At 42.0% G+C, this 576,716-nt stretch overlaps 1 protein-coding gene and 1 long non-coding RNA gene across 2 annotated transcripts; both read right to left on the bottom strand.

Annotated features, from left to right (window-relative positions):
- Window positions 1-186,621: 186,621 nt before the first annotated feature.
- GLI3 (GLI family zinc finger 3) lies at window positions 186,622-490,831 on the bottom strand. The gene is made up of 14 exons (XM_055590741.1): window positions 490,133-490,831; window positions 402,433-402,675; window positions 329,275-329,380; window positions 291,794-291,999; window positions 286,902-287,048; window positions 281,813-282,014; window positions 266,156-266,369; window positions 264,579-264,692; window positions 262,884-263,024; window positions 205,812-205,961; window positions 204,596-204,760; window positions 198,250-198,540; window positions 193,215-193,542; window positions 186,622-192,251 (listed from the first exon to the last, which is right to left on the bottom strand). Exons 1-14 carry the CDS (start codon window positions 490,254-490,256, stop codon window positions 189,919-189,921), a joined length of 4,764 nt encoding a protein of 1,587 aa, XP_055446716.1. The 5' UTR covers window positions 490,257-490,831; the 3' UTR covers window positions 186,622-189,918.
- A 30,070-nt stretch (window positions 490,832-520,901) lies between these two features.
- On the bottom strand, window positions 520,902-563,611 carry LOC129659410 (uncharacterized). The gene is made up of 3 exons (XR_008718061.1): window positions 563,477-563,611; window positions 521,141-521,198; window positions 520,902-521,016 (listed from the first exon to the last, which is right to left on the bottom strand). It is a non-coding gene; the product is annotated as an uncharacterized LOC129659410 (long non-coding RNA).
- Between the last annotated feature and the right edge of the window lie 13,105 nt (window positions 563,612-576,716).

Below are 576,716 nucleotides of genomic sequence, written 5' to 3'. Positions count from 1 at the left end.
ATTAAGTTCTTTCTATTCTGTAGGAAATTTCAAGTTGTGATTTTTTTTTTTAATTCCACTTTGGTCATAGTAGAGTATCAAGCTACATATTTAAATTTACACATCTCTAAAATTCTCAGTAATTTTGGACTGATACTATTCATAGTAAGGAATTTGGTGTATTTTACTTCATCTACTCTTCCCTTGTTTTACTTCTTCAGTCTAATGCTCTCCCAACTGAGCTATTTCAGCCACTTTTTACTTCTTAATTGCTATTAATTGACCTGGGATAATAGATCCATTGTATTATTACATGATGAATTTCATGACATACCATTATATTTTTTTGACTTCTGCATTATGTTTCTAAATTTACATGGATAAATTACACACAGTGTAATCACTCTATAGGCTTTATTAATTTTAATGTTTACTATGAGTCCCTTCATGTAAGACTTTTCCATTCTTAAATAGTTGCTGTTATTTAAAATCTCCATCTTCATCATTTAAAGTATATCTTTACATTTATTTTGTTCTACCTCATTAGTAAAGGCATGCAGAGTTCCATTTTCTGAGAGTATTTTGAGAACTTTTGCATTGCTTCATACATAATACTACTCAGTTGGGGTATGATATTCTTGGAATGTGCCCCAGATATGTTACTTAGAAAACTTAAACAAATCAGCTATGTTATTATTAGAACCAACACGGAAGTTTTGCAACATGTTTGGTTTTGGTATGTGTATCAGTGGTCTTCCCTAAACCACAGGAACTAGTTCGTTGGGACGTGTCAACTTAAAGCACTATAAATATGAAATGTGTTTTATTTGTTCTTTTTTCTTAATTTCCCCTTAAACTTTGCCTTCAACCACACTATGGTAAATTTTCCATCTATATCTCTTAACATCTTGGGCAGGTTCTCTAATATTTTCATACTAAAATGCATCTAGATTAAAGATTCAATCATAAAATTGATTTAAGCACCTTGCATCTTCTTCCTAACATAAGTTTGATCCATAACATTAAGAATCTGAAATGTAAATGAAGACCTGGTTGTCTTTTTTAATTACAGTCTCCCCTCTGTAGAGAGATTTATGGGCTTGAAGACAGCTATGCTAAAACTACAGAGGGTGGTGGTCCCAGGTTTAAGGGACTAGCAAATAAAATAAATAATAAAATAAAATAAATGAAAATGTTCTCAGAAAGTAAAGGGTTTAGTGTCTTCTGCTGCTGCTAAGTCGCTTCAGTCGTGTCCAACTCTGCAACCCCATAGCCGGCAGCCCACCAGCCTCTGCCATCCCTGGGATTCTCCAGGCAAGAACACTGGAGTGGGTTGCCATTTCCTTCTCCAATGCATGAAAATGAAAAGTGAAAGGGAAGTCGCTTACTCATGTCCGACTCTTAGCGACCCCATGGACTGCAGCCTACCAGGCTCCTCCATCCATGGGATTTTCCAGGCAAGAGTACTGGAGTGGGGTGCCATTGCCTTCTCCTTAGTGTCTTCTAGGAACCCTTAAAGGCCAACGTGACTTACAGTTAGTTAAAGAAAAGTCCAAAGGCATGAGATGTGGTTGAAGAACTAGCTAAGCAGAGGCCAGACCCTAGAGTATTATGAAAGCCATAGAGAGACTTGAGATTTTATTCTAGCCTCAATGGGAAACCATCAGAAACTTTTGGACAAAGGAAATATGTGATCTGATTTATATCTTTAAAAGGTATCTCTGACCACTGTGAGACTAGTCCAAGGAAGGCAAGAATAGAAAAAGAACAATTAAGGAAGGAAGGCAATGATCCAGACAAGAGATGCCTGTGACCTGAATCAGGGTAATGTCCAGAGTGATATTGAGATTGTGCATACATTTTGAATATTCAGACAATAAGATTTGCTGATGGATTAGACATGGTGTGGGAGAGAAAAAGACAATGAAGGATAATTTCATATATTTGACCTGAACAATTGATGAATGGAGATGTCATTGACAGATGATATGGTAGAAGAAGAGCAAATGTGATGCAAATAAGAAATCAAAAATTCAACTTTAGATATGTCTGCTTGAGATGACTTTATGTCAAAGTGGAGATGTTAGGTGGGTAATTGGTAAGTGGGTCTGCAGTTGCCAGAGGAGCTCTGGTCTGTACATATAAAGGCATAAGCATCAGATATGTATGTATACAGTGTACAAAGTCATGAGAATGGAAGAAATCACCAAGCAAACAGCAAGCATATATTTAGGAGAGAAGAGATACAAAAACAAAGCCTTGTGGGATCCCAACATTCAATGCTGGGAAGATGAAGAGAAAGATACAAAGGAGACTGAGAAGGAAGAACCAGTCCAATAGGAAAACTGGGGTGGTACCCTCAAAGCCAGAGTTAGAAACACTTTGAAGCATATTTCAAAAACTGTGTTCATCTCTTCTTTGGTAGCCTTGACTTCATCTCAGACTAACAGCTTACTGAGAACACCCAGAAAATAAATTTCCTGTTTCCATACCAATATTATTTTAGAAGTAGATTTTTTTCCTGGCACTTACTGGACAGTAATTGCCTTTCCTTGGGTGATGTTACTTTCACAAGACTTCGCATGTATATGCCCTCCCTTCCCACTTACAGGGGAGTCACATCATATGCAAGTTTAACCCATGTGATTTAAATTCCTTGAAGTGGAAGGAAAGAAAATACGTGAGAGTGTTATGGGTGATTCCACCTGCACTTTACTCAATGCATATGCCCAAGAATAGGAGAAGTGATTATGAATCTGATGTTCTTCAGATTATACTCACAAAGCAACACTTTATAAACCTTTGGATGAACAGTGAAACATCAATGTATATAATATTAACCCTTTGGTGTGATCTCACCCTACCTGAAACCACGTGGGGTGCAGACTGTTCAGGTTATGTGTGTGGAATGTGTGTGGAATGTTTCTAGCTTTAGTCCTGGCAGGCCAGCCTCATGTCCCTCTGTACATTGTCTGGCTGTTAGTCATCCTCTGCAAGACCAAAGTGGAGTTTTCTTCATCCAGCACTCAGGTTTCCTGGCTATGTTAGAGTCAACATTTTCTTTTTTATTGATTTTTTTTGAAGTACAGTTAATTTACAACTTCATGTTAGTTTCTGATGTACAGCAAAGTGATTCAGTTATGTGCTGTGCTTAGTTGTGTCTGACTCTTTGAGACCCCCATGGGCTATAGCCCCCTCCTCAGGCCTCTTTGTCCATGGGGATTCTCCAGGCAAGAATACTGGAGTGGGTTGCCATGCCCTCCTCCAGGGGATCTTCCCAGCCCAGGGATCAAACCCAGGTATCCCACATTGTAGGCAGATTCTTCACAAGTTGAGTAACCAGGGAAGCCCAGTTCAGTTTATCTACATATCCTTTTTCATATTCTTTTCCAATATGGTTTATTATAAGATATTGAATGTAGTTACCTGTGCTATACAATGGGATTTTGTTGCTTACCTACACACACACACACACACACACACACACATATATATTTATGTTAGTATGTTCAAGATTGCCAGGAGAAATATCAATAAACTCAGATATGCAGATGACACCACGCAAGTGGCAGAAAGTGAAAAAGAACTAAAGAGCCTCTTGATGAAAGTGAAAGCAGAGAGTGAAAAAGCTGGACTGAAACTCAACATTCAGAAAATTAAGATCGTGGCACCTGGTTGCATCACTTCATGGCAAATAGATGGGGAAACAGTGGAAACAGTGACAGACTTGATTTTCTTGGGCTCCAAAAGCACTGCAGATGGTGACTGCAGCCATGAAATTAAAAGACACTAGCTCCCTGGAAGAAAAGCTATGACCAACCTAGACAGCATATTAAAAAGCAGACATTACTCTGACAACAAAGGTCGCTATGGTCAAAGCTATGGTTTTTCCAGTAATCGTGTATGGATGTGAGAGTTGGACTATAAAGAAAGCTGAGTGATGAAGAATTGATGGTTTTGAACTGCGGTGTTGGAAAAGACTCTTGAGAGTCCCTTGGACTGCAAGGAGATCCAACCAGTCCATCTTAAAGGAGATCGGTCCTGAATATTCATTGGAAGGACTGATGCTGAAGCTGAAGCTCCAATACTTTGGCCACCTGATAAGACTGACTCTTTAGAAAATAACCTGATACTGGGAAAGATTGAAGGCAGAAGGAGAAGGGGACGACAGAGGATGAGATAGTTGGATGGTATCACCAACTAGATGGACATGAGTTTGAGCGAGCTCCGGGATTTGGTGATGGACAGGGAAGCCTGGCATGCTGCAGTCCATGGGGTTGCAAAGAGTTGGACATGACTGAGTGACTGAAGTGAACTGTTTAGTATGTTTATGTTAATCCCATACTCTGAATTTGTCTCTACCCCACCAAAACCCCTCTCTCCCCTTTGGTAATTATCAGTTTGTTTTCTGAGTCTGTCAGTTTATTTCTGTTTTGCAAATAAGTTCATTTGTATAATTTTTTAAGATTCCACATGTAAGTAATATCATATGATATTTGTCATTCTCCATCTGGCTTACTTCACTTAGTATGATAATCTGTAAGTTCATCCATGTTGCTGTAAATGGCATTATTCCATTCTTTTTTATCACAGCATTCAGAATGGCCATCATTAAAAAGCCTACAAATAATATTAAAAAATACTAAGTAGGGTGTGGAGAAAAGGAACCCTCCAACATTGCTGATAAGAATGTAAAGTGGTACATCAACTATGAAAAACAGTACAGAGGTTCCTCAAAAAATTAAAAATAGGGTTTCCAGAAGTTCCAACAGTTCTGCTCCTGGGCATATACCCAGAGAAAACTTTCATTCAAAAAGATACATGCAGCCCAGTGTTCATAGCAGCACTATTCACCACAGCCAAGGCCTGGAAGCAACCTTAATGTATATCAACAGATGAATGAATAAAGAAGCTGTAATATATATATATATATATATATATATATATATACACAAACACACACACACACACAGACACATATAGGGGCTTTCCCAGTGGCTTAGCAGTAAAGAATCCACCTGCCATGCAGGAGATGTGAGTTAGATCCCTGAATGGGGAAGATCCTCTGGGGAAGAAAATGGCAACCCACTCCAGTATTCTGGCCTAAAAAATCCCATGAACAGAGGAGCCTGGCAGGCTATGGTCCATGGGGACACAAAGAGTCAGACATGACTGAAGCAACTATATACATACTTATGTTAGGGATATATGAATGTACACACACACACACACACCCCACACACATATACACACACTACTACTACTACTAAGTCACTTAGTCGTGTCCAACTCTATGTGACCCCATAGATGGTAGCCCACCAGATTCCCCCATCCCTGGGATTCTCCAGGCAAGAACACTGGAGTGGGTTGCCATTTCCTTCTCCAATACTATTCAGTCAACACGCTTTGTCTTGATCTCTAACGTACTCAGAACATCTATGTTGGTGGTTACGTTCTCAGTTTTCTCAGAAATCATGCATCTTCTTCCTCAATAATAGTGCTTCTATTGAGGTGACTACATTGCTCACAGCAGTACTGTTCAGGGGGCGAATCTTTTGGTTTTCCTGATTGTTTAATGTGTTTTATTTGTTTTTTTAGAAAACTGACATTAAATAGCACATTACACTAGTCATTTCTCATTTTAGCAGCATAACAGTCCCCTGATTTTTTTTTCAGAGAAAAAATAGACAGTCATTTTAAATAGTATCACGTGAGACAAGCACATTGTGGTTTTGTTGTTGGCAAGGCAAGTTGTCAGGCATCAGATCTACAGATGGTTAAAGCTAGAATTGCCCCTCTCCTTATCATCAGTAGATTCATAGTGAGGCCAAATAGCATTCTTCAAGGAGAAGAATTAAAGTTTTGAGGTTCCAAGTTTTCAGAGGATTCTGAAGGTCTGGGACTTCCCAAGTAGCAATAGTGGTAAAGAACCCACCTGCCAATGCAGGAGATGTAAGAGATGTGGGTTTGATCCTTGGGTTGGAAAGATTCCCTGGAGGAGGGCATGGCAGCCCACTCCAGTATTCTTGCCTGGAGAGCCACATGGACAGAGGAGCCTGGAAAGCTACAGTCCATAGGGCTTCAAAGAGTCAGACTCAAGTGAAGCGACTTAACACGCACACATTGCTGAACATCTGGGGGTGCCCCGAATTAGATAAGCACATGAGAAAAGGGGCACCCAGGAGAGCTAAATTTAAACTCAAAAGCAGGGCCCATGTTGATGGGGAGTGCTTCATCGTGCTGCACAACTTCTCTGACCCCTATGGACCAGTGTCTGGGTATTGTAGTATGCCCTGGAGAAACCATCTGTGCAAGAGTATGAACTGATAGGTTTATATCCTATCTTTTGGTCTGGCTTGGAATGAAGCAACCATGGATGAGAAGAATCCTTCCTGTGAGGAAGTAGTTTCTTTCACACCCTTGATCCAGAGGTGGAGCCGGGGTCCACTTCAGTGCCTTAGAGCTTTGTGAGTAGTGGAAAGCTTGGTTTCCCATCTTGGTGGCAACACCATACAGTGACAACCACACTAGAGAAGGGGTCTTCCTCAGGGGAAATGGCCAAACTTCCCCTTTTCCATTTCTGTACAGGTTTTTCATTGCTACTGATCCCCTCCAATGAGAAAGTATTGGTTTGGTACCTCCAGAGAGATAGAGCCTCAGTGGAACAGAGATGGGGAGTCAATACGATTTGGATATGAGGAGGAATGAAACATTATTTTGCACCCCAGACTGGGAAGCCCATCATATCTAAGAATTTGTATCTAAAATTTGGATATCACCTCAAAGAAAGATACCTGTGATCCCAAAGGTGGTGACATTTTCTTTAACAATGAGGAGGTAAGAGTTTCTGGGAAGCAAAATGCAATTACAAGTCAGGTCTGATCATCTGCTGCTCAACTGATGTCACTAAAAATCTGTTTGTGGCCAAAGAAGTAGGAGTTGCACCTTCAGCTCCCAGGCAGGGAGGAGAATGCAGTGCCCAGATCCATCCCCGGTCCATGGGGAGGGGGAAGTTGCTTCCATCCTCTTCCCACATGACAATCAAAATCACACCCCAGACTTCACTTTTCTCACTTCTCCTACACAAGGGCTCATGCTTGGGCATAAGATAAAGAGGACAGGCTCTGTCACCCACAATGTGGCAAGATAAGATGCAGTGTAGTCAGAAGAAATTATTTTAAGTCCCCTCCCCCAGAGTTTGCACTGGTGACTCAATTCATCCCCATTATGGCAAAGTGGCTGAGAGCAGATCCGGGATCCTCAGATGCCCTGAGCTTTAATTCTGGCTCCATCACTGACTTCATTGCTGTAGTAGGTATTCTATAAACGTCTCCAGGCATATGGCTCCTGGAAGATGATGTTCAACTCGAACTCACCTTACCAAATTATAAAGAACACCAAATTTTATTGTGAAGTCCTCTGGGAAGTTGAAGTCTAAATTTGTATCATCCTCCAGGGTGCCAGGCATTTGCCATCCACCCCCACTCAGACCCGCCCTGATGCTTTGTGAACATTTACTCTCCCATAAATTGAAATCGACCCAAACATAACTGCAACATTGTTTTTTAAATTTGTCTCCTTTTTAGCAATGTTTTTAAACTGATGGCTATAGATCTTTCTCAGAGTTAATCCTATCAAACCACACTTTCTCTGTCAAGTCATAGGTTTCTTACACTGGCCAATAAAACCCATCCTAGGCCTCAGATAGTTTTTCTTCTGTAATTCAGCATTGTGGATGATCCACACATGCTGGATCACACGTGACACTGAAAAACAGTGTCAGGGAAGATGCTAGAAATTATTATTTAAAAAAGAATAAACAGCAGATTTATGGCATTGAATTGTCAAATGAGGAGAAGGAAGAAGAGAAGGAGAAAGAGAGGGGAAGAATGTGGTAGTGGAATTAATGAGTTATTCTCTGAACCAAGAGTAAACTTAAAGGTCAAAGACAGTTTTTATTCTTGTGCCTCAGTTTGCTTTTTTTCTGGTAAATAGAAATAACAACTCAAATCATCCTCCCTTAGTAGAAATTTACATTTTTGCCCAATTTATAACTAATTAGTATTCACTCACTCACTACTAAACTAAATGCCCATCAGTCACATTATACATAGCTTCCCATAGAAAATAAAATACTTTAATTGATCCCCAAATAATTCTACCTATAAATTAAATGTGTCTGAAGGTTGTATTTTCTTTGTTTGTTTGTTTCCCATGAGGTTAGTAATGTTCATTGATGGTAGTAATGTCATATTTTAAAGCAGTGATTTCTTTAACCTCTTTACTATAATATTTATATGTAGGATTACTAACTCCACAAAACTGTAATGAATTCATGAGGAATTGATTGCTAAAGATTTAAGACTTAAATATTAAAATTCCACATAATCACCAAATATTCCCAAAGAAATAGAAATACCTGGAAAGTATATCACCATTTGGGGGGCATTTATTTGAATATAAAAGAAAGGGATGGCCTATATATCCATCTAATTTCACTTCCAGAGTTTGTGTGTGAATCAGTGATAATTGACTATACATGGAATAGTGCAAGGTAGTATTGCTTCCCAAAGTAAGCATTAATATTGGATCGCAACCCTAGAGGCCAGGCTTCAGAATTTGTTGTGGCTTCAGAAAAACAGTGTGAGCACCATGCTGTATATTGTGTAGCGCCCCCACTGGGGCCTGGGTGGGGCGTTCAAGCATATTAACTCTTATACAAAGAACCAAACATATAAAGACGCATGCCAAGAATGATAAACACTATTAAGTAGTCTCAAACCCGTTCAAATAATTTACCCCAAATAATAAGTTTCCAGAGATGCCCCTAACCCCAAAAGAGTATGAAAGTAATTGTGGATCTGTATTCTTGAAAGTATTTGGCACGCTCTGCAGCCACCCACGGGGGAAAATCTTTGAAAATGTAATGGACACCTAAGAATGACACGATATCACATGCACACAACAGCTGCAGGCTCAGGTTTTCAGGTACCCATCAAGTACATAAACCAAGGAAGTTTCCTGCCTTGGGTCCCAGGATTTAAAATGTTTAATAAGTAAATTCACAACATTGCCCAGATAGAGTTGGAACAAACAGGTAAGACAAACCTTAACAAAGAAGAGAACCTGCTAGAGAGGAAAGGGAGAAATCATGAGCGTATGTATCGGCCTCAGGAAACATCTTGTGTTTTAAAGAAGAAATTCACCAGTGGCCAGGTTTGCCAAGATATCACGTAAGGTGAGGATCAAAGCTTCCATTCAAACTTGGGTAGCCTGCAGGGCAGCAGGGCTTTGTGTCCAGTTCTCCCCTGGGCTCTCCCCAGGCTTGCTGAGGGGTAGGGTCTCTGCTGCTTCCTTGCAAGGTTCCTCTCCATGGAAGCCTGTAGATGAATAAGGCATCAAGTCCTCCTTCGAAAGGACGGGCTGTTTCCTCTCTATAAGCTCATTAGCAGCAATGGCTTAGGGCAAGACACACAGTTCTCTGAGAAGAGAAGAGTGATGCACTGTTGCCAAATCGAATACTTTGGGTAGTGCAGCACAAGCTGGGGATTTCAAGGGCACACTCTTCACAAGATAAACCTCAACAGAGAAATACACTCTACATTGTGTTAGGAAGCAGGTTTATACACATGTTGAGACTTTAAAGTCTTCACTATCTTATTTTCACCTGCAAAATAAATGAAAATACAGTAACATCACATAGAAGGAGTTTTGCTTTCTGGGCACCATAGACATTTTCATCCTCGTCCCCCTCTTTTGCCCTCTCGATTACAGCCAACTGAGGCTTTTTCTCAAAATATAATGGTTCTCCAAGTCTCCTTACCTTCCCACTTGCTGCACTTTTTCTTCCCTGTAGGCTTTTCTTCCATGTAGGCTTTCTTCCTTGTAGCCTTTCCCTCTCGCTAGGCCCTGCCTGGAGAACCCCTATTCTTTCCCCAAAACTTTGTTCAAACATTTTCTGGGATAAATGCATGACTCCCTCTTCCTTTCTGTGGTCCTTCTTCATCTCCAGTCTCCCAAGAGAACCAACTTTGGTGTTCTCAGAGGACTTCCTTCTAAAGCTATTAGTAAGTCTCACACTATTACATTTGCTTATATATTTATTGTATCCACTATATTAGGGGCACTGGCAGCCAGGGATAGTATCATCTTCATCTTTTTATCCATCACAGTGTTTGACACATAGTCAGCATGCAATTAAGTATTTTCCAATAAACAATGGAACGATAATACAGTCAAGTCAGAAAATCAAAACATCCATCCATCTAACTTCCCATAAACAATTCTTTTTGTAAGAGGAAATCTGCAGCTTAGAGGATAATGAGAAGCTGTAGATTTCTTATTGCCAAAATGATCAGGAACTTAAAATTGTGTCCATAAAACTTATCCTTTACATAGTGGAGAATATGGACATCAATTAGCAGATAATAACCCCCCAAAAGAGGCTCTCCCAAAAGTTCTTTGAGGGATTATAGCATTGCTGAAGTAAAGAAAAGGTCAACTGTAAAGAGCATGGAGAAAATCTCCAGGGGACTATGGACAGAGTGGTTACTTGGAATAAACTAGAAAGATCTCCTTTCATTGGAAGGCATTGGTGGGAAAATGAAACCCTGGCAATGAGAATGAGGGGAATAAGAAGTAGGAGGGGGAAAAGGCACCAGAAAAAGGAAACAAGTTAAATTATGATGTTAGAAGAGACATAAATAAAAGAAATATAAGTAATTATGTGAATGGGCAATTATCAACCTAAGATTTGCTTCTTTAAAATATATTTAAAACAATGAGAGCAATATTAATAAAAATTTTAAGTGAAATCAGGAATTCCTTGTATTGACTACAGTCCTGGTAGAGCATGTATTGAAATCCTTCTTTCGGATGAAAGCACTTAACTGAGATATGAACATGAAATTTATCTAAGCTCTTTATTCTCATGGGGAAAACCAACTTGAACTGAGCAGGGAAAAGACTGAAGACTGAAATTGATAAGTTGCAAATTTCTAGATGGAATTATCAATAAAATGGTTCAGCCAGAAGACTGTTATCCTAGTTATTAGAGATATTGAGAGAGAACAGTCCTGCATATCCAATTTGCTGCATTTTAGATTCACACAAACAGCCACCTCCCCAAACACTGACCTACTTCCAGAAGATCTGCTTAGGAACAGGCTCCAAAACTTTTTCTCTTAGGGAGACAGAACCTCCCTTTTCCTTTGACAGATATCTTCCTTTGGTGTCTGGTTTGCAGAGAGTGGTCCTCACTGGAGGAACCACTGTGGCCCATTAAGAAGCTGCTCTGCAGCAGCACTGCTTCTGAGGAACTATAACACCAAGAGCCAGGACCTGTTCTCCCTTCCTAACACCCATTATATACTGAGTGATTACTGTAGAATCAACCGTGGCATCTCAAGGGTATCAAGGAATCACATCAGACTGGGCAGGAACATTTGTGTTCAAGAATGATACTAAGTCATAGTGACCTTACAAGGTGAAGCCTGGAAACTCCAGATCAGTGTAATTAATCCCTGGTCTTTGAACTCCCTCCTCTTTAGGGCCTGAGGCCTGAGCAACATCAGTGATGTTTGCATTACCCTGTGACCATTCAGTTCAGTTCAGTCACTCAGTTGTGTCTGACTCTTTGCGACCCCATGAATCACAGCGCACCAGGCCTCCCTGTCCATCACCAACTCCCAGAGTTCACTCAAACTCATGTCCATCGAGTCGGTGATGCCATCCAGCCATCTCATCCTCTGTCATCCCCTTCTCCTCCTGCCCCCAATCCCTCCCAGCATCAGAGTCTTTTCCAGTGAGTCAACTCTTCACATGAGGTGGCCAAAGTATTGGAGTTCAGACCATAGCTTATCCTTATTTCTCACCTTCACTGAGGTGAGAAGGTATTACCTGAGGAAGCAAAAGTTACAAATATGTGGCCAAGAGATTCTAGCAGAGAGTCAGGGTAACCTTACACAAACATAAATCAAACGGCAGATTTTAGGTCAAGGGGAAATTTCTTACTTTGTCCATTAAAGCTTAGGAAGAAGAGTCACTTTTTTTCTTACTTTCTTCTATTTTTATTTTTCCTTACTTTAAAGAAAGTACATTATCTGTGTATGTATATACACATACATACATCTTACTATATTATCCAGAAGATAATCTTGCTGTCACTTTTCTATATACTCTTCTTACACTTCTCCTATGTATTTTCATATGCTAACACAGTGACACTGAGGTATGTTACTGAACCTCTGGGCCATGGTTTCCTCATCCGTAGTGTGGATAATACTAGTATACATTTTGTGGAACTATTCTGAGTTTTGAATGGAGTAGTATATACAAAGCCATTAGAACAGTGACTGGCACATAGGAAATTTTCAAACATTCTTATGTCTACATGTCTATACACAGTTTGGTTTTATATGTTTTTATTTACATAAATGGACTCATGCTCTTTGTATCTTTTTGAAACATGCTTTCTCACTTGGCAAGATATCTAAAATATCTTCTGTACCTAAATATATGGATCTACCTCCCTTTTTATAACTACTGTGTCATATTTCATGGAATGAATACCTCACAGATAAATTAACTATTCCTTCATGTTAAAGTTGCCATCAACTAGTCACAGTGACAGAAAATGCTTCAATGAACTCTATTTTGTAAACATGTAGATTCTTCTTCAGGATAGATACCTACAAGAAAAATTCCTATATAGAAGGCTATCAGTTCAGTTCAGTTCAGTTCAGTTGCTTAGTCGTGTCCGACTCTTCGCGACCCCATGAACTGCAGCGCGCCAGGCCTCCCTGTCCATCACCAACTCCCGGAATTCACTCAGACTCACGTCCATCAAGTAGGTGATGCCATCCAGCCATCTCATCCTCTGTCTTCCCCTTCTCCTCCTGCCCCCAATCCCTCCCAGCATCATAGTTAATACTAATTTTACTAGATATTACAGTATCTTTTAAAATAAAGAATCTAATTTATATAGAAAGAAAATATGTCTTTCTCAATTATATGAACTTAAGTCTTTCCACTTTTACCTTGATAAAGTCTAAGGACTGAGCTTGTAAAACTTAACATGAAGCATGCAAACCTGACAGATGAGAGTATGTAAGGTCCATTTGTCAGTGACATTTCACACCCACACTGCATTTACAACAGTAACATGGGGTCACATTCCTTCTTCCTTGGATCCATAGCTCTTGGCCTCTCCAAGATTCTCTATCTCAGAGAGAGGGCATCGTTCCATATAGAATATAAAATTGCAGATCACATGGATTATTGAGAAGATTCGTACAAATTCCCAGGCCTATAGTCATAGCAACCAAGGTTGTTGTTGTAAGAAAACAGAACAAAATCAGCTAGGGGCATTTAGGCTGCCTTCTAGCTTTCTTTTCTGTACTTCAGCGGCTGATAAAATTCTTAACAGGACTGGAGGGCAGTAAAGAATACAAGCCATCCTATCCTGCATGCCCTCCATGCATGAACTCACACTAAGCCAGCAGAGTAGGAAGGTCCCTTTAATACTAATGTCCATGTGAAAATCTCCAACCTCTCCTGAGAAATCATTCTTATTTTCAACAGTTCTCACTGAAAGGAAGCCATTCCTTTTCTAGAAGAAAATTCAGTCATGATGACCAAAGAGACAAAAACCAAGACACATTATACCCTCAGTAAAAGCCCTTGGAATCTATAAAGATACTTATTTTATTGCCAGTCAGACTTTCCTTCTCTAAACTTTGTCATCTTTTCATGTTTTAAACTCTCTCACTCTTTTTTACACTCTTGGCACAAGTTCTTTCCAGGTTTTCTTACATTCCTTTTGGTGTGCAGCTATGACTTCTTAAAGTATTCAATCATAGACAGTTTTATAAAACTGTCGTGTTTTTTGCTTTGGAATACTTTCAGGAATTTCAATAATAAGAGCTTTTAAAATGCAAAATGGAATGCTGTATTTATTGAATTATTGAGAATTTATTTAAATTCTAGGTGATAACTTAGCCTTCTAGGTCCTATACTGCTGCTGCTGCTGCTAAATCACTTCAGTTGTGTCCGACTCTGTGCGACCCCATAGACGGCAGCCCACCAGGCTCCCCCGTCCCTGGGATTCTCCAGGCAAGAACACTGGAGTGGGTTGCCATTTCCTTCTCCAATGCGTGAAAGTGAAAAGTGAAAGTGAAGTCCCTCAGTTGTGTCCGACTCTTAGCAACCTCATGGACTGCAGCCCACCAGGCTCCTCCGTCCATGGGATTTTCCAGGCAAGAGTACTGGAGTGGGGTGCCATTGCCTTCTCCGAGGTCCTATACTAACCTCCTGTTAAGTTATACTCTCCAAACAAGGATGATGCACAGTAGAGAGAAAGTAGAGCGGAATGAAGAAACACAGGCAGAGATAAAGAGATTGGAACGTCTCTCTCTAAATGTCTAATTTTAACTAGTGTATAATTAATAAATCATATGGAAGAGGCCAACCAAATTGATTATATAAAGCACAAATTATGAGTTAACTTGTAAGCTACATCAGGAAGTCTTGTTGCTCAAAGACCAATGTTCTTTGGTACTTTTCTGGCTTAATTTTTCTTTTCAGTTGTTAAGATGTTTGCGCATACTTTAAGAAGTTTAGAGGTTAGTTGTGGCCATGCTTTCTGCTAAATAACCATTAGTCTCTTGGGGTATTGTGGGAAGAGTTCAGAGGGAAGTGTCTTTTTTTTTTTTTTTTACCCAACTTAAAATTTGAAATCTGGAGAGATAGATGTAGAAGTCAGATAAGAGCAAATGGAAAGTTTATTATTTGTAAATTTGTCTGGATGACATGATTTAGATACTGACAAATGGTCTTGCTAAGACCTCTTATCTGAAGGAGGCCAACTTGGCCAATCATTGACCATGCTGGGCAAGAGCAGGTTTCCACCAGGGCAATCCACCCTGCTGAGCATCTTCTTTAGGACAAAGTGAGAGTGTTAGTCTCTCAGTCTTGTCTGACTGTTTGTGACCCCATGGACTGTAGCTCACCAAGCTCCTATGTCTATGGGATTCTCCGAGCAAGAATACTAGAGTGGGTAGCCATTCCCTTCTCCAGGGGATCTTCCCGACCCAGGGATCAAACCCAGGTCTCCAGTGTTGCAGTCATATTTTTCACCATGAGAGCCATGAGGGAAGCCCTCCTTAGGATAGGGTGATCCCAAAGAGAGGAGGAGGAAGGGACCAAACCAAGAATGAGAGGCCAGGAGGAGAACTCAGGAAATTCCTTCACATGATAAGAGGAGAAATGAAAAATATGTGTAATTGTTTTACCAAAACATATGTCTTTTCAATTTTTTCTTTACTTGTGGTAGAATACACATAAAATTTATCAGTTTAGCCATTTTAAATGTAAAATTCAGTAATATTAAGTGCTTTCACAAAGTTGAGCAACCAACACCATTGCCAAAATATTTTCATTTCACCCCTAAAGGAAATGCTGTATCCATTAAACACTCACTCCCATCTTCTCCTTCCTGACCAGCCACTAGCAACCACCAATCTGTATTCTGTCTTTATGGATTTGTCTATTCTGGATATTTCATACAAGTGGAATCATATATACGTGGCATTTTGTGTCTGACTTTTTCACTGAACATGATGCCTTCAAAGTTCACTCTTTTTGTAACACATATCAGTACTTAATTCCTTTTTATGGCTGATTACTATTCCATTGTATGGCTATACCACATTTATTCATTCATCTGTTGATGGACATTTGAGCTGTTTCTCTCTTTTGGCTATTAAAAATAATAACACCAAGTACATTTGTGTGCAAGTTTTTGTTTGAATATCTGCTTTCAATTCTTTCATGTATGTACCAAGAGTGGAATTAATGGGCAATATAGTAATTCATTGGGCTTCCCTGGTGGCTCAGTCGGTAAAGAATCTCCCTGCAATGTGGGAGACCTGAGTTCAATCCTTGGGTTGGGAAGATCCCCTGGAGGAGGACAGGGCAACCCATTCCAGTATTCTTGCCTGGAGAATTCCCATGAACAGAGGAACCTGGTGGCCTGCAGTCCATGGGGTAGCAAAAAATTGGACATGACTGAGCAACTAAGCACAGCACAGCACAGCATAGTAATTCTATAATTATCTTTTTGAATAATCACAAAACTATTTTCTGCAGTGGCTACATGATTTCATACTCCTACCAGCAATGTAAATAAAGGGTTCTAAATTTTCACATCCTCCCCAATCTTGTTTTCTTTCTTTCTTTTCCTTCACTCTCTCTTTTTATAGCCATCCTAACGGGCATGAAAAATTATCTCATTGTGATTTTTGTTTTTATTTTCCTAATAACTAATTATATTGAATATATTTTCATGTGCTTGTTGGCTATTTGGTTATCTTCTTTGGAGAAACGTCTATCAAGTCCTTTAGTGAAGTGAAGTCGATCAGTCATGTCTGACTCTTTGCAACCCCATGGACTGTAGCCCACCAGGCTCCTCCGTCCATGGGATTTTCCAGGCAAGAATACTGGAGTGGGTTGCCATTTCCTTCTCCAGGGGATCTTCCCGACCCAGGGATCAAACCCAGGTCTCCCGCATTGCAGGCAGACTCTTTAACCTCTGAGCCACCAGGGAAGCCCATCAAGTCCTTTGGCCAGTTTTAATAGAGTTATCTTTTTGTCACTGAGTTCTAAATTCTTCTTTATCTATTCTGGTTAATGGATCCTTATCAGATATATGATTTGCAAGTATGTCCTTAAATTCTCTAGGTTGTCTTCTCACTTTTTTGATATTGTTTTTTGATGCACAAAACTTTTAATTTTGATGACTTCCAATTGGCCCTGTAGAGTGTTTAGATTTGGGATAAGAAGAATTTTGTTGGTTTCTTTTGTCCTTTTTTTAAAAAATTTTCTCTAATGAAGATGGCCATGCCCTTCCCTCTACAAAGTTAAGTGAGGTCAGTTCCAAGAGAATTACTGAAGCATATTGGGGGTGCTTGTTACAAGAGGTAACTGGCATAAACTCTCCAGGTGGATGTCTACTTAGGTGGTGAAATTGCTCAACTGACTCTGGGTAATTAGAAAAGAAATGAACATAAGAGAGAAGGCAGGCTGGCAAGAGAGGGTGTCAGTGGGGCAGCTTGCAGCTGCACAACTTGACATGTTCTGGAGGCTCCAAAATCACTGCAGATGGTGACTGCAGCCATGAAATTAAAAGATGCTTGCTCCTTGGAAGAAAAGCTATGACCAGCCTAAACAGCATATTAAAAAGCAGAGACATTACTTTGCCAGCAAAGGTCCATATAGTCCAAGCTATGGTTTTTCCAGTAGTCATGTATGGATGTGAGAGTTGGACTATAAAGAAAGCTGAGCACCGAAGAACTGATGCTTTTGAACTGTGGTGATGGAGATGACACTTGAGAGTTGTTTGGACTGCAAGGAGATCAAACTAGTCAACCCTAAAAGAAATCAGTCCTGAATATTCATTGGAAGGACTGATGCTGAAACTGATGCTCCAATCCTTTGGCCACCTGATGTGAAGAACTGACTCATTGGAAAAGACCCTGATGCTGGGAAAGATTGAAGGCAGTAGGAGAAGGGAATGACAGCAGTTGAGATGGTTGTATGTCCATCACCAACTTGATGGACATGAGTTTGAGCAAGCTCTGGGAGTTGGTGAAGCCTGTCATGCTGCAGTCCATGGGGTTGCAGAGTCAGACGTTACTGAACAACTCAACTGAACTGAACTGGAAGCACGTGTCTCCTGTGGGATCCTTTGGAAACTACAGAAGATAGCTGGTCCAAGCCCATTTTGCCCTGCTTCCCACTTAGCAAGGGGATCCCAGGAGAAAAATGCACATGTTAGTACTTAGTGGCAACTGACAACGAGTCAATGCATTAATTCACTACAATAGGAAAGTGTGGGGCTTCCCAGATGGCACAGTGATAAAAAAAATCTGCCTGCCAGTGGAGGAGACAAAGGAAATGGCTAGTTTGATCCCTGGGTCAGGAAGAGCCTTTGGAGGAGGAAGTGGCAACCCACTCCAGTATTCTTGCCGGGAGAATCCCATGGACAGAGGAGCCTGGTGGGCTGCAGTCCATGGCGTTGCAGAGTCAAACATGACTAAACAACTAAGCTCGCATACACACAGAGGAAAGTGCACAGTTGGGAGGTTTTACGAGGCTCTTCTGGGAGCTCTGAAGAGCCTATACCTGGATGGCCACCCCACAGAGGGCAGTGCTATCGGCTGGTGTTAGCCATAGTAGCAAAGCCTTCAACAAGGAGAGGACTGGCCTTGGCCAGATCATTAAGGAGAAAGACGCTCCCCTAGAGGACCAGAGCCATCATCTTCCACTTTCTTCAAGCTGACACCTGAGAACGGGGTGTTGAAATTGGATCTGGATTTAAGATTGAAAATTTAAATTTCAGAATAATTGTAATAATTGACAGTGACTAGAAACTTACAGAATCTGAAAAGGAAATGGAGATCAAAGGGCTTAGTAGAAAGAATTATGTGGAGAAAAAAAAAGTTTCCCATATTAAAAACAACTCTTACACATGCTTATAACACACTGATACTAGTTTTCATAAAAATGAGATCACACCTTATACTCTATATGGAATTTAGCAAAGGCAATGGCACCCCACTCCAGTACTCTTGCCTGGAAAATCCCATGGACGGAGGAGCCTGGTAGGCTGCAGTCCACGGGGTCGCTAAGAGTTGGACACAACTGAGCGACTTCACTTTCACTTTTCACTTTCATGCATTGGAGAAGGAAATGGCAACCCACTCCAGTGTTCTTGCCTGGAGAATCCCAGGGACAGGGGAGCCTGGTGGGCTGCCGTCTATGGGATCCCACAGAGTCGGACACGACTGAAGTGACTTAGCAGCAGCAGCAATGTACATTGATCTTGTCTATAAATATTGTTCCAAAGAAATCATTTTAAATAGTGGAATAGTATTCCTTTCTATACCAGTAGCACTAATTTTGAGTTAGAGACTTCAAGTGTTTTCATTTTTTTTTCACATCAATTTACACAGTTATAGAACAAATCATTTTCTATTAATATCTCACACATTCTTTAGACAATCTCTCAGGAAGCAATCTAGAACTAGATTTACTGAGTAAAAGGATATACGTATGTTTGTTAACAACATGCCTGCCAACACTATTGTACTCATTTATGTGGCCACCAACACTACAAGAACCTGCGTTTATTTTTTGACTGTTTAGACTTTTTTCTGAATTCTCCTTTGGCCTTATTTCATGGTATTGTTTGCATTATGTAGGCCACTGGGAGCAAAGAATATACAGCTTTGCACTGCACTGGGCACATAAAATACCTGCACTTCGTGTTTGGTGGGAGATAGTCTCAAACTCATTACCTCCCCGTGCCTTTGAACAGCTTGAGCAGATAAACAGCAATTCACAGGGGGCTGAATTTTCCCTCCTAGGTAGTGAAAACTCATCTTTGGGTTAGCCAGCTGATTAGAGAGCTGAGTTCCTGGACAGCATAATTTGATCACTCAATTTCACCCCACGCCTATGGATTGTTTGGCCAAGTCTAATCCCGTGTGATGTCATCGTACTATACTAAAGGAAATTGTTAGTGACAGCTCTGTGAATGTGTCCCCTATTTACCGAGAGGATGTTGTCATTATTTCATACAGTCTCCTTTCTACGGGAAGTCCTGGGCTGGGGATGGGCGGGGGGTGTTGTTTTAGTGTCACTATAGGAAACTGTTTCTCTTCTCCTGAAATGATGTTAACCTTGTGGACACTATGAAATTTAAAGGTCTTTCTAGAAAAATCAGACGTTAGCCTACATTTTTGTTGTTGTTCAGTCGCTAAGTCAAGTTTGACTCTTTGCGACCCCACGGACTACAACATGCCAGACTTCTGTATCCATCATTATCTCCCAGATACTGCTTGAATTCAAGTCCATTGAGTCGGTGATGCTGTCTAACTATCTCATCCTCTGTCACCCACTTCTCCTTTTGCCTTTAATCTTTTCCAGCATCAGGGTCTTTTCCAGTGAGTCAGCTCTTGGTGGCCAAAATATTGGAGCTTCAGCTTCAGCATCAGCATCAGTGCTTCCTAAATAATCAGTGAATATTCAGGGCTGATTTCCTTAGCAAGAGGAACAGGTTTCAGGGTATAATTATTTCATTCTGGCTCTGGGCTACTTTGCTTAGTCAATTACATGTTTTATTTCTTATTTTGAAAAAAGAACATATCTTTCTTATCTTTCTTGGGTCTTATTTTAAGGCAGTTTGGAATGAATAATAATATAAAGTGGCCAAAAAGTAAATTCACCAAAAATAATAAAAGTGGAGCCCAGGTAGAGGCACCCATTTCTAGGAACACATGCCAATGAACAGGACCCTGGAAGAAGGGGGTTAGTAGTCTGGGATATTCAAAGGCATTTGGATAGTATAAAGATTCTGTTTGAGATTTTTTAACTAGAAAGATGAGCTGTTTTGCTTTGCTACTTTAGTTAAAGAAATCATAGGCTTTATGATAGGAAAGTAGCAGTATAAAAATGCCTTTGTGGTCTCAACTAGAAAAGTCATGCAAAGCCCAAGTGAGTTGTGACAGAGGGCTGGTTGCTCAGGACCAACTAGCTCTAAATCCCATATTCCAGAGACAAAAGGATTAGAGCCTCTCAGGTTCTGATCTGCACTACTCCAAAGAGAAAGAGCAAGATGAGAAACGGGGGTTGGGGGAGCAGGCAGGATGTGAAGAAACACTACTCAGGGAAGTGTGTGTCTGTACCCGGAGCATCTTTACTCCAAGCTTCCTAGGAAAAATGATACAAACAGCAAATTGGTTCAATTCACCAATCCCATGTCTTTTTTTCTTTTGTTCTTGGTCATTTCCCCCCAGAACTTGTTTTAGACCATTTCTTCATTTGATAAAAATAACTTTGAACTTATAATCTATCTTCTAACAGGATGAATTCATTATTCAATATAAATAAAATAATTAAAAGATAAGGAGAGACAGTGAGGTAAAACAAGTTTTGAAGTTGAGTGGGAGGTGTATCTGCGGTCCTGGTTGAGTATGTAAAAGTGCACGCTGCTTCTTCACTTTTCTCAGTATGGGCTCCATTTTGATGTGGCAATAAATGACCTCAAGCCCCAGTGCTTATTTCACATATCCACTGAAAGTTGGGTGGGATTCTGCTACACCATGTTCCAATTCAGGACCTCAATGGTTCTGAACACAGTCACATCTAGAACATTGCCCAGCATATTGGCAGAAGACACTGAGGCCATGGTGAAGCACATGGGCTCTTAAAAGGTTAGCCAGAATTGGCCATCCTATCTTATTGGCCAAGGAAAATGCTATAGATACACCTATTTTACAGCAGATGAGGGAGATTCCTTCCATCCAGAAGGAGGGTCAGAATATTTGGGAACAGCTCCAATGAATACCATACCCTTTTCTTCTAATCCAGATATAAAATTCTATTATATATAACAGCTACAACCTTTAAGAAACTCTTATAAATGTCACCAATACTGCTTACAGGGGAGTTTGTCTCATAGAGGAACCAAAGAGACCTCTTGCTCACAAAGGGCAAGATCTAATAAAAGAAGTGTTCCCTGAGATTGTAAATTTTCCAAATCCTTCATCTTAAAGGGCAAGCAGTGAACAAGAGCCAAGAACATTTGAAAAAAGAATGAGTGAAAATCAATTCGTAATGAAGGCAATCCTATGAATCCTTCCTGAGTTAGGTCTTCTTAACTGTAAGATTCCCACCAGCTGAGTATCAGTGAAGCTGGAGTCAGGAAAGATGTGACATGGGGATCCCAGACAGACATGGAGGGGATGGAGAGGGAAATTTGCTCCTGACAACCAGGAGAGGCAGGACTTGGGGAACCAGAGGAGAGCTATGAAGATTGTGGCGAGAACTGAGTGCAGGGTGTGTTTGTTTCAGTTTTATTAGAACCTGAAGGAGACTCTCTTGAAGGCTGCCTGCACACCCACCCAAACAAGGCCTCATCTAAGTAAAGTAACATGGTGACATGGCATGCCTTATTAGACTTGGATGTTGTTGTTCAGTTGCTAAGTCATGTTCTTTGTGACCCTATGGACTGCAGCATCCCAGGCTTCCCTGTCTTTCACTATCTCCCAGAGTTTGCCATCCAATATCTCACTCTCCGTCATCCTCTTCTCCTCCTGCCCTCAGTCTTTCCCAGCATCAAGGTTTTTTCTAAGGAGTCGGCTCTTCTCATCAAGTGACCAAAGTATAGGAGCTTCAGATTCAGCATCAGTCCTTCCAATGAATATTCATGGTTGATTTCCTTTAAGATTGACTGATTTGATCTTCTTGTTGTCCAAGGGACTCTCAAGAGTCTTCTCCAGAACCACTATCCAAAAGCATCAATTCTTCAGAGCTTAGCCTTCTTTATGGTTCAACTGTCACACCCATATATGAGTACTGGGCAAATCATAGCTTTGATACTATACAGACCTTTGTCAGCAAAGTGATGTCTCTGCTTTTTAAAACGCTGTCTAGGTTTGTCATAGCTTTCTTCCAAGGAGTAAGCATCTTTTAATTTCACGGCTGCAGTCACCATCCTCTGTGATTTTGGAGCCCAAGAAAACCTGTCACTGTTTCCACTTTTTCTCCATCTATTTGCCCTGAAGTGATGGGACAGGATGCTATGATCTTAGTTTTTTGAATGTTGAACTCTTCTTTCAACCTCATCAAGAGGTTCTTTAGTTCTTCACTTTCTGCCATTAGAGTGGTATCATCTGCATATCTGAGGTTGTTGATATTTCTTTTGACAATCTTGATTCCAGCTTGTGATTCATCCAGCCCAGCATTTCACATGATGTTCTCTGCATATAGGTTAAATAAGCAGGGGGATGATATATAGCGTTGATGTACTCCTTTCCCAAATTTGAACCAGTCCATTGTTCTATGTCTGGTTTTATCTGTTGCTTGGCTTGTATACAGGTTTCTCAGGAAACAGATAAGATGATCCAGTATTCCCATCTCTTTAAGAATTTTCCAGTTTGTTGTGATATACACAATCAAAGGCTTTAGTAAAGTCAGTGAATACTTTGATGAAGTAAACCCATTTTTCATGGACTAGACAGGACCCAGACTGGCAGAGATTCTGAGAGTCACTCAAAGGCCAGCAGGACTATAGTGGGGCCCCTATGTCTGGGAGGTGCCCAGCACTGCAGTGACCTCTTCACAGATTGTCTGCTCCAGAAGAGGAAAACGGAGCAAGTGAAACTGAGCAAAACCCTGTGGGGCTTCTGAGCACAAAATCTTTCTGATTCTCCCATTTCTTGATTACAGGAAATATGCTTTATTCAACCTCCAGGACCTTCCCTAAGTTCCAAACAGTTGCTAAAGGAAGGGAGGGTGTGCAGAGACTAGGGAGGAAGGGAGAACAATAAAAAAACAGTAGGGCAGCCTTGGGGGAAAGTCCTGGTTCCCCTCTCAGGGGATACACATAACAATATCTTTGAGCTGTTTTACAGATACATAAACCTCTACCATGTGGGAGAAGTTAACTGTATGCTGCCCACAAGCACATTGACCTTAGACCTTTTGGAACCAGAAGGTTGATGATGCTGTCTGCCACAAACCTCACCACCAACCCATCAGAAGAATGTCCATGAGCTGATCATGGCCTCTTTGAACCATTACTATAAAACTCCTCACTACCACTTCCAGGTTGGGACACAGAGTTTTGGAAGCATTAGCCCACTTTGCCTGGCAAATCAGTAAAGCTCTTCTTTTCTGCTTTACCCAAAACTCTGAGATTTAATTTGGTGTCTGGGTACAGAGGCAGGACTGAGCTTCACAAGCGGTTTTGGCTCTGAGGGGTTCACGCGCTTACTTGAGGCAGGCTGGGGCTATGTCAGCCAGAGAGGCTATTGTTACAGCCACACGTTCTGGGAAACAAACTCACTCAGAAGGACAAAGCAAATAGTGAAGGGCAGTTTATTATACCGGCAGGCCCAAGGCAGAGTCTCTTCTTAGCCAAGGACCCCGAGTGACTTGTGTGAAAACCTTATATACCTTAAGTGTACTGCTCAAGCCCTCATCCCCAAATTCCTTAAACCTAGCCTGGAAAGTGTTAAACGGAGATACAGTCAGGTTACAGCCATGATTCATAATCAGAAGGGTCAGCTGGTTATACATTGTAGCCTACACCAGTGGGTGCCATAAAGATTACAAAGGTGATTGACTACATAGGGGATTATTACAGTCTTTTTGGTGACGGGAAATCTTGGTATGGAATCTGGTGTTTATCAGTCCAGGGGGCTAGTTTGGCTGTAGGTATGTTATTCCCATGGCTACCAGGCACATGGTCCAAAGCTCACTGAAAGTGCAAGATGGAGTTTCCTTCTTTTTCAAGATGGAGTCAGCTCAGCCTGTTCCTTTCCTCCCCCACTATCAGACCCTGACAGTAAGACCATGGCCAGGTCATGTTCTGCAGGGGACCAGCTCAGGCTGCAAGGGACCAGGAGGACAAGGATGTCACCTTGAGATGCCAGAGAGAAACCAGCCAGCCCAGAGACACAGAAAGCTACCTTCATCAAGATACCATCTCAGGAAACTGAAAGAGGAAGTGAGGGGGCCTCAAAAGAAGAGTTTTATGCAAAAGGAACTGAGTTATTTAGAGAATGTTCAACTTCTGGGGTCAGATCCAGGTCATAGAATGAAAACAGGGTGTTAGGAGGAAGACCACCTCACCTAGAGCAGTGGTTTTCAGTGCTTGTTGAAAGTGGGAGCTTTCAGACAAGGCTGTCACCCTGCACCCATCCCAGCTAGTAAGTCAGAATCACTGGTGGGGGTTATGGTTGTGAGATTAGGTGTGCACATAGGCAAAAACACAAATGTATTTAATTTCCAAATGTCTATAATGTAAAAGTATAAACTATCTAATCAAAATAAATGGTGTTAGATAAGCAACAAGGACCTAGTGTATAACACAGGGAACCATATCCAATATCTTGTAATAACCTGAATCGGAAAAGAAACTGAAAAAGTGTATATTCAATACCTCACTGTACACCTGAAATTAACACATTATAAATCAACTATACTTCAAATAAATAAATAAATAAAATAAAAAATAAAATGTGTCCTTTAAAGATAGCAAAGATAAAAAATAAACAGTGTTATAGAAGGGCACACCCTGGCAGACACTCTGACTCGTGGAACATTCTCCAGAACTGTTGCTGTGGGTGCCCATTCTACCATGGGTGGTGCCTAGCACACCCACTTCCTAACTCTGATCTTTAGCTCCAGGCTCTAAATTCAGAACCCTTCTTTCTCTCTTTGGCTCAGTCCTTTGGATCAACTATTAGTAATGGCACTTCTGTTCAGTTGGGCCCATCCCTGCCACCTTCCTCACCTAGTATGTGCCTCACAGGTAGCTCACCCTAGACCTGGTAGTGCTTTGGGTGGAAAACGGACAGATGTAGCCAAAAGACCCAGCTGCCTGCAGGACTGGCAATCACCCTCATGACAATAAAGACCACATGAAGCCTGGCAAGGCATGGATATACCTTCAACGGACCAGCTGATTCTTGCTGTGGCAGGTGTCTTAAATGTGGACCCACTGTTCACAGTTCTTCTGCAGAGGGAAGCTAGACTTCTAGATTCATATTTGAAATGTACTGATATTTAAATATCAGTAAGGAATTCATTTTTTAAAATAGTTAAGGTACTGGGTAAAAAAAATAATTGATGAGCCTGTCCTTGTCAAAGAGAGATGGAGAGCAGCCTCTGGTCACAGGAAACGTTATGGAGTGGCAGGAATTGCTGGAGAAAGGATCTGCAAAGGTCAGGGTTCTGTCCAGCCTCCTTTAGCAGATGGGTCACAACGCAGACAGTTAATTATTCGAGCAGGGTGTGACTGCACTAAAAGTTACGTCTCCACAGGGACAGTTTTACTCGAACAATAATAAAAATCAACAGCATAAACACTAAAGATGATTAGAACTTGTTTTTTTCATAACTAGTTTCAAGAGGCCTACAAAGCTTTATGGAATCCTTTAACCCTTTCAACATCTCCACAGGGTAGGAAAGTGGCAAGTAACATTTTTGTTTTATAGCTGGAGAAAATAAATGTGGGGAAAAAAATCACTACTGATGTCACCCCAAGTCCCACATTCTTCTCAGAGGAAGAGAAAAATCTGGGCTTCGGGACAGTACTTTATTATTCTAAATCCATATTTTTTAAAAAAGCTTTCAGCATGGCATATTTGCTCACACTATCTTTTGTGGCTCTCCTAAACTGTACCCCCATCCTTCTGGGTTAAGTTCAGGGTCAGCTGCTCTCCATGGACTTTGCAGTCTGTTCCAGACCCTGGTTTTCTCACTCCCTCTCCTCTGTGCAGTGGCATTTAGGATGAGTACAATTCATGTAAGTTACCTGTGCCCTGTCTCCACAGAGATATTTCTGTGTGTTTTTATTTAACTTTTCAAATACTATTAATATTTAACTGCCGGTACCTCCTGGATTAGGATGGAATCCTATCCTATCTAAAACAATAGAATTGAGAAAACAGAACTGGATGGGAACCCCACTCTTCCCTTTGTTCATTCACTAAGTCATGTCCAACTGTTAGCAACCCCATGGACTCTAGCACTCCAGGCTCCTCTGTCCTCCATTATCTCCTGGAGTTTGTTCAAATTCATGTCCATTGCGTCGGTGATGCTATCTAGCCATCTCATCCTCTATCACCCCCTTTTCCTTTTGCCTTCAGTCTTTCCCAGCAACACGCCAACTTCTCTGAGCCTTAGTTTCCTCATCTGTAAACTGGGGATAATGATCCCTACCTCCTACAACTGTGATGAGAATGATACGGTTGAATCTAGATAAAGTATTAGAATGTTACCCTAGCATACTGTGGGCATCATTTACACATTAGCTGTCTTCTTATTGCTACAAATTATATTACATTGAAACAAGGAAGTTCTAAAATGCCATAGTTAAAAAACAACAGTAAATTTCATAATTTTTAACCCCGTACTAATAGTGTAGGATATCTCATTTGATAGTATATAATCTGGCTTTGGGCTTCCCAGGTGGCTCAGTGGCAAAGGATCCGCCTGCCAAGCAGGAGGCATGAGTTGGATCCCTGGGCCAGGAATATCTCCTGGAGAAGGAAATGGCAACCCACTTCAGTATTCTTGCCTGGGAAATCCCATGGACAGAGGAACTTGGTAGGCTACAGTCCATGGATCACAGAAGAGTCAGACATGACTTAGCAACTAAATAGCAACAACTAGAACATTACCTTAGCACACTGTGAGCATTATTTACATTTTAGATAGGTCTCTATCTATCTATCATCTATCACACACACATATCTAGTTCCTGCTAGTACAATGTGGGGAGACAATAGAGGATAAGTTGGGTGAGGCTCATGTGCAGACAAGGTGCATCCAGTCTGGCAAGGAATAAGAATATTAAACTAATTATCACAGATGGGCTAATGCTGGTGAACAGAGAAATAGCAAGCCTTTTGCAGGGCATAACAGAGAGCCCTAACCTAATCCAAAAAGTCCGGGAATACTTCCTTTACCCTTCAAAAGTTGTCATGAAATTCCCTTGACAATAAATGACCAAAGACCAACCTAGATAGCATATTCAAAAGCAGAGACATTACTCTGCCAACAAAGGTCCGTCTAGTCAAGGCTATGGTTTTTCCTGTGGTCATGTATGGATGTGAGAGTTGGACTGTGAAGAAGGCTGAGCGCCGAAGAATTGATGCTTTTCAACTGTGGTGTTGGAGAAGACTCTTGAGAGTCCCTTAGACTGCAAGGAGATCCAACCAGTCCATTCTAAAGGAGATCAGCCCTGGGATTTCTTTGGGAGGAATGATGCTAAAGCTGAAACTCCAGTACTTCGGCCACCTCATGCGAAGAGTTGACTCATTGGAAAAGACTCTGATGCTGGGAGGGATTGGGGGCAGGAGGAGAAGGAGACGACAGAGGATGAGATGGCTGGATGGCATCACTGACTCGATGGACGTGAGTCTCAGTGAACTCCGAGAGTTGGTGATGGACAGGGAGGCCTGGCATGCTGCGATTCATGGGGTTGCAAAGAGTCGGACACAACTGAGCGACTGATCTGATCTCTGATGATCAAAACTAGAAAAGCTTGAAATCTTGAAGCTTGAAGTCTTCCATAGTTGAAATAAATTGACCCAAATTGAAGACAGTAACAATTCCATTATGCTTGAGTGTGAAATTTAGAAATAGATAGAGAAGGCAATGGCACCCCACTCCAGTACTCTTGCCTGGAAAATCCCATGGATGGAGGAGCCTGGAAGGCTGCAGTCCATGGGGTCGCTGAGGGTCAGACACGACTGAGCGACTTCACTTTCACTTTTCACTTTCATGCATTGAAGAAGGAAATGGCAACCCACTCTACTTCTTGCCTGGAGAATCCAGGGACGGGGGAGCCTGGTGGGCTGCCATTTATGGGGTTGCACAGAGTCAGATACGACTAAAGTGACTTAGCAGAAGCAGAGAAGGAATTGATGTGAACCCCTAACATTGCACATGCCAACCATCCCCATGTCCCTACCAACTGTCCACTCATGGGTTGGCAGTCCATAGCATGGTGTATGGAAACTGCATAGCAGTCATACGTGCCAGACGTTACCTGTAGGCATCAGAAGAAATGGGAGTTCCCATCCTAGGTGGCTCTCAGGTATAGGGAGTTTTGTGAATAACTGGGTGCCCTCCAGCTGCTGTTGTCAGTACCCTTTGAAGCTTAACTCCAGCCATGCTCTCATTAGTTACCTGGCTCCCTCTGGCATTACCTCTGGGCACTTGTCTGCAGGATAATATGGAGGCATCTGAATAGCAGCAGGGATAGAGGAGGAGGTGTCTGCAGAAATTACTATAGAATAGCTTTCTGTTCTAAACCCTGGGATTCTCACTTCTAAGGTGGGTGTGAAACTCCTGGTGAGTTAAGTGTCCGTCTTTGGATGTGTCACTGACACCTGAATAACTTGCCTTGATACCTGGGACTGAATCCCAAACTAAATATATTTTGAGGTTACCAAAACATTCCACTACCCTTTTCTGCTATATAACATTTCAAAACGTCAGCACTTTTCTAGCTAGACTTTGGCCTTGAGATTGAAGTTCACACATGCTAAGGGAATGGCCGTTGGTATAATAATTTCAGTCCTATTAGAAATACCAACGTTGTTTGGACCCAGGTCAAATCATAATACATTGGACTTCTTTTTAACCTTTCATCTGAGACTCTGCAAAGGTCTTTGGAAAATACAAGTTCACTAAACCTCTCCATGCCTTTAGGAAACAAAAGAAAGGTCTAGAATTCTTCTCTCTCAATTATAAATACAAAAGTAGCTGTAGGAAGGGAAAAGAAACTATTGCTTGGTGAAGGCTTCCGGTTGTTGGGAGTAGGAGACTGATGTGGCTGAATGCAGAGGGAGAGAGATGGGAGATGAAGCCAGGCAGATAGACAGAGCTGGACTCACAGGGCCTGGACGATCTTAGGACAAGGCTAAGGAACAGATTTAAGCAAAGGTTTGACTGGGGAAATTTTATTCAAATAGCGTGTTTTTCATAGATCACTGCTCTGTGGAGGAGTTGAGAAGGGAGAGTGAATACAAGAAGAAAAGTAGGGAAACTCGTAAAGTACCTTGGGTGAGAGGCATTGGTCGTTGCGGATATGGCAAGAAGTGAGTGAATTTCAGGGGACAAACCCATAAGGCTCCTTGCTGGACTGGCTTAGGGAAGAGGGAGATGTTGTCAGAGATAACACTGAATGACTAGGAGAGATATGAGTGATGTGCATTCACATATGCGATGAAATGTGAGTGATACAGGGGGACAATCACAGGGTGTGGTGACTAAAGAAGCCCAAGGTAGAGATGAAATATTCTTCTCGGAGATTATGATGATATTAAGAAGGTGACTACTTCCTGAATATTCTGGGGATGGTGTCTTGCTACCACGCCCTAATAATAAATCAACTGAATATATCAATAAAGTATCTTTATAGATAGATGCCAGGCACTGTACAACTGTTATCATCTGCATTACTTAATTCAAAATTCTAAAAGACAAACAGCTTCTCTACCAGGCCAGTTTGACAATTGCTCACTTTCAAAGAACACTAAGGCTCCAAGAGCATACAAAGTTGCAGAATGCCACTCAGCTGGTCATAAGAGAACCTAGGTTCTGATCTAGATCTTTCTGACTCCAAAGCCTAAACTCTCAACCACAATGTTTTGTCGCTCCTTCATAAAGAGTCTAAACACAAAATGCCTGGGAGTTTGACTGAAATAAATAATTTAGCTTCACGGGGAAATATTATAAACCATATTCTCCAACCAGCCAGGAACTTTACAAGAATGTGTATTGTTCCCTAGGGGCCTGGATGACAATCTGTACCTGGATCAGCACAATATCGGGTGCTGTTTACTAGAAAAAGAATTCACATCACATGGCGCTGATGCGTGTGTTTGTGGCATCTGAGTTACGAAGGACAGCACGCATGTACATGTCAGCGAATGGAAAAGTAATGATCTGCCTCATTGACAGAGAACAACTTATTTTCCCTCTAAATGAAATGTTATTAGATTTTGAAGTGCCTTCAACTAAAGGAAATGTGCTAAGGAAATGCGTTTTGCAGCATCTACATGTGTTGAACATATGACTGGCACCCCCAGGTAGCTCCAGCTCATATTTTGGCCAGTTCCTGAGAAGTTTTGCTCAAAGGAAGAACACTTAGGTGTTTGTATGGCGACACCACAAAAAGCACAGACCCGGAGAATCAAGTGGGAAAAGGGCGTAGACACAATCTTAAAAAGGAAAGGGAGACCAGGTATCCAGACAGAATCACTAGGTTGTGGAAAGTTACCTATAACAGTGATAAGAGAGACATCCTTTTGTGCATCTTTGCCATCGACAAGCACTCTAAGCTCCATGTTGCTAAATGCCGACAGGAGACAGAGAAAGGACTCCAGGCTGGAGACTAAGGAATGTGTCTCTTCACTTATTAACAGACTTAAAATGCCTTTTGTCAGAGAGGGGAGAGTGGGAAGGAGACTAAGGACACCAGATGGTGGGGACCATTCTGGGCATCTCCATCACAGGCTCCAACAGTAAAGAGTAAGACTTTAATTACAAGAGCCTTGATCTTACTTTACATTTTACAAAAGAGCAAGTCAGTGAAATTAACAGAGTAGGGGGTGGCGAGGGAGTGGGGTAGTGGGGAAGTCTGCAGTGTTGTTGTCTAGTCCAGGATAAAGGAAACAACCCCAGGTGTCCCAAGTGTAATGAGGCACAGCACCCCCATCCGCCCATCTTCAAGTTGCCACACTTGCTTTGCAGAGGACTCTGTCCTCTTTCGTCCCAGTTTCCTGCATGGCTTCCTCTCCCACAAGGAGGCATGTGGGTAAAAGAGGTGCTGACAGCATTCAGCATCCCGTCTGGTGGAGCCATTGAACACGCTGCATACCCAGACAGGAATAAGCTTCACTAAGCAGAGGGGTGCAAACAATGCTGCATACCTTGGTCTTCATCTGCAATGTACTATAGGATCTTGGCTGGGAAAACTCAAAGTCTATGGATTCAGGATGACCAAACTTAGAAAATAGACCCTGAACTCTGTCATAAGAATTTCTCAGTCTACTCAAGATTTATACAGACCCATAAAAGCTATATGTGTCTCACATGTGTGACTTACATGTATATAAATTATATACTAAAATTCATCTGTATAGAGGAATAAAGTGAGGAAACGATTAGTACTTTTCAAAAAAAAAATCAAATGCAGTAGTTTCTGATATTTTGTTCTCTGAATGCATGTATTTTCCCAGTGTTTTTGTTTTTAGATCTCACAGTGAAATCAAGCAAGGAAGCAGTTGATATTGTTGGGAGGATTGCAGATGGAAAGGAGAGCATCACAGTTCCAGTTAGGATGAAGGTTCTCAGCTACAGTGAAAATGGTGAACACATGCCCGACCTTGGCCTTGGCTTAGAGAAGGCACAGGAACAGCAGTATGTGACTGTGATATGAGTGACATCAAAGGCAAATCTTTGCTAGCCCTGAAGGTAACAGAGGCTTCTTCAGCAAGGATTTCTAATAATGGATGGACAGCAGCATCCAAATCCTTTTTCCTAGAAGTGACTCTGCCTCTAACCCACACTGTTTATGACTTGTTTATTCTATTAATAAGTTCTTTTTAATATTTGACTCTCCACAAAATAGCAAATGTGGCAAGAAAAAAAGACATCTTTTGGCAATCAGCATTTATTTTTTATTTTTAAAATTATTTTAATGCTTTTTTTTAAATCACTTTTCAGTTTCATTCTAGTTTTCACTGCAATCAAGTTTCCACAATTATATCTGATAAACTCTAGTGGCGGTTACAGTGGTTTATGATATATCACCAGTTCTTTACACAAAGGGGGATTAAGGATGAGTTCTTATCTAGTCTAGACATTGTGTGTCCTCCATTATTCATAATTTTGGGGCCTGGTATTTTGGGATGTCCACTTCCTGCTGCAAAGTCCAGATGACTTAATCTCTTGCTTAAAGATGAGTCTTTCTCAATGGATTTCTATGACCATCTTTGTTAACTTACATGTCTTTTTTCAAGTTTAACAAGTTCTCTGCTCTGAATTTTCACCCCTAGCTTGAGAGATCTAAGGCTATATTTCTCTCTCTAGGTTTGGAGTTTTCACTATATAATGGGAAAAGATAGTGTACCACTGAGGTGCAGCAATTTACTGCTTGGAGTCCCAGCTGCAAAGGGATTCTTTATTGAACAGAAACATAGTATTCAGGCATCCTTTGTGTAACAATACACAGCACTTATGTTTCTGCCCGGCCCCAAACAGTAGCTCAGTGTACAGCTGCTCCATCACTTCCTGTAATATTATATATTACATCATGCTAACACCTCCTTCTTGTTTCATCCAAAGATAGTGCAAATGGCAGGAACATTCTATCTTGCCATTTCACACGTGGCATCCCCAAGAACACATCACTCTCATTTCAGATGACAAATGAGACTGGTCTCCAAACTTCTTTGAATGGCAGGCCTGGCATGGTCACTGCATGAGGGAGCTGTCAGCTCTTAACTGAAAATCACTCCTTGAAATGATTTATAACTCTGCTATAAAAAGCTTTCCTTCTAGCTAAAAGTTGCACTTCTTTCAAGTTTTATGACGAACACACATGGGCCAAGACAAGAGTGTACTCATGAGAACATGAACACTTGCACATGCATACACACACACACACACACACACACCCCCCACAACACTCCTATCCCCTATTCTCTTATGAAAAAAGAAAAGGGAAATTTTTTTAAATGTTTTAAGACAGTTTAAAGCAGCTGGAGGCCATTAATAACTGCTTCTTGGTGCTGACTTTGACTTCAACTGCCAGCTTCTCTATTTGGAATGGTACATGCTGGGTCATTCTTTTAAGTTTTATGCTATTACATTCATTCTTTCATCACTGATCTTGTGGATGGCAGTAATGTAGCAACCAATCCTAATTCCATTAAAGTCCACCTCCTCAAAAGCCAATTCCTCAATCTTACCGAAATGTCTAGTCTTTGTGTTCAACCTTCTTTCTACCACTTTTCCATAAGCATTAATGTCCTCCCATGTACTGTGAGACACTTTCCTGATCCCAGCGCCCTGTGAGGAAGAGCTAACAGGTGAGCCAGCAGGGACCTTGCCCTCTGATGCTTAAGGAATGATAAAGAGCTATCTTTATCAGGCTAAGAGGCTCAGTCATTCCAGACTTACCAGAAGTAAGGTAAGGGCCCTGGCCTCTAAGTTGATTTCTGAGTTGCTCTGGAGAAGGAAATGGCAACTGACTCCAGTATTCTTGCCTGGAAAATCCCATGGACGGAGGAGCCTGACAGGCTACAGTCCATGGGGTTGCAAAGAGTCGGACACAACTGAGCCACTTCACTTCACTTCACTTCACTTCAGCTTCAATTGGAGAAGGAAAAGGCAACCCACTCCAGTATCCTTGCCTGGAAAATCCCATGGACAGAGGAGCCTGGTGGGCTGCAGTCCACGGGGTTACAAAGATTTGGGCACCACTGAGCAACTAATACAACACAGCTTCAATTGGGACTGCTACATCCTGCAGAGAAGCCAAGAGTTAGATTAAAATCCTCCGTAGGATGCACAGAGAGAGATCCCCCTAGCCAACCTTGAATGGCAAAGGCAGAGGAAAGGGAATGGTAATGTTCCATAAAAGAGACAACCAAGGAATGGAAGAAGGTTACAATTCTTGTAGGTGACAATTCATTGTGACAACAAAGGCAGAGGGACAGTGAGCCACCTTCTCTGGGGCATACTTGCTCCCTATAAAGCAGGGTGTTTGGTAAACTAAGGTTTACCAAGATAAGGTGTTTGCAATCTCTGGGAAAGAAAGAATTAAGTCCACTTTGCATTGATGTACTGGATAACCAACTGAAGGAAAGTAACTGATGAAAAACTTCTGTCATCACAGACTGAAGCGCTCAGGTTCACCGTTATGAAATGGTCTAGTATTCCCTTTCCATACTTCTTTTCTTTTATTTTGCTTAATCACTGCTCCAAATCAAAGATGAAAAGCTCAGGATGGGGACACATTTCCAGTATGCTATATCTAATGCCATCTTATTTGATAGTGTTATGTTGTACTATGACTTTGATGTCTACCTTGGGAACAGTGTGCTGCTTCTTATACTCTATTTTATTATTTTATGGTCACTGCCCTTGGTGAGGCAAGGAGCCATTACACAGCTAATATATTTCAAACACTGAAAACTATCAGGAGACTTGATTAAACCCCAAGAGTTGGTGAAATGTTATATTGGTCCCAAGGGCCCTTGGTTAAAAAGGGAGAAGAAATTAAAAACAAGTTAGAAGATTGTAACTATTTATAGTAACTAAAATACATATTTGGGTCTACAGTGCTAAGCATTTTTTACCTACTCCAAAGATTCTAGAGGGAAAAAGTCTTTGCAAAAGTCTAACTTAGGAGCTAGTGCTGGCTGCAGTTAAGACAAGGTGCTTAATTGGAACCACCCGCTCCAACACCTCCATTTAGGAAAACAAAAGCACATCTAGGCCCTTACTTACTTTATAGATATGTCCTCTCATAGTAAAACTACATGGGTTTATGTTTCATGTTAATGTCACTGGTTCTTATGAGTGGAATCCCATAGTACATAGGAAGGTCAAATTTTGAAAGCAACCTGTTTTTTTCATTTTAATTTAGTCAATATCAAGCTCTTATACCCCAGTATCAAAACCAAAATAACCCAATGAAAAATTGGCAGAAGATCTAAATAGATATTTCTCCAAGGAAGACAACAGATGGCCAAAAAGTACATGATAAAATGAGCAGCTTCACTATTTATTAGAGAAATGCAAATCAAAACTACAAGGTATCACCTCACACAAGTCAGAATGACCATCATCAAAAAGCTGACAAACAATAAATTCTGAAGAGGGTATGGAGAAAAAGGAACCCTCCTACACTGTTGGTGGGAATGTAAATTCAAACAACAAATTATGGAGGTCAGTTTTCATTCCAATCCCAAAAAAGGATAATGCCAAAGAATGTTTAAATTACTATACAATTGCACTTATTTCACATGCTAGAAAGGTAACGATATAAATCCTTCAAGCTAGTCTTCAGCAATAGCTGAGAACTTCCAGGTATACATGCTAGAAAAGGCAGAGAAACCAGAGATCAAATTGCCAATATCTGTCAAAGCATAAGACATTTCCTGGTGGCTCAGATGGTAGAGAATCCACCTGAAATGTGGGAGACCTGGGTTCGATCCCTGGGTTGTGAAGATCCCCTGAAGCGGGGCATAGTAACCCACTCCAGTGTTCTTGTCTGGAGAATCTCCATGGATAGAGGAGCCTGGAGGTCTACAGTGCAAGGGGTCACAAAGAGTCCAAGCAAGGGAATTCTGGAAAAACATCTGCTTCACTGATTATGTTAAAGTCTTTGACTATGTGGATCACAACAAACTGGAAAATTCTTAAAGAGATGGGAATACCAGACCACCTTACCCGTCTGCTGTAAAACCTGTATGCAGATCAAGAAACAACAGCTAGAACCAGACATGGAACAATGGACTGGTTCAAAATTGGGAAAGGAATACTTCAAGGCTGTGTATTGTCACTCTGATTATTTAACCTATATTCAGAGTGCATCATGGGAAATGCTGGGCTGGATGAGTTACAAGTTGGAATCAAGATTGCCAAGAAAAATATCAAGACATGTTCAGAAATATCAACAACATCAGGTTTCACTCTAATGGCAGAAAGCAAAGAGGAATTAAAGAGTCTCTTGATGAGCATGAAAGAGGAGAGTGAAAAAGCTGGCTGAAAACTCAACATTCAAAAAGCTAAGACCATGGCATCTGGTCCCATCACTTCAGGGCAAATAGATGGAGAAAAAGTGGAAACAGTGACAGATTCTATTTTCTTGAGCTCCAAAATCACTGCAGACAGTGACTGCAGCCATGAAATTAAAAGACATTTGCTCCTTGGAAGGAAAGTTATGACAAGCCTAAACAGTGTAGTGGCAACCCACTCCAGTATTCTTGCCTGGAGAATTCCATGGACAGAGGAGCCTGGGAGGCTGCAGTCCATGGGGCCGCAAAGGGATGGACACGACTGATTGACTAAGCACAGCACAGCACAAACAGAGTATTAAAAAGCAGAGACATCACTTTGCCAACAAACGTCCATATAGTCAAAGCTATTGTTTTTCCAGTAGTCATGTATGGATTTGAGAGTTGGACTAGAAAAAAGGCTGAGTGCTGAAGAACTGATGCTTTTGAACTGTGGTGCTGAAGAAAACTCTTAAGAGTCCATTGGACTGCAAGATAAAACCAGTCAATCTTAAGGAAATCAACCTTGAATTATTATTGGAAGGACTAATGTTGAAGCTGAAGCTTCAATACTTTGGCCACCTGATACGAAGAGCTAACTCATTGCAAAAGACCCTGATGCTGGAAAGACTAAGGACAGGAGGAGAAAGGGGCAACATAGGATGAGACAGCCTCTGGCATCACTAACTCAATGGACATGAGTTTGGGCAAACTCTGGGAGACAGTGAAGGACAGGGAAGCCTGGCATGATGCAGTCCATGAAGTCACAAAGAGCCAGATACAACTTAGTGACTGAACAACAGTAACAACATTATGCAGAACAGTGTTCAGTTCAGTTCAGTTCAGTTGCTCAATCGTGTCTGACTCTTGGCAACCCCATGAATTGCAGCACGCCAGGCCTCCCTGTTCACCACCAACTCCCGAAGGTCAAACTCACGTCCAGCGAGTCGGTGATGCCATCCAGCCATCTCATCCTCTGTCCTCCCCTTCTCCTCCTGCCCCCAATCCCTCCCAGCATCAGAGTCTTTTCCAGTGAGTCAACTCTTCGCATGAGGTGGCCAAAGTATTCGAGTTTCAGCTTTAGCATCATTCCTTCCAAAGAACACCCAGGGCTGATCTCCTTTAGAATGGACTGGTTGGATCTCCTTGCAGTCCAAGGGACTCACAAGAGTATTCTCCAACACCACAGTCCAAAAGCATCAATTCTTCGGCACTCAGCTTTTTTCACAGTCCAACTCTCACATCCATACATGACCACTGGAAAAACCATAGCCTTGACTAGACGGACCTTTGTTGGCAAAGTAATGTCTCGGCTTTTGAATATGCTGTCTAGGTTGGTCATAGCTTTTCTTCCAAGGAGTAAGTGTCTTTTAATTCCATGGCTGCAATCACCATCTGCAGTGACTTTGGAGCCCAAAAAAAAAAGGGTCTGACACTGTTTCCACGGTTTCCCCATCTATTTGCCATGAAGTGATGGGACCAGATGCCATGATCTTCATTTTCTGAATGCTGACCTTTAAGCCAACTTTTTCACTCTCCTCTTTCACTTTCATTAAGAGGCTTTTTACATCCTCTTCACTTTCTGCCATAAGGGTGGTGTCATCTGCATATCTGAGGTTCTTGATATTTCTCCCGGCAATCTTGATTCCAGCTTGCACTTCTTCCAGCCCAGCGTTTCTCATGATGTGCTCTGCATAGAAGTTAAATAAGCAGGGTGACAATATACAGCCTTGATGTACTCCTTTTCCTATTTGGAACCAGTCTGTTGTTCCATGTCCAGTTCTAATTGTTACTTCCTGACCTGCATATAGGTTTCTCAAGAGGCAGGTCAGGTGGTCTGGTATTCCCATCTCGTTCAGAATTTCCCACAGTTTATTGTGATCCACACAGTCAAAGGCTTTGGCATAGTCAATAAAGCAGAAATAGATGTTTTTCTGGAACTCTCTTGCTTTTTCAATGATCCAGCGGATGTTGGCAATTTGATCTTTGGTTCCTCTGCCTTTTCTAAAACCAGCTTGAACATCTGGAAGTTCACAGTTAGTATATTGCTGAAGCCTGGCTTGGAGAAGTTTGAGCATTACTTTACTAGCATGTGAGATGAGTAGAGCCTCCTTAATAAACTAAAAATAGAACCAGAATATGATCCACAATCCCACTCTTAGGCATATATTCAGAAAAAAAACCACAATTTTAAAAGTTATATACACTCCAATGTTCATTGTAGTACTACTTACAATAGCCAAGACATGGAACAACCTAAAAGTCTGCTGACAGAGGAATGGATAAAGATGTGGTGCATATTAAATATATATACTATGAAATATTCAGTTCAGTTCAGTTGCTCAGTCGTGTTTGACTCTTTGCAACCGGAGCACACCAGGCCTCCCTGTCCATCACCCAATCCCAGAGTTTACCCAAACTCATGTCCATTGAGTTGGTGATGCCATCCAACCATCTCATCCTCTGTCGTCCCCTTCTCCTCCTGCCCTTAATCTTTCCCAGCATCAGGGTCTTTTCAAATGAGTCAGTTCTTTGCATCAGGTGACCAAAGTACTGGAGTTTCAGCTTCAACATCAGTCCTTCCAATAAACACTCAGGACTGATCTCCTTTAGGATGGACTGGTTGGATCTCCTTGCAGTCCAAGGGACTCTCAAGAGTCTTCTCCAACACCACAGTTCAAAAGCATCAAATCTTTGGCACTCAGCTTTCTTTATAGTCCAACTCTCACATCTATACATGACTACTGGAAAAACCATAGCCTTGACTAGACGGACCTTTGTTGGCAAAGTAATGTCTCTGCTTTTGAATATGCTGTCTAGGTTGGTCATAGCTTTTCTTCCAAGGAGTAAGTGTCTTTTAATTCCATGGCTGCAATCACCATCTGCAGTGACTTTGGAGCCCAAAAAAATAAAGTCTGACACTGTTTCCACGGTTTCCCCATCTATTTGCCATGAAGTGATGGGACCAGATGCCATGATCTTCATTTTCTGAATGCTGACCTTTAAGCCAACTTTTTCACTCTCCTCTTTCACTTTCATTAAGAGGCTTTTTACATCCTCTTCACTTTCTGCCATAGGAGTGGTGTCATCTGCATATCTGAGGTTATTGATATTTCTCCCAGCAGTCTTGATTCCAGCTTGCACTTCTTCCAGCCCAGTGTTTCTCATGATGTACTCTGCATAGAAGTTAAATAAGCAGGGTGACAATATACAGCCTTGACGTACTCCTTTTCCTATTTGGAACCAGTCTGTTGTTCCATGTCCAGTTCTAACTGTTGCTTCCTGACCTGCATATAGGTTTCTCAAGAGGCAGGTCAGGTGGTCTGGTATTCCCATCTCTTTCAGAATTTTCCACAGTTTACTGTGATCCAAACAGTCAAAGGCTTTGGCATAGTCAATAAAGCAGAAATAGATGTTTTTCTGGAACTCTCTTCCTTTTTTGATGATCCAGCGGATATTGGCAATTTGATCTCTGGTTCCTCTGCCTTTTCTAAAACCAGCCATGAAAAAATGAAATAATGCCATTGGCAGCAACATGGATGGACATAGAGATTATCACAATGATGAAGTAAATCAAAGACAAATAACATGTGATATCACTTATATATTTAATTTTATATATCAGTTCTAAGAAGAACTATCTTATTAGAAAAGACCCTGATGCTAGGAAAGATCGAAGGTAGAAGGAGAAGAGGTTGACAGAAGACGAGATGGTTAGATGGCATCACTGACTCGATGGATATGAGTTTGAGCAAGTTCTCAGAGATGGTGATGGACAGGGAAGCCTGGTATGCAGCAGACCACGGAGTCTCAAAGAGTCAGACACGACTGCTTGATTGAACTGAACTGATGTATATGTATAACTGAATCACTTTGCTGTACACGGAAAAGTAATAGAACATTGTAAATCAACTATACTGTAACAGGAAATAAAAATTAAATTAAAAAATATCCTGATCTAAGGTGTATTTTTGTATAACATAAATGAAGATGCCCTTTGCACATGACATATAATGTGATAGAGATTTCTCTCACTTAAAGCTCAACAAAATCAAAATATAATGGGAAGAAAAAGCAGGGATCACTCAATGAACAGGGCTAATGGGGAAGCCTTTAATCTTTTTTTAACTGAAGCATAGTTGATTTATAATGTTTCAGGTATACAGTAAAGTGAGTTAGATATAAATATACAATACATATATAAAATATAAACATATATTCTTATATATTTATATAAAGTGTTTTACATATTTATATTATATAAATTTATCATGTGTATTATATACTCATATATAATATACATTATTTTCGGATTCTTTTCCGTTATAAGTTATTACAAAATATTGATGATAGTGCCCTGGGCTAAATAGTAGGTCCTAGCTGTGGAATATTTTTAATATTTAGTGACTAACACAGGCAAGAAAATGCTCTTAGTATCTATAACATTTTGTTAATATATGTATATTTATGAATCACATTTACTTACTACTGTTATTAATAATATCTCCAGGGACACTATATTCTTACACTCAGATTATCCTCACCAACAAGTCTTGTAAATTTTCATCTAAAATGTTTTCTTGGTAATTGTAACTATTCTGTTCAATTTATCAGATTAGAATATGCTGTCATGTTTTTAACTTCACTATATTGCCAACAAAGGTTCGTCTAGTCAAGGCTATGGTTTTTCCTGTGGTCATGTATGGATGTGAGAGTTGGACTGTGAAGAAGGCTGAGCGCCGAAGAATTGATGCTTTTCAACTGTGGTGTTGCAGAAGACTCTTGAGAGTCCCTTGGACTGCAAGGACATCCAACCAGTCCATTCTAAAGGAGATCAGTCCTGGGTGTTCTTTGGGAGGACTAATGCTAAAGCTGAAACTCCAGTACTTTGGCCACCTCATGCAAAGAGTTGACTCATTGGAAAAGACTCTGATGCTGGGAGGGATTGGGGACAGGAAGAGAAGGGGATGACAGAGGATGAGATGGCTGGATGGCATCACCGACTCGATAGACGTGAGTTTTAGTGAACTCTGGGGGTTGGTGATGGACAAGGAGGCCTGGCGTGCTGCGATTCATGGGGTCACAAAGAGTTGGACACGACTGAGCGACTGAACTGAACTGATGTGGCAGAAGGGCTTGGAGGAAAAGTCATGGCCCTGTGCATTTCTAGGATTTTCACTCAGGTTTGCACTAAAATTAGAAATATCTTCCATTCATGATTTTGCAGAATTTTTAAAAGATACTTGCTATTTAAACTTGATAATATAATAAAGTAAATTCAGTATAATAGATTATAAATGCAAGGCTCAATGATAGCAAAAAATGAGATCCTGTCTGCTCTCCCTACAGCCTTGCATCCACACTTGGAGAGAGTGACATGAGGATCTGGTGGGCACAACCAGAGGCTGAACATTATGTTAGCAAAGCTTATTTATGTATTATTTTCACATAAAAATGGAAACATATTTCCAGGCCTGTCTTCCCAGCCCTCAGTGGTATTCTTGCATACTTATCAGGAGGCACATCCTTTTAATAACAAACGTTAAGTATCACATTCACCATAATAATAGCTTCCCTATAGTCAGTTAATAATTCCACAACAGCAGAAAACATGCTGATTGTGGATTACAAATCCTGGGCAAAATGAGAATTAGGTCTCTCTTTATAAAAGAGCAAATTATTCCCAAATATGGAGGCAAAGGCAAATTTCTAGAATTGAAAATAATGGAGGCATGGATTCAGGAGCATAGTGTGGAGATCAAGGCTGTGCCCCCATCTGCTTCTAACCTACATGCCAACCGTCATCCCCAGGGCCCATCAGGTCACCACGTCTTAAATTACACCATCCACTTTGTCCTTTGCACATAACATGTGGCAGGTTCTTCAATTCATTAGCTGTAAAATGGGGGCTATAAAAAGACCACACAGATCTCTATAGTTTTTACATACTCTGTGATTGATTCACTGCCCTTAATGCTTTATGAGCATTTTTGGACAGTGCAATGGAGATTGAAAAGCTGTGCTTCAGTCTCACCAAACTTTTTTCTGAAGTATCCCGCATTTCCTTTGGTAGCCTTGCAGTAAGAGCCCTGGCCCTCTTCCCCGGTTTGACTTCCCCAATCACTGGTAGTTCAAAGTCTGTCTTAGCCACAAAGCGTTTGTCTCCCATGAAATGATCTCTCCTCTTCTCTACTTTTGTGGTACTTTGTTCTCAGTACAGCTTGTATTAACTTTTAGTGAGTGTCTTTCTCTTCATTTAAAGTTAAACTCCTTGAAATGAAGATCATGCTTTCTCTTCTTCCAAACAAGGGGTAGGGTGCCTTGAAAAGCTGGCACTCAGAGGCTCATGTACAAACATATTATACTGATCCCCATGGTTCAGGAGTTCTGGGCCACTTTTTTACTGTTTTCTTTTCAGACAGTAGATTAGACAGCTTATATTTTGGTTAATACTATTAAAGATCATATTCCCAAAGGGATGATAAGGTATCCAAGATGACAGTCCACATAAATTAATGAATTATCTATGTAGATTTGAATTAGAATGTAAATTCCATCCATATTTGCCAAAAAGACAATTTCAGAACTTCAAAGGAGCATTCTTTCAAAATGCGCTTTTAAATGTCACCCCAAATACTTTGGCAGCAAAATGGATATTGCAAAACAACTATTCTGATGAGTGAAGGATTGGTTAATCAGACGTGTCTGATAGCCTCTGAAAGATGAGGGTCTTGAAACTAAGAAAAACATTTGCAGTATGCATAGGGTGTGACAAAAACTTAGTTCAAGAAATTCCAGCAAAGTGGAATGTCCTCCAGTCTCCTCAGTTCTTGAGCATTCCTGTAATGCTTCTATTATAAGCCACTGTTTGATGCTATAGAAACAGTATCTTTCCCATAACAAATAGTAACACATGGTCAACTCCACCAACAGCCCAAATGGCCATCAGAAGTGGGACAGTCTTGCTCACTGAGGCAAGGAGCCCAGGTTGAGAGTCTGGAGCCCACGAGTCAGAGTCTGATTCCACATCGACTCACCACATGACCCTGGGAAAGTTTCACTTGTGTCCTGCACTGTCTCTGTTGTTCAAAGAAGAGGAATCCTCGCTGCTTCAGATGGAGGCCCTGGAGACAGATAGGAAAATACTGGAAAGATGCCCTGAAATCTCTAGCATAAAAACAGAATGATAATAACACACAAGTAGACTCTCCCAAGGAAATTGAGTTAGCAGCAGAAAACAGCAAAGGCAAGAAACACCTTCTAATGTCTGGGGGTCTATAACATAGTCTAAGTGGAAAACAATGCCCTTCTAATTTTCACATTAATGGGGTAAAGAAATTATTTAAAAATGTTCCCAGTCTCAACACAATATAAATTGTTTGTGAATGGAGACCATAAAGTATAGGTTAAAAGGCAACTCAATGAGGATTGTACCTTGTTATATAACATGAGGCCGGGACTTAGTGGTATGAAAATTCCCATGTGATGTTTCTGTAATTCTTAGAGGAAATAGTAATTATTTTTTTCACTTAAATAAATCTGGATTTGTTACTCTCAATTGCATGGTCACCTGTTACATTACAAACACTGTCAGCAGTCAAGGGTGCAGGAGGAGATCATGGTAGGTCATGGACAGGTATCAATGACCTCTTCCCCCGACATAATCATACTTCCTGCTCAATCACTGATGGTCATCCTGGTTTCCCCCTTTATCTACCATATAAAGAGACTATCTGATTATTAGCTTAAAGTATGATTTTTCCTCTTTTCGTAGAAGTTATTTTTTATTTAATTTTATTGGAGTATAGTTGATTTACACTGTTATATTAGTGCCAGGTATACAGCATGCATGCTAAGTCACTTCAGTTGTGTCCAGCTCTTTGCAACCCCATGGACTGTAACCTGCCAGGCTCCACTGTCCATGGAATTCTCCAGGCAAGATTACTGGAGTGGGTTGCCGTGCCCTCCTCCAGGGGATCTTCCCAACCAGGGATGGAGCCCGAGTTTCCTATGTCTCTTGCATTGGCAGGTGGATTCTTTATCACTAGTGCCACCTGGGAAGTCCCGGGTGCACAGCAGGTAAGAGTAGTTTTTAAGAAAGACTAGCTTCCATCTTTCTAAAAACAGTTATGTAATACACAAATTTCTTTTGTGCTTTTTAAATCAAGAAACCAATGGACATGTAAAACTCCTTCAATATTGACTCCCTCTTCTTGAGCAATAGATGAGTGCCTTCTGCATAAATACTTGCCTCCCAGCCTGAGTTATTGGTGATCATCTCTGAGGCTCCTGCACCCAGGCTGTGCTGTACTTGATCCAACTCTTTGATGTACTATATATAAATTCACTTTTTCACTAATTAGCATGTGTTACATGTTGGCTTCTTCTTCACAAATTGTTTTGGCTTTCTGTGTAAGTATGCTTACTTTGGCTAAATTTAAGGCATCCCACCTTCTGGATGGCCTTGTCTGGTCTTCTGGTCCCTGGAAGCCATGATGAAGCAGGAAAGAATCTGGTTCCAAATTGATATTTGTTTATTATTTTTGGAGCTCTCAAGTAAATTACAGGAAAACTGATTTTCTCTAATGACCTTCTGCACCTAGTCAACCCCTTCTGTTGCTCTAATATGATTTTGTTTCCTTCTATGTTTAGGGTTTTTGTCTATGTGCCATGAAAGATTAATAGAATTGATGGAAATCATACTGCCTAATTAGAGGGAGTTTTTGAAGCTTATAAAATGAAACTTAATTTCCTATCTAAGATCTCCAAATTAAGAGTTCCATTTCTTGCTGAGCCAGCTACTTGGATATGGTCACTTGTCAGGAGGACTTGAGTTACCTTATCCTATTAAAGAAAGGAAACACTTTCTCCTTGTCTCTGATCTTTAGGATAGGTGTTCCCATACAATGCATGTTTCTAAATTATTTCTAATTATTAACCAAACCAACCAACTATATTATGCTCATCACTCAAATATTCAGTTTTATCATGCCACAACTTCAAAGTTATGGCTGGAACCTGAAAGAACTTTGCCTCCTCTCATCATGGTGTCATCTTGTGCCTTTCTGAGCTCCTTTTTTTGGCTGTTCCACTCTGCGGCAATCTCTGGGAGATCCCTCAGACTGCAGGGAGGGCCCCTCTTATTGAGAAGTAGCCAATGGCAAGAACCTTGCCCTCTCAGCCAGTCAGCTCCAGGGTAACCACCTTCTATCCCCCAAAAAATTAAACTCCAACTTTGAACAGTACCTCACCAAAAATTCAGGTATTAGAAAAGGAAAGTGCACCCCTGGACTGGAATTGTCTTCAGAAACTCTTAAAAGCAGTCTACCCACCTCCCTCGTCCACCATCACCTAGGGGACTAGCTGGCCTCAGAATCTAGGCCTGGGTGCCCTTAGACCCTGAGAAAAGCATCCATTCCTTCACTCAGAGGACATACATCTCCTTCCTTCTTAATTTTATTTTCCCAGGCTCAACCACCTATTCCCAGGCAGACTGACATTAGAAATATTCATTCAGGGACTTCCCTGGTGGTCCAGTGACTAAGACTCTGCACTCCCAGTGCAGGGGGCCCAGGTTTGATCCCTAGTCAGGGAACTAGATCTCACATTCCCCAACTAAGAGTTTGCATGCGTCGACTAAAAATCCCACGTGCTGCAACTAAGACCTGGCTCAGCCAAATAAATAAATACTAAAAAAAAAAAAAAAAGAAGAAGAAGAAGAAAGAAAAATTCATTTCTTCCAGAGGAAAACCCCCCAGCAAAAAAAAAAAAAAAAAAAAATTCCAAGCGGAAATCATAGTCAAGGTTCATTCCACAATGGGTTATTCAGACAGAAATAACCCTGAGTGAAACACATCACATGACTGGTAGAGTCTCCCCTCTTTCCTCAGTCCTTGGGTCTCAGCTCAAGTTCTGGAAAATTACCACCACACACACAAAGCTGCAAGAATACACAACAGGAAGCCAAATGCCCTTAGACTAAGGCAGCCCTAGAAATGCTGGAGCATTCACCCCTTCCCCATCCACCCCACCCCCATCCAGACAGCCATCCTGTCTCCCAGACAGGAGTTTGGCTCAATCTCCCCCACAAATTTATGTTATCAAATAGAACACTTAACTTCTCAGTCTCAAGCAGCTGTGTTTGGGTTAATCCTGACTTCACATTTCCCTCTAGAACGATGGGTGACTATTTGATTTACATTTTTGTAAATAAAACGGTACACTCAAGTGGTTTTCCCAGACCAAAAGCAACAGTTTGCCTCTGAGGTAAAGGCATGTTCCTCCCCTTAGAGACTGGAAATTGCTTGCAGCTTTAAATGCTTTCCTTCTTTTCCCAGCTACTAAAGATCAAGTTTCTAACAATATCTTAGGGCTGGTGCCAGCTAGCATGCCCATTGCCTGTCTGTGGAATGATGAGCATCGTGGCTATTTTGAGGTCTCAACTGACTATACAGTTATATACACCAATGGTTCTCAAAGTGTGGGCCCCATACAAGCAGCATCCCATGGGAACTTTTCAGACATGTGAATTTAGAGGTTTCACCCAAGATGCACCTACTGAATGAGAAACTCTGAAGGTGGGCTCCAGCAGACTGGACTTTAGCAAGCCCTGCAGGTGGATCTGACCCCTGGTGTACACCTACCAGAGCACAAAGCTTTAATGAGAATGATTTGTTGAGTGAGTGGATTCACTGGGAAGATGCGTGTGATATTCTCCAAGGGTACTTCCTGGGTTCTGGTGCTGCCCTTGGACCTGGTAAAGATGGTCCCTGCTCGGTATGCCCCAAAGATCACAATGTCTACAACAAAAACTGCTTCATTTTCCTTTTCTGTGCCAAGAGATTTTAGAAAGTTCAGTCCCTGTTTGAACAAATCTGGATTATGGGAGAAAAAAGTGTGAGCTGAAATGAGCCCCAAGGCCAGAGGAAGGGGGTTGAAAATGCCTGTGTGTGTGAGAGAGACAGAGAAAAAAAAAAAAAAAAAACAGAGAAAGAGAGGGAGGGAGGAAGAAGGGAGAGTGTAGGGTTGGGGAGGGTTGGATATGATCACAGCCACTGCCCCAGGAGAGCAGAGAGAGAATGTGCTTTTGTTTGCGTTGGCTGCCCTCCATCACCCAAAGTAGATGTCTAGCAGACTAATTCCCCAGCTATCTCTTCTTCTGCTAACCTATTCTTAGATTGTGTGGTTCTAGAAGCCCCTTGGAACAACCTGTAAGTTCTGAGTCAGGCAAGTGCGGCCTAAGCTAAATGACCCAGCCTATTCTGTCTCCCTAGGAAGGTAGGGCAGCACTCACCTTATGTCCCCCCAGAACAACCCAGAAATCTTGAGTTTGGGCCCAGATCCCCCCTTCTCTGGCCTAGGAGGTCTGTGCAGTTTTTCAGGCTGAGGACGGCAGGGTTGGCCAGGGAAAGAGCATTGTCCCTACATAATACAAGTGATTCCCAACAAGCAGGCTGTGGGGCCAGGGGTGGAATGACAAGCCAGGCCATTGACATAGCCTGAAAATTAAAAAAAAAATTTTCATTGGAGTGTAGTTGATTTGCAATGTTGTATTAGTTTCTGCTGTACACCAAAGTGAATCAGTTGTCAGATCAGATCAGATCAGTCGCTCAGTCATGTCCGACTCTTTGCAACCCCATGAATCGCAGCGCGCCAGGCCTCCCTGTCCATCACCAACTCCTGGAGTTCACTCAGACTCACATCCATCGACTCAGTGATGCCATCCAGCCATCTCATCCTCTGTCGTCCCCTTCTTCTCTTACCCCCCATCCCTCCCAGCATCAGAGTCTTTTCCAATGAGTCAACTCTTCGCATGAGGTGGCCAAAGTACTGGAGTTTCAGCTTTAGCATCATTCCTTCCTACATATCCATATATCCACTCTTTTTTTTTTTTAGATTCTTTTCCTATATAGGCCATTTCAGTGTATTGAGTAGAGTTCCTTGTGCTATACAGGAGGTTCTTATTTGTTATCTATTTTATATATAGTCATATATATATATGTGTGTGTGTATATATATATATATATATATATATATATGGCACATAGAAAGATGAAGTCAGTGTAACTCTGTCCTCAAGACCTGTACCACCTAGGAGATGAGAACTGATATGTGTACTGCTTACTCGCTGCTGCTACTGCTGCTAAGTCGCTTCAGTCATGTCCGACTCTGTGCGACCCCATAGACGGCAGCCCACCAGGCTCCCCTATCCCTGGGATTCTCAAGGCGAGAACACTGGAGTGGGTTGCCATTTCCTTCTCCAATGCATGAGAGTGAAAAGTGAAAGTGAAGTCGCTCAGTCATGTCCCACTCTTCGCGATCCCATGGACTGCAGCCCACCAGGCTCCTCCGTCCATGGGATTTTCCAGGCAAGAGTACTGGAGTGGGGTGCCATTGCCTTCTCTGACTGCTTACTTGCCACACACCAAACTGTGTAGGGGGAGAAAGCACCAAAGAGGGAGAGGCAGTCTTGACCTTGAAAAGTCCAAGAAGGCTTCTAGGAAGACCTGAAATTTCAGGAACTTAACCAATCTAAACTTTCTTCTGGCCTCAGGAGCAACCATTGGGAGCATACCTATCCTTGTCCTTGCTTGACATAAGATCATAAGCAGTAGAAAGTGGCTTCCAAAATCCCTGCCTTTCCCTGGACCTCACAACTTAGCTCAGGCTCCAGAGGGATGTTGGGAAGGACCAGCCAATGATAAGAGCTCCCATGATGGTGACAGCATGGCATCCATGAAGTGGCTCTTGGCTGACAGAGAAAGGAAAGTTTTCTTCTATACTGTATTTGACATAGCCTTATCTCACTAGAATGACATCATATAAATGTCACTTTTTAATAAAAAATGTGCCTCACAAAACCTTTTTTTAAAAAAACTGTCAAAGAGACTAACATCTCATTCCCATACTTCAGGGTCATAAACAAATTAACTCAGAGATTGACAAATTGTAACCCAGGGACCAAATCTAACCCATCACCTATCTGTGTAAATAAAGTTTTATTGAAACACATCTACATTCATTTAAAGATTGGCAGAGTTTATAGTTACAACAGAAACTGCATGACCCACAAACCTCAAATAATTGCATAAAAAAATGCCACTCCTTTTCTCATCCAAAGCCAATCAATAAGCAGAAGGAGAAAGTCTTCAAATTCCCCACCAAACCCCACTCTCTTCCCTAAATAATGGCAGTTTATAGTTCTACATTGCAGGGCTTTATAACTCTTAATGAATGAAAACCAAAAAGTCAGGCAGAAGGCAGACTACATTAGTCAAAGTCCTGGAAGAAAACAGAATTCCTACAAACAGTTCAAATTGAGAAACTTCAAGAAAGGTCACTTGTAGAGCAATGGACAAATTGAAAGGAATGGGCAAGAGATGCTCTGGCAGCCAGAGGCAGGCAACAGAGGGAAAGTTTACCCCCTGGGGCTGAAAAAACAAGGCAGGAAAGGGGCTGAGGAGGAGGGTCCCCTGCTGGGACCTACGGTCATGGAGAGCACAGCTGACAACAGAAAGGCAGCTTTTAAGCTGGTAGGAATGTTGAAGACACAACCCAATGTCTTCTTCTGTCCTCTCATATCCTGCTGGTGTCTCCCACTCACTGAACCCAACTGGAAACCAGAGAGCATCAGAACCCAGGGAGTCGGCCCTAAGTGGTCAACTTCCAGGCTACAGAGAAGGGCAGACAAGAGATTAGGGTGTGCAAGGAAGGTGACTGGCCAGCACCTAGAATCCAAAACACACAAAAAAAGTGTGATGTGAAGAAAATGAATAAATATTAGGATATATTGATTAGGGTTTCTATTACAAGTATAGAAACACAACTCAAACTGATTTATATAATAAGAAAACACTTTAACTCATATTATAGGAAGACCAGAAGACTTCTACATGGGTTGATTTATTAGTTCTTGGTCATCATCAAAGAGATCTAAGTGTTTGCCTTTCTCTTCTCTATTTGTCTCAACAAAATCAGCTTTATTCTAAGGCTGTTTCCCAGTTGCAATGAGGAAAAATGTCTCTCTGATCATGTCTGGGGTTGCCTTTGTGGTTTAACTTCCTTGTACATAATTAAGATATATGAAGGTTGCAGCCCCAGCAGGAGAAAATACAAACTGTGGGCTCAGAGGCTTCAACAGCTGAAATTAATTTGAAGGCCCTTTAAGAGGTGCTAGCTGTTTTTCACACTTTTCCCTGCACCTGGTAGGTGTGGGGTCCCATTAGTGAAATCTCCGCTTGGTCCTTGATTGATGAGTTTTACATAGACATTGCAAGGCAATGTCTTGCCTTGCCTTCATGAAGATTTCCCACTTCATCAGGAGCACTCTGTTATCACTGACCTAATCCTAACCTTCATCCTATCCGGAAACGGCCTGAGATTTGAATCTAGTTTATACAGAAAACTGTCAACAAAAGAATTTGCCTATCATTCCCAGATGTTGAGATATTGAGCAGAGGTGCTCTGAATGCCAAGTTCCATTAGGATCTTGGCAGTCACTTATCACTGGTGGTCGGCTCCCTGTGGCCAGGGGCTATCACAAGGGCAAAGCCTCCTATTATACAACAGAATTCCTATGGAATATATAACCAAGGAACTTTGGGTAAAGCTGCTTTAAAACTGGGAGGTTATTTTTCCTACATATTTCTAATACTTGGCTGGACTGACAAAATTTTTGACCCTGGCATGTGGGCCAGAGAAGATTCCATATTAAATTCAAGGCTTCGAATTTAATGTCCATTATATGGACAGGCACAATGGCAAGAGTCCTGGCAGGTGCTGGAATATCCATTTCCAACATTATTCGAAGCGCATAAACTCAATATTTCTTAGAACATTAGAAACTAAAGTCCTGGCCAGTATAAATAAGTCAGGACCTTGGCTACTTCTTTTATAATCCAAAATTCCCCTTGCTAAACTCAAGCACATGCTAATAGTTTCCAAGTCATTTCTCTTACAAAAAATTAAAACTTTGATAAACCACAACACTTTTATGAGTTTCCATAGTGGCTTTTGGTACACATTGAAATAAATTCCCTATGAAATTATTATTATGTTAATCAGCAGTGACTCATTTAAAATTATAGTGTGTGATCTCTGATTTTTAAAATAGGTCCAATTTCATTTTTATCACTCTCCCCAGTTTATTTCTTACTTAAAATTCAAATCACAACTCAGAATAGGAAACGCCACTGAAAATTGTTTTTCAAACCAAGAATTTTGTTTCCAAAAAGAGAATAAGAAAACAAATGAATATGATAACCCCAATAATTATGTGTTATGTGATTTTTATAACCAAACAGTTTATTACAACTGTTTTTGTGGATAGTACCAAATATTTGAACAGGTTTTCAAACCAGTTGGCAATTTATTAAATATTAGTGATTGTTATTACAGGTTGAGTTTTATGATTGTGGTGGATTTCTTCTGTATGGAAACCAGGACACATTACCAGGCTAGCATTCTACTCTGAAAATTCTACCCGGTACCAAAGTGACCTTTGAACTATTTATTAGGGTAATTTAGGGCTCCAAGAGGGAGGAGATGCTGAGAAGGCAAATTGATTTCAAGGAACTAGGAAAGGCCTTTGAATGATCTTCGCAAAGTTAGTTGGATATGTATTAACAACCAAAAAATGAACAATAAAGAAGAAAACTCAGGCACATATGGTTATGTAAGTTTAAGGATATTTCACTAAGTAACTTTAATAAATACTTTCATCAAATAGCAATCAACTCATAGTGAAAATGAAAGTGTTAGTCACTCAAACCAACTTATGTATGATGCTAAAAAAAAATACGTAGAATCCCAACATGAATGGGAATAACCATTTTCTTTTCCTCATCTATGCTTATCACCACAAAAATAGATGGAAAGATGAACTCAATAATAGATTAGATTGTTTGCCACTCTAAACATATACATTATTGTTGTCATCACAATAAGCAGTAAATAGAAAAAATTTCTTTAGCAACTCATAAAATTATTACCAAGTCCAGAATTTAAGACAATGTTCATACAAGTGCGTAAACAATAACATAAGCTGGTTGATCACGTTAAACTGCCAGTTCTCCAAAAAATGACTAATGGCACAAACTCTGAGGGCCAGAGTTAGATTACCCTTGAATCTGCTTTGTATTTATTTTAATAGATGGGGGGAGATAAGAATTCAATATGATTTTTTCCCTACTAAATAGTCAAATGTTCAACATCAATAATTTAATGGCCCATATTTTCTCACTAATATTCAGTGATGTATTTTTCACATGCTAAGTTCCCCCATGTCTTTGGATAAGTTTTGAGGGTCTCAGTGCAATTATATTGATCTGCTTGCTTATTTATACTCTGATTCTATGATATTTTGATTACTATTATAGATTTACATTATATATAGGGCTTTCCTTGTGACTCAGATGATAAAGAATCTGTAGTCTGATTCTTCCCTGAATGCAGGAGACCCAGGTCCAATCCCTGGGTTGGGAAGATCCCCTGGAGAAGGAAATAGCAACCCACTTCAGTATTCTTATATGGAGAATTCCATGGATAGAGGAGCCTGGTGGACTACAGTCCATGGCATTCCAAAGAGTTAGACACAACTGAACGACTAACACACTACATTACATATATACCTAATACCCTCCAATGAATGTTTCTCTTCAGATTTTTCTGATCTATCCTTTCACAGTACTTAACCTATGAATCTGCAAATCAGTTTATCTAATTCTAAAAATATCCCAGTAGTATTTCTGTTGGGCCCACAAGAAATTTATACATTGATCGAGGGAGAATTGACCTCGATAGGATATTGAATCTTCCTACCCAAGAAGAGGATATGCCATCTTTGTCTTTCAGTGATTTAAAATTTTCTTCACATAGATTCTGCACAATTTGGATTTCATTCCTAGGTATTTTATCTTTTTCATTGCCACTGCATCTTTTTTCCTCTGCTGTATTTTTTAAATGTGAGATAACATTAATCAAAGTAATTTAAACAGAGCTCAGTAACTTTTAAAATAGAAGTATAGAGGCGGTTGCAACCCACCCAAAAGTAGGCATGGAAAGGTTGAACTGTGAAACAGTGAGATAAAGCCATTACAGTCATCCCTTGGCATCCTTCAGGCATAGGTTCCAGGATACCCAGAGACTCCAAAATCCTTGGATGTTCAAGTCCCTTGTACAAAATTTCACAGATTTTGAACCCATGGATACAGAGGGCCTACTGTACAGAGAGGTTTGCAAATGGGATACAGAGATGCCGTGGACTCCCCTGGTCATTATGAATTTGGCAGTTTTCAATGTAGAATCAGAACTATTAGGAATTTGGAAATTGCCTTTATCCCACCTGAAGGGGGAAGAGAAGAAAGCAATGAGCTAGAACAAAAAGATGAGGTCCTATAAAATAGATAGACTATTTGCTTTATAATAAGCAGTAGCTGTTGACACTTTCCAGGAAGAAATGAAGGAGAAAAATTCTTTTTAAAGTCCACAGGTGCATGGGTCTGGGATAGAGCATGATATATTCTCTTTATTAAAACAGTACAAAGTAATTTCAAAAACAATTAAAAACAAAACAAAAACTCCCAATATCTAGCTTGATATTAAAGAGTTGTCGACAGGTGACTATTCTACTGTAAATTACACCAGACACTCAGCAATGGATCAGCAGAAAATTCAGAATCAGGACAACGACAACAAAGCAAATGGAATTTAGACAAAGATCCTGTAACTCTACATCCCTACGTGTCTCACCAATTCTACTAGAAGGAATTAGAAATCATAGTCAAAACAAAACCTTATGATACTTGTGGCTGTCCCAGGCTCTTTTGTCCATGGGATTCTCCAGGCAAGAATACTGGGGTGGGTTGCCGTGTCCTTCTCTATATGCTACTTGTAGTGCAATATATTAATATAAAGACTATTCTTACTATAATTGAGTAATTTGCATATAATCTCATTCCATAGTATGGATTCTGTCATAGTCAATTATTTTTTTTTGTTGTCTTTATAAAGTTCTGTGCTAAATAATCTCCTTTATATACTGTTATTGACTAATTTGTTTGAATCTCAACTGACAATGTAAGGGTTCTGGCTTCTGTACAGTGAATTGGTTAAAATGGTAAACCAAACCTATAGAACAGAATGCCTTTTCATAGAATGTTATTGTACTAGGATATATGTTTCTCTATATCTCCTAGAGATACATTTGTGTTTTATGTGTACATAAAGTATAGATGTGATATTACTTCTAAATCATGACTGTCTTCTCCAAACACAATGCCTTTAATATCTTTTCTTGTACTATTGTGCAAACTAAGATCTCCAATATAATGTTGACTATATATAAGTGATAAGGAGGAGCCTAACCTACTAGCTAATTTTAAAGGGAACGGTTCAGCAAAACTAATACAGTTATGTAAAGTTTAAAAATAAAATAAAATTAAAAAAAAAAAGAAAAGAAAAAAAAAATAAAGGGAACGGTTCCCTACCAACAGTTCCACAATAAATACTTCGAAATTTTGAAAGTATTTAAAATTTTTAAAAGATTGAACTTAGAATAAAAATTACAATAGAAAAATCTGTTAGGTTTTCTGGTAATAAATGTAGCAAAATATGTATAAGACATGTACACAAAACAATCATTATTCAAGGATATTAAAGAAAAGCCAAATAAATTGATAGGAATTCTGTGCTCATGGTCAGAAAGATTTAGTACTCAGGAAGGTCAATTTGACCCTAATTGAGCTGTAGATTTCTTACCACCTTGCTTAAAATCTCGTGAAACTTGATACCTTGATTTGAAAGTGTCACTGAAAGAACAAAGAACAAAAAATGAAAAAAAACACTTCTGAAGAGAATGATTATGAACAACTCATTATAAGGTTATAGCAATTAAACAATTGTTTAATTGTTTGTCCAGGAAACAATTGTTTGTCCAGGAAAAAATAAATTAATTCCTGGACAATTGTTTGTCCAGGAAAAAATAAATTAACCAGTGGAAGAGAATAAAAAATCCAAAAACAGATGCACTTGATGTTTAAGGACTCTAGATATATGACAGAGTGTGGCATGGCAGATTACTAGGAGAAGAAGGACTTTTTACAAATTAATATGGAAAAATTGTCTGCACAATTTATACCTCAACTACAAACAAAAATCAACTCCACATGAATTAAGTGCCTGAATCTCATAAGTAAAGTCTTAAAATTATTTGGAAGATATTAAGGTAAAAACCTTCTAGACTTTAGGGTAAGATAGCTTTTCTTAAGCAATCACAAAAGCATAACTAAAAAATAAGATGCTATTAAATATAACTACATTTAAACTTGAGAGATTCTGTTCATCAAATAGTACTATAAACTTGAAAAAGATATTTATAACACATTAGTAAAGAAAATATCAGAATATGAAAGAAATTCTCTAAGTAAGTAAGGGAAAGAAAAACAAGCTAACAGAAAGATATAAAAATAGTCAAACTAGCATTGCATCTGAGAGAAATGCAGACAGGAAAAAAAATACCTAACAAGGTGCTCACCTGTATAGCTAATCAGAGAAATGTCAAGACTATGTGAAAAATATTAGTTGCTCAGTCATGTCCAGCTGTTTACAAGCACGTGGACTGTGGCCTGCCAGGCTTCTCTGGCCATGGAATTCTCCAGACAAGAATACTGGAATGGGTAGCCATTCCCTTCTCCAGGGGATCTTCCTAACCCAGGGATTGAACCAGAGTCTCCTGCATTATAGGCAGCTTCTTTACTGTCTGAGCCACCAGGGAAACCCTCAAGATTGTGTAAGGATATGGAAAAAGGGGTACTCTTTGCTAAGAGTAAATTAGAACAACCACTTTCGAAAACAGCTGGGTACCATTTAATGAAATTGAAAATGTGAATGTCTATGATCCAAGAATTCCACTCCCAGGGACATATGTGTATTTATAATTTGCATAATGCTGTATTAAGTAATACTTTACTCCTTGGGAGGAAAGTTATGACCAACCTAGATAGCATATTAAAAAGCAGAGACATTACTTTGCCGACATTACGGACATTTACTTGTCCGTCTAGTCAAGGCTATGGTTTTTCCTGTGGTCATGTATGGATGTGAGAGTTGGACTGTGAAGAAAGCTGAGTGCTTGAGTGCTGAAGAATTGATGCCTTTGAACTGTGGTGTTGGAGAAGACTCTTGAGAGTCCCTTGGACTGCAAGGAGATCCAACCAGTCCATTCTGAAGGAGATCAGCCCTGGGATTTCTTTGGAAGGAATGATGCTGAAGCTGAAACTCCAGTACTTTGGCCACCTCATGCGAAGAGTTGACTCATTGGAAAAGACTCTGATGCTGGGAGGGATTGGGGGCAGGAGGAGAAGGGGATGACAGAGGAAGAGATGGTTGGATGGCATCAACAACTCAATGGACATGGGTTTGGGTGGACTCCCAGAGTTGGTGATAGACACGGAGACCTGGCGTGCTGAGATTCATGGGGTTGCAAAGAGTTGGACATGACTGAGCAACTGAACTGAACTGATGCACTTTAAAACTGTATCTTATTTTGCATAGTTTCATGGCAACTGAGGTAACATAGGCAACAGTGACCACAGACCCTGCAAAGTGAGGACACAGTTTGGATATGTACAAGTTATCATTAACTTGGTTTTGTGCAAAGCAAAAACTGTCTATATGTGTACGTGTGTGAGTGTGTATACACTCATGTGTATGGATTCAAAGGAAACGTATGCCTATGTGCACCAAGATAAAGACCAAGAACACCAAGAAACTGCTAATAATATCTAAAACCTAGATAAAAATCTATATGTTCATCAAAAGGAGAATGAGTGACCAAACTGTGACCTTTGTAGACAGTGGAATGTTATATAGAAGAGAAAAGGACTGCATTCAGGGTATGCAATGATGTGGATGAGTTTCATAAGCATAATTTGAAAAAAAGAAGCAGGAAAAAAGAAATCATACATATGACTCAGTTTATATATAATTCAAAAATAAACTTGTTTAGAAATGCATGTACAGGTAGTAAAACTATTATGGAAAAAAGAGAAAATGATTATCACAGAAGTCAGAATCTTGGTTATTTTTCCTTGGGAAGGAGAAATTGTGTCTGGGAACATACAGGTTTCTATGCCTCTGGGTTTGTCCCATTTCTTGTCCTAAGTGTTAGTTACATATTGTATTATAAAGTGTGGATTGTTTCAAAATTTTTTTTTCAACCACATAATTTTTGAATTTAAGTGAATGGTTTCCTTTGCTTTCCAGTTTAATTAGTTCCCATTTGTTTATTTTTACTTTTGTTTCCTTTGCCCAAGGAGTCAGATTCAAAAAATGTTGGTAGGATTTATGTCAGAGTTCTGCCTGTTTTCTTCTAGGAATTTTACAGTTTCCAGTCTTATATTTAGGTCTTTAATCCATTTTAGATTTGTTATTGTACATAGTGTAAGAACATGTTCTAATTTCATTGTTTTACACGTAGCTGTCCAGTTTTCCCAGAATCATTTATTGAGGAAACTCTGTTTTCTCCGTTGTGTATTCTTGCATCCTTTGTTGTAGATTAATTGACCATAAGTGCATGGATTTATTTCTGGGTTCTTCATTCTGTTCCATTGATCCATGTGTTGGTGCTTGTGCTTGTACCATGCTCTTTTGATTATTTGGCTTTGTAGCATAGCCTGATGTGACCCCTCCACAGGGTCAGGGATCGTGACCCCTCCAACTTTATTTTTCTCAAGATTGCTTTGATTTTTCAGGGTCTTTTGTGGTTCCATATAAATTTTAGCAGCATTTGCTGTCATCTGTGGAAAATGTCATGGTTATTTTGTTAGAGATTGGATTAACTTTAGATTGCTTTGAGTAGTATAGACATTTTAGCAATACTAATTCAACAAAAATAAAAGACAAAGTACTCAATAAGAGAAAATATTTGCAAATGGTATGATGATAAGAGGTTAATATCCAAAATGTAGCTGCAGCTCAAACAACTCAGTATCAAAAAACAAACAATCCAATTAAAAATGGCAGAAGACCTAAATATATATAGACGTTTTTCCAAAGAAGACACACAAATGACCAGGAGGTACATGAGAAGATGCTCATCATTAATTATCAGGAAAATACAAATCAAACCACAATGAGCTATCATCTCACATCTGTTACAATGGTTATATCAAAAAGACCACAAATAAATGTTGGTGAGGATATGGAAAAAAGGGAATCCTAGTACACTACTGATGGAAATGTAAATTGATTCAACCAATAGAGAAAAGCAGTATGGAGGTTCCTCAAAATACTGAAAATAGAATTACTATGCTGCTAAGTCACTTCAGTCGTGTCCGACTCTGTGTGACCCCATAGGCGGCAGCCCTCTAGGCTCTTCTGTCCCTAGGATTCTCCAGGCAAGAACACTAGAGTGGGTTGCCATTTCGTTCTCCAATGCATGAAAGTGAAAAGTGAAAGGGAAGTCACTCAGTTGTGCCCAACTCTTAGCGACCCCATGGACTGTAGCCTACTAGGCTCCTCTGTCCATGGGATTTTCCAGGCAAGAGTACTGGAGTGGGGTGCCATTGCCTTCTCTGAGAATTACTATATGATCCAGCAATTCCACTCCTGAGTATATATCTGAGGAAAATGAAAGCATTAGCTTGAAAAGATACATGGGCTGCAACATTCATCAGTTCAGTTCAGTCACTCAATTGTGTCTGACTCTTTGCAACCCCATGGACTGCAGCATGCCAGGCTTCCCTGTCCATCACCAACTCCCAGAGCTTGCTCAAACTCATGTCCATTGAGTCAGTGATGCCATCCAACCGTCTTATCCTCTGTCGTCCCCTTCTCCTCCTGCCTTCAATCTTTCCCAGCATCAGGGTCTTTTCCAATGAGTCAGTTCTTTGCATCAGGTGGTCAATGTATTGCAGCTGCAACATCAGTCCTTCCAATGAATATTCAGGACTGATTCCTTTAGGATTGCCTGGTTTGATCTCCTTGCAGTCCAAGGGACTCTCAAGAGTCTTCTCCAAAACCACAGTTCAGAAGCATCAATTCTTCAGCTCTCAGCTTTATGATCCAACTCTCACATCCATGCATGACTACTGGGAAAACCATAGCTTTGACTATACGGATCTTTGTTGGTAAAGTAATGTCTATACTTTTTAACACACTGTCTAGATTGTCATAGCTTTTCTTCCAAGGAGCAAGTGTCTTTTAATTTCATGGCTGCAGTCATCATCTGCAGTGATTTTGGAGCCCAAGAAAACAAAGTCTGTCACTGTTTCCATTGTTTCCCCATCTATTTGCCATGAAGTGATGGACCGGATGCCATGATCTTAGCTCTCTGAATGGTGGGTTTTTAAACCAGCTATTTCACTCTCTTCTTTCACTTTCACAACATTCATCACAGTATTATTTACAATAGCCAAGACATGGATGGACCAGGAGGTGATTATGCTTAAGGAAATGTGTCAGACAGAGAACAACAAATAGTATATGTTATCCCTTATATGTGGAATCTAAGAAATAAAGCATGTAAATGAATATAACAAAACAAAAATAGACTTACAGAGAAGTAGTTAATGGTGGGGACAGGGAAAAGGGGAGGGTTAAGATGGGGTAAGAGATTAAGGGATACAAACTACTAAGTATAAAAAAAACTACAAGGATATATTACAACACAGGGAATATAGCCAATATTTTATAACTTTAAAACGAGTATAATCTATAAAAATATCAAATCACTATGTTATACAATGCATTAAAATGCATTTAGTAACAGGTATTTCACTAGGTAATATGCATCCAAATTTCATCCATATTCTTGTGGCTTGATAACTCATTTCTTTTCAATGATGAATAATATTCCATGACCTGGATAAAATGCACACTTTATCCATTCATTTATTAAGGGCATCTTGGTTGCTTCCAGCTTTTGGCAAATATGAATAAAACTACTATAAACATCATTGGGCAGGTTTTTCTGAAAGACTAAGTTTTCAAAGCCTTTGGGTAAATATGAAGGAACACAATTGCTAGATCATGTGGTAAGGATATATTTAATTTGACAAGAAACTGCCAGACTGTCCTTCAAAATGACTGTACCATTCTGCATCCCTACCAGCAGGCAGTGAGAGTTCCTTTTGCTCCACAGTCTCACAATACTGATAGTGTCAGTTCTGGATTTTGGTCATTCTAATAAGTGTGCACTGACATTTCATTATTGTTTTAATTTGCATTTCCCTAATGACATGAGGTGTGGAGCATTTTTTCGTTTGCTTATAAGCCATCTGTCTACCTTCTTTGATATGTGAGCAGCTAATCTTTACTAAGAAGATCAAGTGCTGTTCTTTAAAGATCAAGTCATTACATCAATTCATTGGCAAGATACAAATATACAATCTGTTTCTAGGAAGAAAACTTAAAAGGGTAATTCATCAAAAATTGGGAAGTTAACCTGACTGTGTGAATACTAATGCCTGGTGATAAGAGAAAATTCTGTGGATGATATAACACAGCAAGAACACGGCCATGAACAGTGCTTGCTGACAATCTACTCCTTCCTCTGCTTTTCTTAGAGTGTCCTTCAGTTCAGTTCAGTCGCTCAGTCGTGTCCAGCTCTTTGTGACCCCATGAATCGCAGCATGCCAGGCCTCCCTGTCCATCACCATCTCCCAGAGTTTACCCACACTCATGTCCATCAAGTTGGTGATGCCATCCAGCCATCTCATCCTCTGTCCTCCCCTTTTCCTCCTGCCCCCAATCCCTCCCAGCATCAGGGTCTTTTCCAATGAGTCAACTCTTCGCATGAGGTGGCCAAAGTACTGGAGTTTCAGCTTCAGCATCATTCCTTCCAAAGAAATCCCAGGGCTGATCTCCTTCAGAATGGACTGGTTGGATGTCCTTGCAGTCCAAGGGACTCTTAAGAGTCTTCTCCAATACCACAGTTCAAAAGCATCAATTCTTTGGCGCTCAGCCTTCTTCACAGTCTAACTCTCACATCCATACATGACCACAGGAAAAACCATAGCCTTGACTAGACGGACCCTTGTTGGCAAAGTAATACCTCTGCTTTTGAATATGCTATCTAGGTTGGTCATAACTGTCTTTCCAAGGAGTAAGCATCTTTTAATTTCATGGCTGCAGTCACCGTCTGCAGTGATTTCGGAGCCCCCCAAAATAAAGTCTGACACTATTTCCCCTGTTTCCCCATCTATTTGCCATGAAGTGATGGGACCAGATGCCATGATCTTAGTTTTCTGAATGTTGAGCTTTAAGCCAACTTTTTCAACTCTCCTCTTTCATTTTCATCAAGAAGCTTTTTAGTTCCTCTTCACTTTCTGCCATAAGGGTGGTGTCATCTGCATATCTGAGGTTATTGACATTTCTCCCAGCAATCTTGATTCCAGCTTGTGGTTCTTCCAGCCCAGCATTTCTCATGATGTACTCTGCATATCCGACTCTTAGCGATTCCGTGGACTGCAGCCTACCAGGCTCCTCTGTCCATGGGATTTTCCAGGCAAGAGTACTGGAGTGGGTTGCCATTGCCTTCTCCAAGTTAAATAAGCAGGGTGACAATATACAGCCTTGACATACTCCTTTTCCTATTTGGAACCAGTCTGTTGGTCCATGTCCAGTTCTAACTGTTGCTTCCTGGCCTGCATATAGGTTTCTCAAGAGGCAGGTCAGGTGGTCTGGTATTCCCATCTCTTTCAGAATTTTCCACAGTTTATTGTGATCCACACAGACAAAGGCTTTGGCATAGTCAAGAAAGCAGAAATAGATGTTTTTCTGGAACTCTCTTGCCTTTTTGATGATCCAGTGGATGTTGGCAATTTGATGTCTGGTTCCTCTCTCTTTTCTAAAACCGTCTTGAACATCTGGAAGTTCACAGTTCATGTATTGCTGAAGCCTGGCTTGGAGAATTTGGAGCATTACTTTACTAGCTTGTCGGATGAGTGCAATTGTGGAGTAGTTTGAGCATTCTTTGGCATTGCCTTTCTTTGGGATTGGAATGAAAACTGACCTTTTCCAGTCCTGTGGCCACTGCTGAGTTTTCCAAATTTGCTGGCATATTGAATGCAGCACTTTCACAGCATCATCTTTTAGGATTTGAAATAGCTCAACTGGAATTCCATCACCTCCTCTAGCTTTGTTCATAGTGATGCTTTCTAAGGCCCACTTGACTTCACATTTCAGGATGTCTGGCTCTAGGTGAGTGATCACACCATCATGATTATCTGGGTGGTGAAGATCTTTTTTGTACAGTTCTTCTGTATATTCTTGCCACCTCTTCCTAATATCTTCTGCTTCTGTTAGGTCCATATCATTTCTGTCCTTTATCGAGCCCATCTTTGAAGTGAACCATAGCCATGGATATTTTTTGCACAAGTCTTCTTTTGTAATTTTCAAATATTTTTGAGGTGAAAAACTTGGCCCATAAGAGCTCTGTCCCTTATGGTTCCTGGACTTAAGGTGGTCCTGGAGTTTGTCTACTGTAGCCATTGGCTTTGGTGTCTGATGGATTTGATTTAAATTTGGGCTCTTCCATTTAATAGCTACTTGGCTTCAGTTAAGTTACTTAACCACACCTGCCCACTTGTCATCTTCAGTTTATTCATTTGTAAACTCTGGAAAATGATAACTACCACAAAGAGAAGTCACGAGGACTAAAGGAGACAGAACATGCGAATGATTTAGCTTTGTACCTGATGAGTCCTGAGTACACAAACTGCCACCACCACTGTGTCCCACAAAGTCCAGAATGTCAATGGCCCAGCACTGCAACTGGCTGACCATCCAGAAAGGGATGATCCCTCTCAGCCTGACTTGAAACAACCATAACAACAGTATTTCCTGAGTCCAAGGGAGTGGGGTTGAATTTCTGTGGTTAACAATGTTACAAAGTAAAAGAAATAATTATCCTTTTGTAATGGACGTTGCTTAAGCAATGCAATGTGCTCAGTGTAATAGTTCAAAGAGGGCATCCATCCTGGTTCAAGGTTTGTGTTCGTGGTATGCGATCTGAGCATCTCCATTCCCTTGAATTCTCGACCTTCTGTGCTGTAGTGAATAGTTTCTGTACCATAAAAGACGGTGAGGGAAGCCTTGACCATTTTCTACCTCCATACCACATCACCATTACAATCTTAACTCACTGCCGCTTACGGAGGCAGATGGCTTTGCACAATACTATTACACGTGGCATGGTAACATAACAACCTGACTCACAAGAAATTATCATTCTCAGAATTTTCTCACCCAGTTTGGAAAAACTAAATCAGTATCTAACTCCTGACATGCAGCCTACTCTCTTGAATCAATGCTGAGAAAGAGTAGGGAGCAGGGAGAGATGTCTGCCCTTCAACACTTAAGAAATTAGGTCTTACTCTGGCTGTTTGCTTTATTGTGTATGTATATGAGTATGTTTAGGGCTTCCCTGGTGGCTCAGCTGGTAAAGAATCTGCCTGCAATGCAGGAGACCTGGGTTCAATCCCTGGGTTGGGAAGATCCCCTGGAGGAAGGCATGGCAACACACTCCAGTATTCTTGCCTGGAGAATCCCCTTGACAGGAGCCTGGTGGGCAACAGTCCATGGGGTCGAAAAGAGTCAGACACGACTGAGCAACTAAGCACAGCATAGCACATGAATATGTTTAGAAATGCTCTTTCTATTGAAATCATGGCTTATATTTTTATCTCAAGTCAGTTGGGATCTTTATGTATGAGGCCAATTCTTGAAATGTTCATGCTCAAAATATTCCAAAAGAGGAACTGTAACTCCTCTCTATTTATTTTGTTTATAATTTGTTGTTGGTGTTGTTGTTGTGAGAACTCGGGGCTGGTGTCCTTATGGCAAACTAGTGGCAGAGTTCAAAAATAGCCAGCAGACTTCCGTTCCTGGTCCCAAAAGAGAGCCACTCAACCATATCAGACCCCAATCTCCATCTTCCGTACTCAGGCAAACCCCTCTTTCACATCTTCCCACTGACTTCTTCGGAAACAGGTTTCCAGCAATGGTAGGGTCAAATGGGGAAATCAGCCGGGAACGTTACGCCTCACTGACAGGAGAGGCGGGTGGGGAGATCCTTCCAATCTGAAACGTTAACTCATGGCCTATTGTGGTTTACTTGGGACTGTCATCAGGAAAGTTGCAACAGGCCAGCAAGGAAGTGGGAGGTTTTTCAGCTTTCATGCTTGTGCAATATGATTTTGGAAGAAATAAACAGAGAAAGCTGATGTGTGTGTGTGTGTGTGTGCACACGAGTGTGCATCTGCGTTCACAGAAACAAAAGATCATCTGGAAGTAGATGGGTGTGTAATAAGAAAGTAAGTAAATGGAGGAACCATTGTCAGAACTCTCATGAACATGACCCTGGGCTGTTTCTATAGTGTTTGTCTTCAGCATCCCACATCCAAATTAAACCCCAGACTGAAGACAGTAGCTGCACAGCAACAAGGTGTGGGATAAGGATGCATTGCAGATGAATTTGAAGGGAATAAAGCTTCGGTCCAAATGGAAAACTGTACTTGGTAGCCACTGCCAGTCAAGGAAATGAAGAGACACTCTGGAGGGATAACTGATCTACTCTAGCCTTTCTGTTTGCCTCCAAATGACGTGTGCACACATGTACAGACAGAAACTTGAACTGGACAGAAGTGAGAGATGACGAAAGTCCTGCTGACTTCTATTTATTTCAAGTGGGAGGAAGAAGAGGCAGTTCCGGTCATAAAGGGAATTCCCTGGGCTAAAATTATTTGTCTTCAGCCTTCTAAGTAGTCTGAGGTATGTAGCAGACTGAGACCAGTCTGGACACCTCTGGGATTTGGGGCCACAGGACAGTCACAAATGTCATGAAATAACTGGCACAAGAACCCATGTGGGAAGGAGCTTAAATCAAAGAGAACCCAGCTTGCTACCTCCTGACACTGACTTTCTGCATCCCACCTCCTCCTTCTCTGATTCCCTTCTCCAGAATCTTAGCAAGTAGTCCACTTAAATAAACTGAAGACTCCTGCCTCATGCCTTTTCCTCAATTTTCTCCAGAAAATTTCAAAAGGCAAACTAAAAGAAGTTTGTGTTTTAGCAACATCCTCAGGTAAATCCTGTGCACTCTAATATTTGAGAAGCACTGTTCTAGTAGCTTCTTCCCAATATGCTACAGTCTGAGAGTCTGAGGGTTTATGTCCCCTTAAAATTAATATGTTGAAATTCTAATCCCCCAAAATATAATAGTATTATGAATTGGGCCTTTGGGTGGTGCTTAGGTCATGAGGGTGAAGCCTTCCTGAACTGGATCTGTGCCTTTACAAAACAGGCTCCAGCAAGATACTTTGCCCTTCGACTATGTGAGGACATTGCAATAAGGTGCCAGCCATGAACAGGAAAAGGATCTTCACCAGAAAGATCCATCTGGGGCCTTGATCTTGTTATTTCCAGGCTCCAGAGCTGTGAACAATAAGTGTCTGTTTTTTATAAAGTACCTAATCTGTGGTATGTTGTTATAGAAGCCAAATCAGACTGATACTCTCTAAGTCTTTAGCAGAATGGTTAATAACTAGAGGTGAGCTGCCATTACTTTTGTGTCTCATCTCTTCATCTCAAGGGTCCTAATGGTTGACACAAGAGGGGAAGAAAATTTAAACATCACTTAGTGGTAGTGTTAGTCGCTCAGTCGTGTCTGACTCTTTGTGACCCAGTGGACTGTAGCCCACCAGACTTCTCTGTCCATGGGATTCTCCAGGCAAGAATACTGGAGTGGATTGCCATTTCCTCCTCTAGGGGATCTTCCCAACCCAGGGATTGAACCCAGGTCTCCTGCATTGCAGGCAGATTCTTTACTGTTTGAGCTAAAGTGAAGGCCAAACATCTCTTAGTTTCAGGCTACTCAAAGCGTGGTTCTTGGAGGGGACATTGACCTGACCTGGCACCTTGTTGAAATGCAGAATCTCAGCAACTACCCCCTGAATCAGAATCTTCATTTTCATAAGATCCTCAGGTGATACGTGTGTGCACTAAAGTCTAAGAAGCACTAGTCTAGAAAACAATGTGATCTTACATCCCATTTAATTTTACTTGCATGCTTTTCTTTTTTTTAATTTGTGAGTTGCATTTCATTTTATTAAAATATAGTCTTCAATATGATGTTTATAATATATCTTACAAAGAAAAAGATTTCACTTTTCAGAAATTCAGAAGATAAGCTCCTGGTCTGTTTTTACCTTAATGACAAATATAATTAACATTTACACATTTTTTCCCTGAAATGGTAAATACTTAGCAATTTAACCTCTAAATTCCTATTACAGTAGAGGAAGGATTTAGAGAAAAATTGGAGCAATTCATCTTATTTTCTTAATTCAATTCTCCTAAATCTAAAATCAAATAATAAATAGTACACAATACTACCAGTCACATGTTTGTAAATTGTACAGCACAAGTTTCATAGGGTCTGTTTTAACACTTTATTTGGGTATATCCTCTTCTAGCGAATTAGGTTGAATGTAGTTTCAACTTATTACTTCTGCTTATCTAGTTCAGTTATCTAAGTTGGTGAGAAGAAAAGAATGAAGAAGATACTGACTAATTAGTAAGATAATTGCTGCCACTCCATTTGCTGTGAGTGGATAGAGCAATCATCCAAACCAGGGTTATAACATCAGTGCTTTGGCAGGTCCTGAGAACGAACCTAAACATTTTCTCTTTTTCACCAAAACATCTACAGTTTTCTTGCAAGCAACAAATCATGTCTGATATTTACTCTCTGACGTAGAGAAGTCTATAGAAATCACAAATAGCACAAAAATTCTATATAGAAATCAAGTTTTAAATTTACCACCATTATTTCATAAACTCTTCCTCTTTAAGTGTCTGGGTTTCAAATTTGTTAGTATTATGATTATAAATTCATCGTGGTCTTTTGTGTAAACCTGTATTCACATCAGAGGGATATATTCCTGGTTGTTTTTGGTGTAGGGATTCTTTTTTTTTTTTTTTTTCAGTTCAGTCACTCAGTCGTGTCCAACTCTTTGCAAACCCATGAACCACAGCACACCAGGCCTCCCTGTTCATCACCAACTCCCGGACTTTACCCAAACCCATGTCCATTGAGTTGGTGATGCCACCCAACCATCTCACCCTCTATTGTTCCCTTCTCCACCTGCCCTCAATCTTTCCCAGCATCAGGGTCTTTTCATATGAGTCAGCTCTTTGAATCAGGTGGCCAAAGTATTGGAGTTTCAGCTTCAACATCAGTCCTTAAAATGAACAACCAGGACTGATCTCCTTTAGGATGGACTGCTGGGATCTCCTTGCAGTCCAAGGGACTCTCAAGAGTCTTCTCCAACACCACAGTTCAAAAGCATCAATTCATCGACACTCAGCTTTCTTTGTAGTCCAACTCTCACATCCATACATGACTACTGGAAAAACCATAGCCTTGACTAGAGAGACCTTTGTTGACAAAGTAACGTCTCTGCTTTTTAATATGCTGTCTAGGTTAGTCATAACTTTCCTTCCAAGGAGTAAACATCTTTTAATTTTATGACTGCAGTCACCATCTTCAGTAATTCTGGAGTCCCCGAAAATCAAGCCTGCCCCTATTTTCACTATTACCTCATCTATTTACCATGAAGTGATGGGACCAGATGCCATGATCTTAGTTTTCTGAATGTTGAGCTTTAAGCCAACTTTTTCACTCTCCTCTTTCTCTTTCATCAAGAGGCTCTTTAGTTCTTCTTCACTTTCTGCCATAAGGGTGGTATCATCTGCATATCTGAGGTTATTGATATTTCTCCCAGCAATCTTGATTCCAGTGTGTGCTTCTTCCAGCCCAGCGTTTCTCATGATGTACTCTGCATAGAAGTTAAATAAGCAGGGTGACAGTATACAGCCTTGATATACTCCTTTTCCTATTTGGAACCAGTCTGTTGTTCCATGTCCAGTTCTAACTGTTGCTTCCTGACCTGCATACAGATTTCTCAAGAGGCAGGTCAGGTGGTCTGGTATTCCCATCTCTTTCAGAATTTTCCACAGTTTACTGTGATCCACACAGTCAAAGGCTTTGGCATGGTCAATAAAGCAAAAGTAGATGTTTTTCTGGAACTCTCTTGCTTTTTTGATGATCCAGTGAATGTTGGCAACTTGATCCCTGTTTCCTCTGCCTTTTCTAAAACTAGCTTGAACATTTGGAAGTTCATGGTTCACGTATTGCTGAAGCCCGGCTTGGAGAATTTTGAGCATTACTTTGCTACTGTGTGAGATGAGTGCAATTGTGTGGTAGTTTGAGCATTCTTTGGCATTGCCTTTCTTTGGGATTGGAATGAAAACTGACCTTTTCCAGTCCTGTGGCCACTGCTGAGTTTTCCACATTTGCTGGCATAGTAAGTGCAGCACTTTCACAGCAACATCTTTTAGGATTTAAAATAGCTTAACTGGAATTCCATCACCTCCACTAGCTTTGTTTGTAGTGATGCTTTCTAAGGCCTGCTTGACTTCACATTCCAGGATGTCTGCCTATAGGTGAATGATCACACCATCGTGATTATCTGGGTCATGAAGATCTTTTTTGAACAGTTTTTCTGTGTATTCTTACCACCTCTTCTTAATATCTTCTGCTTCTGTTAGGTCCATACCATTTCTGTCCTTTATTGAACCCATCTTTGTATGAAATGTTCCCTTGGTTTCTCTAATTTTCTTGAAGAGATCTCTAGTCTTTCCCATTCTATTGTTTTCTTCAATTTCTTTGCATTGATCACTGAGGAAGGCTTTCTTATCTCTCCTTGCTATCTTTGAAACTCTGCATTCAGATGCATATATCTTTCCTTTTCTCCTTTGCTTTTCACTTCTCTTCTTTTTACAGCTATTTGTAAGGCCCCATCACACAGCCAGTTTGCCTTTTTGCATTTGCTTTTCTTGGGGATGGTCTTGATCCCTGGTCCTGTCCACTGTCTCTAACCTCTGTCCATAGTTCATCAGGCACTCTGTCTATCAGATCTAGTCCCTTAAATCTATTTCTCACTTCCACCATATAATCATAAGGGATTTGATTTAGGTCATACCTAAACGGTCTAGTGGTTTTCCCTACTTTCTTCAATTTAAGTCTGAATTTGGCAATAAGGAGTTCATGATCTGAGTCACAGTCAGCTCCCGGTCTTGTTTTTGCTGACTGTATAGAGCATCTCCACCTTTGGCTGCAAAGAATATAATCAGCCTGACTTCAGTGTTGACCATCTGGTGATGTCCATGTGTAGAGTCTTCTCTTGTGTTGTTGAAAGAAGGTGTTTGCTATGACCAGTGTGTTCTCTTGGCAGAACTCTATTAGCCTTTGCCCTGCTTCATTCTGTACTCAAGGCCATTTTTGCCTGTTACTCCAGGTGTTTCTTGACTTTTTACTTTTGCATTCCAGTCCCCTATAATGAAAAGGACATCTTTTTTGGGTGTTAGTTCTAAAAGGTAATGTAGATCTTCATAGAACTGTTAAACTTCAGCTTCTTCAGCATTACTGGTCAGGGGAAGACTTGGATTACTGTGATATTGAATGGTTTGCCTTGGAAACGAACAGAGATCATTCTGTCATTTTTGAGATTGCATCCAAGTACTGCATTTCGGACTCTTTTGTTGACTATGATGGCTACTCCATTTCTTCTAAGGGATTCCTGCCCACAGTAGTATATATAATGGTCATCTGAGTTAAATTCACCCATTCCAGTCCATTTTAGTTTGCTGATTCCTAGAATGTCGACATTCACTCTAGCCATCTCCTGTTTGACCACTTCCAATTTGCCTTTATTCGTGGACCTAACTTCCAGGTTCCTATGCAATATTGCTCTTTACAGCATCGGACCTTGCTTCTATCACCAGTCCCATCCACAACTGGGTGTTGTTTTTGCTTTGGCTCCATCCCTTCATTCTTTCTGGAGTTATTTCTCCACTGATCTCCAGTAGCATATTGGGCACCTACTGACCTGGGGAGTTCATCTTTCAGTGTCCTATCTTTTTGCCTTTTCATACTGTTCATGGGGTTCTCAAGGCAAGAATACTGAAGTGGTTTGCTATTCCCTTCTCCAGTGGACCACATTCTGTCAGACCTCCCCACCATGACCAATCCATCTTGGGTGGCCCCACACAGCATGGCTTAGTTTCATCGAGTTAGACAAGGCTGTGGTCCATGTGATCAGATTGGCTAGTTGTCTGTGATTGTGGTTTCAGTCTGTCTGCCCTCTGATGCCCCCTCTCAGCACCTACTGTCCTACTTGGGTTTCTCTTACCTTGGACATGGGGGTATCTTTTCACGGCCACTGCTCCTGACCTTGGACATGGGGTAACTCCTCTTGGCTGCCACTCCTGATCTTGGATGTGGGGTAGCTTGTCTTGGCCCCTCCTAAGCCATGCAGCCATCACTCCTTTTTTTTTTTTTTATTTTAAGGATCTCAAAAATCCATGTATAGTAATGCTGCCATGATTGCTCTGTAGTTACTGGTAAGCATTTGGACACTTTGGACTACACTAATACCTTATGTCTCAGAACACAGAAGACAGAGTTCCTAAGGTCTCCTTGGATCAGTCGCTAAGAGTAGAGCAAGGAAATTATTTCAACTACATTAACTTCGAGACTAGAGCAGAGGCCCCATCTGAGGGTATTCCTCACTACTGTTAGAATTCACATGTGTCCATGCAACTCTAGTAGGTTTGACAGCCCTTGGAATCTATATACTAGGAAAAGGAAGAGTGTGAGTTTATTTGCAAGGACAGAAGGAGGAGTTGATGTTCCTCAGGCTTTATTATTAATATAAGAGGAATGGGGGAAAGTTATATGTTAAAAACAATGATTCTCCAAACCTAGGAGACCAGGGAGTAGAAGAAAATTGCTTTCCTTGCATTTCAACATGAAATATGACAGGTGTTCTTGCTGCTTAGGTGTCAATGTTAAGTGGTTCCAAGAGCTGTACAGATCAGTGAAAGGGCCTAGATAGAAAATGATACGTGAGAGCTATTGGTTAACTCACAAAAGACGTCTCCAAGAACTTTCTGTAACAACTGGGCAGAACTTTGCAATGGGACTGAGAAGTCTGCATTGTGCAAATCAAAGGTAACTGAGTTAAAGATTAATGAAAAAGTATAACCCTATGGGGCCTTCCCAGGACCCATCCCCATATCCTCTGTTGTAACATGTCTCTGAAGTATCCAGATAGTAGTATCTGATGCACATTTCCTGAGCTGTTTTACAGATGCTAAAATAGCCACCAAATGGAAGAAATGAGCTATGTGACAATCGTGAGCTCATAGCCCCCAGACCTACTGGCACCTAAAGACTGATAATGTTAACGTCTGTGACATCTCCCTTTTACCTCACAATCAATGAATCAGAAAATAGTTCATGAGCTGATCACACACCCTGGGATCACCCTCCCTCACCTTGCCTTTAAAAATGCTTTTCTGAAACCCTTCAGGGAGTTCAGGATTTTTGAACATGAGTCACCTGTTCTCCTTTATGGTATGTGCTTGCTTGGCTGCTCAGTCGTGTCTGACTCTTTGAGACCCTATGGACTATAGCCTGTTCCTCTGTCCATGGGATTTTCCAGGAAAGGATACTGGAGTGAGTTGCCATTTCCTACTCCCAGGGAATCTTCCTGACCCAGGGATTGAACCCACATCTGTCTCCTGTGTCTCCTGCACTGGTTGGCAGATTCTTTACCATTGAGACACCTGGGAAACCCTCCTCCACCCTTGTATGGTATGGTGCCTTACAATAAATGCTGAATTTCCCTTCATTTCAACCAGGTGTCAGTAGATTCGTTTTACTGAAAGTGGGTGAACGGATCCAAGTTTGGTTCAGCAGGGAAAGCATTTGCTACCAAAAATTTATAAGGTCTATAGCAATTGGTTACAAACCAATTCAGTACAAGTTGTCCTTCCCGCAACTCAAGGCATTAACAATGTACTCCAGGTAAAGAAGCCAGATATCCCCTCTATTAGCTCTTCAACCTCTTAAAAATAGCATGCCTGAATGTAACATCTTTCCAATAAATCAAGGAGAATAACTACCATTATGGTGATCATTCTAATGAGGAAAACAAAACAAAGGCATCAAGTAATTTACACCAACCAAACCTCTATCTTCAGGGCTTGCATATCTTAGTAATCCCTTATAGGTGAAATAAATTCAACTGAAAAATTCTTATGCTTGATGACATAAGGTCAGTTATTCATTTTTATATCATTTCAGTTTGAGTCACTGTCAGGAAGGCCACTCATCATTCAATTTTGAGTTAAGAGGAGTCAAAAATAAGGATGAAAGTTATAATTAGGGGCAGGGTGAAGGAAGCAGGAGAAAACTTAGTCAAAAAGAGAGATGACTTTTTTCCAAATCCTCTGTCTTCCAGTTTCTAGTTCCTTAAACTATCTATAATGCTATAGTGAAATAGGAAATGTCACCATGGAAAATGGACTATTCTAGGAAGCATAAAATTGAGAAGTTTAGCAAACCTACATCTACATTCCTCAAACTGAGAACATGTTGCTTATCCCTCATGACAATTCTTTTAAGAAGGGGAAATTCCTAGTTTTCAGTCTTTCTCAAAGACAAATAATTGAAATAATTGTCAGAGAGTGGGATCCTAGTCTACTTTCTCTGATCCCTGAAGAATTTCCAAGAAAAAGGATTTCTACTAGGCAAGAGTTTCATTGGCTTGACCAGCCTACAAAGTTTCAAATTTCTTGGAATCCAAGGAGTCCCAAGGACCAACTTATAATAAGTGCCAGCATATTTCATAAAATCTTTGGGACAGGATTCAGAATTTTTCCAAATTGCTGTAGTATGTGTATTAGACAAACTTCATTTTAGTCATAACTTATAGTTCTGTCACCCATGAATTCCATGTTGAGAAATCAACATTAAATTCACAATTTAACATATGTGAAATTAGATGTCTTTAAACAGAAACACACTTAAAACAAGTTTGAATATTGCTCTGTTGATGACAATGTTGGGCCTAGAGGCTTGAAGGAACCCAATCTTGCATTTCTCCTAGGAACAATGGCTCAGTTCAGTTCAGTTCAGTTCAGTCACTCAGTCATGTCCGACTCTTTGCGACCCCATGAATTGCAGCATGCCAGGCCTCTCTGTCCATTACCAATGCCTGGAGTTCACCCAAACTCACGTCCATCGAGTCGGTGATGCCATCCAGCCATCTCATCCTCTGTCGTCCCCTTCTCCTCCTGCCCCCAATCCCTCCCAGCATCAGAGTCTTTTCCAATGAGTCAACTCTTCGCATGAGGTGGCCAAAGTACTGGAGTTTCAGCTTTAGCATCATTCCTTCCAAAGAACACCCAGGGCTGATCTCCTTTAGAATGGACTGATTGGATCTCCTTGCAGTCCAAGGGACTCTCAAGAGCCTTCTCCAACATGACAGTTCAAAAGCATCAATTCTTCGGCACTCAGCTTTCTTCACAGTCCAACTCTCACATCCATACATGACCACAGGAAAAACCATAGCCTTGACTAGATGGACCTTTGTTGGCAAAGTAATGTCTCTGTTTTTTAATATGCATTCTAGGTTGGTCATAACTTTCCTTCCAAGGAGTAAGCATCTTTTAATTTTATGGCTGCAGTCACCATCTGCAGTGATTTTGGAGCCCAAAAAAATAAAGTCTGACACTGTTTCCACTGTTTCCCCATCTATTTGCCATGAAATGATGGGACCAGATGCCATGATCTTAGTTTTCTGAATGTTGAGCTTTAAGCCAACTTTTTCACTCTCCTCTTTCTCTTTCATCAAGAGGCTTTTTAGTTCCTCTTTACTTTCTGCCATAAGGGTGGTGTCATCTGCATATCTGAGGTTATTGATATTTCTCCCAGCAATCTTGATTCCAGCTTGTGCTTCTTCCAGCCCAGCATTTCTCATGATGTACTCTGCATAGAAGTTAAATAAGCAGGGTGACAATATACAGCCTTGACGTACTCCTTTTCCTATTTGGAACCAGTCTGTTGTTCCATGTCTAGTTCTAACTGTTGCTTCCTGACCTGCATACAGATTTCTCAAGAGGCAGATCAGGTGGTCTGGTATTCCCATCTCTTTCAGAATTTTCCACAGTTTATTGGGATCCACACAGACAAATGCTTTGGCATAGTCAATAAAGCAGAAGTAGATGTTTTTCTGGAACTCTCTTGCATTTTCCATGATCCAGTGGATGTTGGCAATTTGATTCCTGGTTCCTCTGCCTTTTCTAAAACTAGCTTGAACATCTAGAAGTTCATGGTTCACGTATTGCTGAAGTCTGGCTTAGAGAATTTTGAGCATTACTTTACTAGCGTGTGAGATGAGTACAATTGTGTGGTAGTTTGAGCATTCTTTGGCATTGCCTTTCTTTGGGATTGGAATGAAAACTGACCTTTTTCAGTCCTGTGGCCACTGCTGAGTTTTCCACATTTGCTGGCATATTGAGTGCAGCATTTTCACAGCATCATGTTTCAGGATTTGAAATAGCTCAACTGGAATTCCATCACCTCCACTAGCTTTGTTCATAGTGATGCTTTCTAAGGCCCACTTGACTTCACATTCTAAGATGTCTGGCTCTAGCTGAGTGGTCACACCATCATCATTATCTTGGTCATGAAGTTTTTGTACATTTCTTCTGTGTATTCTTACCACCTTTTCTTAATATCTTCTACTTCTGTCATGGTGGAGAGGTCTGACAGAATGTGGTCCACTGGAGAAGGGAATGGCAAACCACTTCAGTATTCTTGCCTTGAGAACCCCATGAACAGTATGAAAAGGCAAAATGATAGGATACTGAAAGAGGAACTCCCCAGGTCAGTAGGTGCGCAATATGCTACTGGAGATCAGTGGAGAAATAACTCCAGAAAGAATGAAGGGATGGAGTCAAAGCAAAAACAATACCCAGCTGTGAATGGGACTGGTGATAGAAGCAAGGTCCAATGCTGTAAAGAGCAGTATTGCATAGGAACCTGGAATGTTAGGTCCATGAATCAAGTCAAATTGGAAGTGGTCAAACAGGAGATGGCAAGAGTGAATGTAGGCATTCTAGGAATCAGTGAACAATGGCTCAGTATTCCCTAATTCCATGTTTTCAGTACTTTATAGACTATAACAGCCACAGATAAGAAGATGCATCCATACATACATATAAAGCAAAGAGGAGAGAAGAAAGCAAATGATTACAGGTATCCCTTCCCACTTTTTTTTCCCACAAATGTTTATTATTTTTAATTGCTTTCAGGATAAAAGGTTTAAAAATTAAAGAAAAGTTAGACCACCAAAGAATACCTTTGAATGATTCAACTTAGAAGTAAATTTCAGCTATAAGCATAATATGACAATTCTACTCTCTCAATTTGTCCTACACTCTCTTCCCCCTGCCCTCGTGACCACAAGTTCCTCTACATCTGCAACTCTATTCTCGCCCTGCAAATAGGTTCAATGGTACCATTTTTCTAGATTCCATATGTGTTAATATATGATACTATTTTTTTCTCTGACTTAACTTCACCCTGTATGACAAACTCTGCATTTATTCATGTCACTACAAATGTTCCTTTTTATGGCTGATATTATATTGTATACATGTACCACATCTTCTTTATCCATTCATCTGTCGATGGACATCCAGGTTGCTTCCAGTTCAGATTGTTCTACAGCATAACCTAACACATTGGAAAGCAACCATTGAATTGATTGAAAGTCACTCAGTCATGTCCAACTCTTTGTGACCCCATGGACTATACAGTCCATGGAATTCTCCGGGCCAGAATACTAGAGTAGGTAGCCTTTCCCTTCTCCAGGGGATCTTCCCAACCCATGGATCGAACCCAGGTCTCCCACGTTGAAGGCAGATTCTTTACTGGCTGAGTCACAAGGGAAGCCCAAGAATACTGGAGTGGGTAGCCTATACCTTCCCCAGTGGATCTTCCCAACCCAGGAATCGAACCAGAGTCTCCTGCATTGCAGGTGGAATCTTTACCAACTGAGCTATCAAGGAAGCCCAAAACAACCATACTCCAGTTAAAAAAAAGGAAGTGAATTTCAAGCCTCACATCATTTACAGTTGAGAAGTTTTCTTTTACATCTGGCTCAAGTTCCTTCTGTTGGAGAAGGAAATGGCAACCCACTCCAGTGTTCTTTCCTGGAGAATCCCAGGGAAGGGGGAGCCTGTTGGGCTGCCGTCTACGGGGTCGCACAGAATAGGACATGACTGAAGGGACGTGGCAGCAGCAGCAGCAGCAAGTTCCTTCTATAGGTAAAATTCTTCTTTAGGAGACACAAAGAACAAGATCTTACAGTCCATCACACAGAATCCTTGGACTGTACAATTCATTCTGAGAACATTGAATGATGATGGTGTTTTTTTGATTTTCACAAGCTTTGTAAAACATGTCCTGAGAGATGCATTTGTGAGCTCTTTTAGTGTATGCAATGGTCCCTATTTCATGTCAGCTATTGCTTTTTTTCAGAGGGAAATTTCATTAATACCAAGCACATTTTCAAATTAAGTAAGAACTTGTGTTAGAACAACAACTGAAATTCTTCTTTGATGTTCCTCCTCAGTTAAGCTTACAAAGCTGACTGGGAAAGAAAAATTAAAAGGAGGACAGAAAAGAGAGAGAGAAGGCATCACCCCTCAGCACTCATTTTTAAGCCAGGCTTAAAGACCTGCAAGATTGTGAGCACTGTTCTATATTTAGTTAGCTGATATTTTGAGTAGCTCTGAAATTGGAAAGCAATGTTTTTCCACGAATTTCCTATAATAATTTTTCCTAAGGCAACTCTATCCAAACACTCCCTTTTCATTCTGTTTTTCCAAGCCTACAGAGAGTCACAGGGTTTCTCCAGCTACAGTCATATCCTCCCTTAGAAGGGTGTAGAAGGCTGCTGAGCAGGGCAGTTCTAGTCTGGTCAAAACTAGAACTACATCTTTGAGCATGTCTATTAGCACCACCTGCAAATGCCTCCCCCAATATACTCCTGGGACATAAACAAATAAGCTGATCTCAGGTGCAGCTTTTGATTCAGAAATCTTGAGTTACATTGAGAGTATCCTTAATATCTAGTCTTGGGATTCCAAGAACTCACACAGGTGCTCTTGGATTCCACCTGTCCACAAGCCTGGGAAGTGTGCACTCCCATTGTACCTGCTATGGACAGGTGGTTACAAAACTATTTGCCATAGTGCTTCATCATATTTCCTCATGTATGGCTGGTTCCCAGACTAGGCGGTCCTACCTGCCTCCCATACCCTCACAGATTTGAACACAAGCAGAAGGAGTATATGTCCTTTATCTTGCTGGTGGGCATTGGTGGAGGTAGCAAAAGAACACAGATAAAGCCAATTAGAAAGGTGATGCCATGGAAACATGGTAGAGCAACAGCTTCTCTCAGAAAGTATGCTATCAACCCAGTGACAAGAGTACCTTGAGCCAGGATGGATGAATCCATACATGATCAGGGAGGTTTCCATGAGTGTTAGAATGTCAGGATGGAGGAGAGCTCCATTATATGTCCTCCTAAGTTTCCCAAAACTGGAAACTTAGGAGCACATATAGATATCTAGGAGTTCCCTGAGACAAAGAGAAAATTGTAGGGAGTGAAATACCAACAATTTCAGGGATGTATTTGAAGCCAATAACTGTTGGATCTTTTTGTTGTTATTCTGATTGCGATCTAATGAAAATCAGATCTCATCACTCCCCTATATAAACCTCTTCAAGATGTCCCATTGCATTTGGGAGAGACTCTACCTTCTTACCAACCTCATCTCACTCTCTACACTCAGGTCGAAATGGATCCATTCTGTTCCCAGAACACACAAGTTCTTACACTTGGTCCCCTTGACCAGGCATGCTTGTTAGAACATCAGGCATCCGTGGATTCTCTCCATGGCTGATTCCCTTCTGTGCTTTAGATTTGGCTATCCTTGTCACCCTCTAAAGGAAGACTTTCGTCTCATTCCCTGTCATCTCATTCCCTCTAATATAATTATTTATTCCTCATGAGCCCTTCTTCAGAATTAAATTGAAGAAAGTGGGGAAAACCACTAGACCATTCAGGTATGACCTAAATTAAATCCCTTACCATTATAAAGTGGAAGTGAGAAATAGATTTAAGGGACTCCATTTGATAGACAGAGTGCCTGATGAACTATGGACAGAGGTTCATGACATCAGACAGGAGACAAGGATTAAGACCATCCCCAAGAAAAAGAAATGCAAAAAAGCAAAATGATTGTCTGAGGAGGACTTACAAATAGCTGTGAAAAGAAGAGAAGCCAAAAGCAAAGAAGAAAAGGAAAGATATACCTATTTGAAAGCAGAATTCCAAAGAATAGCAAGGAGAGAGACAAGAAAGCCTTCCTCAGTGATCAATGCAAAGAAATAGAGGAAAACAACAGAATGGGAAAGACTAGAGATCTCTTCAAGAAAATTAGAGATACCAAGGGAACATTTCATGCAAAGATGGGCTCAATAAAGGACAGAAATGGTATGGACCTAACAGAAGCAGAAGATATTAAGAAGAGGTGGCAAGAATACACAGAAGAACTGTACAAAAAAGATCTTCATGACCAAATAACCACAATGGTGTGATCACTCACCTAGAGCCAGACATCCTGAAATGTGAAGTCAGGTGGGCCTTAGGAAGCATCACTATGAACGAAGCCAGTGGATGTGAAGGAATTCCAGTTGAGCTATTTCAAATCCTAAAAGATGATGCTGTGAAAGTGCTGCACTCAATATGCCAGCAAATTTGGAAAACTCAGCAGTGGCCACAGGACTGGAAAAGGTCAGTTTTCGTTCCAAGCAATGGCAAAGAATGCTCAAACTACCACACAATTGCACTCATCTCACACGCTAGTAAAGTAATGAACAAAATTCTTCAAGCCAGGCTTCAGCAATATACTAACTGTGAACTTCCAGATGTTCAAGACGGTTTTAGAAAAGGTGAAGGAACCAGAGATCAAATTGCCAACATTCGCTGAATCATCAAAAAAGCAAGAGAGTTCCAGAAAAACATCTGCTTTATAGACTATGCCAAAGCCTTTGACTGTGTGGATCACAATAAACTGTGGAAAATTCTGAAAGAGATGGGAATATCAGACCACCTTACCTGCCTCTTGAGAAATCTGTATGCAGGTCAGGAAGTAACAGTTAGAACTGGACATGGACCAACAGACTGGTTCCAAATAGGAAAAGGAGTATGTCAAGGCTGTATATTGTCTCCCTGCTTATTTAACTTCTATGCAGAGTACATCATGAGAAACGCTGGGCTAGAAGAAGCACAAGCTGGAATCAAGATTGCTGGGAGAAATATCAATAACCTCAGATATGCAGATGATACCACCCCTATGGCAGAAGGTGAAGAACTAAAGAACCTCTTAATGAAAGTGAAAGAGAAGAGTGTAAAAGTTGGTTTAAAGCTCAACATTCAGAAAACTAAGATCATGGCATCTAGTGGCATCATTTCATGGAAATAGATGAGGAAACAGTGGCAGACTTTATTTTGGGGGGGGCTCCAGAATCACTGCAGATGGTGATTGCAGCTATGAAATTAAAAGACACTTACTCCTTGGGAGGAAAGTTATGTCCAACCTAGATAGCATATTAAAATCAGAGACATTACTTTGTCAACAAAGGTCCATCTAGTCAAGGCTACGGTTTTTCCAGTAGTCATGTGTGGATGTGAGAGTTGGACTCTAAAGAAAGCTAAGTGCCAATGAACCAATGGTTTTGAACTGTGGTGTTGGAGAAGACTCTTGAGAGTTCCTTGGACTGCAAGGAGATCCAACCAGTCCATCCTAAAGGGGATCAGTCCTGGGTGTTCATAGGAAGAACTGATGTTGAAGCTGAAACTCCAATACTTTGGCCACTTGATGTGAAGAGCTGACTCATTTGAAAAGACCCTGATGCTGGGAAAGATTGAGGGCAGGAGGAGAAGGGGACAGTGGAGGATGAGATGGTTGGATGGCATCATCGACTCAATGGACATGGGTTTGGGTAAACTCCGGGAGTTGGTGATGAACAGGGAGGCCTGGTGTGCTGCAGTTCATGGGGTCACAAAGAGTTGGACATGATTGAGCTACTAAACTGAACTGAAGTATGACTTGGGGGAAATCAAGAGTAAAGTTGAATTCTGTAATAAAACCGAAGAGTGTAAATACTATTCAAGCATCATGCAGTGTGGAATATTTAAAAAGAGGCATTATGTGAAATCCTAGAAAACAAGACCGCTATATTACTTGTCATTTGGCTCTGAGTAGTTTCAGAAATAACCAGTTTCTTAGTTCTGAATCTGACTCATCTCCACCCAGATCTGAAGTGCTTTTTCTATGAACTTTACATGTAAACATTGACCTAAGCAAAATTTTCACCAGAAAATGTCTGGTGACCTCCTCCCACCCTCGTAGATCCTTCTGAGAACAGAGGTCACTATGAATATGAATCACCCTTCATGACTTTGCTCCTTGAATTCAACATGGTTCATGAATGAAAGTTCCAAGCAGCTCCAAGAATGAAATAACTTCTTAGTGACAGGAGAAAAGTAAAAGAAGTCTATCCAATAGAAAGAATTTCCCCTCTGCCAGTGACCAATCTTGCAAACTTTGGAAATTCATTTCTTCTGACCATTTTCTTTTTAACAAAGTAGTCTTCAGAAAATGACCTTTTTTGAGACCATTTTTATTTATTTTTAAGGCAAAAGGCTAAAACACTTTGGCCTTTGTGGCAGATTTCTGAAAATATTTCCTTGACTTTGATTGATTTCTGAATAAATGTATTTCCAGCCAGTTCACACATGGACATAAAATAGACATTATATCTGCAAAGACAAAAAAGGAGCTGACTGGCATGAACCATACTCCTGGTTTTATCAAAACTAAATGCAGATGATGTTCATGTAAATATTCATAAATTTGTATATTCCAAATAAGGAAGACCTATCTGAGACAAAGAATATGCATCAGTATGGAGGAATATAGATTGTATATAGAATTGTAAACATTCATTTCTAAAGGTTAATGACATGATGCATTTAAGTAAAAGGAGTAGAAAATTTGCAAATATCACTAACTTTACTCCAGGTCCCTGAAGTTTTTATGGTTAAGTGGATGGCTTTATTTTTTAAACATACAAGTGAATAATATTTAAATTATTTATAATTTTCATACAACAGCACCCAGATACATTATAAGCCCCATTAAATAAATTTGAAGCTATTTATAATGCACTTTTGAAAAATAAATTCCTGTCTTTTGGAACTTTTTTTAAAATAATATAGGAACTTCCCTAAGAAAGATATGAACTTTTTTTAACTCCTTAAAATATGACTAGTCAAAACTAACCTTTTGGAATTAAAATTTCCAACTCAACAACAAAAGCAAGCTGGTGGATTTAATCTCATATACTGAGATTTAAGGAGCAAGGAAGAAATGATTGTTTTTGCAGTTTCATCAGAAGCTTATTTCCATGAAACATCCATAAGAAGCTTTCCCACCACATGTTCATTTCCATTATTAGGCACTTGGCTGGGATGTGTTTAGTTTGGCAGCTTGCCAAGTCATGTTCATTTGGGTCTCAGTGGTACTGAATTTGACAGAAAGCAAAGCACAGGGGGAAAAGGTATTTTCAAATCACTATTTTCACATCAAAAATTCAAGACCAAAAATCTCACTTGCAAAATGAAAACCTTGACTGTGCTTCTTTGCCATTCTTCCTTGATGGCAAACCCAGGCATCCCCCCTTCACTTTCACCTCCCAAAGACTAGCTGGGGGAGGAGGATATTTCTTGTGGCCAAAAAAAGAGTTCCCAACCTGAAGGACCTCAGTCCTGCACACTTGCAAAGTCTGGTCTAGCAGACCTCCAAACATTCCTCTTTGTCATCACCCAACTCCACAGCAGGTTTTTTTTAACTCGACCTCTTCTCTGCGTTGGAATATCCCTCATTACATATTACATAATGCATTGCATAAATAAATTTTATTTTAAATTATTTAGCTGGTGAAAATTAATTACTGAGTTGCTACAGCCCTGGCATGGCTATGTGTTGTAAGACTGCATTATTGTCTGTAAGCATCTCTTCCCCTCTCCCTGTAAGATAATGATTCACATCTCTGCTGCTTTCCTGGGCTTGCAGAGCAATGTGCTTGCTGTTGTTCAGTCACTTAGTCCTTTCCAACTCTTTGCGACCCCTTGGACTGTAGCCCGCCAGGCTTCCCTGTCCTTTATTATCTCCTGGAGTTTGCTCAAATTCATGTCCATTGAGTTGGTGATGCCATCCAATCATCTCATCATCTGTTGCCACCTTCTCCTCCTGCCCTCAATCTTTCCCAGCATCAGGGTCTTTTCAAATGAATCAGTTCTTTGCATCAGGTGGCCAAAGTATTGGAGCTTCAGCTTCAGCATCAGTCCTTCCAATGAATATTCAGGACTGATTTCCTTTAGGATGGACTGGTTTGATCTTGCAATCCAAGGGACTCTTAAGAGTCTTCTCCAACACCACAGTTCAAAAGCATCAGTTCTTCAGCGCTCAGCTTTCTTTATAGTCCAATTCTCACATCCATACACGATGACTAGAAAAAACATAGCTTTGACTGGATGGACCTTTGTTGGCAAAGAAATATCTCTGCCACACATTAAAATAGGTAGAATCTATCCCGTCACAAGTTTCCATGGGCTCTCCTGCGCTTTTCCCTCTGCACTGACAACATGCCCAGATAAGGGCAGAATCTTCAGCATACACCCTGGAAAGCCATGGCAGACCATTCAGAGCTATCAACACATTACCTGAATAAGAAAACAATATTTGCTTTTGTTAACCATTGAGATTTCAGGGCTAGTTGTTACTTCACCAAACTGCTATATCTGTTATATCTACAAGTCATTTAGAAGCTGCATATTATTATATGACAAATATTTCTGCTAAATAAATACCATAGTCTCAGGACCATGAAAAAATAAAAATTTAAAGGTAGCCTCCAAGACATCATGCTCCAAAGAAAGATCTGCGTCGAAAGCTAACTGACGTTTACTGTATCTGTGAATTCAGACAGGTGTTTCCAGATGTCTCACCTTACAATGTGGATCCTAAGGGTAGCTGTGTCATAGCCATTGAATAGGTTTAGAGAGATGATCTCAGGAAAGCTGGTGCTAGAACAGTGACCACTTCATAAATGGTGGTATCATTGATGAGTTGTTAGTTGCTCAGTCGTGTCTGACTATTCTGCAACCCCATGGACTGTAGCCCACCAGGCTCTTTTGTCCATGGAATTCTCCAGGCAAGAATACTGGAGTGGGTTGCCGTTCCCTTCCCCAGGGAATCATCCCAACCCAAGGATTGAACCCAGATCTTCTGCACTGCAGGCAAGTACTTTACTGCTGTGCCACCCGGAGAGCCCATCATTGATGAGGTTCTCCAGAAAACAAGAGCTGAGAGAAGTATTAGTGATACATGGGTGAACGCACTCAGCACATCAGCTGGAAGGGAGTGAGGACAAAGGGGATGGACAGGGGAAGGAGGTGAAGGGCAATGAAGTTGCCTCGGGACCTCTGATGATTCCACAGTGAGCTCAGGAGCTGGGATGGCCCTTCCCAGAAGTCCCAAACTGAAGCAAGGGGCCCAAGTTCGTACCTTCAAACCAGTCCTTACCTGGAGGCTGCTACCAGAATAAGGTAATAGCCATGGGCAGGGCTGCTTTCTCAGCCCAGAGCTGTTCCTAGAGAGAGACTTGGCTGCCAGCCACATCAGGCAGCACTCCAGCAGCTGGAGGAATGCATGCCTCGGTCTGGAAGGGGCTGTGTGTCTGGGGTCCGCCCCAGCCCTACTCACAGTCCACCACTCTGCAACTGGGTGCACGTCCTTCATGCAATATATTTATCCCAACTTGGTAAAGCTCCTCCAGCATCCTAGAAGGCTGCTTTTCCAGGGAAAATTAACCAGGAAGTCAGTGGGATAGAAGAGAATGTTGCTTCAGTATCTGGTCTTGAGAATCTACACTGGTGCTCATTGCTCTCTTCTTTATGCTTATATGTTCCCTTGACCCCTAGATAGCATCTTCCACTCCAGTGGTTTCTCCCAGATCCCCAGGCCAAGTTGCTACACTTGTCCATTGAGTAACTCGGTTAGGCAGAAAACTATCAAGAAATGCCCCAGTGGGAAATGTGCTCACTCTTACCCCCACCCCCAACTCCCACTTCAGTAACAGCAGCCCTTTCTCTATCCATAACCAGGCTGACTTTCCCAGCCAGACTGTTGACTTCTTCCCTTGCCTGCTTGTCTCCTAACACAAAGGCCAGCTGTGACTGGACAACAGCTGTGGCTTAAAGCTTAATGTCTCTTGGTAGAAACATTCCCATTTGGGAACCATATTTCTGCAGCCACAGGTTCTTGAGTTTACAGTGATACAAAGCACCAAATTCCTTTAGGAATGTCCCTTAGCTTGTTTTAAAAAATGTTCACAAAATTTTTGACATCTCTTCCTTGAAAAAGGTGAACTTAATTTCCCCTCCCCTTGAATGTATACCAGACTGGATAATTCACTCCTAACCAATGGAATGCTGCAGAAGTGACATTGGAGACTAGGTTATTTTAAAAAGTAGATTCACTTTTTCATATTTGATCAAGCTCTATCACAAGCCAGTCACCATGTCATGAGGATGCTCAAACAGCTGCTTTGCTTCTGACACATCTGCTTCTCTGTTACCTCAAGATCCTGCCATCCCATGGCTCTAAGTTCTGTAACCACATGTACCAGGAGTACTTATTAATGACAATACTGTTCTCACTGTTACCTTCCTTATCACTTTGGAGAATGAATCTCCAAACTGTCCTGAGGAACAAAGTAGACAGCTAGCTTTTCTGACCTTACTCCAGCACATCCATTTCTCTGAACTTTTTGATCCTTCTGTCTATGTCTATGACAAAAGGACCAGGGTTTCCACTTCACCTGGTGTGACCACTGCTCTCTCCAAGCCTCAGGTGCCATAGCAGCAATGGGTCAGCACTGTCTCCTAGGTTCCTTTCTGGAGCAAAGCCTCTGCATCATAGGAGAATGCTTCCATTCTGAGAAACTCTCACCCTGTTCAGATTTATGCTTCACCCTCTTGGAGCCAACACCCTCAGCATCCAACCTGTACACACCCTCCAACTTCCTGCTGGCACATGTGGGCTAGTCTTACAGCTCTCTGGAGGGATAGTTCCTCTGTATCTTTAGAGAATCCAGCACTTCCCCAGCTTCATTGTGTTTTGAAAAATGATTTTGACCACCAGTGTTTCTCCCGGTAGCTTGAAATGGAGATGGGGCAGGTCTTAAAGGAAGAAACTATGAAGTTTTAGGCAAAAGCTTCTACTTTACCTCCTGGCAAGGGAAGAAGATTTAAACTCTGACAGGGAGAAGCAGCCATTTCTCTGAGCCCAAAGTGTCTGGGGAATCTGGGATAATTCAAGATTTTGAGTGGTTCAACTTGCATGTACTATTCCAAATCTCAGGGTCCCACTCCTTCCCAAACAAGGCTCTGCCCTGGGCATAGCTAACTTGTCAAAGTTAAGAAGTCAGTCTTCTCTGGAGCTCTATTGATCTTTTAATTAAGTCCTGGGACATATCCTCAATTTTTTTCTGCCCTTCACCTACACTACATGAGTCTTTTTATGTGGCTAATGAGGCTCTATGGTCCTCATACTCCACTTTAAATTGGCAATTTACCTCTGGCAGGATTTTATTGCTTTTCCCCAATATAATATCCCCATTTTGTTCCATAGGTTTTTGCTTACCACTTTCCATACATTTAAGAGTTATTTTTTAGTGTATTTTATCCCATTCCATTTCACAGCCAGTGAAAATTTAAACAGTGATCGCCCCACTACTACATGCCAGGGATGGTCGACACTCCACTCACCTTCAGTAATGGGATCCTAGTTCAGTTCAGTTCAGTTCGGTTCATTTCAGTCGCTCAGTCATGTTCGACTCTTTGCCACCCAATGAATTGCAGGATGCCAGGTTGAGTCTGAGTGAACTCCGGGAGTTGGTGATGGACAGGGAGGCCTGGTGTGCTGCAATTCATTGGGTCACAAAGAGTCGGACACGACTGAGCAACTGATCTGATCTGAGCCCTCCCTGTCCATCACCAACTCCCAGAGTTCACTCAAACTCATGTCCATCGAGTCAGTGATGCCATCCAGCCATCTCATCCTCTGTTGTCCCCTTCTCCTCCTGCCCACAATCCCTCCCAGCATCAGAGTCTTTTCCAATGAGTCAACTCTTTGCATGAGGTGGCCAAAGTACTGGAGTTTCAGTTTTAGCATCATTCCTTCCAAGGAACACCCAGGACTGATCTCCTTTAGGATGGACTGGTTGGGTCTCCTTGCAGTCCAAGGGACTCTCAAGAGTCTTCTCCACACCACAGTTCAAAAGCATCAATTCTTTGGTGCTCAGCTTTCTTCACAGTCCAACTCTCACATCCATACATGACTACTGGAAAAACCATAGCTTTGACTAGATGGACCTTAGTTACTAGCCAGCTAATGGTAGATCCAGCTCCCAAACTGCACTTAAGACATGTTCACTGGGCCCCTGTCAGCAACTAGATCAATTTCCCAGAGTAGCTGGTTAAATCGTAACCACTCATCAAAAAAAGATCTCAAAACTTATGAACACAACCTTATTTGGATAAAGGGTCTTTGCAGATATAGTTAAGTTAAGGATCTTGAGATGAGATCACCCTGAATTGGGCTTCACTGGTGGCTTAGATGGTAAAGAATCTGCCTGCCATGCAGTAGACTGGGTTCAATCCCTGGGTAGGAAAGATTCCCCTAGAGAAGGAAGTAACAGCCCATTCCAGTATTCTTGGCAAATCTCATGAACAGAGGAGACTGGTGGGCTACAGTCCTTGGGGTCACAAAGAGTCAGACATGATTTAATGACTAACACTTTCACTTTCTTTACCCTAGATTACCCACGTGGACCCTAAATCCAATGAAAAGTGTTCTGCTAAAATCACCTAGGTGAAGTGACATGAGGACATTTTCAGAGATTGGAGTGATTGGTCTACAAGCCAGGGGAGGCCAAGGATTTCTGGCAAACACCAGAAGGAAGGAGAAAGGTGTGGCCGGGATTCGTAGTGCCCTCCAGAAGAACTAACCCTGCCAGCACCTTGACTTGGGGCTTCTGGCCTTCTGAACTGTAAGAGAATGAATTTCTCTTGCTTTAAGCCACCAAGTTTGTGGTCATTTGTATTGCAGCAGCCACAGGAAGCTAATACACCCAGGAAAACACAATCTGAGGCAGAGGTTTATAATGCAGGATGGGGCAGTGAACTCCAATGCATTTGTAACACTGGCCCATGGCTGACCACACAAGAAGCTCAAAGTCCACACAGCCCTTCAAATATTTCTTGAATAGAGGAAAAGAAGGCAGAACCTTTCATTCCTTGTATCAATCTTCTATTTCCTGCACTAAATGCAACAATCCACAAAGACAAGGCAGCTCCTGGGAATGAAAGATATCTTAGGGAATGAAAGCCTTAATCCAAAAGAGGGAACTGGGGTGGCACTTCTCAGTAGCTACTCCAGGAGGCTGTGATCATTATCATCCGAGTAACAAGCATCTCAAAGATGGGGAGGGATCATGGAGAATGAATCAACCAGATCTTAGTGAGTTACTTTCACAAAAACAGTTGAACCTAAGACAAAACACTTAAGGAAGACTTGAAAGGGAAAAGAGGTTGCTGAAACACCACAAATGATCTGATAAGGAAGAGTCAAATTGTGACCTAAGTATGTGGCCAAGAGGGTAAGGTGACAACATTAAGGCTGATTCTACTAAGTAAATCCTGGTCATTCTCGGCACCAGTTTGAGGAATTTTGTCTTTATCTTTTGACATGGAAGGGGCCACAAACATTTCATAGTAGGCAACTCTTTGTAGGGCTTCCCTGGTGACTCAGTGGCAAAAAAAAAAAAAAAAAAAAAACCTGCCTGCCAATGCAGGAGACAAAACAGGTGTGGGTTCCATCCCTGGGTCAGGAAGATCCCCTGGAGGAGGGCCTGACAACTCACTCCAGTATTCTCACCTGAAGAATCCTATGGACAGAGGAGCCTGGCAAGCTACAGTCCATGGGGTCACAAATCACTGGACGTTACTGAAGTGATTTAGCACTTTCCTTCTTTATAAAGCTTCTTTATAAAGCCACCAGGGAAGTCCTGGTGGCTTAGATGGTAAAGTGTCTGTCTACAATGTGAGAGACCTGGGTTCAATCCCTGGGTTGGGAAGATTCCCTAGAGAAGGCAATGGCAACCCACTCCAGTACTCTTGCCTTGAAAATCCCATGGACGGAGGAGCTTGGTGCAGGCTACTATCCATGGGGTAGCAAAGAGTCGGGCACTACTGAGCGATTTCACTTTTCTTTATAAAAAGCTTTTGTTTCTGAAACTGACAACACAGGTAATCAAATGGTCAACAAGCATAAGAAAAGGTGCTCAACCACATTAGTCATCAGGGAAATTCAAAGTAAAACTATGATGAGATAGCAGCACACACCAGCTAGGATATCTATAATAAAATAATAATAATAACAAGTACTGGAAAAGATATGGAGAAATCAGAGCCCTCATATGCTTCTGGTGGAAATACAAAATGGTGCAGCCATTTTGGAAAACCATTTGTCAGATTCTTCTAAACTTAACCAAACATCTATCACGTGTGGCAGCTGTTCCTATTCTGAGATATACTCAAGTGAAACGAAAACCTATGCCCACACAAAGATCTGAATGCAAATGTTTGTAATAGCTGTTCTCATAACAGCCTCAAACAGGAAATAACTCAAATCCTCATGGACATTTGACTGGATAAACACACTATGGCAGAGTTCTACCATGGGACACTATTTAGCAATAAAAAGACACAAACTACCAGTGTATATGACTACTTGGATGGATCTCAGAATCCTTAAGCCAACTTACAGAACCCAGCCATAAAAGAAGACAGATGGTTACAAGACTTACAGTGATCATTTCATTTCATAATGTATGCAAATGTCAAACCTTTATGTAGTACACCTGAAATTAATACTGTATGTCAGTTGTATTTCATTAAATAATTAAAAATTAAAGTGCATGAGAAAAAAAAAATGTTCTGTGCAGTTGCATCTGTACCAAACAGACAAATCTAACCTATAGTGATAAAAATTGTATCTGTGCTTGCCTGGGGCTTGGAGTAGAGACAGATTTCCTGAGAAGGGGCCCAAAGAATCTTTCGGGGGTGAAGAGAAGATTCTATATATTGATTGGGGTGGGGTTACACAGGTGTGTACATCTGTCAAAACTCCTCCAATTGCACCCTTAAAATGGGTACAAGAGAATAGAGTTTTTTCAAAAACTGACTGCACAGAAGCCTCTCTGCCACTTGTTCTGGAGAAAGCTGGAGCTGTGGGTGGGTGACGAGAGGATTACTCTTTTCTTAGCTCCCGCAGCGATCCTGGAGTTACACATCAAAGGCGCTCCCTCCTCACCACAAAGTGAAAATGACAAGGCTGCCTCCTGCAATGATAGTAACTCCCCAAACGAAGGAAGCCACAAAAGGTTGCCAGAACTCTCAAGTCCAATATCATCATGTATTTCCCTAGGAGACCTCATGGCCGTTTTGACCATATTGCCTTTTCCCACTGCTTCTTTCCATGTGGGTTCATTTACTAAGACAGCAAAAGGTCAAGAATCTTACTCAGAGTTGGTGACAATGAGTCAGTGGCCATCTTTCCTCTATTTCCAGCCTCTAGTCTGAGCAGTTAATGCACTTAAGCCACTGATTGGGAACACTATAGCATTTAGAAATTCCCACCACCCCCACCACTTTGCCCCCATGCTTTCTCTTCCTTTCTTCTATATTGCAGAACATCTAAGGGTAGTGTAAAATACATTTACTCATGAAAAGTCAGCAGATAAATTTTCATGCAATAAGCAACTGCTATGAAAACTGACTGGCTTGGGAGCATCAAGAGAGCTGCTGAAGTGCTATGCTTTGTAAATATTTAGAATAACCTTCACCTGAAAAAAAAAAAGACATACTTTTACTTTAACTCACTCTAATGAACTTGACACAGTGAAAAACACTGGTAGAATCTACATGGCATTTTTATTCAAGCAGATTTCTAAACTGCATCTACTGTACAACCAGCTGTGTAAATTCCAAAGTCATTAGACAAAATTGGTGATCCAAATGTCAGGAGAAATCATCTCATTTATTGTGGAAGAGGTCACTTTAGTTGCTACTAGAGATGTGATGAGCTCTGATGGAGGTGAAAATGGAAACAGCTCAGTTGTGTCCGATTCTTTGAGTCCCCATGGGCTGTAACCAGTCAGGCTGCTATGTCGGTAGGATTCTCCAGGCTAGAATACTGGAGTGGGTTGCCATGCCCTTCTCCAGAGGATCTTCCCAACCCAGGAATTGAACCTGGGTCTCCCGCATTGTAAGCGGATTCTTTACTGTCTCAGTCATCAGGAAAGTCCATGATGGAAGTAGTTAATACTAAATTAATAATCACGCTTGTAACATATTCAGTAACTAGAGGCAGGAAACAGAGGTGCTCTAGCCCACTCTTCACAATCCTAGTCTAGACATTGAAAGGATTTCATAAAAATACAGATTTCTAGATCTCATTTTTGAGTTCCGGTTTAATGGTGTTGAAGTAAATACCAAGAATCTGTATTCTTTAAATGTTCCTAAGGTGTTTCTGATGCAATTAACCCACATTTGGTTTCTCTGTAACTTTCCTCTTCCTAAACCCTGTGCTCAAAGAAACTCTGCAGTACTCTGTAGTCTATAGGAGTAGTACCCAAATATTTGGGGTCTTTCACTCCTATCACTGAGTGCACATCCCTGATTTGGGGATATTTAATTACCCAAATTTATAAGTGCATTATACTTCAAAAAATATATATCATGTTTAAACCCAGAAGAGCTCACCCTCAAGATCAAGCAAATCATTCGGCTGCTCTCCAGTTGTGGGCATCATCAATTAAGAGAGTAGGTATACCAAGTTTAGAGTCAATATCACAGAGGGGTATTTTTCTAGGACAGGATGCATTGTTTTCTCGTATAGTGCATCTCTGTCATTTTGACATGGCATCACTTTCCAGTGAATGTCAATATTGCTATTTAAGTGAAAAATCAATCAAATTAAGTTTGAGATTTTTCACCTTCTCAAAAGATTTTTCTATTTTTGTAATAAAACCATAAAACAAACAGTACAAATGTTTACTTTTTTATTACTTAGTAACATGTTCCTAAATAAGCAGGACAAGAATGAAGCAAGATGAAGGATGAATACATGCTTTTGTGCAATGCTGGAGAAGTCCACATCATTGGCCAGACAAAGTTGAGAAGTTTTCATCAAAAGAGTCTCCAAAGCATGTGCCCTTATGTCAGGTTTTAAGTGCCTCAGAGTGCAGCAACCAGAGCAAGAATTTCCTAAATTGACTGATAATGTCCTTCCCCATGGTCAAGTTCATATATAGGAACAAGACAGAGCAGTTCAGCTCAGCCACAGGCCACTGACCACAGCGCTGCTTTGAAAGATTCTCAAGATTCAATGCAGAGTTTCCAAATCTATTCTAAATTCTCTTTCACTTTTTTTTCCTTTCTGTTACCAAAATATAATTCCATATTAAAAATAAACAGTGCTGCCTTGCCACGGATCTCTGTTCTCCTTTAAATGGTCTGACTAGTACTGGTGAGTCAGACTTCCTACTGTTCCCCACCCCAGGACAGATCACTGGGCCCTGTCTGTCCTTCTCCTCCCTTCTGGTTGTTTGTTCCTGTCTCTCTGCTTCAGTTTTTATCCCAATCAAATTGCTCTTGTTCTGGCTGGTTATCAATCCCTCTCTCCCTGGGTCTCTCCCAGGAACTCATTTGGCCTCACTTTTTCTCTGTCTTTCTGCTTCTCTCTTTTGCCATCACTCTAAGTACTCCTCCATTTCCCCAGATAAACACAAAACAAGTATGAAAAGTGAACCACAGGAAGAATAAACCATTTTATTAGAGCATCTTGCCATACAAGCCCGGGAAAAACCCTTGCTCATTCTGGCCCCATCAGCATCTGCTGTCACAGGGACCCTTTGAGCTGCCTTTAGGGACCCACTTCCTCTCCATGATGTTCACATCCTTAATGCACAATGAAGACAAGCTCTTGGCATCCATGCAAAAGCAATCTGGACTGCGTGGAAGATACAGTCTCTAACCTCAGGTTGAACTAAAAAGCACTGGAAATTTTAAGAGGTTGTTTTGACCTTTCAGGGTCACTTCGGATGAAGGTCTGCCTGGCAGTTGTTAATGGAGGTTTGATTGGGCTCCAATGCTGTTTTTAAGTCTCTACTTAGAATCTAGCCAAGTTAAACACATTTTCTTTTCATCTCTACTCACAAGTCCAGCCTTCAGCCCCAGGTCTTCAGTCATTCCTCAGTTCCTCTCTGGATTCTCTCCAGTTTGTTGACAAATCCTCCAATCTCCATTCAATTACTTCTTAATTTCTACCCGATAGCATCTCCTAAGCGTTTCCTCAAGTTCAGCATTTTATTCTGTTTCTGCCCACACATCGAGTTGATTGTGGGAGCAAAAGTATAAAGAAAAGAGCACGAAGCTGCTTGGGCCAGCTCGTGAAAGGGCCTTTGCAAAAAGCAGATGCATCCTCTTCTGGGGCTGGCAGGATTCTTCATCTTTTCTTTTTTAAAAATGATGCTCTCTCTCGATTTTAAAATTCATGTCGCTCATTGCTGAAAATTTACAAAATACAAATAGGCAGATGAATATGAAACTCATGGGTAATCTACAAACTACAGATGCTTCCATTACTTTCTGTATATTTTCTTTCACTCCTTTGAATAAATGGATTATTTTTTATTGAAGTATAGCTGCTGTACAGTATTATGTAAGTTACAGTTTTACAATATAGTGATCCACAGTTTCAAAGGTTACGATCCATTTAGACGTATTATAGAATATTGGCTGTATTCCCTGTGTTGTTCACTATATCCTTGTAGTTTATTTTATATCTAATAGTCTGTACCTCTTAATCCTCTACCGGCGTGTTGCCCCTCCCCCATTCTCTCTCCCCACTGGTAACCACCAGAGTGTTCTGTTTATCTGTGAGTCCACTTCTTTTGTTATATTAACTAGTTTGTTGTATTTTTTAGATTCCACATATAAGTGATATCATACGGTATTTGTCTTTCTCTGTCTGACATTTCAATAAGCATAATAATAATACCCTACAAGTTCACACATTGATGAAAATGGCAAAATTTCATTCTTTTTATGGCTGAGTAGCATGCCACTGTATGTACATATCAGCTTCTTTATCTATTCATCTGTGGATAGACACTCAGGTTGGTTCCACATTTAGGCTATTATAAATAATGTTGCTATGAAAATGATTGTACAAATGTTTATTCAAATTGTTGCTTTCAGTTCTTTTAGGTATATATTCAGAAGTGGAATGGCTAAATCATTTGATGATTTATGTTTAATTATTTGAGGAACTCCCATACTGTTTGACACGACTGAGCGACATCACTTTCACTTTTCACTTTCATGCATTGGAGAAGGAAATGGCAACCCACTCCAGTGTTCTTGCCTGGAGAATCCCAAGGACAGGGGAGCCTGGTGGGCCGCCGTCTATGGGGTCGCACAGAGTCGGACACGATTGAAGCGACTTAGCAGCAGCAGCAACAGCAGCATACTGTTTGACACAGCAGTTGAACCATGTTATAATGCCACTAGCATTGAAAAAAGGTTCCAGTCTCTCCACATCCTCACCAACACTTTTAATTTTCTGGTTTTTTGGTTAATAGCCATCAAAATGGATACACAGCAACATCTCATTGTGGTTTTGATTTGCATTTCTCTGTTGATGCACAATGTGGGGTATCTTTTCATAAGCTTATTTGCCATCTGTTTGTCTTCTTTGATGAGATGTCTGTTAAAGTCTTTGACTCATTTTTGTAATTGGTTTTTGTTTTCTTATTGTTGAGTTTTAAGAGCACTTTCTATATTTTGGGTAACAGTCTTTTATCAGATGTGTCTTCTGCAAATATTTTACCCCCAGTCTGTGGTTTGTCTTCCTTTCTTGACATTGTCCTTTTCAAAGCAGAAGTTTTTAACTTTAATGAACTCCAGTTTATCCATTATTTATTTCATGGGTCGTGTCTTTGGCATTGTACCTATTCTATACTTCTGCCTCAGTGAAGGACATTGCTTCCCCATGTGAGTATCAGGAAGACCTCTGTGTATCTCCATCTGTGTGCTCTTCACATTGCACTCTGTATATTTATTGCAATGCTAAGAATTACTTGAGGGCAGGCACTTACTTCCTGGAGCCATGGGGCCCCGACATCTCCCCAGCACTCCACACATGGCAGGTACTTTAGAAAAGTGTATTGTGGTAATAAATGGCTGGATACATGAGTTGTACAAACACTAACAGCTGTCAGGGATGGAATTCAAGCACAAGCGTATCCAATCCCAGAGCCTGTGTTCTTCCCACCACACTGTGCTCTGTGAGGAGCCAGCCTTCACATGACACTGATGCTGTGACAAGCAAGTGCAATAGACTTTCAATGGTCATACGTTTTAAATTGTGAGATTCTACAATCCACATGGGTGGTCAAGAAATCTGTGATAGAATCTAAAGTGCCTTATTCTTAGCAGCTTCACCAGATTTATTTCCTGTTTTCTCTAGTATCAGGTCAAAAATCCCTTCTTTTTTTGGCAGAGGGGGGCAGGGCGGGGGAGGATAGGGCATAAAACCTTACTTCCTCTTTTCCCTAAGTCAGAAGAAAAGATTGTCTGGGAAGAATAGAGTCAAGAAAAAAAAAAGAAGAAGTAAGTTCATTCTAAGGAAGACATCAGAATTTAGCAGCTCTCTGGAAATGACAGGCAGCAAGGCAGGAAGTTGGGAAGGAAGCCTGGCTTACCTGCTGCCACTGTGGGCAGAGTGAGGGCAGAAGGCATTTGGATGCTTTTCCTGGTAACTCAGGAGACATTTCATCTGTATTTCAACCATTCCCTCATCGACTTGCCCAGTGTGATCTGAAGCAGCAATTAGAACTACTACTGAAATTGCATCATCAGTTTGGAACTCAGACAGTACTTTTACTCTCAGATTTTGGCAAGACTTCCCTCATCAGCACTCCTCATTCTAGGGTTGGAAAAGGGAGCAGGAAGACAGTTGAGGCTTAGCTAACGTTTACAGTGGTAATGAGAATACTGTATCACATGTGCTCCCTTCAGGTCCTTCTTTGGGTGACAGTAAGCTGCTTTTTGGTTCCCGAGCTGGCCCTCCATAAATTCAGAGACTCCCAGGTGCCTCAAGACATCTGCTTCCAACGGCACTAGGTTGCTCAAGCCCCTTCTTCAATAGGTTTCTAGCTTCCCTCTTCCTCTACCAGGTGTCCCTCTCCAGGTGGTGAGCCTTGCCACAGGCATGAGTGGCTCCTTCATTCTGCTGCCAAGATGGATTTAACTTGTATTTGAATAAACACCACTGCCATGTACTTAAAGTACAACTTCAGTTCAGTTCAGTTCAGTCGTTCAGTCATGTCTGACTCTGCAACCCCATGGACTGCAGCACGCCAGGCTTCCCTGTCCATCACCAACTCCCAGAGCTTACTCAAGCTCATATCCTTCATGTCGGTGATGCCATTCAACCATCTCATCCTCTGTCATCCCCTTTTCCTCCCACCTTCAATCTTTCCCAGCATCAAGGTCTTTTCCAATGAGTCAATTCTTTGCATCAGGTGGCCAAAATATTGGCATTTCAGCTTCAGCATCAGTCCTTCCAATGAATAGTCAAGACTGATTTAGGATGGATTGGTTGGATCGCCTTGCTGTCCAAGGGACTCTCAAGAGTCTTCTCCAACATCACAGTTCAAAAGCATCAATTCTTCAGTTCTCAGCTTTCTTTATAGTCCAACTCTCACATCCATACATGACTACTGGAAAAAACCAAAGCTTTGACTAGATGGATCTTTGTTGGCAAAGTAATGTCTCTGCTTTCCAATATGCTGTCTAGGTTGGTCATAGCTTTTCTTCCAAGGAGTAAGCGTCTTTTAATTTCATGGCTGCAGTCACCATCTGCAGTGATTTTGGAGCCCAAAAAAATAAAGTCTGCCACTGTTTTCACTGTTTCCCCATCTATTTGCCATGAAGTGATGGGACCGGATGCCATGATCTTAGTTCTCTGAATGTTGAGCTTTAACCTAACTTTTTCACTCTCCTCTTTCACTTTCATCAAGAGGCTCTTTAGTTCTTCTTCGCTTTCTGCCATAAAGGGTGGTGTCATCTGCATATCTGAGGTTATTGATATTTCTCCCGGCAATCTTGATTCCAGCTTGTGCTTCATGCAGCCCAGCATTTCTCATGATGGACTCATCAGATGTTATCTCATTACAGTTATTTAAAGAGGTTATCCTCCATTGCACCTAAATGAAAACTTCAGGTAGCCCAAGAATTTTCTGCATGGATATTAGACACACAATAGATCTTAAATGATAGTTTAAAAAGTCTTGATTCTGAAGTCAGAATGTCCAGACCAAGATTTAATCAAAACACCAAACTTTTAAAAATGTCCTCTATCCCTTCCTTAATCTTGAATCTTGCAGTTTTAAGGAGGATGGTAGGCACTTATTTCTTTTTCTTACTGACATTTCCCTCTCTGCTGACCCTGCACTTGCTAGATATGTTCTGATCAGGTTGGAACAGGCAGAGGATTAAGTGGAGAGAAGAAATAGAAGCCTTTATTGAGTATGATTGACCTTGTACCCTTGGCAGTTGAATAAGGTTTATATCTTCCCTTGTTGACACTTTCCTTGTTCTTTGGAGTTTCCATCATCAGAGACTTTATTTACATTGTTACCTTGATCCTGAAAAAAACATTCTATTCCAAATGGAAAATCTCTATGGATCTCATGTTAACCTTCAGCTTCCTACTGCTGGGTTTCTTTACTTTCTCATGGACAGCTCCCAAGACTGTCACATGCCTGGCCTTTCTCTCTGTCTCTGCGTCTCTGTCTCTCTTTCTCTGTGTGAGTGTGTGTCCTTCTGTCCGTCTCCATGCTCTGCTCCATAAAAAATGAATGAGTGTCCCTTGGTTCAACAAGTGCTGGGCTCACAAGCAAATTTCACTACAGTGACCTACATCTTTTTGTAATAGGCTGATGGTGTTCTAGTTGTCTAACCCATGCCCTCCGCATCTCCTAAATTCAGGGACACTTTGCAAACTCTCCAGTTGGTCCATGGATACCTCTTGCTGGGCTGATGATGAAGGTAACACCCCATCCCTCCACATATCTCCTGAGAGGGAACATTGCAACAGGTACTACAACAGCTCTTTAAAAAGAAACCTTTTCTCAAATCCTTCCTTCTTCTCAATTCTTGTTTTATTTGAAGTCAGTGAGGGAATTCAAATATCATGGAAGCATTTAACAAACAATTTCTGTAAATTTTGCAAATTGGAATCACTCCAATATCCCTTTGGTTTATGATAGCTCTTAAACTCACACCCAACTCAAAACTATGGTGAGAAAAGTCCTCTGTTAAAATCTTGATCCTGTTGCCGAGGAGGGCCTACTCCCCTCCACTATCCGAGCTGCTTTCTGATATTCTCTCTCTTTATAAACTAGGAGATGGAGGTACAGAGAGGTTAATAAACAGTGCATGGTCACCCAGCCATTAGATTGAAGAGCTGAACACTGAACCCAAGGCACTGTCTCCAGTCTTAGTGTTCTTAACATCTTGGCTATAGTGTCCACTGGGTGTCACATACCAGGTGCTTCCTTTCTGACTTTGAGAAAAGTGCAGAGCACAGAGTTTCTCCGTGTCGGGAAGGTTAGTTGTGTCCCAAACTCCCATCAGGCATTGAAACTGATTTTGCTTACTCTTCTTTTTTCTAGAAGATATCAAGCATAAGGTCCCATGGCTGACTCAGTACCAAAGCCTTCAACACTTTGCTACTCAGAGTGATCCAAGAGTCAGTATCTGAGACTTTGTTAAAAACATATTACCTCAAATGTTTCCCCATTAAACTACTCTATGAGAACCTGCATTTTAGCAAACACATAAAGATTGATGATGCACAGATCCATGCATCCTTCCAAGGAAACTTCATGAAGCTTCTAACACATCTATTAATACCTCCTATACCTTCCCAGGTGTCATCAAATAGACCCAGAAGTTAGGCTATGTCCTGTTATCCTTACCACATCTGTTATTTCATCACATCAGGTTATGATATTAACATACCTTTATCCTAAAATCTAACTTTGTTCATCTAAATTTTTGGTTATACTCTTTCCAGAGTCTATCCTCTCAAAACACATTTTGCTCTCTGTCTTGAAGACTGTAAAATGAATTTCTAAATGAAAAATAAATTTCCAACTGACTAATTGATAATAGAGCCCAGTAGGGCAGGAAGATTTAAGGATCAAGAGTCATGACTAACTTGAACGAGAAAATGAGCTGGTTCTTCCTCTCCTCATCGCAGCCATCCCACCCCCAGCCCTGCACGCTCATACACACGCATCACACACACACTTCCTACAGTCACTCACTTGTCTGCTACATGAGTCAATGAGCAATTACTGAATGCCAGACACCGTGATGAAAATTATAAATCTAAAGATGGATCATGCACAGATTCTACATGGAGCTCATGCTCTAATAGGGAAGAAAAGACATGAACACAAACACTGGTCATGTAAGGCAAAATAGGAAACTTGTTCTAGAAATCATCTTTTGAGAAACAGTGTTTTCATAGTATAACCACAAGCTCTCAGTGGCTTTTTACAGTTTCTATGTGGGAAAGTCCTTCATGGATCAGCCACCTTTCTGCTCCACATGCTGCCAACATCCCCAGTCAGTTCAGTTGCTCAGTAATGTCCAACTCTTTCCGACCTCATGGACTGCAGCACAACAGGCTTCCCTGTCCATCACCAACTCCTGGAGCTTACTCAAACTCATGTCCATCGAATTGGTGATGCCATCCAACCATCTCATCCTCTGTCATCCCCTTCTCTTCCTGCCCCCCAATCCCTCCCAGCATCAGGGTCTTTTCCAATGAGTCAGTTCTTTGCATCAGGTGGCCAAAATATTGGAGTTTCAGCTTCAGCATCAGTCCTTCCAATGAATATTCAGGACTGATTTCCTCTAGGATTGACTGATTGTATCTCTTTTCAGTCCAAGAGACTCTCAAGAGTCTTCTCCAACACCACAGTTCATTTGTGACCCCATGTTTTCCAGGCCAGAATACTGGAGTGGGTAGCCTTCCCCTTCTCCATGGGATCTTCTCAACCCAGGGACCAAACTGAGGTCTCCTGCATTGCAGGTGGATTCTTTACCAACTGAGCTACCAGCGAAGCACCAACATCCCCAGAGTCAGGCAAAAGGAGCAGCCCCTTCTGAGATATGCTGGCCCCATGGACACACCGCATGGCATCCCTCAAGCTTCTGTAGAAGTGGCACATCCTTCCTTCTCACATTCCAAGGATCTGAGAAAGTCACTGGCCATATTTCATGTCATTGGGACATCAGAAGAGTTCACAGGGATGGACATGGTTGTGAGCAAATATATGGGAAATAGAAACAATCTACCACACACATCATGGGAGAGGGTTAAATGCAGTGTTTGGGGAATCTGGAAACCTGAAGAACACCTCTAACTGGAGGAAAGAAGAGGGACTTCCTAGAGGAGGTGATGCCCAACTGGGTTTTGAAACATTGGCTGTGGGGATGGGACTGGGGAAGAAATGGGAGAGCCTGGAGCCATGGAGGCAAAGTCCTGAGCAACACTCTGCTGATGTAACAGAGGAGAGTGTGGGGTAGGTGTGTAAAGAGGATACAATTGAGATGTGATGGTGGGAGATCTTACATTCCAGCTAAGGGGTCAGGACTGCACTATAGAAAAAATAGGTGGAGAGTCAGGAAGGATATTGGGGTTTCATAAAAAGGGAGGGTTACACAATTCGACCCTGTGCAACAGGTAGATTAATCTGGTCTGAAACAGAGCTTCCAGAATGGTACATGGATTCAAGACTTGTTTTTTCCTCCCTTTCTCTCTCTTTCTGTTTCTGTCACTGTCTCTGTCTCTCTCCCAGCCCCCTTTTCCTCTTTATCTCTCTTTCTCATGCCTGCTCACTTTCTAAGACCAGCTCCAATATTCCTTCTTTTGTCCTTGAAGACTGACCCTCTTAAGAAAAAAATAATTGATCTTTTTCTTTATAGCCATAGGCCTTTTATATTTATAGTTTATCCTAAATTGTGTGTGTGTGTGTGCTTCTTTTGCAGAAGCCAGAGTATTCAAAGACAGAAGTCTGAACTTCTTCATTTTCCTGTCTTCCATTCTAATCCCAAGGCTGCACACAGATTCCTTTGTGGAAAGGACAATTTGGCTGAGAAAAGAGGCAGAGGTCCAGTTTGGAGATTATCACAAGAGTCTATGAATAGAATGAAAACTGGAATAGAAGAGTCCAATGAGAAATATGGATTAGTATTTCTGTATTTCTGTACATATCCTTTTTTGGCTTCAAGTAAGTTCTGCAGAAATTTATTTATATTTTAATACACCATTCTTTGTGTTCCCATGTAGCACGGTCTGAATGAAGTCAGACCCTTACCTAAGTCTGAATACACATGCTTTGTTTGACATGAACTGAAACATTCTATGGGAGTAAAATTCTCGGGTGAAAAGAAACCTGCTTTTCATGTCATGCCTTGTGCAATCGTTACAGTAGGGGGCCAGTGGGAAAGTTCAAATAGGGAAGTTCTAAATCCTAAAACCCACTTTAATATCCACAAGGTCAATTCACCATAAATATTTTCTTGCATGAACTTTCTAGTTGTCCAAGACTGCACACTCGTGATATTTCTCCAAGGCCTTCTGGATTTTGCAGGTCTCTGCTTCTCCAGGATGGGAAATTTATCTTAAAGAAAGCCTGAGTGTTGGGATTCAAGGGGAGAAAATTTATCTGCACTTCTTGAAAAAGACACCAGATATGACCTCATTTCCCAACATTCTTCTCTAAAGGAAAAAACAGGAATGGTATAGAATTTGCAGATAACACAAAATCCAAGTCCTATATCTGGGCATAAATGAGGATTACTAAGGAATAGAAATTCTACAGGATGGTCTGCAGAATCATTGCCAAATGCCCATGAACTTGTATGAGCAAGTGTATTCATTTCCTTGCTACTGCTGAAACAAATGACTACAACCTGGATGGCTTAAAACAATAGAAAGGTATTGTTTTACTGGTCTGGAGGCTAAAATCTGAACTCAAGGAGTTGGCAGGGCCATGCTTTCTCCGAAGACTCTGGGAAAGGATTCTTTGTTGCCCCACCCAGTGATTGCCAGTCATCCTTATCATTCTTTTCTTGGCTTGGCTTATAGCATCTTAACTCCAATCTCTGTCTCCACCTGCTATCCTCCTTCTGAGTCTTCTGTCTCTGTCTGGGGGGCAAAAGTCAGACTGGATTTAGGACCCAAAGCAGTATGATCTCATCTTGATTACATACACAGGGACACCATCCAAATAAGATCACATTCACAATTGCATCTAGAAGACACCACTCAGTGCATATGAAGGACTAACTGATACACAGAAAGGTGAATTCAGGCTCCTTGTCACCCAACGTACCTGCAAGCTAATCTCATAAAAGGCCAGCACACAAAGGGCTGGAGATCTGAAGTCATGTGGACAGTTGGACATATTCAAAGATAAGTAAAAATAACTAGGTCCTATTTTCAACCAACAATCCTATAATTCATTCCTGAACTCTTTGTGTATCAATAAATGCATGCCCTATTTTATTCAGAAAAGATTTGAAGTAGCCAAGTAAAAGATATGAGAAGAGTTTTAATATTCCTCAAGGAAACCAGCAATCCGTGAGTACGTAATATGTGCCCAGCACAACACTAGATGCCTTGCACACATTATCTTATAGAACTCCCATATCAGTCATGACAAATTAAGAATTTTTTTCTCCATCATACTGGTAAGGAAACTGAGACTGAGCAATTGGCTTCTTTTTTTCCCAAATGTTTAATTATACTTTATATTCAAGCAAAGTAAACACAAAACTCTATTTTTAAAAAGTCAGTGATATTATTTTATGAAAAAAAATATTATCTGAGTTGACATTTTCTATGGGTGGTGTATCCTGATATTTATATTGTTATTTAGGTCACATGTTATTTACGGCACAGATTCTCTTGCTCTTTTTCCTAACCTCTGTTAAATCTCAGTACACAGAGAGTACAGATAGTATTTGATGGTGGAATTGTAAATGATTTTTTTCCTTAAATCAGAACTCATATTTTAACCCCAATCATACTGGAAAAGACTATAGGAGGGATAAATTCGGAGTTTGGGATAAACATATGTACACTACTGTATATAAAATAGTTTACCAAAAAAGGCCTACTGATAGCACAGGAAACTAGTCTCTATATTTTGAAATAACCTATAAGGGAAAGAATCTGCAAAAGAATGTGTGTGTGTGTGTGTGTGTGTGTGTGTGTGTATACATATATGTAACTGAATCACTTTGCTGTATACATGAAACTAACACGACATTGTAAATCAACTCTACTTCAATAACAAATAAAATAGAAAGACTATTGAAAGTCATGAAATTCAATTCTGCTCTGATATGTTCCATATTAATGCTTATGTCTTTTTGAAAATTCTGTTCTCTAAGTCCTTGTCTCTCTCCTTTGTGAAACCAGCTCTGCACAGCTATATCTCGAAAGATGCTTTCACGTTAAGGTTTTATGGTAGTAAGCATTTTCAAACCATAATATATTTCCAAAAATTTTATGTAAAAATCCATGATTGATGAGAAACACACGATAAAGTATTCTAAATACAAATTCTCATTTGACTTCAGTCTGATTTCTTTCAGACCCAGGTTAATTTGTGGAGAGGAGTGGCTGCATATTGAAAATAGATGAAATGTTATATTGCCTCAATGCTCTCCATCAATAGCACATTATCTTTACTTTTAATGCTTATTTCCTTAAGAATATTGTCTTCCTACATATTTAAAAATTTGAATCTGTGTTTGCCTAAGGAGAAGGCGCTTGCTTAAGTCTGTATTTTGCTTCTTACGGGTAGTTATTCCCTGGGACTGCCCATAAGATTGCCTGTTCTTGGGAGAAAACCTTGGATCCATGCGTTTGGCAGATGATGAAAGCAAGCTCTGTTTACAAATTTTTCTCTTGACCCAGTAAAATCAGAGAGAAGAGAAAGAATACATTAGTTACTTTCTTCCCTGCAAGGATTTTTCAACCCTAAGAACGTGGACATGATAATTCCCAAGGATGAACACTTTGGAGTCCTGTTGGCAAGCAAAGCCAAGAGAATATGCCTTTAATAAGGCTCTCTTTTATTTGCAGCCCTTGAATTGATCTGCTTTTTAGATGGAGGATAAGATTTTTTACAAGGACTAAGGTTGCTAGGAGTAAGTGTTACCTAGGAGGCTGGGAAGCCAATGTGACTGATAAGCAGATGTGTGGATTCTCTTATCTTGTCTTCAGATAGTCAGGGAGCTTTTAGAGTCTCTGCATTCACTCATCACAAGCCTTGAATCTGAGCCTTCAGCATTATCAGCCACCTGGAAGTCTCCACAGAAATTTATCACATTTAAAATGTATGGACTCAAGTCATTCAAAACAGACCATCAGTTTTCTATCATCAAATTTTTAGTGGGCTTCATTAATTTTATAAAAATATGTGTATGACTTTATCTGAGTATCTAATAATTAGTGATAACTTCATGTGCATGCATTTAGGGAAGTGTACTGATGGACCAAATAATTACTTCAGTAGTTGGTTTTGATGGAAAAGTAAATAATCAAAAGAGAAAAACCAACTCATCTGTTTTTTGAACCAGTCTTCTCAGGCATGGGGATGTGCTTGTCACAAAGAAAAATCCAACAATTACAAGCATTCAGATTGGAAGGGAACTTGGGGACTCAAATTGTGTACTACTGAGGCTTGTTCCTAATGGACAGGGTGAATCAGTTATAGAAATTGTTCATCCTTTTAGGAACCCAAAGTCTTAGGAGCAGCTGTAAACAGATTATATACAGAAAGCAATAAAAAATGTAATGTCAAATCTGAAGGTGATCATAATATAATTCTACAGACAGATAATCAATTATAAGAATAACATAATTATTTAAACCAAAGAACACAGGAAGGCCACGATCCCCATAGTGAAGAGAAGAAGAAGAGAAAGAACAAACCAGAAATAAGTCAGTCTGGAGGGTGGTCTAGATATCATCTGGTCATCACTAGTTGGACACAACTGAGGGCACACTCACTCTTGATAAAAAAAAAAAAAATGTGACAAGAGAGTCAACTCTAAGCCTGGACCCTTTTCAGGAAGGATAAGTTCAGTTATGGTTATGGGTGAGAGCAACCTGAGGCCACAGTGACAGGCGGCTTACTCACTGTGCTGGCCCTTCCCTTCCAGTAGGAGAAAGTCACTCCGGAAAGTGTATTACTCCCAGAGAGGACTCATCAGTGGTGACACCTGTTTCTTGAAAAAGACACTGTCTTAGAATCAACACAGTAAGAGTGAGAGTAAAGCATGAGTGCTGAATCACAGTTAAGCCACCAGGACCAGTCTCCTTCACCTTGGGTACTCACTTCCCATTTTTGGAAACCACATCATATGGATAATGGAGAGTTATGCTCAGGACTACTTGAAACTCATTTGAAATTTAGAGCTTACCTAATTCCTGTTTTCTGGATTCAGACTTGATGTGTGGCTTGGAACACAGTGTTTCCTACAGGAAAAACTTTGAAATGTGCAGAAAAAGGGCTCCTAGAGAATATTAATATCTCTTACAAAGATGAGCAAATGAGAGTGTAAATGAATCCAGATAAAAAGTATTGTGTTTCTATTGAAATGCTCAGGGGCTTAAGAGTTAAGGGAAAAAGTTTTGTGGGGCAATGTGTTTTAGGTTATGCCAAATGCAAAACATGTGCAAGAGCACTCAAGATGTTTTTCCTAGATGAAGATGCTACCACATTACTCCTTCTCAGTAATTAGAAAATGGGACAAGCAAAATTTGTGTGTAAATTTAGTGCAATTCATGAGCATGAATAATGATCTCAAACTCCAAACTACCATTAAATACAGAATATTTGAAGAATTGCCCTGGAGTAAATTCTAGACTCTAAAGAAGTTGTGAATTAGGCCAATGAAGAAAGAGGTGAAGGCAGTGACTTGTGGATTCTGATTTTATTTTAATGTGGCTTTCAAATTATTTTGAATTATAGTCATTTTAGGAATGTTGGTGGGGGAATAAAACTGAATGAACTATTTTAAGTGGGAACACACAGCAAATTTTTACCCTTTGTAAGCCTGGAAGGGGAAAAAAGCAACTGGACTTTGGCACAATGGGAGGAAGCATCAGATGGAGGTGGTGACGCCGGGACCAGTAATCCATTGGGCCGCCTCCTTTCATACTAGGGAGTGAAAGTATTCCCCCTTTTTATGAAAGACCTGTGTAAAGTACCTATTTTCACCAAGTGGAAGAAATCTAAAGAGGGTGTTCACTTCTATGAAAAAAGACAAAAAAGCAAAAATAGCATCAGGGTTTCTTTTGCATCTAGCCATTATAGAGGTGGGGGCTTCCCTGGCAGCTCAGATGGTAAAGAATCAGCCTGCAATGCAGGAGATAAGGGTTCAATCCCTGGGCCGGGAAGATCCCCTGGAGAAGGGAATGGCTACCCACTCCAGTATGCTTGCCTAGAGAATTCCATGGACAGAGGAGCCTAGTGGGCTATAGTCCATGGCATTGCAAAGAGTCAGAAACTGCTGAGCAATTAACACTTTCATTTTCATTTATAGAGACAGTGGGCATTCTGAGCATTGAGAACAGCCCTGCCAAGCTCCTTCCCTGGAAACTCCACTCAGCATCTCAGCATCCAGCTCCCATCACCTTGACCTGTCTGTGAAAATCTGTGCTTTATCTCCATCGATCTCATGCAGCCCTTAGCAAGATGTGTCCTAAAGTAATTCCTTCTTCTCTTTATCATTTTGGCTTATGAAGGGTTTCATAGGAACGCTTTGCTTTCAGATAGCAAGGGAAACTACATGCCACATTCTCTTGCTTTCTTTTTTATGTTACTAAAGTAAGCACTTCTGTCCAGTGTATATAAAACACCATGGATAGTTATCACTTTCTTTTCAACTAAGGTCCACTTAAATCTCTGCATCAGACACTGTGGCATCTGCTATGGGAGTCCAGCATTGAGAAATCTGTGCCTTCTGCCCTCCAGAAGATTTTGATATGAGAGAACAGAGATGACACATGATAAACCACTCAAGGTTTGAGGATACCAAAGCAGAGAAACAAAGTATACTAGCACGAGGGTCTGGTAGAGCGTATGAAGAAGCATTGATGTCCTCCTCTTCTCTGATGAAGCATCTCCAAGAACTTTAATCTACACTTCTCAGTTCAGTTCAGTTGCTCAGTCGTGTCCAACTCTTTGCAACCCCATGAATTGCAGCACACCAGGCATCCCTGTCCACCACCAACTCCCAGAGTTCACTCAAACTCACGTCCATCGAGTCAGTGATACCATCCAGACATCTCATCCTCTGTCGTCCCCTTCTCCTCCTGCCCCCAATCCCTCCCAGCATCAGAGTCTTTTCCAATGAGTCAACTCTTCGCATGAGGTGGCCAAAGTACTGGAGTTTCAGCTTTAGCATCATTCCTTCCAAAGAACACCCAGGGCTTATCTCCTTCACACTGGACTGGTTGGATCTCCTTGCAGTCCAAGGGACTCTCAAGAGTCTTCTCCAACACCACAGTTCAAAAGCATCAATTCTTCGGTGCTCAGCCTTCTTCACAGTCCAAATCTTACATCCATACATGACCACAGGAAAAACCATAGCCTTGACTAGACATTCTAGTTTCCTCATATTCTGAATTCTTCATTTCTCCATGATTTACATAACATCTTTCAACCATTTATTGTCATGTTCTCTCTGTAGGCCTTTCATCTCTACACTTCCTGGTCCCTAACAAAGCTTCTTGGGGATAATGTAAATTTCCTGTGTTTTCCTTCTCCAAATCCCCATCTCTTATTTGCACATCATAACGTGTGATAATTGTTTGTTATTGTTCCAAATAATCAAAGGGGTATTGTGAAGGAGTCATTAAGTTTAATAAATTGTTTTATTAAGTTATATGCATGTAATAAATTCACATTTCAAGAAGACAATTGGGTAGAGTTCTCTCAAAGATGGAAAAATTTTACCCACGTGAACTTAATTCTTATGGGAATCTAAACAGTTTTGGGCACACCTTTATTTGGTTGCTAAAGATAAGCAAAAACAATACCCAGTTGTGCATGTGACTGGTGATAGAAACAAGGTCTGATGCTGTAAAGAGCAATATTGCATAGGAACCTGGAACGTTAGGTCCATGAATCAAGGCAAATTGGAAGTGGTCAAACAGGAGATGGCAAGAGTGAATGTCGACATTCTAGGAATCAGCAAACTAAAATGGGCTGGAATGGGAGAATTTAACTCAGATGACCATTATATCTACTACTGAGGGCAGGAATCCCTTACAAGAAATGGAATAGTCATCATGGTCAACAAAAGAGTCTGAAATGCAGTACTTGGATGCAATCTCAAAAAAGACAGAATGATCTCTGTTTGTTTCCAAGGCAAACCATTCAATATCACAGTAATCCAAGTCTATGCCATGACCAGTAACGCTGAAGAAGCTGAAGTTGAACAGCTCTACGAAGACCTACAAGACCTTTTAGAACCAACACCCAAAAAAGATGTCCTTTTCATGATAGGGGACTGGAAAGCAAAAGTAGGAAGTCAAGAAACACCTGGAGTAACAGGCAAATTTGGTCTTGGAGTATGGAATGAAGCAGGGCAAAGGCTAGAAGAGTTTTGCCAAGAGAACACACTGGTCGTAGCAAACACCCTCTTCCAACAACACAAGAGAAGACTCTACACATGGACATCACCAGATGGTCAACACCAAAATCAGATTGATTATATTCTTTGCAGCCAAAGATGGAGAAGCTCTATACAGTCAGCAAAAACAAGACTAGGAGCTGACTATGGCTCAGATCATGAACTTCTTACTGCCAAATTCAGACTTAAAATGAAGAAAGTAGGGAAAACCACTAGACCATTCAGGTATGACCTAAATCAAATCCCTATGATTATACAGTGGAAGTGAGAAATAGATTTAAGGGACTAGATCTTATAGACAGAGTGCCTGATGAACTATGGACGGAGGTTCGTGACATTGTACAGGAGACAGGGATCAAGACCATCCCCATGGAAAAGAAATGTAAAAAAGAAAAATGGCTGTCTGGGGAGGCCTTACAAATAGCTGTGAAAAGAAGAGAAGTGAAAAGCAAAGCAGAAAAGGAAAGATATAAGCATCTGAATGCAGAGTCCCAAAGAATAGCAAGGAGAGATAAGAAAGCCTTCCTCAGCGATCAATGCAAAGAAATAGAGGAAAACAATAGAATGGGAAAGACTAGAGATCTCTTCAGAAAATTAGAGATACCAAGGGAACATTTCATGCAAAGATGGGCTCGATAAAGGACAGAAATGGTGTGGACCTAACAGAAGCAGAAGATATTAAGAAGAGGTGGCAAGAATACACAGAAGAACTGTACAAAAAAGATCTTCACAACCCAGATAATCACGATGGTGTGATCACTTACTTAGAGCCAGACATCCTGGAATGTGAAGTCAAGTGGGTCTTAGAAAGCATCACTACAAACAAAGCTAGTGGAAGTGATGGAATTCCAGTTGAGCTATTTCAAATCCTAAAAGATGGTGCTGTGAAAATGCTGCACTCAATATGCCAGCAAATGTGGAAAACCCAGCAGTGGCCACAGGACTGGAAAAGGTCAGTTTTCATCCCAATCCCAAAGAAAGGCAATGCCAAAGAATGCTCAAACTACCTCACAATTGCACTCATCTCACACGCTAGTAAAGTAATGCTCAAAATTCTCCAAGCCAGGCTTCAGCAATATGTGAACCGTGAACTTCCAGATGTTCAAGCTGGTTTTAGAAAAGGCAGAGGAAACAGAGATCGAATTGCCAACATCTGCTGGATCATGGAAAAAGCAAGAGAGTTCCAGAAAAACATCTACTGCTTTATTGACTATCCCAAAGCCTTTGACTATGTAGATCACAATAAACTGTGGGAAATTCTGAAAGAGATGGGAATACCAGACCACCTGACCTGCCTCTTGAGAAATCTGTATGCAGGTCAGGAAGCAACAGTTAGAACTGGACATGGAACAACAGACTGGTTCCAAATAGGAAAAGGAGTACATCAAGGCTGTATTTGTCACCCGGCTTATTTAATTTATATGCAGAGTACATCATGAGAAATGCTGGGCTGGAAGAAGCACAAGCTGGAATCAAGATTGCCAGGAGAAATATCAATAACCTCAGATATGCAGATGACACCACCCTTATGGCAGAAAGTGAAGAGGATCTAAAAAGCCTCTTAATGAAAGTGAAAGAGGAGAGTGGAAAAGTTGGCTTAAAGCTCAACATTCAGAAAACGAACAGCATGTCATCTGGTCCCATCACTTCATGGGAAATAGATGGAGAAACAGTATCAGATTTTATTTTTAGGGGGCTCCAAAATCACTGCAGATGGTGATTGCAGCCATGAAATTAAAAGACGCTTACTCCTTGGAAGGCAAGTTATGACCAATCTAGACAGCAAATTAAAAAGCAGAGACTTTGTCAACAAAGGTCCATCTAGTCAAGGCTATGATTTTTCCAGTGGTCATGTATGCATGTGAGAGTTGGACTGTGAAGAAAGCTGAGTGCCGAAGAATTGATGCTTTTGGACTGTGGTGTTGGAGAATACTCTTGTGAGTCCCTTGGACTGCAAGGAGATCCAACCAGTCCATTCTAAAGGAGATCAGCCCTGGGTGTTCATTGGAAGGACTGATGCTAAAGCTGAAACTCCAATACTTTGGCCACCTCATGCAAAGAGTTGACTCATTGGAAAAGACCCTGATGCTGGGAGGGATTGTGGGCAGGAGGAGAAGGGGATGACAGAGGATGAGATGTCTGGATGGCATCACTGACTCGATGGACATAGGTTTGGGTAAACTCCGGGAGTTGGTGATGGACAGGGAGGGAGGCCTGGCATGCTGCGATTCATGGGGTCCAAAGAGTCAGACACAACTGAGCAACTGAACTGAACTGAAAGATAATCCCAACTCAGATATTCATCAAAACAGGGTCTTCCTTCTGGGAAGACAAACATTAAATGAAAATTGTATCCCTCACGTTTTCATTATGGCAGACACATACTTTGACCATAATTGATTTGTAGCATATCAAAGCAAACCACAATTGTATGGAAGAACTGCAAAATGAAGAGGAGGTTCCTGTGAAGGTTTCTGAGGAGCAAAGACTTCTTGGTTGAACCATTTTGCTTCAAGTTCTTATTCTAAACATAATCCAGTTATTGAGTCAGAGGGGTTGGGTAAATTCAAAACCAGACCAATTTTAGCCTAATAGCATCAGCAAGAAGAAAAAGCTGCGGGGATCATGTGGGTGGGCTTCCAAATTGCCTTTTCAAATGGTTTCCCTGACAAATGGCTAGAGTCCAAGTGAATATGCATGGAGGAGGTATCAAAATATCTCTTCCAAAAACTCCCGAAAGGGGCCTATTTATGGGGCATTCTGGAACACTGTAGCTGACACCAGTTACAAAGAGCCCGTGATTCTGAGAACTGGCATAAAAATGGAAATCAACCTTTAGTATGAATTTTTAGGGGCTGAAAGTACTGTGAGGTAGAAGCTATGTCTCCCAAGGCAGAAGGTACTTTCCAACATGGGACTGCTGGCTATGCATCATTGGAAAGGGGGAAAAAAAAGTCCCCTTGAAGTGGAAAAAAGTGGAGAGATGCCATTTCCTTGAAACTGAGTGACTTCTTTGAGCTTATTTTTTAGTTTGTCAAGTCTAGGATCAAGCCTTATCGTTATTTTTCATAATTCCTTGGAGAATGATCAGAATGGAACACTCCTGCAATGCATTATTCCTTTCTTCTATTATCCATTTCATTCAACACTCATTGAGCATCTTATACAATGTGCATCTGCACCATTGTGAAGGATAATGGGAATGCAAAGATAATTAAGATATAGTCCTTGATATCAAGGAGCTTCCTCTCTCATAGAGTAGACAGATGTCCTTAAGATGACTATCCCAAAAGATAAGATATTAAATGAGGTTTCTCAACCTCAGCATTATTGATATCTTGAGTCAGATATTTATTTGTTGAGGATTGTCCTGTGTAGTACAGAAGGTTTACCAACATCTCTAATTTTCATCCAATAGATGCCAGTAGCATCCACTCAGCGTACTGACCAAAATTGTCTCCATTGTCAAAAGTTCCTGGGATGCAAAGTCACACCTAGCTGTGAATCACTGTGCCAAAAGCCTATTCAAGGAATTGTGGAAGCACAGAGAATAGAGTTCTCATTCCACCCTGGGGAGTCAGAGGAAATGATATTGGAGTTGAGTTTTGATATACATTCAGTAAAAATATGGACCATCTACTAGATGCTAAATTTTTGGCTATGCATAAAGATGAGCAAGAGTTTCCAATGGAGGAAAGTTATCTGTGGACCAGCTCAGTGAGTTCAAGGCATGGCTAGGTATTTGACACCTGTGACCTATGTACATGGGATGAGCAGAAGGAAAATGAAACCAGGGTTTGAAAGAAAACCTATTGCAAGAAAAGCCTTGGGCCTCAGACCAAGGAGTTTAGCAGTTTGGAATTACCCTCTGGGTGTCAAAAGGCTACTGAAAGATTTTAAGCAAGAGATTTTTTTTTTAATTGCATGATTCACATTGTGTGTACAGTTGGCAAAACAGTCTATTGAAATGTCAAACATCCTGTTAAGTACTGTCTGCCCCACACAAATGACCATTGTGTCTGGGCCTCCTCGCTCAAAGAATCTCCCAGATGATGGCTCAGCACCCAGTTCCCAGAGTTTCCAGCTCCTGAAGGAAGATTCATTTCTGCCCCTTTCTCTAAAAGTCCTGCCTTTACGCTAGCTGTGCAATGAAGGATCGTCGCCATGAGTGCTAGGAGCACTGGCATCCAGGCAGGAAAAGAAGGAAACAGAGATGGAGGAAAAACCCAAATTGAAAAAGAGGCTTGATGAGTTCTGTTTTCCTGATGCCCTGATTTCTAACTTCCAATATGTATGCTTTTTCTTTTTGACAAAGAAGCTCTGCCATTTGGATCTAGGTGGTTTGCAGCAGCCCGCCAGGCTCCCAGACTAAGTGAAAGTCGTTACAAAATGTTTTGCACACGTGGGAAGCACAGGGATTTTTTTGGCGTTCGTTTGGCCCTCCAACATTAATTCTAATTATCTCAAAATGCAAACATGCTCATATTTCCAGCACATGACATTATTTTTCTCCTTGACATCAGACATAAAAGAAAGAAAAATAAACACAGGACAGTGACAGCATTAAGCTGGTAGTCATTTTTCTTTAGTATTTCAAATTCAATTCCAGACCGGATTCTCTGTTTTGTCCTAGGGATTAGGGTAGGGAGATGCCCTTTTGTCCTGATGAAAACCTCTCCTTTCCAGTTAGCTTAATTAAGGGAAAAAGAAAGGGAGCCAAGAGGAAAACAGTCTGGTTTAGATCAGGGTTAGAGTCTTCGTTCTTTACACTACAGGTTTTTGCTGTTTTATGTTTGCAATGTTTTTCTATATCTTGGTAGTAAATCCAGTTGTTTTTGAAATGAACTAACCCCAAGGGTCCAGTCGCTTGGCACTTTTGGTAAATGGTTGATGTTCCTGATGACAGATCAGGGTCAGAAAGAGTCCCTAGGTTCCAACATGGTCTCCTAAACCTGGGTGAGGTTAGGTAATCAGCATAGCAAACTGATCAACATGGGCATCCTTGCCCTCAGAATCTATAAATGTCACCGGTGAAGGAGACTTACACCACCGTGGTGCTGGAGGAGACTCTTGAGAATCCCTTGGACGGCAAGGAAATCAAACCAGTCAATCCTAAAAGAAATCAATCCTGAATAATCACTGGAAGGACCGATGCTGAAGCCTAAGTTCCAATACTTTGCCCACCTGATGCAAAGAACCGACCCATTGGAAAACGAACAGTTCTCCTAATTTTCTGATGCTGGGAAAGATTGAGGGCAAAAGGAGAAGAGGGCAGCAAAGAATGAGATGGTTAGATAGCATCACTGACTATGGATGTGAATTTTAGCAAACTCCAGGAGATAGTGAAGGACAAAGGAGCCTGGCGTGCTGCAGTCCCTGGGGTCACAAAGAGTCAGACACAACTTAGCAACTGAACAACAACAAAGACCAAACCAACGGCCACACCACAGGTCTGCTTCTTTTCCTCCTTCTGTTAATATTGTAGAAAATGAACTTCTAGCAATTCTAGCAACATGCTTCAATTCTCTTATCTTTTTGATACTTAAAAAATTTATTAGGTTTTACTATATTGCACTTTTCAAAGCCATAACTCTTAAGAACTTTGTTTTTGCATATTGCTTAAAAATTTTATCTTCATAAATCTCAAAATTTTATTTAAAAAACACTCCTATACCATTAAAATAAATCACTTGATGTGTGAATCCTATCTGTTGTGGAGACTATGCTACAGTCAGTTCACAGCCTAAGTCTCTAAAATTTTAGCTCTATGCTGAGTCTTATTCCATCTTCATTGCTATAAAATATACTGTTTGCTAATTATGATATAAAACATGCTGTATGTGTTCAGCTCTATACATAGGGTAACCAGCTCATCCTGATTTGTCTGGGACTTTCCAGATTTGCCTAACTTGTCTGGTTTTAGCACTGAAAGCTGCTTATCTGGGAAATCCCTCAGTCCCTGGCTGAGACGACCAGGAGACTGGTCACCTTATTATATGTTACATTGCAAATTATAATTGTGGGGCGAGAATGCTGGTACATTAAATGGACTAAAGTTCCACCTCCTCTTTGACACTGGGCATAGCAGTTGTTCTGTGTTTCCTAATTTACTCACATTTGCAGAGTGTGTAAAACTGACTCACCATTCAGTCAGTGATAGGCTGGATGAAATTTCCACTAACCATTGGTTCTAGACAGGCAATATATGAAGATCAGGGCAATCTTATGTTTCTTACTTCTGATGTTCTACCAATACAATGGGAGAATCCTTTTCTCCTGAGTAATTTGCATTTACTCCATAAGCATACGTGAGGCATACATGAGACATTAAGTGCCTAGCGCTAGAGTAAGTGTTGCATCAGTGACTTGTCATTTGAATGAGGAGAAGCCCACTATCCATCCAAAGATAGTGTGTTATGAATATATACTTTCTATACCTGGTGTTGGAGAAGGGCTGCTTAATCTTGTCCATCTATTTTCTAATTATTCAATTATTTATTGAGCACCTGCTCAGGGAAAACTGTATATTAATATAAGAAAGAAATGATGGAGAGGGTCTTCATCAGGGAGATCAGTTGATACTGCTTGGTTCTTGACATTGGAACCAGATTCTTTAAGTTTTTATTGAGGCATAATCAATAGATAACATTGTATCAATTTTAGATGTATAACATAATGATTCTGCTGCTGCTGCTAAGCTGCATCAGTCGTGTCTGACTCTGTGACCCCATAGACGGCAGCCCACCAGGCTCCTCCGTCCCTGGGATTCTCCTGGAGTGGGTTGCCATGTCCTTCTCCAATGCATGAAAGTGAAAAGTGAAAGTGAAGTCAGTCAATATTTGTATATATTGCAAAATAATCATCACAATAAGTCTATTTAACATCTGTCCCCATATATCAGTCCAGTTCAGTCACTCAGTCATATCTGACTCTTTGCAACCCCATGGACTACAGCATGCCAGGCTTCCCTGTCCATCACCAACTCCCAGAGCTTGCTCTAACTCATATCCATCAAGTCGGTAATGCCATCCAACCATCTCATCCTCTGTCGGCCCCTTCTCCTCCCGCCTTCAATCTTCCCAGTATCAGGGTCTTTTCAAATGAGTCAGTTCTTCACATCAGGTGGCCAAAGTATTGGAATTTCAGCTTCAGTCCTTCCAGTGAATAGTCAGGACTGATTTCCTTTAGGATGGACTGGTTGGATCTCCTTGCTGTCCAAGGGACTCTCAAGAGTCTTCTCCAACACCACAGTTCAAAAGCATCAATTCTTCAGTGCTCAGCTTTCTTTATTGTCCAACTCTCACAACCATACATGACTACTGGAAAAACGATAGCTTTGACTATAGGAATCTTTGTTGGCAAAGTAATGTCTGATTTTTAATATGCTGTCAAGTTTGGTCATAGCTTTTCTTCCAAGGAGCTAGTGTCTTTTAATTTCATGGCTGCTTTTACCATCTGCAGTGATTTTGGAGCCCAAGAAAATCAAGTCTGTCACTGTTTCCATTGTTTCACCATCTATTTTCCATGAAGTGATGGGACTGGATGCCACAATCTTAGTTTTCTGAATGTTGAGTTTCAAGCCAGCTCTTTCACTCTCCTCTTTCACTTTTATCATGAGGCTCTTTAGTTTCTCTTCACTTTCTGCCACTAGGGTGGTGTCATCTGCATATCTGAGGTTATTGATATTTCTCCTGGCAATCTTAAACATACTTATATATATATAATGGATAAACAACAAGGTCCCACTGTATAGCACAGGTAACTACAAATGTAAGGCTGAAAAATACAACTATGCTTAATATATTCCTGATGCATTGAAAATAACTAAATGTTTTAAAGTCCTTTTTTTAAGAAATCAACTTTATTGATGTGTCATTTGTATACAATAAGAGGCACTGATTTTCAGTAATTTTCAGTGAATTTTGACAAGCTTACACATGACCGAAGCATCGCTCACTAGGAGCATTATCTCTGAAAGTGCCTCTTACCAAGCAATTCCCCATTTCCCCACCCCTGGCATAATTCTGTTCAATTGTATGCTAATTATTTTGAGAATCTCAATTAAGAGATTTAAGAGTACAATTACTAAAATAATAGATTCAGAAAGAAGTGGAAAAATCAAATAAACCAAAAACTGTGGAATACACTTTAAAAGCTTGGCAAACAAGGAGCTTCCCTGGCGATCCAGTGGTTAGAACTGTGTACATCCACTACAGGGGATGCAGGTTTAATCCTTGATTGGGGAACTAAGATCCTGCATGCTGTGTGGCATGGCCAAAACTTTAAATGAGTAAATAAATAAAATAAATGTTGGCAAACAGTATCAGATGATTTCCTTGTCATTATAAAAATAAGAAAAGGATGATAAGACCATTTTCAGTTAGTTTTCTTGTTAATAATAAAACTTGACAATGATATGTAAGAGAGGGGAAGGAGAGACAGGCAGACAGACAGACATGATACCAATCCCAATTGTCATTTACATGTACAAAGTCATACCCTAAGTCAAGTCGTAAGTCAAATCGTAACCATTCAACTTTGACTCAAATTATTGAAAGAATAGGACTTCCCTGGTGGCTCAGATGGTAAAGTGTCTGTCTACAATGTGAGAGACCTGGGTTTGATCCCTGGGTAATGATCTAGGAAATTTAATTCCAGGAATTAAGGAGTTATTTCATATTAGTTAATGTATTAGTGTAATATCTGCATCAATTTGTCAGTTTTACCACCAAATAATCTATAAGATCAATGTGATTTAAATAAAGTATAAATATAATCTTTTTCTTGGAGTTTGACAAATGAATTCTGAAATCAATCTGAAAAAACAAATGTCCAAAGATAGCAAATAAAATATTGGAAAAAAGCAAGTAAGGGATAACTTGATCTGAAAATGTTATGCTATAGTAATAAAAATAGTTAGTCCTGGTACCAGAATGGACAGGTCCATGGGACAGAAGCAAATGTCCCAAAGGAGACCTACACACACATAGAAGGATGGCATTCAGATTTTTCATCTTCTTTGCATCTATGAACCCCTGTGACAAGATATGGCCAGTGCAATGTCAGCAGAAATGAAGGATACCACTTCCAGGTCTGACCTATAAGTTAAGTGAAGTCACTCAGTCGTGTCTGACTCTTTGTGACCCCATGAATGGTAGCTTACCAGGCTCCTCCGTCCATAGCATTTTCCAGGCAAGAGTACTGGAGTGGGTTGCCATTTCCTTCTCCAGGGGATCTTCCCGACCCAGGGATCGAACCTGGATCTTCTTCATTGCAGGCAGACACTTTACTATCTGAGCTACCAGGGAATCCTAGGTCTGACCTATAAAAGGTCCTAAAGGACCTTCCATACTCTCTCTTAATGCAAGTCTCCAACTATGCTGATTTTAGACACATTGCTGGGAGGAGATGCTCACAGTCAGTTCTTGTGAGCACAAGTGAGCCAGTTCCAGGACTCACAACACCTGCCCATATCTAGCTGTACCCACATTGAGATCTGAAGGTGCTAATGTCTCTCAGGGCTAAAGCTCTGAGACTGGGATTGTTTGTTGTAGCAACTAGCGTTATCCAGATTAATACACTGTACAGGTAATCTAGTACTTAGAAAACTCTAAGAAGCAATCCACTTCGTTTTAATGTAACTGCTATATCAAAATTTGTCAACATAATAGAAGAAAACCTAAACATTCCTTTGTAAATGTGGACACTAAATAATCGTCTCACATAATCCTAAATATTTTCAACAAAACCCAATTAGTGAAAGAACAACCAACAAATAAATGTTTGTGAGCAAGCTGAATTTATTGTAAGAAAGCAAGAATAACTTAGAGTTAGAAACTGCAAGGTTTACCACAGTCGGTACAGGAGAAAATCACATTAGCATTATAGTAGATCCTGAAAATGTATTCTCCAGTACTCAACATCCATTCTTCACGTTAAAACAAACAAAAAAAAACTTTACTAAGAATGAGTGGATATTTTCATAACATAAAAAACATTTAGGTACTAAATCAATAATCAACATCAAAATTCATGCTGAAACATGAGAATTCAGGAATAAGACAAAAATGTCTATTTTTTCTTATTTTATTCAATGTTGCTCTGAAGTCCCAGCCATGCAAACAAGACATGAAATAAAAGTTAACATATAACTCTTGAGAAGGAAGAATAAAATTCCTTGTACTTAAAAGTGTGTACCCAGATTATGTTAAGATTGATGGAAAATATATTAGAACATGTGTAAGTAAAGAAAGTACAAACAGCTGTTTATAATCTGTCCTGTAACCTTCAGACCTAGAGTGGAATTTGAAGATGCAAGATGCTTCTACATACATCTACCAAAAATGTAGTTGGAGACCTGAATAATTACACTGACTGATTCTCAGCTCTTTCTAGCCTGTGCATTCTATTCTCTCTCTCTCCCTTTCTCTTTCTCTCTCTCTCCCTGTCTCTTTCTCTCTCTCACACACACACATACAACACAAAGCCTTGACCATCTGCTGAACAGCTAAAGAGGAGAATCAAGTTTTCTACCCTTTATTTTTTTTTTTAACTTATGGAGAATGGTGGAGGTAGACACCTAAGTAACTGTTTTTGATCGGAAATATTTTAAAAGGAAATAAAAAACAACTTTTAAGTTTCATCTATGTTTTCCTCTTTTCAAGGATGGAGCCTTTCAGGTGTAGCAGATCACTCTAAGGAGTATGACACCAGGATAGAGCATGGTGATCAAGTCGGGGAGAGGCAATGAAAAGGCCGGCTAGAGTATGGTTTGATACAGAGGACAGAAGTCCTTAGCATAAGAAAAGAAAAGATAGTTTGGAGGAATGGAGCAGAATCTGGGTGAGAAGAGAAGTGTGAGTAAGTCCTGCAACATAGTAGAAAGTTGATCTAAAGAGAAATGGCCTTGAAGCAAAGCAAAACCTAACTCATTTATTGATTAGGTTACAAAACTTTTTTGGGGGAGGGTGTAAATTTTTAAAATATTTTTATACAATTTTAAAGGCTACTTTCGACTTAGAGTTTTTACAAAAGCTTGGCTATTTTCCCCATTTGTACAATACATTCTCGAGCTTATGCTGTGCTTAGTCGCTCAGTCGTGTCTGTCTGACTCTTTATGACCCCATGGACTGTAGCCCGCCAGGCTCCTCTGTCCATGGAATTTTCCAAGCAAGAATAATGAAGTGGGTTTTCATTTCCTACTCCAGAGGATATTCCCAACTCAGGGATCGAAACTGTAACCCTTGCATCTCCTGCACTGGGAGGCAGATTCTTTACCACTTGCACCACCTGGGAAGGCCCCTTGAGCCTATCTTACATCCAGTAGTTTGTATTTCCTCCTCCCTCACCCTTCTATTGCCCCTGCCTCCTCCCCACTGGTTGGAGAAGTCAATGGCAACCCACTCCAGTACTCTTGCCTGGAAAATCCCATGGGCGGAGGAGCCTGGTAGGCTGCAGTCCATGGGGTCACGAAGAGTTGAACACGACTGAGGGACTTCACTTTCACTTTTCACTTTCATGCACTGGAGAAGAAAATGGCAACCCACTCCAGTGTTCTTGCCTGGAGAATCCCAGGGACGGGGGACCTGATGGGCTGCCGTCTATGGGGTTGCACAGAGTCGGACACGACTGAAGTGACTTAGCAGCAGTAGCAGCCTCCCCACTGGTAATCACTAGTTTGTTCTCTGTCCCTGTGATTCTACTTCTTTTCTGGTTGCATTCACTAGTTTCTTGTTTTAAGTTGCCCTCACCAGTATCTACTTCCTCACCTCCAACTCAGTCTTCAAAGAATTCCAATCTGGCTTCCTCCCCAGAAACATCTGTGATCTTGCCCTTGTCCAGATGAACAACTACACCCGTATCTCCAAACCCAACATCAATGTTTCTGCCACTTGACTTGACTCTCAGTAGCATTCAGGGCAGTTAACAAGGCACTTGGCTACTTACACTTTCTTGCAAATATTTCCGGCTTGACATCTCTGTTTTTCTCTCTGTTTCACATTGTGTTTCTTTTGGTCTATTTTGCTAGGCATAATCCCTGGCATAGAAATTATGTGGAGTTACCAGTAGAAATGTGGTGAAGAAGAAAAAGAGTTTGGGGACTGAGATGACTGCTGCTTGTTTTGAGAAGGAGTCCACAGCTCTCCAGACAACGCCTCTCGTGATCATATTGACCACACACAGCAGCCTTCATCCCTGGAGAGAAGTCTCATGTCTGACTCCACACGGAATCCAAATCTCAACGTGGTTGTATCAGGGATGGTGTGCATTGGAGGGCAGTCTGCAGCTGATCTCCTAACTATGATCAGACTGGATCTCTCTTCATTCATTTGTTTTTCCCATAACTTCTCCTATTGTGACTCTTGCCACGACCTCTGTATAACATTGTTCTGGTGGAAGACATGTTTTATATTGGAATTAATTACAAGAATTCTCAGCTTGTCACTGTAACCCCAAATATGCTCTTCTAAGCTTATATATCAGATGAGACTACAAAATTTAAATTTTTAAAAAACATACAAAATAACTAACCACTAATGCAGTATGGATGGGTGGTCCTGGCGGCTCAGTGATAAAGAATCCACCTGCCATGTGGGAGATGGCAGGAGACTTGGCTTCAATCCCTGGGTCAGGAAGATTCCTTGGAAGAGGCCAAGGCAACCCACTCCGGTATTCTTGCCTGGAAAATCCCATGGACAGAGGAGCCTGGCAGGCTACAGTCCAGGGGGTCACAAAGAGTCTGACACAACTGAAGCTTCTGAGCACGCGTGCACACAGTATGGATATCGCCCAATCAGAGCAGACCCCAGCTAGCTCCATCACCCAATCGGAGCAGACCCCAGCTAGCACGGACGCAGACTGGCTACGTAGCAGACTGGCTACGTAGCAGACTGTCAGGGCACATCCAGTCAAGCCCCAGTCTCCACGCGGATTCTGCAAAGACTGAACATCAGGTACTGGTGGGGTAAATGTGGGGTCCCATAGCTGTTATACCACCTCAACAACATTAGAGACATGTTTCCCCAGGGAATACTCAGAAGGATGTTAGCTCTCCCAGTTCTTCCTCAGGTCCTTCAATCTTTGTCGGCAGCTTCCAGTAAGTCTAGACTTCTCAATGCCCAGTTTACACTATGGTTTGCGTGCAGTGTTCCCTTCTGAGTACAGCAAGAGCTGTTAAAACTATTCTCCCCACTCCTTTTACAACGGTCTGGAATGGGAACTCCAGCCCCTGTTCAATTGTCCACACATCATTTCCAGAGGCGGCTCCACTTCCAGCGACTTCCGTCCCTAACCTACTTCCGTTTACATTCTCCGCTTCTGCCACCATCCAGTTTAGTTGGTTATTTCACCGGGGGGTGTGTGTGTGTGTGTCTAAGAATTTCCCTGAATTCAGACTTCTTATAGGGAACTGGGATGATTGGATCTGGGGTTTTTCACATTCATGTTTGTGTTCAGGATTTATCCCAAAGGGTTGAAACTCTAAAGCCACCTTCTCTAGGTTTCCCTCCTCATCTCTCCCTGTAACTTCTGGCCCTCTGAGAGACTCAGCCTTCCAGGCACAAGCAGTTCTCATTAAAGTTCTTCCTGAGGGAATGCAATAACCAAGCCCACTCAGAATCACTGCTTAATGACGGTGAGAAAACACCTTTGAGCTAGGTCTTGAACTTGAAACCACACCCTCAAAGTTGTTTGTTTGTTTGTTTGTTTGTTTATAGCTGGCTAAAGGCTACTTCCAGGTTCTAGGAAGAACGTCTTTAAAAGTACTCTGAAAAAGTTCAGACTTCTTGAACATCAAATAAGTCTTACAACACAAGGTTCCGAGGAGTTTCTGTAATTGAAAAAGAACCAGAAACAGATTAAATTTCCTCTTAAAATACACAAGGGGTTGAAAAATTAGAGGGAAAAAAGTGATTGACAAAAATATAATTGGGGCTTGCCAAAGGCCAGCCATTTGGAAAAGCTGGATGTAGTATGTGCCACACCCCAAGTGTTGCTAGCTCAGCTAGTAAGAGGCTCTGTGGAAGTCCAGTGGAGGGTGGCAGCTGCAGGTGGGGCTTGGGCCCTGGTGGAGAGATTCTGGGACATAGATGGAAACGAAGGAGGGAGAGTGGAGAGGAAAGAGGTGAAGAGGGTGGAGTAGAAAGGAATATGCTTTGGAGTAGGTCCCAGAGGAGAAAATAAACATGGAATAGAGGCAGTTGACTTTGTAGAAGCATTCAGTAGAAGACCCCATCTCCCCCAGCCCACAGTGCCCCCTGCTGACCAGGTGTGAGAAAGTCAGATTGGTCTTTGAAAGGGGCCCTAGACTAGACATGGACTGAGAGAGTACACAGATGTGTGTGTAAAACTCAGTGACTGATTGATAATAAAATGTATGAGAGAGGAGGCTTGCCCTGGAAATGGCACAATTTTTATTTTTATTCATTTGATTCATTTTTTAATTCAGACAAAATGAATATCTGGTGTAAAATATGAAAAAAAATGCTTTGTTTCAAACTTCTTTCCTTCAAGTTTAAAACAAACAAACAAAACCCCACAATTTGTGACAAGCAACGAGATTTACTGGGAAGATGAAATCACCGATTTGATGGAAGACTTTGGCACCGAGGGGCTTAGCCCAAGAAAAGGAAAAACAAGAGAAGCCCCCTCCACCTCTAGAAGGAAGTGGCTTAAAGTCCAAGACAGGTTATCGCAGAATTTGGAAGAAACAAAAACTTCTTTATGTCTCTTGGTCAGGCCTTCTTTCCCCATGCAGGTACCACAGAAAGACATTTTCAGGATACGGCCAACCTGCTGCTTCAAGACAACCTCCCCTTGATTTGTCACTGACTCTCAGTCCTTCAGAGTCCTAGACATGGACCAGATAACCAATGCAGGTTTGGGGAGATCCACTGAAACCATATGCTGACAAGAAGCCCTGTGTGTTCAGCATATTTCTTGTTTATTAAGGCATCACTCCCATCTTGCATGAATGCTAAGTTGCTTCAGTCATGTCCTATTCTGTGTGACCCCATGGACCGTAGCTTACCAGAATCTGTCCATGGGAGTCTCCAGGTAAGAATAGTAGAGCGGATTATCATGCCTTCCTCCAGGGGAGTCTTCCCAACCCAGGAAGTGAACCCATGTCTCTTACATCTCCTCCATTAGCAGGCGGGTTCTTTAGCACTAGTGCCAACTGGAAAGCCCAACATCCCTGCCCTGGTGATGGGCCCACTCTCTCCATCTCCCAGAGAATAGTTACTCAATATATAAATTGAAAGCGTGGCCAGACAGAAGAAGGTAAAAGAATAAACTCAGCTCTCTTCAAAAGAATGATGGATAAATAAGAAACATAAAAATGGTCATTTCTTAAACATTCTGCAGCAACTCTATGCTTCCATGATTCATTTTTGGCACAGATCTCATCTTTGAGGCCACTTGTATTTGGGGTACGTTTAATAATGTCATAACCTCATAATTAACATATCGAATGTTCCCGTGCTTTCCTTCTACTCTGCCTTATAGCAGAGCTTGGACAAGGGAACTATAGATAAGAAACTATTAATTATCTGAAAGAGAAATAAAGGCTACTTATCTTGGGGGGCAAAATAGATCTGCTGAGAACATCTAAGAGTTATAACTATTTTTGCATAAAATAAATAATCTCCTTTCTGTGTTCTCTAGAAGGCGTGGTGGGCTGTCATGTATCTAATACTCCCACCGTGCACCACTGAGCCTACTGTAACCCTTATTACTTAGGAGAGATGAAAGCAAGATCAGAATTTTTAAGAGCTGAACATTTGACCACAGTTTTGTTAAAATAACAAATGTCCTTGAAAGCATTTCATTCTTGATTATGGGTGATTATGATTCTCTGGTATTTAACATTTGGTTTCAAGTCTAGCTGGGCGATGCTGTATTTGGGAAATTGTCATCCATCTCATGTCAGTCCTCCAGTGGCCCCAAAGCCTCTCGTCACCTGGTAGGCATTTAAAGATAGCTTAGGGGTGCTGGTGACTTCTCAGCCCTGACTGAGCCAGTACATTCTAGCGGTTCCAACTCCCAACCTGATCTCATTTGTAAAGCTGCAAACCTGGAGAGGAGAGGCTGAAGAATGAATCAGGCTTCCTACCTGATTCATTCCTCACGGTCAAGTTGACAGAGCAACAGTGAACTTCTGCTTGCTTTGAGGACAGGTACATACCATACCAGGCCATGTTTTTAGAGTGCCTTCTCTAGCTTAACTAAATAACATCAGAGACAGAAAATCTGAAGAGCAGATTTATCCACACAGATTCACAGTTCTTGGGAATAAAGATGTGTAGGGTCTTGTTTCCCAGACCAGGTACAGAGACTGGGGTGAGGGGGGAGTGGGCTTCAAACTGGCCAATTGGATATTCAGAAGAAGAAATAAAGTGCATGGATTTGGGGATGCAATGAAATCTGTTTTCATTTTTCCCCAAAAGCTAATCATAGGAAGCTTTACAAAGTCATCCAAGGGCATGCTTAAAGAATGATAGATTTCACATTTGCTTTCTTTGTCCTAGAAGTTTCCCCAAGTTTCTTTGTATCTTTCTTGATACCAAGTATGCATTCCAAGGGGTTAGGTTAGGGACTGTAAGTTGGTCCAGCTTTCCTTACATGTAAATCCCTAAACTAAAGGGGAGATTGGATGATACACTCACACAGACAGGAGACAGGAAAGGAGAGAAAGAGAAGAAAATAACCTGTGAATGTTAATAAAACGCTGGCTTAATTTAGTATAACAGTTCTATGACTAATTAAAGCACCCACTAAATAAGGAAGTGCTTGCCTGAAAAGGCTTCAGCTACAGCGGTAAACAATAATCGGTCTCTGCTTTATCGTCATCAGTGTTGCTACTAATAATCCTACCACCGGAAATCAAAGAGTGTCTACAACCGTACTTCCTGCTCTGTTTCGTCACGTGTGATGTGGACCCTTGAGTCACAAATGTCAACTGAAGTCTATTTATAGAGACCATTTTCTTGGAAGACTAATCAAGACGGGGGCAGAAATAGTGAGATAACCTTGATAAAGGAAGAAAAATGGAGAAATAAATGACTCTCTCTGTCTCTCTGGTGTGTCTCCCCAGCTCTGGCCTTGAAAGAAGGAGCAAAAAGAAAAGTGTCAGGAAGTGTGGAGGAGAGAATGAGAGGGGCAGGGGGGATCTGAACATGCCAGTATCCAGACCAGACAGCCACTGCACCTGGGATATAACCTAAGCGGGGACTGGAAGGTCATAAAGGGAAGCAGATGCAGCCCAGTGGTGGGCCACCTTCTGATAGCCCTAGTTTTGATATTTGGCAAAACTAATACAATGATGTAAAGTTTAAAAATAAAATAAAATTTAAAAAATTAAAAAAAAAAAAAAAAACAGTTAACTAACATCATTTACATCTAAGGAAAAGCAGGTCCACAAAGCTGATCTAGGGTAAAACACTAACTCCCAAGAAACACAGTGCAAGTTTATACACGTCCCGGCATCCCTAGACAAGTGTATGGTGATGCAGAAAGATGGATATCATTACTCCATTTTACATAAGGTCGAAGGGTCAAAGGAAGGGTCAATAAGCTTCAGAAAGTAGTAAATTCATCTTTCCCTTAAAATATGAGTATGCAATCATTACAAAGCCTTAACATTTTCACAAGGCTTTTTTAGGGACTACAGTCAGTGATTAGCAACATACAATAATGACCCAAATTTTCAAATCATAGGCTCCATCAGCACCATGGGTTCAGTGACTGCTCAAGGCCAAGCAAGAAGCCAGCCTCCAGGGATGAGAGGCAGGCCTCCTACTGGCCACCATGCTCTTGCCGTTCAAACTGCCCATGCCCAGCTTCCGTGAAAAAGCCAATTGTGAGAGCCCTTCCGGTCACCCCTCCCAACTTGAGTGCTGGCAGATTTTTGACTCACCTGCCTGATCTGCCTGGCTACTTGGTGAAGGATGAATAGAAGCTTATTGAATAAACCAATGCTAAAGGAGTTATTGTCATTAGAGGAGTCCACATGGTCAAAGGAGGTGAGGACCAAAAGAGGCAGCATGTTCCAGGAGCCGTGGGCGTGCGGAATCTCTGGTGCCCAGCATGGGAGGGTAGGACGGGGAGAGGAGGGCAGCTTGTGCTGTTTATGAAAAGATGAAAGTCACCCAAGACTTCAAATTATGCAGGCTTCACCTGGGCATACTTCTACTTTAAGAGGACCAACCAACCTGACCACAGTATAGAAGACAGTCAATGACTTATGAAGATGTTCTGGTGTCTGAAGAAGGTATAATTATAATCCTCGTAAAGCCAAAGAATTCAAAATTGAGAATAAATAATTGGGTATAAAAGCAAATACCTACTTAGAATGAAAATAAACCACAACAAAATACAAATTAGAGATTGTTAAAAAAAAAAAAATACCACAAAGGCAGGTTAAAACACAGCATTTCTAAGAAATCTCTTTTGCAGAACTCCCGTTAAAAGAGAAAACATGGCATGCTGCTGCTGCTCCTGCTAAGTCGCTTCAGTCGTGTCCAACTCTGTGCGACCCCATAGACAGCAGCCCAACAGGCTCCCCCGTCCCTGGGATTCTCCGGGCAAGAACACTGGAGTGGGTAAACATGGCATAGTCTTTATAACTACATACATTTTATTTCAGAAATCAGAGAACTTCTGTTTTGACTCATTGTTACTGAAAACGAAGTCCTCTGCCTACAATTTTGTGTATCTGACATTTGTAGGAATCTTTACAGATTAGCCACCTGCTTTGTACATCTTAAACTCTGCTTTTCCTTAACAGTGCACAAACTTCTGGGTCTGATGCTATAGAACACACTCAGTTCTGTGTCCCAGAGCTGGCTGCCTCAGCACAGGGAGCCAAAGGGATATTCTCAGAAGTCATTTCTACAGACAGTTAGCAATAACTTTGCTGCAATTGGAAACTTTGCCAGTCACAAAAGTTGTTGTTTAGTTGCTGGGTTTTGTCTGACTCTGTAACCCTTTGGACTGTAACCCGCCAGGCTCCTCTGTCCATGGGATTTCCCAGGCAAGAATACTGGGGTGGGTGGCCATTTCCTTCTCTGGGGCGGGGAATCTTCCCGAACCGAGGATTGAACCCGTGTCTCCTGCATTGGCAGGCAGATTCTTCACCACTGAACCACCTGGGAAGCCCAACCACAAAAGCACCCCCAACTAAACCCAAACCAAATGTACTCCCAACTCCACTTCTTTTTAGCTGGAGCCCCAAAATGCCTATGACTACACTCCAGTAGTCAGGCTCCTCTATAGGAGCCTGGTGGGCTACAGTCCATGGGGTTGCAAAGAGCTGGACACGACTGAGTGACTAAGCACACACACTAACACCACAACAGTAGAGGTTGGGGAAGTTGGAATGGAAACAAAAAACAATCTTAACCAAGCGTGAGTGAATCTTTCTTACTGTTTATACACCTAAAACATACATGTGTCCCTCCTGTGAACACATTGCTAGGGCTCCTCTGACTCTTGGAAGGCAGCCTGTGTATGCGAGAGGCCCTGAGGCTGAATCTTACTAGCTTATTACAAGATCCTTCACTAAAGATGTTGAATGTTGTCCGACTGCAACTGAGCACAATCATCTGGAGTAATAAAAGAAATCGAAGCAGAAGCAATGTCCTTGTAGTGAAAGAACAGGTGATCTGGTAATGTTTAGAAATGGCAGATGACAGAGAAAAAGAGTGTGACACCGTCCGGTCTGGTGCTTGGCCCTCTCAATTTGTCCAAACATCCAACACTCAGTTGTGAGGTGCTAGGTAGGGCACTTAGCAACAAACAGAGGGGAGTGTGTGTCGTGTGACCTTAGCTCCAAAGTTACATTCACCAGCCTCTGTCAGCCTCTGCCACCCTCAGCCACAGTGTCTGTTTCTGGGGTTGCTTAGCAAGGATGGGATCTTTCTCCTATGAGTGAGACCACATGCAGGTTGAGTCTAGGTATTTTGTCTCTCAGGACACACCCATCTATTGGCTCTTTTTAATGCAAGGTATGCTTTTTCCAGCACCTGGCTCAAGTTCAGTCTCACAAGGAGGCAGAAAGAGCATCATAACTTTGATTTGCTGCTGTTGTTGTTCATTCGCTAAGTTGTGTCTGACCCTTTGCAACTCCATGAACTGCAGCACACCAGGCTTCGTTGTCCTTCACTATCTCCCAGAGTTTGCTCAAACTCATGTCCGTTGAGTCAGTGATGCCATCCAACTATCTCATCCTCTGTCGTCCCCTTCTCCTCTTTCCCTCAATCTTTCCCAGCATCAGGGTCTTTTCCAATGAGTCAGGGGCAAGATGCAAATACACTATTAAAATTTTGCAGTTGTTAGGATTTTGAAATGATATCTTCTGGGCCTGATTTCCCACTCTGGATCCCCACGTTAGCACTAACTAGGTGCAGACAGAAGGGAGAAAAGCCATCTGCTGGCCCATGGACATGATCCTGGTCCACGGGAGGGAAAGGGCCAAGCATATTTCCATCGCTATGGCTATGCTACTGAAAAATCCAGGCACTGAGGACAGAAAAGCCAACAAGAGGGGAAGCCCCACTGAATATTTAGATGGCTATTTAAGTATTCCTTGCCCACAGGCACTCAATCTTTATGCTGAATCTTACAGCAAGTATGCTCTTTTCTAAGAAGCTGTTGCTGCTTCTCAGATAATCCCAAAAGAAGAGTTTCTGGACGTCCCCTAATGAGTAAAACTGCTGATAGGAATGGAAAAGTTTATGAAGGATTTTTCAACCCCAGATACCATATGTGGAGTCAGAACATTTTATTTATACCTTTGCCTGATACTTCACCCACACACACGGGATTAAGCAAGAAATATATGGCTGCCTGCTGGCCCAGAGTTCCCTTAGACATTCTCTCCTGGCCTGAAGGGAGCACCGTTGACCGAGGCCAAATGTTGATCTGCAGCACAAAATTCCTTTTCATGTTGAAAGGCAAAGTAATAGAGAATTAAGTCTAAAATAGTAAACATAATCCCATATATTTTATTTTTGTTTCAGTCTACAAATAAAAATAAGCCTAAACGGCCCTTTCTGGCATAAGATGATAGGTTAAAAAATAAATCCACAAAGTATTATATAATATTAAGATAAGAACAATTAAGAATGATATATTTCCTTTTAAAAACCTTGATGGATAACCTTTAAGATGTTTTGAGGGTTGTGTTCAGGCCACACACATGATGGGCAATATTTTTTCTTCCTTTTTTTACCAAAAAAAAAGAAAGAAAGCCAATTTTGCTTAAAATAGAAGGAGGTCTATGGGTCTTACATTTAAGCTTTTTTTTTTATCAGACAAAATTATCTCTATTTCAAGTAACTGAGAACAAAGTCACAACAACATATGTGCACATACACTAGCATGTCTTCAGACTCATGGAGCCAGAGACTAGATTCGAGGGAGGGGGACAAAATCTACCAGGAGCTGAATCCCAATTCCAATCTAGGTTTCACTCCCTCCTTCCACCAAGGCTTCCCTGGTGGCTCTGACAGTAAAAAATCTGCCTGCAATACGGGAGACCTGGGTTCTATCCCTGGGTTGGGAAGAACCCCTGGAGAAGGGAACGGCAACCCACGCCAGTATTCTGGCCTGGAGAATTCCATGGCCAGAGGAGCCTGGCAGTCCATGGGGTCTCATTGAGTCTGACACGACCCAGTGACATTCACTTTGATTTCTTTTCCACTAAGGAGTCTACACATGACTTTGACTTCAGCAGTTTCTATCCTTTCAACCCCTTTTTCCAGAGGGTATGGAAGTGGAGTGAAGGGATCACACTCAGCCAGCCTCTAGGAACACGGAAAACATGGAGTGTCTAGGAACATGGAGTGTCTTCCTCCTCGGAAGCCTCCTCTCCATTGAGATGGGTGTGAAAAGGGTAGGAAATGCCCAGCGCTTGGAATTTCTATTGTCACACAGATGTCCATTTGGGGAAAAACATGGCTGGAATAAGGGAGAGGCTTGAAGGCAAGACTATCATCTTCCGTGAGTGGGACAATATCAAGGCTGTTCATCAGATACAGTCTCCTTTATTTCTATCCACATCCTGCAAGGTGGGTTCTCCATTATCCTCATCAATGGGAAGCAAACAGAGGCTATGCTATGCTAAGTCACTTAGGTCGTGTCCAACTCTGTGTGACCCCATAGACGGCAGCCACCAGGCTCCCCCATCCCTGGGATTCTCCAGGCAAGAACACTGGAGTGGGTTGCCATTTCCTTCTCCAATGCATGAAAGTGAAAAGTGAAAGCGAAGTCGCTCAGTCGTGTCCGACTCTTAGCCACCCCATGGATTGCAGCCTACCAGGCTCCTCCATCCATGGGATTTTCCAGGCAAAAGTACTTGAGTGGGGTGCCTTTGCCTTCTCCGAAACAGAGGCTAGGAGATATTAAATAACTCACCTGGAGGTGAGGGGAAACATGGCAGCACTTGGAACACCAAGCAGGTGGTGGGGACTGGAGGTGAAGGTGGACGCAGTAGATGAGACCAAGCAGCAGCCTCAGACTCGCCCAGACTCAGTGACTAGATTTTGGGCTTGGGGACCTAGTGGAGGACTCATAGAGAAGGGAGAGTAGCTTGGAGAATAAAGATGCAAGTGAAATTTGGGTTTGTTGAGTGAGAGATTTCCATGTGACATCAGGAGAGATGTCTGCACATATATTAGCAGTGTCTTCAGATTCATGGAGCCAGAGACTAGATGCAGGGTAGGGAACAAAATCTACTACGAGCAGGATCCCAATTCCAATCTAGCTTTCACCCCCTCCTTCCAGCTCTCCCTTGGGCCTCACTTCTCTCTCCTTGACTTCTCAATCCTACCTCCTGCTCCAAGAACCACCTACCTGCTGGATGAAGAACGCCCAACACACCTGTGGGGTACTGGCTAAGGATGGAACTCCCTTGGGCCAGAGAATAAGCAGAATAAGTGTCTACCACATCCTAATTCACCAACTGCTAAATGGAAACAAACTCTTCTCCCAAATTATCAGGCTTTGCTTCTGCTGAAGACTTATTCAGCCAGGGACACACATATTGCATAGAAATAAACAAACTGGATCTCCCTACCTTAGTGTGACCAAGAAAGGGCCCAAACTGGCCCTAAGCACACACTCAAGCCCTTCCTGGGTGCAGCTGAAGATCAGGAGTAAGAAAGCCACCACCTGCAGCACAGATAAGTACATGCACCCAGTAAGGCCCAGAGAGCTGAGAGCAGAGAACGCCCCTGACCCAGCTGCTTCTGGCTCTCAGCCTCCCTGTGAACCTTGGATGGTCAAGGAGCAGGGAGCTTCAGCCCTGGAATCTGCACTGTGCTCCCAGAAACCCCAGAATCCCTCCTGAACTCCTGAGATCCATTTAGGGCACCTCAAGGTGACTGTGGCCATAAAGAAGGACTCAGCTCCTTTGCGAAGTGGCTAGGGGGAGGGGCTGTGAGGGGTGCGGGGGTGGAGGGGCAGGGGAAGCTTGACTGGGTTCTATCATGTGCTTTTGACGACAAGAAGGGGAAGCAGAGGCTGCAGGTAAGAGTAAGAAACTACAACTCCTTAGGAAAAGAGCATTGGCTTCCAAGGGACCCCAGAAACACAGCACTGGAAACTTCTTGGGGGCATGATTTTCACTTAACCCATTAAGGATACTGTGTCTGGTTGGGGGTGGTGTGGAGAGGGGAGTGCGGTATGTGTGTGAAAGCGAAAATGTTCGTTGCTCATTTATGTCCAGCTCTTTGTGACCTGTGGATTGTTGCAGCCCACAATTGTTGCAGGCTCCTCTGTCCATGGAATTCTCCAGGCAAGAATACTGGAGTGGGTTGCCATTCCCTGCTTCCTGACCCAGGGATCAAACCCTGGTCTCCTGCATTGCAGGCAGATTCTTTACCGGCTGAGCCACTGTGAGGGGAGGAGGGTAGAAGGTACAAATAAGAAAAAAGTAAAGAGAGGAAAAGAATCATTTCTTCCTCCTTCCCCTCCATCTCGAATCTCAGCATCACCTTCAGAGAGCTGCCAAGAAGGAATTAAGGCAGGCAACAAAGTCCCGTTTTTCTAATCGAAAAACCCCCAAACCAGTTCATCCATTTTGCAGGTGCAGAGCCCAAAATCGCTCCTGATTTGTTTGCCTTAGCTTCTGGGTGAGGCCCTCACTTTCCCTGGCTCCCTGTCCTGGACTCAGCCTCCTCTGACTGCCGCCTGAACAGCTCAGCACCCAGGAATGGGGATTGCAGAGCCGGATGGCTGGGGCGAGTTCCCAGAGCAGAGCCCGGAAGGTTCACCCACAAGCCTGCAAGAGGGCCAGCCCAGGCCGAACCCTGCCAGGAATGGGCTCCCCAGAGGCACTGCATGATTCCCCGGCAGCCTGACCAGCTGTCTCCGTATCAGAAGGACCGGGGTGGGGGTGGGGGTAGGGGGCAGGGCTGTTCCTCTTCTGATGGCTCCTCTGTGTCACTGGTTTACTGTCACCGTAGGCCAGCATCTGCCATAGTCCCCGCCCCACCCTTCTGTGAGCCTAAGCAGTCAGCAGATGTCTGTCAGGCAGAAGGCCAGGCTCCCTCACTTCCTCTGCCTTCTCCTGCATCAGGCCAAGTGAGACGTGACAAAGCAAGGTCTTTATCTGCCTTCCTGTGCCCAGGGAAGCTGCAGATCACCTGACTGGTTTTATTTCCTTGTTCTCATTATGTACAGCCAAATGCAAGGTCAATTCTAGCTAATGTGGGGAAAGCATGGCACATGTGGTGTGGAATAACCATACTTCAGATGCATCTTTCTTGCCTTATCTTCCCTTTGCCTTATTTCTTCTCTTGCTTTGATTTAATTTATCTTGCAGCTTTGTGTCTTTTTGGTTTCCCTAAATTCTCTTGAGCAACAAGGGCAGAAATTAGCTGTCCAGGTGGTCAGGCAGTCTGGTCTGTGGACCGCCATGCTTCCTAAACATCCAGAACCTTCTGTAAAGCACTACAAGATTGGGTTCCTGCAACCTCGCTTCTCCATGCCCATCCCCGACCTCCCCCCACCCTGCCCCTGCTGATGCCAAGCTGAAGATAGCAGGTTGAGTTTCAGAAGACAGATTTTATGCCTGGATCTGGTTGACCTTGAGCTTCAACTTGGAACTTGAAACCTCAGATTAGGTTCTTACAGGCTAAGTAGAAACCATGTCGCCAACCTTGGCTCCCTGATATCCTTAGATTTAAATCAGCAACCTCTCATGTTGGCTCACCCATCTCTCCTGACCATGCCCACTCCTGCCTTCCAGTAACACCTGTACCTCCCCATCTGCGAACCCTTTCTCACCACTCTGCCACCTGCCACCGGTGTTTCCAGCTCAGGTTTATACACCTACCTCCTTTGTGAAGCATTCTCTGCATGCATGCTAAATTGTTTCAGTTGTGTCTGACTCTTTGCAATGCTATGGACTATAGCCCACCAGGCTCCTCTATCCATGGGATTCTCCAGGCAAGAATACTGGAGTGGGTTGCCATACCCTCCTCCAGGGGATCTTCCTGACCCAGGGATTGAACCCTTATCTCTTACAGTCTCCTGCATTGGCAGGCCAGGTTCTTTACTACTAGCGCCATCTGAGAGGCCCTGAAGCCTTCTCTAACCAAAGATAAATGACAATATCTACTATCCACTGAAAGAAAAGTGCACGATGCTGAGCGTTATCTTTTCTTTGGTGGACAGAACTGAGGACTTAAGCCCAGGACACAGCCTCTGAGAGGCTGCTGCCAAGAGGTTAAAGGGAGGAGCCAGGCTAGGGGTTTGTGCAACAAAGATCTGGTAACTGAAGCTTCAAAAGATTACAGTTAAAGAAAACCAGATATCTCAAGTTAAAAATTTTAGCACTTTTCTACGGGCTCACTAAAATCATTCCTTTGATACGCACCTTAATGGCAACCCACTCCAGTATTCTTGCCTAGAGAATCCCATGGACGGAGGAGCCTAGTGGGCTACAGTCAACGGGGTCGCAAAGAGTCGGACCGACTGAGCAACTTCACTTTCACACTTGGACTTCAACTATCTAGGACCAGGATCCAGCTTTTTTCCATTCTGAATCACCTCCAGGTGCTCAGCTGGGAGTGACTGCGGTAGCTCAGGGCTTGGCATCAGTCAGCCCTTTTTCTCCATCCCGAGTCCCCTCAGGGCACGCCCTCCTGAGTGGTTCAATGCCTGCAATATCTTTTGTTTACTGAGATGGAAGGCCACATTTTCCTAGGACTTTATAGTTTACAAAGTACTTTCTATACACAATCTCTTGGGATCTTTACTAGTTCTTCCCAAATGATCCAGGTAGATGGGCAGATTAAGAAAACTCACGTTAGTCAAATACCTCACAATGGATTCTGCCTCTTTTTAATGCTCTCAAGGAATACATGTCTTGTCTCTCCAACAATATTCTGAATTTGGGGGGAGGGGGTAAAGATCACATGATTTATTATCTTCCCCATGACACAGCATCGTCACACATATTTCACACTCAGAATAGAATAAATGTTACCAAGCTTCTAGTTATCTCCATTTCTTACACTAGGGCTTCTGGTGGATAATGCACCTCTTCTGAGCATTGATGGGAGGACTGGGAGTCTGGAAGAGTCAAGAAAAAGTTTCTCCTGTGAACTTTCCTGAACTTGAGATTATTGTCACTGAATCTGGAATTAATACACAAAGTGTCAAGGGTCACCTGTTGCTATAAGTAGCTAAGCTGGGAAAGACTGAGGACAGGAGGAGAAGCTGGAAACAGGATGAGATGGTTGGATAGCAACATCGACTCAAAGGACATGAGTCTAAGCAAACTCCGGGAGATAGTGAAGGACAGGGAAGCCTGGCATGCTGCAGTCCATGGAGTCACAAAGAGTCGGACACAACTGAGTGATTAAACAACAAATGCTGGGAAAACCCATGGTACTATTTTCTGGAAACAACAAATAATCCTCTCTCCCAAAGTTTCTCTCCTTCTTATCAGGTATTTTCTTCCCTGAAAAAAATAGATGCAAGGCCAAAGAAAAATGCTTACATATACATTTATCCTTTTCTTACCCAAATGGTAACACATTTACATAAAATTCTACACCCTACATTTTCCATTTAAAAATGAGTCTTGAATGTATTTCCATACTCATACACAAAGGTAACCTTCATTCTTTTCTTGTGGCTGCATATGATTCCATTGTATGAATGCCCAGGGGTTTCTGTAAGTAGCCCTGCTTATGAGTATTCTCTTGTATCTAGTCTCCTGTATTCAAACAATGCTTCCAAGAGTAGCTTTGTGCTTACATCAGCCTGTTTGGCTACCAGCAAAGATGAGAGGTATAAGAGGGGAGGAAAAATGGCAGGGGTTACTAACGACAGTCGAGAAGCAGGACCAATTGCTGTTCTCAGTGACCTGCTTGGCAGACAGCCCTATGAGATTTCACCACTGAAGAAATCAATGGCCAGGTCAGCCACCACGGACCCCTGCTGATTTCACCAGCATTTGACCTGCACTGGTACTGATATTGACAGACCCAGTCCCTTTCCATTTCCTCCTCTACGCTCTTGATCCTGGGTCCTGCACAGGCCACCAGCCAATACCTTTGTGGTTGCATGAGTGTGAAACACTAGCCTAGGCTTCTACAGCTGACCCTCACCACTGTGCACACATTCAAAGTGGATGCCTACAGCTGTGTATCTGCATACTGCCAACCTGACACCCGTCACCAGCCTCCATGTGCCATTCATTACCATTAGACATGCCTTACAAGAAAGGGTGATATGATTTCTTCAAGCTTAAATAAAGGCATGTTATCTAGTAACAGGAAAATGTGCAGCACTGTTCAAGGTAAGCATATAGTCAGATTCAGAATACTACAATTCTGTAGTATGGTTATGTGCTAACCACTTAAGTCTTAAAGGTTAAAGGATAAAAGTATTAAAAATAGCTAAGGAACAATAATTTGTTAATGGATATGCAATATAAAAAAGATGTGAACTGTGACATCAAGAACTTAAAAGAAGGGAGTAAAAGAGTTGAGTTTTTAAATGCATTTGAAGTAAAATTGTTATCAGCGTAAAACAGGCTGTTACATCTATGAGATGTTATGTCTATGAGATGTAAGCCTCATAGTAAGTGCAAAGCTGAAACCTACAGTAGATTCACAAAAGATAAAGAGAATCAAAGCACACCACAGAAAATCATCAGCTCACAAAGGAAGAAATGAAGAAAAGAATAAGAGAACTCTAAAACTCCCAGCAAACAGTTAATAAGGGGGCATTAGTAAGTCCTTAACTACCAGTTACTCTGAATGTAAATTTACTGAAAGCTGCAGACAAAAGACGAGAAGTGATGGATGGATTAAAAAAGCAAGACCTTTAAGACCTTTATGCTTCCTACAAGAGACCTGCTTTAGCTTTAAGGATACTCAAAGTGCAGGCGCAAAGTGCAAAGATAGAAAAAAGAAAATACCCATGCAAGAGGAAACCAAAAGAGAGCAGGGTTAGTTACACTTACGTCAGATAAAATAGACTTTAAGCCAAAGATTGTAACAAAAAATAAAGAAGGTCAATATATAATGATAAAAGGTTCAGTTTGTCAAGAAAATATAAAGCATGTACTTACGTGCACCTGACATTGGAGCACTCAGGGCATCTAAATATGTTCATCAAATGCTAACAGATCTGAAGGGAGACAGAGACAACACAATAGTAGTAGAGGAACCCACCCTCAACAATAGATAAATCCTCCAGAAAAAAAAAAAATCATTTAAGACCCAAGCTTCTAGTACCCCTTTTCTGAAGCAGGTATATGCTGTTTCCCAGACAGAAATAGGGGGCTTGGACTGTGTTTAAGGTAATGGCTCAGACGGTAAAGCGTCTGCCTACAATGCAGGAGACCCAGGTTCGATTCTTGGGTCAGGAAGATCCTCTGGAGAAGGAAATGGCAACTCACCCCAGTACTCTTGCCTGGAAAATCCCGTGGATCGAGGAGCCTGGTAGGCTACAGTCCATGGGATTGCAAAGAGTCAGACACAACTGAGCGACTTCACTAGACAGAAATAGACTTGCCAGTGTTCCAGGCTGTAGGGGGTCACTGTTACCCTCCTTTACTCACTCTGGACCTCAGAATCTCAACTACAATTGTTGATGGGCTCTCTCTGATCCCAGGGTTGTAATTCAACCAAACAATGCCTTAAAGTGTTTTAAACTTATGCTTTTGAACAGTAGGGATTTTTCCTGGTGGTCCAGTGGTTAAGAGCCTGTGGTTCCAATGCAGGGGACATGGGTTCAATCCTTGGTTGGGCAACTAAGATCTTACATGCCATGTGACTGGGAAAAAAAAAATTTTTTTTAATTAAGGTTGAAAAGGAAACATTGACTGTGTGAGTCAAAAAATATATGGCAGATCTCAAATATTTAATTTAATCAACTTATAGAGAAACTATACTAAAATATTAGAATCACTCTTAGTTGGATGAGTTTTGATTAAGAAGCCTGTATGAGATATTTCTCCCTCTCATCATGAGCCTGCATCCTCTTGTATCAACCTGTGTTCTATATTATACATATATAATGGTATATCTCTTGGATGGTGTCTTTTCTTAGGAAATTTACTGAGACACTAGAATTTTTCATGTCACACTTATGAGACAAAAGCACAGGCAACTATTCTTGTGTAGATTTAGTTTTCCATCTCCTTCTCAACAATGCATAGGTCCATGTGTGATGCAGGTGCTATTTTTGCAATATTAATCCTGCTGCTGCTAAGTTGCTTCAGTCGTGTCCAACTCTGTGCGACCCCATAGACGGCAGCCCACTGGGCTCCGCCGTCCCTGAGATTCTCCAGGCAAGAACACTGGAGTGGGTTGCCATTTCCTTCTCCAATGCATGAAAGTGAAAAGTGAAAGTGAAGTCGCTCAGTCATGTCCGACTCTAGCAACCCCATGGACTGCAGCCTACCAGGCTCCTCCGTCCATAGGATTTTCCAGGCAAGAGGACTGGAGTGGGGTGCCATTGCCTTCTCCAAATATTAATCCAATGCAGGTTTATTCCTTCAATACATTGGTTCCAGTATCTTGTAGCAACCACTCGCCTACTTTTCCATTAAATCCAATGTATTCATTGATTTCCAGAAAGGAAAGAACTCAACCAGAAATGCAGAAACAATCTTTCAAGAGGAAGGTGTACCATATCCAAGTCTGCGCATTTTAGATTACAGAAACACTCCATAAATCCTCCATCATTCTTAGAGAACTTCACACCCACAACAGAATACGAAGTAATAATCCTTGTAATGGTGCAATTTAAGTCCTGTCTCCTGATATTTTTAACTGTTTAAGCATCTAATAGTCACTCTGACATGAGTTCACTGGCACAAAACACAGAAGCTAAAGAAAATTACTAACGGTGGGGGGGAGGGGATAAATTGGGAGATTGGGATTGACATGTATACACAATTGTATATAAAAAGAATAACAAATAAGCACCTACTCTATAGCACAGGGAACTCTACTCAATACTCTGTAATGACCTAAATGGGAATAGAATCTAAAAGAAGAGTTGATATATGTATATGTATAAATTATTCACTTTTCAGTAGAGCAGAAATGAACAGCACTGTAAATCAACTATATTCCAGTAAAAAATTAATTTAAAAAATCACTAACAAAGGAGGAAAGGACTAGTTGTTGTTTCTGTTTATTCATAATACCTACCTGGTCTTTTTAATCTTAAAAAAAAAGAGACAAAGGATAGATTGTTAGGGGAAAATAGAGGAAGAATAAAGGAAGATACAAAGAGATGACGCAGAAGGGAAACAGAGAAACACTCATAGAAAAACAGCCACACTCATATGTGAGACGTGGCAGCTGGTTCTGACAACTAGTCTCCATGGAGGGCTCTGCAGAGGATGTTTAACACAAACGTCTGTGACTCACAGTACCTTTGACTATCATGTCTTCCATACCTCAAAGGCTGTTTTACTTGTCATTTCATATCATCGATTCATATAGCATGATTCACTGGCATCTGCCATTCTTTGCAACTATTTTGGAATGACTCTTTTCCCTACACGTCTCTTTCCCATAAACTCAAACATTTTTATGCTGTTTCCCCAGATGTGTTAGTCTGTGTTTTCCCAAATTCTACCCAGCTACATTTTCCTTGCATTTATTCCCACAAACAGGATTACAAACTCTCGCTATGCAAGAGTTGCTGGTAATATCTTTGATAAGCCGTATACAAACTACATTAGTCAATGAGTATTACATTTCAAGTGACAGAAACCTAACTTCAGCTCAGCCAATCCTAAAAAGTTTTTATTTAATCACATAACAAAGATGGACAGGGGTATCGCTGAGGACAAATGGAGAGACACAGCTCGGTCTTTCTCTGCTTTGCTTCTCTGCTTGTGGATTTCACTTTCTCCTACTGCCAAAGGGCTTTTTTACCACACAAGGAATATGAAGAAAGCAGTTCTGCTATTACACATTCACAGGTTTTCCAGCAGAGGGGAATAAGATCTTTAAATAGCCTTCAACCAGAGTGAATGTTTCCGGCAATAGGTTCCAGTGAGGTTAGCTTGGTTCCTGGACCAGTGGATCAGGCACTAGAAGTGGAGGAAAGATAATTAGACTAGAAACTCATAGATGGAACGGTAGAGGAGAGTGTTATTAGCTAAAAAGGAAGGAAGAAGGAGTGATATGCAAACAAAAATAATACCTATATGCTATAATAACTAACATTTATGGTCCAGATCCAAAACCGTACATGATCTATAACAATGAATTAGATATCCACTGTGGTTGTGGTGCTGGAAAAGACTCTCGAGAGTCTCTTGGACTGCAAGATCAAACCAGCCAATGCTAAAGGAAATCAACCCTGAATATTCATTGGAAGGACTGTTGCTGAAGCTGAAGCTCCTATACTTTGACCGCCCCATGCGAAGAACCAACCCATTGGAAAGGACCTTGATGCTGGGAAAGATTGAGGGAAGGAGAAGAAGGGGGTGCAGAGGACAAAATGGTTGGATGGCATCACCACCTCAATGGACATGAGTTTGAGCAAACTCCAGGAGATAGTGAAAGACAGGGAAGCCTAGCCTACTGCAGTCCATGGGTTGCAAAGAGTCAGATACAACTTAGTAGCTGAACAATAATAAACACCCATAGAATTAAGGGAAATATTTGCAAAATCTATATCTGACAAGGGTCTAGTTTTCAGAATGTGCAAAAAGTCTTATAACTTAAAATAGAAAAAAATACCCAATTTAAAAATGGGCAAATGACTAAGGTGGACATTTCTTCAAAGACATACAGCTGACCAATAAGCACACAAAAAAATGTTCAACATTATTAGTCACTAGGGAAATACAAACCAAAACAGCAATGAGATGCCACTCATGAAATGACACAAGGAGATACCCACAAGGACAACTGTATACATTCACCAATGTATTTAGTGAAATAGAAGCAGATTCACAGCTAATAGGGGCTTCCCAGGTGGCACAGTGGTAAAAGAATCCTCCAACTAATGCAGGAGATGCAGGACAGGAAACATGGGTTCGAGCCCTTGGTCAGGAAGATCCTCTGGAGAAGGGAACTCAACCCACTCCAGTATTCTTGGTTGGAGAATTCCATGGACAGAGGAAACTGGCCAGCTACAATCCATAGGCTCACAGACACGACTGAGCATACATCTGTGCACAGATAAGAGAAAACAAATTAGTGGTTATCACTGGGGAGAGGGGTAAGACAGGGGTAGGGGACTAACATATACAAGCTACTATGTATGAAACAGATAAGCAGCAGGAATATATTGTACAGCACAGGGAACTATAGCCACTCTTTTACAATAACTTTTAATGGTGTGTAGTCTATACAAATACTGAATCTCTATACTGTACACCTAAAGCAATACAATTTTGTAAATCAACTATACTTCAATAAAAATAAATAAGATTAATTTACTTTAAAATTGTATAGTTATATGAATTAACACCAACAAAAACTAATTAGAGTTTGGTCAATTATAGCTATTATTTAACGGTGTATTTTAGACATGATATTTTTGTGTCTTTCCCATTTTGAATGAAATTTTTAAGTCCCAATATCAATTATTTTTGTTAAATGTACATATATTAATTGCCTCTTTTTCATACAAAAGAGACAGCCTCTCAGAGGTCTGATCTTTATATACATATGTATAATATGTACATGTGTATATATATATTTTTTTCTCTCTTTTTAAATTTGCATTTAATCCATTCTGGAAGGATTCTTGTCAATACTTCTCTTAAAACATTCCTTTATCATTTATAGGCACAAACTCCAGTATATTTTTTCAAAATGTAATAACAGCACTATTCCACCAAAAAGGCTTGCCATATAATCTTGTTAATATATTTGTAAAAAAGAGGCTCAAACACTTTGCATTATCCAGCATGCTACTAGTAGAGAGGAAACTAAAAATTATACATCTTAGGGATTGGGCAAAATAGTCAGGGCTGTTATATACTGTACCCTTTCCTGCTTGAAATAAAGACATACTCAAATATAAGAGTAGGAGAGTCAGAAAAAAGAAACTCTTGAAAATATTGTATAAATTCCTTTTGATCAGAAAATAAACAATCATTAAGACATGGGTTGAGTTTAACTATATACTTCTTCAAAGTTCAAACTACAGTTTCCTTATTCATTTCGAAGAAATTTAATAATCAACAATTTAAGTATTAAATTTTCAAAATGACCTTTTATGTTGTTTAACCTGCCTCTCCTAAGGCACAGAAGCAGTGGCGAGCATTATTTATATACTTTGCCATGTTTGTTATTGAAAGAGATGTTGGACTCAAATGGCACTGGTTTTGGACTCGGAAACTCAAGATTGAAGTCTAAGTCCATCATGGACTAACTATATATAATCTTTTTAGTCACTGAATTTCTTTGAGTCTCAATTTTCCTATCTATGCAGAATGGTTGGGTCAGTCCTTACAGAACTAGGACTTAGGTCTCAGGCTAAAGTGTCACTGCTCTGAGATACCTTCCTTGACCACCCCATCTAAAGTAGCTGCCCAGGCTCAATCACAGTTATCTATTTGAATTCTCTAAATAGCACCTATGACTCTTCCATCCTATTTCCTTATTTAAGTACTTATTACACATCCATTCTTTCATTGACTGCCACCTTCCAAAGAGCAAAGAACCTATCCAAATGGGCAAAGACCTCGTTTGCTTCTGTATTGCCAGTGCCTGGCACAAAATAGCCACACAATATAATTGATGGGTGAATGAATATGAAAAAGATTCAGACTAACAGAACTGCCAGCTTTGAAAGGTTCTTGTGAGGATCAGAAAAAGGAAATGGATGTGATCATGGTTTTTGAATGATGGTACACTCTGCACATGGATGATTTTATTACTCTGATGTTAGTTTTCCTTAAAGGATAATCACAATGTCCACCTATCATGAGATGGCTTATTTTTTTATCTAATAATATGAGCTCTGTAACTTTAGCCAAGTTTCATAAATTCTACCCATGGAAAGTAAGGTTGCCCTCCAGTTTTCTGAGGCACTTTCACTTAGAAAAAAGTAAAACAAAATTAAATTCACAGGTCCAGTTACCACAGGGTCTGTGTCTGTCTGAATCATGGTTTCTTAGCAAGAGTTAGTTCAAACATCCTCATTTGTAGTCAGTGGAACTTCAGGAATTGAGTATTTTCCTACAGCATTGCATAAGAGGTCACTAATAAAAGGAAAGGCAAAAAAATAGCGTGCCTGTATGCATGCATGTGAGTCCTTGATGTTTCTTCTCATGGCCTGACTGTCTTACTCAACTAGTCGAGTGATGACAAAGTAGCTGGTCAGTCACAGACCTAACCTGATGATGTAATTTTGGCCTCTGTGATCTTTTCCAAGTTGACTACACAAAGTTCCACCTCTTTCCTAAGGCCTCATGATTTATAGAGGGCCATAGGGTAAATAGCAGGCTGGAGCTTGCTCAACATGTCAGTGCCTTAGTATGAATTCTTTAGCCGTTAAGTCACTCGATTTTCCTACTGGGGCTTGAGAATATGGAACAGTTTGAGATGTCAGTGTGGAATCTTCTAAATCCACAGAGCTTCCTGACTATTATGAAAACATAGTGGTTAAGACTAAATTTTGAAGTCAGACAGACCTGGGTCAGAAGCTCAGCTCCTTTACCTATGAGCTCTGTAATTTTGGTCACATTCCTTATTTCTCTGAGTCTCAGCTTCTTCAACTTTGAATGGGATGATAAAGTTAACTAGCTTATAGAATTGTTTTTAGGATTAATGGATACAAAGCCCTTCACATACCATGGAGCATCATATGTGCTTTTAATTATTATTAATTGTTAGGTTTCAAATAAGCAAAAAATATAGGTTTAAAAAAAATAAACACTTGTAAAGTATAAAATCCAAGATCCACACTGCATAAAGGAATAGAAGTTGCTACTGGATTAAAGTTAATTTCTAGAAATCCTTTTATGGTTGATTATTTTTTTTCACATGTATGGGCTTAATGTTTTGTTGAGTAAATAATAATTAGATGTATAATTTTAATCCTGATTCCAATATGAATAACAAAATATTAATATATATTCTTAAAATTTATAAAGTGGTAAGTGCCATTCTTTAGCTCTGACTCTCTCCTTGGATAAGTCACTTAACTTTCACAAGCCTCAGTTTACCATTGGTGATACATAAGGATAAGACTAGATCTTTGGTTCTCAGAATGAATTTTCCAGAACGTGAGTACTGTTACATAATAAGTAGTGTTTAATGGTAAATTATGTTTGGAAAATCTCAAGTAGCAGGTGTCTTTACCATGGGGTTTCCCACATGCATTGGGCTCTAATTTCCCCAGCGGGATGTGGTTTTCTACATTTTTCAAACATAATTTATTGGAGAATTTTTAAATCATTGAGCATCTTGTGAGACAAGAATTCTGAGAAGTATTTTGTGAAACACAAGACTAGATAACACCCAAGATCTCTTCCAGCTCTAAATTCTAAAGCTCTGATTCACTTTTTCCTTTTCCAGCCTCAGACTGGACTATGCCAGAACCATGCCACTGGTTTTCCTCTCCATGTATTTTCACCAAGACCTAAGCGGCCAGACATTCCTTTAACCACTCTGTCCTTCCATCCCTTGCTTCAAAGCTCATCAATCATCACCACTAGTATGTGGAATCAGGAAAAAGATGCAATTATTGCCTACTTGAAAGTGAAAGTGAAGTTGCTCAGTCGTGTCCGACTCTTTGCAACCCCATGGACTGTAGCCTACCACACTCCTCCATCCATGGGATTTTCCAGGCAAGAGTGCTGGAGTCGGTGGCCATTCCCTTCTCCAGAGGATCTTCCTGACCCAGGGATTGAACCTGGGTTTTCCTGCATCATAGGTAGACACTTTACCCTCTGAGCCACCAGGGAAGTCCTACTTAGAAAAGTCTTCTTGCCACATGCCTACATGTCAAAATCCAATACCTCTTTAAAAGTATAGTTGAAAGTTTCTCCTTGATGAAGACTTTTTCACCTACACATCTAGAATTATTTTTTTTCCGAATTTATACAGAATTTTATATTATACAAGAATTTCCTCCACATGCAAAAGTTGACATTTGGGGAAGGGAAAAGTTACCTTTTGTTCAGCTATCCCATATAATAAAGATCTTTAGCATCACCAGTCCTTGTCCTCTCACCTAAAATACCTGCCGTCACCATGGCAACCCAAGTTATCCTTATTTCCAAATGCCCTCTAGGAAGGCCTGGCAGGTTGCCTGCCCTTGGGAACCATTGGCCTAATCATCCATTATCAATCAGCACTTATGATCTTTGATCTCTACTGGGTTATAAGTCCCTAAAGGACAAGGGATTAAGTCCTTTGAGTATCCTAAAATGTGAGTCACACACAACTTCCTCTGCAATCAAAATTCAAAGCTGAATGAATTACAATATCCCAATATGGTATAGTAGAAAAAGTACTGGATTTATAGGACAAGAAAGTTACTTGACCTCTTTGATTCAACATCTGTTAAATGGGAACAAAATAGGGTAATATCTGAATAGAACCTTCCACCACCTAACAGAGACTGCGTGCATGGCACAAGCTAGCTTCCTCCAGTTTCTTCTTCCCCTCCCCTTTTCCTTTATGTCCTTTCACATTGTATAAACATGAATATCCTTTTTCACCATTAAGATAGGGAAGAGAGGCAAAGGGGTCACTAAAGTCCCATTTTTATATCAGCCACTGGACCCAAAGAGCGGATTCCAAATAGTTTTCCCTTGTACAGGGCATGATACCACAAGATAATGCTCAGAATTTCCTTTTTCTGAACTAAATCAGTTATGAAAGTTGCCTCTGTTCAGAAAGCTAAAACCCTTACACTATAGGGTTAGGCAAAGTGTAGCTGAGGACTGTGAATAAACATCAGTTCCCATGAGAAGAATGTGTGTGTTATTCACATGAGTCAGAGACACTACAAAGGAAACTGATCAGAAAGAGAAGAAAAGCCACACTTCTATGATACATTTCAGGGGGTGGGAAACTCAGTAGGGTAAGGATGTGTGATGCCCCTGACCAGAAATTGTCTGACAACACTCATCTCAGATGAGGACTACCCCCTGGTATACTCAATGACTGCATCTGATCTAGATTCCAGAGTCAAGGGAAGTGGCTTGGGACACAATTCCCATGACCTGAAATCTCTAAAGTTTCTAAAGAGGTGGATGGGGTGGGTGGGGTGTTGGGAGGATTTCAGTCATCTGTGCACTCACACAAGAGTCAAGGGAAGGTGGTACTTACACTCCTACACACCTTTGCCCCAGGGAACAATTTTTCAGAACTGGGCACTAGTTGTGGACTTTCTCATATGACCTATAGATGGGAAGAGTGCACACACAGTGGTCTCCTTAGTTGCCACGATAACTCAGGGAGGAAATAATTATTATCCCCATACTACAGATGAGGAAAATTATAGTTCGTAGAAGTTGAGTAATTTGCACAAGTTCATAATGCCAATATGGGGAGACTTGAAATAGCCTTGCCTATTCTGTGTCCTGCTCTTTCTATGTCTTGCTAATGAGGAAAATGGTCTCTCCAGCAATCCTTGCAAAACGTACAAGTAGATTATAAATTTAGAACATAGAAATGAAAATAAAGAACCAGGGTTTTGCCACAAGTAGATTCTGCTAAATTAATTCCGGAATTTAATCGGAGTGCCTTCAAGTTTTACCTTGACACAAAGTATCTGTTTTAGTTAAATTCCAAAACCTTATTGGAGGAACCTACCTGCTAGAAATGAGTAATCCAGTATACTAAGGACTAAATAAATATCTCCTTAGTTTTCATTGACATTGAGAAAATGGTGAAATGATAGTTAAAAATTGAAAGCAGAGCTTGTAATAAACCCTCCCAAGATCACATTTGCCTCTCTTCACTTTATTAGGAGCCCTGTTTTGGGAGTTAGGAAAAGTAGATTCTGAGTTCATCTCTACATTAATCACTCCTTTCTTTGAATTAAATTCACTTCTTACATCCAATAATAGACCTATGAATAGTAAATTTATCAGCCTTTGTCCAAAACTGTCTTTGTTTCACCTTTGCTATTAAATTATAATATCATAGTGGGTAGAATCCTAAAATGATGGGATTTTTCCTCCATATTTTGAAGATATTTTCTCATTAGTTTCACTTTGCTGTTGAGGACCCTTCTGTTAGTCTAATTTTCATAACTTTCAAGAGAATCTATCTTTTCTTTCTAATTGTTATTAGAATTTTTCTTTTTGATAATTCTAAAGTTTTAACTCTGTGCAAATGTGTGGATTTTTTTTTCAACTTTGGGTTTACATTCTTCAAGTGTGGCTTTTCAATCTCAGATTTATATGTTCCTTCAATTCTGGGAAATTATCACTCACAGCCTCTTCAAATTTGCTCCTCTCTGACTCTCTAAACTATTTCCTTTGAGAATTGCTACTGAACAAATATTGAATCATGTGTTTTCCATATCTCTTAACATCTTATTTCTTCATCTCTTTGTGGAACCTCCTTAGTGATTTCTCCTGCTCTGTCCTTCAATTCACTAATTCTCTCTACAGTTTCTCACATTTAAACTCTCAATTAAGGGCTTCATTTCAATTATCATACTTTTTATTTCTATGACTACTTACATACTTGTCTAATTTTTAGGGCCTAGTTTTTAAATTGGAGAAGGCAATGGCACCCCACTCCAGTACTCTTGCCTGGAAAATCCCATGGATGGAGGAGCCTGGTGGGCCGCAGTCCATGGGGTTGCTAAGAGTAGGACACGACTGAGCAACTTCACTTTCACTTTTCACTTTCATGCATTGGAGAAGGAAAGGGCAACCCACTCCAGTGTTCTTGCCTGGAGAATCCCAGGGACGGGGGAGCCTGGTGGGCTGCCGTCTATGGGGTCGCACAGAGTCGGACACGACTGAAGCGACTTACCAGCAGCAGCAGTTTTTAAATATATTTGTATTCCTCCCTTTATTCTTTAGTAACACTTAGTAGATTTATTAATAATTATGTGTATAACCTATTTCCCTTAACCTGTATTGGCCAGAGTGTAGATTGACTGTGTGTGGGGAGCTGTATGAGATACAGTAGGTCATGGTGGACTTTAAGTTCAGATGAGATATTTTAAGTGGTGACCTGGCAAAAAGTTTTAATAATAGGCTAGAATGACCAGATATGCACTTTAGATAAAGTTCTCTGACAGGAGTAGGTACAATGGCTCTGAGGAGGCAGAGGTCAGATTCTAGGAGGCTCTTGTATTGTTCCAGAAAGGACACATCTCTGGTGATTGTCAATGAGGCTAGCATGGTGGGAAATATGCTCTATGTCCCTCAGTTTGAACTTCTTAAGAAAACAAATCATTCAGCATCCTGTTCAACTATGACTAACATATGTCACTTTTTTTTTTCTTTTTTTTCTTATTTTTTATAAGTTATATACATAACTCTTTTCTTTCTTTTACATAACTCTTTTCTTTTGTTTCATAGCAATTAAAAAATTTTTTTACTTTGTATCAGAGTATTTACAATGTTGATTTACAGTTCAGTTCAGTTGCTCAGTCATGTCCAACTCTCTGCAACCCCATGGACTGCATTATGCCAGGCCTCCCTGTCCATCTAATGGTCTACCAACTCCCAGAGTTTATTCAAACTCATGTCCATTGAGTCAGTGATGCCATCCAACCACCTCGTCATCTGTCGGCCCCTTCTCCTCCCGCCTTCAATCTTTCCCAGCATCAGGGTCTTTTCAAATGAGTCAGTTCTTCACATCAGGTGGCCAAAGCATTGGAGTTTCAGCTTCAACATCAATCCTTCCAATGAATATTCAGGACTGATTTCCTTTAGGATGGACTGGTTGGATCTCCTTGCAGTCCAAGGGACTCTCAAGAGTCTTCTCCAACACCACAGTTCAAAAGCATCAATTCTTTGGTGCTCAGCTTTCTTTATAGTCCAACTCTCACATCCATACATTACTACTGGAAAAACCATAGCCTTGACTAGACGGACCTTTGTTGGCAAAGTAATGTCTCTGCTTTTGAATATGCTGTCTAGGTTGGTCATAACTTTCCTTCCAAGGAACAAGCGTCTTTTAATTTCATGGCTGCAGTGATTTGGGAGCCTATAAAAATAAAGTCAGCCACTGTTTCCACTGTTTCCCCATCTATTTGCCATGAATTGATGGGACTGGATGTCATGATCTTAGTTTTCTGAATGTTGAGCTTTAAGCCAACTTTTCCACTCTCCTCTTTCACTTTCATCAAGAGGCTCTTTAGTTCTTCACTTTCTGCCATAAGGATGGTATCATCTACATATCTGAGGTTACTGATATTTCTCCTGGCAATCTTGATTCCAGCTTGTGCTTCATGCAGCCAGCGTTTCTCATGATGTACTCTGCATATAAGTTAAATAAGCATGGTGACAACATACAACCTTGACGTATTTCTTTCCATATTTGGAACCAGTCTGTTGTTCCACGCCCAATTCTAACTGTTGTTTCCTGACCTGCACACAGATTTCTCAAGAGGCAGGTCAGGTCTGGTATTCCCGTCTCTTGAAGAATTTTCCAGTTTGTGGTGATCCACACAGTCAAAGGCTTTGGCATACTCTGTAAAGCAGAAATAAATGTTTTTCTGGAACTCTCTTGCTTTTTTGATACTCTAACGGATGTTGTCAATTTGATCTCTGATTCCTCTTCCTTTTCTAAAACCAGCTTGAACATCTGGAAGTTCATGGTTCACATACTGTTGAAGCTTGGCCTGGAGAATTTTGAGCATTACTTTACTAGCATGTGAGATGAGTGCAATTGTGCGGTAGTTTGAGCATTCTTTGTCAGTGCCTTCCTTTGGGATTGGAATGAAAACTGACCTTTTCCAGTCCTGTGGCTGGAAATGTTATTTTCAAGTGTGTACCAAAGTGGCAATTATAATACACATATATCTATTCTTTTTCAGATTCTTTTATCATATAGATCATTACAGAGTATAGAGTTCCCTGTGCTATAGAGTAGGTCCTTGTTGATTACCTATCTTACATAAAGTAGTGTGTGTATGCTAATCCCAATCTCCTAATTTATCCCTCCACCCCCTCTTTTTTTTCTTTGACATGATTTTATACTAATTTTTGTTTCCTTTTTATAAAACCATGTTAAATGTATTTTACTGATTGAGCACCTCAGGTTTTATGTGAAGTTGCTCCTTTTGTGAATAAAGAGGGAGTTTTTAATTCTGAAATTGTGCTTCTATCTCTTCAGTTCTACCTGATAACAAGATAAAAATCTGAGATAAAGTCCAGCTAGACCTTGTATGGCTTAAAAAAGAAAAGAATATTTGCCTGCTCTGGGGCCAATGGCAGTTGTGACCACAGCTGGTTATTGGGGAACATTTCCAGTATGTAGGTCCTTGGGCATTTCCCGGATCCACTTTCCCACTCGGTGTCCTGGTTATCTCCAGCCCATGCTGACTCAAGTCCGGCAGCCTTGAGGGATGGAGGCAGAGGGGATGATGCTACTCAGCTTGGCTACTTGAGCCAGAAGCCAATTAGATATACGCTGGGCTGCATGGACGTAAGGATTGGCCAAGATGAAGCCCCACGTGAACTCTTGTGGGTTGAAGATTCCTAGTCAAGAGCAGACCTTTTTGAGAATTGAGATAATTTGTTTCTGGCAAAACATGGTTTCTTCTTGAGAGTGAGAAGAAAAACGGTGTGGGAAAAGCTTTGGAAATCTTGCAAGACCTCTTGGACATGAACTGTGTGTTACAAAACAAATTTTTGCCCAGTTAAGTGTAACCAATCAAAACCAGACAGATTGTCTTTGGCGTGTTGGCTTCAGAATGCAACAGGGGAAGTGCCATCACTGAATATGACTGGGAACTTGCTGAACTCAGACATTTACAAAAGAGCCTCAGTGTCTGTATAATGAGAGGACAGAACTGGGATTGCTGGCTCCTCTGTGCAGGATGTGATTGCAACCTCCTGGGAGGAAAAAAAAAAAAAAATGAACACCACCAAATCAAAAGCAGTTTCAACTGTCAGTGGAGGGTGGTCCAGAAGAAAATTTAGAAGAAGGAAATTCATTATAAACCATAATGAATTCTCTTTGTCATTGAAAATTTATCCGAAAAACATTTCGTGACAACTTTGACAGGCAATGACCTGCTGGATCTACAGAGACTGCTATTTCTTACCCTCAAATAGCTCTTAAGGTCATCCTGGGAAAAATAGACTTGTAAACAGAAAATTGCATTATGTAGTAACTTTATAGACTTCATGAAGCAAGGAGAGAAGTCCCAATTCTGATCAACTTGGGAAAGATCTCACAGAATTGTTGGTTTTGAGTCAGTTCAGTTCAGTCACTCAGTAGTGTCTGACTCTTTGTGACCGTGTGGACTGCAGCACGCCAAGCTTCCCTCAAAAGGTGTGCAGGCATCCCAGAGAAGGAAATGGCATATACAAAGACCTGGAGTCAAGAAGGAGCATTGTGTTTATACAGCAAGAAAGGGAAAGTGTGTGAAGTTGCAGATACAGTGTTTGGAGGCCTTAGGTCAGATTGGAATGGTTCTTGCATGGCATGCTAAAAAGTTATTCAGCCTAAAAGGCAGGGCAATATTTGCTTATATAACAGTTTCAGTTTTCAGCCAAAAACTTCACTTGTTCAACGGAGACATGTGCTTTGTTTTCATGCGAAGAACACACAGTCTTAGGATGCTGTTCCTATATGCATAAAGGGACAAGAACATTGTCCTCCATATCTAATGAGATTAGCACTAGAACACATCAGGGACTTCTCTGGCGGTCCAGTGGTTGAGACTTTGTACTTCCAAGGCAGTGGGTATGGGTTCAGTCGCGGGTTAGGGAACTAGGATCCCAAGAGCCACATGGTGCAGCCAAAAAATATATATTTTAAAAAGACTAGAACATGTCACAAAAAGGCACACATGTTTAAAAAACAAAAGAGGGCAAAGGAAAGTCCAATTCAGACACACAGTACGTGCTCAGTCACATTGCCCCCCAGGGTCCTTTGTCCATGGAATTTCCCAGGCAAGAATATGGAAGTGGGTTGCCATTTCCTCCTCCAGGGGTTCTTCCTGACCCAGGGATCAAACCCGTGTCTCCAGTGTCTCTTGCATTGCAGGCATGTTTTTTTACCACAGAGACAAAGGGGAAGCCCTTCAGACACATGGAGGGTCATTTAAATACTCCACTTATGTTTGAACGGAGTTCCATGGGAAAGAATGATAGGAAAACAGCAATATTAGAAAAGAATTTTATAGAAATGAGGAATAAGAAAGTCTTGAAATTGAAAATAGTTTCCAAATATCAAGAATAATATAGATTCATGCCCAGAAATATCAATATCACTGTAACATATGAAATAAAACAGATAAAAGAAATAAAGTCAAATGAGAAAATCTTAAAGGCTTTGAGACTGATAAAATAAATTCCCTAAAAGGCATGAAAATTAGACAACAGCCTTCTCAAATGTGTCTCCCAAGAGGGGAGAAAAAACAATCATTAAGTTTGGAGTGTATATCCACCTAAACTATTATTGAGGAAAATGATGGGATTTTCAAACTTGTAAAGATTATGAAAGTTTACCATCCAAAGAGTTCCTCAAAAGAACTTCCAGGGAATATGCTTCTGAAAGAAGAAAACCAAGGGTAGAGATACAGAATAATATTTAACAAACACTATCAATCACATACTTTCTAAAATATTATTTTTCTTCAACAGTTTTGTGTTTATTATTTTTGTTGTTTTATTTTGTTGTTCAGTTCAGTTCAGTCGCTCAGTCGTGTCCGACTCTTTGCGACCCCATGAATCACAGACACCAGGCCTCCCTGTCCATCACCAACTCCCGGAGTTCACTCAGACTCACGTCCATCAAGTCAGCAATGCCATCCAGCCATCTCATTCTCTGTCATCCCCTTCTCCTCCTGCCCCCAATCCCTCCCAGCATCAGGGTCTTTTCCAATGAGTCAACTCTTCACATGAGGTGGCCAAAGTACTGGAGTTTCAGCTTTAGCATCATTCCTTCCAAAGAAATCCCAGGGCTGATCTCCTTCAGAATGGACTGGTTGGATCTCCTTGCAGTCCCAGGGACTCTCAAGAGTCTTCTCCAACACCACAGTTCAAAAGCATCAATTCTTCAGTGCTCAGCTTTCTTCGCACTCCAACTCTCACATCCATACATGACCACTGGAAAAACCATAGCCTTGACTAGACGAAACTTTATTGGTAAAGTAATGTCTCTGCTTTTTAATATGCTATCTATGTTGGTCATAACTTTCCTTCCAAGGAGTAAGCGTCTTTAAATTTCATGGCTGCAGTCACCATCTGCAGTGATTTTGGAGCCCCAAAAAATAAAGTCTGACACTGTTTCCACTGTTTCCCCATCTATTTCCCATAAAGTGATGGGACCAGATGCCATGATCTTCGTTTTCTGAATATTGAGCTTTAAGCCAACTTTTTCACTCTCCTCTTTCACTTTCATCAAGAGGCTTTTGAGTTCCTCTTCACTTTCTGCCATAACGATGGTGTCATCTGCATATTTGAGGTTATTGATATTTCTCCCGGCAATCTTGATTCCAGCTTGTACTTCCTCCAGCCCAGGATTTCTCATGATGTACTCTGCATATAAGTTAAATAAGCAGGGTGACAATATACAGCCTTGACGTACTCCTTTTCCTATTTGGAACCAGTCTGTTGTTCCATGTCCAGTTCTAACAGGAAGCAGTTCAGTTTCTTCCTGACCTGCATATAGGTTTTTCAAGAGGCAGGTCAGGTGGTCTGGTATTCCCATCTCTTTCAGAATTTTCCACAGTTTGTGGTGAGCCACACAATCAAAGGCTTTGGCATACTCAATAAAGCATAAATAGATGTTTTTCTGGAACTCTCTTGCTTTTCTGATGATCCAATGGATGTTGGCAATTTGATCTCTGGTTCCTCTGCCTTTTCTAAAACCAGCTTGAACACCTGGAAGTTCATGGTTCACATATTGCTGAAGCCTGGCTTGGAGAATTTTGAGCATTACTTTACTAGCGTGTGAGATGAGTGCAATTGTGTGGTAGTTTGAGCATTTTGTTGTTAGTATTAATTTAATGTGATCATTATCTTTTAAATGAAAAAGTTCTAAATTAATCAATGAGTCTTGGAGATCTGATAGCCCTAATTAATCTAATACAGGACATTCTATCCAACAGATATAGAAAACGTGTTTTTCCCAACAATGCTTGAAACTTTTAAATAACATGGTTTTTAATGAATGTTCCTCAGGATATTTCTTCTTCTGAACATATGTCCTCCCCTATTTTTCACCTAAACTCACTCTCTATGACTTATACCTTCCATGCATCTACGAAGAGTCATCACGGCTGTCAGACAGTGTCTGCCAATGGCTGTGAGCTGAGAGTGATGCATCTCCTGGGAGCCTCCCAACTTGACCAATGTCTTCCTCTCCAGCCTTTGAACAGTCATTAGCAGAGGACTCAGTTATGTTGATGTGAACTGAAAAGAAACTTGTGGCCATGAGTCCTGAGGCACTCACGTTAGTTTTTGGCAAAAGAAAGTTTCTCTCTGAGACCATGCCTGCTTTTGGAGTAAGACTCACAAGTCAAACAGCAAGATTCTCTGTTCTCTTTGGAAGTCCTTTCTAAGAGATACTGCAAGGACTGTAGTGGAATAACCCCAAAGATGATGGACATTCCCCAGTGCCCTTTAAGGTCATCACTACCCCTGAGTACATTAGCCTTTTATGGTCTTTCCCAAAGAGAACATAATCAAGGTATCATAATGGGTGAGAGTCCTGTCTTCTGATTCAAGCCCATCACTCCAGAAGCTGGGATGCTTTCTGTTGTAATTTTCCCAGTGATGGAGAAAAATGAATATGCTGCCCTTTGTGAGTGACAATGGGTATAAGGTCTTACTCTAGGCCTGCCATTCATTGGGCTGTGATAACAAGTGCCCATGGAGCCATAAAAACACTTGTATCTTCGCACTACACAATTTACCAAGCTCTTTTCTAAGCTGATTTTGAGTCATATAATCCCAAATCTGACAATGTAGGTGAGAGGTATTATGATTGCTATCTGAGGAATTTGAAAATAAGAGAATTAAAAATGACACCCAGAATTTCCCGTGGCTCTGTGAAGATGAAAGGATTAAGGCCTGGATTTTCAAGCTAAAATTGTGTTGTCTCTCATACTCTTCTTGGCCTCTGACGTACAATGCAAGCTGGCTTCAGGGGGGTAGAACGTAGCATGCACTGCTCTCCAGGAAGACATTCCATTCTGCCAGATAGGCTTGACCACACCTGATTATACTCAAACATTTGACTAAGAGTACAAACTCTGGGGCCAGCCTGTTTAATCTCAAATTCTAACCCCAGAAAATAGGGTAAACGCTGTGATCTTGTATAAGTTTCCTAACCTCTCTGAACCTCAGTTTAGTCACCAGTAAAATGAAAATATACCTTGTAAGGTTGCTGTTGGATTCATAAGTTAGTAATGCATTCAAAGTGCATGGAGTAGTGCCTGGCAGGTAACAAGGACTCTATAGGTGTTTGCTGTTGTGATGCTATTATTGTTATTATATTGATGTCAGTGGTATTGTTGTTAGAGCATCAGGGCTGTTTAGTCCAAGGAATGAGCTCAGTTTTTAGGATCTGTGACCTAAACACCTCAAACGTGTCCCAACAGAAGTTGAGCTTAAAAAGGAAATACTTGCTCTGTTGATGACACTGAGAAGCTTGTGCAACAATAAAATTAAATAAAGGTGGGTTTTCATAGAACAAGGGGTTGCACAGATATACAAGATCTTCTCAGAGTTGCCATGTTCCCAGATGTGGCAAGATTGTCCCTGCAGCCAGGGTAATTTTTCTGCTTACTAGGTTTCTTATTCATCTCACTAATCTCCTCCCTCCCTCCATGTGGCTTGGTGTCCCCCCCTACCATTTTGGACTCCTAATGAACAAGAATGAACTAAAGTCCCAGAATTACTGAGAGACCCTGTCCTGCTGTTGATGAAAGTCAAAGAGATCGAGCCACTGTGGCCTGGATAGGTTCACTCTTTTCTCTGTCACCTGGTCCATTCCAGTCCAATTCTGGGCTGAATTTCTGGACTGAAAGTGCGCTCTCTAATTCAAGTGCAAAACTCAAGGGTGCCAGCATGTACAGACTGAAGTCAAAGTCAACAGGAAACCCTGGAGAATTTGCACTTTTTTGATTGGCTGGGAAAGATGTTCATTTCCAAACATCCCTTTTTGATCTTCTCCTGTCTCGACTCCCTTCTGTAACCTGAAATTTCACTCCTTTGCTCTGGCTGTCTACCTCCATCCTCCAGCCTGTGTCAGCCTTTGCATTGACAGGCGATTAGGCAGTCAAGGAACCTGACCCTAGCTTCTCGGGTTCCGTGAATAATTCTTGCGGCTTCTTATCAAAACTACCTCCAGGCACCTCCTTCCCTAAGCTCATTCTGTTCCTCTTTTAAGAATCCTTGGACTTTCCTGTGGTACAGTGGATAAGAATTCACCTCCCAATTCAGGGGACACGAGATTGACCCCTGGTCTGGGAAGATTCCACATGCCGCTAACCAACCAAGCCTGTGCACCAACATCTAAGCCTTCTAGAGCCTTCAAGCTACAACTACTGAACTCACGTGTCACAACCACTGAAGTCTACACATGCAGTTCTCGTGCTCCACAACAAGAAAAGCTGCAACTAGAGAAAGCCCAAGTGCAACAATGAAAAATAAACACTTTTTTTTAAAAGAGGGAAAGAATCCTTACTCTTTGTTGCTTCTCCAGCCTGTTCTTCTAGACCCTACAACAGTCCCTGGGCTGCTGGCTTTCTGCGTTTGACTTTTTCTGTCCTTCCTTAGACAGTGACTGTTTTTGGTCTTGCACTGTGGACTTGTATGTCTTATACACTCCACTTCTTAACTTGTACCATCCTTCCCTTCTCACACTCCATCCCAGAGACACCTGGACTTGTAAAAACAAAGCCTGATTCAGCATCACCTGTAATGTCACCACATGTCATCCTGACCATGCTACTTGCTCCCACCATGAAAATCCACCTTCCCCTTCCTTCACAGTATGCAAAATAACAGGATGCCAAATTTGCACTATTCAAATGAAATTATTTGGCTGTCAAGGGTTGTTTATCCATCAGTTTGTGACCTGTGTTTGAGGAGGTGTCATCCTTTGCTGCCTACGAGGTTCAGGTGTGTGCCCCTCAGGTCTATCATCCAAGGGATGTATCATTGTTACCCCCAAACTGAGTTTGCCTCTTGCTGTGTAGTGAGCCCATAGACACAACCAAGCCAAAGATCAGGAGAAGGAAGGAATTATTACTTGCAGCAAGTAAGGAGAACACTGGGAATTTTTCCCAAAGCAGTGTCTCCCTGGACAGCAAGATGGGGGAAATTTTAAGCTAAACGTGGCTCAAATGGTAAAGAATCCACCTGCAATGCAGGAGACCAAGTTCGATCTCTGGGTCTGGAGAAGGGAATGGCTACCCACTCCAGTATTCTTTCCTGGAGAATCTCATGGACAGAGGAACCTGGAGGGCTATAGTCCATAGGATCACAAAGAGTATGACTGAGTGACTAAGCACGAGGCCACATGCATATTAATGAAGGGGCTTGAGCAGAATTGAGTTCAGGCTCGAGCTGATTGAAATCTCAAGGATTAACATCATCCTTCCGCCCTCCATCTAGGTGAGGGCCTTAGTTCCTTCTGAACTCAAAGATCTATTATTGTGCATACTTCTTGAGGGAGTTCTTTGAGAGTCCTTAAGACTATCTGCACTATTGCTTGACTGCCTTTTTTTTCTGTCCCTGTACTCCTTTTTATTCCCTTAAGATCACTGATTATTGAGATCTGTTCAAAAGCAAGCTTTGTGGACCAGCTTAGATCACAAAATGGCTTGGACCAAAATGGCTTCTCTTATGTCAAGAAAGCCATTCCTGATTCTTTTTCTCTTTCTTCTAAGCTGTCTGCTTATATTATTTCAGGGATATTCAGTGCAGCTCTCTGATACTCTGAAGGTTATAAACACACATTCTCAAGCCTTAATTTCTAAGTAAAGTATCATTTGTGGCAAGCAAATTAAAGTAAATTTCCATTAAGCATCACATTTTGGGCTAATACTTCTTTAAAGTAAGTGTACTGAGGAGGATATAGAAGCCTCATGATAGATATAGCATCACATTTTCTCTGATTTATAGCTAATGTTAAATTTAACTGGGTGGTTCCCTGAAGGCTCAGATGGTAAAGAATCTACCTGCAGTGCAGGAGACCCAGGTTCAATCCCTGGGTCGGGAAGATCTCCTGGATAAGGGAATGGCTATCCACCCCAGTATTCTTGCCTGGAGATTTCCATGGACAGAGGAGTCTGGTGGGCTACACAGTCCATGGGGTCACAAACACTCAGACATGACTGAGTGACTAACAACTTATATTTAACTAGCTCTCCTGTTCAAACCAGAAATTCAGGTTTATGAAGAATCCTTTCTTTTCTCTCTACCTACATTTTGTCATCAAAATTTTCTGCCTTCTCAGCCCATCAGCCACTCCAGATTGCCTTACTTCTGCTCAGGAAACATCTATTTCATGCTCCAGTCTGCTCATATGGGAAGTCCTTTCCTTCCTTTGTGTGTTTTTCCATCAGCTTATATATCAGATACATATGTGTATATATGTTCTGCCCCTATTATTGACACAATAGCATGTTAGTTGCTCAATCATGTGCAACTCTTTGCAACCCTGCCAGGCTCCTCTGTCCATGGGGTTCTTCAGGCAAGAATCCTGGAGTGGGTGGCCATTCCCTTCTTCAGGAGATCTTCCTGACTCAGGGAATGAATCTGCATCCTCTGTCTCCAAAACACATTTATCTGTTAAGAGCATCAGTGCCCACATCCTGATACCTCAGACCCTTCCGTTCCAGGCCTCGTATCACAAGACTTTCAGACCCAAAGCTGAGTCCGCTGGTATCTATGTATTACAATATCTATTTTTTGACTCAGCGTTATCACTGTGTCTGGCAGGTTTATTCACACAGCTTTTAGATGCTGAGTTAAACTTTACATAATTGAAACACTCAACTGATTAAAAAATAGAATGGAAAATTCACTGGAATGGTAACCACCCACTTTCCACTCAGACAGGAATGTGATCTGCAGAACAAGGAGAAGATAACAGCCCCCAGTGGGTGCTGCTGTGCAGAGACCCTAGTTTGAGGGATGTCTTCTCATCCCGCCACCCACCCAACCCCCTGCAAGTACCACTACTCATTGCTGATGTCCAACACGCTGCTGTGAGAGACAAGCTGCATTCACAATGTTTTAAAACAAATAGAATAAGTTAACAGAGGGAGCCTTGAAGAAGGAAATGGCAACCCACTCCAGTACTCTTGCCTGGAGAATTCCATGGACAGAGGAGCCAGGCAGGCTACAGTCCATGGGATCGCAAAGAGTCAGACATGATTGAGTGATTAGTAAAGAGTATCAGAGGGACCCTAGTTCCCTTATCTGATATAAATTATCTTATCAGATTACTTCCAGTTTGATAACAACTGAGAAGATTTTCCCAGAAGAGGCCAAACAACAGCAAGAATTGTAAAGACATGTGCACACTGCTGTATTTAAAATTGATAACCAACAAAGACCAGGCACAGGGAACTCTGCTCAATATTACGTAACAACCTAAATGCGAAAGGAATTTGAAAAAAGATACATATATGTGTATGACTGAATCACCTTTCTGTATACCTAAAACTAACATAACATTCTTCATCAACAATACTCTAATATCAGATTTTAAAATTAAAAAAAAAAAAACACTAAGTACTCATAATGCTTGATTTTGGCCCTCTGGGCAAACTCAAGAAGCTTATGGCAATGCTGTAATACCAATGACATATACTTAATAAAGATGAAACCTATCAGTATTCAGGGATTTGCTGCTCTGTGAGTGTGGGGAGGGAAGAGCAGAACAATAAAAATGATTGCAGAGGCAGAGAAAGGGGTGTACCTTATGGAGCTCCAAATAGGGCTGATGGGTGGGGAGTGGGCAATTTCAGCCTCCCTCCTGGTTCTTCCCCACCCCACCCTCCACAATCTTCTTGCTCCCTCCCACCCTGAGAACAGTCTTTTTTCAGGTCCCTAAATGCTGCAGAACACTCCTTAGGTCATGGATCACCCACTTTCCCCATCCAGCCGTGGGTATGTGCCAATAACTGGTGAGACAGGGAGAAATGTGTGCCTGACTCAACACCCCCATCACAGCCACCTGAGTAGTTTTGAGCCCTGGTGTATGTCACTAGTAACTATGCTACTAGTGGACAAGCATATGGCAACCCACTCCAGTGTTCTTGCCTGGAGAATCCCAGGGACGGGGGAGTCTGGTGGGCTACCGTCTATGGGGTTGCACAGAGTCGGACACGACTGAAGTGACTTAGCAGCAGCAGTGAGAAGTAAGGCAAAGACCCCCAAACCCAAGAGCAACCTCCTCCTTAGACCTTTAGTTATGTGACTTTGGGCAAGGTAGTCACATGATCTATGCCTTAGTGCTCTATGCACATTTTCTTCTGTAAGATAGGAATCATACAGTTGTGTGGTCTTCCCTGGTGGTTCAAATGCTGAAGCATCAGCCTGCTATGCAGGAGACCTAGATTCGATCCCTGAGTCAGGAAGATCTCCTGAAAAAGGGAATGACTACCCACTCCAGGGTTCTTGCCTGGAGGACCCATGAACAGAGGAGCCTGGCGGGCTGCAAAGAGTTGGACATCACTGAGCAACCAACATGCTATGGTGTATTGAATCAATAATAAGGGAAATATTTATAATAAAATCGCTCTTATGGAACAGAATAACGTTTCCATGCCTCACTTTCTTATCTGCAAAATCATGATAATAATAACTCTTATAGAATAGACTTGTGCAGATTAAATGAGCTGATGTGTATAAAGTATTTACTTGGTAAATAATACATAATCAGTAAATATTAGCTACAGAATCTTTCTAAGATTCTGGTTTAAGAGGATCAAACTTGAGTGATGTGGAGCAGATTCCCACTGGGAATCGTGGTCCTTGGTCACAGTCAGAGCCCCTGAGTTGGTTCAGAGACATTCCAAATACAGACAACCTCTCCTCCTCCACTTCCTGCTGTGTGAAGCAGAGGCAGGTGGAAACCAGGAACGATGCTGTCATTGAGGAAGGCTGAAGAGAGGCCACTGTATTTCAGGAAAACCCATCTCTGGCTTTTTTTTTTTTTCCTTCAGATGGAGCAGAGCTGTAAGCAAATTCCTCCTGGCTAAACAGAGCGAACACATTCATAAGCTGGAGACACAGACCTAAGAGGTGCACAACTTCCTGTTTCCCTGGTGAATGCTTCAGAAACATTCAGTTGGGAACTTTTTAAATTTCCATTTATTGTCACCCTCCAAAGCTCCCTGAAAGATAGATGGGCTGAGTCAGGGAGCTGGTCTGGGAGAGTTGACTTCAGGAGGCTCACAGCCTGCCTGGCTTTCTCAGTCACTCACAGAGATTCATGACCTTTGCATCCTGACCCTGCCTCTGGAGAAGGAAATGTGACGCCTCAAATTCACAAACCCAAAGCCGCCGAAAACCATAAGGTATTTCGTGCAGGTCAATGACTAAACCATTCAGGGAAAACGAACACCGATTTTTCTTACAAAAGTATCTTCTGGGATAGTATCCCACACCGATGGCTCATCCCCAAGGCAAAACAGTGTAATTAACTTAGTCTGGTCTTGACCTCACTTGACTTCTCTGTGGTCCCTCTGATACAGGCCTAGGCTACATCTTGAGCATTCCCCCCACTACCCCCCCAGGGATTCAAGCAACAGTCTCTCTTGGTCATTTTGTTCTTTGTCTCATAAAGATTCCTCAACCCTCTATGACATCAGCTGTCCTCTTTGTCTAAGTGCTCCTAAAATGTCGGGAGCATTAGGGTTTCATATTTGGGTCCTTGTTACATTTTAACCCTGGCCTTTGTTTTTTAATCTTTTCTGATTACTGACCAAAATAATCTAATAAATTCTATGGCTTTTCTCACTGTAAAATTCAGGCTATCACTCTGAAATGTAGCATATAATTGCAGGAGGTCACGAGCTCACTGAAACGCCCCCATAAGCTCCCCAGCATCCTTGTGGGAAACAAAGACAAGCAGCCTCTAACAACCAAGAACTGGTCCAGCACTTGAGCTGGTAGAGGCTTGCTGGCACTCACAGCTGGTCTGCATTGTTCCCCCAGGGGACCCCGGCAGTCTCATCAATGTCTGCCAATATCAGTGTCAGACAAGGTCACTTTGAGAACTTGATAAAGTGAAACACAGCCAGGCTGTTCCATACTTTTGTCTAAGGACAGATAAAAACCCAGTTCACTGTGTAACTGACAAAACACTGCACATTCCCCTCTTGGCAAATACAAGTGACTTCACCAATTACTTCTTTATTAAGTACCGTTTTCTCCTTGTTCTCCTCTATAGGCAGGATTTATTAACACACTCAATCATAGAATCGACATTGCCTTCTACTTATTGTTTTTGTATCTTTATTGAGATATAATTCATATACCACATACTCCACTTATTTAAAGTATATAATTTAATAGGTTTTGCATATTTAGAGTTAGGCAACCATCACAGAAATCCATTGTGGAACATTTTCAAATATGTTTCATGGGCAGGAGGGGATTTATGGATCTAAATGATGTCACTCAGCAGGTCAGCAGGGTATCTGTGAGTAAGAAAGCTCCAAAGGACAGCAAATCTCAGGGGGTTATAGCCCTGGGCTTATTTGCAGTATCTGATTGATTTGTGGTATCAGCTGTTGAGTGTAGTTTGGCAGAGTATACAAAGCAAGCAGGGCCTAAGTGGCTAAAATTATGTGAGCTATGTTGAATACAATTGAACATGTAATAATTTGAGTTTGACGCCAGTGGGTTGTGAGCTAATCAGTCTCCACTTGCTGTGAAGAGTAAACAATCTAGGGGCTCTCATACAAAGGCCATCGTCTCCTCATTCACGCAGAGCATAACATTGTTCTCTGAGTGGGGCCACACGTGGATCAGAACTCCATTAGAGATTCAGTCTGCAATGAAACCAGTCTTTCTACAGGGGCTATATGACATTAAAACTCTGGTTTTAGGGGCATCTCGTATAGAGTTTTTGGTAAGCTCTCATAGAAAAATCTCAGCACACACACTTAAGGTTCTGAAACAAGGCCTTCTCTTTTTACTGTAGAGAACTGCACACTGACTGGAAACCAACTCCTGTTACTGGGATTTCTGAGCGGGCAGGACCATAGGACAGTAAGTGACCTACCACAGAGCCAGAACTGCCCATCATTAGCTGTGTTAGACTCATCAGGCCATAAGGTCAAGTGGGCTCAACAACTATTTAGATGTGGTATGTCCAAGACCAGAACAAACAGGGGTGGGGAGAAAGCACAAGTAATTAAATGAGCATGTGGCCCAGATTCTCAAGTTAATCACCACTGTTGTATTATTGGAATCTCCTCTTCAGTAATTATGACTGGCAGAAGAGGAAACTGACCAAGTTTGGTTCACAAATGGGCTGGTTAAATATGAGGAAACAAGCTAAAAGTGGAATATCCTGAAATATGGCCAGACTCAGGTAACGATCTTGAAAGTCTGTGGTGAGGCTAAATCCTCTTTAAAAAAAAAAAAAATGTATTTATTTATTTGGCTGTACCGGGTTTTAGTTGCGGTACATGGCTATGACATGTGGGATCTCATTCCCTGACCAGGGATCAAACCTGGGCCCCCTGCATTGGGAGTATGGTGTCTTAGCCACTGGACCACCAGGGAAGTCCTTGAAGCTAAATCCTCTTGATCGGCAGAGCCTTGGGTAATGCCAGTGGTCATTCACAGTGTGGGGATGAAAAGTGATCTGAAGTGAGAATATACACAGACTCATGGGGAGTAGTGAATGGTTTGACTATTGGCCATGGCCTTGAAAAACAGCATTAAAAGATCAGGAATAAGGAGGTCTGAGAAAGAGGCATGGGGATAAGCCCACGGGGCAGGCACCCCACATGAAGATTTCGTATCACATTTTAATTTAATACCCACCAGAAAGCAATCACCACCAAAGAGCCAGTAGACAACTAGTTAGACAGAATGACTGTAAGACTTGACAACAGCCAGCTCCTGTCCCTGGCTTGATCTGGAGCAATGAACGTATGACCGGCATATTCAGAAGATGCTTATGCATGGGCCGCACAGCCAGGTTCTCACCCACCAAGGCTGACTAGCTGCTGCTGCTGTCATACTTCCAATCTGCCAGCAATAGGCACCAATGCTGAGCCATCCAATATGGCATAATTTCTCAAATGCCTACTTGGTGGCAAGTTGATTACACTAGACCATTTTCATCCTTGAAGGGGTAGAGAGGCATCTTGACTGAATAAGTAGACATTCTAGGTACTGGCTGGTCTTTCTTGCTTGCAGCATCTCAGTCAACATCACTGTTCAAAGGTTTGCAGAGTATTTGATCCACCAACATGAGACTCCACATAACATTGCTTTGAACCAAGGAGGTAAGACAAAGGAGCTGTATCAGAAGGTAACAGGACCTATGGTCTTATGACCTATCACACCACCAGAAGCTGCCAGTCTGATAGATCAAGGAAATGATCAGCCTTAGCGTTACCTTTGAGTTGATGCTCTGTGAGAATGGAACACCATCCTTCATATGAAGTGTACACAGTCAGTCATAAATGATATGTTCTGACCCTGACAAGTAAAATATAGAGTCCAAGAACCAAGAGATTGAAATAGACATCGTCTTGCTTACCGTATTCCAAAAGATCCACTTGCAGAAACTTTGCTTTCCATCTCTGAAACTCTCGGCTCTACAATAAGTAGAAACCCTGATTCCCAGAAAAGAATCATGAGGAACATTGGAAGGATCCCATTTAAATTTGAGTTATATCTGAAGTCTGATAACTTTAAACTCCTTGTGTTAGAAATCCAACAACCCATAACGGAATCACCAGATTTCCAGGTTTCATTGGCCTTGATCTTCAGGGGGAGGCATCCTTTCTGCTACACAACGAGGGCAAGGAAGAGATTTGGCCCCAGGCAACCCAGTGTGCCATCTCTCATTACTCTCGGCCCAGATTTGACAAGAGATAGATAAGCAGATTTGGCTGGAGAATGTCATGGTCCTGAGGGCTCAGATCCCTCAGGGATAGGAGTCTGAGTCACTGACCAGTAAGCCACCAGACTGAGATGCTAGCCAGGGGTGAGGGGCATCCAGCACAGGTGATAGAGGGAGGGGAGTCCACCTTGCAGCTGCAGACTGTTGGGGTGGGGGACATAGTTCCTTCCCCTGACTTTATTCCTCTATAAGTTTACACAGGAAAGGGGACTGAGCCCAGTCCTGAAGTATCTGTTTCTACATCTAGTGAGGCTGACCTTTCTAGATGAAGTAAATGCATCTGAAAGGCATGAGAGAAAGACAACAGGAGAAGCCACAGTGTGCCGCCCAGATCCACTTTCCAGTTGTCAGCAGCCATTGCTTCAGCCACTGGGAGTGTTGGGTAGGTAGTGGTGGTTCACCAAAGAATCCCTTTCCTGAATTTCCCTCAGCCAGAGGAAATTTCTTCTCCCAAGGTTATGTCTTTTCCTGGGGGCAGCCTGCATCTGATGACTGGTTCTGCTGAGGACATAAAACCCAACCCCCATGCCTCAATCAAGTCACTTCTCGAGGGAGGTCCTTGTTCCAGAGCCCACAGGAGGCCTCCACTGAAACTGCTGCAGTTCAGCCTCTTCCTCTGCCCAATTCTGATTCTTTCATTCTTTTTATAGATTTTGTTCAAAAGTACTTCCTAGTAAATGTGAAGTAAGCACTTCCTAGTAAATGTGAAGTAAAGTGTTAGTCACTCAGTTGTGTCCAACTCTTTGTGACCCCAGGCTCCTCTGGCCATGGAATTCTCCAGGCAAGAATGCTGGAGTGGGTAGCCATTCCCTTCTCCAGGGCACCTTCCTGACCCAGGGATTGAAGTCGGGTCTCCTGTATTGCAGATGGATTCTTTACCATCTGAGCCATCATGGAAATCCCACCTAGTAATCATTTGTTATGAAAAGCTCAGGGTTTTGGAGTCTGTTTTCTGGGAAACTTGCCCTAAAACAAGTGGGTAAATGAATATTTGGAAAAGAGATAATCAAGTCCACCCAGCTCGACAATCACATTTTCATGGAAAGAAACTGAAGTTCAGAAAAAGTAAAAGATTTACATTAAGCTACAAGGTTAGTGATTTCAAAGAAGGTAGAATAGGACCCCAGTTTCATGACTCTTTTCTCTCCTGTTTTTGTGGGCTCGGACACTATTTCCACTAATTACGTGCTGTGTGATCTTGAGCAAATTAGTAAACCTCTCTGTGGCTCACTCTGTTCATATGTAAAACGGAATCTAGTAGCTATCTCTCAACATATTGGAAGACATAAAATGAGATAGTGCACTTGGAGTCTTTTGCAGAGCAAATATCTTAACATATAATATCAAAGACACAGGACTCCCTGAATATGGAGCTACTATTTTAATTATGAAATGCCTTGATTTCTGGGCTTCCCAGTTGGTGCTAGTGGGAAGGAACCTGTCTGCCAATGTGGGAGATGTAAGAGATGCAGGTTCAATCCCTGGGTCAGGAAGATCCTCCAGAGGAGGGCATGGCAACCCACTCCGATATTTTTCCCTGGAGAATTCCATGGACAGAGGAGCCTGGTGGGCTTCAGTCCATAGGGTCACAAAGAATCAGACATGATTGAAGCGACTTAGCAGGCAGGTAGGCCTTGATTTATATTAGTTTTGCCTTCAAAGCACCATCTTATCTCTTGTCCTTCTGCCTCCATGTACAGCTTTTGTGCTCAGCTCTGCTCTGTAGAGCAGAGAGAGAAATCAGAGAAAGGACTAAATACCTGGAAATTCCTACCTCTGGCTCCTCTGTGTCGGGGAGTCAGGGCATGGTGACAGAACATTTTGGGGTATAGGATGGGGATGTTTGTGGACAGGGCTGTGTTTCACTGGAGGTGAGCACTGCCTGTTCAGGTCCTGTGAGAAATTCACTCTGCATGCCTATACCAAGCCCAGACAGAGAGAGAATGTTTGACGTTGGAGGAGGTGACCAAATACAGCCAAGTTTAAGTTTCAGGTGAAGGGAATCCAAGAAGGAATGGCAATACAGCCAAACAAATCCCTGATTGTTGTTTAATCTCTCAGTCGTGTCTGACTCTTTGCCACCCCATGGACTGTGGCCCGCCAGGCTCCTCTGTTCATGGGATTTCCCAGTCAAGAATACTGGAGTGGGTTGCCATTTCCTTCTCCAGGGGATTTCCTGACCCAGGGATCGAACCCACATCACCTGCGTTCCCAGCATTGTCAGGCAGATTCTTTACCACTGAGCCACCAGGGAAGCCCGAAGTAAGTCATAAACACCTCCAAAACTCTGAACCATAATGACCACATCCACCTTGTTCCAGACATGTAATCCAAAAGGAGACGCATGAAAACAGGAAGCCAGAGCGTCTTTGACTCCAAAACAATGCATTCTAGGCACTGGAAAGGAGTCTGGATCCCAAATCACTTGGGGGGGGGGGGGCGGGGGCGGCTATCAAAAAAGTAGATTCCTAGTGGCCAGTAATTTGGATGAGACGGGACCCAGGAATTTGGTTTTCTGTTCAAGAAACAACTCAGAAGATTCCTATGCAAATGATCTATGAGGTTCCCTTTGGTAAGCATTGATTTCCTGTCTCTTGGAGCCAAACAAGCAGAAGCTGACAGAGGAGGTGCCTCCAGCTCAACCACAGACAGGGTTTAAGTCAGTGTCTTGTCCCTTTCTGCACCATTCCTGCATTCTGTCTAACATGGTAGCCATGAGCTGTGGCAGCCATGGAGCATGTGAAATATTGCTGGTCCAAATTGAGATGTGCTGCAAATATAGTACAGCCTTGATTTTTTGTTGTTATTGTTGTCTAGTCGCTCAGTTGTATCTGACTCTTTGCAACTCAATGGACTGTAGCCTCCAAGGCTTCTCTGTGCATGGAATTCTCTAGGCGAGAATACTGGAGTGGGTAGCCCTTCCCTTCTCCAGGGGATCTTTCCAACCCAGGGATCAAATCTGGGTCTTCCACATTATAGGCAGATTTTTTTTTTACCATCTGAGCCATCAGGGAAGCCCATGGTGTATTCGTCAGCACTCTGGACTCTGAACCCAGTGATCTGAGTTTAAATCCAGATGGAACTCGAGAGAGACTTGATACAAACAGAAAAATGTAAAAGACTTTAGTAATAATTTTTGACATTGATCACATGTTGAACTGACAATTTTGGATAAATAAGGTTAAATAAAATTATGATAAAAAATAATTTCAATTTTTTTTTATTTTTTAACTTTACAATATTGTATTGGTTTTGCCATTTATCAAAAGGAATCCGCCACAGGTATACATGTGTTCCCCATCCTGAACCCTCCTCCCTCCTCCCTCCCCATACCATCCCTCTGGGTCATCCCAGTGCACCAGCCCCAAGCATCCAGTATCGTGCATCGAACCTGGACTGGCAACTCGTTTCATATATGATATTATACATGTTTCAATGCCATTCTCCCAAATCTTCCCACCCTCGCCCTCTCCCACAGAGTCAAAGAGACTGTTCTATACATCAGTGTCTCTTTTGCTGTCTCGTATACAGGGTTATTGTTACGATCTTTCTAAATTCCATATATATGCGTTAGTATACTGTATTGGTGTTTTTCTTTCTGGCTTACTTCACTCTGTATAATAGGCTCCAGTTTCATCCACCTCATTAGAACTGATTCAAATGTATTCTTTTTAATGGCTGAGTAATACTCCATTGTGTATATGTACCACAGCTTTCTTATCCATTCGTCTGCTGATGGACATCTAGGTTGCTTCCATGTCCTGGCTATTATAAACAGTGTTGTGATGAACATTGGGGTACACGTGTCTCTTTCCCTTCTGGTTTCCTCAGTGTGTATGCCCAGCAGTGGGATTGCTGGGTCATAAGGCAGTTCTATTTCCAGTTTTTTAAGGAATCTCCACACTGTTCTCCATAGTGGCTGTTCTAGCTTGCATTCCCACCAACAGTGTAAGAGGGTTCCCTTTTCTCCACACCCTCTCCAGCATGTATTGCTTGTAGACTTTTGGATCGCAGCCATTCTGACTGGTGTGAAATGGTACCTCATTGTGGGTTTGATTTGCATTTCTCTAATAATGAGTGACGTTGAGCATCTTTTCATGTGTTTGTTAGCCATCTGTATGTCTTCTTTGGAGAAATGTCTATTTAGTTCTTTGGCCCATTTTTTGATTGGGTCATTTATTTTTCTGGAATTGAGTTGTAGGAGTTGCTTGTATATTTTTGAGATTAGTTGTTTGTCAGTTGCTTCATTTGCTATTATTTTCTCCCATTCTGAAGGCTGTCTTTTCACCTTGCTTATAGTTTCCTTTGTTGTGCAGAAGCTTTTAAGTTTAATTAGGTCCCATTTGTTTATTTTTGCTTTTATTTCCAATATTCTGGGAGGTGGATCATAGAGGATCCTGCTGTGATGTATGTCGGAGAGTGTTTTGCCTATGTTCTCCTCTAGGAGTTTTATAGTTTCTGGTCTTACGTTTAGATCTTTAATCCATTTTGAATTTATTTTTTAAAAAACTTTTTTCAGTTAGCTACTAGAAAATTTGAAACTACGTTTGTGGTTTGCGGTCTCTTTCTATTGGACAGTCTAGGCAATAACACTTCCCCTTTGTCCCCACACCTAACGCTGTCCCCAGCTGATGATGTCCCTTTGGAACACTAATAACTACCCCTTACTGCTTCTTGTGTGCTAGACACCATGCTAAATGCTTCCCATGTGATCTCATTTAATGAGACGGGCATCACCATCTCCAGTCCTCAGATGAAGGGGCCCCAAGATCAGCCTGCCCAAGCCTGTGGTGGCCGCCTGGCAGCTATGTGCTGCACCAGCCCCGGATCTGTTTCTTTCATAACTCTCACTTACTGGCACCATGGTACACGGAGTGCAGGACTTAGTGGACTGAATAAAAAAAAATAGCGAAGCTAAAGGAACTTGCTAAAAGAACTGTGTGACTCTCTGGGTTACGCAGCTACTCCATAGCAGTGTTACCCATCTGGGTTCTTGGACTTTTTAATCAACAGAAATTGGTAAGAGGCCAGATGAGAGATTCAGGTAAGGCTTTACTGGGACTCATGTTGCAGCTTGAGGGAGCAAAAACAAGAAACACATGTCCCTGCTTGCTCCCTGAGGCCAGGGATGGGGGTGGGGTTGAGCTGATCCTTTGAACGGGGTGAGGATGGGGCTGAAGGGTGGGTGAGGCTGGAGGGATGACTTGGGTGATCTGCCCACCTCCTTGGTATTTGGGGATCTCGCACAGTATCCTGCTTTTGCTCCTGAACCTTAGAAGTTGGGTTTTGGTCTTTTTGCATTTTGTTCATAATTTGCCCCCAGTTGTACATGCCTACAGTTATTTTTAGTCTCTTATAGTTTCTTTGTATTCTGTTGCTCAAGAAGATAGATGTTTGTTCAGGTGCAAGCCCTCCAGGAAAGGGTCCCAGGTCCCAGCCTGTGTCAGCACCGCTAGATTCGAATCCTGATCTGTCTGTAAAGCCTATGTTTTTTAACCATTACACAGACCACCTGGTCTGCAGTGCAAAGGGGTGTGTGGTGAGGAGACCAGACTTCTACAGTTATTCTGTGTTTTTTGTTTTGTTTTGTTTTTATCTCTGTGGGGTTGTGCGGCCAACAAGTGTGCAAATAAGATGAGAAAGACTGAAATCGATTCTCCTCATTGACTGCTGGGAAGACCGGCAAGAAACCAGAAGACCTGCGAAGAAAGAATTTGGTTAGGTAACATGAAGCCTGGCTGTTCTGTAGCCCTTCCCTTCCCGGCCTTTGTAGACAGACTACCTGCAATAAACACAGTGGACACCAGGGGGCGATGTGTGACCGCCGTTTCTCACCGAGCTCCCTTCTTCAGCACCTCAAAGCTGAGCTCAGCACCCGCCCTCCCTTGCAAGTAAAAGGTCTCCATTCGCTGGTTCTAAGTCGTGACCTTCGTCGCCTCTCTTTTCAGAATTTCCTCTGAGTGATAAAACTGAATTTAGTGACAAAAAGCCCACGACAGCTGCAGTCTAGTCCATTCTCAGGGGCAGGAAAATGTTTCCTTGGCTGCTCAGAGGACTCTGAGAAGGATATAAAGTCAGAGACTCATAGATGGTTAACCATCAACTGGCGAGGGGTGGCTGAACATTGTTCTAAAAGCCCTGGGGCCTGTATGGGGACAGTCTATTATGTTTATTATCTACAAGTAAGTCGTTTCTGTTTTGAGACATGAACCAAGGCCATCAGAGATGAACTTTGAGTATGATATGCCCACACACAGGAGCTCCGACTCCCTGACCTCTTGGGCGTTTGCTCACGATGCCTCTTGGCCCTCGGTATGGCCTCAGCAGAGCTCACCAATCCTCAGCCATCCCCACCATGGACTCCCTTCCCTGACGCCCTGTGTCTCTCTCACCCACACCGCCTGTGACCTTGTTCTGCCTCATCTCCTCTCTCTGGTCTTTGCTCCACCTCACCTGGGAATCCAGCTCACTCTGCAGATTCAGGCTTAATTCAAGAGGCTCTCCTTCTCTCTGAGTCTGTAACCCTCTCCCCTGCTCTGTTGCCCCTTGGGAGGCAGCCCAGGGAACTGGCAGATGCGTGAGCCCTGCCTTCACCCTCGTTGACTACCTGCTCTAACTCTGTAAGAACAGGTAGGGAGCCTTGAACACTAGCTTATTCTCTCTTACTTTCTGCTCTTCAAATCCTTTAATTTCCTCATCCATGGGCTTCCTCTAGGGCACATGTGCAGGTGCCCATAACCTGTGGTCCCCACCATGACCTGCACCTGTTCTTGCCTTTTGAAGGGCGGAGTTGCCATCTGGTGTACAGATTTCATTTAGATCCATGGTAGAAAAAATTACCTGGACATGAATATAGGGATCACAGTTTAAACAGTGCTGGAAGTAAAGAAGACCTTGTTAAAAGGGTTGGGGTGAGTGAACTAGAGAGAAAACACACTTCGTTCAATCCTTACAAACCATCTGCAAGATAACGAGCATCCCCACTTTACAGATGTGGAAACAGAGGCTCACAGGAGGTTAAATAACTCACACAGAGTCCCTTGCTCTCCATGGGTGCAATTCAAACTTGCAGCTGTTGTTCCAAAGTTCATCCCCACCTTGCTGTAACTTGTAGCTGCCCGCAAACCTGCTCACACCCTGTTTTACAGAGGGCATCATGTTTATGCCTTCCAAAAACGAAGCCACAGCTCTAAAGAAAAGGAAACCATTAATGGATGAGGACATTCTGAGAAATGCTGGATTTGATCCTTCCAGGGACATGGGCAAACAGATCAACTGAGAGGCTGAGATTCATCCTGGCTCACGTGACTGGACGGTCTCTTCAGATTGTGCGCAGGTGGGGTCAGCAGCGGGGTGCTGTTGCCACATCAACTCCCCTTCTCCATCCAAGCAGTCCAGGCAGCCCTCCTCCTATATTTAGCAAAAACCAAAGACAGTGTCTTTGGTTCTGATGTAAGGGAGCCATGGCAGCAGCAAGAGAGATGTCTCTCTAAATATGTTATTTTAACTTATTTTTTTTTAATTGAAGTATAGCTGATTTACAATGTGGTGTTAGTTTCGGTTGTATAGTAAAGTGATTCAGATATGTATATTCTCATTTTCTGATTCTTTTCCCTTGTAAGTTAGTACAAAATACTGAATACAGTTCCCTGTGCTATACAGTAGGTCCTTGCTGGTGATCTGCTTTATACTAAATCAGTTTCGTATTGATTCTAAAATTGAGAATCCCAAGCACATTTGAACGAAGACTCCCATTTCCAAAGATATTTTCACCTAATATTCAATCCTTACATTGTGCTTTCTAAGAGGGAAACATTCCTGTGTGTTGGGCCCACTTATTCTTTCCATATTAGCTCAGAGGTCAGTTGTGGAGGCAGGCTTGATGGCTCCAAACTGGGAAGGAGAAACTAGTATAATTCTTGATTCCACCACGGGGTGGCAGTAGCAGCACGGGATGGAAGGACTGAGACATTCCCGCTGTGCTCCCTGAGAAGCCACGGTATAATGCCCTTCAGGTTGGCTGTGCCCCTTGGGGAAGTTGCAGGCGGGGGTCTCCGAATATGTGGTGAAGGAAATACACAGAGAGGGAGAAAAGTGGTGGTCAAATTTTAGAATTTGTGTCTGAGAAGACTCTTGAGAGTCCCTTGGACTGCAAGGAGATCCAACCCGTCCATTCTGAAGATCAGTCCTGGGTGTTCTTTGGAAGGACTGATGCTAAAGCTGAAACTCCAATACTTTGGCCACCTCATGCGAAGAGTTGACTCATTGGAAAAGACTGATGCTGGGAGGGATTGGGGGCAGGAGGAGAAGGGGACGACAGAGGATGAGATGGCTGGATGGCATCACTGACTTGATGCACATGAGTTTGGGTGAACTCCGGGAGTTGGTGATGGACAGGGAGGCCTGGCGTGCTGCGATTCATGGGGTCGCAAAGAGTCAGACACGACTGAGCGACTGAACTGAACTGAACTGAAGACACAGACTGACCCTCTTGAGAGTCCTTTGGACTGCAAGGAGATCAAACCAATCAGTCCTAAAGGAAATCAACCCTGAATATTCATTGGAAGGACTGATGCTGAAGCTGAAGTTTTGGCCACCTTTTGCAAAGAGGCGATTCATCGGAAAAGACCTTGATGCTGGGAAAGATTGAAGGCAAAAGGAGGAGGGTGGCAGAAGATGAGATGGTTAGACAGCATCACTGATCAAATTCTGGTAGATAGTGAAGGACAGGGGAGCCTGGCATGTGCTGCAGCCCATGGGGTCACAAAGAGTCAGATGCAACTTAGCGGCTGAACAATGGTTGACTGAGTATTCTGGAACTACACTTCACCTTCTTTTCTCTCATGGACCTGGGGAGCTGGAGATAGCAGCAGAGGATCAGGAAGTTTTCTCTTGCCATTGTGGTGCAACAGACCTTGTCACTATCCCTAAACTCCCTAAGGCCAGCCTGTTCTCCTTGTATGTGGGGCTTCCTCATTCCCAAACTGATGACTTCTAGACTGAGTACCACCAACTTCCTCTGTCTCCTCCCTCTTTTTCTGTTTGGTCTCCTGGAAGCACACCTCCCAGCTTATCTGCTACCTCCCTTCAGTTCTGATCCTCAGGACCAAGCCCGCGTTCCTTCATCCAGCATCTTGGCCCTGAGGCTTTGCTCTTATCGGCCCCTACGCCCACCCCCATTTCTGGCCAGACTTGTCTGTTGGCTCCCACCCACGGAGTCCACTCCCCATCTCACATCGATTCCTATAACTTCCTCCACCACCTCTTCATCTTCTGAAAGGACACCTGCCCATCCCAACCTTCACTTGTATCCTTGGAACCTTTCCCTGACACCTGGAATATTATTAACACACACGGCTTGCCTGGTGCCGCCAGCATCCTGGAGGACCTGGCTCACCTGCTTCTCACTGACTCAGGGGGCTCAGTCCCGTACCTTCTTGTTTCAAAGGACATGAAGGCATGGTGATGTCCACATGCCAAAGTTCCCAAGCTAACACAGGCAGTGGGGACCACAAATGCCCACCTCCAAGTGAACTGACACGCTCCCTGACGCTAAACTCAATGCTCCTTTGACTGTCACTCATCTGGATTCCCCCACTGGAAGCGTGGAGATGAGGCTGGAAATGCCTGATCTACACTTGCTGACTGAAGGGGAACTTCACCTCTCTTCCTTTCTTTGTTTTTAAAACGGTGGAGAGAATAATAGGGTTATTGTGAGGATTCGAGATTCTTTTTTAAAAGCGTCAGGTTTGTCATAGAGTCTGTGAATGTAGTAGTTATCCATCAGCTTTGCTGGATGCCCCTAGCCAGGAACTCCAGAAACACAAAGAAATGCAGCTTTTTGTGAGGTTTCTAAACAAACAGTATAACTTAAGAGTCCTGCTACGGGAGGCATTAAAACTCTGGAGAACTGAAGGATGAAAACATATTAAGAAACGTCAGATAAGACCCCCTTCATGGCAATACCCTGTCCCCACCCATGAAGCAAGTCCAGCAGACATCCCATCAGGAACAGGTGGAAGGAGTTGGGCTCTTGTTTCCAGAGAAATGAGAGGGACCAGTTTGCAGCCCCTCCCCACCCAACCCGTGCACGGGGAATGTTTCCAATGGTTCTCATTCAATGATTCCATTCCCTCACCCTTGGCAAAGACAAACACAGCCTCTCACCTGGCTGAGTAGTTCCTAGACCCTCCTCAGGAATGTCTGAACCGTGAGTGAGAACAAATCAGTCATTCCAGGTGACAGGAGCTTTGAACTAAGAACCTGGATGCCGTGAGCCATGGTCTTCTCCTAGTCATCATCACTGCCAGTCCGCTGGAAAAGATGCATGAAAATGGTACAAATCAATTTACAAGATAGAAATAAAGTCACAGCTGTTAAAAAACAAAACAAAACTTATGGTTACCAGGGAAAGTGGGGAATGGGGAGCGAAGGATAAATTGGAGACTGGTGTTAACATATACACACTATTATATTTGAATTAGATAACTAATAAGGACATACTGTATAGTGCAGGGAACTCTACTCAATACTCTGTAATGACCTACCTGGGAAAAGAACCTAAAAAAGAGTGGGTATATGTATATGTATAACTGATTGACTTTACAGCAGAAACTATTGCAACATTGTAAATCATCTATATTCTAATAAAAATTCTTTTAAAAAAGAAAAGCAGAAAATGAAGATGAGGGGAGAGAGTTCACATCCTTTTTAGCAGCACTCAAGCTTTTAGGACCAGTCTTCCTGAGAGAGAACAGGTTCTCATCATGGATCCCCCGTCATCAGCGCACCACCCATACGGCCACCTGGGATTGGTCCCTGTCACCTGATACTCCACTGACCTATCTGAGGCCCCAGCATGTTGTAACCAAGGGTTTTTGGACACTGGTGGCCTTGCTGCCCCTGGGTCCCACCACCCCAAGTTGATCTACGGGAGGAAGGAAACCCCTTCCCTGACATTTCCCACATGAAGGACAGAGATACAGATGGCGCTGGTGATGCTGCTGCCATAAGATGTGCTCTGCAGGCCCCCGAGGTTAGGGGTGGAGCCTCTCTCTGAATAGGCTAGAGCCCACTGATTCCTGGAGCCCGCAGTCTGGATGGATCAGGTCACCCCAGACCACCTGACCCCCAACCACTGCTGTGATTGGGAGGGGAGAGGAAATCACAGCCCTCCCCACCTTACAAGCCTCAGGCACCCTCTCCAGGGCTCCCCACAGTCCCCTGAAGCCCATGAAATCCTTTATCCTTGAGCTTCACTTGTTCTGGGCCCTTGAACACCCAGCTTCCCCCAGAAGCTCTCCCTGAGACCCTGAGCCCTTAGACTGGGAAAGGGATGTCACTCCTCAGCATCCCCAGGCCTCTGGTTTTATAATACATGTCATCCCCTCCTGGAAGGATCGCATGGTTTTCTTTCCTTTCTTCTGGACCATGAGGTCCATAAGATAGGGGTTATCTTTTGTTCTCTTTTGGACACATCGGTAGTAGTAAGTACTCAGAAAACACTGGCCTTGACTCTCTGGGTGGCTAGTTCTGGAAGTCCCCAGGCCTCTACTTGTCTGTTCCGATGCCCAGGGTGGAGTGCAGTGAACCCAAGCCTGGCAATGAACCAACAGCTCCTGGGAGTTAGCACGTGGGCCTGAGGACCACCTTGAGGCAGTTGTTGGTTAACATGCCAACACTGCGCATGATTCCAAGTAAAGAATGCAGTGGGGGGGGGGGGTCAAGGAGGGGACAGGGATGAGGGATGAGGTGGGGGCAGGCAACGCTGAAATGCACAGGGAAGCACGGGACGAGGCTGGAATGTGAGTGAGACTTGGATGGGCAACTCTCTGGAGAACCTATCTGCAGATCCTGTTAAAAGTGTCTCCATCAGAAAAGCCCCTCATCACGTACTCAAGTTCCACACCCCAAGGCATCCCTCCCCTGGGTCTCATCAGCCCCTCTGGTCCTCAGCAGTAAGGCTTAAAACTCCAGCCAGAAGGCAGCGTGGAGGGTTCAGGAGCATCTAACACGCTGTCCGTTGGGACCCTCCAGCAGTCTGCTTTTCCAGGGAACCCTGGCCGCTGGGTCCTCACATCCGCTTCCCTCCACCACTGCTACACCCAGGGGTACAGATCCCTGCCCTGCCAGAACCTTTGGAAGCCCATGTAGGGTGGTGTGTGTGACAGTGAACAGAGCTAGGCAGCATGGGTGAAGCTGTAGGTGACTGCTTCCAGCTGCTGAGATGATGTGGTCCTTTGCCATCAGCCTATCCCTAGCCTTTCTTGCTGATGCTTCTGCAGCCAACACCTGCACAGCCAATCAGGTTTTGCACTTTGTTTTCGCACGTGCACCCATGGCCTGCTGGAGGTTCTGAAAGATTAGTATACAGGAAATTCAGTGAACATTTTCTAATCCTTGTGTGCTGTAGGATCTGAATAAGTGAAGAGGCATGGACATAGCAGCTTTTTGTCTACCTCTTCTGTATCTTACGCTGAGTGCAAAAATCTACTTCCAGATACATAAGCTCAAAGAAAGAAAGGATGTGGCTGCTGAAGCGACTTAGCAGCAGCAGCAGCAGCCTGCAGTTAAGCAGTAGGAAGGCCTCAGCATGGAAGCAATGGTCCCATCTGCTGACCCCGCCCCCTATCACCTGTCTTTCCATTCCCTGGCCCACATCCACATATTTTAATAGAATTTTTAATGACATGGAAAAATGCTCATAGTGAAATATTACCTGTATAAGGAGGAACCAGAACTATATCACAAAAAGTTAACAGCAGTTATTTCTGGGTGGTTGAATGACAGCTGACTTTTTTTTTCCTTCTAATTTTTTTCTATTTTCCACACAGCATATCTCTTCATTTTATAAAAAGAAAACAAATGTTACTGGAAACAAATCCATCACCCAAAAGCCTGGGAGTAGACACATGAAAATATCCAAAGTGACTATCTTTACAGAACCAGGATATGTTTCTAATCTTCAGACTGACCACTGGGTCATATTCTTGAATTCTATAGAAGGTAGTTTATCTTAATTTATAAATACTTGAAGCATCCAAAGAACAAAGAGTGATAAAATAAGTGTGAAGACATGATTCTCTGCTTTCAAAACTACTGCAGAGAAGTAGGTGAGGATGAAGTTGGAGCAGTGTTTGCAGAGGTTCCATGGCAATTGTCTCTGAGCTCTGATCTCACCGCAGGATAAGGAGGTATGGCTCCTGTTGCCCTACTGTGGTGAGAGCAGAGATGGTCAGGAACCTACCATACCTTGGATGTTTGGGTAAAATACCAGCTTCAGTATTTGCTTCTTTGGACTTGATTCCTGTGAGGTTGGTCTAAATGGAAACATCTTTTTAGTGTTCAATTCTCACCTCTGAAAACCCTGACTCATGTCTGTCTGCTTTGTGAGTCAAGAGTTGACAAGCAGGCAGGCTGGTTGGTGAGTAAGGGCTTAAGACCTTTGGCTTTGTGAGCCTTCATCTTCCTGTATGATGCTAAAGCTGAAATTCCAGTACTTTGGCCACCTCATGCAAAGAGCTGACTCATTGGAAAAGACTCTGATGCTGGGAGGGATTGGGGGCAAGAGGAGAAGGGGACGACAGAGGATGAGATGGCTGGATGGCATCACTGACTCGATGGACGTGAGTCTGGGTGAACTCCGGGAGTTGGTGATGGACAGGGAGGCCTGGCATGCTGCAATTCATGGGGTCGCAAAGAGTCGGACACGACTGAGTGACTGATCTGATCTGATCTTCCTGTATATCACAGATTTCCTTTTTATGCACTCCAATCATGTGGAATTATTGCCTGAGTGAAGAAAAAATAACCACAAAGATAAACATGTCCATTGAATGCTCTCTGGCTCCTGCATATGCCAAGCATGTTCTATCCACCATATGAAGCCCTCTTCAGGACAACTCTGAGGCAGACATAAATACAACTCTGGGGTAGACATAAATAACTAAGCCACATCTGTAGATGAGACCACTGATGCTCAGAGACTCACATCTCACTAGTGAGGAGGTGCTGGCACTATGTCCCCATGCCAGCTGAGGGGGGCACCTCTTCTCAGTTGAGTTGGGACCTCATAGCTTTCTTTCCTCCTGGGTTTTCCAAGGAGAAGTTCTCTGTTATGACCCCATGGACCATAGCCTGCCAGGCTCCTATGTCCATGCTGATTCTCCAGGCAAGAATACTGGAGTGGGTAGCCATTCCCTTCTCCAGGGTATCTTCTCAACCCAGGGATTGAATCTGGGTTTCCTGGGTTGCGGGCAAATTCTTTACTGTCTGAGCCACAAGGGAAGCCCAAATGAAGATTTGGGGGAGATTTAAGTCCTTGGAATTCCCCAGTGATAGCAATGCTTTTGTTATTCAGGAGCCCCTGGGGTCACACCTGAGTTTATGTTGTTGACGTGATTCTTGGTGGCCCCAAAATGACTTTAGGGCTGGAAGCTGGTCACCAGAGGAACCATCATGTGATTAGAGGGGCAGACTTTGAACTAGCCTGACTTCTGGGGAGTAGATGGCGCTGGAGATTGTGCTGAATTACAGTGACTTTATCAATTATGCCTATGTGATGAAACCCTGATAAAACCTCTGGGTACCAATGCTCAGTGGAACTTCTTGATGGTGGCTACATGGATGTGTCCAGAAGGTGACAGGTCCTGACTCCACACATGGGAAGCAAGGAAGCTCTGTGTTCAGGATACCCTCATAGTCCTCAAGCTAGTCCTGATGTGCATCCTTCATAATAAAACTGTAAACAGAAGTATAGCACTTTGTTGAGTTGTGAGTCATTCTAGAGAATTGTCAACCTGCGAGGTTGTGGGAAACCCTGAACTTGTAGCTAGTCATTCAGAAGTGCTGGTGATGACCTGATACCCCCTTGAACTGATTGCTGCCTTCTGAAGTTGTGGGGGGCGCCAGTATTATGGAAGATTAAGTCTTCACTCGTGGGTTCTGCGCTAACGTCACGACCCGGGGGAAGGGCCAGAACTCACTAGCAAGACACCAGCTGGGGGTGGAGTCAACCTCTCCCACCACAGCCCCGCCCCCACCCCGCCCGGTTCCCGGCACCCTCCTCCTACTTCTTTCTTGAAGAGGAAACCCTGTGTCTGAATGAAGCAGGAATCCGGCTGCACAAGGCCAGCAAATACGGACTGAAATCAGCTTATTTTCAAAAACCTTCCTTTTGGCTGAATGTTAAGCCCACTTGCTTTAGGAGCGCCTCAAAACACCTTTCCAACAAGCTGGAAGGCCGCCGTGTTGGAAGCTGTCGGCCTTTCAGTCGAAAGAGTGGAGAGGGATACTAAATCGTCTAAAACTGCACAGCGAGTGAAGACAGCCCAGGGTCAAGGCAACCCAAGGAAAGGCTGTTCCTTGATCTCCTGACTTCAAAATCAGTGGGACATTCTGCTCTTCTCCCAACGGCCTTGGAACTCAGAGAGAGAGAGTGTTGTTTGCTTGCCCTGCGGGTAGGGCAGAGATGGGTGAAAAAGGATTACCCAGTCACTTGTTACCTCAATTCAGAGGATGCAGGAATCTAAGCTTTAGGTGGAGGGAGCTTGGCTGGGGTCTTTGGAATTTGTTCTTTGCATAAACTTCAGGGGAAATCCTTATGGTGATGGTTCATGACTTCATCTGTGGAAGGATGTAGATCAAATGGGAGGTGTCCAGAGGCCTGGCTTCATGGAGCAGCCAGCTTCTTAAGTTGGGTTGAGAATGGCTGTGCAATGGATTTGTAACTGGTAGACAACCACAGAAGGCTTTTCTGGTGGCTCAGGAGTAAAAATCTGCCTGCCAGTACAGGAGACAAAAGGTTTGGTCTCTGGGTTGGGAAGATCCTCTGGTGAAGGAAATGGCAACCCACTCCAGTATTCTTGCCTGGACAATCCCATGGACAGAAGAGCTTGGAAGGCTATAGTCCATGGGGTCATGAAAGAGTCATACACGACTGAGCAACTAAACCAAAACAACAGACACCCAGAGAGCCTGGGATAGCTAAGGTGCAGGGGGAGAAATCTCCTATTCAGGAGACTAGACAACCCTTGATTTGAGTATACACTGGGCTTGTTTGTTTGTTACCCAGTATTCCATTTCTTACCCAACAAGTTTGATGCTTATTAAAAAATCACCTCTGGGCAGTGCATCTAGGTGTGTTTTGGGGAAACATTGGTGGGTGCCAGAATCATCTTCAAATAAAAAGGCAGAAATCTCTTGCCCTGACTCCCTGGGGACGCTGCCACAGAGCCTTATCTTGGTAGTCAGTGAAGCGGTCTAGTTCCTTCCCTCTGCCCCCCAAGTCCTGGCCGGCCTTCATCTCCATGCCTCAGCGGGGGAGGAGGAGAAGTGAAGTAGCTAGTTGCTTGTCTCCATCCAAACAGCGATGGAATTCCTTGGCCTGGCTGTTCAGTAATCCTCTGCCAGCTGGCCGTGTCCCTTGCCTCTGGGAACTCAGTGAATCACACCTCCGCATTGCATTTGGCCCTCACAAGCCCTGAAGGCTGCAGGCCTGCGCCTGCCAGCTGGGAGGAGCTGCGGTCCAACTGCCAAGCGAGGATCACATTGGCTGGAGAATTTCTGAGCGCAGGAGGCTTCACAGCTGTGGGGCAAGATCACTGATCTGGAGCTCCATGGGGTTTCTTGCAGGGGCGAGCCGTCCCTTTCCTATCTCCTGAGGGGTCCTTGCAGGAGCAGAGGGACTCAGAGGCAGGCCCAGCAAAGAAAGAGCAGTCTGTGGGGTCCTCTCCAGGCTGCCTTCCCCCTGATTTCAGAGAATCTAAACGACGGTTTCATAAGCCCTCCAACTGGTAGTCAGGGAATTAGCAGAACACCAGGAGTGATGCACTGGGTCAAAAATACTACTAAATGCATCTTTATTGGGGGGGATGGTTCAGATGTGGATATGGTTCAGATGGTTCAGGTGTGGAGAACCTGTGATGCCCCTTTACCACCAGCATGAGAAGCTCTCGTGTTAACTCTATAGCTTTTATGAAAGTAGGGACAACCTGGGGGTTTTAGCTGCTTCTAGCTGGAGTAGCTGAGGAATCTTTCTTCAGCTAGAGGTTGAGTAAGAAGGGCGATCCCACAGAAGCAGCTCAAGAAGAGGGCAGAGCCAATCCACCCCACTTGCTGCCCCAGCCCGATGGTGGCTGTGGACCAGGGCAGCAGCAGGCTTCTCTCCCAACAGGCCAGCCCAGGGCAAGGCTGGCTGGCTCTCCAGGGCTGCCAGTGCTCCCTCCAGCTTGGCCTGCCGGCTTGCCAGGCCACCTCACACTTCTCACGGAGCCCTGGCTTTGAAAGGCTCTAGCAGAAGGGAAATTAGAATCAAGAGGCGAGGTGTGAGCTGAGCCTTGCAGAGCTATGGCAGGCGGGAAGTGGAGGTAAGAGCTAGGAAGCACAGTTGCTTTATTAAAATAGTCCTGTAATTAAAAAAAAAAATACAACCTAAAACCTCTATGCACCATTGACTAGAAATTCCACATAAAGTTTCTTGCTTGCTCAGTGAAGAGCCAGTGATGGAAAATACCATAGGTACCAGTGCCCGCCCCACCCCCTCCCCCCACCCCAGCATCCCTAGTCCCTGGAGCTTGCTCTGCCTTTGAAGGGCTGGGCTGGACCCCACCTCCTGAGGGATGGGAAGAAAATTGTGGGGGGCCCCCTCTTGCCCCCTCTCCTGCTTCCTTAAGACGCAGCAGCTCTGGGCCATCTTGTGTGGGTCCAAGGGCACACTGCCTCCACTCCCTTCCCTTCCACATGCCTCCCACCATCACTGCCAAAAGGTACTACCTTACTTTCCCCCCTAAAATCACAATAATCTCCCAGTTGAGTCTTACTCCTGATCAATCTAATCTGGATCCCATGGAGCTGGAGCAGCGGGGATGAACTTCATGCTCTTCTTCCCTAACTTCCACTCCCCTCCTCACCCTCCACACATTCTGAAAGCCCAGTTCAAGGTCACTGTCCTTCCTGACACAAGCCAGACCGCTCTGTGTCTTCACAGGTCTAAGTCACTGTTGAGTTCCCTCAGCCTCTCCATCTCCCATATCTATTCCTTGCATCTGTCTACACCTGTCCCCATCCTTCCCTCCATCCCCCATTTCTCAGGACAGTCATCCATCCATCCTGTGATCCAGGTGGTCCCCGTGATGTTTGTTCTGACCACTGTAACATCAAGCGCCTCCTCTCCTCTGCCTCTTTCTTATTGGGTGATTAGCATGGTCAAGCCTCTATTATTAAAGAAGGAAGGAAGAGAAGATGGGAGGGAAGAAAGAAGGAAAAAATGGAAGCAAGTAAGGACAACCACCACAAGAAAATACGATTTTCTACCTCTCCAGCCTCTTTCCCTTGGAAATAATGTATTTCACATTCTCTGAGGTGACCGTAACACCTCAGACTGGAACGTGTCTCTTAGCGGATAGGAAGCATCATGCCGTAGCTTCACTGCTTGCTTTTTCTTCGTGAGAACATGGAACCATATGTGTCTCACTCTGATGGCATCTGGGATGGTGACATAGCACAGGCTACTTGAAAGAAGTCCCCACATTCCCCTTCGTCATGCGTCATTGGTTTCTTAACTGTCATGAACGCATATCTGTTCTCACCACCCCAATGGTAAATGCTCCCCCACACTCTCCGGGGTCTCCTGACTCTTATAATGGGTATTTTTTTAGCTCACGTTTTTCCAGGTCTACACATTGCACTCTACAATCTTGGCTTCCTGGAAAGCATCTCCCTGTTTCAAGAGCACGCAGTCTCTCCTGACTCTCCTTCTCTGTTGAGCCTGCCTCACCTGAGCCCTCCTTCTCTTGGTCCATGGGACCAGTGTTCCTTGGGGTTCATTTCGTAGTCTTCCTCTCATTCTATACCTGTGCCTGTTACTGGTGCTTCACACTTTGCTTCTTCTGTCCCCTGTGTGCCAAAGACTCCCAAGTCCAAGTCTACACTTGAATCTTTCTTCTGGGCACCTGTCTGTGGTATGTCTCTCCTTGCATTTTCACTACTTAAACTAGAGCATCTCAATATGGAACAGTTTTATGTCCAAGGGACATGTAGGTGTGTCCAGACACATTTTTGACTGTTACAACTTGTGGGGTGGTACTGGCAACTAGTCACTACGCATCCTACAGAACATGAGATACACCCCCACTATAAAGAATATCTGGCCCCATATGTCAATAATACCAAGGTTGAGAAGCCCTGCTATCAGGACCTCAGTTGGCTAATGCCCCAAACTGAACCTGCCCCTGAATGTCTTTTATTATGGCACACTGTGGTATTCTGTGGTTACGTGTCTGTCCCTCCCGCTGCTCTACAAGCCTATGGACCCACAGCTTTATACATCTTTCCATCTCTAGTTCCTATCAAGGACTCTGAATGGGATATTAGACATACAGGCAGTGCTGTTGAATTAATATAACTCTTGTCTAACACCTCCAGATAACCTATAAGAAGTTCTATGAGGGCAGAGACCATCCTAACCTACCACTGGGCCTTGAGGAAGGTTGGATGCAGCAAGAGAGGCAGCAGAAGATTCAGGGACAGGTGAGAAAATGCATGGAACCTAAGATTCCATGCCCCTGCTGGGTGAGTATGGGTCAAAAAAATGTATGGAAAGAAAAAAGAAGCCTAAAACCAGATTCTATTCTAGTTTCTCTTACTATTCTTAAAAATAGTAAGGAGTTTGGATAACTAGGTGGAGAAGGCATAAACTAGGTGTAGGTTGGCAAAAAGAAAATTTAAGGAAGCTAACATTAAAGGAGATATGAGCTCAGGTTGTTTTTGGAATAGTAAATATACTATAAAGTAAGGCCTGTGAAAATTAATAAAAACGAAACCCCAACAAAAATTGGGATAGCAAAGGCTACCACTTCTTGTCAGTTACTCCAAAGGTGAAAACATCAATCACAGATCCCAACAGGAAGAGACTGCCTTGTACTTCCAGACAGGAGGTACAACAACCTTACTACACCAATAGAAAGAAGGCAGATCTTCTTCCTGCCCATCAACAAACCCAGGTGATGGACATACAGCTCAGCCAATGAGGAGCCTTCATTACCCAAACTCTGACTTCCCTCCAATGAACTTTCATTTTTCTCTTATGAATGACTTTCCTGTCCCACTCTTTTCTCCATAAAAGCCTTCCATTTTGCACAAAGCCTTGGATGAAACGCTGCTCCATTCATGAACAGTTTAATAAAGCAAATTTGATTTTCAAACTTACTCAGTTGAATTTTTTTTTTACTAACCAAAGGGGAAAAACCTGCCAAGAAAATAGAGAAAGTCATGGAGTAAAAAGGGATGAATAAGACGTTTTGGCACTTGGTTAAATTTTCCATCTTATACTAGCATTCTCCTGTCATAGTCTTATCTGGATAATACATAACATCTTTGAACCAAACTTACTTAATATAAATCTTTATGAAATACCAAATGGATTGCAGCTCTGCTATTTTACCTCAAACTGCCTCCTTCACATCTCCGTGACAGGAGGAGTCTTTTAAACAAAGCTGTTAGTGGTACCTGCATCCTGTTCACACGAACTTACAGGAGTTTGTCATGCGCCTCATTTCTGGGAATATCTCTTTTCCAACTTTTCCTTTTTGTTAGCCTCATTTCTCTTATTCATTTAATTTGACTTACTACATGGCATGCATCTTTGTGAGAAGACAATTTAAACCTAAGAAAGGGCCTAAGTTCCTGTTTTTTCCCTTATTTTTTTCTGGACACATTTGGACACTTTATGTGAAGGATCTAGTTATGAGAGCAAAGAATTTTGAATTTATGAGAGGAAATTCTCCTTTGTGAATGAGGAAAGAGTGAAGCATCCTTATGACTGGAAAATTGTTGCTAGAGGTCAGGGAGTGATATATTCACCACCCACGGGACAAGCGGTTCCCTGGGACCAGGTGAGTGTGTGTGTGTTTGTGCCTCTGTGCACATGTGTGTGAAGGTTGACCCATCCTTGTAGCCCCATGATATTGACAACCAGGATCACCTGTCCTTCCCAACAACAACCAGTGCCTTCGCCTGGTAGTTCAAAAGATACCTGATGCTACTGAGAAAGAGGAAGAGACCCTCTTGAAGTCTTTTATAATGATCTCGAGAAAAGACAAATGAGAGAAATTTCTTCTATTTCTATCTGGTATCAGTTATTAAAAGCCACATTAAAGTAAGCTTCTACCATGTCAGATTTTCTGTTAAGGTGTGTTAGGGTATCTCCGAATAACAGGATGATATATAAAAGAGGGACAAGTTGTGAGACATTAAACCTATTCATATCCTTCCTCTTAAGAGTTTGGCCAAGAGATATAATTAAGAAAAATGCCCACGTTACAACTGGCATGCCTCCCAGGTACCCTTCCTCACACACCACTCGGAGAGTGTATTGCCTCATTCTCCATCTTAGGGATAAGGAGTCTGGGTCTCAGACTAAGCGTGTGTGTGTGTGTGTGTGTGTGTGTGTGTAAGTCAGGGGGGTGGTCTGAGTAAATGCAGGTTCTGGATTTTTCCAAAGAAAGCCCCTTTTCCATTCAACTATGAATTAAATAAACCGCCTAGGAAACATTTCAGTACAAAGAGTTTTTTTTTATTGACATTGTAAGAAACATTGTTCCTTTTCTTTGTTATAAAAAGACTAAGTGGTTGTGAAAGCAGAAGTAGAGTCCATCTGTTAGGGGCGCTGCAGCCCCAGGCTTGAGGTGGGCGTGGGGGGCATCGCACAGGCTGCAGGCTGATCCGAGGAAGGCCCGGGGCCGGCCACGTCCAAACACTATGCCTACAATACTTAAATGTATTTACACATGTTTCTTTTAAAAAAAGGGTTACACATTTTATTTTTTAAAAAATCTAAAAAAGGTGAAAACAATGAACTTGTATTTTATCTTACACGTTTGCAGGATACACAACAACAGTAACTTGTCAGAAGAGAACATCCTCCTATGCATTCAAAACAACATGGGAAGTCAGGTTACGAGACAGCTCAGACTCTGCTACAATCGGGTCCTCTTGGCTGGTGGCAAGCACACAGCCTCAAGCCCTGATTGGGCAACACCAACTGGTCCCTCGCTTCGAAGACATTAACGTAAAATAAGGCACATACATCGCAAGAATCAAAACTCTGTGGCTCAAGAGTGTGAGCCAATGTGTGAAGAGCAGGGGCGGTCTGATCAGTTCTTTAGAGAAGAAAACAAAATGGATTGACAAGGAAAAACACGTTTAACACAGGTGCTAAACAAAAGTACCATGCACTAGCCTGCATTAAAAAGCAGGCTATGACCATAGTGAGTTGGTGTTATCTCCCCAAGTGCAAGGGACAAGAGAAGTGGAGGGAAGACTGGAGGCTGGGGATGGGTCCCATCACAGGAGATTCTAAGTGTACAGAAATCCACGTCCAGACAGAACACTTGGAAGTGGCCCCAAAAGATCTTCTTCACTGACTATCGCAACAGACCATCACATTCAAAAGGACACTTTCCTCTCCCACCTCTCCTCTTCTCCATTCTTCTGAGATTTTCATACTGAGAGAAACCAAATACTGAGCTGAAAGGTGAGTGGGTCTTCTGCAAATCTGAAGGCCAGAGCAAGGAAAACAAAGTATGGAAAGAAAAAGATAGGGGACAACCAGAAGAATCGCCAGAAAGCAAAGGAAAAAACAAGGGCGCAAGGTGACAACCATGCTCATCTCAGTCTCCATCCATCCTTCCACGCACAGCGAAGGTGATTTGGGAACTACGGTAACTGAGAAATGCAGGGCACATCCAAGGACTCTAGTGGGGAAGGGCTCTCGGTGCAGGAGGAGGAAGACAGAAAGGCGGTTAAGCCACAAGAGCAGGCGAGCTCAGACCAGGACCTTGGGACTTTGAGTTCAGCTAGATATGAGATTCAGGGAACTGGACTGCCGATTCTGTGACCAGATCATGACCCGTTTGAAGAATACAGAAAAGGCCTCGATTTTTCCACTGAAGAGCGATAGAGACTCAACTCTCCTAGCTCAGATCACTGCTTGTCTTTTGATTTGGGGCTCTGTTCCAAAGGGGATGCTTCCTTTGATTTAAAAGAAGGTGCTGCACATGGGGAACAGCGGGAGGACCTCAATACCCCTCTGCTTTCATCTAGTTGAAAGCAAACCCAACTGTCTCAGCTAAAGTCCCAAAAGTCTAAAATTCAGAGGGGAATTTTACCCCACGTGAGATTCTTGGTCCAAATAAGAGAACATAAACCTGAGAAAAATGAGCTGGTCCTAATATTCCATTATCTCATACTTTTATTTGATTTTTGTCACTACTAATTTAAATGGCAGAAAGGGGAAAAAACATATAACGGACTCATGAATCGCATTGGATAAATCTAACTCCAAGATGAATGGGGCAGAATACAACATGTCGACTGCAGTGCTGATGTTGTATTTTCAGGGTTTACATCCTTTTTAAAGGTAAAATGCTGGATAGTCCACATACCCTGTGCACACATGGTATGTCTTTTATGTGTAGCAACTGTACACACGGGGAGTAGCTGCACTTTTTAAGTCTTTAAACCTTTTCATCTGAAAGTCTAGCTTAAGTCCACCTTAAGGACAAACTGCATAGAAGACTTAGCTTCTTAAATGGCTGCATAATGTAATAGAGTGTTAAGAATGTATCCACACAGCTATGAAACTGTGCCCTTAGAGTTTTTAAATACTGAAAATGTTTGAAGCAATTTATTCCAAATATCTTGGTCTATGAGCTTTTCTTTTACAACCAAATTTCATGAGTCCCCTAAAATAGGGCACTTAGAATAGAAATACTCTTTTGCTATAGTGGAATTAATATATTGTTGATAACATAGCCAGCTGTGGGATTAAGTACCTATATACTCAAAACTAGATATAATCAATTCTCAGTTATTCTGTTATCTATGAAAATGGGGAGAGAGATGGAACTAATCAACAAATATGCCAACCCACAAATATTTCCCAAATTCTATGCAATAGCTTTAATCTATAACATATCTACCTTCTTACCAGAACAGATGGAAGTAACAGTGTGTCTGGGCGTCGCCCAACACTCCTCCCTGTCTCCCCCTGGAACAGCGCTGAACACTCCTGGACAGACAGAGAGGGGAGGCAGGGTCCACAACTGAGAACTGATATATAGACGTGCCCACCTTCCTGTCCAGCACATGTATGGACAGGAAGAATTTTAAGCCCCAACTGTGGGCAAACAGAGTTGTATCTCCTCTGCACAGGAGCCCTGAATTTCCACTTGTGTGTATCTGTCTGAAGCGTGTCCCAAACTGAACGGGGGTTGGGAGCTTCTCAAAAGCCTGTTACCTTGGCTACAGTACACCCACAAAAGATTCCCAAATTCACTCTCCAACTTCCGACTCCTGAGCCCAGTGTGGGAATTCAAAAACAAAAGAAACAAAACACAAAAACAAACATTGAGCATATGTAAAGGAAAATGGAAAAACGCTGGACGTGTAACCCCTTAGTCACAAGCACACCAACTTCCTAGTTCCTTGGAATAACGGAGAGACACGTCAAATCCTTTCACTTGCCCTCTCTCTGAAAAGAAAGAACGCGCACATCACCATTTACACCGGTTTACTAAAAAAAAGAAGGGGGAGGGAGGAACAGGCTTACAGTTTTCTTTTAAGAGGATGTTTTGAGCGTAACAATACTGATTCAAAACTGAAATGGAAGACAATTTCTCCCTAGAATACTTTAGGGTTTTTCAGAGTCCTTTTCCATAAAAGGAATATACTTGAAACACATCCCAGTTAGGTGAGATGAGATCGCTAAAATACATACAGAACTAAAAAAACTCAGCCAAACAAAAAAGGGTCAATTTAATCTTTTAAACTCCTAAAGTTTCAGGTCTCTTGGCAGTCGTTTTTTTCCCCTAATGCTTACTGCATAACCGCAAGGAATTTGCTTTCTTCCGCGAGGGAGGTCAGCAGAGAGCTCATGTCCCCGATTGCCATGTTGGTGGTGCTCAAAGACAGAGGCGGGAACGGGAGGGCGGCTCGCGGCGTGGTGAGTCGGGAGGAGCTATGAGAAAGGTTCTGAATAATGCTTGGGCTCAGGGCTCCTGACATCAGGCTGGCATGGTCCCCGTCGTCTATGATAGCGTCGAAATCAATCTGCACCCCTTCCAGGTCATGGCTGTCAAGGCTGTCAACTGTGCTTGTCACCTGGTTAGCACCTGGGGAGAGTAATTCAGAGTTTTCGGCGCCGGCCCCCTGGAGCAGGCAGTTGGCTTCTGACATGGAGAAGGAACCAGTTTTCATGTCTTGCTGACCGAAGCCAACGGTTTGGTCATAGAACTGACCAGAGTAACTCTGCACATTCGAACAGAGCTGATGGGGCTGTCCTGGCATCTCCATCTTGATGCCATTCACCCTGCAGGTCTGACTCGGGTCACTAAACTGTCCTGGCTGCAGAGCGAGACCACCCCTTGGCCCAGCCTGGCGCCGGCTGCCCCCGTAGCCAACACATGGCTGGTAGCCCCTGACGGCTGCCACGCTTGGCGGCTGCACGCTGATGCTGGGAGGCCCGGGCAGGCTGCTCTCCGGCCCTTGATAGATGTGTGAGGTAGCACTAGCCTGCCCCAGCAGGTTCTGCCCCGAGCGGCCTGCCCCCTGGGTGTGTGTGCTGTCACCAAGGAGCTGCTGAGCCAGGTACCCCTGCCCTGTGGGGTCTGGGGTGGGTATGCCATTCACCGTGCTGCCGGTTGACTCATTCGGCACCACCGACAGGCCAAAATCCAGATGGCTCCCACTCCCTTGCATGGTGATGCTTTTCAGCTTTGCCGCCTGGATCCCAGGGCCACAGGCCCCATCGAGTAAGGCGGGGGCACCAGGCTGCCTGTTGAGGCAGTTCCCATACTGCTGGGCCTTATAGGGTGGTTCGTGGAAGGCATTCCCGTTGGTGCCAGCTCCGCCACCGTGGCTCACTAAGTGTTCCGGGCCCCCGAAGGAGCTGGCATGCTCCCCAAGGGTTGGATACCCCCCAGCTGGGCCAGCCCCACTCCTCAGTGGATTCTGTGGGTGAACACCCATGTGGCTGTATGACCCGAAGGCCCGGGCCTGCTGCCCCATGGACCGCTGGCCGCATTTCAGCTTGGAGGAGGACAGGTCGGCGCTGCCGGAGCTGACTTCGTTCCACTGAATGGGCAGGTCGGATTTACTGGCATCGGGGCAGGGCTGCTCCAGGCTGCGGTACTGCTGGCTGCCGGTGTGGCTGGCGTGGCTGTCGGGCAGCCCCAGTGGGTCAAAGTCCCCGGGTCCACTCCCTAAGCCGTGGGGCACTTTGCTGTCATCAGAGAAGGTGCCTGGGAAGTGCTGCTCATACCCGGCTGGGTTCTGGGAATTTAAATACTGCACCACATCATCGGGCAGGAGGTCCTCATCGTTCAGGCTCACGTCGGCGTCCATGGTCAGGGACTCCAGGGTGACATTCTCAGTGATGCTCGGGGGACAGGGAGAGGAGTGGAAGTGGCGGGCCTGGCCCCCATCGGGCCGCGTGTAGTTCTGAAGCACAAGGTTGCGCTTTTCCAGGGATGGAGGCAACACCGGAGGGTTGAAGCTGTTAAGGCTGTTGAACCGCTGTACCCGGGGCAGAGAGAGGCTCTCCGAAACCGTCCTCACCGGGTCGCTGGCTCTTCTCACGCCGTTGCCCAGCGCATCCTGGGGCAGCAGTGGGCGCCGGCCGTAACCGTGGGCCCCGCCGTCGCTGCATCTCCGAGGAGGATGCACGGGAGGCAGGGTCCCCGCCGGCTCCCTGCCATCTCCCAACAGGGCCATCCGGGTCTTGAGGCTCATCCTCTCCATGTTGGGCAGCGGGGTGGGCGGGGGGCCGCCCGTGGCGGCGGCGTACTTGGCTTTCAGGCGGTACTGCTGGGCGGGAGTGAGGCTGAGCAGGCTGGGCAGACCGTCGCCCTGGCTGGCCTCGCTGGACCTGCGAGAGGCGTCGGTGGAGATGGGGTCGTAAGAGTCGGCCACGCTCACGTTCTGGGGTCGCCCCTCGGCCTGGGACGCCTCGCTGGACCGGCGGCTGGAGAAGCAGGGCGAGATGCCAGAGGAGCGGCGGCTGCTCAGGTAGGCGGAGCTGACGGTGCTGGTGCTGCTGTCTCTCCGGTTGAGCATGTTCAACATGGTGATGTCCACCCCAGACAGGTCGCTTCTGTTCGGGAGGAGGGGCATGGGCCCGCCCAGACTGCAGCTGGTACTGGGCTGTGTGCCTGCAGACACAGCGTGGGAGACACAGGTTCACCTCGGGATGACAACACAGGTTCTGGGGCCAGAAACCAAACCAAACCAAACCAAACCATGACCAGTCTGGTCACGGTGACCCACCCCTGCCCTGCAATGTCGAAGGGCCAGTGATGAAGTAAGGGGGTGGGTGAGCAGGTGGCAGGCTGCAGTGGTGGATTCCCTGGCTTAAACAAAGCAGTAACAACTCCCTGGATGAGTTAAGCTCCTTCGCAGGTGTAGTGCAAGGGCAAAGTGAAGAACCACAGGGTATAGCTACAGCGCTCAAGTTACAGGAAGCCCAAGGGCAGAAGGCATTCTGAGGGTCTCATACCCATTCTCAGGGCTTCCTCCGACATCCTATGCAGGTGTAAGGCACCTGAGTTGCTGGGGTGGGGGAGTTCACACCTGGGCTCTGCTCCAGGTACTGAGTGTAATCTCAGAAACACAAAGCAACTAGGGGCTGACTGGCAGAAGTGGCTTCCCTTTCTCTGAATTGGGCCAACACTGGTCAAAGTGACTGTTTACCTGCTGGCTCTGGACTGTGGAAATCAGAGGCAGGGGCTAACTCTGGATGCCTCTGCAGCTAAGATTTCCTTACTCTGATCTAAGAGTGATGATTTCACGAATATGAGTCACGCGCAGTTTTACTTTTCATTCCAGTATTATCCTCTTACTGTCTGCTTTTATTGGGTTGGCCAACAAAGTTCACTGGTTTTTCCCCCCACCCCTATATTATCTGACAGAAAAACTTGAAGGAACTTTTTGGTTAATCCAATAAAATATGGGTTCTCCAGAGAGGTAAAACTAATATGCATGGTTCCAGCCTCATTTTAGGGCTGATGGGGAAATAAGCAAACAGAAAACCCAAGGACCTGGGTCTGCACAGTGCTCTGGCTGCCTCCGAAAGAACGGAAAACCCTGAGCAGACATGAGGTCTGGCTGGCACTCACCGTTTCCTATGAGAGGAGAGACTGCAGGGGCTTTAGGGGGTAGAATGGGGTTCAGTCGTGGAAGCATTCCATTCACTTGTTTGAGCCTTTCTAGTTTGACGTGCTCCATCCATTTGGTCCCTGCTGGGTTCCTCCGGGCTTGCAAAGCGAGGGCCGTGGTTGCAGTGGAAATGGTCGAGTCCATGATTGGGGTTTCATCGATGGCACTGAGGTCGCCCACACCACCTCCATCGGTCAGAGGAAGCTCGAGCCCACTGTTGGAATAGTTGCTGATGGGGGACTGTTGGCTGCTGCATGAAGACTGACCACCAGGGCTTGGCTGAGATGTCTGTGGGGTCAAGAAGAAAAGGAAATAAATGTTACCTAGATGATCAAGGCCAGGGAGCAGACAATGAGCAATCACGCAGATCAAGGCCTGCGGGATTCTCAGTGGGTGGGATGAGAGGAACTATTTTCTAGTGAATGGAGGTGGCCTCCCCTGAACTCAGTGATGATGGATGGGCCAGCAGGCAGATGGACCGTGAAAGGCAATGGACAGCAGGGGGAGCCAGGTGTGATGTAGCAGCCATGGAATCCCTCGCCCGATGCCAACTCTGCATCACATTTCCTCAGTTCCCACCCCACCTCCATGACTTGAGCCTTTGGGCAAATTACTTAGCCACTCTAAACCTCAGTTTCCTTATCCAGAAAATGGGGACAATTTATTTATCCTAAGGATTGTTGTGGAAATTAGGAGTGAAGCCCTGAAAGCACACACAGTTCAGAAAGACCTGGATAATAGGATAATTAGTTGGCTTGGAGAGTATTAGTGGTTATTAGTATACATGCTTTAGTCCTCAGGATATATACGCCAGGAACACATGTTACCTCCCCTCCAACCAGTCCCTCTTTATGGTTCAGGGTTGGTTCCCCAAGCTCTATAATCTCTGTCCATTCCTTCTACATGTTCTTTCTTTGTAAAACTCCAAGTAGGGGGATATATGTAACAGCAGTTGTAGGAGGGAAGACTTCAGTCACTTAGTTTCTGCTGTAGACAGAAAGGAGTCTCTGGGGAAGTCCCAGGCGTCTCCCAGCCCCCAGTGTGCACCTGGCCTTGCACTAGGAGAATCAAGCCAGGTTTCCCTAACCCCAACCCAGCGGACTTGGCAAGACCATTCTGCAACTCTTGAGAACTTAATCTAGTCCACTAGGTTCTCAGGGAAAGACCCCTCCTCCAGGGGCCCCTGACCATGGGGACAGCTCAGTGTGTCTACGTTTGGGAGCACTCTGGCTTGCATTGAGCGGTCCGCACAACCTGGCCCTGGCCCATCTGAAATTCCAGTGCTTTCCCGGTGGACAAACAGCTGCATCCTTTTCGTAGAGATAAGAAAAGTGATGTTCAGAGAAGTTCAGTGACTGCCCAAAGTTACAAAGTGAACAGTGTGATGACCTAGACTCCTGGCCTGGCCTCACTTCTGTTCCTCTGTAGCACTCTCTCTGGTGTTACCTAGCAACTAGAGTCTGACAGCAGCCCGTGAGCAAGGACAGATAACTACACACACTCTGGTACACATGGCTATGGTCTCAGGTGGAACCACAGTGCTGTCAGAAGGGGCTCTGGACACAGGTCATTTCCGTGGAACTTGTCACACTTTTCCTGAGACCACAGTACACACACCCAAGTAAATGAACACTTTCTAAGTGAGCACCACATGGTACACTAAGTGTGTCCTGGGCAACCAAGCAGAGAAAAATAAGATGCACAAATGTGATCATGAATGCATGAAGCCTGGCTTATTTTTGCTTCTGCAGAGCACTGAAGGGTCAGACCACCTGCTCCTTTGCAGAGAACTTAGATCATCCAGGGCTTTGAATGACTTTTCCTCTCGGACTGTCAAATCAGTATGTGTGCGTGTGAATCTGTGTGAATGTACACACACTTCCCTGTGGAAGAGTGCAGACTCACGTTTCCACAGGGCCTGGAAGAAGGCTTTCATGCATCTACAATTAGAAAATCCTTAAAGGACCCTGACAGTTCAATACAGGTTAGACTGCCAACAAGTATATCCAGTTCTTGCTCTAAGAAGGTGGTGCACGTCTGGTCCAAGAATAAATTTACACTAGTCAACATGACAATTAAATGGTCTTTGAGAACATCTGCTTGGTCGGCCCCAGTGTGATTTATTATGGAATCCTAGACAAATAGAACGATGAATTTCAACATCTAACTCCACGTTTTCACATGCTGAATGTTCAAAACACATTGCTTCTATGTTGGAAACATATCTGGGCAATGTTCACTACCAAAGATATCACAAAGGACAAAGACTAAAGAAAATAAATAAAAAGCTATATGTTAAAATGAAAACAAAACAAAGAGAGCAGAGAAGCCAAAATTCCCTCACCTTATTACCCACTGTCCTTAGGAAGTGAGAACAAGACATTTAGGAGCATTACACAGAAGAGATGTTGGAGTAATCAGAAAAAAAGAAGAAAGAATTTAATTTATAGCGTGATGAACAAATCAAAGACAAGTTTTTAAAGAAAGAATATTAGAAATGTATCTCACATGCTTCAATAACTACGTCTATGAAGATACCTACTCATTTACACGTGTGAGCACATGTACATAAAAAAGTCCCCTGTGGAAATTGGTTAATTTATTAATCTCACTGAGCCTGTTTCCACACCTGTAAAATATGGGGCCTAGTCTCAATATCCTGAAATCTCTTTCCAGCAGTTTGTTTCTATATCAATATATCTATATCTCATAAAATATTTCACATCTTGGAGCATCTCAGATGTCACTGAGCAAAATCGCTGTACGTTTTTATTTCTACTAATTTTCTTTTTAAATAATGAGTGTTTGGAGAAGTGATAACTTTTCTTTCTTTCCTTCTTTTTTGCTAAGGATGTACATAAAAGGTCCCAGGGACTCTGAGCTCACTGCTGCTGCTGCTGCTAAGTTGCTTCAGTCGTGTCCGACTCTGTGTGACCCCATAGACGGCAGCCCACCAGGCTCCCCCGTCCCTGGGATTCTCCAGGCAAGAACACTGGAGTGGGTTGCCATTTCCTTCTCCAGTGCATGAAAGTGAAAAGTGAAAGTGAAGTCGTTCAGTCATGTCCAACTCTTCGCGACCCCATGGACTGCAGCCTACCAGGCTCCTCTGTCCATGGGATTTTCCAGGCAAGAGTACTGGAGTGGGGTGCCACTGCCTTCTCCCTGAGCTCACAGGATATCCTAAAAATATAAATCATTGTCTTTTAATGACATTATTTAGGAGACCACGGATTCACTTTCTTTGTTTCAGTAAACATTAAGGATAAACGGTTAAATATTTTGCATAGTTTTTATACAGGTGACTTTATTTTAGGAAATTGATAAATACTCCTCCCCCAAAAGTATATAAAACACCGTTTATGAACTGATTAATTTAAACGTATAGGGATCAGTTATAACACATACATAAACTTCTTAGTAAGGTGTTTTCTAAAAGCAAAGTACAGCTATCCACAGGGAAATAACGATACGATAGCTTATTTGCATGATTTTTGGCTAGACCTAATGTCACTTGCTAAGACTCTTAAGAGTTTAAAGACAAACTCAGTTAGTCACTAAAATGCAATTAAGTCATATGCGTATTAGTTCGTGCCCATACATACTGACTACACATGACATCACTCAGGAATTCACAGGATGTCCATCTAATTCCTGGACTTTTCTAATTTTATGCAAATGATTCCTTACACTGAGTAGAAATCTGCCTGCCTGATCATTCCCATGCATGTGGAAGTCTAAGCACGTGACTTATCTAGTACATTTCTTTCACATCCAAAGAGTGGACAGACTAGAACCCAAAACACAGAGCTGACTCCATTATACATATGCCAAATACAGATGAACTAAATCTCCTCTGCTACTCTTTTCACTTTGTCTTTGGGAAAATTTTAGCTGTTTTATTCTGGCCCGTGCATAAGGCAAAAACCACCAAGCGAAGTCTGAAAGAAGCCGCAGCAATAGCTTAATCCATGTGTCCTATTTGTCATCAAACTAAGATTTTTGTCGATGACATTTGTCAAATCCCTCCCTTGCTTTCTACCTCCTTGTTTTAGGAATCATTTTAGATATGGTCTCAAGTCTATCAACTAATCTCTAGATTGGCACAGGAGTTGTCTTTTCTAAAAATTCAGAAAAAAATTTAAAAATCCCTTTATATCTTCCCCTCTTTTTACTCCAGCACATTCCCCTGGGGCCCCATGACTCGTGTTTGGCTGTGCCAGGTCCTGGGCCCCTACACACATTCCTTCCCCGCTCTGAGTGTTGCGCTTGGCGGCTACCTGCTCTCTGCCCCTCCCATGGCATCGCCAAGTGCACCCTGTTAGCTCCGCTCTGAATGCTCGCACCCAGACTTGTCTTAGAGCCCTGTTACCCAAGCTTTCTTAGTCTGCCTATCCCACTGGACTGCAGACCCCTAAAGAACAGGGACCATGGCTTATTTCAGGGGGTGCTAGTAGTAAAGAAACCACCTACCAATGCAGAAGACCTAAGAGACACGGGTTCAATCCCTGAGTCAGGAAGATCCCTTGGAGAAGGGCATGGCAACCCACTCCAGTATTCTTGCTTGGAGAATCCCTTGGACAGAGAAGCCTGGTGGGCTGTGGTCCACAGGGTCACAAAGAGTTGGACACAACTGATGCGACTCAGCACTTATGCATGGCTTATTTCTCTTGGGGTCACCAAGGCAAAGAAGTCAGAAAACATGTTTACAGAGGGACCCAATGAATAATTCTCTATGTTAGAGGCCTCCTGAAAATGTGGATAGTGGTGTGTGTCTACCTGCCACAACTTCCAGATCGATATAAAAAAAGCAGTTAGGAAACCTCAAACCTCTTTTCTGAGCTGGGGTAAGTAATTGAGATCAATGAGCTCTGATCTCCTTAAATCAAACAGTGGGTTCCAGTGAGGACAGGGGTGATGTGGTCCTCCCTTAACTTAGCACCCTACCTGGCCCCTTTAGAGACCTGGGACAATCAAGAAGGAAAGCGAATAACATACCATGGGCTTCTCCGCCTTGACCGTTTTCACTTGGAGGCATTCTTCCCGCTTTGAGGTAGTGTTGCTGAGGTCCTTCTGCTCCCCGAGGGCTCCCTGAGTCTGCCGGCCAGGTGACCTAGACTGTGAGTGGCCGCCGGAATCTCGCGGGGGCGGGGGCCGGGGATGCACGTCCCCTCGCTGCTTCTTGGTGACATGAGCCTCTGGGCCGTGCACAGTCTTCACGTGTTTCCGGAGGGAGCTGGGGTCTGTGTAGCGCTTGGTGCAGCCGGGGATTTTGCACACATATGGTTTCTGTCAAATGCCCCAACAAGGAAAGAATAGACTGTTATCAAAGTGATTGTCCCCGGCCCAACAGTCTCTTGTGGCTCTTCATTATGTTTTTAATTCTTTCAAAGCATGATCACAAGGTTTTGAGGTATTCAAAACCCTCTAAATGGTGCAGTGGTTTAATAAAGACTATTTGGACACAGTTTGGGGTCCATGGACTCTAGCTTGGACACATTACTATTTTAGAGAGTGCTCAGGGAGAGCTTGGGAATCCTGGGTGGTACAGTGATAAAGAATCCACCTACTAATACAGGCTATACAAGAGACATGGGTTTGATCCCTGGGTCAGGAAGATCCCTGGGAGTAGGAAATGGCAACCCACTCCAGCATTCTTGCTGAAAATTCCATGGACGGAGGAGCCTTGTGGGCTGCAATCCATGGGGTCGCAAAGAATAGTACACAACTGAGTGTATGTGTGCACGTGTGCACACACATACACACACAGGGAGAGCTTAGAACACGTAAATTGTGTTTGTGCTCCTGGAAAAATTTATTCTGTGAGGAGGAAGAAGTATCATGGGGTCACATGGCGTCCAAGATGATTTGATGACAGTGGTGATGCTGAGGGTGATGATAAAAGAAGAAGGCTTAAAAGACACCATCCTTTCATGAGAAGAATGCCACACATGTTTGGGGAGAGCTTGTGTGAAGACATTTCTTACGAAGTCCTGTTTCCCAGACCTAAAATCACTCTTCCACCTTTTAAAATGTGCTCTTTACACATTGACATAGTAGAAAATAATAATGACAATAATAATTGCCTGGAACTTCCCTGGTGGTCCAGTGGCTAAGACTCTGTGCTCCCAATGCAGGGGGCTCTAGCTAGAGTCCACATGTCTGATCAAGGAACTAGAGCCCATATGCCACAACAAAGATTGAAGATCTTGCATGCTGCAGCTAAGACCCGGTGCAGACAAATACATCATAAATGAATCAATATTTTTAAAAATTGCTGTAGCCTCTCCTAGGTTAGATATCACTAAAATATGATCCTTTGGGTTGTATTACAACTGTGTGGGGGTGTTCAGGGCTCAGAATATCCAGAACCTTTCTGATCTTCAAAGTCCTAAGCCCTGTTGGAGTACCCACAAATGCTCACTCATAAAGTGATGAGGACTGGTAGATGTCATTCTAGAGGTGAGTATTTCTGGGTGAGGCTCTGCTCCTGAGTACTAAGGTCTACAAATTACTTCATGCTAATTTCATTTTCTGTGTGGGTCAGTAGTCTAACCTATAATCATGAAAAATTATACAGACCCTTGTAGTTGAACATTTACTCACATCACAGGACTGCTAGCATTATATTCATAACCAACGTCAGAATTGTGATTCTGTTTACTTCATTTGAAATATAATATATTCACGGATGCTTATATGAGTCTATATTTACATCCATATATATCAGGAGGTGAGCTATTAGATAAACAATATTCATGAAAGACATGATTAATATAATGTATCCATTGGATTAAAAAAGAGTCCCTGTCTTATAGAATGATGCTTTTCCACTAAAAGCCCAAGAACAGACTGAGTGCTGCCTAAAATTATGGCATGCCCTAATGGAATGAGGTAAAGATTCCAGAATGCTGAGAGACCTCACCTCCAAATTTGAGATAATTTTGGGTTGAATTGATTCCCATTAACTACAAATTACTTCTCTTCAGGAGCTTGTGTGATTTGCAGCATATATATGTGTAATGAAATGAGCACATCAAATCCTATGCATTAGGGACAGAAGAATGGCTCTGACGATCAGCGCTCTTACCGTATAGTGTCTGACCTCGGCCCTCTGCGGGCTCACTGCGCTGCTGTGACAGGCAGACAGCAACGTCTGGGGCGGGGAGGGGGAGCACAAAGCCAGGCCAGCATTCCAGGTTTGAAGAACTATTCTTCCCGTAGATGTCTGCATGTGTGTATCATGGGTTAATTTGGAAATGAGGACACAGCTAGAGATGGAATGAGTCTACTAATATTCATCAGCTCCTGCATTTCCAGGACCACCAAGTACCTGTGTGCCCATGTGCCCTTGTATGAACACATAAACATTAGCCACCTACAAAAATCTCCAAGCACACATGGTCAGAAAACAACACTTCACAACACTAACTACATGATGTAGATTGGCCCCCAATTCTGTTCTGATTAATGACTGAAATGCAATCTAAGTGTAGGTAAAGATAAATGTTGTCAGGGTTCTAATTTACCCATGTTTCCTGTCCTGGGCATTTAAATTTTGGCACCATGATTGCCTTTTTGACTCCCTGAACTGAAAGATACTTTGTGAACACTTTCATTCTGCTTGACTTTGTAGAATTTATCAAAATAAAATTTTAGATAAACATTTAATGATCCCTACTAGATACAAGACTCTGTGAGCACAGTTTTATATATGACAGGATTAAATCTCAAAGAATGGAAAATATGAAAAGTGTGGATGCTAAGAAGGATATGGACAAAGGGGAACCATTCTGTCATTGGGAAGATGGTGGACGGCATCAATCATCAAATTTCTGTATCTGGGTATAATGCCCAGCTCATGGGGTCAGGGTATGGACTAAATCTGACCATGTATACATAGTGCTTACCATGATGTGATATGGGGCATATAATAAGTGCTCAATAAACAGAGCTTTGATTAAGAAAAGGTGTTGTAGTTGGGTCCTGAAAGATGAACAAGATGCTGAAGGATAAAAATGAGGGCAAGAGAATGCAAAAAAAAAAAAAAGTATCCAGATTGAAGGTCCAATAGTAGGACCACTCCAGGCATGCGGGCATGCTGTCTGGAAGCTTGTGTTCATGTTCACCATGGTGAGAGGTCAAGGGATTGTGGAAAAGGAAGATTGGGGTTGAGCAGGTGAAAGTAGATATGGGGTTGGCCAAAAAGTTCACAAAGTATCTTACAGAAAAATATTTTCTTGGCCAATCCGATACAGGCATAAGACGTTTAAACTTTTCCTAGGAAAGATGGAGCCTCTGGAACTTTCTGGATAGGGAGATACAACCAAATCAGAGCTCAAGGAAACTGGCTTCATCTGGTTTGGGGTGGAACAGGAGCTCCATGTTCTGGAGTAGGGAGCCTGGTCAGAGGCCACTGCGATGGTTCAGTGGCCCTACATGGGCAGAACAGTCACGGGGGTGAGAGCTAGATTAGCTTCCCCGAATGGCAATTGCTTCCTATTCTGTTCCACACCATCTGCCTCATCCAGAATAGCAACCTGCTTGCCAGATAACCATCTATCAATATTTGTTCAGAGAAAGGATGAAGATACAAATAAGAGGACAAGTAAATCGAAGAAGACATCTGGATTTGTCCATGGTTGATTGATGATACAAATCTGGATTTCCTGGACACACTTAATTTTGATATATCTGAAACTGTCTATCATTCATAGGCAAAGCTGAGGGCTTTCTCTATTCATGGAACAGAGAAAAATGATTTACGTGATTGTGAATAAAATTTTACTTATGTGTTTATGGTCAATGTTAATCATTTATTTTAGGTAAATCGCTCCATTTTGGTGAAAGATATTGTTGACCAAGATACATTTTAACCTCATGATGGATATTCAACTCTCATACAACACTGCATTTTCTAATGCACAGAAGAATTCAAGCTCCACTATAATGCATTTCATTAAAGCAAACAGATGTGGGCACGCATTTGAAGCTCATAAAAAGATAAAAACTCAGTAAGCATGTTTATATCTATTCATTGCTGAGGTTTTTTTTTTTTTTTTTTAATTGCTGAAGTTCTAACATTCTCAGTGCCCAACTGGCTCCACAATAACAGGAGAGAATCTACAGGAATGTATGCCTTCTAAGTTTCTGGTCATAATTGTACCTAAGTATATGAAATAAAAACAGATTAATTAAATTCTAGGTTAAGTTAATCAAATCCCCTGAAACATTTTAAATTGAGATATTTGGTTGGCCAAAATTATGTATGGAAAGTCCATATGGAAAAACTCAACTGAACATTTTGGCCAACACAACATAATTCACTTACTATAAAGAACACCCTTTTAAACGGCACAGTCCAGTGGCATTTAGCACAGTCACAATCTTGTGCAATCGTTACCACTCTCATGTTCCAGAATATTTTTATCATCCCAAGAAGAAACCCTGAACCTATTTTCAGTCACCCCTATTCATCCTCCCCCCAGCTTGTGGCAGCTACCAGTCTTTCTGTCTCTATGGATCTGCTTATTTCAGATCCCCTAAAACTTTGTACAAAACAAGTACTGCTGCTAAGTCGCTTCAGTCGTGTCCGACTCTGTGTGACCCCATAGACGGCAGCCCATTAGGCTCCCCTGTCCCTGGGATTCTCCAGGCAAGAACGCTGGAGTGGTTGCCATTTCCTTCTCCAATGCATGAAAGTGAAAAGTGAAAGTGAAGTCGCTCAGTCGTGTCCAACTCTTCGCGACCCCATGGACTGCAGCCCACCAGGCTCTTTCGTCCATGGGATTTTCCAGGCAAGAGTACTGGAGTGGGGTGTAAACAAGTACATTGGATTACAATTTGTGGCTCAGCTGGTAAAGAATCCACCTGTGATGCGGGAGACCTGGGTTCAATCCCTGGGTTGGGAAGATCCCCTGGAGAAGGGAAGGGCTACCCACTCCAGTATTCTGGCCTGGAGAATTTCATGGACTGTATAGTCCATGGGGTTGCAAAGAGTTGGACACAACTGAGCGACTTTCACTTTCACCACACATCTTAAAAGCATTTTTGACATTAAAAAAAAAAAAAAAGGAGATGCGGCATCTTGTCTAAAACATCTGCAAACAGTGGATCAATATTATAGATCCCAAAGGATTCAGGTTTCTTTATTCCACTAGGGTGTATAAAGGTGAACTTATGTGTGTGAGTTTATGTGTGTGAGTGCTTTTGTCGAGTGTGGTGAAACCCGTTTGAGATACTTTTCCTTTGTCAGTTCAGTTGGAAGGAAACTTGTGAGGGCCATCTCTGCCACCTTCAAGCCAGTGGCCAGTGAACAGAATGTTGCACTTTTACAAATTCCCTCTTCCAGCTCTTCTCTGGAAGATCATGAAGGGCCTGGCTGGCACCTTGTGGGGTCAGATGAGAGTCACACCAAGGTCAAAATGTTCCCTCTCTCACATGATTTCAAGCAAACAGATGACCCACTCTGTGGGACAGAACTACAGCTTGTGAACAAGTTCTGGTTAGTTAGCTTATTTCCACCACAGATGTGGGAAGCCTTTGTGTTAATCTCTGAATTCATTCAAGAGAAGGTTTCACAGACAGAGGCAGAATCTGAGCTAGACCTTCAAGGAGAAGCTGGAGATCTGCAGGCAAAAGCGAGTTAAAATGTAAGCAAAGTGAATTAGAAACCATTTTCATTTATTCTTACACTTCTCTGAAATGTGTGGGGGATAAATACCTCAAACTAACAACAACACATCAGGAAACCCTTGAAGCTTTACTCAATATATTATCTTAAATAACTGACTAGAAACCATTCTGGGTTTCTGAGAATAAGCTTCCAAGACCCTTTGGAATTTAGACTGTCTGGAAATCCTATTTAGCCAAGTCAGGTTGCTTTGCAGAAGTCTTTTTTGATATAATGCATTTGAAGATACCACCTGGAGAAAGCAAATAAAAGTGGCTGTCTTAGCAGTAAGCTGTCAGCTGTCAACACCTCTCTTCTCAGTCTCTCCGTAGTGCTTACAGGGTCATCGTCCTTCAAATGCATTCGGGCTATTCCAGGCACAGCGAGTGGGTGGAATTCCAAGTTAAATGTGCCTACTGTTTGACCAGTAGGTGGCAGTACTGAACAACAGGAAACTTGTTCCCCCTTCCTCAGCTTGTCTCTCCCATCCAAGACCGGGTTTCAGCCCTTCCTCTGAGGCCCCCCAAACCTTCACCTGCAGCATTAACATCCACTCATGCTGGGTGTGGCCAGAGGAAACGACAATGGAACAGGCTCGTGTCTCCCCAGAGGAGTCTTTATTTCCACCCCCTGAGCTCTGGACCCAACAGGCGTCTCCCAGAGGAGCCTTACCTCGTTGGAATGTGTCCTGTTCTGGTGCTTGGCGCGATCGGAGGCATTAGAGAAAGCCTTGTTGCATCCTTCGTGCTCACAGACATATGGTTTCTCTCCAGTGTGAGATCTCAAGTGTGTTTTCAAGTTTTCGAGTCTCGAGTAGGCCTTTGTGCAACCTTCAAACTGTAGACGACAGGTAAATCTGGATGACCCCACACAACGACAACTTCTGCCTCTCACTTGCTCCAAGTGAATGAAAGACGGACGTTTGGAGGGTCGGCAGCTTTTCAAAACCAAGGAACAAAAGTCCACTAAACTCTGCCTTTATTGGGATTCAGATGGTGGGCTCGGGGCAATTCTAGAGAAAGCATTTTCAGTGCTAGTAAAAATCCTGGGACTTTTTTTTTTTTAATAGGCCACTCAATGTGGACAATGGGTTTCATTATCTGCTCAGGGATCTCCTTGAATTCCCACTGATTTCAGATTCAGCACAAAGTTCATTAATATGGCTTTGTGTCCCTACAAAGACACGGAATTTGATCCTGTTTGTAAAGGCCCTTTAACATGTAAAGTACCAAGGCTCAGTCCTGAGTGTGCCTGGCGGGCACCTTAGTGAAAGAAAGCTTAGCCTCCAGTTCTTAGGTCTGTACTGGGCCATGGTGACAGACTGGCAGGCAGGGAGGTGCTGGGGGGGAGGGCTGAGGAAAAACTCTAAAGCCATACAGGTTATATTTTTGAAAAGTCAACTGAAGTTTTTCAAGTTGAAACTGGCCTTTCCCCGTGCCCTCCACAGCTCTGGTGTGATAGACCCTGGTGTGAGGGCAAGCCCAGTGGCCCCGTGGTCATTCCCGGTGCTAGATGGCTGGTCCCTGCTACGACCTGCCCACAGGCTCCTCTGCAGAGCTGGGCTGACTCAGTTGCTGTTAGCCAAGTGTTTCATTAAATAAAATTGAAAAGAATCAGCTCCTTGCTTGGCCAGTCACGTCGCCAAAGCACGTGGTCTTCAGGCTACCATGCTGGACAGGGTGGGTCTAGGACACTTCCTTCCAATATCTCCCAGAGCTCAGCTGTCCGTGTTCTTTCTCTAATTCTTCCCTCCTCTCCCCTCTCCCAGCCCCGGGAGTTTATCACTCATCAGCTGGCACGGTGCTGGTTCTTGGAGTAGGAGGAAGGAGCCACGGGTGCAAGACGCCCTCTGGGTGCACATCCCGGCCTCCCCCACCCCGGGACTCACCGTGCATTTGTGAGGCTTCTCCCCCGTGTGCCTGCGCATGTGTACCACCAGCATATACTGGGCTTTGAAGGGTTTCTGTTCTCTGGAGCAGTCGAGCCACCGGCACACAAACTCCTTCTTCTCTCCATGGATGTGGTCATTATTTATATGCTGGGTTTTGGGGAAAAAAAAAAAATAGAGAAATCAAATGGAAATATACAACTCTTTTCTGCAGGTAGCATAACAGAGGGCCCCAAACCCCCTAACCTTAAGTCCTAAAGGCTCCACGGTACCTTTCCCATATGGCAGATGATTCTGTTCTGGTTAGTACATTTCTTAAGTCAATTTGCTGTTACCAACTGTGGAGAGATACTTTTTTTAACTAGCAGAAGTGACAGGATTTGGAAGAAGCTTGGAATCCTGGAAAAAGTACTGCAAGGGCAACGGAAGACAGGAGTTGTGAAATGGGGTGAGACACACACATCCTCTCTGGGCCTCTGCTATCTTTCACCTGCCAAGTTGGGGGTCAAGGTGAAGTGACCACAGAGGGGACCTCCAGCTCTCACCCTCTTCAGGCCTTGGGTAGCACCTGGGCTAGTGATGTGGCTCAAGACTGCAGGAAGGGCGTGTACACACACACACACACACACACACACACACACACACACGTCTATAACAAGAACTGGGAAAAACCAAAGCACTTTTTCAAATGGCACTTTAGTTCCAATTAGGGAGATCATTCTTTTGATAAGAATCACAGAGAAATGAACTTGACTGAAAATGAAGGCCAGGTGATCGTCAACAAAACAGTCTCTGAGGGTCTGTGCTATCCTTCTGCACAAAATAAAGGAACAAATCCCCTAGTTTCTAAGGTTCTTTCCAGCTGTAGAATTCTGTGAATTTGGTTTTAAAAATGAAATTTTGATATTTGGCAAATCTAATACAGTTATGTAAAGTTTAAAAATAAAATAAAATTAAAAAAAAAAAAAAAAAAATGAAATTGAATGTCCCTGAAATTTCTCTGAATTCCAATTCAAAGTTTTAGAATCCCATTGTATATTAATAGAGTTCCTTGGATCCACACATCAAAGGTCCTACAACTGGGAGACAGGTGCAACCTACAGACACACCAGAAGACCTGGTTCTTAATTTGGATCAAACTTAGGTCTGCTCCAGTAAGATAATGTTCAGTCACGGGTGATGGGGGAAATCTGTGCCCTAGGTTGATCCTCTCGGTTTATTCTCTGGCTGCCCCATACTTTATCTGCCTTAATTCAAGGCATTTGTGAACCCTTGCCCACACATACATAGAAACACCACCAAAAAATTTGTGTAGTGACAGAAACCTCCCCTGGGTTTCCTGGGCCACGTAGCAGTGACAGGACTTTTAATTACTTTCTTGATGAGGTTCTGGGTCCTAACTGAGTGGTCTCTGGGGGCCTGGGGGTAAAATTCCATCACTCAGCCTTGCCCAGTTACTCCACTAGGCAGCCGGCTGCTGTAAGGAAAAAAAAGAAAGCAGTCTGTTGTGTTGTGTTTGTAGTTTAAAACTGGATGAAGGCAGAGAAAAGCAATCATGGTATACTCTCCTAGAACAGCTCTCAGAAAGCCGGAGAGACAGGCGAGAGCAGGTGACATGGCCCAGGGTGCAGGCAGACAACCAAGATCCTTTCAGAAGCTCTGCACGTGATGAAGAACCCATAGAGAATCACTCCGGTTCATCACGGCATCGCAACCCCCTGATAGACAGTTGTGTGTTTTCTGTAAAAAGCTAACTGTCCTCAGTATGAGAGTTTCTTAAAAGTGATGCTGGGAACAAGTTCACCTGTATCATTTTTCTAGATTCCATACATAAGTGGCATTATACAATAGTTTTTTTCTTTTTGACTTCACTCTGTATGGTAGGCTAGAGACACAGACGTAGAGAACACATACATGGACACCAAGGGGGACAGGGGATGGGAAGGATTGGGGGATGGGATGGATTGGGAGATTGGGACTGACATGTATACACTACTATACATGAAATAGATAACTAATGAGAGCCTAACTGTGTAGCACAGGGAACTCTACTCAGTGCTCTGTGGTGACCTAAATGAGAAGGGAATCCAAAAAAGAGGGGATGTATATATATACGTATACATATACGTATCAGATCAGACCAGATCAGTTGCTCAGTCGTGTCCGACTCTTTGTGACCCCATGAATTGCAGCACTCCAGGCCTCCGTGTCCATCACCAACTCCCGGAGTTCACTCAGACTCACATCCATCGAGTCAGTGATGCCATCCAGCCATCTCATCCTCTGTCGTCCCCTTCTCCTCCTGCCCCCAATCCCTCCGAGCATCAGAGTCTTTTCCAACGAGTCAACTCTTCGCATGAGGTGGACAAAGTACTGGAGTTTCAGCTTTAGCATCATTCCTTCCAAAGAAATCCCAGGGCTGATCTCCTTCAGAATGGACTGGTTGGATCTCCTTGCAGTCCAAGGGACTCTTAAGAGTCTTCTCCAACACCACAGTTCAAAAGCATCAATTCTTCGGTGCTCAGCCTTCTTCACAGTCCAACTCTCACATCCATACATGACCACAGGAAAAACCATAGCCTTGACTAGACGAACCTTTGTTGGCAAAGTAATGTCTCTGCTTTTGAATATGCTATCTAGGTTGGTCATAACTTTCCTTCCAAGGAGTAAGCGTCTTTTAATTTCATGGCTTCAGTCACCATCTGTAGTGATTTTGGAGCCCAGAAAAATAAAGTCTGACACTGTTTCCACTGTTTCCCCATCTATTTCCCATGAAGCGGTGGGACCGGATGCCATGATCTTCGTTTTCTGAATGTTGAGCTTTAGGACTTCCCTGGTGGCTCAGCTGATAAAGAATCTGCCTGCAATGCGGGAGACCTGGGTTTGATCCCTGGGTGGGGAAGATTCCCTGGAGAAGGGAACGGCTACTCACTCCAGTATTCTGGCCTGGAGAATTCCATGAACTGTATATCGTCCACAGGGTCGCAAAAAGCCAGACATGACTGAGTAACTTTCATTTTCTTTTCAATTTCTTTCTTTTTTTTCATTAATTAATTTATTTATTTTACTTTTGTATTGGTTTTGCCATACTTAACGTGGCTTCCTAGGTGGCACCAGTGGTAAAGAACCCACCTACCATTGCAGGAGACATAAGAGACTCAGGTTCGATCTCTGTGTTGGGAAGATCCGCTAGAGAAGGGCATGGCAACCCACTCCAGTATTCTTGCCTGGAGAATCTCATGGACAGAGAAGCCTGGCAGGCTATAGTCCATAGGCTTTCACTGAGTTGGAAATGACTAAAGAAACTTAGCACGCAAGCATACTCATAGCTGATTCATTTTGCTGTACAGAAGAGACTAACACAACATTGTAAAGCAACTATACTACAATAATATATATTTTTTAAAGTGATACAGGGGCACATACATGGATGAAGAGAACAGATCTGTCAGCCAGGGGACAATATGCCATCTTTAAATGTACGCTTCAAGAACATGTCTGTGATCCTTTCACATTGCCCAAGACTGTCCCAGATATGTACAGAAGCCCAGTCATTAAGCCCACATGATACGGAGGTGTTATACGAGGTCTCCTTTCTAGGGAAAACAATTAATGGTCACACAAGTCCCCTCCATAAAGATTGCTCTTGGCTCAGCTATTTTCCACATTATTAGACATTAAGCTCCTTGGATGAAGGCATGAAAGAAAAAGAAGGAAGGATGAGAGGAAGGGAAGAAAGAAAGGAGGGAGGGAAAAGATAAGGAAAGTTAAAATTGGAATATGACCTGAGAGTTTAGGTTTAGTTAACTCCTTAAGTCAGGACCCACATCTTTTGGTTTTGTATTCTCAGCCACTGAGAGGTGGCCCTGGTACTTGGCAAGTCCTCCATAAATATCTATTGGTTTGATTGGCTTAGGTCAGACACTGAACTTTCTCTGGAGCCAAGAATTTATATTTGATGCTTTTGCCTGACTTACTTCAACTGCATTTTACCCAGTATCCATACAGTAAGATTTTAATGTAGATGCTGTATTACTTTAAAATAATATAGTATCGAGAATTCAAAAGAACTTGAATGATTGGACTGATATCCAAATGTGAACCCCATCTTGCCAGAGGGAATAAAAGAAATACTCAGTGATCACCACATTTCATCTGTCCCCACATATTGACATGTATGTACTGAGTACTGCTGCACATCAGGTCCTGTGCTGTAGACTCAGACAGACCTGAGTCTTTTCCTGAGGAAATTACAGTCTGCTGGAGGGACATGGATAATGGCTTAAATGACTGTACAATTATAGTTATGATCAGTGTTAGGAAGGGAAATAAGAGGGCTTTAGAAAAACAATTAACAGAGGGCCCCAAATCTGTGGGGAGCACCAAAGACCAGGGTCAGCTTTCCAGTGAGAGGCATTTAAAGTGGGACTGAAGGATGAGTGGAGACCTGGTGGGCATGCAGATGAGGATAGGGGTGGAGAAAAAGATGGATGGAAGCCCCCAGAGAAGGTCAGATCTTAGTGCCATCGAGGAACCGTGAGAGGAGCATGTAGGTAGGAGTGGATGTGCCAGGCAGACATGGGAGCAGCCCAGCACTGCCACTGCTGGGTGTAGTAGGAGGCAGGAGCTTCCAGGGGCCCAGTGGAGACCTGTGAGGTGGCCAAGCGGGGCCCACCTAAAATGCAGCACTCTGGGTCAGGTGTCCAGCAGGGAGACTGTGAGAGAGACCTCTGCATGGAACTCATGTGCACCCACCAGGGCGCCTGAGATGACCAACAGGGGAGGTGCCACCTGAAGCTAGTAAAGCCTCCTGTCCTCCCCATCAGGCTGGAGGAGCCAGACTCTGGGTGGAGAGGAAAGAGGTGCCTTCCTTCAGGTGGGTGAGGTGGGAGAAAAACAAAGAGCCTGCCAGCCTCCTTGAGCTGGGAGCCTGGCCGGTGTAGGGGAAGAAGGCTGTGATTGGACAGGAGGCTGTAAGTTTAAACTGGATGAGACTTTAGTAACCAAAAGTGTAGAAGCTGCTAACCAGGGAGTCGAGGGATCTGCCATTGAGCTGGGATGGGGGTGCTGACAATGGGCTGATGAGAGCAGTGCCTGGAAAATGCAAACCATCTCAGATTAATGCCTGGCCAAGTTGCATCAGCCTTGACCTCTGGGCAATGTCTGAAAAATCCCAGTGGTGGGAATCCAGTGCCCATCAGTAACCACAATACCCGGCCTTCTCTCATCTGGAGAGGAACAGAGGAGAAGTTCCTTGGGACCGTGGAAGCAACCTCAGTTTCAAAAAGGTTAGCATATTGGGAATTTTCCCTTTCTGCCCCATAGAGTAGACCTAAGTCCTATCTAACATGCTTTTGTGTTTTTCTGAAACTGCTTGAGTGCCAACCTGGATTGAGACCACAAGTTACTGTTCTTGGAATGAGATTCTCTGACCTCAGTTGGCAGAGACCAGGTCAGTCTTGTTTGTCTTTAAGGGTTCAAATACTGAGCACAGGACATAATCAATTACTTCAAAGAAACACAGAAATCTTTCTGTTATTTAGGTTATTTATTTACGTTTTAATTTTTATTTGATATTGGATTGATTAACAATATTGTGTTAGTTTCAGGTGTACAGCAAAGTGATTCAGTGATACATATACATGTATCTGTTCTTTTTCAAATCTTTTTCTATTTAGGTTATTACGGAATATTGAGCAGAGTTCCCTGTGCTATACACTAGGTTCCTGTGTATATGTCATTTTGCATCTTTGAGCTTAAAACACTTCCTGAAGCTAGATTTCAGGTGAAACTTAAAATTCCAAGAAATCATAGACTTTATGTGTCCAAGTGTCCTAAATATTTACTCTGCTAAAAAAACCACTTTGGCCTCTGCAGGCACTCATGTAGGGCTCATGTTCGGACAGAGCTCATACCACAGGAGCATGGGAATGGGGCCGGGGGGTGGGTGGGTGAGGTGGTGCACTGGAAGATGCCCCCAGACCAAGTTCGAATGAGCTGTGTACTTTTGGACAATTCACCTATCCGGGCCTTAATTTTTCCCATTTGTAAAATGGAGGTGATGAACTACATTGGATGTTTACAAACTTTTTCTGTAAAAAACCAGAGAGTAAGTATTTTAGGCTCTGCAGGCCAAAAAGTTTCTATCGAGTCTGCTCACCTCTGCTGCTATTTTAACATGCAAATAAATGGGCTCAGCTATCTGTCGATGGATGCTGAAACTGTCAAGTATCCTAGGACAGTCTTTACATCTTTTTTCCAATTATTTAAAAGTGTAAAAATCATTCTTGGCTCCTGGGCTGTATAAACACAAGCAGTAGCCAGATTTGGCCTGTGGGCCATTTGTTTTGCTCTCCCTGAAATCTATGACTTCAAAGTTTCCTTTCTGGGCTAACAGAGCCCTTGACATTATTGGTTAGGCTGGCTCTAGAGCCTAAGGAAGTAAAATTAGGAGGAGGTATGTCTCAGGGCCAGAGCACAGAGAAGGCAGTAAAAAGGAATAAAAGTGAGGGTCATGATGACATGAGGGGAGGGAGTTAGCCAGACATATGTCTCTCTCTGCACCATGTTCCTGGGACTGAGTGAAAAAAGCACCTCTTCTTTGCTCACCAAAATCCTATGTAGCTAAGAAAAGGAATACACAGCGAATTCTTAACACTCAAACAGACAGGCAGATTCCCTAGGAGGCAGGCCTGAAATTCAAAGGGCCTCTGTTTATTTGTGGTTTCACTGAAAATTTGACTTCCTGGCAGTGAAAACGTTAATCAAATATATAAATAATTTAATTGGAGGGAAAATAATGCATGATTAAATTCCAAACTAATCCAACACCAAGACATGCAATTTGCCAGAGGCCCAAGCGCCAGAAAGAGATAGATGGTGTAAATTACAGCTCTGGATGCCAACTCTCTCAGCGGGGCCAACCCGGACAGCTCCCCATCTGAATAAATAGGATGAGGACATCAGGACCAGGCAACCCCAGAAAGACTGAGTCCAGCCAGTGAGTTTCCTGATGAAGTGAGATTGTAAATATTTGCCTCAAGAAACTGATGACTGATGAAAAAAATAAAGCATCTCAGGAGCCCATAGTCAACCAACCAAGCTGGTATCTGGCCATCGTGATCGTGTTTGTTAGCAGGATGAGCCAAGACCTGGGATTCTTGTCTCTTGCACTCCCCATGGAGCTCTGGGGGCACAGAGGAAGGTGCGGGGGGAATCACTACAGTTGGCCTGGCTATTGGAGAAGTGGAAGGTATTTCTTTCTTCTTTTTTAAAAAATTTTCTTTAGGATATACTTGCTTTACAATGTTGTATTAGTTTCTACCATACAGTAAAGTGAATCAGCTATATGCAGACATACATCCCCTCTGTTTTTTTTTGGATTTCCTTTCCATTTAGGTCACCACAGAGCACTGAGTAGAGTTCCCTATGCTATACAATAGGTTCTCATTAGTTATCTATTTTATATATAGTAGTGTATATATATCAATTCCAGTCTCCCAATTCATCCCACCCTCCCCTTCTTCCCTTGGTGTCCATACTTTGTTCTCTATGTCTGTGTCTCTATTTCTGTTAAGATACACATATATCGGAGAAGGCAATGGCACCCCACTCCAGTACTCTTGCCTGGAAAATCCCATGGACAGAAGAGCCTGGTAGGCTGCAGTCCATGAGGTCGCCAAGAGCTGGGCACGATTAAGCGACTTCACATTCACTTTTCACTTTCGTGCATTGGAGAAGGAAATGGCAACCCACTCCAGTGTTCTTGCCTGGAGAATCCCAGGGATGGGGGAGCTTGGTGGGCTGCCGTCTATGGGGTCCCACAGAGTCGGACACAACTGAAGCGACTTAGCAGCATATACATATATAAGATAAGCTATAAACCATTTTTCTAGATGATACTTCTTTCAAGGGAATCTCTTTGAGAAGCCCACCACTTGGCATCAACCTTGGAGGCTGTAACGGTGCAGGAAGGAAAATGAAGCTTTTCTTTTACTAGCAGCAAAACAGATGCCCACAATAGACTTCACTGACTTCATCAGGATCCTTTCTTTTGTTTCTGATTGCAGTCTGAGTTCAGAGCTGACCATTCATCCTCAGTCTGTCCCTAACCCTTCTGATGAAACACACACATGCCGACCATCTATCCCAAATGTTTGCTGCTCCCCAAATAAGGCTGCTATTCAAGCAGTTCATGAACTCTGGAAGGACACTTCTGCCTTTTTTTTAATTGGAATATAATTGCTTTACAATGTTGTGTTAGTTTCTGCTGTACAATAAAGTGGATCAACTATAAGTGTGTGTGTGTATATAACATATATATATATATATATATATGTCCATATATCCCCTTCCTCTTAAGCCTCCTTCCCATCCATCCTGCCATTCTACCCCTCTAGGTCATCATTGGTATAGCTAGCTCCGTTTGCTATATCACTGCTGCTGCTGCTGCTAAGTCGCTTCAGTCGTGTCCGACTCTGTGCGACCCCACAGACGGCAGCCCACCAGGCTCCCCCGTCCCTGGGATTCTCCACGCAAGAACACTGGTGTGGGTTGCCATTTCCTTCTCCAATGCATGAAAGTGAAAAGTGAAAGTGAAGTCACTCAGTTGTGTCCAACTCAGCGACCTCATGGACTGCAGCCTACCAGGCTCCTCCGTCCATGGGGTTTTCCAGGCAAGAGTACTAGAGTGGGGTGCCATTGCCTTCTCCACAGGGTCCTACTAGTTATCTATTTTACACATGGTAGTATATATATATATTCATCCCACCCCTCCCTCTCCCCGCCATGTCCACATGTCTGTTTTTCACGTCTGCGTCTCCATTCCTGCCCTTCTCCTTTGGCCCAATTCCCCACCAACTGACTCGGAGGAGAGGCTACCACAGGGCTCAGCGGTGTGGGTGGAAGGTTTGCACAGCTCCATTCACACTCTGCCCAGGTTAACCAGTAGACAAACACCTTGCTGTTGCCGGTGATTCATTCTCTAAATTAGCCACATCCCTAACATCAAGAAGGTAAATTCCTTCCACTGTTGAAATGAAAACATTACAGTTATGCAACCTAAAAACAGTGAAGGCAGGAAATGTAAAACTTCAGGCTCAACCCTCACCACCATTTCCATCAGGCTCCCCTGTGCATATACGTTACACACCAGTCTTTCTGGCAGTATCTCATGTTTCTCAAATAACACCGAACTTTTTCACTAACTTAAAAAGTTGCTACAAGGAAAGTTGCCAAGATTTTCACAGCACAAGGTATATGTGAAAACCGAGAGTTACAGTTTTTAGAAAAATAATGTTCAGGTAAACATGATCTCTCTCTGCACACAAATGTCCATGATCACATGTATACACATATGCAATCACACACACATGTATGCACATGCATACACAAAGTATTCCTGTTTTAATAGAAAAGAAAATAAAGGCTCAGAAAGTGTTGCATTTCATATTTAAATACCCAAGACAATGGAACCGCACTGTGGGATTGCAAGGGATTGGGCTGACCTGGGATGTTGGCTGTATTCTTGTGTCATTTCTGATTTATCCCTTTGCTACATTTCTCTGTATCTACACACAGGAATATGCCACTATCTGAATGCCATGATAATATTTTAAAAAGGAAAAACATGAAACCAAGACTTTCCTTCTCAGACTATCAAACCAGTAATGTTTAACACTTTCTAAGTCAATTCACATTGCTGCTAGATCAGCTCACAAACAGGCCTGAGCAAATTAATATGTTTAACAGAACTTGATAATTTGAATCTTCTCCATATTGGCTCAGGAAGTCTGTTAAGAAGGCCTTCTACTTTGGCACAGAATGTGATATCAACAAGTAAACAATTTTAAGAAAGCTCAATTGGCTTCCTGACCTTATATTATAAATCTATGAGTAGGCTCCTGACTTCGTAGTCCAGAAATATTTCTGAAAAGCAGAAAAAGGGAAAAATAATTTTGAATCAAATAAAATTTACTTTACTTTCAAACTGATTTGGGGGAGAGGTTTAAAGGCTTTGCCTAGAAGAATTCCTTGAAACTTTGCACCTGAAAGGAGCCATATACCTTTCTGATTTGTGTATTATTTGACACATGTAACATTTGGGAAAGTTTTACAATCGCGTGACACGGATTCTATTAGGTAGGCCCTGTGATTGGATTCCTTAAGGCCTTAGAAGGCAGAAGTGAAGAAAGCAGAAGTCAGAGACTATCGGGGTTGAAACAGGCCTTTTATCTCAATATGCACTTTAATTTTAGATAAATAAAATAATTTAAATGGTTTTGGTGGCACCCATCAATCTTCCTGGCAGAGTATTTAAAAAGCTATCATTGCTTGCTGTGGGAGGGATCTTCATGAAGACCTCACAAAATGACTGTTTCAGTTCACACTGGCTAATATATTCATGTAGCTTTCAGTTTTTAATCTAACTATAAAATGATACAGAAAACATCAAAAGGACTCCAGAATTTGGGTACAAAACTGCATTTTCTTTCTAAAAGTAGAGTACTTTCTTTCCTATTTCTGATCTGTGACTATTAAAAATTAGGGTGATATAAAAATTAAAATATGTTTCTTGGTTGAGAAAGAATAAATGTGCTTCTTGGTTAAGAAAAAGTCTCTCTGACAGTCATTAAAATCTCGTTTCTAGCTATAAATCTGTAATGAAATTATTTTATTCTAGGAGTAAGAAAGGCAAAATTCTTTAAAACGGTAAATGTCTGGACAAAGGGCTTCACAGTGTTCAGTTGAGAGAATTGATATCAACTGAAAATACTGCCCTCACTCCCACCACCACCAAGGTAAGCCGGAGACTGGGATTCCTTTCATCATTCACATTTAGGAGCAAGCACGAACCTTGGCAATATTATGTTAAGGAAAGAAGTCAGTCACAAAAGGACAAATATTGTGAGATTCCATGTATTTGAAAGGCCCAGAACAGGCAAAGCTATAAGTTAGTGCTTGGCTATGGTTGAGGAAGACGGAAAATGAGGTTTCTTTCTGGGATAATAAAAACACTGTAAAACTGATGGGAGTGATAGTGACACAACTCTGTGAATATCCAAACACACTGAGTTGTTGTTTTCCTGAAACGGGTGAACAGCATGATATATGAATACAGCCCAAGAAAGATGTTACCATCCCCTCCAAAAAAAAGGAAAACCACAGAAGTACACTTGGTGATGGCCTCTGCTAACAGGAAATTGTTGCGGAAGATAGGAAAAGTAGTCCAGGAACAGCCAGGCTGGATCTGCTTCCTCCAGGACTGTATCTAGGGCTTGGGGCTGGCAAATGATTTCCCAAGGAACAAAGACTGCATCATAATCATAGCCTGTATTCACACACACACACACACACACACGCACACACACTATCCACAGACAGATTCAGTCAGAGTAGAACATACTTTTATGACCCGATATTTCCTGGTGGATTTCACACTGGACCCAACATTAACAACCTGGGAACTTAACTTATATAACCTCTCTGAGTATTCCTTCTTCATCTTTCAAGTTGTAAAAATGAGTACAAAGGTGGAGAATATGAAATTTTGTGCAGAGTTATAAACAAAAGAAAATGAAAACTTGGTACACGAATCTGTATATTCATATGTATGTTTGAGGAATTTAATGCAAAAATAGTGTATACTGGAAAAACTGCTATTTTCTAACACATGATCTATCCTAAGATTCACTAAAAAGTTGTGGAAAATTCAAGCACAGGTAATTCAGAATTCTACTTTTTAATTTTTGTTGTTACCTTGAATTAGAAACTAGAAATAAATGTGATATAATTTATCTAAGCTGACACCCCTCCCCCACAAGAAGTACATGCATTACTGGTTCAACTCCAGGACACAGAAATATATACTGGTTTAACCAAGCCAATGATTTAATGTATTAATGATTAAGATGATTAATGTATTAATGATTAAGATGACCTAATATTAAAGATACTGCAGTTTTTGAGAAGAATTTTTAAAAAGAAAAATGTAAATACTATTGATTAATGTTGTCTATTTTGCTTGGGCTTCCTTTGTGGCTCAGCAGTAAAAAAAAAAACTCCACCTGCAACGAAGGAGATGCAGGAGATGAGACATGGGTTTGATCCCTGGGTCAGGAAGATCTCCTGGAGAAGGAAATGGCACCCCACTCTAGTATTCTTGCCTGGAAAATTCCATGGACAGAGGAGCCTGGGGGGCTACAGTTCACAGGGTGGCAAAGAGTCAGAGACAACTTAGTGACTAACAACAAGAAGAATAAGAATTCTACTAGTAATAAATCCAGTCAGGCAAGACCATTTTGGCTTCCCAGGTGGCACTAGTGGTAAAGTGCCACCTGCCTTTACATCACCCGCCTGCCAATGCAGGAGACGTAAGAGATGTGGTTTGATCCCTGGGTCAGGAAGATCCCCTGGAACCGACTCCAGTATCCTTGCTCGGAGAATCCCATGGACAGAGAAGACTGGCAGTCTTTGTGACCATACGGTCACAAAGAATTGGACACAACTTAAGCGACTTAGGATGTACACAAGACCTTTTTAACTATGTGTCACAGAATGAAATAATTTGGAAAGTCTGTCTCCCAAAAAGCGTCTTCTACTTCATTTCTTTGCACTTAACAAATTCATCAAACACGGTAAGCATCAAGTCTTCTGACCAAAGGTCTAGTTCCAAAGGAGAAGTAGCAAAAGGCTTCCCTTCTGTTCCTCACCCGCTCCTAGGCTGAGAAGAATGGCCAGGATGCAACCCGTAAGATGCAACCTTTCCTGAGGACCAAGTGAATCAGGCACTCACATGGATGGGTCATTTCTAAGAGTCCAGCATATCTGGAAAGCACGACCATCCATGACAACGGCATTTACCATCACACACACAAAAGACTTCAGAAGCCAAATTGTGCTCCAGAGCATTAAAATCCTCCCACCTTGTGGGCTAAGATTTCTGCCCTGAAGAGAAGAGGGTTCATGTGTGGTTTCTCTGTGCAAGAAGAATCCAACTAGTATTTGTAGAGTAGTTACACTCTGCAAAGTACTGTCAAAATACTTCTTCTGTTATCAAACTTTGAAAGGCGGGTTATATGGGTACAATCATACAATTGTAACAGCACACCTTACACTTTTAATTTGAGATGTTTAATGTGTTCACACACACACACTTGTGCGTGCACACACACACATATATACTGTGACTAGTTCTAAGAAGAATAAGCAAGACTCGTTTTTTTAAAGTCTTTCTGAATATGAAGGTAGATACAAACTTTTTCTTTTTGTGATATAAAATATTAAGAATTCCAGTATCTAGGGGCATACAAAATATTAGTCTTTAATGACTTAATTTTTTTCTAATGAATTTCTTTTATTTTTTTATTGAAGGATAAAATTCAAAATTAATTTTTATTGATTTACAATGTTGTGTTACTTTCAGGTATATAGCAGGATGATCCAGTTATATATACATATATATGTATATATATATAATTTTTCAGATTCTTTTCACTTCTAGGTGATAAAAAATATTGAGTGTAGCTTTATGGTCATAGCAGTCCACCAAACCTGAACATCCAGTTATTGTTCTTTGTAAAGAGCCTTAGCAGACAGTATGATTGTGAGAAAATTCAAAATTCAAGGAAAAATAAATAAAAGTGAATTAAAGGTGTGACTTGACTTTGAAAGGTTGGTTTCTCATTCACTGCTCTTATAAAAGCTGCCATGTTCCCTCCATTCAAGTCTGATTCTGAACATTTTGGCACTCAGCCCTTGAACTGGCATTTTCATTTCAATCTCCTAATTTTAATAGCTAGAATTTTTGTGAAAGTAGAAACAAATACAATAAAATGTATTTGAGGACTCCTCTGCTGTTCCAATGGTTAAGAATCCTTGCAATGCAGGAGACATGAGTCTGATCCCCGGTCAGGGAATTAAGATTCCCCACGTGCAAGGAGCAGCTAAGCCTGCACACACAGCAACTAGAGAAGCCCACGAGCCACAGTGAAGATGCCACATACTGTAACTAGCATCCAACACAGGCCAATAAACAAATAAACATTTTAGAAATATTTGGATTTCAAATCTATTTTTAGTATTTGGAGAAGAGTCAAGTATCTTTTTTTTTTTCAATGACATCCTTTGAAAATATGGGTAGAAAAGTTATTCTGAGGCCAGTCCATCCCAAGACACATCCCTGACCATGACCCACCCTAAAGGTCTTCTGCCCATCACCTTGCAAAGAAACTGTCCTCTTGCATGAAAAGTGCCAGGAGAGTTTCTCACAGTCAGAAGATTCAGTTAGCATGTATGTGCCAAGAAGGTGGTTGTGACTGCTGATGGCAGAAACACAGGCAAATCTCAAGAGCTATTGGAAGAAAGGAAGGAAGCAGGCAAGCAGGCAAAATTATCCATTTGGAAATCTGCCCACAGTCCCGCTGGGCTGACTCATTCATTCACTATTAACTCAATGCTTACTTATGATATGACGGTTACTGAGCTAGACACTGAAGAGCCAAGACTGAATAAGAAACGTCCACTGGATCTTAGCCAAGACTGGCTGTCAGAACAATGCAGAAAGGAATACTGTTTAAAAATTAGCTTTCACATCACAGACACCTTTGCAATTAAGTAAGCCACCCAGAAGAATGCACGAGTCTCAGTATTATAGACAACTGGCAGGCCCGTTTGCCCCAAGCTTTTCCAGTTTTGTCTTACCAAAATAAAATGGGAAGAAGGCCTCTAGACCTCTCTGCTTTTTGTAAGCTTTTCAACATGTAGAACAATTTACCGTTTTTCAATCAACGCAATTTATGTACCTGCTACCCTCCATGAGGGGGGTGAATGGCCTAAGGCGGCAGACCCCAGGCAACCAAAAGAAAGTTTAAGCAGGGCAGTGATCAGACTTTTGTTTATAAAAGGTAACTCTAGCAGGCATACCAGAGGAACTGGACAGTGAGCCCATTTGTGCTTTTATGCATACTAGGTTGATTCAGTCATGTCCAACTCAACTCTGTGACCCTATGGACAGTAGCCCACCAGGCTCCTCTGCCCATGGGATTCTCCAGGCAAGAGTACTGGAGTAGGTTGCCATGCTCTCCTCCAGGGGATCTTCCAGACCCAGGGATCAAACCTGGGTCAGTTGCACTGGCAGGCAGTTCTTTACCACTAGCACCACCTGGGACGCCCAAGCCCATTCAGGGAGCTGCTATAATTATCCAAGAGAGAGGTGTGGTTCTGAACTAAGGGCAGAGGCCGTGAAGATGGCTGGAAGGGGCTCCATTTGAGAGACCCTTGGAATAATGTGTTCAGGGTGAAATAGAGAGAGGTAATAATAAGTGATACCAAAGTTTCTGCACTTCCCTGGTGACTCAGACAGTAAAGAATCCGCATGCCAGTGCAGGAGACTCAGGTTCGATCCATGATTTGGAAAGATCCCCTGGAGAAGGGAATGACTACCCACTTTAGTATTCTTGCCTGGAGAATTCCATGGACGGAGGAGCCTGGTGGGCTACAGTCCATGGGGTCACAATGAGTTGGATACAACTGAGCGACTGACACACACACACACACACACACACACATACTGTGTTTCTAACTTGAAAGATTCTGAGACAATAAATGGCATGGGAGGTCAAAGAGATTTGGAAGACAGTCTGCTTCTGTTTGATAACATATTGGAGGTGTTTCTGAGGCAGGAGGTAGATGGGCCCCCCCAGGGTGAGCAGTTGGAGTTTGTTCCCTGTGGACAGAAACTCTATCAATAGCAGGACAATCAAGAGGGGAGGTTGGGCCCTATCCAAGTAAGAGATGAGTCCACATATTTCTCACCTTGCAGTCAAGGAAACTTTCCTGACAAGAAAGCTCCTTGGAGGTCAAAAGGGGAGTGATGCTAAGCTACCCATAGACCCCTTCAGTGGAATCTGTCTTGGCTGAGAGATGCGCATGCACGCATGGGAGGATCCTGAGATATACCAAATACAGACTCAGAACTAGGCAAATCAAAATGCTTGGCCAAAGGAAACCAGAAGAAATGCCCCATAAAAGTAATTCAAACTACCACAGGGGTGCGACTCTCTCTTTCTGAGTCTACCTGTGTGTCTATCCACACATACCGTACTCTTTTTCCTCCTAGTAAACACTTGTCTCCCTACTCTCCACCTCTGTGGGACTTCTGTGCAAAGCTGAAGGGTCTGGGCCTTGTCACTGGCCACTGGTCTAGCGGCTTGAGTTCAGTGCTCTCACTAACATGATCCAGCCTCAACCTCTGGCCAGGAACCCAAGAAACCCTGCTTCAAGCCTCTACAGACTGGGCCACCAAAGATCACCTCCAGGACATCTCCAACAAAGAAGACAAATCTAAACACAAAGATTCAAGAAACAAAGACTGTGGCTGAAGAAAGAGAGCAGCTCCCTTCCCTACCCCATATTGTGTTTGGTGACCCCAATATACACAGAATTTTGAGGATTTCGTAAAGCTCAGTTTGAAAATCACTGACCTATGGAGACTGTACACAAGATGAAGAAGGACAGCAAATGGGAAGGACAGAGACCAGTGTTTAAGAGTCAGGGAAATAAAAAAAGAAGTAAAGGAGAGAACAAAGGACACAGAACAACAGGGCAGGGACTGGGAAACACCAACTGTGTTGAGTGGATTTGGAGAACTCCTGGGCAGATGAAGACAGAAGAAGTTAAAGCAACAAAAGGTACATTTTCTTCCAGAGGCAGCTTCCCAGTTCCAGTAAGTCTGGATGGATGAGATAAGAAAGAGAGAAAATGTCTAGGAACACACGGTCATGGTTTAGTCTCTAAGTCATGTTCAACTCTTTGCTCCTCTATGGACTGCAGCCCACCAGGCTCCTCTGTCCATGGGATTCTCCAGGCAAGAATACTGGAGTGGGTTGCCATTTCCTTCTCCAGGGGATCTTTCCAACCCATGGTTAGAGAACATAAACTTAAGAAGGGAAACCGGCTCATTTGTCATTCCCAGGCTGGAGGGGGCTGAGGAATGTTGGACAGAAGTCAATAATATTTGATTTTTAAGCTGTTTGCTGTTTTGAACACTTTTTGTTTTCCCCAAAGCTATCTGTAAAATTCAGTTCTGTGTAACAGTGTTCATCAAGGAGCTGTGCACAGCTGGAGGAGAGAAGACCACCCTCATCTTGCCATCCCAAGGACAGAGTGCCGGAAATGGAGCCTCAGTGGGGGCTGAGTGCTCAGCAAGACAGGAGATGGAATCCAAGACCACCTAGACTATGCAGCAGGGGGTGGGGGCAGACAGAATGTGGACAGAAGTGCAGAGCCAATGCTTTAAAGGCAAATACCACTTAAGAGGCTGGACAGCTTGGACCTGCAGCTGGAGACACCTGGGTTACATCTAGGATGGAGCCCTAAGTCAAGATAATTTTACCTCCTTCAAGTCCTTCTTGGAGTGTTGCTTCCCTGATGAGACTCATCATCCCATTTATAGTGCAACCTCCCTACACCCACCTTGAACTTTCCACCCCTCCCCCTCCCCTGCTGCTCTATCCACTACCCTCCTTATCATTGCTAACATACTATAATTTACATACAGAGACTGTTCATGATTTATTGCCTGCCTCCCCATGAGAATGTCCATTCCACACAGATGGATATATCTACTGATTTTGTTCAATGGTGTGTCCCAAGTGCCTGGAACTGTGCCCAGCATAGAGTAAATATTCAATTAACATTTCTTGGAGGAATGCATCATTGGAAATACCATGTTTAGAACTGCTATGTTTCCAGGCGTCAATATAATCCCAATCTGCCCCCCTAGGGTTATGTTTTAAGAACCAGAAACCACAGGAAACAGAAGCAATATCCTGTGATTCCTCTACTCGAAACAATCGGATAAACCTCAGCATCTCATATGCCTTAAGGGTCCACCAAGTAGACCCCCTTTCATACTTTTATTGTAAATTAAGATCTAGAGCTAGTAATGGCATAATTCAAAGTTATCTTAGTTGGTTCCTATTCATTATTAAAGAAAAGGAATTCTAAGCTTTATTTTTGCCCACCATGACAATGTTGATGTAACTTTGGGGTAAAAGCTCTAACAGTTAAGTGGTAATCCTAACTTTCAATGCTATATTCCACTATTTGTAGAAAGCAAATAATCTTATGTTTTCCCCTAGGTTTCTCTTGAAATAATTCAATAAAGCTTCTCATGAAGGAGAGAGAAAAAGGCCAAGTTACCCTTCTGATTAAGCTACACTCTGTCTCACTGGAATTTTGCCCCCTGGCTATTGTTTTTGTGGATGGTTTATACTGAGATTTCTTTCTAATGCAATGCTGTTAAGTAACAGGAGAGTGAAGGGCATATTTCCTCTTAATCTGCTTGTGGAAACCTCATTAATGAAATGGAAATTTTGCCCCCTACCATAACTAAAGTGCTTGAAGAGACAGAAACAAGGAAGTTCAGTTTGCTCCTATAGTGTTTCAATTGAACAAATAAATGAAGAATGTGCTTTACACTGAGATGCAGGCTTCAACCGGGCAACTTTAAAAAAAAAATTTAAAAATTAAGCCTATGTGTGTGTGCAAAGTGATCTCTTTCCAAAAGAGAACTCAGAAGCCAGCCCGCCTCACACTGATTTTTCAGATGGTGAAATCACCCCTGGGGGAGGATGACTTTTCTTGAATATCAGCCATTTTTGCAAATTTTTCCACTTTGCCTTTTACCTCTCCACCAAAGTAAGAATTTCATTTCTCAAGAAGTGTTAAATTATTCCTAAAATATGTTTTTAATTTGGGGGCATGATTCTATAAAGCATATTTTTATAAGCACATTTTCCTAGGAAAATATGGCCAGTGTATATTGAGTAATCACACAACTCCTAAAAAGTTTTCATTTGACCTTTCAAGCATATGCATGTCTCCAACATATAGGTGGCTTGCTTAATTGTCTCCACATTGCATATTACTAATTCAGTGTGATTTTAACAGCACAGAACCCAGCTAAAAATTTATAAATGTTAACACTCTATAGGGGAAAAATAGGGGACACACTTGCCCAAAAAACCAGAGACTGCAGCTAATGGAAACTCAATGTTCGGCCCAAATTTTGTCACCTGGTTATTTAAAGTAACCGTCTACTATATGTTTGTGATCTTTTCTAGATTGTCTGCAGAATGATTTCTGTGCATTTCATTTTTCAGGTAACTCATCCACAAGTATAAATACATTTTAAGGAGTCCAGGTGGTCACCCTGGTCCCAGACCATCTTCATCTAGATGTAAGTATGAATCCAAGCAAGACCCTGTGGGGCTTCTGAGCATAGAAAGCTTTCTGTGTTCCCCATTTCTGGTTTGTATGGAATAGGCTTCAGCCTCCAGGATACTCCCCGAGGCCATATTAAAGCAGTGCAGGCCTTGCACACACCCTGATCCTTATCCACAACCCTGCCTTTGAACCATTGTTATAACACTCCTCAGCAGATAACCCGGGGTTGGGGACATACAGTTTCTGAGGGCACAAGCCCATGATGTCCCCCTTTGCCTGGCAAAGCAATAAAGCTGTTCTTTTCTACCTTGCTCAAAACTCTGTCTCCAGTATTCAATCCAGCACTGGTGCAGAGAAGCTGAATTACAGGGCCATAGCGGGTGGCGCCAGCATCAGGGCCATTCTCTCTTTCTCTTTTATCTCATCTGTTTCCCTGGAACTGGCCTGTGAAGGCTGCATGCACAGCACTTTAGTTCACACAGTGCTCATGCCTGGCCTGCTTGTCCAGTGTTTCTCCACTTGGCTTATTTCTCATCAGTCTTTATCTCCCACAGGAAGCTTTTCCTGATACTTAGAGGAGTTCAGAAACTAACCGAACAGTGTGCCATGAATTCTTGGCATAGGGAATAAGAACAGAATCCAACGGCAAAACTTTCCACCTACATATAAATGGAACTTAGAAAAAAAATGGCAAATTCATGACTGAGAGAGTTGGATTGTGTGTCAGAAAGAAACAGCCTAAAGCTCATCAGAAGGGGGCATTTCTCAGAGTTGGTTTGTTTTTTTTTAATGAAATGCTACAGAAAGTAGAGTGACAATCAAGGGTGACCTGCATCCCTAAAGAAGCAAAAGAAGGAAAGAAGAAAACATGCGTCCCTGCAGACAGACAGACAGAGAAACACACACACAGCACAGAGTGTACACTGCTTATAGTCTGCAAGACCATTCCAAGATCCTAGAGTCCAGGGTACTATCAAAACCAATAACTAGTATTACAAGGGTTAAATAAGTTATCCTTGGTTGGAAATGGCCTTGACCTCTGGCAACTATCAGAGGTTGCCAGAGGTATCAAATCCAAGAGCAATTTCTCTTTATTTCAAATGCTATGTTTACTGTTTTTGGATCCCAGGTCTGTGGTTCAATTCCCAGGAAGTATGTGTTAACAGTTCATATGTCTGATAGAAGAAAAATGGCTATTTTTAGGAAAATCATTTTTGGTAGCTAAATGCCTTTAAATTACATGTATATACGTTTATGCTAACTGTAATTCATCTTTATTTCCATCTTGAACTATTATTATTCAAGTGAGCCAGGTAATTTTCCTAAATTATCACTTAAATTTTATTGGTTATTAGAATAATGATTCCCCTCCCGCCCCGCCCCCCAAGATTGCCTGAGAGAGAAGGCATCTTGTCCTGGTGCTTTTGTGCTCAGTCACTTGCTCCTCTGTCCATGGGATTCTCCAGGCGAGAATACTGGAGTGGGTTGCCATTTCCTCCTGCCCAACACAGGGATCAAACCCACGTCTGCTATGTCTCCTGCATTGGCAGGTAGATTCTTTATCACTGAGCCACCAGGGAAGCCCTCGTCTCTTCCCAGACTCAGGGCCAATCCACCTTCCCAGTGGTTTTCACTGAATATCAGCAATTCAAACATTCCCAACCTGTACCTTTAAAATGCTCAACACAGAGAATTCCCCATGGGTTAGTCAACTGCTGGCTCATATACAAAGAAAATACTGTATTTTGCTCTGAAGAGCTTTCTGCATCAATTTAAACACAGTGAGACAGACACAATATCCCAGAGAGAGGAAAACCTACCTTATTACATTCCTGACCCAAGAGAAAGGATTTGCCCTGAGGACATAAAAGGAATCTGCAGGGGTGTGGGGGAGAGTTATTTAATCCTAAACATAAAAACAGTTCATAATGCGGCATGACAATGCTCTTAATCGCTGACATAATTGTAATATGTATGTATAATATGATACAAGGAAAGCAAATGCAGTTTGCTTCTCAGTAGAGGCTTTCTTCAGTACTTTCCTTTAGGTCTTCTGGATTTTGTACATGCTTGGGGGAATTTTCAGGGGGAGGTAATGTGATATTATAAGGATTCTTTCTCTGTAAGATTACATCTTGTTCTGATTTGAGTTGAAGCATCTGCATGCGTTAAGTGTGGTCAACCAAAACGTTGAGCTCCATGAATGCAATGTTTTACAAGTCTTTCCTGATTTCCTGTGCAAGTCCATGGGCCATGAAACGATGGGCAGAAGACTGGGATTTTTATTCATATTGCAAAGCTGCTGGGAAGGACACTGCATCTCAGCTGTGAGTGCTTATAGGTGTTTACCACTTCCCTTTTATAGCTATATAAAAAGTTTGTTTTTTTTTTTAAACAAGGGTTTACAGGGGGTTAGATTTTCCTTTCCCCCTTCTGATATTTCCATACACAACATAATCTAAACCTAAACTGCCATCTCCCAGAAAAGAACTGCATCCTTGCTTTACTGGTTAGGAGGTTGATAAAGAAACGTGACATTTGGAGAAGTTCAACATTCCAGCCCCTTCAATATTATTTATGGGAAAGATTTTACAGCATCCTTAAAAGCGACTATGTGGTGGCTGGACTGCCAACTTCACAGGTCGACATTTTTACACCGGGCTTGCCTGGGATCAAGGGGTTGTCAGTGTTCACATTTGATTAAAGTGAATGCTACTGATGTTCCCTGGCAAAGCCTATGGCCATTCCAGATCAGCTGCTCTCAGCAGTCACAGTATAGATGGGTAAAAGAGAAGAATGTGTACTAAGCAATGAAAATTTAAGGAGAAAGAAAAAATGGAAAAAAGATAGAGCTAGTGTCCCAGCTGGACATCAGGGTTAAGTGGGCTCTAACTCTGAGATTCTTCTAATGGTCATTGTTTGCTATTTAGTCTCTGAGTCATGTCCAACTTTTTGCGACCGCATGGACTGTAGCCCACCAGGATCCTCTGTCCATTGGATTTTCCAGGCAAGAATACTGGAGTGGGTTGCCATTTCCTTCTCCAGGGGATCTTCCTGACCCAGGGATCGAACCCAAGTCTACTGCATTGGCAGGTGGATTCTTTACCACTGAGCCACCAGGGAAGCACCCCCCTGCCTAATGGTACCTTCTGCTTTACACTGGTGATGGGTTTATTTTGCATGAGCTCAGATTCCCCAGTTCCAGGCTGCTTCCTGAGTAGAGGGACTGGATCTCATTCATCTTGGTGCCCCATTGGCCTTTATGGTGACTTCCACACGGCAGGTGCCTAGGAAACAGTGGTCAGCTGAACCACATGAATCCAAGATGTGATTCAATAACCTCAGTTTCCTCATATTTCATTGTAGCTGGAGTCAGCTAGATGCACTAAAAAGATTTTCTCAATCTCACTCTCCTACTGGTGTTTTTTTCTGCTGTGCTTTGGAGGGAAGTTTAAGCTCTAGGGCCCAAGACATCTCTTAGATGTCTGCTGCCCAAAGACTTTTTAAAATTCTTTTTTGGCAAGAGGCAAGGATCAGGCATTCTTTTTGGTTCAGATATGGTCATTAAGCTGGCTCCACCAGGTCATCCCAGGGTAATGCTTGGAAACAGGATGTAAATGATGGAAGTGGTCATTAGGGACTTTGAGGGGCCAAGGGCTGACTTCATTTATTTTATAAGTAAACTGAGACAGCTGAAGTAATCAATATATGGCACCTCTTTTAAAGGAGTCTCACCACGGGCTCAAATTCCAAGCATGTGACAGAGAACACTGTATTTTCTTTATACATATTTTAAAAACGAGCTCCTTTACTGCTTCTTATCTGAAGTGTCCAGAAAGCCTGTAAAAACCATTCAAAGGATGCCCAAGATTGGATGCAACCAACTAACTGCCTCTCACTGTAGCAGGATGTGGGTTATGTCAAACAAACTGGTAATGAAACGTGAATGGGCCTGTTCTACAGCCATTCATTATATAATTTTTCCCTTCTTTAATGTCTCAAAAATAAATTCCATTTCTCACTTTTAACACCTCTCATCAGACTATGAAATACAAAATGCATGACTTTAGCAAGAGAGTAAAATAATGAACTACAGCATTTCAATAGAGTACTTAATTTTATTGGCAGAGGTTCTGAATGGTGTTAACATAATATTGGCTCCATACAAAACACACTGAGAGAGCTGACTTAATGCTCAGGCCATAGAGAGTCTCACCTCTACGTTACTCACCAAATTATCCTTTACCTTTGGATGTCAACAGTCAAATCACCTTTTCATAAGGCAAAACTTTGAGGTGGATACGAACTAACATCTTTAATTATTTTGTTTCTTTCTCTTCTGCCTGAAAGTGTTATTTTTCACCCCAAATGTACTTCAAAGGCCCTTCACTTTTCTGCATTTCATACCACACAGCTTGTTAGCTTCTATGGGGGATGATGTGCAGGAGGATTTAAATCTCATTCAAGGGGATTCACAGTTTTCTATATTCTGTGTCAAGTGACCTGAAAGGTTGGAATTCCGCTTAGTTTATTAGATTATTCATATGAGTGGAGTTTCTGGTTGATAAGAGGGTACCATACCATCTTCTTCACTTTCCTTGGAATAAACTGCCTGGTGGGAAGTTACTATCAATAAAACTATTAAGAAAAAAATGAAACCAACTGGATTAATGTGGGAGGCACAAAAAATGACAGAGAATGTTTTCTAGCATCATTGGATAAGAACAACAGCAGCACTGGAGACTCACACCCTGTAAAGCAGACAGAAGAGGGCAGGTACACAGTTTTCTTTTCCTGACTTGAAAGACATTTCCAGAACTTGAGATCATGTATCCATAACTAGAAAATAAGGCAGAGCAGAGAAACAAAACAAAGAAAACTGGTAGTAGTCACTATTACTGCTGCTGCTGCTAAGTCGCTTCAGTCGTGTCCGACTCTGTGCGACCCCATAGACGGCATCCCACCAGGCTCCCCCGTCCCTGGGATTCTCCAGGCCATTCTACACGCTGTTTAATAAGGGAAGCCAACAATCACACTCTCGGTAGCCAAACTGAGAGACAATGACAAAACCCCATGCAAGTCTCTGAATGGGTATTGTCTATGCCTCAGTGACTGGATTCACTGAGTCACCCAACTCTACAGAATCAGAAGTGGGAGGGGGGTCAACCACACATGGGCATCGTGGGCTGTGCCTCCCTGCTGAGCCGCCCTGAACCCAAGGGCTGTGCCTGACGTGCTGTACCCACAAGATAAGACCCAACAGTGGTCTCTCACCTGGGGACAGAAGGGACAGTCCACCTCATCCCCACAAAGGGGGCCGCTTACCACACAAGGAAATTGGTTCAGGCTGAGAAGGAAATGGCAACCCACTCCAGTGTTCTTGCCTGGAGAATCCCAGGGACGGGGGAGCCTGGTGGGCTGCCGTCTATGGGGTCACACAGAGTCGGACACGACTGAAGTGACTAAGCAGCAACAGCAGCAGATCCAAGCAGACCCTCTGTTAATAATGTTTTAGAGACAGAAAGTATGGAGGGAGAGTAAGAATTTATATGTGTATTTGCTAATGTGCCCATAAAAGAATTCCAGATAGATAAAAAAATACTTGTCAATACAGGAGACACAAGAGACATGGGTTCAATCCCTGGGTTAGGAAGGTTCCCTGGAGGGGGAAATGGCAACCCACTCCCTTATTCTTGCTTGGGAAATCCCATGGACAGAGGAGTCTGGCAGGCTACAGCCCATGGGGTTGCAAAGAGTCGGACACGACTGAGCATGCACACAGGGATGCACATCATTTGTAGAAGGAGCTGAGAACTGGGAGAGCAAGAAAAGACAGAGACTGGGAATTGCCTGGCAGTCCAGTGGTTAGGCCTCTGATCTTCCACTGCACAGGGCAGGAGTTCGATCTCTGGTCGGGGAATTAAGAGCCTGTAAACCCTGAGGCTCAGTTAGGAAAAAAAAAAAACAACTAGGCTAACCACATTATTTCCTAATAGGGCACTTTAGGGATCCTGGTTTTAATGAATAAATAAAAATGATATGTGATTATCGTATCAACTGCTTAAAAAAGATGACTTAAATGCATACTTATTACAACTTCTGTTTTTTTTAACTACATGAATGTATTTCAATTTGAGACTCTACAAATAATATAAAAGAAACCAGAAAACATAAAGTAATTAAAAAAAAAAAAAACTAAAATAAAAGGTGTGTGTTGAGGTGGGAAGTCCACCACCCTAAGGGATAAATAGCACACCTTACATCAGGCAGCTGCAGACGACACCCAGCATCAAAGAAGGGCTATGTAGGCTTTTCTCTTACCAGGGAAAAGAGAAAGACTGTGGAAGACCCAGAGCGAGAACAGAGTTTGTAAAAATATGAATTAAAAAAAAAAACGATCAGAAAGAAAACTAGAAATAGCTGCTTGCTGTCTCCCAAATGGGATAAAAGACGCCAGGATGCCTGTATGCTAAAAGCACTTGAGTGGAGAAACAAGTAGGTGGGAAGCTGGGGAGAAGCAAGTGTTCAAGCATTCTGTGGCATCCGCTGCAGGGGCAGCAGGGAGCTGGACGGGGCCAGAAAGACCATATCCAATCAAGTCAAGGTGTGAAGCACAGACGCCTATACATCTCCAAAGACAGAAGTAGAAGAAAGAAAGTAGAGATGAACCACATCATTGCAAATGATGTTCTGAGCATAAACCAGAGATGAAATTCTTAAAAAAATATAAAGACCTAGATATATTTAGAATCATTAAAAAAATTTCAAGAAATAAAAGACAAAATATAGAAGTATCCTTCCATAGAAGAAAACACAGATTAACATAATTTTGCTACATGCTGGTCACAAACAGGATTGAAGGCCCTGCTCATGTATTAAAAGCTTGGATAATTTGATGGCAAGAAAAGGCTGAATGTTTAATCCAGATTTTCACTGGGCACCCATCATTGGAACATGTTAAATGATAGGGGTGTAAGAGAAAATAAAATTTTCTACCCCACCCCAAAGCTTGACTCATTTAAATTTTTACTAATATAAGAAGGAAGTTTGTTTTTTGTTTTTTTGTTTTTAAGTTTTCCTTCTTGACAAAAACTTGGGGAAAAATAAAAAAATCTCAAGAAATAAGCCATTATGGGAAAGGATGAAGAGCAGATGTCAACTGAACACACAGGGCAAAACACAAAGCTTGCTGAAAAGGCTGTTACAAAAGTAAACATATAAAACCATAAGCCAGGTGACTTACCTAGTAAAATTAATACACATATAATAATTGAGTCCATAAGCCCTAATTAAATTGGCAAAGACAGGAAGTAAAGAAAGTAAGGAAAGAATTGTTTAAATAACAAATTATTTGTTCTGCAAAATAATGTGCAGGTAGGGGATTTTTTGATATCTATTTTTTAGTAATTAGAAATTATGCATTTAATTATGTAATTAATAAATGTATAGGCAAGCATGCCAATATTTAAAATACTATATTAAATTTCAAATTTGCCATGGAAAAACAGAAAATATGGTAGCACACACACACACACATATTAAGAGAAAACTTGAAAAGGACACAAAAATTCACATTAAAAATAAATGTTTCAAATCTACTCACTATAGGCAAACTCTCTCAGATGGTAATAAACATAACTATAAACCTAATGGAGTCCCTAAAAACAGAATCATAGAGAATTGTTAAAAAATAAACAGGTGTATGTGATATTAGTGATAGTAATCTTGATATTAAACCAATTAGACTTTGATAGGAAGATTTAAATAGAGTCAAGACAGTTGTTTCATCATGATAAAAGTACAGTCCTAAAGTCCAACACTTTTCTCTAGCAAACAACTTGAGCGTCAAAATACATAAAGCAAGACATGCTAAAATTATAAAGAACATAGTTAGAAACATAACATATGAAATTTAATAGTAAGTAACAGTTTTAGAAAAAGTAGACAAAAATAAGGAGTGACAGAAAGACTTTGACTAACATCATTAGGGCAGTAGAATGAATGAGTGTTGCCTTAGACTATTTTTACTTGTCCAAAAGAATGTGCAAAGAAATGAAAGTGTATCACATTGTGAAAATAACCTTCATAAAATATTAAAAGCAGAAACTGCACACACCAAAATCTCTATTGACTAGATAAAATTACAAAATAACTCAACTTTAAATGTACTAATAAAATTCTAGGTCCAAGGAACACACAAACCATAGTGTCTTTGCTGGTACAGTTATTAAGAAGCCATTTGGCTCTGTCATGCATTGGCAATGTGAGGTGGACAAGCTACTAAAACTCTGTGACTTGGGTCCTTCATGTGTCAAATGGAGATTTTAGGTTATCGAGTAGATGAAATGCATTGAGACAACATGCTCTTAGTACAGTGTCTGGCACATAATATCTCACTGAAAGCCAAGTATTAGCTGGCTATTTACTAGTAGTGCTAGAATCTAAATTATTATTGAAATGTAAGCTTCATGAAGATAAAAATGTTTTACTATTTTGGTCACAGATGTACCTCCAGACTTAGAACATTACCTGACTGATAGCAGGGGCTCAAAAAAGTTTATTGACAATTAAGTGATTTCTTATCTCCTGAAAAAAATATTAAAATAACTACAGATGACTGTGAAATATCAAGACTGTCAAACTTTATGAGAGAGTGAGTTAAAGTGAAAGTTAATATCTTTAAGTGAATTTGCTATTGTAAAAGAGAAAATAATATTTCATTTTAGAAATTATGAGAAAGTGAAAATCAGCCCAAGAAAACATGATAGAGAAAATTAAAAAATAGATACAAGCTAAAATTTAAACAGAATTATTAACAGTAACTAATCCCAGAAATGGATTTAGGTGGAGAGGATAAAATATAAGATGGAACCAATGACATACCTAAGCAAATCAGAGAAAATACAAATGACAAAACAACAAACAAAAGTGAAACAATGAAGCAAACAGAGGGTGTTTAATCAGAGTTTAAATAAACACAGCTTGAAAACACTAAAGTCGAAAATCTCAACAAAACGGGTGACTTTCTGGAAAAAGAAACATAATTCAAATTAACTCAGCAGTAGAAATGTCCAAAATCCCTCACAACAGTAGAAAAAAATTGTAGGTTTGTAGAGGATTTTAAGAAGCACAAGGTGGAACGAAGATTGCCGGGAAAAATATTAATAACCTCAGATATGAAGATGACACCACCCTTATGGCAGAAAGTGAAGAGGAACTAAAAAGCCTCTTGATGAAAGTGAAAGAGGAGAGTGGAAAAGTTGGCTTAAAGCTCAACATTCAGAAAACGAAGATCATGGCATCCGGTCCCATCACTTCATGGGAAATAGATGGAGAAACAGTGGAAACAGTGTCAGACTTTATTTTTTGGGGCTCCAAAATCACTGCAGATGGTGACTGCAGCCATGAAATTAAAAGACACTTACTCCTTGGAAGGAAAGTTATGACCAACCTAGATAGCATATTCAAAAGCAGAGATGTTACTTTGCCAACAAAGGTCCGTCTAGTCAAGGCTATGGTTTTTCCAGTGGTCATGTATGGATGTGAGAGTTGGACTATGAAGAAAGCTGAGCGCCAATGAATTGATGCTTTTGAACTGCGGAGTTGGAGAAGACTCTTGAGAGTCCCTTGGACTGCAAGGAGGTCCAACCAGTTCATTCTAAAGATCAGTCCTGGGTGTTCTTTGGAAGGACTGATGCTGAAACTGAAACTCCAATACTTTGGCCACCTCATGCGAAGAGTTGACTCATTTGAAAAGACTCTGATGCTGGGAGGGATTGGGGGCAGGAGGAGAAGGGGACGACAGAGGATGAGATAGCTGGATGGCATCACCGACTAGATGGACATGAGTTTGGGTGAACTCTGGGAGTTGGTGATGGACAGGGAGGCCTGGCATGCTGTGATTCATGGGGTCGCAAAGAGTCAGACACGCTTGAGCGACTGAACTGAACTGAACTGAACTGAAAGGATTTTATTCTCAAAAGGTTCTAGACCCAAATAGTTTTATGGGAATGTTATTTCAAACATTCAAGGACTAGGAGATTATTATGCTATGTAAGGCACCCTGGAGACAGATAAGATGAAAATGACTGAGAACGTCAAAAAAAGATCTAGCATAACTCTGACACCAAACCAGCATAAAAAAGAAAGATATAAATCTCAGTCATAAAAACTGGAAAATTATAAATAAAAAGAACAAACTAAACCCAGTAACAGAAGACTAATTGGCACATTCTGGAGTGACTAATGACAAAGAAATATATCCCGCTACATGGTAATCTCTTTAGGTGGCAAAAAGTTAATAAAGTAACTACTGTATAATCATTCAAGATAAAGTCTGTATAAGTTTAGGAATAGAAAGAAGGGTACTTCATTCACATGCCAAAACTGTATTCATCTTAAATGAACAGATTATATAAAGACTGAAAACTAAAGGGACATTCCCAATACAGCCAGGTCCAAAACAGTGCTTATGTCTATCATCATTAGGATTATCTAAAACTATTCTAAGAAATCTAACCAATGCAATGAGACGGAAACAAAATACATATCTATTAGAAAGAAGGCATTATTATTACTTGTAAATAATAGAAATGTATTATTAGAAAACCTAGGACAATAAAATACAAAGCCATTAGGAACATCAAGATGATTCAGAAGGCTAAGTTTACACAAATAAAAATAAAGAATCCAACCCAGTGCCTTTTCTGTTAAGACCGATAACTAGTTGGGCGTGGGGGTGAATTTCACGTTTTTGGAATGGGCAAGAAAAGAAATCGAGATGGTCATAAGAAAAATTTCATTAGGAAGCTTAGAAATAAAAGGTATATCCCATTACTACATGAGAAAACTGAATTTTTAGACAATATAGTCTTTCCAATTTTAATAGATTTTAATAAAGATTTAAATAAATAAATTTATTTAAAATTTATAAAAAAGATTTTAATAAATAAAAAGATTTTAATAAAATTCCAGGCAAAGTCCCAATGGTATATAATTCTAAGTTTAGTCAAAAATCATTCTAAAGTTAACCTTTTGAACTCAGTTCCTTTTTTAAAATATTTTGTCTGAAGGGAACTATTCTAATTAGGCACAAAGAATTTTACACAAAGATTTCTAATAGTGAAACAGTTGGAAAAAATCCTAGATGTCAAACAGCAATGATTAGCTGATTACGGTTTATCTACATGATGAAAGGAGGATACAAAATATGAATTCACATACCAATACACTCAGTGTATTCTCTACTTTAAAGAAATACATTGAGAGAAAATCTATAAGATTTTAAATAAAAGTTGACCTTGGTTTTATTGATCTTGAGGGCATTATGGATTTTTTAACAGTTATCTGAAATTTAATATTGCAATGTTGCTTCAAGAATATTAAAACTTATTTAATGCTTAGTTGGACTGTGAAGAAGGCTGAGCACCGAAGAATTGATGCTTCTGAACTGTGGTGTTGGAGAAGACTCTTGAGAGTCCCTTGGACTGCAAGGAGATCCAACCAGTCCATCCTAAAGGAGATCAGTCCTGGGATTTCTTTGGAAGGAATGATGCTGAAGCTGAAACTCCAGTACTTTGGCCACCTCATGCGAAGAGTTGACTCATTGGAAAAGACTCTGATGCTGGGAGGGATTAGGGGCAGGAGGAGAAGGGGACGACAGAGGATGAGATGGCTGGATGGCATCACTGACTCGATGGACCTGAGTCTGGGTGAACTCCAGGAGTTGGTGATGGACAGGGAGGCCTGGCGTGCTGTGATTCATGGGGTTGCAAAGAGTCAGACACGACTGAGCGACTGAACTGAACTGAACTTAATGCTTAGTTTGAGTGCAGTCTTCTAAGAGCTGTCCTCTGTATATCATTAACATAATGCTGCTGCTGCTGCTAAGTCACTTTAGTCGTGTCCGACTTTGTGCAACCCCATAGACGGCAGCCCACCAGTCTCCTCTGTCCCTGGGATTCTCCAGGCAAGAACACTGGAGTGGGTTGCCATTTCCTTCTCCAATGCATGAAAGTGAAAAGTGAAAGTGAAGTTGCTCAGTCATGTCCGACTCTTAGCGACCTCATGGACTGTAGCCTACCAGGCTCCTCCATCCATGGGATTTTCCAGGCAAGAGTACTGGAGTGGGTTGCCATTGCCTTCTCTGATTAACATAATAATATCACTATATTCTAGAACATAAAAGTCTATTTTAAGAATGGATAGATGAATGAATAGCAAAGTGTTTAATTGATTAAAAAAATATTCTTCAATCCCAAAATCAATACACAATCTTTTCTAGCCATGGTCTTATGAAGAATATCAACATTCATTAATTCATTCATTCAATAATATGTAAAGAATACCTACTATATGCCAGGCCAGTATTGGTCCTGTGAATGAGTAAAGTAAGTTCCTAAGTTCATGGTGCTTATAGCCTTGTGGTAAAAGGCAGACAACATCATGATTTTTTAACAAAGTAATGTTTCAAGATGTGGTACATATATACAATGGAATATTACTTAGTCATAAAAAGGATAAAACCATGCCATTTGCAGCAACATAGATGGACCCAGAGATTATCACATTAAGTGAAATAAATCAGACAGTGAAAGATAAATATGATATTATATCACTTATATGTGGAATCTAAAAAAATTATATAAATTATACAAACTTATTTACAAAACAGAAACAAACTCAACAGAATTAGAAAACAAACTTATGGCTACCAAAGGGAAAGTGTAGGAGAAGGGATAAATTAGCAGTTTGAGATTAACAGATACACACTATCATATATAAAATACATAAATAACAAAGACCTACTGTATACCACAGGGAACTATATTCAATAATGTGCAATAACCTGAAATGGAAAAGAGCCTGAAAAAGAATATATATATGTATATACATATACAACTGAATCACTTTGCTATATACTTGAAACTAACACAACATTATAAATTAACTATGTGTATGTGCTCAGTCATGTCCAACTCTTTGTGACCCTATGGACTTGTAGCTCTCCAGGGTCCTCTATCCATAGAATTTTCCAGGCAAGAATACTGAAGTGGAGTGCCATTTCCTCCTTCAGGAGATCTTCCTGATCCAGGGATCAAACCCACGTCTCTTGTGTCTCTTGCAATAGCACGTGGATTCTTTACCCCCGAGCCCTCTTGGAAGCCACTAATGGAAGGGTCTTTTGAGTCATGTTCTACATGCTGGTCAGGAGAGGCCTCTTAGTAACCTTGAGAATTTCCACAGAAACTTGGAGGAAGGTATGTGGATTCTATGAGAAGATTAATCCCAGCTGTGGGAATGGCAGGTGCAAAGGTCCTGCGGAGGGTGTGGCCTTGTGTGAGTAATAGTAAAGAAGCCCATGGGGCTGGGAATGATATGAAGGAAAAATAGTATTTGAGCTGTGAAAATTAATAGGAAGAGCCATTATATATTATAATAATTGCATATGTTTAATTACTCCCCATACCCTCTTAAAGTTTACACTGCACTGCAATTAAAACACTTGGAAAGAAACTACCAGCATGTTGGAACTGACAGATTCTTTGAGTTTAAATGCATCTATGGAGGCCAGCAGCTTTGTAACATTTTATGAGTAGAGACAAAGCCCTTAATCCCAAGAGCCAAATTACAGGTCCGCAAAAGTCATGAGTGTGTTGGAATGAAGACTTCTGTGAAGCTAGGGAGCTTTGAAAACAAAGTTAAAATGCTGGAGACTTAAGCCCTTGTCTTCCTCTTTAATTATTCACTGCATTAACAAGACTCAAGTGGACACCATCATATACCTGCACTGTCCTGGTTATTTCTGTGACCTACACACAGGGATGGACGGTGCCTAAGGACCAACAAGTCACCTCAGGAGAAGTACTTTAAACTTCCACTGGGCCCACGGAGCAAAGACAGGGCTAGCATTTTGCACACTTGGCAGGAAGTAGCCGACACCTGGCTCTAGAAAAAGGCTGCTTGTTCACCATGGGCCTCCCTTGTGTCTGTCACGAAATGCCATTCACCTAGGCTCTGGCTGAACTTGAAAAATCACTAACCAGGGTGGGAAAAGAGAATGTGGGATGAAGACAAGGACATTTATTTTACTACCTCCCCAGTTTCCTGTTAAATTTCTTTTTCTCCTTTTGGCTGCTTATCTCTAGTCTCCAAAGTCCAGGTTCAGCCGCAGGGCTCCAATTGGTGAGAAGAATTGAGGAAGGAGGGGGGAAAGGAAAGGAGGATTTAGGCAATTTTGGGGGGAGGAAGCGGATAATTCAAGTCACTTTCTTCTTAAAGAGTCCTGAATTCAGCATGGCCAAAGGATGCTATAGTTCTTAGAACCAAATCTCATGCAAGCTTCTACCACAAAGAAAGTAATTGCTTTACCACTTACATCTCAGTTGAATATGTCATCCCTCAAAAGAGAATAAAATTAGGTGTTTTTCTCATTAAAAAAATTTTTTGTTTTATATTGAAGTATAGTTGCTTAACAATGTTGTGTTAGTTTCAAATGTACAGCCAAGTGATTCAGTTATTCATATATATGTATCTATTTTTTTTCAAATTCTTTTTCCATTCACGTTATTATATTTTATTGAGTGGAGTTCCTTATGGTATATAGTAAGTCCCTGTTGCTTATCTATTTTAAATATGTGATGTGCTGTGCTAAGTCACTTCAGTCGTGTCATACTCTTTGTGACCCCATGGACTACAGCCCACCAGGCTCCTCTGCCCATGGAATTCTTCAGGCAAGAATACTGGAGTCCATTGCTATGCCCTCTTACCGGGGTTATTCCCCACCCAAGGATTGAACCCACGTCTTTTACATCTCCTGCATTGGCAGGCAGGTTCTTTACCACTAGCGCCACCAGGGAAGCCCTATTTTAAATACAGTACTGTGTATATATCAATTCCATAACAAATTTAATATGTTAAGCAGAGAACAAGTTCTACACCAAAATACAGATTCCCTTGTGTGAAGGACCAGAGTTCTAGCATAGCCTGGGGAGCCAGGCTCTCCTGTCCTCCACGCCCTAACCCTGGTGGTGTGTGTGTGCGCCAGGCTCTGTAGAGCCAGTGGGGACAGGGCAGGTGCAGGGATTATCTGGGAGCTGGTTGAAATGCAGGCTCCCTAGGCTCTCTAGTATCCCACCAGATCCAGGGTGAGGGTCAGGACCCACGAAGGTGGGAGAAATTCTACCTATTTTTGGAGTTTTACCAGGGAAAGAAGGGAAGATGTAAAGCATCCAGGAAGATGAAATACAGGATATATCACAGATTCTCCTTTCATGGAGGAACTGATGCTTTTGAATTTTGTGCTGGAGAAGACTCTTGAGAGTCCCTTGGACAGCAAGGAGATGAAAATAGTCAATCTTAAAGGAAATCAACCCTGAATATTCATTGGAAGGACTGATGCTGAAGCTGAAGCTCCAATACTTCGGCTACCTGATGCGAAGAGTTGATTCACTGAAAAAGACCCTGATGCTGTGAAGAGACTGAAGGCAGGAGGAGAAGGGGGCAACAGAGGATGAGATGGTTGGATGGCATCATCCATTCCACAGACATGAGTCTGAGCAAACTCAGGGAGACAGTGAAGGACAGGGAAGCCTGGTGTGCTGCAGTCCATGGGGCTGCAAAGAGTCGGACATGACTTAGTGACTGAAAAACAACAATCATAGATTCTAACCCCAGAAAGGACCTGAGGGACCAGCAGAAGCCAAGATCACTGAGCAGGGCTGGCATAAAACTGGGCCAAGAAAGGTCCTAAGGGGCTGAGGGAGCCCTCCAGAGTGCTTCTCAAAAATGCAAACAAAATGTGCATGTCTGAACCAGCAAAGCATCCTGCTCAGTTTGACTACATAATTTTTTGAAAGCAAGATGCTCTTGATGGAGGAAGGGGTGCTCTGATTTCAACCTGGCACCAAGCGTGCTCATCTCCCTGCAGACGACAGCCTGTGAGCTGCACCCTGGTCTGCTCCAGGCATCCACCTCCCCCACAGGAGTTAGAGAGGGCTGGATGGAGCCCAGCGTCTCTTCCGGACCACACTCTGGATCCTGGGATTCTGGAATCCCCTGGACCAATGGACTCTGAGTCTAGTTTCTGTGCCAGGACAGAACTCTTCCTGGAGTCATACCTGGGAAGACAAACCATGCCATCTGTCTGAGAACATGTCTCCCTGGACCAATGACTACCTATCAGGGGGCTGGGGTGGGGCCTGGACTAACAGGTGGGAGTCTCCATGCATCTCCAGAGACAGAATGAGGAAAAAAGAGGGGCTGGGAGGCAATCTTCCCTGGGCCCCCACATTCTGGTACAGGACTCAGAATTCTCTCTTCAACTTGGCCTTCCCAGTCATTATGACAGCATGTTGTGCGTGTGTGCATGTGTTTTAAGTCACTTCAGTTGTTTCCGACTCTTTGTGACCCTATGGACTGTAGCCTTCCAGGCTCCTCTGTCCATGGGCTTCTCCAGGCAAGAATATTAGAGTGGGTTGCAGTGCCCTCCTCCAGGGAATCTTCCAGACCCAGGAATTAAACCCGATTCTCATGTCTCCTGCATTGGCAGGCAAGTTCTTTACAATTAGAGCCACCTGGGAGGCCCATGACAGCATGTTAGGCCAGGTCAAAGTATAAAATAGTTTATTTAACAGTTTCTTAGTCTGACTTACAGCTGCTAAGAATTTAGCTACACAGCATGTGGGCCCTCATTTGTACTCCTGCAGATATCAGAAGGCAATCCCGACAGGGAGAGGACCTCCAGATTTTGGCAGCTGGGGTCAGTTCGATTTATTCCCAAGTTGGAACACAGGATTCCAAAGCAAACAGGCATCCCTTCAAGTGGACCAGACAGATGGCTCCCAAGCTCCTCAGGGGAGACATTACTGATGCTTTCAGAACCCCTACAGGGGAAGGCCATGGAAACAAAGGTTGGTAAGTGCATTTCATGTTTTCTTAGTACTTTGGGTAAAGAATGGTTCATTTTGATTTGGTTCTTTTTACTCATTTCTCAGTTTCTTACGGTTTTTCAAGCATTTCTGATGGCTAAAAGCACAGTGATAGGAATCCTGGAGATATTCTGAGCTCAGCCCTGGCACACCCTCAGAATGAAGGGGTCATCTTTATCTAATGATTCACAAAGAAAGGAAAACGAGGGACCAGTTAGCTGCTTAGGAACACTTCTTTTGCGAGGGGGCACGTCACAGGGTTTTGTGGGATCTTCGTTCCCTGACCAGGGATTGAATCTGGGACCTTGGCTGTGAAAACACCGTCAGGGAATTCACTACTGAGTAACAGCTGACATCACTGCAGATGCCTCAGCTCTGCTCAGAACACAGGTGATGGGTGAAATGAATCATCAAGACAATCAGGCTCAGAAAGGAAATTTAAAAAAAAGAAAGAGGAAAAAAAAAAAAAAGAAAAGCAAAACCCAGCAAGAGCTGTTTGTTGCTATACAACAGAAAGGATGAGAAAGAACAGAATATTAAAAGTGTGTTATATAATCTCTTGCGTATTTGCCATAAACACAAAGACAAGATTGTGACTTACTCTGATAAGGACTGCAGTCTGAAAAAAAAGGATGCCAACACTAAATGACCAGACTAAGTTTTATAGCTTTCACATTGCAAAAGACTCAGGCCACGTGCCTACAGTCTAAACCCAAAGAGAACTGAGGCATTTGTTGAGGGAAAAATATTCTTTTTCTAGTATTCGAAAAACATTTGATTATTTGCCTGTCAATGGCCTTAGCGCTTACACTTTTATCTGACAGTATCTCAAAAAAAAAACTTTTTTTAAAATTTAAATTTATTTTAATTGGAGGCTAATTACTTTACAATATTGTATTGGTTCTGCCACACATCAACATGAATCCGTCACAGGCGTACACGTGTTCCGCATCCTGAAGCCCCCTCCCACCTCCCTCCCCATACCATCCCTCTGGGTCATCCCAGTGCACCAGCCCCAAGGATCCTGTATCGAACCTAGACTGGCGATTCATTTCTTATATGATATTATACATGTTTCCATGCCATTCCCCCAAATCATCCTACCCTCTACCTCTCCCACAGAGTCCAAAAGACTGTTTTATATATCTGTGTCTCTTTTGCTGTCTCGCATAGAGGGTTATCGTTACCATCTTTCTAAATTCCATATATATGCATTAGTATACTGTATTGGCAGAGAAGGCAATGGCAACCCACTCCAGTACTCTTGCCTGGAAAACCCCATGGATGGAGGAGCCTGGTAGGCTGCAGTCCATGGGGTCGCTAGGAGTCGGACACGACTGAGCAACTTCACTTTTACTTTTCACTTTCCTGCAATGGAGAAGGAAATGGCAACCCACTCCAGTATTCTTGCCTGGAGAATCCCAGGGACGGGGGAGCCTGGTGGGCTGCCGTCTACGGGGTCGCACAGAGTCGGACACGACTGAAGCGACTTAGCAGCAGCAGCATACTGTATTGGTGTTTTTCTTTCCAGCTTACTTTACTCTGTATAAAAATTTTTTGGTGACCTAAATTAAGCACAAAAGACAGACTTCTAAAGAAAATTCTAAGGGAAATTTTCATAAATAGTAACAAAGCAGGACTAGTCATACTAAAACACAATGAGAAAAAATCCAGACCATTTTGGGTTAGATAGTCCTGGAATATGAGGGAACTCTCTGGCCTGATGACTCCCCAAATTCTTATCCCAAGTTTGTTATCTGAGGAATTCTGAGGTTTGGCTCTCAAGTGGTTTGCCCATCTAATTCATTTTGCTAGTTAATATGTTTTATAACAAAAATTTTTAATTAAGAAAAGGAAAAGCTGGGTCTAAACAGAGAGGAAAGAGTGTTAGAATTGTCCAAAAACAGATTATTTCATTCATTCTTCTTAAGAATGAATGCCAACCTAGTCCTCCTCCGAACACAGCACGTGACTGGCTTCAAGAAAAAGTGAGTGGCTTCAAGAAAGATCTGAAAAATAAAACAATTTCTCTCAAGTTTTAGAGGGACTAAGAATTCATCTAGTCAGGAACCCAAGGAAGCTCTCATTACACCTCACACCCACTGGTGTCTAATTTAAATACCTAAGGCAAACTGCAGTCCCTAAGATCGCAAAGAGTCAGATACAACTGAGCAACTGAATTGAACTGAACTGAAGGTTGAGTTCTCCTTCTTACAGTAGCATTTTGGCCAGCTCTTGCTGTCAAATTAATTCTCGTTACATTGAGCCTAAATCTGTTTCCCTACAGTTTCTGTGCATTGGGAAAAAATCACATCTACCTTCCACAGGACAACGACCCATCCACAAATAGTTGAAGATGGTCATCATACCCTGAGTTGTCTCTGCCCACCTGAAACCCCCATATCTCTCTTCATTGGTTCTATCGAACACTATTAATGAGGCACATTTGAAGAATCTATTTCTGCTTGATCCAATCAGTATATCTTTAGAAACCAAAGTCCTGAGCTAAGTGGTATTTTCCTGAAACAATGAGAGCATGATTCTAATAAGGCGTACTTCTATTTCTGTAGTTGAGAATCCCATGAGCTAGTTTTGGTGGCAAATCTCTAGTGTCTAGTAAAAGTGAATTTATAGTTCATTAAAGGTTCTATGTTATTATCATCATTTTTAATCTCCTTGGGGTGATTGTAGGGTTTTGATTTTTCTGGATCTTTGAGGACCTTGATTCATTCAGTCATTAACTGGATTTGAAAATTCCTCATAAACAACTTTGATGATAACTTTGCTGGAAAGGAACAAACATCAAATTGTTAAGCAAAACGGGGCCAGGGGTTGGGGGCAAGCCCAGAAGCCTGCTTCTAGAAGCAGCTCCCTGCTCATGTCCAACCATGCCTCATCACCCACCCAATGACTACATCTCCTAACTGCTGTTTAGCGCAACCATCACTCTCTGTCTTGGCCAAAAGTGCTTATTAAATATTTTGCTGAGGACCCAACATATATTTACTGCATTTTCATGGCCAATCAGTCTAACAAAATTGCCAAAGAAAATATCAGCCCGGTCCAGTGTGATGTTTTTCTCGGTAAGCCCAGAGGGTCCCAGTGATTACTATTTTATCTTGAGATAAAACAGCAAACTTTTAACAAGATAGTTTCCTCTAGAGTAGAGTTGACTTTCTCCACCTGTCATTTTCAGAATTCATTCTTTTGCCCCCTTGGAAGGTGCACGATGATATCACCATCTTCAATTTCCCAGCCATCATCCATCTTTTGTGTTTGTTCAAAAGTTTCTAATGTTGGTTCACGGTTCCATGTGTAAGGAACCTCAGTCCCCTGACACTGGACAAGCCTATCTGCTCGAGAGATTTTGTCACTCAACTGGCTTTGGATCTCCTTTGCCAATGGTGATCTTAATCCTTTTCAGCTGGACAGGCACTTGTCTTCCTTTTCCTACTGTCTGCACCCCCAGTACATGGGCCACAAAGAATCGGACACTGAGCATGACATACATGCTGGATGTTAATTTTATTTATTTTTTGTTTTTGGATATTAATTTTATAATTGCTTCTAAATGTAGAATCTTAAAAACAAACTAACCCACTACCTACCTTTTTTTAAACCAAGTACAGAGTACAGTGAAGTCTAGAAAGGCTAAGAAACTTCTCTAAGGCCACTAAACTGGTCAGTGTGTGACTCTGCTACTAACTAATTACACACAAATACAAATTCTCTTGTTGTAAAAGGTTGCTTGGCATATACAATGACAGTTTGGCCTTTAGACTTCTTATCTCTTAAACGTATGCATTCTACCATCCCCAACTTCACTCACCTCACGGCTACCCCCAGCACACAGTCTCTCTCTGTCTCTGTCTGTCTGTCTATCTCCATCTGTCAGTCACTGTTTCACTCTTGCAAGGGGAAAATTACCTTCCCCCAACACACACACATTTACTGCAAGTTGAATATCTCTGAAAGTAGATACAACTCATCATCACAAACAACAGACCCCTTTAATCCAAACAGAGGAGAAAGTCAGATTTCCATCTAGGGCTGATTATCTTGACTCAAGATAAAACTCATGCACTTATCCAAAACATGCTTTTGTCTTTTGCTTGAGAGAGAATATGTGAAACTGATTATATTAAACGTTGGGCTGGAAAAGACACTGGAAGGAGGCAGAACTCTTGGAACTTGAAACCCTGAGCTCTGGGTCAGCACTCCCACCCTGCATGTCTGCGGTTATTTACTACTTCTGCTTTCAGCTGTAGCCCTCCACATGGAGACACTCCAAGATGAGACTTCTCAGGGTGGAAACAGCCAGTAAGACAGCCCCTTGGCATGGTACCAAGGCACATTACCAGCTACAGAGACACAGCTCGGACTTTACATCTGCACTTCCTAAAGGGCTGGATAAAAAGCACGAGGCTCTGGATGGGGAGCTCCTGCCAGGAAGTTGGGGGTCACCCAAAAAAGCCATTCTGACTAAGCAACCACAGCTTCTCCAAAAAACAAGCAACAACTATGCAGACTATAGATCCCGATGGAATTCTTTGGTAAAGTTAGACTATAAGTCATACATACTAATGGTGGAAAGAAAGTGCATACATGTAGACAGGTAAGAGGGATACCCTGGTGGCTCAGCAGTAAAGAATTTACTTGCAGTGCAAGAGGCGCTGGAGCTGTGGGTTCCGTCCCTGGGTGGGGAAGATCCCCTGTAGGAGGAAATGGCAACCCACTCCAGTATTCTTGCCTGGAGAATCCCATGGACAGAGGAGTCTGGCGGGCTATGGTCCATGGGGTCACAAACAGCTGAATACGACTAAAGCACTGAGCACGCACGTAGACATATCTGGCCTGCCTCCAGTACAGTGGCTGGTGAGGCAGGTTGAGGACCTCAAAGGGCTTCTGGGAAAGGGGAGGCATATTCCTTAGAACTCATAGTTTAGAGATGACACAGGGGAGGGAAAGCAAAATAGCTCATTTTCTAGCTTGCTCTTGTCTTTGTGTTCATTTGAATGAACAGGTCCTTGGGACCAGGAACTGAAGGTACATCAGTGACTCAGATTAGTCCCATCTTCCAGAGTTTCCAGAGCTAGGCTCCTCTGCCCATGGAATTTCCAGGCAAGAATACTGGAGTGGGTTGCCATTTCCTACTCCAGGGAATCTTCCTGACCCAGGGATCAAACCTGCGTCTCTTGTGTCTCCTGCCTTGGCAGGTGAATTTTTTACCACTGCACCACCTGGGAAGCCAACATCTAGATATGGACCCACAAATGAGCTACTGTGAGAGGATTATGTCCGTTTTCCCTGAACATAATCTCATCTGAATCACCATTTAAATATAAAATTTGGTCAACCTCTCAATCTATTTTCTTTGTCCAAGCCCACATGACTTCATACTGTGAATATTTAGTCTATGCATTTGTCCAAAACAGTCATACCACTTTTGGGGGAAAAATGGTGACAGTAGATATATGGACCAATTTTCTGAGGATGCCCATGTGCCCACAGAGGGCAGAGCTATCAGGCACTCTGTTGAGAAGCACCCAGACAGCAAACTTGAGTCCACAGCCCATGGTGGGTTAGCAGAGCCCATGCACAGAGGGGAGGTGGTGGGGAGCCAGAATGACAAGCACTTCCAAGGGGCTAATAGGGTTAGCAGTAAGACACCCTAGGAAGGCAGAACTGTACAAGAGAGCTTAAAATCTGCTGTAGGTTGGCCATTTCTCATAAAATTAAACATAGAATTATAAATTAAAATAGAATTACCATATGACCGAGCCATCTCACCCCCAGAATTAAACCCTAAAGACCTGAAAATAAATGTTGAACTGAGAGCTCATAAAAACACAATAGTCAACAGGTGGAAAACATCCAAACTGTTTTTGCAGATAAAAGGATAAACAACATGTAGTATAATCAGACAATGGAACTTGATTTGGTGATAAAAAGGAAGGAAGCCTTGACACATGTTACAGAATGGATGAACACTGCTAAGTGGACAAACCAAGATACAAAAGATTATACATGATTTCTTTTATACAAAATGTTCAGAATAGGCAAATAATCCATAGAGACAGAGAGCAGATTAGTGGTTTTCAGGGGCTGTGAAGGAAGAAGAACAGTGATTGCTTAATGGGTATAGTTTCCTCTTGGAATGAGGAAAATGCTCTGGACTGAGGTTGTGTAATGGCTGCATAAAATTGTGAATGAGCTAAATGGCACTGAATTGAACACTTTAAAATGGTCAAAATGAGTATGCCCTCTCTCACCACTTCTATTCAATATAGTACTGGAAGTCCTAGCCAAAGAAATTAGGCATGAAAAAGAACTAAAGGGTGATGAAATTGGAAGAAATGAAGGAAACTGCGTCTATTTATAGATGAAATGATTTTATGTATAGAAAACCCTAAGATTCCACCCATAAAACTGTTAGGACTAATAAAAAAGTTAAGCAAAATTTCAGGAAACAAAATTAACATACAAAATTAGTGTTTTACACACTAACAATTAACCATCTGAAAGAGAAAGTTAAAAAGCAATTTCATTTACAATAGCTTCAAAAACAATAAAATACCTAGGAATAAATTTAAAGGCAGTTACAAGAGGAGCTTAAAGATCTGTATACTGAAATCTATAAGATATTAATATTGATGAAAAATTAAAGAAGACAAATAAATGGAAAGATAGTCTATGTTCTTGGATTGGAAGAATTAGTACTGATAAAACACACGTAGTACCCAAAGGGATCTATAGATTCAGTGCTGCTGCTGCTGCTAAGTCACTTCAGCCGTGTCCGACTCTGCACGACCCCATAGACGGCAGCCCACCAGGCTTCCCCGTCCCTGGGATTCTCCAGGCAAGAACACTGGAGTGGGTTGCCATTGCCTTCTCCAACGCATGAAAGTGAAAAGTGAAAGTGAATTTGCTTAGTCGTGTCCGACTCTTAGCGACCCCATGGACTGCAGCCTACCAGGCTCCTCCATCCATGGGATTTTCCAGGCAAGAGTACTGGAATGGGGTGACATTGCCTTCGCCAACAGATTCAGTGCAATCCCTATCAAAATTCCAATGGTATTTTCCACAGAAATAGGAAAAAAACTTGAAATGGATTAAAGACACCAAACTAAAGCTCCTTGAGGTAAACACAGAGAAAAAGCTTCTTAATACTGGCCTTGGCAATGATGTTTTGGATATGACACCAAAAGCACAGATAGCAAAAGCAAAAATAAGCAAGTGGGAGCATATCAAACCAAAAAGCTCTGTACAGCAAAGGAAACAAAATGAAAAAGCAATCTGCTGACTGGGATAAATTATCTGCAAACAATATGTCTGATAAGGGATTAATATCCAGAATATCTAAGTAAGTCATCCAAGTTGATAGCAAAAAAAAAAGATCCCCAAATAGTCCAAATTAAAAAGATCTAAATAGACAGTTTTCCAAAGAAGATATACAAATGGCCAACAGGTACATTAAGAAATATTCAGCATCACTAATCATTGGGAAATGCAAATCAAAATCACAATGAGATATCACCTCACACCTGTTAAAATGGCTATTATCAAAAAGACAAGAGACAACAAATGTTGGCAAGGATGGAGAGAAAAGAGAACCCTGGTGCTGAACAGGGAGAGCAAGGAACTGTTGGTGGAAATGTGGTACTGCCATCGTGGACAATAGTAAGGCGTCTCCAAAAAAAAAAAAAAAGGAATATTATTCAGCCATTAAAACAGAAAATTCTGCCATTGTGACAAGATGGGTGAACCTGGAGGGCATTAGGCTATGTGAAATAAGTCAACAGAGATAGGCAAATACTGTATGGTGTCACTTGTATGTGGAATCTAAAAAAATAAAAAGTAAAGTGAAGCTCATAGAGACAGTATTAATCTTGTTGCCAGGGTCTGTGGTCTCATCACAGCACAATAAAAGGCAATGGAGGTCATAGATGTGCTAATTAACTTGACTCTGTTAATCATTTCATAACATATATGTATATCAAATTACCACATCATATGTTTTAAACATTCCTGGAGGAGGGCACCGCAAGCCACTGCAATATTCTTGCCTGGAGAACTCTGTGGACAGAGGAGCCTGGTGGGCTATGGTCCATAGGGTCACAAAGAATTGGACACGACTGAAGAGGCTTAGCATGCACATATGCACGCATGCTTTAAACACACACAATTTTATTCTTCCATCATCCCTCAGGAAAACTAGAAAAAATAAAGTGGCCAAATGATAAATTTTACGTTACGTGTATTTTAACACTTTTTTTTTTTTTTAAAAGACAACCCTGCTGCCACTCAGTGGATGAACTCGCTGGGCTCGCAACCAGATTGGTCCTTGCAGTCTCCTCACCCCTCTGGCTAGGCTGAACTGCGCATGCCCGTGCTCTCCTGCCTCTGAGCAGAAAGGCTAGTCCTAATGAGCTCAAGTGTCACCGCACTATAAATTACGGCAAGGGGGAAAAAAAGAAACAACTTGATGCATGGCTGAGGATCTAAAAGAGGAATGTCCACCATTGTTTGTGATTATGGATCACATCACAATCTAATAGCAATTTTTATTTAATCAATAATTTCCATGCTGAACAGACAGGCCTGTTACAGAGAATCGACAGGCAGGTACTGATAGCAAAAAGCCTCGTTATTAATCTTTCCTCTGCCGGCTTATCAGCCAAACTACTGTAAAAGGCACCACCAAGATGGATTTTAGAAAGCCACTTTTCTCCTTTTGCACCCCCTCCCCCTCTTTCCCTCTCCCATAACAGATCGTGTAATGGAGACTCTACATTTATTTGAGTCACCTGGGGCTTGAGCGGCATAAAAAGGCAGTTCATATTAAACAATTTCACAAATCGGGAGGACCTAGACCATCGCTCAGGGTTAGCCATTATAGGCTAATAAATCATACTTTCTCTTTGAGTTGTCAGTCGCTGAAAAGCTTTGTACAAACGTTGGCATCTGTAATTCCGTAAAGGCTTTTCATCTTGAAATAAGATGCTCTGGACTGATAACTAGAATAATCCCCTCTTGATCAAGAAAAAAAAAAAAAATCTGCATTTTAACAATTAAAGCTCCTGCCAGAAGCCAAATGACTCAGTACTGAGACTACAGCGAAGTTATCTCCACTGAACACCAAGAGAATACAGCCAGAACAGTGTTTTCTTTGCAGTTTGTTTGACTGCTTTATCTGGCCAGTAGGAACTGCACCATCTCTGGCCTACTTGTCCAGGAGAGGGAGGCCCGAACACTTTCACTGCCCCCTGGAAGGATTCTGGGGCAGACCTGCTCTTCCTGAGCCAAGATTCTCCTGCTTGTCCTGGAGAGAAAGCGTGGCTTCTTGGGGCGAACCACCCACAAGTGCTGATACATGAAGCTAACACCCAATAAACCACACAGGTGAGATGGGGTTGGGCCAGGTGTGTCAAGAGACCTCCCCACCCCCGAATCCTGTAAAGCAGACAGAAGAGGGCAGGTACACAGTTTTCTTTTCCTGACTTGAAAGACATTTCCAGAACTTGAGATCATGTATCCATAACTAGAAAATAAGGCAGAGCAGAGAAACAAAACAAAGAAAACTGGTAGTAGTCACTATTACTGCTGCTGCTGCTAAGTCGCTTCAGTCGTGTCCGACTCTGTGCGACCCCATAGACGGCATCCCACCAGGCTCCCCCATCCCTGGGATTCTCCAGGCAAGAACACTGGAGTGGGTTGCCATTTCCTTCTCCAGTGCATGAAAGTGAAAAGTGAAAGTGAAGTCGCTCAGTCCTGTCCGACTCTTAGCGACCCCATGGACTGCAGCCGACCAGGCTCCTCTGTCCATGGGATTTTCCAGGCAAGAGGACTGGAGTGGGGTTGCCATTGCCTTCTCCGAGTCACTATCACTACTTGGGTGTTAAACTTTGACTAGCACCAAAGCAAGCATCTTCCAAAAGTGATCAGAGATCACTCTACCAACACTGATCAATCTACTTTAAGTAGAGACAACAGGATTTTGGGTGCTGTAAGTAATGAGACCGGGCCACTCACAAAAGAGACAGGGATTCCATGAGTCACCTCCCAGGTGCCCAGTTGGCAACTGGAAACTTCAAACTTCTCCCTGAACAACTTCTACAATGTCCATGTTAGCTGCGAAAACCCTGAAATATCTCCGAACTCTCCTCCCAAGTTTTAAAAAATAATTCCCAATTCAAAGTCTTGGTTCCAGCTCTGCCCCTACCCTACTCCTGTCTTCTTCAACACAGCTTTGCAAAATTCAGCCCTCATCTTTTCAAAGCTCATGCTGGCTCAAGCTTTCTTATCAGAAATATCAATTCTCCTTACTCCATCTAGAATAGAAGCCAGATGGCTCATCTAGCAGTCAGGTCGTCCATGAAATGTTGCTTCTCCACTCCATAACCTTACTTCCCACTACCTTTCTCCTTCCAGACACACTCTGGTTCTATCATCACTGCATTACTTACCATTCCTCAGTCCCAAAGCACAGAATGAGTCATTTTGTGTATACGACAAGAAATGTCCATCCTTATATAAGCCACTCCTAGGTAAAATTCTCCCATACTTTCTGCACCCATTAACTTCTTTCTGCTGTCTTTTCCACATGGACGCTCCAGCTCCTCCCCAAAATGGTCTTTCCCTTTTTAAATCCACTTGCTTTTTCAAGATAATATTTCAAGCACCATTTCATAGGTGACCTGACTGCTAGATGAGCTGTCTGACTTCCATTCTAGACATTTCTCTCAGTCCTTCTTCTGTCCCTTCACTTGACTTGCTTTCCCACTGCTCTGTCTTCCCAATAGCTGGCCCTGTCTCTTCCTGAACGGCCTGCCCTGTATGTTCTCCTAACTTAAAGGGATAGATTTAGAAAGATGAGTGTCTCAGGTTCCCAACGCCAAGTCCATAAGTCTAACTTGCATGAAGCTTTTGTCTTCTCAGTGCTAAGCCTGAAATTTGTGTAGTGGCCACTACATGGGAAAGATGCATTGCAGCTGGTAACAGCCTGCAGAGGTGAGGGGCACAACCAAATTACCAACATGTTTATACATTCTTTTCTTATCCTAATAAAAAATCTTAATCTCTCCATTCTTCAGTTAGTTAGGCTTTTTTATTGCTACTTCTGGGTTTTATTCTTCCTTATATTTGAAAAATGCTTTAGAGTTTACAAAGTACTTCCATCATATGATCTCATTCTATCCTTACAAATAAAAAATTAAAAAACTCTGTGAGGAAAATAAGATAGATATTATTGTCTCCACTTTACTGATGATAAACTGAGGATTAAAGTTGTAGAGTAACTTAAAATCAGAAACAGTTTTTTGGTAGTGGGTGTGTGCTCAGTTGCTAAGTCCTGTCTGACTCTTTGCAACCCTATGGACTGTAGCCTGCCAGGTTCCTCTGTCCATGGGATTTCCCAGGCAAGAATACTGGAGTAGGTTGCCATTTCCTTCTCCAGGGGATCTTCTGGGGATAAAAAAAGTAAATATCCAACATACCATCCAGTACTCCCTTCACACCCCACTCACTGGTGAATGCTAGTTTTACTGGTAACTGGCAGGGGTGGGGAGGTGAGGGTGGCTTAAGTTTAAGGCCTTGGCCTAAGCATAGTCTTTTAAGGATATGCCACTTACAATTCTCTTCTCGTGCTAACATTAATCGTTCTAGAAATGAAAAAGAAAATCTATCTGTGGCAGTATTTAGCTAATCTCAGAAAAACGTAAATGTCTCTGAATCTTCAAAAACTCCTTGCACTAGAAAATTGCTTTCTGTTCCTGGAGCTCTGTTTTATGTCAAAGTGGGAGCCTGATCTCCAACCCTGCTTGCCATGATCTCAGAAGCTGAAGTCTGAATGACTTCCTTCAGTCTGCAAGAAAAAAAAAAAAATAGTGATGGAATTTCTCCACTAAGACAAAGGGCTTGGCTGGTTTGGGGACTGAGAACTACTGAGTGTGCCTAACCTTAGCAAATGTGGCGTTAAAATAAAATTCTGCCAATTTATGCACAACATACAACATATACCCATATGTGCACACACATGAGTGTATATACACACAGAATATATATAAATGTAATATATAATGTCCATAAATAGTATATATATGTAATACAAATATAATCACCTTTTGCTGAAGACTATTTAATGAGATTATCTTTTATTTTTAATCCAAACATCCTAAAGCAGGGCTCCCCAATTAGGAGCCAGGCTGCACACTGGGAGGAGCACAATGGTGGGCAAGCAAGAGAAGCTTTGTTTGCTGCTCCCCATGGCTTGCTCCCCATGGCTCACATTACCACCTGAGCCTTCCCCTGCTCCCCAGTCTGTGTCTTCCATGAAACTTGTCCTTGGTACCAAAAAGGTTGGGAACCACTGTCCTAAAGTCCATTTAAACAGGAGAAAAATTATCTTTAATCACAAATATACTTTTTTTGTTTTGCTGTTTTCTTTTCTTCCCACACTGCAAGAGGAAAGATTAGGGCAGTAGAGGGGTGATCCTCCCACTCCCAGGGAACATTTGACAACGTCTGGAGGCATTTTTGGTTGTCACCATAGGGCATGGGCACTCCTCGAATCTACTGGGCAGAGGTCAGCAATGCTGTGAACAGGCCTCCAAGGAACAAGAGAGACCTCACCACAAAGAACCCTCTGCCCCCAGAGAGTTGAGACGTGCTCAAGTTGAGAAGCCTCGGTTTAGGGCAACCATTAAGGAGAACTTTCAGAAGGATGTCAGCACAGATGAACACGTAACAGGATGAGGCTGTGAATCTCAACATAGAGCAAGCAAGTCCAGTGAGGGATCTGGAGTACGAGGAAGGGACCCACTTCTCCAGCCCTTCTCTCCGAGGTTTCATGAACTGGAGCCCCGGTCAGTATCTTTATGCAGTTATTCATTTCATGATGATATACCAATGTAAACACTGCCCAAATACCAGCCTAAACCACATTTTTATGGGCAATGTGTACCCACTTAGCAGCCAGTAAATATCTTCATACTTCACTTTGGTGGTATGGAGAATCACTAACATTTTATTGAGTCTAATTTTAAGCTAATTTCCCCAACTGTTTTATGAAGTAAATACTATTATTATTCTTGTTTCACAGAGAAGGAGTGTAACATGGCTGGAGTGGAGAGCAGGCTTTGAAGCCAGGCCTGTCAGCTTTCAAACCCACATTGTAGTGTAGCAGAAAAGTGGTCAGCCAAAGTTTCCTAGCAGATACGGTGCTGTTTATTCTTACAAAATCACCACCATCATCCTCATCCTCACCATCATCACCAGCATCTTCACCACCATCATCACCATGATCACCATTATCTCAAAAGCTGACCTCCACATATGGTCTGCTTCACGTTGACCTTAACTGTATTTCCAAAATTTCCCAGAAGCCTTTCTAGATATCCTTATACCCTTAATCTTCTTCTGAGACCCTAGAATCACAACAATACTCTACGGCTTCATTATGTCTAACCTTACATTGTTTACTATGCTTTTATGTTTCCTTGTCTCCCCCTCCCAATGAGAAGGACCATTCCAGGAAGGTTCGGCCTGAGTCCTGCTGGCAAGGTGCCCACCGCAAAGCTGGGGCAGTGGGCAGCAAGAAGGCTGTGCCCAGGCCCTCTACTTGAGCTGCTGTTTGTCAGCGCGTACTTTTTCTGACAAACAAGAGGATTTCAGCAAAATCTGCAAGTAAACTTTAGCAAGGTAGGCAGCCCAGCCCAAAGTGACATCATCTTTTCCTGTATAAACTGAGTCCATACACAGAGTCCCAGGGGACCAATTACTGGCAGAATCCAGAATCTCACCTAAAGTATCATTCAGAACTGGTCAAAAAGCTTTCGATAGGAAAATCCTTTCCAAATGGCAGAAACACTTATTTGGATAAAGGTTTTGATGAACTATTTCAGGAGGTATAAAATGGCTGGACAAATTTAAGAAAGCAACTAAGAAATTATTTGACACCAGTTATATCTTATTCAAAATATGGATTTGCTATTCTTCATTCGTGGGCTAAGGCACATTAGTAAAGGGGAAACTTTAATAATTCAATAATTACTCAAGTAATTAATATACCACCCTTAGAAAAATTAACTACAATTATTCTGGAGGGGACTTAACTACAGAGATGGCAAAGACCCTGGGAAACAGATGGTGAGTACCTGCCTCCTGTGAAACCTCATCCATGGCAGGCTATACTTCCTTACCCCCTACTTCCCCAACTCAATGTGGGGGAGAGCACAGCTCAGCACCCCAGGAAAGTGTGGAAGAGCACAGCTCAAGATCACAGGTGGCTGCCAGCCAGTAAGTTGGTATCTGAAGTTAAACCTGTCTGCCATCCTTATTTTAAGGACTATCCAATCAGAATCCTTCATTTGCTTTTACGAAAACAACCGAGGCTGGGGGAGGTGAACTATCTCAGGAAGTCCCATCTGTCAGATCCACAACGGAGGAAGAGAATGGGGTCTCTAGCTTCAGTCAAGTGCACATCTCAGCTCAGGAACAATGAATATAAAATAAGCCTTAGAGCTAATATGTGGAAGCCACAAAACCCAATGGCACCACTCCTCACCCCTCCCCCATGCCACCCTGCAAAACACACACGTACATAAAACAAAGAGACGTGTAACCTCTTTGAGACCCTCTGTCTGTTTCTCATTAGGGCTGCTGCATGTGATCTCTGTTTGGCCTTGGACATGGGGGACAGCACTTATTTTCACGGCTGTTTCACAGTATGATAAGTGAGAAAATAACGTTCTAAGGGGTCAAATGGTTCCAGGGAGGTCACCTCAAGGGTCAGGGCAGAGATGGGGCTGCCACTCAGAATTCCGCTGGCCCCAGGGGGCTCTCACTGGTGGACCACACAGCCCTCTATGCCCCCTACTCGGTATAATCTGAGTGTCTTTATGGGAACAATTTCTGCAGGTGCAATTTAGGCAGTAACTCTAAAAAGAATGTGACCCTTGGGGCATGATTGTCGAAGGATGACTTTGAAGTTGGTAGCTCTTCGTCTACATTTTCCATGCAGTATTTCCAAATAATTAGAGTAACTAAATTAACTAGCAACTCCATGTAGAGAAAATAAGATCAAAATCTTCACTCGTTCATTTGAGGTTTTATGTGCACACAAAACTAATTTCTGTCTCTTATCAGAGACCCTGATCACATCCTAAATTCAATTTTCTCTTAGGTAAAGATATACAATGCAACTTTAGCAAAGGGATCAAAATTAGCTGGAAAATATTTAAAATGCAAATTTGGGAACATTGTATTAATATGAAAATAATGTCTTCACCACATCGTAACTCTTCCTGGTGTTTCTACAGATGCATCAATTCTTTACAGATTAGATGTGCTTCCTTTATATCTACATCTCTATGATATTAAGAAGAAAGTCTTGCATTTTCATGCTGCTGATGTATAGAATTTGTGTTCCAATGGCAGCAAAGGTGATTATAGCTGTGTTCTTCTGATAAAGAAAACTTCAGCAAGCTTTTAAAGATCAAAATTTGCAGCATATGAAAGCATTTAAAATCCAAGTAGGTGGCTAATCATTGTATAAAACGGTTCATTTTTGACACCATGCTTAAAAGATACAAATGAAGGAGTGCAGTGACATACATGCCACCCAGATGAAGCTAAGGGGCTAATACAAACACCTCTCACATTCTCTGCTGTTCGATCTCCCAGGCAGGAGACAGGAGCCCCCACGGTGTAACTGCCAAGGCTCTCCCTGCAGGATTATTCTGGGGGGATCAGCGTGGGGAATACAACTGTTAAAAGATAATTTGATCTTTTTAAGACCTTTGAACAAATATTATATGTATTATTCTTTAAATGGAAAAGAACTGGTTGGAGGGGTGAAATAGAAGTTAAGGGAATGGCGGTGATCGAGCAAACAGGTGGGCATTAGTTCTGATGATTATATTGTCTTTATTCTTCTGGATTCCACCAGTGATATTTTTAAGCACAACTGGATGCCTGACAGTGGTGACTCATACCAAGGCACACGTTCTTCGTCCTTCACAGATATTCCCTTTCCTTCTTCTTAAAAAGCCTCTCAAAGCATCAGTGGCACACACAACGCCATTCAGAAGCAAACAACCTGAGACTATTAGGCAGCAGGCAACGCATATTGGATATTTTTCCATTGTTCAAGAGCCAAAGCTGGAACTGTCTTTCAGGACAGAATTAACACAAGAGGGAAATGGGTCTTAGGAAGTTTTGGATGCCTCTCTCATCTCTTCGAGAACCCAGGCCAGCAGATAGAATTTGAGTTGTTTTACACAGTGAAAAAACTAAAACCAAACCAAAACAAAAACCACATGCTGTGAACCAATATTCTACAACTTTCAGAAACATGTAAGATTAATGTGTTTTGGAATATATAATGCACAACAGCAAAAAGAGAATTAATTCATCTGAGATTAAAGGGGAAGTGTGAACTTTTCACATTATTTTGAGATGTTAGAATATGTGTCTTCACATGTCAAGGTAAGAGAAAATGCTGGCATCTTGGCAAATCATTAGTAAATTTGGTCTTAATCAAAAGTACTCTAAATTAATTTTTGTACTCTATGTCCTTCTTACTGTGTTCTTCCTATTTTAACTAAGAAGGGAACAAAGTACACTAAAAACCAGCTAACAAAAAAATACGTCTATCTTCTTAGCTTCTGGGCATAGAAGTAAATTTATGACAAATTTAATACTAGCTGGAGAGTCATGGAGCCCAATTATAATTATCTTGCTGAGAAGAGAAATTAATTAAACATCCCAGTGATAAAGACCTCACAGCAAACCTGGAATCAACACACCGTGGGAGACGGACAGGGGCTTGAAATAAAGGAGAAGGGAAGGCAAAGGCAATATTCAGCCCATCTGTTCGGACAGTAATGGACCGGGGTCATCTTTTCAAGAGAACACGGAGTGCAGTACACTGAAAACGAGACGACCTGGTGGGCAGCGTCGGCTGAGTCCCTAATTCTCCTCTTCAACTCTGTGATTTGCTAATGTGAAACACATGTCTCCCTTCTGCACCAAGTTCAAATGACTCTGGAATTCCAACCGTGCAGCTCAGCGACTGAACCAGAACAAGGGGAGAACTTGTCAGGATTTAAGAGCTTTCAGCAAAGCCCTTCAATTGCAGCCAGCACCCTATTCCACGGGAGGATATCAATTATAGATAGTGACTTGCTTTCGCAGGCAGTCGGGACTGTCAGACACTAGATAGACAACCATGAAGAATCATGAATCTTTCTATTAACTGTAAGAGGGGGAAAAAGAATGGGTCATGGCTATAAATAAGGCAGGGCCTCAGAATGGTTTAACACCTTGCCTCTTGGTTGTCGGGAGCATGAAAATTCAACTAATTCACAAAATGTCCTCTCTCCAAGGAGAGTCGCAGGAACGCACACAGTTCATACTTCCTTCTGCCCCTATAAAACTGGGTTCTGCCACTGCTTTTTGGTCTGACTGCCACCCAAGTAATTAGGTGGACTTGAACTAGCTACTCATTCCATTGACAAAAAAAATAATACACCAGGCCACTGCTGACGTTATCAGATTCACCATGAGCAGGAAGGCACTTATTATGCCTGCCATGCGAAGGAAAATCAATTTGAACATACAAGTTTGGAATTTCCGCACGCCAGATAACAAGTAAAAAGGTATGGAAGAAGTGGTATTAAACCAGCATCCTTATTTATGTTTTTGTAAGTTAAAAATGTTAATTTCACTTAGCTAAGTTTCCTGAACTCCTATAATTAATCTCAGACTAAAACTAATATCACAAAGCGAATATATACTGGGTAGTCTCCTAATCCTGACACAAATTTCTTCTTGCCGATTTGAAATTAAAAAGTGTCCCTGCGTGTGTCATTCACTCCCTAATAAAACAGATCATGGTGGCCGTTTAGTTGATTGGTGAAGCAGCCTTGCCTTAAAACTACTCAGAACTCTCTGTTAAAGCATCTTTCCTACGTAAAACCTTGTGTGAGATTAGATAGAAGTATCTGTGATATCCACTGTCTTTCAAAAACTTTCCTGTGACACAGAAGGCATGGAGAATATGCAGGTATCACCACAACCCAAAAATGTTACATTAAAACCAGCCTCTAATGAAGAACACGGTTCCTTTTAAATGTAGACTTAGAATACACCCCTATTGCCTTTCCCATTTGATAGCAGCTGGACCAAAATCAGGGTAGTCCTTGGAAAAATGACTTGTCCACAGAAAAGGCACCATGAGACTGAGTCCTCTCTCAGAAGGACGTTTTAAAGGGCAAGCAGCACTGCCAACAGCTCGTTTATGACGACAGGTTTTGTACAAATAGTTCTTCCCAAGTACGCTGTTCACTCACTCTATCACTGAGGGTATTCTTGGCCTCTTCCCCTCTTTGGGATTATTTCCCCATATTAAAAGAAAAATTCCAAACTTTTTTTCTTCTTTAGTGTTACAATGTCTGTGGTTTCTATTAAAACAGTCAGCAAGAATAAAAGGCCATTAAGTCAGGCTTGGCTTAAAAATAACGCTTGCATCAAATTAAAGAGCAGGAATCAAATTAAGTTCATGGAAAAATCTGGAAATACACCCTAATTAAAAACATTTGACTTTTAGTTTCTTGCTGGCTTGAAGAAATCTAGAATTCTCTCTATCCTATTACAAGGAAACATAATTTAAAAAGAAATGGGGAGGAGGGACCCAGATGTCATGTTAAACTCTCAAAATGTTCTGTATATGATGGACTTTAAAACCTGGTAAACCATGTATTTGACCCTATAATGTAACTGCTGATAGCTCAGCTTGTAAAGAATCCACCTGCAATGCAGGAGACCTGGGTTTGATCCCTGGGTTGGGAAGATCCCCTGGAGAAGGAAAAGGCTACCCACTCCAGTATTCTCGGGCTTCCCTTGTGGGTCAAATGGTAAAGAATCCACCTGCAATGCAGGAGACCTGGGTTTGATCCCTGGTTTGGAAGATCCCCTGGAGAAGGAAAAGGCTACCCACTACAGTATTCTTGGGCTTCCCTTGTGGGTCAAATGGTAAAGAATCCACCTGCAATGCAGGAGACCTGGGTTTGATCCCTGGGTTGGGAAGATCCCCTGGAGAAGGAAAAGGCTACCCACTACAGTATTCTGGCCTGGAGAATTCCATGGACTGTATCATCCATGGGATCGTAAAGAGTTGGACACGACTGAGTGACTTTCAATAATAATAATAATAATGTAACTGCAGCATGTGCATATATTAGCAGATGGGCCAGGGTATGGAAGACACTCTTCAAAAGCCCAAGCAATTGACATATATACATCACTATGTATAAAACAGATAACTGATGAGAACCTACTGTTTAGCACAGGGAACTCTTCTTAGTGCTCTGTGCTGACCTAAATGGAAAGGAAATCCAAAAAAGAGGGGATATATGTATTCGTATAGCTGATTCAGCAGAAACTGTCGCAATATTGTAAAGCAACTATACTCAAAAAAAAAAAAAAAAAAAAGCCCACGCACACAGCATATGAAACATGGAGGGTGTGTCAGGAATTGTATAATCTTAGTGTTTTAACGGGCTTCCCAAGTGGTGCAGTGGTAAAGAATCCGCCTGCCAAAGCAGGAGATGCAAGGGACACGGATTCAATCCCTGAGTTTGGAAGATGCCCTGGAGTAGGAAATGGCAACCCACTCTAGTATTCTTGCCTGGAAAATTCCACGGACAGAGGGGCCTGGTGGGCTGTAGCCCACGAGTCACAAAGAATCGGACATGACTGGGCTGAGCGACTGGACACAGTACAGCGCACACAGCACAGATTTTCAATGGAGGAGAGTTATCAAGTGAAAGGAGTCGTCTGAAAATAGAAAGTGTAAAAGAGAATGGAGTGGGTATGTGTGTGGTATGTCTGAGTGACAGGGGAAGGGAGAGGAGGGGATCCCAAAGAAAGCTACTCCATCAGATTTTCTGTCGTATTTAAAGCTTACGAAAGGGTTCCACATAGCAAACCATCCTTAATGCCTTAATGCAGCCCTGTGCTTTGACATTGTTTCATCCCTGATTATCTAAATGCCCTTCCATCTCAGCTATTCCTGGTCCCATTTGCCAGGGAGACTCCACTGGTCTGAGAAAGTACCCAACAAAGATGAAGCACCAGCTGAGGACACAGGGCTAATCAAGTACGTGTGTGTGTGTGTGTGTGTGTTGGGGTGGGGGTGGGGGTGGGGTGCCCTGCATTTTCTGAAATAACAGGCAGGGGAGCAAAGCAGAGACTTCTGAATCTGGTGTGGGAAGAGAAGGTGAGGTTCTCAATCTGACCACACTGCAGTTTCCAAAATATATATCACTATACACATTTTAAAATACATATCACTTTTTCTAATAAGTATGGGCCTGCAAGAATTAGCTTCAAGCCAAGAAACTGTGCTTATCCTGAACCATTACCTACTTCTCATAGAGAATGCTAACTGCTGTCTAAAATAATGGCAGAGTCCTGAGGTGGTGAGGGTGAGGGACAGTAAGGCAGAAAGGAAAAAAAGAACTTTCCCCACCTCTCCGATTTTTTTTTTTTTTTTTTGTATTGTTACTGGGACTTGGCTGAAATCAAACTTGGTTAAAAGGTTAATAATAATTCATGTCCAGCTTACTATGACTCAATAACCATCAAAGTCGCTAACTCAAAATAGTGTTTTCTGCCTTACAGGATCAGAGTCATTACACTGTATTGAAGACTTTATTGAATTTTACACTAAGCTTTAGCTGACTGAACAGGTCAAGCACCATGGCTCAGAGTTTTCTTTCTTCTCAGAGAATCATAAAGCCCCCTGCAGTGTGCCAGGCCACTAGCTAAGAAAGCTGACTCAGCTCGGGTCAGGGGAGCTGACCCCACAGGAAAGGTCACCTAGTGGTAAGCCCGGTCCCCAGCTCCCTTCGCTCACATGCACCAGCTGCTCCTGGGTGTCGAACTCTCGAGAACAGCCTTCCCAGTGGCAGTTTGTCTCGTAGATGACTTCGGGCTCCTGTTTGCTTTCATCTTTGTCCCCTTCCTCCTTCACCAGGGTTGTTCCTTCTGGCTGTTCCTGAAAGGCAGGGAAGGGGGAAGAGAGGAGATAGAGGAGGACAAAAATCAGACACAGTAGGAGGGCGGATAAAAGGAGAAACTTGATGTAGGCTTGTCTTCCTCCAGATGCAGTTTTTTGGGGGGAAATAAAATGGAGCCCAGGTCTAACAACTGTGTTTGTGAATTGAAGAAACCAGAGATGGAATCATTTTTGTGCTTTTTTTTTTTTTTTTCAGATTTACCCAATACACCTTCAGAGGTCATTAACTTGTGATTAAACACAATAATCCAAACCAGAATATTGGTGTGGTGGTGAGGCCAAACTTTGTTATCCTGAGTACGAAGGTAGAAAAAAAAAAAACCCCAAAACTAAGATGTCATCTCTTAAGAAAAGCAATCAAACTAGGTCATGTAGTCTTTACCCAAAAGACTGGTCTTTCTCTTTCAGTTAAAGTCTTTTCAGCATATTAATTTGTTTATTCTCATAGTCTGGAATTCAGGGAAAGGGTTTACTGCTAATTCTAATTGTGTTCTCCCTGCCATTGGAGGTTGTGAGAGGCACTCTGTGGATGTTTACAGGGATGATGTCTCCTTGGTTCAACTTCTGGTCTCCAAGGCTACACTCCCTGCCCAGGAGCCACAACATCTTAAACTTGGCAGCATAGTCTTTTCTAGGCTTCTAAGGCAGCTTTGCAGAAATGAAAAGACAAAGAATTTCCAGAATTCTGGGAGATGATTAGGTATGTAAATTCAGGATCTGACCTGCAGTTAGATGGCAAAAGCTGTATACAAGTGTTTATGTATAATTAGCAAAATGTAAGAGCAAACGCATGACACCCATGCATTCCATCCTTCAAGTGCTCCCTGAAAAGGAAACATGGGCTTAAGTTTGGGCTAAAACAGCCTGACAATTTCAGGGTCCAGATTCTGTTCACATCCGGACTCTTGTCCAATCCTTATCTCAGGCATTGAATTAATATTTATTGAGCTCCATATTGGGCACAGGGAACCTGAAAGATAGGGTGATGGGCATAATCTAAATATTTTTGAAACTGAGGCTCAAGATCTCAGTAACAGCAGAGACTAAACTGAAACTTAAACTTGTACTTTCAGGACTTTGGGTAAAGAGCCAGAATTGAAGTAACCTTAGATTAGGTTAGCTGTGGCGGGATCCCTCCTGGTTCTGTAGGGTCTCCTGGCCAGTGGGAAGTGGCAAAATAAGAACAAGAAAGAACATGATCATTGTGGAGAATTTCCTTGGTCTGCCCTGCTCGGGCTGAGAGCCAGGCACTCGTAATTCAGGCCCAAGATCAGAGCCAAAGCCTGAGGTTTGTTCACATCCCTGATCAACAACAAATGTATCCAACCACTTACTCTATGAACTCAAGTATCTACCCCACAGAGCTGCCTGCATTTTTGTGTGTTTGCTTCTGAGCTGGAGAAACAGAGTCAAACTCCAGACCTGGCCATCTGTCAAACGCGTGTATACAGCCAAGGTCAAGAACAGAGCAGACAAGCCGAAGCTGTGAAAGGCACCAGGCTAGATGGGGCCTGAGTCAGGCACCTCCCTCACCTGCTGGCCCCGTGGCCCTGGGCTGGGGAGGTCTTCATCTGGTTTGATCTTGGAGCGCTTGTTGTGCACCAGGTCACCCGTACTGCTCACTGCAGACTCACTCGTGGGCTTGTTCTGCAGGTCACAGTGGCAGGGACAGAGACAAAAATTAGATTCTGATCAACGAGCAGGACCACAGCCAAAACACACAACCCGAGACTAGTGGGCTTCTTTGGCACTAGAATGATGACAGATATGGCTCCTATTTCCAGGTAGCAGAGTTCAGAAAATGTGTTCACAGCTAGGATAATGAACTTATTTACAAACAGAAATCGCGTTACAGATGTAGAAAACAATCTTATGGTTACCAAGGGGAAGGGGGTAGAGGGATAAACTGGGAGATTGGGATTGACTGACATATACACACTACTGTATATAAAATGGCCTTCCCAGGTTGCGATAGTAGTAAAGAACCTGACTACCAATGCAGGAGACATAAGAGACACAGGTTCGATCCTTGGGTCAGGAAGATCCCCTGGAGGAGGGCACAGCAACCTACTCCAGTATGCTTGCCTAGAGAATCTCATGGACAGAGGAGCCTGGAGGGTTACAACCCATAGGGTTGCAAAGAGTTGAAACAAGTGAAACAACTTAGCGTGCTCTCATTCATATATAAAATAGAACTAGTAAGGGCCTACTGTATAGCACTGGGAACTCTACTCAGTACTCTGCAATGACCTCTACGGGAAAAGAATCTAAAAGATATATGTAAACGGATTCACTTTGTTTTACACCTGAAACATTGTAAGTAACTGTACTGAAATAAAAATTGGAAAAAAACCCCCAAAACTCAGGATATTCATGAGGCATTCATGAGGCGTCTCCTTGTTTTTAATCATGAGTACCAACTCCTGGTGGCTTTTCAAAGCTAGTGGAAAACAGCTGGAATCCTGGGTTTAAATGAACTCCAACAGTCCAGCACACAGGGACTGAAAGACAGTAATCCATTCATGGGATGTATGTTTATTTTATTTATTAAAAATTTTAAAAGTTTATTTTATTTATTTTCAACTGAAGGATAATTGCTTTACAGAATTTTGTAGTTTTCTGTCAAACATCAACAAGAATCAGCCATAGGTGCACCCATGTCCACTCCCTCTCGAACCTCGCTCGTATCTCCCTCCCCATCCCACCCTTCTAGATCGTCACAGAGCCCCTGTTTGAGTTCCCTGAGTCATACAGCAAATTCCCACTGGCGATCTATTTTACACATGGTATTGTAAGTTTCTGTATTACTCTATCCATGGGATGTATGTTTATTGAATGGACAGCAGACCACACAGGGTCAGAGGGAAGCCAGATCAAGCAGCTTTTCCACCAAGGATAAAATGACTAGTGGAAGAAGGTCTTGTTTCCTGAGGAGCACATACATGGCACAGTCACCAGACCTGAAGACAGAGAGCCCTGGGTTGGGTGGACAGCTGCGGTACGGAAGCTGTGAGGATGCTATGGCCTGTGTGCATCCAAGGCTGATGTGGCCCCATGGCTTTCCTCTGTGGTTCCCAAGACAAACCAGGTCATCAAGATGTCTCTCTCACCTGTGAGGACTCGGAAGGGCCGGAGCTGACCTGGACGGGGTTCAGAACTGTAGGGATCCCGGGAATAGGCCTCTGGGTCGGGAAAGTTGGGGCGGGGTGGATGAGCGGAGGGCTGTGTCCAAAGGCTGAGCCTAAGCTCTGTTGTCGGCTTAGGATCTGCTGATGCATGTGGAGGGACACGGGCGCCGAAGGGTAGGTGAAGCTCAGGGCAGGGCTGCAGGTGGGAAATAGAGGGAAAACCATCATTCGCATGGGATGCAGAGACCAGCTCACCTCTATATCTAGTTTTTCCTCCCCAGGTTGCATCAGGGCTGCGTGTTCAAATCAAAAAGTGAAAACGATGATTGACCAACATCTCAAAACTTCCTAGAGAAAGGTGATGGCTTAGAGGGGACATATGTGGGCATGTGCACAGATACGCAGACCTAAGATTCCGCACAACGGAAGCAAAAGGCATCGGCTCAATAACAGCTATTTATTGCAATAACAAACTTTATATAACAAAGAGAATGGGTGACTACATGCTTTATAGGACTTTTATCGGCTCCTCATCCTGTAAGTCCCCACGCAGGGAGCAATTCTTTTCATCTCAGCTCACCCTGCACACTTTCATATGTCTCCAGATCTTATTACAAGAGGAAAGAAAATCAATTGGTTAAATGTGTTTTGAACACCATGCTTGTCATATCACTCATTTGTTTGTAAAGATGGAAAGCTTGGTTCATCCAGAATGCCACCTAAAGAATTTCCATCAGTGCCGTCTGGTTACAGAAGCTGATGGATTAACCTCTCCCAGCTGAAATCGGTGATCAATGAGTTTCGATGGAGCAATATTCCAATGGGAAAGCATCGCTCCCTCTTCCAGCTAAAGAGCACTCAATGTCTATTAACGTCCATTATACATGCTAATGCCTGTCACCACTTCATTATGCCCGAGTATTTCCCAGGCTACCGGAAGTTCTGAGGAAGCCCCACGATGACCTAAAGATTTCTGGACTAGTGGGCAGTGCCAGATTGTTTTCTGCACCAGCATAGTTTAGGAATCCAGTCCTCTTAAGAGAATGAAGTGCTCTTGAGGAATTTGCTGATGACTTTAAAAAAAAAGCACGAAACACTGTAATTGCATTCGTGAAAATTTCTTCCTTAAAAAAAAAATACTCAGTGGGAAAATATATACATATGTAGATCTTTTCTCCATCCTACTGTGTAAGATCCAGAAAGAATCAAGGTTTCTTGCAAAGTCAAAGGTACAATTCATGAAAATTTTCCAATCTGGTGGGTTAATTACTATTGCCGTTGAGCGCATTAACTGAGAATATAATAATTACAATAACAAAATTCAAACCATTTCAACAACTTTAAGTAATAATGCTGAAGATATACTCACTTCATTAATGTGACTCCACATTTTGCCCATTTGACTACAATCCATAAAAAGCAATTTCAATGGGATTACATTACTATTATTCCTACAGAGAACCTTGCATTACAATAGCTTGCCCATTTAAGACTGAATATCATTAAGAATACCCTAGGAGAATTTCACGAGGCTTGGAGGAACCCTCCTTTCATTCTGTATTGTGTTTCTTTAATAAAGGAGAGCAGAAACCTGGTGAAAACAGTCATTGTTCACAGTAAGTTGGGGAGAAATCAGTAATAATATTTCGCTTTTGCAGCGCTATAGTTTCTGCCAGTATTTCCGAAAGCAACCATGAATGATTACAGCAAGACTTAGCGAAGGTAGCTGTGCGGATGATTGATAGGGCATTAATCAAAAGATGCATATCTGCCTCAGAATTTGTTCACAAGCTTTCTTCTAATAGCTGATTTCATGTTCACTGAGCTCTATGCCAGTTTGTCCAATTTATTTTTTGGTGTACAAGCCATTCATCAAAAAACACAATGATTTAACCCTCCCATCCCCCCCTTTCTTTTGGTGAATGGGTATTCCTAAGTGTAACTACCTCATTCTGTTCATTAAAAAAACAAAGAAAAACTAAAAGATCCCATTACCTATATATTTACAATGTGATATGGACTCTACCCAAAACTCCATGCGCCTCTTCTGAGTTTCAGGAACCTGAATGATCAGGTAGGCTTAGTAAGGGGGCCCCTTGGGTCATGTACACCTCTAATTCTGGGGGGCCCAATATTGGGGAGCTCAAAAAAGTTAGGACCCAATTAATAATCAAGACTGTTAGAGGCAGTCTTTCCTGCCTTTCACAAGGCGGGAAATGCCCTCAGTTGTGTATATAGTGCAATTTACAACTGTTAATAGCCAGATAGGATAGGTCCATTTGTAATTTTAAAAAGCTGTAGAAGAAAAAGGCAGGGCCAGCATTGGTTGCTGCAGCGCCCTGTCCCCAGGAGCGAAATCTCTGACCTCAGCAGATATAGGAAGGGCTGCAAGACCTTTCAACCCATGTGGGTTTTGTCCCTTTTGAGGCTGCCTTTTCACTGTTCAAACCACAGGACAGGAATAAACACTGGCCAAAATGCATGTCAACTCTTAGATTCCAAGGGATATAAGAACATACAGAAGGGGACAGAGAATTTTATTTTTTTGAAATTTTAAATTTATTTTATCTTTTGGCGGTACTTAGAGGCATGTGGGATCTTAGTTCTCCGACCAAGGATCAAAACTGTGCCCCCTGCATTGGAAGCGTGGAGTCTTCACCACTGGACTGCCAGAGACGTCCTGGACCACCAAATTTTAGTGGTCCCTGCTTATTCACAAGGAGCCAGCAACAGAAACGCTCTCTCCTCTATGTGCAAAGAGCTGGGCGACAGCAGACATAGGTAGAGAGCTTGCGTCACCCCACAAGAGCAGACACTGCTGTCGGCTCCTGGCAGGAAGGCTACTTGCTCAGGATTACAAAGCCTGTTTAGGATTTGATGGCAGAAGTAGATGTTTTTGGCCCTGTAACAGCGTCAGTGAATGAATTCAAGAGCCAAGTCGCCTCTTGGTTTTAGAACAGCCTGTGAGCTTGTCCTTGCAGTTGTATAAAGAAGCAGAGGATGGGGGATGACTGGGTACTGCATGTAATGTCAAGTAGAACAAAAAACATCACCATCCTCCCAAGAGCATGGAAAGAACCTCTGAGGACTTTCTACCAGTGGAAGGGGGCAGGGGACTGGGGCCACCACCCCCTGTTCTCTGATGCCAAGTGAACTGTCATCCTAAGCTCTGTATCCCAGTACTCCCGTGTCCTTCCAGAGGTCAGCATGGCTGCTTGCATTTGGTCACTCAGACCCCAGCTTAAATGCCACCTCCTCAGACACAGAGGCCCCCTGAGGCCGAGGCCCATCTAAACCAGCCCCCTCTACAGCTCCTCATGGCATCATGCACTCCTGTTTGACAGCTGTGTTTTCACTGCAGGAGAAGGCTCTCTTTTTCTCCCTCCCTCCAAATGTTAGGTTCGGGGGAGCTGGGTCCTGGCCTGTCTTGTTCTTCACTAACCCCTGGTGTCTGGAACACTGCCAGGAACAGGGCAGCCCCTCATGAGTCGATGAGTGACGGAACCACTCTCCCAAGGTATGAGTTGCCGTTGCAACACATCACCACAAGTTTAGCTGTTTTAAAACAAAATACACTTGCTCTCTTGAGTAATACAAGATGCAATCAAGATTGCTGGAAGAAACATCAACTACCTCAGATATGCAGATGATACCACACTAATGGCAGGAAGTGAAGAGGAACTAAAGAGCCTCTTGATGAGGGTGAAAAAGGAGAGTGAAAAAGCTGGATTAACATTCAACACTGAAAAAACTAATCATGGCAACTGGTCCCATCACTTCATGGCAAATAAATGGGGAAAAAGTGGAAAGAGTCACACATTTTCTTTTGTTGGGCTCCAAAATAACTGTGGACAGTGACTGCAGCCATGATTAAAAGACACTTGCTCCCTGGAAGGAAAGCTATGACAAACTTAGACAGGATATTAAAAAGCAGAGACATCACTTTGCCAACAAAGGTTTGTATAGTCAAAGTCATGGTTTTTCCAGTAGTCATGTATGGATGTGAGAGTTGGACCATAAGGAAGGCTGAGCGCCAAAGAATTGATGCTTTTGAATTGTGGTGCAGAGAAGACTCTTGAGAGTGCCTTGGACTGCAAGGAGATCAAACCAATCAATCCTAAAAGAAATCAACCCTGAATATTCATTGGAAGGACTGATGCTGAAGCTGAAGCTCCAATACTTTGGTCACCTGATGTGAAGAGCCAACTCACTGGAAAGGATCTTAATGCTGGGAAAGGCTGAAGGAAAAAGGAGAAAGAGCGGCAGAAGATGTGATGATTAGATAGCATTACCGACTCAATGGATATGAAGCTAAGCAAACTCTGGGAGACAGTGAAAGACAGGGGAGCCTGGAGTGCTGCAGTCCATGGGGTCACAAAGAGTCAGTCAGACACAACTTAGTGACTGAACAACACTGCCCTCTTATAGCTCCAAAGGTCAGAATCCTTGAATGGTTGGGCAGTGCTGCATTCCTCTGGAGTCTCTGTGCACCTGGCCTCTTCCTGCTTCTAGAGACTGCGTGCATCCTCAGCTCCTGGCCCTGCCTCACTCCAACCTCCTGTGACTCCCTCTAACTCTGACACCAGCCTGCCTCTCTCTTATAAGGACCCCTGTGGTTATATTGGGCCACCTACATGGTACAGAATCATCTCCTCTTCCTAAAATCTTTAACTGAATCACAGCCACATAATTCCTTTTGCTGTGTAAGAAAATACACTTACAGATTCCAGGGAGTAAGATGTGGCATTTATGGAGGGCCATTATTCTGCCCATCCCCCTCAGAACAGTTACTTCAAAGAAAAGCAATTTGACAACATTTATCAAACAGTGCAAAGCTAGTAACCACATCTGTGTGTCTCTGTAGAACTTCAGTAGCTGAGGACATGCTGCTGATTACAAAGGTTGAAATTGTTTTTAAAAAGTAAAATTCAGTGATAAAACAATCTGTCTGCAATGCAGGAGATGCACCGGAAACCCAGGTTAGATTTATGGGTTGGGAGGATCCCCTGGAAAAGGAAATGGCAACCCACTCCAGTATTCTTGAAAATCCCATGGAGAGAGGATCTTAGCAGGCTACAGTTCATGGGGTGGCAAAAGAGGTGGACACAACATACCGACTAAATAATGACAACAAATTCTATTTTTAGAAACCCTGAAAATAAATCTTCCTAAAGAGTTCATACTTTGTTCCATAATTTCCTAGAAATATGAAGTACTGACACTGTTGAAATGTTTTATACATTGCTCTGTCAACTTATTTCAAGAAGGACACAGTCTTTGGTCCACCTGAGCTGCTGCTGCTAAGTCGCTTCAGTCGTGTCCGACTGTGCAACCCCATAGACGGCAGCCCACCAGGCTCTCCCGTCCCTGGGATTCTCCAGGCAAGAACACTGGAGTGGGTTGCCATTTCCTTCTCCAATGCATGAAAGTGAAAAGTGAAAGTGAAGTCGCCCAGTCGTGTCCGACTCTTCGAGACCCCATGGACTACAGCCTACCAGGCTCCTCCATCCACCTGAGCTATATGACCCCAAAGCCTTTATATTTCTGCTCACCCTGCTTTTTCCAATGGATCAGTTGAAGAGCAATTAAGTTTATGTTCTGAATTTTAAATTTTCTTCACTCAACATTTGATAAGTGTAATTTAAAAATTTATAATAGCATTCACTTCTTTTCTAAATGACTACATGAAAGATGGGATAATTAAAAACACATAAACATTTTTATAAGAATGTGACTTACAACTGTTAATTTACATTCAGTCAATAAGATCTGTAGAAAGTGTCAGATGGCCTAGATCCTCCCAAGCAATGCGCTAACATAGTCACAGTCCTTCTGGGATAACAACCCACAATCAAGTGTTATGGAGGAAAAGAAAGTGTCAAGGTCATAAAGTCTGAGGAGTACAGCCCTGGGATCCCCTGGAATTGTTAATATGTGAATGTGAGTTTCAAAAGTCCCACCCCAGGTATGGTTGGAGGCAATATTTGCAGGAGCTTCCAGAGAGACACTCTGAGAAACACTTTCTAGGACAACAATTAGAATATTCTGTAATAACCTTTATGGGAAAAAGAATCTGAAAACAAATGAATATGTACATATGTATAACTGAATCACTATACTGCACACCTGTAACTGACACTCATTATAAATTGACTATACTCCAGCAAAATTTTTAAAAAATTAGAAAAGGAAAAAAAAAGTTAGAAGAAATTAGTTAATGTTAATTTGCCCTGTAGTTTTCTCAAGAGAAGGAATTGAGAAAAATGTGAATTTTTGATCCCTTATCATAGTGTGTGTGGTGTCTTCATCCACCAAACATAATTTCTACCCATCAAAACTGATAAGGGTTCTGGAAGACTTGTTTTATATAATACCTGAGAGGAAGCACGCATGTCACTATAGGCAGTGGCTCGGGGCAGAATTCTAAATCACGCTAACTACTGACTCAGTTTCCCTTTAAGTCTTTGCTCTGAGCTGAGCTAAAAGTTCAGTTCTTTTAACTGAACCAAAAGAACTAACCAACTGAACTAAAAGTTTTAACTCCGCTCTGAATTCAAAGCGATCAGCAAATTATAGTCTCAGTGGGAACCACTATTTTCCAAAACTTTAACATTAAAATTCCCAAAGTCTGAATCGTTAAGAAAGTTTTGATGCATTTATTCTCCATCACAAATCAGAAGTAATGTTTTGTCAACATTCTTTCACAAAGTGGAGTCATATTTTGCAAACTGGGTCTCCTCTTAATATTGCAGTAAATAGCCCAGAAATCTCTCCCTTATCTGGAACTCTTCTGCCTCAGAGTTTCAACAACTGTGGCCAATCTGGTTGAAATCTGGGGTGTAAGTAGAAAGAAAGGATGTTAAGCAACTAATAAATATTAATGTACATAACTGAATAACTGAATCAGTTTGCTGTATAGCAGTAATTGACACAACACTGTAAATCAACTATACTTCAATTTTAAAAATTTTTAATAAATACCATAAAATCCACTCCCTTATTCACTAATTCAATAAGTTTTAGCTGAGTACTTTTCACAGACCCCTTTTATATATCCTAAGAATAAAATAATTATTTGTAACTGGAAAGTTACATATTAATTATAATTGATATATATAACTTTGAAATCCATACACATGCTTGACTTTCACAAAAAATATTCTTCTTTTCACACCAAGTAAGTGATATGAGTCAACATTTGTAAAGAACTCCTCTAATCTATCTGTAAATTGATAATAAATCATGGAAATGACATATAAGTGGGAGACACTAAAAGTTCATATTGTAGAAGATCAATCGTTAAGATGTATTCAACCCTACTATACATACAGGTATTTCAAAGTCATTAATATTCAAGTCAAATATATTAAAACCAGTTAAAATAGCATGCAAGTTTAGGACTGACATGTACATATTTCTATATTTAAAACAAATAACCAACAAGGACCTACTGTAAAATAAATAAGTAAATAAATAATGTTTAAAATTATAATAATAAAATAGCATATGAGACAAATCCATAATGTATTTTAGAAACACTTCAGGAACTCTACATATAGTGGAGGATGAAAAAATTAAGATCATGGCATCCAGTCCCATCACTTCAGGGCAAATAGAGGGGGAAATAATGGAAACAATGACAGACTCTATTTTGGGGGGGTTCCAAAATCACTGCAGATGGTGACTGCAGCCATGAAATTAAAAGACAGTTACTCCTTGGAAGGAAAGTTATGGCCAACCTAGACAGCATATTACAAAGCAAAGATGTTATTTGCAGACAAAGGTCTGTCTAGTCAAAGATATGGTTTTTCCAGTGGTCATGTATGTATGTGAGAGCTGGACTATAAAGAAAGCTGAGCGCCGAAGAATTGATGTTTTTGAACTGTGGTGTTAGAGAAGACTCTTGAGAGGCCCTTGGACTGCAAGGAGATCAAATCCGTCAATCCTAAAGGAAATCAGTCCAGAATGTTCATTGGAAGGACTGATGCTGAAGCTGAAGCTCTAATAATATGGCCACCTGATACGAAGAACTGACTAACTGAAAAAGACCCTGATGCTGGGAAAGATTGAAGGCGGGAGGAGAAGGGGACGACAGAGGATGAGATGGTTGGATAGCATCAGTAACTCTATGGACATGAGTTTGAGCAAGCTCCAGGAGTTGGTGATGGACAGGGAAGTCTGGCGTGCTGCAGTCCATAGGGTTGCAAAGAGCCAGACAAGACTGAGTGACTGAACTGAACTGAAGAGGATAGGGATGGGCTGGATAAATTAATAATAGTACAATGAATAAAGCTGAATGGCTCCGATGGTAAAGAATCTGACTGCAATGCAGGAAACCCGGGTTCAATCTCTGGGTCAGGACAATCCCCTGGAGAAGGGAATGGCAACCCACTCCAGTATTCTTGCCAGGAGAATTCCATGGGCAGAGGATCCTGGTGGGCTACAGTCCATGGGGTCACAAAGAGTGGGACATGACTGAGTGATTAATACACACTAGGGGATGTGTCCTGCTGTAGTCTTTTATACTAGGAGAGTAAATAGAGCTGATTACAATATTTAAAAGACCTGTTTCTAAGTAAAAGTGAATTTTAAAGACTTGGAACTATAAGAAAGATGGCAAGAGGTTGGATCACCCTGCCATGTCATGCTTACAGGTCAAAGTTTCTATCTTACTGTTTAATGACTTGAGTCCACATGGCATCTACCCATTCCCTAAAAAAAAACATACGCTTTCCTTAGAGCTGCATGGAACATCTCCTTCCATTGAGTCTCCATACCACAGGTCCTCTGTGTGAATGGGGGGTCAGGGTGTAGGGGGTTGCCCAGGACAGAGTGATTAATACTCCATGCATTTTATCTACATTGGCTTCAACAGAAAGGCTCATCATCAGTTTCCAGATTCATCTCTAGAACCCCTCCCTGACCTGGAGAGCTCAGCTTGGAGTTGGGCTGGCCTGAGGTTGATGTGTGAACCACTGCGGAGTCCTGACGCGGGTGGTCACAGGAAAGCCCGAGGCACCCTCACAAAGGCACCCTCTCTTACCCAAAGTGAGGAGGAATGATGAATATGCGGCAGCTATAGATTATTAGGAAATATTTTTAAAGTAAAATCAATGCTAGCAACCTATAAACACATTTTTGCAATGGCCCGAATTTGGTCAGTTCTGTTCAGATATGAATTTTTAAAAGATACTTAGAAGAAACTCATGTGATGCTTTCATAATGCATTTCTTCAGGTTGGGCACTGGGATTAGCAAACTTCATGCTGCAGTCTAAACGTCCACTGACAGAGGAATGGATAAAGATGTGGTATATATACACAATGGAATATTCCTCAGCCATAAAAGAATGAAACAATGCCATTTGCAGCAACATGGATGGACCCAGAGACGATCGTGCTAAGTGAAGTTAAGGGAGATAGAGAAAGACAAATATCATATGATATCTTTTAAATGTGGAATCTAAAAACACACAAATGAACTTATTTACCAAAAGAGAAACAGAATCATAGACAAAGAAAACAAAGTAATGGTTACCAAAGGGGACAGCAAGCCTGGAAGGAATGAACTAGAAGGCTTGGGATTAATATATGCATACTACTATATATAAAATGGATAAACAATAAGTACTTAATATATAGCACAGTGACCTATACTCAATATCTTATAATAATCCATAATGGAAAAATATATGAAAAAGAATACACATGCACCCGCGTGCGCATGCACACACACACACACACATCTATATAACTGAATCGGTTTGCTGTATACTTGAAACTAACATGGTAAATTAACTTCATTTACCGTGAAGTTAATGGTAAATGGTCACAAAGAGTCGGACATGACTGAACACAAGCACAACAACAACAACCTAAATCATGTAACTGGCCAGTTATGCAGACATAGTTAGAAAAACATCATCCATTTTTTAAAAGCATCACCAGACATGATTATATTCCTATTATAAATAGCACTTCCTACCAATCCCTTTAGTCATGTGTCCCACGGGAGGATTTTTAAGAGAAAGAAGGGAAACAGAAAAGGAGATCCACAGTTAGACCTGACAGGTTTGGCCAAGTAAGTAGCTAAGTGCCTTTGATTCAGTCCACAAACCTCCCTGAGCTCCCTGGTCTCTAAAACAACACACCCTCGCTGGGGCCTGAAGCCTTCCTATAGGCCTTGGATCAGCAGTCCACACTGTACACCACCTGATCCTGCCCACCTCCAACCTTGTGCTTTGCCTCATCTGCTACCTAGGCTGCTGGTAGTCTCCAAACATCCTAACTTCGTATCTGATTGGAAGCCTTTCCCTTCCATGAGTTCCATGAGGACAGGAATCATGTCTCTCATTCATCTATGCAGCCCTCATGCCCAGCACAGTGACCAGCGCACAGTTGAAACTGCAGTAAAATACTTGGGGGATAAGTGAGTACTAGATTAAATCAAGTACTTCCTAAAACCAATGGTCACATCTGGGAATAAATGAAAAGTATCCTTTTTAGTCAGGATTTATTATTTTCACTGATTCTAGGGGAAGAGAAGGTTGTCTCATAATTTTTAGAAGATGCAATCAGAGTTTTAAGGACTTGAGTTATTTGGCTCTGGATTCATTCATCTATTTTTCAGTGTTTCCCACCCAAGTCATTTCGAGTTGTTTCTCAGACACAAATGAGTTGACTCATAGCAGGTAACAAAGCAGTATCAAGCTGCTGTGAAAGTTGAACTGGTTCCTACTCTGCTCAGGAAACGGCACTGGACCTGCCAACTGCACCAACTCCAGGGGCCTCCAGCAGGGCTGATGCTTCCGTTCTCTGGTCACCAGGCAGAGCTGGTCAGTACTGGCCACAGAAAACACACCCTCATTTGTGAGGCTGCACTTCTGGGCACTCAACTCTCATTTTCACCGAGATGTCTGTGCTAGCTGAGCCAGACCTGAAACTGCTAAGGATATGAAGACATCTTCATTTTTGCCATTAAACCCACAGTGAGAAAGCTATAACTGATGGGTTAGAAATGAATGGATTACTCACTTCTTCATTTCATCTAGGTTTCCTAGAAAATGGAAGATGAGAGTCAGTTGAAACAATCTTTCCTCTATTTCTAGGGGAAGGTATTAGCAGAGGTCAAACTATTTCTAATTTAACACTATTAACTGGATAAAAACTGGCCTTCACCATACAGAGGATACAGACTGTATTGGATAAATGTGACTCATCAAGTCTTAGATGGCATTCAGGGTGATGGTGAATTTAAAACTTTTTGAGACAGTATTTCACAACATCCTTTCCCAGTGCACAGAGTTATTTTTTTAAATGATTGTCTTAGTTATGATATAAAAAATACTTGTGATGTACATTTGGACAATATGTCTTAATAAGTCAGACATAATCAGGAACCATTTCTTAACATGTAGATGGGTTTTTATGATTAAATATGTAGTCTATATGGAATTTTTATAGCAGTCTAAATTATTAAGTAAATACATCAACATAAGAATCAAATGGGCTTCCCAGGTGGCACCACTGTAAAGAAACTGCCTGCCAATCCAGGAGACATAAGAGACTTGAGTTTGATCCCTGAGTGGGAAAGATCCCCTGGAGAAGGGCATGGCAACCCACTCCAGTATTCTTGCCTGGAGAATCCCATGGACAGAGGAGCCTGGTAGGCTACAGTCCATAGGGTCACAAAGAGTCAGACACAACTAAAGCGACTTAGCAGGCACACATGCAAGAACCATATACAAACTGAAGATGGACATTTGCTTTTTTAGCCCTTTATTTTGTATTCATCCCTCTGCATTTCTATATATCTATCAACTTATGGATACATTACTATTCATACAGACTATAACTTTCTGACAACAAAAATCATTCATCCACCACACAGAAAGTTCCTTTTAATAAGGAGGGTGATTACAATTTTAATGGCTCATTAAAGAGCTCCTTCATTCACTCACTCCAGAAATGTCTGCGGAGTGCTGTCAAGGTGACAGGGCACAGATGTAATGGTGTGGGAGTGTGGCCATGAACAAGGTATCACAGTCCTAGACCTTCTGGCCTTTGCGTCCTAGTGGAGGGAGACATATAGCAAAGTACCAGATGAGCAAGTCAGCAGGGGGATTTTAAACAGAGGTCCATGCTCTTATCAGCCTCTTGGAGAAGAGCACTGGAACTGGAACATGCATGTGAAGGACACTTGTTAGAAAACTGAACGTGTGTCTTCACACATTGAAAAATATCTTTAGAAACTGAACTGACACCATTACTATATGCACTGTCCACATGAGAAGGAGATTACGATTAGAAAACACGCCCAAGTCAAATGTGTCTGGTGCAAATTAAAAAGCAAATGATTGGACGGCTGGTTGTCTCACAAAGACCCTCTGTGCTTATGCATAAAACAAGAGTAACACTATGCTTTCCAAAACTGCCATGAGATGAAATCAGTGAGAGCATCTCACACCAACCACACCCCTGGGTACAAAGCAGAGATGAGATGCATGCTAAGTTCACCTTCACTTCTGCATCTTTCCCTCCTGAGAAAGTTACCCTGTGTAGATTTCTTCATGCAGCTTCCTTCCCTGTCACCCACCAGTCCTCCCACTTACTGAGGAGTCCTCCAGTCAGTCTTCAGATTTCGCAAAGTGAAACTTGGAACAGGGCTAGCGAAGCACTAAGGTTATTCCAGCTAAAAGCCTGGCAGGTGGTGCCGATCGTAATTCTTCTAATAAATGTATTGTTATGGCAAGGCGACCTCATCCTGGGCTATCTGTATTACTTTCTATGCATCCAAAGCTATGCCTTATCCTAACACACAGTGGCTGTGTATTGAAGAACGAGAGGTCAGGCTGCAAGAGTGAAGAGGGACTGGCGAGGAGCCGAGGCAAGGGTGACCTGAGACCCTGATGGCCCTAGCCATTTGACTGCAAACAGGTCTCTTGGGGACTGAATTAGGGTCTCTGCTTCCAGCTTCAATGAGAATAATCAGGTCTGTTGTAGCTCCTTGGTGGCAGGGGACAACGACCATTCCAAGTCAGGATACTGGCAGTTTCTTAAGGACTGATACTAAATTATCTGGAGAAGGGGAGGAGATTAAGAAGCTGGTGAAGATGGGGGGTACAAATTAAAGACAGCATCATGACCATCTGGCACCATTTTCTAATCTAAATCCTTCAGAGGCCTTATAAAGTCACAGTAGCTGGACAGAGAGCACAAGGGAAGAAAAACAAAGATGAAATGAAAACTCAAATGAAGAAATAAATATCACTCCTGTGAATTTCACTGTGTGCCCCATTTCCACCACTTTGATGCTATGAGTTCTAGGCAAGTCACATAATAATTATATGATTTCAGCAGACTGAGATATGGTCAGTGGCAATCTATGATCCCAGGGAAATTTGCCAGGAGTGCAAAGCAGCCAGGCCATGGTTGGAGATGGGCACACTCCTCAGAGCCAAACTGGGGTGATCACAGCATAGCATGGCCAGGCCCTGGTGGCTCATCTTCTGGATGGATCATCAAGGCCAGTTCTCCTGAGGTTCTGCCCTTAGATAGCAGTCTACATCCAGGTACTGACCATCCACACCAGCTTTAATAAAAGTTACCCCTTTCCTCTATAGCGGAAATCTTGTCTGTAGTTTACAAATGTGAAGACAGAACTTCCGAGCCGATAGGCAAGTATGGTTTGCACAGCTGATGGCAAAGCTGGAATCTGACTACAGTTCTGCCTGACTTTAAAGCGTATCTTAAGACCACATCAGCTAATACTGAAACTACCCCAGGACCCCTCTGTAGGCACCAATTGCTATCTTGTTGTTGTTGTTATTCAGTCACTCAGTCAAGTCAGACTCTTTGCAACACCATGGACTGCAGCACTTCCCTGTCAGGCTTCCCTGTCCTTCACCATTTCCCAGAGTTTGCTCAAATTCACATCATAGAAGCCAGTGATGCTATCCAACCATCTCGTCCTCTGTCTCCCCCTTCTCCTCCTGCCTTCAATCTTTCCCAGCATCAAGGTCTTTTCCAGTGAGTCGTCTCTTCACATCAGGTAACCGAAATACTACAGCTTCAGCATCAGCATCAATCCTTCCAATGAATATTCAGGGTTGATTTTCTTTAGGATTGACTGGTTTGATCTCTGTGCTGTTCAAGAGACTCTCAGGAGTTCTCCAGCACCACAAGTCTGTCATGTAAACGAGTTATTTGTTCTGTTCCATGTTTCCATACTTTCTTGACAATATTAAAAGAACAGATGCAGTAGAAAAATGACATCATATCAAAATGGAGATTTATAATATTTGAACGCTTGATGCTGAAGCTGAAACTCCAATACTTTGGTCACCTGATGCGAAGAACTGACTCAATGGAAAAGACCCTGATGCTGGGAAAGATTGAAGGCAGGAGAAGGGGACAACAGAGGATGAGATGGTTGGATGGCATCACCGACTCGATGGACATGAGTTTCCGCAAGCTCTGGAAGCTGGTGATGAATAGGGAAGCCTGGTATGCTGCAGTCCATGGGGTGGCAAAGAGTCAGACACAACAGGAACTGAACTGAACTGAATGTGCCTGCCAAAGGAGACTGCTGATAACTGAACTAGCAAAGAATTAAAACTGTGATGGAAACTTACAGAAAAAATAATGGTATTCATCATTTCCAGTATATATTGTATGTGACTACTGCCAACATTTTTCTGGACTGTTAGAGTTTTTCTAATATGTATATCCATCATGGAAGTTGCATCAATTCCTTTAGACTAAAAACCCTGTTTTTTGAAGTTTGAAAGAGATTTATTTAAAAACAGAATGACAAAAAAAACCCTTGGTATTCCAAAACCCAACAATCAACAGTCACTGGAAAGTTAAACACCTCCCCTAAGGCCCAGAGGTACAAAACGACGGTCTTCACAGGCTCATGGTAAGAAGGACACAACGTGCAAACCCGAGGGTGACGGAGACCCACCCCCTCCACGCAGGCAGCCTACGGGGCTCCAGACCTCCCGGAAATCACCGCCAAGACTCACTATCAAAGAGTGGATGCAAAAGCCATCTGAAAAAGTCCTGCTGTCAGGACTTCCCTGGTGGTCCAGTGGCTAAGACTCTGAACTCCCAATGCAGGGGGCACAGGTTCAATTACTGTTTGGGGAACTAAGATCCCACACGCTGCTCAATAGGGTCAAAAAAAATCCACCCTGATGTCCCTTTTTCTTTCTTCCTCTCAAAACACACCTTTCCCCTGTGAGACAAGACTCACATCTGGTCTTTTGATTTGTGTCCTGTCTTTGCAATTGTCCCCAAACCAGGTACGAAGTCGGTTTTTCCTCTCGGGAACTATAACCAGTAAGGGGAAAAAAGATCCCCATTCTCACTGTCTCTATGGAGTGGATTTCTTCATTCCCAAAGAACTACTATTTCTTTTTAAGGGCTGCTAACTAACATCTGCAAAATAAGTCTTTTCGGCACAATAATTGGCTCTGGAACCCACTGTAGTGAAATTTAACCTGGATCCCCATCTCAGGTCAGTCCCAGTGTTCTGTTATAATTCTACCTTGTAGGCAGTCAGTACCCCAAACACAGGTGCAGGCAAGCAGTGGTGTTTTATTAAAGAAACGTATCATGGATTTAGGGAAAATACATACCTGATTGCACTTGCAGATAAGTGGCCATAGGAGCCACTTGCTGAAGAGCTGCTGCGGGAATTATTGAGAATCGTGACCAAGGAGTTGGGAGATGTCCTTATCATGGTCTGAAGGTCAAAGCTATGATCGGACAGAGGCGATATGGAGAGTGTACGTTTTCGGCTCGGCCGGGCTGACAGCCTAGGGCTGGGGAATCTGGTGCCTGTTATATAAACAAAACAGAATCTGATTACCTGTGGCTGGACTTGGTACCTGTTATCTATTCCTGTTACCCCACATGGAAGAACTGGAGGATGAGAAGCCAGCGACCAGTGATGACAAGTACCCTTCTCTTCCCGCTTGTGTTCTACTGGCTACAATTGAGGGAATTAGGGAGAAATATTTATCTTCCAGGGACTTACCTCAGGGGAGCTTTGTTTATTAATGTGCAGGCAAAATGATAAATTGCTAAACAAAAGGGAAAGACTTTTATGTGTTATCCCTCTCATTTCCACTGATTTATGAATCTGACGGCTGCTTAGATATTCTCATCATTAATTCACCACAAGCGACAAAGACGGTGGTTCCCACAGTCACATCGCGCCCATCCTCCCAACTCCCAACACGCATGGCTTTAAAGCAATGAGCCAAAGGGGAAAAATGAATTAAAGAATCCTAAGATAAAAAAAATCCAGCTTAGTTATGCCTTCATTTCCCCATGATTTCTGTAGCTATCTGATCACGGACTATTTACGGCTTTACTAAAAAACTGACAAATACATTATCCTAAATTAATGGTTCTCGATGGAGGGGTGGGAATAGATTTTGCCCCCAGGGGACATGTGACAACATCTGGAGATATTTGGGTTATCACAACTCAGGGGGTGCTAGAAACATCGAGAGGGTAGGGAAGCTACTGCCCACCCAGGGATGTGCAGGGCAGGCCCCCATCATGAGAGTCATCTAGTCCTAGTAGTGCCAAAACTGAAGGACCCTGCCTTAAATTCCTCATTGCCTAACAGCCTAAGTCCCAAGAAACATTTAAAAGCTTGGGACTGTGGTTTGTTTACCCATTCTCCAAGGGCAGGTTGGGAGGGACCCTCTAAGCATTATAATAAGATAACATGAGTCAATTTTAATTCTCTGGTTATTAGATCGATCAATTAATCAATCAATTAATTCTATGCATTTATTAGAGTTTTGAGACTTCAAGAAGGTTCCACTGATGAAGCTCTGTTCTAGAGGTTAGTAACTCACACTGAAATGCCTGTCAACTTAATACAATGCTTGTTACACAGAGAGTGAAAAATTAAATGCCCATTTGCCTGCAATTTGGTAGATGTTAAGAGATCTAGATTTCAGAGCATAACTATAAATGGGGCCCACAAGCCCACTCCTGCCTTTTCTAAGGTCACATTTACATTACAGAGTGAGCAAACTAAGTTTAATGACTTAATGAGAATAGACTGAGAATATAATCCTACTAGGTAAGAGGCAAATCAAATATAATTACTTTTGAGAAAGAATGGAGGGTTTCTGTTTCAAAGAATGGGTACATCTGCTTACAGGGACATGGCAATTTGGGGGTACACAGAAAACGGTAGTAGAGGGTAAGACTTCTTTATAGAAAAATGTCTGGGTACCTGGTCTATAGAAAACTAATTGGGAATATTTTCTTCATCAGAGGTGAACTTTGACACAAGATAACAATCCAAAATGATTTAAGATAATTTAATGAAATGCAATAGATGACTATGAAAGACTTACAGATATTATTATAGAGATAAATAGACATACTTTATGGCTAATAAAAAATAAATCATAAACTGGAACTTAGTACCATCCATGAATATAAAACTGGTAAACCAATTTGAATGACAAATGTGGTCCCTACTCAAATCCTTCTTTCAGGCACATTGAAAATTGAATTTCTTCATTTAGAAGTTTCATGACCCACATGATTTAGGCCATGTGAGTACAAAAACAGCAGTCCCACTGTGTTCACAGCTTTTATTGCCTAAACCAGCATCTTTTATTATGACATCAGCTTTACACATAAATGTTTCATATTTACTCACTATGAGAGGATAATCTCATCAAAGAAGTTTTTCAATGAAGAAATGCATTCCACTTCCAAAGGACTCCAAGGAAAAACCAGACTTCTGGTCAACTTCCATATCATCCTTGACAGTAATCATTCTCAATGAGACTCAATGATCCCTGGCAGAGTTAGAAGTAGCAGGACATTCCAGACAGAGCTGATGCCCTGATTTAGATCACTAACTAGATGAGGAGCTCATCTGATGCTATGAAACACTGGGGCCTATATCCCCTCACATCATCTGAAGATACAGCCCAAGGCCTTTCATGGAAGCTCGTGGTTCCCTAGGGCCTGGTTAGTCCATCTCCTCTGTTTTCCCCTCCAAGATGGGCACTTACTTAAGTCAGTTCCACCATATATACAGTGTGGTTTTCAGGAGCATTTAGGATTTCTCTAGGATATTCCTTATAGGGATTACTTGCTCTCCTATCTTTAAGTCACTAGAATCCCAAAAGGTGGAATTAGAGCCATAAAACAGGCTTGTTCATTCTAATGCCCAACACAGGAATACTCTAACCCGAAGCTGGCTGCACCCCTGGTAAGCCCACTGTTGGCACATTTAAAAGTCAGGTGCTCGTCCTAGCCCAGTTTACTGCTGCTTTTCTCCCAACCGATGAGTCCTGAAGATTTCTTACAGTGGAGTAGAATGACGCACTCGATCCCAGGCTGGCTCTGCTTTCACTACTGCAGAGCCAATGCAGAAATTTAAACTCATTTCGCTTCTCCCTTGAAAAAATTCTCATAGGTTTTATATTTAATACATAAGAACAGGGGACTTCTCTGGGAGTCCAGTGAACAAGACTCCATGCTCCCAATGCAAGGGGCCTGGGTTTGATCCCCTGTCAGGGAACTAGATCCCACATACTGCAACTAAGAGCCTGCATGAGGCAACTAAAGATCCTGCATGATACAACTTAAAAAAAATGCCGCATGCCATGACACAACTAAGATTCGGCACAGCCACTTAAATAAATAAAATGATTTAAAAAAAATAAAACAGAAGAACGTTCTATTTATGTTCTGTTAAGCTAAATGCTATTTCAACTACTTCAGAGGGCGGGGATATAGTACTTTGTAAATGCTTTCCAATCCTTTATTATGCTCTTCCCAACCCCTAGCAACTAAGCAAAGAAAGTAATCAGCGTTTAGGACAGTGATTTGGGATCCCTTGTTGAAGGGAACAGCTAAACTACAAGGTGAGGATTTCAAAGCAGCTGAAAGAGAAGTGGCCCAGGTCTCTATTGATCACCCTGTTTCCTCCTAAATATAAGCCTGAGAAGTCTCATTGTTCCAACACAGATTTCCCGGCTCTGGCTTTCTGTTAATTGTTTTGTTTCTCTATTCTAATGAAAGATTCTGACAAAGAAAAAGGAGGTTTCTTTTTATGTGATGAATAATAGGATATCTAAATTCCTACTTAATGACAATCAATTTACCATATACTCTGGCAAATTAAAATGCCTTTAATTAGTTTTTACTAAGTAAAAGGGTAGCTTCATCCTTTATTTAGATAAAAACCGCCATTGCCTGACTAAACACATTCTCATCAAATAGAGAAGGTAATATGGGTTGACCTTCCAAGGAGTCTCTCTTATTTTAATTCTTTATTTGCAGATTTTTAAATAACTGATTTGCATAATAACACTCAACTTTTTTTTTTCCCCAACAACCCCTAATTGAAATGTGGTCATGATGAATCTGCAATGGAAACTCTTTCTTCTACAAAGCAGAACCACAAAATCCCTGTGGAAGATGTAACATATTTTTTTCACTTTGGGTGAGGTAATGAACTCCCCAATGGAAACCCACCCAAGCAGTGTTCCTATGTAACCCAGCTAAGTTACTTCATGACGTTAAGGGGACCAGAGCTGTAGGTTTTACACTGTGTGGACCAATCATCTTCTGTCTATTGTAAATCTGAGAGCTGAACTGTTAACCACTGCTAGAGAGTGGACCAAGGTCCACTCATCATCACAGAAGAATCCAAACAGCCTCTAGATAGAGAAGCACAAGTTAATCACTGCTACTAGAAGAAACAAACAAAACTTTATCATATGTCCTACTCAAACTCACATTATCTTCGTATTCAAAGGGTTTCATTATGTATACCTCGGATGACACTTTGGCTTCACTTCCTGGCACCTAGTAAATGGATGTGAACCTAAAGGATAAAAACTCTTAGATGTTCTGAGAAATGATAATCACAGGTTCTCATCTGTACCTCTAGTCTAGAGAAGTGGCACTAAAGACTCATCATAAGCCTTGAGGTGTCCAAAAGTAAGTCATTTAAAGTGCATCCAATGATCCCAGTTTCCTCCACTGCTAGGTACTACGAGTAGCCCTTTCTGATGTGGAAATGATTTTTGTTTCCTATATAAGAGGTCTCAGTGAGACAGAATTTGTTAACATAAAGAAAACACAGGAGTGCACACAATGACAAAGAGTAGCCCCTGTTTGCAACAACTAGAGAAAGCCTGCACAAAGCAATGAAGACTCAACATAGCCAAAAGTAAATTAAATAAATAAGACCTACAGTTGCTTAAAATAACATTTTTTTAAAAAGAAAACATAGGAGGAAAATAAGAAAAAAATAAGCCCATTAAAAACATGAAATCAAGTATAGGTCTCTTTTTTTAAGTTAATTTTTAAAGCATAGAATCTATAAAATCAAGAAATGATTGGTCATGAGCATGTTCATCTAATCAAATACATTCCTTTATTCTGCTACCAAGACAATCAGAGCCGACTAGTGTTTTTGTGAATCTGCCAAATTATAATCGCCTGCATCTTTCAGTTCACTGACGTAAGGTGAGCTAATGGGCAAGTTTCAATGGCCAAGTCTGCGGGAACTTCCTGGCAAACCAAGCAAACCAGAGCCCCAATACTAGTGGTGCCTCCTCCTTCTCTGCTTTGGAAAGTTAGGTAATCAACTCATCTTAGTACCCTCCTCTCCCTTTCATGCATTAGCTTGGCCATGCCCGGGGTACAGAAGACAGCCCTGCCACTTACTATCCATGGCATGAAGATACTCCATGTGGATGGCCCCTGCGCCGGCGGTGGCAGCAGAGGGAATGATGTCTGCATAGGGGCTGCGCTGGCCGGCTAACAGGGCCATCTGATGATAGTATTCTGCTGGGCTGACTCCGGCGTGGGGAGCTGCATGGAAGAGGAGACAAGAAAAGCATGGTTACCAGTTGGAAGAAGGTCAACAAGAAGCTTTTCTTGAGATACCCCAAAATCCATGTGTCACGCAGCCCACAGAGCCATTCCTTTCATGGTTTGTTCTAGGAAAACTTTTTTAACTCAAACTGTGCTTTTGCTGAAGTTTCCCAGATATCATTGATTAGAAAATAAAACTGAAGGAAAAGCACAGAAAAAAAATCAAGTACATGATAAAACTTTTGAGGTTAGTTTCAAGAACTCACTAAGACTGGCATATATACACTGCTGCTGCTGCTGCTCCATATAAAATAGATAACTAATGATTACCTGTGTATAGCACAGGGAACTCTACTAGGTGCTCTGTGGTGACCTAAATGGGAAGGAAATCCAAAAAAGAAGAGATATATGTATACATATAGCTGGTCCACTTTGCTGTGCAGCAGAAACTAGCACAACATTTAAAGCATCTAGATTCCAATAAACAATGATTAAATTCATATATGTGCATGTATCTGTACACTCATTCCTCTGTTTGCTCCCCAAAATAAAAGTGTCTTATATCAAATGGAAACAGTGACACTATTTTCTTGGGCTTCAAAATCACTTGGAGAAGGAAATGGCAACCCACTCCAGTACTCTTGCCTGGAAGATCACATGGAAGGAGGAATCTGGTAGGCTATAGTCCATGAGGTCACAAAGAGTTGGACACGACTGAGTGACTTCACTTTCAAAATCAATGCAGATGGTGACTGCAGCCATGAAATTTAAAGATGCTTGCTCTTTGGAAGAAATGCTACAACCAACCTAGACAGCATATTAACAAGCAGAGACATTACTTTGCCAACAAAGATCCTTCTAGTCAAAGCTCTGGTTTTTCCAGTAGTCATGTATGGATGTTAGAGTTGGACTATAAGGAAAGCTGAGCATCGAAAAATTGATGCTTTTGAACTGTGGTGTTGAAGAAGACTCTTGAGGGTCCCTTGGACTGCAAGGAGATCCAACCAGTCCATCCTAAAGGAAATCAGTCCTGAATATTCATTGGAAGGACTGATGCTGAAGCTGAAACTCCAATACTTTGGCCACCTGATGCGAAGAACTGATTCATTTGAAAAGACCCTGATGCTGGGAAAGATTGAAGGCAGGAGGAGAAAGGGACGACAGAGGATGAGATGACTGGATGGCATCACCAACTCGATGGACATGAATTTGAGCAAGCTCCGGGAGTTGGTGATGGACAGGGAAGCCTGGTGTGCTGCAGTCCGTGGGGTCTCAAAGAGTTGGACATGACTGTGCAACTGAACTGACTGACTATATCGAATCACTGTATGTTCACATTTTTTTTTTTTTAACATTTCTTACAGTAGTAGACAACTTGAAAAGTGAAAGTGAAATTGATGTCGCTCAGTCGTGTCTGACTCTTTGCGACCCTGTGGACTGTAGGCTGCCAGACTTCTCCGTCCATGGCATTCTCCAGGCAAGAATACTGGAGTGGGTTACCATTTCCTTCTCCAGGGGATCTTGCTGACACAGGGATCGAACCCAGGTCTCCCTCATTGGAGGCAGACGCTTTAACCTCTGAGCCACCAGACAACTTAGGTAACTACAATGACCTTCCCAACATATTTAAAATACTTCCCTAAGCTTTCTGGCAAGAGGGTCTGAGTCAGTTCTCGGTAGCTGGAGGACCCAGGGCCATGAGTGGAAAAGGCAGCACAGCCCGAATTTAATAGCACATGGCTGGGTGGTAAGCTGCAATTTTGTGTTCCATAATTTTAAAGTTCTTTCTTTTTTCATTTCAAAATCAAGAAGAAATATACCTATCAATCTGGTATTGCCAGCAACTTACTGGCAAGCGTCAGCTCTATAAGAGGGGGATAATGATTGGTTTCCACTGGACAACTTATGTGCCAAAGCTGCAGGATACTATAGCAGTCCTGAGGGTGGGCTCCAGAGGCACTAAGATCTACATACAAATCCCAGCTCCACCTCTTCAGGAAGCTGCTGGGAGGAGTGAAGGTGATGGTGCATGGAAAGTGCCTAGCACATAACATTAGATCAATAAAAGCTAGTTTTATCATTAAAATGTAGAAACACTGGCATTCTAGAAACAGGTCTAGGTATGCTTTTATATTTGTGTTCAAATACTTTTTATTTACTTAAGTATAGTTGATTTACAATATTATATTAGTTTCAGATATATAGTAAAGTGATTCAGTTATATATACACATTTTTCATATTCTTTCCCAGGATATGTATTATAAGATACAGAATATATTAATAGTTCTCTGTACTATACAGTACAGTGTTTATCTATTTTACATATAGTAGTATGTATCTATTAACACCAAATTCCTAATTTATCCCTCCTACCCTATTTCCCAAACCATGTTTGTTTTCTAAGTCTATGAGTCTATTTCTGTTTTGTAAATAAGTTGTGTGACAGTGTGTGTGTGCACATACGCACATGCGTGCACACTCAATCTCATCTGACTCTGCAACCCCATGGACTGTAGCCCACCAGGTTGCTCTGTCCATGAAATTTTTCAGGCAAGAATACTAGAGTGGGTTGCCATTTCCTCCTCCAGGGGATCTTCCCAGCCCAGGGATGGAACTTGCATCTCTACCATCTCCTGCAATGGCAACCAGATTCTTTATCAATGTGCCACCTGGGAAGCCTGTAAATAAGTTAATTTGTATCTTTTTTTTTAGAGTCCACTTATAAGTGATATATTTGTCTTTCTCTGTCTGACTAACTTCAATTAGTAGATCATCTCTAGGTCCAACATGTTGCTACAAATGGTATTATTTCATCCTTTTTAAAATATTCTTTTATATATCTTATATTATCTTTTATTTATTCTTCTTTATATTTCATACTTTTCATACATCATGAAGATAGATATATACAAAAATCATGGACTGCAAGAGACAAATATGAATGACTTGACTTTGGGTATTAATTGGCCTCCTGTAAGGCAGGACGAAAAATGCAGAACTAATAAAAAATGTTTTATTTATACTTATCATCAAACACTATGAAAAGCAGATGATAAGATGCTTTAATTAGAGGTACCACCTTCAGTGGCCCCACTAAATTTCTGGAAGCCAGGCATCATTACAAGCCCATCGTCAGCTGACCTGTCTACCCTTCTTTCCCTCTGTTCTTGACAGTCACGTTCACGGAGTCCCAAGTATTCTATGGAAGTGAGTCTCCATTTTTCCCACTGGAAAACCAAATCCAAAGCAGAACAAACTCCGATCTCACTCTTTTACAGTTTTATTTTTAAAGTGTGCATCTTGTCCAAATGGCAAAACTTCTTCCTTGGGTACTGTGCAAGTATATCCACTGCACTGAATCAGAGGGGGAAAAAAAGTGAGTCAGCAGCTGTTGCTGGAGCCCAGCCACTCCTAGAAGTATGACTGGGTTAATCCTTACTGAGAAATTTCAGGCTGCTTCTATCTACTATCCCCACCATGCACAACCAGCCCTGGGAAGTGTGTGCATGGAGAATATGAGCTGTGCAGGGGCAAACGCTGCTGGGTAAGCCAGAGTACATGTGCGCCTACACGAGCACCAGCAATTTGTGGTTTGCTGCAGAGAACTCACAGTTCTGTACTTGTCATCAGTACAGCTTAAGCCATTCTGAGCCTTAACACAGATTCTGTCAACTGTAGACAGGTGAGTTTGTACATGTGTTCATGAAATGGGAAATGTGCTTTCTGAACCAAAAGGACATTAAAAAATTTTTTGTTGTTGTTTTGGGGTATAGTTGATTTATAATGCTGTGTTAGTTTTGGATGTACAGCAAAGTGAAACTGTTATACATAGACATATTTCCACTCTTTTTTAGATTCTTTTCGCATACAGGCTATTATAGAATATTGAGTGGAGTTCCCTGTGCTACACAGTAGGCCCCAAAGGAGCATTTTAATCATGGACAGTTGTGGAATGAACAGCTCCAATTTAAAAGTCAGGTGACAATAATTAATTGGGAGGCTCACAGAACAACAGGAATCTGGTCCTTGGGAGCTGAAAATGAGCATCCTGTATAAGAGAATTAAAGTCAAAGGTCATTTCTTGTCCCACAGCATCCCTCTTGCAGTGTTCATGTGGCATGGTCAAGGACAGAGGGCACATACAACAGGGCTAGGCCATCACGTTCTCTAAGATCTTGCTATTCAGAATGTGGTCCCTGGACCCGCAGCACTGAAATGACCTGGAGGCGTCTCAGAAGTGCAGAACCTCAGCCCCCCAGACCCATACCACCAGGAAGCACATTTTATCACCATCCCCAGGTGATGTATATGCACAGTGGAGTTTGAAAAGTGCTGCTCCAATGGACACATCTGTATACACGTGCCCTTCCTCAGAAGGTGAGCAAAATGTGCTGGTTACACAAGTACAATACAGGAATGGCAATAGGGTCAGTCTAAATAGAGCCACAAAACAGCGTAGTGAATAAGAGGATGTGGGCGTCACAACATTCTGGCTCTTAAGTTCCACCTCTGTCACTTACTAGCCAAGGAACCAGGTTGCAAGTTACTTGGCCCCTCTGCCAAATCCTCATCTGAAAATGGAGATTATATCCTCACCCTCATGGAGGTGTCGTAACGCTGAAAAAAGAGCACGCAATCACAGCGCTTAGCACAGCCCCTGGCACACAGAACACAAACACATCAGTTACTCTTTACCCGTCCCATGATGTGCGGAAGCAGGACAGGCCGGTCTGAAACTCACCATCTGTGGGGCTCAGCCCACGAGCGGCCGAGATCATGGAGAGGGATGGGCTGCTGTGCAGGGACCGGATGTAGTCCATGTAGGGGTTGATGTAGGGATGCGGGGGGCTGAAGGGGGATTCGGAAGCTGCAGCAGGGTTCCGATGTGGGGAGATCCTGATGAAGGGCAGGTCAGAATACGTGGGGCTACTAGATAAGGCAGAAGGCCTAGGTAAAAAGAAAAGCAGACACAACAGGTATACATGAGACAAGAGCTCCACAGGCAGAGGCTGTCTGTGAAAGAAAATAAGCACGATTTCAAGGTGTCTTGGGGGAAAAAATATCAGGCATTTACATTTCTAGTACTAGGACCTTAAAGATCACAGTGACATAATGCAGGCAGAATGCTACTATACAATTGTTTAGGCAAAGACATTTGACCTTTGAGAAATTTTCTGGCACTCGCAATACAGGAAAATAAAGCCTTTGGTTTTCTTCATGAGAAGAAATTCTAAACAGGCATCTGAGCTTGAGGTAGTTGTGATTCTATTTTCCATTTGATGTGAATGTTAATTTCACTGCTGAACTTACCTCTCACCATCACAGTGTTGCATTAAAAAAAAAAGAAAGAAAGAAAAAGAAAGGAAGGAAGGGAGGAAGAGAGGAAGGGAAGAGAAAGTAAGAAAGGGAGAAAGGAAGGAAGGGTGGAAGGAAAGAAAAAAAAGGAGAGAGAAAGAAAAGGAAGATTTGGCTGGTTTGGAAGTCTGAGCATGCACAAGGCAGATACCTACAAATAAGAAAAAAGTCTAATTGCAAGAGTCTGTAAGAAGCATGAAATTGACAGTCTATAAGGCCATGCTCCGGCTTTAGTGCTCTGGGTCTTGCAGTGGTGAGTAAAATCATTTTCTACCATGTATTTCCCTGTTTTGAAGGCGGCCATAGGAGGCAGCTTTCTCTCATACTTTTTTTGCATATGGCTTCCTGATTGGCCACATTCAGTGAACAATCAGTAATGAAGTGCAGGGACAGAAAGTTGGAAAAGATTCAGCTCATGTCCTAGTTGTAAGGAGCAAAGGCAGAGTGTAAGCTTTTGGCTGATGCAAATAAATTCTAAGGCACACCTTGCTGCCACCATACCCCACCCACTCCAGGGATTCCCTTCCCAGAGCCGGCCCCACACCCTGCGCACAGACGTTTGTAGAATGGCCAGTCTGTGGAACATCCCCTCACCGCCCTGTCCCTCCTCTAATAGAAAACGTTTTGTGTGGATAATCCAGTGAACTGGCTCTGACAGGCTAAACACTTGTACTTTCTCTTTTTTCATTCACAGAGAATATGGCCATAAAAAGGCGAGGCTGTGATAGAGCGGGATGTACTGACTGCAAACTCCTCTCAGGGCACTGGCTCTAGGAGTGAAAGGAAAGGGAGGAGAAACAAGTTCTCATCCCGCCTACCCAGCAAAGGCACACACAGCCGGGGCTCTGGCCCCAATGCCATTAGAATGGAATCCTGAGAGAAGCCCTTCTTCCAAGTGCACAGAGCAGGCACTGAATTAAATGAAACCAAAGCTCATACTGTGAATTTTCTCCCAGTAGAAAATCAAAGAGGTTAAAATACACGAGAGAGAGGGGATTCTCCTGACTTTCTCCTTACTTTTTTTTACCATTTTGAACTTAAAAAAAAAAAAAAAAGAGGCTTTTTATTTGTTCTTAAGTTGCCACTTCTGGAGAAATAAACTACAAATCCAGAGTTTTCTAAATTTACATGTGGGCAGGGTGAGAAGTCACCACCTGAAAATAGTTATGTCTTTTCCAAACAACTTGAGGCTTTCCATAATCACTTAGAAAACAGAAATTGGCAGGATCTATTAGTCCATCCTATTTTAGCTCTTTCCTACAAAATAAATTAGCTCCGTGTCATTGGTTAAATCTGAAGCTCCGTTTAGACCTGCTGCTACTTTAGAGAACATGGGACTCTCAAATTCAGTCCTTCATTTTCTACCGGAAAGGAAAATCAATCCTTCCAATCTGATTCCCAAGTGATTATTACGAAATACGGCTCACTTGTGGATTTATGAGGAGAGACAGATGCCACAAGAACAGACATGTCAGTAGAGAAGCAGGCATTTCGAGATCCATGAGATGATACCTCCTAGACAAGCTTTTCTTATGATCCATGAAGAACTCACTCTGAATCAGTGAAGGTGATGTCAGTGCTTATCGGTTTTTTTGTGAGGCAAAAAATTGGTCCCTGTAATCTTTCTCAAGTTCCAGAATTGAAAATGGTAGTAATATTCCTAGCAGCTTAGATTCCATTGAAGAATAATAGATGGGGGGAGGGGAACCAGCATTTAGAACAATATGAACATTATAGATGTCAGGCTGAGGTGGTCACCAGTCCCAAAGGAGCAGAAAAACACTCGCTTTTCTCTTCTCACAAATTTGTGGATGTCAACATGCGCACCATCCCCTTCACTTTCATTTGACCTGTTTCCACAGAAGACTGAGGATAACTATTCTATGAGTAATGAATCAAGACCTGGGCACCTCTTTCCCAAAAGGAACACCCAGGCTCCATCCTCGCTTCCACACCAGTGTGGGGCAACAGCAGAAAAGAGGGTTGTTGCCTCCAAGATGTGGAGATAAAGTCAGGCAACTCCACACACTCTGGTGAACGTCATATGCTTGCATGTCACTCCCCTTCAGAGACAATACAGGGAAGATTTGGGGTCACCTCTTTCTCAATGAGACAGCGGGACATGTTTTCAAGCAGGTATGCAATTATGAAAGCTGCAAGGTGTCAACTGCCCTAAAGAAAAGATCTAATAGACAAAGGACAGCCACTCCCTGGATACAACAGGAAAATGGTTAATGAGGGTCACTCTGGGTGGGGTCATCAGGAATTCTGGAGACAACTGACTCAGATCATCAAAGCAGTGGTACTATGGAAGGGCTTGTGGATGAACGGAACTGACAAGAAAGGGACAAGAAGCTGTGTGATCTTGGCTGTGATATGAACCCCTCTTGGTGGCTCATGTGGTAAACAGGCTGCCTGCAGTGCAGAAGACTCAGGTTCAATCCCTGGGTCGGGAAGATCCCCTGGAGAAGGGAATGGACATCCACTCCAGTACTCTTGCTTGGAGAATTCCATGGGCAGAGGAGCCTGGCGGGCTACAGTCCATGGAATTGAGACAGTCAATCACTAGGCAGGTTAATAAGAAGTCCAGGGTCCCTGAGGAGGAGAAGGGGTCTGGGGCTCTCAAGGAGGAGATAAGGGTCTCAATTCTCAAGGAAGAGAAAAGGACAAACATTTTTTCTATATTTCTTAATTTTAGTCACATAAAACTTTTTTTTCTTTAAGCCCAGAGCTGATGATTTCACAACAAAACAACTCAGCTTAAACTCTGTACCAATGATTATACAACAACAATGTATCCTGTTTGAGGGCAGTTTCTCCTTCTTGAAAACCTTCTGACTAATCCTGTTATCTTAAAATGTATAGTATTACCAGAGTGGGTCTATAAGATCTTTCTACTATTAGTTCTAATCCTGTCATCTCAGTGATCAGTGCAAAGAAATAGAGGAAAAAAAATAGAATGGGAAAGACTAGAGATCTCTTCAAGAAAATTAGAGATAGCAAGGGAACATTTCATGCAAAGATGGGCTCGATAAAGGACAGAAATGGTATGGACCTCACAGAAGCAGAAGATACTAAGAAGAGGTGGCAAGAATACACAGAAGAATTATACAAAAAAAATCTTCACGACTCAGATAATCACAATGGTGTGATCACTCACCTAGAGCCAGACATCCTGGGATGTGAAGTCAAGTGGGCCTTAGGAAGCATCACTACAAACAAAGCTAGTGGAGGTGATGGAATTCCAGTGGAGCTGTTTCAAATCCTAAAAGATGATGCTGTGAAAGTGCTGCACTGAATATGCCAGCAAATTTGGAAAACTCAGCAGTGGCCACAGGACTGGAAAAGGTCAGTTTTCATTCCAATCCCAAAGAAAGGCAACGCCAAAGAATGCTCAAACTACCACACAATTGCACTCATCCCACATGCTAGTAAAGTAATGCACAAAATTCTCTAAGCCAACAATATATGAACGTTGAACTTCTAGATGTTCAAGCTGGTTTTAGAAAAGGCAGAGGAACCAGAGATCGAATTGCCAACCTCTGTTAGATCATCAAAAAAGCAAGAGAGTTCCAGAAAAACATCTATTTCTGTATACTGTCACTCTGCTTATTTAACTTATATGCAGAGTACATCATGAGAAACGCTGGGATGGAGGAAGCGCAAGCTGGAATCAAGGTTGCCGGAAGAAATATCAATAACCTCAGATATGCAGACGACACCACCCTTATGGCAGAAAGCGAAGAAGAACTAAAGAGCCTCTTGATGAAAATGAAAGAGGAGAGGGAAAAAGTTGGCTTAAAGCTCAACATTCAGAAAACTTGGTCCCATCACTTCATGGCAAATAGATGGGGAAACAGTGGCAGACTTTATTTTGCGGGGGCTCCAAAATCACTCCAGATGACGACTACAGCCATGAAATAAAAAGACACTTGCTCCTTGGAAGAAATTCTATGACCAACCTAGACAGCATATTAAAAAGCAAAGACATTACTTTGCCAACAAAGGTCCGTCTAGTCAAGGCTATGGTTTTTCCAGTAGTCATGTATGGGTGTGAGAGTTGGACCAAAAAGAAAGATGAGCGTCAAAGAAATGCTTCTGAACTGTGGTGTTGGAGAAGACTCTTGGGAGTGCCTTGGACTGCAAGGAGATCCAACCAGTCCATCCTAAAGGAAATCAGTCCTGAATGTTCATTGGAAGGACTGATGCTGAAGCTGAAACTCCAGTACTTTGGCCATCTGATGCAAAGAGCTGACTCATTTGAAAATACCCTGATGTTGGGAAAGACTGAAGGAGAGAGGAGAAGGGGACGACAGAGGATGAGATGGTTGGATGGCATCACCAACTCAACGGACATGAGTTTGAGTAAGCTTCGGTAGTTGATGATGGACAGGGAGGCCTGCTGCTGCTGCTGCTGCTAAGTCGCTTCAGTCGTGTCCAACTCTGTGGGATCGCATAGACTGCAGCCCACCAGGCTCCCCTGTCCCTGGGATTCTCCACGCAAGAATGCTGGAGTGGGTTGCCATTTCCTTCTGCAATGCATGAAAGTAAAAAGTGAAAGTGAAGTCACTCAGCCGTGTCCTACTTTTAGCAACCCCATGGACTACAGCCTACCAGGCTCCTCTGTCCATGGGATTTTCCAGGCAAGAGTACTGGAGTGGAGTGCCATTGCCTTCTCCTGGCATGCTGCAGTTCATGGGGTTGCAGAGAGTCGGACACGACTGAGTGACTGAACTGAACTGAATCCTATCATCTTAAAATGTAAATGGTGGGAGTGGGTCTGGTAAGATCTTTACCACCTTGAGACATTCTTTTGATTTATTGTAATAACCAATTAAAAAGTATATAGCTCCCTTGCTAAGACTAGTGAAGGGGGCACTCTCCGCCCCACTTCTGATGTCTGTGTCAGAAGCTTTCTCTGTCCCTTTTTATACTTTAATAAAACTCTGCTACATCAAAACTCTTGAGTGATCAAGCCTGGTTCCTGGTCCCAAAGCTAAACGTTCTTCAGAGATGACGAATCCTACACCATTCACCGTAAGCTATCAGAATCACCAAGAGTCGTACATGACTGAGCAACTAACACTTTTACTTGTTCTAAATCATCCAATAGGGGGATACCTACGTCTTGGGAGGGCTGGCAAGTGAATATAACTAAAGCCTCATGTACTGAGCCTAGCATCTAACAAATATTAAATACATACATACTAATATCATAAATTATACTAATATATTCTACCCCTAATATATACATGTACACAGTAGAGATAGATATGTATATATGTACATATATATACTCACATGTGTGTATACACAGTTGCTCAGTCATGTCTGACTCTTTGCAACCCTATAGACTGTAGCCCGCCAGGCTCCTCTGTCCATGGAATTTTCCAAGCAAGAATACTGGAGTGGGTTGCCATTTCCTCCTACAGAGGATCTTCCTGACCAGGAATTACGCCTGCATCTCCTGCACTGGCAGGCAGAATCTTTACAACTTAGCCACCTGGGAAGCCCACATATTACTTATATAAACACGTAATCATACATGCATATTCAGTTCAGTTCAGTCAGTCGTGTCCGACTCTTTGTGACCCCATGAATCACAGCACGCCAGGCCTCCCCGTCCATCACCAACTCCCGGAGTTCACCCAGACTCACGTCCATCGAGTCAGTGATGCCATCCAGCCATCTCATCCTCTTTCGTCCCCTTCTCCTCCTGCCCCCAATCCCTCCCAGCATCAGAGTCTTTTCCAATGAGTCAACTCTTCGCATGAGATGGCCAAAGTACTGGAGTAGGGATGGCAAATATAGAATACTATGTGATTTTCAAGCACAAATATTGGAACCCTGTTTTCAAAGCAAATCTTATGATAGAAACATACCTGTCTGCTTTGTTCCCCAATCTGACAGGACCCCGGGAGCATCTCCTTGGATTTCCCAGTACCCTCCACTCAAAATCATAAAACCACATAAGGCGGTTAAGAACATGAACTCAGTTATCATTAAATGCAAGAGCTTGGAAGGAACTGGACTTACACTCAGGCTCATTCCTGGCTCTCTCACTGAGGCATGTTTCTTTATACAGGAAATGGAAGAACGGCATCTCCCTGCCAGGCCTCTGCCATGGCCAGCACTGCGCACTAGGTAAGTAAATGCTGTAGGCCACTGATGTTCTTGGTGGTTGTCAGAACCACCCAACAGAACTTTTTCATGTGAGCAAACAAATGTCTAAATGACAAGACTTTTGGAGACTGGTGTTCTCATTCCCTTGCTGTTCAATTTCTCACTGAAAATTGATGACTTACTCATTCTGTCTCTACATCAGACTCTCGTGAGCCAGGCTATTGTGACATTTCTCTAGTGCTGAAGCCAGACAAAAATGAGTTTCTAAGCCATCAACACTGAGCATCCAGCCTTGAACTACTATGGCCCCCACAGCCACCTGACATGCACATGTGTGCTTTGCGTGCATGCTAAGTCGCTTCAGTCATGTCTATTTGAGACCCCATGGACCGCAGCGCACCAGGCTCCTCTGTCCTCAGGATTCTCCAGGCAAGAATACTGGAGTGGGTTGCCATGTCATCCTCCAGGGGATCTTCCCAACCCAGGGATCGAACCCACATCTCTTATATCTCCTGCACTGGCAGCAGATAAATATATACAAACTATAGTTTTTCGATAAAGCTACTTTTAACATTACCTAAGAGAGGCACTTTCAAATTCTTGGCATCCAGGTCATTTGTTAGTTATTTTAACTATAAAGAAAATTTGAGAGGGAAGGCTAAGCTTACCACCTTTAATAGGCCGATGTGTATCACCTCTGTACGAAAGACCCATTCAAGATGGTGACCAGGGGGGTAAATTCTCCTGAAGGAAGATGTGACATGCGAGGAAGGCAGTCACCAAATTTTCCATATAAATGATATATATTATTTCACAAACTGTAGGAGCATCAGGAAAAAATTATAGTGTTACTTTCCTGGTTTATATTTTTAGTGGATACACACAGCTTGAATTAAAGATTACTGTTAGCCTCTCATGACTTTCTGTCTTTGTAGTTTTCTCTTCTCTCTCTGTTCTGGGTCTGTGTGTGCCTCAGTGGTTGGAAAACAAGCACAAGCCATGGAGGAAAAAAACAAACAACAAACATCCCAGGAGGAAGACTAAAATTTAGAACTGCTCCCAGAACAGAGATCCCATGCTATTTATGTTGTAGCCAAAGAGTATAGACATATGGCTGTGACCCCTCATACATACAACGACTATCTAGCAAGAAGATGCCCAAGCTGGAGAGGGTTGTCTGGGCAACCAAAGCATCACTAGGGGGAGGAGTTGTCATTTTATGACCTCTGCATCTTGGCTTATGCATATAGGACCCCAACCTGCCCACCCAGGGATAGCATCCCCTATAGCACTTCCACCTCTTTGTCTTCCCAAGGGCATGAAGACCCAATGAGTGGCTGCCATTTTGCTTCCATGTTACCCAATGCATAAATGAAGTATAGCTTTGGACAAGAAAGCAGGTGGGAATTATTTTCATGTTCTCCCCAAAGACAATAAAGCAATATTTTGAGTTTGTTTGTGGAAATAGTTTAACCTCAGATTAATTCTTTTATAAAGTCATGAAAATCTATTACATGAAAAGCACAGAGGATTAATATTAGAGCATTTTAAACTATGATAAACTTAGAAACAAAAACATGTATTGCAGAGAATAACTGGACTTCTTAGTTAGAATGAAATATCATTATATAGTATTGAATTTGTTACTGCCTTTTCATCTATCTTATTGGGTTACTAAAACGCCAAGATTAAAATCACAGTGTTTAATCACTTGCATTACCCATTATGAGAGCATTAAGCAAGGTTTACAGGGTGGATTATACCATTTGCTTTCATATTGTTTAGGACACTGGAAATGTTACACATACCCCTGACAGTTTGGGGTACGCATGAGAGTTTCAACTCCCAGAAGACTGAAATATCGGGTGTTTTCCTACATAGCAAGTTAATTTTTTGTTTAATTTTGTTCTTTCCATAACAAGTAGACACTCTTCATATTCAAATAATGGCTTAACAGACAACTAAGGGGCGTTCCCCCTTATAATATATTTTTAATCAACTAATTAATTACTCAATAAGCACAGCTTTAGTAAACCAAAATTTATAATAAAAAATGTTGCTTTCCATACAATGACAGAAACAGATAACTAAATGTCCACAACTAATACACTAGACATCACTGGAAATTTGCATAGTCCTGACATGGTCTTCTCCTCTATTCAAAGTGAGCTTTCAGATGAGTTCTGCCCAGAAACATCACACGGCTCTGCGGTGTACAGATGGTTGTGCTGGTTATTCCACCTGCCACCCTTCACCCCAGAACCACTGCATGCCCTGAAGGCTGGACTCTGTGGTCTGAATCAGCAGGCTCACCCTTCCTCTGGATTCCATTAATGAGATCCAGGGGCAGGAGCTGGTGGCAGAGGGGAGAGAAGTCATGGTATTAATTCCCCTCACTCCCTTTCACTAGCTACAGTTCTGCTGATGGCACTTTCCCCATGGAAAATAGGGAAAACTCCCAGAGCGTGACCCCTCTTCCCTCACTGACCCCTTCCCCTCTGTTTGTACCCTCAAGCTAGAGGTGGTAACCTCCTCAAACTTTTGCTGTTCCTAGAAGTCTGACTCTCACTTTCCAAGCCCTTGACCTTGTCCATACCTCTGTAAATATCCACTCCATGAAACTGTCAGGACCCTAGCTGATAAGATGGTTCAGTTTCAAATCCCATTTTCATCATCTCTGCAGCTAAAGAATATTTCCCATGAATTTTTAACTGACTTAGGCCTTTTACAAATTTACCATATTGGATCTCAATTTTTCAGAGCTACATGTATAACCACACAGATGAATATTTCAATGAAATGTTCATTTGATATATATTTTATTGAAAAATCCATTTACTAAGAACCCATTACGATTTAAACATTTGTGGCAATTTCAAGAAACATAATATATGGTCATTCGGTCCCTGCTCTCAGTTTATACTCAAATGGGGGGAAATGCACACATGCATAAAGTGTGTAGAGACCAAGTATTATCTGATGAGTCAAAATGCCTCAACGGGAGCCTTCCAGGATGCACCCTGGATATGAAAAATATACACCATGAACTGTGCTACCCAAAGAAGATAAGAGTTGGACAGAAGTAGCTACTGAAGATGAAGGTTCATCATTTAATGTACACATTAATCCTCAGGAACTGAGGATTTTCTTCTTTTTAGAAATGTTTTCTTTTTATTTTATTTTTTAACTTTACAATATTGTATTGGTTTTGCCATATATCAACATGAATCCGCCACAGGTATACACGTGTTCCCCATCCTGAACCCTCCTCCCTCCTCCCTCCCCATACCATCCCTCTGGGTCGTCCCAGTGCACCAACCCCAAGCATCCAGTATCGTGCATCGAACCTGGACTGGCGACTCATTTCATATATGATATTATACATGCTTCAATGCCATTCTCCCCAATCATCCCACCCTCTCCCTCTCCCACAGAGTCCAAAAGACTGTTTTACACATCAGTGTCTCTTTTGCTGTCTCGTATACAGGGGTATTGTTACCATCTTTCTAAATTCCATATATATGCATTAGTATACTGTCTTATGACGCAGCAATCCCACTGCTGGGCATACACACTGAGGAAACCAGAATTGAAAGAGACACGTGTACCCCAATGTTCATCGCAGCACTGTTTATAATAGCCAGGACATGGAAGCAACCTAGATGTCCATCAGCAGATGAATGGATAAGAAAGCTGTGGTACATATACACAATGGAGTATTACTCAGCCATTAAAAAGAATACATTTGAATCAGTTCTAATGAGGTGGATGAAACTGGAGCCTATTATACAGAGTGAAGTAAGCCAGAAAGAGGATTTTCTTATATGGAGAATTCAAGGGCTATTGTTGATTTCTTTAACAAAAGAGAGAGAAGGTATTTGTTTTAATGGAGAAACAGCATTTCAAGAAATTTGAAAATGACTTTCTTATTTTTATTTCCTATTTATGTCTTTGTAAAAGGAATTTATATCCATGGATTGAAAAGTTGAGGCTATTTTTAAAAAAAAATAGTCATTCCCTATATCCAAGCTATCAAATCTAACCAACACCAATATTTTAACTTATATATTCCAAGTATTTTTTCAGGTAACTTATTTTTTAATTTTAGTCTGCTGTGCAAATTAAAGCCTTAATGAATTATCATTAAACACCCACTAGAATGTTATTACATGATATTAAATGTATATTCATGATATTGAATACAGTTCTCGGTGCTATACAATAAATCCTGATTGCTTATCTACTTTGTATATAGTAGTTTATATCTGTTACTCCATATTCCTAATTTATCCCCACCCTTCCTCATTTGGTATCTATAAATTTGTTTTCTATGTCTGTGAGTCTATTTCTGTCTTGCATATAGCATCACTTGTATTATTTCTTAGATTCCACATACAAGTGATATCATAAAATATTTATCTTTACATGACTTCAAATAATCAGAAAAATGTATGTATAGATAAGTGAATCACAGCACTGCACAGCTGAAACTAACACAATGTCATACTTGATTAATTAATTTTTAAAAACTCAGTAGAATGGCTAAAGTTAAAAACACTGACAGCACCATGTATCAATGAGGATATGGAGCAACAGGAACTCTCAAACGACCTGAGTATAAGTTGGCCCAACTTCACTGGCAAACAGCTAGGCGTTACCTACTCAAACAGATGCACACCCTAATGATCCAGCAATTCCTTTCCTTGATATGTACCCTATAATATTGCCACATCAGTCAGAATATACTAGAATATTCAGAGGAAGATTATTCATGCATGTTAAAATTGACCCACAACCAAGTATCTATCAAGAGTAGGATGGATTAACAATTTATATAATGAAATAGTGAACAGCTATAAAAATGAACAAACCATAATGTGGAAAAATCTCACAAACATAATGTTGAGGATAAGAAGCCTGGTGTGAAAGAATATAATATACTATTAAAGTCCAATAACAGACAAACCTGAACTTTAGCATTGGGACAGTCAGGAAGCTGTTTACCCTTGAGTATTAGGATGGGGGTGCCCAGGGAGAGCTTCTGGATGCCAATGATGATTCTTTTCTAGAATTGGCTAGCGGTCAGACGTTTTCACTGTGATAACTCATAATAATTCCCAGAGCTATATGTATATAATTGGTGTATTATTTATTATCAGTTTAAACAATATATGCTTTTATATGTGTTAGTTAAAACAATATTTTCCACAGTGATTTCAACCATTCCTATCAAGTTCAGAAAATCAAATAGATATGCACTTGTATTTTTCAAAATTTGAAAAAGATTGCTTAAAAATACCATAAATAATAACATGATACTCACCACTATTAAAAACAAAAAGTTAGTGGACACATTAGTCTCAATTCAAAGTAAACTATGGAAGACCGCTTCTGCATATTCATTTTGGGGGAGGAAATTCCAGTAAAGTCAACAAAAGGAAAAGCCAAGCAAATATTCACAATACATGTCAGTTGTGTCCTTTGACAACTGGAACAGTGTTATGTTTTATAGAAGAACAATGCAATTGTTTTATGACAAAAAATTATTTTTTTCTTTCCTGATAAGACTGCAAAAATATAATTTGCTAAAAGTGGTCTCCACTCAGTATTGTAAATATAACTTAATACTAATAGATTAGGATTTCAAGATCAAGAAGAGTCGAAAAATGTGAAAGACAGTCCATTCAAGCAACCACAATGTGCAATTCACTGTTATTAACGAATTCTTAAACATACTATAGGTTCAAATAAGCACTTGAATACAAATGACCACATCCCATAGCATGGGGCTTCTTCCTGTCCCAATTCACCCTTGTATAGAAAAAGTGCCTTTAATGCTTTAGGAACAAGGGCTGCTGCTGCTGCTGCATGACTTTAGTCATGTCAAATTCTTTGTGACCCCATGGACCGCAGCCCTGCAGGCTCCTCTGTCCAAGGGCAAGAAAGAGAAAAGGAATGGGTAGACAGTACCCCTGATCCACAAGGCAGCTGACAAACCTGTTTCTAAAAACCTGTTATCAGTTTTAAGTATTTTAATTCCATTTATGCAGAGGATATCTAAAATGATTATTTTTAGCAGCTTTTCTTGTTGTCTAAATGGAATCCATATATCCCACACAAAGGCACCTCCCTTTTTGCAATGTGTAATAGAGAAATCTTCTTTCTCTTCTTCTCCCAGTGACTACAAAGTTTATGAGTAAAAACAAAATCAGTAAAAAAAAAAATTACTGTTATGTAATTTTTAGAAAACTAGTTATTAATGTAATTAGTATGTATTAACTTATATTTTAATATACATAATGCATGTTATAGATTTATTAATGCATGTATAAGGACTTGTTACTAGAGGAACCAATAGTTGCATCTTCCCTTATAAAGTCCACAGAGATACCACCTTGATGAGAAAACAGCTGTGGGTGCAGGAAGGAGATTGTCCAGCAGTGATGCTTCCTAATCTGCTGCCTGGAAGATGGAAGTGTGGGGACAGAGAGCTAGTCTCAGTGGTCAGATTCTGGGACAGTTGATGGGGCCCAGTTTTCTTAAGCATGTCCTAATTGCTTTTGAGGTAACAAAGTGAGCAGACACTGTCTTTTTCTCCCTTCCTTCCCTAAAGTGGCTCAGCTGGTAAAAAATCCACCTGCAATGCAGGAGGCCCGGGTTCAATCCCTGGATTGGGAAGACCCCCTGGAGAGGGAAAAGGCTACCCACTCCAGTAACCTGGCTTGGAGCATTCCATGGGCTGTATGGTCCATGGAGTCGCAAAAAGTCAGACACAACTGAGCAACTTTCACTTCCTAAGATAATAAGTTGCTCCCTTTTCCCTTTTGATGGTCTTGCTTCCTTTTGATGGAACAAGTCATAGGGGAGGCCAATCCAGCCAGACCCATAGGACCAGAGGCTGTGCTGTCTCAGCCTCCTCCTCCTTCTCTCCTGGCAGTGGGGAGAGTGCTTTTGATCAGCTGCTCTGTATCTTCCGAGTGGCAAGGTCTTAGACTTAGATTTAATTCTGGGTAAACTAGATAGTTAAAAGTCTGCTTTGCTTCCAGGCTCTTTAGGCAGAGATGAAAAAGCAGTGCTGTACTATTTAATGTTTAATAAGAAAATGTACATAAAGCATTTAGCAGGGACCTGTCACGTTCTAAGTTCTCAGTAAATGTTGGCCCTTATGACCAACATGCTTATTCCTGCTACTGCTATTGCTACTAGAGCTCTGGATGGTCAAGGCCAAAGACACGCGGCTTTCACTGCATCCTTGTACATCCTCAAGACCCTATCAGGAGGGGGATGTTGTAGAGCCAGCCTGAGTTCAGCTCTCCTGACACCCTTAGTACCATCTAGGAGTCATCCACCCCCCACCTCTTCGGACAAACTAAAGAGATTAGTGACTTCTTCTGATCTTAGTAAAGTGGATGGAATTTTTTTTTTTTCCTGAAAGTAAATTCAAGGGCATGATTTTCTTCAGTGTTAGTTCAGTACTGCATTGCTATGATAAAAGAAAACATAGGGGTGTGGGGACAAAAATTTCAAAGTCGGATTTCTCTGACATTTTTGCCAACTTTCCACTCATCCTAACAGATCTGAATTTTTTGGAATTTGATCAATTACCGATACCCCCCCCCACCCATAAACAGCAGGCAAAATGGTAACATAATGTCCTTTTCCAAGAAGAAAATACACTGCAAACTAGAAAGATGTTGAAACACAACTCGCATGAACCAACGGTATCTAGAAAATTCCCGAGTCCTGTGACATTTGTTCCTTGATGTCACCTTTTCCGATAACACAGAATTCTATCAACCATGACAACCTTTGGTAGGAACTTATTGATTTGAGCCAAGATATCCACCAGGTATAAGGAAAAAGACAGTAAATAGTAACCAGGATTCAGTTAGAACTGCTGATTTAATTAATTGAACAAACAAGCCTGTGCTTGTATCATTTGCCTAGAAATTTCCACAATTTAAGTAAACAGATATATAAAATATCTCAAGAGCCCCCAAGCCAGGATTTGTTATTTAAGTGAGAAACCTTGCAGCAGGAGGCTTCAGAAACTGGGTGGAAATAATTGATAAGAAACAGGACGTTAGATTCCCCAGTTTCATCCTGCTTCATGTTGAGCCCTTTTACAGGTGGTATGGAGGACATTTATAACAAAGACAGGGTACATCTGGAATTCTGGGCCAAAGAGAGATGGGGTTTCTGTTTTAATTGATATTTTGTAAACGTTACTTGAAGAACCAGCTCAAATCCTTTATCGACAGCAGGCTGGCACACTGAGCTTAGGTGTGTCTTCCAGGAGCTGGTGTGGACTTTTTCTCTAGTACCATCATCATCATAATCCTTGTAATTATTATGATGACTGTTAACTACAGGCTAGAGTGTTTTCTAGGTTGTCTCTTATGATCCTTGGCAAGATGTGTCTGACTCACACTTTCCCTCATTCTTTAAATCATCCTTATTTTAAGTGATAACAGAGATGTCCATCAAGGAACTATTATTATCTAAATAGCTGTCTTTCAGAAGAAAATCTCCCAGTTTTGCTAGGGGTCTCCGGCTCAGCAAAGGGGAAAATAAGAGGCCCTTTTAAAGTGTCATGCTCTTTAGATTTAACTGGAATTAGATCTTTTAAGACTCTACTCCATGATAATTAAGACTTTGTATCCCAGGCACACTTCTCAGTACTCTAGAAATTTAACCCTTCTGAGGGTGTCAAACTTTTCCAAAATAAGTTAAATATGAAAGGAGCATATCTAATGTCCTGGGGGGACAATTTGTCTGTATTATTCAATAGAAAAGAAGCATTAAGCTCTACATAAGGAGACAGCAATGTCCTTAGGATTCTTGTTCTCATGGTTTTACAGAAATATACTCTAAGCACAGGGAGTAACATCATGAGAGGCTGAAGATACTGTGGGTTTGGCCACTGGAAAAGGAACCACACAGCCTCTGGTTGTGCTTCGTTCCTCCCAATGAAAGCAAGTCTATGGATACCACACGGAAGGACAGGTTGAACTGACTGGGATGTCTACACAAAGTATGGAAATTACCAGTTCAGATTATCTTCAGAGAACCTGCATGGGACCCCAGAGTTTCTGAAAACAGCTCTTTAGGCTTTACTTTTCTCATCTGTAAAATGTGAGGTTCTGGATGAGATGAACTCCACTTCACCCACCAAGGTTAAAGTGTCTTTTGGTCCTAAAATCCAGCATTTTCTATGATTCAAACCATTTGTTCCTGTCCGCCTTTGATCAGCTTTGACAATTCATGTTATGAAGCCTATAACTTGAATAAAGTTGAGTTTGAACATTGAGTGACACAACGTAAGTGTCCTACAAATGAGGTCTCACTTTTTCTTTTTGGCTCCCTTACTTTTTTTTTAATTTAAATTTTTTTAAACTGAAATATAGTGGATTTACAATGTTGAGTCGGTTTCAGGTGTGCAGCAAAGTGATTCAGTCACACACACACACACACACACACACATATATATTCTTTGTTTTTACATTCTCTTTCATTATAGGTTATTACAAGATATTGAATAGAGTTCCCTGTGCTATACAGTAGGCCCTTGTTGTTTATTTTACATATAAGAGTGTGTATATGTTAATCCCAAACTCCTAATTTATACTTCCCCTTGCTCCCTTTTGGTCGCCGTAAGTTTGTTTTCTGTGTCTTTTGCTCATTCTTTTGAATGGCACTGGCATCATCATTACAATCAATGTCCCCCTGCCCCAGGCCACTCTGGTGTTCAACTTTGATATTTCTCCCTGGAGACGAAAAGGGTCTGGCCTTAATGTAGATTGAATTTGGATGGTGATGGACGAGCAAAAGGTGGGACCGTGTAGCCACGTGCACAGTTCGGGACTGAGCCTCAGCTTAAATCCTAAAGGAGCTTTTACCGGTGACTTCACCACTATTAAATGTTTTTATATTAACAACACTTTTCCCATCCAGGTTTGTGCATTTTATCTTTATTCTTTCAAATCCTGAAATTGCTTGGATAACAGAGAGGGTTTATATATTATATACACACTCACACACACAAACACATACACACACGCTCACACACGTTTCTAAGAGCAGCCTGAACTTTTAGGGGAAATTGAAGAGGCTTTGTGTCAAGTACAGCTAAATCCAGCCTTTCCATATCAAACCGCTGCTAGAAAATTACTGTGCAGATGATAAGGCAGAAAGATATAATAAAAAGTGACTCTACTCAATTTACACTGCAATATTGGTATGACTGAATATTTCTCATTCAGGTGCCTGATAAAATCACTAAACTGTATTGCAGATAAATAAAGGAGGCTTCTGTCAAGAATAAACACCATTAATCATGAAGTCTTACCCTCTGAGAGCCTGTGCTATGCATCTGTACAAATACACCAACACAAGCAGCAAGCAGCACATGCTTCCTCGCTTTAGACTATTACAGGCCGAAGGCGGCCTCCTGTTTCATTTTCTCTGATTCAGGCAGCAAGAGCATTTGGAAAACACTCCCTTTACATTTTAACTTTTCAGTCTGCAATGAGGTCCTTTATTACAACATGGAGGAGAAATTGGCTGGGGTCTTGAGGGAAAAAAATCCTTCACAATGAAATCATCTTTCGTTGATTACATATGTGTACACACAATATATATCACATATATATATGATCTATACTGTATTTCAACAAAGTTCAGATGCTATTGATCTAAAGACCCAGCATTATTTTAGGAACCACTCAGAAGGATGGTTCTTTCTTATCATTTTCAATTTTCACTTTATACTTATGAAAAGAGCTCTTTCGGGCTTAGTCAGACAGATTTTGTTATATATCACTGTATACTTGCACAAAAAGAAACATCTAAACAAAGTAACTTTATTAAGATACCTGTTTGCTGTACCTGTAAAACTCACAAAATTAAATTAACACTAAATGAAATTTTAGGGTCTTGCCTCATGGTCCAGTAGCTAAGACTGTGCTCCCAATGCAGGAGGCCCGCCAGGGAGCTAGATCCCACGTGCCGCAACTAAGAGTTGCAGCCACAACTAAAGATGCCGCAACGAAGACTGAAGATCCCACATGCTGCAATGAAGACTCGGTGCAGCCACATAAATAAGTAAAATTATGATCATTTTAATTTAAAGAAATAACAAAATAAAATCTAAAAAGAGAGATACCTGAAACTTCCTCATGACTGCCACCTCATCAAAAGCAACTATAAAAACATGACTGCTTGTAAGATACATTCCAATTTCAGAGATGTTAAAAGGTGAAAAAAGGATGAACACATCTGAATAGAAAGCTTAAATACAGTAACAGACACGTATTCAGTCATTCTGCAATTTGCCAAATACTTATGATGAGACTCAGAGAAGGCAATGGCACCCCACTCCAGTACTCTTGCCTGGAAAATCCCATGGACGGAGGAGCCTGGTAGGCTGCAATCCATGGAGTCGATAAGAGTCGGACACGACTGAGTGACTTCACTTTCACTTTTCACTTTCACGCATTGGAGAAGGAAATGGCAACCCACTCCAGTGTTCTTGCCTGGAGAATCCCAGGGACGGGGGAGCCTGGTGGGCTGCCGTCTAGGGGGCCACACAGAGTCGGACACGACTGAAGTGACTTAGCATAGCATAGCATATGATGAGACTGTGTTGTGTGCTATCTATTTGCTCCTTCCTTGAATTTTTGGTATCAAATGGGATTGAATAATGAAACTGGGCTTGGGCAGCCTAGGTAATCTGCTAGTATATACCCAAGCTGGATTCAAATCAAGTCTATAATTTTAAACACAAAGGAAAACTCCTCCAAGACAAATACAAATATGGGCATCTATGTTTAAGTACTTATACTTTAACATTGTTGAAGCTTTTAATCAAACAGGGCAGTACAGTTTTCCAGTGACCTTCTCCCTCCAAAGGGAATCAATCTGAGCCACATTCACACACTCACATGGCACATGTGGTGTTGGTGGCCCAGGAACACGTGCAGCATCGCTAGGGAATGTGGGAGAAAGTGCAGAAGGTAAAACCAGAGTTTACACAAAACACTCTCAGCAGATCTGCACATGAGGACAGAGGGCAAGAGAAAAAACTCGCATATGGGCATATATGTATTAGGGTCACGATGTTGTCACAGATTCCTCTTCTAAGTAAAAAAAACGTGAATAAACCTAAACTTTCCATAACCACGGGATGTTCAGGAGAGATCTGAAAGATCATTTAATCCAACTGCTTTATTTCACAGATGAAAACAAGGAGAGCTTGAGAGGTCAAGGCACGTGTTCAAGGACCCAGCTGATTTGTGGCAGAGTCAAGATGAAACTCAACTGAGGCCCATGTTTATGGAAACAGCTTATAAAGTGGCTTCAAGCAGAGGATCACTGTAGGACTTCCCTGGCGGTTCAGTGGTTACAACTCTGCTTTCAATACAGGGGGCGTGGGCTCGATCCCTGGTTGGGGAAGATCCCGCATGCCATGTGGTATGACCAGAAATAAAATTAAAGTCTTGTTATTAAAAATAGAAGAACAAAGGCTCATCAGAAGCCAGGTGCCAATTGAGTTATGTTGGAGTTTTCTGGAATTACACTTTGAAACCTGGGTAAAAAAAAGCATTATCCTGGGTTAATGTCAACAACATCCTATTGGGTGGGGAGGAGGAGTGCTCAGAGGCGATTACTCAGCAGAGCTGTAATCCAGTTCTACTCGTGCTGCTGCTAAGTTGCTTCAGTCATGGCCGACTCTATGCAACCCCATAGACAGCAGCCCACCAGGCCCTGCCGTCCCTGGGATTCTCCAGGTAAGAACACTGGAGTGGGTTGCCATTTCCTTCTCCAATGCATGAAAGCGAAAAGTGAAAGTGAAATCGCTCAGTCCTGTCCGACTCTTAGTGACCCCATGGACTGCAGCCCACCAGGCTCGTCCATCCATGGGATTCTCCAGGCAAGAGTACTGGAGTGGGGTGCCAGTTCCTCCTCCGTCTACTCGTGAGGGACATTTAATTATGTTACACAGGAAGTTTTATGGCAGCTGTGCTTCACTCCCTGGAGAATCTATTTCCAGAGCCCACTCCAAGGAGAAAGGGGCTCTTCTAGCCAAAAGAGATTTAACTCCCATCTTTCAAACAAGTCCTTCCTTGTGTGAGGAAGAACCATGATCCCACAGAGAGGATTTGGCATTTATTTGCCAAAGAGAACGTGGACTCTCACAGAAAGACTGGACCCCACAGTAAGCAGCCATACAGATCCGACACCAAGAGCCCAGTTCAAACCAGGACCAGCAAGAAAATAAAGCATCCCAAGAAACCAGAACCAGGCCCTGGTCACAGTACTTGGGACCTCCCCAGTTTTAAGGAAGAGCTTCTGTGTATATATGTGTATTTACACTGCATTCTTGCCTGGAGAATTCCATGGACAGAGGAGCCTGGCAGGTTACAGTCCATGGGGTCACGAGAGTTGGACATGACTTAGTGGCTAAATCTAAATCATCACACTGCATATAATTTTCATCACAGGTTGTGTGCTCATCATTTCTGAAAAATCTCTCCAGCCCTCTCTGGGAAAGTTTCAAGTCAAAATTACTTCCAGGCACATTGTCGATAAATGCATGTTCCCTATGAGGTACAGCACACCCCACTCTGCTCTGCTCATTAGAGCCACGAGTCTCATGTATTAAAAAAAAAATAAAGTAAAAGCAGGTGAATTACAGAAATACAAAATTTTACTCTTAAGATGGCTGAATTGTGTCTAGTGGTATCACAATGCTTTAACAGTACCTGTAATGATGGGAGAATTCATTGAAGAATCAACTATTTAATCTATATTAATAGAGATTTAAAATAGCAATTCGTAAGTTCGTTCTTTGTCCCTCTCTGTCTCAATCATAAACCATACTTTAGAACCACACAAGAAAATATGATGGCTATGATTAGGATATCTGAATATTTTTCATTATTGTTGCTCATGATTTCTATGCAGATGGACACGCATTTTGTGCAAAATGATCTTGACATTGCAAATGTAGATTTAACTCAAACGGAGCTAGCAGACTCCCCTCCCACCCAGCCCAGGACGATTTATGTTACTGAATTGGGCATGAGTATAATAACCTGAACTGCCCTCTTTTAAGAGCCTGATTCACACTGAAAGGAAACCAAGTGACTCGTACCCTCCTTTCGTGAGTTTCAAGCTAGTGATGATTCAACGGCAGCTATGTTATTAAACTCGAATGAAGCACTACCCTCTCGCTAATGAGGTTACCAAATGTCTTTAGGTCTCTATGTTAGGGGCACTTACAAGCACTCTGCTTGGCAGAGGCCCACAGCAGTTCGAAGCTGTGGACTAATCACATAGGCCGGAATCAAATGGGCTGGAAGAATTTGGAGACTTGGCTCCCAGGAATGTAATTCATGCAGAAAAGCGTTGTCAGAGTGAGGCCAGGGAACCTCGTGGGAAGAAAGCAAAATAAACAGTTCAACAAAGAAAACAAAGAAGGCCCAATAGCCTTTTCTAAAGCTTGAGTACACTGAGACTTCAGTGGGGGCCCCTGGACAAAGACCTCATCAAAGAACACCCTTGCAAAGCAAACAGACCCAGAAGGATGTTTCCCTGCTACACTGAGGTGGGGTGCGGGGAGGGGGTGGGGGGAGGGAGAAGGGACCAGACTCTACTTTTCTGCCTTTTCAATTCAGCTGCCTCTTAACTCCCTCCTTCCAGCAAACAAAGAAACAACAAGCAACAATAATCAAAATAACTCAATAGTCCGACATCTGTCTGGGTCCAAAAATGGTGGTGGTGGGCGGGGGCGGCGGGGTGGGGAATGGAAGTGGGGACGTCAACCCACGGAAAATGGTGCAGTGTAGTTTCTAATTGTGCTTCAGGTCACAGGAAGACCCTCACAAGTGTATGACCTGCCACCTCGGAGCCACACAGTCGGCTTTCCACACTCCAGAGATGAAGAGAGGCTCATGAAGGGCTCAAGGACTTTCACTTTGAAAATCGTCACCCATAGCATGTGACATCAGGCTGCTGACTTGGAGCAGTCCCTCTGTAGAGCTCAGGGCAGCCTTTTTGTGCCTCCGCTTTCACCCCCCACCCCCTAATTCCCCGATGTCCAGCAAACTTTTGAACTGGACCCTTCTTCCCTCCATCTGGGAACTATATATATCTCAGCAGTCCTGGAATCCAAAGTGGGGGTGACCAGATTTTGATCATTAAAGTGAGACTAAAATAGTTTAGGCTGACCTTCTTTTTTTCTCCTGACTACTTACATTGAGAAGATCACACAATCTTTTATCCACTCAGCTCCAGGACAGGCTGAGGTGAACACAAGGAAAATGGATAGACGTGAGCACCATTGTGTGTGTGCTTATATATGTGTAAGTAAAAGTGAAAGTCGCTCAGTCGTGTCCAACTCTTTGCGACCCCATGGACTATATACAGTTCATGGAATTCTCCAGGCCAGAATATTAGAGTGGGTAGCCTTTCTTTCATCCAGGGCATCTCTCAACCTAGGGATCGAACCCAGGTCTTCCACATTGCTGCTGCTGCTGCTAAGTCACTTCAGTCGTGTCCTATTCTATGCGACCCCATACACGGGAGCCCACCAGGCTCCCCCCTGTCCCTGGGATTCTCCAGGCAAGAACACTGGAGTGGATTACCATTTCCTTCTCCAATGCATGAAAATGAAAAGTGAAAGAGAATTCGCTCAGTCGTGTCCGACTCTTAGCAACCCCATGAACTGCAGCCCACCAGGCTCCTCAGTCCATGGACTTTCCAGGCAAGAGTACTAGAGTGGGGTGCCATTGCCTTCTCCCTATATGTATAGGAGTGTGCAAATATATATAGTGTGTGTATGTATATATGATTATGTGTGTGTATTCATATATGTGTGTGTGTGTGTATATATATATATAGTATATGTATAGGAGGATATATATGTGTGTGTGTGTGTACATATGTGAGTATGTGTGTGTTTATATATGTATGTGAGGGTATAAATATATATGCATAGTGTGTGCATACTTATATGAATGTGAGTATATATATGTGTGTATGTCAGTTATGTGTGTTTATTTTATAAATGTATATGAGTGTGTGTATATATATGTATGTGAGTGTGTAAATATATATGTAGGGTGTATATATCTGTATGTGAGTATGTGTGTGCTTATATATTTATGTGAGCATGTAAATATACAGGCATGCATGTGTACTAGGTATCTTCACTTGCGTCCAACTCTTTGCGACCCTACGGACTGTAGCCCACCAGGTTCCTCTGTCCATGGGATTCTCCAGACAAGAATACTGGAGTGGGTTGCCATGCTCTCCTCCAGGAGATCTTCCTGACCCAGGGATCGAACCCACATCTCTTATGTGTCCTACATTGCCAGGCGGGTTCTTTACCACTAGCACCACTTGAGAAGCTCCATAAATACACATACAATGTGTGAATATATGTGTGTATATGTAAGTATGTGCATGTATTTATGTGTGTGTGTGTATAGTGTGTGTGCATGTCTATGTATGTGAATGTGGGTGTGTGTATATATATATATATATATGTAGTTAAATAATGATAATATATAAAAGAAAATGCTTATGTTAAATAAAGAAACCCAAAATGCTAGGTAACATAAATAATAACACCATCTAATATAATCCTAATTTTCATGTGTTATATTCCAGTTGAATACGGTAGGAAAAAAACCTTTTAAAAGTCAGAGCCCTCTTTAGAAGTCTGATTGCCTTCATTCTTGATTTAACCTTCAAATCTGTTTCTAAAAAATTTCCCAGGTGTGCATAGTTTATGTTGAAAACAATGCATGCTAGGAAGATGGAGACTTTGTTCTGTGGCAGAGTGAGAGGTCACTTTGACTAGAGGCAAGAAGCCTTTTAGAAAGCTGGAGATGCTTTCTCTGGACCCTGTCTTAAAGATGTAAATCTTATTTCAGCAACAGGGTTTAGCAATCTGTGTAGCAAACGAGGCTGATCATTTGACGATGCATCTCTTTTCTCACCTCACATAATAAAGACACTGTTCACTTCTGATGGACTTCGCAATATTTGTACACCATTTGAATGTATTTAGAAGATGGTGATTCTCTGGTAAGTTTTTAATGTATTCTAGATAGCAGAAGATACACATGAACCTTGTCAGGCTCTGGGTGTTGCTCAATGCACTGAGTGCATTTCATGTAATTCCCTTAGGCAGAAGCTCTTACTAGTTAGGGATAACTGAGGTCTAGGGGGATCAGGTTCCTTAGGAACTATTCACAAGTACCCACTAGCAACTGGCACTGAGGGACCCTCACAGGTGAACCTCTACAAGATCACCTTCAACTGCCACTCTATATACCATTCATCCTGATATTAATAAATTCATTTTTACTTTTAGATGGAGGCTAAGTTTCTACTCCTTATAACAGTCCCAATGGAGAATTTTTAATGAAATTGTAATCTCTTTGCAATTGGATAAAAATGTTGTAAATATCTATAACTTATAAATATGTGGGATGTTTCATATCAGAATATTAATGGCTGCAGGTTAGAAAATCTATAGCTTTAGGTTACAGATCTTTCCTTTTTTCTTTACTGGAAATGTTTTACTACTGTGGGTTCAACCAACCATGGGGAGAAAATATTCTGGGGAAAAAAATTCCCCAAAGTTTGAAAAAGCAAAACTTGGAAGTCGCAATACGTTGGCAACTATTTTTTATGTAAAATTTACATTGCATTAGGTATTGTAAGTAATCTAGAGATGATGTGAAGTTTATGGGAGGATGTGCATAGGTTTTATGCAAATACCATGTCATTTGATATAAGGGATTTTAGCATCCTTGGATTTTGCTATCTGAGGGGATCCTGAAATCAATTCTCCATGGATACTGAGGGACGACTTTACTCTCCTGACCTAAGGCAGTTTCTGCCACTCCTTACATTTCTGCATTCTTTTTGCTAGTGTGCGTTAGTAGAGAGAGAGAGAGAGAGAGACAATAGGAAAGGAGAAACACAGGTGCCAGGTACGGGTACATCTTTCACATTACACTTGAAGTTTTAACTCCAGAGTTATAAACATTGAGGCAGTTATCACCAGTTCAGCTAGGTTAACACAGGAGGTAAACATAGGACCAATAAGTCATTTAACTGGTTCATTTTCCCAACTTCAAAGTAATGATGTCCATTACTGTTCTGATATGCCTCTTACAGAGATCACATCAGAACTAAAAAATGGTCCCTATAAAATTTCTTTTCAATATAGTTATCTAATATATGTTCTGCAAACATATCACTACCCTAGGACTCAGAGAATGACTTTGAAGACAGACCTTTTTCTGGCTCTTTCCTTTTGTGTGCTTAGTTGACTCAGATCATCAAAAATGCAAAAGTCTAGATAATTTGTCACTCAGGATTCAAAAAGTTAGCAAGCAGGTTCCTGGAAAATCTGTGAATACTATATATATATATATATATTTTTTTTTTTTGGATGCATGAGTTTTACTGGGGGCAGGGGTGGGGATGCAACAATAACAAAAAGAAATGAGTGACAGGCAGCCCTGTGTCTCCGGCCTTTGTTCCTCTGAGGAAGGGTCTGAAATAAACTCAGCCTGCTGAGCAGCTATAGGAAATGGCATGTCTTTGTTTAGGTGGAAAAAGCAGGTTCAGTTACCTAAGCAAAGGAGAGATGACCACGGAGGAAGAGCTGCAGGCAGCTTGGGTTTTGGGTGGTATTTATCACCCTAAAAACTAACCAGAAAGTGCCTTCCCATTGGGACAAATTCTGTGAAAGTTCAATTTTCTCCACCGCATACTTTGAAAAATAAATACAACGATGGCAGTAAATTTCTGTTTTCTTTGAAGCCAGGCTTAACATGAGTGGGAGCATTGTACTCAAAGAAAAAAGTCTGTTACAGTCCAGTACCCCCCAGGCCCCCGCAACGGGCTGAACGGCAGGCTCTATAGAGCTGGCTACTTCTGGTTCAGTGGCAGTGAATACCTTCAGTCAATATCTGCTCAAGGCTGGACTGCTGAGCACAGCACAAAGAACACAGGAATTTATCCAAGAAGCTGGCACTCACTCTGTGAATATGCACTACAATTAGGGCCTGCTTTCTCTGTAACCAATGACCAAATTCAATATTTCAATCATTAGAAATATAGCAAAACAAAACTACTGTATATAGAATGGATAAAAAGGATTCAATATTCTGTGATAAACCATAATGGAAAAGAATAGGAAAAAGAATGCATGCATATAAGCTATGACCAACCTAGACAGCATATTAAAAAGCAGAGACATTACTTTGCCAATAAAGGTCCATCTAGTTAAAGCTATGGTTTTTCCAGTAGTCATGTATGAATGTGAGAGTTGGACTATAAAGAAAGCTGAGCGCTGAATTGATGCTTTTGAACTGTGGTGTTGGAGAAGACTCTTGAGAGTCCCTTAGACTGCAAGGAGATCCAACCAGTCCATCCTAAAGGAAATCAGTCCTGAATACTCATTGGAAGGACTGATGCTGAAGCTGAAACTCCAATACTTTGGCCACCTGATGCAAAGAACTGACTCATTTGAAAAGACCCTGATGCTGGGAAAGATTGAAGGCGGGAGGAAAAGGGGATGACAGAGGATGAGATGGTTGGATAGCATCACCGATACAATGGACATGAGTTTGAGTAAGCGCCGGGAGTTGGTGATGGACAGAGAAGCCTGGTGCGCTGCAGTCCATGGGGTTGCAAAGAGTCGGACACAACTGAGCAACTGAACTGAACTGAACTGATATGTATAATTGCATCACTCTGCTATACAGTAGAAATTAACACACTGTAAATCAACTTTTTTAAAAAAGGAATATTGCAAAACAGAAAAAAGTTATATGCCCTTATAGCACCTTGTCTTTGTTTTGTGTTCATTTCTTAATGCAAAGTAAAGTGTGTGGGGATTCATCTGCCAGCTCATTAAAATTTTTAAAGTTTAGGAATTGAAACTCACCTATATTTTCATACTTAGACTAGGAACTGTGGATGTAGATGGTCTAAGGTGGTGCTTGAAAGTGAGGCAGGCTTTACAGTTATTTAGTTGATCATGAGAAATGATAACCAAAAAATAAGACATTTTCTGTTTTTGAACTGATATGATATACAATAAGAAATGTTGGGAATAGCAATAAAAAGTAGCCTAGAAGTTTAAAACAGGAGAATGACATGCCCTAGATGGATGGGATGAGGATAAGGGGGTGGGACGGAAGCTCAAGAGGGAGGGCATGTATGTATACATATAGATGATTCCTGGTTTTTACAGCAGAAACTAACACAATGCGGTAAAGCAACTATACCCCTACCGAAAAGAAAGCAAGAAAACTAAAGCAGAGAAAGAGGATAGTGAGGTTAGAAAGAACGTGTTAACTTAGATCAGGTCTTGGCAAACTTTGTGTTACAGGTTTTGTTCATTATCTCAGCTACTCAACACTGCCCTTGATTGCTAAAGCTGTCATAGAATAGACAACAGTAAATAAGTGACAGTCACTGGATTCCAATAAAACTTTATTTACAAAGACAGGCCCTGGCTGGATAGTTCACAGGCCATCGTTTGGCAATCCCTAGTCATTAGATGGTTCTTAGCCAAAGACCTCTCTGATAAGGAGATGTCTGTGCAGGGAAATGCATGAAGCAAGGGAGCAAGCCATGGACACCTAAGGGAAGAAGTTTCCAGGCAGATACATGTTGCAGTCTCATCCAATATGGCTTACATTTTATAGAGTATACAACTGTAATCATTGATCATTATTTATCCATGTTTTCTTACGGTCCTCTTAAATGCCATTATTAAGTATTTTTCAACAGTTCTACCAAGTGATGAATTACAATTCACTGAACAGTCCATGCAGCTATTCCAGATGCTAGGCATCACAAGTTCTACAGTAGCAAACCTTGATGTATATCTAATTGGGGGGCAGGGGGAGCTGGCAGCTACAGATAAGGCTTTTACTAGCTTTTCTCATTACTGTCATATTATTAACTTAGAATTTTGCAGAAGACAATGACAGTCTGTGACATTCAAAACTTCTCTGTCTATATATATTATTATTATTGTTGCTGTTGTTTGGTCACTAAGTCATGTCTGACTTTTGTATGACTCCATGGACTGCAGTCTGCCAGGCTCCTCATATATATAAATAGGCTTCCCAAGTGGCATTAGTGGTGAAGAATCTGCCCGCCAATGCAGATACAGGGTCGATCCCTGAGTTGGGAAGATCCCCTGGAGGAGGGCATGACAACCCACTCCAGTATTCTTGCCTGGAGAATCCCATGGACAGAAGAGTCTGGCAGGCTACAGTTCACAGGGTCGTAAAGAGTGGGACACAACTGAAGCGACTTAGTATGCACGTACACACACACATATAAATAAACTGAAGCAGCAAAGGCTCCAGCGTTCATTTTCATGAGGAGAGGATGAAAGTCAAGTGCTAGGAATGTAGTGTCTGATGTCTACGTTTAAATAACCAGGACCATTAACTTCTCTATGTCAAGGTTTCCAGTCTTGGAAAAGAGCCTATTGATAATAACTGCATCATAGGGCTGGCTATTCTATTATATGCGATAGTTTTGTAAAGTCTCTAAAACTATGCTCACAGTAAGTACTGAAAAATGTCATTTTACAGTCATGGCCATTATTATATGGCCATGTCATTTCTTTTTTTACCCTTATATTTGGAATTTTGGTATCCCATATTATATTATCAATTAAAGATTGCTAATTTCATTAATTTTATTTCCACGTGAGAGGTCTGGGAAGGCAGCTATTTAAGTTAAATGGTACTTAGTCACATAAGGTGACTTCAGACCTTTAACCAGGAACTGATTTAACGTCAGGCGATATATTTAGGCTTCCCAGGTAGCGCTAGTGGTAAAGAACCTGCCTGCCAATGCAGGAAACTTAAAAGACATGGGTTCAATCTCTGGGTCAGGAAGATCCCCTGGAGGAGGGCATAGCAACCCACTCCAGTATTCTTGTCTGAAGAATCCCATGGACAGAGGAGCCTGGCAGGCTACAGTCCATAGGGTCGCAAAGAGTCAGACACAACTGAAGTGACTTAGCATGCACACATGATGTATTTGGTGGTGAACAGCATCTGACATGGCAATAGGTATTTATATTAATACCATCTTCAGTAGTCATTGTGTCCTTCTAAGTCCTAAGTGTGCTAATTTTGTTGGCAGGAAATGACACACTCCACCAAAGTAAAAAAATAAAAACAAAGAGGATGGCAGTCATCCTGTACTGGCCTGAAAAAGGACAATCCATTATTATCATGGAAAGCAATAACTATCCAGAAGTCACTCTGTAAAGGCACGGGCTCAGCCTAGCAAATTCAAAGACATACACAGATGGTCTTTACCTGCCAGACATGTGGTTATAACCTAGTTCATTTTCTTTTTTTCTTTTCTTAGGGTAGAAGTGTGGAGAAGGCAATGGCACCCCACTCCAGTACTCTTGCCTGGAAGATCCCATGGACGGAGCAGCCTGGTGGGCTGCAGTCCATGGGGTCACTAAGAGTCAGACACAACTGAGCGACTTCACTTTCACTTTTCACTTTCATGCACTGGAGAAGGAAATGGCAACCCACTCCAGTGTTCTTGCCTGGAGAATCCCAGGGACAGGGGAGCCTAGTGGGCTGCCGTCTATGGGGTTGCACAGAATCGGACATGACTGAGGTGACTTAGCAGCAGCAGCAGGGTAGAAGTGAGTGTTACAAAGTGTACAAAGTGTTAGCTACAGTAGTTGACACATAGGCCTACCTGCAAGATATTGGGGGTTCAATTCCAGACCACTATAATAAAGCAAATACCACAATTAAGTGTGTCACAATTAAGTGTGAATATTTTGATTTCCCTGATCTGATAAAGGCTTCCCAGGTGGGGCAGTGGTAAAGAATCTGCCTGCCATTGCAGGAGATGCAGGAGACATGAGTTCAATCCCTGGGTCGGGAAGATCCCCTGGAATAGAAATGGCAACCCACTCCAGTACTCTTGCCTGGAAAATTCCATGGACAGAGGAGCCTGGTGGGTTAAAGTCCATGGGGTCACAGAGTCAGACATGTCAATGGGTTAAAGTCCATGGGGTCACAGAGTCAGAGTCAGAGCACCCACGTAGTAGTGCATATAAAAGTTATGTTCACACTATACTTTAGTCTATTAAGTGTGTAACACCATTATGTCTAAAAAAAGTCAATGTTTTTTCATTAAAAATATTTTATTAAATATTCATTAAATTTTAAAATATTTCATTAAAAATATTTTGTGAAAAAATGCTAACTCTCAGTGAGCAAATGCTGTTGGAAAGATGTGCCCACAGACTTGCTCAAAACACAGTTACCACAAACCCTCCATGTGTAAAAAGTTAAATATCTGCAAGCACCATAAAGAGAAACAGTAAAATGAAGCATGCCTGAAATCTGAGATGTCATCACACTTTATCAGTCTTAATAACGTTTAGGGTAGAGCACAAACACAGGAGGGGAGAAAGGACTTGCCTTTGTTAATTTTTAATTGCATTATTAAAATATTCCAAGCCAGTTATGCCCCCAAACACACAGTTTTGCTCAGTCTCTGTATCTTACTGGAGACTTTCCTGGGACTGAGAAGAATGAAATCACTATTATACGTTAGAAGCCCATCACAAAGTTTAAGTGATGGCTAGACTGAAGGCTCCTTCTGAATAGTTATTAGAGGAGCTCCACTAGGCAGGGTAGCTAGCTCACACTGGTGCTGAATCTGGGGAGGGAGGGAGGAGAGGACAGAGAGGAACTGAGTAGTAGTTCTGGTCATCCACTGCCTCTTTCTTTCTCTAAGCTTTTACCATAATGATCTATCTTTTCTTAGAGATTTCTTTGTCTGGAAAGAAATGTATTTATTCAGACTCCAAACTTGCTACTCATCTCCTAGCTCTAACTCTAAAAGGGTTGAGGGAAGCCTTACTTATTTTCAAAGCCCTCTCTTTCCCAGCTAATATTAATGATCTACCATGTACTGTCTTCTCTCCAGGCGCCAGGAAGTGGACCACTTTTGGAGGGAGGAACAGCTCTTCTTACTTAGGTGGAATAATTCCAGGGAGTTAGGCAGTCTTAGAAAGAGGCACATTGACTCAACTAAGAGAGGAAAAAAAAAAAAAAAAAAAAAGAGCTGCTGTGTCGAAGAGAACATGAGTGCTCATTTCCCCCAGGAGAGAAAAGATGAAGCTGATTTTCTAAAATGAATCAGTAAAGTGGATGGTGAAATGCGACAGCCTGTCAGAGCACTCACTGGCTTAGGGTGCCGTGCTGCTCACACTCACAGCGCACGACAAGGATAGCTCTCAGCTCCACTGGCAACATCTGTGGGGCTCTAGTTATTGTCATGAATTAGTAACTGAGGCTGATCCTGCTTTGAAAAAAATAAATTGCCGAGCTCAGCAAGAAGCACACGGACCGTCCGAAATTCAATTCATACTGGTCCATAAGTGAGAAAACTTTGGCTCAAAATAACTCTATGTAAAAGATCAATATTTTTTCCTCAAGTGAAAATCCAGAATGAATGTGGAATTAAAACTTTATAATTTGGGTTTCTATGAATACATCCTGTCTAGCTTTTCAAAAGTAAGCCCATGCTTAAATGTGTTCTAACAGTAAAGCCAAGAAAAAAAGCATACACTCAAAATGCAAGTGAAAGTAGTCACTCAAAACAACTGTTTCTAGGGCAGGGAGATGCAATAGCCCAATCGTTTAAATTTCGAAGTGGGACTTTAAAATAAGTAGTAATCGTTAGCCTGGAGAACATCATCCATCTCCATAGGCTGCAACAGTGCCTCCTGGAGTTGTGTAACCCACAGCCCTGATGGAGACAGTGCGGAGCAGGAAACAGAGATAAGGCTAAGACCAAGAAATAACCGGATGAAATTTCTGCCAGCGCTATGTGGCTACAGATTCCAGGTTCTGTTGTTTACGCTCCCAATGATCTCAGCAACATAATAAAATATACTCACTAATATTTTTGTAAAACATTGTACTTTTTTCTCCATGGCTTAATAAAACATGAACTCTGTGGTCAAAACAAATGATTTGAGAGAGAACAAGATGCTCCAATTATCTACTGAACATAAGTTCTGGTGAACTCAGTGAAGAATAACTTTCAGAAGAAAACCGGATATCCCCATACATATCCAGTGTTTCTTAATTTTCAAACTGCTTGAATTAAATAAACATAATGTAGGAATTATACATTTTCTATGACAGTCTTTACATGACAACTCAGGGAAAGACGACACTAACATTTCATATCTCACTTTAAAATCGTGAAGTGAAATTCATGATTTTAAATTAAGAAAGAAAATACTATAAATTTTAACATTATTTTGAGAACTGTATTTGGAACAATTTAAGCTTCTATACTCTGTCTACACTGCCTAACCATAAACTCTGTGAGAGTAAATCGGGTAAGCTAAAGAAAGGCATTCCACTTAACGAACTAGGTTCTTGAACACAAACTGACGTATTTCCGTACATATTTATAAGGCTTGGTGGTTATTATTAGGCTGTAATTGCAGTTGTTCTAACACCTAATAAGCCATGGTTGGAAAAACAAAGGCAGGTTAATTTGTGATTTCCTCTACTCATTCAGAGGCAAATTAAGTGTCAAACAGCTAATACAGAGCATATTTCATTTTATGAGATTTTAATTTAATTCTGCGCCATATCGTTGATGCCTTAATATAGGGTGGTTTATCTAAAAAGAAGAGCAATTTATAAACCTCTTTCAATAGAATCATTAATGATAAGATATGATAGCATAATTATCGCAGTGCCTGCCATCCTTCTAAACAGAGATCTGTTGGCATTTCCATCATCAACACACGTCCTGTTTCCAAGAGACCTAGCATTTAATTCGTTACACTGGCACCAGAACAATCATGTGTAAGAAACAGTGAGACTATCCCCCAATTTTGTCTACTTACAATTAAAAATATTTATTCTAAAATATCAATAAGCTTGAAGAAGGAATTCATAGGGCCTGGACTCCATCTTAGGCCTGTTCATGCTGATCATGCTCAGCCACCTTTCCAATGGACTCTGAACTCTGTGTTTAGTGCCTATGAAAACAACAACAGAAGGATAAGACCCCCTCCAGACAGGAGAACCTTGAAGATCGTATCTAGGTTACTCACCACCTAAGAGAAAACATACACTAATCACCCCTTCCTCCAGACAGGCCATAAATTTTTCTGTATCTATCGGAGTGTAACCTTGGGTTTATTGATTATTGGCTAATTGTTTGACTGTTTGAGCACATGAGCACATAGCACATGAACGATGGGGTTATTGGGGTTGTATTTTCCTTGGTTTATGTAAGTCTCAAGGAATTTGGAGTGGTGGGTTCAGACACGTACATATGGGGTATAAAAGATTTTCACAAATGCTGGTCAGGGTCCTTGGCTAAGAGGAGACTCTGCCTTGGGCCCGCCGGTGTAATAAACTGCACTCCACTATCTGCATTGTCCTTCTGAGTGAGTTTGTTTCCCGGAACGTGTGGCTACAACAAGCTCACTTGATTTCATTGTCTAGAAGCTAATTATAAAGCAAGCATTTTGGAATTCAACTTCTAGATAAAAGCATTTTACTTTTCCAGGTTATCCTCTAAGCAAAGATGTGCTTTGAAGATTTCAGTAACCAAGTCATATTCACCTACATCACCCTCCACCCCTAAAATGATCTGTCACAGGCATATCTACATTTGTATCTAAGAAGGTGCCAAAGCATCCTAGGGATTCAGGATTGAGCCAGGCCAGAATAGAATCTCTGAGTGTTTGTCATGCCCCCAATTGTCTGGATGCTAACTCTCCGCATGTGCTTAGAGCATCCTGCTTTCAAGGGTGCTCACAAGGGTGCTCACAAGAACATGATTTCATTGAACTCTTCGATTTGCAATTTGGAGAGTCGGGTAAGGCAGGTAACTTCATTTTCATGGAATGGAACTAATACATGGAAATTGTAGGTTGCCAATTCCCAGCACCAACAAGTGCAAAGCAAGAGCACAATTCAAGCTCTCTGACTGCTAGTCCGCTGTTTCCAGACTGGACCCTTTGAAGGTCTATGGAGCATATTTAACTAGGCACCTGAACAAGTGACTGCCTGCAAATCTAGCAGGTACGGTGACCGCTAAGCAATGACTGATCAGACAAGAATATTCGGCTGCAATAAAGGCACACAAGGTGCTTTAAGGAACAGCCTCTAGGAACAACCTTTGAGACTGCCCCCAAAGGTGATATTTGAAATAGGCCTTGAGGGACTTCCCTGCAGGTTCAGTAGTTAAGACTCTGCGCTTCCATTGCAAGGGGTGCAGATTCACTCTCCAGTCAAGAAACTAAGATCACATGCTGCTTGGCCAAAAAATAGACAAAAAAAAAAAAAAATGAGAATGAGTTAGGCCTTGAGGGTAAGGAGTTTAAGTAGAAGTTTGCCATGCAGGGAGGGAAGACCATTGAGCGTAATGCAGGGAGAATGTCACATTATAAAAGCACAGAGATGAGACTACCCCCAGCTTCCCAGAGACTACTTCATAAGTTCGGTGTCTCCATCCAGGACTCTGTAATGCCCAGCAGTCCCAGGGGACAATGACATCCTCCCAGCACCTTCCAGAGCTTCTCTTTGGAGCTTCAGGATTATCTACCAGCTTTATAAGATGAATCTTGGGTTACTAAACATTTAGGCAGCTAGAGAACAATTTAATCATTTGCTGCTAAATGATCCTAAAGCTTGGCTGAAAAAGCAGGAAGTATAATCATCTCAGTATCTGAAGGGTTCCAGGATTATCACAGACACCAAAATCCATGGATCTTCAAATCCTTTACATAAAAAGGCATAGTGTTTGCATATAACCTATGCACATCTTCCTGGAAACTTCACTCATCTCTGGATTACTTACAGTACCCAATACAATGGAAATGCTACGTCAATAGGTGTCAGTGTGCTGGAAATTCAAGTGGTGCTTTTTGGAACTTTCCGGAGTTTGTTTCTCCAGTATTTCTAATCCAAGGTTGGTTGAATCCTCGAATGCAAAACCCCCCAAAGATACAATGGGTCAACAATACTAAAATCTACAAAAATCCCAGCTCAGCAGCCATATAGGAAATGCAATCCTCTCCCCTGGGATTCTCCAAACTTGACCTGTCTTATCCCATGGTGTTTTTATCTCTAAGTGAAAGTGAAGTCACTTAGTCGTGTCCGACTCTTTGCGACCCCATGGACTGTAGCCTACCAGGCTCCTCAGTCCACAGAATTTTCCAAGCAAGAGTACTGGAGTGGGTTGCCATTTCCTTCTCCAGAGGATCTTCCCAACCCAGGGATAGAACCCAGGTCTCCCGCACTGCAGGCAGATGCTTTACTGTCTGAGCCACCAGGGAAGCCGCGTTTTTATCTCTAGCAAGCGAATTCTTTAGATACAGCAATCACAACCTAGAACAAACAGTGATCTATACAAGGGCTTGCTATTCTTACAATTCTGCCAAAGAACCAAGACTTGGGGCTTTAATTGACAAATTCACATTTGAATTTAACTATAAGGCAAACTATAATGAACCCAGAGGAACTGGTTCATTTCATCATCTTGTTGTTGTTTAATGGCTAAGTCGTGTCAGACTCCTTGCAACACCACAAACTGTAGCCCACCAGGCTCCTCTGTCCATGGGATTTCCCAAGCAAGCATACTGGAGTGGGTTGCCATTTCCTTCTCCAGGGCATCTTCCCGATCCAGGGATTGAACCCAAGTCTCCTGCATTGGCAGGCAGATTCTTTAGCTCTGAGCCACCCGGGAAGCCCTCATTCTATCATATGAATTCATTTTTTGAAATTTCTCTATGAGTTCTGAAAGAGTGAAGTACTCTGAAATTCCATAGAAAATCTGATCCAAATTACTTCATCACTGTAGAGACTTGAATCTGGGTGAAATCAGTCCTGTGCCTCTCCCAGGTCCGGTGGGCCCTTGCTGGTTCTGTACCATAGAGCACATCCTCATCTTAGAAGCTTGGTCCCATCGGTACTGCAAAACTTTGGGAGAACAGGATGAATTCCATGGCAGGTTTCAGCCTGAATTTGGAGTTTTCTTCCCTTTGTACAGGGAGCTTTAAATGGGCCTGTTGGTTTTATCTGAATGTATTTTTAGCAGGCTTCAGAACCCTGAAAATACTCGTGTTCCAATGAAAAGTCAAAGAATAAGTCACAAGTTTCTGCATTCTCTCTAAATATCCACTTCTCCTTTAATGCTTATAGAAGTCTGAGCACAGATTTATGACTTACCTCCAGGCAAATCTGCTCTGAAATTACAGTTCAGTAATGGGAGATGGATCCAAAAAACTGTGGGTAAAATATTATATGTGTACTTGGGCATATAGTTAGGGCTGTTAATATCAATTAATTCTGTTCACAGAGGAGGACTTGTTTTAAAACAACTTCATTTTTCTTTGACGTATATGTAATTACACAGCTGTAACGAATAGCCATGGAGATGCAATCTACCATCCAAATAACTAGCATTAGTCTTCAAAGTATTTTTTGGGCTTTCTAACTTTACTGTCTCAGAATGAAGGGTAATTACCAGACATGACTAAATGTAAAATCCAGGCCATTCAAAGGGCCAGCCCCTCCCAAAGGTTGACTCCCCTTGTCACAGTATACATCATTTTTCTGGACAACACTACAAAAGAAGGTCATTTCAGCTTAGGTGCAGGCTATCCTGAATACCTGATCTTCTTTCCCTCCAAACTGAGTGATACCACATTTATCTCTAGGACATTGTCTTCTTCTTTTTTTAATATTGATTTTATATTAAAGAATAGTTGATTAACAATGCTGTATTAGATTCAGGTGCACAGCAAAGTTACACATACACATGTATCTACTTTTTTTCAAATTCTTTTCCTGTTTAGGTAGTTACAGAATATTGGGCAGAATTCCCTGTGCTATACAGTAGGTCCTTGTTGCTTATTTATTTTATACATAGTAGTATGTATACGTTAATCCCAAAGTCCTAATTTATCTCCCCTCACCTTTGGTAACCATAAGTTTGTTTTCTATGTCGAAGAGTCTGTTTTGTAAATAAGTTCATTCATATCATTTTATTTTAGATTCTGCATATAAGTAATATCACATGATATCTGTCTTTTCTTCCTTTTCTAATGTATGTTAGTTATCACCCTCATTCTTGCCTTTTATCTCTGTGTAAACCATGTGCTCGATCACATTTGCCATTTTGTTTGGGTGACATTCCCATCAATCAAGTGACTGTTGGAGTAGACACCACAGGGGCTATGAAAATTTACCATGAAAATTTCATTATGACTCATTGTGATCCCTGGAACAGGGCTTTCCCATTAATAGAAATCGGAGCATGAGAAACTTCTTATCCACTCTTGACCAAATACATATTCTGAGAGGGAACCTTCCATTAGGCCTCTGCTTTTTAATTTAGTATTTAGAGGCCACAGAGCACACGTCAGCAAAAATATATAGGAAATACTTGCCAGCCACCTCGTATGACAGGCATTCTTCAGGAAGCAGCGGGGATGTGCTTCAGTGAGTCCAGGAACAGATAGGCTTGCCGTATTTCAAAAGTAAATCTTAGATTTCTATCACAGCTCCCAAGCCCAGTAGCTGTGTTGGTAACAAAAATCCTGAGATGGTAAAAGCCAGTATTTTGTTCTGTTTCTTTAATGGGCAAAGTTGTAATACTTACACATGCAACGGAGGGATCGGAGATGGATCATAATGGTAACGGCCCTCGTGGTGTCTGGCATCAATTGGTACAGGAGGATGGAATGCAGGAAAGAGATGAGGAGGGTCTGAAAAGGAAAGAAAGTCCAACCTGTATAAGCAGAACACTTTGAAACAGAATTCCCATACATGAAGCCACATCGCCACACTGTCTTCACAACTGATGCTGAAATTAACCTTTAGAATTTGTGGAAGAATTCTTGAAAGTTCAGGACCAAGCAAATAATAGCAGCACATGAGACAGTAGAGCCACTGAATGCAACCTGAACCCAGACAGGAGAGCAAGAAAGAGGTGCAACACGTGCCCCTAGCCTGGCAGAAAGACTGGCCAGAGTGCAAAGGCTGAAGAAAGCCACCAAGCCAAGAGGAAGAGACGCCAAAACACTTTTTTATTTGCATTTATTTTTTTGGCCGCATCACATGGCTTGTGGGATGTTAGTTTCCCAACAAGATGCTCAGCAATGAAAGTTTGGAGAGTCCTAACCACTCAGCCACCAGGGAATGCCTCATTTTTTATTTTTAAAATGACACTGTCATGTGAATTTTCATATTTTATTTATTTATTTGGCTGTGCCCGGACTTAGCTGTGGTATGCAGGCTTTTAGGTTGCAGCATGTGGACTGTAGTTCCCTGACCAGGGATCAAACCCACACCCCCTGCACTGGAAGCTTGGAGTTTTAACCGCCAGGGAAGTCCTATGAAGTGAATTTTAGACAAAGACATAATATCACTACTAGTTTTCATCTCTCCCACACTTGTAAGGAAAGGAGTTCTTTCAAAAGTCCCTGCTAGAATCCATGTCACATGTAGACACACACACACACACACAATTCAAATGCATGCTCCCTCCCACTCCTCCTTGTCCTAGGTCAGGCTTCCAGAATCCCAACACAAGGGCAGCAAATGTATAGGTTGGCCAGAGATGTTACATGGCCTGACAGAGGGACATTTGGAGTAAACTGGGGGTTCCTTTCCTGCAGCCCCAACATTCCCCTTGGACCAACATTCCCTTGGCCTCCTCTCCTGCTCTGGCTCAGGTCAGTCATCACTGTTTTGAGGTTTCTGTGTGTACGCTTACTTAAAATAGTTCTTCTGCTCCCACTTGCCCTGATTATCTCTGACAAATCTGAAAATAAACTTTTTTTTTTCTAAATAGTAATTCACTGAAAGAACTGAAAATAGCTTTACCAGATTTTATCATGAGGAGCACCCCTGATACTAAAGTTTTTCCTGAGTTTCAAGAAGCAATAAAGAAACAAGTCCAAGAGCAGGAGGGGAGCCTTCACAACTCTGAGGCGATAAAGCAGCAAATACACCAGAACTCGTGTTGTGAATGTTACCTTCCGTACGTGGTCGCCCTGGAAGCCTGCATGTAGTGTCACACCGCTGTTGCCCAGAACACTCCCAAGAATTGATGTGTACACCAAACAGGCCTCAGAAGGGCTATGAGCTCCTTCGAAAAGTCTGAAGATTTTGCCTAGTGTAGTAGGCAGTAAAAGCAATTCCAAATGAGACCCTGTGAACAGGCCCTGAGGAATGGCTGGAAAAAGTGACATAGAACCTCCCCATGGGGCAGGGGAGTGGGTGTGTCAAACACAGACGAGGGTATGAGTGCATCCTCCACTGAGTTTCCTTAAGTCCTGGGGGTGACTATTATACATGTGTTTGTTGAATTCAAGTAGTTTTCATTTTCCTTCCTATACATTTCTCTTGTCCAAATTTTCTCCAACAAGCATCTTTTAGAATGTAAATATAACAACCTTTTTATTTTTTAAAAAATGATATTTTACTCCCCCCCGCCTTTTTTTTAAGACTGCTCCTGCTGGCCTCCTTTGAGAATCTAAGAATATGATCAGAAGAATAAAATAAGAGAGAAAAACTGTACAACATTACAGCCCTAACAGCACAACGGAGGTGCCCAAAGCTGAACTCCACCAGGTATAGAACCCAGAAGAAGAGGTTCTAGAGTGCAGAAAATGTGCACTACTCACTGTATATTGTACTTGCTCCTTATAAGATAAGGGGGGGAGGGAATGGTACTGAAAGAGGAAAGGAGTCATCTTGGTATTATCTCATATCATTGACACTGTGATATCATGATGTACAATGATGCTGAAAATTCAATAGGGACATGCTGACTGCCTGATCAACGTTATACGTTTTATAAAGTGCCTCTGAAAAATTCAGTTATATTTTACACACATCACTTAGGACATTATAAAAGGATGTTGGAATTGTTTTCTTTTGTTTTGCTTTGTTTTGTAACACAAATCTTGTTAGTTGCTGCACTAAGTTTAAATGTCCCACATAATCCAGGAATCCTGCAGAGCCCAAACGTCCTATTTCATTTAACTATTCTGGAAGAAACTAATGTATCCTTCCTAAAACAACATAAAGTTGAGTGGAGTAATCTATTTCATGAATCTGAAAGTCTGACATCTACTCAGTGAATGTTTCATGGTCTTCAGTTTTGAACAATCCCAAATGAATCATTGAGGTTCAGGATCAGGTGCATCAGGGGTTAGGTGGATGGCCCACAGGCCCCGGGCGTGGTTCTCTCTCCTCTCCTCCTGCTGGCAGTCACTGCTGATGCTCATGGGCTTGCCTCCAGCAGACTTCAAACTTAACACAGTCATCCATTCTGGGAAACTGGAGAAATAAACCTACCAGAACTTGTTGTAAATTAAGGATTCATACCATCTGACCCACCTCCTCCAGTTTTCCCTATGCGTCGCTTAGGTGTTTTGAGGGACTTTGTGACAATTCTGTCAGACCTGGAAGATATTTTCACTTATTTACTTCTTGGTTCTTGGCAGTGTGATTAAATTCTCTCCACCAGATAAGTGGGTGCTAACTCTATCTGCTTTTCTCTGTGTGGGTGCAGCTATGAATTTTGAAGATGCACAAACCCAGACTTTTTTCATACACACAAGAGCTCAAAATGTGGGCAGGTCTTCAAAATATGCCTCATATATCCAAAAAGTAACAGTCATTGTCTTTTATATGAGTATTTATAATTATGTTGCAGTGATTATATGCATCGGGGGTGAAAACTAGGCACACAATTCTATAAAATCAAAAGCATTTACCCAAGCAGTATAAATCTTCACCCCCAGGGAAAACTGCAAGACCCTTATGGACGTATAAAAGGCACTGTCATCTTTATATTTTTACGAAATTATTTTAACAGGATTTTAACCCACTTTCTCTTTCTCTCTCTCATGCTCTTCCTTTTCAAAATGAGAGAGAAAATTATCAAGCATTGCAAAAATATCTAAAAGGAAAGAATTTAGGATTAGAATTAGTAATTACTGGGGCATTTAGTAGTTATTTCCCACTGTTGAGTATGTTTTGTGGGTTTAAAAGTTAATTCTGACTAAGTATGTGATGCATCTTACAGCATTGTTTGCTCAAAGTGTTTATTTATGTTACAAGAAAATTTATGAATCCTGCATTCTGGAATTAGGTTAAATAAAGAACCAAAAAATATGAGTATGATCTGACTTGATCGAAGACATCTGATTTTTAGTTTAAGCATTTTTATTCCTATTTGTTTCCTTCTTGATTTAGTTGAAAATAACTTCTCTTGGACTGATAAAGTCTGTGCAAACAATTACACCTCATGTCAGTTATCAGTGGAAATCACACCTCTTAAGCCACTTTCTAGTAAATGCAATGGAACAGCTCTCTTCCAATTCAAGACACGCTTGACCACAGCTTAACAGTAGAGACGAAGCATAAAAATCAGGACAAGCATGTCCTTTAACATATGTGGCATCACATGACATTAATCCTAACACATCTCTCAAAAAAAAAAAGAAGATGCTGGCGAATCCTCAAACGTGGAGTGCTCCTCTTGCAACTCGGCTCGTCGTTTCTATGTGGAAGATCGCAATATACTCCATCAGAGGCCCAAGAAGCTGTCCAAGAAAACCCACAGGACGAGAACAGGCCTGTGTCGCCAGCAGCCACCATAATTATCCACCTCCCAGTTTATTATTTACACATGAGCAGCACAGCTGTGGAGCATCATAACTCAGGAGGATGTGTAATAAGTTACCGCGCCGCAGCCATCTCCTGCTCTGGCCCTCGACAAAACACCACATGATGACTTTTCCAAAGTCAGGCGAAAACTGCTGAAGCAGAAGGAAGTGCCACTAAACCTGGCTCCCTCCTATTTATCATACAATTTCCTGACTGATGGTTCCACAAACCAGCTGCTAAGTGCTGTGTACTCTGCTGTCAGCAAACTAACGGGCTAAATGGAAGACAGGGAGAATAATGTGCAGAACTGGGGGAATCAATTTTACTGAAGGAATTAAAATTCTACCAGGTGGGGGTGAGTCTGCGGAGCAGTGGGAAGCAGTCAACTGTCCATGCTTTGGGTTGCAAAGATGATTTATTACAGACTCGCTAGGGGTTTGGCTATTGGACCAAATGCCTCTTAGACTAAAGGGAGATTTGCCAAGTGCGTATTATCCAAGGCGCAAGTGGAAGAGTCTTTAAACCCCATAAATATGTAATTGGCTTGACGCATGTTTAAATTGAAATGCATAGTAACAACATTTATGCTGGGTATAGTTGTTGGTATTCAGTTTCATGCTGGCTGTCATCAGGCTGTGCATTGAGGGTCTCATTAGGAATGAGAGGCATTGATTTTTGGGTCTCCTTACAACAGCCTGGGTTGATCATAAAACCTGTAGCCAGAGAAAGACACTCAGAGGTTTATCTTCAGTTGCTGCGTCCTTCTCTCAAGAAATAGTTTTAATATCCTCAGGCTATGAGATCTCTTGGATGCCATTTGGGGAGACTTGTCTTTTAAGGTTTGAAATTTACATACAAAAATTGTAGATTAAAAAAGAAAGATCAAAGGCAGCTCCATTAGTGCCCTGAAGGAGTAATTCACCAAATGATACTTTAGTGGCCTGAAAGTGCCCAGGAAACAGTATGAGAGGACCCACAAGAGTAAACCTCCGAGGGCATAAATTCTCTTGGCTTATTTAAATCCTGAAGTCATCTGTTCACTGACTTTGGAATTTATTCTAGACGAGAACTAGAAATGATTTTTCTTGTCATTGGGATCAGCCTTGACTGGAGGAATGTCCAGTCCCCTCCAATTCACTCAATCTCCTGCCACTGGTAGAAATAGTAAAACCCAATGCGGGCAACATCCATGATGCCAAAACCAAGGTAATCATCCAGCAGAGCTCAAATGAGAGGTCTCAAGAGGGGAAGGAAGGGACCCTCACCACTCTAATAAGATGACAGAGAGGCACCTGGGCCTCATCTCTGACTCTTCCCACCTGGGCATCTCCAATCATCACTTTGGCATCTACAGACCTTTTCCAGGGCTCAGTGGCATAAAGGAGACATCACTATGTGGACTGACTCCAACACCCAGACTGACTCCCTGTTCAGACATCCTCATGTTCCTGCCTGTGAACAGGATTATACCATGGACAGAAAAATGCCTATGGACCACAGGGCACCAGAAAGGGGCTGATCTGGCCCCTCTGAGGACAGCCCCAGGATATCTGACCAGGATTATCGCAAGTAATAAGGCAGTCTGTGGTCCTGTTGGTCTGCTATGAGCAGGATCTATGGCCTGGAACCCCAAAGGGACCCCGCTGTGAATTTGCTGGGCATCCAGGTGGAATCATCCCATGAAGCATTTCATGGGGAATCAGGAATCTTCTTTCTGGTCTTACATGTATGTGGTGTGGAGCCAGAAATATCTCCAGAGTCAGGAGTGTAGACCATCTTGTTTATAAGACCCGCTGTAATGTGGTACAAGTTTTAAGAAACTGTAATTCTGGTATACTCTAGACATCTGAGAGATGCCTTGCAGTAAAAAAGATCTATTACTTTTCACTTTACACCATGGCAGGAACCTTAACTTGTAGAGCATACGTCATGGGAGGCAAACTACTGCACCAGGCAGTTTTTGTAAATAAAGTTTTATTGGAATACAGGTGCTGTTTTGTTCATATACCACCCATAGTTGCTTTCACACTGCAGTGACTGCCTTGGTGAGCTGAGACAGAGAAACACACGGCCCATAAAACCTAATATATTTTATACCTGGAAGTGTATATATGTCAATCCCAATCTCCCTCCCACCCTCCCCTTCCCCCTCATGTCCACATGTCCATTTTCCACATCTGAGTCTATTCTTGACTTGGAAATTGGTTTATCTGTACCATTTTTGTAGATTCTACATATGTACCACAACGTATGTTAGTTGTTTTTCTCTTTCTGACTTACTCCACTCTCTGTGACAGACTCTAGTTCCTATAAGCACAGGAAGCTCAGTTCTGGGCTCTGTGATGACCTAGGGGGATGAGGGGTGGCTGGGAGGGAGGTTCAAGAGGGAGGGGATGTATGTATGCATACGACTGATTTACCTCATTGTATAGCAAAAGCACAACATTGTAAAGCAATTGTATTTCAATAAAAATAAATAAATACTTTTTAAAAAATGAATATACTTCCTTCTGGCCCTTACAAGAAACAGTTTAATGAACCTTGTCCCAGTATACCCCGAGAAAGCAATTCTCAGAAATGTTTACAATTCAGAAAAAACACATGCCAATTTTTTTTCTTTATGGATGTGTAGTTTTTGAGAGATAACATATTTCATATGTGTAAAATACTGATATGCCAATTTGTGACTTAAAAATATCTATAGAAGTGTCCATACTGGTAATTACTCAGAAAAGAATATTTATTCTATGATTTTAGCAAAACCTATCACAAATAAATTCTAAGACAAAAATGATGATGGATTAAATTAACTATAAATCTAGCAAGTAATGGCAATAATCACTTAACATTTGCAAATTTAAGTTTGGAAGAAACACAAGCTGGAATCAAGATTGCCGGGAGAAATATCAATAACCTCAGATATGCAGATGACACCACCCTTATGGCAGAAAGTGAAGAGGAACTCAAAAGCCTCTTGATGAAAGTGAAAGTGGAGAGTGAAAAAGTCGGCTTAAAGCTCAACATTCAGAAAACAAAGATCATGGCATCTGGTCCCATCACTTCATGGGAAATAGATGGGGAAACAGTGGAAACAGTGTCAGACTTTATTTTTCTGGGCTCCAAAATCGCTGCAGATGGTGACTGCATGAAATTAAAAGACGCTTATTCCTTGGAAGGAAAGTTATGACCAACCTAGATAGCATATTCAAAAGCAGAGACATGACTTTGCCAATAAAGGTCTGTCTAGTCAAGGCTATGGTTTTTCCTGTGGTCATGTATGGATGTGAGAGTTGGACTGTGAAGAAGGCTGAGCGCCGAAGAATTGATGCTTTTGAACTGTGGTGTTGGAGAAGACTCTTGAGAGTCCCTTGGAGTGCAAGGAGATCCAACCAGTCCATTCTGAAGGAGATCAGCCCTGGGATTTCTTTGGAAGGAATGATGCTGAAGCTGAAACTCCAGTACTTTGGCCACCTCATGCGAAGAGTTGACTCATTGGAAAGGACTCTGATGCTGGGAGGGATTGGGGGCAAGAGGAGAAGGGGACGACAGAGGATGAGATGGCTGGATGGCATCACTGACTCGATGGACGTGAGTCTGAGTGAACTCCAGGGGTTGGTGATGGACAGGGAAGCCTGGCGTGCTGTGATTCATGGGGTCGCAAAGAGTTGGACACAACTGAGCGACTGATCTGATCTGATAAGTTAACTAGAACATACACAAAGTTAACATAGAAAGCTGATTAACAAAACTATGTTATTTATAAAACCAAACAATTTTAACCTTCTGGCAACCACCCAACATTCCTGACTCCTTCCCTTTTTTTTTTTTTTTTTTTGGCCTCAAGGCAGTGCTTTAGGATCTTAGTTCCCTGACAAGGGATCTAACCTGTGCCCCCTGCAGTGGATCTTAACCACTGGCCCAACAGGGAAGTCCCTGATTCCTCTTGTATAAATATCCATGGGCATTCCCCACTACACAGACAGCACTCTCTATTATTTCTTCTGTGGCAGCATGGAGATATATTAAATTGATCTAATATTCTAAATAGATCTAAATGCTACCCAGCACTGCACTCTAGTCATACCACAACCCATCCAGGCCATACTTCTTTACAAGCATAATTATGTGTTTCTACAAGAAAATGATAAATAGCCCTCTGCAAGTAAATCAACAAGAAATCTATCTTTACCACCTCAATTGTATCCTGGGTAGTGAACAAAAAATTGATCTCTCTCCTTCCTGGTCCCTTTTAACTTCTTTTACCCAACTAATCTTCGCAAGTTTTTCCACGAAAAATCATGTCCATTGTACTACCAATGGCAGAAACAGGCCACATCTGCCCACTGGCTGGCCAACGAAATCTTCCACCCAGAGTCTCTGGAAGGCACCTTGCTTATGATCCCATATGTATCCATCATATTTTTGTTGTTTCTAGCTTTCCTGCCAAGATAAAAAAAATAAAGAGAGGGAAAGGAAGCAAAGAGAAATAAGAGAGGGTTTACAGCCATTATACTTAACCTGCAAAACTATCCAAGGGAAATCACACAAAAACATATAAAGAGTCACTATATTTCAGTGACAACTCCATCAACTTGAACTATGCTAATGGTATATTTTCTTATGAAAGCATGGAAATTAAAAGATGGAAATTGGTTACCAATGATATATTCTTATCTCAATGACCAGTTTTTAAGTTGCTTCACTTGTGTCCTACTCTTTGTGACCCTATGGACTACATCCCACCAGGCTCCTCTGTTCATGGGATTCTCCAGGCAAGAATATTGGAGCAGGCTGCCATGCCCTCCTCCAGGGTATCTTCCTGACCCAGGAATCAAACTTGCATCTCTTATGTCTCCTGCATTGGCAAGAGGGTTCTTTACCACTAGCACCACCTGCACAGCACAATTTAAAAGCCAAATTCATAGTTTGGAAAATGTACATTGGGATTCATAATGCTGGTGAAGTGAAGGCAGAGGATGAAATGTTTCCAGGAAAGCATTTGGTATCTCAGCTCTAACTACAGAAGCCTTAGAGACAAACTGAATTCAGAAGTCACCTGGCTTAGTGAGTAAACCAACAATTAACAACAACGATGAGGTCTAGAAGTTGTGTCCTAAGGAAAATAAATCAACTGACAAAAGTGCTTCCAGCAGACTTCCCTGGTGGTCTAGGGGCTAAACCTCGGGCATCCCAATACAGGGGGCCCTGGTTCGATCCCTGGTCAGGGAACTATATCCCACATACTGTAAGACCCAGCACAGTCAAATAAATAAATAAATATAAAACAAGAGCCCCCAAATATTTTTTTAAATATTGTAAAATTAGCAGAAGTAGGTTGAGAAAGGTAAAAGCAAAAGGATACAATGCTTTACATTTCATAATACCCATGTCTGTTTCTTCGTGCGATCTTCTTGACAACCCTAAAATCATCATTTCCAAGGCTTTATTATTATTCCTCCTAAGTACTGTTTCTCCTTATTTCCTATTACCACACAATCTTGAGGGGTAAGAAGGGAAAAATTTCATGATCTGCTCAGAGAAGCTAAATGATCAACCCCAATGTCACAGAAACCAGGGCCAAGTTCGTGTTTTTTCTACTCCACCACCAGAGGTGGCACTCCCAATATGATGGTCCTAAAAGGCGATGGCACCCCAATCCAGTACTCTTGCCTGGAAAATCCCATGGATGGAGGAGCGTGGCGGGCTGCAGTCCAGGGGTCGCTAAGAGTTGGACACGACTGAGCGACTTCACTTTCACTTTTCACTTTTATGCATTGGAGAAGGAAATGGCAACCCACTCCAGTGTTCTTGCCTGGAGAATCCCAGGGACGGGGGAGCCTGGTGGGCTGCCGTCTATGGGATCGCACAGAGTTGGACATGACTGAAGCAACTTAGCAGCAGCAAACACCTTCAAGGAGCCCATCTCAGTCTCCATCCTGTTCAAAAGCAGGAACCAGGAAGAGCTCTTAGGCACATAAGCTCAGGTCTTCTGCATCGTATTAATAACTGCCTGGGATGAGGCTCAGAGGCTCTGGAGAGTTCCACAGCATAGAATGATGCTGCTAGTCAGAGAGAGCCACCCATCCAAGTCAACCTTGGGAAATAACTTCTTTGGGTTGGCCAAAGAAGTTCATTTGGGTTTTTCTGTACCATCTTATGGAAAAACCTGAACAAAATTTTGGGCTAACTCAATATTTTGAAGGCACTGGAAAATCTACAAAGACCTTCAGGATGTGCTGCTGTGCTGTGCTTAGTCTCTCAAGTCGTGTCTGACTCTTTGTGATCCCATGGACTGTAGCCCGCCAGGCTCCTCTATCCATGGGGATTCTCCAGGCAAGAACACTAGAGTGGGTTGCCAGGCCCTCCTCCAGGAGATCTTCCTGACCCAGGGATCGAACCCAAGCCTCCCGCATTGCAGGTGGATTCTTTACTTTCTGAGCCACCAGGGAAGCCTGTGCTGGTTGGACTGGAGGCCAAATAATAGCAGCAGTGGACGAGGCCCATACAGCACTGGAGGACTCTTTCAACTACCTAGTGGGCCTCAATAACAGGCTAAACTCGGGCCCTGAAAGGCCCTGCCATCTCTTCAGAATCCTGCCTGTGCAAGTTCCAGGTCCCCCTGACCTCCCCATGTTCAGAGCCTACTCCAGGCAAAGGCCTACATGCCCTGAGCTAAATCATCTCTCTGAAGTTCATCTTCATCTTCTAGCCCCGCAAGTCTGCCTGCCTCCTGCCGGGCCGGGAGTCACTTCATGTTTAGACAAGCAGTGTCCCCACCCCATCCCATCCCATCACCCCACTGAGATGGGGCAGATAACGGTGGGCACTCAGAGAAAACCACCCTACGCTGGGTCTTTTCCAAGACACTGAATGTCCTTTCCCACCAAGAAAATGTGGACGCTCCAGGGAATTCAGGAGACTTGAGTAGCCTGCTAACACCCATATGGAAAAAGCTCTTTGACACAAAAGGTTAGAGGTCAAAAGTTTAAAAGCTCATGACAGAAATGACAGGGGCCCCTTTGCCCCCACTCCCCCTTTTTTTGTCAATAACATCAAAGGCCCTGGCCTGTTCTTAATGCTATTATTGTTACGCCTTTGGAATCCATTGAAATTCCAGCACGTTGATTGCACACTGGGAGCCCTGAAAGGCTCCACTTTCCTGCCCCTTAAACCCTGAATTCTCACTGCGGATGAAGCACCAGGAAGCAGGAACACACAAAGCTTTTAAGCAGAGAGTTTATTTAAGTGCTTCTTTCACCATGATTGTAAAATAACAAAGCACATGAAGTGAAATGATTCCCTTGTAGGAATGCAAGGAAATCAGAGAAAAGGAAGAGGCTCCCTTATTTCTAAGGGGAAAGAAAATTTCTCCTTCATACGTCGTAGTTCATGAGAATGCAAGTACCAAAATATTCCTGATTTTTCTTGTATCTCTCTTTTCCCTGAAATCTTACATTAGCCACTGGGCATACACTGGACACACGTCCTCAAAGACATTGGCTCTACGTGCACAGATCAGATGGCATCATTTGAGGGAATCACTTTCTGCTGAAGAATGGTGCTCAAAGGTCCAGCTATGGCATTTGCATCTATGGCATCCCTACTATTACTGATCAGATGGCCACAATTTGGAAGTTCTTAATGCCTGAGTCTTTCTCTGATCCACAAATAAAGTTGAGTTTATAGAATCATTACACCGATAGCATGGATCAAGAAAGGAGAAAAGTCAAGTTCATCTCAATGTCACACCTGAACTCTCTGTCCACCTTTATTGGAATGGGAGGCCCATTTAGCTGTGCCACCTGCGAGTTCTTCAATGATCATGACCATGTGACTTACCTGACTACCTCCCTCCTTCCCCATCCACGCACAGTTGCTGAGATGCACTCGTGACCCCACATACCCACGCGTTCCTGGGTATGTGAATAAAAAGCCCAGAGCTGCTTTTTATCCACACATGTCCATGACCACCCCCACCTCCACTCCCCAAATTTCACACTTGTTACTTCCTTTCCTGTTGGCTGTCCTTACCATTTGAAACCACATTTTATAGATTTACCTAGAAACAAAAGACTATAATCATAACATTTTTTGTTCCACACATATAACAAAGCCAACAAGATTCATACCTATTTACTCCACAAAGCTGTCCAAGAGACCAAGTGACAAAGATGAAGGTTGTTCATAAAATCTAAAGTCCTCACGTATAAGGGTTATTGTTATTTCTAAGTCTTTCTCCTTCAACCCAGATGTCCAAGTGAACACTGATAGTCAACATCTTCATTTGAGCATCTTCAGCTTTAGACTTAATCTGATTGCTCAGTCCATGTTCCTCCCTTGCACTCAAGCCTTCACTGATCATGATGTAGGTGAGGTTCTTCATCCCTTGTCTTTAAGTAAGTTTTGTGGCAAACACCCAACTCTGTTCCCCAAATTCCAGATCAGCCATATGTAATGAGCCCTTATGTATGAGCCACACATAATGATCAACAATTAGGTGAGGGGGGAAAAAAAGACAACCAAAGATATAGGCAAATAATAAATAGCTCTCATTTTTTGAGCATTCACTCTGTGTTCAGGGTTATCCTTGGGCTTTCCTGATGGCTGTGATGGTAAAGAATCCGCCTGCAATGTAGAAGACCTGGATTTGATCCCTGGGTTAGGAAGATCCCCTGGAGAAGGGAATGGCAATCCATTCCAGTATTCTTGCCTGGAGAACTCCATGGAAAGAGGAGCCTGGCAGGCTTCATGGCCATGGGGTCATGAAGAGTCGGCACAGCTAAGCGACTAACACTTTTCAGGGTTACCCTAACTGCTGCTCAGATATTTTTTTTATTTCTACTACAAGATAACTCAGTGAAGCAGGTATAACTACCCCTACTTCACAATGATGAAACAGGCATCAGAGATGGGAAATGAAAGGCACTGTTAGGAAAAAAAAAAAAGACAACAGGCTCAACACGGAGTCACCTATGCTAAGCCCCATGTCACCAAACCCAGCAAACTGAGACTTAATGATAGTTTTGGTTCCCCTTAGAAATGGAATCTTAAACCAGTCAGTCAGAAATCACCTGGTCAGCTCAAGTGAGGCAATCCCATCACCTTAAGGAGCGTAACCTTGCCGCAACCATAGTAAAACTCTCTTGTCCCACTCCCTTCTACCTATAAAAGTCTTTGACTTTGCATAGCTCCTCTGAGCCCCTTTCTATCTGCTAGACAGGAAAGCTGCCTGGTTCATAAATGGATGAATAAAGCCAGTAAGATCTTTAAAATTTACTCAGTTGAATATTGCTTTTTGAATAGCACTCAGGTAGGAACTGACAAAGCTGGACCTCCGTCAGGTCCGGTCTGACTGCAGAGCCCTGGAAGCTTCTGATCACGAGGCTCGGGCCTCCACTCGGAAGGCCTCATGATTGCTTCAGTGCTCTGCAGTCACCCTCTTGAAATTCTTCAACATTTTTGAGCAAGGGCCCCAAATATTCTTTTTGCACTGGGCTCCAAAAATGTCATAGCCCGTTCTGAGTAGAACTACTCTTCTCCTCCTGGGGGACTCCCCTTGCTTCAGGTGTCCCCATAACAAAACCCATAGGCAGCTGAAGGGCATCATTTATACACCCACCTTCACCCCAGGTCCTGAGGCAGCAACAAGGTGAGCCTTCCTCCTGGGGTCCCCATCTCAGGTACACATCCTCAGGGGGACCATCATTCCAGCATCTCAGACACTTCTCCCAGATACTAGGGACCCAGCCCACATGGAGCAGGTCCCCAGCTTGTGTGGCAGGGTGAACCCAGCTGGATCCCCTATGACACCCTCTCACTAGCCTTCCCAAGGCTAGCAAAGTTGCCCTGCCAGCCGCCAGCCATCCCGAGGGCTAATTGGCTTGTTTTCATCATGACTGAACGAAGCAGAAGTTCCCTCTACACATAAATAAATCACAATTACTAACTGCTAGACTGGAGCGGCTCTCTCCTCCCCTGTGGCCTTGGCAGAGGAATTCCCAGGCCCGCCGGGCGAGCACAAAAGCCCCAGACTGGCCGGGCGATATCCGCTGGCTGGGCTCCGTTTATTATTTAAACAGTAACTTAACGACTCTTCCCGGAGGTGAACGAGGCCAAACTGTTTTCCTTCCCTTCACAAAGCAGAGATGCAGGGCTTATTTGAATGTCTTCAACGTTTACTTTAGTTCCTTTGGTTAAATACCTTCCTCCGCAGAGTCAAACAAACAGTTCACTTCATTAGAAAGGCAAACAATTTAGCAAGAGAATACCAGCACTTGAGGGGGACCCGCTTTGAGCCCAAAAACCCCTCTGCCCTGGGAAGGGGGCCCAGGAGGGTCGAGGCAGCGCGTGGAGCTCACTTCAAAAGCCTTTTCACAAATACTTCACACATTCACTGGTAATTAACAGATAACCCCAAAGAGATTATCTGCCCAGAGGCTGAGGGCCCTCAGAGGATTATCCACAGAGAGAAGGCAGAGCCCGGAGGGCACACCCTTTTCTCTAGAAGTACAAGTGGATCAAGTCTTCTGGGAAAACACCCAAGCAGGCAGCTACCTACCCCCCCCCCCCCCCCCGGTTTAAAATAACAAAGCCACAGTGCATGGAAATAATATTCATTGGAGCCATAGCTGCAGAGTTGGGCCTGGGGAAAAACCAGGGCCAGGGCAGCCAGGATGGCATGGATAGAATGTGCAGGAAAAGACCAGGACGAGAAGGCAAGGACCATGTGGGGTGTGTTCCCCAGATTCCAGCTCAGAAGTGGGGGTCACATTTTCCAGGCAAAAACTTGGTGTAAATTGGGGAACAGGTTGTGAGCGGGTTAAGTTGGTGCTTTCTCCGGTAGCCATGAGAGCCCAGCACAGGGCAGGTTGGCAGCCCGCCGGCCCACTGAAGCCTGGAGCACCTGTGGATGGCGGTGACCACTCCAGCCACGCACTGCAGGCCTGCAGTGGGAACCCCTGGCTGGGGAACCCCTTGGCAGATGGAGACAGAACCCCACGCCTGTCACCAGCTTCTTCCAGAACAGTGCATCTCAGGCCTTTATGTCACATCCATTCAACCAGGGCACAGGAAACCATCTGGGGTTCATATTAGATAATTAAGGAGTCTGGGATTGACGTGTACACACTACTATTTTAAAATAGATAACCAACAAGGACCTACTGCATAGTCCAGGGAACTCTGCTCAATACTGTGCAACAAGCTAAAAAGGAAAAGAATTTGAGTGACTTCACTTTCACCTTTCGCTTTCATACACTGGAGAAGAAAATGGCAACCCATTCCAGTGTTCTTGCCTGGAGAATCCCAGGGACGGGGGAGCCTGGTGGGCTGCCGTCTATGGGGTCGCTAAGAGTCGGACACGACTGAAGCGACTTAGCAGCAGCAGCAGATACATGTATATGCATAACTGAATCACTTTGCTGTATACCTGAAACTAACACAACGTCGTTAATCAACTATATTCCAATATAAAATAAAAAGTTAAAAAAATAAATAAAAACTAGAAAGGATCCACTCTCCTTTTTCTTTAAGAACACACATACCTGCTGCCACCGCAGGTACACATACATCACAACAGGAGACAGTAGTGGCGGGGCTGGGCGGGCAGCCCTATTAGACTTGAATTTGGGGTTTCACCTGCGCTGTGCTTGTACTGAGCAGGGTCAGAGTAAGCAATTCCAGTACTCGTGGTTTTTAAGAAGTTGGTAAACCTCAAATGCCAACTGCAATAAATCATACAAGTCTCTATTAAAACTATAAATCACTCATGAAATTTAATACTGTCATGAAGAGTAATTAAGTGCTAATGTAATAAATCTACAAAAGAAAAAACAACACACACAACAATGAGGACTCTAAAGAGCAGGAGAATGCTCAGGTCTTGGAACCTTGAGACAAATCTTTGTGTCCCCCCACTCCCAAAAGGAAGTCTGCCTGTCCACCTACCTGCTGCTCCTCAGGGATGGGGGAATCATTTAAGGGTCACATGCTCAAATAAACTCAGGACTGACAGCCTAGAACATAATGCCCTTCTTCAAAACAGAAAAACCACACCGAAAATCTGCCCCGGTTCTGTGCTATCTTGTTAAGGAAAACAGAAAGGAACCAAAGGAGGGGCAAAGAGGAGCGATTCTGTCCAAGATGCATCTTGAGTTAAAGTGAAGTTACACGAAAGAGTCTCAGTTGTTCCTATGACCTTACTACCTCTCTTGTACTGTCCAAATAATGGTTTTGCTGATAAATCGTTTGTTCTCAGCTCTTCAACTACTCTGAATCTTTCCATTTGACTAAGAAAACTATAACCAGGAATTTTTTCTTGGGCTGCTTCAGCCATAGGCTGAATCACTCAGGGCTCAATCAACGGCTGATAAATACAGTAAGTCCCCTACATGCGAACCTTCAAGTTGCGAACTTTCAAAGACACAAACGTACCCTTGCACGTCCAATCACATAAGTTAGTTCACATGTCTGGCACACACTGTCCCGTGCCTGCATCCTCTACAAGTGGCTGTGTGTGGTTTACTGTACAGGACTGAATAGAGTACAGTAGTACAGTGTCTTTATTTCAAGCCCAGGATGACCGGCAGCAAGCATAAAAGCAGTGATGATGCAGCTGGTATCTTCTATTACTGACAATCCTTCAGCTCCACCATCTCCCATCTCCTCTCCTCCAGCCAGTAACTCTTCTTGCCTGTTAATTCAATTCCATTCCCTGTACGCTAGCTGTCATACTGCACTACTGGACTTTTCAAGGTAAAGTACTGTAAGATTAAAAATGTTTACTTTTGTTTGCTTTTTACATATTATTTGTATGAAAAGTATTATAAACCTACAGCTAATGGTACCTAGGCTAACTTTCTTTGACTTACAAACAAATTGGACTTATGAACGTGCTCCCGTAATGGAACTCATTTGCATGGAGGGGACTTACTGTATGTACATGAATAAGTAAAGATGGATTCACATACAAACCTAACAAGCACTGCCAAGTCCCAGGCACCACATGGGCCATGGAAACACAAGGAGCCTAAAAGTAGGCGGTCCTGCCCAAGAGGAGCTGGAGGTCCCACTGGTCACAAAGCCATGAACAAGAATGCCAGCTCAAAGAGTCCCAGTGAAAAGATGGTGTTCAGGTGAGCAGTGAGTAGGGGGAGCAGGTAGGGAGGGAAGAGTGTCAAAGAAACTCCCTCTTTTTGAGGAAAAATCCTGTTCAGAAACAATGAGTGGGAGCAAGGTGAGAGAACCCACAAAGAGCGTGCATGAAGCAGCCAGATGTGTGTGGGGGGGGGGCCGGAAGGGCCCAGGAATGGTTTAGAGCAGCGGACCCCAAAATTTTCGGCATCAGGGACGGGTTTCATGGAAGACAATTTTTCAATGGACTGGGAAGGGAGGGGGGTGGTAATTCAAACACATACATTTATTGCATACTTTATTTCTATTATTATTACATCAGCTCCACCTCAGATCATCAGGCATTAGACCCAGAGGCTGGGGACCCCTGCTTTAGAGCACTGGTCTTCAAACTGCAATGTGCCTCCCATCACTCTTTAATAGGCAAATTGCTGGGTCCACCCTCAAGAGTCTCTGATTCGGTAGGCCTGGGGAGGGGAGTAAGGATTTGCCTTTCTAACAAGTTCCCAGATGATGTTGAAGCTGCTGATCTGGGGGACTGCACTCAGAACCTTACTGGTCTAGGGGTGAGTGCAAGAAAAGGAGGTCAGGCCATAGAGGCCCTTGCATGCCGGCCAATGAGCCCCAAGAGCGGACACGAGAGACTTGAAATGATCAGACATTCATTTTGCAAATATTACCTTGGTGGAAAGTGGAGAATGGATTGAAAATGAAAGTGAAAGTCACTCAGTCATGTCTGACTCTTTGTAACCCCATGGACTAGTTCATGGGATTATCCAGGCCAGAATAGTGGAATGGGTAGCCTTTCCCTTCTCCAGGGGATCTTCCCAACTCAGGGACCGAACCCAGGTCTCCCACGTGGCAGGCTGATTCTTTACCAGCTGAGCCACAAGGGAAGCCCAAGAATACTGGAGTGGGTAGCCTATCCCTTCTCCAGTGGATCTTCCCGACCCAGGAATCACACCAGGGTCTCCTGAATTGCAGCGAATTCTTTACCAACTGACCTATCAGGAGAATGGATTGGAATGGATGAAACTCAGTGGGAAGCAAGAGATATAAAGGCCCCTAAACTGAGGCAGAGCAGTGGGAAGATACATGGTTGGAGGAGAGCCTGGGGTGAAGAAGGATGAAAGGGCACATGGGTGAGAGGAGAAAGGGCTGTCTCCTAGGGTCCCTTTGACAGTGGTGGGAACACAGTAAAGGCAGGCAGAGGCTGAGGAAGAACCAGTGGGCAGGGATGGATTCAGGCTGGGATGAGGGGGGTTTGAGGCTGTGGAGGGAGGTGGTTCCAGGTCTGGAAGGAATCCCAGAGCCCAGTCTGCCCTGCAGTAGGAGATGCAACTGCAGGGGCCGTAAATACCATCAGAGGGAATGAAATCAGACAGGAGGCAGGTACCGAACAGGATCAGTAGGACATCTGGAGTGAGACCAACCAACCGTTAAGGGATGAGCAGAGGAACTGGACAAAGCAAAGCTGTGAGGAGGAAACACCAGAGCCTCCAGGGAGCCAGCCGTGAATGGTGTGGAGAAGCCACAGGGAAGAGGTGGTACCTCTCTGGGAGTGGCAGGTGGTGTAGGCTGGAGAGCTGGGGAGGTGAAGAGTGTGACGCGCCCCTAGAAGAGGGACTTCCAGGGCAGCAGCTAGAGAAGGTGAGGGTCAGAGAGGAGTTTGGTGTGGGCAGTTTTACTTTGTTTACAGAAGGGAAGCGCCTGAGCATGCTCTGTAGGCAGAGAGGAATGGCAGTCGTCACCGCCGGGCTGGAAGTCAGAAGTGAGAGGACAGCGCTGGTGGAACTCAGCTTTCCTAGGACTCAGAACAGGAAGCAGCGCCATTCAAGGAAGGCAGAAAATAGGAAGGGACTTTAAAGACTCTTTAAAAAAGCATCAAGTAAAAAATTAAAAAAAAGGATCTATTCCATCCCAGGCTCACATCAGACCCTGTGAGAAACATCAGACCCTGTGGCAATGTGTAATCAGAGATGGCTCTTTTATTTGGCAACGCAGGAGACAAAGGTTCGATCCCTGGGTTGGGAAGATCCCCTGGAGGAGGGCATGACAACCCACTCCAGTATTCTTGCCTGGAGAATCCCATGGACAGAGGAGCCTGGTGGGCTACAGTCGCATAGAATCGCAAAGAGTCGGACATAACTGAGCAACTCACACACACATACACAGAGGTGATTTACAATGTTGTGTTAGTTTCAGATGTATAGCAAAGTGATTCCGTTATACATATACATGTATTCATTCTCTTTTAGAATCTTTACCCATACAGATTATTACAGGATACTGAGAGAGATGCCTCTTTTAAAACTGAGGTTGCAATTTAACAAAAGAGGTGGGGCACAGGCCATTCTTTCTAGGAATTTCTGTTAGGAGGATGCATTCAGAATGCTCAGACCCCTGGCTTCCTTCCCACTGGCAAGCAGGATTGCTGTGACCAGCCAGGAGTTCGTGTGCCAGGAGTCCCACAGATGGCTGACTGTACCTCCTTTCACCCCTGAAATGCTGATTATGGGGCCACATTCCTTTCTGTCTAAAGAGAAGGAATGAAGCAATTCCAGGAGCCAGGTCAGAGCAGCAGAGAGCAAACAGGATGAGAGGGAGAAATCCACAAGCAAAATCAACCACGGAACTAGATTTCAATTAGGAAGAAGAACGGAGTACCAGGCACCCATAAACAGTAGGCTGTCTCAAAAGACGGTCACCGGACAGTTTGGTGTGAATCCAGAATCCTTGGGTTCAAGATTGTACCGGGGGAGGGGACAGAGGCAGGTGCAGGGGGACTGCAGGTTGAGGCCGAGGCCAGGCTGAGCCAGTTTTATGAGGTGGCAGCAGCTGCGGCTGCAGTGAAACCAGCAGAAGGGACGTTTAATAAAAGCTGTGGTCAATTTCAGCCCCTTTACAGCCCTGGATTCTCTCTCTTTATTTACAGTCCCAGACACGCTGGGGAAAATCAGAGACGCCAGGAAAAAGAGCAAGAAGAAAGACAGAGACAGAAAGGGTTAACAGGCAACAGCTTTCTAAGGGTAAAAAACAGTTCAGAAACAGGGGAATTCACTGGCGCTTCCCGCTGCTTTTATTGCTTTCGCTCAACAGCTGGAGAAAATGTTTGATCAAAATATTTGTATTATTGTGTTTAAGTGAAATGACATATGACAGCTCATTATCCCAAACTCAGAATTCCCACAGCATCTGTCACAGCCACCCTGTTAGAGACAGTCACTCCCCCTGGAAGATGGAGAGGCATGGAGGGAAGATGCAAGAGTTAGAGCAGCAGGCATCAGACCCCAGACAGTCCCAGCTCCACAGGCCCTCACCCAGGCTCCGATTAGACAGGAGAGATGCTGAAGGGGGAAGCGGGGGAGGCCCATGCCATGCCCCTCCCCGAGGCATCAGCAGCTCTCCTCTTCCCCCACAGCCAGGAGCATGAAGCCCATCTCACCCAGGGCTTCCACAATTGAGGAAGTGGTCAGGAGCTCTCCCCTCCTAGACATTATTTGGTGAAACAGTTTGACAAACTCTATGTATTGATCTAAATGTGTATGTATATCTGAGTCCCTCCTCTGTTCACCTGGAACTACCACAACTTGTTAACTGGCTATACTCTCAAACAAAATTAGAAGTTTAAAGTTTAAATAAATAAATTTTAACCCACTATCCCTCCCAAGCCTCCAGGCAGGTTGGAAAGAGAAAAAAATAACTTCTTAAAAATTATCATGTCGTTTTCTCCATCCTGAAGTAAGTAATGACATGGTTGCACAGAACTTTTCTTTGTGACCCTAAGTTCCTTTCCATGACACCTTTTTTTTTTTTTCTTAAATATCTGTTTATTGGCTGTGGTGGGTCTCCGTCACCGCACATGGGCTTTCTCTAGTTGCAGTGAGCAGGCGCTACACTTGGTTGCGGAGCTCTGGCTTCGCATTGTGGTGGCTTCTCTTGTTGCTAAGCATGGGCTGTAGGGCACACACGCTTCAGTAGTTGCAATAGGTGAGCTCAGTAGTTATGGCGCACCCCCAGGCTTAGCTGCTCCAAGGCATGTGGGATATTCCTGGACCAGGAATCAAACCAGTGTGCCTTGCATTGCTAGGTGGATTCTTAGCCACTGGACCACCATGGAAGCCCCTCCATGACATCTTTGACATCCTCTCCTCAACTCTGTTCTTGCTGTGTCCTTCCATGATACACCAGGGAAGCCCTACAGAACAGCTGTTCAATATTGTTGCTGCGAGACACACAACGGAAGCAAATCATCTTAGCGCGTTCACAGCACATTTCTGAGAACTTTATTTGCCTTATTCAGTTCCCACAACAATCCCACAAGGCACAGAATGTTACATCTCAGATAAGAAGGTTCCTGCTCAGAGACCCTCAGCACTAGGTCTCCAGTCTCAGCCGAAGGTGAAGGAGTTAGGATCCAAACCTAAAACTTCAGAGTTCTAAGGCATATCTGTCCTCCACTGTATCCTGATGCTGCTTCCCACTGAGAAATGAAGAAGTATGCTGAGTCCCCATCAGAAAGCTAGAGGGAAGGCAGGTTTCACTTCAGCACACACTTCAGTTCAGTTTAGTTCAGTTCAGTCGCTCAGTCATGTCTGACTCTCAGCTACCCCATGAACTGCAGCACGCCAGGCCTCCCTGTCCATCACCAACTCCCAGAGTTCATTCAGATTCACGTCCATCAAGTTGGTGATGCCATTCAGTCATCTCATCCTCTGTCATCCCCTTCTCTTCCTGCCCCCAATCCTTCCCAGCATCAGAATATTTTCCAATGAGTCAACTCTTCGCATGAGGTGGCCCAAGTACTGGAGTTTCAACTTTAGCATCATTCTTTCCAAAGAAATCCCAGGACTGATCTCCTTTAGAATGGACTGGTTGGATCTCCTTGCAGTCCAAGGGACTCTCAAGAGTCTTCTCCAACACCACAGTTCAAAAGCATCAATTCTTCAGCGCTCAGCTTTCTTCACAGTCCAACTCTCAAATCCATACACTTAACTAACCCCAATTCAAGGCAAAAAGAGTTTACTGTATTGACAGATGACCAAATAAAGAAGATGTGGTACACATATATAATGGAATACTACTCAGCCATCAAAAAGAATAAAATAATGCCATTTGCAGCAACATGGATGGATCTAGAGATGATCACACTAAGGCAGACACAGAATGACAAATATATTATATCACTTATATGTAGAATTAAAAAATAATACAAATGAACTTATTTACAAAAAAGAAATAGACTCACAGACATAGAAAACAAACTTACAGTTACCAAAGGGAAAAGGGGGGAAGGATAAATTGGGAATTTGAGATTAATAGATGCACACTACTATATATAAAATATCAACAGATAAGCAAGAGCCTATTTATAGCACAAGGATATTCTATATCTTATAATAACCTATAATGGAATAGATTCTGAAAAAGAAAGTATATATACATATATATATATAAATATAACTGAATCACTTTGTTGTATACCTGAATCATTGCAAATCAATTATATTTCAATAAAAAAGAAAGAATAAAGAGTTCACTCCCTGCCCCCCACCCTCTGACTGTCTCTACAATGCACTAAAGAGAGACCCATAATAATGGAAAAAAAGAAGCATTAAGTGTCAGTCCCATTTCAGTCCCATTTAGTCCCATTCACCTGCTGATTCAGGACCTTTGGAGACCTCCCTCACGAGATTTCTGAACCCCCGTTTCCTCACCTACAGAATCTGGAGGTGATCCATTCATTGCTACTTCCTGGTGTACTGACCAATGCAACCTATGACAAAGAGCCCTGAGGATGTCCCCTGGAATAAGACTGTACAGATGATCCCACTTCTTTGAATATCCATTTTATCAGGTCTAAAACCTGCTGTATCCACTCACAGGTCATTTCAGGAATACAAACCCAGCTGAAGGAATGCATGCAAAAAATGGCCTGCAATCTGGCAAGTGTTATGTCCATTTAGGGTCTCTTTCATCCTGCCATTTTTAATTACTGTCATGACTTGCTTTTAAGCAGTGCTTTTTACAGAAAAAATTTAAAATATCCCTAATTTCCTAATGAGTCCAATTGCTGAGCTACCCTTAAAAAAAACAAAATTAACACTACATTTAAGTTGAGGCCAGTACAGGATTCTCTTTATCCTGACTGGCTCCAGAGAGAATGGACGGCAAAGGTCACAGCCCAATTCCTACTCAAGTCTCTTCACATATTGTGGTTCTGGGACTCCGAAGGCTGGGTGTAACAGCTATGTGTGGTCCTGGGGCTCTAATGGTGGGACACCTATGAATATGATCTCAGCAGCCCTCCCTCTGGGGGCTGAAGCCCCTCACACACCCCCACCCTCATCAAAAGCGTGACCTGCAGAGGCCGGGGAAGGTCTTCCCCCAAAGACTTCAGCTTTCACTGATGTCCATGTTGCCCACATAGGGAATCCCTAGGACGCCATTTTTAGAGAAACCAGAAGCTGTATCAACACCAGTTGCTGAGCTTAGAGCCAAAAATATAAGGAAATACAAACGCAAGCCAAGATTTCACCCTCTGACCATGATGTTAACCTTGAATGATCACTTCTTTTCAATTCCACGCGATCTCCTATGTTGTATTTATGACAGAAAATCCATCCTCCAACCAATCAATGACTCATTCAATCCATACATACAACAGAGCTCACTGAACAGTTTTTTTTAAAGTTACTATGGTAACACTATATGTTATGAATTACGCTTGTTTTCCCCTGTAACTTCACTTTTCTACAATACATAATATACAATTTAAAACAAAATGCTCTTTCCAAACACAGCTTGATATAAGTGAGCACACACTAGAGTACATTCTCTCCACAACCATGATACTCACTTTACTGCAAATCAAAAATCAGTCAGTTTAAAACCAAGGGACCGCCTAAGTGGGAAGGAAATCTAAAAAAGAGTGGATGTATGTATACATATAACTGATTCGCTTTGCTGTACAACAGAAACTAACACAACATTCTAAAGCAAATGTATTCCAATAAAAATTAATTTAAAAATAATAAAGTAAATAAACTGAAGGGATCCACCCCACAAATGTTTTCTCAAGAAACTAAGAGCAGTGTGCGGGGAGCTGTCCAGAATGCAGCCAAAGCACAAACAAAGGTCCTTGATGACTGTGAAAATCCAGCAACTTGTGCCCACCTTGTATCCTGCAGAATAAGGATGTAATAAGTTGCCTAGTACTGGGGGGCTGGATCGGGCCCCACAAAAAGATCTGAAGCTCTAACTGCTAGAATGTGTGAATGTGATCTTATGGGGAAACAAAGTCTTTTGAAAGTAATCAGGTTAGAGGAGATTATTAAGCTGGCCCCTAAATCAATATGACCCAGTGTCCTTCTAGGAGGAGGGAATGTGGATGAAGACCCACAGGACAAAGGCCACAGGAGACAGGCAAAGACTGCAGTGATGTAAGAACACCTGGGGCCACAGAAGCTGGAAAAGGTAAGGAAGGAGCATCCTCTCTAGAGGTTTCAGAGGGAGCAAGGCCCTGCCAACACCTTGCTTTTGGGCTTCCAGCCTCCAGGGCTGTAAGAAAACACATTTCTGTTATTTCAAGCCACTCAGTCTGTGGCACTCTGTTGTGGGAGCCCTAGGAAATGTCACAACCTTATTTTAAGGAAGGCAAGGGTATACCAGCAATTCTTGGAGAGAAGTCCACATTCTGTTCTCTTGCTGGGCGAGAGCAGTAGTGAATATTTACCAGTAACAAAGAATATAAAAATTCTCAGAAAATTCTAAGAAGAGAAAAGCATATGGCAGGAGACCTCAGCCATTTTTTTTGACTGGAGAGTATCTATTCTTTCTTCCGAAAGAACTGGTTTCCTCTGGTGAATTATTCCTCTATTGTATTTAGGCTTCGTGTGCATGCATGTGTGCTAAGTCACTTCAGTTGTGACTGACTCTTTGTGACCCCATGGACCGGAGCCCACCAGGCTCCTCTGTCCATGGGATTCTCCAGGCAAGAATACTGGAGTGGATTGCTACGCCCTCCTCCAGGGGACCTTCCCAATCCAGGGACTGAACCCATGTCTCCTGCAGCTCTTGCACTGCATGCAGATTCTTTATCACTGTGCCACCTGGGAAGCCCATTCAGGCTTTGTAGGTGGGTAAATAAAAAAGCTAGGAGCCTCACTGTCAGGAACAGCCAGGGCACTTGGCACTGACAACTGAGGTCTCTCCTGGGAACCCGAACCTTGGGAAACAAGGAGGAAAGGAGAAATGGCTGGGGTTTGTTCCCCAAAGAGACCGCCCCTCTGTAGAGTCCTCCTACCACTCCTGGATGCTTAGGTCTCCTAATTCTTTGAATATTTTGACAGATCCAAGCTTCTGACAGCATCCCAACAGTTCCTTTTGGTATAATAGCTGCAATCCATTATTGTTGCTTACCATCAAATAACCCTGGCTGATGGGAGAAGAACACTCACAGCTCAGCCAGTGACCAGCTGTAGCAGCCCCCTGAGTCACTTTAGGGCTTCATCAGGAAAGTCAGAATAATATTTTACCTGGCTGAATGCAAGCTCTGGGTCAAGTAACCCCGAATTCACTTCCTATGCTTATAGTTAGGTTGCCTACGAATCTAAGTGTTTCTGCTTGGGAAGTGAATTTTGGAAGGTTTGGAAACAGGGATCTGAACTACAGATAGCAAGCACTTCTCTTTGACTTGCCCCAAAGTCAAGAAGGACCTTTTGAAAGCTGAGTCCTAGAAACCACCTGAATGCAGGTACATGGGTGCTGTCTCAGTGAACCAATCATGTTAGTGCAGGGACTCAACTAAGACACATTACAGTGTACATCAAATTCCAAAATCAAAACAGTTCCAAGGCCGCTCTGCAGATTTGACCTTGCGTTAGTCATCCCCTGCTGCATAACAAATCATCTCAAGTTTACCAGCTGAAAACGATAGATCTTACTATCTCCCAGTTCCTGTGAAGCTGGGTAGTTCTGGCTCAGGATCTCTTATGAAGTTGCAGTCAAGCTGTTAACCTCAGATGATGATCATTTCAAGGCCTGACCCAGAAGGAAGTGCTTCCCAAGTCACTTTCAGAGTCACCAGCAAGCCAGTTCCTCCACATGGGTCTCTCCATAGGCTGCCTAAGAGGTCTTGTGAAGGGGCAGCTGTCTACCCCTAGAATGTATGATTGAAGAGGCAGTAAGAAAACCACCCATGATGGAGGCCACCATCCTTTATGATCTAATTTCAGAAGGGACACGCCATCACTTCTACCATATCCTATTTGCTAGAACTGTCATTAAGCCCAGGAAGAAAAAGTAAGTTCCATCTCTTGAGTCAGGAGAATAAAAAACATGTGGACCTATCTATAGATTGGTTCAGCTGGTATAGCCCTGTAATGTGGAAGACCTGGGTACAGTTCCTGAGTTTCAAAGATCCCCTGAAGAAGGGAATGGCTGGCTACCCACTCCAGTATTCTGGCCTGGAGAATTCCATGGACTGTATAGTCCATGGGGTCGCAAAAGTCAGACACGACTGGGCGACTTTCACTTTCATCTATAGAACCCTACAGAGCTATAAATAGCTGAACTTCTTATCTCATCCCCAATTCGTCCAGTGAGATAACTGAAAGACCAAATGTATCATATTAAAAAGGAAGCAGGGACAGGAGTTATGTTTTGGTTGCATCTTTGATCCAAGTTCATGCAACCCAAGATAATGGGTGAACCTCCAATGACTTCATTTTTTTAAAATATTTTTGGCTGCACTGGGTCTTCATTGCTGCAAGAGGGCTTTCTCTAATTCCGGCAGGTAGGGGCTAGTCTCTAGTTGTGATGCTTGGGCTTCTCACTGTGGTAGTTTCTCTTGTTGCAGAGCGTGGGCTCAGCAGTTGAGGAACTCAGGCTTAGTTGCCCCAGGGCATGTGGAATCTTTCCAGACAAGGATCAAACTCATGTCTACTGCATTGATAGATGAATTTTTAACCACTGGACCACCAAGGAAGTCCCAGTGACTCCATTTTGGCATTTTGTTACAGGAGCCCAAACTAAGACAACCAAGAACATTCATAATTATGATCTGGGTTTATCCAAAGAAATATGAAACATGAAATTCTGTCTTCATTTTATAGGTGAGGAAACTGTGGATAGGATAAACAACTTGCCCCTGGGCTTTTACAGCCAGGCCTTAAACTCTGTCTTTTATCTCCTAGTCTAGCATGTGTCGGTCCCTATGCACCCTGAGTTCAGGTGGGAGAAATCAGGAGGACAACTGAATCTGCCTTTTAGCAGATTGATAATCATATTCTAAACTATTGTTTCTTTTGTCTGCTTCGTATTTTATGTCTACATATGGAACTAGATTATAGCTTGATCCCCCAAATTATTTTTTCAGAGAGAATCTTGTTTCTAAGAAGCATAAATTTAGTTGCAAAAGTATATAAAAAGTACCCTACATGAAAGCAGAGCTCCATGGAGAAAAAAACTATTGGCAAAGAGACAGAAAAATGAGAAACAGAAAAGAGGAGAAAGAGTAGGCAATGGGGAAAGAGAAAGAAAATCAAGGAAAGATTACAAAGAAGATAATGTGTACTTCAGTAAATTACAGATGATAGAAAACCTTTTCAGGAAATGTTTGTGTGAATGAAAAGGCAGCCTAGCTCAGTTTCTTTTCACCAAGCAAACAGCAGGATTTGCAAGCTGGAATCCTTCCGTGGAAAGCCCAGGTCTGCCCCGTGCTAGCCTCAGGAGTAACCAACTCTCAACGCACATCTGTGGAATGGAAATGAATTTTCCTCAAGCCAACAGGAAGCTCTGCCCCATCCTATGAACACCTCCCAGGACGGGGTCACAGAAGAGCAGTTTTAATGAGCAGGGTGTGAGCTGACACCCAAGTGCCTCAGCTCATCCGAGGGGCCCAGACACCCCACCAGGAAATCAAATTTCTCAGTACACACCTAAACTTCGAGACTTCCTTTGAGTCCCTAAAGGTTTCCCGTATCCTTTTTACATTTGGTTTTCAGCCAAGCAGGCTAAATTGTGGAACAGCCACATGAGGCTGCAGCGGGAGCAGCTGGGCAGGCAGGCGGAAGCATGTGTTTTTCCGGCCTCATGTCCCAGCGGTTCTAGTGTGCTCCGTCATTGAACAGGCTGGCCTCACAGTCCAGCAGGCTTTCTCTTCTTATGGCCTGCAGCATCCACGCTGCTGTCACTGCTTGATACCTGCAACTTCACTGAGAGAAAAAGTCCAGAGGCTGAACACATGGCTAAGCCTCAGAATTGGAACAGCTTCCACTTAAGGCCTCAGGGTCTACTCTTCATCCTAATCTGATTCACAGCATACCTCTCAGTGACCCTTGAGCTGCCACCACTGAGGCCACAAGATAAGAGCAACAGCACCCCTAGTCACAACAGGTTATAGGGTTAGAGGGTTAGGGACAGGATTAGAGGGCTGAGTCAGCAACAGGAAGCAGTAGAACCTTGGTCACTTCTGGTTTTATGGCCATATAAGCAGGGACAAACCCTGGCCAAGGCATCCATCTGATGGCTTCCTGCATGGTTAAGATGGGCTCCCTGGTGGCTTTATATTTATTCTGGGGCTGGAAGAAGAACTCATTCTTTTAGACTCCTCTGCAGCAGTGGCTTCCAAATAGTGGCTGGAAATCTGAATTTATGTTGAATGAACAGAAGCTAAAGAAAGCTAAGGCAATTAGCATAAAAGTGGTGAATGTGTCAACATCTAAAGTTACTGTTTTTTGAAAGAAAATTCTCTGCTTAATGAGTTCTTATGCCCTTATGGTGTGACAGTAGGCCCCCCTCTTTTTTTTTTTTTTTGGACTGATGGCAACAGCAGATGATATTTTTATTTATTTATTTATTTTTACTTTTCTAGCATCCCAACCCATTCCAGCCCTCTTGTCCATATTTGAACAAATAAGTATCTGGCATCCATACGTTGGTCTCTCCCACAGCAATTTTTTTTAAACTTTACTGCTAAAAAATCTGGAAACTACTGACCCAAAGTAAATAAAGAACAGTGAAAGATTCTGAAGACAGAATTAAAATGCAAAAGCATCAAGATCATGCAAAGCAGTGGCACCAAGTCATGCATGAACTTGTGAGTGAGCAGAGTGTAAATTCAGGGAACTGAGAGTGTTGGGCATCAGAAGATTTAATACCTATCCTTCTTAACACTTGGAAAAAATTGAAGAGCGAGGGAATGTTCCCAAACTTATTTTATGAGGCCAGCATTACCTTGATATCAAAAGCAGACATGATACTATAAAAAGAAAATTACAGGCCAATATCCCCAATGAACAGAGATGCAAAAGCCCCAATAAAATATTAGCAAACCAAATTCAACAATATATTAAAAGGATTATACACTGTGATCAAGTAGAATTTATTCTATAGATGCAAGGATGGTTCAACAGCCACAAATGAATCAATGTGATATACCACATTAACTGAAGGAGAACATTATATAATCATCTCAAAAGACACATAAAAAGCATTTACTGACAAAATTCAATATCCATTTATGACAAAAACTATCAACAAAATGGGTTAAAGGGATCATACCTCAATATAATAAAAACAATATAAGAAAAACACATAGCTAACATAATACTTAACAATGAAAAGCTGAAACGTTTTAAAATCAGAAAGTAGAAAAGGATGCCCACTCTTGCCACTTCTAGTTAAGATAATATTGGAAGTCCTAGCCACAGTAATTAGGCAAGACAAAAGAAATAAATGGCATCCAGATTGGAAAGGAAGAAGTGAAATTGTCATTATTTGCAGAAGACATGATACTGTACACAGAAAACCCTATATATTCCACCAAAACTGTTAAAACTAATAAATGAACTCTATATGGTTGTAGAGTACAAAAACAATATACAGAAATCTACTGTGTTTTTGTACACTAATAACAAACTATCAGAAAGAGAAATTAAGAAAACAATCCACTTAGAATTTTATCAGAAAGAATAAAACACCTAAGAATACATTTAACCAAGGAGTTGCAACACCTGTCTACTGAAAACTATAAGACACTGATAAAAGAAATCTCAAATACATGGAAAGATATCCCACATTCATGAATTGAAATAGTTAATATTGTTAAAATGTCCACACCACCCAAAGCAATCTCCAGATTCAATATAATCCCTATTAAAATACCCATGGCACTTTTCACAGAGAAAGAACAAACAGTCCTAAAATTTATATGGAATCATAAAAGACTCAAAATAGGAAAGCAATCTAGAGAAAAATGAACAAACTCAGAGACATTATCCTTTCTTATTTCAATCTATACTGTTACAAAGCTATAGTAATTAAAACAGTACGGTATTTCAGGAAAAAGACAGACACCTAGATCAGTAGAACAGAATAGAGAACCCAGAAAGAAACCTACACATTTATAGTCAATTAATTTACAACAAAGGAGGCAAGAATATACAATGGAGAAAGGACAGTCTCTTCAATAAAAGATGTTGAGAAAACTGGACAGCAACATGTAAAAGAATGAAACTGGACAACTGTCTTATGTCAGACACAAAAATAAGCTCAAAATGGATTAGAGACTTGAATATAAGACCTGAAGCCATAAAACTCCTAAAAGAAAATATACAGGATAAATTCCTTGACATTAGTCTTAGCATTGAATTTTTGGATCTGAATCCAAAAGCAGGAATAACAATAGCAAAAATAAACAAGTGGGTCTACTTCAAACTAAAAAGCGTCTGCATATCAAAGGCAATCATCAACAAAATGAAAAAGCAATCTCCTAAATGGGAAAAAAGCTACAAACCACGTGTCTTATAAGAGGTTAATATCTAAAATACATAAAGAACTCAAAGGACATAATATCAAAAAACCCCAAACATCCCAGTTAAGAAATGAGCATAGGATCTCATTTGGGGTTATTTATGAAACAAGAATAACAACACTAACTGAAAATATATCTGCACCCCCCAGGAACACTGCAGCATTATTTACAATAGCCAAGATATGGAAGCAGCCTGTGTGTCCAGGGGTGAGTGAATGGACAAAGAAATTGAAGAATATATGTACAATGAAATATTATTCAGTTATAATGAACATAATGAAACAATGAAAAACGTATGAAATTTTGCCATTTGTGACAACATGGATGGATCGTGAGAGCATCATAGTAAGTGAAGTAAGTCAAGACAGGGAAAGACAAATACCAAATGACCTCACATAATATGTGGATCTAAAAAACACAACAAATGAAGAAACAAAACTCAAAGATACAGAGAACAGACTAGTGGTTATCAGAGAAGGGGGTTACAGAGTGAGCAAAACAGATGAAGGGGGATCAATTGTATGGTGATGTATGGTAACTAGACTTAATCATGGCGATCACCTGGTGTGGACAAACATCACCTGAAACGGATGGAAGGCTCTAAACCAGTTTTCCCTCAATAAAACAAAAATATGCCCCAGTGCAACGGTCACAGGCCTGCTGCTGGCCAAGCAAAGCCCAAGCGCCTCACCTGTTGCAGTCACAGAACAAGGACTGGGTGGGGGAGGGAAGCAGCAGGGGGCGGGGCCAGACGACTGAGCAGGTGCGGGCCCAGGAGGACAGTGAGGGCACGCGGCTCTCCTCCAGGCTTTTTATGAATGGGTGGGTGTGGTACGTTCAGTTCCCTCGCATTCCAGAGGAGGGAGGAACAGCCACCACCGCTGAGGGGGCTGAAACAGCGAAGGAACTGGTGTCTGGGGAGGAATCATCTCTGGCGCCTGTTTTGGCTCCTCCATGGTAACAACCTGAGGGGTGTTTTGTTTCATTTTGTTGCTGCTGTTTTTATTTTTAAAAATAACCAGTCTTGCCTGTGGTGCATGGAATTCTTTAATGTTTATCCTCACTCATCACAGGCACACTCACAGTGTGGCTAGAGTAAACCTGAGACTCCAGAGGAAGGCTGTAGGTGCCCGGCATTCATAAATGCCCAATGGCTTCTCAACCACATGTATTGTCCCTACAGGTTGACACTGAACAGAAGAGTCAAAAGGAATTCTTAGGCTTAGAAGGAGAACGTGCAGGGTCATGTCCCCACATGGTCAAATATTCAAATGAAGAGTGGAAAATGTCTTTAAGACATTTTCAAATCCTCAATATACTTTCAAGATCAGAATGCTTGATGAGTCGGCAAAAAAAATGGAATTTGTCACAAAGAGTGCCAATGGTTAGTACCACGTTTAGCATAGCCCATCAATAAAATTGCAAGGGTGTTTAGGCTTAACCTTGTCAGTTCTGATGAGCCATAAATGAAATGAAACAGTATACCTCCCTCCAAACTCATGACCAGCTATATGGACAGTATCTTCACACATATTAATAATAGAAAATCATGTTTCTTTGGAGGAGACCCAGTCCCCTCTTGGTGAGCTGATGGGGGTTTTTTTTGCAGATTCAAAAGATGGACCCTGCCTCTGGGTAGAAGCATAGTTTGGTCAGCAGAGAACCTGATCAACTTCAGGCCTCTTAGCTGGGTCCTTTGTGCAGTGAACAGTCCGGACAACTGTACAGAGACCCTGGCTGGGGTCTTTGACTGGTTATTTTTTTTTTTTAAATAACTCTAACTATTTAAAAATAAGACAGCAACAAACAAAACAAAACAAAACACCCCTCGGGTTGCTACTGCAGAGGAGCTGTTCTTTGAACAGATTGTCCAAACAAAACTGGACGAGAAGTGTGACCATTTCAAAGCAACAGGATAAGAAATGGTCCATGATAAGAATTCTTCTTTAACCTGAACCACAAAAAGAATTCACAATCCTTGCTGCATGAAATGAAAAGAAAGGAAAGGAAAGCTATCCTAAAATGGCTAAATTAGAAAAAAAAACAAAAACAAAAACAAAAACAACCTTGGGATTTCAGAATCAAGGTGCTGAAGAGTTATCTGTTGATCTACCGTTTTGTAGGAATCCTCTATATCATGTCTGAGAACTTGGTGTCTGAAAAACACATCCTTTCCAAAAATACATCTCATATTGCTCTGTGGGTGAGAACTCTGACCCCTGGACACTAGCAAATATTCCTCTCTCTAATTTTTACCCATCAGTCAGTCCTAGCTCTGTATTCTGAAGCCACTCACATTGAGTCTAATTGATTTTCCTTGTGATGGCTCTGTAAGTACATCTACTCATCACACACCCCCATCTCATCTTTTCTAAGCTAAATAAAAGTCCTTTGCCAACTTAACTTCTAATCCCACCCCTTTAATAGTGCCAAGTTAACTGACAGCGTCCACAAGAGTGTCTGTGATTCATCCCAGGAACTGAGAATATAGCTGAGACCTCGATGAGGCTTCCACAGACAGGTGATCCCATGTTTTACAAAGTAGAATTTCTGAAAGTCTAGCACTTCGGGAAATTTAAGGAGCACACAAACCCATGGGCTGTAATAAGATAGAGCTGATGTTTTGGCAGATCTATACATGAAAGCCACACGAGAAGAGTGGCCTGGAAACTGGAATGAATAACAGTGTAACATACTGCATCTGAAGCCACAAAATCAGGCACTGAGATGGCTGTAGGAAACCAGTGGACCCTGGAGTTTTCCAGCAGAGTTTTCTGAGCTGACAATGAAAACGATGAACAGAACACCTCAGAATGGAAATGCACTTAGTTCAGAGAAATCTGTTTCTGGGAACGGAGGCTAACACTTTTGGACAAAAGATTTCAGGGTAATAAAGAAACAGCAAATAAGATGAAGCGATACCTACCGATAAAGACACAAACCCCGTATCCCTGAACTAGACAGCTAGTTGATGAAGAGAAACACAAAGTTCTAAAATTAACGCAATAAGTAGTCATTGTGAACAACAGTTTTTCCACTGCAAAAAGAAAGTTTTTCACTCCTTGACACCCAGGAATATTGACCAAGAACACAATAAATTCTGAATACTTTGCTACAGAATGGGGCTTCCCCAGTAGCTCAGACAGTAAAGAATCCGCCCGCAATCCAGGAGACCTGTGTTTGATCCCTGGGTTGGGAAGATCTTCTGGAGAAGGGAATGGCAACCCACTCTGGTATTCTTGCCTGGAGAATTCCATGGACAGAGGAGTCTGGCGGGCTACGGTCCATGGGGTCGTAAAGAGTAGGACTGGACTGAGTGACTAACACTTTCACTTTCACTTGCTACAGGATGCTAGTTATTCCGCTTTTGGATACTTACGATTTTTTTTTTTTATGTGGACCATTTAAGTCTTTATAGAATTGGTTAAAATATTGCTTCTGTTGTTTTATGTTCTGGTGTTTTGGCTGCAAGGCATGTGGGATCCTAGCCTTTACACCAGGGATTAAACCTGCACCCCCTGCACAGGAAGGCAGAAACCCTAACCACTGGACAAAGAGGGAAGATACCTAATATAGGAAAGCAAGTACTGCTTTCTCATTAATGGAATTAAACGCGACGGATATGCCTATCTTTCTTCCATAAGGCTTCATTTTATTACAACAGCAAAAAATTATATGTGATGCCTGAACATAGCTGCAAATATTGCCCCAAAATAGGAAGTAGTAAGGGAAAGAATCTCATAGAAAATATATGTAACAAAAAGACAGAGGAACCAAGCTCTGTTTTAATTCTTCCTTTAATTTCCCAAGTGGATTGGTAGTTTCTTCACATAAATAAATCTTCAGTTTTAAAATCTAATTGGATATAAAAAAACACTTCTCTTACAATCAATTTTCTGCCAGTCCTACATAGGATACCTGAATAAAGGTGCATTGCCACTCATCCACTCATCCATTCAATCATTTATTCAAACTTCAGCAAATATGGATTTTACCCACCGTGCCAGGCACTGTCCCGGACACTTAGGGTACAGCCTCGACCCTAAGTGTCACAGACATGGCCCTTACCCTCCTGCTATTAGCAAGAATGAGGGAGAGAAATGTTAATTCATCACACAAATAGTTACAATACTAAAAGCTGTACTAAGTCCAGGAAAGCCAAAGTCCAAGATGTGAAAGGGAAGCCAGAGTAAACTAAGGAATTCAGAGCAAACGGGCACGCAAAATGCCTGCCCTCCTGGTAACCACAAAACACAAGACACCAATCATCGGTCTTGTGAATACTAGTGTTGCCCACTCTTAAGATGTTTTGAAAATGATTATCAAAATAAAATTATTTTGACTGAAAGATCGGTAAGCCCCAGACCAACCTTCAGTGATGGAGAGAAATGGAGGGCTTTGCAATGAATCACTAGCACAGACCAGCTGTGTTTCTTTTAGATCTAGTCTCTAAAGAGGCAGGTCAACGTATTCACTGAGTGTTGGTTTCATGGGCAGCAGGGCACCCAGGCACTTCCTTCACCAAACAGATCCTGGTTCCAGCTGGTAGCAAGTGAAACTGGGGTGGAGTGCTAATGAACAGGATAAGCTTTTTGAAACCATCACACTTGGGTTCACATCTCAGCTCTATCATAATTATGCAAACTTTGAAAAGCTATTCATCTCCAAGCCTCAATTTTCCTCCATCATTACTATTAGTTTTAGTAGGAAAAGGAGTATTAAAGATTACTGAGGGGACTTCCCTGGCAGTCCATTGGCTAAGACTTCATCTTCCAATGGAGGGGGTGCAGGTTCGATCCTTGGTCAGGGAGCTAAGATCCCACAAGCCTCATGGCCAAAAAAACAAAATAGAAAACAGAAGCAATACTATAAGTTGCTTCTGGGAGAAGCAAGACCAGGTAGAGGCCTGAACAGGAGCACGGCATCTATGCATGGTGATGGGATCAGAAGGGACCCTGCAGCCCTGAAGCAAGTTACACAGTCTGACTAAAGCAAGGCATTCTCATGGGTTCCCAGCAGTGGAAGATCAAGTCAAGGTTTTTGCATGATGCTGTCAATGAGGAGCCAGGGCCATGGAGCAGTAGGGTAATATGCATCTTGGGGCATTTTGAGAAGATTAATAAGGCAGAAGCCTGTCACTACAGTATAAATATGAACAAGACATCAGGAGTAGAAGTGATATTTCAAGAAACTTTATCTTTTCTAAAGGAGGAAGGGAAGCCTAAGGAAGGAAGAAAATGTTTGAAATAGTCAATGTCAGGTGCCTGAGACCAAACAAGAACTCTAGTTCTAGAGCCTCACTGATTCTTCTGGACCAGTTCGCTGAGCTCTGCTCTTTGTCAGATCACGCTCTTTCATCCAGGAAAAAGAATGTGAAAGCAGGTGGCCAGGGCTTCAGGCTTTAGCAGACAGTAATGTGACCACCAGGTCAACAGACACACAGGTAAATTGGAAGAGGTCTATCAGGACGGCCCACCATGGGCAGGGCATCAACACAGGCTCTGTAATGGGACGATCCAGGGCTTGGCCACCCTTGGATCCAGCTCCATGGTGTAATGCCTTGTAGATCAAGAGAACAGGAGCTGGACACGAACATTGTGAAGCCACCAAGAATGACAATAGAGCCTTCAAAAGAGAATGTGCCTCTGATACCCACAAACATCAATTGGGAAAACTATTCCAGTACCTTCCCTATGGTTAATATATCCCTAATACATCTGGGCTCTCATGAAGAGATCATTTTCCTTTTCCAGAAACCAAGTTTTTTCCATCCAGGTGGAGTGTGGCTCACTGTGTACATCTCAGCACCAGGAAACTGCGCCCACTATTGTCAGCAAGGAAGCCATCAGGGAATTTCAGCTGTTGAGGGACAAGGCTTGTGTTCAACTCTTTAGGGACTTAGAGAGCTAGATTAGGTTGCAGGCATGCTTAGTCATGTCCAACTCTTTGCAACCCCATGGACTGGAGCCCACCAGGTTCCTCTGTCCATGGAATTTTCCAGTCAAGAGTACTGGAGTGGGTTGTCATTTCCTCCTCTAAGGAATCTTGCTACCCAGTGACTGAACCCATATCTCCTGTGTCTCCTGCATTGGCAGGTGGATGCTTTACCACTGTGCCACCTAGCAAACCTAGATTAGATTACATGACCACAGAGTACACTTCCAATCCCAATTCACATTCATTTAATTAATAATAATGATAATGCTTGACATTAGGGGAATGCCAGAAGAATCAATGTGCTAGAAACATATTAACCCTTTGAAAAAGATGCTATAGTCATCCCATTTCACAGATGAGGAAACTGAGATCATCCCAGCCTGGCTGGGTGGAGCCTTGAGGAAGGATGAGTATGCAGCCTGACAAGTGAGAAATACAAAAGTGCTTTCTTAAGAGCCACACGGGTGGAGGACTGAGTTGGTTATTAGGGCAAAGAGGTCTAGGAAGAAGGTATCCTTTGGTCATCTCTAGTGATACCCCTTAACTGAAGCCCAAGAACCCTACAGTCATGTTTGGCTCTGGGGCCCTTGCCTGGCCAGTCCTAACTCTTGCAGAAATCCATCTGTGTAGAAATGCCCATGTGTGTATGCTAGGGCTGGGCACTATTGAAAAAGAAATCATCAAAATGGGATTTTTGACAATGAAGAAATAAGGGGACAGGGATACAAATTGGTAACAATGCAAGCCCCCTTTTTATGCCCTAAATCATTTTCCTACACTTTCACAAACTTCAATCTACCCTGCATTTTCCTTTCTCCAAACAGAATGTGTATAAATCATCTCATTTCTCCTCCTCCCCATACCTGATAGCTCAAGTGACCTGGGTGCTGCGTTGGCTTCACCAGGTACCTATGATGTGGAGTTTCTACACTCAGCTCCCTACAATCAGAGTATCCCAGGGAATCAATTTTGCAAACAGGGCAAACTGTGGGGCCAGGTACCTGCTAGGTTGTCCAGGTAAGAAAAACAAAATTTCTTCTCTAAAGGAGGTCCTTTTATGATGATCAAAGGCACACGTAAGCAGTTTAATGCCCTGAATTTTTTTTTTTTGGGGGGGGTGGTATAATTGCTTTGCAATGTTCTGTTAATTTCCACTGTACAACAAAGTGAATCAGCTAAATGTATACATATACCCCCTCCCTCTTGGACCTCCCTCCCACTCCACCGCCATCCCACCCCTCTACGTTATCACAGAGCACCGAGCTGAGCTCCCTATGCTACACAGCAGGTTCCCACTAGCTATCTATTTTACATATGGTAGTGTATATATACATCAATCTCAATCTCCCAATTCATCCCACCCCGCATTCCTCCCACCCCAACTTATTTCTTATCACACCTGAGAGTGAAAAGGATTTGGCAGCAAGGTATTTATTTTCACAGCACATTATATAATTTACGGTTGGTGGCAAGTACTAACATCTGTCACATCTACCCATGACAACATTACGACTGAACTAGAAACTGTGGTGAGCTGTCTTGGGTTTTCCCTCAGAAGTCCTAAAGAAGAAAACGCTGTCAGTGGACAGTCTTCAGAGGACAAGTAGTCCCAGTGCAGATGTGACCACTGTCAATACTTCCTTAATTGATAAAGTTTTGTCTTGAAATTGTTCTAAGGTAACATGGTGGAAACATTAAAAAGAAATATTTTCCATGAACATTCATTTCTGCAAAACCTGCCCTGATAGATAGTGCTAAGTCGCTTCAGTCATGTCCGACTCTGTGCGACCCCATAGACGGCAGCCCACCAGGCTTCCCCATCCCTGGGATTCTCCAGGCAAGAATACTGGAGTGGGTTGCCATTTCCTTCTCCAATGCATGAAAGTGAAAAGTGAAAGTGAAGTCGCTCAGTCATGTCCGACCCTCAGCGACCCCATGGACTGCAGCCTTCCAGGCTCCTCCATCCATGGGATTTTCCAGGCAAGAGTACTGGAGTGGGGTGCGAGATACTACTGGGTGTCAAACATTTCACAAGTCAGAAAAACTCAAACTCAAATGAGAAGAACAATTTTCATGTGACCCACCAGCAAGTCTAGGTCCCCTACTTAAGTGCCCAATGAAAACTTTTAAAATCTTATTAAACAGCAACCTGTGAGCTTCCAGGGATTAATTTGGTGTGATCAAATGTGAATGTCAGTTAAAACACATCAAGAAAACAGAGGAGAGGGGGCAAGAAGAACCACTTGTAAACAACTCGTTTTTGTTTTTTTTCTGGTCATGCCTTGCAGCATGTGGGATCTTAATCTTCCAACCAGGGATTGAACCCCCGTCTTAACCTCTGGGATGCCAAGGAAGTCCCTGTAAACAACTTTTATACTGGGAAAGTCTGGGCTTTTGAAAATGGTGAATAATCTAAATAAACTAAACATCTTCACCAATACCCAAAGGACTGGGCCCAAGTTTTAACTTTGCAGAGAACTGAAGGCTTTTTATCTCCTTTCCAAATATGTGGGATGCTTTTTTTAAACCCATTTTTAAAATTTACCCACTTGCTTTTATTGTTATATTACAATTTAAAGTTTTCTACATAGATCCCTTGCGACAAAGTAGTAACTGGACCGGACCAAAGCACTGTCCAAATCAAATTAGGCCTTTCATCTGTTATACAGGTCACCTTGCCATATTTTCAGGAACACTCATACAAAACATATCAAAATAGAATCCATAAACATCCATAGTTAAAGCTACATCCCTTTCAACACCCCATAATTTGCTAAGAGGTCAGTCTATGGTCTCACAATAGTGACTGTGTCATTCTGAAGCCCCCTCCATCTTATCAACTTGCAGCAATTCTGGCCTGTCTATGGAGTTATCAAGGCACCCACTTTGGCCAATGTCAGGCCATCCACAGATAGATGTCATTCATAAACTAAAAAGTGTATTTTCTCTGGGGTGGGATAAAGGCTCCAATGCACAGCTGCACACTTTCAATTGTGGGCATTTGCTCAACCTACCAACCAGTTTTCCCTACACTCCTGGGAGTTCCAAGTCTTTGATCCAATAGTAATTTTTGGTGTCGGTATTTAAAAATTACTGTGTCATGCATGAAAAGATGTTCAACATCACTAATTACTACAGGAATGTAAAACAAAACTACAATGAGGTCCCACCTCACATTGGTCAGAATGGCCATCATTAAAAAGTCTACAAATAAATGCTGGGGAGGGTATGGAGAAAAGAGAATCCTCCTATTCCGTTGGTGGGAATGTAAGTACAGCCACTATGGACAACAGTATGGAAGGTCCTCAAAAAACTAAAAATAGAGTTACCATTTGATCCAGCAGTCCCACTGCTAGGCATAAATCCAGACAAAACTCTAATCAAAAAATACATGCACCCCAAAGTTCATGGCAGTACTATTTAAAATAGCCAAGACATGGAAACAACCTAAATGTTCATTGGCAGATGAGTGGATAAAGAAGATGTGGTGCATAGGCATAATGGAATACTCCCCAGCCTTAAAAAAAGAATGAAATGATGTCATCTGCAGCAACATGGATGGACTCAGAGATGATCATACTAAGTGAAGTAAGTCAGACAGAAAAAGACAAATATCCTATGATATCACTTATAGGTGGAATCTAAAATATGACACAAATGAACCTTTCTATGAAACAGAAATAGATTCACAGACATAAAGAACAGACTTATGGTCACCAAGTGGGTGGGGGGGAGGGAAAGATTGGGAATTTTGGGTTAGTAAATCAAAATTATCACATACAGAATGGATGAATAAAGTCCTCCTGGATAGCACAAGGAACTATATTCAATATCTTATGATGAACTACAATGCAAACAGAAAAAGAATATATATATAATATACACATACACGCATATATATATGTGTGTGTGTATAACTGAATCACTTTGCTGTAGAGCAGAAACTAACACTTGTAAATCAACTATACTTCAATAAAAAATTAAAAAATTATTGCCACAGAATATGGATCTCTGAGCTTTCACTCAATATGTCGGTCAGAAAGACAGGAGGAAGCATAGAGAAGAACAGCTAGCATAAGGAGAGAGGATTGAGAGGAACAAGGGAAGGGCCTTGTGGTTTGGTTCCATGGATGCCTTTTTAAGCAGCGTTTTCACTCCCACCACAAAGGTGCACCCTTACATGGTTGAGCCCCTGATTTATAATGCCAGCAGCTCCCCAACAGGTAGTTTTCCATGTTGCAGTACAGGAACCCAATGCCTGTTAGTAACAGTTTGGACAACGACAAGTCACTTAGCTGCAACTCGGTTTTAAGAAAAATGACAACTGAGCATTGCAAACAGGGAAGCCTTCCCATCTGATGGGTACAATGCAATCTCACTGAAATGGGTGCAGGAGGGGAGATGTCTGAAACTCAAGCTTGAAAAAAGACCAGGACTCTTCATGGGAAATAGTTTTGACTTGCTTGTTGCCTGCTTTTAGAACAACTGATGTTTCAGGCTGGAGCTGCCAGGCGACGTGAAAATACTTCCAGTAAAGTGTATGATCTCAAAGGCTGTACATGATAACTTATGGTGGAGTTGAGATTAAAGTGATGGGTATGGATCTGGTGAGCATGGAAATGCCACTTAAAAAACAAAAAATGTTGGAACTTTCAGGCCCTACATGCCACTGTGGATTGTATGGTTTGGGATACACTGCCCCCAGTAACCGAGGCTGCTCCATGTCAGGACCACAGCATAGTTAAATGTCCATTCTGGCACCGAGGTTCAGTGTCAAACACTGCAAGTGTAGTTATATGGTCAAGAGCTGTCAGAAGATTCTGACACATATGAAAGAGAGAAATAGAAGATGAATTTGTCTTTAATATGGGATGTTTTAAAAAACAGAAGCTCAAAATACCAACCTCAAGTTTACAAATACTTGCATTCTCTTTAAAGCTTAGTCACCTTAATGATTTTTTTTTTTCCCCTCACCACTGATTGATTTAGATTTCTTCATGCAGAAGTAAGCTCCAAAATAGCTCATATGGGACTTTCCTGGCAGTCCAGCGGTTAAGACTCTGGGCTTCCAATGCTTCCAACGCGGGTTCTATCCCTGGGGAACTAAGATCCCACATGCCACATGATATGGCCAGAAAAAAAGAAGGAAAAAAAACAAACTTAGTTCATAGTGTTGAGTTGTGGCCGCCTCCTCCCAGCAGATATGAAAAGACAATATGCTTCTCCCCAATATCCAGGTGACAAACCTGAAGTTTAGAGGAAAGCAACCAATCGTTGGCGGTCACAGAGCCAGGACTAAAAACGGATCCCCTAGTTCCACTGAGTCGTAAATAATACGCACCAGCTGGGTATCCCTGAAGCTTCACACACCACGCTCCTCGCTGACCCACACGTGTCAGCAGTATTCTGAATTCCACAGGTACATACATCCCCGCCAGGTTAACTCGCACATTCGATACTGTCAGCATGGGATGACAGAGTGTCACCACTGTTTGGAAACAAACTGCAAAGCCAGCATTCTGGAAGTGTACTGAAACTTCAAAAACCAACTTGGGATCCCCTTCATGGGGGAGCAAGAGTCCGTCAATCTTCTCTCGCATACGACTCGCCAGAGGCCAGCATGCTGGCATCAACTTCTCTCCGGGACAAGCGATGGAGCTGGGCTCAGAGAGAAGGGAGGGGGCCCAGGCCAGCAAGCCCCACCCTGCAAAGTCCAGAAGCTGGACCGAGGTCTTCTGAGCTCTGTGGAGAAGTCTTTCCTTCAGACTTTTATTACAAGGGAAAGAAACCTTGTCGATGAATTCATCCAAAGCCTGCGTTTCTAAGAAAACCAAAAAGAACATTTGAGGAAAGCCATTTGTAAATAAAGAGACTCCAAACTCGAAGTGTTTTTCTCAGGCTGGTTTCTGATTCCCACAAGGAATCTCACGAGTTTCCAGCAGAATTGATGGGGCTGCAGTTTCTTTTCACAAAACACAGCCCAAAACTCTGCACCAGGTAAACCGTGTTGACAAGCATTCTTGGTGGTCCCACTATACTAAGGATGTAGGGCTGTCCAGTTAGGGCCAGGATACAGTTGTGAGACTTAATGTAATGTGTCCCCTTTTCTGAAATTCAGTTACAGAAGTTTGGGAGGCTGCCCCTGTGAGCATGCTGGCTTGGAAGCACCTACTTTTATTTTATTTTTGCCCACACCATATGGCTTGCGGGATCTTAGTTCCCTGACCAGGGATTGAACCCGCACTTTTGGCAGTGAAAGCTTGGAGACCCAATCACTGAACAACTGGGGAATTCCCGGAAATGCCTGTTTTAGCTGAGCACACACCTCTTTACTGAATTAAAGCAAAAGTACTACACACTGGATAGATTTAGACACACCTTCCCTTATCCCCAGAACTGCCATTAAAATACAGTCATTTCTCTTAAAATGTCAAAAAGGCGGTGATTTGGCATGAGCATCTCTTACAATCAGCAGAAATCTATTAAATCTTTCCAAAAAGTCTTATTCTAAACAACATTCCACAGCAACACAGGGGCCTGATTTTGATTTCTACATAATTTGACTAGGAGCATGTCAAGTCACAACCACATTAAGCACAATAACTCTCTACCCCTTTTTTGGTTCCCAATATGAAATCTTCCGAAATAAAAATTGACAGCCCAAAGCTCCCTGGGATGTGTTCCAGATGAACTGAGTCATCCACACATACAGACACACACCCGCACACACCTGAACCCTTGCACAGACAGAAGCAGTTCTTTCCATCTATGTTTGACAACCTGGAGAAGTGGATCCAAAGCTGTGGACTGCTTAGAAATGCAACTTTCAATTTAATTTTGGGGGGATGTTAATTGGGGAGCAGTGGGAAAATGCTGGCGACATTTTGACTCGAGCAGCACCGCTGGCCTGATTAAAAAATATCAGCTTTCCATCTGCAAGACATTTCTAAGGTGGACTCCTTACAAATTGTTAAGGTGCAATTTGTGCACAGTTAGTTCTTTGTTTAATCGAGAAATCCGCCCAAACCCTGATTGGGCTGATTTCCCTAAGGCCGAGAGTGAAGGTTATTTCCTTATGCCTTTTGGGAGCGGCAATCTCTCTAATACATTTCTGAATTATTCCAGACCTAGCCGAGGCTGAACGAGGAGAACAAAGCCCTAGTTCCACAGCAAAAAGACTAACTGAACTCCCAGCTGGGAAGGTTTAGGCAGAGATTTATAAGTACAAACACTGAAGAAATTTGCAAGTAATTGCATGTATTTGCTTTCCGTTGTGGGTTGCAGTAAACCAGTATTTATTAAACTCCATCAGCAAGGTCCTGTTTATTACCCCCTCTCCTTGATGCCTTGTAGAGAAGAATAAAGTGTTTGGCTTTTTTCATTTCTTGAAATTAAGAGGCCTAAACGGGATTTCAAAGACTGTAAGGAAGAAGGTGAAATTGGACACATACTCAGTGGCTGTTGGCCCTGACTTAACTTGGAGTTCAAGTACGTGCAGGGCTCTGGATCTGTCATGCTGATTTAACCTTGTGAATTTTTAAACTTTCTTTTGAAATTCCTAAGTTTCCACGAATCCATTATTGGAGGATCAACAATGACCATTTTCTCCTATGGAATCTCCATGATTGTTCTTGGCCTGCTGCCTGCAAACCTGGAGGGCTAAACAGACATATGTTCAAACAGTATCAAAGGACAGGTTCTTACTGTCATACATTAATAAGGGAGGGGCTTAAACAAGTAACAAAAGAGAAGAGAGATGCTAAATCTACTGGCTCGTGTCTCTGAATTCCGGGGCCACCAGTTACTTTGGATTGAAGAGTCAAAAGAAAGCAGGCAGGTGACACTCCTCCCCTTTCCCGACTTGGACCACAGCTCTTTCCCTGTTTCTGTGTTCCCATTCTAACCAGGACCCAAATCATTTCACAAGATGCTCCAACACAAAGGTTCTCAAACTTTAGCTACACTGGCACCACCTAGAGAATTTGTTCAAATGGATCGCTGGGTCCCAGTCCCAGAATTTCTGGTTCCATATGCCTGAGGCAGGACCCAGACTGCACTTCTAACAAGTTCCCTGGGGGCTGCTGATGCTGCCAGTCTGAGACCACACTCTGAGGACCACTGGTCTAGCAGGCAGGTGGGCACAAGCAGTTAGGAGGTAAAAAAAAAATTGTAAGTAATGACAACCAGATTGCATTTCATCCTCTCTTCCTCACAGAAATGAAATATCAGCATATGTTATTTTAGCCAACAAATGTCAGTTGCCACCCACTCACACACTTGGCTGAAGACACTGCCTGTATCTCGGATTAACAAGGGCCCTCCCACCTTTCCTGTCTTTCCTTTCCCTCCCTAAGGATCTGCATGGGGATGCCGATTCCATCCAGTCTACACATCTGCTCTTTTCAGAGCTGCACCATCCTTACAATCCCCTTCTTCCTCCTTCACCACCAATGCACCCACAGCTAGGCAACCGTGAGCACCTGGGCAGCACCTGGTATGCCGTTGGCACTCACTGAATACTAGCTGCTGCCCTTCAAAAATCCTAATTCCTGGGGTAAAACCAGAACCCGCTAAGTTAGTGGCATGCAAGCACGAGGGTGCCTTTTCTTTCCCTCAAGGCTACAAACTCAGCAGGACAACTTGGATTTTCTCAATTTGTAATTAGTAAGTCATAGATCTTAAAATAAGATCCCAAGCAGCCATATCACGTGGATGGTTGGTGAGACTGGGAACAGAGAGGGCAACCAAGGACGCTGTGTTGCAGACTGGCACCTGAATATTTAAAGCAAGTTCTCTCTGATAAGGTGACATGCAGGCAAACAAATTAGTGACCACAGAAAAATATCGATTTTAAAGCTGCTATTAGATAAAAATAAGCCAGGTAAAAATATCAGATAGCGTGCTTTTTTTATTACTATTATTTGGCTGCACGGAGCCTTAGTTAACGGTACTCGGGATCTTTGCTGCGTCACTTTGGATCTTTCACTGCGGCACGCTGACCAGGGATGGAACCCACATCCCCTGAACGGCCAGGCAGATTCTTAACCTTTGGACCACCAGGGAAGTCCCAAGCATGCTTTCTTATCTGAGATATTTTATAGAGAAAGTTCTGGCTTTTTCCAATGATAAAACCGTCACCTCCCAGTCAAATAAAATCAGATTTTCTATGATCTTTACTAGAGAAGAAACACCAAGTCTGTATGTATGATGAAATTGGCCCAAAGTGACTGTTGGAGCAGGAAATCAATCCACTCTGTGCCGAGAGCATTCTGATTTTCTTTTTCTTTCTTACTGAGATATAATCAACACACAGTTCCATGTAAGTTTAAGGTATACTGTGCAATGACTTGACACACACATATTGCAAAACAATGACCATGATTAAGTTTAGTTATGCGTTACCCATCTCCTCATTTTTTCTCCTGTGATGAGAACTTTTAGGATCTACTCTCTTAGCAACTTTCAAGTAATACCTTCCAGCAGCATCAACCGTAGTCAGAAAGTTGTACTAAAGTTGCTCATGAGAAGTAGATGAAAAGTGAAAATGTTAGTCACTCAGTCTTCTCCAATTCTTTGTGATGCCACGGACCATAGCCCACCAGGCTCCTCTGTCCATGGGACTTCCCAGGCAAGAATACTGGAGTGGGTTGCCATTTCCTTCTCCAGGGGGTCTTCTTGACCCAGCAATCAAATCCAGGTCTCCTGCATTGCAGGCAGATTCCTTACCGTCTGAGCCACCAGGGAAGCCCCGGGAGAAGTGGATACTTCATTCTAATAAGGTCTCCAGATCTGCTCCACCCTCACGAAAAGCCTCTGATGTAGGTACTTGGTATCAGTAAGAAAACCAAGGTGTTAAGTGACTCATACTAGATATTTCAGTATGTAAACAGCTGAGAGTCGATCTGTGTTCTTTCTGATTCCAAAATCACACCTACTTTTCCTCTAAGCAACCAAGTCATCAGCACCCATCTTTCCTTTATGGGGAGCATGCATAAGGCTGGTCTATTTTAAAAGAACAGCAGTTTTGAAAACTGACCATGGAAACTCAGACAATCCGCTGTGTACCAAATGACAAATCAGAAAAGACATCACATTTTTTTGATGATCAGATTTCCCTAGAACCTGCAGGAGGGTAAAAAATGATTGAATATGGAATATTTTTACTAGAATGAACAAAAGTGTTTTTGAGACCTTACAAGCAAACTGAATAAAAGGAAAAATTTTGATAGTAAATGCTAAACTTGTACTACTCCAAATTTGTTTTATACCTCTACTGTTTTGGAGGGTTTTTTACAAATGTTAACAAAGTGTTAGCGTTCAGATCAAAGAAAATGGATTGTTAAGTCCATTATGGTATTTATTTTAAATATGTCTGAATACATATTAAAAATTTCCCCTGTGATAGGGTGGATCATTGGACAGACCAGGCCAACATTTTTTACCAGTTACGCTTACATTTTCCCCTTTTCTGGAGATAAACTCAATATTTCCACATCCTGAAACTAGTAGTTTCAGTATCAAGACTTTACTTTAAAACAAATGCAAAGTCTTGGCCAAGAAAAGTAACGATAGAAAAATAACTCATAAAGTTGGTGGTTATTTTAGCAAATGACAGTCTTTTTGTATTTAGTAAGGTTTGTGTTTTTGTTGACAACACAAGTATATTAAAATGCATACAAAGGTGTATGTTTCTATTCCCTAAAGAGAAATTCAGATAAATAAAGACAACTGTACAAATTATCCTTAAGCCAGTTGTTAATTCAGTTTAGGCACAATATTTGGGAAATTATAAGTAAAAATTTTCCATAGCATCAAATAATTTGGTATCTAACTTTCTTTACCACATAGGAAAACTAAATTGATTTATAAGTATTCAAATTTATATGTAAGCAATTATCAAAAATAAAGTGTAATTCAAATACCGATATAATGTGTAACAATCAGGTGAGCAAATTTATAGAATCTTTCTAAGACAGAAAATCTAAGTGTTTACCAATGTGGAATTTAAAGATATTGACTTAACCACCCCCCCCTTTTTTTTTGCAGTACTGTGCAAATTTTATTATTTATCTTTCTCTAACACTGTAAAAATTTTGCGTGCAAAGCATATCCATTCATATTCAAGTATCCAAGTTTGATGAAGAATATCTTAATAGTCTACATATCTTGGAAAGGTAAAATATCTTCAGAAATGTTTTTATGTTTTATGTATAATCATGAGTTAATGACAAACATGTACAAATAATTTTTTCTTATTCACGTGTGTAATCAATCACTCAAGTCGTATCCAACTCTTTGCGACCTCATGGACTAAAGTCATCAGATTCCTGTCTTCATGGGATTTTCCAGGCAAGGATACTGGAGTGGGTTGTCATTTCCTACTCTAGGGGATCTTCCTGACACAGGGAGCGAACCCAAGTCTCTTGCATCTCCTGCATTGGCAGGCAGGTTCTTTACCATTTGAGAAAGAAATTAACAAATATCACCTTGGTTTAGATTGATACTAGAAATTAAAATAAAGATGTGAATGTTTCTGAACTCAAAAATTACTGATTTTCCTAGAAATTATTTAGAATGTTAACATAGAGAAAAATACAATTTAAAAAAGGTGTTCATATAAATATCTTCAGTTTTGTTTTTTATTGAAGTATAGTTGATTTACAATGTTTCAGGTGTACAGTGAAGTGATTCAGTTTATGTGCTTATATATATATATATATATATATATATATATACTTTTACAGATTCTTTTCCATTATAGGTCATTACAAGATGTAGAATAGAGTTCCCTGTGCTATACAGTAGGTCCTTGTTGTTTATCTATCTTATATATAGTGGTGATTATCTGTTAATCCCAAATCCCTAATTTATTCCTCCCTACCCTTTCCTCATTGGTAACCATAGGTTTGTTTTTTTAAATGTCTGTGAGTCTATTTCCTTTCATAAACAAGTTCATTGGTAGCATGCTTTAACTCTTAAAGCAGTGGTTCTCACATTCTATTGTATAAAAACTTGTTAAACATGGGTCTCAGACTTAGTTTCTGGAAATCCTAACTCAGCAGTTCTGGGGTGATGTTCAGGATTCCCTATGGATCTACAAGGACCGCAAAGTTAGTTTTGATGCTACAATTTCAAGAATCATCCTCAAGGCAAAGCCCTGCTGGAAGCCTGTCATGTCATCTCTGGTGGACACTCCCCTAAACCACTTCTTTCCATGCCTTGACTTCCATTAGACACTCGGGATAAGACAGTCACCCCCAGAAAAATATTATCCTGAGGATGATATTCTTTTTGACTACTGGTAAGTTTCAATAATGTAAACACCCAACAAAACAATCCCTTACAGAACTTTAAAAGCCAAATGTGTCTTAGTTATCTCTATGATGTCTGGTGGCCCATATGACTGCATTCTTTTTCTTCATTAAATCGACCACTGGGACTTAGCTTGTTTCTGTTGCTATTTTAAGATTACTTGAAATTTGGCAAGAGTCTGACTTCCCCAAAATACATACGGATGACACCTGGAGTGATGACCAGTTGAGGGGCTAGTTTCAATCCAAGTGCCCTCTCCTCTGAAGCACCAATCTGACACCAGAGAAGCTGGGCAAAGGTAGTTATTTGGATGTTAGTTACCTTTCAGCCATGGACAATGAAAGTCACCTGAACCACTGACCGAGGGATGAGAAGCCTCTATGTTCCACTACTGATCCCCAGAACTGTCCAGTCCCCAGGTACAGGAGGCCGAGTATAGCATCAAGAGACCGAAAGTCAGTCCTCCTCTTACTCCTGTTCAAATACGTCTCAAAACTCCCCTCTTGTCCCTTTCAAGTGCCACTTGAGGGTTTGTGAAACGCTCTGTTCAACCAAAAGTCCAAAAGTGTCAGGACAAAGGTGACTTATGAAATTCAGAAGCTAGTGATGTTTAGTTGCTATCTGTGTGTGTCAAGCAAGTCAGAAATAAAATCTGCAGCTTCTTCTTTCCTAACAAACGTTACTATTTAAAACAGCCAACCTAACAGAATTGAACTTTGGCTTCTTCATTAAAAGTATATCTTTTCAAAATTAAAGAGTTCTAAATATATGCAATTTATGCAAATAGATATTTTCCTAGGGCACCTATGGAATCTCCCTGCATACAGTGTGTTTTTCAGGGCAATAAGTCAAAAGAACTCTTCATATCGAGGGCACATTGTGATTTCTTTCTAAAAAGGGACAGAGTAGACCATGGAGTAGAGTGCAAAAACATATATTAAAAAGCTGGAGGAGATGAATGAATGAGTAACAGAAGGTGATGATTTAGTGCTAATGGTTCACTGCCTCCAAAGAAGGGCTCAAGCTGAGCGGGACAAAAAAACTCAGTCATCACCAGAAAGGAAAGCAAAGGATGCTGAAGGTTTGCAGTTTCAGTATCAGCAACCCGGGGAGGACACAGGGAAAAGAGAGGTTGCCCCGGTGCCTTGTCCAGGTGGTACCATGGTCCCCAGCTGGGCCTCTGGACAAAACCATCTCATGTAAACCTTAAAGAGGATTACTCCTCAAGGAGCACTGTAATGAGACCTTAAAAGACTGAACAACAGCAGCCTATCACGGAGGCAGGCAGTCGCCATTCCCCAAAGTCTTGCTAGCAGAGTTACATCAAAGCCAACGGGCACCAGATAGCAGGCTGCCGGAGGAATCCCTTATCTCAGCTCTAGCGGATGCGGCCGCTGCGATTGTCTTGAACTGCCACCTGTCCCAGGCATCTTTGAAGGCAACGCTAAGCCTCTGATGGATCTGACCTCCTTGAGCTGAGATCCTTTTATGTCTTTCTTCATTTTCTGCCCTGCTACATTCTTCCCCCACCATGCACGCGACATGAAACAAAGGGAGTTCTCACTCCTGACTCACTGTCTCCAGCCATTTGAAAGCAAAGAAAAACAATGTTAAGGATTATACTCCGCCCGTAATATGGAGCGGTCCTCGGGAGACAAGCCTCTTATTTTTGAGTGTAAGTAGACCACATTTATGTGGAGGAGCTTTACAAATGGTGGGTTCAACGGCACTGGGAGCCAAGATCCCAAAGCTGCATATCTGTGATAACTTGAAAACACAGGAATGATCCTATGGAAACTGATTAATAATCTCATTTCTGAACAGGAGGACTACACGTTCTAAAATATTAAAACACACTTACTGAGTCAGCACACACTGAGACTTGAAAAAAAAAAAAAAGGATGGCAACAAGCAGATGTCCCCAAACCTGATTCAACTTAAAAGAATTTCTTTCAGAAACAAAATGATTGGAGGGGAAAATATTTTACACCCACACATATCGCAGGTGAGAAAAGTTTAAAAGCTGAACTAGTTCTCTCTGGGGCCTTTCTCAGAAGCTGGAAGAATCTGACATTTCCGAATCATATGAGGAGGAAGGGCAGTGTCTGTTACTCTGAAAAGGTCTTCCATTTAAGGCAAAAGAACACTGCCGCCATCCAAATCCATCCAATACAAGATTTCTCAACAACTTGCTTACACTGTCACACAAATCTGTCTCCACATACTGCTTTCACAATACTCATTTATGACTATTTCTCATATCTAGTGAAATTCCAGCACTCCTTAGTGACTCATTAGGAGTGGTATTACTTTAATATGCAGCCTCATTTCACTAAAGATTTTAGACAGTGGGAAAAACTCATGTAAAAAGTTGAAAATGCTAACTAAATAAAAATACAGTCAGAGAACAGTTTAGCTCAGGGGTCCCCAACCTCTGATCTAATGTCTGATGATCTGAGGTGCAGCTGATGTAGTGATAACAGAAATAAAATGCACAATATATTTAATGCACTTGAATCATCCTGAAATCATCCCCCACCTCCAGCCCTGGTACATGGAAAAATCATTTCCAAGAAATCATCCCTGGTGCTAAAAGGTAAGGGACCACTGCTCGAGAGGGTCAAGATGAAGAGAAAGCAAAATAGTAAACATGCAAGCCATAGATCTCATAGACTTAGTATAGCAGAGCAACATATTTAAATCTGAGTTTCCCAGTAGCCAAAGGGAAAAAGAAAAAGAATCAGACACATGATATTTCTTTTGCAAGAAGTCAAGTACACACCTAATCTTAGTGTATATCATGGTCTTGTGTTCTGCATGTACAGATAGCTAAACATTTCGGAAAAGCACATACTGCAGGTGAAATAAGCCAGCAATTCTAAAACTGTTGCCAGAGCCTGCTGGTCTGGCTTCTGAGGATCCAGCAGAACAAACACAATGAGGGTCAGTTCAGAACCAGTCCTGGCTCCAGCACCACACACACTTACACTGCCCACTGCAGCTTGACCTCACCCATTCTGGGCTGATTCCAGTTCCCTCAGTGGGAATATTTAGCTTTTCCGTTTTTCACCAGCTCTCCACCCCAAAGACTTGCTCTCTGATGGACAGCCTATCTTCCCGCTTCTGACACGGCGCTCTGCTGCAGGCAGCCCTGCCAGTAATGAGCCTTTTCAACGTGCATCTCAGGGGCCCTACAAGGGGTGGACCACCACTCCAAGGCTCTGAGCAGACAAACGGCCTTATCCTCATCTCTCCAAACTGGGGTAAAGGCGTTTTCCCCTGACACTACAGCTCATTACACGATCTTCAGGGATGCATGATTTAAAAAAAAAACACACTGACATTTACTTCATGTGAGGTGGGCAGTGTGTGTTTAAGTTTTGAAATCTCCTCGCCTCCCTCATCTCAATGAGATCTGACTTGCAAAACTGTTTGCAGCCTGTGGGTGGCTTCTATCCAGCACAGGTGCATCCGCACAGTTCACTATGCCCATCTCTTAAACACGACCAGTTTCCACCATGAAGACTAGATTTAATAGAGCATCAACTTAACACCTTTATATCCTCCTAATACCTGGGACAGGTTACAAATAACTTTTTCACTTTAAAAATAAGATAAGTGTATATAATATTAATGATTTTTCTGAGTTAATGATTTCTTTGTGGTGGCATTAAAATGGACCATGTTAAAAATAAATTAAAAGCACAGTGTATTAGTCCGTGGCCTTAAAATAGACTTAATATGCAAATAAGAAACAACTAAAGATAAAAGACACATATGAGAACATATATACATGTAGATGTCAGGAGAAACATTTTCCTGTGTAGCAAGTCTAAAGTTATGGACACTCGATTTAATATATAATTTGACGATGTCATCCATTTTAATTTTATATTATGATGTTAGCCAGAGTTGAAGTAGGTAATTTAAATTTCTAGTAAACCACCATATTAGTTGCTTTTATAAAATCTGTTTGAGTGAAGAAAAGAGAAAACATAAACTAGAGGAAACTTTTCTCAGGAAATGAATGACTGGCTCTTTCAGAGAGAAGGATAAGACTTTTAAACGACTTTTTGGCTGGAATGTCAGTTGCCTTTGGGAAGTTGTACTATTTAATTTTTGTACATTATTCCATCCAATAAGTCACAACGATCATGCCTAGTTTTTATCGAGGTAGGGCTTTATCCAGATCTTAGAGTTCAATTCCATTATTTTCAAGCTTCTTAAATTTGTAAAACCATAAAGAGAATGTAAGACATTCCAAAAGCTAAAAGCGAAAAAAAAAAAAAATTAAAGAAGGATTCAGTAGCCTCAAAAGAGATCCTAAATGGAAAAGGTCAGTCCATGAGCCACACTTTCCATGTGTGTGAGTATCTTCTTTAGGGTGACAGCCCCATGCAGAGGAGAGGCGAAAGAAACTGCAACCATGCAAGGGTCTTTCCCAAAAGGGAAGTCAACCTGCTAGGTGTTTTTAGTTCATTCTCTTATGTCATTCCTGTTACCACCCTAAAAGGTTGCCATACAGCCCCCATTTTAAAGACAAGGAAACCAGAGTTCAGTGCTTGTCCAAGGGCAGACTGTCAGAAGCTGATAGAGCAGGGACTGGACCCTAAGTTTCTTTTTGTGGTAGAAACTTTTGGCAGTAGAACAAAAATGCAAAATTATCACTTCTAGTTCAAGATGGCAGGCTGGGAAAACACTTTTCTCCCCCATCCCTCTGAAGACCTCTTTGACATAAAAACATGGAAGTAAATGTTGGAATGATGATAAAATATGAACAAATGGTAATAAAATGTACTGAGTACACACTTTGTGTGGGGCACCTCTCACCACCACACCACACACACCCATACACAACTTGGAGAAGAAACAGCAGCTGGATAATTATAATACCTAATACTTACTAAGCCCATCTGCTATCAGCCAGCACGGCAGCATGTGTATGTGTGTGTTAGTTGCTCAGTTGTGTCCAATTCTTTGCGACCCCACAGACTGTAGCCCACCAGGCTCCTTTGTCCATGGGATGCTCCAGGCAAGAATACTGGAATGGGTAGCCATTCCCTTCATTAGAGGATCTTCCCAACCCAGGGATCAAACCTGAGTCTCCTGCATTGTAGTCAGACTCTACCATCTGAGCCACCAAGAAAGGTAGGAACTTTATTTATTCAGTAATTCAATCCACAAAACAAGTCTATGAAGCAGGTGCTGCTCTCATCCCCATTCCCAAGACAAGAAAACTCAGAAAGGCAGAGGGATTTTCCCAGGATGACACTTCTGGAAGTGGCACTGCTGCTGCTGCTAAGTCATTTTAGTCGTGCTCTGTGCAACCCCATAGACGGCAGCCCATCAGGCTCCCCCGTCCCTGGGATTCTCCAGGAAAGAACACTGGAGTGGGTTGCCATTTCCTTCGCCAATACATAAAAGTGAAAAGTGAAAGTGAAGTCGCTCAGTTGTGTCTGACTCTTAGCGACCCCATGGACTGCAGCCTACCAGGCTCCTCCGTCCATGAGATTTTCCAGGCAAGAGTACTGGAGTGGAGTGCCATTACCTCCTCCGTCTGGAAGTGGCACAGCCAGGATTAAACCCAGGTAGTCTGACATTAGAACCCATACTCTTAACACTGCCAATGAAATTAAAAATAATTTCAATAAAAACCAGGACAAGAAATTTCAATGACTTCCCACAAGATGCAAAGAGGATAAGACTCAAATCATAACTGAGGCTTGTAGAGAAGTCTAGGTTATTCTTTAAGGGAGCAAAGATAAATGTGGTGGCCAGTCCAGCCAAGAAGACTTTGGCTGGAGACATCTTTACATGGAACAAGGTGTCCATCTCGTGCCTGTCTATTGCCCCACACACATCAGTACAGGTGGTTGGCAAGTTCCTGAGCTATGGCTTTATGCTTCTTCAAAAACAAACAAACAAACAAACAAAAAAAACGAATGCAGTAGTGTTGAGCAGAGTTCCCTGCTCTATACAATAGGTCCTTGTTGGTTATTCACTTTAAATATGGAAGTGTGTACTATGTAACAACCTATATGGGAAAAGAATTTTAAAAAGAATAGATGAATGTGTATGTATAACTGAATCACTTTGCTGTACATCAAAACTAACACAACATTGTTAATTAACTATACTCCAATATAAAATAAAAAGGTAAAACAAACAAAAAAAACAAATGTGCTGTCCTGGGAAAGCAAGTTCATTATGAATTTTGGAGCCTTCTTCCCATCCCAGGTCTCTCATTCAAATACACTCCCCATGAGAGTCATACCAGCTCTTACCACTGCAGGGTGCCTGACCCCTGATTGGGCCAAGCCACACTGGCTCTCACTGCTTCCCGCGATAAAGCCCTCCTGGTCTGGCATGTGGACAGCCCTGCTTTATCTCCCACAAGATGAACCTGGCAATAGATCTGTACCATTAGGATACTTACTCCAAAGAAAGGAAACCAGGGCAACCTCCATCCCCGAGGTTTTAACACTCACACTCACTCACACTCAGGATCACTAGGCTTATGAGGAGCTGGAAGGGTATAAACGAGAATGACCAAAATAAACAAGAACAACTAACCCTGCGGGAAACTTTTGGAGAGTTTTGAGAAAGCATTATGTACAAAAGAGCAAGATGCTGAAAAAAGAGAGCCATTGAAAGGGTCTTTTTAAAGAGCCCTTAGAAATTAAAAGTACAATGGCCGAAATGAAACTATCACCAAAAGCACTGAAAAGTGAATTCAAGGAAATTTCCCAGAACACAGAACTGAAAGTAAACAGATGGAGGATGTGAGAGAAAAAATTAGAGACACAGAGACATAACTCAGGAGGTCAGGCATTCAACTAAGTAGAGTAACAGAAGAGATAAAGGATGCATCTTCAGATTGGAATGATCCACCAAGTAATAAGCAGAATGAATGAAAATTTAGCTTAATTTAATTGAAAATACCTACATCTAGGGACACGCTTTCAGACTACTAAGTTTCCAAAGTTTCCAGAGAGAAAAAATAAGCCATTTACAAAGGTATACAAATCAAACAGGCATCAGACTTCTCATCTACAACTTTGAGTGTCAACAGATTTTTAAAGTTAGAATTCTAGCTAAAAGATTAAACAAAAGCAAAGGCAAAATAAAAGTATTTCATATAGGCAAGAACTCAAAAAGTACGTCTGTCCTCTGCTGTTGGGAAGTTACTTGAGGTACCCCAGTAAAATAAAAGAATAAACTTAAAATGACCAAGTTGTCAGACCCAGGAAACAGTGGTTCCAACCCAGATGACTGTGAAGGGATGTCCTAACACACGTGGTCCAGATTAACTGGGAAAACGAAGTGCCCAGGAGAGCTAAGTATTCCATCTTAAGGGCAAAGATACGGTTGCGAGGCTAGGGAGAAATGTAAAGATAGTATAAAGGCAATACTAGAGGAAAAGGTAAAGTAACTACAAAAAAGCAACACACTAGTATGTATGCTATTAAATCAGGGTAAGAATAGACAAACCACTTGTTCTTAACTCCAGACACATCACCATCAGGATCCACAAAGAAGTTAGTGATGGGGACTTCCCTGGTGGTCCAGTGGTTGACTCCATGCTCCCAATGCAGGGTACCTGGGTTCAATCCCTGGTCAGGGAACTAAATCCTGCATGTCATATTAAGAGCCCACATACTGCAACAAGTGCTGCAACTAAGACCTGCAAAGCCAAATATATTTTTAAAAAGAAGTTAGTGAAGGAATTCCCTGGCAGTCCAGTGGTTAAGGACTCCATGCTTTCACTGTCCAGGGTCTAGGACCAAGAACTAAGACCCTGCAAGCTGCGAGGTGAGGCCAATAAAATAAAATAGTATAAAAATGGACTTAAAAAAAAGAAGTGAGATACTAGTATTTATGGAAAGAAATAGAAGAGCATTTCTAAAGCTTTGAGGCTAGAGATGCTTTATTGATTTTCAATTTTTAAAGTCAACCTATAGACAAAAACATAGCAGATATGGTGCTGATTGTAAGATACATGGAGATATTAACAACTTTGACACTATGACAGGAAAATTTGGATTCAGGAGATTTCAGGGGAGGGGGGAGGGCGGAACCTTAATATCCTCATCTTTTGAACTGGAAAATCAAAAGTTACTATGAAAACTTGATGCAGAAAAGAAACAGAGGTTTAAGATAGTCTCTAAAGTTATAAAAAAATCACAGCAGACAAAAAAAGTTAGCTATAATACCAATATTGAAAGGAAAGGAAGCCCAGTGTTAGCAAATTAAAGGTTAACTGTCTTATTGGAGAGTTAATAGACCATACTGAGTACAATATATCGAGAGTTGATATATCAGGAACTAAAGGTATTAGCACATACTGCAGCTGTAATTGTTGTCTATCAAAAGAATTAAAACAGAAATATTAAAAACTATCCTTGGATCTAAGGTTGGAGCAGGAAGGATGGGGCAACATTAGCTTTGCATCCTAAGCTCTTGTGAACACTATAATTTGTAGAAGTGAGCATGTGCTGTAAATAAAATTTTAATAAAAATGTAATAAAATGTTAAATTATAAAGAGAACTTAAAGCTTCTTTCTGGATCTTTTCTAGGGATAAATAACAAACCAACATTGGAGTAATCAAACAATCCCCAAATATGACAAAAAATGTTCAGCTTTTACAAATCATGTTTTTTTCCCCCCGTTTCATTTTTACAACTTTCAAGGAGAGGCCTTTGCTGGTACCTGACTCAGCTTTTCCAGTTTGGAATATCACTCTGAACTCCTGAATGGCCTGGAAGCCCGTAGCTCCACAAGCTGCATCCCATTTTGGCATCCTCAGGACATCAGCTCTATCTGTTCAACTAAATCAGACATCCTTTGACAGAGATGAACCAATAGTCACAGGGTGATTTTGTAAAACATTTAACTGAGAGCAAAAAAAAGACCTTAAAAGGTATTTAGAATAAAATGAGCCCTAATAAAGGTAAGAATCTTTACTTACCACCTACCACCCTATTGTTCTTTGGAAGGAATGATGCTAAAGCTGAAACTCCAGTACTTTGGCCACCTCATGCGAAGAGTTGACTCATTGGAAAAGACTCTGATGCTGGGAGGGATTGGGGGCAGGAGGAGAAGGGGCCGACAGAGGATAAGATGGCTGGATGGCATCACCGACTCGATGGAGGTGAGTTTGAGTGAACTCTGGGAGTTGGTGATGGACAGGGAGGCCTGGCGTGCTGCGATTCATGGGGTCGCAAAGAGTCGGACACAACTGAGCGACTGAACTGAACTGAACTGAACCACCCTATTAAGAATCAGTTTACAGATATAGAAAACAAAATTATGGCTACCAAAGGGGAAAGGGGAGGGACAAATCAGGAACTTGGGACTGACAGATACACACTGCTGTATATAAAACAGAAAAACAGCAAGGACCTACTATAGAGCATAGGGAGCTCTATTCAATATCTGTAATGACCTATAATGGAAAAGAATTTGAAAAAGAATATACATATATAACTGAAACATTTTGCTGTATACCTGATACTGTAAATAAACTATACTTCATTTAAAAAAAAGATTAAAAAAAGAATCAACTGCTTTGCATATCACCATATCCCACTGTTATCATCCCCAAGGCCAAAAGCCTTTCCTTCAACTTCAGAACACAAAAGGGCCACCTTTAGGATTAATTTTAGGAGAAAAAACTTTAGGAATGTTCAAAGAATGAAAGTCTTTAAAAATACAAATCAAGCAAGCGAAAATATAATATCTAAGCCATCAGACTACAGGGGGGAGAAAGAGAAAATGAAGCTCCAACTTCTCTGAATCTTTATTTCTAACATGGCTGTTTGCAAAACGAGGTTGGCATTCAAATAAAGCAGGTACTCTGGAAGAACTATCTTACCTTGGTCTCAGACATTATTAGCTATACAGGACAAGTAAGGATAGAACATATTGCTGATGCCTCTGAGGTCAGTAACTCCAAAACCTATCAGAAGGTACAACCTGTGGAGTCTCTAGCCAGTCTGCATCCAGGTCTCACTCCCAAACCCACCAAGTCCCTGCCAACCATGGGTGTTGGGCCCTCCCACAACAGGAGGGCCCATGTTTCCACATAACATTATCATCCTGTAGGATCTCAACTCTTCTCCAAGGAGGGGCAAATCAGAGCCCTAATATCAAGCTCTGTTTAACAGAGCTTCTAATTGGAATCTTCATATTTGAGACAGAAGGCAAGAGCAAAAAATCCATGCTTTAGAGTCACGCTCACCTAGTGACTCATTAAGAGAGACACATTTCAGAAAATCTGAACATTAATAGCAGGAGACTAGCATCAAAGGGACAAGGCTTTGCTGCTTCCAAAAAGAACAGATTTTTAAAGAAGATCCTATTGGAGCAGATTTCTAAAAAGGAACTGTAAGGCCCGTCTCCCAATTCTTTCTCTGTGGAGCGGGGTGGGTTGTGCTGACCACTCGCCTCGACCATTGCTGAGATATTTTACAGTCTGGTGAAACATGGCCATCAAAATGAAATATTAAGTTCAAGTAACCAAGCATGAAACAGACTCATGTTTTAAAATAATCTAGTACCAATGACCCGAAACTGCACTTGAACTTTTCATGCCTTGGACTCATTTCCTTGTTCCTTTGAAGCATTAGATGATGGAGAAGAGATGGAAGGAGAATTTTAGGTAGCCTCGATGGTACACAAAAATGCCAACTGAAACTTTTGCCTATGGGACTTCCCTGGTGGTCCAGTGGTTAAGATTTCGTGCTTCCGTGGCTAGAGTCGCAGGTTCAATCCCTGGTCAGGGAACTAGGTTCCAGGAAAAAAAAAAAATTAAAACTTCTGCCTGTCCTAGCTCAGAGGGCATGCCTCTAAAAACCTAGACAATCTATTTTTCATGAGCTTATTAGACTTTAAGAGCAAGAATTGCATGCCGGATGAAAGCCACTGAGGACACTCAGGTTTTATCGGTCATGTGGGAGGTGTGGTGACATCAGCAGTGACAAAGCCTATTGTGCACTTCCTTGGGGACCGCGACCATGCACGCATCACTGGAGGGCCCTGGAAAGATTATTAGAGAGAAAACAAACTCTCTTGCTTGGCTGAAATATTAGCAAGGGTCATGATCAACCTACGTGAAATCTGTCCCCCATCAAAACTTGAAAATTCATGGGAGCATTTCAGATTGCAGTTCAGAACTCCTCATAAATTAATGAAAGTCAGACATGAAAGTTAATAACAGCTGGAACGGATCAAGCGGAAAGAAAATGCAGCATCGGCATATGCGTTATGTGAATTTCTTAGAGTCCATAAATTTGATATTTGGAAGGAAGAAGGGAAATGTTAATTAGGAGAAATTTCATACTGGATTTAAATTTGCCATGGAGTCAGAGCTCTATTGTAAAACCCCGCTGGAATCAGAAATCACCCTCCCCAGACCTGGGTCGTGCCTTTCATCCTGTTATTTTATACTTGTTGATAGGGGACTTAATTGTTTTCATGTGTTGTTTCAGGCGATCTCTCCCCAAAATATAAAATCAAGAGCCAGGGTCATACTTTGTGTTTCTACTGTGTGTGGTGCTAAGTTAATGTTGGGGAATCAATAAAAATATCTAAGTCATCCCTCTGCCTTCTCTAAACGCCTTAGAGCAATTTTCCATAGTTTTTAGACTGTTCTAGTTATAAAGATCTCAGGGGATCAAAGTCACTCTTGAAAGACTCCACCTTCGCTTTTTTTATTCTCCTGGTACAGACAAAGCTTTGTTACAACTTGTATCTTTATTATCTGATCCTGATACATCTCAGGTCAGATCGAGTCCCCTAAACTGTAAGTCTAAGAAGATAGGATCTGATACTCACATCAGTCTCTACAGCAAATATCAGTCCCGCTGCGGGTCCCTGAGAGAAAGGGATCTCCCTGGTCTTCTTGACCGTCTTCATGGATTTGCTTCTGTCTTTACCTTCCTTGTCATCTATTTCCTTATTTGAATGTCCCTGTGTCTTTTTAGCCTGCACAGGCTGTTATTCGTATTCAGTCCTTTTCATCTTTCCTCATAAATCATTCCTCCAGCTCCTTAATCATGCTTAACTGCTTCTCCCCAGGATTCTTTCTGTTTCTCTGAGACACCAAAACCAGGAGACAAGGAACTGCCCGTATTAGTGGGACAACAAGATGCCTTCCTGTGCAAAGACTGTGGTTCTCTTTCTCTCCCTCTCTGATATAAACTTTCCAAGTATACTTATAGATAAAGGGATGCCCTCTCCCTGCCACTTCCTCCCCTGGCTGGGCAGGGTGGCCCACTGCCCTGGTGTCACAAAGGCCAGGTGAGGGCCCAGTGGCCTCTATGCAGTGGGGGGAGCTGTCCCCAGACAGGCCTAGATGGGGCGAGACACTCATCATATTGGTGACACGTGAAAGCCCAGTTACTTACACAGGCTGCTCTTTGGAATGGAGAGTTCATGTAAGGAATCCATTGTGGATCCAAGAGACAAGCCTGTGGCCCAAGTCCCTGTAGGTCTGCAGGAAACGGGGACATGGTGAGGAGACAGAGCTTAACAAGTGCACGCAGGGCCTTCCTCTCTGACTCCCAAACCCTAGGCCTAGAAGCCCAGACTCAAACTGGCCCTGGGAGCACACCACGCAATCACTCCAGACCTCAGCCTCAGTTAATTCAGCTGCCAGGTGGGTTTGTGGGAAAAAAGAAATGAGATCATGTCACAGGGGTCTGAAACCCAGCAGCTGGCACACAATAAATACTTCATGTGAGCACCAGTGTTTCCCCACACACTTATTCCCCCAAAATAGAGACACAGAGAGGACCAGGAGGCCTCCCCACACTTAGGTCATAGGTAACTTCCAATCTTTGGGAGAGTCTAAGCTGCAAAGCCATTTCTCCTTTTCTCCCACACAGCCACGTCCAGAAATATGGCAAGGACAGGGGTGGCACTAAGCACACCTGTGCCCTCCATGCTAGGATCCAACAGTACAGGCCTGCAGACCCACGTGGCAGGCAGCCTGCCCTCTTAAGGCCCTCCAATCCCTAGCCAGTCCCCGTTGGCAACACCAGCACCCAGTTCTGGAAGAATCCCTGAGCTCCCAACTGAGCCAGCCTACATAGGTCTTGGTGCAGACCTGGACTGCCATCTTGAAGTCTCAGCAGTTACAGGGCATGAGCTAAAGATTTGCGCTCTGGAGCCCAACTCTGTGAATCCCAATCTTATTTCAACCACTTTGAGCCAGGTAAAAACTGACTTAGCCTTCCTGGACCTCAGTCTCCTCGTCTGTCCATGGGGGAAATCACAATGAACTCCCATGAAGTTGTTGCTGGGATTTCACGAATTACATGGATTCAAGCAAAGCCTGTACCATACTGTGTTACAGAGGGAGGGCTCCACTTCTGCCGGCTATGGTTTCTATTTGGGGCATAGGGTGGGCAGCATGTAGGATCTTAGTTCCCCACTAGGAATCAAACTCGCACCCCCTGCAGTGGAAGCACAGAGTCTTAACCACTGGGCTGCCAGGGAAGTTCCAACTATGTTTCTAAAAAGGGGAACCAGTTCCCATTGGGCTACTGCAACACCTGTTGAGAGCTGCCTCCCAAATTCTACACTCCACTCCTTCATGAGAGTCCCCACACACCAAAAACATGATATTCCTTGAATTAAAAAAAAAAATCAAACCATGTCACTCCCTCCATTGGCTATCCATTGGCCTACAAGATCCCCCCAACTCATCTCCCCCACCTATTTCACTGCCTCACTAATCCAGCACACTTGCCTTCTCTCTGCTCCTAGACGTGGCCACAGGAAATCCACAAATTCCACTCTTAAAGTGAAATGCCCTCCCCTTGGACCTTCCCAAGGTTGAACTCCTTTTTGTCACTTGAGTGTCAACTGTAAAAACATTGCCCAGAAGGGTCTTCTCTGTTCTGCCTGCCCCTTGCAAGGTACGAGTCTCCACCCCACCTCTTGCCCCAGCACACCATCTGTCTTAGTGGACTCCCAGCACCTGCTGTGCTGTCTCATTGTTGATGTCCCTCCCCCCATGTTTGGTGTGTTTCTCCTCTGGATAGAATGTGGGCTCCACGAAGGCCCGGACCTGACTGGTCTTAGCAAACACTGCCCCCTCCGGACCTAGACAGTGTCTGACTGACGACAGACTCTCAAAAAGATGCAAGGAATTTTTGAAATGCAAATGAAGATTATACATCATGTACCCAATGGAGTAAGACTTGAAGCACATCGCACCAGGGTTCTGATCAGAATAGTCGGGGACACTGGAGGCACTCAGGTGCCTCCAACTGCTCATCAACTGTCTCTCTATATCATCAATTTTGGGAATGTGAAAGGCACAAATTATGCTCGAAACATCATTAAAGATAAAACATAAAGGCTACATAAAAATGCATTTCATAGCATTATATGCTGTGTAATATATATCCTGTATATTAAATATGAAGTAAACTGCACATTTGATCAAAAGGCTCAATCTATGCAGTCAGATTCTTTGAACTAAGCTGGAATCACAGACGCTGGTGGAGGGGGAAGGGAAGTGATGATGTTCCTTATTTAAAGGGGAAAAACAGGATTGGGGAAGGAAATCTGAAATCTCGTCAAATTCAAATGCAGGTTTATTTCACAAAAGCCAACAGAAAAAAGAGTTGGTGTCTGTGTCCTAGGATGCTTCGTGCACACTTCTCTGCTCCTCTCTAAACCAGGAGACAGGCTCCCCTTTGATCCCACTCACAAGTCAGGAGCATAATCAGGATGCAGATTTGGGTCCCTCCAGTGGATGAGTAAACACCCAGCTTCTTAGAGTGAGCTTCCTCTGACCTACACAATGCCCACTGATTAGCTCTGCAGCCCCCCACAGAGAGGACTCATGAGTACCCTCCCCCTCACCCCCCACCATCTCCCTTAAGACTCTCTCTGTCCAGGCTGGATTGCGGGCTTATCCCACTTCTGGAAGTCTTTGTTCTCATTTTCTCCCAGTGGCATTAGCTACTAGATTTCCCAGATGAATTTCACTTTGTTATTCCTGGGCCCTTTCCCCAACCTTGCCGTGGGCCCTTTGCACAATACCTCTGGCTCCACTGATGTCAGAGGATTTGAGTTTTTCAATAAAGTAAAACTTCAGGTTTTTAAATTTTTTATTGTGGATCTTATATTCTGAAGTTAAAACATGTCTTAATACAGAGCATTCTTAATTCATTGGCAATGAAGTTGCACTTATTTCCCAGTGTTTGGGGTTTGTACTTTGAGACTAAGATGCCGTGATTATGAGGGTTATCTAATACAGAAAAGCTCAGCAGCTGGAGAACAAGTAGATATCATTTTGTTGTCTTCGAAAGAAAATTTAACACACGGCACTGGGGAAGCAGTAGCATGTCCTTGAGGACCACAGGACGAGGAGTCAGCCAAAGAAGTCAGGAGGGTCTGAGGATGAAACTGCACACGGGCAAATCAGAAGGAGGAAGTGAATTAAATCCAGGACAAATTCTGGGCCGGTGATGGGAAACACAGTTACCCAAAGATCTGTTTAAATATGCAAATACCATGAAATAAGTCTTAGGGCTTGCCCTGGACTCACGCAGGAGCAGATCAGCTTCTAGGAAGCCTGCAGGCTTGCACCTCTACAGCCTGTCTCCTGTCCCTCTCTGATGTGAGCTCCACTCCCCAGCCCCCTAGTTCTCAGGTCCTCACGAGCGTCAGTTTTTCCTTTGGCCTTTATACCTTCGCAAATGTCTCTCTACCTCTACCACAAATATTTATTCAGGTACAGCTTTCTCCAGGAAGCCTTCCCAACTCATCAAGTCTGGGTGAGGTATGTGTGTGTTTTCTACTCTTCAGGGACTCTGTATCTATCTTTTATGATACATCCTTTATACCGACTTTCAGCAAGGGCTTATCTACTTGTTTTATTGTCCCACTGGCCTAAAGCTCCACGTAAGCAATGACCTTGTTCTTTCTGTCCAACACAGGTTAGCACTTAAGAGACATTTGGTAAGCATGATTAACTAGCAAATGACTGACAGGTGAACCGAAAACACAAACAGCTAAATGAGTCCAGAACTTTCTTCATGTTGTTCTAACAGGAAGAAACTCATGAAAAACTTCGGCTGATAAAAAGCCAGGAGACACCCCCACCCCAGCCCACAAAGAAGGGAAGATATTAGGAAAATGAAAACAATGCGTTTTAGGAGAGACCCAAAGTATGGACCCACATGTAAAAGCTCAAAGGATTGAAAGTTGGATACTTTTCAAAGAGTTCCGCAAGAATCCAAACTCTATCAGAACATAAGAAGGACAGAGCCATAAAATGCCAGATCGGCAACCCCATATTAAAGCAAACTGTGCAAGGCACAAAGAAAAATCCAGCCCTTTTACTAAGTGAGATGAAGATACAGCACAAATTTATAGGTACAAGATCAAGAAAGCTAAAGCAGAGCAGGAGATGCAGCTTTCAAGAGACATCAAAGGTAACATTCTTTAATTATACAAGAAAAAGGAGGAGGGGGCCAAGGATAATGTTGCCGCTGTTAGAAAATGGGCTAGGAAGCTGTGAGCAGATGGCTATGAAATGGCAGGAGCTGCTGTGTTTCTCATGCTTTTTCTCAAGGTAGGAGGGAGCGACGGAGGAGGAAAAGAAACTATACGCAACTGAGAATACTGCCACTTGTGCTGGGTGTTGGGTGGGTAACCAAATTAGAAAAGGAACAGAATTCCATGAATATTTAAACAACTGGATTCATGATCCCAATCAATTTGTCGATGGAGGATCCCATTACCAGGAATTACACACATATTTCCACACTAGTAAGTTGGAAAGATGTTACTGAAACCGTGAATTGCCTTAGAGGTTACTGAAGATAAGAGAAATCACTGAAATTTATTAAAGGGCAAAACAAATACCATGCTCACCTTAACCACAGGAAGAATACCTACCTGTTTGATTTTAGATGGATACACAGGAGATCTTCTATGCAAATCCCATGGTGTTTAAAATGAATTGGTCCTCATCCAACTCTGAGTAAAGTGTCAATTTCCTCCAAAGAACCACAATGCACGTTGTCTGAGCATCCTGGCAGTTCTAAATGTGCTGCAGGTATGTGGAAGCAAATACTCTTGATGTTTTGCAAATGAACAACTTATAAATGAATTAATGTGTCATAAACACTTTAAACCTTGCCTATGTTCAGAGAGGATGGGGTGGGGAGTACGTTTGAATCAGAGGTTGACTATAGTGAGTAAATTATAAAATGGAAGCAGAAGCTTCCATTTCTTCTGTTTGCTGAGGAGCTACCTCTGACCAGCAAGCTCTGGATCAACTTCATCTCCAATGTTGACAGGCCAAGCAATGAACAACTCACTCCTCCTCTGCATTAACAAGCCCTCTTGGTCCTGCCTAGGAACTCTGGTGGACAGAAGAACAAAGCACTGCCCCAGACATCACCTTATTCTAAAGCAGATCAGGCCAACATACACGGGCAACCCAAGCTGTGATGCGTTTCAGGGTCTTACATGGACTAGGGGTGCGGGGTAGGAAAAGATCCTTGTGAGATGGGACTTAAGGAAGTCTTTCAAAGGAAGTGCATCATTAGACTGAAGACTGCATAGCACTTGAAGATGAGAAGAACGGGCAAGAATTATTCTGAGAGGACAACAGCCTGAGCAGGGCGGCCTGAGCAGTGGGCCAAGGGAGCCAGACTTGCCTGCAGGGGGCACTGTTAGGGCAACAGAGAGAGAGAGGGCCAGGCCAAAACAATAAGCCAACTGGTTCTCTCTAGAGCATGGTCTCCCTTTGCCTTGCCTTTCCATTCCTCTCCTAGAGGAATGGACTTCAAGCTTCTCCCTGGTCCCCTCTAATAAGTATGTCCCCTAAATTCAACGGATAAAATCAATAGCTCTTTCTCCAAAGGTCACAGAGCTTCTCTTCCCATCGACTTCCAGTCTCACTCACTGTTTCCCAAGACTCATGTATAAAGTCACAGTCATGTCAAAGATTCAGTGGGGAGTAGAATCTGGAGCCTCCTAAAAATTACTCCAAAATTTCCACCACTTTCTGCAGGGTTGCTTGCAGTGTGCTACTGCTGCTGCTGCTAAGTCGCTTCAGTCGTGTCTGACTCTGTGCGACCCCACAGACGGCAGCCCACCAGGCTCCCCCGTCCCTGGGATTCTCCAGGCAAGAACACTGGAGTGGGTTGCCATTTCCTTCTCCAATGCGTGAAAGTGAAAAGTGAAAGAGAAGTCACTCAGTCGGGTCTGACTCTTAGCGACCCCATAGACTTTGGCCCACCAGGCTCCTCCGTCCATTGGATTTTCCAGGAAAGAGTGCTGGAGTGGGGTGCCATTGCCTTCTGTGTAGCTCTATTTTAAAAAAAAGTCTGTGAACATGGGATCACTATTTCTGGTCTTAAAACATTTACCTCCAAGCTGCTGAAAGAAACCTTGGATCATTACACTGAACTTCTAAGAGAAGGACAGGAATAAGCAGGGAGCTTTTCTTAAGCTCACAAATAAGTTTTGCAAAGCTTCCTAGACTTATCTGCATCTTCCCACTCCAGGTCCTCCCATGATTCAAGTCGACTAGCTCAAGATGCAAGACAGGCAGCAAAGCCCCCAGACTAGGACCCAACATCAGGCTTTCTGGTGAAACCCTCCAGTTTTCGGGGGGTTGTGGTGGGGAGGGAGGGAGGGAGGAACAATCACAGCACTCATGATTGGTTTCCCAACTGTTCTCCAAAGATGGAAACGACAGCCTGGATGAGGAGAGAACTGTGCACCCGGGGAGCTGTCACTGTCTCTGCAGTTTGGTCAACACCAAACTGTTCATTTGTGCCTCGTAGGCATCTTTGTCTTTCACAGCCTCCAGATGACACTCCGAGAGTAAAAGAAATGTGAGCAGGTGCGTCTATTAAATATGTAAAATACACCTCTTCCCTTCTCCTCACTTAGAAGACGGATTTCTAAAGGGTGTGGAAAGTCACCTAACATAAAGACAGACAGGTAGAAAAAATATCTTCCGTGCCTCTTTTTTTTTTTTTTAGCACACAAGAATGCAAGTGGGCTCAGCACATCAGCTTTCTGCAGAAGATAAATGCTAGCCAATTAAAAATTCAGTTTCTTTTCTTTAAGCTAATTCCTCAGGTTTTTGCTAATTAGCAACTAATAGTTCTGTCATCTGAGCTGGGAAACATAAGGAAGAATACCAGCGGTATGTTTTCAATCAAAGCATTTACACGGAGGAATGAATCATAGTTTCCAGGAGGAACAACTGCTTGGGAGCAGTTGGGGGCATAAAGAAAGCAGTCTTCACACAACTATAAAACTGGAAAAGAGACCTGAAATTTTAGAAAAGGGGGCATCTTTCTAAACCCTCCCCACCATAACAAAACCAGCGGGGGACCTGTATGACATGATGGTGATTCCAAGAAACTCCCCACCAAGAGCCCAGCAGGGATAGTTAAAAAACTGCACTCCACAGTCCAGAAGACAATGCAACACATGTTTTCTGTAACAGGGAAGCAAATAAAAGTTAAGTGTCGGCCAGAGTACAGGAATGCTTTAACTATTATGTCACCTGCCTTGTCAGTTTATAAAAGAAGAAATGCACGGTGGTAAGTGAAAGCCGGGAGTGATGGTGGTTTGGCATATCTGGCTGCAGATGAAGCAGAAGCAGAATAAAATCTTTGCTGAGAAATCTTTGGGCTGGAGATGGGGGTCATCATCCTGACTCCAGGACATGCAGGTCAGATTCCCCAAATCTGGTCCCTCCCATGCCCCGCCCAATTATAAAGCACGAGTGATCCCACGGCAGCCAGCCTCTCAGCACCACCCCAAGTCTGAGCCACGCGGCTGGAACATCTACTTTTTTGCCTTGATATACACCGCTTTCACAGCTACCCTTGGCGAGAGAAAGCCCCCAGTGCCCTCTGTGAGGATTTTATTCCAAACACATGTTGCAAATGTTTGAAGTGCCCGCTATCCTGGGGTTTTCTCTTTTTCTTTTTTCTAAAAGTCAAACCCACAAAACCCAAAATACTTTGAATCCTGCCTAAGTGCAATTTGTGAAGATGCAATATTGCCTACCCAAGTATAACAGAGCCTTATGCAATAAAAATTTTACAGATGTCCTTCTGAGGGGAAAAACGATTTTCCTTTTTCCGGTCTTACAGGAAGCCTGCCCACACGTTAGAAATACAAAGTTAGTATATATAGAAGCACAAATTAGGCATCTTGGAACGTCTGCGTTTTCCAACCACAGAGAAACGCAGGAATTACTGTGAGAGTTCACAAGCCCAGCTACACTGGATTAGAGAAATCTTTCCCTCCAAGGGTCTAGTGGGGCTGGCAGATGACTCAAGGGAAAAGGGAGTGCCCTAAAAAGATGTCTCTGAACCTTTAGCTACCGAAGGTCCACAATCAGTTTGTGTGCTTGACAAGGCTGCCGATGGAGACAAGGTAAAGAAACTTGGCCAAACTTTTAAATCTCACTTGAAAAAAAGGGCACTTTTCTCACACACTAAAAGATTCTTGGAAGATGTGTCAATTTCAGCTTCCCATCTGTCATTTACCTGGATAATTTAAATCCATGTCAGATAGGTATTATTACAAAGTACCTAAAAAAGCACTCATTATACTGGTAGAAGATTAAGTAATCCAACTGGGTTCTAAAAAAATAGAGTCATGTCCTACTGACTTATTGGAGCTTAGTTTAGGACACCTTTCCATCATTTACCATGAACATCTAAATAATATACCTTTGACTTTTCCACAGGCATTAAGCTTGTATTTATTATATAAAACACTTTCTGGTAGGAATTTTAAATGTTAAAACTACTCCAACTCATGTAAAAGGTTTAAAAGTTCTCTGCTCCTCAAATAGGAAAAAATGACAGTCCATCCTTTAAGATTCAGCGAGAAAGACTTCTGATTAGAAGACTGAAGCACCCCATGCTAACCCCACACTCTTTCCCTAAGAAAAGATTTTTTTTACAATTCACTCCATCTCTAATCTGTGTTTAGAGAAGACACTGATCTTGGGGAATCAGAAAGGCAGGTCTGACAGAGAAAGGCCAGTCTACACTGAACTAAACACAACTGCAATTCTGACAAGACACCTTGGTTTGGAGAGTGAACTTTTCACATACAGGTGGTGGTGGGGACGATGCTGCTGCTGCTCATGATGACGAAGATGGAACGGGAAGAAGAGGAAGAAGCAGGAGAAGGAAAACGAGGCAGAGAATAGAGAGAATCCCTAATGATTCAGATGCATTCAACACTAGTCAGAGGTTGTACAAAATATTGGTATTTTATTGGCACTGTCTCACTTAATTGTCACAAGGACGCTGTGGGGCTGGCAGTCTCGTAACACTCCCATTCAACAGCTGAGAAGGGATCCTCAGAGGGATCTTAGAGGACAAGCCCACTTGGCGACAGTCACGAGGTCAGTATGTGGCAAGGCTGGAACATGAGTGCCCCGGTTGCTGAGCCAATCTCCAGGACTCCACGTCCATATGATGGATGTAACAATAGCATTTATTCATGCCCAACTGAGTGAGTACCTTGGAATGCTGCTGCTGCTGCTGCTAAGTCGCTTCAGTCGTGTCCGACTCTGTGCGACCCCATACACTGCAGCCCACCAGGCTCCCCCCGTCCCTGGGATTCTCCAGGCAAGAATACTGGAGTGGGCTGCCATTTCCTTCTCCAATGCATGAAAGTGAAAAGTGAAAGTGAAGTCGCTCAGTCGTGCCCGACTCTTAGCGACCCCATGGACTGGAGCCTATCAGGCTCCTCCGTCCATGGGATTTTCCAGGCAAGAGAACTGGAGTGGGGTGCCATTGCCTTCTCCGACCTTGGAATGGTGGGGCAGAAAAACATTTGCCATTTGGTGACAGACAGCCTACCTCACTTGTAAATTATCCAATGATTTTATAGTGGCTTGAACAACACCGTGGGAAAAGCTGAAGCACAACCAACCTATAGGTTCGATGTCTCTTCAACAGAGCGACAAGCAATGGTTCCAAGAGCCATCAAGAGTTTTCCAGCACCCTGTGCTAGTTCATACTCCCATTGGAGGTTGGAGAAGGGGGTCACACACAAGGACCACCGAGCAGGGACAAGGGTCCCAGGTGTGCAGAGATCCCAGCCCCTCAAAGGATGAGGAGAGGACTCAATGGGCAAACCGTTAGAACAAATGGGCCGAGAGCAAGCTGCACGCTGAACAGCACAGAGAAAGTTAACGGTCATCTGCCTACTTCGCTCAGCTGTCCTGAGCAATTAACTATTCACTAATTAATTAGTGGGCATCTGGAATGAAAAACAAAAGATAAATATGAAACAGGGCAAGTTTGTGTTCCCACCCAAGGGCACACACAATGCAGGGCATGTATGGCTGATAATCTAGACTTCATCCTTTTTCATAAGTAAGCATACTCTCGGGGAATATTAATATAGGTAAGGAGCATGTAGAGTCCCTCATATTTTCTGCATGGATGAGATCTAATAGAGACCCATCCACAAAAATACATTGTAAAAAACTCAGACATGGGCTTGGAGAAAAACCCTACTGACAACTATTGTAAACTCTCATTCCAAAAATAAAGGAAAAATAAAATGAAATAAACCTCTAACGAGGAAAGATTATACATCTATAGTCGCACACACACTATACATCCTAATTTCTGTAACTGTAGAAGTTAACAACTGTAGCCACAGGGCTGAGAAGCACTTTTTAAACAGAAAAGTTGCAGGCTTTTTGAAAAACTAACAAGAAGCCATTGAACCTTTTCCTCTATGCCTCTGACCACTTAAAAAAAAATTCTCCCTCCACTGAAAAAAAGTAATGTATCTTCCATCTTTACCAACAATATAATATGGTTGGGGAGGAGGGGGTAGCAGTTGCTGAGACTTAAGGTTGTGTGAAGCACTTTGATCTGCGCCCTGATGAGGGAACATTCCCCTCTGCTTCAAGCCAACTAATGAAGGGATGAAATTAGCTTTTATCCTGGGCACTTTCTTGAACCAAAAAACATGCACTAATCAGCTGTCCTCACTCATCAGTCATCTGGCTAATGACCTTTTGCCTTAAAACACTAAAATTTCTGAATGATGTGGAAAAAGGAAAACACAAACCAGTCCCCCTCTGTGGCACACGATGGATCATCTGGAATTGGAGCCGGGAAGGTTAAACAGCAGGTCTGTATCCTGGCAAGGTGATAAATCTGTAATCAAGAGCTGCACGCTTGGGCATCTCAATATGAACTTCATTACTCCACCACCGAATTATGTATTTTAACTAGAACCAGGCCGGAAACAAGCTCAACCCTTATATAGTTTCTTTTGCATTCTGCAACCATCCTGTGGGTGTGTTCACCATCCTAGTTCATTTCTTAAACTTTCTGAGTGTGAGAAGAGGAGCTTACGAGGTCTCCAGTCTGCGAATTCCAGAAGAAAGTGGAATACACAGAAAAATCTTCCACAGGAAGGAATTTGGCCCTGGTTGGTTAAAAGAGGTTTGTTTGTTCCTCAACAATAAAGCAAATATATATATATATATATTTTTTTTTTTTAACAAGGGGAATATCTGCCATTAAAGACATCTGCTAATGCCTCCCACTTTAATAACTCCCCCTCCTCGACCGATTTTACTCCAGCAGGGTCTACTTGGGTGGAGAAAACCTGGTTTCAGTTCCCAGGAAAGGTCTGTGTGGATTAGCCACAGACGGACACCTTCCTGACAGCCGCCCCCCAGCCCCCGAGGTCCAAGTTGCTTAGAGATGGAAAGAAATGGTTTCCCTAAAAAGAAGGAACAGGATGTGGGAGAAGTTAAGAAGTAAAGTAGACAGTAAATTAAACATTTGCATAAAATAGTACAAGACAAGTAGCTCTTTAAGCGCACATGCACACACACACAGCCTGCCGTGGCTCCTGCAGCAAGTGCCACAGATTGGGGGCGACTTACGATAGTGAGGCTCCATGTAGCCATTCCTGGGGTCCATAGCAAACACAGCCCCGCGGTAGGGGACAGAGGGCTCGGCCAGGTGGGGCAAGGACCCATGGATCTCCTTCTTGATCAGCGAGGCCCTCTCGTCGCTGGATGTTGAAGGCTCCTCGCTGATCTTGCTGAGCCCCGGGGCAATCTGTGGCTGCATAGTGACTGCGTTTCTTCTCTCTCTGTGATAGGTCTGTCCAGGACTTTCATCCTCTGAAGACAGAAGGGAAATGAAAACTCTGTGAGCACTTTGAGGAGACATTCAAAAACCATCATCAGCTGGGGCTCCCTGTCCATCCATCTCCCCGCCTCCAAAAGAAGCCTATTTCTCATTCTTGGCAACTGTGAAAGCTAGCCATGACTGGAGGGTCTCAAGCCAAAATTGTTTATGAATGAGGGTCCAAGATACAAATTGAAGGAGGAAGGGGAGCAGGAAATGAGTCTATTAGATTGAGATGTCAGCAAATTCTCATTCCCGGCTTCCAGCCGAATCTGCCAGTGAGGTTTCCCATCAGGGACCTGCCAGTATCCCTGCAGGGCCTGAGGAGCTGGAGATTTTGCCAGACTAAGGCTATGGATTGCCAGCTTCTCCTGGCCTGAAGAAGCCAGGCCTCCAGTGATCCAGGAGGCAAGGGACCCCTGTTCCTCAGAGGAAGAATCTGTTAGAAAGCAAAACTTATCCTTGTGATTTTATTAAGTCAGGTGTATGATCCACTGAGAGATGAAACAGTGCCAGACATGGGACCGAAAACCCACTGGTTCCAAGGGATAAAGATGGCAATCATGAAAACCTACAGTGCCCCTTACAGGACACTTCCTGCTTCGGCCCACAGAATGGAGCTGAGAGCTAAGAGGAAAATGGGGATAGAACGTTGGTGTGGAGGGCGTCAGTTACACTGATCTACATCCACACTCTGGTGGGCTCCAGACATGGTTTCAAACATGTAAGAAACGGCTTGATGAAATTCAAGCTCCCTCATACTTCTGTTCCCTTTCATCTGTAAGAACTTTGCATCGGTCCACTATAGTTCTCTGCAACTGTGATTGGATGGCCTTTCCGATAACAGAAGATCAAAGACCCGTGGCATAAAATCAAACCAAATGGGCTTTCAGAACCCACAACAAGTGGACCGATTCATCTGTAAGAATCATACGCGCACTCTCAATTATGCCCACACAAGCTCTGTGTTTAATCCACAGACTGTGCTCTGGCAGATAAGTGCTGATGGAAACAAACAAAGCTGTTAGGACACTGCTTAGACACCTCATTTGAAAGCTATTTCTCATTCCTGATCCTAAAAACAAAACAAAAACAAAAAAACCATAAGTGGATATAAACAATAATACCGTTGTACTATTTAGTTGAACAGATCTTGAACTCATCTAATCTTCACACACAAACTTCTCTTCAAAATATCCAAAAAAACAACAGAGGTATGTCTAGCTGAGTAGACATACTCTCTTAAAGACCTACTCTCTTAAACATCTCTTAAAAAACAAACAAACAAACAAAAAAAGTATGCTTTAGCAATTTCATAGCTCTTTTGACAAATTTAGAAAAATAACTATGAACATGAGCTAGTGTGAAAATACAAACTCAAGAAACAACAACTCTTTTATTATGACTAATACTTTGAACTACCTAAAGCCAGTAGCAATTCTCATTTTCCTGCCTATGTTTGGGACCTGAAGAAATAAGCAGTGTATGTTTCTTTTCTTTTTTTTTTTTTTTAGCCTAGCAAATGACTTTCAAAACCAAATAGGCAATGAGGTATGTTCTGGACTTTACAGTGATTTTGCTGACTACTGCTGGGTAACTGTGAAACATTATTTTAGCACTATTTTGTGCAGATCCCCACCCTCAAATCTTGTAATGATGGGATAAATTATGAGTTTAATCTATCAAGTAACTACTAAAAAAGAAAATGGTCACATTTTCACACATTGATCTTTCCAAAAGCAATTCCAACCATGCTTTCGCTAGTTTAAAAACAAACTACAAAAACAACAACAACAAAAAATCCGACATTTTAATTTCCCTTTCTAATACTTTTAGGCCCTAATCCACACTCAGACTTCATTAGCAGTAAAGTTGCAAGCTGCAGAATGAAGGTTTTCAGTGATGTAAAGACGGCAGGATGTCAAAAACACTCAAAACTCATAGTCGGTTTATAAAAATTCCCACCATGGCCTACGTCATATTTTCCACTAAGGTGTGCCTGCACAACTTCCAGTATCAACTTCGCACTAAGGTGTAAATTCTGTAGAATGGACCTGCATTTGGAAAGCCAGACAGCTCATACCAAGAGGGACTGTGACATGCAATTAGCATTCTCTGGGAAAGATGAATAACCAAGTCCTACTAATCTGTTCCAGGTTTAAAACAGGATTCCCTTGACTTAATCTTCCTAGAAGAAATTAACTTTTCTTCTCTTAAAACTGCATCCCTACAATAGAGTGAGTTTCTTAGACACTATGTCTTTACGGACAAGCATTTGAATCCAACTTCACGAATAACTGAATAATGGGCATGGACTAATCCCAGCCCTCCCACCTTCTCCCCCACCTCGTGGGAGAAAGAAGCAGTTAGGGGGAGGCGGGTAAGTGGAAACGGGTGGGTCTTTTTAGCTAAAAATTAATTTCTTCATAAGAGTTAACACAATATGTGTGAATATCAAATTAGAACAAGAAATCAGCAAAGTTCAAACACTTAATACTGAAAAAAATGAACTAATTCTCTTAGTAAAACGCAGGCCAGAATTTTTTTCACGTGGAAACTTTCATCAGACTTACTCTTATATGAGTCAGGACTCCCACATTTTCACCTACTCTCCCTCTCCATAAAATTCCAGCAGGTGATTATTTCCTGAAGTTTATCTCCTATACTGAGTTGATTCTGAGGGGCATTCAGGATGAAACCTTGACAGTACACACCCCCAGAATACAAACAGCTATGAGGCTTGAAGGCGTGCTCTCTACAGTGAAAGGGAAACTTTCCAAGCCATATTCCTGCCTGCTCTTATAAATTTAGCAACCACTCTAGCAAGCCAAGAAGACGAGAGCTGTCTAATCTTGCTCAGTCGAGCTGAGTTGTTCAATAAAGTTGGAGAGTCAGCGCAGACAAGCTACGCCAGGCCAAATTATTGACAGAAACATACTGTCCACCATGGCAACAAGCAGAAGTCAGCTGCAAAAATGTAAGCAAATAGCCCAGTCCTCCAGAAGCATCTGCCAGTGGACTTGAACAGCCAAACCGTGCCTCTCTTGGTTCAGCAGCTGCAGGCTCGGAGGGTCAGACTGAGACATGCAAGTCTCTAAAAAAATTCAAGAGAAAAACTGTTTTCAAAACTGTCACCAGGATCCCACTTTGGATCCCCTGCCTTCTGCAGATCTGTGCTCCAGTGGAAATCAGGGAATTCCCACCCACTGCAGGGAGGGCTGCCCCCACATTGCATTTCAGAAGCTGTCTCAGGTTTTTCCAAACTCATCCAAAGGCAACCCATACTGCATCAGATGTGCTTAGTGCCATAAACTCTCACAACTCAAGAGCGGATTCATCACCAGCATTGCTTAGATCATTTACAGGGAAGGTTTCCAGGAAGTCATCATGTGGTGAGAAGCAGGACTCAACACATACACACACACACACACACACCTGTGCATTTGTTCCCAAACTCTTGATTGACTTCTTCTCCTGGAGACCCAGGACACAAGTGCTCTTTTGCATTGGACTGGACAGAAAAGTTTCAGATGACTGTTCCCATGGAAAGGTAAAACCCTGCACCCCATCACCAACCAGGAACACATCCTGTCCCCCTGACCAAATCAGCGGGTGAGGATCTCGTGGTACAAGTGCTCACCTCTTTGAAATGAACGTGGATTTTAAGCCGTCCCCTGCAATCCCGTTTTAAAAGAATCACGCCTCTCTTCCCCCCAAGACACAGAAGACACAGAGTGAAAGCGAACAGACGGATACTTACAACTCAGTCCCAGGCTCTGGCTAGCTACTTTCTGCAAACTTCTCTTTCTGCTGGGCTTTCTCTAGCAGTGCAGACCTGCTAGGAATATTCTCGGTGTCTCCCTGCCTCCCTGCACCCTGGCCCTCTCCCTCTCCCAGGCAGTGCTTGCTCCCATTAGAGGAATTAAAAGTGGTTGGAGCCATGCTAAATTTAACAAGCTCATTAGTATTCTTTCTGAGTGCTTCCGAGTGAACTCTCTCTATTCAAGGCACTCTCTCCAGCAGAAGGGTCAGGCTGGCTAATCATTAAATCAAACTAATGTCACCCTATCACAATCAGCCCCAGAGAAGGAGGGTTTATTATTTCAGTTTATGCTAAATAAACGGTTTTACAAACGGTCCCCAAGCAAGGTCAACAGCAGCTTCAATTACAAGACAAACTTAACAAGAGTTGCAATAAACCAAGGACCCCGTATTGACTTAAGAACAGGCTCGACGCCACATATGGCCACTAGCGGGGTTGTACAGGAATGCATATTGGAAAATAAAGGAAGAGGGGGCGCTTCTTTCTTTGCCAGAATTTGCCACTGCACAGCGACTGTTCATTCACCTCTCTGCAACCAGCTAGCCGCTCAGCTCAATTCACTCCACACAAAGGCTGGAGCCCAGACCTCAATGGACCGAGTGAAACACGTTCAGAACTAGGCTCTCTATTGTGACTGAATTTCTTAACATCTTTTCAAAAAGCGGAGAATGCCTTGAGGCTAAAGGAAGAAACAGGCTAATGGTGAATTGGGAATTCAGAGCAAATTTCAGAGCCCTTTCCTCCTAGCTTTTGAGGTTGAAAGCAAGCTCTTTCCTTTCAAGTTTCAAAGTCCTTTTTCCTCCCGCAGTGTCACAGAAGGATTTGAAAAGAAGGTAATTGTGCTCGCAGTCTCCCTGATCAGAGCTTACGTCCTATTTCTGGTATTTCGGAATACTTCTTGCAATAATAGTGCATATAGCTCAATCCCTTAACCGGCCTGCACTCTGCAATTGCTCATTAAATGAACAATTGCGGGTATAAAATGCCTTTTATGTTCAAGGTCTGGATATAAGATAAGCATTCTAGGACTCTAAATTTGGTTTACTAAGGAAACTCTCCATCATTAAATTACAAAACTGAAGTCAGAATATCAGGCTTTCCCAGAAAAGTGGCACTCAAATTTCGGTGAGCCCAAAAGGCAGGGAGGCTGGGAGGAGGGGCGGAGGCCACAAAATGTTGAGGAGGAAAAAAAAAAAGAGTGGATACTCAGATTTCAAACAGAATAGGATTCAAACAAGAAAATAATATTTCCGTGTTTAATAAGGTCTGAGTTTGTGAAACCTCATCATTTCCAAACTGAATGATATCATCAAGTCATCTACAAATGGATCAAAACATAGGTGTGAGCCTCAATCAATCAACACGCGGAGGGCTATTCCTGACCCCTCACCGGCAAACGTCAATCCCCTTTCTTAAGAAATAATCCGTTTCTGCCACAGATCGCTTTATCATTTGTATCTTCTCACTTGCTCCTCACCAGAACCCGATGTTACAGCAGGACAAGGCATTAGGGCCAGTTTCCTGATCAAAACTATGCAACCATGGCCCTTATAGACCCTAATCACACCTTTGATAGGCCACCAAGTCCTGTTAACATGAGAAGAGGTCTGCTCCCAGGCAGGTTTGGCGAATGATACCTGGGGCTTGTGTGCAGTCTCAGCCTCCACCCCCACAACCATCAGTTAAAGGAAGGGAGGAGAGTAATTACATTTTGATGATCTGACATTTTCAAATTCTTGATACTCTCCAAATAAGTTTTTGTCAACAAACAACCACTTCTGGGAAAAACCCAGAGGGCCCCAGGGACAAATCCATGGTGGGACATCCAACTTCAGGGTCTTAGTACCCTGGAGCATCTTATCCCCACAGGTATGAGGACAGGCGCATGCCTTACACAGGCTGTGTGCGCGCGCACAAACACACACACACTCACTCACACACACACACTCACTCACACACATACATACTGTCGCACGCTGAGGCTCGACCAATGGCATCTGTGTGTTACTGCAGGTTTTAGTGTGCTGCCACAAGCCTGGAGCCCCACCTTCCTCTCTTCTAAGGAAGAAACAGAACATCATTTTCTGCTTTTCCCCCAGGAAATTGCTTGGCTGTGTTTGGAAAGAGCATTATTTCATGTTATCTTATTATGCATTGGTTGCATCTTGTCAGCTTTTATTTCTGTGGTTATTTACTTTCTGATGTTCTTTGAATAAAAAAACCAATGGAACCCAACGCCTCGCCTCCTTGTTTCAGAATTTTCTCTAAGACTTTGCCCAAAGAGAGATCAGAAACGAAAGAGAAGAGGCTAAGTACATTCACAAGGTTTGTAGAATTATGCCAGAAAGTGGCGGGGAGGCGGCGGGCGTGGGGTGGGGGGGGGTAGTGTCTGTAGTTTTTAGAAGCAGAATCTTGACCCTTTCCATCCTGACTGCAGAGATGCCTAAGCCAGAAGCTGCTCCCTGGAATCTTAGAGTCTGGCTTCCAAAGGGAGGAGCAAACAATGCCTTCTCTAAGAACATTTCCAATGCCCTTGGGGTCAGACATCGCCCTTGTGCGGCTACACATACATCTCCCATTGACAATGACTGATGACACAGGGAGTGGCCCAGATGGATCGGAGAGCGCTCTCTGCTTTGTCTGCAACCTTTAAACCGACTGCAGGGCCTGCTACGCGAGAGGGCGGCTGGGGGATTTGAAGCTTTGGAGAAATTCAAGTGGCAATCCTTTCTCAAAGATCATGGGCTCAAGAATTAACGGGTAGCTCTCTCTGACTTCTTCCATCAATGAGGAGATCGCAAGGGGAAAGCAGAGAAGTAGAAAACGCCCTCCATCCCAGCAGTAGGAGTACCACAATCTTTTTTTTTTTTTTTTTTCACATTTCTAGAGTTCTTTTTGCCAAAGAACAAAACATAGTCCAGACTGACCCACCAGTATCCCACCAGCCCTTCACCAGAAACTATTTGCTCCCAAGAACAGGACTAAACCCAAGGCAATTTCTGGCCTCACTCCCTACTACTCAGCTTACAGAGCTTCACACAGCTTTAAAAGGGGCTCCTGGGATAGAAAGAGTGGAGAGAGAGTAAGACAAGAATTTAGATAAACTGAAGGGCAAAACCTGACACTGCCGTGAGTTCCGGGAGCAGGGAGCTCCCAGGGTCTGCAGCAAGCAGCCTCTTGCCTTTTCAAAAATTAGGGGCTCCTTGCCATCTGGAAAATCAGGGGTCGATCACACAAGCTTCATGTCTGAGGCCTCACCAGGCATGCCCTATAGGGTTTACATCCTCTTGCCTCGCCTCTCTCTGAACCCACACCAATCAGAGGTCCACACCCCTGCCCACCTCGGGAAGGATGCTTCTGGGTGTTAACACTATGACTTGGCCCAGCACAAACCCAACTTTACTAACCAGCTTTCAAAGTTTTAGACAAAGCAGTAGCCAAGCCCCACCTGTACCTGGGAAGAGGAAAACAACAACAACAACAAACAACAAAACAGGCCCCTGAGGGCCCAGCAAACCGTCCTGTAAATCGGAGATCTTCCTAATTTTCCATGAGCTCAAGAAGACCTTTCCTAGCTTTAAGAATTCTAAAATGTCATGAAGCTTCTTCTATTAGCCTGCTATTAGTTACTAGTCACTGCTTACACAGAGTGAGTTAATTAGTGACATCAAAGGCAGTACAATAAATTCTCAGGAGGGCCCCATTTTTTTTCCCTTCCACTTAATAGCACATTTATGCCTATCTGCGAGTAACAGTCTCAGGAACATTTAGGTATTAGAGAGTTCTTTGAGAACTCGGTTTGAGTCTTTTAAAAGCAAAGAATGAAGAGTCTCTCTTCCTTGCTTTGCACCTACAACCTAAGCAGTTAACCACCCATAGTGACATCCACAACCCACAATCATAAGAGACATGGTGGAATGTCTGCTCACGAGGCTCACGTGAGCTGACAGCCGCTGTGGCTGCCTCCTCCCACGGGACCAAGCCTACTGCCCTGGAGCTCACCCTGCCCCCAGTCCTGCCATACTTGGGGGATTTTTGTTCCCCGACCAGGGATCAAACCCACGTCTCCTGCAGTGGATGCACAGAGTCTTATCCACTGGACTTCCAGGGAATTCTCCCTCTTCCTTTAAAGGCAAGCAGGGAAAGAAATCTCTGTGTGTGACAGCATCCACTGGCCATACTTCTGAATGGTGGCTCCCAGGTTCTCACCCACCCAATCCCCTCCCTAACATCAGAGTTCCACTTCCTAAACTTTTCACCATGTTTTAAATTTGGGGGGTGAACACAAATTTAACTGGCTTCATCTGGTGTGTTGATGTTGCCTGGTGTTGGTTTTTTAGAAAACTGGGAAATAAGAAAGCCTGAGCATATGGTGGTACTGTATTTTTAATAACATTTTAAAGACCGTGCTTACTCCATGGCAGGAATCAGATCCTCCTGGAGAGTACACTTAAATATCAAGAGAATATCATTACTGTACAGAAAGGAGCTGGAGGCTTGACCCCCACTGGGACCAGATTAGGGATGGCGCAAGGGTGCTCACCTCTGCTGACTCAGCCTCTGGGTAAGGCCAGGTGCTGCCTGGATCAGATTTCTACCACAGAAGCTCCCTCTAGCCACTGCCCACTTTGACCTCAGCTATGAAACTTGCATTTGAGAAACCCAAATGAAAATAGCACATTTTGACTCTTCACACTTTTAACAGAGCTAAGTCTACTTCTAGTTACTTAGCCACAAAAGCCTGAAATTTTGGGAAACACTTTCCAGGAGTGGTTCAGAAACTATGAGTAAAAGCAGGAATGGTCACAAAACCTAAACTCCCCCAAAGTCCATGTTGATGGTCATAGACAAGACAGGAGGCTTTGGTACCCTGCTGCTCTCCTCTCCTCCGACCACCTGGACAGGGCAGACACCAATCACCCAGCCTCTACAGGAGACTGGGAACCAGGACACAGCCAGACCTTTCTTCTGCCCTTTTTCTAACTTTCCAGACACAACGCCAGGGGAATGTATTTTTATACTCAAGAAGTCCCAGTAAGTGATTAAGGAAACAAATAAAACACAAAATTCATCTACCTTTCCAAAATACAAGTAATTTTTTTTTTGGTCTCATTCATCTGACCAATTCAAATTCATTAACCACATACCAGTGAAATACAGCTAATATTTGCTTACTATGAGATCAAGAGGACTTCGCCTGTCTTGCTTTACTCTTCACTGTACCCTGATTAGACACTGTTGTTCTGCTCATTTGCCAGATGAGGAAACTATGGCAGACAGAAGGTGGGCTATTTACCCAGGACACACAGCTGCTTGGTGGGCAGAGCCTGGAACCCAGGCAGTCAGTCTTTAAAGCTCCTACTTAAAGATCTGGCTCTTGGACTTCCTTACTCAGTGACAAGAAATATAAAATAAATTTGAATTGTGATCAATGCCCTAAGACCTCCCAAGTGGACTAGTGCTAAAGAACCTACCTGCCAAAGAAGGGGATGTAAGAGACACGGGTTCAATCCCTGGGTCGGGAAGATTCCCTGGAGGAGGGCATGGCAACCCAATCCAGTATACTTGCCTGAAGAATCCCATGGACAGAGGAGCCCGGTGGGCTACAGTCCGTGCGGCCACAGAAGAGTTGGACGCGACTGAAGCGCCTTAGCAGCAGCAGCAGTGCCCTCAAGCATGTGTCTGGGAACTTCCCATCCACCAAACCCTGCTGCAGCATGAAAGCCGCCACAAGCAAGCAGGCATGGCGGTGTCCCCATGCTTCATTTATAAATACAGAAATCTGAATTTATGTAATTTTCACATCACATTTAAAAATGTAAAGAGCTATCCTTTGTTCATGTGCTGCACAAAAACAGGCAGCAGACTAGGTTTGGCTACACACTTCAGACTAGCTATTACCCTAAAGGAACTTACCCACCTTTGCCAATAAATCTTATACCTAAAACAATGAGGGATATTACAGTAAAACTGCAAAAGCAGTAATACTGAGAGTTAGAGGGGGATATGGAGGGCAAGTCACTTTCTCACGCTATTAAAATATTTCCATAATCCACTTCCAGGCTGTATCTTAAGGGAAAAAAAAAATAGAAAAGAAGACAATTTGTTTTCAAGGATATTCATCACAGTGTTATTTATAATATGGAAAACTAGGTAACAAAATTAAAGTCCATTATCTTAGGATGGAATATTGTTATTAAATACAGTGAATCAAGGATTTTAATGAATATAGGAAAGAATTTTACTGAGCACTAAGTACTTTTCTAAGGTGTTACATGCCAATCCTATGAGGCAAATACTTTTGTACTTCTCATTATACAGATACAAAAACTGAGGTTTATTTATCCAAGAAAACACAGCCAGAAAGAGGCAGAGCCAGCAATGGGATTCAGAGTCCACTCACCCACCAGACTACTATGCTTTCAAGTTCTTTAAGGAGTCAAGTTTTTGGAGGAGGGGAAGGTGGAAAACAAATATATAATTATCTCTATACATTTTTTAAGTTTTAAAAAACGCACCAAGAGAGCATGAAATATTTCTATGCAATGTTTTTCCTTTATGGTTCTGTATTTCTCAAGAATTTTAGAGTGCAGAAATAGCTGATTTCTTTTACTCTTGGTTTTAATTCTATCCTAAGTATGACCTTTACAATAATTCTCTAGAGAAGTCCAAATTAAGTATACATACATTGAAAAATTATCCCATGAGTTTCTCTCCTATAGTCTTATTTTATCTCCTATAGTCCTGTAGTCTTATTTTAAACTATTTATCCCACCTCTTAAAGCTATAAGTGCTTGCTAGGCTATTTTTACACATATTAGTGACAGCTTACAATGATACTGGGCTTTATGTAAATTCACTTACTTCAAGTTATAGGACTATTTTTAATTATTTTGTACTATACACAAGTACCTTCCAACAAGTACATCCCTAACATGCCCTAATGTCCCTTCCTGCCAAACCAGCTTTCGCCAGGTCATCCCCTGAAAGGTACAAAAGAAAAGCGCTTTAGAAAAAATAAAAGAATTTTTAAAAGGAAAGTGCATTAGAAATGATCGCTACTGCACGGCTACTCTCACACTCACTGAGCTTGTACGGAAAGCCAGGTCATACGCCAAGTGCAAAGGCATTAATCCCTTTGGCTGCTCACAGTCTGCCAGGTATGCAGTTCTGGCACCCCAGTTATTCAGGTAAATACCCTGAGGCTTAATAAGTCTAAACAACCCACTTCAAGCCATCCTTCAGGTAAGTGGTCAAGTCAGCAGGACTTTCTTATCTATCAATATTATAAATGATGATTAACCCCTGCAAAGTGTCCACTACAAAGGCCCTGAGAGCTGAACACTGATTTGCTTGGCGTTGCTTTAGAGGTACAGATGAAGATGATCAGTGTTAAAATTATTCTATCCCTTCGTATAAAAGTTATCAGGAAAGGCTACTTTAGTCTGTAATCAAGTGACCCGTTATCCAGTGTCTCCAGATTCTGAAAAGCTATTTATGCAAAGGAATATTTACCACCGTCTTTGGGGGGATTGTATTACAGACTTACATGCCAGAAGGCATTTGAGTCTTTGGTTTGTGTTCAAGTTAACAATAGCTCCAACAGTTAAAGCTGCATGTAGTTTATGGAAAGGGGCATATGTCCATAGTTAAAGAAGCATATGGTTAATAGAGAAGAGAGGAAAACTTGCCTTTGGAAGCAGCTTTGCTTGGGTTATTTACCAACAAACCAAAGGTCCTTCATGCAGCCCCAGAGCATACTTCCCCTCCCACAGGCTGGAAAGGAATGCCGAATGAGTCAATAAAACCAGGGTCACACTGAGCAAGAGACCTTCTCCCCAAGAAAGATGATAATCAAATTATAGCAAATTTCAGAAAGTCTTCTCTCTTTTCTTAATCGAGAACAAAACCAGACTCCTTCTTAAAATGCACTATTAGGAATCGTAACTGTTCCTAAAAGTGCCAGATAGATTTTCATCCATGCAATATTAAAACTAACAAGCGTCTTTTCAATTTCTTTTAATGATGAGGTATGCAATAAAAATGCAGCAGTGCTTCATTTAGGCAAAGGAGCTGGAGCAAAAAGTACCAAAATAAATAAATAATAAACTTACATGGGCCACTTACCAAAAATAAAAGCATTTAATTCAACCTTTTACAGGAGGCACACGCAGCACTCTGAAAGCAAAAAAAATTCTCATAATGCAAACCTCTACTTAAAAATCACTGCCAGGGGCTGGAACCAGGGCAGGGTGTTATTTCTTTTTCAATTTATTTTTTAATGTTTAGATATTAATGACATCAACTGCCATATCATATATATAATAAGGCAGCTTGGTATAATAAAAGAAGTTAGAAAACCTAAGGCCCAGACTTGCCTCCAGTGCTTTATTGGTGTGTGACCCTGAGTAACTTATAAAATATACCAGACTGTCAGTTGCCTCACTTAACAGGCAGACAATAAAACTTGCCCTGCTTACTTGCCAGTTATTTCCTGAGGGTTAAACAAAATATGATAAGGATCTTTATAAATTATGGCATTTATGAATGCCAGGTACCAGCACTAATTTCCTCATTATCTGTTTAATAATTGTGCAAAGCAGGATGGTGGGATGTAAGTGGGTTGGGAGGTAGTGGCTGAGTTTCCAAGGCTGATTCTATTGCTGCATCAGTTGAACTTCAGGCAAAGTCACAGAATTTCTCTGGGCTGCTGCTTCCCCTTATATAAAATAAGCCATCACCAATCTATTCCACCCAACTTCTCACAGATTCCTAGGCGAAAAGATGGGATTATACAGAAAAAACTGTAAGGGAACAAACCGCTATGCACATTCACCAAGAGCCAGGCTAGATGTCTTGGGAGCAAATAATTGCTGCTTCACAACCAGAAAGAGGATCCAAGTTAATGACCTATAATTTAACTGGCCATCTCTTTCACCTACTTTTTAAATGTCTCTTGGATCAGGCCCATAAACAATATTTACAAAGTATGACTACTTGAAATTTGCAGAGAAAATATCAATCTCTTCTCTACTTGGTTTGCTACAATGACTTGAGATACTTGAATCTTCCCAACAATCCATGTGCTGTTTCTCCATGAGCAATGTTTACGAAAAATGATCAGGCAAATTCTCCTAGGATGACTGTTGGCATCTTAAACCCACTTCCTGTTTTCTTTCTGTATGGCCAGTGTACTAAGACTGGATTATACAGTTTTCAAAGGCTGAAAAAAATCAAAAGAAGAGAAATGTTTCACGACACATGAAAAGTATGTAAAGTTCAAATTTCTGTGTCCATGAATAGTCTTATGGGAACCCAGCCAGGGTTATTCATTTTCATATTGTCTATGGCTGCTTTCTCCTTATAAGAGCAGAGTTGGGTATGACAGAGACCAAAGGGCCTTTGCAAATTCTAAAATATTTACTAGCTAGTCTTTTCCAGAAAAAGTGTGCCATCCCCTGATTTAGCCAGCTCGGGGACACCCATCAGTGAACTGATGAAGCACACCTGAGACACACATGCCAACAATAAAGCAGCACCATTCAAAACACTAGTAGTGAGTTTTCCGAACCTTAAGGTGGGTACTAATATCATCCTTCATTTACAGATGAAGGAAGCTTGCTTAGAAAAATGAAGTTCCCCAAAGTCACAAGTCAGTGAGTTGGCAATCAAATTAGTTCCCTATAATTCTAAACCTGACCATTTATACAGTAAGGAAAGGTAGATTTTGGCCTTTCTCATAAGCTTAAAGATAGAAAACATTTCCTGAGTGTTTCCTCTCTCAGTGTTAAATAATGAATTTTAAATATACAATCTGAGATGGGTGTGACTAAAGATCAGTCTCCTTATCCAGCTTGAGGTGTGTCTGCCGTTGTTTGAGTTCTGTTCTTTTCAAAACAATCACAAAACAAATAAGTACATATTGGTCAAACGTGTCACACTCTCCCGGCAGTTGAAGATGACAGAGGCCATTTCCCACATCAAGCTACTCAATGTGCCTCTTTTAAATACAAGAGAAGGTTCCTTCTGCTGAACCAGATATAATCCACAATGATCTGCTTTTGAAGGCAGGACAACCCAGACTGGCATGTATCAATATTTTTGTTAACAAGGGTAGAGGAGAAACCTACAAGCATTCAGTCTTGAGATTTCCTGTTCTCACCACATTAGGAATCTCCTGACCAAAAGGCAAAAGCGGGGACTTCTCTGGTGGCCCAGGGGCTAAGACAACATGCTCCCCCAATGCAAGAAGTTCAGGTTCGATCCCTGGTCAGGGAACTAGATCCTATATCTAAGAGTTCACATACTACAACTAAAGATCCTGCATGCTGCAACTAAGACCTGGCATAACCAAATAAATAAATAAAAATAAATAGCTTTTAAAAGGCAAAAGCAAGTTTAGTCAGGGTTCCGAGAGAGTGTTTCTGCAACCTGTGTGAAGAATTGCATCCAGGAAGTTTAGGGCTGACAGAGTCAACACAAAGAATGCAAACTGGTCAAGATCAGCCATTATCCACACTGGATGCATATGGATGAACCCACATCTAAGTCTCCATCCTTGACACAGGGTTGGTGAAGTGGACCAATGAACGGTTATGTCAGTGTCAGGGGAGGCTACTGAATAGGAAAGGGAGTTTCTTTAGCTGTTAGATGTGGGCACATACATCAGGCAGACGTTCTTGAAGGAGGTTTGGACAAGATCCGGTTTGAGAAAGTCTTAGCTGAGTCTCCTCTGCACTTCAAACTTTCAAAGATGCTGGTCAACCTCCCCCTAACCCCTCGGGTATACATTCAACTCAACAGCACAGTATTAATCATGACTTTGAGACTCCAAAACCTTGCACCTTGGGTTTAAAGGCACCTGTGTGGTTTTTGTTTATTTCTTTTTGCACTTTTCTTTCTTTTTTAATTCACATCTTGCTGACACAAGTGGAAATTCCGATTTCTTGGCAGAAAAACCTGACGTTTCCTGCCAAGCCATTCAGATAAAAATTCTTCCATCCTCCTTTCATGGCTGGGTCCAGCTCTACTAAAGCCCTCAAGAAGAGTTGGAGGAAACAGCAACCAAGACACATAATCCAGGCATTTTTATTGTGCTTGACAATTTTATTAATTCTATTGGGTCTCTTTAGTCTATTCTATCATTTGTAAGGAAAGGAAAAAAATTCTCGTAAGGTCCAGCTAGCAAATGTAACATCCCCTCCCCATAAAGTGAACGCATCTCACAGTTCATTCAACAGAATGTTAGCAACCACTGCAAATTTAAGCCAGGGAGAAGCGGCCTCTCCTGGGCTCTCAAGCAGCCAGCCTCACACAGCAAGGAAGGTCATATATTTGTCTTCCTTCCTATGCATTATTGGCTCTGGACTTTTAGGGAGGCATGGTCCATAAAAGGAAGAAGGAAGCACTTTTTTTTACATTTTCAAACTAATCTTCAAAGCTACACCACCAATCTATCCAATAACAGCAGTATTCACAAATTTCAGATCTGCCATCCAAACACTGATTCTATGCAATACTGACCTCTTTCTATAAGAGGGAGCCATAGTCTTCCTCGCCAAGGGCTTCATAAATTACTCTGAATAAAACCAAGACAGGTATGTATCTCTGTGCACTTGCCTGTCCTCTCATTCTGCTCCTTGTCTCCCCACGCTAGAGTGCTCCACCAGCTCAGCCTTCACTGTCACACCCCTCCCAGTGCCAGCAAGGAGTGCGCATCCTCATCACCAGCTCGCCTCTTTCTGATTCAAATTTTCTCTAACAATATCTTTGTTGGACCCAACACCACCTCCATCCAATACACCGTCTCTCTTCTGTATCTGTCATATCACTGAGCAAATTCTAAACTCTCCTGACCCCAGTGTCTCTCTCTCTCTTTTCTTTTCTTTTTTTTTTTTTTTTTGATGTGGACCTTTTTAAAGTCCTTAATTTGTTACAATACTGCTTCTGTTGTGTGTGTGTTCTGGTTCTTTGGCCATGAGGTGTGTGGGATCTTAGCTCCCGGACCAGGGATCGAACCCACGCCCCCTGCACTGGAAGGCAAAGTCTTAACCACTGGACTTCCAGGGAAGTCTCCTCGGTGTCTCTTTTTCTTGACCTTCTATGGTTTGCACTTGACTCCTGAATTGTCTGTAAGGTTTCCAAGAACTGTCCTTTGGCCAATTTAATAGCCTCCTCTCTGTACTGATGCTTCACACTATCTTCCACTCACTCTTGCAAGCAAACTTTGTGTACCTGTCTTTTTCTATTCTTTAAGTTTGAATGTGAACCAATTTTCAAAACAGAAACAGATTCACAAACACAGAAAACAAATTTATGGTTACCAAATGGGAAAGGAGAGGAGAAGGATACATTAGGAGCTTGGGATTAACAGATACATAGTACTATAAATAAAACAGATAAAAAAGAAGAACCAGTACGGAGCATAAGAAATTATATTCAATATCTTACAATAATCTATAACGGAAAAGAATCTGAAAAAATAATTAAAACTTATTAAACATAATAATAAGGAATACACAGAAGAACTGTACAAAGAAGATCTTCACGACCAAGATAATCACGATGGTGTGATCACTGACCTAGAGCCAGACATCCTGGAATGTGAAGTCAAGTGGGCCTTAGAAAGCATCACTACAAACAAAGCTAGTGGAGGTGATGGCATTCCAGTTGAGCTATTTCAAATCCTGAAAGACGATGCTGTGAAAGTGCTGCACTCAATATGCCAGCAAATTTGGAAAACAGCAGTGGCCACAGGACTGGAAAAGGTCAATTTTCATTCCAATCCCAAAGAAACGCAATGCCAAAGAATGCGCAAACTACTGCACAATTGCACTCATCTCACACGCTAGTAAAGTAATGCTCAAAATTCGCCAAGCCAGGCTTCAGCAATACGTGAACCGTGAACTTCCTGATGTTCAAGCTGGTTTTAGAAAAGGCAGAGGAACCAGAGATCAAATTGCCAACATCCGCTGGATCATGGGAAAAGCAAGAGAGTTCCAGAAAAACATCTATTTCTGCTTTATTGACTATGCCAAAGCCTTTGCCTGTGTGGCTCACAATAAACTGGGGAAAATTCTGAAAGAAATGGGAATACCACACCACCTGACCTGCCTCTTGAGAAACCTATATACAGGTCAGGAAGCAACAGTTAGAACTAGACATGGAACGACAGACTGGTTCCAAATAGGAAAAGGAGTACGTCAAGGCTGTATATTGTCACCCTGCTTATTTAACTTATATGCAGAGTACATCATAAGAAATGCTGGGCTGGAAGAAGCACAAGCTGGAATCAAGATTGCCGGGAGAAGTATCAATAACCTCAGATATGCAGATGACACCATCCTTATGGCAGAAAGTGAACAGGAACTCAAAAGCCTCTTGATGAAAGTGAAAGAGGAGAGTGAAAAAGTTGGCTTAAAGCTCAACATTCAGAAAATGAAGATCATGGCATCCGGTCCCATCACTTCATGGGAAATAGATGGGGAAACAGTGGAAACAGTGCCAGACTTTATTTTTTGGCCTCCAAAATCACTGCAGATAGTGACTGCAGCCATGAAATTAAAAGACGCTTACTCCTTGGAAGGAAAGTTTTGACCAACCTAGATAGCATATTGAAAAGCAGAGACATTACTTTGCCAACAAAGGTCCATCTAGTCAAGGCTATGGTTTTTCCAGTGGTCATGTATGGATGTGAGAGTTGGACTGTGAAGAAAGCTGAGTGCCAAAGAATTGATGCTTTTGAACTCTGGTGTTGGAGAAGACTCTTGAGAGTGCCTTGGACTGCAAGAAGATCCAACCAGTCCATCCTAAAGGAAATCAGCCCTGGGATTTCTTTGGAAGGAATGATGCTGAAGCTGAAACTCCAGTACTTTGGCCACCTCATGCGAAGAGTTGACTCATTGGAAAAGACCCTGATGCTGGGAGGGATTGGGGGCAGGAGGAGAAGGGGACGACAGAGGATGAGATGGCTGGACGGCATCACTGACTCGATGGACGTGAGTCTGAGTGAACTCTGGGAGTTGGTAATGGACAGGGAGGCCTGGCGTGCTGTGATTCATGGGGTGGCAATGAGTCGGACACGACTGAGTGACTGAACTGACTGACTGACTGACTGACTGAAACATAGCAAGTTTATAAACTTAATTAAATTAAACATATATATGTTATATATATATATATGCATATAACTGAATCACTTTGCTATATGCTTGAAACCAACACAATATTGTAAAATCAACTATACTTCAAATAAATAAATAAATTTGAATGACTCCAAAATGTGAATATTCCAGGACTTTGTAAATTCATTTAATGGGCCTACCTGGATGAACCTGAAATTCATTGTGAGGTGAAACGTCAAAGTACATGTAAAAAGGTAAGTTCTAATTGAATAGGATAAACAGAAAATAATCACTAAAAAATCCTATACATACACTAACACTACAAAGTTTTGAAAAGTGGTGTTTTAATATGGTTATATACTTCCGTGTTACAATGCATTTAAGAAATCTAAAAAAGGTTTAGATTATGCAATGAAACTCTACATTCTAGGAGCAGTTTTATTAGTGCAAGAAAGCAGTAATGAAATGATGAAAGAATTAAAACTTATTCACAGACTGCAGTTTCTGAAAGATATAGTAAATCAATAGAAAAATCTTTGCTTTTAGCACAACCCTACTATAGAAACCACAGAAACCACCAAAAGTTTTCATAAAATACTTGTTCATCCAATTTGAACTATCTTGCTATGTGTTATATTTGAAGGTTTTATAAGTTAAAATAATTTGCAAAAGCATCAAGGATTTCATGGGGGCTGGGAGGACTTTTATTTAATTACTTTTAAAAATATCCCCTCATAAATACATATTCCTAAAACACAAATACGGAATCATTTTTCCACATAAACCCTGGAAAATGAGAAAGCAGAGGTCATGAAATAGGTTAATTTCAGTGACCAGTCATGAAAATATAAAATGTTTCCTATATGATGCTATACAATGCTAATAAAATGCTATACAATGTATCATGTCATTAAATCAAGACACACTGCTAGTATATGATGGGGGTGGGGTGGAGTGGAGAGGGGGGCAGGAGGCAGAGGGGATGGTCTCCTTCCCTACTTATGCCAGGCCTAGGTCTAGGCTCATTGAAATCTAGTTACTGGTGATGCCAAGTTTTGAACTTCTTTTGCGTTCTGCCCAGCTGACTGCAGGGAAAAACACCTAAAAGGCTACTTGAAAAGAGAACAAGTAGATTACACAAAATTACTGAGCACCTAACATTCTGAAAAACTCAATCAAAAAAAGAAAACCCATAGAAGAAAATACAAAGAACTAAGAAATAAACTTTGTGAATCCTAAAATTGCATGTGAAAAGAAAGTGAAGTCGCTCAGTTGTATCCGACTCCTTGCAACCCTGAGGACTGTAGCCTACCAGGCTCCTATGTCCATGGGATTTTCCAGGCAAGAGTACTGGAGTGGGTTGCTATTTCCTTCTCCAGGGGATCTTCCTGACCCAGGGATCGAACCCAGGTCTCCCGCATTGTAGGCAGATGCTTTACCATCTGAGCCACCAGGGAAGTCACCATATTCAATTTTAATTTCAAAAGTGCCAAAGCAAACTTTTCGGGGATTTCTGAAAACTGAAGCAATGTTAAAAGTCCTGGTAATCCTCACTCCAATCCTTAAAAATCTTCTAGAAATACCTGTCGCTTCTCTGCTCACAAACCTTGCAGGAAATTCAACTTTCTACACAACCAACCCCAAACTTCCTGGGCTCCGAGTGAGAAGAAACCACCTTCAGGCTTCTCCTTGCCCATCCTCTGAGGCTGTTCCACTCTCCACCCAATGTCTATAGGGCATTTCTCACACTTTTCTATGATAAGCTATTTACTTGTACATCTCTAGCACTAGAAGATAAGTTCTTTGAGAGCATCGGCTGAGTCTTGTTATCTGTGGTATCTCTTCAGCCTAGCATACCGCAGGCACTAGAGCATCATTCTAGGGAGGAATAAATAATTGAATAAATGGGTTGGGACTTGCAGGTAGTGTCTTATAGTGATGTTGCTTCCAGGGCTGGCAGTAGCAGCATCTCTCTGATTAGAATCAAGCCCCAGGGGAAAGGACACTGGGGTGTCCATGTGGGCCTTGACAACAGGATCTCAAGAAACAAGATGCCCAAAGTGAAAACACAGCTCCAAGTCAGGGTGGGGTGACAAACGGGCGTGAACAACAGAGGGGAGTCACCTATGGCAGCCTTTGGCCAGGCGTTGGCTCTGATTTTTTAGCCCCCGTTTACTGTTGCTGGGCTTCCCTGGTGGCTCAAATGGTAAAGAATCTGCCTGCAATGCAAGAGACCTGTGTTCATTCCCTGGGTTGGGAAGATCCCCTGGAGAAGGGAATGGCAACCCACCCCAGAATTCTTGCCTGGAGAATCCCATGGGCAGAGGAGGCTGGTGGGTTACAGTTCATGGGGTCACAAAGGGTCAAACACAACCCTTGAAATTGAAATAACTTTCAATTTCACTTTTTTTTTTAACTGTTGCTAGATTATCAATTAAGAATCTTATCTTGCTATTCATCAATTTAAGGATAGTATCCTTGAGTGGCAGATAAAACATTGAGGACACTAAAGCAAGGAGAATGAAAATAAGCAAACAGACAAAGGGCAGGAAAAGCCAGGCATGAATTACCCTATCACAGACTTGGTTGAGATTTTTGACACGTTCAATCTTCATTTCAAGGGAGTTTCTGTGGAGATGAACATTTAGTCACATAGATGAGAGAGATACAAAATGATTCATAGTTTATAGAGATACCAATAAAATTGGAGACACCAACAAACATTTGGCCCGCCTTGAAACAATGAGTCACCAGGTTAGACAGGTTTTGGAAAGTATTGGTGACTGTACATAAAATTGATGCGTTGAAGAATAACAAAAACAAATTAAGAATTTAACCTCTCTCAGGAATTCCTTGGCAGTTCAGTGGTAAGGATGCTGCGCTTCCACTGCTGGGGGCACGGGTTCGATCCCTGGTCAGGGAACTAAGATCCTGCATGCCAAGCAGCATGGCCAAGATATAAACAAAAATAATAATAAAGAAATTGAACAATGGTTTAAAAAAAAAAATTTAACCTTTCTCCATACATTCAGATAAATAAAAGGAGGGAGAGAGACAGCAAGTGAAGGGTGGTGGAAATAAAGTAACTCTGCCAATTCCTTAAAAGGATAGGCCATTTTTATGTAGCACATGGATTTTTTTTTTTTTTTTAATTCTCAGCCTTTCATCTTACTCTGGTAGGACTGCATTTGCCACAGGCTGATAAGTGAATATGGCAGAACTTCAAAACTCATGTCAGCCAAAGAATCTAGAGAGAGAAAAAAAAAAAAAATCAGACATAAAGCTGGTAAAAGGCGGCTATAAATTTTTGTAATGCCTTTTATTTAATTCTACCAGAAGATCACACAGCAGTGTGATCTTGATTTGGGACATCTCAACCTCAACTCATGCATGCACATGGCCTTGCCCCAAAGATGTGGTTTTCATTAAACTAGTAAACCAAGAAAGGTTGCTTGTAAGACCAATACATTAAAAAACTCTTTCCTCTTCAGACAATTTGAACCTTCCCTTTACTAGAATAAGTCAAGAACTGATGAAGAAGAAAATAACAGGATGGAAAATGTAATGCTTCACAGAGAGATGAGAGCCCAGGCTGAAGCCAACAGTCATTATCCACAATTTATATCAGTATCTTGTTAACAGAACTTCATTACTCGCATCCTTACTAAAAGGGTGAATACAAGAAAAGACAAAACAGAAAAACATTCATTTCAAGTCTGTGCTGTTCTGTATTTGGCTTAAGAGAGGTAGGTGGAGAAGACAAAAGGATGTGGACACATGAAAGTTTGTTAAAATGCCAGCTGTACTCCCGACACCAAGTGTGCTGAAACACAGGTACTAGAATATATATAGAAGCACCATTTGTAACCAAACATTCAAAACTGCCAGCGCCCATCAGCGGTAGGAAGGATTCATAAACTGTGGCACATTCACCACAAAACAAGGTGAATGAACTACACGACATGTGAATGAATCCTGTAAATACAATATAGAGCAAGAAAGGAGAAGCCAAGTAATAAATCTGTAAGGTACAAAAACAGCTACAAATAGTCCATGCTGATAAGTCAGATACGCAGGCTCTAAGATGCTGATGACCATCTGTTTCAAGGGCTTGGTGCCGGTTTCACACATACGTTTGGTTTGTGAAAATCACTGAACTGTATAATTTATGATATGAGCACTTTTCTACATGCATATTTCTTTTAGGAAAATGTGTTTAAGCATCAGTTCTAAAAACTTCCAGACAGTTCCTAAATGTTCTCTTCTTCAGGTTTGTCTCTTGCACTCCCATTCACAAGTGCTCTTACCTTTCTTAAATATGAAACTTGCAGCTGTGTATTTTATGTAGCCTAATGCAAATGTATTCAAATGTCTGCCAGATATTAAACAACATTACTCGAGAATAGTATGGAGGTTCTTTAAAAAACTAAAAATAGAGTTACCATATGATTCTGCAATCCCACTCCTGGGCATATATCCAGAGAAAACCATAATTCAAAGATACAGGCACCCCGGTGTTCACTGTAGCACCATTTACAATAGCCAAGACATGGAAGCAACCTAAATAATGTCCATCAACAGTGGAATAGTTAAAGAAGATGATATAGATAGATAGACAAATGGAATACTACTCAGCCATAAAAATGAAATAATGTCATTTGCAAAGTGGATGGACCTAGAGATTATCATATTAAATTATTCAGAGGAAGACAAATATCATATGATATCACCTACATATGGAATCTAAAAAAATGAACAGAAATAGACTCACAAACAGAAAACAAACTTACAGCTACAAAAGGGGGATAGCAGAGTGGGGGAAATAAATTAGGAGTCTGGGAATTAACTTATACACACTACTATTTATAAACTAGGCAAACAAGATCCTACCATACAGCATAGGGAATTATACTCAGCATCTTAAAATGACCTATAATGGAAAAGAATCTGAAAAAATGTGTGTGTGTCTGTATGTGTATGTATAATTGAACCACCTTGCTGTATACTTGAAACACACTATGGTAAATTAACTAAATTTCAATTTAAAAAATTTTAATGTTACTCTATAACAAAAAGAACTCCCAAAATTTGGAAGAGGTGAGTGTGGAACTGACATGAAGAGCCAATTCACTGAAGAAGAGATTTAAGTGTGCAATTAGAAAATGAAAACTAGTTTTTCATTTCATTATATAATGAAAAAAGTAAAAATTGAAATATAGTAGTGCTTTGTAGTTTTGCCTTGACATCAAATCAGGAAGTGTTCATAAAGGCTGAGTAAAACGTTACTATCGGTGTGTAAAAGTAGTACATGTTGTATACCCACATCTCTGTACATCAGTGTGGTGCCCTGTGACACATCTTAAATATATATACCACTTTACCAAATCCTGCTCTTGCTGGATGCGTACCCAAAGGAGTAATTTAGGTTCCAGGCAAAGACTTAGTTAGCTACAAAGATGTTCACTGAAACATGATTTATAAGACAAGGGGCTTCCCTGGAGGCTCAGAGAGTAAAGAATCTGTCTATAATGCAGGAGACCTGGGTTCGACCCTTGGGTCAGGAAGGGAATGTTTACCCACTCCAGTATTCTTGCCTGAAGAATTCCATGGACAGTGGAGAATGGTGAGTTACAGTTCATGGGGTCGCAAATAGTCGGACACGGCTAAGCCACTTTTACTTTTCAAAGCTGCATACTTTACAATGTAAAGTTCACTTTACAATGACCACAGTAAGAGATTAAAAATATCCACAAAGCAAAGAGAAAAAGAGCTGGGAGCAGAAAGGGCAGAAGTGTATAAAAGAGTATTAGCAGTGCTGGTTATTGTCAAAAAGTCGATGATGACAGTTTTTAAATTCTCTATGTCCTAATTCTTTTCTAAAATTTAAAAAAAAAAAAAGCTTTATGGCTGAGTAGCTGAGTAATACTCCACTGTATGTATGTGCCACATCTCCTTTATCCATTCCACAGAAGGGGTGGAGATGAATTGGGAGACTGGGATTGACATATATACACTATTGATATTATGCATAAAATAGATAATTAATGAGCATCTACTGTATAGCTCAGGGAACTCAACTCAAGGCTCTGTGGTGACCTAAATGGGAAGGAAATCCAAAAAATGGAATATATGTATACTATGGCTGATTCACTTTGCTGTACAGCAGAAAGTAACACAACATTGTAAAGCAACTATTTCCAATAAAAAATTTTCTTAATGTTTTAAAAGAATGTTTAATTTAGAAATAAATGTGTCTTTGCAGAGCTGTTTCAAGCTTAAATATTATAGTCCCAGTGCAATTTCTTAGATATAGTTCTTATGTACAGGGCTTACTGGCCCTTTAAGAAAGCCCTTGGTCTTTCTGAAATACAAGTTAACAGTAAAGAAAAGAAATGCCAGAACTCTCCCTGCAATTGCCACCATCAAGTATTTGCTTGGGCATTTCTCTTCTTTCCTAAATTCCCCTTGGGGGTGGGAAGGAGGTATTAGACATTCTGTGAGTTCATGCCCAGTTTAACCCTCACTCCCCAGACAAAATATAACCTGTGAGGATTCATTTGTTTCTCTTCCCTGCAGCAACGACTCAGTTGACTCAGCACACAGCTATTTATTAATCATGCTATGTGCAATGGCACAGTTCTAGAAAAGCCACAGTGTCTTCCCCTTGCCAACTCACACCACTTCCCAGCTCTCCTGACCCTGAGTAGCTCTGGGCATTGTATTAACAGTTCGCTCTGCCCTGCTTTTCACCTTTGCTCCTATTAAGGGTCAGACTGCATTGATTGCAAAATTTTCAAAGATGGTTCAGAAGTCTGGGTGAGATGTGATTTCATGGACTTTTCTATGGTAGAAATAATTATGCTATGGGTGTCACTAAGGGGCACATTTTTGTCTTCAGTAAGGGGCAGAACCTCCCTCCTAAGTGAAACTTCAAGACATTGAAAATCCTTTCCTATAAGGAGAACTGAGAAGGAGAGAGTGAGCCCAAGTATTTAGGGAATAAAATAGGAGAATTTCTAACTCCTACGTCACCATGTTGAAGCCCTGTGATAAACACATGTGTGTAGAAAAAAAGACTAGAAGAAATACACTAAAATGTTCATTTTTCCCACATGTGAGTCATGGTAAGGATGAATTTTGTTTTCTTTAGCTATGTTTTCAATATTTTCTGCATTAAGTACTGATTTGTTATTAGAAAGCTATAATTATGTGCCACAGGACATAAAGGGCTTCCCAGGTGGCATGAGTGGTAAAGAACCGGCATGCCAATGCAGAAGAAATAAGAGACGCAGGTTCGATCCCTGGGTTGGGAAGATACACTGGAGGAGGGCATGGCAACCCACTCCAGTCTTCTTGCCTGGAGAATCCCATGGACAAAAGAGCCTGGAGGGCCACAGTCCATGGGGTCGTAAAGAGTCAGACAAAACAGAGCGATTTAGCCCACATAGGACACAAAAAGTTTAATGAGATAAAGAGCAGAGAAGTGAGGATCAAGGGCCCTGGAATTCGGGGCTTCTCACAAACACACAAGTTTTACACAGTTTCCAAAGCTTTCTTCCAAAGGCATTCCTTCTAAGGGTATGCAGAAAACATGTGCCATTTATTATCCATGTTGACAGTGAAGATACAGGGGAGAATAAAGAAAGGACCAAAGACTGGGACATGATCTGGTTTCATTGTTTCTACCAAAAATTCTCTCTTACATTTTAATGATGCTTTTCTGGCAGGGAGGGTAGGTGAGGAGGATGCATTTTCCACCCATAAAAGTTGAACAGACTGTGCCCTCACACTGACTCTAAGAATAAAACCATGTGACCTGCTCCAAACATGGAGGGGAGTGTGTTTCTGCAGGATTCACACACGCTGCTTCAGTTCAAAGATCTCACTTCAGCCAGCTCCCCGGCCTGCCTTCCCATAGCCTGTGGAAGAGGAGAGGAAGAAGAATCATGGCAGTCACCATGGCGTGTCCCCAGAGTTGGAGAGTTTGGGAGGCTGGAATTTCTACCAACCAGCAGAATTAGATGGTAAAATGAAAAAGTATTAAACATTTAATAGGATGAAGGGAGGAAATGGTCTCAAAAGCATCACACATCCAGGTAAATGTATGAGTTGCACCCATTCTTGATGCCCCTTCCTTGGTCACAGCCTTAAAGGCTCTGTGTCTAAGCAGCGTGTGCAGTGGAGACGAACAGCACTGAGATATCCCAGCTCTCCCAGTCCATCCTCTGACCTGGGCTTCCCACAAGCTGCCCAGGAAGAACAGAAGAGCCTCCAGTGGCAGACCTGAGATTTTCTCTGGAGTAAAGCCAACACAAACCATCATTTACTGTTAATGTCTTATATTTTTATTTTGCATGTTGCAGAGGGTAGATGTCCCAAAGAGGCTTATGAAATGTCAGCCTCATCTGGAGAAAATGGAGCCCTTCATGAGCACCAGGCTGGGCTCAGGAGCTGCCCTGGACAGATACACGGGCAAGACGGTTTTAAGGAAATCAATTGAAAAGTCTGAGATACACTGAGAGCTTTTCTCTCTCTTTCCTTCCATCACATCCTAAGCAACTTGAAGTTACTTCCTTCTTTTTTTTAATATTTTTTATTTATTTTTAAATATTTATTTATTTTGACTGTGCTGGGTCTTAGTTGCAGCTTGTGGGATCGAACCTGAGTCCCCCACCCTGGGAGCACAGTTTCACCCACTGGACCACCAGGGAAGTCCCAAAGTTACTTACTTCTAAGGCTCAGGTCTGGCTCTCATTTCTGAAAAGGGATGTCTAAAATTGCACTCGTACTTAGTCTCTGCAATCAATCTAGAGTAATGAATGAATGAGCATCCTGCACGGAGCTGGGTAATGAATTTGCAGTCTGTTTGCTTTGGCAGAAAGCTGCCCATTTATTCTGATTTAGAAGCAAATAAACATTCTCATAGTCTCCCACCTTTTTTCCCCCCCTGTATTTTCCAGTTCTCCTTCCCTTTCCTCACTTGCATCCCCAAATGGGCCTGCCAAAAGACTGGCTTCTCTTATGATCAAAAAGGATTTTCTGAGTCACAGATTCCCCAAAAGCAGGAAAACCTTCGGGAATTCTTTAGGAGCATCAATAAAAATACAGCCAATGACCCTCAGGAAGGCTCAGTGTTTCCTCCAGTGTGGAAGTGACCCAGGGGAGACAAGGGAGAAAAGTGAGGGTTGTGAGAGCCTAAGGACTAAAGAAGAACATGTTCATTTCATTTTGGTTCTTATAACATTATATTCAGGGTCATTATATCCTGGATATAGGGCTTCTCAGATGGTTCAGTGGAAAAGAATCCACGTGCCAATGCAGGAGCTGCAGAAAACGTCAGTTCGATCCCTGCAGGAAGATCCCCTGGAGGAGGAAATGGCAACCCACTCCAGTATTCTTGCCTGGCAAATCCCATGGACACAGGAGCCTGGTGGGCTACAGTCCATGGGAATTGCAACGAGTCGGACACAAATAAGTGACTGAGCACACACACATACTGGACATACACTTGACCACTGCCTCATGGCTTCTATTTCTAAGACATACTGAAGGATTATAGAAATCTTGGCCCACTAAGTTAATTCTGCAAAAACATTCTAATTTTGCATTTCTTCTTAAGGACAAAAAAGGCAATGTAAAGTATTGCCTTATTGTATAGAACTGAAAAAATAAAATTAAATGTAGAATAGTTTCTTATATTCTATGGGATAAAAGGCTTGTAAATATGCACAAGGAATTAGTAGGATATAATATAAAATATAAATCTTCTAATTGTTCAAACACTTCACATAGTAATTTTATCAAATTTAAAATGAATTAAGGGTGTGCATCACTTGTTACTATCTGGGCAACTAGTTTTCCTTTTCCATCTGATTTAGTCCACCTAAATCACATAACCTCCCCCACTCCCAATAATACACATGGATATTTCTTTGGATGGCTCTTCTCCGTGAGAAATGGAGAACTGACCCTCAAATTCTGATTTTCTGGCTCTCATTTACTCAGTACTCTGGTTCAAAATGGGCTTCCCTGGTAGCTCAATTGGTAAAGAATACACCCGCAATGCAAGAAACCCTGGTTTGATTCCTGAGTTGGAAAGATGCCCTGGAGAAGGGATAGGCTACCCATTCCAGTATTCTTGTGCTTTCCTGGTGACTCAGATGATAAAGAATCCGCCTGCAATGCGGGAGACCTGGAGTAAATCCCTGGGTTGGGAAGATCCCCTGGAGGAGGGCATGGCAGCCCACTCCAGTATTCTTGCTGGAAAATCCCATGGACAGAGGAGCCTGGTGGGCTATAGTCCATGGGGACGCAGAGAGTTGGACACAACTGAGCGAAACTAAGCACAGCACAGCCCTGGTTCAAAACTGGGTCTAGCGATGTCAGCATTGTGTGTCAAAACTTCTTTCAACTGAATTCACCATCCAGCCAACCCCAGCGACTTGGCCAGCTTCACTCTCAATGCCTATTTACTCACTTCCTCCCCTTGAAACGTTAAAAGCGTCCTGTCGTTAACCAGCTGGTTAGAGCTGAGCAAATCCTCATAAATCAGCCCTTTGCCGGGGCAGACGACCTGGGAGTTCATGGTGGCTCTTTGTGACACAGAGAGCAACTAAAGCACAATTCGGTTCACAAAGGAACCTTTGCATGTTTGCAGGCCTCCTCTTTCATCTGTAGGTTCAGAGTGCGTTTTTGATGAACTGTGCTCATCAGCCACCCTCCAGGGCCGCACAGAGGGTGAGAGCGCAGGCCTGGAGTCTGGCTGCCAGGGTTCAAGGCCCAGCCGTCACTACCCTCGGCGCACGAGTGATCTCCCCAGCGCCGTTTCCTCATCTGCAAAGTGTGATGATGGCAGTGGGCTTGCCATGAATGAAGGAACGCCTGTGAGAAGTGATCTCTGGATGTCAGCTCTGCCCAACCTCTCCCCCAAGGCTGACAGACTCTGCAGACACCTCAGAGAGCTGCCCTGCCTGATGCATGTAAGGAAGCCTGCTGCCTGAGAGTCACACCTTATGCAAACTTTCAAGTCCATGAAGATCTAAGCAAGACCTTGAGAAACTAGCTGATCAAAACCTATTATACTCAGCCATAAAATTGAGGAAAATAATGCCACTTGCAGCAACATGGATGGACCTAGAGATTATTATACTGAGTGAAGTAAGTCAGACAGAGAAAAGATGAATATCATATTGCATGGCTTATATGTGCAATCTAAAAAAAATGATACAAATTAACTCATATACAAAAGAGAAATAGACCCATAGACATAAAAAACAAAACTCTGGTTACCAAGGAGGAAAGCAGGGAGAGAGATAAATTAGGAGAATGGGATTAACATATACACATTACTATATATAAAATAACCAACACGAATGTACTGTACAGCACAGGGAACTATACTCATTATTTTGTAATAAAGTATAATGGAAAAAAGCATCTAAAAAAGAATATGGATATATAGAGATAGATAAATAACTGAATCACTTTGCTGTGTTAATGCAACATTGTAAATCAGCTATACTTCAATGAAAATAAAAACACACCTCATATGTGATGTTCCACCCACCTGTGTGTCTGTAACCAAGGGAGAGATAGGCATTTGTGTGTGTGTGTGATACATGTTTTTAACTGCTGCCATGAGCCAGTGATGTTGGCACAAAGAAGTTCTCTGGACCAGTTACTCAGAAATGCTCACTTGCCATATCTCAGTCCAGCTCTCTGAGCTGAGGAAACAAACTTCACCCTTTTGGGCCTCAGTCTCTTCATAAATGAAGTGACAGCAGCCTCCCTCATACAACGTGTGGGCAGGGAGTGAGTGGAGTTCTGCCAACTGATACAGAAAAGCATATACTCTGCAAGAGTAAGTGGATTCCAATTCGCACACTAAGATGACTAATGTAAAATAAACAGCAATACCATAAGCTACTGAATGTCGAGCTGTGCAAACCCTTCAGATCTCTGATTCCCTTAAATCCTCACCACAATCTTATCATTCCCATTTCCCAGTGAGAAAACCAAAGCTGAGAGAGGGAAAAAAAAAAGTTCCCCAAAGTCACACAGCAATCAAATGAAGCCTGGGTCTGTCGAATCTCAGAACACACACTCTGGACAGTACAAGCCCCAGAAACTTCCTCTTACTGCAGCAGTTTGAATTTGTCAATGATCTCAAGTCTCAGACAGAATGATAGAGAAGAATGGGCATACAGGCTAGCCAGCCAGGTCATCAAATCAGGCATGGCGACCAACAAGGAGACAGGTGCCCTGAGCAGCCTAACACGAAATCTTATTTCAACTGCATTTAACATTTACTCAAACTGCATTAGTTATATACCCCCACAGAAGCTGGTGTTAACCCAAAGGTGGCCTCAAAGATTCACCAAGGTACCAGAAGGGAGCTGGGCTCTAAGCCGAGGCACAAAGAATGCCCCTTCCACTGCTATGTATACTCCTTTAGGCCAAGGTCCTAAAAAATCCTGTTAAAGTCCATAGATCACACAAAATCCCTCATGAAAACAGATCTGTCAGCTGGGTTTTCTAACTATTCTCATCCACCCCACCCAGGATCAACATCACTCCTTGGGGGCAAGAATCCAGGGAACATCTTTCCTCCTCCATCCCACAAACACATGTGATTTTCTCCTCTCTCTCTTTCTGAAACTCTCGCTCTAGGTACTTGGCCCAGTTTGGCCAAAAAAAAAAACTCCCCAATCAGTGGAAAGAAATAGAACAAGATAGGAATTCATGCACACAGATGTCTAAAGCAACACAAGTCCATTGGTCATGCAAATAGCAGACAACCAGCCCCACCTGAACTCTGCTGGGACAGAATGCTTCTTCACCTTTCATGTGTCTAAGACAACCTACTTCTCCATCCCTCGGCCACTGAGCAAAAATAAAAGGTCCAAAACTCAGTTCAGCAAGGAATTCCTCCAAGGAACTACCTCCTGGGTCTTCAACTAGTTGTGCCTCCTGCTCTCCCCTGGACTCGTATTGAAGGTGGATTACGGATCACTGCATCTTCCAACTGCCTGGAGAGGGCTGGAGAAGCAGACGAGGCCTGGGGGTCCAGGAAGAACAGAGAGGTTCTGCCCTCTGGCCTCAGCACTGTAAAACCTTATTCCCCAATCACAAGGCATCAGCCAAGCTATGTGAAAGGACACGCTACAGTAAGGAGATGCTCTGGTTTATTCATTCACCCCAGTCCAGCTCACCTGTGTGCTGAGCCCCCACCGGGTGCTTTTTTTAATATATATATTTATTCTATTCTCCACTTTTCATTTCTTGAGCTCAAGTCAGAAGACCAAAGGAAGTTTGGCAAATGAATCCCCCAGAATACTTTGTCACCTGCTGTATTTGGAATATTTTTTATTGCTATACTGAATGTCATATCAACCTGTTCTAGATTGAAAAAAGAAGCACAGTGATATGAAAGTTGCTTGAATTGTGAATTCTCTAGGATACTTGCAACCATCCTGGTCCAAACGAAGGCAATGTCCCATGCTTGAAATGCAAATGATTTTTATTTAAACTGAAAACACTACTTAAAACTGCATTTAGAGTAAAAACTCTTTTGTTTATAAAAATCATAAGGAGTATTTCTAGGTTAACAGGACCAGATTTGACTTTGGATTTTATTCTTTAAATAAACAGAAGAGAATGGAGTGAAAAAAATCAGGGTTTTGTTTTTTTTTTTTCCTATTTCAGCATGTCTTTTAAAAAATAAGGATGCTCTTCTATAGAACTGCAATACTATTATTATACAAAAAGCCAGTAATAATACAATAATTATGTCTAGTATACATCCATATTCAAAATATAGTGCACATGGACAGCTGACAATACAGGCTTGATCCTTCCTCCTGGACCTTCCCAAGGGGCGAGAAGTCCAAGAATACATGTAGCAGACAGCAGCCCTAGGACGGGAACTCAGCCTGATGCCAAGTCTCTGGTCCATGATCTCCACTTCTACCTGTCTGTGGCTCTAAAATGTAGAAATTTTAACTATTAAATCTGATGGAAGGATGATCACAAATAAGCAGTTTATCAAAGGGATACAAATCAAACGGAAAGAGACACATAGTCGCTAAATCAGATAGTCGGTAAACCAGATAGTAGGAACCAAAGACAAACTGTAGAGTGAATATCAAAGGGATACAGGAACCAAAGAAAAACTGTAAAGTGAACCAAATTTTAAAGCATAGATAAACAGCAGAGATAAGAAAAAGGCATTTTAATAGCACAAAACCAATGCCAACAATTCCATCCTCCTCAGTAGAAATTCTCCATGCCTCCTGGCCTTGGCTTGTCCAGTAAGACAATCCAAGAGTATCATAGACTGATGGATGCCTCATGCATTACTTCTTTCCCCCAATTTTTTTTTTTTTATTGTGGTCAAATATATATACAGTTTACTATCCTAACCACTTTTAAGTGCATGGTTCAAGGACTTCCCTGTTGGTCCAGAGGCTAATAGGTTCAATTCCCGGTCAGAGAACTAAGATCCCACATGTGTTGACATGGCCAAAAATAAATTAATTAATTTAATTGACTTTTTAAAAAATTGGAGCCAAAAATTAAATTTAAAAAAAAGAGTAAGTGATGAGTGCACAGATGAGTGGCATTAAGTACATTCACATTGTTGTATAACCATCACCACCATCCATCTCCAGAACTGTCTCCATCTGCTTCATGCAGGGCTTCTGATGAGGCTCTGCTTCAGGCAATGTCACTCACAATTCCATGAACATTCATTAAACCTTGCCATGGGTGAGACTGGGTCAGATATCAGTGTCCCGAGACAGATCCCACATAGCTCTGCCTTCATGGGTCTCAAAGTCTACTAACAGAAAGAGACACATAGTCGCTAAATCAGATAGTCGGTAAAACAGATTTCAGGTGCTGCCCAATTGTGAAATGAAGTAGAGAGAGCAGATGCCCTGTCTCTGGGCCCAAGGACAAGGAGGATCCAGCTGGGTCCCAGCTGAGAGGATTCTTGCCAATGACAGCATGCAAATATTACAGAGGAACAGAAGCCACCCATACCACTTCCTTGCATTGAAACAGAAAATTTCAGGAAAAGACAGGACAAAAATGCGGATCACCCAAAGCGCCAAGTTTTAAACATTAGCTCATGGTTTCAGGCATGCAGCTCCCACTGGGGTTCCAGTTTGAGGTAGGCAGTCAGTTGGTGCTATCAGGGAGAGCACACCCACCAAGATGCAGGAGCTTACTTCTATAGTCATGTGAACAGAGAGATAGATGAAGACTGGGGACTGAACTCTGGGGCACCCCAACAGTAAAAGTTTGGAGAAAGCAGGAGAAGCCACTGAAGGAGATGATCAACAGGGGACAGACAGCAGAAAACAGGTAGAGAGATGAGATCAATGTCAAGGAAAGAAGGAACATCGAGGAATGGGGAGTGAAGAGTCAGGTCAAATGCTGCTGATGGCCCAAGACGATGACGATGGAAAACTGTCTCTGTATTTAGCAATGTGGGGGTCACGGATATAGTGGACAAGCAGTTTCCACGAAGCAAGAGATCAAGGAAAAAGCTGAAGTGGGTGTAAAGGGGGTGGCTGATGACAAGACATAGACAGTGAATATAAACAACTCTTTGAAGATTTGCTGCAAAGACCTGTGTGGCAATTGGTGGAGATGACTAGGGTCAAGGAGTGTTGTTTGTTTCTTTTAAGAGGAAGTTTATATACTGATAGGAGTGATCCAGCAGAAAAACAAAAAATTTGACGCAGAAGAGAGAGGGGATGATGGTGGCCTGGAGAAGGTGGGAGGGATGGGACCCAAGGCACATTTGGAGGAATTGGCTTTATTTTTTTTTTAAGTTTTTATTTTATACTGGAGTATAGCTGATTAACAATGTTGTGACAGCTTCAGGTACATAGCAGAGTGACTCAGTCACACATGTATCCATTCTCCCCCCAAACTCTCCTCCCACCGAGGCTGCAGAAACTAGCTTCAGACAGCACCTGTGAGAACAGGTCAGGGCAGCGGACAGTTAGGGCACAGATCTTGGACGGTGAGCAGATGTGATTGCAGGAGGTGGTGGAAGCTCTCTTTGGTCGGCTTCAATTAATAAAAGGAGAAAAGTAATATCATCAGCTGAGTGATGAGGAAGAAGAAAGAATCATTCATTAGAGCAATGCGTAGAAGATATGAGAGTCTTCCAGGAAGAACAGAGAAGTAAAAGAACAGGAAGGACAATGCTCCCAGGAAGTGCCATTTTGTCACTGAGTCCCCCTCAAAAACATGTGATGTGTGATTACCCTTTCTACTGTCTACTAAATAAAAATTAAGTGTAGTGAGTGGAATCAAGTTATTTCATATTTCTCAGGAATGACCATATTAAGCTGAAAACACTACAAAAAAAATGTTGAAAAGATAGGCTTATGTACTTAGACACCCACTATTTAATATGGATCTGGTACTATTTAATTCACCTATGGATAACATAACTGATTTTGCCAGGGATTGAGCTATATCAGTGATGCTTAAAAGGAAGGGAAATCTGTATCCTTTTTGTATCTCAATGGCTTCCTTAACATCCAGTTCCCTTTCAAATTTTGGGATGACTGTTATAAGAAGTAAGCAACAGTTTGAGACAATCTCAGGTCAGAATTATAAAGTAGAATCTCAGCTCAAATGTATATAGCCATAAAAGATTTTAAAAGCATTGGGAAATCCGTGACTACTCTTAAAGACTTTTGCAAATCTGGCCTGCACAGCTGTTTTCAAACTGGAAAGGTACACCAAACACTTGCCCATTATCAGGACCAGGGATTGGCAAACATTTTCTGTAAAGGAAGGAGTAAATATCTTCAATTTGGCACATCATTTTATTGCAAACATATAATTCTGTAATAAAAAACTACAACATGCCCAAACAAATGGGCATGGCTTTGTCCCAAAAAATCTTTATCTACACAAACAGATAGTGGACTGAACTGAACCTTTGGATTACGGCTTGAATAGTTCCTTAAACTAGAAAACACACATCCTCTAAGGATAATGTTAGAGTATCATAACCTCTCATCTTCACTAAAATTATTACTACCTAACAAAAGGAAGCTCCAAATGCAATGTGGGTAAAAATGCACACAATGATTTAAATTCCAAGTCAATGTAAAACTTTCTAACGCTATTTCTACTTTATATAGATCTCTTAGGATAACTATATAAACATCTTTCACCTGTAATTTCAAAATGTAATAAAAACTTTCATGAGCCTACACTATATCCCTCTGGAATTATTATGCCCATTTGCCAGACAGATAATAGCCTGGGTTGGAATGTACTCTTCAAATACTTGCAAAATGGCATAAGGTCCTATCAGTTCCGTTCAGTTAAGTTCAGTCGCTGAGTTGCGTCCGATTCTTTGCGACCCCATGAATTGCAGCATGCCAGGCCTCCCTGTCCATCACTGACTCCTGGAGTTCACTCAAACTCATGTCCATCGAGTTGGTGATGCCATCCAGCCATCTCATCCTCTGTCGTCCCCTTCTCCTGCCCCCAATCCCTCCCAGCATCAGGGTCCTTTCCAATGAGTCAACTCTTCGCATGAGGTGGCCAAAGTATTGAAGTTTCAGCTTTAGCATCATTCCTTCCAAAGAACACCCAGGACTGATCTCCTTTAGGATGGATTGGTTGGATCTCCTTGCAGTCCAAGAGTCTTCTCCAACACCTCAGTTCAAAAGCATCAATTCTTCGGGGCTCAGCCTTCTTCACAGTCCAACTCTCACATCCATACATGACCACAGGAAAAACCATAGCCTTGACTAGACGGACCTCTGTTGGCAAAGTAATGTCTTTGCTTTTCAATATGCTATCTAGGTTGGTCATAACTTTCCTTCCAAGGAATAAGCGTCTTTTAATTTCATGGCTGCAATCACCATCTGCAGTGATTTTGAAGCCCAAAAAAATAAAGTCTGATACTGTTTCCACTGTTTCCCCATCTATTTCCCATGAAGTGGATGCCATGATCTTCATTTTCTGAATGTTGAGCTTTAAGCCAACTTTTTCACTCTCCTCTTTCACTTTCATCAAGAGGCTTTTTAGTTCCTCTTCACTTTCTGCCATTAAGGGTGGTGTCATCTGCATATCTGAGGTTATTGATATTTCTCCCGGCAATCTTGATTCCAGCTTGTGCTTCTTCCAGCCCAGCGTTTCTCATGATGTACTCTGCATATAAGTTAAATAAGCAGGGTGACAATATACAGCCTTGACGTACTCCTTTTCCTATTTGGAACCAGTCTGTTGTTCCATGTCCAGTTCTAACTGTTGCTTCCTGACCTGCATACAGGTTTCTCAAGAGGCAGGTCAAGTGGTCTGGTATTCCCATCTCTTGAAGAATTTTCCACAGTTTATTGTGATCCATACAGCCAAAGGCTTTGGCATAGTCAATAAAGCAGAAATAGATGTTTTTCTGGAACTCTTGCTTTTTTGATGATCCAATGGATGTTGGCAATTTGATCTCTGGTTCCTCTGCCTTTTCTAAAACCAGCTTGAACATCTGGAAGTTCACGGTTCACATATTGCTGAAGCCTGGCTTGGAGAATTTTGAGCATTACTTTACTAGCGTGTGAAATGAGTGCAATTGTGTGGTAGTCCTATGCTATGCTATACTAAGTCACTTCAGTCGTGTCCGACTCTGTGTGACCCCATAGGCAGCAGCCCACCAGGCTCCCCCGTCCCTGGGATTCTCCAGGCAAGAACACTGGAGTGGGTTGCCATTTCCTTCTCCAGTGCACGAAAGTGGAAAGTGAAAGTGAAGTCGCTCAGTTGTATCCGACTCTTAGCGAACCCATGGATTGCAGCCTAACAGTCTCCTCCGTCCATGGGATTTTCCAAGCAAGAGTACTGGAGTGGGGTGCCATTGCCTTCTCCGTGGTAGTCCTATATATCCTACTAAACAAAATCAAGCTGGAAAACTCAGCCACAGACCCAACTTTTCAGGAACTGAGGGTTCCATGTACTGACTGAGCCAGAAAAAAATAAGACTATCATCTTCAGATAGTGGGACTTCAGAGTGGTCCTTTTAGATGGGGTAGTCTATTTTTTTTTTTTTTCATGTTTAAGCATATCTATAGGTTTCTCTAAAAATTTTTACTCTCCTGAGCATCGCAATTTACAGTGTAACTCCAAGATTCCAAATCAATCTTAATATTCTAAGGCTTAAAGCAGTGCTGTCCAATACAATTTTCTATAATGATGGAAAATTTCCATATCTGTTCTGTCCAATATGGTAGCAATGTGGCTACTAAGCACTTTAAATATGACTCATGTGACTGAGGGACAAATATTTAATTTGATTTCACCTTAATTTATTTAAATTTGCTTTTTAACTTTTATTTCATATTGAAGTACAATTGATTTACAATGGTTTGCTACAGCAAAGGGATTAGGTGGTATATATACATATATTAATAAATGTTTTTTTCAGGTTCTTTTCCTTTACAGGTTATTATATTGAGTAGAGTTCCCTGTGCTATACAGTGAGCCCTCATTGTTTATCTAATTTACATAGTGTGAATATGCTAATCTCAAACTTGTTGGTAACCATAAGTTTGTTTTCTATGTATGAGTCTGTTTCTGTTTTGTAAATGAGTTCGTTTGTATCATATTTTTAGATTCCACATATAAATGATACCGTATGACACTTGTCTTTCTATGTTTAACTTAGTTCAGTTCAGTTCAGTTCAGTTGCTCAGTCGTGCCCGACTCTTTGCGACCCCAAGAATCGCAGCATGCCAGGCCTCCCTGTCCATTACCAACTCCCGGAGTTCACTCAGACTCAAGTCCATCGAGTCAGTGGTGCCACCCAGCCATCTCATCCTCTGTCGTCCCCTTCTCCTCCTGCCCCCAATCCTTCCCAGCATCAGGGTCTTTTCCAATGAGTAGTCAACTCTTCGCATGAGGTGGCCAAAGTACTGGAGTTTCAGCTTCAGCATCATTCCTTCCAAAGAACACCCAGGGCTGATCTCCTTCAGAATGGACTGCTTGGATCTCCTTGCAGTCCAAGGGACTCTCAAGAGTCTTCTCCAGCACCACAGTTCAAAAGCATCAATTCTTCGGTGCTCAGCCTTCTTCACAGTCCAACTCTCACATCCACACATGGCCACAGGAAAAACCATAGCCTTGACTAGACGGACCTTTGTTGGCAAAGTAATGTCTCTGCTTTTCAATATGCTATCTAGGTTGGTCATAACTTTCCTTCCAAGGAGTAAGCATCTTTTAATTTCATGGCTACAGTCACCATCTGCAGTGATGTTGGAGCCCAAAAAAATTAAGTCTGGCACTGTTTCCACTGTTTCCCCATTTATTTCCCATGAAGTGATGGGACCGGATGCCATGATCTTCGTTTTCTGAATGTTGAGCTTTAAGCCAACTTTTTCACTCTCCTCTTTCACTTTCATCAAGAGGCTTTTTAGTTCCTCTTCACTTTCTGCCATAAGGGTGGTGTCATCTGCATATCTGAGGTTATTGATATTTCTCCCGCAATCTTGATTCCAGCTTGTGCTTCTTCCAGTCCAGCGTTTCTCATGATGTACTCTGCATATAAGTTAAATAAGCAGGGTGACAATATACAGCCTTGACGTACTCCTTTATTTGGAACCAGTCTGTTGTTCCATGTCCAGTTCTAACTGTTGCTTCCTGACCTGCATATAGGTTTCTCAAGAGGCAGGTCAGGTGGTCTGGTATTCCCATTTCTTTCAGAATTTTCCACAGTTTATTGTGATCCACACAGGCAAAGGCTTTGGCATAGTCAATAAAGCAGAAATAGATGTTTTTCTGGAACTCTCTTGCTTTTCCCATGATCCAGCGAATGTTGGCAATTTGATCTCTGGTTCCTCTGCCTTTTCTAAAACCAGCTTGAACATCAGGAAGTTCACGGTTCACATATTGCTGAAGCCTGGCTTGGAGAATTTTGAGCATTACTTTACTAGCGTGTGAGATGAGTGCAATTGTGCGGTAGTTTGAGCATTCTTTGGCATTGCCTTTCTTTGGGATTGGAATGAAAACTGACCTTTTCCAGTCCTGTGGCCACTGCTGAGTTTTCCAAATTTGTTGGCATATTGAGTGCAGCACTTTCACAGCATCATCTTTCAGGATTTGAAAGAGCTCAACTGGAATTCCATCACCTCCACTAGCTTTGTTTGTAGTGATGCTTTCTAAGGCCCACTTGACTTCACATTCCAGGATGTCTGGCTCTAGGTCAGTGATCACACCATCGTGATTATCTGAGTCGTGAAGATCTTTTTTGTACAGTTCTTCTGTGTATTCTTGCCACCTCTTCTTAATATCTTCTGCTTCTGTTATGTCCATACCATTTCTGTTCTTTATCGAGCCCACCTTTGTATGAAATGTTCCCTTGGTATCTCTAATTTTCTTGAAGAGATCTCTAGTCTTTCCCATTCCGTTGTTTTTCTCTATTTCTTTGCATTGATCGCTGCAGAAGGCTTTCTTATCTCTTCTTGCTATTCTTTAGAACTCTGCATTCAGATGCTTATATCTTTCCTTTTCTCCTTTGCTTTTCACTTCTCTTCTTTTCACAGCTATTTGTAAGGCCTCCCCAGACAGCGCCCAAATATAGTTAATGGCTATTATACTAGACAGCAGTTTTAGACAGAATAATGAAAGTGAGAGTGAAACCAAGTATTACTTCTCCTTTTTTTCTACCACAATACTCCTTCAAACAGCCCCCTAAACCTTGCTTTAAAAAAATTAATCCCAGTCAAATCATGCTTTTCCCCAAAAAAGCCAAACCATTTTTCTCAACACAGTCCTCCAGAGCACCTTCAAGTTTCACTTCCTATCAGCCAAGGTCATTACCAATTTTCTGACTTTCAATGGAAGATAAGTCCTCACAGCAGAATGGAAAAAGTATTCTCATTCTCATCAAGAAATAATTAAAAAAAAAAAATCTTGACAGAGTCCCAAGGGTATATATCCTAAATTAAATATTAGCTTCATCATCCTTTGGGGGTTAAAGACTGCTGAATGAGTGATGCTGATCTCTAACTGCCCTCACCACGTGCTGGCAAACAGCACCGTGGCAGGAGCCCCAGGTGCAGGGCTCCTGTGCAGTGGACTGTTCTTTGTGGGAGTGAGGGAACTGGGGACTGAGGCACCCTGGCACGACCTTCTCTCATCCCAATCCATCCCGGAGCAAGGATTTAGAACAAGCAAGCTTTAGAAAATGAATGGTTTCTGGAGACAGCAGGGAGGAATCCATGTCCCTTACAGATAAATTAGATTTCTTTCTAGGTCACTAGCAGACCTGTGACAACCCAGACTTCTCCCCCCACCCTCCAGGTCCCCCAGATAAAGATCATAGATGTCACACTCTCTTACACCCACATTTACCAAATGCAGCCACATTCATCCAACTCCAGAGCAAAATCACCTAGAACAGGTTCCCAAATGGCCTCCCAATTCAACCCTTGCCCCACATATTAACCAGGTGGTCTTTCCAGAACAAAGGGGTCAGGCGCACAGAATTCTAAGCCTGACTTTCTCAGTCTGGGTCCCCAGTTCGGCTACTTACTTTAGGCAAGTCATTTATCCTGTGTGCTCAGTTTCCTCAACTGCAAAATAGGGTAAACAGCTGTACTTACTTGATAAGGCTGCTGTGAGGACTGAATGAGTTACTCACATGAAAGACACAGGACTGGCAGGTGCTAAACACTTTCAGATAAGTGCCTCTTTCAAGAAAATTCCCTGCTACTTACAAACCTTCTAATAATTCCCATCAGGCTTAGAATAAAATATAAACTCCTTGCCTTGACCTCATTTAATTCTACTCCTCCATGCTCTTACCATCCTGTTTCTGTTCTGGAACTCACCGGGGTTCCTGATGGGGTCTTTGCCATGCTATCCCCTGAGCCTGCAATGCTCTTATCCCACGTCTCCCTGTGGCTGTGCCTTTTCACTCACCATCTCAGCCCTTTCCTGATAATCAGAGCACCTGGACCACTTGGTACCCTCACGTTCCTTGTGCACAGACTATCTCCAGACTAGAAGGCAGGCTTGCTTCTCAAGTTCAGCGGACACAGAACAGTGCCTGGTTTCCAGAAGTGGCAAGTGAACACCGTGGCTGATGGCTTGCTTTCATGAATGAATGAGCTAATGAACAAAGGAATATAACCACAATACATACCGTAGTGGACACCAAAATGCCCAACCTGCATCTCCCTTCCTTGAATGACCCAGCTGCTGTCAGCCAACACCCTTCAGCTCAGCCTGTGCAGGGTTGATTGCCTGAGCCGTAAGAGCTGACTTGCTCCAGGTTGCCTTGGTTCCCAGAGCAGCCCTCACCTGATAACTCATCTACGCAGGACTATGAAAGCCTGGCCATCTCGGCCCAACTCAAGGCAACTCTTAGGGCCCATTCCAGTTGCAGACTTCCTGTGGGGTCAGCTGAAGCTGGTGTTGGGTAGGCACTGCCTTTCAACATCTCTCTGAATCCACTTCTGCTCCTTGTCCCCCAGCCTCCGTATGTACCATCTCAAGCATACTGTGTAGTAAATACCCTGCACGAGAAACTCATCACACAGGCTGCCTCTCAGGACACGTAACTTGCAACACAGACTTCCCCATTAGGGTAGACACCGGCCCCATCCACTCACGCATGCAGGTATGCAGGCTGGGGAAGTCTGCATACCTGGCATCTTCTGCCCTCTTTTGCCTGGACTGATGGCTTTTATAACTATGGTGACCAGGGCTTCCCAGGTGGCACATGGTAAAGAATCCCCTGCAATGCAGGAGATGCAAGAGATGCAATTTTGACCCTTGGTTGGGAAGATCCCCAGGAGAAAGAAATGGCACCCCACTCCAGTTTTCTTGCCTGGAAAATTTCATGGAGAGAGGAGCCTAGTGGGCTACAGTCCATGTGGTGGCAAAAAGTCAGCTACCACTGAGTAACTGAGCATGCGTGCACACACCTGGGGCTCAGGCCCACCTTTCTGTGACCATGCTGACCCTGGAGATACTTCAGACCACATTCTCCTGGGGCCCTCAGAATCCACACCTATTGAAATGTCCAGAACAGGCAAATTTAGAGCCAGAAAGTAGATCATAGAAAGTCCCCAACATAGGAAACTTCAAGTTGCAAATCAAAGATGTGAACACGGGTTCTCATGAACAATCACGTAAGTTAGTTCACGAGTCTGGTGTACGTGGTCACGTGCGTGCATCCTCTACAAGCGGCTGTGCTTTTGTATAGCTCACTGCACAGCACTGTAGACAGCACAGCCATACAGTATCATTGTTGCAAGCCCAGGCTATCCAGAAGCAAGCAGAAAAGCAGTGGTGATGGAGCTGGTACTGCTAAGATGCGTCAGGCGATCACGATGTAAACAAAAAAGAGAAAATAATCAGGAGCGAGGCAAAAAGATGGTAGACATCACTTGTTTCTATACTGTATTATTTGTGTGAAAAGTATTATAAACTTATTATAGTACAGGACTATGTAGCCAATTGTGTTAGTTGGGTACTTAGGCTAACTTTATCGGATTCAACGAACAAACTGCACTTTTGAACAAGCTCTCAGAGTGGACTCACTCGTATCAGGGGACTTTCAGTAGCAGTGTTTAGGGCTGTGGGAGGGATGGGGGAGGGAATGATAGCTAAAGGGTTCAGGATTTATATTTGAGCTGATAAAAATGTTTGCGAGGTGACTGTGGTGATGGGTGCACATTTCTTGGAATATACTAAAAACCATTAAATTGAACACTTCTAACTGATGGACTGTACATGTGTGAATTCCCTCAACAGAACTTTGGAAAAATTTAAACTTGCAAGTACAGCATGATAACTATAGTTAATAATTTTATTTTGTACGTTTGAAAGTTGCCTGGAGAATGGATTTTAAAAGTTCTCCTCACAAGAAAACAGCAATGGCACCCCACTCCAGTACTCTTGCCTGGAAAATCCATGGACAGAATTGCCTGGTAGGCTGCAGTCCACGGGGTCTCTAAGAGTTGGACACGACTAAGGGACTTTACTTTCACTTTTTACTTTCACGCGTTGAAGAAAGAAATGGCAACCCACTCCAGTGTTCTTACCTGGAGAATCCCAGGGATGGGGAAGCCTGGTGGGCTGTCGTCTATGAGGTCGCACAGAGTCAGACACGACTGAAGCGACTTAGCAGCAGCAGCACAAGAAAACAATGGATAACTATATGTGGTGATGGATGTAACTAGACATACTGTGGTGATTATTTTGCAGTATATGCATATATTGAACCATTATGTTGTACACCTGAAACTAACACCATGTTATATATCAATTATATTTCAATAAAAAGGTGGGGGTAAAAGAAGAAAAAAACATACAAGTGGCATTCTCTCTATAACTCAGCCATGTGTTGTTTGTTTTCTCAGACTTATGGGAAGTCATCTAAAAAGCTGCGTCCACCCCCACCCACCCCCGGTGTTTTCTTATTCCCCATCACTCCTCTATGCTGTCCTGCTTCCTTTTCCAGCATCCATTCCGAGAGGATTCAAAAATATGCTCGGAAGCCTTTCAAGTGGCAGTTTGGATCGCATGCTCCAAGCCATGTTTTTCTAATAATGATGGCAAGATGCTCCGAGATGTTTTGGGTGCAGTTCTCAGATGCTACAGAGGAGCTTTAGCTTCTGTCTGCAGCGCTAAGGAAGTATGAATATCCAAGTGCTTTCTGCGTGCCATTTAGAGGCGCCCAGATGTGCTCCAGCTTCTCTTGTGCAACCCGATGCTGTACAGATGTGCTGCTCCAGGGCACATGTGCATGGTCCTCTATACCCATTAGCGGTCCTCTTCAGCCTGCAATAACCCTCCTCTTTGAGGACTATTAGTGTCAAGGACGAAGAACTGTGATTATAAAACAAAACACAAAACACCCTGGCAGCAGTATTTAAGACCTGATTTCTTGTGCTGACCATCACAGCCTTGCAGACCCTGGGGTACCAACCTCCCCTTGCTGTCAGGAAACACAGTGCCCAGCGCCTTCCTGGACAACAATAGCCATTTCAGCAATAGCTGGCTGGTGACAAGAGTGTAGATGTGGCCTGACGGGAGCAGGGACTGAGAATTTAGCCTCACTGTCACCATACGTTAAGCAAATGATCACACAAGCCCAAGAACACCATCAGCAATCCCAGATATGAAATTCCACCTTAAAATGGGGTTCGGCACATCAGAACCAAATAGTGTCCTTACAAGCCACTGTTTGATGCTACAGATGCCAGGGTTCGAAACAGAAAATGATCAGATCTTAGCTTCTCTCATCAACCCCCTAAGACTCCTTTCAATGAAATAACTGATTCTTCTCTCTTCCATCTCTCCAGAGCACTATTTGTTTTTTGGCCTCACCATATGGTATGTGGGAATCTTAGTTCCCCAACGAGGGATTGAACCTGTGCCCACTGCATTGGAAACGCAGAGTCCTAACCCAGGAACACCAGGAAAGTCCTTCCCAAAGTCCTTTTAAAACCTCTCAACCATAATATCCATTGCATGCATGGTACTGTAACAGAATTTGTATGTATTCTGTTTCACCCAAAGTTTGAATTTCTTAAAACCTGCCCTCTCTGTCTCGGTCAGCATCCCTCACGACCAGCACAGCACCTGGTTCAAGGCAGGTACTCCAGAGAGATTTACAGGAAAGGTAAGGAAGCTCCTGACTTTATTGGAAAGGGGGGCCTGAAACATCCTCTGCCATTTCTAAAGCAATGTCACATGCAGAAAGCCCAGAAGAGAGAAAGCTGGGGAACAACATTACAACACAGAGCAAACTGCAGTGGGATGAGGACCACGTGACTCGGGGACCCCACTTCTGGCCCATCCATGTGACCAAGCTACAGGATGTGAAACTGCGTAGCCATCAGAAGACCCACGACATTCACAAGTGCATCTACGTGGTTTAGTGAGCCTAGACAACACTATCTTTAAAAAATAACACATCCTACAAAGAGGTGCCACCTATTAGGTATAAAATAAGATATGAGGATATATTATACAACATGGGGAACATAGCAAATATTTCTTAATAACAGTAAATGGACCTTTAAAAACTGTGAATCACTATATTGTACACCTATAATTTATATCATATTGTACAGCAACTCTTCTTTAGTAAAAAAAATAACTTATCTTACATATAAGCACCTGAATCTTCAGTTAGTTCAAACAGACTTGACTTCTGGTTCTGTACCACATACTCACCATATGGTATGTGGGAATCTTAGTTCCCCAACGAGGGATTGAACCTGTGCCCCCTGCATTGGAAACAGATATAATTAAAAAGGATATAATTTTAAAACCCAACATATGTGCTTCCCATGACCTCTATGTTTTAGGATTAAGTAAAATGATAGCTAAAGAGAGCTTTTATTTTATTTATTTACTTTTGGTGGCTTGGCTTGTGGAATCTTAGCTCCTCGACCAGGGGTCGAACCCAGGCTCACAGCAGTAAAAGTCTTAACCGGTGGACTGCCAGGGAATTCTCTAAAGAGAGCTTTTCAATGTTTTGTGTTATCTAGAATAAAATCACTAAGTAGCGTTAAAGGTTAGCAATAAAATTATAAGGATATAATTTTCCTCCTAAGCAAACCCACAATATATTTCATTTTTTAAATGTTACAGTGAAATTTGACATGTAGGATATGGCTATTTAACATTTGTATTAAAAAGGAAGAAGAAATCAAGAACAAGCTTATCCAGTTTATCCCTGATGATGATACGAACATAAAGTAAAAGGATCAGTTTGGTCATTCATCATCCTTATGGCTGCTGGCTAGGATTTGTACTTTTCTAACCAGATTGACATTACTTTCTTTTAAGTGAATACCAAAAAAAATGAAGGCAATTGTACTGGACTGAAGCGTGTCTCCTCCCAAATTCAGATCCACAGGGAACTCCAGAATGTGACCTCAGTTGCAAACAGAATCAATGCAGATATAATTAGATAGGGTCATGATAAATTAAAGTGGTCCCGAAATCCGAACAGTACCCTTCTCAGAAGGCCAGCGGTCACAGAGATACAACACATGGACATGGAGAGAGAGAGACAGAGCCATGCGAAGATGGAGATGGACTGAACTGACGTGTCTGCAAGCCAAGGAGTGCCAAAGACAGCCAGCACCCACCAGCAGCTACAAGAAGCAAGCAGGGAAGGATTCTTCTCTAGAGCCTTCTGAGGAAGCTTGGCCCTGTCCACATTTTGATTTCAGACTTCTGGCCTCCAGAACTCTCAGAGAATAAGTTCTGTTGTTTTAAGCCACCTGTGTGTGTGCTGTGCTCAGTTGCTCAGTCGTGTCCAACTTTTCGCACCCCTATGGACTGTAGTCAGTCAGGTTCCTCCATCCATGGTATTCTCCAGGCAAGAATACTGGAGTGGGTTGCCATTTCCTCCTCCAGGGGATCTTCCCGACCCAGGGATAGAACCCACGTCTTCTGCATTGGCAGGTGGATTCTTTACCACTGTGCCACCTGGAAAGCCCCTTTAATCCACCTAATTCATGGTAATTTGTTATGGCAGCCTGAGAAAACTACTCAGAAAGGTCTCTATCATTTCCTCTGTTAATTGTAAAAAGATTAAAAATACCAATACACACATTGCTGGTGAAAAGGTAAGTTGATTTGGCCTTTCTGAACATGTATCAAAGTCTTAAAATGTGAATATTCTTTGATTCAGGAATTCTACTTTAAGAAATTTATACAAATAACTAGACAGAGAAACAAAAAATTAGCTGCAAGGATAACCACCACAGCATTGTTATTCATAATAGTAAAAAAAAAAAAAAAAAACTAAAAAATTGACTCTAAGCAACAATAAAGGACTGAAAATACAAATTTTGATGCAACCCCCCAGTGGAATAGCTGGAAGGAATGACAAACTTAAAACAGATTGGTCATCAATCCAGAGATAATGCGTAATGTACAGAAATCCTAAACAGTAGCAAAATAGATCCAGGCGGCACAGAAAGTCAACTGTGTCAGAACAAGGATGGAATAGTGGTGTTCACAACCACTAACGTGAACAATCTAATCAATACCGAACATTTCAGAGCTCCAGTTCTAAGCATTTAATCATACTCCTCTAAAAGTAGAGGTTTATTTCTATTCTCCACTTTTAAAAGGCAATCATGAAAAACTGAAAAAACTAATAAAATGATAGGTGGAGAAAATTAAATATGGGTGGTAATCTAATATGCATCACCAAACATATAAACTATCACTGAGATCACCCACTTCATACTCCAATGGCTTTGAAGGATAAAGAAAATGAAATACATTCAAAAAATGGCAAGTAAGACCTGATGACACAAGTGAGAATATTCTTATCAAAATTTTACAGTCCTAGAGTAAATGAACAAGAAAAACAAAGAGTCTTTTTTCCTCCCTGCTGATTACTAATAAAAGAATGAACCACTTCTTCTCTTGGATTATAAGAACCAATAGTCTAAAATCAACCTACCTTTGAAGTCTTCTCAAAGGCTATAATACCTTATTAGCTTATGTCTTGATAGATTTGGGTTTATATCCTATAATGAAGATTCAAACCCATGTGAAACATTGTACAGACATACACATAATTTCATGTCTTGCAAATCTATTGAGAAAATAAAATATATATTCACATTTGTAAGTAATAATAACCAACAAACTCATAGATACAGAGATCAGAATGGTTGCTGCAAGAGGCAGAGGGTGGTGGGCATGAGAGAAATGGATAAGCTTTTTCCATTGTCTTTTTTTTTAAATTTCAATATGTTTAATTTTAAAGAAGAAATATTATGAGAAAAGATATAAATATCATCAACAGGTCAAGGGAGAAAAGTTGTATATCGTAAAAACAAAAGATGACGAAAAGATATTTGACAAAATTCAACCCCTATCTTGATTTTTTTTAAAAAGTATCAAACTCAAACTAGAAAGATATTTCTTTCACATGATAAAAAAAATTATAATAATATTAAAGTAACAGCCAATATGGTTATCAACACTATTAATCTCTATTATCCGGAAGTTGAAAGCAGTTCAGTGTGATATAAAACAAAAATCAAGTATACAGCAATCAAAAGGGAAAGAAAAATATTACTATTGGCACATAGTATTATAGTCTAACCTAGAAAGTCAAGAAGGTGTAGCAGAAAAACTATTAGACCAAATAAGACATTTAGCATAAGCATACAATTGAAAATAAATATCCAGAAGTCAACAGCTTTCCTATTTACCAGCAATTACCAGAGAATAGAAAGAAATAATATTTTATTGAACACATATTAACTTCCAGAAATGGTGTTAAGCCCTTAACATTTATTAACTCACTGAATTTTGAGTAGAAGCCATTATGACTAACATTTTATAGGTTAGAAAGCCAAGACTCAGAAGTATTACATAGCCTGCCCAAAGTCACATGATAGCAAATGACAGAGCCCATATGAGACCAGGCCAAGGAATAAAAAGGTCTCATGTTCACCACATCCCATCTCTGCCTCCCAATTAAAGGGCTGTGAAACTTTCAAAAACTGTAAAGCACAAAAGAATTTAAAGAATCTTTCATTCAATTAAAGCAAATTATTTAAGGATGTCAAAAAATAAGTAAGTAAATAAACTGAAGGGCACACACCTAACTCAAACAAAAATACTAAAAATAAACAGAGCAGGAAATGCAGGAATTCCCTGGTGGTCCAACAGTTAGGACTTCATGGCCTCACTGCCAAGGGCCTGGGTTTAATGCCTGCTCAGAGAACTAAAATCCCACAAGTCTACAGGATGGCTAGAAAGAAAAAGAAAAAAAGAAAGAAATGCAACTCTGAGCAGCTTCAGCTGCATGCAACAAATTCTGATAAATTCTCTTTTCATTTTTTCCTAATTTTCTTTGTTATGGCCTCTTAGATACACTCATCATTTCAAAGTGGACATTTAATTTCCAAATACATGGGGTTTTTTAAGTATCTTTGATATTAATTTCTCATTTGGATATTAATTTCTCACTTAAATGCTTTCTTCTCTGCAATCCACTCTGTTTTTTTCAGTCTTCTAACTTTATTGAAGCTTTCAATGGCCAAGTCAAAGATCTCTCCTGGTAAATGTCACATTGCACTTGAAAACGTGTGGGTTATTTTCAAATATCTTATGATACTGATTTCTAACAAGTTCACAATGATAAAAGAACAGACTCTGTATAATTTCAATACGAAATTTTTGCACCTTGTTTTATGTCCCTGGATATGTTCCAGTGTCTCTCAGTTTACAGTCTACGGGAACTTGAACACAATTCATATCCTACAGTTGGTGTGAAAATTGTATAATCTTAATTATGTTCAATTTGTTCATGGTGTTTTTCAGGTCTACTATATCCTTCTACTTTTCTGTATATCCATTCTATTAATTTTCAAGAGTTTGATATTAAAATTCCAACTAAAAATTTTGATTTATGTATGTAAAATATATAGTAGAACTATATTTAACTTTGTTCTGTATTTTCCAAGTCTCCTATAAATGTGTTATCATAATTTAAAAAACAAAAATTTTTTAATATTTTAAAAAGAAAAAAAAGAAATGCATGCAATTCTTGTGAAGATGCTAAAAAATAAATAACTTTCTGACAATCCTCAAGAAGACCTTTTTGAACAGAGACACACCATATTTCACAAGAGGTAAATTATACTTTATAAAAAATGTCAATTACCCCCCCAAATAATAAGTAGATCTAATGTAATTCCAATCACAATCTACACAGAAAATATTGCTTTTGTTGATATGCTTTCCTTGGCAGGAGGTGAAATTTAATAACATGATTCTAAAGTTCCTCTAGAAGAAAAAGAAGTGAATATCCAGCCAGGAAATTTTAATAAGGGAGACTAAACAGTCCTATAAGATGCTAGTCATTATCATTTTCAAGCTTGGGTCCATATAGTTCCTTGTTCCTACAACCAATTTCCTAATAGAATCCTACAGACATGTTTGGTGGCCCCTTACTTTTAAGTAAGACAAAGAAAATACAAAAGAACCCTCAAAACCTAACAACAGACAAGTAAAGACTCAAAAGAAAATATGCCACAATTTAAAACCGCTAATGTGTTCAAGAGATGAAATGATGTTTGACATCTACTCTTTGGTCTTCAAACTTTACAGTTAGAATATTTATCATTAAAAGTAAAAGAAAATAAAAAAAAGAGCAATGAGAAGATGGAAGGACAAATGTTAAAAAAAACTAATTGAAAAAATATCTTAAAAAAAGAAAACTTCTTTAAAAGATGGCAGACATTCAGAATGTTTAATGTGGGAAAGTAAGGCTCAGGAAGAATTCAACAGCTGTATTAAAATAGGAAGAGACTATAAATCAACTACACTTTAATAAAATTTTAAAAAAGGAAGGGATGTCAATACAAATTCCGCATTCCCTGACATCTCTTCACAGAACCACACCACCTCATGCTTCCCGTCTGCCTTAGAGGCCATCTCCTCCACCAGGCTTTTCCCCTAATATCATCACCTTCAGCTGGTGTCTTTGCAGTCTACCAATTCGCACAGAATTCTCTGACATTGTGCCCTCCAGGTGTGTGTAAACCAGCCTAGAGAGCTGAGTAGAACTGCTGTCCCTTGCTTCTAGCTCCTTGAGGACCCTGGTTCGGTCCAGTTGGGTCTCAGCACAGAAGCCAGGCCCTAGACACACTGTTGATTCAGAGATTGGAAACCTCATGGCAAGTTTAAAGTTTCAAAAGAAGAGGGACCAGCCAGATCAAAAAGGTGATGATTTTTTGACTCAGCTCCAGGTTTTTTAAATATTATGTTTCTAAATAAAGTAAATGGATACTCTAGAGAAATAGCTCAAGGAAGGTCACGGAGCAGAGCAACTACTGGAGACTTGATAAATCAAATAAACAATGAGGCCAGCACAGGAAAGCAGAGAGCGTGCTCCAGACCCTCTTGCCTTTTTGTTTTTCCATTAAGGAGCTGTTCTTATAAACAATGAGCCCATTCAAAAGGGCTTTTTAAAAATCCCTGGAGGAAGCTTCTATCTCCTGAACTGAAAAAGCTGCCCACCCCCCTCCTGGCCTCTGAGCACTCGCCTCCCAGAGCTCCATCCTGCCTTCATTTGGATGGAAACAGCTTTGATCAGAAGCTCCAAGGAAAGGAAAAAAAAAAAAACTCCTGACTCCAATTACTCAGGAATTCTACTGGTAGCAAAAGGTAAGCAGAAAACCTTCTCCAAGGATGAATCCGCTCTCCATGGGACATTTTCTCCTGTGTGGAACAAGGAGAAGAAGATGTTTGGTTTTGTTTTTGAAACAGAAGTTTTGAAACTTTTATGTAGAACTACCTGAACATCTATGTTCACCAAAGGCCCGGTTTCTGAATACAGAAATGTGTTTGCATGGCTGGACATTCCCATTTATTTTAGTGTGCAAATTTTAAAAACATTTATTTATTATTTATTTATAATGAGTTATTACTACTTATAGTAGTAATTTCCATGGATTCTGAGAAATAAACTCAACAGTCAGCACATACACCATCTCATTTTATTTTTGTTTCTTTTAAAAATCTTAATTATGAAATATTCCAAATGTACAGAAAAGGACTAAAAACTATGGGTAGTTATTCATGTTACCTACAACTTGGATGTAAGCAAGCTAACAGGTTCTCATATTTGCATCAGATAATTTTAAGGAAATAAAACAGACATAGCCAAAGTCTCCCCTCCTCTGATACTGGAAGACTTATTCTTTTCCCTCCCTCACCAACTTCCCAGGTGGCATTAGTGGTAAAGAACCTGCCATAAAAGACTTGGGTTCGATCCCTGGGTTGGGAAGATCTCCTGGAGGAGGGCATGACAACCCACTCCAATATTCTTGCCTGGAGAATCCCATGGACAGAGGAGCCTGGTGGGTTACAGTCCCTAGGGTTGCAGAGTCTGGCACAACTGAAGTGACTTAGCATGCACACATCAGAAATGCAAACACAGCAAATTACCTCAGTCTTTCCTATAGATATTTTTTACTTTTTTTGCTCATGACAGTAATATCGATTTCTATCTTTTCAAAATGCATAAAGGACAGTTCCTTGCCCTACTCCCAGCCAGCAGTAATTCTGTACAGCAAATCACTCTCAGAAAAGCCCTCCATCTGACACCCCATCTATTTGCTCCAGTAATGACCAACCTCATCATAGGCATATTCTAGTCTGCACAACATCAAACTGAGGATAACAAACTTAGGACAGAATTAAGAAAAGGAAACAAGACTCATAAATATTTACAATTAGAATGGATTGGCCCCAGTTGCACGGTTTACATTCTCGGAACATCTGCCATGTCTTCATTCAGCAAAGCGTATTTGGAAAGACTTCTTCCTCTATCTGGGCGCCATGCACTTCTGTCCCTTGGGGTTCACGCCTACATTCCATCTTTTCTTGCTCTGCTTCTCTGAGCTCATGCCTTCTCAATGACCATCAACATTTCCAAACCAAGCCTCCTTTCTAAGATGCCAAACATCTGGATGGCCTCAAACTTAACCTAGTAAACTGAGGTTGTCATAGTCTCCAAACCTGTTCCTACTCCTGTCTCAGTGAATGGTACCACCATGTACCCAAGAAATCCAAACTAGAGCACTGGGTAACATCCCTGACCCTCTCTGCTTCATCCCCACAGTCCTATTAAACTCTACTGAATCCAACCTAATATGCCTCTGATTCACTCCACTTCTCTCAGCCCCATTGCCACCAATCCAGTCTAAGCCACCACCAGTTTATACGTGAGTTAATGCAGTAGAGCCCAATAAGTGTTCCTGTTTTCTATGTTGCCTCCCCAACCTACTATATACAGTAAGTCCCCTTCATACGAATGAGTTCCATTCTAAGAGCATGTTCATAAATCCAATTTGTTCATAAGTCCAACAAAGTTAGCCTAGGTACCCAACTAACAATTGACTGTATAGTATTGTAGTGTAGTAGGTTTCCAATACTTTTCACACAAATAATACCTAAAAAACAAACACAATAAAAAATAAAACATCTTTTAATCTTACAGTACACTACCTTGAGAAGTATGCCAGACACATGAACTAACTTATTGTGACTGGACACGTGAACACACATCAGCATCTTAGAAAGCTCGCAACTTGAAGGTTCATATGAAGGGAACTTGCTGTACCATATAGCTACGGTGACAGAATTCCAACATAATCAATTCTATCTTCCACGCTTAAATTCTTTCTTCTCTGCCCTCAAGATAAAGTCCACATGAGACTCCTGGACCTCCATCACCAAGACTCTAATTACCCTGTTTATCAATACTTTCCACCTCCCAGTCCATTCCTCCGTTCCACTAAGGTTATTTTAGCTGCTTGAATACATAGGGATCCCTTTCACTGCACAGAATTCTCACCAACTACCTCTTTGTCAGGAACATAACTTCCCTCTGTACCTACCTCTTCAATTGTTCTTATTTTGCTTTCACCATTCTTTTAAAGTTTTATAGGTTTCAACTTAAATGTGTCTTCTTCCAGGAAGTCTTCCCTGATGCCCAACCCCAGTCCCAACAGTGCCAGTACCCTGCTGTCTGCGTTATCAAAACAATTATCACAATTAACTAGTATACAAACTAGACATTTCCTGAGGGCAGAAACCACTTCTGTTTAATTCACTCCACAGTACTTAGCACAGTATTTGGGACAGGAGATTTCTGAAAAATATTTACTGAACAAATTAATGCATGGATGCATGGATGCATGTATTAGTAGTCATTCAACAAATCTGGTTTGCAGTCTTCCTCCTCCAGGACACAGGAGCCAAGTCAACAGACACACTATGTCATTTACCATGTATCTTGGCTCTAGCTAGAATGTTGTAATTGAATTTATTTCCATTTTGATCACTTTTCAAACATGATTTTGTTGCCAGGTTGTCCAGGTGGAATGTCTCTAGTAAGTTAAACAAAGTTAAACACAAAAAGTAATGGTTTGAAAAACAAAAACGGCCTCCCAGCCTCGCTAATGTAAGATAGCACGTATAATTAATAAAGTAGAATTCCAAATTCCTTCAGAAAACAATGCTGGTTCCCATACAATCAGTTAGGATTAAAGATATTTTCCTGGTCCTATAAAGTCAAGGGAAATATTTTTTAAAGGGGCCTACATCTAAATGTAGATATACTATAAATCTGTCTTAGCAAAAAGTAGTAAAGAAACATGACTGTGAGCCAGTGCTTCCAATTTAACTAACAGCTCTCACCAGGGTTAAATAAAGGCTTTAGAAAATGTAGAGGGGAGGACAGACATAGGAGGGGCTAAATATTTTATCTTCTTACAAAGGAGTCTTGACGAACAATTCTTTACAGATGATGTATCTCCCAAGAAAGGCCTTTTAAAAATCTATGTTTAAATGGGACAACAACAACTAAAAAGTATATTACACAAAGGCCCTGGCCAGTATTTATTTTTAAAAGCATTACAGATTTTATTTACATAAATTTTAAAGAGGTCACCACCTCTGTCATTCCAAGTTACCATGATAATTCCCTCTTAGCTTCAACTTATGAACCTGAAAACTACTGTTTCCGAAATAAAGCTTTCAATTTTTCCTGAAAACCTTGATGAGCTTGTCTTCTAGGTGTTTTCATGTCTCATTTGAGATGTTAAGAGAATATTATACCTTTCTCACCAAGGGAGGAAAAGAAACAGAGTGGAAAAAGGGAAAGAAGAGAAAAGGAGAAAGAAATCGATTTTAATATCGGTTGGCAACGTTGTTTTTTTTTGTTTTTCATGGCACAAAGTGAGAAAAAGCCAGAGAGTGACAGTATCCAGCAGAAGGGAATTGAACATGAAATTGACAATCACACAGGTCCTTGATGGACATCATTCTATTACCCCTGACAGTAGCCTCAAAAAGTATTACTATTCTCATTTTACACATAAGGAGAATGAGGCCTAGAAAGTACCTTTCCTCGAACTTTCCCAGCCCCTGCCACTAACGGCAGAGGCTAGACTCACATCCAAGTTTCTCTGCGCATAGAACCCACCTTTCCCCACTATAGCTCTCCACCATACGTGTCCCTTTTAATGTCATAAAATTTAGTTGACCTTTCCTGGGGTCCCTAAAAAAATCAAGTCTTCACAACCCATCTGCAATTATCCAAATGTCTATACACCCAAGTGAATAATTACCTCATTTTAGGCTTTCTCTAATTCACCAGTACCAATCCTTTTGGGCTTCCCTTGTGGTTCAGCTGGTAAAGAATCCGCCTGCAATGTGGGAGACCTGGATTCAATCCCTGGGTTGGGAAGATCCCCTGGAGAAGGGAAAGGCTACCCACTCCAGTAGTCTGGCCTGAAGAATCCCACAGACTGTATAGTCCAAGGGGTTGCAAAAGAGTCAGACACAACCAAGCGACTTTCACTTCACTTCAATCCTTTTGGTGTCTGAAAGGTAAGGCCAAGTAAAGAAGATTCCCTAGCAGAGCTGAAGCCCTAAAACAATGACCCCTTTCTAGAGAATGCAGGATCTTGCTTTGGAAGCCCTTTTCTTATTTTCTTCCTTTGACACTAAGTAACTAAGCACGTATGCACAACTCACTAGATAACCAGAGTTACTTGCTGGAGAACAGAGGTATCTGAGCACTGGACAGCAAGTGAAGCTGTAAGTTCAGACACCCACCAGGTCACTCTTCGTTAAATAACTTCAAACCAAAACATACATTCTGCTCCTAGAGCTAGGAGCCCTGCTGAGTATACAGAGAAGAGTGCTGGTTTCTCTCACATCTAGATGGACCACATGAGTGATCCCATTAGCAAGAGGACAGTTTGCTACTTGTAGACCTGATGGCCTTCTTAGTCCTGAAAGTAAGCACCTGCCCTCATATTCTGGACTAAAACATTATCTGGCTGGGTATTACAGCACCTGTGACAACCTTGAGATTCCTCCCATGTTTCTGGAAGGCTCCACATAATCTTCATGAAGCCTATGCTACTATTTCCAGGGAAACCAGTTAAAGATAGTAAAGACAGATCAGACCTGGGAGCAGAGTAGAGCAATTTTGGTAACTAGAGGTGTACTTGTCCAACAGACATGGCACAAACTTCTGCTCAGCAAATTAAATACAACCCATCAAAACCTGAAGATCATCTGCAGGAATGTCTCCTCTAAAAGAAATGAAAATTCTCCTAGATCCCTCCAGCTGTGGTTTAAGGTCATTTTTACACCCACTCATTCATTCAACACGTATTTACTGAGGCCCCATCCTGTGCTGGCCACCAGTCCAAGCAGAGATACCAACATGGAGAAGACCGAGGGGTTCTTGACTCTCAGATCCTGGTGTGGAGACAGGCAGTAAACACATACAAAGTAAAATAATGAACTATATTCAAAGGAAAATAACTTCACCGAGAAACATTTTTTGAAGAAAAGAAAATGTGATTGGGAGCACTAGGTCAGGGCAGGAAGGGAAGTCAAACCACTGGACATAAGCGGGTAGGCACAGGGCAGGACCAAACTCATGGGGTGGGATTTTTCCCAACTCTGGTACCCATCCCAGGAACCGCCCTGAGACCTCAGGGCTGGAGCCAATCTCAGGGATCCTAAAGCCAGGGGATGTGGGAGGACTACGTTACTGAACTCACAGGCCAAGACAAGTTTTGTTTGCTCTCCAAAGATCCTCTATCTCATCACATGGCAGTCTGGCAAGACCTGGAACCAAGGCCTTCTAGCCAAATGGCTATGGTGTCTTAAAAGAGGATCAAGGCTGCAGAACTACCCTTGAGGGAGTTCTGATTTAATATCTAAATCCTTAAAAATCAGTACATCCTTCCAGGGTCTAATTTTCACACACTGAGAGACACAAGTGTGGGTGTGCACACACACACACCATAAACATAGATTAATGCTCCTGCAGAGGAAATGTTAGACCATTATAGTTTAGAAGCAATCAGATGAAGCACAATCCATGGTATCAGAATCGCGTAACTTCCAATCCTCAAACCTCTTTCAAAAAGTTCCTTTATTTTTAAACTTAGGAGACTGGGGACAATGTCACTGCCAAATAGAATGACAAAGCATTTTCCCCTCTAAATTTACTATGGTGATAGATAACAAATGGCATCTATAAAGCCAACAGTCAATAACCAAAAACAAAAGAATACACTGCAAAGACAAGGAATAGTTAGAAAACGCCAGTGAGACATGCAAGGGGCAGCCGTGCTTTGAAAACATGGTTTGATCCGAATGTCAGATGTGGTTTGAGCTCCTCACCACAAACTTGGGTTACTAACATTTCTAAAATTTCTGAAAATGATTTTCAGGCCATTCGCCTGCTTGGGAGCAGATGAAAAATTTCCATTGTTGATACATAGACTATTAGGATGTAAGGTAAATAACAGGCCACAGGAAAGATACCTAGTTCTCATAAGTTTACAGAAACCCCATGAAAAGGGCATTAGAATTCTGATTTTCCTCAGTACACACCTGCAGAGGTGGGTACACAGCCCCTGCTCCCCTCTGTTCAATCTCTGACCCCACCCTGTCTCCCCCAGGGTCTCCTGCAGGCTGGCAGGGCAGGTAAGGTCCCCCCATGCTCCTCCTCCTGCTCCATCCCAATCAGTTGTTGCTATAGTCACAGCAATTAACATGGGTGGGTATGTGTGATGGCTGTCATTCAAAATCAGAAGACAGGTGAATAAAAGTCTGTGTGTGTGTGTGTGTGTGTGTGTCCCTTTTTTACCTAAGCTTTGTAACTCAGCAACATGAGGAGCATTCTGAGGACAGAAGTCACATGACATCAGTTTTATCCTGTGACGATGGACTAAGGTAAAGAAGATGAACTGTAATAAGGCAGAGGTCCCAGCCTCTGCTATCTAATGCCTGATGATCTGATTGGAGCTGATGTGATAATAATAGAAATAAAACGCACAATAAATGTAATGCATTTGAATCATCCTCAAAGCATCCCCACCCCCTGGTCTGTGGAAAAATTGTGTTCCATGAAGCTGATCCCTGGTGCCAAAATGATTGGGGACTGCTGGAAGGAATAAATACAGTGGCCTATCCTTTAGCCAAAAAATGAATACTCAAGTCATCTGCAGTCCAGGATGGCAGAACTATGACTCAGCAGCAGATGGGAAGGAATACTTCCTCGGGATGTTGTCCCATGTCATGCTCAGCTGTGGAGTAGGCCTGCCTGGACCCAGCTCCAATCTCAGTAACAGGGGCGGCATCGCTCAGCCATACTGGGTGCTTCCATACTGAGATGTGCAACCAGATAATGGAGACAGACAGTGAACACTCAAAGCCACCCCAGAGGCCTTGGGGCCTTATTACTCAGGTATTTGCAAGAATCTGTGGAAAAAGAATTAGCACTGACTTGTATGGATTCAGAGGCCAGAATCAATTATCCTTTCCACATCGCATCACCTAAAGTGCTTCCAAAGGCAATAGGGAGCAGGAGTGGCTGAAGCGATAGGAGGTGGGCCTTTGCCTTACACAAAGAAGAATATTCTAATAATGAGAACTGCCTGAAAATGGAATGGGTGGCCCTGGGAAGGCTTTGTCCCTCCTGAAGAGTGGTGGCGGCAGCACTCCTGGGCTCTTACGAATAGATCTGCACAACGAAGGGTAGCCTCCAAGATCTATGTGTCTTCCCCATGTCTAGGAGGTGATGGTCCACAGATTCCTCCACCCTGGGACAGGGGGATGTCTGTGTTCTAGAACTCTTGGTTAATAAAAACATCCCCCTGAAAACTGCTACACTGTTGATGGAAATGTAAACTGGTGTAGCCACTGTGGAACATGGTATGGAGGTTCCTTAAAAACCATATGATCCAGCAATCCCACTCTTGAGCAGATATTGAGAAAAGATGAAAACTCTAATCTGAAAAGATACATGCACACCAGTGTTCATAGCAGCACTGTTTACAACAGCCAAGACATGCAAGCAACTGAAGTGTCCATCAACAGCTGAAAGGATAAAGAAGACATGATACGTATATACCATGGAATATTTCTCAGCCATTAAAAAGCATGAACTAATGCCATTTGCAGAACCACGGATAGACCTAGAGATTATCATACTATGTTAAATAAGCCAGACAGAGAAACAAATACCTTATATCACTTTTATGTGGAATCTAAAAAAATAATACAACTAAATTTATTTACAAAACAAATAGACTCACAAACACAGAGACACACACACACTTTAGATACCAAAGAGGTTGAGGGGAGGGATAAATTAGGAATTTGGCATTAACATATATATACTACAGTATATAAAATAGACAAACAAGATCCTATAACACAGCACAGGAAACTAGATCCAATATCTTGTAATAACGTGTAATGGAAAAGAATCTGAAAAAGAATGTATACGCACATCTACATATAACTAACTTCAGTTCAGTTCAGTCGCTCAGTTGTGTCCGACTCTTTGCGACCCCATGAACAGCAGCACTCCAGGCCTCCCTGTCCATTACCAACTCTCGGAGTTCACTCAAACCCATGTCCATCGAGTCGATGATACCAACCAACCATCTCATCCTCTGTCGGCCCCTTCTCCTCCTGCCCCAATCCCTCCCAGCATCAGGGTCTTTTCAAATGAGTCAGCTCTTCGCATTAAGTGGCCAAAGTACTGGAATCTCAGCTTCAACATCAGTCCTTCCAATGAACACCCAGGACTGATCTCCTTTACGATGGACTGGTTGGACCTCCTTGCAGTCCAAGGGACTCTCTAGAGTTTTCTCCAACATCACAGTTCAAAAGCATTAATTCTTTTGCACGCAGCTTTCTTTATACTCCAAATTTCACATCCATACATGACTACTGGAAAAACCATAACCTTGACTAGACAGACCTTTGTTGGCAAAGTAATGTCTCTGCTTTTTAATACGCTGTCTAGGTTGGTCATAATTTTCCTTTCAAGGAGTAAGCGTCTTTTAATTTCATTGCTGCAATCGCCACTTGCAGTGATTTTGGAGCCCAGAAAAATAAAGGCAGCCACTGTTTCCACTGTTTCCCCATCTATTTGCCATGACGGGACCAGATGCCATGATCCTAGTTTTCTGAATGTTGATCTTTAAGCCAACTTTTTCACTCTCCTCTTTCACTTTCAACAAGAGGCTCTTTAGTTTCTCTTCACTTTCTGCCATAAGGGTGGTGTCATCTGCATAGCTGAGGTTATTGATATTTCTCCCAGCAATCTTGATTCAAGCTTGTGTTTCTTCCAGCCCAGCGTTTCTCATGATGTACTCTGCATGTAAGTTAAATAAGCAGGGTGACAATATACAGCCTTGACGTACTCCTTTTCCTACTTGGAACCAGTCTGTTGGTCCATGTCCAGTTCTAACTGTTGCTTCCTTTCCTGCATACAGGTTTCTCAAGAGGCAGGTCAGGTGGTCTGGTATGCCCATCTCTTTCAGAATTTTCCACAGTTTATTGTGATCCACACAGTCAAAGGCTTTGGCATAAACAATAAAGCAGAAATACACGTTTTTCTGGAACACTCTTGCTTTTTCCATAATCCAGCGGATGTTGGCAATTTGATCTCTGGTTCCTCTGCCTTTTCTAAAACCAGCTTGAACATCAGGAAGTTCACAGTTCACGTATTGCTGAAGCCTGGCTTGGAGAATTTTAAGCATTACTTTACTAGGGTGTGAAATGAGTGCAACTGTGCAGTAGTTTGAGCATTCTTTGGCATTGCCTTTCTTTGGGATTGGAATGAAAACTAACCTTTTCCAGTCCTGTGGCCACTGCTGAGTTTTCCAAATTTGCTGGCATATTGAGTGCAGCACTTTCACAGTGTCATCTTTCAGGATTTGAAATAGCTCAACTGGAATTCCATCACCTCCACTAGCTTTGTTCGTAACTGAATTACTTTACTGTAAACCTGAAATACTGTAAATTATACTTCATTAAAAAAATGTTTCAAAAAAGAATGTTAAAACAGAAAAATATCCCTCTGATAAGCACCAGAAAGGAAGAGGTAGTATTCACAGAAGCCTTTTAATGCTGGCAGCATAACTGGTAATGAATTTAAGACATGCAGCCACGTTAATTCAAAGTATCACTTCAATGACTCGTTTTCACGTTCAGAAGCATCTTCTCAGTGGTGTGTTTGCTCCCCCTTTCATCCTGATTGATTGGGCACTGACCCCTCATCTGACTTGGAGGAGGAAGGAGAAGACACTTGGCCTGGGCAGTGGCTATAAGGGACATCTGGGCATGTTCAGGTCAGGGAGGTAGATACCACAGGCCACAACCTAAGTAGCATTCATGCAGGTTCACCCTAGCCCCCAGCAAAGCCCACGTCTGTCCTGTAGATAGGTTATCCTTTCAGCATCCTCCTGCCTCTGCAGAGAGGACCTCATAGGAGGCAGGGAGCAAAATGGATCAGAAAACTTCTCTAACTCTCTTACTATTAACTATATCCCAAGAAGCTTTGCTCCCAAAGGTTTTTAAGTCAGCTTTCCACTAATCTTACCCTTTCACCTGCAAAACTGATGAAAATCATTAGCCAGTTTAAAAGCATTCGTTGCATTCATTGTTTTAAAAAGATCTGTCTCCTTTAAAGGACAGATGGTGTATTTAAAAATGATGCTGATGCACTGATGAGTTCTATGCATTTAAAATAACGCTGGCAAGATTGAAAGAACGCTTCTCATACTGGATGCTGGTCTGACCATTCGAGTTGTGAAAGGCTGTCTAGGTTTCTTCTAACTTTCTCATAACTTCTTGGGAACTGCGGCCTAATGAAACAGAAGAAGTGCCTTGAGGCCAGGCTTTTCAAGGAAAAAAAAATAATTGGTATTCATATCTGGATTGGTTCAAGATGAGCCTGTCTGAAGACACAAGGAAATGGTAAAACACATGAACCTTTTCCAGGAAGACGGAACGGCCTTCTGGGATGTCTACACATTCTAAGATTTGCCAGACAAGATAACGAGCACCTTGGTATTAACTAATATAATAGTAAGGGTGTGAAGACCGGGGCAACAGAGGACGAGATGGTTGGATGACATCATTGACTCAATGGCCATGGGTTTGAGTGAATCTGGAATACACTGAAGGACAGGGAAGCCTGATAGGCTGTAGCCCATGGGGTCGCAGAGTCGGACACAACTGAGCAACTGAACGACAACAGAAACTTGCTAGGCAACTGACAGAATCAGTGAGGGAGATACTGTTGTTGCCACAGCTGCGAACTGCTGGAGTTCCTCATTCTAAAGCCCAGAGCTTGGCCACCAGCAATGACACGATACGGCTGCCTTCGACTGAGTGTTTTCAGTGCCTTTTAAAGTATTTTCGGATACTGTCATTTGTATTTCAAAGTAGTCTTTTTTCAGTTTGTTGTGTTGAAATGAAATCATATGTTTCAGTTTTTCATCCAAAGGCCAAAAAAAAAAAACCAAAAAACAGATTCTAGACAGGAAAAACACGTATGCTGTGTGCTGATTCAAAAGCAGAAAAAAAAAAAAAAACAAACACATATGCTCAGTGGCACCTATGCAACACATATATATCTGGAAATACTTTATACATGTGTATATATACAGTGAGACTTCATAGTATTTGGCAACTGAACTTTACCCAACAGAAAATGATCATTTCTCACACACAATAGCAGTTGCCAATTCTAGATTTTTTTTTAATTTAGTTTTCTTTTTACTGAACTGTAGTTGAATTACAATTTATTTTTATTTTATTTTTTTGGCTGCAGCATGCCAGATCTTAGTTCCCTGACTAGGGATCCAACCCATGCCCCCTGCAGTGGAAGCATAGAGACTTAACCACTGGGCTGCCATGGAAGTCCTGCCAATTCTTGATCTTTGATTCAAGACACAAAAATATAATACTACACCACTTCCTCAGTCCCCACTCCCTCCCACCCTACTCTGAGTGTCAGGACGCCAAGAGTCAGGAAAGCGTGAGCCCAGAGCAGGCCTGCCAGGAGAACTTGGAAAAACCGATCTCCCAGCCCGTTTCCTTGTCTGTAATATGGGGGTTTAGCACCCAGGCTGTGACTTGGTGAATGGAATCACATCTCAGCAGAAGCGAGGGGAATTCCTCTGAAAGATCCAACATAAATTCCTAGCCATTGAAGCAGGGGGGAAGCAAAGGGCACAGGTTGGGAGCGCATCAACCAGAACGGTTCTTTCTTAAGCGCCTGCCCTCCTTCCCCAGACATCCAAGCTGTCCACAAGAGCTCTTTATTTGGTTTAATAAGATGGTCATGCTTTCTGAATTCACAAACACTGAACCTATTTTGGTTCAAGGAAACAAAGCTGCCTTAATGCTCGCCCTCATGCTCTTCTGAAGCTATTTTTCAGGAAGCAACTGCTAAGACTCCACACGTATATCTGTTACCACATCGAAATTCCCAACGCTGTCACTCTAGCATCATTGGTAAAAGAAAGAAAGAAGCAGAAACCATGAAATCACCTACTTGGTCCTGCAAGCATAACAGGAAGGTCTTACCATAGGGCAAGGGATGCCTGAGTGCTGAGGGTCTTGATAGGACTTTGAGGGGGCATCCCTATATTCAGACAATTCAGGCTTCCTCCCTCCAGACACCATACACACTGATCTTCTCCACTTACCTGATAGTGGTTTCTCCTATGAAAATAATCTTTCTTTTTTCTTTTTAATTGAAGTATAGTTGATTTACAATGTTGTGTTAGTTTCAGGTGTAGAGCAAAGTGACTTCATTAAACATACATATCTACTCTTTTTCAGAATTTTTTCTTTATGGGTTATAAAAAAATACTGAGTAGATTTCCTGCTGCTATACAGTAGGTTCTTGTTGCTTATGCATTTTAGACATAGCAGTGTGTATATGTTAATCCCAAACTCCTAATTTATCCCTCCCCATTTCTCTCTTTTGGTAAGCACAAGTTTATTTCCTACAACTGTGGGTCTATTTCTGTATTGTAAATAAGTCTGAAAATAATCTGCTTTACAGAAGGGGCAGCTGGCAGGGGAAAATGTTACTTTGTGTCCCTGGTCTGGTCCTTGGCCATGTTCTGTCGCACTAACCCGCCACTTCCATCATCATTTAGACACGTCCAACTACCTGATGTTCAGGGTCCCTGATTTCCTTCTCCAGCTGCCAAGACAGTCCTCCTCCACTCAGCTTAGTCAATGCTTCCTGACTGTCCTCTCCTGCCCAGCTCCAAGCCTTTAAGCAACATCAACTGCGAATGAGGAAGAAAATGAGTGAGTGAGTGTGTGTGTGTGTGTGTGTAAAACTCAGTTCCAAGTATCCCTCCAGCATCTTTCCAGGCTGAGACAAATTCAACTCCTACCCATTTATTCTAAGAAATGCTAAGCCATACATGAACAAAATGTTTTTTTTAAAAAAAAGTATTGAAACATGTAAAATATCATGTATGAAACGAGTTGCCAGTCCAGGTTCGATGCACGATACTGGATGCTTGGGGCTAGTGCACTGGGACGACCCAGAGGGATGGTATGGGGAGGGAGGAGGGAGGAGGGTTCAGGATGGGGAACACATGTATACCTGTGGCGGATTCATTTTGATATTTGGCAAAACTAATACAATTATGTAAAGTTTAAAAATAAAATTAAATTAAAAATAAATAAATAAAATTTAAAAAAAAATCCCATATAAAAGAATAAGGACAAGTAGTAGTAGGACAAGACACACGCTAGTAAAGTGATGCTCAAAATTCTCCAAGCCAGGCTTCAGCAATACGTGAACCGTGAACTTCCAGATGTTCAAGCTGATTTTAGGAAAGGCATAGGAACCAGAGGTCAAATTGCCAACATCCACTGGATCATTGAAAAAGCAAGAGAGTTCCAGAAAAACATGTACTTCTGCTTTATTGACTATGCCAAAGCCTTTGACTGTGTGGATCACAATAAACTGTGGAAAATTCTGAAAGAGATGGGAATACCAGACCACCTGATCTGCCTCTTGAGAAACCTATATGCAGGTCAGGAAGCAACAGTTAGAACTGGACATGGAACAACAGAATGATTCCAAATAAGAAACGGAGAATGTCAAGGCTGTATATTGTCACCCTGCTTATTTAACTTCTATGCAGAGTACATCATGAGAAAGGCTGAGCTGGAGGAAGCACAAGCTGGAATCAAGATTGCAGGGAGAAATATCAATAACCTCAGCTATGCAGATGACACCATCCTTAGGGCAGAAAGCGAAGAAGAACTAAAGAGCCTCTTGATGAAAGTGAAAGAGGAGAGTGAAAAAGTTGGCCTAAAGCTCAACATTCAGAAAACGAAGATCATGGCATCCGGTCCTGTCACTTCATGGCAAATAGATGCGGAAACAGTGGAAACAGTGGCTGACTTTTCTGGTGCTCCAAAATCATTGCAGATGGTGACTGCAGCCATAAAATAAAAAGACGCTTACTCCTTGGAAGGAAAGTTATGACCAACTTAAAGAGCATATTAAAAAGCAGAGACATTACTTTACCAACAAAGGTCCATCTAGTCAAGGCTATGGTGTTTCCAGTAGTCGTGTATGGATGTGAGGGTTGGACTATAAAGAAAGCTGAGTGCAAAAGAATTAATGCTTTTGAACTGTGGTGTTGGAGAAGACTCTTGAGAGTCCCTTGGACTGCAAGGAGATCCAACCAGACCATCCTAAAGAAGATCAGTTCTGGGTGTTCACTGGAAGGACTGATGTTAAAGCTGAAACTCCAATACTTTGGCCACCTGATGCAAAGAGCTGACTCATCTGAAAAGACCGTGATGCTGGGAAAGACTGAGGGCAGAAGGAGAAGGGACCGACAGAGGATGAGATGGTTGGATGGCATCACCGACTCAATGGACATGAATTTGGGTAGGCTCCGGGAGTTGGTGATGGACAGGGAGGCCTGGCGTGCTGCGGTTCATGGGGTCACAAAGAGTCAGACACAACTGAGCAACTGAACTGAGGACAGGACGATTGGATGGCATCACCGACTCAATGGACATGAGTTTGAGCAAGTTCTGGGAGATGGTAAAGGACAGGGAAGCCTGGTGTGCCACAGTCCATGGGGTCTCAATCGACACGACTGAGTGACTGAACAACAACACAGAAAAATATGAGATCAGAGATATATATAGAAAAATACACAAGTGAAAAGGAATCTGTGTTTCTTAAAAAAAAAAAAAGTTAATATTTAAAACTTACAGTAAATCAGATTACAACAAGATTCCGAAGACAGAGGATTGGCCTTTCTTTGATTAATGTTTTCCCCTAAATCTGACCTCACCTGAAATTCATAGGATCACACACACACACACACACACATACAACAAAGCATCCCTTCTCCTATTTATGAAACCATGCAAGACAGCAATTCTACTAAAAGAAAGCAATTTATGTCAGGACAGTGGAGTCAGTATTGATTTGACTCATTTTATGTCAATGATCAACTAAGCAGAATTGGTTAGCATCCCTATGAATGAAGGCAAGGTTACAGGTCTCATTTCTAGAAGGGTTAGTTTATAAATGTCCTCTCACAGTGAAAAAAAAAAGACTGAAGTTTGTGAACCTTCCTGACCCACACATGTATCACCAGGTGGATGGGGTGAGAGAACAGATGGGAAACACACACACAGCCTTCTCTGTGTCCTCCAGGCCCCTGGGCTGCCAATCTCGTAAGCCTGGGTCAGCCACCTGTCCCCTCTGTTCTGCTAGAAGCTCTGCGAATGGATGGGGTTTGTGGATGTGATGATAAAATGACCCTGCCTGACCACAGCTGGACCCCCGACAGGACTGGGCAGCCCTCCTCATATGTCCTCAGCACTTTCTCCCAATCCTCACAAGAGATCTGCCTTTCTTACAACTGCCCCCACTACTCTATCACCCTTTACTGAGCAAACAAGGGAAAGTGGGGGCAGCATCTCTTAATTTCCTTCCTTGCCTCCCTCTAGTTTTTAATCCAGATTCTACCCAGGAGTCCCCCTGCCATCCTGCTTCCCATCTTTCCCAGATGAAAGGCTCCCTTTCCATCTCTTCCTCCAGAGCAGAGATTCACAGCCTGAACGCACACTGGCATCACCCCAGAAGCTTTAACGACCAGCCCCAAGGCCAGAGCTGCAGGTCTCAACGTCTGCACTGCAGGCGGGCTTGAGAAGCACTGTGCCCAGAGGACCTACCCAGCCTCATCCATCATCATCACCACCCCTACTCCTCCGTGCTCTCTTCCTTCAGTGCCCTCCACCTACAATCAGACTCAGGCCCCCCATCCTAAAAGCACATTTCCTTAACCCCACCTGCATGTGCTTAACCCCAACAGCTCCAATGCTGTTTCTCCCCTTTCCTTCCTTTAAAGAATGATGGGCATGCAGTACCTCGCCTTCTCTGGCTCCTACAAACCTGCGCTGACACCCACTGCGTCTGGCCCTCCAGCCCTTGCTCCAGACAACTGCACCCATTTCAAGTTGCAGTTGCCAGAGTCTATGCTGTCTTCCCAGCTCTCAATCCTCCTAGCCTCTCTGACACATTGGAAACAGCACCCCCCCATCCCCCACACCATCTCCCTCCTTCCTAAAAACCTCAGACTCTTTGGTCCTTGTCCTCTATCTCAATACCTTCCCCAATCCATGCTCCTGCTGAGTCTCAGCTCCAGACATGGCCCTTTCTCCAGCCCATTCATTCATTCCCATTGTCTTTACTATCAACCTACCTCTGAGATGAACCTGGAATCTTTATCTTCGGCCCTCACCTTTCTCCAGAGCTTTGGGTGTTCAGTTCAAATAAATACTGGAAACTGAAACTTTTAAAACCAGATTACTGGGGCTTCCCTGGTGATTCAATGGTTAAGACTTCGCCTTCAATGGTTAAGATGACAATGCAGGGGTGCGGGGTTCGACCCTTGGCCAGGGAGCTAAGATCACATGTGCCTCACAGCCAAAGAAACCAAACAGATGTAAAACAGAAGCAATATTGCAACAAATTCAATAAAGTCTTTAAAATGGTCCACATCAAAAAAATATTAAAAAAAAATAAATAAGTAAAACCAGATTACTTCCTCTCACCCCACACTTCTCTTCCTTCAAGTCCCACTCATTTCTCTGTCCACAGTCTTATTCGTCCTTGCCTTCCTCCGCATGGTGTCCTTTGCCCTCCACTTCCCCACCAAGTTACTGCTGCTTCCTGATGCCCAGGATGCTTCCATTCTCCCCACTGCCAGCCATCCTTCCTACTGCGGCCAAACATATATCTTTAAGCAGATAACACCCTATTATTTCCCTCTTCACACTCACCTTAAGGATGAAGCCCAAACTCCATAGCTGTGCATTCATGGGTCGCCACCATAATATGGACTCCATATGCCTCTTCAGTAGTACTTTCAATCATCGGCCTCTCTATCCCCAACCCATGCTCATCCAATAAGCACCCTACAGTGATCGCAGTCAATTCTCCAAATCACCAAGAACATCCCACTCCCAAGTCTTAGGTTATATAGTTCCCTCTACCCGGAATGCCTTTCATCTTGTTTTACCCTCCAGCCCCCTGTCCGGAGTCCTGTCCACCCCTGCCTTAACCAATTACCTTTAAAAGAACTAACTCAAGCATTATGTCTTTGAGGATACTCTCGTTGATACTCTGTAGGTATCATTTATTTTGTACATAATCAGTGTACAGTAAATTGATTGGTCGCTCCTTCACTTACAAGTATCTTGAGAGTAGAACCCATATTCTATTCATGTACAGACTCAAACACAGTGTCTGGCACTTAGCACAGCCTGAAGAATGTTGATGACAGGCAGCACATCAGTTTAAAAAAAAAAGAAGAAGAAGAATATTACACTTGTAACTGCCTGGACTTGGGTGCAAAGCAAACTTGGGAAAATCAGATGGTCCAGGATTTTCTGTATTTTCTTTCCCTTCATTCTGTCCCCAACTTCTTCCTGAGCTTTGCTCCACATGAGTGTGCTTAAGGGGGGAAATAAAAGGTTCTTATTAGACAGAAATCCCCGGGGCAGGGTCTAGACATGAAAAGTTCTATTGTATGCGCGATTTCCCGAGACACTCCTGTGGGAAAAGGAGGAAGTTAGAATTTCTCTGCGGGCTGGCAGATTTTCTGTGCTTATTGGCATGACTCTGGCAAATGAGTATATCCCCAGACAAAAGGCCAACAAAATGCTGGAAGATCTGAAATTTGGAGAATCAACAAGAGTCACGTCTCTAAATTATTTCCAAAAGCTTTAGGCAACAGGTTGTGGGCATGCTTTCAAGTGTATGAAGGCTTACAAAGCTACTGGAATTACACCTTTCATGGCAACACTTCCTATCTTCAAAGACATGAATATTCTTGCCCCTCAGCATCCTTAAAGGTTTGTGATTTGCCTCTTTTTATGAGTTCTGTATAATACATATGCATGATAAACAGCAAGTAACACACAGGACTGAGGCCGGACCCTTCACAGACCTCTTCTTCAACTTGGCCACACCCAGCATCTTCTTAAATCCTGCACTCCCTAGTCAAGAGTTAAGGACTTCCCTGGTGGCTTAGTTGGTAAAGAATCTGCCTGCAATGCAGGACCCCTGGGTTTGATCCCTGGGTTGGGAAGATACCCTGGAGAAAGAAATGGCAACCCACTCCAGTATTCTTGCCTGGAAAATCCCACAGACAGAGTATTTCTTCTGTCTCAAAGACATAATCCCACAGACAATGCTACAGTCCATGGGGTCACAAGAGTCGGACACAACTTACCAACTAAAGTCATGAGTTAACCAAGGTTACTCCAAGGTCAAAGTGAGAGTACCATAATTCCTTTGGACTTTTCCATTGACTCAATCTTCCTAACAACACACAAATAACCAAGACCCTCAACCACTCTTAATCCTTGACCCTGGCATTGATTGATTTCAGTACAAAAAGCTACCACGAAACAGATACCACTCTCAAGGCAAGGATGGAGAGGGCAGCTGCTGGCACTTGATAAAAACCTTGCCTGATGCCAAGAAGCTGGAGCATCGGATCTGTCCTGAGCGAATATAAGAGGTATTTACATTAACCCAAGTCCTTATCAATGTGCCTGCAACTTTCAATACAAGATAGATGAAACAAAAGTAAAACTAAATTGCTTCCAGAACATGTTAAAGTATAAAAGGTGAAAATAAAGCAAACACCTGTTAGGTCTTGCCAACTGCTATTTCCTACGTATTTTCTTATAAGTGTCAGATTAAAAAAAAAAATACTTCTGAAGATGAATGCAGAATGTGGGTGCCAAAGAGTGTACATTTATGTGTGCTTTGATGTACGTCTGGGAAGGGAGTAACCTTCTGAAAATGAGGCAGAAAAACAACCACGGCTGCTTCTTATAGCCAATATAATTATAGGAATGCCTGGCTAAGTTAGCTGAATAAAATTCAAATAAAATCTCAAAGGGGAATCTTTTCATGATGACACATTTCAGAGAATAACATAAGTAACATCAGGATATTCACCACCCAGATTTAACACATGTTAATATTTTGTTAAATTTGCTTAAAACTTTTTGTCTTGCAAGAAGTAAGATGCTACACATACAACTGAACTCCCCCACATCTTACTCTCTTTCCACTCTTCTCAAAGGCAACCACTCCTGCTGAAATTAATTGCATCCATTCATGTTTTTCGACTTCTGCTACATACACATAAATTCATAAACAATGTAATTCCAAAAAGGTGTTCTTAAAATTCATCTAGAAGAAAAAAGGTTGAAAATGAGCCAAGAAGCATTTGAAAAGGAAGAATAGTAAAAGATAATAGCACTTTCAAATAAAATACATTACAGGTCATGACATCTGAAACAGTGTGGTACTGGCTAAATAACAGACAGGTCAACAACATAAAAGAGTTCAGAATAAGAAGCTATAAAATATTTTAAGGCAATATCAGATACAGGTATTATTCCCAAATCCATGACAGAAAAACGACTTCATAATTATTTACCCTCAAAGAACTACAAATTTAAAAAAGAGATTCCAATAGACATGACAGATTCTTCACAAAAGAGGATATCCAATGACCAGTAAGTATCTAAAAAGATGCTTAACTCCCTTAGTCATCAGGAAAAAATTAAAACCACAACTGAGCGACTTCTCTGGCAGTCCAGTGAGTAAGACTTCATGCTTCGAATGCAAAGGGTGCAGGTTCAATCTCTGCTTGGGGAGCTAAGATCCCACAAGCCATGCAGTAAGGCCAAGAAAAAAAAATAAAACATAATACAACCGAACACTACAAGCCAAAAAAATGGCTAAAAGGAAAATAGAGAAAATACCTAGAGCTGGCAACAATAAAGAAGGAGCAAACTTGTGCAACCACTTGGGAAAACGATTGGTCAGCATCTATTAAAGTAACTATGTGCATCCCTGGGCTTCCCAGGTGGTACTAATAGTAAAGAACCTGCCTGCCAATACAGGCGGAGAAGGCAATGGCACCCCACTCCAGTACTCTTGCCTGGAAAATCCCATGGACGGAGGAGCCTGGTGGGCTGCAATCCATGGGGTCGCAAAGAGTGGACATGACTGAGCAACTTTACTTTCACTTTTCACTTTCATGCATTGGAGAAGGAAATGGCAACCCACTCCAGTGTTTTTGCCTGGAGAATCCCAGGGATGGGGGAGCCTGGTGGGAGGCCGTCTATGGGGTCGCACAGAGGTGGACATGACTGAAGCGGCTTAGCAGAAGCAGCAGCAGCCAATACAGGAGACATAAGAGACACAGGTTCGATCCCTGGATTGGGAAGAACTCCTGGAGAAGAGTAAAGCAACTCACTCCAGTATTCTTGCCTGAAGAATCCCATGGACAGAAGAGCCTGGAGGGCTACCATCGCAAAAAGTCAGACACATCTGAAGTGACTTAGCACACATATGCAGCCCTAGGATGTAGCAATTTCATCCTTAGGTATCTAACCAATAGAAATGTGCACACAGGTCTAGCAAAAGTCAGGTAACTGACTATCAGTCAACACTCCTTAAAGCCAAACACTGGGAATCATCCAGATGCGTGTGCATCAGCCGTAGAAGGGATAAACAGAGCCAACTCTTGGGGTGAGAGAAGTAACTGACCAGGACGTGAGAGGTCCTTTCCAGGCACTGGTGATGTTTTTCCTTGATCTGTGTGCTGTTGACATGATGTGTTCACTTAGGGAAAAATCATCAAAGCTGCTCACTTAACGCAGTCTTCTCTCTCTGTATTACACTTAGATGAAAACAGCTTACAAACAAGAGATGGTGTCTTCTTTGATCACATTTTCTTCAGAAAGACTTCACTCATACTGACTTACTTCATTCTGTATACTAGACTCTATGTTCATCGATCTCATTAGAACTGATTCAAATGCATTCCTTTTTATAGCTGAGTAATATTCCAAAAGTAACTATTCTCCAGTTAAAAATTAAATTTAAAAATAAATATTTCACTCATATTAAGTGTTTCTGAAAGTGAGCACTCACAAACAGCAGATGGAAACAGAAATTACTATGTTTAATTTGATAAGAGGTATTCAAAGCACACAGACTTTTTAAGGATATTCATCACATCTTTCGGAGAAGGAAATGGCAACCCACTCCAGTGTTCTTGCCTTGAGAATCCCAAGGACAGGGGAGCCTAGTGGGCTGCTGTCTATGGGGTCGCACAGAGTTGGACACGACAGAAGCGACTTAGCAGCAGCAGCAGCATCATATCCTTATTTACAAGTGGAAGAAAAAAGAACATAAATGACCCCAGATAGAGGAGTGGTTGGATAAATTACATCACCGTTAAAATCAGGTTAGAGGAAGATAGCACACGACATGGAAAAATGCCCCCGGCACGTGGTTACCTGACCATGTAGTATGCAATATAGAATATGGAGAGAAAAAAACGGAAAATACGCTGAAATGTTAATCAAGGTAATCTCTTGGTGGAGAGATTCCCAGACACACTCGTGTTGCTCTTTATTTCCCAATGAACAGGTATTCCTTTTATAAAACTAAACACAGGGACTTTCCAAGTGATCCAGTGGTTAAGACTCTGCACTTCCACTGCAGAGGACACAGGTTTGATCCCTGGTAGGGGAACTAGCTTGGCCAAAGAAAAAAACAAACACACAAAACTAAACACACAGAAAAAGTTTAAGAGAGAGGAAAGCGGAGAATAATAAGGGTAGTTCTAAGGTCTTGGATTATGGTGAGCACGTCCTTCATTCTTCATTCTCTTTTACATTTCATTTTCACTGAAATGTTTTGGAAAATGCCTTTTGCTTTTTCTCTTAATGGACACATGGCTTGTGTGATCTTAGTTCCCTGACCACGGACTGAACCCAGGCCCTCAGCAGTCAGAACACGGAGTCCTAACCACTGGACTGCCAGGGAACTCCCCCCCAAAATGCATTATTTTAATAGTTATCATGTAAGGAATCATCTCATCTTCCTTGGAGGGTGCAGCATCTCCTCAAGGCATCCTGTGAAGGGTGGTGTCTTCTGGCTTTGACTCTGCACCCCTCCCTGGGCTGCATCTGAACAACTTTCCCCTATAAATTCCATTCTCAAAGAATAAGGACAAATATAGGTTACTTGAGAGATGCAGTATTTAGGAGCCTAGTAATCAAAGTTTATTGTACTCTTGGTTTTGTTTCTTTTTTTCCCACTCCAAAAAGTTTAAAGCAACTAAACTAGCATCAAAGAAATTTGCAAAAGCTCTCAGTGAGGCCATGATAAAATATAACTACATTTTCAAACCAGATGCCAAACAGAGAACCAGGCAGAGCCCTCTCTGAGGATGTCTGGGAGGCTGAAAAGAGGAGTGTGATCTGGGAGGGGTTAGTCCCACATGAGAGTCAAATGTCCCTTCCAGCTATGCCCAAGTCCTCCCAGGAAGCCTCTCCGGAAAACGAAGGCAAGAAATCAGTTGGTAAGGAATGAATGATACCAGGTCTAAAGGCAGAACACACCGTCTCAGATTTCACAGGATCCATTGCTTTATGGCAACTACCTATAATTATCAGCAATTCGGTCAAAATGGGGCAAAAATCTCCCTCCATGTGTACCTGAAAATGATCTCCTATAGATGACCCTCCAAAATCCCTGGTGTTGTTTTGACTTACAGTGTGACCGCACATTTTGGCCTGAACAGAAATCTTCGGTGACTTTTAACCCAAGACGGACACAAATGTAATCTATACAGATTAATTTAAAGAGAATACTGGATTTCCCTTATTCAACTTAGAGTACATTAACTCATTCCTTTCAAGCTCCTCTCATCTACCTGACATGTTTCCTGTCATTTTATTCTTCTATTAATAAATTCTTAGGGAGTCTTAGGTGAACTTCACAGAGTTCCTAGAGAGGAGCTCTTTAAATCATATACTAAAGTTCCTTGTTTAAAATCATAAAGCAATGTGGAAGTAGTCTTCTGACTTCCTAATGGGAGGCCTCTATAAAGTAAGCCAGGTCACAGCTGTGGTTATAGCATCACATTTTATATGAGAAAGGTATATATTCTTTTTCATCATCTCTCACCCCTGAGAGGCTCTCTTCTCATAGGCCATCATTCCTTCAAAGAGCAGTTCTGATCATTCAATCAATATTTTCCTTGAAGACAGTTAGAGTTCAACACCTACCTGCAGACCAGAGGCTCTGGAAAATCCTAGATCGTGAGTCTCTAACAAAAGGGTCATAGACTCACACCCACATAGCATTCGCATACTGTAATTTCAGGAGGCTGGCCCATTTTCTGAAGCATAAACCTTAAGGATTCCTGGATTCCCAATGAAACCTCCATGCTGTAAAAGATAGGTCCTTCCTCTTGGATGCTATGTTGGTGTTGCGAAATTAGCCATCACACAGAGTGGTACTTATTCCCGACTGCATGGGGGACTGGGACCCTGATACCACCTTCATGAGAAAGAGCTTCTACAAAACCTGAACTCTCAAGGAGCTACTGTAGAGCCCAGAGAATTTTATTATCTTTTAATAACCTTTAATGAAAAGAAATCTGAAAAATTATATTTATACATACATATATATATACTGATGTATAGATATAATTGAATCACTTTGCTATACACCTGAAACACAACATTGTAAATCAACAATATTTCAATTAGAAAATTTTTAATTCAACTTTTTTTAAGCACATATAATCTGTCAATTGTATCTAAAAAGAAAACCTACTCCCCCAATTAAAACAAGGTACTAAATTATATTAGCACTTATATGTAAGATTTATATTTACACCATTAGTATACTCATAAAGTTTCTATATTGGAACACTGACTTTCTCCACACTCTCCTCCTACTTCTCACCCCATCCACCCCAACAGTGTGAAAATCATTGATCTAACCTAGACTAGAAACAGAATGGTCCCAGTTGATATAACCATTTCTTTAAGTAAGAAACGGTTTTTTTCTTCTCATCAACTCGTTCCCCATCCTGAACTTGGTGAAAAAGTAATAAGCAAAAGGCGCATCTTTTAAACTAAATTCTAAATTATATGGTCTTTTTCTTCAAAAAAAAAAAAAAAGACTTTTAATAAGCAAAAGAAATTATATAATTTTTTCTTAAAAAAAAAAACCCCAAAAAGACTTTTGAAATCTTTTCTTCAAAGGAAAACGATGAGAGATTTGCAAACCACCTTCTTATCCCTCTTTTTCCTTATCATTTGTTGTTGCTGGAAAGAGAATCAAGGTAGAGATGCTTTTCAGATTAGCCAGATGAAGACCAAGCAACAGGTACACACAAGACCTGTGTCAGGCTTCAGTCTAAAAAGCCAAATCAAACCACTCAGGAAACCACCGCATGCTATACCAATACTAGTTAAAGCAAGATTAAACATTAGTAAACATTTAAAAATAAAGGCAAAATTAAAATTTTCCTGCTACAAAACTGCACACTGCCGCTTTCATATCAGCCAACCTTTAAAATCTTCAATTCTCCAATATTCAACCAACATACATGTGTGTGTGTGTATTTATAAACTTTTTTTTTTCAAGTCACTCCATTTTGGGGATCAAACTGATGGATGAAAATATTCTCAATTTGTGTGAAACTGATCAAAGAAAATGCTTTCAATTGATGTGAAAAAGTTTCCCATTAAGAAGGTAGCTATTTTTCTCAACCATGATTCCTTTTAATTGCGGAAAAGAGCCCAAAGGCTTTGTCAAGGGGCACATGTTTTCTATAAATGAAAACATAAATAAATGTGAGCTTATTCCACTAGGCGTACATATGGTTTTTGCTAAGCAAACTCTATTTATAAAACATTGTTAGCCTCCACCGGAACTGCTGTCAACATTTATAGGAAAGGAACTTTTCTACTGCTCTGAATCTTGCCAGGATTTGAAAACAAGCCCAGAAACATTAGTTTTTTTAAGACAGATTTGATTTAAACATAATGTGAAATGGACCACTGTGTATTTTCTAGTTCCTAAATGCTTGGAAGAAATCTTCAGCTGAATATTAGATTCCTGTTTTACCAAAAAATGTTTACATTGCCTGAAGTCCCATTATTTCAACTATGCCATTGTTTGATTCTTTCTAGAAGTTTTTTGGTTATAGGCAAGAGTCTGGGATTATTTTTCTTACTGCCAATAGAACAAAAAAAAATATTCTGTGAAAGGGGAGTCTTCGACATCCACTAAAGCTTAGTATTCATAATTGCCTCCCCATCTTTTCCCAAAGGCTCATCTGCATGATCATGTCTCTTTAGATATTCACCATAGACTATAAACATATTTATCAGTCCTACTCAGAAAGCAGTTCTCAAAATGAACTTTTCTATGAAAGGAATTAGCTATAAGCAAGCATGAGGCAATAGTCCTTGACAACTAACAGCAAACCATCGAAGCTAACAGTCACTTTAATAAGAATTCACCTTCTCCATTTTCCATTCAACTTTTCTTCTTGGGCTGCAGAGCCTTCCAACACAGAATTTCTTCCAATGCTTTTGCAGTCAATCCCTACTCTAGGTGGATCTAAGCCAAGAGTTACAGTATAGTCAAGAGCAGTTCCACAATGAGATCTCTCGGGTTCTCTCTTGTTTCTCTTTCTGAATTTCTTTCAAGTGGCATCTTCCCCAGTTATAAGATTTGTCACCTCTTGACATTAAATGCATTTGTTTTCATTGTTGAATGACAAGAGGAAAATGTTAGACAGTTCAACAAAAATAACTAAAAGGACTTTTAAAAATCCCCAAAATCCTAAGGTAATAAAACATTTAAATACATTTAATGTTGACCTAACACGTAATCACCTCTATATACTTAAACTGCTTTGGAAACAATGGAACTCTTTTCACTCTCAAATACTGTCCTAATTTGAATTCCCAAATACGTACCCCAATTAATATAGATATCTTTATTTCTCTGCAGTATACTTAAAGAGGAAGGTTACTTGTAAAAGGCAGCCATGGTTCCAAAAAACTTTAAAAACAGACATAGAAAGACAGATCCAGAAGAAAAATACAATGTTTTCTTTATCATTCATTTCTGCAATTTTGCGGAAATGAAGAGCTAGCTACCCTAATGATAGACACTAATGAATTGGAATTGATAAGGAAAGGCAGAAACCTCTAGAACTTCTGCTCCTAATCAATCACCAGAGATCAGTGACATCATTAGAGCCTTTGATCACAGTTCCTCTTTCAAGCTCAGATGGGACTGGATTGATCCTTGCTGGCTCTGAGAATGGAGAAACACCTAGGAATACAATTCACCGTGAAACATGAGAGTCATCAGCGTCTCTTCCCCTCCTTGGAGAAGAACAAGAGGGCACATTCCAAGGCAGCCCAGCACCAAACAATAGAGCTGCCTCGTTAAATCCAAACCTAATTCCCATCTTACTAGGATTCCCGGCACGCTTTTAAGAGTGAGACAATGAGCTACTTTCCTAGTCTGGTCTTTCTTGCCCAGTAAACCTACCCAGGGTAAGCACCAAATCCCTTCACCCTATCGGAGGGTTTGGGGGGAGGATCTGGGGATTTCTTGCCCCCTCCACCTCATTTTCCCCCTTACAACACTTAATTCAGAACTGCCCTTTCTACTTCTGAATCTCACTTCACAGGTCTTTACTAAAGATGCTGGTGACTTGGCCCAAAAGATAAGTCTTCGACTATGACGCTGCCTTCTATAATTTCAAAATACTTGGACAGCAATCACTCAGAACGTGTTGATCTGAAATGGTCACTTGGAGAAGGAAAACTTTTCATCAACCTTTACGACTTCAGTGCCATTGTTGTTTGCTTTTTTCCCCCCCTCCTTATTGGTAATCCGAATCTAATTGAGCTTCGGGAGCACTGTGGGGGGAAACGTAGTTTATTATCTCCCTCATCAGGTGATCAATGATTTCATTAATAAGACAGATAACAAAACTGTCATATCATCGACACTGTTATGAAAGATGATCCTAGCTTCCCGCTCCATTTTCCGAGGTCCGGGGTTCTCTGTGGCAGCTCTGAGTCCATTCAATATTTTCCACAGACAGAGAAAAGTGAAAATCCATTTTGAAACCAATTTCAATTAGGATCCAGAAGCTGTTATCACAGGTGTCGCAGAATGGGCCCGTAAGTGGAAATGTCGCCTATCCATTCTGAAATGAAACCTTATCAGGGGCTACAAAGATGGCTGGGGACAGCCTATCTGTAAATTACTTTTCGTCCTGTGTTAACTCAACCTTAGTCCTGTCATATGGAATTCTTTCCATCCACTAGTAATAATCTAATGACTAACTAGACACAGCACCCAAATGGCTTTCAGCCGGACAGGGCTGTCCCCTGAAACATGGGTACAAATGCAAAAAAAAAAAAAAAAAAAAACACCCACACTCAGGCCAGTGGGCCAGCAAAGGGCTACTAGGCAGGCTTTAAATGATAGAACTAAAAGTTTATTATGGGAAATAAAAGAAGCTCCGTCTCCACCCATTGCATTCCTGGTGATTTTTCAATTGCAAACTCCAAGGCTCTGTGATTTCATTAATGCGGCACCCAAGTCGGGAGGCTTTTCTCTCACATCTTTCAGGCTCCTTTTAGCAAATTATCCCATGACGGCGGATTTATTCAGTCAAAGACCTCGGACTTTGAGAGGCAACAAAAGAACCAAGAGACTTTCTGGTCCACCTGCCTGGCGGATGATGAAGCAGGGAAAAGTCTCCCCCAGAGAAACCAATCAAGCCATTGTATGGCACAGTCAGACCTTTTCAACTGTCAAGCCAGAGAGCAGGGGAAGAGATGAAAGAACGCAGGACGAAGCTACCATTTACGGAACCATGTGGGAATGGTCTCCTAAGATTTAATAATTGGGATGGAACTCAACTTTCTACAACTAAAGCGGGGGGGGGAAGAGACCAAGAAGAGGAAAGAGTCAAAGAAAGGGGAAAAAAAGAGTGAAAAAAGAAAAAAAAAAAAACAAAAAACAAAACAGCAGCCTAAGTCAGAGTAGGAATAACTTGTACAGAAAAATTTCTCCTACCTAAGATGAAGTTCTATCTGTAAAAGTAAAGGGGGAAAGAATGATGTTATCAAAAAAAGAAAGAAAGAAAAAGACTTAACAAAGCTTTCGATATTTTTGTTCTGGGTTAAAGCGGCGTTAAGTGTTCTGATTCTACCCCTCTCCTGCAATTCATTCACGGTACCAAAACAACAACAAAAAAAGCCCTCATTAATATGACTGCCTTGGAGTTATAAGTATAAAATGGTATTTTCAACTGGCCTACAAGAAAACAATATGTTGATTGGGACACTCAAAAAAGACCAGCAGAGACAGGAGATGATATGTTTTGGACAGTTTTTAAGAATGTTTTAGTTCTACTACTAATTTAATATGAAATATTTAGACAAAAAGGAAAAAACTAATAGTGAGTGTAACTAACAGAATTTAAAAACTCATGGATTTAAAAAAAAAAATCATAATACCAAGCAACTCACACAGTTCTAATGCTTTTTCTTATCAGTTACTCACAAGGTAACTATTACTACACTGAATTTAAAAGCAAGTATCTGTCCAAATTTGGGGAGGGGGTTGTTTTGCATGTTGATTGTGGTAGTATTTTTAGGACTTAATGGATTTGTCAAAACTCACAGAAGTGTACACCCAAAAAAAAGTGAGTGGTGCTGTATATAAAGTTTTAAAAACAGACTGAAATTGTGGATTTGGCAAGATTTCCCTATAAACACAGTAACGGAAAGCTTTTTGCTTTCACCATCAGCCTCTCCTCCTCCTCTGCATGGGACCCTCAGGGTTCTCAATGTTCAGGATGGCATCTTCTAGCATTCCTGGAACAGAGCCCTCCCCTCAAGTAGGGGCTCAAAGCAGTACCTGGCTGAAAGCCCCAAGATACTTCCACAGAGGGACACTGCCCTCCCACAAGCACCATTTTGACCCTGAGTTTCCACTCTTTGGTTGCTGTTGCTGATTCTGATCAGTTTATTTCTGAAAATGTGAAATACCCACATCACTGGGTCACAAGTAATCAGGGTAACCCAGAAACTTTCCACAAGCAGAACACATAATGCTGTGGCTTCTTTTTACTCCCAAGTCTGGAAAACTGCGGCGAGATCGGATTGAGTCTATTCCTGATTTCTCTGAGCACCCAAGAACTGTCCTTTTGGAGGAGAAGTCCAATAGCCCCACACAAAAGAACAGAGCAGCTCTGCCCTCAGGGAAGCCCATCAGCACAGAATTACTGATTTTACCCCATAATGTGAAGGCATGTTTATGAATGAGGAATAGCCTTACCAATTTGATTCAGTAAATCCAACTTGTACCAATTTTAAGACCGATGACTTGAGGTACTGTTTCCTGAGCCCAGCTCCTATCATCTCCTTGTTTGTTAAGCTCCATCCTGATGACCACCACTTGTAAAGATTTTCTGTAAGCCAATACCCTCTAACTGCCTCAATCAAGTTAAAGCTTACCCAAACACAGATTATCAATAAATGATACTGTGTGGAAAGGCGTGAGATGAAAAGTGTCAGTGAATTAAATCCCTCCAGATTTTGTCCTGAATTATTACTATTAATAGTAAAAGTATTACTATTACTAATAATAGCTGCCATATTTGGGAACTCACTGTGCCAGCCTCCAAGATGTTAAGCACTTAGCCCAAGATCACACAGCAATAAAGTGGCAGGAAGAAACCCTGGCATCCACACCACTGCTGTGCTACGCATGCCCCCTGCCCCACAGAGCTGAGGGAAGTTCCAGCAGATCTGTGTATTGTGCAGGCTGGGGCCCTGTAAACCCAAAACACTGAAGGAAGATGAGGTGGGGTCAGAGAAAAGACAAACCAGGTGCTATGCTCAAAAAGTTTCATGTTTTACAGCGAAGAGGAGAGGGATTGAAAAAAATGGGGCACAGGGAAATTTTAGGAGTGCAGCTAGTCTACAGGATACCATAATGGCAGCTACATGGCATTATACATTTGTCAAAACCCACAGGACACACACAACAGAAGGAATGAGCCTTGGTGGAAACCATGGACTGTAGTTAATCATCATGTATCAATTTAGTTCATCAATTGTAACAAACATTATGACACTTATAAAATGTTAATAATAAGAGAAATTGGGGAGACAGGTATGTAGGAACTCTTTGTACTTGATGATCATTTATTTTTCTGTAAATCTAAAACTTCTCTAAAATATAGTCTATTGATTAAAGCAATAATAAATAAAATACTCTTCTCCAATTCAAGCGTTATTAGGTAGTTCCCCCCAAAGGACACAAGACTATATGGAGAGAGAAAGAGCCAAAGCACAGAGCTGCAATTGAGAAGAAGGTAAACACGCACTGATGTTGGGTATAAAGGCCATTCTATGGTGGAGCAACATGAGTGAAGAGGAGCCCTTCAATTTGGATAAATCACAGGTTAGAAATGGAAAAGCAGAGTTGTACCAAAGCAGACTGGAGAGATAGAATGAGGTCAGATTTTGGAAGATTATCTCACAATATTAGGCAAAGGGTTTTGAACTTTATTTTACAAGTAGCTGGGAATCACTGATGGTTCTAGAGTAGGGGTATAGCATTAAAAGATTAATTGGGCAGAAGCCACTCCACGAATCAGGGCAGAATGATTGGAGAGGTTACTTTAATTGTCTACGCATGAGGTAGTGAGGTTTGAAATAGTATTGTGTGGTAGGGTGGCCTGAAGGGACACATGGGTGAATAATTACAGAGGAAAATCTACCAGGACCTCAAAACTGGTAGGACACGGGAAGCCAGAGGGAGGGAGGGGTCAAAGGTGATGGTGCGGTTTCAAGCCTGGGTGACTGCAGGAAAGGCGATACACTCTGCCAAAATAAGAAGACAGAGGTTGCCAGGTTTAGGAACACATGAGTTCCTGAGAGCTCAAGAGATTGTCAGGGCTCTTATGAGAATCAGATTATTCGTCTTGAGTTAGTTGGTTTAAAAACATGAAAGCTCTTTGAACAAGCATAAAATTTAATGCAGCACAAACTACTCTATAAATGGGTACCACTAACCTGAAAGGAAACAGTTTACCCCTAAAAAGGAATCAAGAAAGCAGATGCACTGTATGTTGTTTCTAATATTAAGACAATATAAAATCAATGTTAGTTTCCAAAGTTAAATCAAAATAAATTTTCTCAAAATTATCTTTCCTATTTTCTAGCTTAAGAAGGCATTCAGAAGGAAGTTACACAGATTTTTGTGGTGTTTTGTTATTTTTTTAATCCATCCTTCCTTAAGATGTTTGGTCACTTTGAGGATTTGTTTAGCATCTTGAACTATTTTTCAGAGTTCAGCAAATTCAAAATTACTTTTGCCAATCATTTTTCCATTAATTTCAAAATCTATGTGTATTTTCAAAAAACATGATCCTTTTTGTTTTAGATTCATAACATTTAATTCATTCCCATGCTTTGTCCTAATAACTCTGGCTAATGTTTGCTAAGCTCTTACTATGTACAGGCACTGCCTCGTTTAATCCTGAAGATCCTGTGAAGTGGGTCTGATTAGTATCCTGCTAAACAGATGAGGAAACCGACATTTTGAGAAGTGAATTTGCCCACATTCACCAAGCTAAGTCCTTGGTGTTGCCAAAACTCAGCTCAAACTTTCAGCCCAAACCCTGGGGTATTCCTATCCAACACCCCACAATGCGAAACCATGTTATCTGAAAGTCCTTTCCGTCCATCTGTCCATCTGTTATGTGCCAGGAAATGGGATGTGGCCAAGAAAAAAGGGATTGAACATCTAAAGGGACAGGCAACCTAAAACTCACAATCTACTGGCTTTTTGGTGTGAACCATCCACCCATTTCTGAGCAGAATTAGGTCTATAAACTCTTACCATAAAAAAGGTCAAAGAGACAAGAGATCCTGGTGGTGAGCAGCTGACAAACTCCAAACTCTCAACAAAATTCAGAGCTATCTTATTCCCAGCAAGGAGACCAACAGATATTCCAATTAATACTCATAAGAGTTACTGGACAGTATGAAAGAAAATCACAAGGCCAGGAAGCAATCAAAAGTTAAATTTTTTTTTAAAAAAAGCATCTCCTACATATTTGCCGACCACAACACTTTCCCCTTAGAAACCTCAAAGAATTTTTTTTTAAGCAGAGGAGAACCAAGCACTTCTTTTTGAAATAATCAAAGGGAACAGGGAACTTCCTCTCCCTTATTAATCTATCAGCTTTGGTTTCACATTGCATCACCATTAAGACAATACTTTCTGCTTTCTATCACTTTAAGGTATGTTCCCAATAACTATCAGATCTGATAAAAGATCCCCAAGACCAGGACCCACATACGTTTATTATTAGTTACTTTCTTTTTTAAAGCAGAGTAGTAGGTTAATGAGAAATATCAGATTACCTCTTTAAAAAAAAAAAATCATAAACCAAAAATGAGACAAAACACCTCACACTGAAAAGCAGCATTTGCAATCATCAAAGGAGATTTAACAGGGCAATGAGAATGTTTAATACACTGGGACATCTAGATTAAAAAAAAAATATCCATTATTTACAAAATACAACATGCAGCTTAGAAACTAATGAATTCATTCCCAAAAAAACCAAAACAGATCATTAAGGCATTTAATTTAAGGCACTAGTATATTAACAGATTGAGATTTTTAAGTAAACAATGACAACTAATATCTGAGTGCATACTTTATATGTGAAAGACACCATCCTGGATGCCAAAAATGATCATTTACATGTCAACTGCACTGAACAAATATTCAGAAAACTAAATGTCCTCTGGTCATTATGCTTAATAGATAACACTAAAGCTTAAAATCAAACTATAGCACATGAAACATACACTGTGGTTCCTGAATAAGTGTAATGAATGCTTCATACATTGATATAGGTTCTTAAATGTTACAAAAATCAATTTGGCTCCACATAAGGTACAAAACAGCTTTTCACTTGTGCTATTTTCAAGTTCAATGTTGAGGCAAATCCTTCCTTAAAGTGTTGCTTCAGGTTTTTGAACGATACATTTTGGTTGTGTGTATGTGTACATTTAAACAAAACATATGACTGTTATTCTAGAAGTAGATACTCAGCTGAGAAAAGTAAGAAAACAAATCTGTAAGGACATGCAGAGGAATGTGCGTGGTTTGGCTGGAAGGCTCCACAATCAGGAACAAACTGCAGCACATAATGGCTGGAAAAGTTAATTAAGTCAGCCCAACACAGCGCCAATAACAAAAAGTTTTTGTTTGTTTTCTTTCACTCTTGAAATTGTGGGTGGGGGAGAGAAAATACACAGGTTATGTCCATAATATATCTTGGTATGGAACTTATTTTTAATTGTTCATTTACAAATCTCTAAATTTCACAGCTTTGTAAGGAAAGGCTAAGAACCCCCTGGAAACAGTAGCAATTGGTACTACATATAGTAGGATCTGAGCAATTTTCATATCCTTTTTGTGAACAGCCTCAGTAAAGGTATCCAACCACTTCTGAAATGTTTCAAAGACAGAACTGACAAACAGATGAATGACCGTGGCAATGACAGTGTGCCAACCTTTAAAAGCCCACCTCCCACTAACTCTAAAACCCAAATCAAACCCAGACCAAAGCCCCCAGACTAGCTGTGAGACCACAACTGATAGCAAAGGGCAACATGCCACCAGGTAGAAGCTGGCAGAACAAAGAAGCTGGGCCATTCCACCCCTGAGCACTAGCCTAGTCCCACACCTCTAGAGGCTCTGAACTAGTTAGATAGTCAGAGGCCTCCTGCAGAGAAATTAATATTCAAAAATCATTACCATTATTAGCTTTGCTTATGTAAAGCCAACACAAGGAAAGAAGTTTATTTTCCTTCATTTTACTTTTTCTTGTCTTTAAACTTATTTGCTGGTTTCCTTGGAACCTTCCAGTAGGATGGATGTTTGCAAACACCACCTCCATTTCCCTTTATTTGATCAGCTCTTTATGCTATCCCAAAATAAAAAGGAGTAAATCCCTTACCAGAAATAGAACATTGGAAAAAATGGTCAGCGCTCACAGGGCTCTAGGAAGGCTATCATTCAGGCAGGAGCCCTGCAAACCTGACTAAAGAGCTTTTGCCCCCAAATAGGATGTTTTACACCCACTTCAAGAACCCAGCCTGATCAGGGTGGAAAACCCATGGAATTCAGATTCAGTCAGTTCTGTGGTTATCTGGGACTCAAGGACTAACTTGTGTAAACTGTGACTACTCCTTCCCTGGCTACTCTTCCCCAGTGGCTTCCTGGCTGCCAGGGGCTGATTAGGTTAGCACTGTTCCCGGGCACCTGAAGGAAGTTAATGGGGACAACTCATGATCAGAGTGGCTCAAGACAAATGCGGCAGCACCAAAAACCTGCCCAGGATGCATTCTGGTGCCAGAGTGGCTGACTTGGCAGCACCTTCACCAAGGATAGGTCGCTGTGGTTACTCTGCTGAAATTCACAGAAAGGACAGTGGCTTATGGAGGCTCCAAGTGGTGCGGCACCAGCTTCTACCCACTTACAAGCCTCCCCTGTTCTCATGCACACTTACACACAGGCTCACCCATTCACACACACTCACACACACCACTAAAAAATTCCTATTAAAATTTCCAAATCACCTACACGGCATAGACTGACTCTATGTCTGAAATAATAGGCATGTCCAATTTTTACAAATTCCAGAGACAAGAAACAATGGCCATGGGATGCTTTTTTAGGGAGAAAATATGCCTTCTATAATTCCACTGGAGGAATAACACAAAAAGTTGGCTCCATTAAAATAAGCTCTAGTCTTGACTTGAAAGATCACAAATCAAGGAAGAAATAGAGACATATTTTCTTATGTATGTAAAGTAAATTCATTATTTTAACTCAGATATAAATGGATCTCCCTATAGATCAAGTCAAAATGGGACTCATTAGTCAGTAGGTTTAACACCAGTCCCTCCCTTCGCCCACCCAAGCCAGCAGTGCACATTGCTGACACTGGGGAAGAGGGACAGGTGAGCAACACATAGGCACAGAGAGCAGGACCAGACAGTGCCACAGATCAGACAGGAAGGTGCGGCTTTTTTACTGGATGTCTGCACTTACAGCCTATGGTTCTGGGCTGTTACCTTGCAAAGCAGATTCTGACCCTCCCATTTCATTGCATGTAAAAAGTTAGAAATCAACCTAGTCAAATCTTTCTTGGAGTAAATAAAACCCAAAACCACAGGGAGGGAGGGAGCAGGTTGGCTCAGCAGATCCAAATTCATTTACCCCAGTAGGCAGTGTCCAGGACTGGGAGAGCGGACCAGCCCATCCTTCCCAAGGACACATGGCAAAGCAGAGTGCAATTCATGAAGACCAAGGGTGGCTATGAAATCTACAGAAAGCTAAGGCGCTGATGGTCTTAAACCAGGGACAAAAAGCAAGGACGGGAAGTAAAGGTTACCATTAACTTATTCAGTCTGTTTTTACCAGAGATGGGGTCTGGAATTTATTTTCAAGGCTCCATGCTTAAATTGAAATGCCTCTCAGCACTATGCTTAAAATATTAAAACATATAGCAAAGAGAAACAGTGGCTCTCTGTTATCTCTGAACGCAAATTAAAGACATTACCCTGCACCTCAGAAACTAGATGAGGCTCAACCTTCAACCACTACTGAAGAGTCAACCATTAACAGCTTTTAAAATCTTTTACAGTGGACTCCTTAGGGTTTGGGGGGTTGGCAGGGGACCTTCTCACTAACTTGGACAAGACAGCGCTTGTGTCTTTTGTAGTAATTAATCACTAATTATCCTGATAAGTGGAGACTTCCGATGTGAAATGCAAAGTATTTTGAAGTCCTGCCAGACTCATCAAGATGATTTCCAAAATGCCAAAACAGGAACTTCCTATAATAAATAACCTATCACATTTACATCTCAAATTAGAAAATTTGGAAGAAAACATGTAGTTTCACTGCCAAAATAGAGATGCCTAAAGCTTGCCCATCCCAACCCCTCCCCCCACCACCTCCATTTATGCTCTTTAGCCTCTCAGAAAACAAACACAGGTCCAGGTGCAAATGCTCAATTCATGAGGAATGCCAAGCACAGAACAGGACTGCAGGCTTGGCTGCAGGTAATCACCGTGGCCGCTCACCATTGGAAGTGGTGCTGGAGGCCACGGCTTTCTCGCTGACATCTGGCCGAGTGGGGCATTTCACTATGGAATTCTCCACTTTCTTTTTCTCAGTGGTCGTCGAGCTCTGGGACTGGGCCTCCATGACGCCTTCTCATTCCTTCAGCTCTGGCAACCAGGAATCCCTGAAAAAAATCCACAACAGCACCATCAACCTCAAATAAGATGGAGGAAAAAAGAAATCCCAAAAGCCACTTCACCTGTCACCTGAGGAGCATCAGCCCATTCAAAATCAGCCTAAGCATCAGCCTACAGCATCAGCCAATGTGCCAACTGGACATCCCTTCCCCACAAGTTTTCTTACAAAAAGGCCTCAAAGTTCTGGTAACAAGCCAGTTGAATTCTGTCTACGTGTGCAAAAGGAAGACAGAGGCACTTGTCCATAATGTGGGACTTTTCCCAAAATCCTACTGGACATTTCCTATTAAACATTAAACTCGGCATTTCCTAAGTATCTCCATTTTCAGCTGTGATTATGGTGAGAAACCCAGTGTCACATTACTCCTTTCAGCCACATCTCCAAATGTCTCCAACATTTATAAGAAGTTGGCCAATTTTATAAGAAGGGGAAGTAAGACAACTTTCTAAGCCAGGGACAGTTTTTAGTTATCAAATAGATGTTTTAAAGAGTGACTGACAAGGCCTTCCCTGCCATCCAGTGGTTAAGTTTTCACCTTTAAATGCAGGGGGTTGTGGGTTTGATCCCTGGTTGAGGAGCTAAAATACTATATGCCTCATGGCCAAAAAGCCAAAAAAAAAAAAAGAGAGAGAGAGAAACACAATGTAACAAATTCAATAAAGATTTTTAAATGGGCCATATTAAAGAAAAAAATCTTTTAGAAGAAAAAAAGAGTGACCAACAGTTTCTCCCATCCAACTGTAACTCAAAGCTTTGAATCAGAGGACTCTGGTCAATGATTTTGCTTTCCTCACTAAGATATGTGAACTGCAATACACCTCTTAAGTCTAATTCATTCAGGAAAACCATATTCCTGAAGCTTTCTCTAAACAGTAGAACATTTCCATTCACTGAAGTTACGTTTTTAAAACGACAAGGTGACAGAACACACTCTGGATCCCACAGGAAAAGGCAAAAGATCATGGACAGCAAAGGCTAGAACCACTTTCGAAAAATTAAAACTCAGCTGAGGCGAGAAATCGGAGAAGGCAATGGCACCCTACTCCAGTACGCTTGCCTGGAAAATCCCATGGACGGAGGAGCCTGGAAGGCTGCAGTCCATGGGATCGCTGAGGGTAGGACATGACTGAGCGACTTCACTTTCACTTTTCACTTTCATGCATTGGAGAAGGAAATGGCAAACCACTCCAGTGTTCTTGCCTGGAGAATCCCAGGGACGGGGGAGCCTGGTGGGCTGCCGTCTATGGGGTCGCACAGAGTCGGACACAACTGAAGCGACTTAGCAGCAGCAGCAAAGGCAAGGCAGTTAGTCTGTCTTTCACTGGTGTCATTCATGTGATAACCACCCCAGCTCATCATTCATCAATTTTCACTCTGTTTGGTTCATGTTTCTTTTTTGCAGTCATGATCCACATCAACAAAGAATACAAGAAAAGATAAGTCCCCTCTCTAACATGTTTCCCTCAGGTTATCTAGATTGTGGGCATTTCTTCCATGGAGTCATCTGCCTATCTTCTACACTGAGCAGATACCACTGTGTTCCATCAAAACAGTTAGTAAAATAAACTAGGCAACTCAGTCATGGACTAAAAGTCTTAAAGAAACAGATGTAAGATTCTTAGTCAAACTTAACTCACATTTGCAAGGGAACTGCAAATACTTTCTTTATAGTACAAGAAATTCATAATAACTAACTAGAAAAGCTGATGGCCCAGAGGCCTCATGGCCCTGGAGCAAGGGCTCTTCCAGTAACTTCTACATCTTCTCTTTGATTATCCACTGGCATTCACTGAAAAGCACACAAGTTATTTAAGAACAGCTTTTCTAGAATAAAAAAGACAAAAAGACACCCTAGGTTAAATTTACGTATCAATTATAAGATCCACTCCAAATTCAGAAACATTATTCAAAGAGCCCAACAGATCACAATAGTGAAAGACTATAGGCCTTCTTTTCTGAAGGTTGCCATGGTGCACAAGTCAATGGGTAGGGCCTGACTGATGTCCCCTGGAGTTGTCCAGCGCCTCAGTTTCCTTGTGGCTCAGCTGGTAAAGAAACCACCTGCAATGTGGGAGACCTGGGTTCGATCCCTGGGCTGAGAAGATCCCCTGGAGAAGGGAACGGCTACCCACTCCAGTATCCTGGCCTGCAGAATTCCATGGCCTGTATAGTCCATGGTGTCACAAAGAGTCGGACTCGACTGAGCAACTTTCACTTTCAGTTTCCCTCTGTCGCAAGACAGTGTCACACGGTGGGACTTAACCTTGGGGGTAGTGGGGTGTCCAATCTTCTTTAAGGAGATGTTAAAACTTGTGGATCCTCTCCCCCCAGGATATCCATTTTTTTAATAAAAGACATTTAATATTTACTTTTCTTTATTTATTTGTCTGCACCAGGTCTTAGTTGTGGCACGTGGGATCTAGTTCCCTGACAAGGGACTTAACCCCGGCCCCTTGTTTTGGAAGCTCAGAGTCTTAGCCACTGGATCACCAGGGAATTCCCCAGAATAGACTTACACACACACAAAAACTGTCCATTTGATTTTCAAGGGATCACAGGCCCTCCAACGCAGATCAAGAACCCTTGAAAGAGAAATTCTCAACCATCCCTTCTAGCTCTACCAAACCCAGAATAAGTCTTTAAATTTTTTGAATGGTCCCCCAAAATTGATTTATACTTGATCTTAGCCAAAAGGCCAAGAAGGGATCTAAATTGATTTAAATATCATGTTTAAAGCATGCAATTAAAACCATTCAACCTCATCCACAGCACCGTTTGGGGGTAGTACAAGCACCATCTGAATCAGCCTTGTTTTGTTTCAGTGAAACATTCAGAGTTGCCAGCCTAACCCCAGATGCTTGGAGGTGGCCCCTGAACCTCTATTTCAAACAGCAATGGTGATTATCAAGATCACTGAACTTGCAGACATGTTTTTGTTCACCACTCTGTACTCAATGCTGTAGGCCCTCATTGAAATCTTTGCAGACTGGATGAACTAAAGAATGAAGTGCTGAATTCCAACAGCCCATCCCAACCACCATCCTAATCAACTCTGCATATGTCTGGAATCTTTGCTGAATGTCTGTCTTCTCCTCTAGACCCTAAACTCCATGAGGACAAGTCCCTGGCTATCTCCCCACCACCTCATACCTGTAAGAGTGTTTTCTAAGTAAATACACAGTCCAACAATGATCCTGTGACTCAGTTCATCAGTCTTTAATCTTAATTGCCACTGACTTAGCTATGTATCTTTTCTTTTGTAGCCAGTATTTCTTTGTAAACTGGAAAATTATGTAAAAACTAAAAACTTTACCAGGAATATTTAATCAATCAAAACACTCCATTTTCAACCATTTTGGATAAACAGGCACTTATCATAACTGTTTCCCTCAAAACACACATAGAGTTTTATCAGTGCAATCTGGATGGAGTTTACTGATACCAGACACAGAAATCAGCTAATGGAATGGGGGGGGGGGGGTGTGGACAAACAAGAGATGGGATTCTTGGTAGGAACTCAGTTTGTCTCTTCCTTAGGTGAGGAAACTAATTAATAGTAGTGAGGAGAGGAGTCGCCAAAGCTCCTTGACAAACTTGGTTTTTGTGGAGTTGTTGGTTTTCCCCCAAGCAAAGGACTTCATTTTAACAAAGCAATAAAAACCCTCCAAATACTCATCACCAGAGAGAGGCTCCCAAGAAGAGGTAAAGCCCCAGGCACTGATTGAAATCACACTAATTAATGGTCTTGGAGAATACTAATTTCTCTCCCATCCTCCTGTTCAAAATGGATTTTTTTTAGAAATAGGCCCTTGGTCACTCAAAAGTCTACCCCCTTCTTCTATTTTGACAACTTATTTTTGGATCTCATTAGTTAGTAACTAATTATTTAAAAGTGTGGTTTATGCTTGGAACAGGGCTATAAAAATGGCAACTTGCCAAGGCAGACATCTGCTTCCTGTATATCCCTATAAATTATATCAGCTTCTTTTAACTGATAAAAACCCAACTTTGTCTGTCAGTTACAAAGGAGAAAGTTTTCACATTTGAGACTCTCACACCTCATCAAAACTCTGCCTGAAGAGTTAGTGAGCAGAAAAGAGTCTGTTTCTAGCGGTGGTGGCTGTTTTTTCATAGGATGTTCAGCCGAGTTGGAAAACTCAGTCCTCAGTCCTGAGATAAAGCAAAGCATGAGGTACAGAAGTGACCAGTAAAAATTCCTGATGGAATCCTAAAATACACACAACTAGGGCAGCAGCCTACAGGACTCCTTTTAAAACTTGGCATTTCTTAAATAATAAAGTAGAATTTATTTAGAACATAACTCTGAAGGAAAACTTCAGTTCTGCTTCACTTCAAAGATTTTTCTCTGAGGAAAACATATCACTGGTTTTTAGATGTGAATGAAATGCGACTTTTAGACCCAATTCCTTTTCTTATAAAGTCAAACTGTTCTCCTTCAATCCTTTTCACCACTGCATTACACACAAGATTTGCTGGCATGCCCCTTGACTCTTTATGCTTAGGAAAAGAAAAAACAGAGAAGGAAAGAAAAACTATCTGTAGATGATGTTTTGAGTCCTAGCAGCTTTGGTATATGAAAAAAAAAAAAAAAAGAAAGAAAGAAACTAAGAAAAATTGCTCTAATAGGCCTGCTAAAGCTTGAAGTTTCATAGGTAAATGCAGGAATGAAAATGCCTTCTTGCAAACAAACAGTCCTGGCTTTTCCGCATTCTACTAACTGTCCCTGATCCTTCTGTAATTTCCCCGAGGCCTAAACCCAGAGCACAATTAATTCCGGACCCTCTTTTAAACCTAATCCCTCTGTTACTAGCAACCTGCCCACAGGTGGGTCTTCCCTTTCTAAATTATAAATCTTAACTTGCATCAAAAGAAGACACCGTGTCCTGGAGTCACTGACCCTGTGATGCTGCAGCGCACATCACCACTGGAAAGGCGGCCAGAGAAAAGCTGCAACATGTACCAATTTGGAGAATGGGGGAGGGGGATCTGCATTGGAAATAGCACATCCCCCACCCCACCAAGCCGCAAGGGTGACCCTCCCTTTAGAGTGGCCACTTGGAGCTAGTAAAAAAGAAACTTTCATCTTTGCAAAGATGTCATTTTGCATTATATATATATATATATACTTTTTTTTTTTTTTTTGAGTAAGCAGTGGGTTGTGGTCTGTGCCGCCTGGGAGCGCTTGCATCTTGCGCTTCCACACCGGCTTCCCTTCTGTTCCCTGCACAGTTTCAGGGTCCGTGTCCTCGAGCCCCGTCCGCCTCTCCATTCGCGGTCTCAGTTCTTGCCGCCGCGGCCTCGGGGCGCCCGCCTCGCCGTAAGTTCCCTCCCCAGCGCGGTAAGGCCCGGCCGCGCAGCGCTGGCTCCTTGAAATAGGCCGGCTCCACTCTTATCCGCCTTCCAGAAGCGTCGCCCCAGCGAAAGGGCAGGCGAGAGTCCGGACGATCAGAACCCCGCAGAGCCTCCGCAGCCAAAGGAGCGGCCCTCCTCACTCTGCATCACCCAGGTCACCCGCTCCCGGGGAGGATTCGAGAGCACTGGAAAACTCTGCACAACTGCTCCGGCAGTATCCCCCGCAGACAGTGGTCGGCAGCGGCCCTGAGTGCATTCACATAGCTGCTTCACCGACTGAATTCAGAGAGATGCAACTTTCTGGGCACTTGGCAATGCAATACCCTGTGTGTCGCTCTACATTAAAGGACTGGGGGACACTTGACATCTTCAAGAAACCGCACTGGCTGGGTGCTTCACATAACCAAACTTCTAACTTTCTTCAGAGGCTCTTAACCCGGCTCCAAATGTGTTCCTTCATCAGCTGCCCTAAACCGATTAGGTGTGTGAGTGGTGAAGGGGCAGACCTATCTCATGGGCTTTCTGTGTGACAGTCCTCAGTGGAATTCCGAACTTCAACCACGAAGCTTTATATAATAAATGGAGAGCGTGAAAAATCACCATTCTGCCTTTCCCCTTGCTGATCTCTGCAGTGAACCCTGGAATGCACACACAAGCAGGATTCTGTGAATGAGTTAAGTCCTTAAAATGTTATTTAAAAAAGAAGAAGAAGAAGAAGAAGCACCAGTGCTAAAATCAACATTTGAAATGATGTTTGAACTGTATAAAATGACCTTCTAATCGAAGGTGAAATGAGACAGTAATTCTAAACTAATAATGCTTTGTGAACATCCTTTGTGAACAGCAGACTACTTTATCGGTTTCCCTAATCCAGCTGGTTTATTTTTCAGTGTCCTGAATTTGGGATTTTTTTTTTTTTCTTGATGCATTTAAAGATTTAAAACAAGTTAAAAGCCTGATTAGTGGCAACCTGATCAGTTTCTGGTCAGTTACTGCCAAGGCAGGAAGAAGGCATTCTAGGAGACAGGGTGCTTTGAACAGCATGGCGGATTAGGCCTTCAGTGAGAAATTATTCTCAACTCAGGGAGCTCTTGCTGAAGAGAAATAAAGCTTTCCTCCAGAGAAAGTATCTTTTCTTATACCTGTCCATGTTTATAAACTGAATGATCTTCCTAATATGCTGTTTCAAAAATCCAGAAGAAGCCTGTGTAAGGATTTCTAAGGAGCTTCCATCACATCACTGAAAAGTGACATTTCTCCCACCTGTATTACTTACTAGCAGATTAGCGGCTTCTTCAAGATGCTAGTCTTGGAACAACCATTTAGGTAAAATTTTCTATTAAATAGTTACACCTTCCTGTAGCATTCAAATTCAGTTCCTGAAGAAAATGGCTGCTCTAGGAAAACTTATTTTTAAAAAATCAAAAAGCACAAACTAATACCGATTTTAACTTTAAAACAATTCTGGAAGTGAGAAACAGCATGAGTTTCCATGAGCAAAATTTAGGGAATTTGAAACATGTGAGTGGGTTTCATATAATCATGCATTATAGAAAATCTCTTATAGGTTTGTAATATGGTTGATGCTTCCTGGCACTCGATATGTTTCTGAACTTAAAATCAATTAGATATGCATAACCTCTGTAACACACCAAGATTTTCCAAGATTCCTATGGCTTCCTCTCCCTTCCCTGTCTGTAATGCCTTTCTTTCCTGTAAGCTCAACTTCATAAGTTCTTAATGAAATCTTTATGAATTTTTAACTATAACATTTTTAAATGTGCAATTATTTTACGTTTACATGTTATCATATTCCCCCATAATTAGGAAAACCAAAAGCCTTAACTGCAAATAAGAAAGCTCCTCCCTGTTCAAGTCACCAAAAATGGTCTTTGGTAACCTAGAGGGGCCCCCAAATCTGCTACCTATTTTTTTCAGATCTATCTTTCCCAGTTTCTGAAGCTCCTAATCTCAGATAAGCAGTATCCATGATAGGCCTACCCAAATAGAATTACTTGAAAAGGGAATGAATTACTCTAAGGGAAAATAAATGCCTATCTATGAATTAAGTGAGTTTGGTTTTAGTAGATTAACTACATCTCAACTTTTTAAAAAGCCATATATTTAACTTCAACTATTGAAAATCTTATTTGACATGAAGTCATCATTGCTACTAGCATTAAAATCACAAATGACGTTTTTTATGCCGGTTTTCCTTTTCTGCTATGTGTACTTAAAAGCAAAGATGGTCTTTAAAAGGAAAGACCATCAGCTAATCTAACTTTCTCAGGAGGACTTTATGAGAAACATCTGAAGGATAAAGGTCTCTATTTAATACTTGTTAGTTACTGTTTCTGAGTTTTGCAAAAACTTTGAAACATCAGGCCAGTGTACTTTGGTTTAGGTTTGCAGGAAGTGCCCTGCATAGCAGGTGCTATTAAGGAATGAGCTGACACCCCTATTTTCTGTGGGTTTGCTGGAGACAGACAAGCTTCAGACAGAAAAGGAGATCTATAAGTCAGTTATCAGTCTATAGATCAGCTAAGCTCATGAAAACTGTTATTTCCCTTAAACCTACATATGTCACAAAAAAACAGCACGACTGATCAAAGATGGCCCTTGTCTCACTTCTCTAAAGTTTATAGGAATTAAAAGTCTTCAAACAGTTTCAGAAGGAAAAAAAATGCTAAATTTAAAAATCACTCTAAGAGAACTTCTATAACTTTTGGTGCCCAGAATTAAGTGTGCCTTGACAATCAAGCTTAAGGGGATAGAGTCCATGTTCTGTGAATAAGAATTTACCTTTAAACCATCACAAATATGGGACTAATACCTGCTAGGTGTTAAAATCAGCTTGGAGATACCCCAAAGGTACTAATTTTTTCGGTCTGATACTGTTCACTGTACTTTAGCCTCCTGATTTTTAAAGTACAGATTCTTGAATCTTAATTGCAATGTAAAAAGCACAGTTTCAAAATTTAAGGATTTTCAAATCACAGTTTACTCAGTAATAATTTCTGAATTATTCCTGATCGGCTCAGCCTATAAACTTTACAGAATTCTTCAGCTGTCTTCTTTTTCACCTCCTGCCCACCAATCATATACAGAACTGCCAATGAAAACTATACCAAACGATGCCAAACGATGCACCCTCCCAATGAAACGCCCTGGTGTGGAATTTCATTAGAACCTCACATTTCAAACAGCAGATGTTGTCCTGAAGTGGCATGGCCTGGTCCATGCTCCATTCAGGGTTCCATACATCTTAGTTCATTTAGGCTTCATTCAAAAAAAGTCTCTTGAGACTGAATTATTCTTTTTCAAAATATCACAAGATGAAATCAAGAATATGGTTTCACTGCCTCATTCCTTCATTACGGCAATTTGAGAGTTAGTTTTCATCTGAATTGTGAGTTTTCAGTCTCTTTTTGTAAAAGCCCATGTAACATACGATTCTGGAGTATTTTTAGGTGTTTTACACCATCTCCCCCAAAAGTCCAGGGAGCTAAAGCTGCAAATTTCCACAAGAAAATTAACAAATAGGATGTCACACTGGCTTCTGAAGGTACTTCCAGAGACAGATTTAAATAAAATGACACTTAGCTCCTATTATTTAATTTCATTCTACAGCATAAAAATTACCCAAATACACAATCAGATGTTTAAAATATACTCCTGTGTCACACACATACACACACACACATACACACACATATCACCTCACCTCCCTTCCAAAAAAAAGGTAAAGAAAAGCCCACTAGCTGTTTGAGGCCAGCAATCAATCCAATTTACTGCAGGTACAATTTATATGTACACTGCATGCCACAACAAAACCACAGTGTGATGCCAACAGGGCCCTTAAGAAAGTTTTCCCCTAAATCTCTGGAAAGAAGCTTTAAAAGAAAGCAAGGATTACAGTCAGCTAGAAGGTAGGGAGGGGACTTACCTCAAACCCAGCCAAGCGGAAATCAGAGCAGTAATTCTACAAGTCGACAGAGTACACTTTCAAAGCTATAATGGTGTGAAGAAGTGCTGGGCACCATGGCCTGAAGGCAGCGCTAATACACTGATGACTGATGGCGGGGCCCGGGCAGACAATGAATTTGGGGCTTGAAAACTAACAGAAACCATGCAGCACTTTGACAAATGGGCTTTCACAATTTCATTCATTGAATAACCTTTAAGCACAAAATTGGCTCGAGTTCTCCTGGGAATTATGTGACAGGTCGTTGGACGATGATGTAAGTATTTTCTTTTTTAATTATGACTTGTATGCAAAATGCAAAAGCACCCTAACATGAGGACACAACCCTAAATGCTGCAGATGCATGTGTGGAGCTCCACACAATATTGCCTTTCAGGAGGGGGGCTGGAATGTCCCAATGCCACCTTATTAACTTAGGTAATGGCCTGTTCATTCAGTTTCTTTAGAGAGCCATAGATTTTCTGGGACGTTTTGTCGGATTGAAATATACACACATGGAACAAAAAACACTTTCACATTAAAAAAAAAAAAAACCAACCTGAAAGTGGTCATGAGTAGCTAAGTGTGGCACTAAAATATAGTGCATTAGAATTACAAGTAGAAAAAGTCTAATTTTAAGGTGTGAGGCAAAGGAAAAGTGCCTTGAAACAATTGAGACACCACATAAAGTTTGCAGTCGAATACACTTGCCAACACAGTTAACATTCAATTTCTTTCCAACGGCTCCCCTCCCTTTCTTTCCCTGTAAAACTAGCCCTTCGATGGAAAAATCATAATTTTGGCAATTTCGAAAGAGAGCATGAAATACCCAGTGTCTCTAAATTAACAAGTACCACTTACTCCGGGCAGCATTACCTTTAACAGCTTCTAAAAACTTAAGAAAAGGATCTTAAAACAGGAAGCTTAGTGAGCTCATAAAACTGTTGTTGGAGCCAGGAACACATAGCATATTTAATCTGCAAACTGTGAGAGTCTACAGTGATTTCAGCAAGATCTGAGGCATGCCCTCAAGGTTTGCTGGGATCTGGGATTAGGGGGTTGATAAGAACCTCTACTGCCCATGGACATGTTTTTCTTCTGCAGTTAAACACAAATGCACAGAGACATTTGACTGCTGCTTGGCGTTACTGCTCAACTTATAAAAAAGCTTTGCAGCTCCTTTTGCTGTCAATATATCAAAGTTAAAAAAAAAAAATCATCAAAGTGTGAAATTTCATTTAAAGTCTTCACCAGTCTACAGCTCTATTTCACAGGCCCATCAAATAAAAGTAGAGATGAAAAATACACTGAAAGTGCTTGAAAAAAGTTTGTGGCGCTCCCCCTGCCCTGTTGTTTACTCTGTCTCCCTTTATTTGCTTTGAAACTAGAACAAATCAATTTTCATCTGGAAAAATGACAACAGGAAGTGAAGGGCAGCATCTTCTAGTAGCCTTTCATGAAAAGACAACCTGAAGTCATTATTAGAGTAGAATGTTATACTTACCAAATGAAATACACACACACACAATTTCTTCTACAGTCATGTCAGCATTTTAATTGACTCTCATGATATAAGTTGGCAGAAAATTTCTTGAATCTTCCAAAACAGATCAGACCGACTACAGAATACGGATGCCAGCAAAACTAAAACCTCCTTCAAAGAATTTTTTAGCTGGGGATTTACAACAATTGCATAAAGAAAAAAAGGCTGACTTTTAAGATAATCTACTATAGTCTAAAAGCATTAACATTCCATTACTAAGGTTTTCTTGAGGATTTCATGACTCACTGATTCACTTTTCCTTCAAGACTGGTTTTTCTTAGTACACTACTGTCTTCATATAAGTGAGTGCATGGAACAATGATCATTAAATTGTTTCCTTTCATAAACTCCCAAACCTTATCCTCCTAAAAAGGGGGCAAGGATAAACAGGACAGCTTGCATAGATGGAAGGACCCCTAAATGGCGAAGCACAGAGGAAGTCTGAAACCCTTACAGCATGCAGGTAATTAAGAAAACTGGCCAAGAAACAAAGGAAAGTTCAACTTTTAGGCTAGGGCATCAAACTGATAAATTAATGACTTTCATTAAATAAGTAATGAAATAATTCACCAGAGTCATTTTTTATCAGTACTGAATTTTCTCATTTCTGTCTGTAGTCCTTTGCAAATTCGACATACTGGAAAAGTGTATTTATGGAGAAGTGTATTTATGTCAGGGTCCAATCAAGGAATCCAAACATGTTAACAGTACCAAGAATTCGTAAGTATCTAAGTTGAACCTACTAGTCTATTCATAACAATATAGTCTATTCCTTTTAAACTGCTTCTGTGTGTGTGAAATTTCACTGGACACCTCTCACATTGGACTCATTCAGGCATCTGAAACCAAAGCTTTCCTAGGCTGACTTTAAGAATTATATACCCTGAAAGGCTCTCCCCTTAGGCAGGCAGTTTCTGATTAAATAGCTTTTAGTGTAAAATAAACCTCTTCTCTCTATAAGTATGCTATTACAACTAATTTAAATGTTAGTTCATGTTTGTTTTAGGTCTGACTACAGGCCAACTGGCCAAAGTGTTTGTGTACCAGGTTAAGACCAATATTTCCTAACATAAACAAATTCTTTAGATACTTCACACAGTTTACATTGTTAAGGCCAATCACTGCTACTTCAATATAGCCCCTCAAATGAAATACTGTTCTGCTTTAGAAAGATAGAGCGATTTTGAGGTTATTTCACTACTTTGAAACATAGCATTTTCCTCCTTCAAAATAATCTTGACACATGTAATTAAGAAACTGTCAGACTATTATTAATTTTTAATTTAAAACCTAAATGAAATAATTACAGGAATCAATCAATAAGGCACCTATTCAAATTACAGAGCAATTACATAAATACTCAAAATTAATACTTTAGGCCAAAATTAATACTTTAGGCCAATTCTTGAAGATTTCTGTCTATAATATGCTAAGACACCAAACAACACAAAAAGTGTAACATGGGGACCGTGAATAGTTCCTGCCTTAAATAGAAATGGCCATGGCAGAGGGCTCCACCAGCTATGCCCAAGGCACTCGAGCTGGAACTCTTTTTAAAAGTTAATTTATTTCCACCAGACGCATATTTCAGGGATCTCAAAAATCTCCCAATTCTGTTCAAAATCATATTGGGAGGGAAAAGCTTAATTACTGCGCATTTCCAGCAAAGGGCTCTGGGGAGGAAAAGGGAGAAAGATAAAGGAGCGAAGAAAGGTGTTTTCTAGAACCAGGATGGCTAATGCCACTGGCCAGGTCTCTGCACAGCGACCGACCCTCCATACCTCCGACTAACGGGACTCTTACTTGGAGATGCGGACGGTCCATCATTTCAAACTGAAATGGCAGCTGGAAAATGTGGAACAGCTGGCAGAGAGCTGGGAGAAAATGTTTTACATAAATATATGTACATATAAACTGGCAGAGGGCCACGAGCGCTGTACCCAAGGCCAGAATCTATCCGGGACTGCACACCACGGAGATGAGACCCCAGGGCGGGAGGGAGGAGTCGCCCGGAGGATGCCTCCCGCACAGTCTGTTTATGCGAGGTCAGCCAGGGAAGCGTGGGTCCAGCCGCTCTCCGGATGGCATCTCCTGAAGGAGGTGCCATCGCCGACTCCAGCACAAAGTTCAGGGGAGGATAAAAGGCCTGACTGTGCGGTGGTGCTTCGGCATCTGGCAATCTGCTTATAAGTCACTTCACAAACTCCCTAAGTTTGGGGTAAATATTTACTCCTTCTCCACCTCCTCCCGCCCATGTGCCCTCTGCAACTCCAGAAAGTAACTGTCCCCTGCAGAGTGATTCATACCCAACTCTGCTCGCTGAAAATGCGACCTCTTAAATGATCATTGCAGGCGCCACTGTTACCCACCTATACAACCACCACCACCACCACCACCACCTCCGCACCACTCACTCCCTGCAGCTTCTAATGCTTTTATTTCTTTTGTTGTCTTTTCCCTTACTTTCTTTCATTCTTTTTTTTTTTTTTTAATGCAGTCTCTGGAAAGGAAAAGAAAGAATCCCAAATCATCCACAGATGGTACAACTTTCACTTTTCCTCTCTTAGGACGGAGGCGCGCCTCTTTCTCTCGGCTCACTCACACCCCACCCCCGATGGGAAGCGCAAGCTGGAGGAAGCCCCCGCCGCGGCGCTCCTCGCGCGCACCCACCTCACCGCCCGCCGCCTTCGGCGCCCGACCCTCGGGGGCTAGCGGAGTTCCTTTCAGCCCTCGGGAAAAGGAGTCGGGGCGAGGGGAGCAGTCGCCGCAACTGCTCCAAACTTCGTCCCCCGACCTCCCAACTCCGGGAGGTGAAATTCTCCAGCCCGTCTCCGGATGGCCGCCAGGTCAGACGCTGGGAAGGGGAGCATCACGCAGGAGGGAGCGAAGGGAAGACTGGTTCCGACGCCTTACCGGCGGCTCCCGAAATCTGGGCGCCTTTTGACAGCCATTTTCAGTTCCTCCCGCGCCCCCCGTCGGGGACTCCCCTCTCGACCCAGAGGCGCGGGCGCGGCCGCAGGAGCTGGGTCCCCGGTGCGGGGCCCCGCGAAACAAAGAACTTCGGGCGGGACGTACCTGCGGCGGCGGCGGCTGTCAAGTCCCCGAACTTCCCATAGACCCGCGTCCCGGGCGCGGGCGGGCGGCTCCGGGTTCCGCGCGGCCGCGGGCGGCTCGGGCTAAGGCAAGAGGCCGGGCAGGGCGCGAGGGTCCCCGGCGACGGGCATGGTGCGGCGCGGGCGGCCGCGGGGCGCGCGGGGAGGGAGGGTCGGGGCGGCGAGGGGGCGCGAGGGCGAGTGTGCGAGCGCGCCGGCGGCGGTGGCGGTGGCGTTGCCCCTGCCCGCTCCCGCCCGCTCGTGCGACTCCGGCATCGGTTTCAGGGATCGTGTAATCCGATCCCTTCTGACTCACAGGCCCTGAGTGACAGTTCTGATTTGGTTCACCCGCGGGAGGGAGGGGAAAGAGAAAGAAAGAAAGCCCCCACTGCGCTCCCCTCCTCGCATGCAACCGACTTTCTGGAAGAAGGTCCCATCCCGGCCTGAAAACCCGCGCGGGCTTGGAGGCTCCCCCAGTCCCTACCCGCGCAGCCTGCGCTACTCACGGGTGGAAAAGTTGTCCCTCGGCTCTGCTCTTCCCTCCCTCGCACTCCCTCCTTCCCTCCTCTCCTCCTTTTCCTCCTCCTCCTCCCCGCGCTCCTCCTCCCCCAAGTTTTAACAGATGTTGCCGGACTCTCGGCTCGCGCTCGCGCTCCCTCTTCCTCCGCCCCCGCCCCCGCCCCGTCCCTTTTCTTTCTGCCACTCTCCGGCGGCGCGGTGGGGACGCGCCGAGCAGCAGGACGCCTGCCGCCGCAGGGGGCGAAGTTGGGAAAACTTGGGAGGAGTGCGGCTCGCCTTACTTTTGCTTTCTCGCTCCTTCCTGGCCGCGCCGGGGGCCCGCGCTTCCCCACCCGCCGAGTCCCTGCTCCCGCAGTGGATCCCAGCGGCGACGCTGGCGGCTACGCGGGCGGCGGCGCGGAGGCGGCCCGGGCCGGGGTCGGGGGCTGCGGGGGGAGCCCGGGCGCCCCGAGCCACGCGCGCGCTCCCTCCCCGCCCTCCGCCTCCTCCGCCCCTCCCCGATCCTCTCACAGACACATTCAAGCCTGCTCCTCCTCTTCCCCCTCCTTGACCCCGCGCCCGCTCAGCGCGCCGAGGCCCCACCCACCCGGCTAAGGGAAGGGGGCCCTGGCGTGATGTCACCGCCGCCCTCCCCGCCCGCGCTCGCCCCGCCGCCCCCCACCCCAGCGCCCTGCGCGCCGGGGCAGCTTGTCCCAGCTCCCGTAGCCTTCCGCCCCGCCTCTCCGCTCCGCTTTCTCCCGGCTCCCAGTTTGGGCTCCCTTTTTCCTTCTTTTAAGGCCTCTCTAATCACAGCCACCCCCCTTCCCTCCTAGACTCTCCCTCTCCTTGTACATTTCCCCAGGCCAACCCTGAAACTCCCCTTCTCGCCTGAGGATGCTTTTGAAAGTTCAGGTTTTTCCTCCCCCACCGACTCATCTGCCCTCGGAGCCAGATCTGGAAAGTGGGAGCTCCCCACTACGCAGCCTGCTATTCCCCTGGGTTACTTTAGAAAGGACTCAAAAACAAAGACCCCAGGCTTGGAGCCTGGACTCCAACGTGGTTTTCCCTGAGCTACCAGAGTGTCTGTCCCTGATTGATTTTCAGCGGCCCGTACCAGAAAAAAAAAAAATTATTTTCCCTCCATTCTCAACCAGACAGCCTGCATCCATCTGTTCCCTTTCAGTGTATCCAGCCTGGACCTGTAACCCAAACAAGGAGTTCCCAAGGGAGGAACAACGAAAGGAAAAGAAAACTCTGGTGGCATTCCCGAATCCATTCTTCCTGGGGTCATCTGAGATTCCGCCCACCCTCGGGTGGCCGCCCGCAGCGCCTCGGAGCTCAGGGTGCACTATAGTGTTGACTCCTAGAGCATCTTTGACTGAAGGAAGAGCGTAGGTGGATGAATGATTAGCTATTATGATCTGAAGAGCATTTTGAGATTCAAACGCTTAGCTGGAGAATTTTTTAAGGGAATTTTTGGTGGTATTCACTATTTGTTTCCTGGGACTTGTTGCTTATCTCAAAGATATCACAAAAGCAGACCCTGACTTAAGCTTTTATGGTAGAAGCAGTGGAGATAAAGGAGGACTGAAGATCCTTATGAGCCATTTATTTTACAGTTTCTCTCTGTATTTCACCATGATTGGGGAAAAAAAAAAAAAATCAGTGACTCATCATACAGAGCAGTAGCCTCAGGATTCAAGGGTGGTGGTCCCAGCTTCCCCTCACTAACTGGCCTCAGGCCCAGGAGGATTCTCTGAGCATCCACAGGCTCTGGGCTCATCTGTGGACTGGTGATAGGAAAACCAGGCCAGTCCGCATACCTCCCAGGATTTGTAAGGGCTTCCAAAGAGATAATGCATGTGAAAGTGGAAATGGATACAAATGCCTAAGAATTATATTATGCTCTTTCCCACATATACTTCAGCATCAGTCACAATATTTTTTTGTATTCAAGTACTGCTTCTGCCTCAATCACATGAATGCAAATAATACATCCCCGATAGCCTCCTCTGTTCACCCAATGGCAAAAAAAAAAGTAAAAAGGAGAACGACAGCCAATAAATCAACAACTGGAATAAACTAGATATTTTGACTTTTACTTAAAAGTCTAGCACATTTTGGATCATGAAGATTTTGATTCTCAGTTTTAAAAAGACAAGAACAAAGGAAAAGCAGCTCATTGTTCTCCTTATGCCCATCAGAATAGTTAGAAACAAGAGGAGAAATAAAGCTGGTGTCACCTGTGTGTCCCTGCGTCCTCACCTTAGGCTCTTGGCAGAAATGAACAGTTTTCTGCTTTAGTGATAAACACAGATGTGAGTGGGAACATTTTGCAGAAATGGCAGAGGAAATATAAAACAAGGGTTATCCTCATGTGAGTTAAATAATGCCATAACGCAAAGACTTTCAGTCTATATTAACAGAAAAATTCGTTATCCAAAAGGAAATCTTGTGTGGAATCCCTGCATATAAAGGAAAGCCATCTCTAGTTGCTGTTGGGTGGGGTCTCAAAGCCCAGCCCCTTAGCCATTCTCTTGTCACTCACTCCCTTTTTTTAAGAGCCCCTGAGACATCTCTAACAACCTTAAAGTCACCCTGAAACTCAATAATGTAACCTCCTTGTAATGATAAAGAGGCACTTACAGATTTACAAGGTTCTGAGATCACCCTTCCTCCATGTCTAAAACTCCAGCATTATAGATTCACTTACAGACAGCTTTCCCTCAGTTCCCTTTTCGAAATGCAAAAAGTCCTAGGATATTTTAACATATTGTGTCTGCAAAATACTTAAGCTTATAAGACAGTTCTTGTTGGTTTGTTTGCTTGTCTTTTGGCAACAAATTGGATGAAGTAGGGGACTCGAAGATATTAGTATGAGTCTCCTAGGGCTGCCATAACGAAGGACCACAAACTGGGTGTCTTAGAGCATCAGATATCCCTTGTCTCTGGAGAGGGAAATGCAACCCACTTCAGGGAAATCCCATGGACAAAGGAGCTGGCAGGCTAGGCTACAGTCCATGGGGTCACAGAAGAGCCAGGTACAACTTAGAGATTAAACAACATCCATTGTCTTACAGTTCTAGAGGCCAGAAGTCCAAAGTCAATGTCTCAGCAAGGCCATACTCCCTCTGAAACCTCTTGGGTAAGATCTTTCCTTGCATCTTCCTAGCTTCTGGTGGTTATCTGTCAACCCATGGTGTTTCTTGGTTTGCCACTGCTTCACTCTAACTTCTGACTTTATAGTCATATAGCATCCTCCTTTTGTTTTGTTTTTTTCTCTCTCTCTTTCCTCTTCCTAAGGGCACCAGTCATAGAAGAGGGTGACAGAGCATGATGAGATGGTTGGATGGCATCATCGACTCAATGGACATGAATTTGAGCAAACTCCAGGAGATGATGAAGGACAGGGAAGCATGGCATGCTGCAGTCCATGGGGTCGCTAAGAGTCAGACACTACTGGGAGACTTCACTTTCATTTTTCACTTTCATGCATTGGAGAAGGAAATGGCAACCCACTCCAATATTCTTGCCTGGAGAATCCCAGGGACGGGGGAGCCTGGTGGGCTGCCGTCTCTGGGGTCTCACAGAGTCGGACACGACTGAAGCGACTTAGCAGCAACAGCAAACTGAGTACGTCAGCAACAACCCCGTTTCCAAATCAGATCACATTCTGAGACTCCAGGAGTTACAGCTATAATATATCTTTTGGGGGGGAACACAATTCAATCCATAAAAATACTGAAAACAACAAAGCAGGAATAAGGATCTGCAACTGAGAGGACAAAGAATGAAACTGAGAACAAACTTTGCATGCGCCTCTGGTTTTTTTTTGTTCTGTTTTGTTTTTTTGGCTGCAGTGCGTTTTCATTGCTGTGTGTGGACTTTCTCTAGTTGCAGTCCATGGGCTTCTTTCTCATTGCAGTGACTTCTCTTGCTGCAGAGCACAGGCTCAGTGGTTGCGGCCCTCAGGCTTAGTTGCCCCACAGCAGGTGCCCCCAGACCAGGAATCAAACCCATATCCCCTGCATTGGGAGGTGGATTCCTAACCACTGAACCACCAAGGAAGTCTACTCTGTATTTTTTTGCCCTGTCACATGTGCTTATCCATAATGACTGTTCTTGCTCTCGCTACTACAGCTCTTCCATCTCTCTTCATGGTAATTTATTAATTATTGGGAAATTCCAAGTACAAGTTCATGTGTACTGATAAGCTCCCAGCTGCAAGTGACAAAATTCCAACTCAAATTGGCTTAAGTTAAAGGGGAGGTGGGTGTTTTGTTGACTGAAAAGTCCAGGAATGTGTAAGTAGAGTTCAAGTAAGGCAGAACCTAGAGCCTCAAACAATGTCAACTGAGTCCTATTTTCCATCTTTCAGCTAGGCTTTATGCACATTTCATGATACAGCTTTTTTTTTTTTTTTTTTTTGGCTACCAAGGGCAGTGGCCAGAGGCATAGTTGCATGCCAGGTAAACAGCACAAGTCCTCTATAAAGCCCAACATGATGCCACCATATTCTTCCTCCTTTCCTGTAAATGTGAGACTGTCACCTTTTGCCCTGCTCCCCTTCTGTATATGCAGGACTCTCACCTCTGCTTCAGTTGACCAGTGTAGGGCTGCCTACTGGGAGGTGATGCCTCAGGACACCATCTTCTGGTGTCCTCAGATGCATCCTCAGTACTCTGAAGTCAGTACATCCCATATCTGTGTGAGGAGAAGGATTTTCTTGTTTTTTGAAGTTATACTTGATCACAAGGCTCTTAATATTTTGTCCTCATATATGAATATCCTGGACTTCCTTGGTGGCTCAGTGGTAGAGAATTTGCCTGCCTTGGGACAATCCCCTACAGAAGGAAGTGGCAACCCACTCAAGTATTTTTGCCTGAGAAATTCCATGGACAGAGGAGGCTGGCGGGCTACAGTCCATAGGGTTGCAAAAGAGTCAGATACAACTTAGCCACTGAACAACAACAACATGAAGATCCCACCAATTTCCTTTTCTGAAAATAGCTCAAGGATTCATACCTTTTTCATCCTCAGACTCAAGATAATAAATTCGCATAATGAAAGTATAACCCTTGCCTCCATTTCCCCATGTGCACGCATGCACCCATATATCCATCCATCCATCCATCCACCTGCCGACTCATTCACCTGTGTTGGTTCACTGATGGCCCAAGCCTATCTGCCACATGCTGTGTACACTTATGGTGAGTTATTTCCCAGGAGGCTTCTCAGTCTGGCATACAAATAGACTCCTTGCAGACAACATAGCCCATCCATCCAACATTTCCAAATGTTTCTGAATTCAGTAGAGAACACAGCCTAACGCTGAAACTAGGATCTTTAACATCTGTCTATATGTCTTTCAGACGTTTGTAGGTGCCAGTTAAGGATTCTTACCACTTTGAAAAATGGTGGGAATGGAAATACTATACGGGCTGCATTTGAGAACCAGACCTATCCCACCATGCTCCCCTCAACTGTCCTACACTCCCCCCCACCCCCCCATCCCCCCCCAACACACACACACTCCAAGTGGAAGCAAATGGAAAAGGCAGACCTCCCTCCCAACTAGGAAGCTCTGACTTGGGCAATCTCATGTGAGTTGGAGGAGAGGGGAAACTTGGCCCCTGGAAGGAGGCAAAGCAGACAGAACAAGAATCAGTTTTAGATACCAAGGTCACCCAACTCATCATTGTCTCTCCCTCCCGTTTCCTCCTCTGTCACCTAACTTCCTAAAGAGCTCTCTTCTGGATTCTCCCCCAGGGCCATGACAGCCAATTCCTAGACTGAACAGATTTGATGGCCTAAGGGCAGCTTTGACTCTTTTGGGTTTCCTGCTGCCTCCTCGCATTTTCTGGACATCATGTTTCTGCATGTCCTGCACCTACCAGTGTGTGTGTAGGGGGGAAGTACTGAGGGTCCAGGCAGACCCACCAGCCACACTCATGTCTGGGGAGAGCCCCAGGAAAGGAAACCCTCCCTGAGTTGGCCCAGAGTGGACAGCCCAAGCTTCCCCACGCTGACTGGCCACTTGCCAAGAGGGAGAATGTTGTAAAGTGCATCACACAGGTGCCCTCTGGAGGGTCTCTCACTCAGCACCCGCATAACTTGTTCTTGCATCTTCCTGGAACATTGGGATTATAAATGTAACCCAGATGTGGGCTGCTTCCCTCTTCACCTTGGAGATGTTGCTATAATTGGCTTGGACCTCAGCCAATACCACAAGTTGGGAAGACCTAAAGCCCTCCCTTTGGATCTCAACAAGTTCAGAGACCCCCTGTGGATGCTGCCTGACACCACCCCTTACTCCATCCTCAAACCCCTGCCCGATCCACAAGAAACCCACCCACAGCAGGCAAGGGGTGAGCCTGTAGATTTCACTGATGGTTTGGGTAGCTCAGGGGTGAGTTTTTCTCCCTCCCTCTCTTTAAAGAATAAAACAAGTTTTTCTCTGCCTCAAACAGAGCAGTTTAGTGACCAACTTCTGTTTCTTGAAGTCTCACTTTCCTTTCCTAGGAGGATATTCACGTGACACCCTGATTTCACTTGCTTTTTCCATTTCTTTGCCCAGGATCTGCTCTGCTACCTTTGTCTTAAGCTCCGATCTACCTGGCAGCAAAGCTCAGGAATTTTTTTTGTTTTTTTTCCAGCTGCACCAAACCATATGTGGACTCTTAGTTCCTCAACCAAGAATTGAACCCACACCCTCTGCATTAGAAGCTCAGAGTCTTAACCACTGGACCACAGGGAAGTCCTGCCCAGCACTTTTTTAGTTTCCATAGAGTTAAGGTAACAAACAGTGGCCCATGGGACATGTTGCCTATCGTCATCTATTATTTACTGGACATAAGTACATTTTGTCCTGGGCTCTTCATTTTGCCACAGCCCCCACACCTCCCCCATTGCCTTATAAATTTGCAGCTACACACGTTTGCATCATCTGTCTCATTCCTGAAAACATTTTGAATTTGCTGCTTTCTGCCCTTAAATAATTCACTGACACAAATTGTGGGTTTTACTGACTCTTTTTATAAACAGGCTGCAAAGGAGGGGATGCAACATCAAACATATCATAGAAAATACCTCCAACATTTTCCTCTAAACTTTCTGTCCTTCGTTTGTCTCTGACTGTACCCCTGCTACATTATTTTATCTTCTCCTGTTCTGTGCCCAGCCCCACCAATTTCCCTTTTCTTAGAACAATCCACTTGTGCACTTCTAAATGGAGTGTCCTGAGAGATTCCAGGATCCATCTCTCTTAGAAAGTGGCTTAAGACGTCCATACAGCTCAGGAGCTCATCTTAACCATTATAGTCTTTCACCCTAATCTTTCACATACACACCCAGCAACTTGTCAGTGTATTTTCCTCCAAACAAGTATGAGAAATTTCTATGAGGAGGAGTTTTGGTAAATAACAGTTTCTGTATTTGCTCCATAAGAAACTGAAAAAATCAAGACCACACACCTGGGAATGTAATAAAGAATTGGAATATTTCAAGAAAAGATGAAAAGCAGTGGTCATATGCTTGGGAAGTATTGTACTGGTAGAAAGAGGGCCCTCCCGCACCTCAATAACTGTGGGGTTCGGAGGAGGAGCTCTGAGATCAAAGGAAGAGGTTAACATGAGTTGATGATGGGGACTTCCCCAGTGGTCCGGTGGCTGAGACTCTGTACTGGCAGCGCAGGGGGCCCGGGTTCCATCCCTGGTCAGGGAACTAGATTCTGCATGCCACAGCTAAAGATCCCACATGCAGCAACGAAGACCCGACACACCAACTAAATAAATTAATCAAATAAATATTTCTAAAAAACCATGAGTGGTGATGAGGAGAACAATGGGATCTGACTCCCCAAACAGCAGCAAGGCCAGCCAGGAGCAAAAGAACTGTTGTGGTGGTATAGTCATTAAGACGTGTCCTACTCTTGCGACCCCATGGACCGTAACCCGCCAGGTTTCTCTGTCCTTGGAATTCTCCAGTCAAGAACACTGGAGTGGTTTGCCATTTCCTTCTCCAGGGGATCTTCCCGATCCAGAGATCAAACCCGTACACTGCCGGCAGACTCTTTACCGACTGAGCTAGCAGAGCTGTTAGAGCAGAGCTTATGGTGGCCGTGGGAGAATGTTCATGAACCAGAAAGTGTGGGGCCTCAGAGAGCCTAGCAGGGGATGGGAAGAATATAGAAGCTCTCTGTCCTGTTAGCCCAAAAGCTGAGAGCTCAGAGCCAGAGACTACTTGTATGCCTTTGTTGTTGTAACTCCACTTTCATTGGCTCTTCCAGGGTCCATTGTGGCTGAGGAGGAAAGCACAGTTCTATACAGAAGGTAGAAGGTAGGACTGTCTCTCTCTCTGCTCATTTCTCTCTCTCTTTATCTCTCTCTCCATCGCTTTCTCTGCCTATGCATAACCAGAAACATATTGTTTGGCTTTCTATAACTAAAACTAACAGTCTCACTTTTTGGGGGCTTTCCTATTAGTCAGAAGCATACAAGACAGAACAGCCCTGGATGTAAATCCACCATCACTAGCTTTGTAACTTTGCCAAGTCAGCTCACTCAGTTTGCCCATCTGTAAATTGGAAACAATGATATTCATCTCCCAGAGTTTTTTTGTGAGAATGAAATGAGATGGTGGATTATAAAGGGCTTGGCCTTTTGTCTGGATTAAGAAATGCCTAGAAAAGCAATTTCCTTTGTTCCTATTTTTTTATGCCAGCTCCATGTTACTAGTCACAGCTTTTTCACACTCAGTAAGGAAGACCCTTGGAAGGCAGAGGTTTAAGAGGTCCTTCTTTCTACAAATACTTAAACCTCTGATCTACCTAACCTATAAAAGTATGACTTGTCTTGAACAGTTTTTTTTTTACTAAAGTATACAAAGTCACAAAAGTACTTTAACAAAGGGCTCTTGAGAGAAAAATTTCTCCCCCCAAAAAACAATCTGCCAGTTCCAAAAAACTTGCTGTTCTGCCATTCCCACAACTGTTTAGAAACCATTTACCACCATGTCATTCAAAACCAACAAAGACCCATAGGCCCTGGACCTTGCCACTCTAGGTTTTTCTTTATATAAACCCATCAACAGGCCTGGCCTGCAGGATGAGTCTGCAGGCAAGGCTCAGTGAAAAGGTGAGGTTTCTTTGCTAGTTTGGACGGCTTACACCTGAGGGACTCTGACTGATTCTCTCTGTTCAGTCATTTACTCATTCAACAAACATGCACTGAGCATGTGCTATGTGACAGGCTGCCCAAGCCACTGGGCATATGGCGATGAGCCCACAGTCACATTTCTTTGTCTTCACAGAGGGGACCATGAAGGACAAGAGCAGGGTGGTATGTGACAGATATCAGGGTGGGGAACCTGCAGTAAATGAAGGAGCCATGGGGGGCCTCTTTGAGGAGGTGACTGGGGCTGAGATCCAAGGATGCAGATCAGTGCTGAGTCTGGCAGCATGGTCCAGGCAGAGGAAGGCCAAGGAAGTAGCATGGCTGAAGGCTGAGGGGTAGGCAGAACTTCCAGGTTCCAGGACAGAAGGTTAGTGTTGGTTTTGCTTATATTCCACTTGATCCAGGAAATTAATCCTGCAACCTTAGGTGATGTCAAGCAGGGTTTCAAGGTACTGGTTTTAAAGTCATGTTATTATAATGAAGTGTGCTTTAATGCTTAGCTCATAATTTTACTCCTACATGAATTAAGAACCACACTGCATTTATTTTTCTTCCCTTAAAGTTTCATATCACATTTGAAAGCATTGATTCTACATATTCCTTTGGTTCCCAAGATACCATGGAGAGAAACATATGCTCTCCTTACTTACCATTTGATATACCGAATAAAAAATATTCATTCTGCCCACTTCTTAAGCTCCACCAATATTAGATATGTTTTAGAACAGAAATATACAAGGTTACATGTGGTATCTATCTGTGGAGCACATTTCAAAGAGAGGCACGCTAACAAGCACATTTGTATGAAGGCTGTAAAATAAAATCAAGTTGGAGCCTGAAATACCAATGCACCACAGTCTTAGTTGCTTGTTATCTTGAATTAACAGTGTTTGCACTTCTGCGGTCAGATTTCATCTACACACGCAGATGAAGTGGAGAATTGAGTAAATTATCTTTATATGGGCCAGGCAATAAGGCAAAATGTGGTTAGTTAGCCTGGATTATCCGGATTCTGGTCTTCTCAGAAGGTTGCATCAGAAGGCCAGAATAAAACATCTTTCTTTTTACAATTATTAAATAATCAGAATGTTGATTGGAAAGGTGCTGGGGAGATAGGCATCATGGTTAGTCTCCCAAAGAAGGAGCCAGGCCATGAAAAATTCATTTAAGAATTCATTTGCCCAAATAAGAGAGACCTGGGCAGTAATTAAATTCCTATACTTATCTCAAGGGCTTCCCTGGTGGCTCAGTAGTAAAGAATCTGCCTGCTAATGTAGGAGATGCGGGTTAAATCCCTGAGTCAGAAAGATCCCTTGGAGAAGGAAATGGTAACCCACTATGGTATTCTTGCCTAGAAAATCCCATGGACCTAGGATCCTGGCAGGCTACAGTTCATAGGGTCACAAAAGAGTGAGACATGACTTAGCAACTACACAACAAGTTTCACAAACCCAAATCGATCAGCTTGGACAAGACACCTTTCACAATAAAGATTCTGTTAAGGACAGGTTTCAAGGTTTTTAGAAACTAACCCTTTATTTTGTATTGTCAATTATACCATGCTCTGGAGCAGGAATGGACACAGACACCGATGTTTCCCAAGGGAAATGATTCATGTCCCAGAATCATAACCCTCAGTTCCAGCATGCTTTCCAAGAGCCTTCACAAAGGGTCTACTGGCTTATCATGGACTGGGCGTTCCCATTCTTATCTCATTGCCACAAGATTCCAGTTATAGAAATAATAGAAGGAAAGAATTTAGTCTACCTACTTGCCATCAAGTCAACCTATTTGCTATCAAGTCAATACAGAAGCTGTCATACATTTAAACTTGTTTGGTGTTGGTGGCAAAGCTTAGGCTCAAAGAATCAAAGTCAGTGTTAGTTCTGTCTCTTCTTGCTGCTGCTAAGTCACTTCAGTAGTGTCCAACTCTGTGCGACCCCAGAGACGGCAGCCCACCAGCATCCCCCGTCCCTGGGGTTCTCCAGGCAAGAACACTGGAGTGGGTTGCCATTTCCTTCTCCAATGCATGAAAGCAAAACGTGAAAGGGAAGTCGCTCAGTCATGTCCAACTCTCAGAGACCCCATGGACTGCAGCCTACCAGGCTTCTCCGTCCATGGGATTTTCTAGGCAAGAGTACTGGAGTGGGGTGCCAGGTGTTTTTGGGCAAACTACTCAACTCCTCTGATCTGCAGCTTCCTAGCAGTTAAATGGAATCCTTAGACTTTATAAAAGTATTTAGGAAATTCAATAAGATAATATTTATTTCCTGTCTGCCACAGAGGCCTTCAACTTGATTTCTTTCCTCGCCTTTTAAAAAGATACTTAGAGTAATTCCAGCGTAGGAACTCAATAAACATGTCTTAAATAAGTAAAATAGATAGATGAAAGATAGACAGATGATAGGTGGACAGATAGACGATATGTGATAGACAGTTGATAGGTATAGTTAGATAATTGATAAGTATATAGAGCGTCATGAGAAGAGATAGATTATAAGACAGTCCAATGGCTTAAATCAAAAAGGGTAAGTCGTCCAGAAGTGTAATCTCCAAGAAGAAATAAAGCAGATGAGCTTCAGAGCATCTCTTATTTCTAGGTTTGTCTGTGCTTTGGCCAGAGTGTCTCGCTGAGAACAGAGTTTCTCCAATCACAGGGTAGAACACGTGACCTCGGATGGGAAGAGGAGATTACCACTTATGGCTTCAGATCCTGGAGAGGGGATGACTGTCTATCTCAGATGCATTTGAAAAATCCCATGGGATGAACCCAATAAACCTAAATGTAGGAATTAGGACTTGGTGATTGATTTGCTTTGTAGGGAGCGGGGAGAATGCAGCCTGATTGACACTTCCTCATAACAATAATGAGATGATGGCACTAACTTCATGTAAGGTACATGATTGAAGGGCTTGTGATGGTAGAGATAAGGGGAGCTGTGGGAGGCAGTGGTAAAGTGAGAATATGTTCAGTTCAGTTCAGTCGCTTAGTTTCGTCCGACTCTTTGCAACCCCATGAACAGCAGCACACCAGGCCTCCCTGTTCGTCACCAACTCCAGGAGCCTACCCAAACTCATGTCCATTGAGTTGGTGATGCCATCCAACCATCTTATCCTCTGTCGTCCCCTTTTCCTCCTGCCTTCAATCTTTCCCAACATCAGGGTCTTTTCAAATGAGTCAGCTCTTCGCATCAGGTGGCCAAAATATTGGAGCTTCAGCTTCAACATCAGTCCTTCCAATGAACACCCAGGACTGATTTCCTTTAGGATTGACTGCTTGGATCTCCTTGCAGTCCGAGGGACTCTCAAGAGTCTTCTCAAACACCACAAGTCAAAAGCATCAATTCTTCAACGCTCAACTTTCTTTATAGTCCAACTCTCACATCCATACATGACTATTGGAAAAACCATAGCCTTGACTAGACAAACCTTTGTTGACAAAGTAATGTCTCTGCTTTTTAATATGCTGTCTATGTTGGTCATAGCTTTCCTTCCAAGGAGTAAGCATCTTTCAATTTCATGGCTGCAGTCACCATCTGCAGTGATTTTGGAGCCCCCCCCCCAAAAAAACTGTCACTGTTTCCATTGTTTCCCCATCTATTTGCCATGAAGTGATGCAACCAGATGTGATGATCTTAATTTTCTGAATGTTGAGCTTTAAGCCAACTTTTTCACACTTCTCTACTATGATATTTCAAGTTTGAAGTGTGTGTGGTAATAAGAGTGAAATAGAGGATACTAGATTTATAAACGTGGAGTTTGGGAGAAGAGAGTGGACAAATTTGAGCCATACCTTCCCTCCCTCCCTTTTAAAAATATGGTATGTACCTTTTTTGAGGTCTCTATAGTTTTGACCAGGTTTATTGCTTAGAATTTGGTCTATCCCAAGCATATAATTGTAAAAACAAAAAAGTTGGATTTGAAATGTTAACAGAAAGATTCATTTGGGAATTTGGGATATTGATTTCTTGGACCAATGACTTATATGCTAATTTTTTTTTAATATAGTCTAAGTACAGCCTAGTATAATCTAAAATTATTTGCATCATACACTTTGACTGATTTGGTTAAGTGGGTTTTACAGAGGGCATTTTTTTTTTTTCAAATTTAGGGGTTAGTGCAGTGGCTAACGTTGTTTTGTTTTGCAGGCATCATTGACAAAGAATTTAGAGGTGGTTGGTAGAGGGGAGAGAATGAACATTCTAGCCTGCATACTCATGTTGGGACAAGACAGTGGAGTAGAAGGACCTTGGGCTCATCTCCTCATAAACTGCATTCTGCAACCACTGAATTGATGTTTGATGTCCTTCCTCTATCCCCCCAGCTGCACGGGGCTGGTGGCAGTTCTAGCTTGCAAACGAAGTCCCCCAGGACTGATGTGTACTACTTGGTGTGAGTTTCCAGACTACTTCTTGATTAAGAACTTCTAACCGTGATCTTGCATAATCATCACCTAATGTATTGAGAGGCTACACGTCTCATCCAACAACAGACATCCTTAGATCTCAGCAGGGGAACGAAGCAAATGACATTACAGAAAGAAAGAATGCAGAATATTCCATTTCTTTTCAGCTTGTTACCAGATTTCTGCATCTTCATCGTTTCCACTGAAATTTGTTGCCGTGACCTGGTACTTAATTTTATGATTGGTTGTTATGAAACTTAAGTATTAGAATGGGGTTAAAAATTGTTGACATTGCATTGGGCAAAGGCTACAGAACACTTCCACTGTGTAGCTCAGCTGTTTCCCCAGGGAAAACAGGTATAACATGTTCCAATCTGGAGCCCCAGCTCTGGGCAGACTTCCTCTAGAAGATTCTCTTGACAGACTGTTCTGTAATCCTGACCACTCTGTCTAAAGGAAGGGAACAACGCAGCGGCAATACACATCTAAATGTGAACTTGCCATAGGTAGGATTACAGTTGTACTTCTGAACCTTCCCAGCTGACCACCGATCAGAATAGACCCAGAGCGCTGAAATAGTCGTCTGAGAGACACAATGTGTTTTTGTTTCAATGTCTAGATCCACATATAGGTCAATAGATGGAACACTCTGGAAAAATGACTCAACATTCTTATTGTCAATTACTAGAAGTATATTATTTAACTAAAAAAATAAGTGCCCATTTAAAACTTCTACCAGTATACATGTTAGTCTTTTCCAAAAGACCCTCAAATCTCAAACTGGTAATAAACTATAGAACGATAAAAGTTTTTACAGTTTTTCTCTCAATGCATCCCTGGAAATCTTCTTGAGAATCAAATCATCATAAAGTTGCTCATATTCTCCTAGAGGGACAATGCCATAATTGGGAGTTGAGATATTGACTAAGTATTTGGAGTCAAATAAATCATAAATATGGCCACTGATCTACCATAAATGCAAAGTCATAACTGCTATAAACCTCAGTGATCAGTTAACATTTTAAAATTATGTTCTAAGTCACAGAGGCCCATCATTTTACGACTGTAGGAGACCTTTGGGATTATCTTGTTCAGCCCACAATTTGGAGATAAGGAAATTTAAATCAAAGATGATTAAGTGATTTGATTAATGTAGTTAGGAGAAGAGCCAGGATCACAGCTCCATCTTTCTCCTCTGCTATGTTCATCCCCAGAGACACTCTGCAAAATCAAACATGCAAATACCAATGAGAAAGGGGAAACATATGAGGATGGAAACACAGAGGAGATGGAAAAGCTACTTTATCATCCATGCCACCTAATATTAGTATTTTTATTATCATAAAATATTAATTTGACATCTGTTCATAATTCTGTTATCCTCTGCATTTAGAAGAATATTTTAGGGGACCAAGTGATTCCTTTTTCTGCTTCTTAATCAACTTTCCTAAATGACTACAAACTTTCAAAATCACTCCCTGAGAACAGGGGCTGGCAAACCTTTTTTTGTAAAAGATCAGATAGTAAATATTTTAGACTTCTCAGGCCACACAGTCTGCGTAACTTTTCTACTCTGCAGCCAGAGACAACAATAAAAGAATGGGTGGGACTGTGTTCCAGTAAATCTATTTATGGATGCTGACATTTGAGTCTCATATAGTTTTTATTATTTTCATGTGTCACAAAGTGCTATTCTTCTTTTGATTTTTCCCCAACCATTTAAAAAGATAAAGCCCTTCTTAGCTTGCAGTTATACCAAAACAGGGAGAGGGCCAAATTTGGCTGTGTTTGCTAACCTGTCTTATTGGGGGAAAAGGGGCTGAGGGTTCAAATTAAAAAACTGTTCTTTCAATTTGGTGCAGCCATTGTGAAAAATGGTATGGAGTTCTCTAAAACAACAGCTAGAACTACCAAATAACCCAGCAATTCCACTCCTGGGTATATATCACCCCCTCAAAAGAAAAAAACTCTAATTCAAAAAGATATATACACCCCAGTGTTCACTGTACCATGTTTACAATTGCCAAGATGAAGAAGAAACTGAAGTGTCCACCAACAGATGAATGGGTAAAGAAGATGTGGTGTGTGTGTGTGTATATATATACACACACACACACATATACATATACACACACACACACACCATGGAATATTACTCAGCCACAAAAAAGAGTGAACATTTTGCCATTTGCAGCAGTCCACAGATGGTCTTGGAAGGTATTATGCTAAGTGAAAAAAGTTAGACACAGAAAGACAAGTAACTTATGATATAACTTATATGTGGAATCTAAAAAATAACAAGAAACTAGTGAATACAACAAAAAAGTAGACTCACAGATATAGAGAACATACAGTGGTTACCAGTGGGAAGAGGGAAGGAGGGAAGGGCAATATAAGGACGGGAAGGTGGGAATTACACATTATTGGCTCAAGGATGTATTGTACAAAACAGGGAATAGAGTCCAAACTCTGTACTAACTGTAAACGGAAAGTGACCTTTAAAAATTGTATTACATTTTTAATGCAAAATAAATATAAACAAGCAAATAGATAAAAGATATTCTTTTAAAATGTACTTTGGGATTGTTACTTAACTTTTCTGTGTCTTTGTCTGGAAATGCAGGGGTCCCCACCTATTTCATAGGGTGGCTTTGAGGCCTGAGTGAGATCAGATCAGATCAGATCAGTCGCTCAGTCGTGTCCGACTCTTTGCAACCCCATGAATCCCAGCACACCAGGCCTCCCTGTCCATCACCAACTCCCGGAGTTCACTCAGACTCACGTCCATCAAGTCAGTGATGCCATCCAGCCATCTCATCCTCTGTCGTCCTCTTCTCCTCCTGCCCCCAAGTGAGATAACAGATGATGAATAAATGTTAAAGCCCTTTCTTGCTTCTTGCTCTTTTAACTCTTATACAAGTACACACACACATGCACACACACATTTTTTTTTAGTGAGTTTCTTTCCTTCCATTTATTTCCTTCTTTTCTTTCTCAGTTACCCCATGGCACTGAAGTACGTAAAGGATCACATAAGACCCATTTGTGAAAATCAGTGTTCTAGTTGGAAAGTCAGTCTTCTCTGTCCTGCCGACCCACTTGTTTTACCTTTGCTATTTTCACTCCTGAAAATAAAAATAAAACAGTCCCAACAAACTGCAAACAAAAAACCCTGACATATTCAGGAGTCCAAGTGTAGGAAACAATAGATATGTGAACTTGGGTGACTTGTGAACGCAAGAACAGGAAAGTTGTGGCGAACATATACTGCATTAAGGGAGCAGGACTCCAATTTGCTGAACACATCTGAGTCCAGAACTTTCTGAAGCTGTCACCTGGGAGTCATCACCATGCTGAGAGATTTGGTCCAGCCCTTGCTACCCTTTTTCAGGCCTTGGCTCAGAGCCCAACTTAACTGACCTCCATGCAGCTGAACCAATGACACTCATAACAGATGCCTCATCTGTTGCATGGGCATCAAGAAATTCCACTGAGGTATAGCCCAGCCTGTGGCCAACACCAAAGTTCCCAAGCTTTATTCTGACCCACGGACAATTCTGGAGGAGACAGAACATCACAAAAGGGCAGCTGGATGAGTTTTCATGGAAAAAATGAAGGATGCTATTTTTCTCAACATGAAGGCTAAATGGGAAGTTGGGACTGAGGGAATGAGGAGGAAAATTTTATGGATACTTGGCTTTGCCATCAGAGTCCTAAATACCTGTTAGAAAAGTCACCTATCTTCTTCCTGTCTTCTGGGGTCATTGCTATGAAACAGCACAGAATGGGATTCTTCCATTGGGCGTTCATTCATTAACTGGCTTTTGGGTACTAGACTCCATGGCAGGCACTGGGAATTCACAAGCTAATGCAACAGTTGCTACTCTGAAGGACCTTGCTCTTATGAGGCGGGGTAGGCAATAGACAAGACAATGAAAATTACCATGGACCTTGCTAAGTGCTATGATGGGGGTGATTCTGTGGGCTCCATGAGCTCCTAAAAGAGTGGTAGCCTAGGCACGGTGGATAGGGAAGGCTAGCCAGAGAAAATGACATGTCAGGTGAGGTCATACCTAAGGTTGAGTATGACTCAGCCAGGCAAAGACTTCCCTGGTGGCTCAGACGGTAAAGCATCTGCCTATAATGCAGAAGACCCGGGTTTGATTGGGAAGGTCCTCTGGAGAAGGAAAAGGCAACCCATCCCAGTACTCTTGCCTGGAAAATCCCATGGACGGAGAAGCCTGGCAAGCTACAGTCCGTGGGGTCCCAAAGAGTTGGACTTAACTGAGCGACTTCACTTTTACTTTCAGCCAGGCAAAGGCAGGATAAGGCAGGGCAGAGAGGAGAAAGTGGAAGAGAGCAAGAAACACAGCTGGCATTTCTGGGGTGTTTACTATTAATATATGCTTGGTATCCGTCTGAGCTGTTTATAACCTCAATTACGTGGCAATTGCTAGTATGATGCCCTTTTCACATGATAAAACAGAGAGGTAAGGTTGCTGGTTTAGTGCCACACAGCAATCAAGTGGCAAAGCTGGGATTTACATCAGGCATACTGGTTCCAGAGCCTTAGCTCTTAACCACTACACAGAGAAGATGGCAAGAGAGCATATGGGAACTTCAGAAGTAACTTCAACTTATCTAGTACGGTTGACTGGGGCCATAACTAGGAAGTCAGTGCATCACGAAGTGAACACCCTTCACACAGAACATAGTGCAGAGAGAGGGTCTTCAATCTTCTCATTGTATACACACCAGAAGTGACCATTAGCTCAATAAAATTTGGGGGTATGTATATGATGCTTGATGAAAATTACTTATGTTTTGTTTATATTATGTAATTATGACTGGAAAAATAAAATGTATTAAGAAGATATTAGCATAGAATCTATGTAAAAGTTCTAAAATCTTTTCAACATTCTTTTGGGGGGTGAAAAACTTGATCTTTCTTTCTTTCTTTATTTTTTTAATAACTGATTTTGTGTTTCAGATGTCTGCAAGGCCCTCTACTCAGGAACTTCTCATGTGCATTTCTTTGGAGTCCTGATAGTGACCATCAACAGAAAATTTGTTCACACCAACAAGTCATAAGACATTTTTAGATCTTTTATTTTACAACCATTCAAAAAGGTATGAAAGTTGAAATTGCATTAAGATATCTAAGAGGGCTCCTTTTTCTTTCACGGACAAAGGTGAAAGTGAGAATGGATTCCCAAAGCAGGCAAAACCTTGGTAATAAAGCATTTCAGAACACTGACGAAGCTTGAGTTAGCACAACGCACATGATATGTCACAGGGCCACCTGGTAGCCATCTGAGGTGCCTGAAAGGATGGTGATGGCAGCCACCACTGGACAGATGTAATTGCTTAGATACAGACAGAGCTTTCTGCCTGAACTCCTCTGCAGCCCTGGCACTCAACCCTCAGCACCTTGGGCTGCTGGCCATGCCCCTGGTGTACCTGGTATCTCCTGGAGCACCTTGTCTGCAATGCAGAGTGACGCCCCCTGCAGCTGCTACTGAGATAAACATCAAGGATCAGGGTGTCAGCACATGATCCAGCCCAAGTTAGGCCTCCCCACTCCCGCTATGGGACAGGAGTATGACATCAGACTGGCTCTGCCTCGCTCTCAAGAGCCCTGGACAAAGCTACTCACAGCCTGAAGGCACCAGTCTGGCTGCCTCATGGCCAAATAAACTGATGTCTGGTGGCACCTCTGCAGTTCATCTGTAGCTCACCAACTGGGAAGTTCTAAATTAAATAGTGCTTAAGTATGAAGGTGCTGGAGCCAGATAGCCTGGACTGGAATCCCAGTTTCTCCTCTACCCAGCTCTGTGTCTTTGGGGTGAGTCAATCAGCATTTCTTTTTTCCCTGCTTTCTCATCTGTAAGCTCATAGTCTTTGTGTATGGGGCTTCCCAGGTGGTTCAGCAGTAAAGAACCTACCTGCCAATGCAGGAGCCGCAGGAGATGTGGGTTTGATCCTGGGTTGGAAAATTCCCTGGAGGAGGGCATGGCAACCTACTCTAGTATTCTTGCTGGATAATCCTATGAACAGAGGAGTTGGTAAGGATGTGAGGAGGATCCTAGGGTAAGGAAATCACATCTCCAAGGCTTTCAGGCAGGAAAGAATTTGGTGTATGGAATAAAGAGACCCATGGGCTGAGCATATGAGCATACATAGGTAAGAGTGGCCTACAATAGGGCTAGAGAAACAAGCAATGGTTAGATCTTGCAAGGCCCTGTTGGTCACCTGGAAGAATTCCATTTTTTTAATATTTTAACATTTAATTCCAATTTTTAAAGTTTATTTATTTTTAATTTATTTTTTAAAGATCTAATTTTATTTATTTGTATTTAAACTTTTTGTCTGCATGGCATGTGGATCTTAGTTCCCAGACCAAATATGGAACCCATACTCCCTGCAGTGGAAGCTCAGAGTCTTAACCACTGGACCAACATAAAGTCTGAATTTCATTTTTAACCCAAAGTATGAACGGTTTGAGTATAGTAGAAATATGACTCAAAGTGTGATGTACATAGATGAATTGAAACACAATGGAAACTGAAAGCCCAGTGGGTATTATCTATAGTCACCCCAGGAGAGGGATGATGAAGGTTTAAACTTGGTGGTGGCAGTGGAGACAAGGAAAGAAGGTAGATTAATTTTTAAAGTAGTATTGACAGGCCCTGATTAAAAACTGGATGTGGAGGCAAGGTGGAAAAGAAGGAGGAGAATTATGGTTCTCAGTTGTCTTTCTTGGGCAAGTAGGTACCATTGTACTGGGATTTGAAAAGAAATATAAAGAAAATTTTGAATGTGGATTCAGGTATTTATGAGATGGTTATGTGAAGATGTCTGGACATACAGTGAACTAAAAAAAATTATTTTAGAAAGAAGGGAGTCATTGATGTACAGGTGGGATTCAGAGTCATTGAAATGGATCAGATTGCCAGAACGTAGCTTTTATGACAGTTGAAAGCCTTGATCTCCAATGCTTTGTGAGAGTGAATGCAGGTAAAGAAGGCACCAGCCCAGGAGTGATTCAAAAAACAGAAAGAAAATCCTATCTTATAGGTAAGTTAATGATGACACAGGAGGAAGGGAAAGAGAGTACTTCCAGAAGATGTACAGGCCTACTAAGTCACAAGCTGATGCTCATCAGAGAAGTCAAGGAAGGTAAGCATTTGAATGTACCGTGGAATCAACAATGAAGTTTATTAATAACATATGCCAGAGCAGTTTTTGTGAAACAGTTTAGAGAAGAGCCAGACTGGAGGGAATGGGAAGCGAGGAAGCCTAAAAGGGTTCATTTGAACCTATTTTTTTTTCTGTGCACTGTCCTATATTTCTCCTTCCTTTTATTGCCAAAATGATGGACATGACAGCCTGCATCTGCTGATCCCACTTCCTAACCACCGATTCTTTCCTCCATCCCCAGCCAAGCCCATGAAATGTATTGCCCATTTTCAGAAGGCATCACTGGCAGTCTTCATGTGAAGCCCCATCATTGCTGACTTCATTTGACAATAGGAAAATAAAATCTCTTCTGTTTTTATTAGGCATTTCAGGTACCAGTTGTTGTTGTTTAGTCGCTAAGTCATGTCCAGTTCTTTGCGACCCCATGGACTGTAGCCTACCAGGCTCCTAGGTCCATGGGATTCTCCAGGCAAGAATACTGCAGTGGGTTGCCATATCCTTCTCCAATGCAGAGGTAAAAGTCTTAAGTGTTTACTCTTGATGAGCTAACAGTGGGAGCTATAGATAGATAAATAATTATGATTAAGTTTGACAATTGCAATGGGTAGAATACTGAGTATTTCATTATCTAATCTAAGAATGGTGGTTCCCTCTTTTTTCCCATATTAACCCATGACAGATAACTTTCCCTGCCTGGCAAGTTTCATGAACTGAGAATTCAGTTAGAACTGGACATGGAACAACAGACTGGTTCCAAATAGGAAAAGGAGTACGTCAAAGCTGTATATTGTCACCCTGTTTATTTAACTTATATGCAGAGTACATCATGAGAAACGCTGGACTGGAAGAAACACAAGCTGGGATCAAGATTGCCGGGAGAAATATCAATAACCTCAGATATGCAGATGACACCACCCTTATGGCAGAAAGTGAAGAGGAACTCAAAAGCCTCTTGATGAAAGTGAAAGTGGAGAGTGAAAAAGTTGGCTTAAAGCTCAACATTCAGAAAACGAAGATCATAGCATCCAGTCCCATCACTTCATGGGAAATAGATAGGGAAACAGTGGAAACAGTGTCAGACTTTACTTTTCTGGGCTCCAAAATCACTGCAGATGGTGACTGCAGCCATGAAATTAAAAGATGCTTACTCCTTGGAAGGAAAGTTATGACCAACCTAGATAGCATATTCAAAAGCAGAGACATTACTTTGCCAACAAAGGTTCATCTAGTCAAGGCTATGGTTTTTCCTATGGCCATGTATGGATGTGAGAGTTGGACTGTGAAGAAAGCTGAGCGCCAAAGAATTGATGCTTTTGAACTTTAGTGTTGGAGAAGACTCTTGAGAATCCCTTGGACTGCAAGGAGATCCAACCAGTCCATTCTAAAGGAGATCAGCCCTGGGTGTTCTTTGGAAGGAATGATGCTAAAGCTGAAACTCCAGTACTTTGGCCACCTCATGTGAAGAGTTGACTCATTGGAAAAGACTCTGAGGCTGGGAGGGATTGGGGGCAAGAGGAGAAGGGGATGACAGAGAATGAGATGGCTGGATGGAATCACTGACTTGATGGACGTGAGTCTGAGTGAACTCCCGGAGTTGGTGATGGACAGGGAGGCCTGGCGTGCTGTGATTCATGGGATCTCAAAGAGTCAGACACGACTGAGCGACTGAACTAAGTGAGTGAGTAAGCGGTGGTCCAGTGGCTAAGACTCTGCACTCGCAATGCAGAGGCCCCTGGTTCAATCACTGGTCAGGGAACTAGATCCCACATGCTGTAACTTAGGATCCTGCATGCCACATCTAAGACCAAGCACAGCCAAATAAACAAACAAGAATAAAATTCCCTTTAAGTAGTCAGCAAGTTGTTTCTACCTTTTTCTACAAAATAATGCTTAAATTCAGCTTTTTGTCTCCTTTAGCACTGCCTCGCTTACTACAGTGCTTGGTATAGCATAGGACGTTGGTCAAATTGGTTGATTTGTTGGTTGATTAAAAGTCTACCTAAGTCTTGTGCCTCATAAGTTTAGGCCTTGACCTCCTAAAATGGCAATTACTTACTCACTCCCCTTGATGGGAAACCTAGCAGCTTTCCACTGCCAATGGAATAACTCTCAAATCCCATAATCTATCCCACCTATCTTGTGCAAAATGGGCTTCCTTTGTGGCTCAGGGGTAAAGAATCTGCCTGCCAATGCAGGAGATGTGGGTTTGATCCCTGAAGAAGGAAGATCCCCTGGAGAAGGAAATGGCAACCTACTTCAGTATTCTTGCCTGGGAAATCCCATAGACAGAGGAGCCTGGTGGATCACAGTCCATGGGGTTGCAAAAGAGTTAGACATAACTTAAGGACTAAATAACAACAATAATCTTGTGAAAATTTGCTAGAGCCTAAAATGGCTCCTCAAGTACGCTGGGGAAAATATGAGCATTCCTTTCTCCATTCTGTTGGTCCTTCTGTTGGTCATTCTCTCCACATAATGCTTTGAAACATTGTGCAAATGATCTTTTACCATTGGAAACATTTACCTACTTGTCAATAATGCTTAGATTCTATGATTTCCTTCTCATTTCCTTCAAATAAGATGCTTTTACACCCTAACCCCACATTCACTTCTCCAACAAGTTACCAACAGGACCATCATCTCCCACTTACAGATGCCAGGGGATATTCTTGTTTCCTCCCTCTCCTTCACCACACTACCAATAATACAATTCCTCTCTGGAGTCAACTCTCTACAAATCTATTGCCAACTCTAATGTAAGATATATCATTTTCCACTTACTTTCCTTCTTTCCCTCAAATTTTATTGTGGTAAAATATACATAAGATGGTCAACATGAAATTGGCCATCTTAACCATTTTTGAGTGCACATTTCAGTGGTATTAAGACATTCATATTTTCATTGAGTTAGACAAGGCTGACTATGAGCCATGGCTCAATGAAACTATGAGCCATGCCATGTAGGGTCACCCAAGAATGACGGGTCATGGTGGAGAGTTCTGACAAAATGTGGTCCACTGGAGAAGGGAGTGGCAATCCACTTCAGTATTCCTGCCTTGAGAATCCCATGAACAGTATGAAAAGGCAAAAAGACAGGACACTGAAAGACGAACTCTCCAGGTAGGTAGGTGCCCAATATGCTAGTGGAGATCAGTAGAGAAATAACTACAGAAAGAATGAAGAGACAGAGCCAAAGCAAAAACAACACCCAGTTGTGGATGTGACTGATGATGGAAGCAAGGTCTGATGCTGTAAAGAGCCATATTGCATAGGAACCTGGAATGTTAGGTCCATGAATCAAGGCAAATTGGAAACGATCAAACAGGAGATGGCAAGAGTGAACGTCGACATTTTAGGAATCAGCAAACTAAAACGGACTGGAATGGGTGAATTTAACTCAAATGATCATTATATCTACTACTGTGGGCAAGAATCCCTTAGAAGAAATGGAGTAGCCATTACAGTCATCAAAAGAGTCCGAAATGCAGTACTTGGATGCAGTCTCAAAAACGACAGAATGATCTCTGTTTGTTTCCAAGGCAAACCATTCAATATCACGGTTATCCAAGTATGTGCCCTGACCAGTAATGCTGAAGAAACTGAACAGTTCTATGAAAGACCCACAAGACCTTCTAGAACTAACACCCAAAAGAGATGTCCTTTATATTATAGGGGACTGGAATGCAAAAGTAGGAAGTCAAGAAACACATGGAAAGTGATAGTGAAGTTGCTCAGTTGTGTCCAACTCTTTACAACCCCATGGACTGTAGTCAATCAGGCTCCTCCGTCTATGGGATTTTCCAGGCAAGAATACTGGAGTGGGTTGCCATTTCCTTCTCCAGGAGATCTTCCTGACCCAGGGATTGAACCCGGGTCTCCCGCATTGCAGGCAGACGCTTTACCATCTGAGCCACCAGGGAAGTTCAAAAGCAACCAGCACCTCCTTTGGGCCGGAATCAAACCAGCAACCTAAGGATGACCACACGTGTCAGATCTACAGTCCTCCATTCTACCCGCTGAGCTATCGAAGGGTGACTTGAACTAACAGGCAAAATTGGCCTTGGAATACAGAATGAAGCAGGGCTAAGGTTAATAGAGTTTTGCCAAGAGAATGCACTGGTCATAGCGAACACCCTCTTCCAACAACACAAGAGAAGACTCTCTACACATGGACATCACCAGATGGTCAACCCTGAAATCAGATTGAAGATATTCTTTGGAGCCAAAGATGGAGAAGCTCTATACAGTCAACAAAAACAAGACCAGGAGCTGACTGTGGTTCAGATCATGAACTCCTTATTGCCAAATTCAGACTTAAATCGAATAAAGTAGAGAAAACCACTAGACCATTCAGGTATGACCTAAATCAAATCCTTAACAATTATACAATGGAAGTGAGAAATAGATTTAAGAGACTAGATCTTATAGACAGAGTGCCTGATGAACTATGGACAGATGTTTGTGACATTGTACAGGAGACGGGAAGCAAGACCATCCAAAGAAAAAGAAATGCAAGAAAGCAAAATGGTTGTCTGAGGAGGCCTTACAAATAGCTGTGAAAAGAAGAGAAGCAAAAAGCAAAGGAGAAAAGGAAAGATATACCCATTTGAATGCAGAGTTCCAAAGAATATCAAGGAGAGATAAGAAAGCCTTCCTCAGGGATCATTGCAAAGAAATAGAGGAAAACAATAGAATGGGAACGACTAGAGATCTCTTCAAGAAAATTAGAGATACCAAGGGAACATTTCATACAAAGATGGGCTCAGTAAAAGACAGAAATGGTATGGACCTAACGGAAGCAGAAGATATTAAGAAGAGGTGGCAAGAATACACAGAAGAACTGTACAAAAAAGATCACCACGACCCAGATAATCACGATGGTGTGATCTCTCACCTAGAGCCAGACATCCTGGAATGTGAAGTCAAGTGGGCCTTAGGAAGCATCACTAAGAACAAAGCTAGCGGAGGTCATGGAATTCCAGTTGAGCTATTTCAAATTCTAAAAGAGGATGCTGTGAAAGTGCTGCAGTCAGTATGCCAGCAAATTTGGAAGACTCAGCAGTGGCCACAGGACTGCAAAAGGTCAGTTTTCATTCCAATTCCAAAGAAAGGCAATGCCAAAGGATGCTCAAACTACTACACAATTGCACTCATCTCACACGCCAGCAAAGTAATGCTCAAAATTCTCCAAACTAGGCTTCAACAATACATGAACTGTGAACTTCCAGATGTTCAAGCTGGTTTTAGAAAAGGCAGAGGAACCAGAGGTCAAATTGCCAACATCTGCTGGATCATCCACAAAGCAAGAGAGTTCCAGAAAAACATCTATTTCTGCTTTATTGACTATGCCAAAGTCTTTGGCTGTGTGGATCACAACAAGCTCTAGAAAATTCTTCAAGAGATGGGAATACCAGACCACCTGACTGACCTACCTCTTGAGAAATCTGTATGCAGGTCAGGAAGCAACAGTTAGAACTGGAACTGGACATGGAACAGCAGACTGGTTCCAAATAGGGAAAGGAGTACATCAAGGCTGTATATTGTCACCCTGCTTATTTAACTTCTATGCAGAGTACATCATGAGAAAAGCTGGGCTGGAAGAAGCACAAGCTGGAATCAACATTGCTGTGAAAAATATCAATAACCTCAGCTATGCAGATGACATCACCCTTATGGCAGAAAGTGAAGAAGAACTCAAGAGCCTCTTGATGAAAGTGAAAGAGGAGAGTGAAAAAGTTGGCTTAAAGCTCAACATTCAGAAAACTAAGATCATGGGATCTGGTCCCATCACTTCATGGCAAATAGATGGGAAACAATGGAAACAGTGTCAGACTTTATCTTTTTGGGCTCCAAAGTCACTGCAGATGGTGACTGCAGCCATGAAATCAAAAGACGCTTACTCCTTGGAAGAAAAGTTATGACCAACCTAGACAGCATATTAAAAAGCAGAGACACTACTTTGCCAACAAAGGTTCATCTAGTCAAGACTATGGTTTTTCCAGTGGTCATGTATGGATGTGAGGTTTGGACTCTAAAGAAACTGAGCACAGAAGAATTGATGCTTTTGAACTGTGGTGTTGAAGAAGACTCCCGAGAGTCCCTTGGACTGCAAGGAGACCCAACCAGTCAACCCTAAGGAAAATCAGTCCTGAATATTCATTGGAAGGACTGATGTTGAAGCTGAAACTCCAATATTTTGGCCACCTGATGCGAAGACCTGACCCATTGGAAAAGACCCTGATGCTGGGCAAGATTGCAGGCACGAGGAGATGGGGCCGACAGAGGATGAGATGGTTGGATGGCATCACCTATTCGATGGACATGAGTTTGAATAAGCTCTGGGAGTTGGTGATGGACAGGGAGGCCTGGCGTGCTGCAGTCCATAGGGTCGCAAAGAGTTGGACTCCACTGAGTGGCTTAACTGAACTGAACTGAACTGAAGACATTCATACTATTGTGCAACCATCATTGCCATACATTTCCAAAACTTTTCATCTCACAAAACTGAAATTTGCATCCATTAAATGATTACTTCCCATGACACTCTACTCCCCACACCTGGCAGCCACATTCTATTTACCACTATTCTGTTACTATGAATATACAATGGAATATTATTCAGGCTTCAAAAAGAAAAGGAAATCCTGCCACTTGTGACCAGGTAAACAAACTGGAGGGCATTGTGAAAAGTGAAATAAGACAGACACAGAAAAATGAATATTGTGTGGTCTCATTTAAATTTTTCACTTGCCTTCTAACCTGGTTTACTTAGCTCCAGATTTGCCTTTTTCTCTAATCCATTATCCATCTGTAGCAGAGGTCACCAGATTATAGTTGAAAGGACAAATTCTGCTTACTGCTTGTTTTTGCAAGAATGTTTATTGGACCACATTTATTTATTTTTATCCATGGTTGTGTTTTCTGGGTCAGGAAGATTCCCTGAAAAAGGGTTAGGCTACCCACTCCAATATTCTTGGGTTTCCCTGGTGGCTCAGACGGAAAAGAATCTGCCTGCAATGCAGGAGACCTGGGTTTGATCCCTGGATTGGGAAGATCCCCTGGAGGAGGGCGTGGCAACCCACCCCAGTATTCTTGCCTGGAGAATCCCCATGGACAGAGGAGTGTGGCATCACAACTACTGGACTGTGAGGGAATTCCTAGGTCATGTTTGACTTTTTAAGAAACTAGTGAACTCTTCTTCAAAGTGGTCATACCATTTTACATTATAACCAGCAACATATGAGGGTTCTAGTTAGGGTTCCTCACTAACACTTGATATTGCCTTTTTATAATGAGTGTGCAGTGGTATCCTATGTATCCATTGCATTTCCCTGGTGACTAATGACTGTGAGCATGTTTTCATATGCTTTATATTCCTTACATATCTTTTAAAGGAAATGTGTATTAAAATCTTTTGGCCATTTTTAATTGAATTATTTGTCTTTTTAATGAGTTATGAGTTCTTTATGTATTCTGGATTCAAGTCTTTTATGAAATATACAATTTAGAAATATCTTCTCAATCTGTCACTTATCTTGTCTTTTCTATCTGCTGGAGCACAGAAGTGTTTAATTTTGATAAAATCTAATTTATCAGTTTTTTCTTTTATATTATGTTTTGGTGTCCTATCTAAGAACTCTTTGTCCATCCTAAGTTTCTTAAGGTTATTACTTAAGATTTCTCTGACAAATTCTGTGTAGTTCTTAGATTTAGATTTTTAATCTATTTTGGATTAATTTCATATATGTAATGTGAGATGAGGGTCTGAGTTCATCATTGTGTATGTGGTTGTTTAATTACTGCAATGCCAATTGCAAGAATTACTGCAAGAATACTGTTTCCTTTTTGAAGTGTCTCAGTATCTTTGTTGAGTACTGAGTAACCATAAATGTAAGGATATATTTCTGGACTCTCATTCCTTCCTACATCACATTCCTTCCTTTTATTTTTCTCCTTGCTAAGTTTCTTCCGTCTGCACTTTTTTGGGTGTTGGTCCGTTGATAGTAATCTATTTGCTTTTGAACAACTGAAAATGACTTTATTTTGTTCTAACTCAATAATAGTTTAGTGGAGTGTAGAATTCTAGGTCAGTAGCTCCCTTCTACCCCTCTTCCTCCTCCTCCCATTCTTCCTCCTCCTCTTCTTCCCCTCCTCCTCTTGCTTCTTCCTCCTCCTCTTCTTGTTGACACTTTAAGAGTAAGACTTCTTAGACTTTTGGCCTCAGTTGCTGCTTGTAAGAAACCTGCTGTCTCTGTAAGTGTTGTTTTCTGTGGGTAATTGGTCTCTCCTCTCTTTTAGATTTTGACACTTTATTGTTATCTTTGAAATTCTGTAATTTCACCCAGATCAGTTGATTTGTAGATGTTCTGGACACACAATGCATACTTTCTAGGAAGGCACGTGTCTTTATTTAATTCCGGGAAATTCTAAGCTATTTAGTTCCTAAAACTTGCCTTGCTGCCATTTCCTTTGTTGTACTTGTGTGGAATTCCTCTCAGGTGAGAAGTTGCTCAAGGCTATATGTCAGCTGCACTCACGTCTTTGCCCATCTTCCCTGACATCCTTCTCCTCTGCTTCCCTCACTTCTTCCAGCTTTTGCTAGGGAACAGCCCCTCTGTAACTTATGTGCACAAGAATCATCTCTGTTTCTAAGACCTACCAGTTGTAACATGCCCAGTCACACACGGGTGAAGGGGTCAAGCACTCTTTCAACCATTCCAGGGTGGCACCTCCTGAGGAGAGGCTGTCAATGAGGCAGGTGGAATGGGACTCTGGGACCAGGCTGCAGGTGTGCAACTTGGATGAGCTGTCTACTGGTGGCGTGAGTTACCCACTCTCAGCTCATGGTCTTCCACACTCAATACTGGATCATGGTCTAAGGGCCTCAGCTCATGCCCTTCCTGCCTCCTTCTACTCCTGTGGCAGAATGTTCCAGCTCTGGAGTCTGGTTGACCTTCAGCTACTCTGTCAGCCTGGGGGGTGGGATATAGCGTGGGAGCCTGGTCTCCCGCCATCTTCTTTTCAAGCCCAGCTTCTGGCAACTTCCTCTGCCCTCCTTCCTCTCAGGCCTTCTCTTTTTACTTCTTAATAGCCTTTTCTTCTCTTAAAAACCTTCCTCCTGCATATCAAAAACTTTGGTTCTTAAAAGTTTTGTTTCAGATGGATCTGGGATCAAGAGCTTATTTTGGAAGTTAAAACACTGAACACTGACTATTTCTTTCTCTCTGTGTTTAAACTGCCCTCCTTCTCCTTCTGGTTCTGTGGGAGCTGAACAAGGAGGAGGAAAAAAGCAAAAAACAGACATTTATATTTCAAGATGCTTTCCTGCCATAGAATCTAAAGTTCATTGGCACAGAGCCTGGTAGATAGTGCGTGTGTAATACATGTTCTCTGTATGCTTATTTATTCATGTTAATGTATTTATTACCATTTTAGTATTCTTGCTTGGGAAATCCTATGGACCGAGGAGTATGGCAGGCTACAGTCCACAGGGTTGCAAAGAGTCGAACACAACTGAAGTGACTTAGCACTAGTACTATTACCATTTTAATTTTTTTAAGTGCATAGTTGCATAACATCAAGAATATTCATACTGTCATGCAGCCAATCTCTAGGACTTTTTCATCTTGCGAAACTGAAACTGTGCCTATTAACTGGTAACTCCCCATTTCCTCTCCCCTCAGTCCCTGGAAATCACCATTCTTACTTTCTGTGATTTTATCTACCCTGGATATTTCATATAAATGGAATCATACAACATTTGTCTTCTTGTGACTGACTTATTTCATTGAGCATAAAGTCCTAAAGGGGTTCCCCAGTGGCTCAGTGGTAAAGAATCCGCCTGCAATTCAGGAGACATAGGAGATGTGGGTTTGATCTCTGGGTCAAGAAGATCCCCTGGAGGAGGGCATGGCAACCCACTCCAGTATCCTTGCCTGGAGAATCCCATGGACAGAGAAACCCCAGTCCGTGGGGTCACAGAGAGTCAGACACAACTGAAGTGACAGCATGCATGCACACAAAGTTCCTCAAGATTCACCCATGTTGTGGCATATGTCAGGATTTCCTTCCTTTTTAAGGCTGAATAATATTTCATTGTATGTATATATCACATTTTTCATTATTCATTCATATGTTGATGGACTCTTGGGTTTCTTTGGCAAATATATTTGGCAAATATCTCTTTGAGTCCTTGTTTCACTTCTTTTGGGTATATACCCTTGTTAAAGGAAGGAGAGTCTGCAGACTCTTCCTTCTGTGGGCCTCGGTTCTTGGTAAGGACACTGAGAAGAATCTAAGGTCTTACCCATTGCAAGGAAATTTATTACAAGGAAAGAAAGAACAGGACACAAAGAATTGGACACAACTGAGCCCTGAGCCCATACAAAGAACCAAGAGAACACCTCATAAGAGAGGTGGGCCATGCCAAGGGAGACAAATGGCCCTGGAGGGCTGGGGTGAAGAGTTTTTAAGGCAGGGTCATTTGCATAATCCAGGAGGGTCGTTGATTCACAGCTTTGCTTGACAGCTGCAGGTTATACAACAAGATACTCTACATGTACGTCCTTCCCATAATTCAGTCTGTTATAATTAGATGTATGTATTCATAGATGCTCCATTGCTGAAGCTGAAACTCCAATACTTTGGCCACCTGATGTGAAGAGCTGACTCATTAGAAAAGACCCTGATGCTGGGAAAGATTGAAGGCAGGAGGAGAAGGGGATGATAGAAGATGAGATGGTTGGATGGCATCACTGACTCGATGGGCATGAATTTGGGCAAGCTCCAGAAAATGGTGAAGGACAGGGAAATCTGGCTTGGTGCAGTCCGTGGGGTTGCAGAGTTGGACATGACTGAGTGACTGAACAACAGCATTTCATAGAATATTTATTAACAGTTAATGAGTCTAACAGTTAGTAGCTGCCAAAGGTTACTTTAGTACAGGAGAGTGTGAGGTGTACACATGTGCTAGAGTAGGGAAAGTCCCACCAGTTGTTGCAAGTGGCGTTATTTTATTATTTTTTATGGCTGAGTAATATTCCATTGTACTTATGTACCACATTTTTCTTTATCCATTCATCCATTCTGGACACTTAGGTTGCTTCCATACTTTGGCTGTTGCCAATAGTGCTCTTGTGAAAACTGGGGTGCATGCATCTTTTCAAATTTGAGTTTTCATCTTGTCTGAATATATGCTCAAGAGCGGGATTGCTCCATCATATGGTAACTATATCTTTAGACTTTTAAGGAAATTCATACTATACTCCATAGTGGCTGTGCCCATTTATGTTCCTACCAACAGTGTAGGACTGTTCCCTTTTCTCCATACCCTTCTTATTGTGTTTTTGATTTTCATATTTCTCATGATTAGTGATGTGAGTTTCTTCATATGATTATTGGTCATTTGGCTCTTGTATTTTTGCAAGGCCTTCTGTGTTCATTTCAGAATAAGTGCCCAAACTTACTGGTGTGTGCAGTCAACTTTAATAAAGATTTCATCAATCTCTTGGGTTCTCTACTTGTCTCTAAAATTCTGACTTCTTTTAACCCTTTGGTTTTCCTTATTCTGCTCAAGACTTATACTCTACGTTACTCTGATTCTCAGACCCTCCATGCTAAGAACATCAGAGACCAAAGGCTTTAGACTGAGCTCTTGCTTCTCTTAGCTGGTGTTCGGTGTGGGAATAGGTAAGGCTGAGTAGGTAAGGCTGTTTCCTGAAGGAGTAGGGTGAGAAGTGGGTCTGGAGTCTTGGGAAGACTTGAAGCATCAAGTCCAAGGGAGCATGTGGATAGAAAATATTGGATCCAAAGCAAATTGCCCATCATTTGGAATTGGTAAGGCAGTTAGAAGTCTTGGGAGGCAGAAGTCCAAGGTGCCTGCTTACTGACATGGAGATGTTAAGGGTCACCTCTGCTTGGTTTGTCGTTTTCACGTGAGGTACTCTGTGCTCATCCTGTCCCCATTAGGCCCTCGTGTACATGCAGCTTGGCCCCATCTTCTATCTGCTCCATCCAAGGTTTCCATGAGATTTTCATTGGTGAGGATGGGAGTCCTAGTAGAAAGGCAGGTGCGGAAAAAATGGGATGCATGACCCTATGGTCTGTAGCCCGCCAGGCTCCTCTATTCATGGAATTCTGTAGGAAAGCCTACTAAAGTGGGTTGCTGTGTCCTCCTCCAGGGGATCTTTCTGATCCAGGGATCGAACCTGCATCTCTTATGTCTTCTGCATTGGTAGGCAGGTTCTTTACCACTAGCACCACCTGGGAAGCCCCTCTACTTTGACAAGTGTCCCCAAACCAAAATATAAAAAGCTGTCATTCATGTGGCAAATATAAACTACTGTAGCCATCTGTGGTCTTTTCAATCAGAAATCAGGTACTTCAGAGTGAAACACATTATTTTGCAATCTGGATGTTATATAGATGTAGGCAGGCTACTTTATTTCTTATTCTCTTAGGGTTTATTTTGGTAATTATCCTCTTCCCCTTAGGAATACAATTTAAAAATAATTGTATTTGCTTTTTATTTGTTTATTTGTTTACGGCTGCACTGGGTCTTCGTTGCTGCACACTGGCTTTCTCTAGCTGCGGTGAGCGGGGGCTACTGCAGTGCAAGAGTTTCTCATTGCAGTGGCTTCTCTTGTTGCTTTAGGGCACATGGGCTCAGTAATTGCAGCTCGCAGGCATAGGTGCCACGCAGCATCTGGGATCTTCCAGCACCAGGGATCGAACAGGTGTCCCCTCCACTGCAAGGTGGATTCTTAACCACTTGACCACCAAGGAAGCCCTACAATTTTTATATAAGGCAGGATTGTTAGAGCTGTTAAGATTATTGTTTTGTGGAAATCTGCAGTTTTGAGTCCTGGCTTTCAAGTCATAAGCCCTGTTCAGTGAATCAAGAATCAGGGTTTCTTTTCTGGAACCTTTTGAAGAGGCTTTTTAGTATTAATACATTATATCTAGAATATGGCATCCATAGAAAAGAAATGCAAAAAAGCAAAATGGCTGTCTGGAGAGGCATTACAAAGAGCTGTGAAAAGAAGAGAAGCGAAAAGCAAAGGAGAAAAGGAAAGATATAAGCATCTGAATGCAGAGTTCCAAAGAATAGCAAGAAGAGATAAGAAAGCCTCCTTCAGCGATCAATGCAAAGAAATAGAGGAAAACAACAGAATGGGAAAGACTAGGGATCACTTCAAGAAAATCAGAGATACCAAAGGAACATTTCATGCAAAGATGAGCTCGATAAAGGACAGAAATGGTATGGACCTAACAGAAGCAGAAAATATTAAGAAGAGATGGCACGAATACACAGAAGAACTGTACAAAAAAGATCTTCACAACCAGATAATCACGATGGTGTGATCACTCACCTAGAGCCAGACATCCTGGAATGTGAAATCAAGTTGGCCTTAGAAAGCATCACTATGAACAAAGCTAGTGGAGGTGATGGAATTCCAGTTGAGCTATTTCAAATCCTGAAAGATGATGCTGTGAAAGTGCTGCACTCAATATGCCAGCAAATTTGGGAAACTCAGCAGTGGCCACAGGACTGGAAAAGGTCAGTTTTCATTCCAATCCCAAAGAAAAGCAATGCCAAAGAATGCTCAAACTACCGCACAATTGCACTCATCTCACACTCTAGTAAAGTAATGCTCAAAATTCTCCAAGCCAGGCTTCAGCAATATGTGAACCGTGAACTTCCAGATGTTCAAGCTGGTTTTAGGAAAGGCAGAGGAACCAGAGATCAAATTGCCAACATCCGCTGGATCATGGAAAAAGCAAGAGAGTTCCAGAAAAACATCTATTTCTGCTTTATTGACTATGCCAAAGCCTTTGACTGTGTGGATCACAATAAACTGTGGAAAATTCTTCAAAAGATGGGAATACCAGACCACCTGATCTGCCTCTTGAGAAATTTGTATGCAGGTCAGGAAGCAACAGTTAGAACTGGACATGGAACAACAGACTGGTTCCAAATAGGAAAAGGAGTACGTCAAGGCTGTATACTGTCACCCTGTTTATTTAACTTATATGTAGAGTACATCATGAGAAATGCTGGGCTGGAAGAAGCACAAGCTGGAATCAAGATTGCCAGGAGAAATCTCAATAACCTCAGATATGCAGATGACACCACCCTTATGGCAGAAAGTGAAGAGGAACTCAAAAGCCTCTTGATGAAAGTGAAAGAGGAGAGTGAAAAAGTTGGCTTAAAGCTCAACATTCAGAAAACAAAGATCATGGAATCCGGTCCCACCACTTCATGGGAAATAGATGGGGAAACAGTGGAAACAGTGTCAGACTTTACTTTTCTGGGCTCCAAAATCACTGCAGATGGTGACTGCAGCCATGAAATTAAAAGACGCTTGCTCCTTGGAAGGAAAGTTATGACCAACCTAGATAGCATATTCAAAAGCAGAGACATTACTTTGCCAACAAAGGTTCATCTAGTCAAGGCTATGGTTTTTCCTGTGGCCATGTATGGATGTGAGAGTTGGACTGTGAAGAAGGCTGAGCGCTGAAGAATTGATGCTTTTGAACTGTGGTGTTGGAGAAGACTCTTGAGAGGCCCTTGGACTTCAAGGAGATCCAACCAGTCCATTCTGAAGGAGATCAGCCCTTGGATTTCTTTGGAAGGAATGATGCTAGAGCTGAAACTCTAGTACTTTGGCCACCTCATGTGAAGAGTTGACTCATTGGAAAAGACTCTGATGCTGGGAGGGATTGGGGGCAGGAGGAGAAGGGGACGACAGAGGATGAGATGGCTGGATGGCATCACCGACTCAATGGACATGAGTCTGAGTGAACTCCGGGAGTCGGTGATGGACAGGGAGGCCTGGCATGCTGCGATTCATGGGGTCGCAGAGTCAGACACGACTGAGTGACTGATCTGATCTGATCTGTTATATAGATTACTTTTAGTGCATTAATTTTATTCTTGCAAGAATTTCAATTTTAGTTCATTTTGGGCTCTATGTTTTTGTTTCTGATTTGTGTTGAATAGCTCCTGCTTACATGAGCTTACAGTACAAGTTAGAATGAGTCAAGTTATTCATCATTTGAAGGCATTGCTCTGCATTTAGACAATCTTATTGTGTGTGTGCTAAGTTGCTTCATTCACGTCCAGCTCTTTGTGACCCCATGGACTGTAGCCCGCCAGGCTCCTGTGTCCATGGGATTCTCCAGGCAAGAGTACTGGAGTGGGTTGCCATGCCCTCCTCCAGGGAATCTTCTCAATCCAGGGATCAAACCCACATTGATAGGTGGGTTCTTTACCGCTAGCTCCATCTGGGAAAACAATCTTCTTAGATATCTTTATAATCAGCAAAGAAAAGAGTACCACTGCATAAGATACCAAAATCAGGGCAAAAATTTGGTATTTTCCCCTCCATCTGACCCTTGCTTATTAAATCATCAAAAATGTAACATAAATACCCAATTGCTGTTAAAGGTGCCATGAAATAGGAACTCTTAGCAATGTTAATCTCCAAAGAACCTGCTTTGGAAAGAACTGTGGCAGTGTGAACTGCCCCTGCAGACAGCCTCGTGTGAACACAGTTCCACTACACATCAACGGTGAGACTTGGGCAAGGTGCATACCTTTTCTAAGACTGAATTTTCTCTTCCACTAAGATGAAGATGATAAGAATACCTAATTTAGAAGAGTCATTGTTAAAAGTAAGAAGAACAATAATTACTGCAGGGATTCTAAATTACAAAACTAATATAAAAGAATTAAAAGACTGAATATACAAAACCATTTATTTGAACATCATTCATATTTTAAAACTTTGAGTCATTTAAATGTCCATCAATAGGAGAGTCATTGAGCATATCTACAAATAGCTTTTGGGTGAAATGTTTTGCCACTATTAATTGAACACTCGTGAAGATTATACAGCAATACTGAAAATGAACAGAAGTCCCTAAACAACATAAATTGAATCAAGTATTTAGAGCATGATTAAAATATGTAAAATATAAGTATGAAAGAAATAAGGAAGAGAGTTCACATAATGATAAAAGGAAGGGTGACTTATACGTATTTTTTACTTTTAAGTTTTTCTATTACATTATATTGCTTTTTATAATTAAAACACAGTAGCCTTATTAATTACTTTTATTTTTCCTATTTACAAAAAAGCACTTTAAAAATTGCAGAAAATTCTGAATAATAGAATTAAAGTTACCCTTAATTCTGCCATTAGTGTTTTAATTTCATTACTTGGTACTTTTTCAAAATTAGCTTTGCTTTAGTTTCAATTTATCCCTTAGCTTGTTCCTTGGGCTGTTGTTTTTGCATCTCTTCTTTATCTTTGATCTATCAAAGAATATAAGCCTATTCGCACTTTCTCAGGAGCTGTAAATTCCTGTCTTATTGAGAATACCAAGAAACCCTTTTTTGAAATGTACTGTGTTTCCTGTCAAAAATAGTTTTCAGAGGTGAACTGTGCCTTCAAAACTTGCAGATAAAAATACTCCTTCCCCTTGCAGTGCCCTGTGCATTTTCTCCATTCTGTGCCACTGTGTGTGTGTTTTCTCTTAATTATCCTTTAATAATGTGAGGCTCAGCCAGATCCTTGGTCCCACACACTTGCTCTTGAGTCCATGCAGACTCCTCCCCAATGCAGAGCAATAAGGCACGTCAATGCTGTCAATTCCTTTCTTATAGGCATTTGTCTTGTTCTTTTCTTCTAGAATCAAGGGGAATATTCATTCATTTATTCTTTGCTTAGTTTTCTTAGACCTACAGAAACCTTTACATTTTATCTAAAGGAGGCTTCTGCAACAGATACATGCATGAAAATCTCTCAGTCCAGGATACAGGGTCTTTGAGATCTTGTTGTCTACCTACCTGTGGATAAAATTTGTTCTCTTCTATTTTCACTTGAGCTTAGTACAGAGAAGGGAAGAGTCCACTTAACAGGATAGGTTTTTATATGTGGCTGTCATTCAGATGAGCAGCGGATCAGTCTTAGGACTGTGTCATTCTCCCACTTAGTACCAGTCATTTAAGACAATGGCTTTTCCAAATGGACAGGAAATTCTGTCCATGAAACAGTTCCTCTTCTGAGTGAGTCAGAACTTCTGCACACACACAGAAAGAGAATGCTAGTAGGAGTCAGGCACAGAATGGACATGGTCAAAACAGAAGCATTTCTGCCATAAATCACTATCTTTGCAATGATACTGTACAGATTTTCTTTTTTCTTTTTCCCTAGTTGTAGGCCATGGATGTCCCAGCTCAGAGCAGATCATGGGGGAAATTTTAAACTTCTTCCTACCAACTATGAGAATGGGACTTTATATTTCAAAAGGTAAAGCCTGTAGAAACAATTTCTCTATCCAGTTCTACCAAATATGCTAGCTAGTAATTTTAGCAATACCTGCAAGACTTTTAATTTTAATTAAAATTAAGATGCTTGCTCCTTGGAAGAAAAGCTATGACCAACATAGACAGCATATTAAAAACTATAGGCATTATTTTGCTGACAAAGGTCCGTCTAGTCAAAGCTATAGTTTTTCCAGTATGCCTGTATGGATGTGAGAGTTGGGCTATAAACATAGCTCGGTGCTAAAGAACTGATGCTTTTGAACTGTGGTGTTGGAGAAGACTGTGGTGTTGAAGAGACTCTTGAGAGTCCCTTGGACTGCAAGGAGATCCAACCAGTCCATCCTAAAGGAAATCAGTCCTGAATATTCATTGGAGGGACTGATTGTGAAGCTGAAACTCCAATACTTTAGTCACCAGATGCAAAGAACTGACTCATTGGAAAATACCCTGATGCTGGGAAAGATTGAAGGCAGGAGGAGAAGGGGATGACAGAGGATGAGATGGCTGGATGGCATCACTGACTCAATGAACACGAGTTTGAACAGATTCTGGGAGTTGGTGAAGGACAGGGAGGCCTGGCATGCTGCAATCCATGGGGTCACAAAGAGTTGGACATGCCTGAGCAGCTGAACTGAACTGCACTGCAAGACTTTTCAAAAATATTAGCTGTGATCCTTGGTTTTCAGAGCTGCTTTAATTTTTTTCTCTTGTCATTGTAATAGAACTGTGGGAGAAGACACTCAAAGATGCCTTTTGAAATTGGATGTTCCTGCTTTCAATTTAAATACTTTATTAAATATACTTTTTAAAAATGACAGTGACATTGTCTGATCCTTTTTAACTTATCACTAGAATTTCTAAAATGGTACACACACACACACACATATATACTTCAGAAAAGAAATTAGCCTGGTAGAATCTTTCAGGAATTTTCATAACCTATAAGGCTGATAGAGATGGACTTGAGAATACAGGTTGTTCGCTTATCCACTCATCACCTTGTTGAAACACAGCATTCTTGCTTGAAAAATTGATAGAGGTTAAGAAGACAAAGCATTTCATCACTCCCACTGGCTTCCTCACTCTGTGACTCCTGACTCAGAGCCAACCAGAAAGCTAGGCAATCATCACGTCACTCTGTGGGGGTGCTTCTCTGCCACATTTTTCTACATCATTTCCTGAAACTCAATAGAAATACAGGGAAGACAGCAGTTGTACCTTGCAGTTGTACACAGAAGTTGTATGCTGAACTCAGAGATGAAGAGTTCACTGAATAGCATCAGCTTATGCGTATGCATGTATTTCCATCATGAGACAATCAGCTGCAGGCCTGGGAGGTTCACCTGTTTAGCACCAGTCCCAACCAGAAACAATGCCTCCAAGGAATGTTCTGGAAGCTCTGCCCAGGAAACAGACCTTCTGGGGCAAATGTGAAAAGCGATTATACTACTCCTCCATGGAATATCCAGGGAAAATCTTCAGGGCAGCATACATACTGAAGTTAAGGTCACGAATTAAAGAGAGAAAGATTTGTTTATATCCATGTAAAGAGGCAAGGCGGAGAGGTAGAAAATAGGCCCAGAGCATCGGGCTAAGGGGTGTCTGAGAGGGGCCTGACCAGCCATCTGGAAAGAAGAGAGAGGGGATTAGAAAAAGCCTCCACCCTGGGGGTGGGGAGGAAGCTGAGCGGAGCAGCTCAGCTGAGAACAGACAGTGCATTCTGGGGAATGTAAATTCTTACACTCCTTTGGCCAGCAGAGAACCTCAGGCTGATTAAAATGATCCCAGAGTAAATTCTCCTCTGCGTGTTCAGAGGACCAGCCAGGAGAGTCAGGAGATTCCATTTGCAGGGCAACGGAGCCCCACATATTTGTTTACAGCTTGTTTATAAGATCTGGGGCAAAAATATTTTGGAAGGTTCTCCATGTACATTGGGAGTTGAGCTATCTGGAATCCACACAGTGTGATTCATTCAGGAGAGCAGTATGATTGCAGTGATTTAAAAGACTCTCTTCTCTCCCTAACACCCCGCTCCTCCCCACGCCCAGCTCAATTACCTCCTCCTCTATTTTAATAGAAAATAACTTTGAGATAACAAAACACTGCATGCAGGCTAAGTCACTTTAGTTGTGTCTGACTCTTTGCAACCCTATGAACTGTAGCCTGCCAGGCTCCTCTGTCCATGGGAGTCTCCAGGCAAGAATACTGGAGTGGGTTGCCATGCTCTCCTCCATGGAATCTTCCTGACCCTGAGATCAAACCCACGTCTTTTATATTTCCTATATTGGCAGGTGGGTTCTTTACCACTAGTGCCATCTGGGAAGCCCAAAGCATGAGAGAGAACTAAAATGCATAAATAAACTTGCTAGAAGCACCTACAAATTATTTCTTATTTACTTTATAGGAGAAAAGGATTAGCTTCTATCACAGTTTTATAGTATGATATTATGCTCTATAAACTTAAAAAATAGCCCAGTAATTTCATTATAGGTACCTTAATAGTATAAACAGCACAAATACAGAGGGAGCACACACAACAAAACACGGTGCATTTTCTGTATATGTTTTAGTAATAGAGAATGAGTCATGTTTAACACGTAATACACACATGTGTTAAAGCCCAGTAATTAGAAATTTTAAGTTGGAAATATTGCAGTGCAGGAGTAGAGATGCAGACATAGAGAACAGACTTTGGACATAGCAGATGAAGGAGAGGGTGGGACGAATTGAGAGAATACATAGAAACATACATTACCATATGTAAAATAGACAGCTAATGGGACATGGCTGTATAACACAGAGAGCTCAAAGCGGTGGTACTCTGTGACAACCTAGAGGGGTGGGATGGAAGTGGGGAGCATGGGGGAAGCTCAAGGGGGAAGGAACACATGTATTCTTATGTCTGACTCATGTTGTACGGCAGAAGCCAATACAATATTATAAAGCAATTATTCTCCAATTAAAAATAAATTTAAAAAATTGTATTGATCTGGGGGCTTCCCTGGTGGCTCATATGGTAGAGAATCTGCCTGTAGTGCAGGAGACCCGGGTTTGATCCTTGGGTCAGGAAGATCCCCTGGAGAAGGGAATGGCAACCCACTCCAGTATTCTTGTCTGGAGAATTCCATGGACAGAAGAGCCTGATGTGCTACAGTCCGTGAGGTTGCAAAGAGTTGGACATTACTGGGAGACTAACACTTTTCACTTTCAGGTGGTACTAGTAGAAACAAACCCAGTGCAGGAAGCGTAGGTGCAGGAAACATAGGAGATATGTGTTTGATCCCTGGGTGGAGAAGATCCCCTGGAGAAGAGCATGGCAACCCACTCCAGGATTTTTGCCTGGAGAATCCCATGACAGAAAACCTGGCAGGCTGCAGTTCATAGGGCTGCAAAAAGTTGGACATGACTGAAGAGACTTAGCACACATAGTGTTTTACAATGCTGTGCTTAATTTCTGCCATATAGCAAAGTGACTCAGTTATACATATACATATTCTTTCAATAATTTTTTTTATTGGAGTATAGCTGATTTACAGTGTTATGTTAGTTTCAGGTGTGCAGCAAATTGAATCAGTTATACATATATTCACTCTTTTTTTTTTTTTTTTTTTTTTTTTTAAGATTCCTTTCCTGTAAGGCCATTGCAGAGTATTGGGTAGACTTTCCTGTGCTCTATAGCAGGTGTTTATTAGTTATCTATTTTATATAAAGTAGAGTGTATTTGTCAGTCCCAATCTCCCAGTTTACCCCTCCTCTCCTTATCCCCTGGTAACCGTGAGTTTGTTTTCTACATCTGTGACTACTTCTGTTTTGTAAATAAGTTTGTTTGTACCTTTTCTTTAGATTTCACATATAAGTGATATCATGTGATATTCGTCTTTCCGTGTCTTTCTTCACTCAGTTGACAATTCCTAGGTCCATCCATGTTGTTGCAAATGGCATTATTTTGTTCTTTTTAATGGCTGCATAATATTCCATTGAAACTATTATATCTTACCACAGTATCTTTAACCAAACAACCCACAACACAATGAACTAATAGCAGAGGTTAAATAAAGAGTTATTTATACTTAAAAAGGCAAAAAAGAGCACCAACTAAAAATTACAACTGATTCAAGATAGCAAACCTAACAACAAAGTGGAAATTTCTCCCCAAATTGGGCATTTCTGTAACCTATATGTGCATGCACAACCGGACCTTTGCATAGCCACAGTGCCTTGTGTGATGGTCATGTATTTAGAATAATACTGATTTAGAATCTTCAAGAAACCTAAGGAACTTACTAAATTTAGTCTACGAACAAAAAATTTTAATTATCTTTAATATCTCCATTAGCAAGCTATAAATAAATTGGTAAGGATGTATGAAATTACAGTTATCTACCCATAAGAACTTTACAAATGGACTTTTAGATCTGTTAGCAAGAACTTTATGGACTACACTTCAAGAAACTATGAGTTGTATGATCCTGCAATCCCTTTCCTGGGCATATATCCAGTGAGAAATATCAATAATCTCAGATATGCAGATGACACCACCCTTAAGGCAGAAAGGAAAGAGGAACTAAAGAGCCTCCTGTTGAAGGTGAAAGAGGAGGTGCAAAAACTGGCTTAAAACTCAACATTCAAAAATTAAGATCATGGCAGCTGGTCCCATCACTTCATGGCAAAGAGATGGGAAAACAATGGAAACAGTGACAGACTTTATTTTCTTGGGCTCCAAAATCACTGCAGATGGTGACTGCAGCCATGAAATTAAAAGATGCTTGCTCCTCAGAAGAAAAGCTATGACCAGCCTAGACAGCATATTTAAAAAGCAGAGACATCACTTTGCCGACAAAGGTCTGTCTAGTCAAAGCTATGGTTTTTCCAGTAGTCATGTATGGACCATAAGGAAAGCTGAGTGCCAAAGAATTGATGCTTTTGAACTGTGGTGTTGGAGAAGACTCTTGAGAGTCCCTTGGACTGAAAGGAGATCAAACCAGTCAATTCTAAAGGAAATCAGCCCTGAATATTCATTGGAAAGACTGATGTTGAAGCTGAAGCTCTAATAGTTCAGCCACCTGATTGATGCAAAGAGCTGACTCATTAGAAAAGACCCTGATGCTGGGAACGATTGAAGGCAGGAGGAGAAGAGGATGACAGAGGATGAGATAGTTGGATGGCATCACTGATTCAATGTACATGAGTTTGAGCAAACTCCAGGAGTTGGTGAAGGACAGGGAAGCCTAGCTTGCTGCAGTCCATGGGGTCGCAAATAGTCGGACATGAGTGAGTGACTGAACAATAACAACAACATCCAGTGAACCTATAATTCAAAAAGACACATGTGCCCAATGTTCAGGCTTCTTATGTGGCTCAGCAAGTTAAAAATCTGCCTGCACAGCAGGAGACACAGGTTTGATTCCTGAGGTGGGAAGACCCCCTGTAGCAGGAAATGGCAACCCACCCTAGTATTCTTGTCTGAAAAATCCCACAGACAGAAAAGCCTAGCAGACGACAGTCCATGGGGTTGCAGAGTCAGACATGACTGAGCACATACAGACAGATGGACCTAATGTTCACTGCAGCACTGTTTACAATAGTCAAGGCATAACACCAATGTAAATGTCCATAGACAGATGAATGGATAAAGATGATGTGGTACACATATATGTAATGGAATATTACACAGTCATACAATGAAGTAATGCAACAACACAGATGGATTTAGAGATGATCATACTAAGGGAAGTAAGTCAGACAAAGACAAATACATATGATATCAGTTATATCTGGAGTCTAAAACACAACTCTAATGAACTTATCTATGAAACAGAAACAGACTCACAAACGTAGAGAACAGACTTACGTTTGCCAAGGTGGAGGGATGAACTTGGAATTTGAGTTAGCAGATGAAAACTAATACGTAGAAAACAGGTAAACAACAAGGCACAGGAAACTATAGTCAATATCCTGTGATAAGCCATATGGTAAAGAATGTGTATATGTATCACTTTGCTAGACAGTAGAAATTAACACAACAATGTAAATCAGCAACGTCAATCAGTCAGGCAGTCACGCAGTCATGGCTAACTCTTTGTGACCTGTGGACTGTAGCCCACCAGGCTTCTCTGTCAGTGGGCTTCTCCACGCAAGAATATTGAGTAGCCATTCCCTTCTCCAAGGTACCTTCGCAACCCAAGGATCAAAACCCAGGTCTCCCACATTACAGGCAAATTCTTTACCATCTAAGCCACTAGGGAAGCTTTCCCAAATCAACAGTACTTCAGTAAAATTTTAAAAAAATTAAAAAAAAAGAAATTACGAGCTAGAACATTCTCCAAGTAGGAGGGAAGGCCAAAGCCTTGTTTGGGCTTAGTAGACTGACTTAATACCAGCCTCTATAGCAGACAGAACCTGGCTTCTGGGGAATAAGATACTGAATTATGTAATCACTCCTCTCCCACATGTTAAAAACTGCTCTCTAAAGCACCCCAAATTTTAAGAAGCATTTTTAATGGAAATTATTCCAAAGATGAGGCCTAATCATTTCTTTGCCTTTTAACTAGAGTATACTCAAGCTAATTAACTTGACTTAATCATTGTTAATAAAATCAGTTGTTGCAAAATGCTGCAATAAAATGATATTCATAGGGTTGTCTAAGAATGGGATACTTGCACCTAAATTACATAATCATAATCTGCTCCTTGAATCCAGAAGTTTTAATGGTTTTTTTCCCAGTCCCTATTCTTAGTGTCAGCTTCTCATTCGTCCCATCATTTCCATGTCCAGTCTTCTAACTGGCAGCTTCTGATCAGAATCAAAACTTCTATTTTGTGTTTTAAAACATAGTCTCAGTGTGCTTAGATTTAGGGAAAGTAATAATTTTAAAATATTCCTCTTCTTCTATGAATATAATACAGGAAATCAATTTGAAGCATTCTTTTGGTTGCACACAAAGATCTTTTAATTTTTTGCTATACTTTATTAGTTTTATTAACAGTTACTGCTAATAATTTGAATGATAACTAACTTTTGTATATGACATTATTCAGTTTGTAAGCATTGTAACACATCTTTTCCCCAATGGTGTTAACTAAAATTCTTATAGGTAGGCAGAGCTAATAATCATACTCCATTTACTATTAACTGACACTCATTGATGATGGTCAATGGCCAGGCACTGAGTAAATCAGTTACATACTATGAAAAGTTACGGAATATGAAATAAGCAAATGCCCAGTGAATAACAAAGCTAACTCTGATTGTCAGACTCTCTGTTCCCATAGAATATGAGGTAAAACAGCCACATTCTTTAGAGGTAAGGGGTAACTGTGTTATTTAACCATCTGTATTAATTTTCTGAATTAAATACTTTTATGTAAAGGCAATTAAGGCACACACAAGCTCAGAGCCTTGACTGTTTTTAAAATCAGAGCCCAGATGGTTGGCCCATTAGTCTAGTAATGGGATATGACCATTGACCAGGGTATGACTGTCATTGTACAGTCTCTTACATACAACATTTTTTAAAAAAGGTTCTATTTTTACCTCTGAAAACTCCAAATAGGCAGAAACATCCCTTCCCAGTCACTTTTCTTGAAGGCTTGGAAGTCTTTTATCTAGTAAGGTGGGTGGATGATTCCTTCCCAATGTGCAAAACCCAAAGACCTCTCTGACCTTTTCATCTTTTCTTTAAAATGTAGATCCTCTGAATCTGTCTCCCCTGCTGTGCTTCCACAGACATAGATCATTTTAGAAGGCCTTAGATTTCCAAGAAGTGTCAACTCTTCTCCTGGAAAATGATCTTTCTTTAAAGGAAGATATGCCCAGGTCCTTACCCAGAGGTAACTGTGTCAAAACTTGGCTCAAGAGGGAGGGGATATATGTTTAAGGACGGCTGATTCTCATTGTTGTATGGCTGAAACCAATACAACACTGTAAGAATTAAAAACAAACCAACCAAAAACTTTGGAATAAATAATTGTTGATCACATGCCTTTTCCTGCAATGCTCGAAGTCAAGGGCTCTGGCTAAAGAGGAAAAGGAGGATGAACGATTAACTTTGATTTATAGCATGGTATACCTGGAAGGAAATTTAGGACTGGATGTTAAGAGAAAACTCTTCTCCTTGGCTGCATGATAGAACTACCCAGGGGACCTAAAATCTCATCTCTCTAGAGGGTGACTTAATTGCTCCCTGTCGATCCCAGGAAAGTGGCAGACTTGGACCAGGCAGATACGGACCCTCAATGGGGACACATTTCTTTGATCCAACTTTTCCGAGCAGGGTGGTATCATAGCCTAAAGAGTAGCATGCTCATGATGAGTTGCCAGAAAATGCAGATCATACTGGACAAGGATATTATCTGGGAGTAGAGAACAAAAGACCAGGAACAAACTTTGCATTTAGAAGAGAGAAATCAGAAATGCTGAGTTGTTACTGCTTTCCTTTGTATGTTGAACAATGAATACAAAAGAAATTTGAAAAAATCATGGGCTCTCTACATTGGCAGAAAGTATAGAAATTGAATAATAATGTGTCTTATGATTTTGGTGAAAAAGTATGCTTAAACTGAACATTATTCATCTTTTTTTTTTTTCCTCTAATTTACCAGTTATCAACCTATTCCCTCCCTTTAAGTTAGCTATGTGTTACATATCTTAATTTATTTAATTCCCCAGATGACACTCTGAGGTAAGTATTATTATTTCTCTCCACTAAGGTGTAGACTTGTTAAGGAACTTGTCACTGACAGAGCAACCATCCATGCAGGCCGCCAGACTTCTGAACCTCAGTTCTTCAGCCCTGTGATATTCTGCCTTCCAGAGACATAAACCATCCTGAACACTGAAATTTTGAAAATATAATTTTTAACTCCCTAATTTTCCAGAAGGAACCAATTTTCAAAGCTACTATTAAACATTTTTACACTAGTCAAAGAAATGATTTTTTTTCTTTTTAAAAAGTTTAAAGATTGCTTTACAATATTGTGCTAGTTTCTGCCATACATCAGCATGGATCAGTCATCGTTATACACATATCCCCTCCCTCCTGAACCTCCGTCCCACCCCCCACTCTGTCCCACCCCTCGAGGTTGCCACAGAACACAGGGTTTGAGCTCCCTGTGTCATAGTGAAAATTCCCACCGGCTATCTATTTTACATATGGTAATGTATGCATTTCAATCTTACTCTTTCAATTCGTCCTTCCCTCTTCTTCCTCCATTGTGTCCACAAGTCTGTTCTATATGTCTGTGTAGCCATTGCTGCCCTGAAAATAGATTCCTCAGTACCATCTTTCTAGATTGCTTATATATGCTTTAATATACAATATTTGCTTTTCTCTTTCTGATTTACCTGACTCTAGGTTCTACTTTTTTTTCTGAAAATCATTCAGCCTTTTTTTTTTTTCTTTTAATTTCTTTTTGACTGCATAGGGTCTTAGTTGAGGCACAGGGAATCTTCACTGCTGTGCATGGGCTTTTCTCTAGCTATGACTCAAGGCAGTCTCAGTAATTGTAGCATGCAGACTTAGTTGATCCATGGCATGTGGGATTTTAGTTCCCAACCAGGGATTGAGTGTCCACGGCATCAGAAGGTGGATTCTTAACCACTCAACCACCAGGGAAGTTCACATGCAGGCTATTTAATTAGCCAGTGGAGGTGAGATTTCAGTTTGATTCCAGCAGAACTACACTCGATGAAAGCCAGCAGGCACTGGTGGGGAGGGGAGGAGTGGGGTGATGAGGATAAGACTTGGCACAACTATGTGGTCTTCTGCTAGACAGAGAGTGGAGAAAGAGCTTATCCCAGGCACCAAGTAAAAACCAGGGCGGCAACCTCGCCACACTACCTCCTAACAAATACAGTAGCCAAATTAATCTATGTGGGTAAGAATGATGATCAAAGCCAAAAATCTAACTAAAAATACTTCAAAACAATATCCTAAGTGAAAGAAGTCAGACACAAAAGGCCACAAAGTATATGATGCTATTTATATAAAATATCCAGAGTGCAAATTCATAGAGACAGAAGACAGATAAGTGGTTGCCAAGGACCAAGGGATGGGAGGGAATGAGAAGTGATTACTTCTTAAATGCAGGGTTTCCTCTGGGGGATGATGAAAATGTTCTGAAGTTAAATAGTGGTGATGATTGTAAAGCGTTATGAAGGTACTAAAAGCCACTGAATTGTATGCTTTGGAATAGTTCAAATGATGAATTTTGTCTTTTTATGAATTTAGAAAAAATTTACTTTTTTGACTAAAAAATGTATACAATATTGCAGCACAAGGGAAGTGAATATTTTCTGAAAATGCAAGAGGAAAACATGCCTTCTAACTCAATTTATTATGCAAACCAGAGGAAAAAAGCATTCTCAATAACTTTGACTAAAAGTGAGAAGTTATGACCCCTTGAGGCCAGTGGAGAGACAAATGATGTAAAAAGGAAGGTATGAGTGATATGGGAAGTTTGAAAGATAATTGAAATTGCAAACAAAATTTAAGTCCAGCTGTAAGTGTTCAAAACCTGAATTGTCACTACATAAAAATGAATCATTGATGCAAAAGAAAAAAACACCCAAAGTTGCAATGCTGTCTCAGAATGTAAAAAGAAAAACAATGTAAGAAATTGATGACAGCATAGGTAGTAAATACTGCAAAGAATGGCAGGGCTCTGAACCTAACAGAATCTATGATCAAACATAACTGAGGACATTTTGGGGGGCTTAAACAAAGGCCTAAAAATAGAGATGAAAACTACCATGTTTCATGTAACATGTTAAAAAGAGACCCCCCTTTTTTTTATAGTTTGTGCTTTTTTCAAGCAAAGAAAAAGAAAACACCATACAAAGTAACTAAATAGGAAAAACTGGTTATCTTCAAAAAACAAAAATTGAGCTAGACACTGATTTCTCTAACACTTAGACTAGTACAAGATGTTGAAACAAATCTTATAGAATTTTAAGGAAAAGCTATTGCAAAACAAGTACATTTTTCCCAGCCAATTTATCATATGTGTGAAGGCAACAAAGAGACATTTGGAGATAAATAAGAGCCCAGAAAAATATAAATTTATATCTTTCTTTTTAAAAATTGCTTGAGTAAAGTGGTACAGCCACTCTGGAAAACAATTTGGCAGTTTCATATAAAACAAAGCATGCAATTACCATATGATTTAACAATTGGCATGTATTCAAGAAAAATAAAAACTTAGGTTCACACAAAACCTGAACACCAATGTTCATAGAAATTTTATTTGTAGTATCCTCAAACTGGAAAAAAAAACTAGATACACTTCAAAAGATGAATGGTTCAACTATGGTACATCTATACCATAGAATACGACTCAGCAGTGAAGAGAAACAGACCATGGATGCATGCAACAACTTGTGTTAATTTCTAGAGAATTATGCTTTGTGAAAAGTCAATCCCCAATGGTAATTACTGTATGATTCCCTTTATATACAGGGCTTCCCTGGTGGCTCAGACGGTAAAGCATCTGCCTGCAATGCGGGAGACCTGGGTTCAATCCCTGGGTCAGGAAGATCCCCTGGAGAAGGAAATGGCAACCCACTCCAGTACTCTTGCTTGAAAAATTCCATGGACTGAGAAGCCTGGTAGGCTACACTCCACAGGGTCACAAAGAGCCAGACACAAGTGAGCGAACTCACTTCACTTCCCTTTATATAACATTCTTGAAATGAGAAAGCAAGAGAGTAGGAGGACAGATTAGTCAACACCAGAGATTAGGGACTGGATGGGGTGAATGTAGTGGGAGAGGTGGGTGTGAGGAAGTTATCTTTTTGGGGAGGAAACTGTTCTGCATCTTGACTGTGGTGAAAGACATGCAAACGTACACGTGATAAAATTGTATAGAAACAAACACATTTACAAACACTAATAAGGGAGTACAAGTAAGACTGGGAAATCTGGATAAGATCTGTACATTGTTATGATACTGTAGTAAAGTTCTGCAAGAAGGGGAAACCAAGTAAAGCATATATGGGAATCTCTCTGTATTATTTCTTGCATTTGAAACTACAACCATTCATTAAAATTTCTATTAAAAATTATTTGAACTATCCCTGGGTTGGGAAGATCCTCTGGAATGGGGGATGGCAACCCACCCCAGTATTCTTGCCTAGAGAATCCCATGGACAGAGGAGCTGGACAGTCCATAGTGGCACAAAGAGTTGGAAACGACTAAAGCAACTTAAAGCTCAACATTCAGAAAACTAAGATCATGGCATCCGGTCCCATCACTTCATGACAAATAGATGGGGAAACAGTGGAAACAGTGGCTGACTTTATTTTTTCGGGCTGCAAAATCACTGCAGATGGTGAATGCAGCCATGAAATTGAAAAATGCTTACTCCTTGGAAGGAAAGTTATGACCAGCCTAGATAGCATATTCAAAAGCAGAGACATTACTTTGTCAACAAAGGTCCGTCTAGTCAAAGTTATGGTTTTTCCAGTAGTCATGTATGGATGTGAGAGTTGGACTATAAAGAAAGCTGAGCGCAGAAGAATTGATGCTTTTGAACTGCGGTGTTGGAGAAGACTCTTGAGAGTCCCTTGGACTGCAAGGAGATCCAACCAGTCCATTCTAAAGGAGATCAGTCCTGGGTGTTCATTGGAAAGACTGATTCTGAAGCTGAAACTCCAATATTTTGGCCACCTGATGTGAAGAGCTGACTCATTTGAAAAGACCCTGATGTTGAGAAAGATTGAAGGCAGGAGGAGAAGGGGATGACAGAGGATGAGATGGTTAGATGGCATCACCCACTCAATGGACATGAGTTTGGATAAACTCTGGGAGTTGGTGATGGACAGGGAGGCCTGGCGTGCTATGGTTCACGGGGTCACAAAGAGTCAGACATGACTGAGGGACTGAACTGAACTGAATTTAGCACGCTCATACATACTTTGCTTACTGAAACTTGAATCAAAATAAGATGTCAAGGATAGCAATTTGAAAGAAAAAATATGATTAGAGAATCTAATTCTCATGTCAAATAATTTCTGAAATGAACTTTGTAAAATGAAGAAAATTAATAACAATCTGGCTTGCAAATCTCATTTTATATTAGTAAGGAATGGAAAATGAGGGAAAGAAAACTGGAATAAGATTCTTTTTCTAGCAATGAGGAGTAAAAAGATACTTTTCCATTTAAAACAAATATAACAATAGAACAGAATTCCAACAGGAAATCAAACTTTTGGGAAGGAATAAGAAACATATAACAAAACAAAGAAAAGAAGGTATAAAAAGCAAGTAATCATAAGAAAAAGAAAGTAGTAGAAAAGAAGGTAACAATAAAACTAAATAAATTCTCCAAGTCAAGTGGAAAAATTTGTCCGATTAGGTTAAAAAAGATGGAATTATACGCTGCTTTAAAAAGACACATATAAACTGTAATTACATAGAAAGTTAAAATAGGTTATATAAATATTTATTTAGCAAACATAACTCAAAATAAAACATGAAGGGGTGGCATTGTCAATTTAAGAAAAACAAATCACCTCTAATATTTGCAGGACCTGAGACAAGAGTAGAGACCCTCATATGTGGCAATTTTCCAAAGTTAAACGTCAAGCCAGCAAATAAAATACGTTCTCTCCTGCTTTGACACAGGAATCTTCAAAACTATCTGGGAGCGGAAGGATAGAAATAGAATTCTTCGACTCTTCCATGTTCCATGATGGAAAGTGGCAAGAAAGTACGGTTCCCCTGGACTGTCCTCTTCATGTCCCGCTGGAGCCTGGCACGTATGTGACCACCCAACCTGCATGTCTCCTGAGTCAAACCCCACCACCTTCCCTGAGTCCACCTGTCAGGTAGGGATGTGCATTTCAGAAGATGAGTGACTGCCTAGGCTGTGATCTGCTTCTTTCACTTAATAGTGGACTGCCCAGAATTTTCGCAGTGCTTTGTTCTTACCTAACTTGCCATTTTCTGTAGCTCCCACAAAGGATACTGGGAGAAACGGATAACGGACTGAGAACTCTGGACCTGCCATACTCTCCCTGGAGTTTATTCACTGCAACTTTGCTTTTAGCTGCTTTAGGCATTGAATATCTCTTTCACTTTTTATTTAAAGTCAGGAAGAGTCCAAAGTTTAAAAAAATAAAACAGGGGGTGTGGGAGGGGGTCGATTGGGAGTTTGGGGTGAGCAAACCCAAACTATATAGAGAGTGGATAAACAGCAAGGTCCTACAGTAGAGCACAGGGAATTATATTCAATATCCTGAGATAGGGCATAGTTGAAAAAAAATGTTTAAATGTATAATGGAACCTTTTTGCTGTACAGTAGAAATTAACACAACTTTGAAAATCAACTGCTGCTGATCAACTATACTTCAACTAAAGAAAAAGAGAAAAGAGACTTTCAAATTTCAATTTGGATGAGTAAGCCAGTTCTCTAATTTTGGATAATTAAAATACCCAAAGTTTTTATTTATGATAAACATCTTCCTCTTTGTATCTATCTGGTTAATTCATATTCTTCCATGAGAAGTCTCTTAGATGGGAAATCTTTATTTATTTTTACTCTCTTTTATGCCACCCTGGATTTTCTTCTCAAGGGTTCCAACTGAAGCCTTTGCATAGCTCTAACATCTTTCCCTGGAGAAGGCAATGGCACCCCACTCCAGTACTCTTGCCTGGAAAATCCCATGGACGGAGGAACCTGGTGGGTTGCAGTCCATGGGGTCGTGAAGAGTTGGACACGACTGAGCGACTTCACTTTCACTTTTCACTTTCATGCATTGGAGAAGGAAATGGCAACCCACTCCAGTGTTCTTGCCTGGAGAATTCCAGGGATGGGGGAGCCTGGTGGGCTGCCGTCTATGGGGTCTCACAGAGTTGGACACGACTGATGCGACTTAGCAGCAGCAACAACATCTTTCCCTCTGTTGCACTGAACATTACTATATGTGATGTTGTTAAAAAAGATCATCTTTGTGGAAGAGGGTTTCTTTCTTTATCTCCATGTCCTCACAAAGGGGAGGCTCACTAATGTTTGTAGGATTAAGGGATCTTGAACTCCCTGTTCAAGTTCCTTCAAGAAAGGTAGCTGGAGACTGAGGAGGGACTCATTAAGTCTATATTTCTCAAAAGCAATCACTCATAATTCCATCCCTATTTTAGGCCCTGGTTTTCTGTTGCCAGAAAGAGCCCCACCTCTAAAAGCCATCAGATTTTGCTCTTGCAAGTCCTCAAAGCTGAAAACAACAACAACAACAAACCTACAGCCAAAGATAAAGAAGATAAATCTCATCATTGTTTTTCTTGGGCCAACCCCAACCTCTCAATGTTATCAGGATTGGGGTTGTCACAAAAATCTTAGCATCTCCTTGGAAGCCCTGCATCTCCCAGCTTCAAGTTGGTCACATTTTGTGCTTGTCCCCTACTGTTTAGCTTCTGAAAGAAACATTTTCTTAAGGTAAAAGAGGCAGATTATGGTGGTAGTTTGCTCTGGATAGTCCTTGTATCCTGTGCTAAAGAAAGTGATGAGTCAATGAAGACTAAGTGAACAAAAATTAGTCCAGTAATTACAGCATGTTGGAGAAGCTTCGCCTTTCAGACCAGCAGGCCTTGAACCAGCAAGCATAAGAATCCCTGAGAGAGGTTGATAGAGCACAGATTCCTGGATAGTCTCCCCAGAGAGCCCGGCAAGCATCCCCAAGCTGCTGATGCCGCCTGTCAGAGGACACACTTTCCAGAGGCAGGGCACTAGCCAAACTTTCTCTTGATTGTCTTCCTGGGAGGGATTGCTTTGGAGGATAAAATGTCTTGATAGCTGGAGGAAACATGTGGGTCTACTTGCATGTTCTTTATTAATCTGAAAAGATGATGAGCAGAAATGCTGGTTTTTACAACCACTTTTTTCAGTGAATTTGGGTAACACAAGTTCTTTTCCCTGAGTGTTATACACTGTGGAAAACTGACCAAATCCACTTTGCATGTCTCACCCGCCGCAGTCCAGCACTTGGAACATGTGGACTTCATTACCATGGTGGCGGCTCTTACAAGGCTCTCTCTGAGCAGCTGGCCAGACGCCCTCCTCCCAGGCCTCCTATCTTCTGCCCCATCACCACTGCAACAAATTTAAATACATTTCTCTTTTTAATCACTTCCCAAAACGGATTACCGATTTATGCCTGTTAGGACGTGTGTTTAGAAGCAGAAGGCTATCCTTCAATAATTGGCACTAGGAGGACTAGCTGGAAAAAAGACAGAAGTAAATCAGAGTTGTTCTAGAACAAGCAAAGAAACAGAAAGGCAGGGCTCTCTTGGGGATAGAGGGGGTGACCGCAGGAGTTCTGTGCTTCCTGGAGGGTAAGTCATGGCCAAGATGTAAGGTAGGGGTGATGTAAGGGGAGGAAGTAATTCTGAGGAAGAGACTAATTACCCCCCAGAGCTGGCTTGTAATGAAGGGGCTGACTAGCTGGGAAATTACCTTCTTTTGATTCTCATACATTTAATGGTGCTGCAGAAAAAGAGTTTTGGGCACCCTGGCTTCTGTCCAGGACAATATTATTTAATAATCAGAGGTGCTCAGTTCTCTCCTGATTGTGCAGGATGGGAGGTTGGTTCCTTAATGTCCTTTTATGGTCTTTTGGTATCTTTTATCCACGTTGACTGCATGACACCTTATTTATCTTTATTTATTTAGCCTGCTTTGCATGTGTGTGTGTGTGTGTGTGTGTATTTTGACTGTAGAAGGTAGCAGTTGTAAATGTTAGGGCACAACTTTAAGACTGGGGCAAAGAAGCATCAGAGGGTGTGTGGTTTGCTGAAGTCCACACCAATGGCTGTCAGTAGCTGTTCTTGGTGGCCCACGGATGTTTAGATGCCCAGTAGTTGGTAAAACTTTCAGATTCTTGTCATGGGAATGATTCATCTCAATACAATATGAGTACATGCTTTACATTTCCTCACAGAATTAGAAGAAATACAGACAACAAATATAAGCTGGCTTCTGAGGATAATGACACTGTTACCAAATGGCTTGGATCATAGTCATTCTTAACATCGTCATGTGTGTGTCTATAAGTTTTTACAGAAGAACTTACATTTTAGGCTGCCAACCTAAAATCAAAGGAAACCTTTAAAATTGTCTATTCCAGTAAGAAATACTGTAGGATGGAGATTTGAAGCTAATTTGAACTCCAAGTCCAGAAGCCACTACTGAATTGTTCCAGGAAACATTTCAGCAAATACTAGCCCTGGACAGATCTGTGTAGCCCTCACTCCCTAGCTGTTTCAACTTCCCCTTTTGGACATTTTTTAATTCCCATGGAATCATTTTTCCTTAGGTGCTGCAGAGACAGAGTGACAAGGAGGAGCAGATCAGCTCTCCTCCCCTCCCCCAGGGATTTGTGGGGGACTCAGAGGTTCAGCAGGGATGCTTGGGTGACATTACTCAGCCCAGCTCAGCTCTACACACCCCTGCAGCATCAGCCATTCTATAAAATGGGGGTAATGCCAACTTCTACCTATATCCCAGAGCTTTGAGCGATGAGTAGCTTCTCAGTCATCATTTATAGGAAAGTGTGAAAAGTTCTTTTTTCATTCCAGTTGGTCACCTAGATCATGAGTGCAGACTCCAACAGCTCTCAGTGTGGCATCCACAACTACCTCTTAAAGATAATCGGCTTTAGATGGCTGCAAGTAGACACCCCCATCTATTCTTCCAACTGTAACAAAGCCCCCAAACCAACCAGCCAACCAATCAATCTTATCCTTTGATTCCAGATGAAACATTTCTCCTAACCAATGCTTAAACAGTTGCAGCTCAAGAGCATATACACACTACCACGCTCAAAATAAATAGCTTGTGGGAAGCTGCTATATAGCACTCAGCTTGGTGCTCTGTGATGACCCAGAGAGGTGGGATGGGGGTGGGCAGCAGGGAGTTCAAGAGGGAGGCGATATATGCATACACATAGCTGACTCACTTTGTTGTATAGCAGAAACTAACACAACATGGTAAAGCAATTATACTCCAATAAAAAAAATTTGAATGGCATACTATCTGTCTTTACTATACGTCTCTCAAAGTCATTTAACTATCTGGATTAAGGTTTCAGCAATGTCATTCACTACTTCAAGGAAAGGGTAGAGCTGGCCATATGTGACCTCCACACAGACTAATAATTTGGGGGACCTTTATATGATATTTTAAAACTGAGTATTTGACATGAATTTATGGGAAATGCTGAGTAGCCAGAGGGGACTGTCAGGGACCCAGAGTCTTATGCATATACTTTACCCAGGAAAAATGATGAACCTCCCCACCTTAGCAGGCAATTACATATTCATGTTATCATGGACCTTCCCCACCTCCACCACCCACCCTCAGGAGCTTTAGCTCAGCATATCATTTGATGGGTCCATCAAAGTTCTTACAGTCATGTCATTTTCTCCGAGAGAACTCCACAAAATAAAGTTTTCCCCACTTCTCTATTTCATGGTCACAGTAGTATTTTCCTATCCTTTTTAAACTGGAAGGCTGCCAGCCTCTTGGCCTGCCCCTTATAAGGTCTAGCTCTGCTAATGGCAATGATAATTAAAAGCTTTTACAATGAACAGCCCAGTAAATTCTGCCCCATATTTTGGCAATTCCTCAACTTAAAATACTGGTCCAAATACAAAACACACCACTTTTAGCTTGAAATTCAAATGTGTTCTCCTCTAGTTGGAAGCATTTAGTTCTATCGTGTTAAAATCAAAACAAAACAAAACACTTCAGATGTTATTGTTGAATCATGTAGATAAGCCTATTACTACTATCTTCTTTGCTATCTAGTTTAAGTGGTGAGAATTATTTCTCAAAATATCAACCATTTTAGTTATAAAACCGACTAGCATCCCTCTTAATTAATATATCACCAGGGCTAAGAGCTTGGGGTCAGAGGAATAAACAATGCTAGATATTTGTGGGGAATTTTAGGCCTTTTATTTAATTCTTAATCATTTATCAGGGAATAGCATGGAAGACATACAAAAGATAAACTTGCCATGAGAGCAAAACTTTTAAGCTGGAGATTCAAAAAACAGAAACCAAAGAGTTATCTTGAGCTTAGACTTTTTCTAGAATAGTTTTATAGGAATCATAAAAAATAAGCTATAATGATAAAACTAGACTCACTGATTATTTACTCTGGATAAACAATGAAATGTTTAGAAAACCCAGTCATCTACTAGAATTCTTTTAAGAATATCTGTAGGTTATCTGGGATCTGACTGAACGTTATCTCGTCTACTTTTGATCTGCAGAAAGTTTGGACAGAAGGAACTTCCTTCTTTAGTTTTTAGGCGAAATGACTAGAAGTAGAAATACAAAATGTGTTTAACTACAGTCTATTTTCTAGATTGTAGGTAAACACCTACTATCAGGTCCAATATACAAAAATTAACTCAGAATAGACCATAAACCTAAACATAAAATCTCAAGCTATTAAACATCTAGAGTAAAGCATGGGATGAAATCTCTGTCATCTTGGGTTGAGAAAAGATTTCTTGGATATGATACCCAGATAGTGATCCATAAAAGAAAAAATAAATAAATAAATTGGGTTCCATCAAAATTAAGCACTTCTGCTCTCTGAAAGTCAAATTAAGAGAATGAAAAATAAGCCACAGGCAGGGAGGAAATATTTGTAAAGCAAACATCTTGCTCAAGTCTTGTGTCCAGAATGCATAGATAATTTTAAAAATTAAATAGAGAAAATGAACAACTCAGTTAAAAAAATGAGCAGAGGTTTAAATAGACACTTCACCAAGGAAAATATATGAATGGCAGATTAGCATATGAAAAGGTACTCAACATCTTTAGCATTAAGAAAGTAATTGTTAGTTGCTCAGTCATGTCCAACTCTTTGCAACTCCATGGACTGTAACCTGCCAGGCTCCTCTGTCCATGAGATTTTCCAGGTAAGAATACAAGGGTCAGTAGCCTTTCCCTTCTCCAGGGGATCTTCCCAAACCAGGAAACAAACCCGGATCTCCTGCAATGGCAGGCGGATTTTACCATCTGAGCCACCAGGGAAGCCCATCATTAGCATTAGAGAAATACAAATTAAAACCACAATGAGTTATTAGCATATACCTATTAGAATGGCAAAAAGCAGAGCAACTCCAAACAAAATGAAAAACCAAACATATTGACAATGTGTTAACTCCAAACACTGGAGAGGATTGGAGTGACTGGAATTTTTATACAATACTGGTGGAGTTGCAAAATGCTACAGCCATTCTGGAAAACAGTTTGACAGTTTCTTCTAAAGTTAAACATAATACTTACCATAGCAACCACAAACGCACTCTTAGTCACTTAACCAAGTGAAGTTAAAACTTATGGTCACATGAAAGACTGTATATAGATACCTATAATGTCCTTAAACAGGCAAAAAATAAGCAAACGATGCTATATCCATCCATTGGAATACTACTCATCAATAGAGTCAAACTAATTTATACACATGAACCTCCATCCATAGTTCATCAGGCACTCTGTCTATCAGATCTAGTCCCTTAAATCTATTTCTCACTTCCACTGTATAGTCATAAGGGATTTAATTTAGGTCATACCTGAATGGTCTAATGGTTTTCTCCACTTTCTTCAATTTCAGTCTGAATTTGGCAATAAGGAGTTCATGATCTGAGCCACAGTCAGCTCCCAGTCTTGTTTTTGCTGATTGTATAGAGCTTCTCCATCTTTGGCTGCAAAGAATATAATCAATCTGATTTCAGTGTCAACCATCTGGTGATGTCCATGTGTAGAGTCTTCTCTTGTGTTGTTGGAAGAGGGTGTTTACTATGACCAGTGTGTTCTCTTGGCAGAACTCTATTAGCCTTTGTCCTGCTTCATTCTGTACTCCAAGGCCAAATTTGCCTGTTACTCCAGGAGTTTCCTGACTTCCTACCAGTCCATCTTAAAGGAGATAAGTCCTGGGTGTTCATTGGAAGGACTGATATTGAAGCTGAAACTCCAATACTTTGGCCACCTGATGCGAAGAGCTGACTCATTTGAAAAGACCTTCATGCTGGGAAAGATTGAGGGTAGGAGGAGAAGGGGATGACAGAGGATGAGATGATTGGATGGCCTCACCGACTCAATGGACATGGGTTTGGGTGGACTCCGGGAGTTGGTGATGGACCGGGAGACCTGGAGTGCTGTGGTTCATAGGGTTGCAAAAAGTCGGATACGACTGAGTGACTGAACTGGGCTGAATTTATACACACAGCATCATGGAAGCATGTCAAATACATTGTGATAAGCGAAAGATGCTAGATTCAAAGTCATATACTTTATGATCCCATTTACGTGATGTTCTATAAAAAGCAAAACTGTAGGAAAAGAAAACAAGATTAGTAGGGCTGGGAATGGGGAGAGGCTTTACAGAGATTTCTTACAGTGACGGAATTGAGCTATGTATTGATTGTGGTGGTAGTTGTAAACTGTCCATTTGTTAAATTAACAGAACTGTTCACTAGAAAGAGTGTATTCTACTGTATGTAAATTATATCTCAATTAGAACAACTCTAATGTCAATTACTCAGAAGAGATGATCTTAATTAATTAAGAAAATGTGTGTATACTCAGTTGCTCAGTCATGTCTGACTCTTTGCAATGCCAAGGACTGTAGCCCACCAGGCTCCTCCGTCCATGGAATGTTCAAGGCAAGACTACTGGAGCAGGTTGCCATTTCCTACCCCAGAGGATATTCCTGACCCAGGGATTGACACTGCATCTCTTGTATCTCCTGCATTGGCAGGTGAATTCATTACCATGGACCCACCCGAGAAAATGTCTCCCCTTAATTCTTTACTTCATGGTCATTGGCAAAGCTCTGTGCTTATTAACATGGCCCTGCTTTAGCAAAACACCCCAGAGAATTGTCCACCTTTATTCCCACTCTTCTGGCTTTGTTCGGTCACATCATCTCCCAAGAAGAGGAAAGCAATATCCTTCAAACTGGTCTCCCTTTTCCCCTCAGGTTGTCTTTGATCTGGGATCCTTTTGGTTCTCTTTTCATGGCAATACTATCACATATTTTTCTGCCTAAGCCCCATTAATAGCTTTTCCTTACCCTAGGATGAAGGGTGACTCACAAACTGGAGAATTTTACCAAAGAAGTTCTCACATTTTTGCAAGCATTCTAAGGTCCACAATGGATTTCCCAATCTGGGGATCCGGCAAAGGGACTGAGAACGCCCAGGGAATTTGACTTTGAAGGCCAGTGGGATTTGATTACAGAACTTCCAAAAGACTGAGGAAACAGAGATTCTTGGAGGGCATAAACAAAATCTTGTGCATACCAGGACTCAGGAGAAAGGAGTAGTGATCCCACAAGAAACTGAGCTGGACTTGCCTGTGAGTGTTCAGGAGCCTTGGGCAGAGGCGTGGGTCGACTGCGGCCTGCCATGGGGTCAGGGGCACTGACTACAACAGTGCAGGCATAAGTCCTTTTGAAGGAGGTCACCATTACCCCTACCATGGTTTGGTATCAAGCCAAACTACAGGAAGGAAACACAGCCACGCCCATCAGCAGAAAATTGAATTAAAGATTTACTGAGCGTGGCCTTGCCCACCAGAGCTTTTCCCCATAGCCAGTCCCTCCCATCAGGAAGCTTCCATGAGCCTCTTATCCACATCCATTAGAGGGCAGACAGAATGAAAACCACAATCACAGAAAACTAACCAAGCTGATCAGATGGATCACAGTCTTGTCTAAATCAGAGAAAGTACGAGCTGTGCTGTGTGGGGCCACCCAGGACGAACGGGTCATGATGAAGAGTTTTATGGTCTACTGGAGAAGGGAATGGCAAACCACTTCAGTATTCTTGACTGGAGAACCCCATGAACAGTATGAAAAGGCATAAAGATGCCTTTCACACTGAAAGATGAACTCCCCAGGTCGGTAGGTGTCTAATATCCTAAGGGAGAAGAGCAGAGAAATAACTCCAGAAAGAATGAAAAGCCTGAGCCAAAGCAGAAACAATCCCCAGTTGTGGATGTGTCTGATGGTGAAAGTAAAGCCTGATGCTATAAAGAACAATATTTCATAGAACCTGGAATGTTATGTCCATGAATCAAGGTAAATTGGAAGCGATCAAATAGGAGATGGCAAGAGTGAACACCAACATTTTAAAAATCAGTGAACTAAAATGGATGGGAATGGGAGAATTTAATTCAGATGATCATTATATCTACTGCTGTAGACAAGAATCCCTTAGAAGAAATGGAGTAGCCTTCATAGTCAACAAAAGTCCAAAGTGAAGTACTTGGGTGCAATCTCAAAAATGACGGAATGATCTTGGTTCATTTCCAAGGCAAACCATTCAATATCACAATAATCTAAGGCTACACCCCAGCCACTGATGATGAAGAAGCTGAAGTCGAATGGTTCTATGAAGACCTACAAGATCTTCTAGAACTAACACCAAAGAAAGATGTCCTTTTTATCATAGGGGACTGGAATGCAAATGTAAGAAGTCACGAGATACTTGGAATAATAGGCAAGTTTGGAATTGGAGTACAAAATGAAGCAGGGGACAGGCTAAGAGGGTTTTGCCAAGAGAACGCACTGGTCATAGTAAACACCCTCTTCCAACAACATAAGAGACGACTCTACACATAGACATCACCAGATGGTCAATACCCAAATCAGATTGATTATATTCTTTGCAGATAAAGATGGAGAAACTCTATATGGTCAGCATAAACAAGACTGGGAGCTGACTGTGGCTCAGACGATGAACTTCTTATTGCCAAATTCAGACTTAAATTGAAGAAAGTAGGGAAAACCACTAGACCATTCAGGTATAACCTAAATCAAATTCCATACAATTATACAGTGGAAGTGACAAATACATTCAAGGGATTAGATCTGATAGACAGAGTGCCTGAAGAACTGTGGACAGCAGTTCATAACATTGTACAGGAGGCAGTGATTAAAACCATCCCCAATAAAAAGAAATGCAAAAAGGCAAAGTGGTTGTCCGAGGAGGCCTTACAAATAGCTGAGAAAAGAAGAGATGTGAAAGGCAAAGAAGAAAAGGAAAGATATACCCATCTGAATGCAGAGTTCCAAAGAATACAAGGAGAGATAAGAAAGCTTTCCTAAGTGAATAATGCAAAGAAATAGAGGAAAACAACAGAATGGGAAAGAGTAGAGATCTCTTCCTGAAAATTAGAGATACCAAGGAAATATTTCATGCAAAGATCGGCATAATAAAGGACAGAAATGGTATGGGCATAACAGAAGCAGAAGAGATTAAGAAGAGGTGGCAAGAATACTATACAAGAATATAGAAAAACTACACAAAAAAGACCTTAATGATCCAGCTAACCACGATGATGTTATCACTTACCTAGAGCCAGACATACTGGAGTGCAAAGTCAAGTAGGCCTAAGGAAGCATCACTATGAACAAGGTTAATGGAGGTGATGAAATTCCAGCTGAGCTATTTCAAATCCTAAAAGATAATGCTGTTAAAGTGCTGCACTCAAAATGCCAGCAAATTTGGAAACCTCAGCAGTGACCACAGGACTGGAAAAGATCAGTTTTCATTCCAATCCCAAAGAAGGGAAATGCCAAAAAATGTTCAAACTACTGCGCAATTGCACTCATTTCACATGGATATGCTAGCAAGGTCATGCTCAAAATCCTCCAAGCTAGGCTTCAACAGTATGTGATCGAGAACTTCCAGATGTACAAGCTGATTTTAGAAAAGGCAGAGGAACCAGAGATCAAATTGCCAACACCTGTTGAATCATAGAAAAAGCAAGAGAATTCCAGAAAATCATCTACTTTTGCTTCATTGACTAAGCTAAAGCCTTTGACTGTGTGGATCACCACAACCTGGAAAATTCTTAAAGAGATGAGAATATCAGACCACCTCACCTGCCTCCTAAGAAATCTGTATGCAGGTCAAGCAGCAACAGTTAGAAGCAAACATGAAACAACGGACTGGTTCCAAATTGGGAACGGAGTGCAAGGCTGTATATTGTCACCCTGCTTATTTAACTTATATGCAGAGTATATCCTGCAAAATGCTGGGCTGGAGGAAGCACAAGCTGGAATCAAGATTGCCGAGAGAAATACCAATAACCTCAGATACACAGATGACACCACCCTTATGGCAGAAAGTAAAGACGAACTAAAGAGCTTCTTGATGAAAGTGAAAGAGGAGAGTGAAAATGCTGGCTTAAAACAACATTTAAAAAATGAAGATCATGGCATCCGATCCCTTCACTTCACAGCAAATAGATGGGGAAACAGTGGAAACTGTGACAGATTTTATTTTCTTGGGCTCCAAAATCACTACTGATGGTGACTTCCGCCATGAAATTCAAAGACTCTTGCTTCTTGGAAGAAAAGCTGTGACAAACCTAGACAGCATATTAAAAAGCAGAGACATTAGCTTGCTGACAAAGGTCTGTCCAGTTAAAATTATGGTTTTTCCAGTAGTCATGTACAGATGAGAGAGTTGGACCATAAAGAAGGCTGAGTGCTGAAGAATTGATGCTTTTGAACTGTGGTGTTGGAGAAGACTCTTGACAGTGCCCTAGATTGCAAAGAGATTGAACCAGTCAATCCTAAAAGAAATCAGTCCTGAATATTCATTGGAAGGACTGATGTTGAAGCTGGAGCTCTAATACTTTGGCCACTTGTGAAGAGCCGACTCATTGGAAAAGACCCTGAGGCTGGGTAGTTTGAAGGCAGGAGGAGGAGACAACAGAGGATGAGATGGGTGGATGGCATCACTGATTCAATGATGATCACTCCTGTATTCTTTCCTGGGAAATCCCTTGGACAGAGGAGTCTGATGGCCTGCAGTCCATCCGGTCTCAAACAGCTGAGCATGATTTGGTGACTAAACAACAACACAATTATTAGCAAACAGCAATGTCTCACATATCTTAAGGGCTGGTTTTCAGGAATGGGAAATCCTGGGAATACCATCAGGGTTCTCTTTGCATTTTTTTTTAACAGCTTCATTGAAATATCATCTGCATGTTATACAATTCATTTATTTAAAGCTTACAGTTCAATGGTATTTAGTATATTTACAGAGTTGTGCAACCATCATGACATTCAATTTTAGAATAGATTTAGATTTTTAGAATTGATTTTTAATCATCTCCAAAAGAAGTCTTTTATGTCTGATAGAAGTCACCCCTCATTTTCCTTTGCTGCTAAGTCACTTCAGTCGTGTCCGACCCTGTGCGACGCCATAGACGGGAGCCCACCAGGCTCCCCCGTCCCTGGGATTCTCCAGGCAAGAACACTGGAGTGGGTTGCCATTTCCTTCTCCAATGTGTGAAAATGAAAAGTGAAAGTGAAGTCGCTCAATCCTGTCCGACTCTTAGCGACCCCATGGACTTGCAGCCCACCAGGCTCCTCCGTCCGTGGGATTTTCCAGGCAAGAGTACTGGAGTGGGGCGCCACTGCTTCAGGTTACATGTGCTTTAATTTGCTTCCTGGGGGTCCCAGAGGCTGCTCTCCAGGCGGAGGCGCTAGGCTGGGCTCTCCTGCAGCGGGCCCCCCACGCCAGCCCTGCAGACCCTAGGGAAGGGCCGTATCCTCCTCCAGGCCGCCCGTACCCTCCACGAGCTCCTCGTAGGTGATCTTCTCGGCGAACGGCCACGGACCCAGCAGCTCCACCATGTCGGCCCGCTCCAGCACCTCCTTCTCTAGCAGCCGCCTGCCCACCTTGTCCACTTGCTCGCGGCAGCGCGTGAGCAAGTCCATGGTGCGCGCATGCGCGGAGCCCATGTGCTGCCGCACCTCCCGTCTATGAGCTGGGCCGTGGCCTCGCTGAAAGGTTTCTCCACCAGCGCCTCGCCTGGCCGCGGGAGATCGAAGGACACCTGGCCCAGCTTCTCGCTCATCCCGAACTGCACAGTCTGGGCATAGGCACTCTGGGTGACCTTCCTCAGGTCATCCTGGGCCCCCATGGTGACCCGCCCGAAGAACAGCTGCTCAGCCACGTGGCTGCCCAGCATGGCGCACATGCGGTCAAAGAGCTGCTCCCGTGTGTACAGGTACTGCTCCCTGGGCAGGCACTGGGCATAGCCGAGCCCCTTGCCCCAGGGGATGATGGACACCTTGAGCAGTGGGTCTGCGTGTTCCAGGAACCAGCCCACCACCGCATGGCCAGCCTCGTGGTAGGCCACCGTCATCTTCTCGCCAGGCTGCAGGACCTGTGTCTTCTTCTCAAGGCCTCCAATGACCCTCTCGATGACCTGCTCGAAGTGCTTCTCCCAGACACAGGGGTTTAGGTGGCGGGTGGCCATCAGGGCGGCTTCCTTGCAAACATTAGAAATATCAGCACCTGTGAAGCCTGGAGTTAGGGCCGCAAGTTTCCTTGCCAGGCCATCCTTGCTGAGGCTCTCGTCCAACATTTTCCTTTAAGTCCCCGTAGTTCACAATAACCTCTGCTCTGCTCTCTGTCTCTATAGCTTTGCCTGTTCTGTCTTAACTTCTTTCACTTACCATAATGATTTAAAAGTTCATCCATGTTATAGGATGTATCAGCATTTTATTTCTTTTTATTGCCAAATAATATTCCATTGTATGGATATGACACAGTTTATATTCATTCTTCAGTAGATGGATATTTGGGTTGTTTTCACTTGGAGGCAATTATGAATACTTGTAAACAACTTTCCACGTTGACGTATGTTTTCATTTCTCTTGGATATATAAGCAGAAGTGGAATTGGTAGTTTATACTGGGCTTTTCTGTCGGCTCAGACTATAAAGAATCTGCCTGCGATGCAGGAGACACAGCTTCGATCTCTGGGTGGGGAAGATCTCCTGGAGAAGGGAATGGCTACCCACTCCAGTATTCTTGCCTGGAGAATTCCGTGGACAGAGGAGCCCGGCAGGCTACAGTCCTTGGAGTCCATGGGGCCTCAAAGAGTTGGACACGTCTGACTAGCACTTTCACTTCCATGGTAAATTAATATTTTGAGGAATTGTCAAACTATTCCACAGTGGCTGTTGTGGACTGAATATTTGTGTCTCCTCTCTCCCCAACAAATTCAAATGTTAAAGCCCTAACTGTCAATGTGAATGCCTAGGAGGTATTTGGAGGTGGGACCTTTGGTAGGTAATTAGGTTTAGATGAGGTTATGAGGGTGGACTCTCAGGATGGGATTAGTGTCCTCATTAGAAGAGGAGGAAAGACCTGAGTCCTTCTTTCTCTGCCATGTAAGGACTTAGACAGACAGTATCTGTCTGCAAGCCAAGAAGTGGATTCTCACCAGAAACCAAATCTGCCAGCACCTTAATCTTGGACTTCCTAACCTCCAGAAATAAGTGTCTTTTGTTTAAGCCACCCACTCTATAGTATTTTATTATACACTCTATAGTATTTTATTATAGCAGCCTAAACTGACACTGTCTGAACCATTTTACATTCCCACCAGCAATATACAAGAAAATGTTCCAATTTCTCCACATCCTTGCCAATGATCATTATTTTTTTCCTTTTTTGCTTATAGTCATCCTAGTGGGTGTGAAGTGCTACCTTCTCATGGTTTTGATTAGCTTTTGATGACCAATGGTATTGAGTATCTTTTCCTGTTCTTGTTGTTATTATTCTCCTCTTTAGAGAAATAACTTTTTAGAACATCTACCTCTTTTTCAATTGAGTTGTCTTTTTATTGCTGAGTTTATGATATATTCTGGATATAATTCCTTTATCAGATAAATGGTTTACAAATATTTTCTATCATTCTCATTGTCTTTTATCCTTTTTTCAATGTCCTTTGAAGCACAAAAGTTTTTAATGAAGTCCAATTTATTTATTTTTATTTTGTTGTTTGTGCTTTGAGTATCATTTCTAAAAAGTTTTGCTTACCCCAAGGCCTCAAAGATGTAATTATATATTTTTTTCTTCTACTTTTATTTTTCTTCTACCTTTATTGAGATATAATTAACATATAAACATGTGTAGTTTAAGGTGTACAATGTATTGATTTTATGCTCTTACATCTTACAAAATAATTACCACCATAGCATTAGCTAATACCTCCATCTTGTCACATAATTACCATCTTTTTTTGTGCTGAGAACATTTAAGAATTACTCTCTTAGCCGCTTTTAAGTATTCTATTCATATGTTTTCTTCCAAGAATTTTAGCACTTACATTTATTCTATGATTCATTTTGAGTTAATTTTTGTGTGTGGTATAAGGAAGGAGTCTAATTTCTCTCTTTTGTATTATATATATAGATATCCATTTATTTTCATGTTTGGCCATCTGCTTCATTATCCTGTTTCTGCAAACTACGTTTTTTGGTGCAGGGTTCACTTGCTAGAAATACATGAAAACTGATACCTCCCAAGATAAAGTGTTGTAGCCACTTGGAGAGACCAAGTAGCTACTTGTGGTATCAATGTCAAGTGTGAGGAAAGGGACTCTGGCCCAATTTGGTCCATCTCTACTTCCCTGGACTCATTGACTGTACCAAAAGGAGTCAGCCATGGCTACCAACAACTCTCTCTGAACCATGGAGATCATGAGGAAGTGAAGGAGCACCTGCAGAAATGTGGCTAGGGCTGGAAAGATACTCATCAAGTATCCTACACATAACAGTGTTTGTTCAGAAAGCTTCCAGTCCTTAAGCAGAAGAAAGAGAAAGCAAGAGTCACTCTCACTTACAATGATCCTGAAAAACATATGACACCCAGTGAATGGAACTGTCAAGTCTCACTGTGTAATAAAGAATCACTGAACACATAGATCGGAGAAGGCAATGGCACCCCACTCCAGCACTCTTGCCTGGAAAATCCCATGGATGGAGGAGCCTGGTGAGCTGCAGTCCATGGGGTCTCTAAGAGTCGGACATGACTGAGCGACTTCACTTTCACTTTTCACTTTCATGCATTGGAGAAGGAAATGGCAACCCACTCCAGTGTTCTTGCCTGGAGAATCCCAGGGATGGGGGAGCCTGGTGGGCTGCCGTCTATGGGGTCGCACAGAGTCGGACACGACTGAAGTGACTTAGCAGTAGCAGAACACATAGATCCATAAAATACTAAAATTGCTTACACAGTGGTCAGAATTTATGCAAGTTTTCCAAAAAATTTTTATTGAAGTATGGTTGATTTATAATATCACATAAGTTTCAAGTGTATAGCACAGTAATTCAATTTACATCTATATCTATATGTGTGTATATATATATTCTTTTTCAGATTTTTTTCCACTATAGGTTATTACATAATTTTAGTATTGCACAATATTAGTATTGCTCCCTGCACTATACAGTAGGTCTTATTGGTTACCTATTTTATACACAAGTATGTTAATTTCAGCCTCCTATTTGTCCTTCCCCACCTTTATGGCAGTTTTTATCCTCATATTAAAAAGTCTGAAGGCAACCTGCTGCAGTGGGTGGGTGGGGAGAAGGCATTAATGCCAGAGTCAGTCCACATTGGAGGTCTGACTATGACCTCTGCTAGTCCTGTGATCCAGGTTCCTCACTAACAAGATTTTCTGATGATGCTTATCTTATCCTCAGAGGACTTTGGTGAGGATGTAAGTACCAAATGCAGGTGAGAGCACACTAAACACTGTGAAGACAGTATAATGCAAGGTATTATTAAGGATGGAAAAGGGAAGGAAGCCAAGAACGGAAGAGAGGATATCAGATTGTGGAAGTAGGTGTTAGAAGATGAACCAGTAGTTCAGGAAGTTAAAGTTCAAGGTCAGGGAGAAGGAAAAGATAGGAGGATAGAAGAAGTATTAAGCTGCTTTAAATAATTATACTGTATGTCTTGGATTTAAAAAGGATGAAACCATTATGTAATAGGGCCTCTATGTGGCTAAAATATTTCTGCTATGTCGGGAGAAATATCAATAACCTCAGATATGCAGATGACACCACCCTTATGGCAGAAAGTGAAGAGGAACTCAAAAGCCTCTTGATGAAAGTGAAAGTGGAAAGTGAAAAAGTTGGCTTAAAGCTCAACATTCAGAAAATGAAGATCATGGCATCCAGTCCCATCACTTCATGGGAAATAGATGGGGAAACAGTGGAAACAGTGGCTGCCTTTATTTTTCTGGGCTCCAAAATCACTGCAGATGGTGACTGCAGCCATGAAATTAAAAGACGCTTACTCCTTGAAAGGAAAGTTATGACCAACCTAGATAGCATATTCAAAAGCAGAGACATTACTTTGCCAACAAAGGTTCGTCTAGTCAAGGCTATGGTTTTTCCTGTGGTCATGTATGGATAATGAGAGTTGGACTGTGATGAAGGCTGAGCGCCGAAGAATTGATGCTTTTGAACTGTGGTGTTGGAGAAGACTCTTGAGAGGCCCTTGGACTGCAAGGAGATCCAACCAGTCCATTCTGAAGGAGATCAGCCCTGGGATTTCTTTGGAAGGAATGATGCTAAAGCTGAAACTCCAGTACTTTGGCCACCTCATGCGAAGAGTTGATTCATTGGAAAAGACTCTGATGCTGGGAGGGATTGGGGGCAAGAGGAGAAGGGGACGACAGAGGATGAGATGGCTGGATGGCATCACTGACTCAGTGGATGTGAGTCTGAGTGAACTCCGGGAGTTGGTGATGGACGGGAGGCCTGGCGTGCTGCGATTCGTGGGATCACAAAGAGTCAAACACGACTGAATGACTGATCTGATCTGATGTGTAGGGCAGATTTCTCACCATTGGCACGATTGTCCCAGATAATTCTCTGCTGTGCAGGGTGTCCTGCACATGGCAAAATGTTTAGTAGCATCGCTGGGCTCTATTTACTGTGCTGTGCTTAATTGCTCAGTCTCATCCAACTCTGCAACCCCATGGACTGTAGCCCACCAGGCTCCTCTGTCTGTGGGGATTCTCCAGGCAAGGATGCTGGAGTGGGTTGCCATGCCCTCCTCTTCCCAAACCAGGAATCAAACCGGAATCTCCTGCATTGGAGGTGGATTCTTTACCAGCTGAGCTACCAGGGAAGCCTGCTCTACCTACAAGGTAGACCCATAGTCTCCAGAATTGTGATGTTTTGTCCCCACCCTGCTTTGGTTGAGAACTACTGGTGAAGGATAAGGATGGGAGGGATGATTGCTGTTCGGCACTGATGTGCAAAATCCCATTCCAGGCAGTTCCTAGCTGGACAGTGCATCCCAAGGGTCCGCATCACTGGTGGCCTTCAGGGTTATTTGTGATTGATTGCATCTCTTGCCTAGGTGGGTACTTGGCCACTCATTCCTCTCATTCAATTCCATTTGGTCTGAGTCTTACTAGTTTCCCAGATGGGTTAGCAATTTTGGCCTCTCCTTTACTTCCATACCTCTCCTCTCACCATGTACCATTGCATCAGCTACAATGAACTTCTGAGTCTTCCCTGGAGATACAATGCCCAGATATGACTCTGCATTTATAAAACGGTCTTCTTGCATCTAGGAATGGCTTTCCCTATTTCTCTGCCTAGTAAACTGGTAAAAGTTTCTTTTTAAGACCTAGCTTACATTTCATTTCCCCTGGGACTCTTTTCCTGACAACATAAGGCAGAATTGGTGACTCCTTTCTCTGTAAGCACTCAGTTAATGTTTTTATTGCAGACCTTTCTGTACTGAATTTTAATGGTTTGCTTTTGTTTGCTTCTCTTACCCTTAATGGGGCTTCCCTGGTGGCTCAGATGGTAAAGAATCTGCTGCAGTGCAGGAGACCTGGGTTCAATCCTTGGGTTGGGAAGATCCCCTGGAGAAGGGAATGGCTACCCACTCCAGTATTCTGGCCTGGAGAATTCCATGGATGGAGGCTACAGTCCATGGGGTCGCAAAAGGTTGGACAAAACTGAGCTACTTTCACACATAACAGATTGGATTCCTGGAGAGTAGGGATTGTCTGCTTCCTTTGCCATGCCCTCAGCTTCTATCACTTTGCCTGGAGCATAGAAGGTGCGTAATACTGACCAATGTCTGAAGGACTAAAGAAGGAACTAATGTAAAGGTAGCTCCATTGAAGCATTCATAGCACAACTGGATGATCAGTTTGGATAATCAGTTTACAGATTTCAGTTTTCCAACAACTGATGAAGTTCTTTGGTTAGGAATATTGAAAACCAGGAAAAGGAGCTAAGTTGAGCAGTACCACATAAACCTATGGCTGAGTACATAAAAATCTACCTCCTAATTAATTTAGACCCGCATAGAGCTAATTACAATAGGCAGAGTGCAGGTTAGATCTTGTTTAATCACTCATCCCTACTGGGGATCACAGAGCCTGGCAGCCACGTCTCAGCTGGGTTAGTGGTGTGGGACTAAGCCCCGCCCTCTGCGCCTGATTCATGTTGTGTGTTCCGGGATCTCGTGCAGCTCCGCATTTTCTCAGTGCCAAGTCTTTGTCACAGAACGTTTTGTGCTTCTCTGACTCCTGCTGCTGCTGTTGCCCTGGCTGCTCTGAGCCTCTGCAGTTCCCTCTTGCATCACGTTGCACCCAAGAGAAGGGCTGAAGTCGGCTTTCATGAGTCAGAATTCCGCTTCCGGTGTGCTGCCTTCTTGACCCTGCTAGCTGCCTTCTCACCTGTCTGGCCTCAGACTGGCCATCCTTTGTCCCCTTGCTGTCTAGGACTCCCACGTCTGCGCTGTGCCCCTCCCATTGTACTCAGGTCAGGGCTGTATGTCTGCTGGATTGTTTTCTCAGCACTTTTGGGAGGCGTTGTTTATTCCCGTGGTTTCTGGTGGAACGAAATAGCTTCAGGGCCGAGTCTTTAGGAAAAACACTTCTTAGATCTCCTCCTTCCGGTTTCTTCCTGCCATGCTCATTTAATCCTCTTTTGCTGTATCTAGATGGTAGGAAT

Source organism: Bubalus kerabau, chromosome 8 (assembly GCF_029407905.1).
Source record: "Bubalus kerabau isolate K-KA32 ecotype Philippines breed swamp buffalo chromosome 8, PCC_UOA_SB_1v2, whole genome shotgun sequence".
Classification (NCBI taxonomy): domain Eukaryota; kingdom Metazoa; phylum Chordata; class Mammalia; order Artiodactyla; family Bovidae; genus Bubalus; species Bubalus kerabau.
Note: the sequence above shows the minus strand (reverse complement) of the source record. Positions and strands in the feature narration are given on the sequence as shown.

Bases quoted from the DNA above. Each gene is read 5' to 3' on its own strand.
- GLI3 (XM_055590741.1), bottom strand. From the start codon at position 490,256: ATGGAGGCCCAGTCCCAGAGCTCGACGACCACTGAGAAAAAGAAAGTG. The intron at 264,693-266,155 runs GTGAGAGAGACA...TGTGACCTGCAG, and splicing joins GCCCTTCCGAGTCCTCACAG to AACAAGCCCACGAGTGAGTC. The intron at 205,962-262,883 runs GTGAGCGAAGGG...CCCAAAACCCAG, and splicing joins CCCAGGAGCAGCTGGTGCAT to CATATAAATAATGACCACAT.